Genomic DNA, 574,129 nt, shown 5'->3' on the forward strand with positions numbered 1-574,129 from the left:
TGACTTTGGGCAAAATGCAGACTGCACCCTCAAATGGTCACCAATTGCAGGGCACATACAGAGAGAGATAAACGTGGATGTCTCAGATTATGTGAAAAAGAAAATCCACTTTATTTTAAAGTGTATTTTGTAATTTTCACAGTTCTTTCATAGTCAAAGATCAGGCAGAGAGTGAGTTAAGTTTTGTATCAGGCAAAATCATACACAAGAAGTTAGAAATTATAGTGCACTGGAGACCATCCAACTAACGTCTCGTCAGATGATCTGCTCTTTTTCCACATTTTATCCCTTTTTATCTGTTTGTCTCCACCCACAAAGTGTGGGGATTTTCCATGAGAGCACTGACATTATGCGTTCTTGTAATCTTCCTGTCAGGAGGTGTGCCTTTGCTCAACAAAAATGCAAACTTTTCATAGTACAGAGTATGACAATAATTGCCCAAAAAGGTATAAAATATTGCTCAAGTGATGTCTGAAGTAGTAACAAAAATAATGTCTAACAATATTTATCAGGACAGACCAACTTCAGATGAACGCACTGTGATTGACCAACAACCAGTCCAGGGCGTAGTTTGCCTTTCACCCGATATCACTAACTTACATAGGCTCAGATCCCAACGGCCATGAACAGGACTACTGGTATAGAAATCTGATGCAAGAACAGATGAACCCATTACAAATTTATGGAAGAATAATTATGCTAAAATCAATGACCGCATTGGTCGCCGGTGTCCAAGAGTGATGTATGTAATTGTGTCCCTGAGCCAGTAGACCTGTGTCATGGGATTCTTCCATCAGACCTTGTCTGAGAACTTTTGACTCTTGGGACACTTGAAGCTCATGATCTACAAAGTGGAAGTGAACCAAAACAAATCAACAAGACATTGTCATAACAAGTCACATCAAATTTCTTTGTCATGCTATGTCATCTCATACCCAGAGGTGGGCATTTTACTCAATTTTACTGGTCCGTCATTCGTCATCCATCAGCGGCCAGGGTACCCGTCCATCATTAGTCAGTCCGTCATTTTTCGTGACGAACTGAATTGTAATCATCAGTCCGTCAGTCAGTCTGTCAGTTAGTCCGTCAGAAGTACGTTCGTCTGTCAGTCGGTCCCACCAAAAAACATCAGAAAAACGGACGGACGCGGTTCGGGACGATTACACTGACAAATGAAAACCCACTTCCATCACTCGTCAGTCCATCATTTTTAAAATATGTCCCATCATTCGCCAATCATCAACAAAACGGGTGCCCGTCAGTGACGGACTGATGGACCGGTCTGTCAGTCTGACAGAAAACCTACCTCTGCTCATTCCACTCTTATTATTCACATTCACACTTAGGACTCCATTTTCATAGTCAGTGCTCCTGCCCCCCCCCCCCCGGAAAAAAGGCAAATGATGGACGAAGGAAGGGTAGCCGTGCTGCAGACGGATGACGAATAATGGACGCTCAATTTATAGTAAAATGCCCAGTTCTGTTTGTATGTATACATTTTCAAGGTATTCGGATAACTACGCTCTCTTTCTGAATAGTTACCATATACCATTTGTATGGTGTGATGAGTCAGTTGAGGTTGTCAGGATTCCCATAGGATGTGGAAAGGCATATCATTTTAAAAAGATTTGTAGAGTTTAACAAAGTTGACTATTTTATATATGGAACATATATAGATTCACATTGATTCGTAAGTTGCACGTGTCAATGAAAAAACGGATTCATAATACAGTTAAAATTGCAATCAATTGCATTTAAATTTCAATCCATTTTTCAGAATTCCAATTTTACACAATGCAGACAAAGACAACGCTCATACATCTCTCCCTCACGGTGGGACGTGTTCAGTAGTTTAATGAAGTTGTGGGGTACGTCCGCCACACCCCCACTCTCTTATGCATCTATTCACTCTCGAGCTCAAGTGAACACAGGGGTCGTGGCAGGGTCAGGGGGGAGCCATTCAAGGTGTCAGTGTTACCACAACCATGAGTCTTGGGAACATTTATTTTGAAGCTGGAAAGAAGCTCCCCTTCGATTCATGCTGCTTGGGAAGGTGGAAGATGAGTGGAGTGTCAAAGTATTAGTGGGAATGCTGGATGCTTGAGAAGACTCGTGTGTCTCATAGCATTGCGGAAGACTCATTTGAAAGACCTCCTACTTATATTTCTCAACAGGTTCTGTTCTCCATGAGGAAGGTATTATCCCCAGGTTTATACTTTGGCGACACTTCTGATCGGTTGGCACGACATACTCTTTAGGAAACCACAAATATATTCCATCTCTGTTTTGATCCCATTCTCTCCAAATGTTGTGTAACAGTGCTATTAAAGAAGTTTTTGCTGTGGGCAAATGGGATCCCAGTGTTTAAAGTGGGAAATCTGGCCTAATTCCACTGCTATTTTTCTTAAATTTCAAGTAAACACAGATTGACTGATGTGATGAGACGCTACCACTTGACTTCGTGCCCACTTCTTTTCTTTTAACTATGGAACAAACGGAAGTGTTGTTTGATTTCCTGTTGTTTGGGTTATTACAAGAATCAAGTCCAATTAAAATAGAAAATAATAAAATTGCACGAAAAGCTACAAGAGTAAAGATTATTTGACAAGAAAACTGTCAGAATGCTCCAAGATGAACATTTTAATGTTATGAGAAAAACAAAGAAGTCATAATGTCTCAGGAATAGATTAATATTTCTCAGGGGGAAAAGTCCTAAAACAGTATTATTCAAATAAAGTTACAGTTTTAATCTCCAAAATATCTCTAGTGACCTGTCATATATTAATCTTATCTTTAAATAAGATTAATCTAATTAATTAAGATAATCTTTAAATATTGGTTTACACTTCTGGTTGATGAACATTTATACACACACACACACGCACCTACGCACGTGCCTCCTGATTGGACAGCGCTTCACAGCATAGATTGAAGAACAACGTTACATGGGAATGCAATCAGATGCCACAAGCAACTTAGGAGGACTTAATGAAATTGCACAAACAGCAGTCGTTCTACTGCTTTCACTAGATGGCTCCCATAATTCATCAGAGGAAGTTGTTGAAGGAAAGTACGAATTACAATTTCCTCTAGAAATGTCCGTGTGAATGCTGAGGGAGAGTAGCGCTGTATCAAAGCAGGCCCAGAAAAGCCAGACCATATGTCCTTTTATTTCCCTGGACACCCCCATTTTATAGGGACTGACAAAAAAAGCAGAACTCTGGCCTATTTCACCATTTATTTAATTTCCCTCTGGATCAATAAAGCACCAAGGTTTCTTTCCCTCTCAGTCTGGTTTGTACAATGACAAAGTCCGGTCTTAGCACGGTCTGACTATACTGTGATTGAACACCTTTTCAGTCATTGTTCGTGCTATCACTGTACAATCTGCATGTCGTACGATAGACCAGGAATCGATTCTATTGTCAGTGTGTGGATTGTCTTAACATTATGTGTCACAACCAGACCTGCATCTACCCAATTGGCTGCGTAAAAGGTACGGTAACACCACTTGGACAAACTACGTTTTACAAATGTTTACGTTTTATGGGATACAGTCATCAATATCAATATCATCAATATTTACAAATAAGATAGCAATCGGATTTGTCATATTTGTTAATTACTGGATAATTCATGATTTATTTGGCAAGGCCTTCGACAAGTGGTGTAGAAAATGGATTGGATGGATGGATGGATGGATGGATGGATGGATGGATGGATGGATTGATAGATGGGTGAATGGATCTTTAAGTGATGACATACTTGCCTTTTTGTCCACGAGCTGATTATTGAGAACATTGCATTCATTTTGTCATTTGACTTTTAATTTATTGAGCAATGTTGCTGTAATTAAGTGTCACAAGAAGGACAGACATTATCTTTAGGCTTCTTTGATTAGTAGTACATTTAGTATATTTTCATTTTACACACATAAACATAACATAATATAACATACAAACACAAACAGAAAAAATACTGTAATAATTTAATTTACAATTTTGTTTGTTTAAAAGAGACGTGTGTGTGTGGGGGCGAAAGCTTCCCTCTTTACACACAAATTCTAAAATGTTTTGGAAAATCTTTTTTTTCCTTTTTTTTCCTTTCCCAAATATATCAAAAATGGTTTTCAGGTAATGAAAACACAATGCATGAAAAAATACTGGACATGGCCTCGATGTGAATGGCAATAATGAGAAAACCATATTCAAAGTAAAAGGAGTCATTTTTGTTTTGGTTTGTTTGGCTCTTTTCATGTCCAGCTTGTATAGTTTAAGCATGATCCTTACTCTAGAAATCCCTGGGTAGATATTATACTGTCTTACCCTCCTAAAATCGTACAATGTAATTGACTTTGACAGGAACAACCATTCTCTGAATTCCCCTTTGTTGGAGAGTTGCGCTCAATTGTCTGATTGAATTCTTCTGTCTGAGACTCACAAAATCCTCCAGGGAAAGATAACACGCTTTCAATCATCTGCGGAAATCAAACACAAGACCCCTTCCCAGCAACTTGTCATTGTGTCACTTTGACCAATCAAAGTGAGGTGCTTGAGTGCAGAGTGGGAATGGCATACATTGAATCCCAGTGCGGGAGGAAGAGCAGAAAGAGTACAAAGAGAGCACTCTTCAGGCCCGAGGAGACCATTGGTGTGATTCTTTACTTTACTTCCTGAGACTACATAAATGTCTCATATTTCTTGGCATAATGGAGGTGACATTGATGCACAACAAAGTGTTTCTAATAGTACATGTAGTTGCAGAAGAAAATAAAACTAAAAGCATAGCTTTTGAGAAAGTCATTAGCGTTTAAATTGTGTTAACTAATTCTTCATGGCAGAGCCCAACAGACCATCAAATCCAGCATTGAAACTCAGTAGTGCTGTAGTCTGTGTAGCCTCAGCCAACAAGGTCATGGTAATCGAGGAAGAAATGAAAGGAACTGGACTTTCTCGTGTGGTTGACTTTTCACTTTTTACCAAGGATCCTTGCTCCACCCTAAATGTACGATAGAGAACTGACAAATATTGTAGGTCTGCTTGATTCACAAGTACCTTCCTGCCTATCCCAGATATCTTTGGGCAAAAGACCAAGTACACGCCAGACTGATCACCAGGACGATTGTGAACACTGGGAATTGATTCTAACCACCTGAACATGTCACACACAAGGAACCAATGGACCCCAGATTCAACGGACAGAAAATCGTGTCAAGTGCACGCTAGCTGTTTAGGTCCATTAGTTTCAGAATTGACCGTAATTCGCCACAGCACAGGTAAACACCGCTGTGGGTGCCATTAACAGACTGGTCACGTGTTTTCAGGTTGCGCTGTTCTCATCATAGAGAAACAGACTTGCAATAGACAAGAGCAGGCTAAAACACACATTTTGTGTAGGTCATGTTGGCACGAGTGACTGTCCCATCAAAGGTAATGCAAACCATTGATATTAGCTTAGCATTGCTGTATGTATTCCACAAATGCAATATTAACCAGAATGCCGTGTTTAGACTAGTGGGCCTGCATAGAACATATTCTGGAAACAAATACGTTTGTGTTGACTTCCACTTTAAATCTTAAAACTTTGCACACATTTTCAAGCTTTTTAAAAAATATATATTTATTTTGAAGAATATTGTACTGGGTGTATTGGGTGTTTTTAGGCCATGGCAAAAAAGTATTTTATTTTAACGGACAATCGGCTCTAACGGACGAGCACTTCCCCCCATCAGTCGATAAATTGAGGTATTTCACTGTACTTTACTTTCTGTCCCATTCAGTGGTGTTATATGAAAGAAATGTTTATTGCAGTCAACGGTTACAAACACTCAATTCAGCTACAATACGAATGCTATAAAATGCAACCGTACAGTACTTAACTCTGCGATTCCAAAAGGTCGTCGAACCTCATTAATGTTGCTACTGCAAATTGTAGTTCATTACCATACACGTCAGAATCCATTATGTTTTGACCAATGTCAGGAAAATCTTGCAAAGGGAAGACATTACGCGGCGCATACACTTCCTGTTGGACTGCGTACCGTGTATATAGTATATGGTGATGCTGAACTTGACAAACTATACATTTCTGTTCATATTATTATGTATAAAACAGCTGGATTTGCCCCACCTCATAATGGATGCTTTAACGATACACACAAGAGCAAGTTCTCTGACAATTATATCCTCCTTGGCAGAGATAATAATGCTATGTGATTTAAAAAGCTAAATGAAACGGAACTTACTGATGTGAGTCATGACTACTAAATATCTTTAAAGTTTTTATTTTACACTAGAGAAAGATTTATAGGGCTATTTAAGAGGTCAAAGTGTTATTATTTTACGAAACTCTTTGAGCTGCATTCATAGTATGTCCCATTATGAAGAACAAAGGTCTTTAAAATGACTTCCTCATGCAGTTTGCCTGCTTACTGAGTATTTTTGAAATGATACAGGTCCCCATGTGGTGCCCCCCAGAGTGTCAGCCGAGTCAACCTGGTCTGGTAGTGTTTAGCGTCTAGTGGTCAGTGGTGAGGTCGCAGTTTAATCAGGACAGGCGAGAGTCCCGCGTGTGGGAGTTCACCGCTAAGGTCAGCGTGTAATCACTCTTAATTGAGACTGGGGGCCCAGACACCCACAAGGGGCCCGCATGGAGCTTGTGTGGATGTGTTTGTGTGTGTTGGATCATATAATAAGGGAGTCTTTATGTTTCGCTCGCCTACATGAGGATATTATCTATTTATCTGCGGTGGACCCCCGCATAATGTCAACCCAGTGTTCAGATGGTCAGGTTACCTTCCATTTGCTCGGCCTATTTTATGTATGAACTTTCCTTTTAATGCCAGTTTCATGTGGGTAATGTATAATGATAAATAATTAAAAAAAAAAAACAATTCTGCTATATTTGCAATCAAATATAGCAGAATAAATGATCTAATGAGATCCAATACACGGGTTGTTTCTGAAAGGTTTTTTGTTTGCAGTTGTAATGAATTGGACCTCATCATATTGAAATCTGTTTGTAAAATTGTCTTGTTTTTATGTATAGCTGAAACAAGTACATATTAGAAAAACATCTCACTGTGATGCCTACAGTTGTAAAACAGGACAGCAATATTTAAGTATTAAATTAATACTTTGCTGATGTTGTAAATAGAAAATGACTAAAATTAACGTTTTGCATTTTACAAAATGGGCGACACTATATGGTATCCTCACTATAAGGCCATTTAGCCAATCAGAAACTTGAGGACCTAACAAAATACAAGCAAAAAAGGTGACCAAAAAAATCGGAAATGTGTCTATAAAGATAAAATGAGTTCATGTAAGAAGAGAACATTGCAGTTTTGTCCTCACTCGTCCCAAACGTTTTCCAAAAGGTAAGAACTCAAATGCAGTCTTATAGACCGACAGGCTAGTCAATGAAGAAATATGAAAAATTATGAACAGTTTATTGTTTGTTCTCAAAATAAAGCAACAAAAATGCATTATATTGGCTATATATATTTTGTGTGCACAACTGTGTGTGCATAAAAGTGTGTTTGTGCTTCTGGACATTTCCTGCCCGTTGTTCAAGTCTTTCCTGCCAGGCCTGTCCTGTTTACTGTCCGCTAAAGCAAGAGGAGACATTCAAACAATAATCATGAGATAGAAAGCAAACAAAAAGTGTGGTCGTGTGCGTCCACTCAAGGAGGACAACGTGATGATGGTTGTGTGGTTCCTACAACATGCCGAGGTCACCAGTCTGCCCTGCAGGTTGCCGATCCCTTGGACCCTTGATCAGTTTGTGTTAAAACTAATGTCCAAACACACACGCACACACACACACACATTGGCCATGGTCTCTCACCTCTTGACCTGTAGATCATGGTCCCAAATGTTTATTTTCTGATTAGCACCCTCCTTAAAGACATCCATCATCGCTGTCAAAGTGTAGAGTGAGGAGCTGAGTGACAAGAGAATTTCCTAATATTGAGCCCAAATTAAAAGTAGGAGGATCGGACACAATGTGTTGTATATAAAATGCAGCTTCTCTGTCTCTACTTCTCTCCCTGCTACCATATCTACTTCTCAGTCTATTTTTTGCACTCTCTCACTTTTTTTTTTTTCTTTTTACTCCATTTCTCTGTTCCGTTGACCTTCTCAGTGCTCTGTCCCACTTGACTTCCGACCATAAACCTTGTGACCTGGGTTTCTCAGGTGCATTAAGTGCAGTAAAGTTTGTGGCTGTGCGTGTAAGAGTGTGTGCACGCGTGTTCACATGAGAGTGAAAATCCAAGCGAAAACTTGGCTGGGGGATTTGAAAAAGGGGAATTGGACTGGACACAGATTGTAAATCACGTGTGGTTTTGGTTCTCATTATGTGCTTCATAGTCAGCTAGTGGGACACACATAAACACACTAGTGCTGTATATCTAATTGTAGTAATTGGCACCGGATGGCACGGAGGCATAAACCACGAGAAGAGAATTTAGGATTTATGTTCATAATTTATGTTACACACTTGACATTGTGAAATTTATTATTTCATACATTTTTCATAAGTTCTGAGCGAATAGAGCTTGAGAATTATGCTGCTACTGTCATGCTTCGCTCTCAATGTCATGTGAGCATAACTTATTTTGCGACATGCTGTTCAAAGACTTGACAGCTTACGCAAACTAAAGCTTGGCTTGGATATTTTTCTTTCTGAGAAAAGACTAGTGCAGACTAAGACACTGGAAGTGAGGCTTTAGTCATGGTGGAGGGATGTACGAACAGTTCCAAATAGCAGTCAATTTTGCCCAAAACCTCCTTGAAAGCTGAAAAGGAATGCCACCTTCAATAACATACTTTTATTAGTCCCACAATGGGCAAATTTGGATTCAGAATTAAAATAATCACACAGTCACCACAAACATACATCCAAATATACATATGAACCATCGCAAAATAAATATTGTATTGAAGGATACCGCAAATGCATGTCCATGAAAGCTTTGACTTTTTCACTGCTTTTTGTCTCTTTGTGAATCTGTGATCTTTCATGCAGAAACCATCAGTGATAAAAACCTGACTCCACTCAACAAGCACTGCAGCACTCCCAGACTGTGTGTCAACAAGGACCTGAACATGGCTTTGGGGGTTGGGATTGTAACATTTGACTGAGGGTCAGCCAAGCATTAAGACTTGTGCCTAGAATGGATAAAAGCATAAAGTACAAGAAGAGATTAGAGCATGAATCGTGGTGGACAACTTTATGTGCAGTACTGTACAAGAGTCTTTGGGCCACCATTAGCTTGATGCCAAGGAGAGTACATTCATGTAGCCTACTCTTAGTGTACTTTTACCCTGACCCTCACCAATAAATTATTGGGTTATTCCTTGGGTCATCTAGAAAGGTTCGAGGAATCCGTTTTTGTGTAATCTTGTTGATTGTATGAAATGGCTGTTTACTATTATCACTGACTGTCAAGGGAGGGCAGTTATTAAAACAAGAACGCTAATGGTGCCTCAATACATTTGCATGGAACTGTGTGTGTAGACTATGAAGGGGCACAGCATTAAGAGTGAAAGTGGAGTGAGTCTTAAATGATACTTATTTAACAAATCTAAGGCGAATTAGAGTGCACAGATGGAGCGCGTGCTTCCATCTGCAATGGACAGAAACATACAGAGTAGCAGAGGAATTTGTTTGAGATGCGGTGGACATTGAGGAAGGTGATGAGGAAGAGGCTGAGGAAGACCAAGAACAGTCATCATGGATTAAATTTGGGAAATGTATGGAAATGATGTCCTTGTTCATGTGATGAAGCCCGACCCAATTTGAACAGAACGGGACAATTACAGAAGAGAACAGCTAATTGTTTCTTTTTGTACAGCATTTGACATACAGAACACTGGACTCTAAGTTTTACTGGTTGTACTGTTTATGTTTGTAAGTGCATCTTTGAAAGATGACCAAATGAGGGTGGAAAGACTGCAGTCATTGCTGACACCTTCAAAATACACGACTGCCACCTGACTCCATGAAATCCAACAGAAAGTGATTGCAATATTGCAAAAAGTAAGATGCTCGAGACTGAATCGCAGTGACTCTGATTATCCAGTAATGTTTCTTCTTTCTTTTTAATCCATCTTTTTCTAAATGCATTTACAATAAACATACAGTATTCTGCTAACTGCATGGCCTGGATGCTGTGTCCTCTATTGTGGTGTAGTGTCTAATGCGGATCTATTTTTAGTTGCAATCTGTACAATCTGAAGACATTGTTTGCGCACATTGTTGAACACACCATAACTGGTTTTGAGGTGACTGTTTGCGTTGTAATAGAGAAGTCAGGGGGTTGTGAGTGGAGTTAGAAGTTTTGGATTTGTGTTTAGTGTTTTGAGAAAATAGGTGGAGGTTTCAAAAAAGGTGTCTTAGCAATTATGATAAACTGTTATCAATCAGGGTCGGCTAGCCTCCTAGGATAGCTCTTAATTTTGAGACATTTTGGACAGTTTTATATCTCCATTTTGGGGAAGAGCCTTTTCTGTTTCAGCCGGATACATAAAGGCATGCGTAACTGAGTTTGGTGTGGAAGAACAAGCCCATCAAACAGCTTTGGGATGATCAAGAACAGAGAATGAGACCAAGTCAGCAGACTGCTGACTCGGTCCAACACGTTCTCCTGGATGAGTGGAGAAAAATTCCCACAAACACATGCCAACATCTTAGAAAGTTGTCCCAGAAGAGTAGCCGTAAAGACGGGAAACAACCAGAAAAGACCTTCCCACTGCAAATGTTGACTTTAATCTTGACAAAGACTATCTTCTTTGAGCATCTTAAATTTTGAACCATTGTTGCAGACTAGAATTTATAAGGAGGCTTCTTTTGACACTTTCTATTTTGGTATGCTAGTCAGAAGGTGGGAAAGTGCATTACACAGCAGTGGGATGACTTCAATAAGGAAAGCTTTTCTGACACACCTCGTTATTTTAACATACAACGTCCCCAACTATTGATGTGCATAAAACACTGTTTTCATACATTTTTCAAGGTATGTGAAAATATGGATCATTTTTGACAATGTTGTCTGTATGCAAATATTTTCCCAAATTTGATTTACCGTTTTTACTTGATGTATGTCCAACCACCATGGGGCCAGTCAAAATATTAGGTGCATTATGTGTACAAAAACATGAGTTCCACATGTCTGAATAGACATTAAAGTGCTGCTCTGTCCCTCATCTGGAGTTGTTAGATGCAGTAGAAAAAATAACATTCTTACATTTATATATGTGCAAAACTGCTCATTAATTCACCCCGTTTATGTTTAGATGGGTGACTGTATCGTTAAATATAACGGTGGTGCTTGTTTTGTCAAAACAGTCATTAAATCACATTTTACTTTATGGGGCTTTAAAAAGACCAGTCATGTTTAAAATAGGCTTACCTTCAACGTGCTCCAACTTTTAATCCAAATTGCTCTGAAGTTCAGCTCTTAGCTTGCAAAATAACGTTTGATCATAAGCAGAGCTGAGCATTCCATCTATGTGACGGACCGGTCCGTCTTTCCGCCTATGATGGACACGCATTTTGTAGGCGATAAATGATAAACGTGAAACTTTAAAAAAAATAGTCGGACTAAGCATTGTCGGAAGTCCAGTTTTATCCGTCTATGTAATGTCTATTTTCGCAGTGGGGTGAGATTACTGTAAAAATAGTATTGTTAGATTGAGCTGTTGTTGTTTGGGGGACAGATTTGAGTGAGGGAACAGGCGAGGAAGTGACGTTTTTCCTATGTTGCGAGACTGAGAGCTGGACTAAATGCGTCTCCTGTATAAATGCGGCAAGGTACGAGGTCCTTAAAGGTACATGAAGCTCCAAAAAGGTCCTGGAAGGTCCATACCGCAGTGAGTCAGTCTTTAGTTTCAAATATTGCCAAGAGGGGGGGGTTGGCGCGAGTGGTAGTTTGTCGAAGTTGGTAGTCGGAAACGCTAACGGAAGCTCGTATAAAGTCATAGGCAGACCGGACAAAAAGGCGGATAGACGGATGGCGGAAGGGTACCCACCGACTGTAAGCAGAAGGTGATAAACGGACTGCAAATATTTTGGTAAAATGCTCAGCTCTGATCATAGGACTCATTTAATCATCTGGGCAATTCTATTCTGTAAAGTTGAGAGAGTTCGTCATAAACACATACACTCACATCAGAAGCATAATATAAAAGATAAGATGTTTTAGTACATTTTGTCAACAGTCTTTGATCACCAGTCCAATCGAAGTAGATAGGATGTGAAGTACAAACTATGGTAGCTGATTTAAAACAGAATTTCCTGTCAGAAAGCCGCTGCAGAAATGTAATTAGAACTAGCTCTGGATTTTCTTTGATGTTGAAAGATAAATAACATTGAAGTATTCAATACACGTTTGTTCTTTCTTTCTTTTGATCCCCAAACAGAGACCCGATCTCTGCTTTTTATCCTTTTGGATAAACTGAAAAAAAGGATGAGGGGAAAAAAAAAATATTTAATGTTTCTTTCACATACATTCCTGTCTACTAAAAGACCATCATAAAGAACTAAATATAATTGAAACTAAGGGCAACTATTCCTGCATTTAAGTGCAAGTGACCTCTAAGCCAATGTTTTTCAAACTGTGTGCCGTGAGATATTGTCAGGTGTGCCGTGGGAAATTATCTAATTTGTGTGCCTGTGCGGTCTGGCACCTGGCAGCGTAATCATGTCTTTACTACATTGTAATACTCTTCCATACCAGCAGGTAGCAGCAGAAGCAGGTAGCCAATTGTCTTTGTTTAGAGACAAGCGAATTATTGACGCACGTTTATCCAAACAGGCCAATGTTTCACACTGAGTAAGTATCAATATAAAACATTATAAAATACTTTTATACGTTTATTTAATTCCTATTCAAGACGTTATGATATAATGTCATTCTTCAATGTTAAAAAATGCTTATATAAACAATATAAGACTTATATTGTTAAAATAAGCTTTTTTTCACAATTTCAGCTGGTGGTGTGCGCTGAATTTCTTCATTTAAATAAATGTGCTGTGACTCAAAAAAGTTTGAAAAACACTTCTCTAAACCACTGTGTGCCAGGGTTATAATAGATTTGGATTTTTCATTATAGCTCTTATTTTAAAACTATTTTATTTCATGTTGAATTTTGTTTTTAAAATTCAGCTAGATTTAATTTGAAGTTTTTAGAGCGGCTTTGCTTGTTTTTGTTAAGAGATAGGATTAGATTTTGATATGGGAGGAAACCGAAGAACTCAGAGTAAAGCCTCGTAATAGCCAGGGGAGAGCATTCAAACGGCAAACAGAGATTAAAAAAAATAAATAAATAAAATGAAAACTCTTCTGCATGCTGCCATTTTGTTAACTAGTTTAAAAATGATTTGGACCAAAAATACTTCAAAAAGGCTGAGCAGACGGTTTGAGTAAATAAGAAAAATAACCAGAGACATAAGGCATTATGGCCCCACAAAATAAACATATGGTTCTCACTCACACACACACACATGCACACACCCCTACACTATTCCACACAAGTATTCATAGACACAAAACCCTTTCTTAGACCTCAGGCTAATTTCCTTCTTCACTCTGCTGTAAATGACTCCTCACACACAAACACACTTTACGCATACACAGACACACACAACCGCTGGCTCCCCACTAGCAGCCCTGAGGGAGCCCTAAAGTTCGAAAACCTCCGCACACACACACATTTGTGTTATGGCTTGGAAAGAGCCGATGAGATAGTATCGTGGATTTGATTGTCACTTTATAATCATGGAGTCTTGGCTTTCAAACATTAATGTCCAAAAGGATGTTATTGTAAATGCTTGTCAACTCACATTACCGTCACCGGTGAGGTTGTTTTTAATGATGCATGTTTCTTTGTCGGCAAAATGACACAAAAATGACTTCTTTCTGAAAATGCCCTATGACAACCTTGCATACAATTATGACTTTTTAGCATTGCGAGAGTCCTGCATTGTTCATGATTGTCATCAGATGACCGTGAAATGCTGCTAAAATGTGAATGGAGCGGAATACACTAGTCCCTCGTTTATAGTGGGGGTTACATTCCAAAAATTACCCGCAATAGACGAAATCCGCGAAGTAGAGATTGTCTGCAGGTTTTTTTGGGGGGGGGGTTGGGATTTGGCAGGGAGGACTCTCCCCACCAACCCCCCCCCCCCCCCCCCAAACCGGTTCACACACTTCTAAACACTTGTTGTAACTTTTAAAATGCTACATGAAGAATTGCCTCAACAGTGCTGCTGATTATAGGCTACGTTCAGAAATTAACCCACACAGAGGGAGCTGTCAAATGTTCATGGTCTCAGTTTTTGAAAAACAAATTTTTTCTCAATTAATGTTTTTTAGCGCATCCATTCCTACAGTGATGCATGCAAACTCACTAGGATGTGGGGGGTTTACATCCCAGTGTGAATGGATGTACTCGTCTCAATGGAGCAGAGAGGCAGACTGCTCTGCAAAGACATAGGTCAAACACACCCACAAACATGTACACGCACACAAAGACACACACTCTATTGTGTGACTTAATTCCACAAAGTCAGTCTACTGGTGGGTCCCTCAGACTCCCTGGGGACGCAGATTAGCTTTGGTCTCTAAGATCCTCAGAAAAACACAGGCAGACACATAGGCCGTCAAAGTTCTGTCCTGTGCTGACAACATGCGTCCTCATTCAGATGAGTCAATGAACAGTGGTGGGGATCCATGTTGGTGAGGTTTCATTCTCTCTCACCCGCTCACACACAAAGAAAGAAAGAAAAAAAAGAGAGGTGGAGGCAGTGATGGAGGTCAGGGGTTTGGTCTCGGGAGAAGTTTACTGAGATCATTCTGCTCCACCTCGGAGGACCTTTAGCTTCCTTCTACCATCCGAAATAAAACAAAAATAATTATAGACGAATTTGCACATACCCTAAAAGGGCAGTATACCGTTGGTGCTTAGCCACCCGTCATCCAGCTTTTCCCCTCAAGTCTGGTTCACATATTTTTGCAAGCAAGATGCGAAATGCCCCAGCACATTTTAATGCAATGCCATACACAGAGAGATATTCTATATAAAGGTGTAGGCTACTCCAAGAAGACACAACGTCATCACTGAGACAATATCATGATATTGAATGCAAGAGCTGTATCAAATAATCTGCCTTTACGATCACAATAATAATTGGATTGACAGTCAGAGATGCAATAATTTAACATAATATTCATGATTGTGGTTGCCGTTTGCAATAGTAGCACGATGCTGCATCATAATGCTATATTCTGTTATATTGTGAATGGTTGTTTTTTTTTAAATATAACTAAATGGGTTAACCAAAATATTATACACAGCTGCCATTATGATGCTCAAAGTTCTCAAGGATGGAACCCTAAGTGGTAAGAAAGATGGTTGGTGCTTCAGTATTCATTTATAGCAATTTAGCAGAAATGTTTTACACATTTGCACAATTTTGAATGGCTATATCAACTTCATAACAAAAAAAGTAAAACTCAATAGGAGCAAAAAATAAAGGTACATTTTGTGCTTGAAAATGTCTCCAAGCAGATTAAGAAGTTGTATATTCAGAAAAAAAATATTTGGTAATGTCAAGCAGCTTTTGGAAACCTGCTTTTTCTCTTTTTGTTTTACTTCACAGCAATTTAGAAGCAAATGTTATTCAATCAAATGTGACCTATATTCACATCACTGTTTCCTTTCACTTGGTTTGACCACAAATAATTAGTGGCCGGTTACAAGTTTACCACAAGGATCATGAGACGTTATTTCTGCGGTTAAGTTAACGGCGTGGTAACTAAGACGCGATGTCATGGGGTCAAAGGTTAAAACCACACTGGCTTCTGCTGGGAGATTGCTTTTCTTAAGGTCAGCGTGTATATGTGTGCGTGCGTGTCAATCTCACCTGCTGACCACGAACTTAATATCCTGTGTGGTTTGTACGTATGTTGTTTTTGTGGCATTCTTGCTCTGTTTAACTTGAATATTTTCTTCACATTTTTGTAAATCCAAGGGGTTTTCTTCTTCACAGTCATCTCTTATTACTTTCCGTTATTATTTTATTGTTTTAGTTCTACTTTTCCATTAGAATCTTTTCATTTGTGTTTTTACTTAGATGTTTCCCTATGCAACCGCAAAACATTTTTTTGTATCCATTTTGGTCTCACTGAAGACATACAAGTGCATACATGCTTTTTGGCAAATGTTGGTCTTCTTGACTTTTTTTTGTTTATTTATTAATTTGTGCTTTGCCTTTAACCACTCAATTGAGAAGCACTGGTTACTAGCCAAAAAGGCAGCCAAAGTTTTGAAAAACAGCATTATGTAGTTTTTTAATGAAGTCTGCAGAGCTGGGCCTATGTGACGGACCGGTCTGTCTATCCGCCTATGACGGACACCCATTTTGTAGGCGATAAACGATAGACGGGAAACTTCAAAAATAGTCAGACTAAGCATAGTCGGAAGCCCATTTTTTTCTGTCTATGTAATCATCTATTTGGTAGTTTTGAGTAGGTAGTCATAAATGCTAACAGAAGCCCGTTTAAAATGATAGTCGGACCGAATTACTATTTGATCCGGCTGGACAAAATGGCGGATAAACGTACGGTGGATGGGTACCCTGGCTGTAGGCGGACCGCAAATTGTTTGTAAAATGCCCAGCTCTGGAAGTCTGATATTCAGAATTGAATCCATATCACCCAACTCATCAATCCAAGCTATAGTAGAAGGCCTGTTTTCCTTTTCCTTACCATTTTTATCAGATTAACTGTCTTCAGGTTTCTTCAGGGATGCATTTGACGCCTTACAAACGTATTTGTCACAATGAAACAATTTTGAAACACGTTGAGTGTGGATAAATTGTGGGAAATTGGCTCACAAAAGGACACTGCGAATTGCCATGATTCTATATGTACCCTCTGTCCTTTTGACTTTTTCTTGACAAAAGGCTACACTTTGCTGCAAAGGCACCCACCTAATGTCTCCTATGGCCCTGTAGACCCTCAAATGCCTGTTTTGGTGAATATCCACTAGATTACATTAGCCTCCTAAACCAGGAAGATAAAAAGAGAATGCTTAAGTGCTGGTCCACTTTTAAAAGGATTACCGGTTTAAAGCCCTTCACAAAGAAAGGATGCCCTTATCACCTGAAAAGATTACTTTTCTACCTTGAAAAATTCACATTACCCAAAAGCTTGCCGTGTGTTTTGGGATTTGCTAGCAAGAATCTGTCTATTTTGCTTCAGGATTTTCATTAAACTGCCCCTCCTAGTCTGCCTGTTGGTGGTCTGCAGTGTAAAAGGAAACTTCTTCCTTGAAGATTAAAAAAAATCCTCGTGAGGGTGACAGAGTGATTTCTTAACTCATTTATTAGATAAGAACAAATAAGAAAAAAATCCACCTTTGTCCTGATTTTTTTTCTATATATTATACACCGCTACAAGACAAGTGACCCAGGATTTGAGTATGGGTAGAAATAGACACAGGACAAAAGATCATATAAGGACTGGGGGAAGCTTTTGGTATCCAAGGAGTTAAATCATGAGAATCTCATTATATTGGGCCTCCCAAAACAGTCTCTTGCTCATTCACTTATTCTTTTATTCTTCTTCATCTCCTTTCCCCCATTCTTAGCCGTGCCCCACTTAAGGTACTTTACACGACAACTACCCCATAAAAATAGGAATGCTTTTTCTTCACATACAGGCCGCAACATTTGCAAGCACAATCCTCATTGCAAAAACACAAAATGCTGTAATACACACGCAAGGACAGTCGTTTGAAGAGGAAAAACACTACGCATATGCGCACCAACTGCTTGTGCTGCAGAACAAAACTGCACACATTTCCCTACAAAAGTATTAGAACATTGAGGCCATGTCCTTTATTTTTGCGGGAGGCTGAAATGGGTTTGGGATTGACATCAAAAAGATGAATATAAGACAAAAGATCAACATTTCAGGTTTTATTTCCATGTACTTACATCTGGATCTGATAACTTAAAAGATAGCGTCTTTTGTATGACCCTATTCCACTTTACAGCAGCAAAAGTATTGGAACATGTGGCTGACAGGTGGGTATTGTTGTCCCGGTGTGTTTTATTACATTGATCATTCCGACAGCAAATGACACTAAATGTTTACACTTAGTTTCGAGATTTGGGTTTTTGCCCGCGAAGAATGCATTTTGACTAGTTATTGGCGTAACCAATGACAAAAGAAACAATTGCAAATCCAAGAGAAGATGGAAATTTAATCAGAGCCATTGCGCAAACATTGGCCATACCCACTACAATCATTTACAATGTCCTGAAGAAGTAACCACTGATGTTATGAGTAACAGAAATCTGGGGAGACCAAGGAAAACAAATAACAACAATTAATGATGGAAAGAGTTTTATAGCTAAAATAATAACAACAAATAAATAAATATCCAGCAACACTATGACTAACATCGACAAAACTGACTATTTCACATGCTCCCAGAAGAGCCAAAACCACTCACTAGCAAGAAGGCCAGACTGTTATTTGCCCAAATGTTGGATTGGTAGAAAACAATGTACGATGTAAAAAGTAATTATTGTGCATAGGATATTTCAGTTGGAAGGGAATATACTGGTGCATGAATATTTGCGCAATTTCAAATGGAATTTGTGTGACAGCATCAGTCAAAAGGGTGTAAAAATTAAATTAAATTAAATTAAATGTACTGCTCAACTTTATATTCTTTTGTGACCAACTCCCCCAGTCCCTGATCCCCTACATTTTCCTTTCTCCAAAACTCCTCTAGCATGCAGCTTAATCCCAACTACCTTCTTTCGGACTTTATCCTCACTGCTTTGCTGATGACAAGACCATGTGTGGTCCCCCGTTTGCCAATTGCCGTGTGCATTGCTTCTCCTCAAGCGCAAGAGTGCGTGCATGCGCGTGTGGCCACATGCTCGGATGACTTCATGGCGTGATGGTTTTAGCATGTTGATTTTAATATGAAACCACAAGTGGACGTCATAAACTGTGGTCACTTTTTGGATATGTGTGCAAATATTGTATTCCACTATTGCGGGGTCATTAACGGGTTACACACTGCTGCGGGGAACTGCTCTCATTTGGGGACACAAAGCCCCAGAAATGCTGATAAGAAAACATTTCTGTATGAATTAAGGATTGTACGTGTGGGTGTGTGCGTGTGTGCGTGTGTGTCACTATAGGCAACTTCACCCATGTGGAGCACCCGCACCAAATCTAGCAGTGTGACACCAGAGATTAAATCCCCATCACTCAACTCTACACTACTGTCACTACACATTATGATCTACATCCACACACAGGCACACACACACAAACACACACACTCACGCCTTGTCAAATCTTTAGGACTGCACCCCTCACCCATCCTTTCATCACTATACAGAGCCGAAACCTTTTTGGAACGTTGTTCAATGTGTGTGTGTTTTAAACACACTCCCCCCTGCCGAGCAGCAAATATCTGCCAAAAGAGCATACGTATCCGCGATGTGTTGAGAATCGATTAGTAGCCCCAGCTGACGCAAATCCCTCACAGGGAATTTTAACCATCTCTGCATGTCGTCGGCCAACATTTTCTCACAAGAATTTTGCAGTAAACTGTACTCAGAAAAGATTAGTATGATTTCAATTTTGAAGTGATGTTGGCAGGAGTGTACTCCCGAATATATGAATCATGAATACATGAAAAACTCCTCAAACATACTGTAGACACGTCATAATGAAATGTGTTTTAAAAGTGAAAAAAAAAAAATGTCCTGCAGTACAATTTCGGAATAGGAGTACAACGTTTAAACTGTTTTTGTTATTTATTTTAAAGTCAAAAAACAAAAAAGAAAAGAAAAATTAATGTTTGGTACATTTTTGTTTTTTCCCCCAAAACCTTACAACATTCTCGTGAGAACAAGCTCTGTCAGTACAGAGTTAGCCGCATACACAAACTATAGTTGGACCACGGATCTGATCGGAACAACTCAGCAGGGAGCCTGCTGCCTCCGTAAGAATTCCCATGAATGGACTATAAAGGGGAAATCTATTTAAACATTACTTTCACAAGCTTCAACAAAGTCTGGCATGAGCAAAGAAACTGTTTAGAAGACAACGCTTACAAGCACGTAACATTTGGGGAATGTAAATTATTTCTTTATTCAGACAAAATCAATCTAAGATAATGCAGAACTGTAATGTGGTCAGGCAGAATCGTCCACATCAATGGGAGGTTCATGCTTAATCAGGGAACCGTCTTCAACTTAAATGGGTGCTCAAAAAAATGACACAAAATGTGCACACCTGCATAATATCTGAAAAGACTTCATGATGTGGTTGAAATGCAGACTTTAGGCTTTAGCTGGAATTGTGCAATTTCTAGTGCGTATGTCAGATTGCTCTTTCATTTATTTTATTTTACAGTCAATTTACATCAACATTTCCTTCAATATCTGATTTCAGTGCATTTACATTTACTGAACACCTGAAAGATCCTGCATGTGCAGTCGTCCAAAATGCAAAAAACAGAAGTGTATGGACAACTTCCAATTTTCATATAACCTACCGTGACTGCTTTTGGAGAATGGGAGGAGGTCACAATTACAGAGGGAAAAAAACACAAACATATATCGGTAAGCAGAACATGCCAACTCCACACAGGCGGGCTTGAGTAAAACAATAGTCTAACAGATTGGTCTCATTTTTATACTGTACATATGAGATCAAAGTTAACTATCTAACTACAAATTAACTGAATTGCAGTCGGACATTAGAGATATTCTTTTCTACTGGCTTGTTGTCCACTACAGACCAGCCCTAAAGAAAAAACACGTTTCAAAGATGGTCCTTGGGTGTGATATAAACCAAAACTCGGCTGGCAGAAATGTTCCTGTGTTGTGTTCTGTTGTGTTGTGTTGGGTTGTGCAAGGCAAGACAGAAGACGAAATGCTCTGTTCCAAAATGCTATAAATCCATCTGATTATCCCATGAATAATGACAATGACTCAGTCCTGCAAATGTTCCAAACATCCTTATCCTGCTAGCTAACCCAAGTCATTGGCTCAGTCTGAACATGTTTGTCCACAATTAATGGCTTTTTTAGTGTGTGTGTGTGGTGGGGTACCTTGTTATGGAAAAGTACCTCTTCAATATTTTCTCTCTCACTGTAGACATAAGTGAAAATATATGTAGCTGACAAGTTTCTTCTGCACTGTACGCTCAAGACATCCAAGCGAACCATCGGCACCGAGCAGTGTTGCACTGGGCCTGCAGGTATGTCACAAAAGGATTAAAACGCCAAGCATTTTCAACATTAATCGCACCCTCAGAAACAATAATGCTTCCCAGGGTGTGTCGTTCAGTCCTCAGGGAGAATTACGAAAGGGCTTTGAAAAGGTTCAGTGGCATTTTACTTCCTGCATGCTAAATCAAAGATCACCATGTCTGATTTATGACCACGAAGAGTCAAAAAAGTCATGTTTAGACACATGAACATTTGCTTCCAAGTCAAGTCTGATTTAGATCTTTGTGTGACTGTGCCGTATAACTTTACAATGTAATTTACTGTATTGGAACTTAGCGCCAGAGTAAAAAGTAAATCAAAATGTTTTTTTTTTTTAACCAATACACACCTGTTCCCTCAGTCAGTTGCTTTTTGCTTCCACACTTGCGTACAATGGTAGAAGGTTTTGTTGGTGGGAACAGAAAGGAGCAGTGCTGAAGGAGATCGCAGAGGTGATGAATGTTGTTTTGACACGTGCGTGTCCACAGGCCTGAGGGTTACAGCTTAGCAGAAGACATGCGGGTCAGTTTCAAGTTGGGGCCGGGTCAAATATGAGTCCCTAAGTGTCAACGCTGGAATCCAAATTTATGGCCCAGTGAGGCTCAACATGTGGAGCGTTTTATAAGGTTAACGTACAGTTGAAGTATATTTTATTTGATCATGTGGATTTTCACTGCGTGGTAACCCTAACAGATGTGTGGTACGATGCAGACCGACATACAAAGAGAAAAAGTCGCAAATATGAAAAAAAATATTGAAAAAAAATATCGGCAAAATGCTAAATAATGGGTGCCCAACTGCGAATATGCAGGGGTCGACTGATGTTGACTTGTAATATCACCAATCACCACTAGATGCAGACATGTCTTAATTACATAAGACATAGTTACTGGTACTTAGTTGTCGTATACTGCTTGATACTAATGTGAGTAGGCTTAATATATAATTTTTTTTGTGGATTTGGAATGATATGCAGGACTCAGTAATATTGAAGTTTTGAATGAGTAGGTTTTGGTTTTAAAAAAAATATCAAATTAGTTCTCGCACTTAATGTTGGTATTTGTTCAGCAGTTTTGTGGCGTCCTTGGATGGTATTTTTTTATGCAAGAGAGCCCTTTGCACTGGGGGAAAAACATGCAATACGTGTTTTACGTTTATTTTGTTTTTTGCTTCAAACTCTTTTTTTGTTGGGTTAGGATAGTGAATCATTTATACATGCATTGAAAAATGTATTACCAAAAATGAAATATATTAAGATCACGTAATTTGCACATATTTATCCATATTTAAAATAGCATTTTAGCCATACAGCTGGTGAAAGTGTGTGGTCCTATGTACCCCCACCCCCCGACACCAGCCAAACACTGTAGCACTGATGAAAAATTGTCTCTGAGAGAGAAAGGTAGATAGATAGATAGATAGATAGATAGATAGATAGATAGATAGATAGATAGATAGATAGATAGATAGATAGATAGATGGATGGATGGATGGATGGATGGATGGATGGATGGATGGATGGATGGATGGATGGATGGATGGATGGATGGATGGATGGATGGATGGATGGATGGATGGATGGATGGATGGATAGATAGATAGATAGATAGATAGATAGATAGATAGATAGATAGATAGATAGATAGATAGATAGATAGATAGATAGATAGATAGATAGATAGATAGATAGATAGATAGATAGATAGAACTCAAACGCTACCAGTTGCTTTTACAGCCTCCATACTTACTGTGTTCAGCAAATGTTGTTTCACTTAGGACCAGATTTGTGTTAGAGGCTGGCAAACACACACGGCCACGCACCCACACACTCAATATGGAACCAATTACTCCTCTGACTTTACCTGCAGGCTGCAAGCGACCCTCACCGAGTTGGCTGTTTAGACGTAATCAACACCAACTCTGAGTGTGTGCATGTGCGTGTGTGTGTGTGTGCGTGTACATGCGTGTGTGTATCGAGTGGTGAATGAAGTGTTATGACAGTAGCGTGTGGTTCATTGATGGTGGGTATAAATTGTGCAGTCAGCACTCGACAGTAAAATATAATGTATACAACTGTGCAACTGCGTGAAGTCACAGCAAGTTTGTGTAAATAAAGTCATGTTGCGCCTTTCCCATGGGGGATGTTACCTGCAGTTCAGCATATTGACAGCGCATCTAAATTTTAAAGATTTGCTTTCCTTTAAAAGTACGGTGGAACCTTTTAGGTTGAACAAAACCCATCGTGGTTCGTGGTCAGCATCCACATTTCAAAACACATTTTTATCTCTTACAGGGTCAACCTCTGGAAAATAAAACTACAGAAAATGTAAATACGGTAAAAGTAATCACCCTTCAATAATGTATTCCATTGGTGTTCTGTTTATAGGCCCTGTAAAGTGAATTTAGAGATTTGTTTCTAAATACATTCAACATGTTTGAAGATAATTGCTGAAAACAAGTGCAAAGACTGAGAACTATGTTGTACTGAATTGTGAAAATATAGCAAATTATCTGTTTTTCACAATTGTTTTCCTGATTTTTTGGGGGTGTGGCTGAAAGAGGGCCCAGTGATACACATTAAAGCGGAAGTCAACTCAAACATATTTTTTACAGTTGACTAATATTAGTTGAAATACGGCATTCTGATTAATATTGTGTTTGTGGAATATGAGTTAAGCAGCAAAATCCACCCATTTTTAGCCATCTCTGAGGGCAGCCATTTTGTCACTTCTGTCGACTGAAAATGACATCACAGAGGTTCACAGCTCAGATAATGACCAATCATGGCTCAGCTTCAGAAAACAGGTGAGCTGTGAATGGTCGTTACCAGAGCCCTGAGCAACTGAGATCTAATTTTCAGTCGACAGAAGTGACAAAATGGCCGCCTGCGGAGGTGTCTAAAAATGAGTAGTTTAATAACTCTTGTTCCACAAACGAAATATTCATCAGAATGCCTTGTTTCAACTAATTGGCCTGCATAGAACATATTCTTGAAAAAAAATGTGCTTGGGTTGACTTCCCCTTTCAGTCCAAACCCAAATCTGTGTAATTCATTCCGGTAATTTTTCCATTATTAATGTGGAAATATGTGTGTACCGTTTTTATTGCTATACTGTATTTCATTCCAATAAGTTCCATATGAGGTTTTACAGTCATCGTCAAACGTTTGCTTTTTTGTAATCATTGGTCTGATAGATTCAAAACAGTTTTGCACTTTATATGGGGACAAGATGGTCTCATCACAATCTGGTTGATAAGATATCCAACTTTTTTTTTATTAGCCATCACTCCCAATGACACATTGCGTTCAAGGCTGCATGCTATTGAGCTGATGAAAGAAAATGGAAACGCTTGTATCATCACTTATCATGACGATGTGGTGCAATCTTTTCCATGGCAAGAAATTGCTAGGTCCCAATCTCAAGCATCAGTTTGCTATAATCAGCTCAAAGGACAACACAGATTGTCTTGGGGATTGCCTCATCAAATTAGAGGGAGTGCTGGAAGGTCCTGATTAAAAAATGACCACAGCTTTTAGACTCCAGCAACGTTGTCTCAGAGGCAGTCAACTGGCAGCTACATTAAGCACAAATAGTCTAAACATCAGCAGTGAGGAGAAGACTCAAAGATGCCTGCTTTCGAAGCAGAGTAGCAATGACTATGGCAATAAATGGAAACTTTAAAGATAGAGAACACAGACAGTACCAGATGTGACTTTTTGCTTGCTTCTCTACATAAAAAAATCTGACATACAAAGTTGTTTCTAAAAACCATGTAAGCATACAAATGTTTAAAATGTCTTGCTTATAATCAAGATTCAGGAAGAATGACAAATATAGTCCCTCCACCCCTCTTTTTTAGTACCATCATTACCCGTTCGATAAAACATTATCTTCTCTGTCATTTTTCTACACTTTTTACCCTGAAAATGCATGCTCCTGTCCTGCTTGTATTATTTTCCCGTGTCCCTTGTGTTTTTTTTCTCAAGAAAAAATATTTAGTGACCCTAAGAGATCTAGTTAAGTCTGTAATTGATTCATTTTACCTAGTGAGTATAAGCGGTTAGAAAATAGATGAATGGATAGCCTTTATGGAAGAAGAGGTGTTTGTCATCAAGTAGTTTCTTGTGCATTGCTGTTTTAACATTTTACCCATATTCGTTATAGTATGAAAAGACAGTAGGAATAACATCCCTGTCATCTTTCATCTATGGTGGTTTTTTTGTTTTATTTACAGTTCTTTTATTGGATCCCCTGATATGATCGCTATGATATTGTTGTGGTTAGTGTACAATATTGGTTGGTATGACACTGATGGGTGTCGATCTGGGGGGCAAAATGCAAAGCCTTTTTGGGGCTCCTTGCCTACAACCCTTTACAACCCTAAACCCGTTGACATATTGATTAGAACAAATTTTAATAAACAATAGATGTGGTGTGTGTGGTCAAGTGCACCAAAATTCAAGCCCTCCCAAGCACGCAATATTATGTCCATGTGTGTGACAGTGTGGATTTATGTGTGTATTTGTACTGACAGGAATCGTAATACATCCTACAACACCATGACCTGTCCACCACGTCCTGACTGTCTGCACTTTGTCCCTCAACAAGTGTGTGTGTGTGTGTGTGGGGGGGGGGGGGGGGGGGGGGGGTGGCGTGCGTGGGTGTGTGTGCGTGTGTGTGGGTGTGTATTCAAAGTGAGACAGACCATGCCATTGCTGGATCATAAATAAAATGTCACAATTCTATGTTCATAGAGTGTGTGTGATGTGAGAAGGGGAGTGCTACACAGAAACACATGTTCACTGTGCGATAAGCTCCCAGTTGTAAACAGCAGAGTCACGAATGTGAGAGAGTTAATTAAGGAAATGAGAATGGCACAGAACACAAATAGCACCTCTTGTGATGAGCAGAGCTGGGCACTTGAACCTTTTTTGCCCGTCCGGCCGCGACCCTCCACCCTTGACCTGGGTACCCTTCCGGCCGTGACCCCACGGCCATATTCATAAACATTGTCGGCCCTTGGACCGTTCCAAAACCCGATTCCGGTGTAATGGCGTGGGGTTAAGTGGAAACCTTAACCATAGTTTAAAACCCTATTTGGAAACCCAAACCCTAGTTTTAAACCCTAAGTGGAAACCTTAACCATAGTTTAAAACCCTATTTGGAAACCCAAACCCTAGTTTTAAACCCTAAGTGGAAACCTTAACCCAAGTTTAAAACCTTATTTGGAAACCCAAACCCTAGTTTTAAACCCTAAACAGTAACACAAGTTTAAAACCCTACTTTGAAACACTAACCCTAGTTTTAAACCCAAGTGGCTAACCCTAAACCTACCCTTGTTTAAAACCCTACTTTGAAACCCTAACCCTAGTTTGTAACCCTAATTGGAAAACCAAACCCTACTTTGAAATCCTAACCCTAGTTTTAAAACCTTAAACGGGCGGTCAGTCCATCACTGACGGACATTCCGTCAGTACTGATGTTATACTGAGTGGAGGGACCAAGATCGCCCTGAGCTCTTTTGACGTAGATTGATGTCATGAGCGACATGTCGTATAATGACGGTTGTGACTAACGGTGCAACTTTAGAGGTATTTTCACAAAGAAAATGTGTCCAAATGCCGATTTGCCGACTTTTTGGCGTCATTTTACTATTATGGAGGGAGGCGAAATATGGGACAGAACACTGCCATGGACGAACAATCCTAAATCGTATCAGCACCAAATTATGCTCCACTTTTCCACATAATGTTGTCGTAGTTGTATGTAATTTTGCAAACTAGAAAAACAAACAAAAATTCTCATCTGAGTCCAGACGTCGACTCAGGCTGAATACTTCTAATGTGAGTCAGCACCAAATTGTACACCTTCAGAGAAACCTGTTTGTTTCACAAATGTGTTTTTTTTTTTAGATTCTGGTTTCTGGTTCTGGCTTTAGATTAGGTTCTGGAACTAATCATAGACAAATTGGCAATCAAAGCATATCCTCTATTGAAGAACATATTTTCCCTCTTAACAGCTCTCATCAAATCACTGAAGTGCCAAAGAGGGTGGGGGCTGGGTGACCCTCACCCCATCCCACCAGCACTATGGTAACAGCCTGTAGCTATGCCCTCTCTTGGTCCTGGAGATCCTGGGAAGGTGGAGGAATGTGCAATTGGAATAGTCAGTCGGAGTCACAGAGGACCGGCGCAACCAGGATGGATGGATGGATTAAATGACAGCAGGACCTAATGTGCACCCACTTTCACGTGTGTGCTTTCAGCGATTCATTTCCTGTGGACTCACACTAACCTCAACTTGCACTACCAGCTAAAAGTATTGAGGAGCTTGTGATATATTTCACACTGATTGATTTCAACAATTTGTGTGTATTGGGTCATTGTCTTCCTACATGATGAAGGATTTCCCAATCAATTTAGTTGTAACTTTATTTTAGATTGGCAGACACAATGTTTGTTTTGACTTCTGGATTCATTTTGCAGCTGCCATTAGGTGTTGCATCAAGATTAATAAAGAAGCCATGCAAGCCGTGTTTCTCAGATGATCTTGTATGTTTGGGATCATGAGCACATCCTTTATTTCTTGAAGATTTTAGCCTCTGCGCTCTTTGGAAACGCTTCATCCCCGCCTACTGCCCGAAGACTGCTGGGATAGGCTCCAGCACACCCCGTGACCCTTGTGAGGATAAGCGGATTGGATAATGGATATTGGATTGATAACAATATACATCTTTGTTATAAAATTCTAACAAAAAGTTCAGGGTCGTCAAAAGTTAAATGAAAACCTAAACAGTAGCTCCATATAGTTTTCTGCAGTAAATGACGTCCTCCAAAATGTAGAAATGACAGAAATGTTAACCTTTCCATACCTGTCAACCCCGGGCTGTGCTGAATCTTACAAAAGTTGTAATTTCACATTTCTGTATATAATCTTACACAGTATCTATATATAATCTTACACAGTATTTATCGGTCAGTGGGAGAGGTGGGGGAAACGGAACGGACATTTCTATTTAGAATCTTACATAGTGTTTATCGCTCAACGGGGGCGGGGGGGAGCTTTGCTCGTGAAAGTCTGCCTAAATTTGCAGTCGGAATCGCAAACGGACGCTCCGGATTAGAGCCGAAATGGGCAAGACGAGATCGGTCTAACAAAAAACGAGTTTTTCTTTTTTTTTTCCCGTACAAAAATTGTTATACGGCGTACACAATTTGAAATGATCAAAAAACTTATAAAATACGAGGAAAACGTACAAGTTGACAGGTATCCCTTTCACATATCTTTGTTTTGATTTCAACACAGTTTTAAATTCATTTATATAACGCAAAACATTAGCGTTATAATAAAAGACTTCCATTTTCAGGTCATAGCTTTAAGTGTACGGCGGCGCTGGCAGAGAGTTTTACCCTCTAGAGCTGTCCCAGACAAGGACATACTTTGCATGCAGAGGGATAAGGCATGTACGTAATGTTAACTTTCTTAGTTAACAAATTAAGTCAAAATTGCTTTCCACCTGTTTTTCCTACGCCCCAAACATGCCTTATCCCAGATTACACATGCAAAACAGGCTCGGCGTGTTTCTGCCAATCGTAGAGGAATGGGCGTCTTGTGGCGTAATCTGTTGAATCACAAGAGGGCAGACTTTCCCTGTGAGTACAATAGAGAGTTGTGGCAGACAGTTAATAAAGGCGGCTCCGTGGTATTGCAGAAGAGAACAGTGGTCTTGCTTTTTAAAAGAACACAACACAACACGTCAGTCGGTACTTGATCCGGTTAAGAGACAATTACAGGGACGGACGAAAACCCATTTCAGTCCATGCTCCGTCCTTTTTAAAATACTTCTCCTGCTCTGTCCTCCAGGATGGATGGACCATTTTATCCCTGGGACGAAATGCCCATGTCCGACATTTATTTAGTGTTTGAATAATCAATATAAAAGGAATGTCTCTGATGGTGCAGCAGTTCACTTGCCTGGCTTTGGTGCAAGCACCCTGGGTTGAGTTCCCACTCAGTGGTAGTGTACATGTCTGTGTAAAAGGCTGTCTCTATATGTGCCCTGTGATTGATGGTGGTAAGTCCAGGGTGTAGTCCACTTTTTGCCTGAAGTCATTTGGGATTGGCTTCAGCCCACCTATGACCTGTAACAAGATAAGTACTATACAAAGAGGAATGGGATGTACTGTAATAGGACACAACTGGCCAACAAAACATACCCGTCCTTGTTATGTGACAATACGTTTGTTCACATGATAAATAGGTACAGTATCTTCTAAATGGCGATAAAAAATAAAAGCTGGAATGTTGATCCCTTGTCTCACATTCATCTTTTGTTGTCAAACCCAAATATTTTCAGCCCACAGCAAAAACAAAGGAAATGGCCTCAATGTTCCAATGCTTTAGGAGAGGAGTGGGGCCCTGGAGTGTACCAGCAAACTATTTCTGACAAGTTACCACCAATGTTCCCGGAATTGTTGTAAGACAGGACTACATGACAACAGACCTTGAGCCTCCCATAGCATGCTCTCCTAAGAAAAATGTGAAGTTGTGAACAAACACAAGACAACATCAAATAATGTAACACTAGGAACCCTGAGAACAACACCTTGCTTTACTTCTCACTTTCGTACCTACATTTGATACTTGTTGCCATCAGGTGTAATTGACTCTGTCTGTGCAGGCTGCAGGGTTGAGGTAAGGCGCGACTGAAACTAAGGGTGCTGAAAGCCCTTTATTCAGCTAGGCAAGCTAAGTCAGGGTGGAAATATTAGTGACATGAATTGCGTTTGCTTCACACGACTCTTAAAGCCTGCTGGTGAACTGTGTTGTGTCTGACAGTGTAAATCAGGCACAATACACACAGCTGCCAAAGTGGCTTAACTAAGGCAAAACATTCAAGTAAGAGGAGACGCACAAGGACAATGTGCAAGCACTGTTTTCACGACACCTTCAGGTTAAAGATCATGGACATATTTGGAAAAACACTCCAACACACTGCTGTTTTTCATTTCAACATTTTAACCTGTTTACACCAAGGTATTATTGGATCTTACAGGTGTTAACACACTTAAGGCCCACTGAGATCTGATCACACGGACCACACGTCATGGCGGTCTACCTCACTTGTGACTACAGAATTTTGAGGCCTTTTTAAAAGAACAGCATCACATTTATTAAATATCCTAAAATAAAATTTGAACACCACATTGTTGGATATGCTTGTCCAGACTTGACATGCTGTTTGAAACAGAGGTAAGGTAATTTGGGGAACAACTTTTAACAGTATTTTGCCTTGAGCGTAATAAACACTGGCAATTGGGCCAAATCTAAAAATGTTCCCTCCCTTGCGATAAAAATCAACAAAGGCTTGATTCTCAGATGTTTCTGAAAGATGATCCTGAGCGATTATCCTGTGTTGTGGGCTGTGTTAAGAGGGATTTTTCTTATGATAGGACAACGTTCACAGCTGTAAATGTTAAACATGTCAATATTTATCAGTGCAAATCCTTATGTATGTGGGCAACACCGAGTTTGGCTGAGCCACAGACTCGGTGATTGTGATGTGAAACACAACAATAGCCAATCACAAAGTGCTTCAAATCTTCAAGTGAACACTTCAAGTGAAATACAGAAAGACTTGTTTTTCAATTTTTATGAAAACAAGCAGCCTATTTATGTCATTGAAATATAGAAATACTTTTTGTCCATACATATAAAAATAAGTTTTTTAATGTAGAGTCAAAAAAGGCTGTCTTTACTTTATGTTGAATAAAAACTGTCCTCTTAAAGTGGAAGCCAAACATATTTTTTTCAAGAATATGTTCTATGCAGGCTCACTAGTTGAAATAAGGCAATATGATTAATATGAAACATGAGTTAAGCAGCAAAATCCACCCGTTTTTAGCCATCTTATTGGGCGGCCATTTTGTCACTTCTGTCGACTGACAATGACGCTCAGATAATGACCAATCACGGCTCACCTGTTTATACATATATATATATATATATATATATATATATATATATATATATATATATATATATATATATATACACATAACGCCGGTACATGTACTCCGTTACACACCAAATTGGCTCACAAGTAAGTTTTGGTACAACAACAGACTAGCCACAGACTAGAAGATCAACAGGGGCACACATGCCGTAAATCGTAAACTCACATATATATACACAGTTTTCTCAAATCCCAACAAGACCAGCTGAGTATGAGTGCTTGGAATGTGTTGTCAATTAGCAGCAGCTGATCAATGCATGCACTGAATAAATCAGAAACGTAATGAGCTGAACGCATCAAACAGACTTTTGTTTGCAGGAGGCCTCTAATGTGGACCCAGAACTAAATGTTTAATCATGGGAGTTTTTCCAGCCTCCTCCATGATTTGGTCAAGAATTACTTTGGGAGCCACAAAAAAGGAAGAGGCCCTCAGTGGCGGTTGTTTCATTGTCCCAAATGTTTACATTCACTTGTGTGCTCTCGCAGTTCCCTTTGCTCCCTCTCTTGCCCCATCTTTCTTTCAGGTCAATCCTTCACGGGTGTAATTCATTAGCGGCTCACACACATGCGCACACATGAAAGGATGCACATGAAATCACTTGTGAGAGAGCGACACAAACGTGCCTTTCAGTACAAGTTTTTCATAACTGCCTACGGATGAATGGGCTTTTTCGCACTTGAAACGATGTGATGCTGTTCATACCTGTTGTTTTTTAAGTACACACCTTCAAATTAATAGCCAGATGAGACAATTGCCAAGAAATAATGGATTCTATATCTATCTACTTATCCCAGGCAGTAGGCGGGAGACACCCTTAATTGGTTGCCAGCCAATCACAGGGCACACAGAGACAAACAAACATCCACCCTCACACCTAGGGGCAATTTAGAGTGTCCAATCAACTTACCATGCATGTTTTTGGAATGTGGGAGGAAAGCGGAGTTCCCGGAGAAATCCCACGCAGGCACGAGGAGAATATGCAAACTCCACACAGGGAGGCCGGAGCCGGGATCGAAGCCACGACCTCTGAACTGTGAGGCGGACGTGCTAACCAGTCGACCACCGTGCCACCCATATATATATACATGACAGACGTTAATGCAGATCATTAATGCATAGAATGCATCTTAAAATATGAATCTCTATAACTTGTATTCAATTTTTATGTTCTTGGTATTTGCACAGGGTGTGTACTGGATGTGTGTTGGTCGCTACAGCTGCATTCACTCACCTTTTTATGTCCCCCCCCATTTACAAGACTTCCTTTTGGTCTAAAAAAAATGGCCCCAGCACAAAGGGAATTAAATCATCTGTGGCATGTGAGCAGCTTGCGTTACATTACATTCTGACAGAGTCAAATGGACAGCGCAGAGGGGAATGAAATAACTCAGACTGCTTCACACCTTGTGCTCTTCCACAATATGTGTGCACACTATTTACTTACTTACTTACTTACTTACTTACTTACTTACTTACTATTCACCTTACTAAGCAGTTCCCACACAGAAGAGTTTATTTGGCGAGAGTTGCATTAGTTACACTTAGAGCGTGACATAGTGGTGTGTCAAAACAGCGTAAATTGTCAATGCAATTAGAAGAGAAAGGCTACACAAAAAACAAAGTACACAACACTGGAAGATATCCAGCATTTTTGGTGTTATCTCTCCTTGATTTGTGTGTCCATTACAAGAAGAACACAAGCTTTAATTTTTGGGCTACAAAGTACAAAATTGTACCCAATTTAGTTGAAAGTGTCTAGCTTCTGAGGTGATCATTGACTGACGGTAGTGATATTTATAGTGTTATTTTTTAAATTGACAAAATAAAATACACAAAGGTACGTACTGTATGGGCATACTGTATATATATATATTTTTTTTCTTGAATAGGCTCTTCATACAAAACATACAGAAACACTCTGTGTGTATGTATATGTGTGTGTGTGTTTGTTTCAGAATAAAAGCACGGGGCATGGAAGGAAAATAACTAAAAAGACTGCCTGTCGAAATGTAGGAATGTCAAACCTTTTCAATCTCCCTCTGCCACATATCACCGTTTGTCAGGTCCTCGTGCACACGCAAAACACAAACACACGCAATAAAAGACGCACACGACCCTTGCTGACCTATGCTGAGTTTCATCCAAAAACGCATGCATGGGGGAATGTCCATTCAGTGTGTGTGGTGTCTTCACTGCCTGTTACGATATACACATGGTCAGCACCTGTCCACTCTTTTATGAGCCGTGAAGCCCACTGGACCCACATTACGTTTTTTTGTGAATATGCCCTTATTTTGATAAAGTGCTAAAAAGTGCTTTGAATTCCATAAGGTGGGTAATAATTATAATAATAAATAATCAACAGAAGCTGAAATGTTGTTGCTGTCTGATCACAGCCATCAATCACGTTAACATTTTTTTCCCAAGCGCAAGGCAGCTGAAAGTATGATAAAAGCAGGCTATTGGACAGATATGATAAAAGAAATGTACGAGAGGTGCAACAATTAATCAATTAATCAGTTATCAAATTAATCAAATTAAATTCAAATTAATCAAATCAAATTGATAACTGTTTTTGATAAATGATGAATCGTTCAGATATCTTTTTAAATTTCAAATCATCTAAATGGTCGGAATTCCAGCTTCTCAACAGGAAATACCTGAGGTAACAACTCGTAAGTGGTAGTCTTTCATTCTCCTCCTAAAATAACATTGCGTCATTTTGCAATAATTGTTCTTATTGCGAAATGACGCAATACATGCTGAAAATGTATTGCGTTATAACACCAATGTTTTGCAATAAAACACAATAGTATTGCGTTATAACGCAATACTCTTGTCGGTTATTTAACATACTGTGGGTCATCACAAGCAATCAGTGGCGCCGTAACGATCATTGACATATAAGAGAGTATATAATAATTAATTTAACAGTCACACCGTGAAGACCAAGACAAAGCACAACAATCCATGCTGACTGAGCTTGTGAATGCAGGAAGATATACGTACAAAATTGAACGTGTCTAGGAAAAAACATGATTGATGCTTCGGTCCCACTGTGTTGAAAGGGATGGTAAAAAGTAGATACTTACTGTAAATAATAAAAGTTATAAAGTGGACATGGGATACTGTCATCGAACAATGAGGATATCCTAACTTTTTGCCTATGATCTAAGAGTCTCCACAAATCAAGAAATGTTCCTCAAGCCTTTCCAATAAAGGCAACAAGTCATTTGCAACAACGATGACAACCGACAACCACAAATGAGAACAGGCTGGTGAGGAGGGACAATGCACATCCAACTATTGATTTAGAGTTGTATAGAATTTCATTGTTGATGGAAAAACATATTTCATCTTTTGTCTGCTCCATTTACCAAAGTATACACCTCAATTCACACAATTAAAGCAATTCATCAGGCCTTGTCCTTTGAACGCAATGTTGTGCTGAAGGTCACCAGGCAGACACTGTATTCATCCAGAAGAAAAATCTGGATTAAATGATTCAGGAATTTTGGAGGATCTACAGTTGGGCAAGGCTGCATTTCCAAGATGTGAAGCAGCAAGCTCTGATGGCCAAGATGAGACTCAATCCTGGTGGGTCGGGACAAATTTCCAACTTATTGCAGCCATGTCAAAATCTGGCACCCCGTTGGCTGGTTTCTGGATATTGCTGGAAACAGCCTGGATGTACCGCTCTGTGGTCAGGAACAATACAGTCCATTTCCTTCAAACACTGGAAAATGTATTTCTCTGTCTGCTACTGCCAGCTGAAGTCACGGTGCTTCACATCAAGGCCAGCAGAGGAGTCTTTTTTGCCAGGTTCAAATCCATGCTCTGTTTTCACAAAAACTTGCCAACAATAATTCTTAGCATATGGATGCGGTTATAGTACCATAAAGGGGTTTACTTAGGTCAACTGAATGACTTGGGCGATGGAAGAATATTAATTATTTCCAACATTGGGCACGGAGGCAATAGACAAAAACGATGTTTTTGCATTTGTGCATTTCTTCTACAGACTAATTGATAGGAAAAATGATGTCATGGATATCGCTAATGAACTTTTATGATTAGGCAAAATTGAATGCTAATTGTGGATAGGCAAAATGAAGTTATGGATATCGCTAATGTTATTTGATGTGGCAAAATGTGCATATATCTCTTTGAATGAATGTTGGCAAGAAGAATGTTTTTTCTGTAAAGTGAAGTTACGGATATCGCTAATATTGTTTTTGACTAGGTAAAATTGGGACTACAGATATCTCCAATTAGAGAGATATCTTCAAATGGTCAAAATGGCAAAAAATAATGTCCTAGGCGAAATTACTTGTGGATAGGCAAATTGAAGTTTCGGTTATGGTAAGTTAATGTTCTTTTTGACTAAGCAAAATTGGGATCATATCTCCAATTAGAGATATCCCATTGCAGATAACCTAATTCACATTTGCTATCTTCAAATGTGGCTGGCAAAAAATGCACACTCACTTCATAGGCGGAAAATACTTTACAGACATCTAAAATGCAAAATGAAGTTATGGATATTGTAGCTATGGATGGAGTTAGATAGGTCTATAATCCCATTTCACAGTGCATGCAGAAGAAAGACAAAAAAAATTGTGGCAGCTACCCATTCAGTTTCAGCAATTTCCCTAGGGGTGTTTCAGACTGCTCGGTCACCGATACAATTCCAGATAGCCGTAATTCACCATGAAACCATGCAGGCGGTTCCTAAGTATCTCCTGACTAAACCAATTTACTTTACAGAACTTCTTGTGTATGTGAAACCCAAATTAGGCAACGTGTCATATTTCAAAAATAAAAATATAGAGCCTTTTAAGTGGTCTTGGGCGGTGTTTTATAAATGGGAAAAAATTACGGTTCATCACACACATGGTGTACACTAGTCTGATTGGTTGAGCTAAATACTCTTGCCATGTGTGCAATGGAAGACCGGGGAGGAGGAATTGTCGACATTATTCAAATGCATTTTCAAGGTGGATTTTTGTGTAGATAGGTTGGCCAACACCATTGCTCGCTGGCTTGTTTCAACACGGAAAATAATTGATTCTGCTCTTCCGGAGCGGCTTGAATAAGAATCTAGCTTACAAGCAGGTGCAAAGAAAGGAGGCTGTATTTTATGATCTACAAATAATCAGCATCTCCTTTGAGTATGAATTATTCTGTCAACAATTTATATCTTTTTGTTGTGTTATTAGATATTACATATTGATTGTGAACAGCTGCGAATGATATTGTAGTGTGGAGGCTTGGAATTGTTTGGGGTAAAATAAAAGGGTTAACTAAAGAAAGTAGTATCAGGAGTTGCGTGCTATCTATTTTGCACATGAGTAGTCCAACACTCTGTCATTCTCAGCATACTTGACTTTCTTTAAGATTCAAGTATATGAATGATTTAAAGTTTCCTATCCACTGAACTAGCAAACTGGACAACTTCACAGACAGGTGGCTGACAACACTAAGATTATCAGGAAGTCAAAGCTCAGGAATCGCCGTGAAATGTAGTGTACTTTGACATTTTACACCTCATACCTTGACACAAAGGTGAGCAGAGGATTTAACGGATTAAGAATGATGGACGAGCAGGGATGAAAAAGGGTGAGATTGCCCTTCAAGCGGAACTGTTTCGGTCATGTTTCACTCCTAGGCCTAAATCTATCAACAGGAAAAGCTGAACTGCGATGGGAGATGGGAAACAAGGTGATCTATGCTTGCAGGAAAAGAAGAAAACATTTCAAAATTACATCTATTTACACGTTTCTATGAACCTTTTAAAAGAAAATCCTCAGTTTACAACTCCGTTTTTGCGGGTACACAAGCACATTTTGTTCCATGTTACAAATTATTCTATAAAGCCGAGAAAATAAGGTCATGAAATTTGATCAAAATGTGAAGTTTGATTTTAAGATAGTTCATGTTTAATTTTAATTACTCCCTCTTAGGTATTTGGTGTGAAGTTATTATATTAAATTAGCAAAAACTACAGAATAATAGACTACTCTCACCATCAATCAATGTTATCCTCGATTTTCCATGCTTTATTTTGATTATTGTTTTCCCTACAAGCAACTTTCAGCATTGCGCATTCTGGGAAGGTGCTAGTTCATGATTTTTAAAATACCTTTGCAATATTTCTCCTTGTCTGCCATTTGTTCTTTCAATGATCTCATTTTCTCTTATGTCATTCTTCTTGTTTTTTCCACTCCTCATGCCCACAAATAACTCTTTACAACCCCCCAAAATCATCTCCGGCAGTGAAAGATGAGCCTGAGTCTGGCAGCCATCAGCATGATAGGACTGCGGTTATCCTCGACAAAGTGGAATGGTGTGTCTTTGCGTGCATGTGTCTTTGTGTGTGTGCATGCATGCGGAAGAATGATGGACAAGATAGGAATATTGAGAAACAAAGAACTCCACAAAGGCTCGTGGACTTGACATTCCGGCAAACACTCATGTGTGCAATCATGTCAGAAGAGGAACGCTGTCTTATAAAAAGCACAGCTGGTAAGACTTCTGCCTCCAGTGTCACCAAGATGAAATTACATTCCACTTCACAGGAATGCACTTGTACCCGCCACAGCAGATAATACAAGAGGGCCAGAGGCGACTACATAGATGGCATCAGGGAGCTTGGTCTCAGCTGCATGTTGTGGGTTCTCCAACAGGATAATGAATAAACACCTAACAACACTGATACAAAGAAAACAGTGAACTATTCTGAAGTGGCCTTCCATAGACATGATCTAAATCCATATCCTAATGAATATCGGTTGAAGGAGCTGAAGCATGCAGTCAGGAGAAGGCACCCTTCAAACTCGAGAGAAGTGAAGCAGTTTGTTTATGAGGATGGGGATAACTGCTGATAAGTGCACAAGTCTCATTCAGTTCCAAAAAATCATTTTTGATTACAGTGATTGCAGCAAAAGTTTGTGCAACAAAACGTTCATTTATGTGTCATTTTATGTGTATACGTCATTTTTGTCCAGGCCAGTTCCATTTGTTGTGCAAAGTAGTTTATTTGGTGATGCCGAAATAAAACAACAACTGCACGGGGAGAACACGCAAACTCCACACAGGAAGGCCGGTGCCGGATTCGAACCCACGACCTCTGAATTGTGAGGCGGACGTGCTGATCAGTCGAGCAGCGTGCTGCCCGACTTTATTATAGTAAGCCAAAAAAAAAAAAAAAACATGTTCCCTGGGGTCACACATGCCCCTCACACAATCCCCATCCACACCTGTGGCATTTTTGCTGTCTTTCATTTCCAGGTGTCCAAAAGTGGTTTGAATGACTAAAGGTTTCCGGTTAAAGAATATATGGTAACCTCTGAACTGCACATTTGTCCTCTCATCCAAATGGAGACACACTTGTGTGAACAAACACGCCAGTAATAAAGAAAGGCAGTTAGTTCCCTGACTTAGTTGCAGGTTGCCATGATGATGCACGAGCATCTCCCTCAAGGCGGGATTCTGAACTTTAACCTCTCCGGTGGAAGAACGCAAGTTTAGACCTCCCTCTGAGAGGTCACATCCGTACAGTTGGCTTCTTCCACTTCGCTTTTCCCATCTATCTTTCCTCACCTCCCACTCACCTTCTTTGACGCCTCAACTTTTTTATTTCAGTCAGCCACTGTTCTGCAACACTTAACATACAAGCTAGAAAATCTTATCGAGAGACTCACTGTTCAAATGTAATTTCCTCTCTTCCTCTGTCCGTTACACAAGTGTTGGCTGTGATTGATGAACTTAATAGTTCACTTTGATGAGTGAGAGTGTTCTGTATTTCAAAAAGGAAATGAAATATAATATTGCGGTGTCCTGATAAGAGACACAGAGATGCTGTTGCTTGTCTGAGGTGTATTGCAACATGCTCAACAGGTTACTGCCAGCCGTAACCTACAACAAGTAGAGCACATGTAGCTCTCTAATGGCAGGGAACTGCACTCACCACTTGGGCCGCGAGGGGGGCGTAGCCTGCTCTCCGACTCTCACACTCAGTCTTGACTAATGTGACATCAAAGACCCCCGGAAGACTAGTCAAAAATTAACCACATGTCATCAACTAGTTAGGTTAACATTCAATTTACACATAAGAGTCTGTTATAATCCATCCATTATCGATATTATTATTCCTTGGAAGGGGATCACCAATTGCCCTTCCACAATCGCCAACTTTACATCGAGTGGAGATCTTCATGCAGTTCCTTTTAAATGTATTTTGTGCATGCCGATTTCCTGCCAATGTAGATTGTTCGGCTCTGTTTGCACTGAATTTAAGTCTCGCAAGATTCGATGTCTCATCTAACTTTCTTTTATAAACTTTTTTGTACTTAAATACAAAAGGGTTGTCACCCAACATCTTGTTTTGTGTTTAACTAAAATAATATAATTGTGGAGAGCCCTTTAAAAGACCATATGGGTTAAAAAATTTTTTTAAAAAAGCTTCTAAAATATTTTTTGTGGTAGTTTGAAATGCTGTCCAATATAAAACACTTTAGAGATTTCAGTTTTTGTTACACAAGCTTGTGGAAGTAGGAAATTTAATATTGGTAGAGTGGAAGGGATTATGGGAGTGGGAAGTTATTGATTTAACTGCTGTTAAAGGACTTGCTCCCATGTTTTCCATCATGTGAAGTGATAATTCCGTTGAAAGCTCTTATTGGGACAGCGCAGTTCTGTTTTTGGAACAAGTGAGGGTGTGAAAAATAGACTAACACACTACTTAACGCTAATGGACTCATCCATTACACCCTCGTGAAAAGACTGTCTAAGTGGGAGAAACATTATCACTGTGTGTGCGTGTGTGTAGGTCGGGGTGTGTGCGTGTGTGTGTCAAAATGATGGATGGCTGTTTGCATGAGTGTAACTGCCTGCACTATGCCAAATGTGAGTATGTTTGCGTGACAAGTTGAGGTGTGCCGCAAATAAGCTAATACACAATCGCAACATCATACCATGAGGTGCAATGTCATTTCATTCCTCTTTTTTTTTTTTTTTGCTTGTTATTTCTGCAGTACGTAGCACATTATTTTTGTCAATTAATCGCACATTGACTTTGAATAAAATATTTTTTCATTGGCGATGCTTCATAATAATAATCCACCAGCTTCACGGAGCAATATGAATTAACATACTACATGACCTGTAGTGCAATTTCTCTCATTTTAAAGTGCACACAAATGCACAAAGTTGGCCAAACCTCTCTAAGCATCCAGCCGCAAATCTTTACATGTCGCAACTGATAAAGATAAATGGCTACAACAGACCAAACAAGTCAGACATTTGCATTTCAGCCCACCCTTGCTCTTCCAATCCTCACGTAACAACAATCAACAGTAATAACTGCCAGATTGGTTGGTGCATGACTAAAATATTGATGTGATTATTAACAGTGTCTCTACTACTGTCTGTTGTTTGCACACCAGTGTAGCAAGTTCAAAATTAGTTCATTCATACTAGTTTCTCATTTTTGACTTGACTCCCGTTGTTCTAGTGTAGTCCGGAAGTGTTCATGTTCGAGGAAATGACTTTCAATAAATGGCAGTTATTGACATTATAACAGCCGAACATAGTGCAAGATTTTTTTTTTTGATTGATTTTAGCCTTTGCCGGCATTTAAATTGTGATGCTACATTTTAAAGTATGCAAGTAAAAAAGGGATCTTCCTGTTAAGTAATCAATAGATAAACAATCAGCTGGCCACCCACTATTGCATTTGTATTGATGTGTCAGACATACCGTCAAATGTTAGTTGTTGTAAATTACCAGTTTGAGTTTACTGTATTTAGAAGAGATCAAAATGCAATAAGTCACATTTGTTGGGTGTTTTTTTTTTTTTTTTTAGCTCTGGTTCAACTGCTTGGCCACTCTTGCGGTGGTAAACAGGCCTGGAGCAAAGATGAGTCAAACATTTGGACAATTTATATACAATTATGCCAAAGCAATGGTAAATATGAAAACAAACCCAAGCAATAAAAAAGCTTGCACCATTATTCTCCAGAACCACCACAACAACCTCAAATTGTTACTCCTAACATGCACCCTGACAATGATTTGGGGTATTGAAGACAATTTAGTCAGTCCATGGTTTTGCAAAAACAGTGAAGACATTTTTGTGGCCTTAAAGGGGACATACTATTTTAAACATTTTAATTGCTTGCATACAAACAGTTGGGTCACTAGTTAGTGTGAAATTACACAGTCATGCACCATTTTTGTGAGTTCAAAATGCATGTGTGGTATTGGTGTCCCCGCATGCGCCACATGCATGGATCTACTACATCTACTAAGTTTCATTCAGTGGCTTGATGATGAAGTGCTTCCCCCAAGAGAAGCATGTCACAGAAATGTTGTTCACACATCTGGGAATTGTTTTAAATCGTGAAGAAAAAACACCTCTCCTATAATGACCATTATATGTTGCTAACACATTTTTGAAACATTGGTTGATAGAAGAAATATCAAATATCATTAAGAGAGAGTAACTAATACTATATGATAATAAGTGAATGCACAGTGTCAATGAATTGTAAATAAACTTATAGTTTTGCATTACTGCGAAAACACTGAACCCCATTCTCTGAACCAAATTCTTCATATAGACATTCTTACTTCACTGTCCAATACAGTAGTTTATTTTGCACCTTCCTTAGCCTCGAAATGTCGTATGTAGATACCACAAATCGAAGACCCCTGTATTGTCCTGATCTCTCGCTCTCTTCCTGGAACTGTTTTTATATCTTGTTGTGAATGAACTTTAACCCACATCTCCTGCCTGGAGCAGCACTGAGAAGTAGCCATGTTTTGTCTAAAACTTCTGATCTTTCACCTTTGGGTTGAGCGTCGTAGCCAGCAGGCCTGGCAGCATAGGACCATCAGTTCACTTACAAGATTGCATCAAAGATCCACAGCACTACCAGCTCAAGCTTTGTTTCTTTCTTTATTCATTCGTCCAAAGGGAGGTCTGGGAGACTAGAGGTCGAAAAGGTCTGTATCAAAATACAGACTTGTATATTATCACTACATGATGAAGACACGCCTGAAGAAACAGAGGGCTTTTCTCAAAAAAAAAAAAAAAAAAGACAACCAGACATTGAGTAAACATCCATGTCATGTCATCTTCCAAACCGCTTATCCTATATAGGGTCGCGGGGAGTTGCTGGAGCCTATCCCAGCCGTCAATGGGCGAAGGCAGACTACCTCCCGAACTGGTCGCCAGCCAGTCGCAGGGCACACGTAGACACTGTCACTGAGCGGGAATCGATCCCACGCTGCCCGCACACAACTCAGGCGTGTGTACCACTACACTATCAGCGGACAGTAAACATCCATCCGTTTTCTATAGCACTTGTCCTCATTAAGGTCCCAGTTGACTGGGCGAGAGACAGGGTAGAGCCTGGACGGATCCCCAGCCAGTCACAAGTTACACATAACAACATTTTACATGCATGTACATAACCTTCAATAAACCTAACACATGCATGTTTTGGGAATGTGGGAGGAAGCTGGAAAACTTGAAGAAAACCAACACGAGCACGGAGAACGCATGCAACGTCACACAGGAGCCCCCGAGCCGAGGTTCAAACCTGAGACTTCTCGACTGTAAGGTAATAGGCTTGAAAAAAATCATGCCGCCTTCTCTTAGTTGCAGTTATTCAAATATCTTTGCTGTCCTCTAGCGGTCTAGTGAGATAACGTACCAGGGGTTTGATACATAAAATATTTTTTATGGTCATCATACTGTATTATGATTATGCATCCATTATCCAAACCACTCATCCTATACTGTATTATTATTATTGTTATTATTATTATTATTATTATTATTATTATTATTATTATTATTATTATTATTATTATTATTATTATTATCATTATTATTATTATTGTTGTTATTATTATTATTATTATCGGTAATAGTTGTTGTAGTCTTGAAGTCTAAAGAAGCCTTCAGCAGTAGTGGCAACAGTAGTAGTCATAGCAGTAGTAGTATATTATAGTGGTACCAGCAACTAGGAGTAGTCGTAGTACATAGTAGTATAGTAAGTAGTGCGTGGTTGCCTTAGAAGTCGCAGTACTTAGTAGCAGCTGTAGTAGTAAAAAGAAGCAGTAATAGTAGTAGTAGCAGCAGCAGTTTGTTTGCTTGTTTGTTTGCTTGTTTGTTTGCTTGTTTGTTTGTTTGTTTGTTTGTTTGTTTGTTTGTTTGTTTGTTTGTTTTTGAAGGGGTGCCTCAACCTTGGAACAGAGATTGTCATATTTTTAAAGGGACACTGGGATGAGCTTAACATTGGCACTTATATAATAGGTTTGCATGTAAAAATTACATCAGTACGAAAGTGTCCCCCCAAAAGACTGTAGTGATTTAAGGTCTTTTTTCTGATGAGATTTACGACAAATTTCCACGCCCATGTTTTCGGTCCCAGCGTACATCACGCGAGGAAGGCATGCGTGGTAATATTGCTCGCTTTGACAGTTCTGTTGTCTAAAACGGCGACCGATCGCCACCAAAATGCAAATGCACATTACTACTCTTGTCCACCTTTGAGATGTTGAAGTGAGCATTAGTAGGGATGTCCACATGAATTTTGGTGCCAATTGACGTTATAAGCAATGAAAGCACAATGATTTCCAATGGAGAATTCGGACTCGGGGGCGGCACGGTGATCGACTGGTTAGCACGTCCGCCTCACAGTTCAGAGGTTGTGGGTTCGATCCCGGCTCCGGCCTCCCTGTGTGGAGTTTGCATGTTCTCCCCATGCCTGTGTGGGTTTTCTGCGGGTACTCCATTCCTCCCACATTCCAAAAGCATGCATGGTAAGTTGATTGGACTCTCTAAATTGCCCCTAGGTGTGATTGTGAGTGCGGATGTTTGTCTCTGTGTGCCCTGCGATTGGCTGGCATCCAATTCGGGGTGTCCCTCGCCCACTGTCCGAAGATAGGCTCCAGCACGCCCGGGACCCTTGTGAGGATAAGCGGTATAGATAATGGATGGATGGAGTTTGGAATCGGCTCCCCCCGTGACCGAACAAGGATAGAACAGTAGGAGGCGCGGCCATTGTTTTCATTATCAAAGGGCGTTATTCATCGAGACACTTATTTCCTAATTTCTCCCAAATTTATTGATAAAATAGAATATGACAACTCTTTTCATTTTCCTGATCAAAAAATATATAAAATGAACTTGTTAGTGAAACGTGGCCATCCCGGCCCCACCGTCCCTTTAAAAGGAAAATTGCTGGCGGAAGTAAAACAAAATTAGCGCAGAGCATGAGAGCATAGCAAAGTATAATAAGAATCTAGTACACGTAGTTTGCACGATATCTTTTATTTTGAAAAGCGGTATCCGGAAGTCGTACTGCCAAGAATTCGGTAGTGGCAGTCTGCGTTGCGTTATTCGCTCCCTGTTTATTTGTTTTGTTTACGTCTTTTTCCAGCTACGCCGCTGAAACAGACTCCTATCAACAAATTCTTGCTGTAGGTACAGCATGCCAGAGCCATAGGGACGGTTTAGTTTAGTTGGTCTATTTTTAAATGCGAGCCGAATTATCATTCTTTTACCTTTAGTTTTCGGATTGCGTTGCGGTTAGCTCTCCCGTTAGCCTTATAAAATTGCTTTAAAACATGACGCACCAAACACTAACTTTCGAATGTTGCCGGAAAATGTAATGTTTGGATATGTTTCTCTACGTTGAGTCATGGCCGATATGGATTTGAACCATCCATGTTAGCCTTTGTTTTCAACAAGCGTGTAACAGGCTTTGATTTACTGTCGTAAAGAGCAATTTAATCACCAAGGAGAGTGGAACCGCTGATGAATTAATATCTTGCCATTGATGTTAAGTTTTACACATTTGTTTTTTTCCGTATACATTTCAAATGACTAATATGGCTGTGTTTACACTGGCTAAACCACAATAAACATGCATGCACAGACGCCCAAATTGGATGTCAATACACAGATGTCTTCAACTGTTAAAACATAAATTATCAGAATATTTCGTGTTGCACAACGTTGAGATGGTCTCGTCTATAGCCCCCCCGCCCCCATTGAATTGAATGAGGACAATAACCTCTGCAAATATCTGCTTATTAAATCAATTTAATAAAAAATTTAATTAAATTTAATGCAGCATGTTTTTACTTTATTTGTCTAGGCTTTCACTGTACTGTACTTTCGATTCACAGAGAGTGTTTTTTTAAATATGTTTTTAGAGTCGTTTGAGCAGATGCATTTATGTCACCAGTAAATTTTGATGACGTCAAATTTGGATTGACAGGAATTATCCAATTTTTGCATTTCTGTTGGATGTATGTTGGAATAGGTCCAATATGTATGTGATTTTTACCCACATTTGGAAGAGGCCTAATAATTTGTCATCTTCCATGTAATTAGTACAGTGTTAGCATCTTCTCCTTGCTCTTTGTGAGTGTTTGTGAGTCATTTTGTATTTGTGTGTTTGACTGTTTTGTTCATTAAATGGCTGAAAGTGCATCTGCGATTGTTGCACACCTTTTTTTTCTCCTCAGTCCACTATAACATGATGCTCGCAACACAAAGCAAAAAACAAGACCAAGCGATGACTCGTAACTTTTAAAAACTTGTAAATTCGTAAATGAATGTACCACTGTGTTCGTCTCTTAGCATCCTGTGTTGAGGCTGAGCCTGTTTTAGGTATTAAAATTGCGTTACCATTGTATAAGTCTTTGCACCTTTCTGTGTCTTCCATCCAGACATCCACGATCAAACCTGAGCTCAGACAATCTCCACCCCATTGAAGAAAAATCCAACCATAGAGGAAACTCCACCCGATTTACCACTGGATCCAGACATGAGTGAGTTGACAGACTTTAAACGAGGTCAAATAGTTGGCTCTCAACTGGGAGGCATGTCGGTGCGTGACACAGCCAAACTGTGTGACGTGTCAAGTCGGACGGTCATCAAAGTGATGAGTGTATACAACAATTACGGACACACTCCACTGGTCCGAAAGAACCCAAAAGTCAAAAGCCAGACCAAGAAGAGCACAGCGGAGAAAGCTCCTGGTGAGGGAGAAGGCACTACTGGGAATTCACTATTGGACACTGAGGTCAACTTACTTAAATGTAATGAAGACAAGAAAATAACAGAGTCCGGTGCGGAACAAAAGGAGTAAAAGAACTGCATTTGGCCATTTCATCATAAACAGCCCCACATATTGTGGCACTGCCTATATTTATAATGCCTTCTTATTTCGGTACTATGTATGTTTGTTTTGTATTGAATAATTCTTATGTTGCCAGTAGTTACTGTGAAAGTGTATTTTGAGGCATTTTTTTAATTTGGTCAGCATAAGGTTGCTGCTATGAATAACACTGAACTCAATTCTGCTTGCTGAGTTTTGGCAAAAATGTTGTATCATGTGTTTGGAAATGAAATACAACTTCAGACGGGTTTATTGGAAATGAAATACAACTTCAGACGGGTTTATGTTCATATGTGGGAATAAATTCTAATAATTTTCATTCAAATCGTATTTTATAAGTTAATGGCAGTAATTACTGAGTTTAAGCCATCTTTTCATCTTATTTCAGTTTAATCATATCAGAGTGAAAAAAATAACCAAGGGTGTTCATTTTTAGCCTTAATTGATATTTTCATTTTATTTTACTGCTGGTATTGAATTATTACGCATGGTTTATCAAACTACATGATCCATGGTTGTCATTGCAACCAGAGACGTGCTTCACAACTGTGCACTTTTCACATTTTTCAAGCAATGTTGTTTTGAAGTCACACTTATTTGTGTTTAATGTGACATTAAATAAAAAGCTTCACTAGCAAAGACATGTATTGTGGGTTTATTCATGCTATACATTTTGGCATCATGAAACCAAAGTGACACCTTTGAATTGATCAACAGCTTTTTTGCTATTTCAAGTCTTCAAACACAGGATGTTCTTCGAGGGAAGTGGGCTCTGAATTTAAAGTGTCTGTTATCACAGGTTTGCAACAGACTGCAAGATTAAAGGCAGAGTAGATGTTTTCAAGTAAAAAAAAAAAAAAGAATTTGTGAAAATGGGCATTTAATAGTTAAGAGAAGGTCAAATTATGCTAGGACATTTTAGGTTTGTCCTGGAATTTCTCCCCAAAATATCATCTCAAGTCACGTGTTTCCACTTCCAACATTAATCAAACTTCACTTTTTCCATTTTATTTTCGGATATTTAATCCGTATTTCCCAAACATTAACTAATTTATGAATGTTCATCCTTTTACACTTGTTGCCATGTTAACGATGGCCTGCATTTTAAGACAGCTGTCAATTAAGTCATCATTCACAGCTGGTGTCAAATGAGCAAGAGCCAAGCGGGAGAGCTGCTGACTTTTTTGGCTTGTTTTTCTACCCATCTGACTGCTTTTATTTGACATGCCAGTGTTGAAGGGAGGCCCTGTTTTTCCCTCCAAGTCCACCAAGGTGACAGAACCATACTTGTCCAAGAAATATTTCCACCAAAGGAGCAGAGCTGCTTTCTCTAGCGAGGATGAAGCTGAACAACCTGTGGCAGTGAGTGTTTTATTTTGTGTCTTCATTGCACGGATAAATTGTTCATTGACTGGGTTGAGGAGTAGTGCAGCGTGTGTAACATTTGCTGATTGGAATTCTGAATTGCGATACTTGATACGCTTGTTGCTATCCTTCAGCTCAATGAACAGGTGAGCCGTTTTCAGATGGCTGCTTCACTATTTGCAGCCAGGTACTATTAGGTATTGTGCAGTCATCAAACTGTGAAAACTAACGACGGCCAAATGAATACTTATGAAGGCTTGACATTTTGTATGACAATTGGTTCACAAAAAGGATCTTTCCCTGCTGGCCCGATGGCCTTTTGCTGCCTTGCCATTGTGTCTGCATTGGAATTCATTGAAATGAAAACAAAACACCAGAATGAACATAACTATCTGCGGTTTTAACTCAATATTTGCAAAATTTGCTTTTATTCTTCCTTCTGGGTCGGACTAGTCATAAAACGGTGAACAGAATGATAAATATAAAAGTACATTACATTTACCTTGCCATGGATATACTTTAAAGATTTCGGACTTGTTCATCCTTTTTGAGTTACATTCCTCTGCTTTGCATCCAGACCAGAAGCACTTCCCAAAGTCTCAGGGAACCAATTTCTACTTGAAACAACTGTAGTCCAATCCTATGCAACATTGCCTCAAAATGACAACCCTAACAAATAACACAAAATGATCATAAACAATAAAAATGAGAGAAATGGAACCAACTAAACAAACCCTCTGGCTAAAGTAGTTGCACCTGTTATCCTTCAATCAAAGGAGCCAACTTTTGAATTGGTATCTCAGTTATGGGGGTTGTGAACGTATTTTTACGACTGACAAGGCCCACACTTTCCGTCATGGTCGTCGCTTTCCCCTGCTGCCACAGGTTGGCAGGGTTATGGGGGTGGAGTTTTAAATGACATGTACTTTTAGGTCATTGTTTCCATGTCACAAAGCTTTTAGCAGACATCTTTCAAGGCGATGTCATCAAATCACTGCAATGCAGGCATGCCGCAGCGCGGCATCATGGAGAACATGCGCGGCTTGGTTTAGTGCATGCTGTCTAAAATACTCTTGGTGGTCCGGCCACCATGGTAAGCGTCATTTAACTGTTTTACAATATAGGAGTAAAGAATTAAAGAGGCGGGTAGGCCAACTCTTAGATGATTTGGTAACTACATTGCGGTTGCAAAATGTTGTCATTTTAATTGTGGTGTATGACGTGGGGGACACTTTATACAAACACTCAACCAGGGTAATAATAGCTTGGAGTTTTTCATTATAGTTTTTTGTTTAGTTTTGACTTATGATTTTTTAATTCACTTAGATTTTGTTTTTACAGCAACTTATTTTAGTTTTTATTGTTGAAAATGCTTTTTAGTTTTAATGAGATTTATTATTTGTTTTAGTTTTTTTATGAAGTCTATATATGGAGTATTTGTCGAGTGTAATAAAGCAAAGTAAAATTCTCAAAACTGACCTTGGTTGTACTATAGCTACGGATGTACAGCAACACCAAAATAGATCAAATTAAAGTGAACTGGAAAGCTCATATATGATATTAACTGACAAAGATGAAAACGAAGGACATTTTTGCTATATTTTCATTTAATTTTACAACTATGAGATGTTGTTTTCGTTACTTGAAAAGCAATTTCGTTTTTATTTAATTAACCAATGTTATTTCATTTTTTTTTTTTTTTTAAGTTTTCATGAACTATAATAACCTTGTACACAACACAACCAGTTAGCCCTCTATTTGTGAGTGGGAAGTTGTGAACCATGCCTTTAGCAGAACCCTGTGTTGACCACTCACACACAAAAATTTAGTTTTATCCCAGGCCTTTTTCCGAACCAAACTCTTCTCTTTACACGCCACACACCAGTCACTTAGGATAATCTCTGTGGGGATATCCCATAAACTTTGCTAGTTTTAAATTAGTCAATCTGTGTACTGAGTTAGAAATGTTAAGTTTGTTTTGTTTTGTTTTCAAGCACCACCTAGATTACCACATTCACATATTGTTTCTGTGGATATTTTAGTTCTAAAAACTTGCACTGTAACACTGCTTGGCAGGAAGAGAAGCCAAAAGATGGACAGAAACGTAACCTGAATATGTTGACCGATGACGACCTGAAGGCTGCATTACTTGTGTACGGGATCAAAGCTGGGCCAATAGTGGGTAAGGTTGTCTTTTTTTTTAATTTTTTTATTTCGTCAACACCATTGAGCGCTCTCTTGAGGATGCGTTTCTCATGAATACCACATGAATCTTAATGCGAAAAAATAAATCAGACATTGTCCTTGGCTGAGGTCTGCAGTAAGAATGTTTGTGTATGGGAGGCTCCACCAGGGCCGTGTATGAGAGGAAACTGAGGAGGCTGCAGGCTAAACGGGACTCTTCGAAAGTAGCAGATAAAGTTGTGTTTTGTCCCAAGGAGTGGGACGACGACAGCAATGATGACAGCGATTCGGGTACTGAATCGCCACTTCATGTTTTTTTTATTGTATCAAATTGCTTGATAAGCATCCTTCGTAATGATTTTCCTATATGTTCCGAAGAATCAACCCAGGAAGATGAACAATTGGAAGAGCAAGAATCCAGTCGGGTGGGAGAAAGTTTGACATTCACGATGAACACAAAAGTATTGGAACACTTGGCCATGAGTCTTTTCCAAAAGAATCCAAAATCTTTTAAAATGTGTTTGTATACAGTTGTGGTAATGAGACTGAATAAATAGTGTTTCATGATGCCAAGTGCTTCCTTTATCCACAGGTGGATGTGCTCTCTGAGGATGAACACGTTTACCAGCAGTGCTTTTTACCTTCATCCAGACTGGTAAATAAATGCAGACAATATCCTTTTTCACGTATTTTGTCCTATTAAGTCCAGTGTGTGTGTGTGTGTATATATATATATATATATAATTTTTCAACTGATTTGAGTCTTGTCTTATAGCGCTTTGTAGCTTGTCCCTCAAGAAATGCTGACCTTTGTCGCAAGCCGACTTTGGAGAAAGTTTCTAAATCATTGCAGAGTGGGGGCGCTGTTCAGATTCCCAAAAAGACAAGTGGAGCATCAGCTTTAGATTGTGCTGATCAACAATCAGCATTAGATTCAAAGGTACACTCTGAAATCATTTTATAAGGATTCAAATGTTTTTGGTTAGTAGCATGGTGTGCCTTGGGAGCAAATCTTCGCTAACAGTGTTAACGTCTGATAACCAGCATGTACTAGAACAGGAATGGGCACCTAGCAACCCCACACTCTTGAGTGGCACCTTGCCATTAAGATTTATTTTTTTAAAAGGGCAGGGGAGCCAATCACCATTTTAAGTGGAAAATGCATATGGCAGGTTTATAAGTTTTTTTTGTTTTGTTTTTATTTTACAAAAAATACTAATTCAAATGCATTTCAATTGGTGTCAATTAAATGGGGATTTTCGCTATATACAGCCCGGCCTGGTCGTTAACCCCTGCGAGTATCACCATTCACCACTAGATGTATTAGTTGGTATCACCATTCACCACTAGATGTATTAGTTGCACGTGCACTGGGTCTTATACTGCTCTACAACGTGAGTAGGTCTAACTTTTTTTTTTTATGAAATGAGGAGAAACCGTTCCTCAATAGCATTGCAATTTTTAGCAAGTTGTCTTTTTTTTTTTTTTTTGTCCTTGGACCTTTTGGGGGTTTGCTGTTCAGCACTTTTGTGCCATTTTTGAATGTTTTTGTTTTTACGCACGTAAGCCCTTTGCACTGGGGGAAAAAAAAAAATCCCAGTTTGTACTTATTTTTTGTTCAAACTCTTTGTTGTTGATGGATTGTTTTTACCTGCATTGAGCCTGAAATATACAAAAACCCAACGAAAATATAAACGCAACACTTTTGCTCCCATTTTTGGGGGATTAACTCAAAGGTCTAAAACGTTTTCTACATACAATTTCACCATTTCTCTCAAATTTTGTTCACAAACCGGTCTAAATCTGTGCTAGTGAGCACTTTAGACATTTTAGGAAGTACATGGACCTGTGTGGCCTCCTGTATAGGGCTGATGGAAAAATTGTGGTTCCCTCCATCATTCAAGATGGCAATCCCTCTACTAGAGTATTTAGCGAAGTATACCTGCGTATGGGCAAGCATTGATCCACCCATTAACGAACAAGTATGTTTGGCGATGAAGCGCTGCCTCTTGAGTGTAAAATAAATACACTTTGACTCTGCATTTACGGGGGTTCGTTCTTTCTTCAGTTTTACTGCGCTAGGTTGTCATGGAAACGAAAGCCCACTCTGGGAGTGGGGTGAACAGTGGCTCTTTGCCTGAGATGGATGTTGCCCTCAAAACAGGCTTATTTCAGCGAGGTGAACATGGGGAGTAGAATGTGTACTATAATTCTTGATCCTTGAAGTAATACCCTTTATTGTGGCAGGTCTCCTCTACATCAATTCAAGATTCTAACTGTTCCTCAGAGAACTTCAGCATCACTGAAATGGTTGAAAAGGTAAGGTTTTTTTGCCTTTAGGTGGGGCTGTTTCAAGTAGTTTCCCCAGGAGTGCTCACGTAATGGTTTTCCACTATAATCAAACGAAACAACAGATGGAGAAACGGATGTCTCCTATTGCAGACAGCGAGCTGAATGAGGGCGACGTACACAAGGTCAGTAGTGATCATCCCACTTGGACTTGAAGTGGAGCATGCAGTCTTGTGAACATTTTTTTTTTTTTAGTTGGACTTGCTTGAAGCGGAAACGAGGCAGTCTGAGTGCTATACTTGTACTCCCAAAGAGTCCCCTTTTCACTGGGAAACAAAGGTGCACCCATCCTATTTGCAGGCTTCTATTTCATAATTTATCTTGATTACAAGAACACACTGTTGGTTAATGTTTGCTTCTCGTTTGTTTTTGTTTTTAATGATTGTCGCATGGTTTAATATGATATAAATCTTGTTTATCTTTTCTGTCTGTCTTTAAAAGTGTCTCCAGCGCAACGTTTTTTTTTAATTACCGATAGATCTTTTGCTTCCACAGGCCCCCATGAAAGATGACGTGCTTCCTGACATTATGCCTGCAAGCACAATGATCACGTAAGTTGATCATTGTGACACATAAGAACAGAATCAAAATTTAATGAAACATTGGACAGGTGGACATGCAATATAAAGTTTAGAGAAACAAATTAATTTTAAATGTTACACTGCATTTTAAATTTGTACTGAAGTTTTTGTTGAAGCCAAATGTCCCTGACTTTTTATTACCAGTAGATGTCTAATTTTCTTTTCACTTTCAAAAGCAAGGACATGGTAGTTTATTGTACAGTACAAGTATTTGTATACTGTATTCAGTCGTGACATTAAGCCTTAGAAACTTTAGTGGGGAGATCCCACAATGGGATTCAAACTTGTGATCTTCCCATCCAAGTCCAATTTTTTTTTTTTTTAATTGACTAAGCTACTATTGAACTTGTATTTTTCTGGGTGATCTTCCTCATACTTGCATTCCTTTTTGTTAGTGTCACCTGTCGGAAGCCCATCAAGGGTGCAGCCGGGAGGCCCATACAGTTGAACTCCCCAAATGTTCCAATCAGCCCCACCGCTCTGGAGAGAAGAGAAATGGAGCGCCGAATGGTCCCAATCCAGATCCAGTTGGTGGTTTTTGTTGTAATTGCCCTCATGCTCTTTGTTATTGTTGAAAGCGAGCCACTGAGTCCACTATTGGCTCTGACGTATAACTTCATGCAAGGTTTCATCAATGATGCTCCGGTGTTGCAGAGCACACAAACTTTCTTAGGACATGAGTGATTGTTTTATAATGTTTTTATGTTTACACTTAACACCAGATTGGCAAAATGGAAAGGCACTGGGATGGCTTATGGGAAAACGCTGTAAAATAATGACTGTTTCGATGGTAGGGGGCAAAAATTGTGAAAGTCTCCAGTTTCATTTCAGCTTTTGCATGTCTTTGTAGTATTTTTGTAATGTTTTAAAATGTAATAAAGGGCTATTTTGCTAGATGGTGCTCATTTGCTACATATCAGCATGGATGTTGGTTACAAAACTTAAATGTGTTAAGTTTGGGTAACAGTACCAGGTAATAAGGAATTATTATCAATGACTGATGATCCTGTTTCTAAATGCAATGATAAGGAAAAGTTTTAATGAATGTTTATTGGGGGGGACCCAAAAACATATATTCTGCACCAAACCATGACCATATCAAAGTATCCTTGAGCCCAAGACTCTGAACTCCTAGTTGCTCATCAGTGTCACTGAGCTGTTGCTTTCTATCTTGATGATACAGGCGCATTGCACTGCTTTTCACTTTGAATTTGGGGGGGAAATCAACCATTAACACCAAAGAAAATACTTGAGGACCAATTTCTATACTATATTGTTTTTGTTACCTGTAATATAGAATCAAAATTATCTGCCAGTGAGTGACACCCACCTTTTTAAGGCTCTGCTGATGAGAACTCATTTATTACCACTTTAAGTACGTGTATAAGTAAAACTCTCAAACACTTCTCCGTGTATTGCTCTTCTGTGGCCATTTGAGAACCACCCGCAAAAGTACAAAGTGACCACCAAGACATAGAAGAAGAAGCAGTAGTACCAGGTGCGAGCCAGCTGGTGGCTCTGGAGTTACAGGAGAAGGAGGAACCCGCAAATTGTACTTTCGAAATAAAACGCATCCAGTGTACTAAACGAGCATCCAGTGCAGTAGTGCACTACACGAGCTGACATCTTGGAGCGGATTCCTAGAGTTTTACGCTTTTTGAAAAATTTAAATCACTGTAGGTCTTGTCACAGTTTTACCCCAGGTAACCGTCGACACTTAAATTAAATCACATCGTAGTTGGCCTTCTAAGCGGCTTGTTCCTTTTGAAGCCATCAGACGTTCATCTTGGCGCTGAGATAAAACACGCGTCTGTTTTGAAACTGGAAAAGTGTTTAACCAGTTGAAATAGAAGTGGTTACCTTGCATGCCACCGTGAATGCTGAACACAGTAAACGACTCCAGTGAAACATTTACATTGAAAAGACATAGCAGGAAAATCCACCGCGACTAAAGGTCGTTTGTATATATTCCTTCCTGTATTAACTGCAGCGCTCGGAAAAAATACCAACGTCCAACTACTTTGGTAAGTACGAAGCTTTGAATCGTTTTACCTATGAGGGGTTTATTTTGTATTTTTTATGGTGTAGTTTAATCTTTGGCCTCAACGTGGATTTTGACTGAACCTTGTTATATTAAGCTCCAATACGTACAATACAACTTTATATAGCGCCTTTCACAGCAGCTACAGCTGTGACAAAGCACTTCACATATAACAACAAAATAGCAATAGTATAACAAGTGAAAGCAATAAATTAACACAAAATTCTACTGTATATACAATAGACACCGAAAAAAGGAAACTGTCAGTGTCACGTTGAATCAAAAGCCAAAGAATAGAAATGCGTCTTCAAACGGGTTTTAAAAATGGACAGAGAGGGGGCTTGCCGAACATTTAATGGAAAGTCATTCCAAAGGGAACGACCAGCAACAGGAAAGGCCCGATCCCCTCTGAGGCACCACCTCCTTAATCATCAGCACTTAGAAACAGTAATCCATGCCTTGGTAACACCATGTAACATCATTGTAATTAACTTTATTTTGGCGTGAGCCAGTCCTCTCTCAAGCGTCTCCAGTTGGACCAAAATGCTGCTGCTCGCCTCCTAACTAGAGCTCAGAAGACGGATCACATAACCCCAATTCTGGGCATAGCACTTGATGTTCAGTCCCCTCCAAAAGCATTCGAACAGTAAGGTCAGTTCGTTTGTTTTTATTGCTCTGTATACTGACATTTGGGTTCAAGATCAAAATATGAATACAAGACAAAAGTTCAGAATTCCAACTTTTATTTCATGGTATTTATTTACATCTAGATAGATGTGTTGATCAATTCAGAACAGCACACATTTTGTTAGAAGCTACCCACTTTTTAACCCATTAAGGCCTACAGCCCCTGGCTCAACAGCTCCCCAAAACTTAAGGTTGTCTTTGGAATTACCTTTGAAAACCTGAAGTTTCCCAAGAAATTCAACACCTAAAAAATGTTTTGGTTGACTTCCCCTTTAAGGGTAAAAAGACGCAACAGCGCTCCTGGCTCTATTGGTAGAAACGCGGTTATGAGCCCCCGTCTTTAATGGGTTAATTGAGCAAAAGTATTGGAACATGAGACTGATGTGACTGATTAGAACTTTACTGTTCTTTTGTGTACTCCATCCTAACATCCACAGTCAATCCTGACCTCACACAATCTGTACCTCAAAGAAGAAAATTCAACCACAGAGGACTTCTCAAGAGGGGAAAACACCCGATTCACCGCTGGATCCAGACATGAGTGAGTTGTCAGACTTTAAGCGAGGCCAAATAGTTGGAACTCAACTGGGAGGCATGTCAGTGCGTGACTCGGCCAAGATGTGCGACGTGTCAAGTCGGACAGTCATAAAGGTGATGAGTGTCTACAACAGTTATGGATACATCCCACCTGCTAGAAAGAAGCAAAAACTAAAAGGCCAGACCAAAAAGGGTGCAGTGGAGAAAGCTTCTGGTGAGGGAGAACGCGCTGCTGGGAATCCACTATTGGACACTGAGGTCAGCTTGCTCAAACGTGATGAAGACAAGAAAATAACTGAGTCCCAAACAGAACACAATGAGTAAAACAAATGGGTTTTTTTCCCTGTTTGTTTGTTTGTTTTTGGGGAGTGTTGTGAATATTGTACACTTTATTGTGGTAAAGTGTGAAGGCTTGTTGTCATTTTGGATCAATCTGTTTGCCAGTGATTGGGACAATTTGTTTTTCAAATTTGTACATCTCTACTTGTGGCATGTTACAAAAAAAAGTATTTTGTGGAATTTATGTTCATATATTGAAATACATTCCCGTTTACAAGAAGTACTTTTAAATGCTCTTTACGTGAGGTAATTCTTTTGACATTGTAATTTATATTTTATTTTCAGTTAAAGTGGGAATGCTGTTTTTTTTGTAAGCAAAGTATACAGTATATAAAACAAGCAAATTGTATTCATGTTTCTTTACTGGTCTGCCAATAGACAAGTACTGTATAGATACTGTAACAAATTCAGGAGGTCTACATGTCAAGGCTCAGCACAATTGAACTCTTACATTTCAAGCTGAATAATCATTCCCAATGCAATAATTCAGTGTGTCTAGCATTTCTTTTTGAAATAAATTGAGAACTTGAAATGTTATATTATTTCTATTTATTTATTAATTCTGTGAAACCATAATGCAGTCAGTATTCAAATCAAATCAAGTACAAATGGATTCCATCTGTCATTAGTGTCAAATGTTTGGCTGGGTTGTGTCTGAGTAATGTAGGAAAATATAAGGGCGAGCCTGCTAATCGATGACAGAATGCTATCCATTTCACTGTCAAAAGAGCACGTCTGTACCATTAATCATTGTCCATATCCTTGAGTTGGATGGGAAATAGACCAGAAACGGTGAATGCCATCTATTGTGTTGCTGGCAATTATCCAATTTTACGTAATTTGTCTGAATGTTTACAATGTAGCTCTGTTCATCTACTTATGCCTGCAATAGATAATGACAATAATTAAATGCACCTCCATTGAAGGACAAAAAGTACAGCATTAACCTGTGTATCCACTGTTTATGAGATTTTCTTGTGAAATATGTGATTTGGCTCAAATAAAGGCTTGGAAACACTGGGCTAACAGATTGTAAATCAAACGAACTAGGCATGATCAGCTCATACACAAATTATGCATGCTAACTCGTGGTGGGCGGATCAATCAAGTGTGTATCAATGTTGGATCGATACAGTAGTTTGTTCCACTTTTGTATGTATGCATTGCTGCAGTTACTTCAAACATCTCTGCTTCTGTCTCAGCGCTGAGCAGGCACACTTTTGCCCCCCCACCTCCACTGTTGTGTTTCGATGTTTTGCCATCATGTGACTTTGCAGAGCAAACTAGCAAGCAAGCTGCCGGCTGGGGTCGTCCTTCCACACACATACGAACCATGTATCACAAAGATAAGCAGCAGCTCAATGGACTCGGTTCTGGTAGCTTCTTGATGTACTAAACACACGTTAGGGATTGTTTGCTTTTTTTATTATTATTTTTTTTTTTACACCTAATATATTTTCACCATCAATTGAGATTTAGCAGGTGAATGATAGTTGCCTGACTTATTAAGTATCGGTGTTGATACTGGCTCTGTATTTACTTGGTAACGGATCGATACCAAAATATTACGTATCGCAGCTACCATGACAGGCAATTCATTCATTCTCCCTTATCCTTGAATTAATTAGCCACTCATTTAGTGATCCATAGTCCTACATTTTCACCACATCCATTTTTAGATAAATGGACACTGTTGAAATGTAAATTACTGCCGGAGTTCCTTACTTTCGACTGACTTGGCTCATCACTTTTTTCATCACAAATTCTAACTACGGTGATGGAATTGAAAACTAAATGCATCCTGTTTTTTTCAATTCCACAGTTTTGGTCAAATTACATGGAAGGGTTTGTAGTGGTGCCATCAGGGGAATAGCCCATTTTTTTCTTTTTAAATTAGCAATTCCCACCACAGAGCGTGTGACGTCACGTTATAAGGTACAATAAAAGGGCTCCGTACGGTACTGCAGTTCAACCTTTTTACGCAAGTCACTTTAGTCGTCACTAGAGAAGAATCTGATTTTCAGAGATTCCAATGAACAATTCCTATCGTCCCCACTCAATACATCCATTCCTGTTTTTAGTTTGCTTTCGAAACCTAAAAACCAGGACTGAAGATAAAACAACACAGAACAGTGCTGATGACACTTAATGTCTTGACAAGATTCTTAGTGTAATTATTTGTCTTGGCGTTTCGTCACCTATGAACCCGGAAGCGAACGTCATGCGTTAAGTAGTCAACGTAAGTGCGTATGTTGTTGTTTCCCTAAAGATGGTGTACGTGTCGAACGGTGAGTAGTTTTCTGGTACCTTCTGGTGAGATTGTCCCTTAAACGATGCCTTTTTCACCTAGTATGTCTTAAGAATTTATCAGAAAGTGTTTTACTGTTAGGTCACACGACGACTTAGATGTATGAGGCGAGTAGGAAGTTTGAGAGTCTGGTGTTTATAGCTGCTAACTAGCTTGTTTGCTAACTTGTGCCTGCTGCCCAACAAGAACAACAAACAAACAATTTCGTCGCTTTCTCGGTCACGCAACAACAACAACAACACCAAAACATTACGTGCCAGTGTATGTTCGCTTGGTCTTGTGTTATGTTGATCGTTATAGGCCATGTTTTGATCGCCTCATTCAAGCGTCGTTCGAATGGTGGCATTGTTTTTATTACAAGTCTGTACACTGGCAAAATGCATGCAACATTGTGATCAGCTGGAAAAGAATATTAACAAGTAACATCTTCAACACGAGTTCCAACATTTGTAATTAGAGTTTTCTGCTAGATTCACGAGACCTCAATGTAACTCCGTCGATTGCCTGTGTGTCCAGACTAGGGTATCCATACTTAATTAATATCATCTGGACCGTGTTTTTGTCAGGTCAAGTTCTGGACAGCAGGAGCCAGTCACCATGGCGACTGTCTTTACTGGTCGACCTGTTCTGGGGAGCTGTGGAGTTTTTTGGCCTGTTGTAAGTCAATTTATGAGTCTATACTATAGTGATGTATAAAGAGAACAGAGAGTGAAAGTTGCATTTGCAACTCGTATTCCAATACAATTTACACATTGTACATATGCTTCTGTTAAACTACAATATAAAACTGTTAACATTAATACTTTCCCCCCCCCCCCACCAGTTTTAAAACGATAATTCACCCTGACCTGACAAAAGATGGACATAGTGGATCATCACGGTTTTCTGATGGCAGAGGGTATGTAAGCTTGATAATAATAATAACAATTATTATTATTATTATTATTATTGTTTTGTTGTTATTACAGTGAATCCCTGCATATTTATACTTCGGCTTTCGCCTATTAGCAGATTTTGTTAAATGCTGAAAAAGTAACCTATGTGCTCAAGCCAAGCCAAAGCAGTACCAGTATTGCTTTGGTGCCATATGATGGCAACTTGGTACTGAAGGATTTAAGAGCCTTATTTAGCCAAAATTAGTCCCTTGCCACCATCTTGTGGCAATTCCAGTGCAGTATAAACCTTTTTATACAATACAATACAATGTTAAGTAAGGTGGTATCTGAGCATGCCTTCTTGTGCTGCGTGACAACGCAGTCCGCTGTGTATTCTCTCGCAAGCTATTTAGAACCTAAAAGACATGTCCATTAGGGGTGTAACGGTACGCTAAATCACATTTCGGTTCGGTTTCTTGGAAACTTCGGTTCGGTATATTTTCGGTACAAAAACAACAGATTTTTTTTTAAAAATATGTTTATTTTGAAAAGATGACAAGTAAATGGGACATTTTTTTTTAGAAAAAAAATAAAAGCGAACCATTCGGGTGACATTCTAAGAAATTACACCAGAATAAAAAATACACTAACAGTAAAGATCTCTTAATTTTGTAAATTTATTAAGACACTGAAATCTTTAAACACTCAACAGCAACAGCCTATGACACATCTAAGTATTCAATTCAATAACAGTTACAATTATTGCTAACTGTATTAAAACTCTTTTTATAATGAAATACAGTAACTTTAAAGTCTTTATGAAATTATTTACATTTTTTAGCCATTGAAATCTTTGAATGTTCAACAGCATATTGTAACGAATTGGGTTCTCTGTGTTGTGGTCTGAATTGTGTGTTGCTGAGTTGTGATGTTTCCGAGGTTCATGAATGCACCGTACGGCTAGCGAGAGAAGCAGCGGAGAACGAAGAACAGAGCTGTTGTACTTTGTTTTTTGGCTAGAAATACTGCTTGCATCCTCGTCTAAGAATCATTCGAAGTCGAATATTCGTGATTATGTTAGACGTGTTGCCTGTAACATAGCTGCCAATCTCATGTAGCAATGTCGGCACACAACTTTGGGATTTATACACGAACCTTTCCCCATGGGCGATTTTAACAGGAAAGCTAGAATGTTCCCAAACAGGAGACCACAGTGTACGGGGGGGCCCTTCGAGCTCTGGCTTGTTTGCGTATGCCATTATAATGCCATTTATCCATGCATTTATGATTTATCATGGCTTCTGGCGTCCTGGCTCCTCTTTAGTGCCGCCGTCCTCCTCTCCCACGTGCAACAGTCACTAGCGCCTGTGCGTAAGGTCGCGCAAATAAGTGGACCGAACCGAACGCAAGTGGACCGAACCGAACATGCCATACCGAAACGTATTAATACACCCACGTGTACAGTTACACCGCTAATGTCTATCATATGTATGCAAACCCAGAGTAGTTGTAAATCTAAATTAAAAATAATTTTCGGGTCAAACGTTGTCCACGTAAACATGATTTTAAACATGTTTTTCTTAACTATCATACAAGTGTAAAATTGAATCATAAAGTCAAGTCGAATTTTTCGTCACGCTTTGAAGACGCTCAACGAATGGGTAGTGGCATTTTGACAAGTGAAGGCTTAGGATTGACGAATGGTAGGTATCTAGCATTAAGACGTAATGCCTTCATGTGCTTTTTAATATTAAGTGTCATACAAGAGGGAGGAAAATCTGTATAATTACATGAAATTGAAACTTTTCTTTAACATAAATGACCAACTCAAAACGAATCAGAATGCCGTGTTTCAACTAGTGGGCCGGCTGGGAACATATTCTTGAAAAAAATGTTTGGGTTGACTTTCACTTTAAGTTGCCAATTTTAGGACTCGTTTGGCTAAAACCTATGAGAGACTCTTATATTACCATTTCAGATTATTGCTTTACCCACATTGTACTGAGCAGCCAGGACAGTGATATGGTGCGAAAATAAAAAGAGTTTTAAGCCTCATTTGGCATTGTTTTCTCTCATGCAGTCCTCCGGGTCCCCCTGGTGGCCGAAGGCGGCTTGGAAGAATAAACTTTGGCGGTGGGCCCACTCCTCCTCCAATGGGGGGAGGAGGATGAGGAAGGTGAGGTTTCTGGTCACAACATTAGGTACTGTAAGGAATTCCGAGACGAGGCCACCAAGAGAGAGGCCCTTTGGTCTCGTCAGGGGGAAAAAAGTATAGACAATGGAATTCCTACACCCCGGTTCTTGTAATGTTTACAGGTGATTTTGTGTTCAAATGAAAATCCGATACAATAAATTTGTCTTATAGTATTTAACTCATTCACTGCCAGACATTTTCAGCAGCATAGGAATATATCTATACTACTTGCATAGCCTAAGGAGATCCAACACAAGAGCGTCTTTACATATCTTATCATGTTCAGTCAGAGAGGTGTTAATATAACATTAAGAATAAGAATAAGAATGCCTTTATTGATCCCACACATTATTTATTATTGCAGTGGGATAGTGTATGTAATATTTATTTAGGGAGGGTGCAGTACAGTTTTACACCACAGCAAATAGACAACTCAAACATGAGTTTTCTAAAGATACAATTTGTGAAACAGCTCTTGTATTGGCAGGTGCATATTTTTTTTTATTCTTTAATTATATAACTATATAATGGTGCATTCATGTTGGGTTGACCCTGTTTTTTTTTTCTGCAGGTAAACGCCTACACTATGTGTGTAGGCGTAGGCCCAGCTACTGTATAGACTGGTGGTCACAGTGGCGAAGCCCTACTTCTTGAGTTGCAACTGCCTCAGCAGTTTTTTGACGCCTTTTTGGGAATTCCTACTTCCAGGAACCAGATTGGCCGATCTTGCAGCTCGTAGATTGCACCTTCCCTACCCCCAACATCTGCTTTAATTATCAGTTTTCTTTCTTTCTTAACATATTTTCATGACATAAATTACAATACGTTTTGCTTTTTTTGCCTCTATTGAAGTTTATGTGGGAGACAAGATGTTAGATATTTACTACGATACTCCACTTCATTAAATAATCTGTAAAAACAAGTTGAATGTGTGATTTATTCAAGTAACAGGTTATTGTAATATTGGCATATTTTCATTCTGATTTAGAGAATTGCACTATGCAGTTGAGTAAATTAACCCATTATGGCCTAAAGCGCCTGGCACAACAGCTCCCCAAAACCCAAGGTCATCTTTTGAATTACCCTTGAAAACCTGAAATTTTACCAGAAATTTAACACCTACAAAATAATATCTCAGCCCCTGAAGCAGATAGAAACATAATTCCAAAACAATTTGAGAGCTTACACATGTGGCTTTCCCACAGGCCCAAGTTTATTCATATTTACTGTTTCAATCGAAGACGTAAACAAAGTATCAGTGCAAGAGAAGCACTACTTAAAAAAAAAAACAAGGTGGTAATTACCATTCTTTATTCTGTTACAAAGACGTCAATGGTCATTGTCTACAAACATATCTTAACCATATATCACGTTTGACTCGTTCTACTGGTTCAAAGTCCACAAGCGTGTCGTCTATATCACTGCCGTTTACTCATTTCAAGCTCTCATGACCGATACATCCACCATTATGTTAAATTTATGTAGTTAGTTCAACAAAATATTCCTCAGTATTGTACAGTGTGTAATTTCAAAGCAAGATATTCATTTTCCAATTCTGTCGACTAATCAATGCACAGTTTTTGCCGCTTTTCCCGTTGTCGCCCCCCCCCATTATTTAACAGGGTGTAATTTCTAGCGCTATTGAATGAGAGCTTGTCCAAATGTTTGACTGGTAGTGTACAGCAGTGTTCTAGCTGTAATACTCAGATCTTTGTTGAAATGTTTTTTTGTGTCTTGTCCTTAGATTTTCACCAGAGTCTGTTTTTGTAACGTACGTAGTCACCAAACAAAAGCAGCTCGCTCACGTAACATTCGAACACCAAACCGCTGCCACTCTCTCTGGTGAATCCACATTTCTTGTGTTGTGTCCAGACAGGCCAGTACTGCTCCCCCCTTCCATGATATCAGTCGGGGGTCCATGTCCTACAGCATGTCAACAAACAGTGCTGTGAGAAGCTTTTCACCATTCACTCAGAATTTGCACATTAATTGCATTCTTTTAGTGAAACTAATAAACTTGTATTACTCATTATTACTGAGAGGCCACTTTTACCTTTGGCCTTGTGATTACTTCCACGTTGTCCACAAGCCTTCTGAAGGAGGGTGGCATCTTGTTGATGATGCGGTGAAGCAGGAACTCCTGAGCGCCATGAAACATGAGCCCTCCTCCCACTACCAGAATGGAGCTGTACATCTTTCGCTTGGTCTCGTCCGAGGCTTTCAAAAGACAACAAGACAGCGCTTGACTCCTACAAATCTTCAGTGCAGTATTTATACATCTTCCATTCTGTGTTTTTATTACCACAGCAGTCAATGCTATGCAGGATGGCTTTATCCAGGCCAAGCGCTTTGCCCTCAAACTGATTCATGATTGCAGTCTTCTTTGAGAGATGTGTGGAGAAGGGCTCCTCCGCCTCCCCCACTCCCATTAGGCACTCCCCCTGGGAGGCACCGATATCCGTCTCGCCCTGCATTGTTCCACTGCTACCGCTCCCCCTTGGCAGATCGGACAATTCCCCGATGCCCCCTTGACCACCCGCATCACCGTCCAAAGTGCCGCCTTGTCTTGAGAGCGCCTTGCGGTCTGAAGCGGACTTGGAGGACTGTTGGAAAAAGATGGTAGAACAGTAGAAATTACATCTAACTAGCAATATCCTGCACCGATGACAGTAGTAACAATCATAAGTACATATATATGTAGTAAGCAAATTCTGAAATAAAATTGAGCAAAATCTTAATTTTTGATCCAAATGTTCTAAATACTAACACTGAGCATTTTACCACAGATCTTGACTATCACTTTCATTGTCTTTGTTGTAGTTCAACCCAAAGGTGTTTAAAAAGGGAATCCGTTATCTAACATGTCTTGGCAAGATGAAGAATTGAGAGTCAGGGTCAACTAAGTGGTCTAGTTAAACCCCTGACTGATTGATAAACAAGTGTGTCCATTTAGAGTACACTATATGTACACTAGTTATCTTTTACCTGGTCTTGTTTGCTGTGTGTGGCCAGTAAATACAGTTCATCGTGAGGGTCCTCGGAGTCACCTTGGGAACGGTACTGCAGCGATGTCATCTTCTGACCGACGATACCAAACGTGCTGGGGTAGAACAGTCCCATGGGTGCCTATTTCATGCAAGGCAACAAATAAATCATCCAAGAGGAGTCAAGGCATGTGGGAACCAACACAAAATGGAGTTGTAATAACTTGAGTTACCTGTAATTTCTCATCCCCTAAGCGAACCTGGAAGAGAAAAGCTGGGGCATCTGGGAAACGGGTTTGGAATTCATGATCTTGTAGTCCGGATATGTCCTTATAGGAACCGGGGAAAATATTTTTAATTGATTTGCATGCAGGAAGATGGACAAAAATTGCGACGTAAACAACAATGGCAACCTACATTTTCTTAGTGCTGTATTTCTTTTGGTATTCAAAATCAAGTGCATCAAATGTGATTCTATATTGCATATTATCATAAAGCTGATAACATCTTGAACAGTGAAGGTATTCAATTTAAGAACATAAACATAAAGATCTGTAATCCTTGACCCACACACCTGGTCCAGATGGCAGAGTGTCTCCTTTATATGTTGTAGTAGCTGACAGTCCAATCTGTTGGACAACTGACAGTCTCTGTAAGGAAATCCTGCCCTCTGCAGGAGCCAGAATAAAATGCGGGTCACATCTGCACCACCATATGCCAAAGACAACCTGTGAAGCGTAAAATAGCAAGTATGAATGCTCTGGGGGAAAAAAAAAAAAAAAAAAAAAAAAAAAGACACAGTGACATTTTGAGAAATACAAAACAAAACGTGTTTCCCATCATTAAATATTTACTTTTATGTAAAATTACAGTTAACCGTTGTCAAATTCGAATGCACAGCCAACAAAAGGAAGTCACTTTGGGTTTTCTAATTCTTGTAAAGAAATACGAGCAAGCACGTTGAGAAAGCACGTTCATGACTCAGTCAGTCCAGCAGATAAAAACAAACTACCAAAGCTGATGTACTCCCTTAGTTTGCCAGCCTGAGAAACCTCACTACATTCCCTTTCTTTTGTTCTAGGTATGCTAGTATTACATTATTTGTTAAAATAAAAATAATAATCTTTTTAAAAAATAAAATTGTAGCTATAAATCAGAACAGATCCTCTTTCTGTTTGCCTTTATAGCAGTTGTGCTTCTCAACCTTTGAGACCCAAGGCACATATTCAACATTAGAAAAACCTCACAGAACACCGTCAGAAAAAAACGTCACAAAGAGTAGTATATACAGTATTGTAAATGATATTTATATTGTCTCAGTTTACTAACTCAGTATGAAATCTGGGCCTGTTGAGTTGACCAAAAAAGAGGAGGGTACACAGGTTAATTGTACATTCTGCCATCTAGTGAAACAGCATTTAATTTTCCGCCTGTTGCTATACTTTGCTAGCATTTTACATGTAATCAATAAATCATAATTTAATAATCAGACAAATTGCCAGTAAGTGAAATTGGATTTCCCACAGAACAGTGATTGGGAATCACTGGTTTAGACTATGCTGGTTTTCGCTGCTGGTTAACTGAAGCCCACTTGTGCCTCCATGATGACTTTTGAGACGTTGTGAAATGTTAAACTTGTCAATATGAACCTTGGTTCAGTCAAAGTCCACAAGTACACATTTTCTCAATAAATATCCTGACCTGGAGTTCCGATGGGAAACTCCGTCCTCTACACAGCAGAGACTGGTCTTCTGGTCTCCAACATCTACGACGCAAGCGCTGCTTAATCCACTGCCAAATGTGGCACACACAGACTCCTGGTGCACTATGACTGCTGTACACACAAATACGCATGGAAAAAATAAGACGATGGTACGGTTTTGTAAAGCGGAGGCTGACCTGAAAGCATGACAAGTGGAATACGGTACCTGAAAAGCCCATATTAAGCAGCAGCATAGAGACCAATTCCTTGGCATGCTGCCTGTTGTAGATGTCAGGAACCAAAAGGATGCATCTGTAATACTGTCAACAGTCACAAAACATGATGTGAAATAAAGACATTAACAAAGCTTTTTTTTGTCTCTCAATGAAAATGTGAGAAATGTTTAGGTTTCCCAAGGACCACTGGGGCTGATTTGATGTTGGTAAACCGTTGCCCTCATTAAATACAACATCAGGAGAAGGCAGCAGCAACAAGCACTAACCGACACACACAGCGTGGTGAAATAACAACAATGTAGGACAATATCATTGCGGTCTGTGGGACAGAGAGTTATACAACACAGCCAGCTTCCAATAATGAGCCGAACCAAAAAGAAGCAAGCTTGGTGAATGGGGAACGATGAATTTGAGTGTATTGACTTGTTTACAGCTGTAGAACTGTGACCCAGGATAACATTTAGCTGCCAAAGTCCACAACCATCGGTCACCATGATTGACTGGCGATGTTCAAACTTTTTTTTTCTGTTTTTTTCTCTTCTCCGCTCGAAGCAACCCCACGAACAAGCGCAAGCCAAACATGCAGGGCAATGCGATATTTCGTATTCGGTCTCAACCTACCAACACTGCATGCCAAGACTTTTGTCTACATTGTACATATCCATATAAAAATATAAAAAATAATTAATTCTGCTATGCTTCCCACCTTTAGGTCTTTGAGCGGGATCTCCAAATTCTTTTGAATAGCATGACTCCAGATGGTCTCGAGGTCAGCCAGGACAGAAGTCAGCGAGCCTCCGGGACCGGCGTGCACGTTGAGTTGACCTCGAACTATAGGCCAGTGGATGTTGTAACAGTCTGTTGGTTTCACATACAGGGCCTGTATTGTGATGGGTGGGAAGAGGCGGAGACCATGAGCTGATGCTGAACTTCTTTATTTTCATGCAGACTCTTGGACTTACCTCCTCCCCTATCAAATAAAGGGGATGGTGAGATGTGTTGGTCCACTTCACTCTGGAGCTGCTGTCTAGCACGGCTGGACGGATCTGACAGTTGTATGCCCTGGCCTAAATACAAAACCCGTGTCAAGGTTTTCCACTGGACCCCTACATAGAGTATATCAACATGACTGAATAAAAAATTCTAGTAATAACATTTATCAGTAGGCGGAAATGTCACTTCTTACATCCATCCGGCCTTTCAATGCCAGCCATTTTCAAAAAAGAGACCCCTTGAGAGCTGGCCAATTTAATATATTTTATGCACAACAGTGACTTTGATGCTAAGAATTTTTGCTTTAGTGACGCCTCAAACATCTAAACAGTTCTTTTCCCAAGAGTCCGCCATGTTTTAGGACTTTACACACTTTTTTGAGACATGGTGAGTCAATCACTGGGCTCACTTGTTACACGTGGCTTGAATTTCAACAGGAAAAAGTTTCACTTTCAGCCTCAATTTGCCATGCCTTTTTATTTTTCTTGCTTTCCGTTGCACTCTTTTTTTGTATTTGTTGTGCCGTTTTACATTAACATGTAAATGTAAGCTATACTGTACATCAATTAATTTTCTAGAATCCTTGTATTCAATACAGTAACAGGCGTCACATCTGACTTTTGAGAGTGAGGCAGGGTACATTCTTGACTGGTCACAAGCCAATTGCAGTGCGCATACTTATAGACAAACAACTATTCACTCTAAAGTTAAGTCAGAATTACAGTAAATATCCGTATGAAAAACACTTTTAGGCCATGAATATTAATCAATCTAATGAAAAACAGTTAGTACCATGTGTGTACCAGAGTTGAAAAGGTACACACATATTGTAATAATAGTTTTTGTTGGAGGTCTTAAAGTAGGGTTTCCTGGTCAAGATATATTTCTTAACACACACACCTGCTCAGCAGACACTGGAGTCCTCCTCACTCCATTGGACATCTTCTTGGACCAAATGGCCTGGTCAACCATTTTAAGCCCGTTCTGCCTCTGCTCGTTACTTTCAGGTTTCTGGCACAGAGCATGAGGAAGGATGCAATGAGGTCAGTGAGAACAACAAATAAAATATTTGCAGGCTACATAAACCTGACACACATTGAGACCGTCCCTGAGCAGCCAGGCGTCTTCATGTCTGGGCTGGCCACTTTGCTTGTGGCGACGTGCTATCACATGTGGGACCGTGAGCGGAAGGTTGTCTGTCGCTCGGCCAATGCGGAGCGTCCTTGAGCCAGGATGGATGACAATTACAAAGTTGCTCTGTATTTGCTGTAAAAGAGAAGTGAGAGGGACAATAATTAATCAACAACTAACCGATTATGAAATTACTCAACAACTATTTTGACAATCAATTCATCATTGAGAGATGTTTAACTTAAAATACTAAAAGTCCTCGGAATATCAGCCTCTCAACAGTAAATAATATTTTCAGATTCCCGCAGTCCTCCATTAGGGCCTACTTCACAACTCTACGGTATCAGAGGTTACTTTTCAGCCTGCTTATATCAGTTTGTCCTATTTTAGTTTATAACATACTGACAGATATATAAAAAGACTGTTATGACATCTAACCTTTCAACCAGAAATGCTTAATCTAGCCATGCATAAAATGAGCCATTGGCCCATACGGCAATCGAACCCACAACCATAGCGTTATTAGCAACACGCTTTAACCATGAGCTGAGTTAACAGGCCACCACAAGTCTCTCCTCATTTAAACCACAGGTGGACTACCACCAAAAACATGCCCATTAAAACCCATTCACTGCAATTGTTCACTTGTCAATTACGTTTTTCAACGAGGTTGGTTGGGGGAGCGTCTGATGGTACTTTACGCCGTAAATTTCAAACTTAGGAACAACTTTACTGATGCACAACCACCAGTAGATGACATTGATGCCATGTCATGTCATCTTCCAAACCGCTTATCCTGTACAGGGTCACGGGGAGGTGCTGGAGCCTATCCCAGCTGACAATGGGCGAAAGGCAGACAACACTCCGAAGTGGTCGCCAGCCAGTCGCAGGGCAGACATTGATGTCACATTTTAGATATCAGATCAGCAGTTTGTGCGGAGAAACGGCTGCATTTTGTGTAATGTACCTTTATTCCTACTGATGATTATCAAAGAACAGAAAAGGGCGAATTTCATTTGGTAGTTGGGTATGTACATAATCACTGACCGCAACATCCTGTTGGTCTTGAAACTGTAAAAATGCTCTAAAATGTCTGCCAGTGAATGAATGTAATTTTAACGAAAAACCCATATCAAAATTATAATAATATACCTGGCTGTAAATTATGTCTAAATGGCACAGCACTACCAAAAGGGGATTCGTAAATTCACCTCCTGGAGGGGCTCTGGGATGGTCGGTGGAGCAATGGGTCTTTTCACTCCTCGCTGTTCCCTCTCCTTCTCTTTGTCGCGCTCTTTCTCTTTTTCCTTTCCATTATCTTGCTCTTTCTCTGCTTGGGTCATGTTCACAGTCTAACTCTATCGATTAACTTGCTCAAAATGGTGAAAATGACAAACAAACAAAAAAAGCCTTAGACCAAAAGACTTCACACAAAGTGCAACCGTCCAACACGAGCCATTACTTCCGTGTTTGGTCACGTGGTATAAAACAAGTCCCTCCCCCGGAATAAAGGCCACCGTTTCAACAACATTTATTGTAACAATAACACAAACATGAGCACATATTTCTCATAAAATACTGTACAGTATTATGCATTTGCAAAATACAAGAGTGGTTTAACCAGTTTATGGAATGATGAAACATTTACTCTTCACATAGTTCCTAGTTCCTACTGTACAGTACTTTAAAACGTAAATTCTGGCGTGTGATATGTTTTTAAATGTATTATTTGTTTACTACTAATATTCGGAAACATATTGCAGGTGCATCCCCAGAATATAAAAATGCTATCATTCAGAAGAGATAGGTACAAATTTCAGAAAAAACATGAATGGAATATCTTCTGTACTTAAAAAAATATATATACATATTTTTGTCTTATAATTCTATAGGTTTAATTGTGTGGATTCTTAGTATTAGTCCATACATTTCATTGAAAATATTCAAATAGAGATGATCACACAATTGTCCGGCACTGCCTCTCTGGAAATCAATAAACAATGTCCACTTAGTTCCTCAACAGAGTCTCTTAACTTCACCATACTCTTGTCGATTACTCCAGGTCCAAAGACAAGAGTCGATCTCGGTTTACCATCTTGTCTTTGAGTATGCAGACTGCGACACAGTTTGTTCAGATCTTTCAGTAAACAAAAAAGCTTGCATGCCCTCAGTTCTGGAGCCAGGTTACCAGACCTCTTCTCTTGCTGATTGCCTAGCTGCAGCACCCAGAACTTAGCGAGCTCATGTGCACTCTTAGCATGGCTTGCCACCATGTTGAGGATCAGAGGGTAAAGGTCGTGAGCTGCAGCTGGTATGGAGGTTCCCCCCATGGAGGTGGAAATGGGGATGGGAGGAGGGTGACTTGACTGTAAGTAAAGTAAATTATGTCAGAACATTCAATTTTTGCAGGCGAGAGAATTAGACATTTGGTGGTCTCCACCATAGTTGACATCATGGCTCAATAATTGCAAAATGTCATGTCATGTCATCTTCCAAACCGCTTATCCTATATAGGGTCGCGGGGAGTTGCTGGAGCCTATCCCAGCCGTCAATGGGCGAAGGCAGACTACACCCCGAACTGGTCGCCAGCCAGTCTAATTGCAAAATGCATAATGTATTTGAATAAACACATTCAGACTAGAAAATGTACAGGCACTATCACTAGGTGACTTATTTATAAATGATAAGCGACCAAAGGCAGCACAGTGGGTCACTAGTTACAACGTCTGCCTTACAGTTCAGCGGTTGTGGGTTCAAAACCAGGTGTCGTATGCCATTATATTAAATATGCTGATGGAGCTTTTTCTGTCTGACTTTTAAATGTCCTATTTTGCTGGTAGTCCTTAAACACTCCTTGAGCGAGGCAAAACCAAAAGCAATATTAAAAAAAAAAAAGTTTTGCGTCTCTTCCAATGCCGATACGAACAGCTCATGTAATCAACCTTTGCCCCTAGAATTTGGCTGTAGTCCCTCACATTTATTTGTTTGTGTAAACTTCCACCTTAAGAGCTATTGTAAAGCATATATGCGAGTAAACAAATAGAGCAAATACAATTCATTATTGTTCCTCGCCGCGCTCGCCACAGCCATCGAAGCCCCGCCGCAAAAAATAGACTAATGGCAGACTACAAACGAATGACGGATTAAATAAAGAGGCTCCCGACTATGCTTAGTCCGCCTATTTCAACATTTTTCCCATCAATCGTCAGCAAAATGGGCGTCCGTCAGTGATGGACAGACGGACCGGTCCATCACATAGGCGGAATGCCCACCTTTCCCAAATATCTATGTAATGTCTGCACAATCAGCGGTGTAGTTTCGTAAAAAAAAAATGTAATACATATTACTCACTAATAGATATGAAGTGCCCTTCCATCTAATATATTTTCGTTATCTTTAAAAAGTAAGTTCTATTAAATGAGTACACTAAAGAAGATTAGTGTTTGAATAAGGACGGAATACGTAAAGGTAGAGAACACATTTTAGGATGTTGAATTATATCTATCTTAGTCAGAATCGCCAACGGACGCCCGTTTAGAATTAGAGGCGGACCGGTCTATAGTATCATTTATCACATACAAAATGGGCATCCGTCACCAGCTCTGTAAATAACGCTCCCTTGCCTAATGTAAAAAGCGCATCTTAGCTCAGTAAAAAAATGGAAAAAAGTGATGTAAAGTACAGAATGGCACAGTAGATGCGGACATTGGTCAGACAGAGGGGTTTACTTGCATCGTATAATACTGTATTTCCCCTGAACATACATTTTATGTCTTACCGGTGGGCAGACGATGAGGACGCGTTGTGCAGCTTTGACTTGTTCAGCCAGCCAGCGCATGGGACCAACTTGTGCAATTCTGCTCTGCTGCCATACGTCAATCGCAACGCTGCAGTCTGCGTGCTTCTGCAGGAATTCTGCCAAGGCCATCACAGCCTTCTGAAAGGCTCCATTCGCAGGGGGGTACACCAAAAGGACATGGATGGGATCTTGGGTTGATTTCGGTAAGCTTTTAAACCCCAATGATATGGCCAAGTTTGTCCCACATCTTTTGTCTGTATAAAAAATAAGTAAGTACACATTAAAAAAATAAGTAATATTGGATGTGGTGGTGTGTATATGTGTGTATGTATATTGTGTATAATATTAGAACATTCCTATTAAGTTTATGTTTTAAGATTTTAAACTTACAGATAATGTATCCAGAAGTTAGGATCATCAAAGCAGCCAATCCTAGATATAGGTTCACCAATATGCTGGGGTAGTTGTTTTTCGGACCTGCAGCAGTGAACCAATGCAAAACCACTTTAATTTAGTCATTCAGATGTAATGTGCAATCAAAAAAATATTTACAAACTGAAGCTGCTATACATATCCATGTGTATGCTGTTGTATATTCTGATATTGCATGCAATTTTTGCATCATACCTGTATGGGGGTTCCCTGTAGTGATATCAGTGATCTCAGCTGGAGAGAAATGTATTTCACATTAATTTTATTCATGGTCATCATGATTGTTATTATCACTATGTGCACATGGTTTTAAGATTCCTAACCTGTAGGAAAATTAGTCGGCTTTGGTGCGAGACCTGAAAAAAAAAAAAAAAGTAAATGATGAATTGCAAATGTTGAAACAAACATTTGTGCTAGGTTTATGGCAAAGGATAGGCAAAGATTTTTGAATGGAGAGATGGGCCAGGTCATTCATGCATCCATCCATCCATTATCCGAACCGCTTACCCTCACAAGACATGCAGGCATACTGGAGCCTACCACAGAGGTCTTCTGGCAGTAGGCGGGGTACACCCTGAACTGATTTCCAGACAATCGCAGGACACACACAGACGAACAACCATTCACACTCACAGGCACACCAAGGAACAATTTAGACTGAGACTGTTCAATTAACCTACCATGCATGTTTTTGGAATGTGGGAGGAAACCGGAGTATGCAGAGAAACCCCACGCAGGCACGGGGAGAACATGCAAACTCCACACAGGAAGGCCGGAGCTCTGGATTCTTCATTTGTATACGTGTATTAGTTAATATACAATTTTATAAATGAAATTATATATATCGCTGGTGTTGTGCCATAACCTCGTAAGTCACATTTTGGTGAATTTCATATTGTAAAAAAAAATCTATTGGTCAGTCCACACACCTATGTGTTACTTTTACACATTATTGACCAATCTAAAGTGTTGAAAATGGTTTGCTCTCTTTCACAATGCAATGCTAATGGGTGAACAAACTTGACATTTTTCATGTCTCCTGAAAAGTAAATATTTAACCGGTACAAGGTTTCGGGCTGACACCAGCGATATTAAGGGTGTAACGGTTCACAAAAGTTACGGTTCGGTACGTACTTCGGTATGGGGGTCACGGTTCGGTACGGGTTCGGTATAGCAATAAGTCTCAAATGCATAAGACAAGATTTTTTTTTTAATTTACTTTTAACAGAGAGCAAGCTACAATTCAATTTGCTATAAAGCAAAAACATCCCTGTTATAAAAGCACAAAATAGAATAAAACATGCGCATTAGGGTTGTTCATAAATAATAATAATAATAATAACAATTAAAAAGATTAAACGCAGGAAAACACCCTTTCTTGTATGGATAGAATGAGGTTGCAGATAAAGTCAGGTAGCACTTACCAACTAGTAACTTTAACTTCATTATAAGAGCAGCAGACGCATAGATGTTGCTATGTATATGCCGATTGCTTCAGTAATTACGAATATCTTTGGCTCAGTCTGCTTTCACTTCTCCACGCTGCTTAAAAGTAGCCGTTCATTTGCGCACAGCGGAGAGGGGAGGGGCTTCGCTTGATAGTAGACGACGACAGCATTTTTCACACACTATGCTAATGCTAACAATATTGCTGTGTAAAGTTAGGGGAAAAAAAGCCGCCGAGTGAACTGGACGCTGTTTGGCTGTGTGTGACGTAGTATGCCCGATCCTGATTGGCTGCCGTGAGACGAAATTTCGGTGCTTCGCTTCGCGTCCCACCACCCTGCACGAAACTGTGCCCGTCTGTGTGAACTACATTGACTCCAATACAAACACGCCACCAGAAACGCTCTCAACGGAATTGGTGTGAACGGAGCATTGGTGTGAATGCAGAATCAGGTGTTGACTTTTTCCCCCCCCACCATCAGACGTATTCGTCGTATGACTGCGTGCACCGAACCGTGAAGCCCGTACCGAGACAGTACGGGACGAATACAAAAAACCGTTACATCCCTAATATATATATATATATATACGTTTTTTTTAATTGTCTGCAAGAATGATTGATTTAATATCTTGAACGAGCGGAATCAATGAATGTCCCTGCCACCAGTAAACCTACTAACCTCAAACTGTTTATTGCACCATCAGGATGCAATGCATTCATACTTTGGCCTCAATTTAGAAGGCCAAATCATTATTTGCTGTTTGGTTGTTTGTCCTGGGGAGTACGCACGTTTTACATTACACTTTGTGGAGGGCTGTGAAAATATGCACATAAATGTGCAAAAATTTCAGTTTTTCCCCCACAATTTCCAGAAAAAGAAGAGCCCCTGCACTAGAATGCCAATGGCGCGATTCCCATCTAAATATCATTCTCCATGATCCAGAGGGTAGCCTCCTAGCTAGAATAAAGCTGGACAAACAAATGCAATGCCATTATTTGTTTCTATTTTTCTACGACATCTTTTACTTTACTGTCCATTTGAGTCACAATTGTAGTGTCACCCTGCTTCAGAACCAAACGTTATGGCCCTGTCAGCTTGCCTCATCCAGCATGTAATTACAGTGTACATATATTTTCAGCTGTTCATCTCTCCAATAAAAGATGATTCAATACATATCTATATACATGGGGTACGATGTGATTGGCGTCCGCTGATAGTGTAGTGGTACACACGCCTGAGTTGTGTGCGGGCAGCGTGGGATCGATTCCCGCTCAGTGACAGTGTCTATGTGTGCCCTGCGACTGGCTGGCGACCAGTTCGGGGTGTAGTCTGCCTTCGCCCATTGACGGCTGGGATAGGCTCCAGCAACTCCCCGCGACCCTATATAGGATAAGCGGTTTGGAAGATGACATGACATGACGATGTGATTGTAAAACAGTACATTTTCAAGTAGAATGATTCAATTCAACAGTAGGATGACGAATGCATTTGATATGATACCTTTGTAGCTTTTGTTAATATGTGGCACCATGTAAAAGCTTTTCAAGTAACAAATTATTCAAGTTAATCAAATTCTAAGAAACAGCAAATCATCAGCATCCCGATTTATGCTGATTTATACCAATTTATACCTAGTGTGCGTCTCTCGTAAAAGATGATTTGATACGTATTGTATTTCGATACAAGGTGTGTGATACAATTTAAGGACAAGAAATTTCAAAATGTAATGATTCAATTCAGTTCGGTTACATCAATTTTCCAATTCAAATCAGTTCTTGTTACACCCCTAACCTATATTTAGATTTTTGTTATGGAGTTGTAGTATGCTGACTCATGTTGGGTTTTGACGATAATGATGTTACTGACTGATAATGAGCGCTGCACCAGCACTGAACTACCTGTTAGCAGGAAAGATGCCATATCTCTGTCTTGTGTTTTTGTGTCTTTAAAATAAAGGACTGTGACTGAATAAATGGCCTGTTCCAAGGGCCTGCAGAAACGGGTAAACGGGTGCACTTAGAAAAAGCACCATCTGCACATCCCACAACACACACTCGACAATTTAATTTTCGGGAGCATCCATACCAGCCATTCGTCAGTGTGCTTCGCACGTCACTAGTCTGCTGTCTCAAAATGAAGTGTCACAGTATAGTAGTAGATTGAGGAATTTCAATCAAAGTGTACTTACTCTGTGTTTGTCGAGGAGTGACGATGTTTGCACTCTTATAAGAAGGGCCACTCCCCAATGGTGGCAAAGGAAGGTTGGTCACCTGGATCAAGGCGCCATATCTTTCATTCACTAAGTAATGAAACCATTTCTAAATGAGACAGACAGAAAAGACATTGACATTGTAAATGTTGATTTTGTAACGTCCACATCTCTTTTACAAACAATCAGTACCTAAATACATAGAACGCACAATTGACCAAACAGATTCAGGGCCCTATTTTAATGCTTAGTGCAAGTCTAGCGCAAAGTGCAGTCTAACTGAGCACCTGGGTGTAGTTTTCTTTCTTTTAGTATTTTCATAGACAAGTACAGTTGGAAGGGGGTTCTTGTGGGAGTGAACACAGCTGACCTGCTTCCCAGCCCCTCATTTCCTTTAAATTTAACGAAAGAGGGGCGCACACAGTCTTTGGCGTTGCAGGAGCAGAAATAAACTCGCTGGAGTCGACGCAGAAGAGTAAAGCATGCAAAGTTTGTTTATAAGGAACTGCAAGTAGACCGCCACAGGGGAATGATTTCAAGTTGGCCAGGACAATCACAGATCACCACTGTGAAGTGCGCACTTGGAGACCGCCTTCCACTCCAATCGTTATTGTTTTAAGAAATCTAATAAAGATGATGAGGATAACGATGCGTTCAAGGAATTGATTTCTACAATGATTCAGAGGGTTAAATGGATGCTGTTGTCATATTTATGAATGGTATTCGATGACATCCACCACAACGACCGCGGAGTGCAGAATCTGTCTGCCTGCACTTTGATCAAATCTACCAAAAGCGCATTTAATCACCTGCGCCAAAAACACCTGCAAAATTTTGTTGCGACAGTTTTTAAGCTGAGCTCACGTGCGCTGTCTACAAAAATAGAGCCCTAAATGCTGAGCAGAGTAAATACTGAGGAACAAGCAGTTACACTAATACCGTTCGACATCAAAAAACATTTGTTTTATACTTCTGCTTGTTTTAATTGACAAAAAAAGCAAACAAATATAGTTTAGTTTTTATTTAGTTATCTTTTATCTTTTTGTTTTTATTTAGTTATCTCTTTCTTTCTTTCTTTCTTTCTTTCTTTCTTTATTTATTTATTTATTTGTTTTGGTTATCTTACATATTGTGTTGTATTCATGTCTGAAATGTACAATGCATGTAACTTTTGATTTGAATGAAAATATTGGGCTTTATCTGAAAACCTATGGGGAATTCAAAGAGGAAATCATGAACAGAAAAGCAACGACATAACAGCAACGATATAATCACAGCATTTACATTCCACAATTTGAATTCATCTTTGCTGTACTACCTGTTGTATCCCAGTAAGGTTGGACTTGGCCAAAGGTGGAAAGTATTCACAGATGTGATCTTCCTTCCCGCTAATGCGTGTGCCAATCAGATATTTTATGCTAGCTGCACAGAGACAAGAAATGACAGAGCTGCATCAGAATTCAATCAAGAGATTGGATGAAGCAACTCAATTTCACATAGTTTGGATGAATTGTGAGTGATTGCAGGCTGAAGTTGAACTTTATTTAGAAAACTTCACGTTAAATGTGGTCACAATTCCCTAGTCTGCATACCATGCAACAAGTGACTTCCAAACTCATTTGAAAGGAATATTTTTAAATCCAAAAGCAACTCAATGAGCCTTACCATCAATGTTGATTGCCCAGCTTACGTTGACCATGTCAATTCCTGACACTTTAACCAGCTCAACCTTCAAGTCTGCCAGCAGAGAAGGACTGTTTTGACTTGAAGGGGGGAAATCTGGAGAAAGAGGCAATTCTTTTACATGCATTCAATAGTGTCTGTCACACGTTTTCAAAACTGCATTTTAAAATGTAAAATTATATACCGGTAGTTTAAAATGTTATTCAAAGGAATTTTTTTTTTCATTTGTTTTTTGTTTGGTTTTTTTTTGTCATTTTTTTAATTTGCCTCCTGAATTGAGTGCCCTATAAAGGATTGAAGGCATGCAACTGGGTAGATATTTTACATTTCAAACAGAGCAGTGATTAAAACAATCACGTCAAGTCAAGTCAAATTTATTTATATAGCCCTTAATCACAGGAAAGTCTCAAAGGGCTTCACATATGCACCGGATCATATACACGACATGCCCTGATCTTAACCCCCAGGAGGGCAAGGAAAAACTCAAAAAACCTCATCTGGGGAAAAGTGAGAAACCTTGAGAGGGGACCACAAAATGAAAGCACCCATTGCAACTCTGCACTCATGATTTAGTTTTTCAATTTTAAACACGACTACAGTCCTTGCTATGCCCTACATATTTTGGATTTGACTGAAGTATGACCATTATGAGTAATTGACCTATTGGCCAGTTATGACTAAGACCTAATAACTATGTCTAGCAACAAGTGGCCGTGCAAACAGATGTCATAAAATCAGAGCAACATGGTTGATATGCTGTGACTGTTACCTAGTTGACATTTTATTTCACTGTTGAGGTCATGTCACATAATTTGCATATATGTAATTTACAGTAACATTATCCCACCATTTGAAGCAAAAAGTGTGTGTGTGCGGGTCTGCGCACGTTTGTGTGATTATATTCTAATTAAGACATTGAAAGGTAATTATTATCAATGTTAAACCAAAAAATGTTTTTAAAGTGTTGATACTCGATAAATATTTTAGATATTGTAAAACAAACGCCCACGCCCACGTAAAAGACTGGTAGGGACATCATTTAGGATTTTCTCTAATGCACTTCTGAAGAGCTCTCACACTCATACTGAGATCCTCTCACATATAAACATATACTTAGATGTATGTTTTATATTATTCAAATACTCTTATTACTGAAATCCTCTTGTATGATATGCTGAAATGCTCACATATTATATACTGAAGTATATGTTTCAGTAGGCGAGTACGTTTCAGCATATTAAGTACCGGTATATTTATTGAGAAAGCATATGAGATCTTGGGCTTTTCTAAGGTGTAAAAAACAGGGACCGGCATGGAGGGAAGTGAAACGGTGCACTCATAACAATAACAAACAGATTTGGAGAAGCAAGATATTCATTCCATATGACCTTGTTTAAGAAGTTCATATAAGGCAGTAACTGACAGTAAAACATTCATCTTTTTTTTTTAAACACCTGTACTTGTACTTCTACTGAAGTACAGGGGTGGGTGCTTTTGCCACCACCGTCTTCTGTATAGGACTACGTAAAATGAAAATAAAACATACATACCATCATTTTCACGACACTTGACGTTCTATAAGGACACAATACAATATGGTTCATTATTTTGACAGATGAACCTGTCATGGAGCTATCCACAAAGCAGGGCAACTTACAATGTCGAGTGACGTCACCAGAGCCGCGAGGTAACAGCAGACAAAAAGTTGTAGCCTCCTCATGATTAAAACTGTGGACACACATAAGTGAGATGTTTGCTTGGAAAGAAAACGCAGTCTTCTGATTCCGTTCAAGACTCCGCCCACTCGCTCCGGCGCGTGTGCTCCGCTCGCCTTTCAAACGGTAAGCTGGCTGTTTGTTTCTGCAACTATTCGCATTTGATTACCGTCTGTTTGTCATGCATGACAATGACGTCATTTTACATGATGACCATAACCTTGTGGGAATAAGACGCTTCTGGTGGTCCACTGGAATACTGTTGATTTTTGCTGCGAGCATTTAGCTGTCAAAAAAAAAAAAAGTCAACAATTTATGCGAATTAACATATCGTTTCGAATGCTTGTTGTGTTTTATTTATTTAAAAATATATTTCTTAAGTGCTAAGTGGGTCAGACAATAAGAAACACAATAGTGGACCCTTACACTGATAAGAAAAATGTTGCGAAATTGGATTCTGTGTTAACTTTTTTTTTTAACTGTTGCAATACTGAACTGTATTTTTGTTAGTTTTGTTTTCAACTTTCGTGTTCATAAATAGACTTGACATTTGAGGCTGCTGGCTGAATTGAATTTGAAATTGTAAACTGGTTATATGATATATGGCCCACATGTGCCACTGTCTATATGCACTTGAGAATATCATTCATCCACCAGTAAACGATTTAGACAGGCTGTTGTAGCTTTTGCTTTAACAACTGGTACAGCAAAGAACATTATAAAGTCCAGTTTAGATCCAAAAGAGCGGACCTAGTTAAACATTTGTTACCTGAGAAATTAATGAGTGACCATCTAGGTCAGGATCTTAATCAGAATGTCACAACCAAAATGCAATAATGTCTTACTTTAACACAAATGACAGTGTCTAATTGTCAAATGGGGCAGCATGTTGTGAGATCGTGGCGAACATATCTATATGAGAGTTGAGCAGTTCTGGTTTTGAATCTCATGCTCAAAAAAATAAAAAAATACTTAGCTCTCTAAATACCACCATAATGACCATCAGCGAAATAACAGTAGCGAAGAAGGCCCACTGTTAATCAAAATATTTTGTATCTCATATACAGTATACCATATCATAATCAAAATATCATTACAGCCATTGTAGCATTGTGCACCGTTTGAACATTAACATTGCACGTAAATATAGGAAATAAAAAACATTTTGTTAAATAATGATTTATTTGAAATGTATTACAACTAAATACAACTGAACTGTACTGAAGTAGATTACAAAAAAAGTTGAAGTCACTGTGACAAGGGATGCCAGTAACACTTTAGAAAGCATCGTGTTAGTCTACACATGTGTCAAAGTCAAGGTCTGGGGGCCAGATCCGGCCCCACGACAGCATTTTATGTGGCCCATGAAATCAAATCATGTGTGTTGACTTGACATGTATGGTTTTTTTTTCAAATTATTTTCACTTGTATAAAACATAAATATTTGTTACCAATCTCCCCTTGATGTAGTGTATGTAGAACAAAACTAATACAAATGTAAACAAAATACAGGTGGAGACCACATTCCTAGATAAAGAAACACAGAAAACAACTGGACATTATACGACACATAAGTGGAACTGCAGTGTTTACAGCTTGAAGAGAAGAATTTGCATTTGTGTCTGGCAAAGTGATGTCACGCATGTGCCATGTCATGTTTTGACCACATGAAAAATAACAATGGAAGAAGGAGAGTGATTTGTGTTTTCAAACTGGAACGCCAGACACTATTTTGACTTTGTGTCAGCTAAAGAAAAATATTAAGTTACATTAGACACTGTATGCTCTTGACAAAGTGTTATTTAGCTTCAATAGCACAACCAGTAAGTCAAATTCAAACAAAACAAAAACAAGAAAACGCATGGATCGTAGAACATTCAAGCTTAAAGAGATAGACCCACGAGGCTGTGCGACTATATGAGGTCCCCAAATTTGATAATTCAATTAATAAATAATTACATACACTATAAATTGTGTGCAATGACAATAGTGGCAGTTAAATATGTCAGGCCAAAACAGATTGCCTTAAAAAAACATTTATGTTAAGTAATGTCTACGAAGACTATTTTTTTACAGAAACAGGTAGCCATTTAAACTCAAAGTGAAATCCATAAAGACTATTTTTTTGATAAAATCAATTACGTATATATATATATATATATATAAATATATATATATATATATATATAAATATATATATATAAATATATATATATATAAATATATATATATATATATATATATATAAATATATATATATATATATAAATATATATCTATATATAAATATATATATATATATATATATATATATATATATATATATATATATATATATATATTACTTATATAATAAAGGTTTTTAATTTTTAAAAAGCTTGACATTCAAACTACACTGTTAAAAATGTACTTTCAATTAAGTATTGGCAAAACCGGTTGTCAAGTTTATGTTAAGTGGGGTTGTCAGCGTTAGTCTAATTAAACTAACGTAACTTGAATCTAATTTAATTACTTTCAAAATCAAGTAATCAACTTGACTAAGTTACTTTAAAAGTCAAATAAACAGTAAGTGACTTTTCCAGGGTTACTCTGGCAACACTGACTGTAACTTTATGCAAAGTTTGAACATTTAATTGGTGATTCTTTCATATACCACTAGAGGGGAGCCTGCCTACCACTAGTGGTATCACACTTTGAGAATCACTATGCTAATGTTTGCTCTGGTTTCCACTGACAGCTGACCAGTACATGAAAAGAGCCCACCGAGAAGTAGCATGCTGTCTTTTGCCATGCCTGGCCTCGCTGCAGCCAGACAAATTATGAGCGGGAGATGTTCAGCATACAGCAGGAGCTTCTTTACCCGCTTGCCTGATCGTCAGTTTGTCCAAAGGACTTGCTGCCCTGGTGCTGTCTCCCACCATTACAGATGTGTCAGTACCACAGACCCTCGTCGGACTCCAGGGTCATCACCTTCAGCGGTGTCCACAGCCCATCAGAAATCGTACAGTTATATAATCGTCGGGGCAGGGTCGGCAGGCTGCGTTCTCGCCAACCGTCTGACGGAGGATCCCCAGGAGTCAGCCTTGTTGCTGGAAGCCGGGCCGAAAGACTTGTTGCTGGGCAGCGTACGGTTATCGTGGAAGGTCCACATGCCGGCTGCACTGACCTACAACCTTTGTGACGACAAGTACGGTAGTCAGTAATCACATCTTATCCAAGTTGTATGGTTTGGTTCAGTTAACCACAGTGCGGCAATGAATCTTGATCTGGCTGGTGGCGATAACATCAGTCACATAAACAGGCGTCATAACATCTCACTGTCTGCCACCTGAAAACCAATTCATTAAACATCTGTATCAATGTTTTTGGTATTTGCCCACACAAGGGTACCAAAAAGTAATATGGTATAGTCTAGTTTTTTTTGGTATCCTTGACTGCCTCTCTCCCATATGCATGAAGAAACTGTGGACCACAATAGTTGCAGAAACTGGACATGTGTCTTTTGCTAAGTTACAAATATCCGTTGTACAGTCATCGATACGTTATAGGAATTAGATAATGTGTACTGTAATACAAATATGACATAACAGCCAACTCAATACATTATAGGACGCTGTTTAACATTTGATACATTTGGGTTTGTAATTATTTTTCCCTATTAGAATTAATGTGAATACAGTGACTGTTTTTTTTAGATTTACCAATGAATATATTCTGATATTTCCCGTCATCTGAACTATGGTGGCACTTTTCCTTCTCCAACAGGTACAACTGGTACTACCACACTTTGCCTCAGGCACACGTGGACAACCGGGTCATGTACTGGCCGAGGGGTCGAGTGTGGGGCGGCTCATCTTCGCTCAACGCCATGGTGTACATCCGCGGGCACGCTGAAGACTACAACCGCTGGCAGAGGGAAGGAGCGGAGGGCTGGGATTATGACCACTGCCTGCCTTACTTCAGGAAGGCGCAATGCCACGAACTGAGCGGCAACAGGTAGGCAATAAAAACATTTGAGTAGTTTAAGAGCATAAATCCACATGGATGTAAAGTTGGATTTCGCCAACCCCATTTTGGATTATATTTATTCGGAAAATGTGCAAAAATCAGTTGCAAGTTTATATATTATGCAACAGTAGTTGACTAATGAACCTCCTACACAGTACTGTACCTTAGGCCATGTTGTTCTTCAGACCACTCATAAAGTGAGACAGAAACAGCTCTGACCAGCTGTAGTGTTTTTACCTCTTCTTAACACCACTGAGCTGACCAAACTTGCACCGTGCTTACTCCCGCTTTTTTCCACACTCTTCCGGGTACGCAACATCACATTCAATTACGCCATCACGTAACATAGGCGCACATTCAGGAATGCCATACATTTCATCCCTCCTTTCCTTAGACAATATCCTCCACCACATTAAATCTTAACAAACATTTTCAACCTTTGTTATTCCACATGACGCTCTTATTAAAGTGTCAAAAATGTGTTCTGTTTCTGCAGGGCGAAGTAAGACCTTGTCTCCTTTTTTCACAACGCTGTCTTTCGCACTCCTTACTCTGTCTGCGTGTACACGCCCCTTCTTCTGTTCAGCGTCAGTGATGCGGACGTCAGTGTCCTCTACCGAATGATGCGAATGTTGAAGCGCTGTCAGTTCAGGGAGCTTGGTCCTGATTTGTCGATTGAACAGCAACTCTGCTGGGCTACGTCCCGTTACACAACGAGGTGTGCTGCGATAGGCTAAAAGGAAGACTTCAAGTTCGTTTACCCCGTCTTTTCCTTCCACGAGAGCTGCCCTTATCGCCTTACACAGCGTCCTGTTTTGCCTTTCAACCTCACCATTTGCTTGAGGCCAATAAGGAGTGACCTTGCGGTGCGCAATCCCATTTATTTGGAGGTACATTTCAAATTCTCTCGATGAAAACGGAGTGCCATTGTCGGTCACTATCATCTCTGGAATGCCATGAATCGCGAACGAGTGCGTCAAACACTTTATTATGTTTACGGAAGTGGGGTTTCGGAGGATGTCGACACTCACCCATCTGGAGTAGTAGACAGTCAGCACCAGTAGATGGTCTCCTGTGGGGAATGGTCCACACATGTCAAGTGCTAATGTCTGCCATGGCCCAGGCGGGAGTTCCGTTCTTGTGATAGGAACATCCTGTGAATTACAACTATTCAGTTGACATGCATGACCTCATTAATTCTTCTGCCTCTCGATCAATACCGGGCCACTACACTTTTGTTCTCAGTCTCTGCTTTGTTTTGACGACCCCTTGATGACCTTTGTGAGCCAGCATCAGCGTTCTGCGTCTCGCTGCCTGAGGAAAAACAATCCGGGTTCCTCTTAACACAATTTTTCCTATAGTACAGAGTTCGTTTCTAACAGTCTTATAAGCAGTCTCACATTTACTCCAGTCACCCGATTTAATACATCTCCTCAGCATGGTTAGAGTGACATCTTCTGCTGACAGATCTTCTATTTGTCGTGCAGAGAACGCATGTGGAACTGCGTTTTTGGCTATGCAAGCATCGGCTGTCTTAGCCTTTCCGCTTGGTAAAATGTAATTGCAGTCAGAAATGGACTCAATTCAGATTTGTGAATCACTTCAATGTATTACCTGCAGATACCGCGGAGGTAGTGGCCCACTGCACGTGTCCCGCGGGAAGACTAACCATCCTCTTCACAAGGCTTTTATTGAGGCAGGACAACAGGCGGGATACCCCTTTACAGAAGACATGAATGGATACCAACAAGAAGGCTTTGGCTGGATGGACATGACCATTTTTAAAGGTAAGGGAGCTAAAGGACTACCACAAATATGAGTACATGTATTACATTTGATTCATATTGACTTATACTCATGGTTTACTGCCTCAAAAATTTGCAGGGAAGAGGTGGAGCACAGCCAGTGCCTACCTGAGACCGGTCTTGGATCGACCCAATCTAAAGACAGAGGTGCGCTGCCTAACCACCAAGATCCTGTTTGATGGCCACCGAGCTGTGGGCGTGGAATATGTACAGAAAGGAGAGACAAAACGGGTCAGAGGGCAATAAAGTTCAATTTATTTACTGCAGTGAATCAGGAAAGTATTCGCCGCATTTCACTTTGTCCACATTTTGTTATTGTACAGCCTTATTTACATTATATTGTTTCACAATGGGATAATTAACAACAAATCTACACATAACACCCTGTCATATGAAAAATGCCATAAGTTTGCATTTTTTTCAAGTGTAATAAAAATAAAAACTAAGAAATCATGAGTATGTAAGTCCGCCATGTTGGCGGTTGATGTTTAAAACAATCAGTAAGCCCGTGACAAACAACGGGTTGACCTCCGGTATGTGAAGCCACAGAAAAATTATTACTATTGTGAGCTACGTGTCAAAGGCTGTGAATATTTACACTGAAAATAAAAATCCTTTTGTTCGATTGGATTTACTTAATTCGGATCAGTTGCAATATCATTTGATTACTTTGGAGGAAAAGAGTAGAAAATTACAACAGATGACCACATTTTAATCATGTGCAACCAAATGTTAAGTACCCAAAAGTTATGTAAATGCCATTTCTTATTTTTATTATTTTTTTAGTTAAATTGCCAGAATATATTAGGATATTGGGATTTATATTACACGTATGATTTCATATCGTAAATATATGAGTATTACGTATGGAATCGTATGGGTGAAATTAATTTAATCAATTTTCAAATAAGATTTTAAAACACAATGTGAAAAAGTGAAGCGCTGTGAATACTTCCTAGTTGCACCATAGATGCAAAAAATGTCCATCAGTTCAAAATCTCACAAATCAGCTGTTTTCACTTTCCAGGTATTTGCAGATAAAGAGGTAATCCTGAGCGGTGGCGCTATCAACTCGCCGCAACTTCTCATGCTGTCTGGTGTGGGAAACGCTGATGACCTCAAGCAACACGGCATCCCTGTTGTCCAACACTTACCAGGTGCATTTCACAACAGAGACTACGTGAGCTTGGTCAAGAGGAGATCTTGATGTTGAGAATGTTTTCTCAGGTGTGGGCAGCAACCTACAGGACCATTTGGAGTTGTACGTCCAGCAGAAGTGCACTCAGCCCATCACGCTGTACAAAGCCCAGAAACCTTTCCACATGGTCAAAATAGGGCTGGAGTGGCTCTCTGTGTTCACTGGTAACACTCTCATGTGCAGAATTATATATTTAAGTTTGTCATACACTGGTCAAATTCTGAGCTAGTGATTATTCATTTGTTGAATGGGTTGTTTTTTGCTGGAAATGACACCACTGTGTCAAAAGTGTGATGGAGATAGCGGCAGGTGGACCCAAATGCAGGTAGCGAGGAAGGCAAAAAAGATTTGATTAAAAATTAACTCAAACTCAAATTCCAGAATTGAAGATAGTTGTGAAAATGTTGAGACAATCGGAGCATAAAGAGCTCAGTGGACAGGTGGCCACATAGATGTGGCAACCATATTGGACAACGCAAGTTCCCGTCAAAGGCAGGAAGAGTCAGGAGCACTCAGATCGACCGGAGCAAGACCAGAAATGACGCCGGCTTCGACGGTAACTCATTTAAAAAATTATTGGCTGTGCGTGGTGGAATTCAGCGACCAACGGTGCTGAATACGTTTGTATTGCATGAGGACCAAGTGTGCACGTCAAACGAGATTCTATCGCAGTGTTTCTCAACCTTTATTGAGTGAAGTCGCATTTTTCACATGGGAAATTTTGTTACCACACATCACTTAGCGAAACGATTCACAAAAAGTGGATATACAGGTAAATTATGTACCATTACCTCTAGTGGAAGAACGTTTAATTGTGTTGCTATACGTGCTTGGCGTACATAAATTAACTAATTACAAAAAAAAATTAGAAAATAATGAAGGCTGTCAAAGCTAAAGCATTAATTATGGAAATTGATTACATTTTTTTTTAAGGCGTTAAAAAAATCTACTCAGTTGTGGCAGCTGACCTCTACTCACTTTGCAGCCAAAGAGGAGAGTCACTGTCGCAAAGACAGACAAAGACAGACTTTTACGTACATTTACTTTAAAAATTTGCTCGCAGACTCAATGGAGAAATCCAGGATCACTGGAAGTATATCATCGTTTCACCACACAACGATCAGAATAAGGTAACAATCATGTCGTTCTGCGGTGGAACGATGAATTGCATTTCCGTTTGTTTGAATGGGAAACATTACCTCGGTTTGCGAACATTTTGGTTTGAGAACAGGTTCACAGAACCTGGTGCCCAGTATGAGTGTGCCTGTGTTCTCACAGGCAAATAACGGATTTCATCAGTCAAGCCTTGGAATGAATGGTTGTTTTTCTCCATGGCATCATTGTTTCTTAAACCTTGAGGTTCAAGGTGTGGCTAGAGAGGTCAAAATTGTTTTCACTGATCTTTTCACTCACGTACTGTACTATTGTCAGGTTATACTAAAGTTTTAACAAACATGATGAAGAGTGATTTTTTTTTAATTGCAAACTCCTATTTAGTCATAGTAAAATGTTCTCATTATCTTATATTATATTTTGATGAAGACCGCCATGTCCAAAACTATTCATATTCTGTCTAAATACAGCTGTTTTTAATGGTTTAAAGATATAGTTGATTAGAATGTTCTAGATTATCACACTTTACTGTAATTCCCTATCATTGAGAACACTGCGTTTACAAAAATTGTCTGAAAATATCATATTATGTTTCAAAATGAAAACAGTTATTAAAATGAGAATATATACTTAAAAAAAAATGTCTTAGACAACTTAGTGGTTTTGATTCCTTCTTGATATGGAACCCTTTTAACAAATGACAATTCAATTTGACTCAGAATTTGGCCACATTGTAATATAGACTTTCCTGCATGCATGCACACAAGCTTTAAAAGCAATGCAAAATATAATATAAACATATATACAGTCGTAAATCATAGAACTAAAACCACTTGTCACATTTCAGTTTGATTCTTTTCAAGCAACATGAGCAATGTTACACTTGCACTTCACACATTTATTGTGCTAAATCTTGCTTTGCATCGTTTTTGTGAGATTTGTGAGCAATATTTTCCTTGAAATTTTGATTGAATTCCAAGGTGTTTCATGGTCCATCTTTAACTTGCTACAGTCATTACGTTACTGTTATCGTACTATATTGGCCCCAGGAAATAGTTAGAAAGGAGATCCAAGTCTGGCAGTGACAGCCTTCATTGTTCTCCCTCTCTTATTGTCATTTGTCACAAAGGTTACGGAGCAACAGCACACCTGGAGAGCGGGGGCTTTATTCGCAGTCAGGCACAGGTCCCGCATCCTGACATCCAGTTTCACTTCTTACCCTCACAGGTTATTGACCATGGGCGGGTTGCTTCAAAGATAGAAGCTTATCAGGTTAGTGTGCAGTGGCTATATTTTGGTTTTGGAGGGGTGGAAGGTACGTTTATGTTCTTGGAATTTGAAGTGTGGGTGGATGATTGATCAGATAAGACTCACCCACATTGAAAGAGAGCAATGAAACTCACGTGTCATTCAGATGGAAAATAAAAAATAACAGCTGGTTTCTGAAAAAGAAAAACAACAGCAGTTTCCCAGAAATTTCCAGAGAAGCTGACTGATGAGATTATTATTGATGTGCATCCAACAGGAAATAATAAATTGTCCAAACCACTTTGAGGACACAACTGTATGCCACATCAGGAGTGCTACTAAAAGAATCAAACATATTAGTAAAACAGAAAAATATGTACAGTGTTTGTACATTTCCACTTTGTGTGCGTGTGCGTGTGCATGCGCGACTGTGTGTGGGGGTGTGTGCGTGTGTGCGTGGTGGGGGGGCGGGGGGGGGGGGTTGTTGTGTAAGTGCGTGCGTGAGTATTGTGTGTGGGTGTACAACAAATTGCCTCCTCAGTCATGATGATGTACAAGATGGGGCCAGAGAGTGTGATTTTCTTCACAGATTATTTTATTCATGTACAGCTGTCAAAGCAGATTGATAGTTTGAACAATATGACAAAAACATGTTTTAAATTATTATTATTATTATTACAATCTCTCCTTTTAATAGTGCATATCGTGGCTGTCCTGTGAAAAGCATTTTTTATTTTTTTAACATTTTTACGCAAATGGGGTTTCTGCGTTTCAGACATCCCATTAAAGTGAAAATTTGAAAAATACTACAAAGGTGACCATATACGTATTTTTCACAGGACAGCAACGATATGGTGGTTATGTTTAATTGGCATTGAGATGATGACACATTTCCTGTAGACCCGAACCCCTAATTGTGAGAACCATTACATTACTGATTACATACAGTAACATAATGTCGTAGGTTCATGTGGGACCAATGAGAAGCACGAGCATTGGCTGGATGAAGCTGAAGAGCGCCAGCCCTCGGGACCACCCAATTCTACAGCCCAACTACCTATCCACCGGTATGTTCTCATCACTCTAATCGGAAGTCAACCCAAACATATTATTTTCCAGACTATGTTCTAAGCAGGCCCACTGGTTGAAATACAGCATCCTGATTAATATTGCGTTTGTGGAATATAAGTTAAGCAGCAAAATGCACTCACTTTTCGCCATCTCAGAGGGCGGCCGTTTTGTCACTTTTGCCGACTGGAGATGACATCGAAGTTTCTCAGGGCTCAGATAACGACCAATCACAGTTGACCTGCTTTCTGAAGCTGATCCATGATTGGTCGTTAGCTGAGCCCTGAGCGATTGTGATGTCATTTTCGACAGAAGTGACAAAATGGCCGCCCCCTGACCTAGCTGAAAAGGGTGGATTTCTCATTTTCCACAAACGCATTATTAATCAGATGCCGTGTTTAGACTAGTGGGGCCTGCATATAACATGTTCTGTGAAAAAATATGTTTGGGTTGACTTCCACTTTAAGGCACCACAAGAAGAAGCCAACACCGATTCCATATCTAATATCCATCACCACCATTGTTTCCTCTTAGATGTCGATGTTTTGGAGTTCAGAGAATGCATCAAACTCTCCCGGGAGATTTTTGCCCAAAAGGCCTTCGACCCGTTCCGGGGGCCGGAAGTCCAGCCCGGTCCTCAGATCCAGTCCAATGCCGACATCGATGCTTTCGTACGCCGCAAGGCTGACAGTGCGTATCACCCATCGTGCACATGTAAAATGGGCACGCCCTCCGACCCAATGGCAGTTGTGGACTCCCAGACGCGCGTGCTTGGCGTTGAGGGCCTCCGTGTGGTCGACGCATCCATAATGCCAAGCATCGTTAGCGGCAACCTAAATGCTCCAACCATCATGATCGCGGAGAAGGTCGCTGACCTCATCAGAGGTCGCCCACCACTCGTTGACCGGCAAGTTCCAGTGTACCAGCCGCCGACGCTAGACACTCAGAGATAACGCCGGAACAAACCTCTTGTTTACTTTGCCATCATGTCACTATGGTTACTGATAGGGGTGTCATGTAAATTGATTTGAAAATCGGCATGTGTGCATCAAATTGAATCGAATCGTTCCGCTTTAAAATGTAAACACACACAAATACATCTATATGTATACATATATATATATATATATATATATATATATATATATATATATATATATATATATATATATTTATATATATATATATATATATATATATATATATACATATATTGTAAAATGACAAGAAACATCATTTTTTCATTTACATTTTTAATTACATCATACCCTCTTAGAATGAGTCGTACCATATTGATTCAAAACAATAATCCCACTGAATCGATCTTCATCAAATATCAAATGGTTCCACTTTAAAATGCAGCATCCTTGAATCATCTCATACAGTATAGAGACCGAAAACCATTCACATTCACAACGTCACTTCGTGGTAACCCATGCTGCATGCATCGAAGTCAGACATGTGAACCACAACATCATCAGTGACTCGGAACAAATTACTCGAATTTTCAGTGTGGTACCAAGTGACGACTTCTTTATTCACGCAACTTCTTTCGTTTAACCTTGCTGTTTATCCTTTTGGAATCTGTGTCAAAAGAACATCAGAGAAATCATAACACAAACGCAAAGAGAAGCCTTTTGATGTTAACTGAACTGCGAGGTCCACACCAACAATTTGTGTCGAAATCGAATTTGCCTGGCAGCACGGTAGCCAAGCGGTTAGCACATCTGTCCAGCAATTATGCTTCTTTTCCATTTTCCTGGTTCTACCCCGAACCAGCCTGGTTCTGCCCCTATGTGGTCGCTTTTCCATGACACCCTTGACAATGGCAATGGTACCGTTCCTCAGAACCTCTACCAACCTGGGCCTGGAATGCAGGCCGAGGAGGGCCGTGACGTCAATGTCATCTGATTGGCTGACAGATGTGGGCGTTTCTTTGAGCCATGAGGCGGAACTTCACTGCACATTTCTTGGTTTTAAGTGAGCAAGACACAGCGCCCTGCCAGGCACCGCCAAAAAGTCAAAAATATAGTATCAACAATATACGTATGTTTTACAACAACACTTAACCATATTTACAATTTCATATGTTCGTTTACTGGAGATGAAATAGCAAAGCTTGCAGTAAAAATGTATGCAAACGGTGCGAACCTCGCGGTTTGTGGTTCAAATCTTGGCTCAGGCCCTCAGGTATGTAATTTGCATGTACTTCTCTTCCTGTGAGGGTTTTTTCAGTATACTGCTCTCATCCATGTCAGGTTCATTTAATTTTCTAAATTGTCCAATGGTGTGAACGTGAGTATAAATGCTTGTTTGTCTATTTGGGCCCTACGATTGACCAAAAGTCAGCTGTGATTGACTCGATCTTACCCGTGACCCTTAGGAAGAAAAAGAAAAATGAATGGATGGATCGAAATGTATCCTTCCTTAGGCGTGTTTGACTTACTTTCCGCTAAATTGAGCTGTCCAATGAATAACAATCTATATTTGCTGATGATATACGCTAAACAGGTAACCTTTTATCACTTATTCAACCGACAATTTTGATTCCAAGATGTCTATTCTTTCTTTTAATCTATGCTTCATGAATTGAGGTCACATCAATGTACTTTATTTTATCTCAAGAGATCAGTGAACAGCCACCCTCCTTCCTGAGTACGTGATTGTGAGGAGTCACTTTCACCACCGCAGAACATTGGTCCAAGTTTGAATAATGACAAAAAACAAATGGCAGTTAAAAATCATGAATAGCCAGAAGAAGGCAAAAGCCTTTGTGCTGTTGTTGTTTCCATTCACATCTGTTTTAAATGTGAAAGTGGACTGTTCCAGCTTTTAATTATCTAACTGCAATCATTTCCTGTATGCATAATAACAACAACCACTTTCTGCATTGGCGTGGCAAGACGTAGTTTTTTTGTGTGTGTGTATGCGTGTGAAGCTGACGTGTCTCTTTGATAAACTGCAGCTGTTGCTGTTGTGCTGTCAATTTGCTCACTTTTGCTTTTGTTGCACTTGTTTACAGGGCAGACAAGTCTAGCAACTGTTTGCTTCATGCCAGTAATTGCACACTAAAAATATCATTGATGTCCATCTATATTCTCTCTGCACCGCTTACCCTGTCAGCAGGCATGGGAAAGCTGGAGCCTATCACGGCTGATTTTGGGCAAACACAGGCACATCTTGCATTCACACAGTCGATGATTAAGAGAGTGAACCACTACAGCGTCACTAACCCTACAGAAAATAATTTTTGGTGGAACCAACCATTTCTATAGACCAGGAAATATCACATGAATAAAAGTCCACCGCTAAAAGATGCAACCCAACTTGGAGACACAACATAGATCACCAGATTCTTTTTTTTCTGGTTTGCGTGGCCACTTCCTGCTCGGCAGACGTCATGTTGCGCATAAAGGCCAATTAAAAAGCCACAAGCCTAATGGCAAAAACAAGGGGCTGACTTTACTTACACACACACTCATTTTGCACTCATTGAATTAATGCTCTGTATTTAAAAAAATAAAATAAAATAAACTGGGATTTGCACTATCCCTCCTGCCCCAAGTGCAGAAGAGCCACTGTGCAAATCTTACAAACTTTAACATGTGCCTTATTTTGAATGTTTACAAGTAATTATTAGATGTTTATGTGATGTTTAACCCCTTTACTTTATAAGATCAGAGTCAATGTCAAGATTCTTGATATTAAAGGCGTGGCTGGCTGATAATGACAAAAATAGCTGTGATGGCCAGGACAACCCAGGGTCACTTACTTGTGGTGTTTCCTTTTTTTTTTTTTTTTTTTTAAGCACAAGAATTCACAAGCTTGCCATGTAACTACTGTCTACTTGTACCCCAGCGTCTTGGAAAAAGTTAAATAATAATTCTAAACTTGCGGTGGGGGAGTGGGGCAAGGAGCATAACTCAATTATTTGCAATTGTAATTAAGCACATCGGAGCAATTGCTCATTGAATGTCCTGTGATGATTAACACTAGTTCTGAGTAATCTGTCTGTAAAATATTTGCACTATTGTACGAAGAACCTTAGCCCAGCTGTACTGTTCACTGTAAAGGGAAGACAATTACAGGCCTTATAGCTTTTCACCCCCATTTCTTTTTTTTATTTACTGGTGCAAATAATTGTAACCCCACATTAGAACACATCAAGCCAATCGTGACTTTTATTTACACAACAAGCCAATCCTGACTTAGTTTTTCTGAAAAGAGAATTGCGGTGTACAAAAGGGTGACTTTGTTTGCCATTTGTTGAAAATGTAATATGAACGTGTGCTACCAAGCTGATGTTTTTATTTTGTACAACGGGTAGAAAGCAGAAACTTTACCTTACAATATTTACTGAACATCTCAAAAGCAGTGGAACATTACAAAACATATATTTAAAAAAATAAAGATTGCACACACTCAAGTGTTTTTGTTCCCCAAAATAATAATAATATAATAATAAAAACTACCGTCAATCCTTTAGTTTGTTATGTTTCCTTACTGGTTGCTGTTGTCAAGTGACCAATGTGGCTTTTCAAGGGCAACTGGGATTTTCTAACTTCGGGTGCAATTTGTCAATATGTGCAATAAATCTGCAGCTCTGTTTTTATCTGCGGCTCAAAAAATAAAGAAATTAGGCCTGAGTGCCACTATATCATTCAAAAAAGTTGTTTTGTAAAACGATTACTTTAGATTCCGTTATTTTTATCTTTTAAAAAAAATCTGCTGAATTTCCCTTCTAGGGATTGTTAAAGGATCATTTTTATTTTTTTCTTCGGAATAGATGAATCCATCGGATCACATATACAATAATTAGAGTTTAAAGTACAACTCACATTAAAAAGCTTTAGTTGTATTCTTTATTTTACATAAGGTGGGATGGGAACGGTGCAGTCGCGTTGCAGATAACCATTAACATTTTTGTAGAAATCCTGAGTTGGTCAAAATGAATGTTTGTAAAAAAAAGATCCCTTTCTATTTTTGGTTTCACATTTCAAAAGCCCTTTAATTGCACAACTGTCATGAAGAATAAATTTCCATTAATATATTGTGGTAGAAGACACAATCTTCCTTTAGGTGTTGTTTGACAACCTGCTGCCCTGCGGGTATACATATAGTTTTCTGACTCTGAACTTTAGATGTTGCTTGCTTGATGGAGGAAATCATATACTGTACTGTGGATTTGATTTGTAAGGATGTAACGGCAGTTATTAGACGCAAATGTTTTGACTTTTGCATGATAAATCAACTCTGTAATCCTGAGACTGGAGCCCATTAAAGTGTTGGTAAAGTAAATTTGATGCAGTTACTGATATTTAACTCACTCAATCGAATCAATTTGCCGCAGTTATTCATGTAATGCCCTGCATGTCTGAGTCAACAATTGCATATTGATAATTGATATTTTTAATGCCAAACTATTATTTGAAATAACTATTGTTAATCATTAATTGGCTGTTTTACAAAAATATAGCAAAGCACATTTTTTCAGTTATTTAATTGCATTCCTGGACTGCACTGTACTGTATATTGATATGTGTTTTTTTTTTTTTTTTCAAGTTTAGTCAATAACATGAAATCATATCCAAAATTAATTATTACCTGTATTAACTTTGCTTTGACTCCTGGACCCTGAAATTAAGCATTGAAAATACAGTGGAACCTCCAAAGTGAAAGAGCCGTGTCATTCGGAAACTGGGCAAAAATTTCTCATGGAAAATGCGACTTTGGTCATCAAGACATCAGTTGAGTGAGAAACTCATAATTAACTCTACATGTTTTTGTGATGCTACCACGGAAGGCTACCATATGGCAACGCATGAAAAATTATACATTTGTATGACCATTCTTTTCAACGGGGAAAAATGTATTTCGCTGCAGAGATTCCACTGTATCACAGATAAAAATATAGTCACCGTGCGAGAAAACATTTTAAATCCAGTTCAAAGATGACCCATAGCTAAACAACACAAATCTCTGATGCTTAATCCAACATACACACGCAGTTTCATCACCATCGGACTCGTGCTGTTTTCAAAGTGAATTCATAGGATTCAGAATGGCTTTGTAAAGCAAGATTTCGCTGGTCTTGAACAACCGTCACCATTCATGGAGACATGAATAAATCAAATACAACATCAAATCAGTGTTCTACTTTCAATATTTGTTTTCATCAGAGGTCTTCTTCTGTTCATGTTCCTGTAGAAAGAGAAAACAAGGCACTTCATTCTCATGTCGTCTACTGTAGGAGCACAACGTTCTTCTCAGTGTGGAAAAGCAGCAGAACGTCAATTGGAATCAATCAACAAATAAAAACAGAGGGCCGCTGCTATAGCGACGTGATGCAAATCATCTCGTCTGCGAGGTCCTCCTCTCGTTTGACGGCCACGTATGTCTCCTCGTCGCTGTAGTCCCGCATGTTGTGCACGGCGGGGTCCGAGCAAGCGGCCTCGGCGCCGCTGGGGTCAGCCTGGCTGCCGTTCAGCAGATTACTTGCGGCGCTCTCCATCTCGTCGATGGTCATCTCGCATGCGTCGGCGATCTCGTGCTTGGTGGCTGACACAAACTTGGGGTCCCTGGCGTATTTTCCCAGACCCTCCGAGATCAATGCCTGAGACAAAGTAAACATCGTAAAGTCATCTTTTTCAAGTTATAACATGAACGTATCACTTTATTTACAGGTATGTTTATATAATAACAGGATTTTTTGTACGGTTTTACATCATTTCAAAATGAGATAACCTGTGGGCGGACAGACAGCATTTTCTTTTACACGTCCCCGACGCACTTGACAATTTGGTGACTGAAAGTACTTTAGACCAGGTGGAAGCAGGTCTAAGTTGTGGCGCAGGTGATGTAACGCGATATTGGTTAATTGGATTGAGGTGCAAGGAGACAGATTCCGAGTTGTGGTTGATGTCATCATATTTCATTCATAAATATGACAACAGCATGTATCAAACCCTCTGAATCATTGTAAAAATTATTTCAGGAACGCATTATTATTATGATTATCATATTCTTAAAATAACCCTCCCTTGCCGCGCCACAGCTATTGGGGGGCTCACATCCGCACAACAACAATCGATCGGGTTGGAAGGAAATCTCCAAGTGCCCACTTCACAGTGGTGATCTGTGATCACCCTGGACAACTTTACATCAACCACCCATGGAGGTCTGCTTGCAATTCCTCATAAAGGTGTTTTATGCGCTTCGATCTTCTGCATGGACTTCCGCAATAGCAAAGACTATGCGCCTCTCGCCTGCTGATTTTAAAGGGAATGACAGGAGCTGCCTCAATTGGCCAGTTGACTATGTTCACACCCACAATGGCGCAAATACCCGTTTCTAAATGCACTCGTCTTGGGCAGGTACTGTTATGTGTGGGCCTTTTTAGTTTTGTTTTCTCAGTGTTTCTGCGTCTGTCTCGTCAATGATTTGTGTCCACCTGTCTGCATTCCACACCCTAGTGTTGGCCAATCAGCTCCCTCCTACCTTGTGTGTATCGTCCAGGTGTTTCCCGTTGTCTCGTCAGTATGCTTGTATTTAAGTTCCTTGTTTTCCTTCAGTCCTCGTCGGATCATTGTCTCTGTCATGTTGTTTTGTTTCTCCTGGAGTTGTGTTTTGGTTCTCTAGTGTTTCTTTGCTACTTTGATTTTGGACTTTTCAAGATTAGTTTGTGCTCGTTTTTGTTAATAAATATTTTCTTCAGTACCCCCTGCTTCTCCTGCATTTGGGTCCTCCATCCCGGAAACATGACAGCTATAATATTGTTATAACAATAAACTATTCACATATCTATGTGAAACAGAGTCTTTTTTTTAGTATGACGGCAATACAAAGCACTTTATAAGCAAGTGTTTCTCAATCTTCACTGAGCTGAAGCAGACATTTTACAAAAAAATCTCGTATAGCACACTACCAAACTGAAACCATGATAATCTGGTCTCAACTGACTCAAAAAACACTTTGTGTGAAATCTGGGTCTGTTTAGTGGAACACATGAATCTATTACTTTATTCTTAGTATTGCAACAGAACAATGTGTACACACAATTAGAATTTCTGCCATCTAGTGAAAGAATATTTAACTGTTCTGCCTGCCACTATATGGTATGTCACTGGCGCTCTTTTGAACAAAGTTACATTATTTGTAGTAAATATTTTTTGGACCAATTAAGTGAAATTGGATACCGGGTAGTTTCCCACACCACACCTGATGATGTCTCACGGCCCACGGTGGTTGGGAATCATTGTACTAAGCAACCAATTTGATTGCGCTGACATCATCTCAGTGCTAGTTAACTAAATGATGGATGAAGAAACTTACAGCCTCCACTAGACTGTTGGCGCTGCCTCTCTTCTGCAGGAAATGTGAGCCACTCTCAGCAGGAAGCTGGAGTTGTGAGGGAGATTGGCCACAGCTGGGAGCGCGGACGTGTCCGTCTGTGTACCACGAACTCCTCTTTACCGAGGCTGGGATGTTGCCCACACTGCCTGAGCTCCGCCAGTCCACCTAAGGACACACGCAGACAAGCACACCAATGTAGTAGTGTGCCATTTTAGTATTTCCATCCATCCATTTTCTATAGTGCTGGAACCATGTTTTGAGGATTTAGCTGAATGTGAAAAATATCTCCACTGTTCCTTGCGAAGGGAGCAAGTGTTTGTGCACACCTGTATGAGTGGCGTGTAGCAGGGCGAAGAATCATAAGCTAGAGGGGAGGCAGGGGGTGTGGCCCACGAGTGGACCGACCTCGTGGGAGAGAGGCGCTGAAGTTTACTAGCGTCCAGGCCAGCCACCGCCATGACCTGGTGATAAAAGGACCAAGAAACGTCAAAAAGACAAGTGATAACAAATTCAATCTAAAGCAAAAAATGTGTTCGGCGGAACTCGTACCTGTTGCTGGAGCAGGTGCAACGGAAGAACTGTGCAAGAAGGAGAGGGCGGAGCTTCTTCCTGGCTACTTTTTCTGCGAAGACACTCAAAACTGAAGGTCGGTCTGTTGAGGGCTGTGTGGACACATAAAGTGTTAAATACATTGAATATTTAGGCTGTAAAGGTATACCTGCACAATATAATGAGATCCATTACAAGCTTATCAAAAATTCTGAAGCTTAATCATACTAAAAAAGACTGACCAAACTAACGTTTTTTTTTTTTTAGCTTCATTTGCTGGATATGGTGGCTGACTGCTCCACTTGGACCCCATGTATAGTAGAGGGAAAATTCCTGGACCAGCACCAATACACATTGTTAAATTAAGACTCACTACTTGCCTCCTCTATAGTAGACACCGTACCAATTCAACACATCACCTCCCTGTGTAGAGTTTGCATGTTGTCCCCGGGCCTGCGTGGGTTTTCTCTGCATACTCCGGTTTCCTCCCACATTCCAAAAACATGCATGGTAGGTTGATTGGACACTCTAAATTGTCCCTAGGTGTGATTGTGAGTGCGGATGTTTGTTTCTGTGTGCCCTGCGATTGGCTGGCAACCAATTCAGGGTGTCCCCCGCCTATTGCCCGAAGACAGCTGGGATAGGCTCCAGCACGCCCCGCGACTCTTGTGAGGATAAGCGGTATCGATAATGGATGGATGGATCTGAATAAAGGCGTAAAATATTACATCATAGTGAGAGCTGTTCATCTCTTACACTCACTTGACCCTCTTTAGCTTTATTAGAAATAAATACCTCCCTGACTGTGAAATTAACAGTGTCAGTGTCTAACGTTTGAATTTTTGAAGGTTTAACTGGAACGGACAACTCAACTAGGTGAAGCCAGTGTGTCACCTTGCGGTGATGCTAAACGCCATCTCCGAGGTGACTGCCTGCTCTCTTGGCATATGGGCTGCTGGTCATCGTCATAGAAACAATCTGACTCTGCATCCAAATCGTCCTCCTTGTTACGAGAGTCTTTATTCGAAAGCCTGCACAACAACATAAAAATAAATCCGCATGATTTACGTCAGCGGCGTATACATATACATACCAAACATGTTTGGAGAGTCAATGATGGTGTAGTTCACTCGTGCGACATCTGTGCGGGTGGCATACTCAATGACTATGTGAATGGTTGTCTGTCTTTACATATATGGAGCCCTGTGACCAAGGCTGTAGAAACACTGGATGGTTTGCTGTGATGGATGGATGACGGATGGAGTGCGTGACTGACTGTACCGGTCCCTAGTGAGCATGATGTCATCTTCGTGGGACTCGTCCCCGCTGTAGTAGTACTCTCCTGAGCCTTGCTCCTCGTCACTTTCCACTTCCGCTGGCTCGGATCGCTGAACGGCGGTGTGGCAACCCCTGCAAACCTCTGACCTGGCAAGCCAACGTCAGGGACAAAACATGACAATCAGTTAGGTAATGATCAGCCCAATAACCAAAGTATACGCCGACAGCTGTCTTTTCGCAGGCATTACTGGACGGTGTATTTCTAGTTTACTCACATTTTTTAAAAAGGAGAGACAACTTAGGTCAGTGGTTCTCATATGCGTTATTGTTTACATCATGTTAATTGGCATTATAAACTGAAGTGTTCATCGAAAACAAGACAGATTTTATTCCCCAAATGTATATCTAATATTACTGTAAGCCACTGTAACATTCTGCAGTTTGAAGATTAAAGCAACACTGTGTCATGTCAGTTTTTGTTGATTATAGCAAAAGCTGTAGTGTTTTGACAAAAGTCAACCATTTCCCATGCGTGCCAGCCCGTAGTGTTGTGAAATCCTGAGCTCTCGCTGAACTGCAAGTTGGACTGTTGGAATTACATTTCTATTTCCAGTGGCTGTGTGAAAGATAAATTGTGATGAGGTAATTAGTCTAATTTTGTTTAAACAATACTTTTATTTTTTTGTTTGTTTTGGCACTTCTGCCATGGCGCCAGTAATAGCGCGTCGACGTTCAAATCGACTTCTGTCCTTATAGCGAAAGGAGGAGGTGACGTACGCCGTAGAGCAATTCAGGACATTTGTAGTTTTTTGTGTGCCAGGGTTACTCCCTCCCTCCTCAAAGTTGCTTCGGCTAAATATAAGGGAAAAAATACTGTACTTCCGGTAAATATTGACTCAATTAAAATGCACATTTAAAAAAAAAAACAAATTAAAAAAAGAATATGCAAATGTGGTGTACTAAAAAGTTAAATACAACTGAACTATACTTTGGCAGTGATTCTCTCGCATACTACGAAAGGGAGCCCACGTATCATTAGTGATACTGGTAACACATTTTGGGGTCCACACATATGTGTCATGTGTCATCTTCCACACCGCTTATCCTGTACAGGGTCGCGGGGAGGTGCTGGAGCCTATCCCAGCCGACAATGGGCAAAAGGCAGACAACACCCCGAACTGGTCGCCAGCCAGTCGCAGGGCACACATAGACACTGTCACTGAGTGGGAACCGATCCCACGCTGCCCGCACACAACTCAGGCGTGTGTACCACTACACCATCAGTGACTCAGCAACACATATGCAGAAGCGCAAATCTAGTGCAAAGCACAGTCTAACCGTGTGCACGGGTGGAGTTTTATTTTTAGGGGTATTGTCAAAGATGCGCACAGCGAGAAACGGGCATTTGCACCATTGTGGGAGTGAACATACTGCTTTCCGGAAAATGGAAGCATATCATGCAAAAATAGAGATACTGAACTAAGTCATTCTCAGATGAGAGGAAAAAAAGGTAAATGTAAAAATGATAAATTGTAATTAATTAAGTAATTATTAAAATTTTAAAAAACTAATGTGAAATGTATATGAAAAATGTTGCCCTTTTTATAAATCAATTGACAAATGATTTAATGAGAAAATTGATTAAAAAAATGAAATACATCCATTTTAATTAACGTATTTTCGAAAAACAAAAATCCAAACTAATGCAACAAATAACAGGGTTCATGCTTTGTGGGCCAGAATGAAAAAAAATAATAAATTAATTGAATAACAATAACAATAATAATAATAATAATAATAATACATTTTTCAAATTCTGAATTAATAGTTTAATGGCTAATTTTGACTTCATAATTCCATGCATAATACTGTACCTAATGTAGGCCTCATAGCAGTGGCTCCTGTTCCAAAATGAGAAGTGCATGAGGTCAGCCAAGCACAAAGGGTTAAAAGCAACAGGATGTCCACAGTAGACAAGGAAGGAAGAAGAAAAAGGCACAACATTGAACACATTGCATTCTCTGTAACGACAATTAGACAAAAGGGTGCTGTATCATTTTGACATTTTTGTGATGGTAGATTATAATTGTTTCGTCACACTTTGGCAAGAACTTATTAGAAAAAATGTCTCATTGTGCGAGAGCTCAGCGTATCTCGTATTCGGTAAACAATACATCAAAGGTGCATTTTACTACTTCTTTGTCTGTTTTTGCTGCGGTTATTTCAAAAGACGAAACAGTGGATTTTGCTGCTTAACTAATATTCCCCAAACACAATATTAATCAGAATACATGTTTAGACTAGGGAAGGTGCATGAAACATATTATTGCAAATAATTTTTCTGGGTTGACTTCATCTTTAAGAAATCTGTCACGCAAATCAATTGAACTTTTTTTTTACTTAAAATAAGATGTGTGTTATCTATCCATGCATCCATTTTCTATACTATTGTCTATCCCGTGTAGCCACTATTTGTTTTTGAATCTCAGATTTGGCCTTCCCGTGTGGATTTTGCATGTTGATCCCCAAATCCTAGTAAGACACTATAAAGCTATAAAAAATATACTAAAGAAAATATATGTATGGATGAATTCCACGCATATTTTTTCACATCTGCTCTATAAAAGCATATTTTCATTTTCATTTTGTTTTGTGGGGTTTTTTTTGGGCGGGGGCATTTTTCAGTGGGGAGTGGAGACTACTTCTGTGTATGAATCATTTTTTAACCATCATGACAAATGCAGACATACAATCAAAGTCACTTTCTTGAGTCAAACATAAATGAACCAAGACGTTTATGAACACGGCCAAAACTAACCGACCTCATGGAGAGCGACTTCCAAGGTTTGCTGCGGGTGGACATTGGTGAGCCCGTTTTGGTGGAGGATGGGCAATCTGTCGCTAACAAACGTTTCTGCTGCTTCCCACGGCTCACAGACAGAAGCATGGGCACGTTGGCATTGTTGAGATTGGCGTTGGAGGGTACAGGTGATTGTTGGTGATTGGAATTAAAGCAGGAGTAGTCAGCCTGATGAGAAGTTTGATGATGATGATAATGATGATGATTATATTGGACAGGTGACGAGTTCATTTCTGTCTCTTGGCTTCTATCATTGTCCCTCAGGCTTATTTGGGCGGGTTCTGTCGAGGCACTGCAGGAAAAGGGGAGGATCTGTAGTGGACGTTGAGTGACAGTGGTCGGTTGGGCGGAGCCTTGCAGAGTCGTACTGACGTGGTTGACATGGTTACCGAAAAGGCCGCCATTGCGCTTCAGGGAGACACCAGGAACAAAAAGTTGTTAATAAGTACACTACAGGACAGTTTCTGATCAGTTACAGTATAAATAATTATACATAATTAAAAAAATAATAATTAAACCTATCTTTCTGCCCAAATGTACGATATATAAAATGTGTGATACCCTGTAAATTCCCTCTTCTTCCTCTTCTGTCAAATCTACAAGCCCCTCGTCCTGCAAGTCACATGATATGGCTCGACGGATCTCGGGTCCGATGTCATGCAGCGTGCGCAGGCCAGCCTGTAAAGATGTCACATGGAATGTAATAGAATGCAATAGGAAATACTGTATCTCGGCCAAAAGAGTGGTTTCAAGTTAGGGTGACATTGGTTTTTGAATCAATTTATCCCGTACGAAATAACAGGAGTAGAAGTACTGAAATTGGTCCAGTAGTCAAACTTTTGCCACCATGATCAAACTAAATACAGTAAAGGGAATGTTTAAAGTATAATGTATACTTGGCAATGGCATTTTGCTGATTTTGAGATCACATGCTACAAAAAACAACGACGTAAGAAGCTACAGGAGGAGCACCACATGGTGGCAGACTGCAGTCATAGATTTATTTAGGTCCAAATCAATGTAGATGCCACAAAGACATGCAGAATTACTGAAAAGTTTCAGTGATTCTTTTGAGATATGCGAGAGGCAGTACGAATTCAAAAACATTTGGTCTGAAGTGTTTCTTTGTTCACAGAGGGAATGGGAGAGTGCTTATACCAGGTATCCATATCGGGCCAATGCAACCTTATTTTGAGGTATTGGTATTTGTGTAGGCTGCCAAAACCAGCCACTGATACTTAAAGCGGAAGTCAACCCAAACATATTTTTTTAAGAATATGTTCCAGGCAGGCCCACTAGATGAAACACAACATTCTGATTAATATTGTGTTTGTGGGATATAAGTTAAGAAACAAAATCCACCCGTTTTTAGCCATCTCCGGGAGTGGCCATTTTGTCATTTCTGTTGACTGAAAATGACATCATACACCCTCTGGGCTCAGATAGCGACCAATCAGGGCTCAGCTTCAGAAAACAGGCGAGCCAGGATTGACAGTTATCTTTGCCCTGAGAGTCATTTTCAGTCGACAGAAGTGACAAAATGGCCGCCCCCTGAGATGGCTAAAAATGGGTGGATATTGCTGCTTAACTCATATTTCATATCATATTGCCTTATTTCATCTAGTGGGCCTGCACTGAACACATTCTTGGGTTGACTTCCTCTTTAAGTGGAAAAAAAATCGAATATGTCCTCGTCGACAGTAGTTGGCGCTACACTGCAGTAGTTTGCCACATCTGCGAATCACCATCTGCGTCAGACAGAAAGTTGTCATTGTGTTGAATGAAATTTTATATAGCAAAAATACTAGAGGTATCTCTAGTCTGTATCGGTAAGTACTGAAAGAGTGAATACTTGTACTGGTATGGGTCTTTAAAAAAGTGGTATTGAACATTCCCAGTTAAAAGTGATTTCTTTGCATTTCACTTCATTTGTTATGTTTTATTTATTGGAATCTTGATCAGTTTGACAGTACTCACCTGCAGAACCATGGTGCTGTTAATCCTGTCGAATGAGCGCCTACCCACAAGGCCTTTCTCTTTGCGTCTCTTGAACTTCCTGAAGTAGTCCTGTATCAGGAAGGTGGCATAGAACTTCCCCACTGTTACCTCGTCATCTGAGTGAACAGACCAGACACACCGAGGTCTCCCCAATCAACACCAAAGGCGCAATAACACTCACATCCTCTGTGTGTGCCTGTTTGCGCACGTGTGTGTGTCCATCAAATGCACAACATACCAGTCCACAATGCCTCTGCAAATACTCGCACATAATCAGATGTAATTTCAATGAGACGAAAGGTCTACTAGAAATAATTTATGCATATCCATGCATGCATTTTACCAACTGATGATTTTATACAAAATGTGAGGCACAGTATGGCAGGTACTGTTTTGCTGAGCAGAGCCTTGTGAACTTTTAAGCCAAGTTAAGGTTTCAGCAGTCTCATGCCACCAAACAAAAACGGCACTGCCCAGGAAGCTCAGGATGGCAAATAGAGAAAAGAAGGCAACGTGTGTGGACTGAGCAAAGCAAGCTGTGGGAAAGAGAAGCTTGACACAAATGTCTTTTTTTTTTTTAAAAAAAGACATAAAAAGGGTTGCGCTAATATACAGTAAACATGCAGTTGAATGTGTGACTGATATCTAAAACATTGAAAACACAGCACTGAAGCATGTCAGCAAATTGGGACAGAAAACTACTGTACATGCAAACACACAGGAAGCGAATCTGCGCTAAGAAATGTGACAATTAAAGTGTCCATTTGGGGTATAATGTAAAATTATTATACAATTCTGAGTTGGTAAAGTGAAAAATGGCTATACTGTATATGACATGCAAAAAAAAAAGACATGAGAAGAGCAGGAGGACACCAAGTGGTATTGGTGTGGTGTGTAGTGACCACTCACCACCTGCAGGGGGCACTACTTGATCCAACAGTTTCATGCTGGTCCTTTTCCAGATCTTCTTGATCACAGCCCTCAGCTCCTCGTTAGCTTGTTCCAAGTTACCTTGGAGACAAGATTTAGAGTGGGAAATTCTCTCTCATATTTGGAGGCAACTTTTGGCACTTTGATAACGTTACAAATAAAAATAGAACAGGGATTGTAATGATAATTTCCACACAGGGAAAAGTTTGGACTCACCTTCTGTTTTAATTTTGAGAGCAGTGCGCACCAGTGCGAACAAGGTGGCATTAAACATAACTGTGCCATCGCTGTTCAGAGGCATGTTCATCGCAACCAGACGCTGCAGATGAATCAAACATCAGACCGGGGATATACAACATGCTCACTTACAATGTCAATTACATTACAAATCGACTTCATTATTGTCACAGTAATTATTACCTCTCCCATGGAAGTTATATTTTTTTTAGCACGGGATTATCATGTGACGTATTTGAGTACAAGTTCCTGTAAACATTTGATGATATACAGAGCTGGGCAGTCCGTCCCCGGGCCGGACCGGTCGGACCCTCCGGCCTGACCGGATGCCCATTTTTGGTGACAAATTTGAAAAAATAGCTGGACTAAGCATGGCCGAAAGTGGATTTTAGTACGGCCCACTAATCGGCCCTCATGCGTTTGACGTGGTCGCGAGGCGGCCAAATTTTCATCTCATCTACTCAGTGAAAGGCTTCTTTTTAGGCTTCTTTCTACTCCCGCGTCGGCACAAGCCACAACTGCCGCATTGATTCACTTGACCGACCGACGCATTGTGCTGTTGGCGACAGGTCTGCAACACATGCCACGCGTCTTCTACTTCCGGAAATACGCCGTAGCAAACCTGCTGTGTATAGTGGTTTTCTGGTCTGCTTTTATTTTGAAGGCCGTGAACAAAGGGAACTGTGGAAAATAAATAATTGTTGAATGCAACTGTTGGACCCAAATAATTATACAATACGACAAAACCAACCCCGGGGTTCGCAATGGAAGTAAGCACATGCAGTTGGGTAAGTAGTAAAGTACTAGTGGAGCATTTTGAACCATGTCCACAGTGGGTTCGAATAGTAAATTAGCCAGCTAATGATCCGTAAAAAGCTTCGCCTCTGCTGTTAGCATCTCTCCCGCGGCGGCGTCAATCACGGACACTTTTTTTGGGGTGGGGGGGCCGGAGGGGGGAACGGGACGGGGTCCGACAATGTTTATGAATAAGGGCGGGGGGTCGCGGCCGGAAGGGTACCCAGGTCAAGGGTGGAGGGTCGCGGCCGGACCGGCAAAAAAGGGTCAAGTGCCCAGCTCTGATGATATACCAACCTTGATATTAGGGCTGAACAATTTATCAAGTTCAAATCAACATCACAATGTGTAGAATGCAATTGTCTATTTAGTTGTTTGTTTGTGTGTTTGTTTGTTTGTTTGTTTGTTTGTTTGTTTGTTTCGTGTCTAGATAGGTTCAGTGCGTCAGAAGTGCAGTCCGCATGTTTAAATATCAGTCTAAATTTGAAGTGATAAAGCCGCACATTTGTTTGCACTATTGTTGTAATCTGACTGTTTGGTAGAATTTTGTGAAGTACTTGTTTTAATAAGTTAACAACCCTAATTGTTGTAGATAAACAAATTCATTTCATATTAATTCAGGGTTAATTTGACTTTAGTTTAGCGTAATGCTAATCGATAAGACCAAATCAAATCTTATGGGTCATAAATCGGTTATTGTTCTTTTTAATACAGATTGGTTGATTGCTTGTGTTTGTTTAAAAAATGGGAAGATGAGCTTGAAAAAATAATTGCATATTAAGTCGTAATCACAATACTGAGCGAAAAGAAATTGCAATTAGATTCGTTTCGAATATCGTTCAGCCCTAATTTACATTATAGATAGTGGAAAAAACATTCTTCTAAAAATGCTCCCATTCAGGTTGAGCGTAAATCAACACATTCAATTAATGAATATTACAAATGTGAACAAATCTGATCTCTATCAACTATCCAATTCTAAATACATTGCTATGTGTGTGGATGGTCAGAAGCAGGCGGTTCATCTGGATAATACCCTGAATGCACATTTTGGAGCAAGTTTAGTTTAATTAACAGACCAGATCCCATTTAACATGTTGAGACACATATTTCAACCAATTGAGTTTATGTTGGCCAATATTAAAGTGTTTTGGAAACCCTGGTTCTAATTTTAACATAAACTTGTATTAGCTATCACTTATTGATTTCAAAAGTGACAAATATTAAGCTCACTGAGGGAGGCTAATGTATAATATGAAATGTATACTGTCACATACAGCGCCATGTACACACCTTGCAGGCCACCCTGTGTGGGCAGAGCTTGCCAAAGCCAAGAGGAGGTTGGATCCTCCTCAGCAATGTCACCACATCCAAGTGTTTTATTCTGCCCCTGCCAGGAACACAAACCAATAAATGAGAAGACTGGAACAAGAAAAGATGATAAGGAACCACTAAAATTTATATAAAATATATTTTAAAAAACATATCAGAGCCGACTCAAAGCATAAGCAAACTAATCACCCCCGCTCCTCTTGGCTAAGAGCCATAAACAGTCAAAAGAGCCTGAAGAGCAAAGTAACATAAAAGTTAAATAATTGAATTAAAGTTGTTTATTTCGAATTTTAAATAAAGCCTTTGCATGCTTTATGATTTTATTGCTCTACAAAAGTTTGTTTTTGAGACAAATTTTCTAACCTTGTTTCAGGTCGTTATTTTGCATCATTCACATTTTATTGTATTCAATACTTTGTTTTTGTACATACAAGTTGTTTTGTTTGGATATCAAAGAATTGTTCTGTTCTTGCACTTAATTGTCATTCTCACAATACAAATTACTTTTGCATATTGCTGTTGTAGGTTTTTTTTAAAACCCAAAATATTGAACCAGATGTCAGTTTTACATTAAACGTATAGAATACTTGTACTTTCTAGTTACTTTTAGTCAACCCAGATGCTATTCAGTATTGCAGTGCCATGATTTATGACTTGTTCAAAAGCTATACAGGTGTAAAATCATGTCAGGTTGACTATAGGATAATGCTATGAGTTTATAGTAGGGGTATGACTGATCATTGATCAATAGTCCAGTACTGGCAGAATTCAAGGTTGACAAAAATTTAATTTTGCATAGGGCTGCATGGAGTCGTGGGCTGGCTCTGAAAGAAAACACAGCAGAAGCCAAAGTCCCGGTCCCAAGTACTCACTTTGCTTCTGGGTCATATTCGGACCAGATCCGTTTAAATTCATCAAGATGATGTGGTCCAAGAATGGACCAATCCCGGGTGAGATAGTCAAAGTTATCCATAATGACGGCAACAAACAGGTTAATAATCTGGAAACAACCAGGACACGGACATGGTGTTTAATTTCAGTATGTCTGCGTGTGTGCCTGCATTATGACTGCTGTGTAGTTTTATGGAATGTGTCAGAATCACCAGAAAAGCACAAAGCATGTAGAAAGTGATGAAGTAGATGATGGCGAAACCACTGCCACAAGTTCGCTCTTCGCCAGGGTTGTAGTCCGACTCGGTATCACACAACTTCCCAGGAAGACAGGCCAGCATGATCTCCTGCCAGGCCTCGCCCGTGGCACATCTAACATTCAACATGAGCGACAAGTTATGTTGTTCAACTTGTTAACATTCAATTGTTGCAGTAGCCAATGATTCAAAGTGACACCGACAGACCTGAAGAGCATGAGGACAGCCTGAGGGAACGTTTGGAAGTTATTGTTGCGGTTGATTTGTGTTCCATCCACCATGGCTATCTTCCCAAAAACCTGATGGCAGTAACGTATACAGCCAAGCATAAGTCAAATAGTAACATAAGATTCAAATCAGTGGAAAATTGCTATTAAGGGCAACTAGGGCAGTGCCCCACAACATCTATCAGATGCCGCTGTGATGAAGCTAAGGTTGTCCTAGGTGCTGTATATCTAACCATCCGTTATCTATAGCGCTTGTCCTCATTGGGGTAGCGGGTAAACTGAAGCCTGTCCTCCTCACCTGGTCACCAGCCAATCACAGAGGCACGATATAACCAGAGGTGTGCATTCCATCAGAGTCACAGATGGACGTCCATTTTGCTGACGATTTATGAATGACGGAGCACTTTTGAAAAATGATGGACTGATGAGTGACAAAAGTGGGTTTTCATACGTCAGTATAATTGTCATCAACCGCATCCGTCACACCGTCACTGACGGATGCCCGTTTTGCTGACATTTTTTTTTTTAGGGAGGGGGGCGGACTAATGGACTTCTGACGGACTAACTGACAGACTTAACTGATGGACCGACTGACTATCTGACGATTACAATTCGGTTTGTCACAAAAAAATGACGGACTGACAAATGATGGACGGTGGCTGCTGATGGATGACAAATGATGGACCAGCAAAATTGGGTAAAATTCCTACCTCTGATAGTAACAAGAATAACAATAATTACCGGTATTATTATTACAACAAAAATAATTATGAATATTATTATTATTACGGTAGAGGTAAGCTATTTATTTTATTTGAAAGAACTACCTGTATACTTAATTCAAATATAATGACAACAAGGTATAATAAATATTGTTTGAATGTTAGTGTATAATATGCAATATTGTATTACATAATACTATATTACCATACTGTAACGTTGTGATAGTTCAATAATAAGACTGTGCAATTGGTTTGAACGAGATGAATGAATGAATTAAAATTTCAAATGCCACCACTTAATTAGTTTGATTAAAAAAACATCTTCTGCATCACATGCGGTGATATCACATGTGGCATTTATCGTAATTGCTGCCATCTAGTGGCAATACTATGTTATGTGTTATGATTTTTTTTTTTTTTTTGAGTGGACAGGGTGGTGTCTGTTTGGGGCGTGGTGTTTGTTTATTTATTCAAGATGCATCAAACCCAGGATTAACTTTTACAATTTCACAATTCTTATAATACTGTTGTCGGAGTAATTTCCTAATTATCTCCTTTGTATGTGTTTGTCTGACTCTCAAAACAAATATGTAGCTAAACTTCAAGCTACAATATGTTTAAATTATAAATATTGTTCCATGCAAATTCTGTGCATCCAAGAGAATGCCTGACCTGCATTCCGATTACTGCATAGATGAAGAACAGCATGGCTATCAGAAGTGCAACATAGGGGAGAGCCTGGAAGTAGAGGACAGAGAAAGGAATTTAGAAATTCAGCCACCTACCACTATCACAAGGAATGCCATCTGATAAATCGCTCAACAAAAATATATGTTTTTATTATTGTCAAAACAATTGTGATCGTTAGACTCACCTGAAAGGATTTGATGAAGGTCCACAGCAGTGTTCGGATGCCGTCCCCCCTGCTCAACAATTTCACCAATCGCATCACTCGAAAGAGGCGGAAGAAAGTGATGGAGATGCGAGCACTGTCTTCAGTGTTCTGCACAACAACGATATACATTGAAGGATTAATAATCCTGGTCGGGGAAATTAAGAAGTACGAAAACATGCAATTCAAACCCATCTATTCAACTGCATTTAAACTTGATTTATTGAAACAAGCACATAAATGATACGTGGAAGATTTCTAACTTCTTGATCGTGACAATAACAACAATTAGGACGCATGCAGAGCAACAGCATGCCATGAATACACCTGACTGCCTCACCAAAACAACACATGGATTTATTTTTAAAAAATCGAAACATTTTTAGAGTCCACAGTCCACAAACAAACCAACAACAAACAAATAAATACAAGCAACCTCAAGTCTGATGCCTTCATCGCACACGGACGTCAACCTTATACAACTGTTTGTCATGTGAGTGCAAACACTTCAGACATCTTGTTGAAATGAATAATAATAATAACAATAAGAATGTCTCATGCCATGCACCAAGAAAATTACAACAAACAACATGTTGGCTGAGCATTAAACTTAAACCAAATAGCGAGAAATTCAAAATTTCCCCTCAAAATATATGAAGACTGTCTGTATTTTTTTTCAGGGACCAAATGTTTTGGGAGTTGAAAGAAGTAGGTGGGGATTTTTCTTACCCCTTGTTCCACTATCACCTTGACGACAGGGAGCGCTGCCGACTTAAAACCAAAAACCTGAAGTTAATTGGAGTTACATAATCTAGAAGCACAGCACCCAACACAAATTGAGACAAAAAGCTGCTGTATGCCTCTTCGCAATTTTTTTCTGCATTACAATTTATACAATGAATGAATAAAAAACATTGTTAAAAAACATCCAAGCTTCCTGATATTCACTGCAACATTGCAATTACAGAAATGAGACGATGACTCATGAAAACACAAATTAATGTAAATAACATACAAATGTATACATAGCATGAAAAGTATAGAACATATTCTGGGAAAAAATATTAGTTTGGGTTGACTTATTCTTTACAAGCTATGCTTGCTACATTCCTGACTTGTCAGTGAGCCACCTTGAATGTGAGTATAAAAATGTGAATTTAGTTTGAAATTACTCATTCCTGTTCAAAATGGCAGAATGTCTAAAGCATCTTACAAAAAGTGAAAGACTCGACATTAAAAGACATTAAAAGCCCTTGATTATGTTGGGTGCGCTATAAAACTGTCACGTTACCCGAAATAACTACCGGTAAGTAAGTTTACAAGATTTACCGGAATGTATTGTTCAAGTTAACTTGTTGTCGGTTGTCAGTGGGAATAATGAAAAGTAGGTAGCGAAAATACCCTTCATGGAGCTTCATGGATGCAGAAGAAGTAGCTTTTTCTTCACATTTGTACTGCGAGATTTTCCACTCACTGCATTGTCAAAGAGAAGCAATCCACTTTTTGGAGCGCAAAAAAGACGTCCTTGAATACGACAGATTTGAAAAGGACATTTTCACCCCCACATGCACTTGCCAGGCCCATCAACAACGACCTCCACCACACCCCTGACTCCCTCTTCCACCTTGAGGATTCATGAAGAGGACATGAGTCGGCTCTTCAAGCAATAAAAATCAAGAAGTGGTCAGCGTCCTTCCTGCCTGAATGTCTGAGATGATCAGCTTGTTCGAGTCTTCACACAGATTTACAACACATCCTTGGGGCTGTGTGAAGTCCCCAAGAAACATGCAGGTCTGTTGCTCTGTTGTCACAAAGTCCTTTGAACGCCTCATACTGGACCACAACATTACTTCACAGGTTGTTCACAGCATATGCCTCTGAGATACCCATCTGGATTTGTTAATAATCTCTTCAAATTCGATTGGTTGTAAATTTGAAGCTTTAACGTTCACTTCACTTTACTTGGAAAAAAAAAAAGGCTGGTAAGCAATTGCTCCATTTTATTTCACTCACTCGCTGCCAGACATTTTCAGACCCACTTTTACCCTTCTCAAATATGCACAGTATACTGATTGCTTATTGTTAATGGTAGGAATGAATGTTTGGACTTCAAATTCAATTTAGCAATCACTTTCATTCAAGACATTCTGTGACACTATTACTGTAAATGAATGAATATAATGAATGTAAATAAATGAATAAATAAATAAATGGTGCACCTCTAACAGACATGGATGCATGTGTGATTACTTACATTGATCTCAGTGATGGCAATGTCAACCACGCTACCCACAACAATTAAGGCATCAAAAGTGTTCCATGCATCAGCAAAATAGTTCTGCAAGCCACAAGCCACAAAGACAAACATACAAACACAAAGTGAGAGAGAGGGAGAGAGACAGGGCAAGAAAGAAAAGGAAGGATAGGTAAAATAAAAAGCATTGTGAAGATAGATATTTCGTGCAAAACAAAAAATGTTAAGACTGTGAGAAAACAAACCTTACTTTCTAGAAATAGTATTTGAAATCACCTCATTTATTTATTGAATGAACAGTAAATCAATGTATTGTCATGTATCTGTTATGAAAAGTAAGTAATCTCCATCAGATCAATTGGATGGAAATGTGAGGGTTAGGGTTAGTTAGGTTTGTTACAATATGCATTTTATATGGAATACAAATTCGTGATCAAGCATTGAAACAAAAGTATATAAAAACATTTGTCAGTGTATCATGTGTGTTTGATTTCTCCCTGACAATTGTATACTGTGTGACTCAACAGAGCCTGATTTCTGCCTAGCAACACGTGTCAAATGACCAGGAAAAAGAAAGGGAATTCTGCCGATGTATAATACTGTCTGCTAACCAGCCAACATTTTGATTCGGTTTCTGTGTTGTTTAGGACATTACCTTTAGAAGAGAAAATTAATGTTTATTTTTTTAAGCACATTATACCCAATGATAGCATACTATAATTTGAGAAGGCGCCTTTGACCTCCACTTTTCTTATAAAGTAAAAACCTTATGAAGGGGCGTAGCAAGAAGTTTTTCAGTGGGGGTGGCCTGAGTGACAATGTATGACTGAGGAGTGGCCTTAAGCATGCGCGCGTGCAAAGTCACATGTTTCTAACCCCGTCTGTAAGAGAGAAGTCATTGTTTATCATACCATCCACAGTCAGGGTTTCTTGAAATAAACTGCACACGTATACAGAACCTTGCCCAACACACTCACAATACAAGCAGGGGCAAGTTTAAGTAAAATGCAGCATTTTGTTGATCTTAATTTTGTAGACAATGTCATTTTCTTTGCAATTGCTGTACGTTTGTGTACTATATATGAACTAGATGTATAAAGAACAAATTTACAATTGATCTGAATGCAAACTCTAAAAGAATCTTGAGAAAATAATTTTTGACTCTTGGTACCAATGTCAAACAAAATCATTACTATTCACACCATAGCATAACATGGCTGGGAAGTCATTGTTTATCGTATACACAGTCATGGTTTCATGAAATAAAAAGCACACACATCCAGAACCTCAAAACATTCATAATACAAGCAGCTGGATTTTTTTCTTGAATATGTTCTATGCAGACCCACTAGTTGAAACAAGGCATTCTGGTAAATATTGCGTTTATGGAATAAGAGTTAATCCAGCCATTTTTAGCCATCTACGATGGCTGCCATTTTGTCACTTCTGTCGACTGAAAATGACATCACAGTTGCTCAGGGCTCAGATAACGACCAATCACAGCTCACCAGTTTTCTGAAGCTGAGCCATGATTTGTCGTTATCTGAGTCCTGAGCCACTGTGATGTCATTTTCAGTCGACAGAAGTGACAAAATGGCCGGCCTCTGAGATGGCTAAAAAGGGGTGGATTTTGCTGCTTAACTCATAATCCACAAATGCAATAATAATCAGAAGGCCTTGATTCAAGTAGTGGGCCTACATAGAACATATTCTTGAAAAAAATATGTTTGGGTTGACTTCCGCTTTAAAGGGCTACACGTGCGCTGTCTTGGATACTCGATTCCCTAGTAGGAGTCCAAAATAGTTGCTTCAAACCAAAATGGCTGACTTCCTGTTTAATTTCCAGCATGGGTCGTTAGACTTTTTCATGCGTCATGTCAACATAGCCGTTTCTATTTACCGCCTGGTGGTAAAAATGAAATAAAAAGAGAATGGAAGGAAAAGCGAGGAGGTGCTAAAAGAAGGAAGCGGCAAGTGGTGGAGGAAGCACAAGACAAAGCCGAACATACTGGCGTCTCTCTACCTGGCTGAGTATGATGTCGACTACACTGCCAATCACCACCAGGGCGTCAAAGACGTTCCAGGCGTCCCCGACATAGCCCTGAATAGGGCAACCATGCACAGCCAGCAGGAGGAGGAAACAAAGGCAGGGGGGAACAAAAGGGATGCAGGGCCGAGGTGGGGAGGTCAGAGGGACAGGAAGAGCGCATGAGGGCTGTGTTAAATGGAAAGGGGATCGTTATCAGATCAAAACTTCAGCGTGGATCACCGGTATCCAATATCGGGAAAGCTCTCGGTCAACATCTACGCGAGAAAGAACGAGAGAAATAGCTGTGCACACTATACTGTACTTACGGATGTCACCAAATTATCAATTTGCAATTGTTGACATTTTTGTGCTGTCATTTTGTCGGTCATGTGGAATTGATTTAACATTTACATTATTAAGGTCTTGCTCCACAGTTGCTACATCTTTTAGCAATGGGGGGTAAATACTTGGCAGCAGCAAAATAATTTAGGTCAATCTTTGCTACTTGCTGCCTTTATTTCTGTAGTTGTGTCCTACTGTTGCCTTTTTTTCTTACTTTAAGCTAATGTTAAACTAAAATGTCAAACACTTTATGTAGCCCAAAATGTCCAATAGTAGTTTTTTCTAGCAGCTTCTAATATCCCCCAAAGCACACAGACTCACCCTGGGCTTGAAGGCAATGAGCTTGAAGATCATCTCAACAGTGAAAACACCAGTAAAGACCATGTTGAGGATGTCCATGGCATAGTTGAACAGGTGAGACTGGCCATGGTGCTGGAAAGAGGCGACGCACACATTTGATCAAAAGTTTACTGCAGCAACAAAAGACGAATGTCCTCTGACATCTGTTAATTAGCGCCGGAAGAACCACGGGTGAAACAAGTATCAAGATTGAGTGTGAAGATTGATGGCGAAATTAAAAAGGCCACTTACCTGTATCGCCAGACACAGTGTGTTGAGGATGATGAGCACAAACATGACATACTCAAAGCCGGTGGAGTTGACCACATACCAGAACTTGTACTGGTATGGGTTTTTGGGTATGTAGCGACGCAGGGGGCGGGCTTTGAGAGCATACTCCACACACTGGCGCTGAAGCGGTTGGGAAGTAGAGAAAGAAATACTTTTGTCCATAGAGTGCATTTTGAAAAATATATGTGTGTGTTGGGGGGATTAAGACGATTTTTTTTTTTTTTTTAGACTGGTGCATACTAATATAAACATATATAGAGTACCTGGTTCTTGTCCAGCTCACAGTTCTTGTATTCCTTCTCACCCTGCTCCTGGAAGGTGACAATAACGAAGCCGACAAAGATGTTCATCATGAAGAAGGCAATGATGATGATGTAGATGATAAAGAAGATGGAGATCTCAATGCGGTAGTTGTAGATGGGACCCATGTTTTCACGGTTAGAGTCGATGGCCTTGTATAAGAGACTGTGGGGGGAAGCGAACAGAACAGCGTAAAACAACGCAGACCTCTGTCAAGACTTCAATCTAGGTTATTTATAGCTATACGTTGCACGCAAACCCATGCTGTATCAAACAAAACTCCTTACGTGGGCCATCCTTCGAATGTGGAGACGGTGAAGAGAGCCATCATGGCCACGAGGACGTTATCAAAATTGAAGTCACTGTTGGACCAGATTCGCTCCTTGACCATGGGCATTGCGGTGTCTCCATTGTTGTAGAGAATGTACGTTCCCCTGCGGTGTGAGGGTGACACTTTTTACCACACGTAAGGTTGCGCACACATGGAGATCCTTGTGAGACCAGAACAAACGGTGAAATAAATCCGAAACTCACTTGCACTCGTCTGGGCTGGACTTTGCATCATCTGTGCAGCGATAGAATTTTCCCTGTATATGACCAAAACAGGCGACTGGTTTATTCTTAGGCTAATAGACAAGCCAATGTTGGGACTGCACTACACTCTGTTGAGTCCTCCACACATCATATGACAACGTCATATCATACAATGTCACAACTATCGTCATACCACCTATAGACTTGCTGGACATATAAAACGAGGTTACGATAAGTTTCTGAGCTGAACAGAAGCTACTGCTGAGCGGCTACATCACTCAAGTGTTTCCCGCTTCACTGTACCTTGAAGATCTGCACTCCAATGCAAGCAAACATAAACTGGAGCAGCGTGGTGACGATCATGATGTTGCCGATGGTCCTGATGGCAACAAACACGCACTGGACAACATGCTGAAAAAAACGCAGACGTTATCAGGTAAGGTGCGTGCAACACATGGGCAAAGGTATTGGGGCGCCTTCGCGTTACACCTAGGGAAAGTGAAAATGCAGCAAACTTGGAGTCAGTAGCCTAAAATTGCCCAAAATATCTTGCTCGTAAGAGGAAGAATTTAAACTCAAGAGGAACTAATGGGTGTAGCCCAACCTCTGACCGATTAATTAAGTGATTGATAAGTGCAAATTGGAGACCCACAAATCTACACAAACCAGAACTCAGTCAACGTTGCCATGCTGACCTTAAGTCCTTTGGCTCTGTTGATGGCCCGAAGTGGTCGGAGGACTCTCAAAACACGAAGAATCTTCACCACTGAGATTGCAGAGGACCTACAGAGGAAAACAAAACATCATTAGACAGACCCTTTTATAAAATCTACTAAATTCATCCACCACGCTCAATATAAAAGCAGCGCACATTGACAGTCACGTCATGTGTACAAGCCAAATGTAATAAAATGTGACCCCCCAAAAAACTATCCATTCACCCATTTATTATGCGAATAAAAAACAATAAGGACGTAAAATTGCTTTAATGGGAAAGGGGTCAGTGTTATTGACACGCACACAGTCACCACAGGATGGCAGAGTAAAAACAATTAGATTGCTCAAGAAACATTGATTGTTAAATGATACATACTGAATACCAAAGGAGACCAGAGACACTCCAACGACTAACAGGTCCAGTAGGTTGAAGTAGTTCCGACAGAAAGCTCCTTTATGAAGGAACGCTCCAAATGCCGTCATCTGAACAGACAGATGTCAGTCAAGACCAGCAACACCATCGGAAAAAGTCATTCTGTGGGATTACTTATGAAAAAAAAAGTCAAATGTGTCAATCTTGTTTTAGCAGTCCATGCATCGTGTTGTGTAAGTGTTCGTGGACCGAGTGCACAACACATTCAAGTACCAGTCAAAAATCAACAACATGTTAACATGAAAATAACTGATGTAGTGACACAGACTTCACTCTCACAAGGAAAATTCTGAATAAACTTTTCAAATGTTGGTTAGGCAATGTGTCATCTAGTACAGTGGAACCACCAAAGTCGAATGCCATTGAAGTCACACAATTTGGAATGCAGAAAAAAAAAAATGGCAAGCGTGCATGGCATCATGCAAGCCATCCGCATACACTGTGATACCTCAGTTCAGTGAGCATGTTTTGCTTTTTCTTTGGCTTTTTGTTGCTTTTTGGGGTATATTGCCATTAACTTGCGAAGTAAATGAACTGGTACTCCTGTTACTTAGTGGTAATTTACAATAAAATACATTTTTCATGTCAATCTATCCACTGTATGGTGATGATAAAACTTTGATTCCCAGCTAATGTGAAACATTGGGAACACCATTTTTGTTGAGTTAGGTCTGACAGCTGTTTTAACTCATCAAAAATCACAGTTGCTCAGGATTCAGATAACGGCCAATCATGACTCGGCTTCAGAAAACAGGTCAGCCGTGATTGGTCGTTACTTGAGCCTTGAGCAACTTCAATGTCATTTTCAGTTGACAGAAGTGACAAAATGGCCGCCCCCTGAGATGACGAAAAATGTGTGGATTTTAATATATTGCATAAACGCAATATTAATCCGAATGTCCTGTTTCAACTAGTGGGTCTGCATAGAACCTATTCTTGAAAAAAAAATTTGCATTGACTTCTCCTTTAAGAGATATTAAGTAAATGTGTATGTATATAAGTTAAACGCTATCTTTGAAAACTTAAAAAAAAAACTTAAAATAAATCAGAACATACTTCACTATGCCCATTGTTGCAAGGTTAAGAGAAATGCTAGCACAAATCCTCTTAATTCCTACTATTCTATCTTTCTGTTTGCAGGCACAGGGAGTCCTCATTTTACGAACGGGTTCCGTTCATACACTGGCGATGTAACACGAATTTCCACGTATGTTGGATTTCTCCGTTAAAGTCGAAATTTATGTCAAAATACTTTGTATTAAAAACGAAAATACATTCAAATGAAAAGCATAAGATGCTGTGCTTAGCATTACTGCTGAGAAGTGGATGGAGAAGGAGGAGAGGTGAAAAAGGCAAAGATACTGCCAGCGCACAAACAGACACGATTGAGACACTCTGCGCGCTCATTGCTCAACCGCAAGAAATGCGGTCTTTGTAGTACAGGAATTGCTTGTGTGCGGAAGTGCGTTGTTTGGATCGAAACCCATCGCAAATACATAAGCCGAGGTAAACAAGCTCAGAGACGCAGCGCAAAAGCACACTTTTGGAGCGAGGAGGAAATTGGCTGCTTCATTCATGTGATGAGTGACATGAATATCAAGTGTTTTATTGACAGTTGAAAGTAACAAGCAGAAATGACGTCCGTTTGAGCCATGACGCGAATAATCCGAATATTGACTGCATGTAACCGTAGTCACTATGGTGCTGGCGACAAAATGGAAGAGGAGGCACAGGCGTCGTAAAGTCGAAATGTCATAGGTCGCATACGTCGTAATAGGAGAACTGCCTGTGTTGATAGTACTGACCTACTGGGAGCTACACACACCTCTCATCACACTGTCAATGGGGATTGCACAAATAAATTGCCTCTTTAGCTGTAGATGAGTCCAAACATAATTAGCTGTTATTAGGGCAGTCTTACTACAGCTAATCAGTGGAATTTTGCTTATCAGCAGGGTGAGCTCTGGAGAAATAAAACGACGTGAATCATCATGCTAACTTTAGTTTTAGCATAAAAATTTAACTCAGCAATTTTTTTTTTCAAATGATTCCCCAGTGTTATATTTTAGAGGAGATGTGAAGATTTGACTAATTTTATTTGTAAGGCATGGTAAAGGAGACAGAATATGAAACTAAGATGGGAAAAGTATAAGTAACAAACAAAAAAGATTTTATAAGTTTTATATTAATAGAAGAAGGCAAAAGAGCAGAACAATAGCTGACATAAGACGTTCTTTGAATTAATCAGACCATTTCTTCTATTACAGTGGTGGACCTCTTTTTATACTCAATTGAAAAATGTGAGATGCATGTGGCGCATTTGTGACATGCTGCATTAAGCCATTATGATTTGTCATTAAAGTTAAGAGTGAATTGACTGTTACTGTAACTTATAATTACACTTTTATGACCATTAAGAATATTGAAATTGTACTTAAAACACTGCCTGTACAGTTAATAAAGGTTCAGATTTCTAAGGCAGAAAATTATATTAAATCAAAACAAACCAGATGTCAACCGGTGTCCTTACAATTCAACCATTGTGATTCCACGGTATTTTATAAACACACATACACTACACAGACATTAGACATTTGAAAAAGACATCCAACACAGCATTCTAAAGCCACTACATTCATTTGTGGTGCAGATTAATCCTACATTCTATAAAAATGGCCTTGTAGTCTTCTCCTGAACAAAATCTTAAGGCCTATAGCTAGGGCTGCTCGATTGAGCGATTTTGAACCAAAACCGACATTTCTGGATAAAACAATGTGCAAAACGTTCAAATCGGCACGTTCGATTTTTTATTTTTGGTGTATATAAGCTACCGTAGTTTCCTCTGCATTTCCGCTTCCTTCCACGAGCGCGCAGTCCGGAAAAACTACAACAACACCGGTGCTACCGGCGATTCTGCTATTTTCTCAGGCAAGTGAGCAGTTAGTTAATAAATCGGGCAAAAATAGATCCGTAGTGTAGTGTGTGCCCCGCATGTACAATACAACCCGTGAATAAGTAACTCAACGTCTGAAAGGCGTCACTTTTTTTCTCTACAACGGACCTCTGGTCATGACTATGCATTTGTACTTAAGCTTGACAGTGCATTGTTTTATTGAGTGACAGTTTTAAACTAATCATTGATTTATGTTTAATTAAGATCAGGGAGAAAGGTGAAAGGCTAGTCACTAGCTGGTTGGCAAAATGACTTGCTGACAGACTGTTTGGTTTACAGAATTGACTGTCTACCTTCTCTCATGTTGATGATTTTGTTTCAGATGGTATATGCACTTTCTTCTTTCATTATTGGTTTAATTAAGAACAGATCTGAAATCTATTGTGTAAGTAAAATGTTGTTAATCCCAATGGATTGTTCTCTGTGTATTAAGTGAAATTGACTGGCATTTTGAGTTCACAGATTAAGTAAAAAGACATTCAAAATACTTCATTTTTCATTATTTTTTATTTTACAAAGAAATCGTAATCGTAAAATCGGTTTGGAGAGTAAATAATCGGGATTTTCTTGTTAGGCAAAATCGAACAGCCCTACCTATAGCAAACAAAACAAAAACAACAGGGGCTTTACCTAGTCTAAACATGCAAAGGGGTGATCCAAAGGACTCAACTGTAACCTTGAAAATTAAAATGTTATACAAATGCATTCTTGAGCGATAAGAATTTAGGCCAAAAAAGGAGGTAATCATAAATAATAACAATTACAACATGCTTTAAGCATTACATTTTTATTCTTAAAAATGGTTTGATTGTTTTTTAAGCTTTAAATCAAGCATGAAATTTTTTTTATTTCATTTTTTTCTCAGATTTATAAAAAGAATTCGCTATTCTGGAAAAATCTTCTAAAAAGTCAACCACTGGTCCATGAAGTGTTCAATAATGAATCAGACTCAGGCTTGGATGGAACTGACATTGGCAGACATGGAATTATCATTAAAGTACAAAAAGTATATACTGATGGACTGTAAAATGTAATCAGGTGAAGGTGGGCATATGCAGCATGCTTGGAAGTGGTGGAATTTTTTTATTTACTTATTTAATTTTATTTTGCAGAGGCATCTCAACGCTCTCTTGTTTACCTTAATAAGGATCTCAAATGTAAACATACTAGTGAAGACATAGTCTGCATAGCCTAGGATCTGAGGAGGCAATCAGAGTGACACAAGCACGCAGGAGGTTACTGAAGCTCTAGCCAGCACAGCACTACACAACACACACACACCATTTACCTTAAACAGGATCTCAACAGTAAAGATTGCCGTGAAAGCATAGTCAAAATAACCAAGTATCTGCAAAAGGCAATGCACAAGTTGCAGTCATCAAAACGTTCTGGGGACAACAGCACAGTGATTGTGTTTGACTTTTGATACACATGTGCACACAAGCTCATGTGTGCACTGCACCAATTTGGAATGATTGACGGTTACACTGGGTTCGGTTTGAGCCAAAACAGCTTCGGCACAAACTGGTGTTGATCCAGAAAGTTCAATTTATTTGATTGCCAAGTTTCTTAACTTATATTTGACTGGGAGTAAATAGACAGATAGAAGTACAGTGGGCCTCCGTTATTTGCGCATGATAGAGCAAAAATCCTCAAATAATTGACGCTCATTATAATTGCCACTAAATGTTTTCTTTTTTTAAAACCACGTTCAAAGCAGGCGATCGGGAGAAAATACCGCAAATATGCGGGGATCCACTGTACATCATTAAGACATAACAAACACAAACACACATGTAGAATACTGTATATGCAGCAGCTCACTAAACAGTTTTAACATTAAATTACTGGTAGTCTTCTGTGTACCATTTTTCTATCTCTGCATCGAATATGCAAAGTGCATCTTAATATATTAGAATATAATGGAAAAGTTCATTTATTTCTGTAGGTTAAAAGTGAAAGGGATAATTTGAAAATACTTTTCGGGAAGCATTTTCCTAACATTTAATTAGCTGTAAACTATACGGAAATCATCAAAATTATTATTATTATTTTAAATACTTGAATATTTCACTCTGTGTGGATCTATCTAGATCATAGTAACGAAAAACAACATTTCTAGGTTATATTTTTACTAAATTTGACAGGTACATGACACAATGGGCCTGATTTACTAAGTAAAGGTTTTCTGGATGCAAAAATGGGTGAAAACTTGATTGCACATGCAAACAGATGTGGAAGCGAATCTACTAACTAGGCGCACCGAGGAATATGTCTGCCAAACAGCCAAAATAGCCACACAATCCATTTTGTTTCTACACGAATGCGCAAAATACTGTGAATAGTTGTAAATCGATTAATTTAGCACGTGCAATGTGATTTTTATGCATCGTTTATAATGCATACCGCAATTGTAAGCAGTGCACAAACATTGAGTGTGCTAGCTGTGAGTGACTCAGAAGTGGTCATAACAAACGTAGCAGTGATATATCCACGGCTAGTATGCTTCTTCCACTAACGCTTCCAGTTCCATCACTTCAATCTTCAATTTGCGGTTGCAGTGCTGTCCCACATTTTCTATGAGAGCAACCTAAAAGCACAAAACCCTCATTCAAATGGGGCAGTCTCGACCACCACCGTACACCTCTAACCAATTGGGTCGCAATCTTGGTAGATAACGCACAACACGGCCTCCAACAGTGCCGGAGATTTGGGATCTTAGTAAATCCGGCCCAATGAGTAGTGAATTCTATGACTTGCAAGATGATTTCACGTTGAGACAGCTAAACTATCAACTTATCAATCAGGAAAGCTTCCACACAAGTCGTAGATGTTGTTTACGTACAATATTGCGTGCAGAGAAGTTGCGTATGGGGTCCTCGGCAGCCAAAGACACGGAGCTGAGCATGATGAATACCAGAATGAGGTTGGTGAAGATTTGATGGTTTATCAGCTTATGGCAGAACACACGGAACCTGCAACATGAGAGGTGACATGTTGTAAGGAAACAGTGAACAAAGTAATCCTAACCTTAACCCTAACCCCGAACCGTTGAGCCCTACGATGAAACGCTCTAAAACCCTATGAAACCCTAACCCTGGTTTGAAACCCTAGTGTGAAATCCTACTTGGAAACCCTAACCCTAGCTTGAAACCCTAAAATGATACCTTACCTTAAACCCTAACCCTAGTTTAAAACCCTACTATGAAACCCTAACCTTAGTTTGAAACCCTATTTCTAAATCCTAACCTTAGTTTGAACCCCGACTTGGAATCCCTAACCCTAGTTAAAACTGTACTATGAAACACCAACCCTAGTTTGAAACCCTACAATGAAACCCTAAACCCCTACCCACAGTATGTGGTTATCTTATGATAGTTCAAACCCTTAGTTGTTGAGGACTGGAACTATATTTAAGATAGTTTCATGCACATTGGTTAAAAAAAACAGACATATGCATGTATTATGTCCATTTTTAAAATGACATTTATGTCATACATTCATGTAGGAATTTCGTGGTTGTACTGTATATGGCCCCACAGTAGTGCTAATGAAAAATTGTGGCCCCCGCCATCACTTCAGTTGCCCATCCCTGATCTATATATTTCTACCAGGCAAGCTTTGGTGCGTTGATAAAATTTCCGGATCAGTCAGCCAGGACCAAATGCTTTGGTCCAGATCAGAGTCATGAACTGTGTGAATATAGTCTATGTCTGACGTAGGCTCCAGTCACCCATGACCCTGAACAGGTGAATAGAACGATGAGGGGATTTTACTTTCTAAACGGATTAATTAACTCATTTGAATTTACGGGTTGGTGCTGCTGAAGAGGAAAAAGGCGCTGCCCTCTGGGATGGGAGGAGTTTTTTCCTTGATGGTGAGCTCCGACAGCCTCTTAGGCCGTGGCCCGACTGGGACTTCTGGGAGGTCGTCATTGTTGTCATCCACACAACACACTAGAAACAGAATTATATAGTCATAAAAACAGCACATGTGTTTATTAGCTATCTCTCGTTGCATTTAGTTACATTTAGCTTCCCTTAGGTGAAGGTAAAATGTGTTCATTGACATGGAACTTGTATGCTCCCCGCAACCCTGGACAGGATAAGCAGTATAGAAAATGGATGGGTGGTTATACTGGTTGGGTGGATGGATGGATTTTTAGCATTTCTCGCATGACCAATTGCGGCAATCAATGAATTTAAGACGATCTTAAAGAGGTCCATTGAGTTGCCACTCTCATTTGTCCTTAATTCTCACTTTCCCCACATAGGCTTAAAAAATTTAAGAGATTCATATTTTTTTAGAAGGGTTGCATGATTGGATGATGCTTAGCATACAGGTGTGAAACGTGAGGCGCGGGAGTCAGATCCGGTCGCAACATTTTATGTGGCCTGCAAATGCAAATCATGTACTTTATGTTTCTAAAATACAAGATTGCAAATTCTTTTCACTTTTAATCACATTCAGATATTGCAATCTTTTGTTGTGATACTAATCACCCTTATAGACGTTTTATAGCCAGTTTTTACTGACTTCTCATTTCAGAACTAGTTATCCATCAATGTATTGTGTAAATGTGATAATCTAAGGCAATACTACATTTATTTCGGTTCACAGTCCCTCTGAGGGAAACCATAACTACAATGTGGCCCAATGACAAAAATGAGTTGTCAAAAGTCCATTAGCGTGGACTCCTTCAATTGGTTCAATTGACATGACAATAATAATAAAAAAAAAAGTTTGGTCTTACCTGGTGAGTCAATGGCAGAATAAAGTTCTTTGTCCTCCTCCAGCAGAAGCTCGACTGGCACCTGCACACGTGGACCAAGTGTTTAAAAAAAATCGTGAACACTGATGTAAAGTCATGAACATGCTTGTGTACCTTTGTCTCGCCATCGGTGTCTTGTCTTATTTCCACTCTCTGTTCTGTGCCCGCCTCTCTATTTTGGAGCGATAAAAATGAGCTGTTATCCAGGCGCACGTGTGATAACTTGAGAAGACGCAAAAAAAAAAAAACCCATATAATTTTGAAGGTGCTCATACTTTGCACTGTTCCTCCTCTTCTTGGCTTCTTCTTCTTCCTTCTGGGCCGTGTTGAGGCTCTCAGCATCAGCCAGGTTGTCGACAGCAATGGCCAAGAACACATTTAGCAGGATGTCTTGTCATGTGGCTTAAGGAAAAAAACACTGGTCATGAGCAAAAGAAAAAAGAATGGAAAAAAAAACATAGATGGCATTACTTCAGCACAATCAACTAATGTTTGTGGTCTGCAGGATACAGTTTCCACAGATGAAGAGGATGATGAAATAAATGCAGACCACCATTCCGGAGGAGGCTGGACCACCATACGCCATGATCCCATCGTACATCACCGTATTCCAGTCTTCTCCTGTCAGAATCTGGGTAACACGGGAGGAAAAACATGGTACACTCAAAAAAATAAATATACTAATACAAAGCAATTCATCGATCAACAAGTCCCCCTCTGACCTATAATTATTTAGGAAAATTGTGTGCTTCCAGTAAGGAGTATCGGGAAGGCCCTTCTCTGTTCTTGTGCGCATTGCAAGGTTGAGAAAAGTATAATTGGATGACTTTGGTTCTGAAGAAGACTTTTAGAATACGTAATCTAGAACAGAGATTGGAGTGGGCCCTCTCTCAGTTCCAAAATAGGAACCACTCACCTGGAACACGGTGAGCAGGGCCTGGGGAAAGTTGTCGAATGTGCTCCGTTTGGTCACCGTCTCGTCAAAGTTAAACTTGCCCCCGAAAAGCTGCATGCCCAGCAGGGAGAAGATGATGATGAAGAGGAAGAGAAGCAGTAACAGAGAGGCAATGGACTTCATGGAGTTGAGTAGAGAGGCCACCAGATTACTCAGTGATGCCCAGTGGCTGAGGAAAATGAAAGATTTACATGAGAATCCATCCATCATTTTGCTTCTTTTGGTTAGGGTCCAGACAAATTATTTTTGCAGAGCAGCAGTACACACGATGTGCTGCTTACCGTGTGACCTTAAAGATCCTGAGGAGGCGGACACAGCGGAAAACAGAGATGCCAAGCGGGGACATGATGGCCAGCTCCACCAGGATGGTCTCGATGATGCCTCCGCACACCACGAAACAATCAAAGCGATTGAACAGGGACACAAAGTAGGCCTGGAGACCCAGACTGTACATCTTCACCAGCATCTCCAAAGTAAACATGGCCAGGAGAACTTTGTTGGCGACGTCTGAAAAAGCAAGGAAAGAAATGAAGGTCATTTAGAAACGTTGCCACCAGGAGGGCCATTCAGTTCACTCAGTATATGATTTGGAAATCGATGGATGTGATTTGGCTTGTGAGATGTTTGTGAGCCAGTAACAGTTGCCGACCAACTGCGGGATGTCAGTGTTTTTACGGCATTAACAGTTACACTTCACATGTAACTGACCAACCTCTATTAAATTAGTTCAATCAACTCAAATTGATCAACATTTGACATTACATACACATGTACAAATGGACAAATTCAAAACAATGCACAACTCAAAACTGACTACAGGCTTAACAAATGGACCATGAGAACACATTCTTCCTATACCCTACAAACACCTGCGCGGACAGCAGACTAACCCCATCCAATTCTATTTGTAAAAAAGTAGGTGGTTTGACTAAAGTAGTCATGAAAATACCTTTTATTTATTGTTAAAAAATGCCTATAAATGCTATCACACATAATTTGTTCTTTATGTAAAGAGGAAGTCAACCTAACCATTTTTTTTCAAGACTATGTTCAAAGCAAGCCCACTAGTTGAAACAAGGCATTCTGATAAATATTGCATTTATGGAATAAGAGCTTTTAGCTGTCTCTGGGGTCGGCCATTTTGTCACTTCTGTCGACTGAAAATGACATCACAACTGCTCAGGACTCAGGGAACGACTAATCACGGCTGACCTGTTTTTTGAAGCTGAGCCGTGATTGATTGACAGAAATGACAAAATGGCTTCACCCGTGATGGCTAAAAAGGGGTGGATTTTGCAGCTTAACTCATTTTCCACAAACGCAATATTAATCAGAATGCCATGTTTCAACTAGTGGGCCTGATTGTTCATATTCTTGAAAAAAATGTGTTTGGGTTGATTTCCACTTTAAATCACAATATAGTTGTTTGTGGCTGGAACGGAGCTGAGGACTGGGATGGGTTTTGTTTTTTCTTTGGTAACGTCTAAAGCCAAATGTTAATGCTAGCTGGCATCCCACTACTCGAGTGAGGCATTATGGGCCATATTGTCACATAAGAGCAGCATGTCACAGTGCAAGCTGCAAGAATAGGAAGGAAAGAAACTAAACACAGCAAATCGTGTCTGCTTTCCGACTCGGAAGTGACTATTCACTGCCACTGCTTCTGCGGATAATGGCCCGGTGAAGAGTGCCAAAAAAGTGTCTTCATTTTTTTCAGTGAAAACACAAAAAAACGTATATTGAACTGTCCAGCTTGGTGGAAACTGACAGAAAGATACTAAGGAAGAAACTCAGCTTACCCTGAACTTCGGTGAGCCAGTCTGGTTGGTTGTAGTGCTCTGAGGCGATAGTGAGAGTATTGAGGAACACCAAAATGATGACCAGCCAGTAAAATGTCACAGATTTCACTGCAGCACGACACTTCCTGCGACAGAAACGATTCCAACGTCGCCCCTGACGACTTGCAAAAAAAAAAAAAAAACACGTCAGACTTTAGGAATGGCCCTCTTTTTTTATACTGCTTATCCTGTACAGGGATCATGACAATGGGTGAAGGGTAAACTCGTCACTCGCCAGTCAATCATAGTGCCCAAAGCAAAACAACCATTCACACTCACGCCGTCACTGTGTACAAGTAGACCCACACTGATTGCAAGGAAGTCAGGCAATTGTACCACTACACCATCAGTGACCCACATCAGGATTGAACGAAACATAATGAATGAAAAATGGACATGGTCAGTCATGATCAAGGATATAGGGCAAATGATGCATTCATTAAAGGTTGAACCTCAGTTAATTAGCAATGGACAACATTAGGGATTGGATCAATGTACATTTCAAATAATGTAAGTAAATCAAGGCATGCAGTATGACTTGAATCCACTCGGGCGATGCACATACCTACTTGGTGATGTCACACCACTGTACTAACCTGCACTTTGACTTAGTAATTTTGTTACTGAGGAGAACAGAAGTTGAAACTTTTTAACAAAGCTGTTTGACAACTGTAAATACTGTAGGTAACGTGTGAAAAAGTAGCCAAAGAATGATATGACACTCACCACAGAGGAGCACAGCAGAGCCATTTGTCATCCTCGCTGTGATTGTCAGTGTTAACAGACTCAGTCTCACTTGTGGGCATGCTTGCTGTTGAATCACACACAAAAAAAGACACATTAAAACAGATACATTGACATAGACTTCCTGTGTTCTGAAAGTAACACATTTCTTACTCAAGTAATAAGAGATTTTCTAGCTGACAACCATGCCTTTTATCTTATTTTTAGGATGCAGTATATTACATTAATACAAATATTAGTCTATGTATAATACAACTGGTGTTTGAAGATTTAATACATTTAATTTTATTTTTGAATTTCAAAATGTATTAAATCATCCAATAAAGTGACAGTGAAGTGAATGTATTTTGGTAAATGGTGATGATGGGATGAGATATGAGCACACACAGATCTATGAAAAACGTAGCCGTCGTAAAATCATGTCAAAACTACAAAAATTACAAAAAGTACATATCTCCACCTCCATGAGGTAAGAGGTGGGATAGAAGGGTGGTGGGGGCAAAAAAACAAACGATCAATAGTGGGGGCAGTCTCCAAGTGCCCACTTCATGGTGCAAATATTTTGGAACCCCATGGCCCCGCTTCACCGATGTCTACGGCCCACCATGTTGAGATTGTCAGTAAGCTGGGGCTGCCATTTTTGGTGGTGATTGGCCATTTTTAAGTTGGCTGTGGTCACTCCCACAGCAGTGCAGACCCCCCTCTCTCAGTTCCGGTGGCCTTTGTTCATTTGGGGAATTAGCAACGCAGAATCTAACCCACCTGTGGAGCAGAGTTAATACCACGCAGGATAGATGCCATTCACAAAAATAGACCCCTGAATCAGTTATCAGTTTGAGGTTTTATTTTTGCAAACCTGAGGAGGTGTGCCTGCGATGAGTGTGCCCACAAGTGCGTGGCAAATCGACTGACACCACACGCCTCTGTTTCTGATTGGTTGTTTTTCCTCAGGCGGGGAGGTGTCTTGTATATCCAACAATAGGCACAAAATGGGGCCAGGGATGGCTGATTTTTTTTACCCACAGATCATATTTATCATGTCTGTTTTAACAAATACAACAAAAAGTGCAGTTTTTAAATGCTCGTCTTTAACTAGAATTACACCACATCACATCTAATCATCAGTGGTAGGTGCGTCACTGAAGTTCCGTCATTCAAAGTCCTTCATTGTCAGTCGTTCTTATTTCAGGCTGGCCCAGTCTGTCACTCCGTCATCTTTATTTTCAACGCACTTCCTTCATTGCTAAATTACATTTCGTCACCGCTATTTTCGGGTCGTAAGGAAAAAAAACGTTTATGTGGGTAACAGAACACAATTATATTCATTCAAACAGTTTGGACCACCTTACACACGAAAATATATAAATTCTTATCCTATTACTGCGCCTTCTCCTACTTATCCCATCCCCAATACACCCCTCATCTTTTTTTTTTTTTTTTTTTTCAAGTTCATGGCAGTCAGGGGAATGGACGAAAATTGCCTCCGGTAGCACTTATTCTGGCAGTATTTCAAGGTTCCCATCACTCGGCAGTCATCGGTGTAAACTCTGCTAATCATCATCAAAAAAGAGACAACCGGTAGCCGGCCACTGGTTCGGTTGAGTTTTTAGAAGTCTCACAAGTCATTCGCCATAGTAAAAACGACAAGTAGAAGACTTTGCAATGGCAAAATAGTCACCAGATATGCTAACGGTTAGCCTAGCTTCTTATATTACTTCTTCTGCTGGGTTACTATTCTTTCTTCTTCTTTGCATTTTCTGGTTCATTATCAGCAATACAAATTTTAGAAAGTTATGTAAAAATTGAGTGAAAGGACGTGTGTAATGGGTGATGTGACGTGGGGGAATAAGTCCAGGCAAAACTCAAAGCGTCCAGCAAAGCAAAGCAGGAGAATTATGAGTTTTATGTTCCAGGACGAAGATGGTGTGCCCATAATGACAATGTGCATGAAAACACTATTTGGAACAAACACACATTTACCCTGTGTCTCTGTGGACTGGGTGAACCAGCCAAACCTTCCCTTCTTCTTCTCGGTGAGGTCCGCTAACGTGACCCCTTGGTGTTACCAACATGCAATTCACATAGCCAGACAGCAAAGGAAGCAGTGAGTCAGTAAACAGCAGGAGGGCAAACAGTTTTTTTTTTTTTCAAATTTTTTCAAACGTTAGGGTAAAAGAGGTTCTGAAAACGTCTGGCAGTGAATGAGTTCAAAAGGATGGACTAAGCAAGGCGGTGGGTTTTTGTTCGTCGCTCTATTCGTCCCTAAGTACCGACTGAACGTGTTGAGTTGGGTTCTTTTATAAAGCAAGACCACTCCATGTTCTCTTCTATGCCTGCTTTTCATGTGCTTCCCAGTAGTCATCACATTGCACATGTTCTGCCCTCTAGTGGTTCAACACATGTAATACCATGGCTAATGCCACAGTCAGGACGCCATTTAGAAACACGCCCAGCCTGTCTTGTGTGTGTAATCCGGGATAGCAATTTTGTTTTGTTAACTAACTGTTAGCATTTAGGACCTTATCGCTTTGCGTGCGAAGTATGTCCTTGTGTGGGACATCTTTAGACAGTAAAAATTTCTACCAGTGTATACGTTTAAGCGACCCAGAAGTCTTTGTTTCCTCTTCAAATAACCTTACATTATTTCGCAATCATTATTAACAGAATGCAAGGACGGAACCACTTTAAAACGACATGGACGGACGGGGTCGGAGGATGATCATTTTTATGAATAAGGACGGAGGGATGAAGGGTACCCAGGTTGCGGACAGAGGACGGACGACGGAACCGCAAAAAAAGGTAAAGTGCCCACCGGCAAAAACGGGTAAAGTGCCCAGCTCTGGTTATTTGTCTGTCTGAGTTCAGGAGTGGTGGCATCGGGAAAAGGTGAATTAAATCCAGGGAACTCACTGTTGCGCTTTCCCTCCTCATCTCCTTCCTCCTCGTTCTCAGGGTCAATGTCCTCGGCCTGAGTGATCCAATCCAAGTAGCCCTTCAGGTCTTCCTCTAGCTGCTGCTTCTCACGAAGCTTCTGAAAGTCACCTCGTGCCTTGGCCTTCTCTCGCTCTTTGGAGAACTCTCTAGACACAGCGAGGGCATCGAGGTCATCATTGTCACAAGTCACCAAACTGGCATAAAATCTAAGGAAAGAACCTTACCCACTGAGGACACCCAAAACCAAATTAAGAACAAAAAAAGAACCAAAGATGACCAGACTGACAAAGTAGACCCATGGCAGCTCAAAGCCCATTGCGTCGTTCATCTACAAAGACACACAAACAGAAAAAGACTAAACGGGTTAAACATCTTTTAAGACATTGTTGAAGAATCAGCATTTTATTGAGGGCACACTTATTACTTATTTACGTACAGTATAGCAAACCAGCCTCAACTGCTCCAAGACACAATCAACAGTCAAGTCCACACAATCCAAAGAGTAACAATAAATGAATTGATTCACCCATTAATGCCCATTTGAGACATCCAAAAGATACAAAGTCTCCATTTTTCTTTCAATTTGTCTCTGAAGCCTTCGCATAGGTTTGTCACGTGTTTTGCTTTAGCAACAGCCTTAGCATGTCGTTGGCATGGTAACGCATGCATGAATAGAAAGCATGAGGCTGAAGAGGACAATGACTAAGGAGGGAGGACAGGCCAACGATGAATGGTGTTCATCGATAAAATGATGTGTGTGCATTGTGACTCGCAAGGGCACACAAAAAAAAAAAAAAAAAGCATTCACACTCATATGCACGCCTATGGACAATTTTGACTCTTCAATGAACCTAACATGCATGTTTTTGGAATGTGAGAGGAAGTTGCATGAGAAGAACTGGCAAACTCCGCAGAGGAACGCCTGAGCTGAGGTTCAAACCCTCGAACCTGTGTGGCAGATGTGCGAGCCTCCCTAGGTAATTAGTTCTTTTTCTTTTTTTTTTTAACATTGTCCCATCACTATAAATAATATTATTACCCAGTAGAGTACGTCGGTCCAGCCTTCCATGGTAATGCACTGGAACACAGTGAGCATGGCAAACAAGAAATTGTCAAAGTTGGTGATGCCATTGTTGGGGCCTTGCCAGCCTTCTCTGCACACAGTCGTGTTTAATGTGCAGTGGCGACCGTTGCCGGACACCGCGCATGGCGTTGGCTCCTCTTCTGCCACAGCACCTGAAGAAAACAATAAGAACATTGGTCAACAGCAAGTTTTAATCAGAGATGGCTTTATGTGTCCCTAAAGGTATTTTTAACACTAAGAAATGTGTAATAATGTGTTGACCAGTGTCACTGATAATGAAATCCAAATAATTATAATAATAATAATAATGATACATAGTAGTTGTAGTAGTAGTAATAATAATAATAATAATAATTCTGATTAGGGTCTCAGCTAATTGGAGTCTATCCAAGGTGACTTTGGGTGGGAACCTGGACTGGTTTCCAGTCAATCACAGGGCACATATAGCCGAACAACTATTTACACTCACCATCACAGCTACAAACAGAGTTTTCCATGTAACCCATGTAATAATGAAGAGAACATGCAAACTCCACACAGAGATGTTCCAACATAGATTGGATCTCCTTATCGTGAGTAATCCGTAACATTTATACAGCATTAATGTGGAAGCAATGCTGGCGTAAGGTTTAGTGTGCTAAAACAATAGTCTGATATTAGTCATCTAATCGCTGGATGTAAGCCAACATCTGTCCTTTCAGCATAATGCACTTACAGTGTATGATATGCAATATGTCCATTCAAACGCTGGAATTAAATTCTGTATGTATTCGGGAACAAAACTTATAGACGGATCATCCCCACCGAAAATTACCCTTTTTAACACACAAAAAGGCAAAACTAATATGTCCTGATTGAATAGAAAATGGTTCAAGCCCTCACCTGTTTTTATCACATAGCAGGTAGCGTGCATTTTGCCAATGAATAGCTCGAGGCCGATGATGGCGTAGATGATAATGACGAAGAGGACCAGCAGAGCGATGTGAAGCAGGGGGACCATGGCTTTAATGATGGAGTTCAAAACCACCTGCAGACCTGCAATCACACACTCAAAGTGAATACATACACACTTATACACAGTCCGCCAAGGAAGGACCAAGGCAAACTAAGCTTGGCCCCGCAGAAAGCGTGAGATATTTTTTTTTTTAAACATAAACTGTTATTTTAATTTGATTCAAATTCATCAAGATTTTGCAATGGAGAGCTTGAAATTGCTGCACGTTTATAGAAACACATCATATAAGACTTATTTAACAACTTGAGCTTGTATTTAGGAGAGTATTGATTAGATCTTTATCTCTATTGATTAGATCTTTTTTTTTTTATAGTGACACACACACACTTGCTCAAACACGCATACAGTACGAGGCAATTATTTTTTTGTCATAGGTCAGAATGTCAGTGTATTTTCCCAGAAACGCAGCATTCAATGAAAATAAAGGTGAAATTCTTTCAGTTCAGCTTCATCTTTCCTCCTCACGATGTGTTGCTATGGAAATGTGAAGTCAAAGAAAGACCTCATGTAAGAAGGCACCAAAAGTAGGAATCCTGTAGAGGCTTGGTTATTTTCTCGATTCATAAGCATGATCCTTGAGCGAGTCGTGGATGGCTCAAAGTGGCACATCCTGGCTTAGTTATAAGTGGGTAGAAAGTGATTTGCACATCTGCCTCACGGTCGAGAGGTTCCGGGTTCATTTCGATTTCAGTTTCAGCTTTCCTTTGTAGGTTTTGCATGATCTCCCTATGCTGTGTGGGCTTTCTCCCACATACCAAAAACATGTAAATTAGATTAATTGAAGACTCTAACTCTGTCCATAGGTGTGAAATACCCAGTAAAAAAAAAAATCTGTAAACCAGACAAACAGTATATATTGGGATTGGGATTTCCCCCTACGCAGCTGTGTGTTAACTCACTCGGAACTCCAGAGACAAGGCGAAGGGGGCGAAGCACACGAAAGGCTCGGAGGGCCTTGACGTCAAACCCCCCAGGCTTGCCTCCTGACTGGCCGCCCGAGTCAGCGTCTTTGGTTATCATTTCCAGGACTACACTGAACAAGCTGCGGAGACAGGAAGAGGAGAGGTGAGGGGAGGGTGATGATGATTGAGGGGGAGGGAGGAAGAGGAGGGCGGTGATGAAGACGTCAAAACAGTGAGAAGATGAAAGCAAACAACAGAGAGAGAGAGAGGGAGGGGGGGGGTTAGCTATTAACTTTCTGGTGTGCACATGTGAGCAGCGTGATCCGTGTGTGTGTTTATGTCGTACATGTGTGCATATATTTACTTTTTTTTTTGCACAGTCGACCTGGCCTACTGATTAACCATCACATTTAATGAATGTGTGTGTGTGTGTGGAGGGGGGGGGGCATATGTGCGTGTAGGTGTGCGTGTGTGTGTGTGTGCGCGTATCTGTTTTATCTGCAAACAAGAGACCAACACAACACTGAACAGGTACAACACCAAGTATTTAGTTCAACTATAGTTTAGTATAACTTCTGTTGGCAGAACAAATAGAATAACGCTGTATTCCAAAGTATTATTTTTTTCATTATTTCTGCTGTTTCCTATGGTAAACACAAATTTTCAAAGTCCAAACAAAGTACTCTACAGTATTTCCGTGCCCAGCGCAAGTCTAGTGCAAAGAGCAGTCTAAGTGTGCCCAAGGTTGGAGTTTTCTTTCATTTGGTATTTTTCTTGACAGGCGCAGATAGAATAAGCTGTTTTGCGTCGCTTTGCCCTGTTGTGGGAGGGAACACAGTTGACTAGCTTCCCGGCCAATTGAAGCGGCTCCCCTCATTCCTTTTAAAATCAGTGCGTGAGAGGCGCACAGAATTTGGCATCGCAGAAGCTAAATGAGACTCGATGGAGTCCATGCAGGAGATTGAAGCACGCAAAGTACATTCATAAGGAACAGTAAGCAGACCTGCACAGCTGGATAATGTTAAATTGGCCAGGGTGATCACAGATCACATTTGTGAAGTGAGGGCTTGGACACCGCCATCCAAAATGATCATCTGTGTCATTCAAAAAAAAAAAAATATATATATATATATACATATATATATATATATATATATATATATATATATATATATATATATATATATATATATATATATATATATATACTATAATAAAAATTTCACAATTGAAATATTTACAGAAATTGTGATACATAATTGTTAAGATTACTTTTCCTGGTCACAACAGACGTTTGAGTGACCACTTTGGTAAAATTTGTAGCGTTTAATCATAATTACCCATTAATGAAATATGTCAAATATCAGTCACCAATTTTTGACAGACCAAAATAAAAAGGATTTAATGTGGGACATGTTTCTTTATACACATTCATTTCATAATTTCAATTGCGACTCTGCATTAAATATAAAATATATAATGTCAATTTGCCACTTCATGCTTGGTGCAAAAAATCGGGGAAAATGTCCAATAAGCATGTGTATGCAAAGGTTTCTCAGAATTGGTGCGCAAAATTGTATCATGGAGTGTTTTCTACACACAAACTCAAATTCAAATTAAAAAGAGAAATGAAAACTCACCCGACTATGACAATGACAAAGTCCAGCATGTTCCAGCCATTTCTGACGTAGGAGTTCTGGTGCATGACCAGGCCGTAGGCAATAATCTTCAGAAATGTCTCGATCGTGAAAATGATCAGGAAGGCATATTCGACTGTTTCCTGTGAGGAGGTTGAAAGCAGAAAAGAAATACAGATGCATTAGCGGTGATTCGGTTATTTTTTTTCTGATCCAAGACATGTTATTTTTAACATTAGGAGGCAGTCATGCACACAGGTGTAAGGCTGCTACAAGTACATCTAAATTCATATGCTATAACACTGCACTGTAGTATTTAATTATTGACTGTGTGGAGTTTGTTTGCTCTAGCTTCATTCTACATTCCAAAAACATACGCGTTAGGTTAATTCAAATGTCTAAACTATCCATAAGTGTGAACCTCAGTGTGAGTGTTTATCCATCCAAACGTGTCCTCGGGTGTCTCACAGAAAGTCTACAATAGGATCCAGCTAACCCTACTGAGGACAGCTGCTATATGGATGGATGAAAAATTACCAACAACAAAGATCTTTTCTTCAAAGCATATTTCAAAGATCAGGCTTGAACAATCTACACGTTTCCATGGCAACATGGTTGGGTAATAGAGACAGGTGTCTGAATTTGGACAATCCTGCACGCGGTGCTTTGTGCATGTGTGTTGTCGCTTCTCTCCCACAGAAAACACTTTTATTGCTGTATTTCGCCTCCATGTGCACTCATCTCTCTTCTTCTCCCACACACACATACGCGCGCGCGCACGCACGCACACACACTCAGTCTCTGTGACCTTGTCTGCGTTACGCCTTGCAGAAGGGTCAGCGAGTTGGCAGCTTTAGAGGCCCATTAAGCTAAGCACTTCTCCCGCTGATTTAGAGGACGTAAACACAACAAGTGCTCTTGATTGGGACACGATCAATTATGGTCAGTAAACAGACGGTTAACAGAAAACCGTTTAAGACATGTCATCTCTTGCATTTTTGTAATTGCATTAGATATTCATAACTCATACTGATATTTTTCAGGGTCACAGGTTGACCTGGAGCCTATCACCGTCGGTTTTGTCATGATTTTGCTCTGTTTCGGTCGGCGGCGGAATTGGAGGGCGTGTCCCCCGGTGGCACACCTGCTTTGCATTGGCAATCAAGGACTTTAAAAGGACTGCGACCGCGACAGCTCCTCATCGGGTTATTCGTCCTTTCTTGCAGTCGCTGCGCCAGCAGATTGTTTGTCTAGACTTAATAGTTCTTGTTCCTAGTTTTCTGTTCGCGTGTTTTAGCCGCGTGTATCATCTTTGGTTGAGTTATTCGCACGACTTTGGTTTCTATACTATTGTCTTTTTCTGTGTCATCTGTTTGACAAGTGTTTTTCAGTTATCTCGCTCCCCTTGTGTTTTTGCAAGCGTTTTGTGTTTGCTTGTTTTATCCTGGCAGTTTTTCGCCAGCGACCTTTGTTGTACAGTACTTTGACGATAGTTAATATTGCTGTAAATACATTTTTGTTAAACACTTTTTCTCTCTGTGTATGTTTGTGGGATCCACCTCTTTCCAGAGGCAGAGTACACCCTGGACTGATCCTCAAATTCATGCCTGTGGAAAATTTAGCCTTCAATTTGTTGCATTGTGGAAGGAAGACACAGTAATCACGCGGTCACTGTGAAAACATGCAAACTCCACACAGACAGGGCTGAGCCAAGATTCAAACCAACATCCTTTGGTTTGACTGTGAGGCATGATGCTCTAGTCTAGTAATTGACAGTCATACCTCCCAAAGCGATGACTATATTGTACATCCGCTCAATTATAAATTGCTACTAAGACTGTGGCAAATCATTTATACCATCACTCAGTCGTGTCCAAAGTCCGGCCAATGGGCCAATTTTAGACTAGTGTTTTCTAACTGTGTGCATGGGCGGACAGTTTTCTTTCTATTGGTATTTTCGTAGACGCTCACAGTAAGAAACGGGCGTTTGCGCCGTTACGGGTGTGAACACAGCCGACATGCAATCGAAGCGGCTTCCCTCACTCCCTTTAAATTCAGAGCAGGCGAGGCGCTGTTTACACGGTGGGCGCATAAACAGACTCGATGGAGTCCATGCAGGAGATAGACACACGCAAAGTACGATTATAAGAAACTGCGAGAAAATCTCCACTTGTGGATGGTGTAAAGTTGGCTGCTGTGAAGTGGGCACTTGGAGAACACCTTCCTCCCGGAGCAAAGTGTTGGTAGATTTGCAGTGCTCAATCAACTTGGATGTGCAGCCCCACGCGAGACTAAATACACACACAAAAAAATCAATCACCTGTTTACGACAGATGTTTCGTCAACCACAATTTTCAGAAAACTACGCTACTTAAGTAGCACAAAACGCACTCGGTCGAACCACAGTCGCGCATGGCATTGTGGGGTGTGAAAAACAATGGGTGTGAAGAGAAGAAAGTGAGTGACTCACATAGTCACGTTTGATTTGTACTCAGAAAGAGACAAAATATGACAAATATCTCTCTGTAAGTTGTACTACAGTAACTACAACCACAGTAATAAACATGCTGTTAAATTAATACTTCTCTGACAGAGCCAATCAACTAAGCGTTAGAAGCTTTCTATAGGCAGAATTTTGGCTACAGATCTTTTAGTGGGTATCATTGAGTTGTGAGTGACTAAATTTGACTTCTGGGGGCAGCTGTATTTTTTGTCTCAACCTTATTTTATCTTATGAGAATTCTCAAAAAGGAAAATAAGGTTGAGGCTTACTTCCAGCCTTTGCCTTACATTTTAGAGGAATGGGCATATGAACAGTGGCAAAAAAAAAAAAAAAAACCTTCACACATCATCACAGTTATCTCCTTGTGAGTCGGTCGTATAGTACGGCTGCAGTCATGATACGGTTGCCATGGAAATCAGGCTTTTTATTATACGTGTGGGCAGTGAATGAGACTTGAAGTTTGGATACTCAAGAAAGATCTGCAAGAACGCCTCACATAATAACAAAAATATTCTCATGATTGAATTTGAGTTGTGTTTGAGAAATCATCATTTCAAATAAAAAATGTATCCAAAAATGTTTTGTTTCATTGGAAAATCATCTGGGTAAGTGACAAGAAAATTGTGCGTCATTAATATCATTCAAACTGTAAGAAACTGTCCTCGCAAAGGAAAATAAGTCCTGAAAGTGTATGTCAAGAAACCATACTGTATTTGGCTACAAAATGGACGCCATCTGCCACATTAGTGACCAGAAAATCATCAAAGAAAGGTAATGATTATGAAAATGTCTATTCCAATATGATGACTGAAAATTAGTAGGTGATATTATACTGATACAACATTACTAAACAAACAACAATAATAACTATATATGTAATAATAATTCGAAAAACTAGTTACTTCTTGGGGAATGCAAATGATAGTATGTGGCCAATGTGGCAAAAATTACTCAACAAATTACCATGAAACTTTCATCAGATTGGCATTTATGAACGTATGTTCTCACAATGCAACTCGTGCATGACGGAAGAGTCCTCTTACACTTCAGCACCCCTTGAAACCGCCCTATGGTGTTCATCTTGTCTTATTTTTTTAAAATAGGACTGCCGGTTTTTTTTTTCAGACAAAGATTATTTTTCTAGTAAAAGTGACAATTCTCTTACCTTGCTGACAGTTTCAATTGTCACTCACGAAGGCTGAAGTGATAGGCAAAACTGTCAGCTAGGTAAGAGAATTCTCTCTCACTTATTTAATGATGACCACACCTCCAATGTAATATTCAAACCATATCTATATGTCTATGCTTTTGCTGTAGTTTAGAATTACACCTGGGGTTAGTAATTGAGTTCATTTGTGTTGTTTGGCCAGACCGGATTGCATATACTTCACCAATTGATGTATTTTGAATCAATGAGGTCATCAGGTCAAGCTCTTATTTGACAGGATATATCCGATCTGCGTGTTTGCGCTGCACTCGCATTAGCGGGTGTCCAAGATGTATCCAATTTTCATACACATTTAAAAGAGGCCTGAAGGTATCGAATTGCATGCATTCTTTTCAATTCACACTGCTATGACACATGTCCCAGTTGTGACGCTTGCAAGCAAAACAATTGATTATTGGGTCACTTGAACCATGCAGTGTCAGTCCAGCCTAAAGTACAGTGACGTTCCATATACGCCGACTTTATTTGCAGTGGGAACTAAAGTAATTTGTGTTTTTCCGTAATCTTTACCTTCCATGACTTTAAGATCTAAGTCTTCACTAATGACAACAAAACGCAGGCTTGGGCCCTGAATGCGGAGAGAAAGCAAAGCAGCTTAATTGATTTAAGGAGGAGCAGCACATCCTGTAAGCCTTCAAATCCTCTGTTTTGGGAATCGGACAAGAAATTCTGCTTAGTAGGGCCAAAGCCAGGACAAAGTACGGCAGAGGATAAATGAAATGTCCGAGATCATTTTTGCAGATAAATCCTGAATGATTTGTGAATCCCGCTTGTAGTGACAACAGCGAAAGGAAGGAAACATTTGTATTTTGCTAAAGATGTCATGTGTATTTACTGCACTTTTAGGTTAATAAGGTAATGAACTACTGTAAATATGCATACTGTTTGTACTTGTACAAGCACAAGTGTCCTAGCTGGTCCACCAATATTATACACCTCAAAAGTATACCTTCATATTTCTCATTAGAAAGCAGCTCAGTATCCAAATAATTTTAAAGGTAGTACTTTAACACAACTTTAACATTTTTTAAATTTGATTACAGCTATGCTACAGATGCAAGAAATGATGTCATGGGTGCTAATCACATCGTCATTACTATACTGTTTCTAGCCACTAGGGGGCATATTTAGATGGACAGATTGCTGATATGTTGTAACTATTAACTGTTGTTGTCAATTCATGTATCTTTTTAAGATCAGCATGTTTCACACACAAAATTTAAATCTAACATTGTTAAACATGACAATATGGTGCACCAAAGGTTAGCGGGTGCACCCCAAAGGTACTCCAACATCCTCCCGGATCCCCAAAAACTTGCACGTTAGGTCAAAGCAAGACTTTAAATTGTCTATTGCTGTCATTGAGAGATGTAATACGGTAGTTGTTGGTCTATATGTGCACTATGATTGGGTGGCGACCATCTCAGTGTACAGAGACTCCCGCCCAACAAGCTCACCGGTACCCCCAATGGGGTTAAGCAGTCAAGAAAATTCATAGATGGATGGACAAAATGAAATTACATCGCTACACCAATTTTAATCCCTAAATTATTTTTGTAAATTTGTTATGAAAAATAATTATAGTTCATTACAATAAGGACGAGTACCTACTGTAATTGCTGGTGTTTAAAAGCAGAACAGAAAGAAAACGAGGAGGACAAAAGAAATTTACTCACATTTAAAACAAAACTGGGAGCAACACTAATGAACTGGCTGTGCTTTGGAAGTGCAACATTATGTTGTGTGAAAGTTTGCAGTTTTACCAAGTAGCATTCATTCTCTCTTCACACAACACACAACCACCAAATAGATCAATTGCCTTGCTTTTTTTTGGGGGGGGGGAGTGACTTGACTAACCAAACACAGTTACACTCTCGAATGTGTTATAAGCAACAGAGCACTGCATGCAAATTAAGAATCACTAATATGATTAGCACTTCTATTGTTTGCTTTCCTTTGGTTATATTAGGGGCCTTCTTGATTTAATGTGTGGCCCACAAGCATAAGATTAAGAACGATGTGTGAACATGCAGTTGTACTAATCTGAGTGAAAGGCTGGCGTTGCCACACAAACACACAGGATCACTTGGTGCCACTAACCTCATTGACAATAATTGAAGCTGACACAACACTCAATGCTTTGTGACTCTCCCATAAATGCTTTGCTCCATATTACCCACAGCTGTGATGTTAGCCTCATGATGTAAACGGGTGGTCATTACAGCTTTGTGTATTCTGAAATATTATTTGAAGTAATAGGATTCTACAGTTAATCCCACAGCGAGTGAGTAAGTGAGTGAGGACACAATATGATGCAAAACTGTACACTATACACTTATAGGTGGCTTTAAAGGGAAAGTCAAATCAAAAATTGTCTTCGCAATAATACATTCTATGCGCCCCCACTAGTCTAAACACAACATTCTGATTATTATTGTGTTTTGGTAATATGACTTTAAATCCACCCATTTTTATCCAACTCAGGAGGCTGCCATTTTGCTTTGTACAGCCATTTGCTGTGGACTGAAAATGACATCACCGTGCCTAAGCACCCCCGGTACTTCCTGGGCTTTGGTCATGTGACGTTCGCAAGCTGAGCCCTTCGGCACTTGTGATGTCATTTTCAGTCGACAGCAAGTGGCAAAATGGCCGCACCTTGAGATGGATAAAAAGGGGTGAATTTTGCTGCTCTATTCCACAAACAAAATATTAATCAGAATCACGTGTTTAGACTCATGGAGGTGCACGGAACATATTATTATAAAGAACATTTTCGACTAAACTTCCACTTCAAGGTGCCTTTCTGTAATTGTCATCCATCATGTGATTACACAATGTCGTACTTTAAGCAGATGAGATTCTAATCATAGATAAACTACTGTGCAAACCTGAACCAACTAGTCAACGCAATGACTCTACCACAAAAGCTTGAAATCGATTAATCGGCAATCGCATGTTTTGGTATCAACAAGGATGCCTCACTGACATCAACTGGTGGTGGGTTTTCACAGTAAACTTAACTAGTAGTGGTGACTCAAGTGTGTAGATGTTATTCTACAAAAAAAAATAGGCCTTACTATCGACTATAAAAAAAATCTGTATTAGTTCAAACCATATGTAGGCTACACCAAAGACGTGTTTGGGACTTAAATGGTGTCATCTACTGTATTTGCACGTTATCTGGCGCTATGTCATCATGGTGATATTTGAGTCAAACCTGAATTGTTTTATTCAGGTGGATCAGATTGATTGTTTGGAATTGGATGGTTTGACCTTCTCCCAGGGTGAAAACCAGAAAGAGTTAGGTTAATCACAGGGTAGGATAGAAGTGTGCAAAGACACATCGAAAAATGACTCCTGGTTGTGCTAAAAAAAAATGAAAATTAAAAAAAAAAGACCAAACTTGGAGGCTTGTAAACTGGACACCTTGAAACAATGGGTGGCTCTGTCCTTGGTTCCTGCACCAAGTATTACAGTTCTGTATGCAAAGATTGTGTGTGTTTTCATTGGCAGCAGCTGGGAAATGTACCAAAATAATAATGTTTTGCACCCTTCCAAAGGTTTATGTACAGCAGTGGCCCAGGAGAAAAGGAAGAAAGGAAGGAATGAAATTAGAGACATTAAATAGAGACAAATAGGAAAAAAAAACAAAAATGTTTTTTCCTCATACAAATAAACAACATTTGGAGATATAAGCTTTTCAATGGACAGCGTCTCATCTTTCCTTTTCTGTGAACATTCGTTTGATGAACAGAAGGAGCGTCATCACAGCTTGACCACTCTAAACATGTCACATCTCTGCAACATGATACATCCACTAACCCTCCATAATTTGAAATCATTTGGAAATGTATGACAAACATAACTTTGAGTTAATCGTTAAAATGTCAAACAAGCATAGTGACAAAAAAAATCACTGAACAAGACCAAAAAGACTATACCTTTCCAAATGTTCCAAGAGTATATCGTCATCATCACCACCATCATCATCATCAATGATTATCGTTTGTATGGAAGTGTGCTGTTTGTGGCAAAACGTCCTGTAGGTGAAATCAACCAGGCAGCCAGAAGCAGGCTAATCAGCTCCTATTAGATTGTGTTCTCATTAGCCACAATAAGATGAAAGGCCAAGGAAGGCATCAGTACACGTGATTACCTCTGAACATGGCAACAAAATCATACCATAATGATGATGATGATGTCACAGGCAGCAAGTTGCTGTGTTTAATCGTATGCCTTTGTGTTCAATTGCTGCATGAACGACATTTACGAAGTGGTATGATTTATTCATCATCACTCTTACTTCCTGTAGCCTGCTTCATTACGTTATTCTCTTAATTCCTCCATTGCTTACCCTTCTTTCTCTTCATCCATGATTTTAATTACTTTTCTTGTCTTACTTTTCTCTTTTTCTTTTATCGTCCTCCTCAACCCTCACTAGTGTCTCCTCAGCCCTCTCTGGGCTCTTTTTTTTTTTTCTTGGACTTGCTGCCTTCTTTTCCTTCTTGGTCTACTTCACATCTCTTGTTGAGAGCCCTCACCCTGCACACTCCACTCCACAAGTCGCCATAGTGACAGTTGCCATGAAAGCCAGCTGTGCTTGTAAACAAGGTGAAAGAGCAGCACTCAATAGAGTGCAGATCTCCACTAAGGTCAAACGCTCAAAAATAATAATTGAAAGTTAAGACAGATTTGGGAACAGTCAAGCAGCAGGTTCCCGCTCAGCTTCATCCGTGTGCACGGCGAAACATTCTGCGGACCAATTCAACCAGGCAGCGATTAAATTTGTCATTTGCCCCATACGCCACAAACTTGCTCAACTGTAACATATAATCGTCTCGTCACCTGTTCATCCAATCTGCCACTTTCATTCTTAATTGTGGCCGTTTAACAGTGCCGTTTACAGCTCACGGGAACACTTGGCACAATGGAAACAATTCAAATGAAAGATGATAAGAAAAAGACACTTTTCTTTGGTGTCTGTCCAGCCAAAGTGCAGCTGTTTAATGGATGTTAAATCGGGAAAAATGCAATAATTTGAAATCACAGTCACCGTGCCAGTCTTGCTGCAGCCACAACAAACTGCAACTACTTGTTGCTCGTCTGCAGGCCGACTATTGTTGCGGTGCACTTGAGCAAGGCTACAGTCTCTCCTTAGAGGAGCGCTCACAATATGTGCTCCCCATGAATTTGTCCAACGTTCAAATGAACCTATCTTGGAATTCATATTCTAATAAGGCTCAACACCTCAATTTGAATTAAAATTAGAGCGTTCTTGTGTTTTACTAGTGCAAAAGGCATGATACTGTATCCATTTTAAAGATGAAGTCAACCCAAACATATTTTTTTTTAAGAATATGTATGTTCTATGCAGGTCCACTAGTTGAAACATGGCATTCTGAGTGATAATGCATTTGTGACGTATGAGTTAAGCAGCAAAATCCACCCGTTTTTAGCCATCTCAGGAGGCTGCCATTTTGTCACTACTGTCAACTGAAAATGACAAATCATCACAAAGGCTCAGGGCTCAGATAACGACCAATCATGGCTCAGCTTCAGAAAACGGGTGAGCTGTGATTGGTCCTTACCTGAGCCCTGAGCAACTGTGATGTCATTTTCAGTCGACAGAAGTGACAAAATGGCCGCCCCCGGAGATGGCTAAAAACGGGTGGATTAACTCTTATTCCACAAAGGTAATATTTATCAGAATGCCTTGTTTCAACTAGTGGACCTGCATAGAACATATTCTTGAAAAAAATATGTTTGGGTTGGCTTACTCTTTAAGCTCTAGAATGTTACACTGTGTGTGCATGTGCGTGTGTGTTTCTTTGCCCCACATTCCCGGCAGTGTCTGTGGTCCCTGGGCCTTTGGGTGCTAAGCAGTCGCCCAATAGTCCGAACAACATCTGTCACCTACTTACTAAATATCTGCAAAGCCCCCAGGCTCCATTTAAAACACACAAACTCTTGCATAACAGTTACACATACACACAGTGGAATGTGTCCCAACGGATACAAATGCATTCCCAATGCATCGGTGAGAAAAAAAAGAATATGCTTCACATGAATTAAAGTCTGTCTGTAAGGTTTCCAGTACACAAACATAACGAAAGAATCAAGGAACACCTGTGTTGTAATTGTATTAGTGTATAGCTCTCTACTACACATACAGTACATGAACCAGTGAAACGGCTTTAATCTAATTACTTTGAAGAATGTATCATGTATATTAACAACCATTTACAAATTAATTGTCGAGAAATAAAAGCAGGAGGAAGAAAGTTTAGCAGATAAAAAGAAAACATGGACGTGATATAGACAACAGACATATTGACACATTAACATACAACTTCCATCCATCCATTATCGATACCGCTTCTCCTCACAAGGGTCGCGGGCGTGCTGGAGCCTATCCCAGCTGTCTTCGGGCAGTAGGGGGGGGACACCCCGAATTGGTTGCCAGCCAATCGCAGGGCACACAGAGACAAACAAACTCACAATCACACCTAGGGGCAATTTCCTGAATGTATTCCCTCTGTAGCTTGTATAGGCACATAATTAGTTGGTCCAAAATAAAGTTGCCCCCTCCTGTTTGCTGCCATGTCAAGAACTCTAAACGACTCAAAAGGTTCGGGATATTCGGCTTTCTGGTGAAATTACAGGAAGAACTCAAAATGCACAATAATATTTACAGGTGATCTAAATTTGAATTTCTCTAATCACACTTTTTGTTCCCTGACATGGAGCTGAATGGTAACATTCCCAACAGGTGTTTCATCCACGAAACGAATGACCAATACACCTCCAGGGATATCTACAACTTCCTTTCTGTGACTCTTCCACTTTCTCTGCATCTCAGTTGCAACCTGCTGATGACACTAAGCTCAGTGGCCAACTTCCCGCTGAGAAGAATTCCTGTTTGAAGCCTGGAAATGGCAAAGCACAATTGTTCATTGTTGTCTTGGTCTCGTGATGTCAAAATGTTAACAGTATGATAAAGACAAATTTAAATTGCACCAGGAAATTCCCAGGAAATGTCTTGCTCCAGTCATGGAACAAACACCTGTTGTAAATTTTGCCATTCAGCTTCAAACGTTTACAGACGGTGAAATAAAGTTCACCTGTAAGTTCACATGGCTACAGTGCATTTTAAGTCCATGCCGGCATTTCACTCGAAAGTCCAATATCCCTAACTTTTTGTGAGCGCGTAGTGTATGTTGTTGATCAATAAAATCTCATGCTTTTTTTTCTGTCCATATCCAATCTAATGACCACAAGGTGTGATTCAGCCAGTTTAGCTGAGAATATTTCCGTGGGCTTGTTCTTCTTGAATCTATGTATAACATAATGATGATGAAGAGGAGTGACAGCTCCCTAGCGGAAGGAAATGACTCACAACAATGGTGGGACTGCGCTCTAATAAAGATATACGATCACAGATGTCTCGAGGAAGCCTGGTTAGGGAAGGCACGGTAAATGTAACAATACAAGGATTGTCAATACATGCAGTACTTAGAAAAAAGTGCGGTGAAAAAATCTGCAGTTCATCAAGTGTGTAATTTTGGCAAGTGTGTAAATTGTGGAAGGATTAACTTGGAAAAAAAAAAATCTGGAAGGACAATTGTAATCTAAAACTTTGAAAAAATGGCTAAATGGTTAAAGTGCAAAACTCAATTAATTCAAATAATTTGCAGAATTTATGTGGTGCACAACACCAAGTCATTATAGCTTCATTGGCCACAAAAATGGTGTGGTGGATTTTTTCAATGAAATCAACTGGAATGTCATTTGTAATTATTCAAGATTTTTATTTAATGACATTTTTAATTAAGGCAGGGGTCTCAAACTCAATTTATGTGGGGGCCGCTGAAGTATTCCACAAAAAAATGAGTTTCAAGTGTTAAAAAAAGGAACAACTAATCCAGTATTCTCATTCTTTATTAATAACAGCTCAGAACATTAAAGTGTTCTTCAGTGAACAAGATTGGTGACCCGGTCCTCCCTTTCATCTGTCTGCTACTTTGCATACTCCTCAACATGTCTAGTTGAGTCATGATGTCTGATTTCTTGAGCACCGCAACTTTCTTTGTGCATAGGGTGCCCCTGTGCTCAATAGAAAAACATTCTGTCTCCTTTTTTTCTTGAAATGTTCCCGTTCTCCTTGCAAGCCTTTCCCTTCATGGCAGAATTTGAAAAAGACATGACTGGGACTGGGTGACAAGATTTATTTCCTTCCACTTGTCACTTCAAGTTACGTTTAGCTGAAACTCTCATCAGTCTGAGCTACGTTAGCCCATAAGTAACAAAACAACTCACACATTGAAAATTGATGTGTTGGGATTTGAGGTAGCGGTGTTTAAACAATGCTCAATTGGATTTTTTTAAAGTTATACAGTATGTACATTGCTGCCAAATACAAAGTCTGCATCGAATTGGCATAAAATGACAGGGCCTTCATACACATAGTGAATTCCCTTGCTTTATTTTGCACCAGGATGGGGGTAGTCTCTCACTCCAGAGTTTCTGGGTTCAAATCTCGACTCAGGCCTTCCTGTGTGCACAACATTGCACACAGTCTTTGTGTAGGTTATTTTTCCAAGTAGTTCGAGTTCTTCCCTCATCACTAAACATGCACATGAATAGAACACTGTAAATTGTCCATTGATGGGATATGCTCCAGCTCAACCACAATCCAAGTAAGTGTTATGGAAACCTGATTGATCGATGATTTGTTTTGGGAGTTTTTTGCATTTACACCACTGTAAAATACAGCATGGGGAAAAACATGGGTTGATATTCGAAGAAAAGTGGTTAGAAAGTTCAGTTCATAAAACAAAAAAAACAAAAAAAAATGACAATCCAATATAACCTTCTTGGAGAAACAAAAAAAAGAAATAATAATAAATGAATATCACCAATGATGATTTCTTCGAAGACACAGACACACAAAGATCAGATGAGAACAGCACCGAAACTGCTAATCGTATGGATGTTAAATATTTGATCACATCCCGTAAAGAATGATGGAGTTTTCATGAGCTGTGTTTGGTTTTAAATTTCAGTTTAAATACGGGCACACACGCACAATTGCAAAAATGCAGAATGATGTTAGGATGCACATACACAAAAGGATTCTGTTACTGTGCCGAAGGCACACAACTTACTGGGTCAACCCGCCGATGCTTGGTCTACACACCAGTACAGTTAATTGATTTCCTTGTTTGCTCTCATTTGATGGTTCACATGACAGCTGACACCCTACAGTAGGGATGGAGAAAACCTTTGTGCTAAAGGGCCACGTTTCATTTTTAAAAGGCACACAGGGGCCTGGTCATGTTATATTCATGAATTATAATTAATGAACCAATTATTGAATGAAATAAAATTAGAGTACATGTAATATTATGTTGTTTATTTGATTAATAAAATATTTCATAAGATAAATTAATAAGCAATTTTAAGGAAACGACGGCTTTATTCATGCAACAAATATTAGAGGCTTCTTGATAATGTAACTGCTGAGTGGGCAGGATTAAAGAACAGAGAGGGCCGTATGTGGCCTGCAAGACAGACTTTTGCCCTCCCCTGCCTTAAAGTGTTTTCTGCTTCAGAGTGCTTATTTATGTTTACTTTAAGGTAGATTGGGCTGAAATATGCTTTATACTATTTAACTGATATTTGATCAAATAGCAGGGCAATGGAGATTCAAACCTGGTTTTCCCAACAGTGAGGCCGACAACCACCATATCGTTGTGCTACCAAAAGTCTGTCACTCAGTTGGAGCACAGATTTGAACACAAGTGAATAAAGTGGACTTTGTTTGCTCGGACATAAATTAGCATACCACATCATGGTTTGTGCAGTGTGACTTGTACAAGTGATTTTTACTTCGTTACTTCCCATCCAGCCATCCATTATCGATACCGCTTATCTTGACAAGGCATGCTGGAGTCTATCCCAGCTGTCTTCCCATCTCTGATTATTATCATCATGTGGCACAATGTGTTAATTTCATCTGCCTCATAGTTCTGAGATTGAGGGTTCAAGTATGCATGTTCTTGCTGCTGTTCGCATGAGTGTTCTGTGGGTATTCGGGGTTCTTCCGACATCCCAAAAACATGTCCAATAAAAACTAGCAAATGAATCGTCAATCAGAATTCATAACAATACAGCTCATCTTTGTAATGTCTTTGTAATCAATTCAAGTGTTTGTGTGTAGCTTGTAGAAAATAATTTTGTACATTTATGTTAGGCATTTTTATGTAGTGTTTATAAACAGGACTTTTTTTGCGAGTCTCTTTATAAATGTAAACTACCATCGCACTTGAATTACAAGTACGGTCAACATATTTGTACTAAATGTTTTAATCAGAGATGCAAGTAAGCTTTTCTTAGATTATTTTTTTGTGTGTGCTGATTCCGAATCTGCCCTCAGTTTTTCTCTCGCACATCGGGTTGTCATAATCATAAGAATAATAATAATCATCATCATCATAATCATAATCATATGTAATATAGTAACATATTTAGTAATATTTATGAATTAGGGTTAGGTTCGGAAACAGGTGGATTTTTTTTTCTGAAATGTCACAGCTATAAATTACAATTAAAATTTGCTGTTGACCAGTGTTGAAATTCTACAAGAAGAACAGTCTCAAGACTGGATGACTCTCTGCATGTCTTTTCATGGCTCAAACAACATTCATTCAACATCACGTGTCTATTTCACAGAAGTGTTCAATACTGTGTTTACATAACCAAACACACAAAGGAAAAGACACACATGTTGGTCAAAGCCATATGCTGCTTAGTGTGACTCTCATTTCCTCTCCCCTCTAAACCTTTAATCCCCAACTGGGAAAATGATGCAATCTGACTCTTGGTTCTGAGAATCACACACGCAAAATCCCATGCAAACAAACCAAAGACGTCATAGATAAAGTCACTGGTGAGAGGAGGGGTACAACTTTGGACATGTTGCGGGCCAATCGCAGGGCACAAATAGACAAACAAGCAATAACACTCACTCGATTTAGAGACTTCAATTAACCTAATATGCATGTTTTTTGGGGATATATAAGGAAGCCAGTAGAGAACCCACGCAGAAGAACATACAAACACAAAACACTGAAGATTGGGACCAAAAGTTGAATCCTGAACTTCATAACTGTGAGGCAGATGTAGTAACCACTACGACATCATGCTGCCCATCAGAGCTGGTCGTCCCGCCTATGTGACGGACCGATCGGTCTATCCGACACTGACGGACGCCCATTTTGCTGACAGTTTTCGAATGACGGGTAAAATTTGAAAATAGATAGACTAAGCATAGTCATCTGTCTGTAGTTCGTCATTAGCCTATTTTTCGCGACGGGGATTTGATGGCCGCGGCGAGGAACAATAGTGAGTTGTAGCTGGCTGGGGGACAGATTTGAATGATGGACCAGGTTTCCATGTCGCAATGAGTCACTCTTTCTGTTCAAGTATCGTCTATAATATAGAAGCCTCATCGCAAAAATAGAATATAGAGTCTATATTCTCTTTCAATGGCCGCGGTGCGGCTGTTTGTGTACAGAGAGAAACGAGACAGTAGTGTGCGTTCAAGCGTGCCTGTATTTCCTCATTCTGACTTCACGTACACCCCCCTTCCCTCCAGCTGATGGGGCATACCATTACAAGAGGGGGAGGGCAATACCACAATCCCTATAACAGAGGCTTTTGTCGGAATCACAGACGGAAGCCCGTTTAAAATTAGAGGCGGACCGGCCTATAAACGGGTACTATTCCAATCCCCCACCCCCTCAGAAAAAAAGGTGAATGGACGGACGACAAAAGGGTACCCACGCTGCTGACTTCTTTGAAACGTGTACTCAATCACCCAAGCACTTAATTCTGGTGTTAAACGATTAGATGTCACTCTTAGGTTAGCTTAGCAATTAGCATGCCTTCTCCATCTTTCCTCATCATCCCTTCCTGAGAATGATACTTGACAGAAGTGTAGCTTATTCGCTGCAAGAGAGATGATGATTACTGACTTAAGACTCAGACTCCTCAAGACAGCCAAAGATCGTAGCTAGCTAGCTTGTGTGGCGTAAGTAGCAATGAGCTTGCATCGACTTCCTACTTCCTGACCAAGGTGACGTAACGCGCATTGTGCCACGTGCACGCACGTCCATCCCAGTTTTTCTGTTGGAAAAAATTCGCTGATTCTCAGTTTTGCTATTCAATGTTTTTTAATTAATGAGGCACAAAGTGTGAATTTTGACTCGCAAATGCAATGGAAAACCAGTCATTTCAAGCCTTGTAGATGGATGGATGGATAGATAGATAGATAGATAGATAGATAGATAGATAGATAGATAGATAGATAGATAGATAGATAGATAGATAGATAGATAGATAGATAGATAGGTACATCCCTCCCTATGATCATCCATGAACGACTAATCCAATGTCCAGTTTAATCCCTCAACATGTACACACTCACACACGCTCAAGTCTCTCTTGCATTGACTCCTGAGCTCATGCACCAAAAAAAAGATACTACACACATGCATTATGTCACATTTAGAGTAGCAGGACACACTCAAAAGAAGCACGTAAATGAATAACACACTCATAGTCAATAAAATTTTGCTTTCTTGTTTGCACACAAAAACATGTCACGTCAAATGGAGGACAGTAAATCCAGTGTATTCTGACGGCATACAAATAAACAGTTCCAGCAACCATGTTTTACAATGTTTTGTGTTTAACATTACAGGCTGAAACTGCTGACAGGTCGTAACTCTGGATTTCAATCTCATTCAATACTTGCTGAAGCTGTGATTGCCTGACTGTCAAGTCTGTGTGTTCACAAAATGACTCATTTTTGCCCATACATCCATCCATCCATTATCGATACCGCTTCTCCTCACAAGGGTCGCGGAGCTTGCTGGAGCCTATCCCAGCTGTCTTCGGGCAGTAGGCGGGGGACACCCTCAATTGGTTGCCAGCCAATCGCAGGGCACACAGAGACAAACATCCGCACTCACAATCACACCTAGGGGCAATTTAGAGAGTCCAATCAACTTACCATGCATGTTTTTGGAATGTGTGAGGAAACCGGAGTACCCGGAGGAAACCCACACAGGCACGGGGAGAACATGCAAACTCCACACAGGGAGGCCTGAACTGTGAGGCGGACGTGCTAACCAGTCGACCACCGTGCCGCCCTCATTTTTGCCCATTGCCAGAAAATACTAACAGCATGGAAAGCATTTGAGAGCAAAATATAGAATTTCCGCTATATTTAGAATATAGAATAGAATGTGTGATGGACTGTTAAAGGATTCATTGGTGTCAGCGGAACGGTAACACATCACCACTTCGTATCAAGTTACATAACATGGACTCTCCAGTTACTTTTATGCTTAGAGGTGCAAAATATTTTTCACGTTAATTACAAATATCAGAAAATGAGATTAAGGATGTACATCCTTGATGGGAAATAACATGACTCACCTTCAATATTCTCAGTTGTTTTTTTGTTGCAATCAGCAGTAGTTAACGTCTTTTTATTCTTTAATATTGCTTTAACGATTAATAAAGTGTTAACATTGGTGATATTTTTTTCTGGTGAATACAGACTTAAAAATGTCATTCGATTCCTAATATTTCCTCTGAGATTTTTTTTTCAAATTTTAAACACATCGGACCTATGATGAAATATGTCAGCCTTAAAAATAAAAAGTTTCATGTCCCTCAGTGATGTGCTCAAATTGCACAGCTTTCACTTTCACTCTCATGTACACACGCACACCCCCCCCCCCCCCACACACACACACACACTCACGCACACTGTGCATTGTGCTACAGTGATGAGTGCACACACATAGCCTACACACACGCGCGCACACATAGTGAGTAATCCCCATCTGGTGAGAGAACATGCAACGTTTCTCTGTGCCCAACTATCAATTCCTCTCTCTCTCTACAGAAACACACACTTCCTGCAAGGCTCAGAAAAGAAAGCAAACACTGAATGAAAGGTTTTCTAAGGACTTGCAGAAACTGCCTATGAAAAAGCAAACGACCCATCCATTTCCTTCACCACTTATCCTGTTTAGGGCTCATGGGGAACTGAAAATATCTCAACTGACTAAACCTTGAACTGGTCGCCAGTCAGTCGTAGGGCACATATAGACCAAACAGTCATTCACTCTCTCATTCACGCCGAGAGAGTAATTCGGGTCATTTAAACTCTACAATTAAGACATTTTCTATGTTTGGAATGTACGAGGAAGAAACGACACAAGCATAGCATCCCAAGCTAAGACTTGAAAACGGTATACCTTTGAGTGTGAGGCAGACACGTTAACCCCCGAGCCCCACCGTGCCAACCTAACATGAATCAATCAATATTTGATTGATTGACAGCATGACATGACCCTCAAAGGCAAATCTGCTGTACAAAGACAGCATGTGTAAGGCAGTGAACAGTTGATCGATTACATCACGACCCACACTGTATACATTCAGTTTTACTTACCAGCTCTTGGTTGGTAGAATTGGAGTCATCTCCAGGGAAAGGGATGTAGATGGCTAAGGCCACGCAGTTGGCAAAAATAGACAGCAGTATAAATATATCGAATGGTCTGAAAGTCAAATTGTTAAGGGAGGTTTTACCACAATGTAATACATGAAAACGTAAGAATAAGATAAGAATGGAAGTCATTTAAGAACAGACCGACGACAATGCTGTACATATTAAATAAAAGATGCATTATTGACTGAGCACAAAAATGTATCCTTGAAATTTTTAGTATGCAGTGGGACCTGTAAGGTCAAACACAATCTGTTTCAGAACGCTGATTGACTTTAGGTTCCCTCAGAAATAAACAGTTCCCGGGTAAAATCAATCAAACTCGAACAGCAGTTTTCAGGAATGCTGTACACAACAGTACACAGGATGGGCAAATGCAATTCACATAGTTAGATCAAACAAAGCATGGATTTTATGCGGTTCGTGGTTTCCTTTTCCATAACGTGTGATACCGTCAGAGATACCTAAAGCGCAACATTTTAGTAAATACGGTGGTCTCCACCATCTTTTTAGACCTGCTCCAAAGAGTGCGCAAAATCAGGTCCAGTGAGTGAACACACAATCCAGCAATCTATTTAGGACCTTAGCAAATTAAGCCTTTACTGTGAGTGTGATGATGAATGACAAAGGTGTAAATCAAAGGCAAGTTACATCACAGATGCACCACACGTGTTTCATTTTTTGACATATACCGGAAAAAATGATGTGGTGAATTTACTCAATTTTATTTTGTCACAGGGTTGAGTGAAATGAAATCATCTGGGTCCGGATACGTTTTTTAAGCAGACTACATATCTACAACGGACATCGTACGGCTTTACTGCCAAAGAAACCTACACATGATTGTTTTGGTATTTTGTGGAAAGATTTGATTATCTCAGGTTAATAATACCAACACTGTGTTTGTGATGCTTCAAAGTTTATTCATTTCAAAGACACAGGAAAATGTATTTAATAGTTAGTCAAATCATATTCAGCCAAATGCCCTGGCAATATTTCCATACGATGTAGACTAGTATACATATGATTTTATTTTGTGCAACCACGTGACGAAATAAAATAGAGTGCATTCTAGAAAAAAAAAAAAATCTGTGTACCAGTACTTTTCACACACAAATAAAAAGACATGAACCGCAGTACAACACAAAAGCAATAAAAATCGAAACCTAACGTTGATAACAAATCAAAACACATATGTTGAGAGTCTTACTGCTGTGAATGCAATTCGGCCAACTTCATGTGACTTCCTGTGTACGATGTGTCAGAAATGTTCCAGGATTATTGATACAAAACATGTATTTCAAATCCAAACTACACTCTACAACTTTTCCCCTTCAAAATAAGTCCCCTGCAGTCTAACACACTTTCCAAGCCTTCGCTGCCACACCTTCATCTACCCCTGGAAGAATTCTTCCAGAATCCGCCGCAGCTCAGTCGTCATGGCCATTTTGATGTCATCCATGTCTTCAAAACGTTTCCCCTCAATGACCGTCTTGAGCTTGGGAAAGAACATGGACAATGCTCCAGCACGGCGATGTTGTCCTTGGCCAGGAATTGTCAGATGTATAGGCACTGTGAGCAGGTGCGTTGTCATGGTGAAGCAGCCACATGTTTTCCTACCACGTCACTTGTTTCTTCTCGCGCACTGAACGAAGCACTCGGTGCAGGATGCCTTTGTAAACGTGCTGATTTATCGTCCGGCCTACATTGAAGGGGAAAACTTGTAATTTAGGTTTGAAACACATCTTTTTTCTTTTTTGACACCAGCATTGGAACTTTTTGGACACACTTTGAACATATATTCGTCCTCTCTCATTTGATGAGGCAGCTCTTTCATTTTGAATAAATGTTGCAAAAAAATGTCAAAGCTAAAGAAAAAGCAAAACACCAGCGGCGTTAATGCCTTATGTGCGCAAAACTGCATGCAACTTTAGGGGGATTTTTTTTTCACAAAATGATCAAACAACCTCTGGTTTTGACCCTAGATTTTTAATGATTTTCTTGATGTATTTTTTATTTTGTGTAAGATGCCCAGCTTGTCTCTTTCCCCTTTCTTGGTTAGAACAACGCAGGAATACTCAGTTTGAACAATCACAACTAAACATCGAAAAGGATACTTCCACTCCACCAGGCTGATGCAGGCCCTGCGGATGGGGTTGTTGAGGGTGAGGCAGAACAACGCTCTGGGCGGCCTGCTGTTAGTGGACCCGCCCTGTTTTTTGCTCTTAGCATACTGCTGCCTCTTTCTCTGTGCCAACGAGCCAACGGGAGCTGCTCCGGTGGCGCATGCTGAGCGCTGCGGACTCATGTCGGGCTTCGCAACATCGCCCTGAGCTTGGCGAGCGGCACTGATGGCTGCGTGCCAAGCAAGGACCGGGCTGACACCGGAACTGGTGCCAGTGGGCACGTGGGTGCCACTCTTTGCTCCCAGGAGGCCATAGGACGAGCCAACGGGCTTGCCGCTGGTGGCGGGGGCGTGCAGGGGCTCAGGTGGACTGAGTTGGTGCAGATGAGTTTGGCTTTCTGACCAGAGGGCTGAGGCATCAGCAGAGGAAGTTGTCCTTTTGTTGCTGGTATACTGTGCCCCTTTAAAGACAGCAAGAGAGAGCAAATCTATTAGCAATAAATATGCAATATCCTCATTAGCAGGACTAACACATAAATCAACTTTTTTTTTTTTTATTTCAATTGAGAATTTAAATAAAAAAATATTCTGTTGCCCACTGTTTTGCCAAAAATGCAAACTTGAGTCAATATTGGTGGTGAATTAAAGGTGCCTGAAATATACATACATTCCTAAATGAATTAAAATTTCATCTAGCAGATGCGGCGATGTAGAACAACAATATTATTTGCAGTCTTTTTCCATGTTGCAGTATGTCACACACAATCGTGTAGTCATGTTGTTGGAGCCTAAATGGAGCCCAATTTCAAACTGCACATGCTACTCATGCTTGCTAAGGCCCGCTATACACCCAGTGATGCAACTGAATGCAAGCAAAGTACAATCACGAATAAATTACAGTTAGGCAACCCTTCGCCTTAACACCAAGTGATTCAGCACAGCACATCTACCAACATACTGCGACAGAAAAAATATGACCCCGTATTATGTTTCGAGGCTCACATAAAATATACTGTGCTGTCTGAACTACATAAACATGGTTCGAAGATGTGGATTGCCACAAAGAGAGGAAACAGGTGAGAATAAAGGAGAGAGAGTGAATATTATGAAAGGCTCTTGGTCAGGGGTGCCCATTACGTCGATCGCGAAAGGCATTGTGGTTAGATCGCCAGCCTATCATCCGTCCTCACTACTGTTTTTTTTTTATTTATTTATTCTTATTCACATAATACAATATAATACAAAACTCTTGGTGGGAGATTAAACAATTGTTCGTGCAATGACCATAGAAAGAGTCTAGTATAGAGAAAAAAGAAAAAACAAAAAAACTGAAAATCTTCACTACTGTATTACTACGGTCACATCAACTGCGTTTCGAGCGTTTCTGGCGGGGCTTTTTAATTGGAGTCAATATAGCTCGTGCGGTTGCGTGCGGGGCGGTGCGAATGATGCGTTTGGAGCGGTGGGACGCGGAGGAAAGCACCGGAAACCCGCCCATTTGCTTCATTCTGCGCGTGTAAACCAAGTCAACCTTTTTGCCATTTTGCCTCAGCCAATCAGCATCAGGCATACTACGTCTCTCTCACACACAGCCACACAGCGTCCTGTTGACTCGGCATTTTTTTTTTTGTACAGTTCTTGAACTTTACGAAGACAGCAATATTGATAGCATTAGCATAGTGTGCAAAAAAGTTGACTTGTTTTATACGCGCCGAATGCGTATAAAGTGAATGGGCGGATTGTTGTTGCTGAAAATCTGCTTGAGGCTGGCTATCAGCAGCTACTGTCAACTGGTTGGCTGATTCCGTTCAGTGCAAGTCAGAGTAAGGTAATTACAAAACTTTTTTTTGTGTTGTATTGTGCTATATAGGTTGATGCAGTCATGCAAGGTACACCAGCATATACGGTACATATAAAAATCATTCTCAATATATTTATAGATAATGTGTTTTGCATTTTTAGTAGGTGGTAGATCATTTTGACTCCGTCATGTCACAAGTGGCTCTCAGGCTGAAAAGGTGTGGGCACCCCTGCTCTTGGTAATGGTTAATCACCCCATTCACTGATTACATCTGTACATTTTGGCGACTAATACTCTCCACACTTTGCTTTCTAGCCATATTGTTATATACTATAAATATATTTTTTTTTTTTACAAAGGCTAATTTTTGATTGGTTGTTACATCAGCAACATTGTGACGCTGTTCACATTTGAAATCACACATGGACTGCCACTTATGAAAACCAGTTGACGAACCCCACACACAGTGCGACAGTCCACCGCATTGCTTGATGTGCGGTGGGCCTAGGTTGTTTCCTTGGCAACTTAGGGCAGGCTGTGAAGATGCTCCACACAGCAGAGAAAGGACACCCTAAAAACAGTTAAATAACACAATTTTGGGTAAAAAATTGGACCGATCTACTACTTGGGTCAATTTGACCCAACTTTCTGAAAAATTGTAGTTTTGTGCAAAACAACCCCCAAAAAAGTGGCTGTTTTTTAAAAAACAACTCAAGAAGGTGGGTCAATTTGACCCAATTAGTGGATTGGTCCATTTTTGACCCAAAATTGTGTTATTTTTAACCCAACTGTCCAACTGGAACAGTGGAGAGTGAAAGGACGCAGAAATACAAAGTCAGATAGACACACAATAAGTTTCCACTCTACCGAGTGTCATTTGATTAACTATGTGGTCAGTAGTAGTGTGCTTGCCACACTGCAAGCACAAATGCAAACAGACTGGGACAGGGCAGAGACAAAATAAATTCTTATACCTTTCATCGGACCGTGGCCAAAATGTTACATTTTCTTGCAAGGACACCCTCTACAAACTGTGGAAAGCGATTGTGTGTGTTTTATGTATTTTTATGTAATTCAAACTAACAATTAAACCAGTCAAAAACAGTCAAAACGTTAAAAAGTCGGTGCCCTCGACTCATCTCTTTGGCACACAGCAGCATACTGTGATACCATGTCATCTGAAAAAACGAGTCTAAATACAGTCTAATAAAATATGCTCTGGCTATTAAAGAGACAACTGATGCAGCTGGAGCAAAAAGAAGCTCTGACATTAACTAAATATCCACACATGCATTTGCTATACCACATATCTTTTCCAGGATCACAGGGAACTAGAACCTAGCTGACTACACCGTGGACTAGTCAGCAGTCATCACAGGGCAGAAATTGCGACAGACAACCATTGACACTCACATTCAGACTGTCACTGAATGGGAAACTGAATCCACGCTGCATGCCTGCACATTTCAGTAGCTCCCATTAGCCTACTGTCAGTGACTATTAATAAGACACTTTGCTTAACAAGGTAATTGTGTTGTACAGTACCTTCTGTTGATCAAATCAGTCATGCTTTTTTGAGAGCAATTGCAAAAAAATACAAGGGAGAGACACCGTGTATTTTTAAATTTGAAATCATTAGGTCATTACTTTATCTCATGTAATCGCCAGAGGGGTATAAACATGTACATTTGTTTTGTGTATAGTGGTGATAAACGTTGGATAACAACTGTTAATCACTTTTCTATGGTGGCTTTTGGGGGCTAGTGTCGTGTCTTTGCAAGGTGTTGCGGAATTAAGTCCGTTCCTTTCGGAGGTCGCACAAAGCATTTTAAATAATACTGTGCACGGTAACGGGTATAGTATATATACACAAAAGGACGACATGAAAAATGAATGTCAAAATCTGAAAAGTTCGCGATAGCCCTTTCATTTTCTCCAGTATGGTGAATAAACGCCGACCCGCGCGCGCTCACATACATGCGCACACAAGCACGCACACAAAAGAGCGCACCAACTCTCCTCCGTTTTTCCAGTTTGTTCAATACTATTACCTTCTGACAGTGCATCTTCTCCTTGCATCCTCGAATCCACGTGGAAATTCTCCACGTCAGATCCAACTCATCGTTGGAGAGTATATCCGAGGCTAACCTGAGTTATATTCCCAACATTTTCCGAGCGCGAAACCCTGCGAGGAGCGACAAACATGTTGACCACATCCGGGTGTCTGTGCGCTCACGAATCGGGAGGAGGGCAACGCAACCTCAGCCCACTTCTGCGAACACTGAACCGAACCTGAACCACCCTTAGTCAGTCATTTGTTGGCCATAAAGAAGCCGAGCTGGAGCAAATCACTATGGCGTGCTGCATATTTAGACGTACAAGAAAATAAAAACACGCCTACATTTTTAATGCACCTGTTGCTGTTTCAAAATAACGTGTAAAAATATTTAGAGCATTTTCACAGATCATAATAAAATCTCAATGTTCCGGTACAATAAAAATAACCCCTAACCCATTTGTTTTGCCTGCAAGAGGAAACAGTTTTAAGACGCCCACTCACTGGGATAAGACACGCAGACAGAAAGCTTCCCTTTTTCTATCGATTCTTTTCAATTAGGTATGAATTAAAAAGGCTTTTGTTCAATGTATTCAGTAATTCATGTTTTAACTGAGACTAAACTCTTTTAATAATTGCTTGATATATCTTTACCTAATAGTTGTTCGGAGTCAAAGGCCATCTGATCAAATAAACACATTCAGAGTTGTATCAAGTAAGAAATTATTCTCTCAGATCATCAAAATGAACCACTTACCCCTCAGGGGTCTTCCTCTTATAATGAAAGGCATTCTGTCACCTGCCTTTCCACTGAGACCTCATAGTGCCTCGTTGCCTTGACTGTGCTGCTATTCCAGAGAAAATGAGTTGTCCGAGCCGCGCTGGAAGGTTACCAGTGATTGGATTACCTGTGCCTGTATGAGGGATAACCGGTTGCGCGTAATCCTTCCATTATAATCCCTGCTCCAGTGTCCACTCAACAGAAACGGTGAAGCAGACACAGCTGTAATTTAACTGAGACAAGGCACACTGTGCATTGACCAAATGTTCTGATTATGGGTAAGAGTTTGAGTGCATTTCCCATCATTCCATTAGTACTAATTAACTGTGATTTCTCCCTGAAATGAAAACCCCCTTATCGCGTGAAAGCCTGCCACTACAACTAATGTCACAGAGTACAGTACACAAACACTATTCACTTTATGCAGGACGGTTCCCAGGTGACAGCTACTGTACATGTACCCCCCCCCCCACCCCCCCGAATAAAAAAAAGTATTGCAGTGCATTTCTGTGATGTTGTGATACATTTAAGAATTAAAATTTACTTGAGCAAAAAATTCAAATGCAGTAGTACCGGTGTATTTTTTTAGACTAGTGTGTACTGGATTTAGTTTGAAAAACGTCTACTTCCGGTTAAAGCGGATGTTAAACGTGCTTTTTTGAAATGTGTCCGTGCGGGAGCAACAATCGCATCGAAGATGGACACCGCAAATGCTGGACATATGATGAGCTTAGCGGCTCTCCAAAGACAAGACCCTTACATCAACACGTTGCTGGATGTTACCGGCCAGGTGGCCCTCTACAACTTCAACTCCAAAGCCAACGAATGGGTGAGTTTGTAAAACAAAAACTAAAGCGAGAGCGAGTAAAGAAACCCGGACTTCGGAAAACTAACATGGCATGTCGAAGCTAACTCTGGGTAAAAACAACACTGTGAGCTGTGTTAAGTTGCCTAATAACTGCACAGTATATATTTGAGGGATATTGTTACAAATACAATAAATAACACATACAATAGATAACACAATATCACCGCGATGTTACTTTATATGCGCTACTTTGGCTACTGTTATGCACCATTGTTTTGAGGTTTTGTAGAGAGAACACGAATGCTGGGTTCCAGACTGCTTGGAATCCCTTTTGGAGCCTCCGAGGTCCGTCTAAGCGTTCCAGTGGAAAGTAAACTAAAAAAAATGCATCAAATGCGTTTCCAGGTTGTGAGAAAAAATCGTGACATACAGTATATCATGCACTTCAATATAATGCTGCACTGTTGGTTTAAAACTGTAATTGTCAGATAGTATAACGTTTTACATTGAAGGGGACATATAGTATGACTTGAATACAAATAGTTGTATCTGATCTGCAGTTCCTACCCACCTATTATGTGTGAAATCCAACAAGTAAGTATTTTTTAAGTTAAATGCACATATCTGAAAATGTGTCTGGATGTCTGCAAGCGTGCTGTTCTGCACTTCTACCCCGCTAAATAATCCGCCCCTAAAAAGAGCTGATTTCATCATGCCATGTGCTGTAAAACACGTCTGAAATTCTTGATCCTTTGGGGTAGTTTGTCAAAGCATGTCACAGATGTGTTATATGCCTAAATTATTTTTTTCTTTAAACGTAACTATTTTTAATTGACTCAATTAATTCAATTAATTGACTGATTACAGGAGAAGACCGAAATTGAGGGCACCTTGTTTGTTTATACGAGGTAAGAGTATAATAATTTGAATACATCTCTATGACATTTTCATCTGAATATAATTGTATACTGTATCCTGCCTTTAAAACATCTGTGCTGGCTACTTTGTGTGCAAACAAATAATCTAAACCAATGGAAAATGATTCCAATGTTTATAAATTTTGTCCTACCAAGGTCCGCTTCCCCTTACCATGGCTTCACCATCATGAACCGATTGAGCACAGAGAACCTGGTCGAGCCAATCAACAAAGACTTGGAGTTCCAGCTGCAGGAACCTTTCCTTCTCTACAAGAATGGCAACAGTGAGTACGACTGTACACAGTCCGATACTTCTCTGTAAGTTGAGAAAATTTATCCCACCATCGTGTTACATTGAATTTACAACTGGTTGTGTACTGCAGAGATACTATATTTGTGTAAAAAATGTATGACACAATTTGATTTGGAATCAAATACATTAATATTTTGTGTCAGCGTGCCTTTTGTAATGAGTGTAATATTTTTGAGAAAGTGACACAGGCAAATTTCTAAGGTCAAACATAAGGAGGCTCTTGGTGGATTTAAAATAAAAACAGTTTTTTTTCTGGCTCAAATTTAAGGCAGAGGTGGTACCATCCTAAACATGCACCGTGACGTGCATGTATTCTGTAAATTCAACTGAATCACTTTCTTTTACAGGGAACATACGTTAAGTTGAGAGTTCCAATAAGAATGACTATTAATATGTTAAAGTATTTTTTTTCCCTCCCATTTTGAAAGTGAACTTTGCAACATTACTCAATGTTTTTCCCTCCATCTCATTTGCGTCAAAGTGCATGCGTGAGATGCACGTATCTGGTACCTCGCTTGCCCAATGTAATCTGTTTAATCGCTGCGTTCGGACAAGCCCTTTATCATGCAAGTGCCCATATTTGGCACCGCTGACTTAGTAGCCGACCAGAAAGTAAAAAGTTAGGGTTTCTCCACTGGTTTACAAAATGTATCTTTTATTGTTACAAAAGAATGCGCAGTCTTTGCTAATTTTAAAAAGGCAAATCAAAAGAAGACAAGATGTATCTTTGAGAGTTAATACAGTAAATGCACTTCATTTATCAAGGTTTCCTCCATTGTTTGTCGTTACTTGTAAATAAGTCCGCCGAAATAGCAGTAAAATAGCTTTCCAGCCCCTCTCCTCTTGGAAAAGCTTTCTGACGTCACGACAGCCCCACCGTCAAGTAGAATATGTATCAATCCAAGGGGATTTGCCGATGTGGCAGATGTCCGAGTACGCGCAGCGCCGCCCAGCAAAGCTCCATTCTGTGGTGCCGCCCCTCTCCACATACACAATGAATAGGGGTTGAAAACGGCGAGCTGCAAGTTTAGAGCGAAAAGGGTTTTAAGAGCCGCATGAAACTGGGCAAAGAGCCGCATGCGGCTTGCGAGTCACAGGTTAGCCAGGCCGTCGTCTATATATCACTGCCGTTACTTATTTCAGAGCTCCCGGCGATCGACGGCGGCCGCCATTAGTCTACGGCTTGAAAAAATTCTGCGTCACGTGTATATTCTGATGCATTAAATTGGCTAAGAGATCAAGAATTTGATTAAAAAAGACACAAACGTATCCGCTCTCTTGGCTTTAAAGGTAGAAAGACGCAACAGCGCTCCCGGCTCTAGTGGTAGAAACGCGGTTATGCGCTCTCGTCCTTAATGGGTTAAGAGGTATACGCCAGACTCCCATCTGTATTGAATGCCAAACCACCTCCCTGTGTGATCTGGGATGCAACCTACTCAAATTGGATTCTATGGAATGTGCGCTGTTCAGACTTCGCAATATCAAAACGGATACAACAGAAATGACAGAAATGTAATTTGGGGCAGACAAACTGAACAAGGTCTTAGAGCAAAAGGGTCCTCAACAGTAAACAGTGCATTAAAGCGGAAGTCAACCCAAACATATTTTTTTCAAGAATATGTTCCCAGCAGGCCCACTAGTTGAAACCCAGCATTCTGATTAATTTTGTATTTGTGGAATATATCTCTGGGTCCATTTTGTCTTCTGTCGACTGAAAATTACATCACAACTGCTCACAATGAAGTCACATCACAACTGCTCACGGCTGACCTGTTTTCTGCATCCGAGCCGTGATTGGTCGTTGTGAGCAGTTGTGATTTGTGGGTTTTCAGTCGACAGAATACAAAATGGCCGCCCCCAGAGATGGCTAAAAACGAGTGGATTAACACTTATTACACAAACGCGATATTAATCAGAATGCCCTGTTTCAACGAGTGGGCTTGCATAAAACATATTCTTGAAAAAAAAAATCTCTGTGTTGACTTCCTCTTCAAGAAAAAAAAATCTTGGGAACAGTTATTATTATTGATCAATTATATGTAAAATAACCTACCAGTGGAGGATTTCTGTTGGAATATGTTGTCTTCTTAAAACCTGCAGTTCCTGTGATATTTGTTGTCATGGATCTATTTATCTCCCTATTAATTCAATATTTGCCCAAGAAGAAATGAAAATGCTTTAAAATTTTCATCACGTTTTCAAGTGCTAATGAAAATGTCACTGGTCCTCTGTGGGAATATCAAGCAGCGTTGCTAAGCTACCAAAGGTCTCTCAACTCCAGATTTTTATAAAGCATGCCAGCGGTTGTATAGGCAATGGTAACTTGTACATGCTGTATACCGTAATAATCTCCTGCACAATTAAAAAAGAATGCCAGTACCTCTGAAAAGGCCAAATAAACACTTCCCCAGTGTTCTTAGATACATTTCTTCTTTTTGCTTGAAGTCTCTCGGCTGGCTTGAGTTGTATTTGGCAGGTGAACTTCTGAGGAGACGTCACTGCTCAAAACATCACGCGGGTCCAAATGATGGTTGAGGTTTGGCATGGTTTGGCCCCAATTGTTCATGTTCCTTATTGAAGCTCCAATTCCATACAAGGTAGTCCTCCGGTTGAGTGTGACAGCTTTTTCCAGTTCATATATATTTTTCTTTAGATTTCATGCCAGTCATATTATTAAACTGTCAAAACTTCAGAAAGTAGCTGACTGTGCTCCCACCAAGGGAGTCTATTGCAAGTCTGAAGATCAGTTTCAGCAAGGCGACGAATAAAGAATTAGAGCGGTTCCCCATCTGTTTGCTTATCAGGAAAAAAAGCATAGCCAAGGTCAAAGTCAATGGCGAGTGCTCCCCCTTTGGGCTTTGTTTGCACTTCAACCTGCCTGGTATGGAAGACATGATGTCACTTCTGATTAAGTTTCAGACTCCGCCAGCTTCTCTTCCAGCGTCACTGCAGTGGCAGAGTTTTGGGCTCCATTTGAATCCCAATAGTCTGTTAAAAACTCAATCGAAAGACTGTATTCCTCTGGTTGTTTCTCAGCAGCCTGGTTGTTTTGGGTTTTTTTTCTGAATCGTAAAATGACTGAAACGGACAGAATCTTGAGATTCTCTTCAAGTCTCAGTAGACGCTTGACGATTGAAGAACAAAAAGTCCAAGTTTAGTCACAGTTAGCATCCTCGCCATATTGTTTTTTTTTTTTTTTTCTGACACCCTGCCCAAGGCTGATGTGTACTCAGAGCTACAGGAAGGTGTTTAATGAGAGTTTAAATGCACATACTCCTGTTTACTTGTCCCTATAGTCCCCTCGGATACAATAGTGATGCTGTCAGGACGCCAACACCTTGGTTGCTAGGTAACATTAGGTTCTTGAGGGACTTACCAGCATCACCATGCATAGCCTGGAGCAGACACACATGAGTGAAATATGCTTGAAGATCGAGTTCTTAGCATCTAATGAAAATATAGAGGTGCCACTGAACTGTGCTAATTTCATACACAATCTAACCTTCAGTCAAATTATGCTTTTAGAAATAATTCCAAGGTCAAACTGTCACCATCATTAAACATGACAGGCAATGTTCAACGCAACAATTTAATCTTGTTAAGTCGAACAAGACTTTATCTCCGGTATAACCTGAACACGGAATTTGAGAACTCGAAAATAAGTTGTGTGACTTGGGCATGTTGCTGAGAGAGACTTGCTGAAGGCGAGTCACCTAGCATTTCATCAACACTGTAACATGTTTTGAGCATGTGCAAAAGCAAGTTAAAAGCAGCCATATGTGGTCTTTTCTTTTTCTTGCAGTGGGTATCTACAGTATTTGGTTCTATGACAAGAGGGATTGCCAGCGCATTTCAGAGCTCATGGTGAAGTAAGTGTGAATTAAGCCCATAGTTTTTTTTTTTTGGAATATGGGTACTCTCTTTGCAAGTATCACTTTTACAAGTGTACCAGTAATAAAAAAAAAAAAAAAAAATGCATCGTGAAGAAGGAAAAAAAAAAAAAAATAAATACAAGTCACTCCGTGTTATAGGGTTTGGGCATTCTTACATAATGCAGTAATTAGGGTTGTGTGTCAGTGTCCACACTTTTGTACTCCATGTCACATACTCTCCCCAGAATTGTAAAACTAGAAGCTGAGCATGCCCAAAGACAATCACCAGAGAAGGCGGAGCTCCGGCGGCCCAATGGTGTGGCCGAAGCACGGCCCAGGGACATCCTGGAGTTGCTTAGCAAAGCCAAGGAGGAATACCAGAAGGTGAGTTGGCTCAATAATATCGATGCCTGGGTTTGTATGTGTGGGAACGGCGCATTATCTTTGTAGCCATGTCACACAGACCTAATGTCACATTTAACACAAAACAACACATAATTAACATGGACAAGAATCAACTTTCTAAATTCTCCAAATTTTAAGGCTATGCACTAACTCTTTATACCTGATGTACTCTAAAGTTTGTTTGAAAATTGTTGTTATCCTTTTGGCTTTTCCCCTCAGCGGATCAAGTGCACGCTCGATTCGCAGCATTGATTTGGCAAAGCATTTTACGCCGGATGCCCTTCCTGACGCAACCCTATTAGCAGGGCACACACACAAACTTTATTTGAAAATTGTAGTTGAGCTTATATTTGTGCCTGTAAACGCAGGCTCAGTCTGGCGATGCGGTGGCATCTACAGAACTGAACGCAACGTCAGCTTTAGACCACGTCCACAGTTCTCAGCCACCTGATAAGGTATGCAGTGCATGATACATACATAAATAATAAATAGGACGGCAATGACATTTAATCCATAAAATCTACAAATTATAAATTGTTCTGATGAGATATTACAGTTACTAGATATAGTTGTTTGAAAATGTTCAATGAGAATGTTCAAGTTGCAAACTCTGGGTCAGAACAGGATTACGTTAAGCAGCTTCTGACCCGCATTGTTCAAATTCAATTTGATCTAACTATTAAAGATGAGATTTACATTTACACTCTAGTCACCCGTTATGCTCTTATGATAAAAAGCACATTTGAAAAAAAATGTCACACGCCAATTCTTCACCAAAACGTTGTGATTTTAATTATATATTTTTCGAACTTTGTTTTTATTGAACGCTTTAAAAAATAAAAAAATAAATAAATAAAAACACACATAGCTGTAACAAAGTGCTGCACATAAGATCAAACATAAACACAATAAATATAACAATCATAGCTGGGCATTTTACAAAAAATTCGCGGTCCGTTTATCACCATCCGCCTACAGCCGAGGTACCCTTCCATCGTTCGTTCATCCGCCATTTTGTCGGGCCGGACCAAATGGTAATCGCCAATCGGTCGGTCCGTCTATCATTTTAAATGCGCTTCCGTCAGCGCTCCCGTCGACCACGCATCTATACTTGTCTACAGTCTATGTTGTGACCCGCTCGATGTGATGTCACGCGGCACACTATTAAGACCCATTAAGCTGACCAAAAACATGCCTGAGGTAAATCTTAAAAACGTACCTGCTTCAAACGAAACAATAATCATCAATGTCAGGTTATAGACAAGTACATAGACGGGTGAAAATCCACTTCCGCTATTGCTTAATCGTTTTTTTTTTTTTTTTGTTTGTTTTGTTTTTTTCACAGTTATCGTTTATCGCCTGCAAAATGGCCGCCCGTCATAGGCGGATAGATACAATACAATACAATTTTATTTATAAAGCGCATTACAACCGGTCAATGCCCATCTCTGATAACCATAATAACATGCAGTGTACGTTTTTTTTTTTTTTTTTTTTTTTTTTAAACATTAAAATATACAAGAAGTGTTCCCTTCACATTGACCTCAGGCATAGAGGCAGTCCAAAGCTTTATTGCCTTTTGTTGCACACTCTCTTATCCTTGTGACACTGTGGACCTGTAGAAAGTGAATGGTTTTATTATACTTTGAAAGAATGTACAGCCCATAATGAACTATAGAGGTAAAGTGTCACACATGCTTAAGGTCCGCACACACCTGACTGTTCACGTGTTGTCTTCTTTGCCCCTCAGAAGACTCATACAATGGTGAAGCAGATCACAGTCGAGGAGCTTTTCAGCTCATCCATCCCTAAGGACCCATCTCTGCCTGCCATGCCGACCCCAAATCCCGCCACTGCTTCCAGCGAGCCGTCGGTAACCTACCCCCAGAACCAGACCTATCCCCCTCCAGTCCACCAAAACCCTCTCTGTCCTCCCCACCTCGCTAGCCAGGATCCCGGGTCAAACCAGGTCCACCAAGGCCGCAGCCTGCTCCCAGCATCTTATGCCCTACACCCAAGCACTGTTTTCCAGCCGGTGGGCCCGGGCGCCGAGCCCCGATCTCTTGGCCCCGTCTTACCTCTCATGGTGACATCAGCAGGTTCCCAAACTCAAACTGTTCCCGCTGGGTCCGCGGTGGCATCAGCGGCTTCCCGTGCCTATTTGGAGCAGGAGCTACTAGGCTCCCTCAAACCATCGGTCCAGTCGCTGAATGCGGAAATCCACAAACCCATCCTAGCGCCCAATTTCCTGCCGAGCACCCTGGTGCCACCTCACAACTTCCAAGAACGTGTGAGCCAACCAGTCCTCCAGCTCACACAAGATATGGATGTTCTCACTAAAGCCTCAAACCTGATCAAACCTCTATCAGTGAGTTGTCAACCTCTCTTTACAGATGTGTTAGTTCATTGTGTGTTATTCAGAATGCACTTTTTTGTCCCTCCTGCTTGCAGGCCGTCCCTATGAGTCCCGGTCTTGCCATTTCTGGGTCGGATTCCTCTGTGCTTCTCTCCCCCAGTGCCTTCCAGCAGTCCCTCAGTAAGGCAGCTGCAGCGGTAGTCCCTCCGCCCCCCTCAGAACTCCCAACCACCTCTGCGGGGTCTATGGAGGCCCCACAACCCTCCTGCAACAAAGCTCAGCTCCAGAAGACTCTCATACACCTGATTAAGGTACAGCATTCTAAGTGACGAGTTTTGAATCATCTCTAGTCTGGCCAGAGCCCGGTTGACTTGAAATAGAGAACTACACGACTACAGTTTATGCTAGCGGGCCTTCTCCAATTTTTTTATCATATTCAGAAATACCAAGTGTTCCGGTTTGGCCATATTTTGTAATGGGCAGTTGCCATCTTTTCCACTGTTCCGCAGAGGTAAAAAATATTGCGGAAATGACAAAACGACATGCGGTACATTCACTTGGAGTTTGCAAATAAATCCACGTAATTCGGATTTTGAAAGCCTGACTTAAAAGTTGGACTCGATAAGCCATCCTATCACAATAATGTTTGTCGATGTCACCGCATCACCCCCCCGTGTACAAAAGTAGCTTCGCAGCTCCGCAAATCCACGGCTGTTTGGCTAACGTGGTAGCTAAACAGCTGTCGTCCCTCTAAAAATCCCTAATCATGGCATCCATGGCAGCAAATAAGCAAATTTTAGGACAAGTATCAAGTATAAGTTAACATGAAAGTAGGATGAATAGTATTTAACAGAGGACAAAATGCTATGGCTAAGCCATGCTAAACCAGCGCTAAGATATTGTGAACAGTCACGAAGCGCTGTGATGTGAAAATAAAATGCTGCACTACAGTAAATTAATAAGTGTCTAGAGAGAAAATAGAAGACACAGCCACACAGAATGATAACCATAAATGAATGTATAAATTATCGCATATGTCAGACAAGAAGAGGAGGGGCCTCTTAGGTTAAAAGTACATTAATATATAGTAAATATTTATATCGGCAATGTTATTTGTTTGCATATTACAGTGGCCAGTTTTGATTTGGCTTTTGAGATCTGCACAATAACTGTTGTCAAAATTATATTATATTTTGTTTTACTATTTTTTTTTTTCAATTAAATTTTGCTAAACAACCATACAAGCTGATATTTCTTATGTCATTCTGTAAAATATCACTGCATTATTAAATGTTTAGAAATTAAGTACCGAGACATCACTGAATAAATCATAACTGAAATCAAAACTAAATAAGCTGTCAATATTTGTCGCTCGAAACTATTCGAAAAAAAATAAATAAATAATGAAAATATTGTTCAAAGTCTTACTAGCGCCGCGTTTGTTGTTTTGGCTCGGACGCAAATGTTTGTGACAAAATCGTAGTAAACCAGAAGACTGTTCCTGAGAGGTGATGATAAGGATTGGCATCTCTGCATCTCAGTTCGTAACATGACTCATGTTTTCACCATCCAGAACGACCCAGCCTTCCTTGGAGCCATTCATGATGCGTACCTGCGGAGTCTGTCCAAGGACTTCAGCAACATGAAGCTATAATTATCCAAATCTCGCCATCCCTTTCAAACTCCAAGCAGCTGCTCATGAGAGATGGGAGTGTGCACTGAGGCACCGTCTGACACAATGTCAACACTGATGACTGACTCCTTACATAAGGCCACTCTTCATGAATTTTGTCGCTAGAGCATGGAGCTTTTTTTTTTTCAGCCCAACACCTTCCCAAGGTGTCTTTCACTGACTGATTCATGAGACCCTGAACTTTTGTCTCAGGACTTTGACTTAGTTTTTCAAGGAATTGCCCTATTGGGAGATACTAAATATTTTTTTCCTCATGTCGCCTGTGGACACCACAGAGACACATTTTTGTCTATGTAAGTCTCTTTAAATCAGTAGGGTTCTTATGGGTGTATTTCCCTCTTTCCTCCGTCTCTCCAGCAATAATATTTAGTCCTTTTGTGATTGTGTGGAAAAGCACTGGCCAAGTAGGGGGGAAAAAAGTAGTTTTTAAAGCTACTTTTCAGAAAGCACATCGAACAGGGTTTTTTTTTTCCCCTCACTCCACTTTATTTCGCTTTGTTTAATCCAGCCTTTACATTTACCAATCATTTTAAGGAAGTGGCTCAGTTGAGGGAACAGTCAGTAAAGCAGGCAGAAAATGATCCAAATGTTTTATTAACTTGGAGTCAAACAAGGTGGATTTTCAGTGAATGTTCAGTGTTTTCTATGACTTTTGAACCAGCTATTAAAGTTTTATGCCAGTACAATACTCCGAAGTAATTTTGATAATACTATATATATATATTATATATTATATTATATATATTATATATTAAATTATATATTATATTATATGTGTATATATATGCATATATGTGTGTATATATATATATATATATACATATATGTGTGTATATATATGTATACATATATATGTGTGTGTATATATATATATGTGTGTATATATATATATATATATATATGTGTGTGTATATATATATATATGTGTGTACATATATATGTATATACGTATATGTATATACGTATATGTATAGATATATGTGTATATATATATATGTATGTATTATATATATATGTGTATATATATATATGTATATATATTTATATGTATGTATTATATATATATATGTATGTATGTATACTGTATTTATGTATATATGTGTGTGGGTGTGTATATATACTGTACATACTCTATGGACATACAATCTTACTGATCTTGCATATTAATGTGACAAAAATATTAACTTCAGAATACATAGTGACTGATGGGGCTATTTTGAGTATTTGTATATGTATGAGCAAGTGTACTGTGTGTGGTGGTGGACTCGGCAACCAGCTGTTTAATGTTGACTCAAAAGTTGGTTTCAGTGCACACGTGAGTTAAGTGTAAATTGTTGTGGTTTCGTTTTTCCAGCCTCTGCCCAAACTCATAGTTGCTCGCATTAGAAAATAAGGATAAAGTTGAATTAGTTTTTATCTTTGTGTGTAATATTTTTAAGGTTATTTTAATAGTCAGATGTGTTTCTGAAGTGTCACAAGTGTAATTGGGTTTATTCTGAATTTCTGGGTATTTTGGTTCTTAAAGAATTAAGACAATAAACATGTTTTGTTTTGTTTCTTTAATTAACTTTTACAATTTCTCAAAAGACTAGGAGAGGGCTGTCTGTTCTTGTATGAAGGAAACATCCACAGTTGTGGGCTCGTTAAACCTTGTTTTTGCACCGGGTGCAGTTGTATTTTTGCAGAGCTGGGCATTTTACTACAAATTGAGCGTCCGTCAGCAGCGTGGGTACCCTTCCTTCGTCCATCATTCCCCTTTCTTCCGGGGGGGGGAATAGTACCTGTCTATAGTCCGGTCCGCCTCTACTTTTAAACGAGCTTCCGTCAGCGAGTCCGACCGATCTTTCACAGCCTCGCTGCGGCCATTGAAGCCTCATCGCAAAAATTGACTATGGATGATATTTGAAAAGAAAGAGTGACTCACTGCTCCATGGAAGCCTGGTTCATCATTCAAATCTGTCCCCCAGGCAACTACAACTCACTATTGCTCCTCGCCACAGCCCAGCCGCGAAAATAGACTAATGACGGACTACAAACAAATGACAGATTAAATAAAGGGGCTTCTGACTATGCTTAGTCCTTCTATTTTAAAATGTTACCCGTCATTCGTCAACCGTCACCGAAACAGGTGTCCGTCAGTGACTGATAGACGTACAGGTCCGTCACATAGACGGTATACGGAATGCCCAGCTCTGCATTTTTGTATAGAAAGCTAATATGAACAAGGTACAGTGTTTTATTAAACTACCACCCACTACTGAACTGGAATGAGAAATTCAAACTGGTGAATAGTTTAGCTGGATTTCACAGTATACCCTGATATCTTTCAAATCCTTCAGCAAGTTGTGAATTTGTGTGCTTTCACATTAAGTGACCACTGGGGGAGTTACAGTGGGTACGGAAAGTATTCAGACTCCTTGAAATGTTTCACTTTCTGAGTCAATGCAGCCATTTGCCAAAATAAAAAAAAGCTCATTTTATTTCTCAATGTACACTCAGCACCCCGTCTTGACAGAAAAAAAACAAATGTAGAATTCATTCATTCATTCATTATCCATACCGCTTATCCTCACAAGGGTCGCGGGCGTGCTGGAGCCCATCCCAGCTGTCTTCGGGCAGTAGGCGGGGGACACCCTGAATTTGGTTGCCAGCCAATCGCAGGGCACACAGAGACAAACATCCGCACTCACAATCACACCTAGGGGCAATTTAGAGAGTCCAATCAACTTACCATGCATGTTTTTGGAATGTGGGAGGAAACCGGAGTACCCGGAGGAAACCCACGCAGGCACGGGGAGAACATGCAAACTCCACACAGGGAGGCCGGAGCCCACGACCTCTGAACTGTGAGGCGGACGTGCTAACCAGTCGCCACCATGCCGCCCTAAATATAGAATTATTTGCAAATTTATGAAAAAAGAAAAACTGAAATATTATATGGTCATAAGTATTCTGACCCTTTGCAGCGATCCTTCATATTTAACTCACATGCTGGCCGTTTCTTCTGATCCTCCTTGAAACGGTTCTGCTCCTTTATTGGAGTCCAACTTTGTTTAATTAAACTGATTGGACTTGATTAGGAAATGTCTATATAAGACCTTACAGCTCACAGTGCATGTCAGAGAAAATGAGAATCTTGATGTCGGGGGAACTGTCCAAGGGGATCAGAGACGGAATTGTGGCAAGGCACAGATCTGGCCAAGGTTACAAAATAATTTCTGCAGCACTCAAGGTTGCTCTCAATGTTCCTAAGAGCACAGTGGCCTCCATAATCCTCAAATGGAAGAAGTTAGGGATGGGAGAAAGTTCCACAAAGTTCCACTGCAGCCCTCCACCAGTGGGGGCTTTATGGTAGAGTGGCCAGAGAGAAGCCTCTCCTCAGTACAAGACACATGAAAGCCCGCCTGCATAGTTTGCCAAAATACATGAAGGACACCCAGACTATGAGAAATAAGATTCTCTGGTCTGATGAGACCAAGATAACTTTTTGGTGTTAATTCTAAGTGGTATGTGTGGAGAAACCCAGGCACTGCTTATCACCTGCCCAATACAATCCCTACAGTGAAACATGGTGGTGGGAGCATCATGGTGTGGGAGTGTTTTTCATTACAAAAAATGGCTGTCCACCAACATTCACCATCCAACCTGGCAGAGGATCCCTAAATCCAGGCGTGAAAAACTTTGCATCATTCCCAAAAAGACTCATGGCTGTACTAGCTCAAAAGGGTGCTTCTACTCAATATTGCGCACAGGGTCTGAATACTTATGACCATATATTTCAGTTTGTATTTTTTCATAAATTTGCAAACATTTCTACATTTCAGTTCTTTTCTGCCAAGATGGACTGCTGAGTGTACATTACTGAGAAATAAAATGAACTTTTTTGATTTTGGCAAATGGCTTCAATGACACCGAAAGTGAAAAATGTCAAGAGGTCTGAATACTTTCCGTACCCACTGTAAATTACTCAGGAGTTTAACTACCTTTAGTGGTGCTGTTTCAATGTTAAACCACCTGATGTCGCCACAGCACATGGGGTAATCTTATGGCTGCGCGTGTAAACTGCACACCCATGGGTGCGTGCCCAAGCAACGTTTTTTTCTTTTTCGTTTTCATTCTTTCTTTTTTATTACTGGTGGGAATGTACTTCCATATAACAAAGCCTTTACTTTGTATTAAAATGATTTCAACTACATACACAGGTAACCAGTTATATGGTAAACGTTGGGCTTTGTTAATTAAGCTTCCTTCCGCATAACCGACAGGGAACGTTCTCTAAACAAATTCTGGTTTTGGTTCTAGCGAAACTTTAGAATAATCACAGGCTACCAATAGTGTTACCAGGCAATCTTTGTTGAGTAGACTTCACTCTCTTTTTTCTTGGTTCTTAAATTTATTCAGTATTAAGTTATGTGCTCTCATTATATTCTTTATTTTAATGAGTGCTGTGTTCAATAATATGCTCAAACATCAATATGTTTATATTTGTTTTGTGTTTGATGTCATATGTTCCGTTTACTGCAGTTATATGTATTTTGCCACTGTCGTAAAATTTCTCATTTACGCGCGGACACTGTAGGTTGGTTGTATCCCCTTTACGGTTGTGTGTGTGTCCAGAAGAGCAGGAGGACTGATGATGGAATAAATAGATAGTAGCATACCGCAACTACTGAAGTGTTGTGTTGTTGTGCTGTTGCGTTGACTAAACAAATAAAGATGGATATCGAAGCTACAAACGCAACAACTATTTTAAATTTTAAATATTCTTTTAAAACATCTTTTCGGATCATTTTTATAATCATTGCACATGCTCACACCTCAGAGACAGTTATTTGCTTTATGCTAGTTCTTGTTTTATGTTGTTGTTGGTGTCTTATGTTGTCAATGTTTGGTGAGAACACCAGTTCCCCTCACTGCTAAATAGATACAGTGGACCCCCGGCACCTGTCGATTCGCAATTTTTTATATTTTTACGTGAATGGCGTTTTGCCTTACAGACATCGCATTATATATATATAATGTGTATATATGTGTATATATATTTATAAATATATACATTGTATATATATATATATATATATACATTGTATATATATATATATACATTGTATATATATATATATATATATATATATATATATATATATATATATATATATATATATGTATATATATATATATATATGTCTGTAAGGCGGAAACGCCATTCACGTAAAAATATTTTTTAAAAACTGCGAATCGACAGGTATATATGCGTGTGTGTGTTTTTTGTAGAATTTTTCGAGAGTAGAAAAAAAAAAAGATTGACCTCCCCAGTGAATTTCAATACGCGTCAAATATACGCGGATTTGCGAATAACGCACTGTAATCCCTATACTACTCTACACCATAAACACAACGCAGTGGATTGTGGCTGTGGGCGTGACCTTGGCCTCAAACTAAAAACCTCCTACTATTGGCTGTGCTAGTGCGTGACTCTTCGGAGTTTGAGTGCATAGTGCAGGTTGCTTTTAGCGCTAGATTAGCCATATTCATAGGATTTGCCTGCTAACACGCCCCCTCCCGCCCCAAGTCTCTACCCTCCCTCACGCGTTTCACTTCTGTCACTCTGCTGCAGATCCACGTCCGCCTTTTTAACCCTTGCAGTCGACCATTGCGCACGCGGGACTATTTTGGGGGTGTTAACTCGTCTTAATCTGGGTACACGGGTACAACATGGAAGACTACCACAAACCAGACCAGCAGACGGTGCAGGCGCTCAGGAACCTCGCCAACCGGCTCCGGATCAACTCCATCAAGGCGACCACTGCGGCGGGCAGCGGGTAAGAGCTGAACGGATCCCACCTTGGCTGGCGTGTCACGGTCCAAAACAAAAGCACAGTTGGACATCAAACTAGGATCAATGATCGAAAATCCAAAATAAAGATGCAGACGTGGTTACTAAATACAATTTGTATAAACATGAGTGAAAACGTGTAATGAAAAAAAACACACCGATACTGCAGGATTGTCTCGAGACAGGTGCAGAAAATAGTCGATGCAGATATATTTTACGCAATTTAGATATTCCACTCGTAATGTTGTCGAAATAATTCATTTAATGTTTTATGCAAGCATGAGCCATGCTATATTGCGGTTTTAAGAATCAGGTGTGTTCTTTTATTAAACCTTTCATCCGCAGAATACATTATTTCTGTATTAGAAGAAGAAATGCTCAAAGTTTAAGTGCACAAAATGGTTGCTCATATACAGTACTGTATCTGACCGAATGGAACGTAAACGCATTATACTGTATCGCATAGTAATCATGGCGATCCCAATTAGCTCCGAAAGATTATGGTTAAGTAATACTAATGCGATCATTACTCTTTTCGACCTGCGTAGATGAATCTATTCATGAGTAGAAGAATAAATGTCATGAAATTGAATAAAACGTGGACTATTATATTTATTAACTGTAATGTTGCACGGGAATTGAATGTATTCTTATAGTTCACTGCGTCATATATGTTCTAAATCCCGCGTCAAAGTACGCGTCAGAATTTCCGCTCTCCGTTCACTGATGAAACAGACAATCTTTAAAATGAAGAGGAAAGTGATTTGGTCCAGCCAAGAGTGGTCCGAATTGCTTCCGTGTTGGGTTATATAAGGAGGAGGAGGGGTGTATAAAAAAAAGGGAGGAGCTAAGTCCGGTTCGGTGCAGTCCGCGGTCCAATGCACTCAGCGGAACTTATTGCACAGTCAAGGCCGAATGGAGCTCTCACGCGCGACCCACTAGCACGCTACAGTCGCTACAGCGTTAAGTGCTCTCAATTCAATTGAACAACTACATCCAGTTATACTTTCAAAATAAAATCTTTTTTTTTTTTTTTTTTCCTAAGATCGACTTTTTCAGTCTGTTGTATTTCTCTTAATAAATCACCGGCTACTCTATCGTGACAGGTTTAATAAATGTTTTTGTTTCCTAACAGAAGTGAGGTCTATTAGTTTTCCTGGATAGATTGAACGTTCTACTTTATTATTTTTAGCTTGATTTTTTTTAAATTAAGGAGTAGGTATTGTTCCGAGGACTCACTCATTTCAATATAATATATACATTTCATCCATAAACTCACTGAATGTTTTTTAGGTTGTGGTTCCCCTCATTTAATCACATTTTCCCTTTCAGGACAGATTAAGCCTTGATGGAGGAAGGCTGCAGTGAGGTATTTCTGGCATGTAGAGTGGAAATGGATAGAGCAATAACCTGCAAGATGTAATATCCAAAGAGTGTGCATGCACAAATACGACAATATCTCGTGTGTGCGAGAGAGGGAGGCCTCTCTTATCTCTGACTACATGCTCTGGCATGAATTAACCCAGTAAATGCACAGAAACTGTCAATATGCATCACCGATGGGCAATTCTTTTTTGTTGTTTTACTTCCTCACCTTGACATGCTTTGGCTGTGGTCTATTTAAACATTAGACCAAATTATAACATACCTTATGTCTTGTTCATCTGTTTCAGTCATCCCACATCATGTTGCAGTGTTGCAGAGATCATGTCCGTGGTCTTCTTTCATACCATGAAGTACCGACCTGAAGACCCACGCAACCCCAACAACGACCGCTTCATCCTTTCCAAGGTAGAACTGCCTGTCCATATTGTCCATATTAGCTGTGTCCGGCGATTAAACTACATATACAGGTACTCCACAGTACATTTGACTCATCACTGAAATGTATTTATTTCATAATCCCCTAGATTCCCTATATTTTATTTGCAACATGATTATATTTTCTGTTTGTAACAGTGCTTGCGGTCTCACCTGATGTCTCCCTCAATTCTGATTTATGTATGGGACTTTTGTCAAACAGGTTAAACAAAATGATTAACAGTATGAAGGACCAACAAAAGGTGTCTGTGTTGCTTACAGTATTTCCTTCACTTAATGCAGAGAAAATAGTTCAAACAAATATCCACTTCTATTTTACCACATTTTCTGTACGACATCCAATGAAATGCCGTGGAAATGCTACATTTCCACATTACATTCCAATTCCACTTTTGTGATGTTCAAAATTCCTCATTAACTTAAACATTCCTCCACCCATTATCCAAACGGCTTCCTTATTCATAAATTAGCATTTTGATCTTTGCCACATGTTTCCAGGGTCATGCTGCCCCTGTGCTGTATGCTGTGTGGGCGGAGACGGGCTACCTGAAGGAGAATGAGCTGCTCAACCTGCGCAAGGTCGACTCCATCCTTGAGGGTCACCCTGTCCCGGTGAGGAACCTCCAGAAATGGATGACCCGGCTGTTGACTCTCATCTTTTTACATTATGTGTGTGTGAAAACTCAAAACAACCGTGCCCGATTTTTGACCCAATCATCTGTTGTGCCAACAGAGGCAGCAGTTTGTGGATGTGGCCACAGGTTCTCTGGGCCAAGGTCTGGGAGCTGCCTGTGGAATGGCCTACACCGGGAAGTACTTTGACGAGGCCAGGTAACAAACACCAAAACCACACTCATACGATTACCCATTTGGTCGAGAGGTAGACACACACCTAGGGTTGCAGAATACTGAGAAATCTGGCAATTTTGTTTTGGCTTTGCCAGTTTATTGTCTTGCAACATTAGATTGGTTAAAAGAATGTGTTTGGATGCAAATTGTGTTGACTTCCTGCCAGAGTTATAAGAGTTTGGGATTTGTTAGTTTTTATTAGATTTTTTTTTTTTTTTTAATGCTTCCTTTTAGTTTTAATATTAGTTTTAGTTTTTTTTTTTTTAATATATCGCACATTTGTCGAGTGCAAGATAAAACGAAAAGACCACAAGTATTGTGTAATGACGTAAAGTAAACTACAATTCGCAAATGCCTGTTTGCCCTTCCTTCTTCTGTATGGATGTACACAGATACCAAAATGAATACTTTTAAAATGAACCCCAAAAGTTCATGCGTGATATTAATTGACAGACTCAAGACTCAAATAAAGGACATTTTTATGCTGTCAATATAGTTAGTTTTAGTTAGTTTTATTCAGTAAATGTAATCTTTCATTTAAAATTTCATTTCGTTGTCATTTCTTTAAAAGCATTTTCATTTTTATTTTATTCCGTTAACGAAAATGTATTGTGACTTTAGTTTTAGTCATTTTGTATGTTTCCATGAATGAATTCATTCAAATTCAGCACCAACTAACCTCACCCATTATTGGATAATGAATTCGTTGATTGACTTTTCCCCGGACTTGTATCCATATAGTGTAAGAGATTTTGAATGACAGCAGCCCATTGTGTCGACGTGACATTTTAGCCTGTAGCGTCGGAACAAACCGCACCCTGACAGGTGTGTTCTGGGTTGACACTTGTAAAGCCAACCATGCGCATTAACGCTGTCACTTTTATATTTAACATCCAATATTACCTCTTTAATGTAATTCGCCCTAGTTACAGTATATCCTCCACGGATAAGCATGGGTAGGTGAAGAAAAAGTGAAAGTGAAAAAAAAAAACTATTTTTAATCAAATAAAATGAAGGACATTACGTATGTGTATATATGCTGAATTTTCTATTTTGAGGGCAGTGTTGGCACATTTGCTTGATAAGGGAATGAAAACAGCTCATCTTAAAGGCAATATAGTGTGCTGTTTTATTTTTTCTGTTTTTTTTTTGGTGGTGTAACATCGGTGTGGGGAATGCCATAGTAGTACTCTTCTCTTTCTCTCCAAGCTGCGAGCACTCGCTTGTTTCTGCTCTAATAAGCACGCATGCGAGTGCACTCCCTCCACGCCCCATCTCCCCATCTGCTTCACTCTCCCCCAACACCTCCCCAAAATGGAAACGTGCACCGCCTCCCTTTTGGTGTGTCTTCTGCCTTATTGTTTGCTCCACTGTGTGCGCAGCATGCGTACAGTACATTCGTGCAGAAGGCTGCATAGGCTTTCCCCGCTGTGATGCTCAGAGCTGCTCATCACTCTAATTCAATGCTACACAAAGGCTCCAAAGCCCCAAATCGGCTTCGAGCACTGATTTGATGGAAATTCAATTCTATTGCCTGAAAGTGACCGTTTCAAATCATTTGGATACTACACTGGCTTGTAATGAAGAGACGAGAGACATTTTTTTTCTTTTGTATGAATTCAAGGGTTTCATCATGCCCTATAACCATGTGGGCATGACTGCATGTCGTCGCCATGGAGACCCCGCATCACCTACTTCAGTGGTCTGTAGCTTTTTATAGGTCAAGCAATTGCATTTGGTAACCTCCAATTTGATGCTGCATGCTTCCATGTTAGACAGTAAAAACGTGATTTCTCTCCAGCAATCAGCAACACTGGCATTATTCATATTGTTTTGGTGTTTGTTTGTTTAAAAAAAAAATAGAATAATAATTATGATTTAAAAAAAATATATAATCTGGAGTTAAGTTCTTATCTGTATTGCAAATCTCTCTAGTCTTGTACTGATAAATTGAAATACTTTGGAATGTTCACTAAAGGAGCAGGAAGTGAGTCTTAAAATCAAGCAAAATGAGGGTGTGGTTGTTCAAAAGTACAAAAAATGTATGCATGAACGAATGTGTCAAATGCAGCACAGTTGAGGGTGATGATGCTGCAATAATCCGCCGTAATGAATGTAGAAATATGAGATTATTGAGTGAAACACAGACAGGCAATGGACGTGTACTGACTGGAAATGTGTTCTTTGATGATTTGCATAGTTGTCCATTGTAAGGAGGGTGCGGGGGTCTTTGTGTGCTAAATAGCGCATTGACATTATGTGACATTGAGAAAACGTGAAAATCGAATTGTTACCTAAAGCATTTTTTTTCGTGTATTTGACTTAATATAAAGTCTCTATCATGACAAGAATTTACCTAAAGCATTGACATTCTTCGTTTTGAAAAATCATGGTAGGTGAGAATTATTTCTTAATTCAAAGACTCTATTCTTTCCATGCATTGAATTAAAAAACGAACCCACCACAGCTGTAGGGAAAGCCCCGGAGCTGTTCTTCCCTATTGTTGCTTTAACCGTACTCAGCTAACATCACTCCATCTCGTTGCATCCACCTTTGTGGAATTCCTATCAGCTTATCTCTTTCTTCCTTTCGCCTCCGTGCGCTTTGTTGTTTCTTTGCGTGTGAGGTTGGAATGCAAAGTGTCTCTGCCTATCTTTCCGCTTTAATAAGAACGTGTCTATTTGACCGGAAAGCTGTCAGCAGTCGTTACTCTGCGGGAGTGAGGATGTAGTGGGCGGGGCGCTGGTGAAGTGCGCCTTTGTGTGTCTAAGCATCACATCAGGCCTGATCCGAAATTGTGCTCAGGAGAGAAAGCTGCTGGTAAAGACGCCCCGGCTGCTCTCAATTTCTGCTATTCGAGTGCTGTCTAGAAAAGAGACTTTAATCATTCTCTCTGCATTGATGATGTAAAATCTAGAATACAATTTAAAATCCTTTCATAGCTTTTAAAATTTTAAATTGAAATGGTTATAAACCGTTCTATTCCCCATAGTGCCTTCTCATCTACTGTTCAAACGATTTAATCTACACACCTTCATCCTACTCAAACACTCAAAACTAAACCCATTAATTGACATGCTATTATGTTTAATCGTGCAATCAAACACGTGAGAATTTTTTTTTTTTAATATGTTAAGTAACACTGGTCAATTTTTTACATTTTTTTTAAATCAATGATACAAGTAAACGTTTTCTCCAGCACATCGAGTTTTCACAATAATAACAATTAAATAGTAACAATAAAGTAATATGGTAATATATTTAGTAAAATTTATGAATCAACTCATTCACTGCCATTGACGAATTTACTTGTCTTTTCACAGTGCAGCCATTCAATGTATTTATATTTTTTTCTATTTTTTTCAAACGTTAGGTGAAAGAGGGTCTCAAAATGTCTGGCAGTGAATGAGTTAAGGGTTGAATTCAGCAACAGGTGGAATTTTTTTCAGAATAGCTATACATTACAACGCATGGTAAAATCCATATTGCATAAGCTTTTATAGGTCAAACTCAAAAACCTGATGTGCTATGAAAACAAATTAAAGACTTTTTTTTTTTTTTAAATCAGTGTCATTTAGGCGCACATTAAGACACCTCTCATTAAAATTTGCTGCTGATTGAAATTAAATCATGATCCATGATATGCCCAAGTGCCTGTTCATGTGGTTTGGTTTCTGTGTGCCTGGTTGTATGCGCACAGCTACCGGGTGTTCTGCCTGCTGGGTGATGGCGAGCTGTCCGAAGGCTCGGTGTGGGAGGCCATGGCCTTCGCCTCCTACTACCAGCTAGACAATCTAGTGGCCATCTTGGACATCAACCGGCTGGGCCAGAGTGACCCGGCGCCTCTCCAGCACCACGTCGAAAAGTACCAACGACGCTGCGAGGCCTTCGGGTGAGTTTGTTACACCGTCAAATGATGTAGCGGTTGAATATTTAATCCAGTTCTTTACATGCTACGTAGAATCTCTGTTTATCAGTACGTTAGCATGATTAGACTCACTTCGTGCAGAGTGAAATATAACCAAAATCCCAAATTCATCATTTCGAGAAATTTGAATGTGACATGAAAAACAATCCAAAATTATTTTTCATATAGAATACTTGGTAGGAATTGGCTTTCTGTGTGTGTTTATCTTGTGTTAATCTGTATAATACCGTACAAGACTTTCACTTTTTGGGCTGAACTACTGAAATCAACTTTTTGGCAATATTCAAATTGATTGAGATGCACCTGCAAATGTGTGAATTCCTTTTCATTTAAAGAGATGCCCAATTGGAATAGAATAAATCCAAAGCAGGTTTGATAGTTGAGTGTATTTGTGCAGGTGGCATGCCGTCATTGTGGACGGACACAGCGTGGAAGAGTTGTGCAAGGTCCTCAGTCAGCCTCGCCACCAGCCACTTGCCGTCATTGCCAAGACCATTAAGGGCAAAGGCATACAAGGTAATATTTGACAACTATTTTTAATTGATGAATAACCTCTTCATTCAATGTGATGTATAATTTAATATGAGACCCTAACCCCATCGTAATCCCATCCCCTCTTTTTAATCCCCAAGAATGTGTAGAATACACACCCCAATGGCCTATTGTACAAACGTTTTGTTATTATTAAGGAGGGGACTGTGCATTATTGTGTGGTCGTTGGGGCTCCAGAACATGGGCAGAAGCAGTTGTCATAACATTCTAAGGCTGTGGTCCACGTGATTATAACCTTTGACCTTTAACGCAGTCTGTTTTGTTATCTTGACTTTATGCATGAGTCAGCATATATATGGGCAAAACCGGTCATAACGTTAAAAAAACTCTGCATTTATAAAATCAATAAAGCCCAATTTGATTGATTTGGCATTTAGTTTGCTGAGCGGTGCTCTTAACATTGTGATGACTTTATTAAATTACACACAATGGTCAAAGTACTAGAAACAAGCGTATGGCGCAGTGGAGATATACACCACTACAACCACAACGGTGACGTGTGTGTACCTTCCAGCGGCCGAGGATAAGATGGGCTGGCACGGGAAGCCTCTCCCCAAAGACATGGCCGAGAGCGTCATCAAGGAGCTTCAGAGCCGCATGGTCAGCTGCAACAAGCGCCTGTATCCTTCGCCGCCCAGCGAGGACGCCGTACCCGTCAGCCTGCGCAACATCCGCATGTCCAATGCGCCCAATTACAAACCTGGGGAAAAGGTAAGCGAAATGAGGCGTACAATTATTGTTACCATCCACAAATACATTCGATTTTTTTTTTTACTTGCAACGCGTGGTCAAAAAGGTATTTTTTTCAATGAGTGTAAAAGTGAATAAAAACACAAATTGGTTGCAGTTGCTATGCCTGACTGGGATTTGACCTTTAAAAGCGCTTCATCAAGTGTCGTCTGTCTGTGCGTCTGTGAGCAGATCGCCACCCGGAAGGCGTACGGCATGGCTCTGGCCAAGCTGGGCCGCTACAATGACCGCGTTGTGGCACTTGACGGAGATACCAAGAACTCGACCTTCTCCGAGCTCTTTAAGAACGAGCACCCCAACCGTTACGTGGAGTGCTACATCGCTGAGCAAAACATGGTATGATGGGCGGGGTTTTTTTTCAGGCATGTATGCTTCAAGTTTAATGAGCGCTACAGCCATAAATACTGTAGCATATCAAACTTGACAAATGAAACTTTACAGCAAAAGAATTTTCTTTTAAAACACAGTGGACCGTCAGAACCAAAATGATTTTTCTTTGGCTTCTTTTGTTGGTTGCGTTAGTTGGTAGTGTTCCCGCTATTTGCAACAGTTACTTGTTTTCGCTTTATTTTGCCGTTTAGGTTGCTGCTTACGCTAAAATTTACACATTTCGACAAAATTGTTGGTACTCTTATGTTAATGAAAGAAAATATAATATTAGTAAAAGAAAGAAGAAAATAATTGTGAGAATAATTACAAATTTAATGAAAACTAACTAATTAAAATCATCGCTTTTGAATTGTGGTTCAACAGATTTACTTAAGAATAATAACTCATGAAACAGGCCTGGGCAAAAATAATTGTACTCATAGAACATTTTGAAAATAATTTGAGCATAAGGACATGTGCAACCAAGGTGTGTTCTCTCAATAACATCATAGCTGTCTTCAAATTTGTAATCAGTCAGTTGCCACATTGAAAGGGTGACAAGTAGTCACTGTGAGGATTGGTGACATGATGTGTACCACACTAAACATTGGCCAGAGAAAGCAAAGAGACTTGTTTTAGGCTGATTAGAAAGCAAATTTGAGACAAACCTGTTAAAGGTAAAGGCTACAATACCATCTGCAAGCATCTTGATATTCCTGTGACCACAGTTGTGCGTATTATTCCGAAATTGAAGACCCACGGGACGGGACTGTTTTTAACCTCCTTGGACGTGGCCGCGGGAGGAACATTTCTGACAAATGCAGTGTCCACTGTACAATTCTATTCCGTTTTCACTATTAAAGGTAGCAATTACCAACCCAGAGAGGCAAGAAACTAACGAAGAAACTTTTAAACTGCTGGCCACTTTTATTTTAAAGCGTAGCTATTTATAGCATTGTTGCTCATACCAAAAATAATACATTGCACAATGGTATTCTGAGATGAAGATACTTCATATGCGTTTTGGAAGTTGTGTGGTTACAACGGCGCCTTGGATGGAAATGGTTTAACATCAGAAGGTGTGGCGGTTCAAAAGATTACTCTCACTTCCCTTCTCCCAGGTGAGCGTGGCGATCGGTTGCGCCGTGCGGGACCGCAACGTGGTGTTTGCCAGCACCTTCGCCACCTTCTTCTCCCGCGCCTACGACCAGTTGCGCATGGCCGCCATCTCCGAAAGCAACATCAACCTCTGCGGGTCCCACTGCGGCGTCTCCATCGGTTAGCCAATCACAAACTAGATGGTCTTTTGAGGGGGCTCATGGCCAGTTTTTTCAACGTTAAAGAGCTCACTAGTAAACGCTTCCCCAGAATCCTCAACTTGATCCTCCCATCTTGTCACCTTCTCCTCCTCCTCCTCTTCCTATTTCTGGAATCAGCAACCTCCCTCCCCGTGTCCCCCTCACGAGTCATGGAGGAGATCTGATTCTTTCCCCACCTCCTTCCCTTTCACCTTCTCCTCCACCTCCTCAGGTATACTGCATGGTCACTACCTGAATGCATGCTTGTCTGCTAGCATGCTGCACATATGTGAGCTTCGCTCTTCACGTCGGTTCATATATACATGTGTGTGTGTGTGTGCGTGTAGGAGAGGACGGTCCCTCTCAAATGGGTCTGGAGGATCTGGCCATGTTCAGAGCCATTCCCGGGGCCACCGTCTTCTACCCTAGTGATGGTGTCTCCACGGAGAAAGCAGTGGAGCTCGCTGCTAACACAAAGGTACCAATAATGCAGTTACTAGTGGATTTATTGCAGCGTGGACTGTATCCAGTACTCAAAACAACTCATCTTTATTTATAGAGCACTTTAAAAACAACCACAGCTGCGTAGAAAGTGCTGTATATGCTGTACTGTTGTTGAAAATTGGCAAAACCGAATGACCAATACTCGTGATGACAGGATCCAGGAAGCGCCCCGATGGAATAAATCCATACGTTGGGGTACAAAAGGAGAACAAAGAATGTTTTAGCTTCCGTTTTACCTTCATTAAATGTACCAAATGATCATTGCCCGATTTGTTTCTAGGGTGGGCAGCACAGTACTTTTGTGGTTAGCACGTCTGCCTCACAGTCAAAAGGTTCAGAGTGTGGACCTTCAGACTGTGGACCTTTTTCCTTTTACGGCTGTGCACGTGTAGGTTTTCTCAGACGACTCCATCTTCATCCCACATTCCAAAAACATGCGTGTTAGGTTTATTGACGACCCAAAATTGTCCACAGGTGTGATTGTGAATGGTTTGGCTACCTGTGCTCTGTGATTGGCTGCTGACTTGTCCAGGGCGTACCTTGCCTCTCACCCAGTGTGCCGGGTATATGCTCCAGCTCACCTGCAACCCTAGTGGGGGACACGTCCTGCAGAAAATGGATGGATGGATCATTTACTTCTCTGTCCTGAAGACACAGTATAAATGTGAGTTGTGATTTGTTTTTTGTCCCAGGGACTGTGTTTCATCCGAACAAGCCGCCCAGAGAACAACATCATCTACAACTGCAACGATAACTTCCATGTTGGACAGGCTAAGGTTTGTAGTGTTCGCTTGTTATGATCTTAAAAAGCAGCAAAAACATGTCTGTTAGGTTTGTGTAATTGTCGTCAATGTTCAAGTTTACATTTTGACACAACTTACCACCGAATAATTGCGTGAACACATTGCTTCAACACATTTGTTGTCCAACTGGCCCGATGGGAAGTAAAAATGGTTTGGTACTGTCCTGTACTTGATTGAGATCTTGGGGTCTTATAAGGCGGAAAAAGCAGACACAGCAGCAACATAGAGAAAATGCATAAGGAAGCATTAACAATGACGACACAACTGATTTCAATATTCCGCATCCATGACCTCACTTAAGAATATGGTTAAATGTTGTAAGATCCAGAAACTATTTGTGGTGCGTGTGTGGTGTAGCCTACAAATTACCTGCCCCTAACGTTCAAAAATCTAATACAAAAAAACACATAACAGCTGTAATTTTTCATTTGTTATCATTCACTTTTTTTGTTAGTCAGTTCACAATATTATTATGGGAATAAAGACAAAAAAGTCGAGGCAAATTAGCTCTTAGTCACGTTTTTTTTTGTTTGTTTTTTTTCTCAGTGCGAGAACTACGCAAGTTCATAAAGAGAATGCTGTCTTTTGATCCGTCATTAATCTTCTCAGGTTGTGTACAAAACCAATGACGACCATGTGACCGTCATTGGCGCGGGGGTGACCCTCCATGAGGCGCTGGCGGCCGTCGAACACCTGAAAAAAGGTACAGAGAACCTTGTTCTGTATTTTGGATGTGTGCGAAAACCCATTCAAAAATCCTCTTCCTTCTCCTCCACAGAGAGAATTAACATTCGCGTGATTGACCCGTTCACCATTAAACCTTTGGACTCCAAGACCATCATTGACAACGCCAGGGCCACCAGGGGGCGCATCATCACTGTGGAAGACCACTACTATGAAGGTGAGGTGTAGATTTTATTTGATAATTCGTTAGGCTTATGACATCATTAATAACGACGCCCATCTTTTGGACTAAGTGTTGTCATGAAAAGCACGCAGAAAGGCAGAGAAAAATAAATCACGTCCGGAATGATATGCCCTGATGACTCGCTGAGCTAAGGTCTTGGATTTGACGAAGTCTTGCGATGACAGTGTTCTGCCATGTCGGAGACATCGCTTTGACACAAATATCATCCAAATTCAGTGATTCCTGTGTGTGGATTTTGCTATACTGTATTCCATAAATGCAATATTAATCAGAATGCCCTGTTTTCAAGTAGTGGGCCTGCAAAGAACATATTCATGAAAAAAATATGTTTGAGTCGACTTTCCTTTTTAAGCAGAAAGCCGGGAGATGATTGCACGTCAACTCGTAAATAAAATGGCTTGAATCAGAATAAATACATCAAAAAAGTAAGGATCGAAAGACAAACAAAGACGAGGCTGTAGACAGAGTGACAAAATGTGGAGGAAATTGTGTGATACTTATGGAAGGAGATGAGAGGGGGGCCATGATACAGTATGTTGGTGGGGGGATGGGAGCCGGCACAGCCTGTCAGAGCTTCTTAATTTCCGCTTTAGCCTGTGGGCCCTCGCTGACCTACATACAGTACCAGCGCCATGCATTTAGATGTCCAAAATGTCTACTTGTCTGTTGTGCCTGTGCATACTTTAGCTTTAGCCTTCTGTATAAGGTGGACCAGCCAGGACGCCGTTCTTATTGTGTTTCTTGTGTGTGTGTTGTTGTGGTAACATTATTGTTCGGTTGTGTGCAGTGTTTGTACAAAGGTATTATACATGATCAAACTATGCTTAATGTATTCTAAGAGTTCGTGTTATAACACAAGTATGTGAAGGTGCAGCATTATCATATTATCTATTTTCTGGCCTATCGTACTCTTATGTTTCCTCAAATAGTGGCCTTTACTTAACACAGGGTTGGGCAGTCTTTTATGCTCAAATGATTTTTTAAATGATGGACAGATGGGCCTAGATGAGGTTAAAAAAAAAGTGAAAATGTGCATATAAAATATGTCAAATAATGTATTTTCATAATTAAATACAAATGCATTCTCGTTCTATTGTGTTATGTGTAATTGATGTAAATCAATTACTGTATCTAAATATTTAATAGAATAAATTCATGTTAAATGTATGTAAAATTGCTTGTTACTATTTGATTTTACAATGAATCAGTTATCGAATTATATAATGAGAATAAACTAATAGAATAGAATAACAAATTTGAAAATCATCTTTTCAACTGGCTATTGTGATAATAAATTAAGTAAATAAATAAAAATATAAACAGTAAATAAAAAAATACAAACACATTAAAAATAAATATACAGTAAAAATATAATAATAAATCAATTTAGAACAGATAAAAATGTGTGATTAATTTGTGATTAATCAAGTTAACTATTGAAAACATGCGATTAATTACGATAAAAAACATTAATCCACTGGCAGCACTAAATATAAAGGCACGTATGTATGTGTACGTGTGCGATTGCGCGTATAAGCAGTAGCGCATGGGAATTAAAATTGTTTGAAGTTGCATTAAAAACGTCATTAAAAAGCATTCCATTAGATTTGCTGATACCTGCAGAAAGCTTGTAAGTGTCCATCTTTGTTGTGTCCCTCATCAGGTGGTCTCGGAGAGGCCGTGTGCTCGGCGGTGGTGAATGAAAGCGGCTTCAGTGTGCACCGCCTGGCCGTGTCGCAGGTTCCACGCAGCGGCAAGCCACACGAGCTGCTCCAGATCTTCGGCATCGACCGCGACGCCATCATTCAGGCCGTCCGCAAGGTGCTCAGTGGCACCGCCAATGCCAAGTGAGGACAGACGGGTGGAGGGGCGCCCCGGTGAAGGTGAACTCTGTCCTATCGCCATGGTGATATCACACCTATAAGGGGAGTGGAGGGCCCACTCCTCATGAAAAGCCCCTTTACATTTAAAAATAAAAAAAATTGTCATTGATGTTGTTTGACACTCTAACCTAGTTCTGTTGGCGCACACACACACACACACACACACACGCATTTATAACCACTCCCTGTCCCCTGAGAAAGTTCTGATACTGCTGTAGTGTGGACGTAGAGAAGTCAAGTGATGTGTTTTGTTTTTCAATCGTTTTTGTGGAACCCCTCTCTTCTAGGGTGCGGCGCCACACCCACTCTCAATTGTAAGCCCCACCCACTAATGGCAACATGGTTTGTTTCGGAGCACTGACTGTTTTTAAACCCTTTTTGGCCCTCACTTGCGACAGGACGGCTTCACACCAATAAAAGGGTGCTTTCTTCACAATACTTGTCGATCTTTTGTTTTGTACAACACACAAACCTTGAATAAAAGTGCCATTGTGTCGTGTACTGATAATACCACACTGTTTCACGATAACGTAATAGGATATTGCACAAAGAAACGAAATACAATGAACTCCCACGTTCACAAATTTGCCTATTTGCAGATTTTAGTCGCCGTATCTGCTTGTTTTGTGCCAAGGCCAAAGCCATGTCTAATGTAAAAATATTACTCGAGTGCATTCTGGTGGCATCTTTGTTGAACTGAGGGGAGGAGCTTCATTTAGTTAGGTAAATAGAATCCTCATTTGCACCTTTAGTCTATTCCACAATGAAATTCTACATCTTAAGGGGATGTCAAGTCAAACATTTTCTTTACAATATGTCCTATGTGCACCCCCTCCCCCTCAATTAGTCTAAACATGACTTTCTGATTAATATTGCGTTTGTGGAAAATGAATCACTTAGCAAAATCAATCCATTTTTATCCCATCTCAGGGGGAAGCCATTTTGTCCTGCACTTCCAGTTGCTGTCCACTGAAAATGACATCACAGTGCTTAAGGAATCAGCTTGCGAACATCACCTGAGTCCTGACCAACTGTGATGTGATTTTTGTAGTCGACGGCAAAATGGCCGCTCCCTGCGATGGATAAAAATGGGCAGATTTGACTAAAAATTGAGCATCTGTTATTCGTCATCAGTTTGCAGTGTGGGTACCGTTCCGTCCTTCGTCATTCACCTTTTTTTTCGGGGGGGCGGATTACAATCTGGAAATGTTGTGTGCCTTCGATGAGCTGCATGTCTGACTGAGAGCATTTCACCCGGACGCGCTGCTTATATAGAGCTCTCACCTGTACTGCCGTCGACGTTGAATCGGCCATCCGATCAGTGCACGCTGTGTGTGGGAGGCCTCCCATCAGCGCACTGATTGGATGGCCGATGTAACCTTAACCTTCTCAGGCTCAAATTAAGTTTCCTAATAGTTTAGTTGTACTTCTGAGTAAAAAAAAAAAGGCTCATAGGATATGAATGTGTATTAATTAGAGGATTAACAATTAGTTGCTGCGAATCCGCAACACCTGCCTGGAGATTGTTAACGTACCAGACGCCACAAATATGGGGGACATAAATTCTACTATATTTCTGCACAAAACACTGTCCAGTGGTTGCAATTTTAACTGTTGCAGAAGCCTTTTGCCTAAAGGGAACATAGCAAGGGCTCCGGAAGTGAGCTCTGTGGTACACCTGTGTTGAGGCTCTAGTTTTCAGACAGAAATCTGGGTTGGATATAGTGGAGGTAAAATCAGAAATTTGCTGCTGAGAATGACATTTAAGTAACGATGTTACTTATTTCAGTATAAGAAAAAAATGTTTGCATGCATCTTTCTGCTGCATAAGCTGAAATAAAAAAAGAGCCCGGATCGCTGGTCCTTGGGACCATCATAAAAGCCCACATCCACCTTGTGTTGTGCATATTTTATATGTGTTAATAATTGAAAAGCCTTTTGAAATATTCACACAGACTGCAGCATGTGTGTTTACTATAACTTCATGACTGCTTTCATTTAGTCACACTGGATTTTGCAATCCCGTCTATCTATACAGTAAACATTACAAAACGTTCAGCTCAATTTCATTTCGTTTACATATGCGGTACACACTATCAATTCATAATTTGCGATACATGACTGCTGTCCACCTGTTTGTAGGAACATTGTTGTTTTGGTAAGTGTTTCTCAACCAATATTTTAAAAACTTCAGATACATAACATGTTTTATTTCTTGAGTACTAGCTAAATAGTTTATTCTAGTTATTTTTACTACATACTTGTTTTTTTTTTATCTTTGTTCTTTTGTGTCCTACATCAGTTTTATTTTTTCCATCATATTTAAAGAGGAAGTTGACTGAAAAATTGTCTTTACAATAAAAAGTTCTATGCAGCCCTCTAGTCTAAACATGAAATTCTGATGAATATTCATCCATCCATCCATCCATCCATCCATCCATCCATTATCTGATCTGCTTATCCTCATGAGGCTCACAAGCCTACTTGAGCCTGTCCCGGCTGAATTAAGCAGCAAACTCCACCTGTTTATTTCAACTCGGGCTGACCATTTTGCCACTTGCTGTTGACTGAAAAGCTCACAGCTGCTCAGGGCTCAGGTAACGACCAATCACGCTTCAGTTTGCGAACGTCACGTGACCAAACTCAGAAAAACAGGTGTGCCCTGAGTAACTGTGATGTGATTTTCAGTCGAGAACAAGTAGCAAAATGGCTGCCCCCTGAGATGGATGAAAACGGGTGGATTTTGCGTCTTAAATCATATTTCACGTATGCAATATTAATCTGAATGGCAAGTGTAGACTAGTGAGGCCACATGGAACATATCATTTTTAAAAAACACTTTTTGAGGGGACTTCCTCTTTAACCAAGCCGTATGATAAACATCAGTTGTATTTTTAAGCAGCTTTTTAAATGATATTTTTTAATATATTTTAAGTAATTATATGCAGCACATATGCATAATATATTTTTTAAACATTTAATCATTATATTTGTGTGTTTTAAATTGGATGATTTCATTACATCAGTATCATGTTAGTCTTATTATTAAATCATTATTATATACTGTATGCGTTATTTCATTAAAATATTATTATGCATCATGTCAGTTTTATTATTGGATTAAATTGTTATTAATATCAGTATTTTGTTAGTTTCATCATGTAAAAATAGTTAAATATGATAATTTTGTTGTATTTAATAATTGTGCTACATCATTAGTATGTATCAGTTTTATTTTTGATTGGATTTATGAATCCTTATATACACCAATTTTAGCATTCACGGTTGTATTTGGTCATTATTATACTGTACATCAGTTCAGTTGTCTCTTTTAATTGTATTCAATAACTATTGAATATAATTGTATTCTTTAATAATTTTATTTACTATTTAACAATATATCAGCTCTTATTTAGCGTATATTATTATTCTAGGTTTATCATTAACCATAGCATTTCATTACTTTTAGTTTGTTGCAACTAATCCCGCATTCAGTCATTATCAAATAGCTGTTATATGTAGACAAAAAGAGAATATCCATTCTATTTAATCATTGTTCATTTTTGATGTACATAAAAAAGCATCATTATTATTCCACTCCATTTTTATATAGCTTCATTTAATTATTATTACATAAAAGACTTTTGTGGGGGGATTTTTTTCGTCAGTTTTGTTATTTAATTTTCAGGTATGTTTAATATTTAACTGTCCATCAAAACGTCACTACGCTTGGTATTGTTTTGTCCATTAGTGTAATAATGAAGAGCAGATTAAAATCATTTGTCTTCTTGTGCAATTTACTGTCCTTTCTGCGTTGACTTCAGCATGACGGCATTAGATGTGACGTTTTCAATGACCACTGACCCCGCGCCTATAGCCCATTGGGACTCTGTCTGGTCTTGGAGGTGTTGTCAGCTGCGAGGGCGTTCGCGCGCGCACGCGCGCGCGTGAATGCATAGTGTATTTCACACACTGTCTCAGCCATACGTGCAGCTGTCAATCCGCTGTATGGATGCACCCATAAACAGAAACACACACACGCACACACATACATACACATTTCAGTTCCTCCTTTCAGTCACTTTACATCATTTTAACCTCCCAATCACCCCCACCCTTGCAAAATGTGTGCCATCTAAGTAACCATGCTGTCAGACACAAAGGAAAATCATACAGATGATATGTGATGCTCAGACGGACAAGGGAACATCATGACAAATAGGTCAAACGTTTCGTATGAAATATCACTTCATGTGAAATATGAATATCTGACTGCACAAAAAAAAAAAAAAAAAAGCTAAATAGGCAAGCTTTCTGTTCAAAATACAATATATATTCATAAATATTCCAACAACATACTGTAGGCGATATTCAAACATATTTTTGAGACTCTTGTTCCTCACTCTAGATCAGGGGTGTCCAAACCCGGTCCTCAAGGGCCGCTGTCCTGCATGTTTTGTTTGTCTCCCCACACCAAAAACATCTGATTGAAATGATCAGGATTGTTATCAGGCGTTTTCAGAGCTTGCTGGTGAGCTGGTCATTTGAATCTGTTGTGTTGGAGTAGGTCAGCAGGAAGAGATGGAAATAGAGGGAGGACAGCAGCCCTTGAGGACCGGAGCTGGATATGCCTGCTTTAGATGACTATAAATGCTCGCAATGATTTTCTCTTTAAGCAGAAAGAACATCATCATGCCAATTGCTCCAAGGCCTCGACCTAAGGAAAGTACTCTCCTCTATACTTTCTTTTCAACAGTCATGGAGTAAGCCACTCAAACCAACTCAACACTATTATCCATACTACATAAAAACACATTACCAAAGTTTTCTTTTATTTAGCTAAGTTTGTGCTTTCCCAGTTTGCATTTCCGCCAAGACAGCTAACGTGTACTCTTGCGTAAAACATTAGCATTGATTTTCAACTCTGTTACTGTAATTAGAGTGATGAAAAAAATAAACATTTAGTTTATTTAGTTTTCAGGTGCCTGAGTACCCGTAAAAGGGATGCGTCAAACACAGCGAAATATATACAAAATATCAGGTTTACACTACTATTGATGGTACACTAGTTTTTTTCTTGAAAACATAAATATGAATCATTTTTCCCAAATTTTGGCACCTAAATTTTCCTCCAACTCTGGAATGACCCAAATCACATCAGCACCACTTTATACATCATGTAATTAATTGATTTATGCATTTAAAATAGTGACCGGTGTAGCAGCAAGCATGTGTTCAAATACTATGTACTTGAGGATACCAGTTTTCACCAACATTTATTGGAAGACCTTCATTTTAAGTGGCACTCTGGGCAATAAGAGCATGTAGAGACCACACCTTTGTTTAAAAATAGTCACTTTTCTCGACAGCGTTTCGCGAAAAAACCTCCGTTGGATTGGAGGATTGAGGATGGAGGGGGGCCGAGTAGGGCGAGGCAAAGTGGGAGGGATGAGAGGATGAGGCAGAATGTGGATGCCTGATCTTATGAAAGAGGCAGAGAGCTCAGCAGGAAGGACAAAGAAAGGCAATGGAAATATACACAACACACACTCAAGCTCCATCTTAAGTGTGGTTATAGCACCCCCTTCAGTTTACGTTGCAATCTGCGCTACATATCCAGCTACAGTATGTTCCGAATAAAAGGGGTCCTCAGTTTTTTAATTTTCATGATCTATCACTAACCTAATATATTCAAGGAGTAAAGTCATAATTAGATATTCTTGCCAAACCCTAACTACTATGTTAATGTTCAGCAGCTAATGAGGATAAGCTCTATAGACAATGGATGAATGACTGGTACGGATGTGGCACGTTAAAAGAATGAGGAATAATTGGTTCATTTGTAAGCAACATTCCCCGGAGGACCATGATAAAAGGCACTGAAAGTTTTTGTAACATGTAGAATTTTTAATAAAATGGAATCGCCTTACATCATTCATTCCTGTTGTGTATAACATGCCAATTCAGTCTTTCAATTCCGTTATTACACCTGCGCTTTTCTTCTTCTTTCTTCTCTTTCTCTTTCTGGTTTTCTTCTCACCCGGCGCGCTGTCTTCAGCAGGCGTGGCTTTGTCATCGCACTCTGAAGCTTCAGACTCGTTCGGAGTGGCTTCAGGGGTCTTCTCGCAGGCAGGTGGGCAGGTCATCTTGGGATGCCTATAATGTGCAAACGCATCGATCAAGAGTGGATGCTTTAGTATTCGTGCAGTGTTTAGTTCAACATCAATCAAAGTTAAAGTTCTCTAAATAAGAAGCAAAGTGTTCTTGCTTCAAGCCATTTATTTGTCTCCCAAAATGTTCAAAGTACTTTCAACATTTCCATTTTCATTAGCGTGATATACGTCCAATAGCTTTTTGCTAACATACAATATGAAATTCCATAGATGGGCTAATAGGAATTAGCATCATTATTGCAGTCACTTTAACCCACCAAACAACTTCTGCAGTAACACACAACAAGAACATATTTTCCATTTAATTCTTATTTCTATCTGCTTTGGGAACCACTTGCATTTTGGTACGTGGCAATCATTTTGGACAAGTTTTCGTTTTGACACATGGAACCAATCAGTGATGTTTATGCGGCACAAGCAAAACTGAGATGTTTAGCCAGTTAGCCATTTAGTGGGTACCGTTTATACAACGTTGCACTCAATAGACAGAACTTTGCAATACTACCCTCTGCTAGCAGGGTCTTTTGTTGGCGCCAATAAATTAGTCCTGATTTAAATTCAAACAATAGTTCTGAGGGAAAGTTCAGATGGATATGTCTTATTTTACAGTTTTCTCAAATGCAACATGACAGTATCTACCTTATCTGCACCGTTAGTTGTGGCATCAGTTTCTGGGCTTTATTGCATCGCTCTAGTAGGGCCACAAAGAATCCATGCGTGCGCGTCCCGTTGACGCTTGCCCGGAGACACTGAGTGAGGGGTGGCAAGCCACGTTCGGGCCACTCAGCCAGCAAAGGAACCAGCCTGTGGAAACACATGACACAAGAGATGGATGGTCACTCTACAGTCCAAATAGGAAATCCTACATGAAGGGCAAAATCACCTTAGCACACATGAAATGTTAGCATTTGTTTAAGACACAAAGGGAGGCCGGGTCTAGTCCTGTTATACGGGGCCAAGCCCTGCCACAAGTAATTTGATTTAAAAGACAAACATGCAGATATTGCCTTTGCAGGAAAAATAGCAATTGTCAAGCAATAATGATACTGTCATTTGCTAGCTTGCGCTTTTTAATAGCCATTCTGCATACACAGGCTTCCACAGGAAAAAAAAAAACTTGAAGAGTGAACTACAAATAAAGGATGGAAATGGAATTACATTGTACTCTATTTAAAGCACGCATTATCTTTTCACTGTTAATTAGCACCCTCTATTGGTGGAAAGTTGACACTGCAGTCAGTGAGGTTTTCCCTTAAAGCAACGGTGGGGCCGGATGACCATGTTTTCACTAACAAGTTCATCTGATATATTTCTTGATCAGGAAAATGAAAAGAGTTGCCATTTTCATCTTATCCATTCATTTTGTAGAAATTAGGAAATAAGCAACTGTATGAATAACACTACCGTTCTATCCTTGTTCAGCCGGAGTCACGGGAGGAACAGATTCCAAACTCTCCATTGGAAATCATTGTACTTTCATTGCTTAAAATGTCCAAAAACGGCGATCAATTGGCACCGAAATCTATGTGGACACCCCTACTAATGCCCACTTTAACATATCAAAAGGATTAACCGCTCCGTGGCTGATTTATATGAGAATGAGGAAATGTGGTAGTGAGCAGAGCTACATAGATTTATACTGGGACGAGCGCACACTGCTTCTTTGCTTAAAAAAAAAAAAAACACTGCTTCTTTGCTGATCACGGTTAGGATGGGCGAGGCATTTAACACCAGTCAGGATATTTACAGAGACTGAAGTGGAAATGATAGACGTGCGCATTTATTTGGATGAGGAATGGTCCCAGTTTTTCGACTTACAACGCGCCCTCCAATTTGGAACGTAACAGCCGAAATGGCCCGTTCCAATGCGGCCACACTCGGCTGTGCAGTCAGCCTCGCTGGAACTTTTTGTTTTTGTTCGCTGAACTCTGGCGCTTGTTTGATGAGGGCTTACCTTCGCTTCACTCAGGCAGAAGGTGGCGGCTGCGAGCAGTGTCGGACACCGCACGCGACTGCTTGGGAGGCAACCCCGCGACATGATGACGCAGGCTCATGTTCACTTCCACACGCTGGACGGACAGTAAGGAGCTAATGTTGTTGGGCTAACGCCTTTTGTTTTAACGGCCTGAAGCTAGTTGTTGCTATTAGCCGCCCCATTATCCTACCTTTAGACGGGGAGGGAAGAGGGGGGCGTAAAGGTTTAAGGCCGTCGGAAAGTCGGTATACAAGCAGCCTTTTTGGTGTGTCCCGCAACGTCGTAAGGTCGGTGTTCCAATAAAAATACATAATTTATCCCATATTTACTCTTATAAGTATTGTAAAGCATTTATCCAGCAGTATAACCTTGTTTGCATCATGTAAGTTGAAGTTGTTTGTGAAGAGAGTAGAGCAGGGGTGTCCAAACATTTTGCAAAGATGGCCAGATTTGGTGAGGTGAAAATCTAACCTAGACATAGAATCTTCTTATATCAAGCCAAAAAGTCTTTTTGAACTTGTTTTGAGAATAATATACTATGCAAGAGCAATATTTGTAAGATTGTTAACATTGTTTTAAGATTATTTGTCTTTTATTTTTTACTTAGTTTGTCGATCCTAAAATTGGTTATTTACTTATTTACTTACTTATTCATAAATAAGATAAATTACTGTCAAAGTCTCAGTTTGATGCTATAGTTGATGTTTTCAGAGAACTTTTAGCTGCACAAACTTATTTCAAGAACCTCCAAGTAACTACTAACTGGTGTACCAACACACTTCATTCACACTTTTTGGTGCACTTCAGGGCATTGAGTGGTTAGCACGTCCGCCTCACAGCGCAGAGGTTGTGGGTTTGAATCTGGCCTCGGCATTCCTAAGTGGAGTTTGCATGATCTCGCTGTACCTGCATAGGTTTTCTCCGGGTACTCTGCCCCCCCCCCCTTCCAAAAACATGCATGATAGGTTAGTTTCAACTTTATTTTACCTAATATAGTGCTTGAAATTAGTGTGTAACCATTCTTTTTAATATATTTCTCTCTTTTAAAAGCCAAGATAATTTTTCTTATTTCAAGAAATCTTACCTAGCGTAATTATTTTCCTGCACTGGCAGATCATTTCACTTGTTTTTAGTCTGAATCCTCTCAAAACAAGTATTTATTTCTCAAATTTAATACATTTTTGCAGTGTAACGTGTTTTTAATCTACAGTACTATCGCTAGTTAGAACATAGCTACGCTATCGTTGCTAGATGGAGAGTAATGTAGACTAGATATCTTAAAATGTGTAAAAGTTGGAAACGGTAACTCATTTGTGTTTAAATACACGAAAGCTGAACTTAGCTGAGCATAGTTTGAGACATCTGTTGTCAGCCCATTGCTAAGCAGGGGCCCACTTTGACTGTAAGTGACGTGATTATTCCATTATCCGATTACTCAATTAATAGATTGTATAATGATTCGATAGTGACAGTCCTAGAATGGAATTGCTGGGGTGTGGTGAAGTTACAGGATAGAAAGTGTGTACCTGAAGCCGGGGTTCTGCTGGAGACAGGCCGTTACTACCTCCTCGTTCTCCTGGATGTGGACAGAGCAGGTGGAGTAGATCAGGCGCTTCAGGCGAGGGAACCGGAGGCCGTGGTTCAGGCAACGCAGCTGGAAGGAGGCCAGCGAAGCCAGACGTGACGCTTCCTTCTGAGGGTCGGCAGAAGGGCGGTCCTGGAGACACACCATGCCTGAAACATACACAAAAAATAAATAAATAAATAAAATGTCATCATCTTTGTCTTATATTGTAATGTGCCAAATGTGTACTAAAAGTAAAAGAAATAATCTGCCATTTTTTAAAGCCCTAATAATATCAGACGATTAAATCAGCCAGCTGGTTAATTAACTACCGGTAATTAATTAAAGTAAAATATGCATCTTGGTTAAATAGAGGTGGGAAAACACTGTTGGACCTGATCCACTGCACGAGGGATCGAGCAGGATGTATTGCACGTCGCCGTACAACTTGCTGTCCGGGTCCACCTTCAGGAAGTCCTGATTGGCCAGCTGATGACAGGTGACGCCGGCTCGCAGCAGGAGGGTGGACATGGTGGCCAGACGCTTAGCATCCAAATCGAAGGCGAACAGCTTGCCTCTGTTCTTCATGATGGCAGCCAGGTGGCTGGTTTTATTCCCCGGGGCGGCGCAGGCGTCCACGACGTGGCTCCCAGGCGGGGCCTTAAGGAGAAAGGCGGGCAGGCAGCTGGCTTTATCCTGGAGAATAATGTGGCCCGCCTTGTACAGGAAGTGGTCGTGGAAGTCCGTTTTAGGCGGGAAGACCAGCACCTCTGGCAGGTGGAGGTCCTTCGCAAACTCTCTGGCCCTTAGAGTCAAGTCGTCCAACTTGGAGGCCTCGCCCTTGTAAGTGAAGCCATCCCTCTTGAGGTAGTCCACAGTGTCCTCCACGGTGGTCTTCAGGACGTTGACGCGCACGTACCTGGGGAGCTGCTCTCCGACAGGTTTCTGGATGTTACTGGCGAGCAGGTCTTCATTCCTGCTTACCTTCCGTTTGACTTTCATGAGGGCAAGCTCCGCCTGCAGCCTGGAGCGATGCTTCATCAGCAGCGTCTTCCAGGAGCCGCCGCACTTGAGGCCTTGACCCATGAGCAGGTCGAAGACTAGAACCTGTTGTGGAAAAAAGCACCGGTACTCATTTAGAGATACAGAATAGCTGACTGAGGACAAAATAACTTGCAGTTTATTTTCTTGGAGATCAGTCAGAATGCGAATTGTTAAAAGAAGTGTTAATTTACTATTGATGGCCCTGGCTGGAATCAAGGCTACAACTTTAAAAAAAAAAAAAAAAAAAAACATTTTTGTTAATGAAATAAAATAAAAATGCTTTAAAAACAAAAAGCACCTCATATACACACTTTTCTTTCTCTACTGTTCATAGCACTAGTTTGTAGTACTGTTTTTTTGTTGTCTTTCCAATTTGCTTATTGAATAATGACTATAAAGGTTTTGCATCAGTGTTTGCTCAAAGAATTTATCATGCCTTGGAGAAATTTTGGTTTTGGTTTTCACATACCGTGATGTTTAGTTGTTAACTAACACAAAAATACAAAAAATGAAAAAAAAAAAAAAACAACTAAAAAGTAATAAAAACTAAACTAAAATGAAGCATTTTCAGAAAACACTAAAACGAATTAAAACTATGAACCCTCTCTGAAAACTACTTTAAAAAACAATTTAAACTGAAATACATAATAATAATGAAAATTCCAAAGCTATTATAACCCTGTCTGGAACACACTGGTATAGGTTTTACGACAGCAAATATAAAAATGTTCCTTTACACACCTTGGCCAAGTGCATCTTCAGCTTAGTGTGCTTCAGCAGCTTGGTGGACACGATGATCTCCTCCAAGATGGACGAGAACTTCTGAGCCTCGCAGACCAGAGCGAAGAGCTGCTTTATATTAGCAAATTTGCTTTCATACACCAGCGTTTTGAGCGCACCCTGCTGCTTCTCCACCTTGTCCAGGATCTCGGCGGCTTTCGTGTACAGAGCCATGGCGAAGAGGACCGTTCCACGAGCTCGACGAGTTTGCGATGAAAAGACGTTCGATGGGTCCTCGCGTAACGTTCCTGGTCTTGTTCGGACTAACTCTACGGAAATACAATGTCCACAAAAATGAACAAGACGAGAGGTATTAGTTTCACAAGTTCAACAAACATGTTTTTACACACGCGTGGAGGAACTCGTAGCCAAACCTCGGAAGTGAACCGAACTCTGACGTCATCAGCACGCGCAGACAAGTCAAAAAAACAAAAAAGACTTGCAAAGTGGACTTGCTCCAAAATAAAACATTTAATTTACATTTTCTCAAATTTTGCCATGAAAACATCCCACAAAAACATTCTGATCAACTATTGTCACACGAATTTCAAAGAAAATGTCGAGCATGAAAAAAATAAAATTTACATTATTCATTTTTACAGTTATTGCAAAATAAATGAACGTATTATTACTGTTTTGATAAAACAGTCATGTTAATTTTCAGCTGAAAAAAACCTCCATCGTGTTAGTGCTTCCATGAGCTTCTTTTAGACGACTGATTCCCACATTATATAGTGTGCTGTGAGATCATCGGGTGTGCCGTGGGAATTTTTTTTCCACTGAATTGGTCCAAAAAGCATTATTTATCTACTACAAATGTATCTTCGGGGCGGCACGTCCGCCTCGCAGTTCAGAGGTCGTCGGTTCGATCCCGGCTCCGGCCTCCCTGAGTGGAGTTCGCATGTTCTCCCCGTGCCTGCGTGGGTTTCACATTCCAAAAACATGCATGGTAAGTTGATTGGACACTCTAAATTGCCCCCTGGTGTGAGGGTGGACGTTTGTTTGGCTCTGTGTGCCCTGGCTGGCAACCAATTCAGGGTGTTCCCCGCCTATTGCCCGAAGACAGCTGGGATAGGCTCCAGCAAGCCCGCGACCCTTGTGAGGATAAGCGGTATGGATAATGGATGGATGGACAATGTATCTTCGTATCTATCCCAATGACGTCTAGTGACTGGCAGGCAGAACAATAAAATGCTCATCCACCAGATGGCAGAAGGTACAATGACTTTAGTCTAAAGTACAAATTTTAGTCTAAAGTCATAGTGCCATCTGGTGGATGACTCAGGTTTAACCTGAGTATATCCACCTATTGCCAATACAATACAGCGTCAGGCCCCCCATTTCACATTAAATAAATTCGTAGGCAAATTCGGACGTGATCATTATTTCAGTATACAGTACACTTTTGGTGACGTTTTTTGTTTGGCAGCCTGCTGTGAGATTTTTCTGATGTGAAGAATGGGCCATTGTCCGCTGATAGTGTAGTGGTACACACGCCTGAGTTGTGTGCGGGCAGCGTGGGATCGATTCCCGCTCAGTGACAGTGTCTATGTGTGCCCTGCGACTGGCTGGCGACCAGTTCGGGGTGTAGTCTGCCTTCGCCCATTGACGGCTGGGATAGGCTCCAGCAACTCCCCGCGACCCTATATAGGATAAGCGGTTTGGAAGATGACATGACATGACAGAATGGGCCATTTGGCTCAACAAAGTTCGGGAAACACGGAGACGGACGTCAAGCCTGTTATAATGAATATTAATTAGTTTTGGTGCTATCTTAGAAGGAATCACTCACTGACTAACAAACAAGTTCACTCTGAAGTGGATGCAATGTATATGACAAATTTCACATGCTGTCAAGGTAGAACATTTAAGTCTTCTAGATTTGTACGACTAGGTTTTCATGATGTCTCAAGTTTTAGAGGCAGAGGGACCCTAAAAATTCCAAACAATGGAATGGGTAGTTTAACTTAACAATTATTACAAAAAGATTCATACTTAGATGGACTTTTATTATGGGCAGCGGACACCGTGATTCAAAACTCCTATTGACAAAATGTTCTATAGCGCTTGTCCTCATTAGGGTTGCTTGTGAGCTGGAGCTGACCTTGGGCCAGGTGGGGTGTGTGACTGGTCTGGCTCATAGCCAATTGCAGGGAACATATAGACACACAGTAAATAACACTCGCATTCAATTCTTTGAACAATTTAGTGTCTTCTTCAATTAACCTAACACATGCTTTTTTGGAATGTGGCATGGAGTAAACCCTCCAAACATGAAGGCCGGAGCCAAGAATCAAAACTCAAAAACTCTGACTTGTGAGGCAGATGGGCTGAACATCATTTTCTGCCCGTCACTAATTATTGTGACAACTATTTACTGTTAAAAAAACAAAAACAGTCAAATGGCTGTCTCACTTAACTGCAATTTTTTGAAACGCACTTAAAGAATAAAGATAATTTGCATATTGGATGAAATCACTTTACAGATCCGACAGAAACACCCAATCACTTGCTCAGTCTGTGTTTAGTGGCCCCACCGGACTTTCTGCCAGTCTTTGTCTTCAAAGAGTTCTTATAAAGAAGGAGTCTCTCTGTGGTGTGAGGTGGCATGCGGTTCCGTTTAGCCCGTACGATACAGGCTGCCATCGGGCAGAGCCTGTCGAAGCCCCCTGAGGTGGCGGGTACTGCCAGCAGTCTCTTGGCCATCCGCTGCAGTTTTGGGAAGCGAGCGGCGGCTTTCCAGTAGAGCAAACTGGAGCCGTTTGCCCACAGCGGCTCGGACAGGTACACGTCAAGTTCTGACGTCACGGTCTTTGACGGAGGCTGAGGGACGTTGTCATCTGCTTTGCGTTTGATGCCGATGGGATTCATGGCGTCACAGTTGTCGTCTGAGCTGGCCCCGGACGCCTCCGTCGGGATGGGGGCTGCCGTTTCCTCTCTGCCGTCCGGCGGCTGGGCTCTCTCCTCATTTGTCCGGTGTTCCGCTGCCTTCGCTGCGGGATTAGTCGGGCCTGCTTGGCTCACCAGTGCTGCTTCCACAATGGTGCGAGCCTCGTATTTTGTTGGAGGTGTTAGGAAACCTGTCTGGCCTACAAGTTGGCCATCAGTGAACGTCTGCTCGAGACAAGTGAGAATTTGAATTTAGCGTGCAAATCAGAACAGAGTGCCGTTTCCACCAAGCACAAATGTTTGATTCACGTGTGCATTCCTCTACGGTTCCACCATCAACGGTTCCTGCTAGGAGTTTTAACGTTAACGTTTTCATTCACGAGAAGTCGTCAAAAAAATTGTCCTAAGTACAAATTGCTCAGGCTTAGTGCATCAGGAGAGAGTCTGTCAACAACACAGAACAGCAACTTGAGCATCAGGGATTATGGCATCAGGGAATATAATACGTAAGTACTGGAATAGTACATGGACTATACTAATATAGTAAAGGGCTCGAGGCCCTTAACCTGAAACTTTAGGGGTGCAAGTAAAAAATGTAGGGGCACAGATGACTAAAATTTTGCTATGGCATAGGCTCTTTTTCTGTTGAGTTAATTGGCAAAAAAGTGCTCCAAACACCTTCTTTTTGATTAATTTTTGCTAGCTTGTGAGCAACTTTACCGTACAACGAGACCGAGACAAACGTTTTTATAGAGGCACAGTGGATGCACCTGATTTTCAAAATAAAACTTTTCAGACTGTGGTGTATCAGCAAAACATATTTAACATATTTAACACATTTTTGTTCAGTATCTCTGTGCAGCCTTGTACCAAATGGCCCAAAGACAGCCCAGTGGCTGGGTACGCCGATTTAGAGTACATACCTCCAGCTTGTTCCTGGGGTCAAGCACGGCAGCTGCAATCAGGTCTGTCTGGTGAATCAGGGACTGGAAGTGAGTATGGAGGCCCGTGCGTAGGGCCTTTTTGAAGTGGGTGTAGTTGGTGCTACAGCTCGCCAACGTCTTATCGAGGCCAACCAGAGAGGTCAGGACATACGAGATGGCCGATGCATTTCCTAACAAGACCTGCAAGTGACAGCAGGCGCCCACCGCCAAAAAATAAATAAATAAATAAATACAGATACTCACAGGGTCCCTTCTAGCACATAGTTGACGGCATTAAGACAATTCCGTACCTGCAAGGCTTCCTGGAAGGGCTCCAGGAGAGCGAGGATGTCGAGCACTTGCTCTCGCTTGACCATGATGAGAGGCGGGGCGCTGGCCGTGTCGCTGGCCTCGCAGCGAGCCTGCGCCAGCACGGTGATGATGCCGTTCCAAGCGGACTCCTGCACCATTCGGCGCAAAGACACCATCATGGAGTTCCAGCGACAGTGGTTGGAGGGCGGGCACAAAGACACGCCGCACTCCTTCAACAAAACCTTCACGAGGACACAGAGAGTACACGAGATGATTTAGTTTGGATCCGCCAACCATGTGTAACAAGTTGAGTTTAACCCATTAAGGACGGGAGGAGCGCATAACCGCGTTTCTACCACTAGAGCCGGGAGCGCTGTTGCGTCTATCTACCTTTAACGCCGGGAGAGCGGATACGTCTGTCTTTTTTTTTAATCCAATTCTCGGTCTTTTAGCCAATCTAATGCATGAGAATATAGACGTGACGGTGTGGCGATACCGCGGGGGATGTCCCGGAATTTTTTCGAGCCGCAGGCTAATGGCGGACACCGTCGATCACGGGAGGTCTGAAATTAGTAGCGGCAGTGACATTAGAACCATTAGAACCAGTTGAACGTGATATATGGTTAAGATATATGTTTGTAGACAATGACTATATTGACATTTTTAAATAAAAAAATGTGCTTCTCTCGCACTGACACATTATTTTTACATCTTTGATTGAAACAGTAAATAATAATAAACTTGTGCCTGTGTGAAAGCCACATATATAAGCTCTCAAATTCTTTTGGAATTACTGTAGGTTTCTATCTGCTACAGGGGCTGAGGTATCTATTATTTTGCAGGTGTTGAATTTCTGAAGAACCTCAGGTTCAAGAGGGTCACTCTATAGTTGCCCTTAGGTTTTGGGGAGCTGTTGATCCAGGCGCTTTAGGCCTTAATGGGTTAATGAGACTAGGGAACGAGTGCCCGTTTCAATGGAAATGAAGGCTAGATTCGATGGCCGCGTGAATTTGCACACCGGTGTATGGTCGAGGCGCACCAGAAGTTACTTCATGTGGACTTTAAATTTGGCCTTTAGAGGACGCAGCCTATGAATTTGGACACAGCATTTCAAATACCATGGCTCTAAAATGAAAAGCGTTGTCAGTCCGTTTAACGTGCATGAGGAGTTGTGCCCCTGCGCCTCCAAAAATGTGGATTTATTCAACACCATAATGGCGTTGCGAACGCATGACTTAAGCAGCTGTTGCAATGGCTGGCGGTTCACATAATGGATGGATAAATGCACAAATCCAGTTCTTGCGCTTAATGTTCATTTGATGTTTAGCAGTTTTGTGCCATCTTTGAATGGTAGTTTTTAATGCACAGTAGCCCTTTGCACTAGAAAAAAAAATCTCAGTATGTGCCTATTTTGTTGTTTTAAACACTTTGTTGTTAAATGGTGGCTAGTTTATAGAGTACGTGCCTTTGAGCATGAAATATATTGATACTTGATGTACATTGGTTCAATAAAAAAAAAAAAAAAAAAGGAAAGAAAGTGGCAGCCCAAAATTTGCTGACAACCTAAAAGTACAATTGAGTCTATTTTGGGGGGAATTTTTTTTTTTGCAGACATCGTTTTTAAGTTGGACTATCAAGGAAACTGAAATTCCCCCATTACAAGTAAGACACGGTTAATGTATGTTAGCATGCGTTTGTCCTACCTCACTCCAGTACGTACTGCCCCTGAAGAAAGCCACCACATTGTGGACATGTGACAGGAGGTTTTCGACCACCCTGGAGTTCTTCAACGCCTCGCTGATGACCAGCTGTAGCGTTTTTGCCACGCAAGCGATTCTGGTCCCGATTTTGAGCTCTGAAAACGGGGACTCCGAATCGGGTATCCGGTCTGACAGAAAGGCCACTATCTCATCGCCGTCGGGCTCCCCCCTGTTCGATGGGCACATGATCTTGTAGTCGCAGAACACACCGTTAGCAGCCAGCACTTCTTTGGCGTGGTTGACGAGGACATAGCCGATGCTCTGCGGAAAGACGCCGTAGCTGAGCAGCACGCCCTCCAGCTCCTTGGCCACGGCCGCGCTCAAGTCTTTGTGGCTCACGTGACGGAAGGCCACAGTGGGCCGGCGAATCTGCCACGAGTTACTGATAAAGTGGAGCTGCACAATGACGATGGGCTCGGTCATCGGACTGTGCTTCACGCCGGCCCAGAGGTCACAGGTCACATGAATGGCACCCTGTCCATGTTGGGTTTTGCAAAGGCAGGCCTTTAAGTCGCGGATGAGCTGAGGTTTGATGGTTCTCTCCACGTCGTCATAAAGCTGCAAGCCGACCGCACGCTGGGACAGCTTGGGGTATTCGGGTCCGATGGTGCCCATGAAGGACCGGAAACCGGCTCCTTCCACAAAACTGTGCGAGGAGGAGGAAAACGCCATGACATTTTACTTATTTAACCCACATGCTTGGAACGTTATTACAACAACTGGCAAGCTCAGAGCTTGGAAAAAAAAAAACTGGAAAAATGAAATACAAGGTGTCCCAAAAGTCAATATACTGTGAACTTTCTAATAACAGCTTAGGCTTTGCAGTTTTTGTAAGCATGCCATTCCCTTGCCCATGGCTCGTCAATTGACATTGCAAAACTGCCGCCTGGCAAGAAATTCTTCTGTCTCTGACTGCAGTTCAGCGCCAGTTTAAGAAGCTTTAAGGCTGTCACACTGATCCAACGCAGAGTACAATTTACTATCCATCTATCGATGACAAGTTTCTTGAAACAGAATCTGTTCTTGGCAAAAGCCAAAACTGCTAATAACTTCATGTCTGTCCAAATGATGCCGAAAACAAACCTCTAAAGCCGATTTTGGATTTTGAGCCTCTCTTGTTGGGTCTCTGGAGTCCCTGCCCACCCATCAAATACAAAACAATGCAACCAAGTCCTTTTTTTGCTCGCTGAATATTTGCAGTGAAGCAAATTTTGGTCCGACTGTGACGTTAAGCTCCCCCTGAGTGAGTTTCTTGGTGGCCAGACTATACAAAAACACTACCATGTATTGTAAAAGAAAGAATTTTGGTTTAGGCTGATTCATGTTGAGAAATACTGAGCCAAACATCAAGCCTCCTTGCGTCAATTACACACAGCGACCGAAGCACCAATCTTTAACCAACCAGTGAAACAATGAGGCCTCTCGAGTGAGCACCATTCTAAACCTACCTGAGCGGGAGCATGTCCTCAGCCATCATCCTCAATGCTGCGTCAATAAACTTTTTCTGATCCACCGCCTCTGCTGCTGGTGGTGGGGTAGAGACGCCACTGGAGCTGGGAAGGGTGGGCAAGGGGGCGCTGTTTGGAGGCGAGGTCCCTTTTGATGTCAAAGCGAGCTGCGCGGGTGGGGCAGACTTCTTCTGGGGGATTTTGCATTGCTCTTCCTTGTCTTTGACCTACAGAAATGCAAAGAACAAAAAGTCCAGCAAGGAGGAAAAAGAAGGATTCTCTCAAGTCATGCATTTCAAAGCACATTTTCAAGATCTACTATTGCAGAACCAACAAGGAGCTTACCACTTCAGAAGTTACTGATGAGGTGTCCAATAAAATGTCACACTTGAAGTTGACCTGCAAAATACGATACAATGCGAGTCTGTTGTCATCTCCTTATGTAAGAATAGGCCCTGTTTGGTTGACAAAGAATTCTGACCAACAAGATGGACATACTAGCGTTTGAAAAAAAAAATCTATTTTAAGATGTGTTCATACCCTTCCTTCCACAAACTGCTGAATATCAACAGAGATGGTGTCTGAGTCATTTTTGAGCTGGCTCAATTTGGCTTCCGATTTGAGCGTGGAGTTCCAGTGGCTCCTCACTGCATGTTCTGTCCTACAAACAGGAAACACACACAAACACCATACACATCGCTGTATGTTCCAATGCCTATCTCCATATGGTGTGCATTTATTGAATGAATGACTTCCTAAAGTGACCGAATACTCAATAAAGCATCCTACCTTCCAGGAAGCAGCTTGGCAATCTCAGCCCAGCGGTTCCCAAAGACGGCATGGGCTTTGTAAATGATGAGATCCTCCTCGTGTGTCCAGTTGGACCTCTTCAACAGGGACTCCAAGTGAGTGAACCAACGCTCTCGACACTGATTCTCCGCTCGCCCACTCAGGTGCTTGCAGATCAAACTCCAGCGACTGGTGCCAAATCTGCCCACCAACCCTTTCAACTGCTCAAGGAAACAACCAAACAAAAAAAGCTTCTTATGGAAAGATTGTTTGAAATCCAAACAAATAGCAGTCTACCAGAATCCTTAAAGTGGAAATCAACCCAAACATATTTTTTTCAAGAATATGTTCTATGGAAGCCCACTAGTTGAAAAAAGGCATTCTGATAAATATTGCGTTTGTGGAATAAGCGTTAATCCACCTGTGTTTAGCCATCTCTGTTTTGTCACAACTGTCGACTGAAAATGACGTCACAACTACCCAGGGCTCAGGTAACAACCAATCGCGGCTCAGCTTTAGAAAACAGGCAAGCTGTGATTGGTCGTTCCCTGAGCCCTGTGCAGTTGTGAGGCCATTTTCAGCCGACAGAAAGGACAAAATGGCCGCCCCCAGAGATGGCTGAAAACGGGTGGATTTTGCTGCTTTTAACTCATATTGCACAAACACACTATGAACCAGAATGCCATGTTTCAACTAGTGGGCCTGCTGGGAACATTTTGTTGAAAAAATATGTTTGGGTTGATTTCTCCTCTTTAAAAGTTCTACTTTATTAGGGTGCACGTTCTTCACCTTTTCATCTTCCTCTTTGGACCAGCAGTCTGTGACCACATTCTCATTCAGTTTTTTCCAGCGTTGCATACACTGTAATTCTGTCTTCCCCTGTTACGGAACAGGACAAAATAGACCATTTTTCAACTTATTTCTCAGTGAACGTGTATTTCGCTTGTTTGATTTTAAAACATGTTCATAGATTCTTTTAGAACTGTAAATGAGGGATGGGCATTTCGAAGATTAAATCCTATATATTATGACATTACAATATTCTGAACTCCTGTTTTGACATCACTGCCATGTTGTCAAACTAATGCTGCTCAAGTGGAAGTCTGTGCCTGGCCACCGTGAGCCAAGTTGCGGTGGCCCTGTTAGAACTGGTACCGGCCTCATATACAACTATTCATGATATAATATAACGATTAGTTAATACTTAGCGAATTTATATTGTATTATACAAGCCTTTAAAAAAATACTTCTGTATCGTTTGTTCCTTACATTTTTTTCGCAGCATATAAACTACAGTGGCCGGTCGTGACTTTCAGACATAGACCCTGAGCGGCACCAGCAAGCAAGCGCACAGACATATCTTGCTGCAGAGCAAGTTAGCTTAGCGCCGAGCATTCCCCCTTTGCGAGCACAGACTTATATTTGAATGAACTATCAGGCCCCTCGCGGCTAAAGCCAGAGGGCGGCCATCTTATTTCCATATTATTTCGCTGAAAACACTGTTATCAGTACGTGTTTTACGATCAGAGATATGCCTGATAAGAGAACATTTAAAATCGCATTCTAACCAATGAAATTTGCATGCAGCGCTTCTCCCAGACTTACTGATTCGACTGTATGACATACATGGTGGCATTTTCGCTGTAGAGACAGAAAATAACGGTAAAACGCCACAGAGAAATCAATGTACAGTATTCATATTAGGTGGGCTTAGCCAGTGGAAACGTAATACGGCCATCGATGGCTTCACTTTTCCTAAAGCGTCCATGCTTGCCAGCCACCCGCAAAACAAGGAGGACGGGCAACTGTGCGACGTCACATTGACAATTTGTTTTTTTCTTTTATAAAACCAGCTTGGAGCTGATTGCGTGATGTCACGAATAGCATTCCGCTTCTGATTGGATATCTTGGCGGGAGAGGAAGGAGAGAGTATATGTGTGTGAAATAATTGACAACAGATTACGGGACAGTTAGAAGCACTGCGAAAAACGCAGCTTTCATATGATTACATTGTCTCGCATTGAGATTTCGATCCAAAACCGATAAATCATTCAGCACTACATGGTGTTACTCATTCTAACAAATTCTTACTGGTAACAGAGTGGCCACAGTATTCCAGTTGCGTTCCCCAAAATTCTGGACAAGGATTTTCAGGTTTTCATCCTGCACAGAAGAGAAAATCAACATCAGGTGTCAGGTGCAAGGTATTATTTTTAATGTAAGTGCTTGCCAAAAGTGATGAAAATAGCTCATAATATTGAGCCGTGATCACATCAATTGAGCAGTAATCGCATAATCATCAGCCTTATTTAGGATGGATGTAACACTGCACTGCAAGTAACACAATTCAATTTTTTTGTCTCTAATAAATATCACTATGCCACAGTTTGGAAATGTATTATGGAGGTGTGTGCAATGCGAGAACAGAGTAAAGATAATTCTATGTTTTGCTTTGAATGTTTTAAAGCACTTTGAGTTGCATTTTTATGTATGAAAAGTGCTATATAAATAAAATGTGATTGATTGATTGATTGATAAAGGCACCAATGGGAGAGCTTGATATCATTAAAACACAGATTGGTGATGCCCGCGCCTACCAAAACAACACAAATAAAACACATTCAAAAACAATGTAATCTTTATTCTGCCGGTGTAAACACAGCCATATCAGATGTGCTGGAATGTACATGGAAATAGACAGTCAAACAAAACAGATCTAGACATGAAATCCGAATGGAGCACTTGGACATACAGTGAAAATCCAGCCTTATCTTGCCAATTTACAGTGCTAAATGCAGAGTACAATGTGTAATTCAGTAAATAAATAAAGCCTTCTGTTCACTAACCTCTTCCAGAGTCCATCTTACTTTGGGACTATCCTTGTCCACAGAGCTTGAGTCTGTACACAGAGCAGCATCCGCCTGTTCGGCCATACTGCAAACACACATTGACAGTGAGCAGACACACTGGGAAGAAACATACTACACATATCAGCTTGCACGACGTAAACATTAAATATGTGAACTGCTAAGAAGGAAATGGGAAAAGGTGGCTTTTAGCTTGTCTTCATTCCACCATGTGTAATGGAACAAAATAAAATAAATCTGCATTTTCTTTTTCACAAAAATAAGATTTTTCCGATTTTTTTTTGCAGTTTTTTCCCTTCGTGGTTTGATTAATTTTCCCCCAAGCATCAACTTTTTCAGATAAGAGATTTTTTTTGCTTTATAGATAATGTGAAAATAAGTTTTTCCACCTCCAATTTGTCAAAACATCTAAAAGTATGCAAACACACCCCTTAGTAAATTAACGTTTAAATGTTCAACAATTAAACAATAATAACGAGCCATCAAATTGCATGGCTTGGCTGGACTTTTATTTGCTGCAACACTGAGACTGACTGTTGTGATGATGTTACTACAAGCAGTGCAGTGAGGACACACTTTGACTACGGAAGCTGCAAAAAAAAAATGGTGGTCGATTAACCATCCTGTCCAAGAGCAAACAAGAACCAGTTCACTTCCGCCAAAACTCATCCTTATTGCATCATGTAATGCGCAAAGTAGACCTCACAGGAGCACATGAAATGTTGTGTATCTCTATCACATTTGTGACATGAATGTGAGACATAAGCTACAATTCAATACAATACAATGCAACACAATTAGTCATGCGAAGTTTGTGTTCAATTAAACAGACGCACTTTTGTGAATAATTTGGAACGAGACATTCATTGTTTCAGCAAACTTTTAGTTACATTTTCGTTTGGTGGTGTGCCGTGAGCCTTTTCCAAATGGGTACCTTGGCTCATTAAATGTTGGGAAACACTGTTCCAGATTTGTACCAGGTAATGCATTTGTAGCTCTATGACCAAGGACCATTTTGATATGTTGTTTACACATTTACAGAAAGGCGATACAACCCCTCATGCTGTCCACCAATTGGGATACAAACAAAATTGCAATTTCTCTATGATTTAAAAGAATCCACATAGTATTAAACACGGGTGGAGATTTTTGAACGTGCAATGCACGTTCGTGCCACTCCAAGATTGTGAACTAACGTTAACTCACTAGGAAGGAGCTGAGATCGTAGGTAATAGCAGACATAAACCAAACGAATTGCCGCGAATCAAACGAAGAACATACAGCTAATGTAGACCATTCATGTTATGGAAACATATGCTCACGTTATTTGTCCGAATCGGTTAATAAAAGTTCCAGCCTGGCGCTAACTAGCAAGCTAGCATATTCCCACGAACACATGAGTGTCTCTGCTGCTAAATGCTAATTATGATGCTGACACTAAAGTGTAGCGCCACCTGTGGCCAACACCGTAAATGCAACTCACGCAACCACAGAAAACGTGATTATGTTTTGTTTCCCACTTCACTCCGAGTCATGCAAACCGAAAACATACACACATTTATTGGAGCAAATAAAGACACAACCCGCCGCGAGGCAATATGTATGTAAGCGAAAAAGAGGTCAAATTAACACCTAACTATTCCACCTAACAAAACGTCATGTAGAAGTTCTTGAAGCCTCTCCAACTTGTACAACGTCGCAATCTGACGAACTCTGTCGCAATTTGCAGAAACGCATTCGTTTCTTCCGTACCCATTTTCCTTCTTTCGCGGTTGGAGAGAGAGAGAGAGAGAGAGCGAGCGAGAGAGAGAGAGAGAGGGAGAGGGAGAGAGAGAGAGAGAGAGAGAGAGAGAGAGAATAGTGAGACAGAGAGAGGGAGGGGGAGGGGGAGAGAGAGAGAGAGAGAGATTATAAATCTTCACATGTGGCTGCTTAATTTTGTGTTCGGAAAAAATAAAAACTCCAAACAAAGTTACATTTCAATTTATTTAAGGCAGTAGCACGCAGTGTTCAGGAATCGTAGGAGTCGTACTTGCATAACAACAACCCAAAAAAGGAAGTAATTAGAGTACCGTAATAATAATAATAGAAAATGTATTTCTTCCTCCCTGCTTATAAAGTACTGCTATAATCATGACAAGTGACATGATTATTTGATGACAGCGTAATTGGCACTACACTACTCCAAAGCAATACATTATTGTGCACATCACCAAACTGTATCAATAATGCGGTTTGAACCACATTCATAAAAATTTACAATGCTTTAACATAACATTCACAAGGCACAATACAGAAACCATTAGTGAGACAACATTACAAACAGTACGCAGTATACACTCACCAATTAAAGCATTTTCTAATAACAGATTCATTAAGATCATTGTTCATTCCATCTTAAATGGTATTTACCACTAATGATTTATTGGTTTGCTTGCAAACCCACCTGCGTGTTCTCTTGCGCTCTAAAGCACAATTGATAGAAAAGGCTTTAAGAAGAGAATCTTTTTTTTCTCCATTTCATTGTTTTCAAGCCACCATAGAAAATCTCCAAAAATGTTCTTCCACTTGTGGCTTGAGAAATTGTTTTAATACATTTCGTAGTTCTGCTCTTACTTGCGCTTAAAAGTCAACGCCTCAAGCCAGTTGGCAAAAGAACATCCCTGGACAATGCATCAAAAGCCAGTGTAACAAATGTGATCTTACAGACAGACGCTACCCCCAAAAAAGGTACTCACAAAGCTTGTCGTTCTTGAATGTTACTTCCTCATATTAGCAAGACACCTGAATGCTTCCGACTGTTTGGGGAGTGCTCTTTTTCTGTTCTCCGTGGTCAAACAATGTACAGAAAGGCATGCTTGGATGAGTTTGGTGCAGAAGAACAAGTCCACTGTTCAACTTGAGAACTGTCCTCACCATTGCACTTGAGGTTTTTGAATAGCTTCACACAAACAATAATGCAATGATCACACATTTACATTGACTTAAGAAGATAAAACTGGACTGGATTAACTATGTATCTCTCAAGTCCACTCACTGTGTTACAAAACGGCCCCATTGTGAACCCTTCCGTTGAGCAGTAGTCCGCTACATTGTCATATAACACTGGAGGCCACAGTTGGACCTCCAGCCGTTGAGTTCGCTCACAGAAAGCTGTCCTCGCTGGCCACGTAGGAGAAGCCGTTGAAGGCGTTGCTGGAGCTTGTGCTGGCGTTGAATTCCGGCGTCCGACTCACAGAATTAGGAACCAATTCTCTGGTGAACTCTGGGTCGATATGCTGAGTGTCAGCGGGGCCCCTCTAAACGTGGGAAAGGACATTGTGATAAATGAATTGGATGCTTGTTCTTCCCAGAAATCATTAGTAATAACATAATCAAATACATTGTAAAGAATTTAATAACTGATGCATCGTGATTTAATTCATTGCAATTCCTTCTGATATGTGTGACTTGACCACAGAGTGGCAGTATAACACATAGTTTCATTCAACGACTGTAAGTGACTTGCGGTAATTTTAGTTGGGTTTTTTTCCCCTAAGGATTAATAATATATGCCTGTGAGTATTGTTATGTAAGTCTACATTCATGGGCACACTGTTTGTGTTCAAATATCAATATTGCTTAATGGGTTATAACCAGAGCTGAGCATTTTACAAAAAAATTGAGCGTCCGTTAATTGTTGGACATCTGCAGCGTGGGTACCCTTCCGTCGTCCGTCGCTCGCCTTTTTTCCCAGAGGGGAAAAAAATTGTACCTGTTTATAGGCCGGTCCACCTCTAATTTTAAACGGCCAGTCCGACTAAACCTTCACATAAAAACAATATGGCCCCATATCATTGCATCCGTGGGATCGAAAGGTATACAATTTTTATTATTTGTCCGCGCGTCAGGTGTGCGGCGCCTACTTGTGACGTAGTACCAGTTAAGACCGTTCTCGACGCCGTTTGGCTAACTCAGACTTACTGGGACCACGTGGGTCGGCTAAATATGCAGACGGGAACTTTGTGACGGTTAGGCGGTGCCCAGCTCTGGTTGTTACTGTAGAGCAGACATAAAGTAGCACAAGTTCCTTTCAAAATACATTCGAGACCTGACACTCACCACATTGGGGTTGTAAGGAGGAGTGATTCTCTTGTGGTAAATGTCATCCCAGTTGATTGATGAGAAAAAGGTGTGGTTCTTTATTTCTAACTGTAGAACACAACACATAAAATAAATACATGATACATGACTATCACTCCAACTGCATTTGGAACTGCAAGATCTGAAGTGTTGGGATATCTACTTTTTCCCCCTCCTAATTTTAAGACACGTACAAAGTCGGCGATGGCCCCAAAACGTCTGTGCTGGTCCTTCTGCAGGAGACCCTCCAGTAGGGAGCACACGGCCTCAGACTTCCCTGGTGGGAGCAGCAGAGGCTTATGGAGAATCCCGTCATACATTTCTCCAACGTCACGGCTGTAGAAAGGAGGCTACCATGAAGGGAATGGGCAGATGTTATTACCTACACACACACGCACACACACTTATACTCACATATACCGCACACACAACAACAAATACACGCACACAACGCACACACACTTACCAGACTGTAAATCATCTCATAAAGCACAGCTCCAAGACACCACCAGTCAACCGTCCTGTCATAAGGTTCCTTGCGAAGAACCTCTGGTGCTAAGTACTTTTGGTGGCAAAAAACAAAAAAAAAGAAGCAATTATACAATACTTTGCAAAATCATCAATCACATGCAACTCTCCATGGACAATTAAAAAACATAAAAAATCAAAAAATCAAAACTGTCAAATCTTGTAGTTAATGATGTAGTTTGTTGCTGAGGTTGTTACGTGTAGGCAAACCAAGTTTAAACTGGATCTGATCCAGATTGCACATTTGGCACTAATTTGAATGTGAATTACCAATGTAACACGCTCAAAAACTGATACCTCTATAAAAAAATGTTTTATCAGACTCTAGCTGTAATTCTATTTCTCATTCTGCATCTGGCTAACTCCTATGATCCCTGTGTCTTCGGATTTTTAGATTCTCTGACATACAGTATATCCTTTCAACTCACTTCGGGCGTTCCGCAGAAAGTTGAGGTGGTTCCTTCTGGCTCCACACCTTCTTTGCACAAACCAAAATCTGTCAGCACCACATGGCCCTGCACAACGCAAACACAAGCAGGGGGTTGTATACATATGTAACACGCCGAAAACAACTGTCAGGCAGAGACAGGAGGAGAACATTTGTGATTGTTATTCACCTGGGAATCTAAGAGGATATTCTCGGGCTTCAGATCCCTGCGATGAACACACACACAGATGATCACATTTTACATGGATGTATGGGTGTATAGACGGATATATAGATAGATGGATAGATGGATAGATAGATAAATAGAGAGAGAGGGGGGGGAGAGAGAGAGAGAGGGATGGATGAGTGGATGGATGGACGGATGATAGATAGATAGATAGATAGATAGATAGATAGATAGATAGATAGATAGATAGATAGATAGATAGATAGATAGATAGATAGACTTTACCCCAGAAAGTTCCTCACTATGTGTCTGTGTAGCATTCTATTCTGTTGATCTACATCGCGCTAGCTCGATCCATTTTGTTTACATTTTATATCAATAAAATTACTTTATTGATGTCCCACCATTTAAGAAATCCAATTGTAGCCTGACCTGTAGACAATATTGAGGGAGTGAAGGTAGCCGATAGCGCTCGCCACCTCTGCCGTGTAGAACCTCGCTCTGGGCTCGGAGAAACATCTCTCACGCTGCAGGTGAAAGAAGAGCTGCACAAAGAGAGCGCAAGCACGTAAGAAGGCGCCGCCTAGCATGTGAATCGATGCTCATTTGCTTGCTTGGATTGCTTGTGCATACTTCTCCACCGTTCACGTAGTCGAGGACGAAGTAGAGCTTCTCGGCGGTCTGGAAGGAGTAATGGAGTCGAACCAGAAACGGGTGTTTCAGGCTTTTGAGGAGCACGTTTCGCTCGGCCATGATGTTTTTTTGCTGAAAAAGGAAGCAAGTGGAGATCAAAACTGGAAAAACAGTGCAAGAATAAACTCTTTCAGCTATACTGACCAATGAGCACAACAAATTACGATGGCGTTTCTATCGCCATTTGTTTTTTATAGAAGAGAAGAGATATAAGAGACTTATCATTGTACTGGTACCGTATGTGTGCAATTATTTGGCCTTTCATAATCAATAGTTTCACGATTCTGCTTCATTGTAATGATGACTAAGTGACTGTGAAAGTGACTTCTGGATCAGATCACATTTGGCAGTGATACAAGTGTCTGAATATGTTTCAGGATTGGGATCAGATCCAACTTGAATGTGACCTTTATTTTCCAAAACCGAATTGCTAAAGCAGTAAAACGCGTGTGTGGGCATGAGATCAACTCTTACTTTTCTGCGAGTCATAAAAAGCGTCCTTTGCACCGAGCATTCGGCAGATTAGATAAGATCGATTTTGTGCCGCTGCTTCCAAACAACGTTGATGCCAACATGAGAGGTTGCTGTGCTTCATTAGAGTTGAGCTACATGCATTATTTTATTCTCATCTATTCTGTTTGTTATGTGAGATTCAGGAGCCCATCAGAAACACAAGATCATCAGAAACACAAGATGTCAATATGTTCTTGTTTTAAAATGTGGATTTTATATTTAATGCAGAACATGCAGTTTTTCACTTTATAAAACGTACGTCTTATGACATAATCCAAGCAATCGAATTTACTTTGCAGCTGTTTTAATCGTCTGTCTTGGAATTTCACAAAGGTGAGGTTATTATTTTCGGGGGGAAAAACCCAAGTAATGCTTCAAAAACCTCTCATTGTACCACACACACCTCTGGTAGACGCTCACCTCCTTTTTCTTCAAGATGACTTTTTTTTGCAGCACTTTGACAGCGTAGAACTGGTTGGTGGCTTTGAGTTTGGCGAGCAGGACCTGCATTGCAAGGTTTGTGTGTTAGTTTTTTTGTTTAGTAAACACTTCCCAGCGCCATGTGGACGCTCTGCAGCCAGGACGTGGCCACAGAAGCCCTCGGACGTCTGTGTGAACTGTGGAAACACCTGACACGGACAAAATTTGAATCAGGTTTAGCAAGAAGGACAAGAAGGCATCGCAAGCATGACTCTTGCTGACAACTCTAAATTTAGTCCCGTTTATATGCCACAGAGTTTGGAGTTGTTACTACTGGGGCTAATTTTTGTACAGTATATGCATCCATCAAACTATTTTGAATAGCACTTCTTATTCGGGTTGGGGAGGAGCTGGAAGCTATCCTCAGGTGATTGTGGGTGGCAGTACACCCAGAATGGCCAACTGCAGGGCACATACGTATAGACAAACAAACATTCAAACTCACATTTTCACCTAAAAGTCTTCGATAAAGGTAACATACTTTTTTTGGATGAGGGAGGGAATGGGAGAAACTGAAGGAAATGCCACACAGGATTCAAACACCAAATCTCAGAACGGACGAGCTAATCATTAGTCCACCATGCTGCACTTAACATATGCGTGTAAACATTGTAATAAAAAATAAAAAAAGAAAACACTAAGGACAGGTAATTAAAATGTGAAAATGAGTGACTGCATTTTAGAGGGATGCAGTTTGCTGTTGGGGAAGGCACCAAGCGCTTGGCTTCGGTTTCCCATAAAGGAAAAAATAATCAAATAAAAACAGACCGAGCGGGAACTCAAGGAATCATTTAAGGATACTTCGTATTGAAGCAACTCTCTGGTAACATTTCATGCTACTTTGCCATCGGGGATAGACGACCTTAAGTGACGGCACAGTTAATGATTCATGAAAACATTGTGTGCACAACGCCTACCGCGACTTTCTTTCTCTCTTACATCACGTTTAGGTACTGTACAACAATATGAACTCTGAAAACTGCATCAGCGCGTACATCTACAGTCTTCCACTGTATGAATCATTGCAAGATTTACAGTCATTATTTACAGAGACATGATACTAAAAGCAACTAACAGTATTTTATGGAAATAAAACAATATAATGGAAAAAAATAGTGTGATGGTTTCACATTATTAAAAATGATATGCTAAAAAGTGTGAAGATTAACTGAATTTTGGCAAAAGAATTAATATAAAGGGTCAAGAAATAATGTTGACTGTCTAAGTAGCTCGTTGAATCGCCTCCCAAGGGCAAAATGGGTTCATTTCGACATGAGGTGAATAAGTAATTGTATCACCTTTCCAAAGGTCCCTTTGCCAATGACAGCCAAGAAGTCAAAGTCAGTGGGCTTGGCACTGCAACAAGACAGAGAGTTATCTATTAAAGGCTTTGTAATGTTCAGTGCACAGCATTGGGCTTCCAAGCAGCAAATATTTTGCAGAGGTTTACGTGATACAATTAAGTTAGAGCTTTTAATTGGCCCAAAGCGAAGGTAAACTGGAGTAATTGGTTTTGTATTTTTGTTAACTAAATAAGCAGGTGTGCACATTTTAAAAAATAATATGACATAATATATTGTAAGATAGCTTGCAGACCACCAATTTGCGTGTTGCAGACCTCATTTTGAGAACCATTGCTCTTGACAACATGCTGACAACTTAAAGGAGAAGGCTCACGTGGTCTGTAGGATTGGATCTACTTACTGAGGGTCTGCTGAAGGACCCAGGTTGACGTCATCATGGGGGGAAGAGGATGGCGACCGTAGCTGCAAGACAATAGGTGCAAAAAAGAAAAAAGAAAGCCTTATAAGGCACACAAGCTGCTGCTTGAAAACAAAAGCTGTCAGTGCTCAACTGTCTTGCTTCTCTTGACAATATTACTCGAGTACTACATATTTTACATTTCTGTATAAGTATAATTTTATTAAGTGACATTTTAGTCGGACTCGCCGACGGATGGCCATTTAAAATTAGAGGCGGACCGGCCTATAGACGGGTTTCGTATAGACGATTTTTTTCCTCCCTGGAAAAAAAGGCAAATGATGGACGACGGAAGGGTACCCATGCTGCAGACGGATGAATTTAATTTCATTCAAACAAAATTTTCAAAACCAAAATTCACTTGAGTGTTATTATTGTTGTGTTATTTTTTTAATGAATCAATCACTTTCGTGAACTTACTATCGCTGTCCTGAGAGAACAAACTAGTGTCTCCAGGTCAGTGTTCTTTCTATCCATTGACAAAGGAAGTGTAGTCATCTGCATTTTGTGTCCTAAGTAGGATTCTGGTAATTGCCATAGCCAGTGTCCTAGGCAGTGCGTTACCCAGAGGATTCTAGTCAACATCCTAGCCAAAGTCCTACTGATGTTCTAGCAAGCATCCTAATCGGTGTACTAGCTAAAGCCAGTAGTCAATGTATTAGTCAATGTGCTCATAGCCCCTGCTATAGCAAGTGTGCTAAATGCGGTACTACTTGTCATTATTTTAACCAATGTATTAGCTAATGTCTAGCAAGCAACCTAGTCGATGTGCTTGTCAGTGTTCTATCTAGTGTCCTTGCCAGTGTCCTTCATAGGCATGTTAGCAGTGTCCTACCTTAGCCAGCTGTCATAAAGTCACCCTAGTAAAGGTATTAGCCAATGTCCTAGCAAATGCCAAAGCGTTTGTGCCTGTTATCTTACCAGAGTCTCCTACTCCGTTTTCTCGACAATGTTCTAAAGAGGCTCCTTGACGTCATCTTAGCCAGTCCTAGTCAGTTTCCAAGCCCATGTCCTAGCTAGAGTTCTAAGCAGAGTCTCCAGTCAATAGAATAGAATAGAATCATAGCCAAATCACAGTCAGTTTCCGATGTGGTTTTAGGTGGCACACAAGATACCATCAGTCGTAACCTTGACCTTGCCTGTACGGTTTCTCATCCAGTTGTCCAAGTGTTGATGCATCGACATAACCTCTGACCTCAATCACAAGCCCAGCCGGGCATGGCATCCTGCTAAACCTGCATGACTGCTTATCCTTGGGCCTCTATTTGTAGATAATTAATTGAGGAGATAACTACTGGTTTGTTTATTTGATTCAAGTGGCCCCTTGGAACTTGAGCGGCACAGCAGATGAACAACTCATATTTCAAAGAGTTCAACAAGAAGCTGCATTACAGCAAATAAAACATACCGGTATTCATATTTTAATGGTAGGCCTATACTTTTTCTCTGCTACATGGACACACTTATTTGCTTCCAGTGTTAACTATGGCACAGTCAGGTAAAATCAAGTCTAACTTTTTAGACAAGCAAAAGCAGTAAAACTAAAGCTCACATTACAGTGTGCCATGGCTCTTATCCATTCCACTCCCAGTGGGAACCCAGCATCCGTTTGGTAGACCTGACAAAAGAGATGAGAGATGTTGACTTCAAATTAACTGTATAGCTGTAATCCAGTGATTCCCAACCACTGTTTCCGTGGCTGTGAACAAATAATGTACTGTATATGTGTTATGTCTTTGCCAGTGACTTATAGTGACACCATTTAATTCCTTTCCACCAGATAGCGAAACCAGGTACACTTAACCCGTGTATCCACGTGGTGCCAATCATACCACAGTAAAAATAATAATAATAATAATAATAATTAGAGTAAACTTAGATGAGACCTTCATTGTTTCGGTACACATACTTTTTGTTACATTTTTGTTTAGCGGTATGCTGTGAGACTGAAACACTGCTCTAATCTTCTGCTGTGTGTGTTGTTTGTAAGGCCAATGAAATGCTGAGTGCAGTCTGTGCAGAGCGAGTCCGTCTGGTTTGTACGGTAGAAGATGCTGGACCAGCAGAGACAAACTAAAGGGCATATAGTAGTGACACAGAGTGTGTGTTTACATGCTAAATATTGGGTCATTGTTTAGCTGTCAAAATATACAAGAACACATACACATTTGCATACACAAAATTGTAAGTCATAATCATCTTCCTATCATAAAACTGCCCTTAAGAAAAAGGAGAAAACATAGAAGTCTTCTTGTACCTATGGCATAAGAATAAATAACAACACAATACCAACATGCGCTTTACTCTCATATTACCATTAAAATAAAATGATGTATAGTCAAACGCAAAACATTTTAAAAACAAAAATGATGGACTAAAAGAAAGGAAAACAAAAAAACTAAAAATATCTAGTTTTAACAAATCAGTAGCAGGAATTTAGTATTTGTGATTTATCCCAGCAACCAGCAAATAAAGCGATGTCATAATGCGTATGATTTGAGATCATGATGACTTGAAGTTAAATATAAAGAAATGCAATTATATTACAATGATATGTTATGATTAAAACTCATTCAAGCCCAAAAACATAGTTGTATGTCTTTTACAGCCCAGCCATTAAATCCCAGGAATTGATTTATATTTTTGTCAATTTCTTTCAAACGTTAGGGAAAAGAGGGTCTGAAAATGCCTGGTACTGAATGAGTTACAATACAATGAGAATATTTTTTTTTTCCAAATAAATATAAAACATTAAATAAAGTAGAACAAAGGGTGATGTACCAAAATAGCTGTCTTACTACCACGATCAATATCAATAACTATGGCGCGGAGGAATGCTGTATGAATGTTCCAAATGAGAAACACTTTTAGCCTGAAGGGAAGGTTATAAACTATTGCAATACAAAAGATACTCTGGAAAAACGTTTGTTCTTTCTTGTAATCTCTGAATTATCGAGAATATAAATATCAGTCTGGAATATCTGAAAAGTTGAACTTTAGCCAGCTATATTTGACTAACACTTGTATTTTTAAAAATATTCTGGAAAAAAAAAAAACCAATTATTATTAGGGCTTCATTTCTAAACCTAACAGTAACAGATAATCAATTCATTGTCAATTTGTCAATTAGCAGTAAAATTATGTGTGAAAGCATATATGTCGCATATGTCTATAGCGATTTTGTATTTTATGTATGTGTAAGGTGTGCAGAGTGCTCACCTGTGAGTGCAGGAAGACGACCACGGTGTGAAGGCGTTCACCAAAATATGTGCAGCAGCAGCGGCTTGCCTACGACTGACTGATCTCAAGTCAGTTGTACACCTCAAGAGGGTGAATGATTGATGGAAAGTTGTTCAACTTCAGGGAGAGGTGACGTGTGTGTCCCATATCATGGAGGCGTTCCAGTCTTTTCGTTGTACTGTACTTATTTTTCAAAGCACAGAATAGTGTTGCATGGAATTTTGTCTGGGTACTGCGGCTACCTCCCATATTCCAAAAACATGCATGTTGGATTCATTAACATGTTAAACGGGTTCAATATTTACACAAGTAGAGGAGCAACTGGTTGTGTCTCCCAAGTCATTCAAAACAATAAAAGTGACAAAATGACAGAATGAAGTTTTCCACTGCAATATTGTTACCAAACAGGGTTATAGTAATGGATTTTTCATTATAGGTTTTTATTCCATTTAGACATTTGCTTTCTTAAATTCAGTTAGTTTAATTAGTTTTTAGAACAGTTTTGTTTGTTTTTATTTGTGTATACTGTATAGCTTTTTATTGAAACGCTTAGTTTTACAAGTTTTCATAGTTTTAATATCAGTTTTAGTTTTTGTAAAATATATATTTTCATGGCGTTATTTGTGGAGTGCAAGATCTAAAAAAAAAAAAAAAAGGTCAGACAATTCTCAAACGACTGTTTGACCTTCTTTCTTCTCTATGGCTGTACAGAAATACTGAAATAAATACATTTAAAAGAAACCCCTAATTGTCATGTATGAAATTAATGACAAAGCTAAAAATGAAGAACTGCTGGAAAAGCTAACTTCATAGGAATTGGGTTTAAATTAGATGTATACAAATTTGCTCGCTTTTCCACGTTTGTTCCTCTGCTATAACAGACACAGCCTCGTTAGTCAAAAATAATAAAGCAATAATCTACCATGTCGTGTGTTTTGCAACTTGTGCTTCATATTGTTACAGAGCTAGCGGGATCCACACAGTGAGCACTTTTCGTTTTTTTTGTTTTGTTTTAGTTGTAGTTCTTTTGTTAGTTTTTCTTTAACTATAATAACCGTGTTACCAGGTAAAATAGCTTTTTCTTCTACAACGCTGGCTTGGATTAGGACACTTATAATTATTACCATTGTTTGTGGTGTGTGCAATAATTTCCTTTCCAGTGTTGGATCTCTCACATTTAAATATATATATATAAAAGTGATAAAAAAAATTGGTGTGTGAGTCACTCACACTCATAAGAATTGTGAATGTATTTTTCCCCCTCTCATACTAACAAACTGCATTAGGTGTGACAAATACATCAGACGTGTGGTTCACTTCACCAAAAGAAGCGCAAAGTATAGAATTATAGCATTATGGACTGCTATTTTTGTTTTAAAAAATAAAACCCTCAAATCCATTCATATTGTCTAATAATATTAACATTCATACAATCAGTGGTCACCCAGAATCTCACAACAGACAATGTTCAACCCAAGAGGTTCTACTGTATACTGCATGCATACATATGGCAGCTAAAGCTAATGTAGCGAGACGAGAAGCATCCATGTGTTGATGACAATACGGTCAATAGGGGGATATGCTACAAGCAAAGTACGTTTATAGTCAATAGTGCAACACACAGCATACATTTCACTCCATTATGTGGGCATGTATACTTGTGAGCCCTCCAAAAAAGAAAAAAAAAGGTCAACTTGGAACATTTATTTGAATGAGAAATGTGATTCAACATCATCTTAGCACACACACATCAGTGAAACACAAAGCCAAGAGCCCTTAAGACATTCCAGTGAAATAACGCACAAATCCAATAATAACAATGACACAAGTGTAAACCTGTCAAAGAACACACTATTAATGTAAACTTGTTCGTAGTGATTTAAACACTCAAATCCCATTTGGGCTTCACAGTTGTGCTCCAATGCCAATGCATCCGTAAATAAAATTTGTTGCATAAAAATAATGCGATAAAAGTTCTGCCATTTAGATTCTGCATCATAACTGAAAAACATACGTTTTTTTTTTGTTTGTTTGTTTTTTCGAAAACACTAACTCAAAGTGGGACACATTTGAGGCACAAAACACAAAAAAAGAAGGCAAATACTACAGAAATCCTGAAAAATACATCAGTCACAAACTTTGAATTAAAGCTCAGAGACTGATTCTTCTTTTTTTTTTCAATTATAATACTTTTATTTATATTTTTTTTTGCTAAGTTATCATTATTGCACAGAAAAGAAGCTTCGGAGAGCTTCAATGGCCGGCCTAGTTTACTGCATTATGTCTTTTACTCAACTGACCATACTCTTCATTTTTACACTGCATTTAAATGTTTACATGTTGCTTTTACCAGAATTTCATAATCAATTTTAACAGATGGTATTTACTTACCCTGCCATGTCATTGCTGTTTGGAATGTGGGTTGCATCAGTATTATCTTTCCCACTAACTCCTTTGTACTGTTAATCAGCAGAGAGTCAGTGGTTCAAAAACTGGGGTACGGAGACCGCTGGGGGAATTGAACTCACTAGTCGCTTTCTTGAAAAATAGTTGCTACACCAATCAAAACATTTTTTTTGACTATGTCAACTAAATTGCTAAGATGGCAACACTGATTGTGCTTTTGTAAATGAGGGAACCCCTGACTTAATGGTTGTGCATTTTAGAAATTCAAGTTCTCTGGAGATTTCTGCCGCTGATCAGTAAATGTCACGTTGCAACTGAAAAATATGATAAAAAAGATTTTCAGTTCAATAAAATCTAAATCTGGCCAAATTTTCAAGCGAAGAGATTTTTTTTTGTTGGAAATTGGAATCTTCCAGCTGGAAAATACAGAAGGATGATAAGAGTGCAAATTGAATTTCCACTTGAAAGAGGAATTTAGTCAATGAAATGAATAAATGTTATTTTTTTAACATTGATAAAAAGGCATATGTGATGTTGTAAAGGTATAGTTGACTAAAATAAGGGCTTAAAGATTTTGGAAATAATTGTGATTTTTCTTCCGCAATATTGCCAGAGTGATTTAATATGCGATTATTTTTTTCAAGGTCATCTTCTCAATGTATTTGAAATGATAATCAAATGCATTATTTTGGGAAATTTATAGAGTTTTTATTGCAGAACTTTACCCCCGAGTTTTGTTTTATTTTGCTATCCTGTATTTTTTTTCTCATGAGATTTTCATGACAATGTTTGTTTGCTTGGTTCACTCAATGATATGCAATTGTCCTTGACTTTACTATTATTATTATTTACAATACACTGCACATAAATGTTGCTATTTACTTAGATTTGTTCCTGCTTGCCTTATGTAATGGGCAAGGTTGGTATGTGTGCATTTTATTTCATGAATCCATGAGTGTGGATGATATGTTAAACAGTGACTCATCGGCCGCGTTCAATGTATGTGAAGGTAAATGGCAACCTTTGTTGGTGTGTGCTAAGCACTGTTGCTATTCCAGAATGGGTCATGGGCGTTTTCAAACACCTTATTAAAATATTTGTGATCCCGCTGCCTGTGTATATTTTTCATTTTCATTTACTATTTGTTACATTATTTTGTCACTTCCAGCCATAAGATCACCAATACGACATTACCGATCGAAACAACAACAAAATTTTGGGGCAAGCTGAGTAGAATGATCCAACTCATCCTTCAACTAAAATGTTCTGATGTTCCCCCACTTACCCTGGTATCCATTTTGTGTCTGTCACATTCTTCCTAAATTGTCCTTTACTTCTACGTGTACACCACCCCACACCATCTGATGGGCACAGGACACGAAACACAAAAAGGGCTCAGGCAAGGGGTCTTTGCCTTGCACAATGAATTTGGCACGTGATGACTGACTGGACCTCCGACCCAACCCTAAACCTGAGGGTGGAGACTGAGTCATTTGAGAGCCTCGTCTGTGCTCTTGAACATGAGGATGGCATTGGAAATCTTGAGGGCGGGGCCAAGTTTGATGCTCATGATCTTCACGATGTCGGCCTGAGTCAGTAGTAGGAAGGCCTCGCCGTCAATCATCTGCCGTAGGACGGGGTCGAGGTGGGGATGGCGCACACAAACAGGTAGTTAAAATAACTGAGAGATTTTTAAATCATGCCTCAAAACTCATCTTTTTAGACAGGCCTATTCAGTACAACTTTTAGTTATTGTTTATTTGACTATTAATCGGTTTTCATCCCACGGTACCAGTGTTATTTTCATCAATGATGACGATGATGAAATGACTTCATTGAAGTCTCTTTTTTCATAACGACAACATGATGTGACAAGCAGAACGTGGCTCTTTGACGGCTAAATCATTACGGGACTTGTGGGAGGTTTGGTTGACAAGATCAGACAAGACTACAATGGCAATCTGTCAGACCACAGACACACGGATGCATTACATCACCCGAAGGCGAGATCTTGCAGTTTACCTGCCAATGTCGTACACGGACCCCAGCCAGTCTATTTCTATTTATGCAATGTCAAGCACAGTGTACTTGGGGTTACTGCACTCCAACCGCCCTGATTTTAATGCAAATAAGGGATGCAGCTTGGATTGGCCAGGAAAAGGCTACTTCCTTGCCACAACAGCGCACAAAGGCACAAACGCCCCATCACGCTCAATTCGACCTGTGCAAAGCCTAGCAAAATGCCAAGAGAAAGAAAACACAACCCATGTGCAAGCTTTGCACTAGACCTGTGCTGAGAACGAAAATACGGTCCATGGTCAGAAGCTATAAACTGTGGTATGACCTCGGGGACATTCTGATTTAGAGGATCCACTGTACTGTTATTCAGGCAGACATATGTGGGAATCATACCTCATCTTTAAAGAGACGGGCCTGATCTTCGCAGCCGATGAGATTATGCACAAAGTTAAAGACCTGGAGTAGAGGACACACAAAAGATCACATTAGTTTGTCGAAATAGTCAAAGTAGTAGTCGAGGCAAGAAATTAAAATTCATTATCTGACCTCCTCCACAGTCCAAGCCGCCACCTGACTAGCGGGAATGCCCAGGACGCCAGGAAGCAGTTTACAGTGTTGCTCCCAGCACAGAGACAGAGTGCGATCTGACTGACCGCTCAGAGCCGACACAAACAACGACGGGTAGACACACTCGGATGCAATGTCTGATGACCAAAACACAAATCACATTACTGTATGTACTTTCAGTAGATGCTCCATATATATTTACTTCATATACTGTACCCAATTCTCAACATTCCACAAATGCACACTACCTATTAAACACCTGTGAAATATTGTAATATTGCACTCCAAAAATTATCCTACTGTAATATATTTAATTTATGACCTGTTCCATGTTAGTTCATATTCCATGTATGTTAGTATAATTGTGTTTGAAATTAAGAAATGATTTCCCATTTTATGTCAATTCTATGATTCTTACTAATGCTACCACCACTACTACAACAACTACTAATATTACTAATAATAATAACAATAATCATTTTTAAAAATTATTATCATTATAATTATTATTATTAGCATTATCATTACAGTAATAATAACAATATATTTTATTTTAGCCACCTTTCATTTCACTGAAGGTCACAGGTTACTCGAATCAAAAAAGTAAAACTAAGGACTACAAACACTAAAAATAAAATATACCGCATAGTAGAAATGCAGGAACTACAATAATACCCCCAGCTTCCTGCCCCGCCTCCAAAAAAGTACAAGAAAATTATCCAGACGTAACAATTTAGTTAATACAAACTAGTTATAAACTTACTCTGATAATCTCTCTGCTGGTTCTTCCTGTATTTGGGTGGACGTCCAATCCTAGGAAAAAAATGTCAAGAAAAATAAAATGTAAATAAAAGTAAAGGTTCACACAAACTCACACACACGCACCTTTACCTGCCACGATAATGTGTCTTCTTGGTTCTCTGGCCAAAAAAGAGACTCCTCTTACTCTCAGAGTCCGACAGCTCCACCTTGAGCCTGCCTTGGTTGCGCTCAGCTAATGGGCAACCCGAAACACAGTGATGCGCAGTGAAGCGACCGGTCACGTGACCTGAACCGTCACAACCCGGGGTTGGACACTTCCTGTTTCAAAGGATGGCGGCCGTTTATTGAAATGTGTTGCTTTTGACATAAGAACCTTTCTTTACCTTTACCACGTTATGAATACTTGCATCTTTAGAATGAATCCAGAGAGTGAGCATACCTGTTGTGGAAATTGTACTTGTTGGTTCTGGTGTGGCTGATGGGCTTACAGGGAACAGAAGGAGGGTAAGTGGACTGGACCAGAGTGGGAGGCTCCCTCGGACCTAAGTGATTAGATATGATATACAGATATACACAAAAAGACCTTGACTGACTTTTTTTTCCCAGTCTATTTTTAACATTTTTTGTTCTTTTCTTTGAAATCATGACACAATTGCATACTGCTACTTTAAAAAAAATCTTTCAAACAGAAAAACTAAGGTCAGATTCCTCAAATGTCGTAACTCAGAACCACTCGGGGGCATATTTGCATGATGTCTGTAGATGGTGTGTAGTCCCTCAATTCACTTCTTCCAACATTCACAGTTACCGTGTGCCTGCTGTGGTTTGGCGTCCTGTGGTGGGGGTTTGAGTGGGTGACCAGTGGCCTCACACCAGCCTGCTGGGTGGATGTCAGGGTGATCTGAGTCCATCCACTCATCATAGATGTGACTCCATCCATCATAATGGATCTGAGGGACGAACAAATACGGGGGAGTACTAGAACAAAGCTGTCGCACACACACGCACAAACACAAATACAAACAAAATACCTTGATACGGTGGGTCTCGACTTCCTCCACCGTTGCCACTCTGATGAGACCAGGACTCCTCTTGTCCACAGCCTCCAGTTTCATCTGAGGCTGGAAGCTATGGGCTGGGCGCTGCATGTTCACAGGAAGATAGCACTGTTGACCATCTGCTTCACCCTTACAGTAGTTTGACTACATCAGGACATGAAAAAACTCTAAAGAATCTGACATTTCTGCCAACTCATTAGATTAGATCAGAGATGTCCAAACTTTTTGCAACGAGGGCCAGAATTGGTGAGGTGAAAATGTGACGGGCCAAACATTTAGCCCGACATTCTTTTTTACATTTAACACCAATAAATCCAAGCACATTTTAGCAAAGTAGTCTGCCTTTCGGTTTTGATTTTTTTAATGTATTTATTTCAAGATTCGTAAACATGTCTTTTGGTCCATTTGAAACATGGCATATCACTGGCAAATAAATGTTCACAGAACCTTTAGATTTAAAACAGGGAAATAAGTGCAAAATTACATTTCAAACATCAGTAACAACTGGCAATTAAATGTTCTCAACATTTTAATTCTATGACAGTGAAATATGTAAAATATAGATATATATCATATTCACCAGTACAGGCCAGGGTCAATTTCAAACATGGCATATTGTTGAAAATAAATGTTCACTGAACTTTTAGATTTAAATACAGGGAAAAAGGGTACTCTCCTTGCAAATGAGGCAGACACAGTTGTTGCGTATTTCAGTGAAAAATAGTCCAATTTCCACCTTTGCTTAAATTGTCGGCCCTCGCTGTCAACTTTCCCTTTTTTATTCATTGTTGCCATTTTAGAAAACTGTCCAGAAAGGGTCACACAGGGTTATGGAGTTGGACAGAATGCTGCTGCCCTCTTGTGTGTAAAAACTAAATTGCATTTAGATTGTATTACCGATATATGACTACGGGGCTACGGGCCAGACGTTCCGAGGTCATTCACTGCCACAGTATAAAAACAGATTGTGCGGAATGGCTGAGTGCCTACTTGATTATCATGACGACAACCTGCTAACTGTGCTTAAATGTGTTACATATAATAATAATGCATCCATCCATTCATTTTCAGGATGTCTTGTTCTTTTTAAGGTTACAGGTGATTTTGTGTGAGAGGCAGGGTATACACCAGTTATTTGTAGGACAGTATTAATACAACAAAACAAACAAAAGAGGGTCGGGGGAAAGAAATTTGCTGTACGCAATCTTGAAGGTGAGTTTTGAGGGAGTCACATATTCTCACCATCTTAAATGAATCAGCTGCAACTGAGTCACATATTCTCACCATTTTAAACGAGTCAGCTGCAACGGCTTTAGAACCAGTCTCATGGAGGTAGTGGGACCAGGAAAACGCTCCCTGGTCGGGATAATCTGGAAAAAAACAGATAAACATTCCCATTCCCATTGACATCACATTTAAAACAAACTCTCTTCAATGCTGTGTGTATGTGTCTGAGTCTACTTTAAGTCCGCAGCTCAGTAGACAAGTGTACTGTAGTGTTAATGTGCTTGTGCAAGAGTAAAAAGTATGTTGATGCCTGCATATAGTATGGACAGTACATTGCATGCCATGTTGATAACTGTTTTCAGAAAAAAAACAACAGAGAACAGATACACTGGAATATGAGGGAAGGTATGACCTACGTAACGAGAATATAATATTTACAGGTAAAAAATGTAAGAAGTGAAACAATTATGTTCTCACCTTGCGGTGGTGTTAAGGGCAGTTTTCTCTCCTGGCACCAACCAATAGGATGGATATATGGACTGGTGGCATCACACCTGCATATATAACAACATATTTAAGAAGCCATTGGGACAAAACTCTCATTGAAAGGCAAATCTAAGGGAGGCACACAGAATTATGTTAATTGTCAATTTAATATGAAAATTCTGTTAACAGTTCTAGTTAGAGTACTTTTACAGTTTACTTGCTTTGAAATGATAATATGCAAGCTGGTTTATGGCTACACTGAGACACTGAAATTTTTAGAATAAAATGAACAAACAATGGTAATATGTGAGCCGGTTTAAGGCCACACTGAGACATTGAAACTCTTAAAATAAAATTTAAACAAAACACTTTATTTTGGATTTTTTACCCCAAATATTGCACCATTCAGACATTGTTTTGGTAATATTAAAATTGGATTTGCAAAAGATGCATAATATTTTTTTCAATGTGGTCCTAATATTCCTTCTGAATAATCAATAATAATAATTCTGAACATCAAAATTGATTTTCTATTTTTTTTGTACCTTCTGCTTGTTGTTTAGTAATTGATTTCACAGATGACAATTGTGTGTGCATTGGATGAGTTTTGGACTCTCTGCGTGCTCTTGTTAACCTCTTGCTTCATCAAGTGATGCCCTGCTATAGTTGCCCTTCTTGACTCTTTTGAGTTGAATTGGAAATAGTGAGTGGAAAAAGTGGATTGGGCACAGTATCTGGATTTTTGAGGCTCACCAGTAGTCGTACGTGTCGTCCCAATTGTCAAAGTGCACCAGGAAGCGGTCGTCCACCACGTCGGTGATGGTTGCTACGCAGACGAGGGAGGGGTTCATGCGATCAACGGCCTCAAGTTTCATCCCTATCTCAAAGTCACACTTGCTGTCAATCTATTAAATGGGAGGCATGAAAGAATATAACCAGTCAGCAGAAGAAACGAAACAACTTCTAAATGTAACATCCAATTATCAAGACGCTGGAGACAAATTGCTACATAAAGTTGAGGCAGAAAAAAAGTCTTTCATTTTGGAAGACCTGATATCTCCAGTATGCAACAGGGGCATTCAAGCACTCGTAAATAGATAGTTTTTAATTTTAAGGTACTTTTGTTTTGAATTACACAAAATACGTTCAAAGTTCAAATAATAATAACCTGATGGTTCTTATTGCAGCCTCCATTGACAGTAAGTGGAACATTCATTTTAGTATGTTCCCTTACTTTTGGAGGTTGATGAATAATTACGCTTCAGGGAATGATTCTAGCCTAATCCATAAATGACAGATTAATATAGTGATTAAAAGGTGTGTCCTGACAGTTTTGTTAGTATAACGTGAATCAATAACCTCATCCATATTCTCATGTTATCCTATTGTGAATTAGTAGGAATTACCCTTCCTGGACTGGCAAACAGCTCTTTGGGGGCTACTTGTGCTTTAGTCATTCTTAGGTAGTTGGTCCATGTAAACTCTTCTTCTTTACAACCTGGGGAAGTGGTGATGACACGGACATCAACAGAATAATTATTGAGTGTTTCCTACATAAAATCCCAATAAGCAAGCTGTTACTCGAATCGACATTCTATTTGTATCTTTGGTTGTGGCTAGTTCGTCGACACCGCTGACCTTTAGGCGTGTGCAGTTTGTGTCCTGTGCTCTCGCACCAGCCTGCAGGGTACACATCAGGTGAGTTGGCATTCACCCAGAAGTCGTGGCAGTCAGAGTAGCCGTCAAAATGGAGGCGCAGACGGTAGCCACACACCTGCATGATGACATGAGTCAAAAAGCCCCATTGCCACCAAGTGCTACAGTGCAGTTCGCAAGGGTTTCAAAATATACTCAACTGAGCCTGACATGACAATGTTGGCCATGAAGATAGGGGTTGTGAAAATTCAGAGTGCATGTTACCTCGGCGACAGTAAGAACAAAGTACATGGACGGGTGCTGTGGGTCGATGCCCTCCAGCTTCATGCCCTGTTTGAAGCCATTCTTTACTGCAGGTGCTCTCTGAGTCTGGACAAAGAGAAAATGTTTTTCAGAGATTAAAATACAAAGGTATTTCATGAGTCACGTATGCATTTAACCCATGTCTGAAAAGCAGTGGGCTGCAACCGTGAAGCGCCCAATCCAGGTCTCCTGTCACTACAATGAGTCAAAAGCTGACTGGAAATTAACCACAGGAAACTGGAAAACCCACACGGGCATAGGGAGAACATGCAATTCCACCCCCAATAAAGACCCAAAAGTCAGTCATTAAGAGCCGAACTTATTGCTGAAAGGCAGCAGTGATAACTAACTACTAGGGGTGGCCGATATATATCGTCATCGTGTTCCTTTTACGATGTGTAATTTTAAATGAGAGAGTATTAATACAGTCTCAAAAGAAAACACGAACATGTCTAATGACTGGCTGAAAAAAAGGAGGAAGCGATCAAAGTTCTCATTCAGCGAATCAGCGTGCATAGACAGAAAAGGAGGAGGAAGTGATAAGTCGTCATTCTGCGAATCAGCGGGCAGGATTCGGTCACGTGACTTGATGGCCCAGTCAAGCACAAGACGGCATTGTTTCAAACAGAGTAAATGGAGAGTCTCCCGTCAGTTTGATAGGGGATTGGTAACAAAAAAATGCTTGCAGTATCTCATATCTCAGTGTTGTTGAAAGCAGAGGTGGGTAATCCAGGTCCAGAAAGTAAAAACCCTGCCACAGTTTGGCTTTAGCCACAGGTGCTTCTAATCAACGTCTACCTGCCGTCGCCAAACTGTGGCAGGGTTTTTACTTTCTGGACCTGGATTACCCACCTCTGGTTAAAAGTGAAGAAACATGAAGTTAAAGTACGGTACATGATTTGCCTTCTCGGGCCACGTAAAATGATGGCACGGGTTGGTTCTGGTCCCGGGCCTTGAGTTTGACACCTGTGGCTTAGGCTAATATACAGTAAAATTTCAATGACATGCTACCATAACATAAAGCAGGATCAATTAAGATGAAATCCCTGAATGTGTTTAACGACTGCAATGACGATGACAGATGTCATGAAGTCTGTAGCATTCAAATGAATTCCGTTTTTTTTTTAATTGAAAGTAAAAACACCATATCTAGGACAGATGTGAATATAAACAATGTGAAGAGATACCTCTTGGAAAAGCTTGTCAGGTGCAGCGATAGTTTTGGTTTCTTCTAGATACTGAGTCCAAGTCCAGTGCTCCGTCTTCAAGTCTCCCCCTTCAAATTAAAGTGGCCAAATTATGGAATGTTCAATGCAGGACACCATGAGAACTCACACTAAACTGAATTACGTAGCTAAAGGACTGATTAAGTGCAAATTTTTGTTATGTAAGGTCTACATAACATCAGATGTTTGGGCTAATTGTGGCATGCTTGCCAAATGAATTCACTGTAAAGTATGTAGCAATAAGCCTTGTGACTTCACTGGGAGCTTTGAAGCAGTCTTTTTCTACTTTTAGCACAAGATGATGTCAAATCTACGCAGGTGTCTAAATATGGTGATCTTCTCTTTGCTCAGCAGTCCGGGTACAGGCAGCCTCAGAAGTTGATGACCCCCACTCACTTCACTGATCCGACCTCAAGTTCCACACTATTAAAAAGTATTACTAAAACTAATTCTATTTTGCACATTTTATTCTAATTAGGTAACATTTGTCAGTTGTAAAATTAGTCAATCCACACAGAAGGGCCTAGCTGAGATTCAAACCCAGAACATTTCGACTGTGAGACAGACAAGTTAAGCACTACATCACCATGCAGCCCAATTGGTGAACAGTTGAGCAAAACAATAATAAACATAACCTCTCTGGTGGGGGTAATAAGGGCTATGAACTTGTAGACAAAAAGCATAAAATGGTAAGTGATCCCACCTCCTCTGATGTATCTGCCATCTGCTTTCAGATCTTCCAATTTGTCCTCCTAATAAACGATTAAATACATTTGTGAAGCTGTTCCAACACTATTTTAAGCAAATGTGTACACACCTCAAGTTGCCAAACATCAAGTTAAGGTTAAGTATGCAGACAAAATTCAGCAATGGGTCCTTTTTTCCTCATGTAAACTCTCTTTCAGTTTTCCCAAAAATTATTGTTTATGCTATATATTCTATGTGCCTCCATTAGTCTAAACACGGCATAATATTGCATTTGTGGAATATGAGTTAAGTTGGTCCCAGGAAGCGCTGACAGAAGCGCGTTTAAAATGATAGACGGAGCGACCGATAGGCGATTCCTATTTGGTCCAGCCGGACAAAATGGCGGATAAACGGATGGCGGAAGACTAGAAGAACGGGCCGCGAATTTTTTTGTAAAATGTCTAGCTCTGAAAATGACATCACAGTTGCCGAGGGCTCAGGTAACAACTAGTCACGGCTCACCTGTTTTCTGAAGCTGAGCCATATATGTTCCAATGTACGTTCTTTTAACAATTTTAAGAAGCTACTTTTGTTCTCCTTGCTTTACGAATGTATCCAGTTGTTCTGTTGTAAATGCTTTTAGGTGCTGTTCTTTTGGTCGTGTGAAGCACATTGAGTTGCCTTGTGAATGAAATGTGCTATACAAATCAAGTTGCCTTGCCTTGAAAGGCGTCAAAATAAAGTGTTAATATTATGATGTTATGATGAAAGCTAATTTCAGCAAGGCTAGAGAAAGAGGATAACATGCTGTATAATTCTTGGTCCTTGGGGTATTTTGACAACAGCATTTCACAGGCAATCTGTTCCATATTCACACAGCCCTAATCCAACAATATGAAATATCCAATATATATTGTGTATCCAATATGTTACATATGAGTTATGGTAAAAAAATAAATAAATAGATAAAATAAAATAAAAAACTCCCACCATGCCCTCCATGTCAGAATCTTCATCAGAGTGGCCCAGATATTCCTTTCTCTTCCTCTTCCTCATGGGTTTCAGTTGATCAAGGTTTAAAGCGGAGACCCTTGCACCAGCTGGGACCTTCTCCACTCCAATACTCCTCCTGAGGGACCACGGAAGGCGTCTAACTGCATGTTTCTCCCAAAAGTGACTTAAGTGAGTGAGTGAGTGAGTGAGTGAGTGAGTAGGAGGTGCATCAACGTACTTATCTACCATGGGCTCTCTGCGTAGTTCCTCTGTGTAAATCCGCTGAGCTCTGGGATCATGGTTCTGCTGGCCCAGTTCCATCTGGACCTCCGGTTTGACCTGATGTAACCTCTCTGGTTCCACTGCACCGCTCACTGAGACCACAGGAGCCAACACATCTGAATAATAACACAAATGAACAAGACCTGTGATATAATTTGACAGAGCTGGGCAGCGCCAAACGACCACCGCGTTCTGTCCTGCATATTTAATGGACCACGTGGTCCCGGTCCATCCCTCGTCGGCGACAGCCAATCGACGTTGAAAACGTAATCTTCACGTCACAAGCAGGCGCCGCACGAGCAGACATGTCGGCAAACAGAAAAAATATCAAACAAAAACAACAGACGCACACACATGCACGGCGTGGTGATTGGCGAAATAAAAACAATATGGGGCATATGTCATTGCGTCTGTGGGACCGCAAGGTACACAACACTGCTTTATTTTTTATTTTTTCCTTACTTGGCCGTGTGTCAGGAGTGCGGCACCTGCGTGTGACGTGGTACAGGTTAAGTCCGTTCTCGACGTCATTTGGCTGACTCGGACCGACCGGGACCACGTGGGTCAATTAACTATGCAGACGGGAATGACTATAGTTTGGACTATTGGGATGATATTTAGCAGGGTTTTCTATTTATACTGTACACTAAAAGTGACGTTAAATTAAGCCCCCCCTAGTTAAAACACAGTATTCTGATTAATCTTGTATTTGTGGAATATACATTGAGCCAAAAAATCCACTCGTTTTTTATCTTTCGCAGGGGGCCGCCATTATGCCTTGTACTGCCACTTGCTGTCGACTGAAATTGACATCACAGGCCAGTTTACAAAGATCATATCACCAAACCCAGAAAACACGTGAGCCATGATGGTCGTTACCTGTGCCCTAAGACACTGTGATGTAATTTTTTATGTCATTTTACGCTTCATTCATATTCCACAAAAACAATATTAATCTGAATACCATGTTTACACTAGTGGCGGGAGCATAAAACGCATTATTGTGAAGAAAATGTTTGACTTACTTCCCCCTGTAAGGTTCAAGATTTTTCAAGTACTGTGAAGCCTCCACATTTGAATGAAAAATGTACGTCTTCCTGTTTCCCAAAAACCTCCGTGAAACGGCACATAGTGTGTTTTGCTTTTTATTAGGTTTTAAAATGATTTTGAACACCAGGAGGGTATAAATGATGGCAAAGAGGAAACACATGATGATAACCATAGAAGTGAACTTCTTTTCCAACATAGGAAAGTGCTACACACGTCTGTCCTGGCTGCTCAGTAAAATAAGCCGAGAGGACATCAAAGCAACATTATTAATAAAACTAGGACGGAATGTGCTGTACAAGGAAGAATATATATATTTTTTTTATGTTTAAAGCCTCACCTCCAAACACATAATCCACACTCTCAAGTTGATAGTGTGAAAACAATTCACGTTTTTAAATTTTACTACATAGTTATGGTAAATTAAAATGCAGGAAGTTGACAGCCTCCAACAATCTTTTCCGCTTCCTTATATGCCATACATCTATCATTTGTAAATAGGGTGAGTAGTTTTATAAATTGATTATTATTTAAGAGATTTATATTTAAGTTATTTTTCCACTTGTATGAGAGCAAAGAATGATCAAAATATTATTTAACATTACCTGTATACTAAATCCAAGTTTTACAATTGCAACAGTTTGACCCTGAAACAAATTATTGAGATATTCATTATTTCCTATGGCAATTTCTTTTCTCCTAAATTTCAACAAATCGACGGTTGACCAGCATCTCAAAGCAGATTTTTAGAGAGACCTTAGAGGTTATTCTATAGTATCAAGATCCATTTTTCAATGCCTTTTTCATGTGGACTATACTGTTGGTACAGCCTGTGAAAGAAATACAAACCCACACTGGCCACTGCAATAACTTGAAACATAGTCAATACAAAATCCCAGAAAAACAGGAGGGTTCCCACAATGTTGCCCACATGTGCAATGTCTAGGCATTTATAAGATTTTGGACACAGGTGTACCTAATGAAATGACTGGTGAGCGTTGTAGATAGCACACTGTCAGCATCACGTGGGCGATATAAGCTCTGTCAAAGTCAATATGTGCAGATATAATGGCAGCTTGCCAAATGTAGATCAGAGCATGAAACACAGAGACAACACAAACTGTTGTGTCATTTGGGTGAACTACAAATGAAAAGAAACTATACATTCATTCTGTACACTGTAAATGTACTGACCGTTCCATTGCAATTCATGCAGAAAATCACGTAATGCAGTCGAACGTGTTGGAGGTATACATTCTTTTACCATTATGTAAATAATCAAACAAGATGATTACTTAAGATGGTGTGTCGGCAAGATATAATTCCAATATATTTCTGATCTGACTGTATGTTTTTGTGCCATTGGGCATCAGCATCATGAAGATGAATGTAAACGCAGCCTGAGTGATTATAAATTAAGTCTACACTACTCATCTTTGGGGTAAGACATCCATTACTGTAAATAATTACAGATAGAGATCACTCCCTGTATGCAGTTGTTTGTGAATATAATTTATACCCTTCAGAGCACTGATTCAGTAACAAAATTTCTATCCGAGCAATTCTATCGCTCTGCCTTACTACTAACGTCTGGTCGATAGTTAAAAACGTATTGAAACTGTCAAATTTCATAATGAACAAATGAATGATGTATGTTGATTTGTAGTAATCCCAGAAGCGCAAAGAGCAACATTGTGCGGTCTGTAACTGTAATGGTTTACCTGGCTTGTCCAGTGGGGAGCTTTCTGCATTGATCAATCTACCAGAAGTCCCTGCTGCAGGTTCATTTGTGGTGCTGGGAGTCCCTGGCGTGATCAATGTGCTTAAGGCTCCTACATCACTGACACAGAACTGAACCACAGACACAGACATACACACACACGCCCACACACACACACTATTATTATTATCATCCAGTTTGTTTGGCTTTTTCTATTATCTAGTTAAACATTTATTTCATGTGTAGTTAATATCCATGCTGTTTACTAATCCGATGCCAGCCTCCGGGCTTCTTTAATACACCCAATCAGTTATTTATTGAAAACGATTGTTGTTTGCTAGCATTTTAATAATGTTCAATTTACTTAACCTAAATTACAGTCAAACCAAATGAGGCAGCTAGTAAATATACAACAACTCAAATAAAATTAGTTGTCACAAATGAAGAATATGAGTTCTCTCAGTACACCTTGAGGTTACTGGCGGGCAGGATGGCCATCCCCTCCTTCCACTCCAGGACGTGGACGATGCTACAAGCACCCGCTACCTGCGCTGTCAAAGTGGGCTTAACTGTCTCAGTGGCCCTGCCTCCTTTACTTGGCTCTGTTACCGCCATTGTTGGTGCCAGTTCCACTTTTTGATGGCCCGGACCTGGAGCTGTAAAAGAGTACAAAGAGTGACCGTTTTGCATGAGGGGCAAGTATGCCCAACAGGTGCAGAAGATAGTGAGATAGTACTGTGGTCGATGATAACAAAAATAATACTCTTGATTGAATTGTGAATTTACTTCTGAATTATATATTTGTCTTGAAATCCTTATGGAACGATTTTTGGAGTCATATTCTTGTGTCTGTGTCTGTCTCGCTCATGCTGGCTCTCCTTGTCCATTTCTTTGCAGTGTGGTATACAGGAGCCCTCAGGCCCATGTTGCTAAAGAAAGAGTAATGTGAGCAACTGGACTATAACAATTGCATATTGGCACAAATTCTGCTTTGTAACAAGTGGCCACTTGAGGAGATGGTTTGATTGGCTTCAAGTCCTCCAAGTGTTATAAATCTGTGAACACTTTTCCACAGAAGTACTCAGCTCTGTCTGTTATATAAAAATATCACTGACACGTTTGTAGGTTTGGTTTCTCCAACTCCACTAAAAAATCAAGTAATGTATGCACTGGTTATCAGATAACTCTGATAGGACTTTCAGCAACACTGCATTCAACAACACTGTAACTCTGTTTCACGTTTGGCTTTGTGTTTTTAATGTAGTCCGGTCTATCGCTCACAAGGAGAGAAAAATGGCAAATCTTTGCCCTGTCGAAATGCCAAGTCATGATTGGAGAAAGTCCGTGTGCGGCCAGTAACAGACAGTATATCTACTTTAAAAGTGTCAGCTCACAAAGTGGTTGTGTGAATTCACAGATGAAGGGTGGGCAGGCGCTCGTGAGGCCGAACTATTTGTATACATGTGACGTACAAGTCAAATTTCTATAATACAGGATGCATCTTTTGAGCCTGTTTAAAAGCTGAATTGCGAGTCGGCCGACCCACTTTTGAATCAGGGATGATTTGAAGTCTGGCCGGATGTTCTTAGTCGTGCAGTGTACAGGGGAAATGATTGGTTGCTCTCGACTGGATGTGTTGATCAGATTGATTTCTAGCAGGTCAGTGAAGTTCCAACTAAATTTCCCAGCATCCAATAGTTCCCCTCCCATTGCGCATGCAACAGGTGGAGGTTTGTTTTGCAAGTGCATATATTTTGAAACATGCACTATCGACACCTTAAGCAGTGTAACACCTCAGATCAGAATATACAGTGTGAGCAAGCAGTAAAGTCATGTGTTACAGTCAGTCAGTAAATCATGCATACTTCAGTAATTAGCTTTGACTTTCTGGCTGTGTGAGTTGGAATTGTACATTGTATATCCATCTTAGGTTGTACAATTATAGTATCACAATGTCATCACCTGGTAGGAGGAGAGCTGTGGTGGTGTGCGTCTGAGGACGAAGCTTTTTGGCCACACCATCCATTCCGCAGAGGAGGATGGCTTCCCCTGGCGATGGGGTGGGCTGGGTTGGTTGGGCCACGGGGGCACAGTCGGGCTCTTTGGGAGGACACTCCATGTTGACTTTGGCACTCATAGCGGTGGCCCTGTGCTTTACTTCGGAGTGCTGCAAGACAATGAGAATTTGAACTTTCATTGTTATCATTATCTTCCTTCCTGATTAAGCGGGAGACGGTTTCACTAGCATATAGCATGTGATGTCCACTTTGTTTTAAGTTACCAAACATGCTTCCTTTCCTTATAAAGGACTATTATACTTGTCTGCAATGTTCACATGGCACCTTACAGAACTGATACAAGTGTTTGAGCAAAAATGCTGCCTTTAACAAATTTAATAATGCTCACTTTTGATGGAGAGCAGCTTTGACCGTCACCCTTCGAGTCAAACTCAGTGGAACATCCAAAAGTCCATCCAAAGTCAAACAACTCTGAATTCTAATAAGCCGAACCTTCATCAAAGCATACCTCAAAGAATACCATCATTATCAAAAAGCGGCTGCTAAACAAAAGCAAATCTGAGGTTGACCAGCATCCAGGAACACATTGTATTTTGCCTTTGAGCTTCCACTGTACTGAAAATGAGCAAATATTAACAAGATTGATATTATAGTTGGAGGAGATCTCTTACATTTAAGGTGAAATTCAAGATCTATAAACGCCCCAAAATAAGACAAAATTTTAGGTTGTTTTGGAAAACCTTTAGATTAATGAGGTGACTAATGCTCAGTTTGGATTGACAGCCCAGACACCCTACGGAGGAAACTCATTTCGGCCGCTTGTATCCGGGATCTTGTTCATTCGGTCATGACCCACAGCTTATGACCATAGGTGATGGTAGGAACGTAGATCGACCGGTAAATCGAGAGCTTCTCCCTCAGCTCTTTCTTCACCACGACAGACCGATACAGTCTGCATCACAGACAGGCTGCACCAATCCGCCCGTCGATCTCACGCTCCATTCTACCGTCACTCGTGAACATGACCCTAAGATACTTGAACTTCTCCAACTGGCGCATGATCTCATCCCCGACTTGGAGAGGGCACTCCACCCTTTTCCGATTGAGGACCATGATCTCAGATTTGGAGGTGGTGATTTTCATCCCAACCACTTCACACTCGGCTGCAAACCGCTCCAGTGAGAGTTGGAGATCCCGGCTTGTGTAACAGTACCAGATCATCTGCGAAAAAAAGAGATGCAATACTGAGGCCACCAAACCGGACGCCCTCAACGCCTTGGCTGGGCCTGGCTGGACCTGGCTGGACCCTCTCCTGAGATGCCGGATGGTGGACCAGAGTTTCCTCAAAGCCGCCCGGAAGTCGTTTTCCATGGCTTCACCAAATTCCTCCCACGCCCGCGTTTTTGCCTCAGCGACCGCCGAAGCTGCATTCCACTTGGCCAGCCGGTATCTGTCAGCTGCCTCTGGAGTCCCACAGGCCAAAATGGTCCAATAGGACTCTTTCTTCAGCTTGTCAACATCCCTTACCACTGATGTCCATCGAATCGGACAAGGTCCCTGCCTTTTGCCGCCCCCCAGCTCACAAGGCATCCAACCCCTTTGGTCCCTCCCACAGTTGGTGAGCCCAAGGGAAGGGGGACCCACCTTGCCATTTCAGGCTGAGTCCGGCCGGGCCTCATGGGTGCCACCAGGCGCCCGCCAATGAGCCCCACGTCCAGGCCTGGCTCCTGAAGGGGGCCCCGGTGACCCGTGTCCGGGCAAGGGAAAACGTAGTCCATAAATTGTACTCATCATAAGGGGTCTTTGGAGCCACGCTTTGTCTGGATCCTCACCTAGGACCTGTTTGCCATAGGTGACCCTGCCAGGGGCATCAAGCCCCAGACAGCTGAGCTCTTAGGATCGTTGGGACACGCAAACCCCTCTACCACGGTAAGGTGACGGCTCATGGAGGGTCAATTGTAATTCCTGCTCCACAATTAAGTATTGTAATTGTATGAGTACAAAGAAAATAACCTAAATTGAGGAGACACGTTCGCCCCCTGCTCCCGTCAACCCAAAGTCACAACATTTACGAGTGTTATTTTGTACATTGAGGACACACTGTCTGGCTTTAAAACAACCATATAACGCCAACAGAATAGACTAACAATAATACAGTGACACGTCAATACATTAATTTACCAAGATGATAAATATACACATTTAATTTAAAATGGCGGACGTTGTGGCAAGCTTAAGGCTAAAAAAGCAGTACCGAAAATCTTAAAACGACTTTTTAAAAATGAACGGTGAGACGTATTCCGGTTACATTTATTTAAAACATATAAATTGTATACCTCGTAGTAACGTCAAGCGTTTGTGTGTACAACAGAAACAAAGCGCTTTATACTATTCTCAACTAATTAACTAAATTACGACAATTAAACCGGTGCCATTTTCTTAAATTTATGCTAAAAGCTTGGTGGGTGATGGTGCCCTTAATAAAGCTAAAACGTCTCACCGCTTGAGAAAAACACATACGGGAAAAACGTTTGTATTAGATCAATTGTTACTGCGACCCTACCTCACATACACGCAGAACATCACTAAATGTTGAGCTAATTCGCGGCTGTGGGTCAATTTTAGAAGTGAAAATTTGGGCTTACCAAGCTCTGCTCTCCTGCGGCCCCCGGCCTCTTTCTGCGCATGCGCGAACGCATGAAGCAGTGACACTCCGACGGAACCACAATGCTTTGTGACGGTCCAAACTGGATTAATTATTGCTTATGAAGTTAACTTAACACCACAGCTGCCTTTTAATCTCTTACCTAGCCTGTTAGTGAAGGCGTGCTTATTATATTAAATAATTAGCAGGATGTGTGGGCCATATCAATAACACTAAAAGCTTCACAGACCAACGAGTGAGTTTAAGACCTTTAATAAACATACAATCATAGAAAAAAAACACCATTAGTTGCCAGTATAAAGAGGAAAAATGCACAAGAATATTTCATAAATCAGGAGTTTAAGTCCACAAGTAGACCTTCTAGAGTCTAGATGCTGCTGTATTTAAGTTCGCAGGTAACAACATTGTTACACTTCCTTTTAACAAAGACCAATGCAGAAAGTAAGTGAAAAGGAAATAATGTAATGCACACAAGTTTCTGAAATGTCATACTTTTAAGTACTGTAATTCTGACAAGAGAGCACTATGCACCGCACTAGTGGTGTTCCGAACAGGGTTTTATGCTGCCGATTCTGATGCCAATCATGCATGACCGAGATTGGCCGATATAGATTCCGATCACATGCACTAGCTGCACATTAAAAGGGGGAAGGGATGCTACACTACACAGGCTGCAAAGTACGAGCTGCGGGTGATTGGGTTTGGTGATCGGCAATGAAAGGCATTGATCGACATATGCCGATCACATACAGAAATCAGTTTATCGCGATCGGTAGCCGAGCGATCGGAACACCACTATGTACAAAGGCTTAGTCAACAGTCCATTGAAGTTCTAATGAACCTGACCATTCTCCATGAAAAGAGTACATGTTCTGGGGAGAAGACCAATGCATACAAGAAGCACAACTCAGAAAATTCAAAATAAAGTTACTTTGTTTGCCCATCAACTTGGAAGCCAGTTTGATGTGTAGGACCCAGCAAATAATGCAATGAATCTTTCTTACTGGAGCTAACAACAAAAACAATGACTTAAAGCCTATGTGGACAGTCTGGAAGACAGAAACCAGAATGTCAACACTGCTTGCTCTATGTACAGCAAAGGACTCGCACTCAATGTGAATTCTGTACTAATCCTGAGAAGCTGATCTAGACCGCGAACGGGATCTTGAGCGGGAGGCCGAGCGCCTCTCTCTGGATGGGGAACGACGGTCGTCCTCACGCGGGGAAGGAGAGCGGGATGCCGATTTGGCCTCACGCTCATCGTTCCCATTCTCAATAGGGGAGGCCGAGCGGCTGCGGGACTTCTCATCGGCTTTCTCCTTGGATGGGGAACGGGAATCCCGCTCAGACTTCACCTTGGAGCGACTCTTGGAGCGGGACTTTGATCTGTGCTCGGGAGATCGGGACGGTGATTTGGACTTGGATTGCGAATGAGATTTGCGGTTGCGAGAGCACGACTTGCTCTCGCCAGACTTGGAGCGAGACTTCCTTGCAGATCTCTTGTTGCTGCACGAACCGGACCTGCATGGAGCAAAAAATGCAAAAAGCGGCTTGAGTTGACAGATAGACTTTCTGATGTTCACAAGTGCACATATTTTCTTCAGTACATAAATGTTTGAAAACTTAAAGCCACAAAAGTTGCATAAATCTGAAATTTGCTGGATTTGTGCGGAAACATTTCTGCATGTTAAAGTTGCACATACCATCATGTCACACGCTTGTTTGTCAGTAGTGCACAGAACCTCGGCCTATGCAGTTAGAAAAGATTTACACTATGTTTTTTCTTTGGCTTTTTGTTAAGGATCAGACTTGACCAGGCTGGTGTGCCAAGAGAAGAAAAACAAGAATATTAAATGAGAAGTCAAATACAAAATTCTTTACAATAATATGTCCTATGAGGCTGCACTAGTCTAAACATGATAGTCTGATTAATATTGTGGAATATTAATTATGCAACAAAATCCACCCGTATGTGTCCATCTCAGGGGAAGGCCATTTTGCCACTGTCAACCAGGGGTGGAGCTAGAATGTGGCTAATAGGTGGGCCTGGAAAAATCAGGGTCGGCCTGAATAGTTCCCTCACTGAACACAATCCTCCTGTCCCGACACATTGTATATTTAAATCAAATGACAAAATGAAAAATATGAAGTTCAAATCTTCCTTGGACAAACACAACCATGCCGTTCTTAATATTCAATACAATAAAAAAACACAACAAAGCCCAAAGTATAAAATAATTTCATAATTTACAAAAAATGTAAAAGTATATATTTTTTTCACGAATCTCTGGGCAGTCTGTCAATCTGGGTGGGCCTGCTCATACCCAGGCCCACCAGTGGGCTCTGGGCTCAGGTAACGAACAAACACGGCTTATCTTCCAAATAACACGTCCAAACCAGCAAACAGGTGAGCTGTGATTGGTGGTTACCCAAGCAACCCTGATGTCATTTTCAGTCAACAGCAAGTTGCAAAATGGCCACCCTCTGAAATAAGTAAAAACATGCACTTTTTCTGCTTACAAACGCTGTTTAGATTAGTGAGGGCGCTTAGAACATAGTGAAAAGAAAATTCTCATTTTATTTCCCCTTTACAAGAAAGTTCGTGCAAGTACTTGACTTGCAGTCTGAGTGTTTTTACATTTGATTGTTTGCAGTTAACATTATCATTAAATTCTCACAGTTAAAGATTATATTTACCAATTTTTCCATTATTTCATTCTATTATTTATTCCATTATTTGCTATGGCTTTCTTGGAAATTCCAACTTGACAAGAGCCATAGGACAGACAAATATATTGACTTTTCTCACCTAGATTTGGATCTGGAGCAACTTCTGGAGCTTCTGCTCCTACGGCTCCTGCTGCGGGAGCGACGGCGGCTTCGGGATCTGCCAAAGGCAGTATATACATTTTCATGTATTAATCCATTTTGGGGATACAGCAAAAGCAAAAAAGAGGAGAAAAGCAGTCCCACCTGGAACGGCTGCCAGAGTAGGACCTTCGCCTGCGAGGCCGGTCCGGCACCAGACGAATCTTTCTGCCATTGATGTCCGTCCCGTCCAACTTCTCAATAGCGCGCTTCATATCTGACTGGCTGCGGAACTCAATCACTCCCTCATTGGCACGCTCCTTGTGGGCGTCTGCATAAGTGACCTCACCTGCCTGACGCATAAAATCCTGGAAGGGACCGGAAAGTGAGGCCAACAGTGCAGACAAAAAGAGCTGAAAAGCAACGCTTGAAGTTGTACCTTTAGGTCCTGCCAACTGCAGCGACTGGACAGGTTTTCCACAATCAGACGATATTCGGTACGAACCGGGGGTCCGTACTTGTCCCTGCCTGTGCGGCTCCGGCTGCCGTAACTGCTACCTTTAAAAACAACAGCATGTGGACATAGTCAGAAAGACCACCGTGGCTTCAAATATTAATTGTTCAAGGTAGTGATAGAGCCTTGCCCGATATGAGGATAATTTAAGTGTGCATTTAATGAAACGGGGTCACTTTGGCGCCATAATTTAATCACAAGGCTTCAGCGCCACTGCGTGAGCTTTACAAAGTTTGGATCTTTGTGTATTTGGTGGTTGAGCTCTGCTGCAAAGACCACCACTGCAGCTTTCCCCGACAATACAAAGCCCTTTTCTTACTCTGGTTTACTGCATTTTGGTTTAACGGCATAAAACAAAAAGGACAGTGATGTTCTTTCAATATCTCCAAACCCTGTAACACAGACACACAGGAGGCATCTATAGGGGAGGTTCTTGTCGTTATTAAATTTAAAAGGGTAACAATGAGGCTAGGAAACAAAGGTTTGGTTTTCGACTTTACTCACAAAATTTGAACGATTGCAAGTTGATTACTAGAGCCGCTCCGCATGTGTTTGCTGTCAACATAGAAACCAATGGCAATCCTCACCATCACCCCTGGTCTATTGGCAAAAGGCTGATGTCATCATGGCTTCCGGTTAGGTCAGCCAAGGATCAAGGGGGGCAAAGGTCACACACACATTGTAAAGGTGAAAGCCAAGGCCAAACGGGACAGGCAGTCATCTTAGCCAGTCATCTTTAGCCTCAATGGACTCTCAGCCTCAGCCCGCAACTGGACTCTTTCAAATTGAAACATCAAGGACTTTGTTAATGTTGAATATAAAAATATGTTTAAGAAAAAAACACATCACATGAGAATATTAGTCTACTACAGATGATTCAATTAAAAATTACCCTGGTGTGGCTTCAGTGACTGATTGTGAGGTACACAAATTTGGAAAGCAAATCCACACATTCAAAACTGGAATTGTCAACTAGTGTAATTAAGTTTTTTTTTTTTCCATTTTAAAAGCTCCTCTCTTGGTCCACAAAAGCTGCTATGATCTAATCAAAAGTCAATGCTCTCTGGTTCTAAGGTGTGTCTCGCAAATTGTTGTCCCTCCCAAACAAATGATGACTCAAAACAGGTGTAACAAAGTGTGACAAAGAGTGGCGTGAACTTGACAGGGAGGTGCAACAACTCACAAGTTCTTTCATATAAGATCCAAAGCAAAAAAAAAGAAAAAGAAATACTCAACTGTTCATATGGCTAAGCACCACATGAGACAACAAATGAGATGAACACGTAAAACTTAAACAATAGTTCTGTATGGGCATGCAAATACAGTGGAACCTCAAAAAAATCCCAAATCTCCGATGTGATTTCTCAGTGATGGTGGGTGGGGTCAATTTGTGTTTGGCAATGTTCTCACGTGTCACAGACACATTAAAATGCTTTTAGCTCGCATTCCTTACCCAGCTTCCAAAATAGCAGCAAGAAGCCAGCCGCAGTGGACACTGGCAGTTGAGTGAGGAGGAAGAGGAGACGGCCAAGTACCAAAAGGAACGCATTCGTGGATGCAAACTACTGGCTGTCGATTTAAACAAAACTGGACTCTCCATCGGTCCATCAAAATTTGGAGCAGGATGAAGGCCGGTGTACTCAACTCAACCATGCCAAAAAATAGGCCATAAAAATATGTCTAATTCTTTATTCATGGACTGTTTTGACAAAAGCATCGCATAGACATGTTATTAACTCATTAACTACCAGACATTTTCAGACCCCCTTATACCCTAACATTTGAAAAATATATAAATTGCTATATTACAGATGATACGATTGTTATATTAGTTTGAAAACCTGATGTGCCCAAGAAAAAAACGAGAGCAGATTCCTAACTCATCAAGCAAATTCAACTTACATCTCTGATTTAAAAAAAGTAGTAATAATTTGTTGACCAGTGTAATGAACAACTCTTTACCTATAAATGACAGATCTTATTTGACCCTATCCTTGAGGCAGGGGCTCCAGGATTTTTTTCTCCCCCGGGGCTAAAGATAGGCTTGACCGGTACATAGGTAGGGGGCTAAGAATATAAGATAAAAATATATTTTATAATATCAAATCAAAGCTGAACTAGGGCTACAAAGATTTCTGGCAGGCAAATAGCACACCCCTTGCCCCGTTGTAGTGCCATCCCCGCTTTGCGGTTCCACTGTACCAATCAAACAAAAATTAGGAATCGTTGGACGTACCGTGAAACTACTACGCAATCCCAACGGTAACTGAAATATATCATTCTCATTTGATTACCTTAGCAAGATTGCACATATGCTCCAAATGAGTAATCGCTTAGAGCAAAACATTCTAAACGAGGCCTTCTGTGACGTCTGAGTTAGCAAGCAACAGAAAATAACCGAGAAATACTGTGTACATTGTTCATCCACACCTCCCTCCGACGTGAAAGGTTCAAGAGGCTATTGTTGTAACAGACTTCACTTACTGCGCCCATCACCCCATTGACCCCCACCGTAGCTGTCCCGGTCCCGCCGAGGCCCACGGGCATGCTCGACGATCACCCTCTCGCCGCACAGATCCTTGCCGTTCAGCTCGTACACGGCATCGTCGGCATCTCGGTTGTCCTCGAACTCCACGAAACCGTATCTGTTGAGAAGCGACGGAAATACGTAACGACATCGAATCACAAGTTCACAACTATAACAAAACAGAAAAAAATCCAAACGTGTTCGCTGGGAGGTTCCTTGCTGTTCGTGCGCTAAGCTAGCGTTAGCATGGTCGCGAACACCATGCGCCATGTTGGCCATGCGGCGTTGAACTAAAACGTCCGATAAAGTTAGCAAAACTCACTTACCGTGTAACAATATACAATGCATAACAAGAACAATATGTAAATTGTGCAAATGTTGCCTGCAAAACGAGTGCTTGAGTCGAAAGCGCTCAGTGGCTGACAAAATCAGGACGCTTCGAACATTTTGGTTGACGTTGAACCAAGCTAGGCCACAGCAAGAATCTCACCCGTTCTTCAAATCCACTTCCAAGAGCTTGCCAAAGCTGCCGAAAAACCGCTGGATGTCCTTTTCGCGGACATGGTAGCCAAGTCGTCCTATGTAAACGCGAGGCATGTTGAATCGGTCGAATCCCTTTCCGCGAAAGCTTTTTACTGCTTCTTGTTAGCTCGACTGAGGAAAAAACAAACAACAACGGCCGATTTAAAAAAAAGTGGTCGATGACGCCTGATTCTTTTCCTCAGGCCGCTGACAGCCCAAAAACAATCCAATCAGAGAGCAGCAAACGACAGATCACTTCCGGCATCAAAACTTCACATTAAAAGGCAATTTCGATTGAACGCAAACTATCCGGAATTAACGTTGTATATATCAACAACGTCCTTCTGAGTAGTCGTAATCGAATTTAGAATAGTTGCCATTTTCATTCAAGATACTTGAACAGGGCCGTCAGTCGAACCCGACGTGTAGTTATGTATCGGTGCAAGTTGTTGTTTTTCTTTCGGCTCTTCGCCTCAGGGGTCGGTATGTCGCCGATAATGCAAATGTTGAAGGACCCTTATGCTGGGATAGAGGGGGCATATACTTCAAACTTTGCACCAAATCCTTTCTGGCTCATCTCTGTTCCTCATTGCAAAATCCAATCTGGCCATCACATTTTTTTTTTCTGAGGAGTGGTTTGCATCTTGTGTATGGCTTCTATCTATATTTCTTCTCTCAGTGGATTGTGATACCTACAACCCTGCCCTGTGGAGGTTTGCAGTGATGTCACTGACTGTTGTCTTTGGGTGTCTCTAAACAGCTCTTACAATGATTCTGTCATCAACTGCTGCTGATACACTTGGCCGATCTGTTTGATGTGTGTTGCTCTGTGTAAAAGTTGTTTTTTTATTTTTTCAGAACATTCAAAAATGTTGTTTTGATTATGTCACATTTTTGTGCAATAGCTCTGATTTCCCTCTTCTCTCAGCTTCAAAATGTGTTTCCCCCAGAGAAAGCTCTCTGGTCTCCATGTTGGATTGACAGCAAATGTAATTTTTACAGGTGAAACCCAAAGCCAAAAAACAAGCACTATCTAATGTTTAAGCAGTCAATGTACAAGGCAACACCTGAGCCACTACCGATCAACACATCAGTCACATGTTCCAATACTTTTGCTCACTTGAAAAGTGGTCAGCTTCAAACAAAAGTTGCTCTGTCCTGAGTTGTTTAAAACAATTACATATAAATACCATGAAATAAAAGATGGAATTCTGAATATGTGTCTCATTCATCTTTTGAACTGAAAAAGTCTTCAGTATACAACAAAAACAAAGGAATTGACCTTGTCGTTCCAATACTCTTAGAAGGGACTGCCTATGCTTAACACATAAGAAGTAAAAAAATAAAATAAAATAAAAACTAGCAATATAAATAATGAACATTAAAAAAAAGAAAATTGTATTTTATTATTGTGATAAGCTGTTTTACATTAAATTTAGTTTGACCACCTCATTTATGTAAGACCTGGCTCATCTCTCCTTTTTAAAAATCAAATGCAGCCCCTGAGCAAATATTCATCCACTCTTCTATACTGTCTCTCATGGAAGCCCAAAATGTTTGATTTGGACTAGTTTCAGCTCCTACGAAGCTAAAATTTGGCCATCATGTGCTAAGAAATAATCTGTTTAACACTAGTGTGTGAAATAAAGATCAGACATTCTGATTCAGTGTGAACATGCACTGCGCCCAAGTCTCACAGTGACACAAGTAAAACAGCAGCCTTGTCTTGTCAATCACTACTATGGACCACTCAAGTCGGTGATCCTTGGGTTCTTAAGCAACATTAAAGTTAAATAATTATTAGTGCAACAATCAAATAATGTTTTAAAGTAACAAGCAAAACTTACTATGGCTTAGCTTACCATCACAAATGGGGTGGTTATGCATTCACCTTTGCACTTTTGAATACACACACGTCACTACATGTGCCTTACAACCGAGACCATGGATTTGGATCTTGACTGCTGCGTGAAACTGTCAGAGGACAGAACAGGGAACATTCAACTTTTGATAAATCAGATTTTATTGCAGGAATCAACAATGAGAGCAAAATGTAGAGGGTCAAAATAATCCAAATGCATTAGGCAATGTAGATGTTAGACATCCAGCCTCCCGCCCACTCGGGGCAACACACCATTATCAAGCCCAATCCCGCTGCACTTAAATGCATGAAGTCCTTTTTCATAATGGTGGAAGCTTCCTGCCGCAGCCTTGACCCTTCTGACGAGGAGTGAGGGGAAGCCAGGAGAAGAGAGGAGGAGGCAAACCCATTCTCAGTGGCCCTTCAGTTGGCTTTGGCGCGGAGTTGCGCCCTCTTGCCCGTCACGGCCTGGAAACCGGTCTTGATGCTAGCGACGGAGCAGCGCGAGTGGCACGTCTCACACTGCAGGAAATAGAGGCGGGTGTCTTTCTGCAGGATGGTCTCGGGGGAGCGACATGTGTGGCACGTCACATACTCCTCTATGGGGTGGGGGAAACGCAAATGGAGTTGAGCAAAGCATACTTCGACAGACGTCCTTAACATTGTGTACTTGTTCAATCACAAACAGGCTCCCGTACTTATTTATTAACCAACAACCAACATTCCAAGCAGATGCAAATTGTTAAAAAAGAAAAGAGCAAAACCGCAGAGTTCAAATATATAGCATCTGCTACGACATTACATTATTATTATTAGTGGCTCACAGTAATCCCTCGCCTATTCACAAATTCATCTTCTGTGTGCCCAGCTATAATCTCGATTGTTCATGCACCTGTTACAATGCTGTATTATTAATGAATTTTTACTAGGGCCCCACCGATATGGATGTTTTGAGGAAAAAAAAAAATACAGATTACCGATTAATTTTAAAAATATGCAATACAGAATACTACTGCACACATGGCAAATCTTGGATTCGGTGGAATTATTGTGAACAAAATATTAGCTAACACTTCTGCCTGTTTTTGTCTGTTCGTATGTCCCAATGTGCATAGGCAGGGTAGAGTATGTTTTAATTAGGGCGGTTTAGGTCCATTCTTGAACATGTCACAACTTCTAGGATTTGCTTGTGCAATCCCATACACGAGAGTATGAAAGCACAAGCGCTCTATCTCCTTTTGAAACTGCTTAATTAGTTTCTTCTACCCCTTAACAGGAATAGGCAAGACATTTCTTCAAAGTAAAGAAGCCAATTTCATTTTTGATCCATGTCGAGACCCTAAGTACAGATAAAAGTTGCAAACTTGCTTAAAAAAAAAAAAAAAAAAAAAAAAAAAAAAAAAAATAGACCCATGTTCTGTACACAACAGCCCATGCATTATCACAATGGGATGGTGATAACTTTACTTACTGATATATCTCCTCAAGACGTTTTCTATCTGTTTCTGTTGAAATCTTCCTTTGATCACAAGCTGGTTATTACCGTCAATGGAACCGCTGAAAGGACACAAAACAAATCAAGCCTTTGTAAAACACCAAAGAGAATAAAAAAAAGTGGCGCCCAACAATATCCTTTACCTTACATTTACTATTTGAACTGACAATACATGTAAAACAAAACACTGCAAATGTGGACACTGACCTCGTTCCAAGCTCAGCCAATAGGAAGGCGAGGAGATGTTTGGGCTGACGATGCAACCTGTGGTTAAATGGACATGAACGTACACTTGAGATATTTGTACAAGATGACGGATGGGCAGGTAGCCGTAAGATTTAAGCTTGATGGAGGCTCACAGTTTGCAGATATCTGTGAAGTTGACAAAGGAGGTCTTTTTGGTGCCCACTCGCACCACCTGAGGGGGCTTCATCACAAACTTCCTCTTCTCTCCCGCCACCATGTCAGGATTCTTTTCCCTCATGATGTTGAAAACTCTGTTCAGGAGCTGAGAGACAATTGACACACAATCAATTCTTTTTTTTTTTTTTTTTACATTTGTGTGACAATCTAAGAGTGTTAATTCACATTATACAACATCATACGACCAAGCAGCTAGTGTATGATGTTTATGTTGTTACTATTTATTCAATAAGGCGAGCTGTGCTGTCTATTCTTGACCACTAGTAGGGGCATTACAGTACCTTTAACTAGCGTTGTAGGCTGGCTAACAACGATACATAGTGCTAGGGATTATGGATGCACTGTTATTGTACATCGGTTAGTTAGGCTTTGCGGCAGACATTTTGTTTTCATCCTATGTCTTCCATGCACTCTTTCCTTCTTGCTTGATGTCGTTGCGACAACTTTTACACAGACTGGTGCGTAAGACGCAGTAACATTTATCCATATGAAAAAATGATCACTGCAAATTTCAAAGCAAACATTTTGCTTAGACTTTTTTTGTAATCAATTTATTTTGATATACTCAAGTAATTCTTGCAGCTCTAGATTAAATGACATATTAAGTATACAAAAACTCAGGCAACATGTTAACAAGGCTAATGAGTGCACAGTCATTGCATCAATTGGCTTCATTTTGCATTTCCAGACAACTTTTATTACTTCTTGCTCATCGTAGGGATGGAAATAGCGCAATAGCGTGACACTACTTGAAGTGAAGGGGACTATTCGAACAACTGTCTCTGTAAAAGTGAAACAGTAAAAAAACGAAAAAGCTTTACTTCTTTTCCTTGTCAGCATTTAGGCTGATGCTTTGGCTACAGCTGCTAGCTAGCATGTCGTGTTATTAGCTAACGCAGCTAAGGTTTGCAGAGGTATTTGTGTTGGCGATGCCAAATAATCGATCAAGTACTAAACAAACAAAAATATTTTGTTGTAGCTTGTCACACTTAACTAACAAACGGTGCTTGCAGAACTGTTGTAAAAAAGAAGTATCACACTTGAGGTCATAATGTTGTACTATATATCATTACCATGAAAATGCAGCATCACTCTCTCTACTGTTAATGACACATTTGCCACTGGGCATTAAGACTTGAGTGATGTAACCTTTTTTCCCACTTGTAAGACAGCTAAGAATGTTGAAATGGTACTTGAAAAACGGTCTTTACTGTTCAAGGATTTATGATGGCAAACCGTTTCACTCTCGAGCACATTTCCATTGTTTCTTAAAAGCGAAGACAACGCAAAAATTTTTTTTTCTTCAAGAATATGTTCTACGCAAGCCCACTAGTTGAAACGGGGCATTCTGATAAATATTGCGTTTGTGGAATAAATGTTAATCCACTCGTTTTTAGCCATCTCTGGGGCGGCCATTTTGTCTTCTGAAAATGACATCACAACTGCTAACAACGACCAATCACGGCTCAGATTCAGAAAACATGTCAGTCGTGATTGGTCGTTCTGAGCAGTTATGATGTCATTTTCAGTCGACACAAGACAAAATGGCTGCCCCCAGGAGATGGCTAAAAACGAGTGCATTTTGCTGCTTAACTTATATTCCACAAACGCAAAATTACCCAGAATGCAGTGTTTCAACTAGTGGGCCTGCTGGGAACATATTCTTGAAAAAAATATGTTTGGGTTGACTTCCACTTTAAGGAAAATTTTTTTTTGAAATGGGAACAAATCTGAGGTTGATTGGTGTCTAGGAATAAAATGTGTTCAACCTTAGCGGTTCCACTGTAAACATATTCATAACAACTGTCTAAATATAAATTATTGTCTGTACCAGAATACTGTCCTGTAATGGTGACAGTGGACAAGGTTGCTGTTAAGATTAAAAAAAAGTGTTTGGAAGGCTTTCTTTTGTGTGTGTGCATGTGTGAGTTGTTACCTCATCATACGTGTAGTCTCTTTCGGAGCCAGCCCAGGCTGGCCCTGTGGTGGAGCTAAATGAAATGCCATCGTTGTTTTTCCCCTCATCATCTTCCAGTGCTGGATAACATCATGCAAAAACAATTGCCTCATTACATACTAATAGAGTATACAGCGCACACAGAAAATACTGTAATTACAAGCACACATTTCACATACACATTTCAAAGTGCACCATTTAGGGTACTCGAGGATGCTAGTTTACACGTCGTCAAATTGACAATGGAGGGAATCGATAAGTCAAGAAATAAATAAAATCATATTCACACAATAGTAAAAGTGACAATCTATAAACAAAAATATGTTGAATTGATTCACATACAATAATGTAGAATGTAAGTTCAGTTTTTTTATGGTAAATACAGTATTTTTTTTGCTCTGTGTGTAAATAATTTACTTCTATCAACCATGTATCCATGTAATTTTTAGTTATAATTACTAACTAGCTATATTATGACAATAATGACGACAGTAATAAACAAAAAGAAAAGTTGTACATACTGCTCTTGGATTGTATGCCGTTATTTTGTGTGAGTGGTCATAATTTATTGGCCGGTTGGTCTGAACTTTACAGACATATATTTTTCGGTATTGATTTATATGTCAGATGTGCCTAAAATGGGCTTACTTGCACACATGTAATATATTTTTGTTACGTGCCCGCTTATGCGTGCATATTGGTAATAAATTCAAGTCTGTGAGTTTGATGGATCTGTGGCCTTAATGATATGTATGATTACTATTAAGTGCATTGTCTCGAACTGATAAACAAATTACCGTCATCTTTTTCGAGAGGCTCTCCTTCATCAAAATCGACTTTTTTGGCCTTCTTCTTTTTAGCAGGAAGCATCAGGTCCAGGTTGTCCTCCTCGAGAACATCACTCTGTTCTCCCTCAATTTTAAGCTCCTGGATTTAATAAATATTTTTAAAAAAAAAACTGGTTTAAATTTGAAAAAAAAAAAAAAAAGGAAACTGAAAGTGAAACAATCGTGGAAAAAGATAGGAAAAAGAGAGACATTGCTTACTTTCATCCCCTCCTCAATGTCATTATCAAACACCTTTTTGGGTTTCTTTTTCTTTTTCTTCTGGTTGAAGAAGTTCAGGTCATTCAAATCGTCAGATGTTTCTGAGAAATAGGAATGAAACTGTGACTATTCCGTATTCAACTCATAATTAATCTTCAGGGGTAAGTGCAGTAGTACATTTCATAGTTAAAACACACACAAGACATTCTAACCTTTCTTTCTGCCGTCATCTTCATCTATGTCCAGGTCCTTGTCCTCACCAGCCTCCGGTTCTGCTTCCTTTACTTCCAGCTCTTTCACCTCTTCTCCTCCCACCCCGTCTCCTTCCTCATCAAGCATGAAGGGCTTCTTCTTCTTCTTCTTTTTCTTGGTCATGTTGGGATCGAAAATCATCTGAAGGAGACAAGTGGGAATCTGAGTTAAAGGCAATCTTTGCTTGCTTGTAACATTGGTTACAATTGTATTCTTGTGTAATGACATGATTAGGGCCCGGGCCTATAAATGGCCTATTTTAGCACTTTTAAAATCAGACATTTTTTGTTGATTTTTGTTTGTTTTTTAAACACACTACAACATAAGAGAAAGAAATTGATATTCAAACACACCAACAAAATCGTCCAAAGAAATAATCTAAGAAATAGAAAAAGAAATAATTCCTGTAAAATCCAAACTCCATAAACATTAACATTATAACAACTTGTTTCTCGTCGAGCAATGATCACAAATTAACTCATATTTAAAATGAATAAAATGAAATTTTATTTGATGTAGCAGTATGGTATAAATCAAGTACAAATTAGTTTTATTTCTACTAATATGACAACAATAGTCTAATACTTTATTCTGACGGTCTTCATGCGATTTCAACTTTGTTATCGTAATTACAACTATATTCTATATTCTAATGTCACTGTAATTTATTTTTATCTGTTCTGATCAGATATCGACGATTCTGTTACTTTCAAATAGTCACATTTATTTATTTGATAGCAGCAAACTCATCACTTCATACGATAGAAAAATAACAGTATTCTGTTGTTCAAGATGTGGAATATTAAGGCTAATGCTAATGCTAGCTAACCTAGCTCACTGCACATTTCCATTCGGTTTAAGTTCTCCAGCAGCGGTGACAAGCCATATTGGCAAACCATTGTGAAAGGTGGCTTTTAGCACAATGATGTAATGTGTGATATAACAATAAAGTCAAGATTGCCACGTTGGTTTTGCGTTCTCGCGCCGTTGTTAGCTCGGCACCAGCCATGTGAGACCCACAGCGAACGGGGAGGGGTGCCGAGGCCCAAAGTCATCCTCATCTCTTATCTGATACCTCAACTCACATAGTTGATCCTAGAACGTATATTAATTGAAGTGTGTGGAAGACGAGGAAGTGGAATAACATACCTCGTCTCCGGACATGTTTGCGCGTGGACCGGTGACTAAAACCTGGCTACTTTTTGTTTCTCGGTTGGTTCTACACGGCAGGTATCTTGCGTCAGCGATCCAGACGAAATGCGCATGCGTCATCGTCACGTGACGTCATTTTGATGCGACGTTGCTTTTCAGAGGCGAAAAGTACAAAAATACGAAGTTTACTATTTATTTCTATACCTATTGACCACGAAACAAACATTTTAGTATTTATTTTACTCTTCTATGTTGGAATAGGCATATCAGCAATTGCCAGTCACTTCACTTCATTGACGAAGTCACAACTCCAGCCTAAAATGATTATATCCTCGATACGTTTTTTGCTTTAAAAGTAAATCATTCACACCATCGCGGGCCAACCTGTTCAATTTTCTGAGTACTAAAACAAAACGGTTGTGAATTGGCCACAGCACGTGGCCACAACCAAGCTAGGGTAAAGTACAAAAAAGAGGTCACACAAATACAAGAATTGTCTTTTAATGAATTTGCAAATAATATTTTTATCTGGATAAATAAAAGACTGAAATGCATACATGCTTTCCCATCTGTAATTTTGTTGTGGTTTTCCCGACAATGTAAAAAAAAAAATCTACACCATGAATTTGGAACTGTAAAACACATTTGAACGCTGAAACAAAACGTAACCAGTGTTAAAGATATAATATAGTGACAACCTTTCCATCCCCTTGTGGGTACAGTTGAAATGTGACCATAGTTGCTATCAGTATTATTCTAACATCATTACATTTGAAACATAGACCTTAATAGTGAGAAACCCAGAATCAGGGTGAAAGTGTTGAAATGTTCTCAACTTGTTCCTCTTCTTGTCATTCCTTGTGTTTGCTGACATCTCAATTTTTGTTACATGCTCCCCTTAACTGAAAGAGAGGGTCTCAGCGACGGCAGAAAGTTTCATAGTACAAAAAGAGACATGTCGGACATTTACAGCAAATAACTAACCACTCACTGGTGAGTGGGTGGGTTTTATTTTTAAGGATGGGGGGCAGGGGTGGTTTTAGGACAAAACACACAGATTGGGATGAAACACTGGGGTTTGAATTCAACAGAGAATTCACGCTGCAGCATCTCTTTTAGTATACACAAGCCATGAAAATGAAAAGGGAAAGTGTTCAGACAATTTATGAGAGTCATTTCACAATGTCACACTGACATTAACTCTCAGTGCCAGATTTTCATAAAATATTAGTGACTTTGCTGTATGACAGAGCCACCATTGGCAAGCCTCAAAGTGAGCAAACGGAGGAAATTCTAAGACTCGGATAAAGAAAGACTACAAGATTTCAGCTTTTTTTGTGGGGGCGGAGGGAGGGGAGGAGTGTTAAATTGAGTTCAGGTGATTTCTTCCAACACAAACAAACACAACATCTTTATCAGTCCATTCGTGCCTTCCTTCCTCTTTTTAGCTCCGTCTGTGATACGGGTAAGCAAGATGCGTAGCGTGATGTTTATATGGCTTCCATCCCCCAGCGCTTCAGGTCACCCATATCGTCCTCGTCATCCTCTTTCTTTGCCGCTTGGGTAAGAGAGAAATAGAAGATTATAGGATGAACAACACAAATACATAAAACAGAGCATTTTGTTTTGGGGGGTCATACTGATGTCAGTAACGAGTTAGCGCTGACTCAGTCGCTACGGCGTTTAGTCAGAGCTGGGCATTCCATCCCAGGGGCGGGAAAGGTTTGTCTGTCCGGGACCCATTTTGTGGACAGACGGACGGAGACAGAGAACTCTTTTAAAAATGACGGACTAAGCAAGGACGGAGGTATGTTTTCATCTGTCCCTCTATTCGTCCCTAACCGGGTCAAGTCCTGGCTGACGTGTGGTGTTGGGTTCTTTTAAAAAGCGAGACTGCCTTGAAACACTGGAGTGCTCTTTTTCATGTGCGTTCCCTCCTTGCATTATTGTTATATTAATTAATTATTATATCACTTTATTATTGGACATAAGTGTTCTTCACAGGACAGCGACGATATGTTACTTTATTGTGGATGTCTGTGTGTTGAATGTGATTTACCAATACAGTCTGAGACCTTGCTAGCAGAGGGAGTCCGTCATATTTCTGCATTTGTGCTATTTTTAAAATGTTGAAGCTGGTAGCTAGTTTTGAAAAAGATTGCTCATCTCAAAGAGCATCTTTCTCCGAGTTCAATAAAAAGTAGCTCATTTGAATCGGTCTCACCAGGTCTGGAAGGTAATGAAGTAGAAGGCACATTGGGAAGGGAGACGTCCTCTGCTCCGACGTCCAGCAGATTATTATCCAGCTCTTCTTGTTCCAGCTCTTCCAGCTCAGCAAGAAGTTCATCCTGACGAAGACAACGAGCGACACTAAAAATTGGCACCAGCAATCAGTATGTTTTATGCTGGATGTACACTGCAGGGCTTGAGTAACACAATTCAGATTTTTTTTTCTCAATGGGCACAATTGGGATGTGCATCAGAGTACTTTAAATACAAATCATATGCATGGACTGGGATATCTTTCATTCATTTATACCAATGGGGAAGAGACATTTTAAGTTCACTATCAGAATTGGATGCTTGGACCTGCAGTGTAAAACAATCCATGTTGTGCAAGTACATCTAAAATACATTTTGTGGGTCTGGACACAGTTGATAGCTTAATAAATCATCTGACTGTGACTTGTAGAAAGAATGCATTCACTGTTTCCCTGAATGCATCCCATTCAAAGTGTAATTTAATCACAAATGCCAGGCCCTCCAAGAGAGGGCGCTTCCCACCTCATCCAGATCTTCTCCGAAGCCAACAGGTTTCGAGATGGCATCAGAAATTTCTTGGGCCAACTCCTGCTGCTCGGTTATGTCCTGCATCAGGTCGTCCACCTTGTCAATGTCCCTGAAACAATAACGAGTGCAAACGTATGTCAACTCGCAACAGACATGTTAATTTTTTTTTTTTAAATAACTATTTGACAATCAGGTTGGGGCATACAGTTTCATCTTAGTACATAGCAGATTTTGCAATGTTATGAAATGGATAAGTCTCATTTGCTTTCTTGACTTAAAGCCGAAGTCAACCCAAACATATTTTTTTCAATAATATGTTCCCAGTAGGCCCTCTAGTTGAAACACGGCATTTTGATTAATTTTGCATTTGTGGAATACAAATTAAGCTGCAAAATGCACTCGTTTTTAGTCATCTCTGGGGGCGGCCATTTTGTCTTCTGTCGACTGAAAATGACATCACAACTGCTCACAACGACCAATCACGGCTGACCTGTTTTCTGAATTAAGTTTTTATGATGTCAGTTTCTTTTCTAATTCATTCATTGATTTTGGCACTCCAATGCCATGGTTGAGCGGCATATGCTAACAGGTCAGTTCCTGGTTCGCAGAGGCCGACTGGGCGGGTCGTAGCTCAGCATGTGACACCCCTCCACAAGGTTTTGGCCGGCATTAATCGAATAAATTATAATTCAATTATGAGGCCAATGAAATGTCTTTAAATTACCATGGCTAATTCAAACTACATTTTTCAACCGACACATACATTAGCTGCACTTGACAGAGTTGGGCATTCCGTCCCAGGGACAGAATGGTCCGGACAGACTCCAATTTTGTGGACGGACAGACAGAGGACGAGAAGTCTTTTGAAAAAGACGGACAAAGTAAAGACTGAAGTGGGTTTTCGTCCATCCCTCTATTTGTCCCTAACCAGGTCAAGTACCGACTGAACGTGTTTTGGGTTCTTTTAAAAAGCAAGACCACTGCATGTTCTCTTCTCCGGAGGCGCCTTCATTAATTGCAGGCAAAACGCTTTTCATGTGCTTCCCACTAATCACATTGCACGTGTGTATTCTGCCCTCTAGTGGTTCAACACATGTAATACCATGGATATTGCCACAGGAGTCAGGACGCCATTTGGAAACACGCCCAGTCTGTCTTGTGTGTGTAATGCGGGATAGCAATTTTGTATTTGGTAACTGTTAACATTTAGCACCTTATCCCTTGGCATGTGAAGTATGTTCTTGTGTGGGACATATTTGGACAGTAAAATCTCGACCAGCATATACATTCAAAGGACATGGAAGTGGAAGTCTTTGTTCCCTCTTCAAATAACCTTGCGTTATTTTGCAATAATTATTTTATAAAAACTGAAAACGTCAATTTTCGGTATGCAAGGACAAAAGCCACTTTAAGAAGACGAGGACGGACGGGGTCTGAGGACGATCATTTTTATGAATAAGGACAAAGGGACGAGGATGGAAGGGTACCCAGGTCGTGGACTGAGGACAGAACGGTAAAAAGGGTAAAGTGCCCAGCTCTGGTGACCGATGATGTCATTTTGGTACATTAATTGTCAGTTACTTCCTGATTATGAAGTCCTGTTCCGTACTTGCGCGGCGCAGAACAACGGAGAACTGCATCATAGTGGAGGTCTTGATGGATGCAAGAACTTTATCACATTGATACTCTTTAGACAGCACACTCCCATTTTAACGCAAATGCTTCAAAACGTGAAAATGGTATATTCTCTTGAGCGCACAATTATAGAAGGCACACCCAATGAATAAACAGAAACGTTTTTTCATACATAAGACGCACTGTGCTGCCCCGTGAAATACGCGCACGCCTAAGCCTGAGGGTGTCAGTAAGTAGTGTGACAGGGGGTAGAGTTGAGTGATGATGTCAAGAGGCACGCTTCTGTTTCCACAGAGAGAGAATAGCGTCGGTCGTTCTACTAAATTTATATGTGATATTGCCATGTTTACTGCTCTTGCTTACATGTTTTCGTGGGCAGACTTCATGGCCTTGGCAGCAAAGCCCATGTTCTTTAGCACTTCTGTGTTGGTATTGGCGTTCTCCAGAGCTTCTCTCTGGAACTCAATGGTGGACAACGTGCCATCGATCTGGCCCAGCTGCTTCTCGTAGCGCTTCTTTCTTTTCAAAGCCTGCAGAGCCGCTGCAGAAAGAGTGCAATGTGTGAAAGCACAGCAACTTTTCAGACAGCCTCTCCCTGTCACCAAAGGTACAACAGCTGTGTATATAATCGTGAGCGCACGGCGCTCCCGGCCGGCCGGCACGGGCGACTTAGACATCGCCAAATAAAGTGTAAAGTGTTTGTTAGTTTTGTCTTAGGTTGTCTTAAAACAGCTTACCTTAACTACAATCCCGCGTTGCATTTTATCCAAAGGACTTTATTGATGTCATTGTGCAAAGATACAGTTAACGCATGAGCCCCTCCGGCGGCCATGCTTCTTTGATTTTAAATGAAGTAGGAGGCAACAAAGGGAATGAAGAAGAAAAGCAGGGAAAGAAGAAGAAGCAGCAGCGACCGGTTTTACTTTCACTTTTCACGACGACAAGCGTTTTAAAATGCAGGATTGGATAAATTACACTATGGCATTCTAGTCTAAAATAAAACTGTACAATAAATATCATATAAAATAATAATAATAAGTCCAACGCTACTTTGCGTTTTTTCACCTATCGCGCTGGGTTCTGGTCCCCATTAACTGCAATAAATGAGGGATCACTGTACTTATTTTATCAATGAGAATTCTGTTGAACCACAAAATCAAAATGTTTGCTTTTCATTGATACTTTTCCGTAATTTTTTATTCAGTAGTACTTTTTCCAGTTTCAAGTTCTTTTAGTGATTAGGGGTTTTTCTTTTATTCACTAAAGGGGACCCAACAATTTCGTTCACATGACAAATTACAGAACTAAGTTCACATTCCCTCTTCATTATGGAGTCAGGCATCTTCAAATGGTGAATAGTTTTATTTTTTTTACTATGTGGTTAACAGATTTTGGTGATTAAGGTGTACTTAAACACCACCTGTAGAGAAAATAAATGGTGTTCCCCGACTGATAGTAATACACTGTTGGAATCACATTTCATTATGTTGTTCAGCTGCTTTGTTGTTTTCTGATAAATATAGCAACAAACACACATTTCTTTTATATGGGGCTTGTCCTAATTTGGGTTGCGGGTGAGCCGGTGCCTATCAAAGGTGACTGTGAGGGTGAGGTACTGTACACCCTGGACTGCTTACCAGCCAATTCCAGGGAACAAAGACGACCCGTTACACTCACATTCACACCCCGAGACAATTTAGAATCTTCAATGAACCTGACATGCAAGTTTTTATAATTTGGAAGGAGGTCGGTGTGTCAGGAGAAAACTAACATAAAAAAGGAGAACAGGCAAACTCTACACAGGAAGGTCTAAGCGAAGATTCGAAAGCAGAACTTAAGAAATCTGAGGCAAACATGCTAACCAGCAGACCAGTGTGTCACTTCGTAACAAAAAGTGCCTCTACCTAGAAAAGTGAGAAATCAAAATAATTAATATCTCAGCCCCTGTAGCAGACAGAAACATAATTCCAAAAGAATTTGAGAGTTTCGACGTGGCTTTCACACAGGCACGAGTTTATTAATGTTTACTGTTTCAATCGAAGATGCAAGTGAAGCACTATTTTTAATTTAAAAAATCGAGTGGTAATAAATAACCTTGCTGTATTCTTTTACAAAAACGTTGAAATCGTCATTGTCTACGAACATATCTCTTAACCATACATCACGTTTGGATGGTTTCACGGCTTTCGAAAAAATGATATGCTCCGACTCACATGTATATTCTGATGCATTTCATTGGCTAAGAGACCGAGAATTGGATTAAAATAAGAAAATGACGTATACGCACTCCAGCTTTAAAGGGGGAAACACGCAACAGCGCTCCCGGCTTCAGTGGTAAAAATGCAGTTAATATTATTAACATTTTTCATTATAGAATACATGAATTACACTGGACTACACTGAAACATGTTCCATTAATAAAAATGTAAGTCCATGGGGACTTTCCAGACACACCTCAGTACAGTACATTGTACATACGGTGCATCATAGTAGTTTTTGAAATATTACCCGGTAATTTTAGACAAATGGATGAGTTTTATTAATCTTGAATTGCTGACTTTAGCAATTTTTGAATAGTCATTTATAATTACATATTGAGGTCTGCATTTAATCAGAATGTATTGTATGTGAGGTCTGCATTTAATCAGAATGTATTGTTTTCCGCATGCTAGGTTCCTTGAAGACTCAAATTATCCACATGTAAGAAGATGAGTGTGAATGTTTGTTTATCTTTATATGCCATTTGATTGGTTGGCAGCAAGTCCTGTGTGTACCTTGCCTGTCACTCAAAATCAGCTGGGATAGGCTCCAGCTCAACTGAGACACTAATCAGGGTTCCAACATCTTAACGCAAGATGAATTCAAGGCTAATTTGGAGTTAAATGAAAGAACTTATTATTTATTTGTCAGATTTGATAACTATTTACTAGTTATGTTCTATACCACTTTTTTTCAGACCGATACCAGTACGAGTATTCACTCTTTGAGTATTCACCGATATTGAGTATTGATACCTGTAGTACTTTTGCTGTACAGTATCACATTTCATTTATTACGATGCCAAAAATTGTGGCCTTTCTGACGCTGATGATTAGCCATTGTGTCGAACTGCCACAGTATAGCACCAACTACTGCTGTGGAGGACTTGCCCAATGTCAGATTCAGTGGTTGGTATCAGCAGCCTACATGAGTATCCGATTTGGTATCAGTACTCGCCCATCACAACTATTTACAATCATAAAGCCTACTTATCACGTGTTAACATTTTTAAAGATTTTTTTAAAGACGGACTTAAAACATTTTAATGCCATTTAAGGCCATTTTGATATTTATGAATTCCATGTCTTTTGAGACTTTTTAAGGATGCGCAGGAAATATACTCAGGAAAAATAATTATCGGATATGAGAGGTCAAATTGAGGTCTTTCATATCACCTCATGCTTGCCACTGCTCAGTCTAATATACGACAACGAGCAGGTAGACAGTTTGACTGTGAACCACTTATTTGAGTAGGCTAATCAGAGTTGAACTTTGATTACTTTATGAGTCATAGAATTTACTTTGGATACGGTTACCTAACCCCCGTTAACCCTTTTTCTTTAGCGTCTCTTTATGCTGTGTGTGTATTTTTATGTTATTGCTGTCTGTAATATCTCACTCGACTAGTTTGAACTTTAAAGACTACTACCACACGTCTGTATGCTCGTTCAATAGAGACACATGGCCAGTGATCGTGTAAACCTTCGCTAAATATACTTCTGACTAAACTAAAACTAAGGGAATCGATTGTGATCGGCCTGAATATTTATTCCTCCAGGGCCAAGACTATGTCGTCAGGTGAGGCTGCCAACAACTACGACGGCCGCTATGTAATGTTAGCCAACTCGGCTAACATGCTAACTTCGAGCAACGATTAAAGGCAGGCTAATTGAAACACTGGGGAGATGATCGTGAAAAAAAGCGAACGGATAGCTTACCTCTCTTGTTTTTCGTTCCGTTTTTCTTGGCAGTTTGCAGCTCTTGTTCAATCTTTTTTTCTAAAAATACCTGCTTCTTGGTTAGCATCTCCTCGGTTTCACGGAGTTTCTGGATCGCCTCCTGTGGGCTCGGTCCCTTACTCCCTTTGCCTCCCCCACCAAATATCTTACCGAACATCGACATGGCTGTCGTGCTACACGCTAAAACAATATTAAACAAATATATATGTGTGTCTGCAACTATTCCGTTGATTGGGTTTTGCTACTTCGCTGCTTGCCTACTCTTGACACTTTGCCCAGCCTAGAGGATTGTTGATGTTTCTCTATTTCCGGGACAAGGCCGGGTGACGTCATCAGCCACAATGACGACAACCAATAATTGCTGCGACCTGTCTCCATCTGCCGGACATGTAATACTGTATGGAAAAATCTACGATTCAAACCATTCAAATTTCCATTCCTAAATTCCAAGTTTTACCAGAATTCCAGATTTTCACCCATCTTTTCCCAAAATACAAACAAATTTCAGAACCGTTTCCTACTCCTTGCAGTAAAATCCAACAACAGAATTAGCAGAATTAGAAGTAGATAAGTGAAGCTGAGAGAAGAGAAGCTGAGAGAACGCAAAGAAAAAAACAAGAGAAGAGAAGACAAATTAGAGAAGAAAAGAAAAGAAAACTAAAGGAAAGGAAAGTAAAGATATGGAAAGATACAGTTGTGTTAATAAATAGGAACAACCAACAAAGTTATAAAAATGTTTTAAAAAGCATTTAGGATGACCCGTGAGGTTGTCCAGTTCACTTTTAACCTGAGCCTCAGTCTGGACAAGTTTGCAACCCGATGGAAGAACAGGAACATAACTGTGTGGTTAAGAAGGTTAGCTCTATCCTGGGCTGCGATTTATACTTTTTCCACCCTGCATGCTGCGAGTGTTTACAGGGTGTAGCCAATAAATTCTGAAAACATATTTGTTTATGGGGTATTAGTTTAAGGTGACTTCGATTTATTTAGTTGTGACCAATACATGCAGAAATCTATGCAATTCCAAAGGGTTCACATGCTCTTTCTTTCAATTGTGCTCAAATATTCATATACATAACAAGCAAATTTCAATTTGCAATTGAATTAGAACACTCTATACTATATAAACCAGTGAGATTGAACTATTGTTGCATACAAGTGTTTATTGAAAATGTCCACATTGGTTTTGCATGAAGTTTACGGCTCTTGATGAGTTAGCGGCTACACTCTTTCCGTACACAAGTGGAGGGCCATTTGTTGGCAAAGTGCAGTCTGGGAAAACCGAATACATCTTTGAATCACATGACAAGAGGAGATTCCCTTTATGGTTCTGATAGCTGAGACAGGACAAAAAAACCCAATAACTTATCACAGGAAATCCGACATGTGCTCTTTAATGCAAGCATCCGCCCTCTCACCCTCAACACAAACACACATTTACATACATAAAATTGAAGTCCAGAATGTAAATGTTCACTTCACTAGTGTTCAATCTCTGTGTATAGCCTATCATCAGTAATGAGAGGATGTGTTTGTTTGAAGTGCCATCAGTCGGGAATCAATGGAAGCCTTGAGCCACATCACTAAGTGCTACCTGTGCAAGCTCTTAAGGATCGAGAGCGATGGACGGTGCCACTGGATTGGAGGTGGTGATTATTTCACACACACAAACAAAAGAGAGAAAAGTCAAGGTTTAACTTCTTTGTTTTCTTAGAACACATTCAAATGTTTCTTTTTAGCCCTGCCATGACAAGCCAGAACAATATTGCCTTGAAGGTTAAAAATAAGAACAAGAGAGAAAATGTAAAGCCGAGATCTCCTCATGTTGCCGTCAATGACACGTGTCCTTCCAGGCCACCAGCCATCCGCCTGTCCGTCCGGCACGGTGTTGTCCGTCTGTGCGTCTACAGGGCCAGCTTGCCGACGATGACCCCGATGACGAAGAAGAGGACGCACAGCGCCAGCACGCGGGTGCTCAGGCCTTCGTCCCTCGTGGCCAAGGACGCAACGACAGAGGAGGAGTGGGAGGAATCGGCCATAGCCGCCGCCAATTTTCTCTTCCGCAGCCCGTCGCTCTCCTACCATAGAAGGGAGTGCATGAGCATGAAAAGCCCGCAAAAAGAGCGGTCATGGAACAGTTCGGGCACCAGAAAGCACTAATGAGAAAATATAATACAGTAATTCCTGGAAGTAGGGACTAGTACTAGCGCACTACCACGTAATAATTGACGACCCCCAAAATGTTTTGTTATGCCTAAAATGTTTAAACCATGTAAAACAAGCCTTCTAACTTGCATACCAGAGGGTGCAGTGAAACCTCAACACTCAAAATGCCTTGCCGCTCATACGACTTTGAGTTTCGACAAAAATGGTGGACTAATCATCCGTCATAATGCGTGACGTTAGCAAGTCACCAGTGCGCCACATGAGACCGTTTCAGAAAGCAAAGGATTAACTTTGTTCATTTTTCCTTTGCCTTTGGAGAATGATGCCTGTTGTTCTCCAAAACATCCATTTTGGGACACGCTTTCAGGCTCCAAACAGCACCAAGTAAACGTCACAAAATGGAGTGAAGGCGATAGCCTTCTGAGATAAGACCTTTGACGTAATGGAGGCGCATGACAGGGCATTGTATGCTACCTGTATTGAAGTGTATTTCGCCATTTAAAAAAAACAACAAAAAAAAAACAAGCATTGAATAATCCAAAAGCGATATGCAGCTTTACTGTGTGAAAACACAGTTCAGGAAATACCCCATTTTGCTTTGCTGGGTCTGTGCCATAGGCTATGGTGGTTTCAAAGAAGGGTCTTCTGTCAATGAAACGCTAGTTTTGTGGGAGCTCTGCGTTTAAAAAAAAAAAAAAAGTCTCACCCTGATCTGTTTGTTCTCTTCCCGTAGTCTCTGCACGTCTGCCTGCAGCCGCTTGTACTCCTCCATGATCTTCTTCACCTCTCCGTCATCCAGCGAGGCGCTGGATGACACTGGCAGTGCGGCGTACTCTGTCTTACCAGCGCTGGATGACGCTGGCAGCGCGCCGTACTCCGTCTTAACAGAAGAGGTAGAGGAATGCACAGTGTGGTAGCTTTCGGGCTCATGCTGCAGAGAGAGAGGAATGGAAGGTGGGAGGGATGTGCAGACAGGGGGATGGAAAGGGCAAACAAAAATAAATAAAGGTGGTAAGGGGTGATGCAGTGCTGAGTTGCTAATGGCGACGACGTATGGAAAAAAATGCTTATGGTAAATCAATATGTTGATGAGCAGGTGAAAATGTGAGGCCAGATGGCACATACCGCTTTGTCATTTTCAAGAGGCATCTCGAAGGCACATCTCAACTTTGAATCCATCAATTCCTCGGGCTTGGCCTCCTTCCACTGTGAATGTCATAGTCACAAAAAGAGACAGGGACGACCCATGGCAGATTAGTTAATTTACAACTGGACATTATTTCACAGAATTATTATTATTATAAAAAAACTCACTGCGTGCCTTTGTTACATACAAGCAATTAAACGGGAAGTCAACTTAAAAATACGTTAAAAATATTCCTTACAATAATATGTTCTATGCGACCCCACTACTCTAAACACAGAATTCTGATCAAATTTGCGGAAGATAAATTCAGCAGCAAAATTCACACGTTTTATCCATCTCAGGGGACAGCCATTTTGCCGCTTGCTGCCGACTGACAATGACATCACAGTACGTAAAGGCTCATCTTGCGAAAGTTGGAAAATGACCATACCCAGAAAACAGGTGAACCGCGATTGGTCATTACCTCAGCCCTTTGGCACTGTTATGTAATTTTCAGTCAACAGCAAGTGTTGCAAGAAAAATGGCCACCCCCTGAGAAGATAATCCGGGAGGATTTTGTTTCTTAATTCATATTCCACAAACACTATATTAATCAGAATACCGTGTGTAGACTTAGTGATGCTGAATTGAACATATTGCTGTAAAGAACATTTTTGACTTTACGTCCACTTTAAAATTGTTCCTATTGTATTTAAGAGTTAACATTACCGTGGTTAACTTATTTTTACACTTGCACGGAAATTAATAATGTTAAAAAGAAACAAGAGTCACAGCCGCGACATTTCTATACACTCTCATGACTCAACATTAATACTAAGTTTTGTTTTCTGGTTTAATATTAACAGTGGTTGACTTTTTTTAATGTAAACATGTTACTTTCAAATACTATTTTCCAAAACCAGGAATCGATCAGCGTTCCAGAACTGATTGGATTGCGCTCGACCTCAGAGGTTCCAACTGTATGAGTTATTTCGCTTTCTGAGAGATCCATTGAGACCGTTCATCCAGTTCAGTGGAATCCATCTGAATTATTTAACTGTCCCATGCAGATACTCACAACGCCCTCCATGTCAGTCATGTCGTAGGGAGCAAGCATGGACAGCACCATGAATTTGTGTTTACTCTTCTCATTGGGGTCGTAGTCAAAAGGCTGCAGCATAACTGTATAGAACATGGGACGTGAATCGTATTTAGTCATACAATTAAATACTCATACTTGAAATAACATACAAGGGGTCTTCATCTTACGATGGGGGTGCCAAATTTTTAAAAAAATGGCTGGACTAAGCATAGCCGGAAGTTGATTTTAGTCCGGCCCACTAATCGGCCCTCATGCGTGTGACGTGCTCGCGAGGCGGCCAAATTTCATCTCAGCCGACTCAGTGAAAGGCTTCTTTTTAGGCTTCTTTCTACTCCCGCGTCGGCGCAAGCGACAACTGCCGCAACGATTCACGTGACCGACCGACGCATTGTGCTGTTGGCGACAGGTCTGCAACACATGCCACGCACCCATCAGGAATTGTTGCTGCTCTGATCATTTTTATGAATAAGGGCGGGCGGTCGCGACCAGACCGGCAAAAAAGGGTCAAGTGCCCAGCTCTGCTAACCTCAAAGCGTCAAATGTTAATACAGTGGTAAATTAAGGACCCCCTGTATGTCAATGATTACTATTATAAACACTGTATAGTCAGCACAGTGCCATAGTAGTGGTTAACACAGCTGCCACACGATTCAGGTCTTGGGTTCAAGTCTCAGCTCAGGCCCTCATGTGTGGCGCTAATATTCTTCACTTGCTTGTGTGGATTTTCTCTGAGTAGTCAGGCTTACTCATTATTCTTCTATCTATTCCTTTATTAATTGAGATATACGGCCCGATTACGTGGAGAAAACCCAGAGGAAGAATATGCAAACGCCTCATAGTAAGACCAGAGCCCAGATTTGAACCATGAACCCAAGAACAGTGACGCAGACATGCTAACCAGGTTTACCCTTTACTGCCTGATGTTGGCCGTGGACCATAATTATTCAGTTATAGCAGTATACAGTGGTAACCACACTGAACATCAAATGGCTTAAAGTTCATGAAATTTGTAGCCTGAATTTCAAGAAATTATGATTACATTTGGTCAGAAACTATCCTGATATATGATCCAAATAAGCTATACATTGAAAACTATTTACCTGTTTAGTCTATGTAATATGAGTTGCATTTTTTGAATGTAACTATCAAATAAACCTTTTATGATATTCTAATATATCGCGATGCACCTGTACTTTTCTACAGCGCAACCAAGAATCTCAGGACCATGCCAGTTGGACATGAGGACAACTCGGAAAAAAAAAGTTGGGACTGTTAAGCAATGTTTAGCACTTTTGTTTTAGTTCCACAGTTTTCTTCCTGTTTTTTTTTCCCCCTTTCTGTTGACTTGAAAGGACACTTGGCCAATTAATAAAGGCTTTCATGATGCTGACAGTTATGTTGAATTTCTTTCAGTTACTGTTAACTGAAATAAATCCCTCACACTGTTTGTGTTTTCTACTTGGGAAGTCACACATCAGAGTTAACAAGAGGAATTCATCAAACTATTGCCATCAGAGATCGGTGTCAGTATATCCGGCACGACTGTGAGTGCTGACCAGAAACATTGATGGAGGTTCCAGCGTCGATGATGCCGCTGTTTGGACGAACACAGTAACGGCGAGGTGCGGTTGTCTTGACTTTGAAACACACATTTCTATCTGTGGGGTTGGTGAGCTTCAGAGTAGCAGTGACAACATCTGTGAACGGTCCTGGAGATGAAAACAAACACACACACACAAAGACATACACATACACATAGACATGCACACAGACACAAACACACTCAGACACACACACACACACACACCCATAACCACACAAATATACAGAGACATACAAAGAGAGACACGCACTACGTGAGAAAAAGCAACTGTCAGGTCTCTTAAAAACCTAAGGAGAAAATGTGCTATTCCTCAATGTAATTAGATAAATCTGTATTTTTTTAGGACATTATATGTACGTTAATATTTAACAACCGAGAAAATCCTCCCTTTAACATTCAACAGCCTCCAACCACCATCAGTGTGCTTATTTAAGGGAATATATTAAGAATAATATGAACAAATCTCACATTAGGTAATGTACAATAATATGGGTGTAAGTAAAAGATTAAAAGCTGAGCACTGTAGAAAGCACTGGAAAGACTCATGCCTGACAGCTAAGTGTAGCATAGCAGCAGAAAAACGGACGTCAAAAAGAGTGAAATCATAGCGTTTAAAGAATTATAAAGCCTTAGCGAAGCGAGTAAACGAATGCTATGGACGGCGGGCCTGCTCTGACGCTGCAATGACAGCTAGCTAGCAGTCAAGCTAGCCAAGAGGGATGGTAAAATGCTAGCCTGTAAACGTAATCGCACCTTTGCCATTTCAACCTAAACGTACACCGTGCATGCAATTAATGTGCAACTTGCTTGACAAATAACGACAATTCACACGACTGGCAGACACGAAAAGGCAACGCTGGGGCGGTGTTGTACGACTCGAATGTGTAGCCACCGAGCCTTCACCGGCCCTGTCCTGGTGGCGTTACCTCGGAATTTCAGCTCGTGTTGCGGCTCCAGCACCAGGACTTGTTCTGGTCTGGCCATGTCCCAGAGTTTCTTCCTTGTCGGGGCGGCGACGGCAACAATTTGGATCACAGGTTGCTGGGAGAGGCGAGGCTGCAGCCGGTTGGCTCCGGAAGAAACAAAACTGACGTCCGCGGCTTCCTGCGAGGAGAGAAGAGGGCGGACTGCGACTACGACTACGGATATAATGTGAAAGGAGCACCCGGTAAAACCGCCTGCCTGACTCACTGACTGCCACCGACAGCTGCTGGAAGCTAATTTGCTAACTATGCTAGCAGCGAAGGTGGACTTAAAGAAGGGGCGGGACCTTGAAAATAATTACTGTGCATCCATTACATTAATTTATAACATGTACAATACATCACATATCTCTGGTCGTGTGTGTCGCTATCACTTCCTTTTGCACATCAAAATGATTTTAGCTGTTTTAATGCAAATGTTGTGAAAATTCCTCAGGGTGGAGAGTTTTGTGTGGTTTGGTAATTTCGATCTTCCGCTCTTTAATCATACGTTCACATCAAACTGTACCCGTTCGTGGCCGCTTTTGGCCAATTGAAAGACATGAAAATGGCACAGTCTAAAACGCTTAAAAAGCGTAACGTCGTTTAATGTCAGAAAACTACGACCAATCGTTACAAAAATTCACATGCTCATATACTCATGCATACTTAGAGCCACCAACCTTCTTGAAACTGAGCGCTACTCTTCGGTACTGATAAATGTGAAGTGCTACCAGTTTGATACACACTTCTGAAATAACAAATTTGCTCTAATTATCGTTAATCAAGTCATTCATATTTTTGTCAAGACACCGATCGTGTTCATGATTTCTCACAATAATTAGGAAACAAATAAAAATCTATATGGAACACTATTCCTGTCTACAACATAGAAAATCACAATGACCAATCACTGGTGAGCTTCTTTTTTTTTTTTTTTTTTAAACAGGCCCACGAGCTACTCATGTGGTCCTTAGGGGCTACTTGGTTGCCCACGTTAGTGACCCCCGTAAATTAAAAATTGCATCATTCCTTTGCTCCATTGGTAACCCACATTAATTTGGCAGAGATTTATGGAAATAGTGTTGGATACTGATTTTGATTTGTTTCCTAATTATTGTGAGAAATCATTAACCTTCCCAGTGTCTTCACATAAAGTGGTAACATAATTAACACATAACACAATTAAAAGTAAGTTGAGCAAATTAGTTATTTCAGAAGTGTGTATCAAACTGGTAGACCTTCACATTTATCAGTATCCAGTACCAAAGAAGTAGTTCTCATCTTCAAAAAGGTTGGTGACTCCTTTTTAATAAGTGGAAGCTGAAAGAATGTCATATTAACAAAATAATAATGTATTGTATTGAGAATATATGAAAATTAAAGTGTTTTTGTTTTACAACCTGTGCATTGCTCAAACAAGCTAGTTTTAAGAGTTTAAAAAAAAAAAAAGAACGATTATTTTACATGTAGATCGACCAGACGTCGGTTCAGGTAGCGTGGGTTTAGTTCCTACTCAGTGACTGTGTGAATATGCGGATAAATGGTGATTCTTCTGCGATGACCCTGAACACGTGTGGGTGTTGTACTTACTTTTTTGCCCGATTTAAAATGGTTTGCTCTCTCTTGCAATATTAATTCAAATCAACTCAAATGTATTTTTATAGCCCTTAATCACAAGAAAGTCTCAAAGGGCTTCACCTGCCCATAGTTGACAACATATTAACAACTTCCCCTGATCTTAAAGCCCAGGAGGGCAAGGAAAAACTCCAAAAACCCCATCCGGAGAAAAATGAGAAACCTTGAAAAGGGACCACCGATGGGGGAATCCCCCTTCCAGGATGACCAGGCTGCAATGGATGCCAAGTGGGCAAAATTGAAAAAAATTATGATACTATACAATGTTGGTTATAATATGAAAGTCAATCAAATGAAGTGCTGCAGGAAGACATCTTCGGTGAAGTGGGTCCATGCCCAGTTGGTCAATGTAATGTTGGTCATTGTTCGTGTCCGAACAATGATGCCAATTTTGGGTTCTCATAAGTCATGAATTTGGAGGTATGAGGATTCCACCCGGCGCCAGCCATTGTGTTTGAAACATACATTTCTATCTGTGTGGTTGGTGAGTGTCACTGATGTGTAAGCGTTCCTTAAACTTTAACAGGGTTAATTCAGGTCCTGACGGAAGGCCTTTTTAATATAAAACGCAGGCCTTGGCTCAAATGTTGGAAAACATTTTTATAGTGCTTGTCCTCATTCTGAACGCAAATGACTCATGTCAACTATTGTTCTAAAACTTAATTGACCTTTGAGGTTCCACTGTGTCATTATAAAAGCTAATTTAAATGCCCAGGACTGGCAAAGGCAACAAAACATGCTTGTTGGACAACTTTAATGTTCAGTGTCCACATTATGAGCTTCAGATCAATGGTGCACCTGTTAGAAAGTCATTTGACAACCTTCATGCTGAACCCTTTGAATAACTAATGCATATCAGATGTGGAAATACAAAATAACAGGAAATTAATTCCACATACTTATGCAATTTAAGGGAGTAGCAACATGCAGCTTGTGTGTAAAGTGTTGTTGTTGTTGTTGTATGTGCAAGGACGGGCCTGGCGCTGTCTTCACCCCCCCAAAAAATCTTTATTTCTCAAGAGCTCTGATTCAGCAGACTCATAAATGACGCATACATAAAATAAGAGATGACTGATGTGCAGGCTAGGAAGAAGGACCCACTGCCCCCACTTCTCCACAAAAAAAGTGAACAATATTTTTGGTTGTTTTCTGGGAGATATTTTGGTAGCAAAAGAATATGACTTGTGTATAAACAAGGCAATGTTTTGCATCGGTTCATTTTCCCTTTTAAAACCTTCCAAAATGTATGCGAGAAAACAAAAGAACAACTTCCGTTTAAAGGATTTAACTTATAAGCAAGACGCACACCATTGAGTGTACAAGTTGCGATTTGACTCCTAACAAAATACTTTTGTTTTTCATATACATTTCATATATTCATCCTTTCGGGGGATATGGATCCAAAAATAGAAATTGAAATCATAACGAAAGGGGGAATATGAGGAAGAGAAATGAACCTACAAAAAGCTACAAATATATGTCCCTCAGGTCTGAGAGAGAGTGCGACAGAGAGAAAGAGAGAGAAAGAGAGAGAGAGAGAGAGAGAGAGAGAGAAAGAGAGAGAAAGAGAGAGGGAGAGGGGCAGCCTGGGGGATGAAGATAAAGAAAAGGAAGGATGTGGTAAAGCGAAAGGGGGGGGGGGGTATTAATTGGCCAAGCTATACAGCGCAGTATGACACCCACTTTAGCTCATTACACACGTACAGTCGTGATCAAGGCACAGGGATCTTCTAAAAGTTATTTTTTTCCTCAATAAAGTTGTACAAAATAATACATTTTACAGTCTGTACAAGAATAATAGTTCAGCAGTAAAGTAAAATAAACAGACAGAGAGAGGGGGAGGGTTGGAGGAGGAAGGCTGCAGGGAGATAAAGTGTCCTGTTTGTTTTCTGCCATTTTCTTCCTCCCTTTAAATATTCTTTTTTTTTTTTTTTTTCCTCTTCAGTGCAGATGCAAGTCCGAGGAGGAAAGGGGAGGTTTGGGGAAGAAGAAGGAGAGATCAAGAGAGGGAAAGAGAGCACGCAGGGCACAATGGCACACAAGTCCACACAGACCCCCAAAAGTAAGAAAAAAAAAAAACAAACAGACAAAAGTGTTGGCAAAAGACATTTCTCTTTAACTTAGATACTGTACTGGATGCTTTTCGCCCTGTTTGCTAAGTCCCGCAGAAGTCTTCATCTCAAATGTACGATGTATGATCTCTGTAGTCAACTGGAGGAGGGATCATTCCTCCGTTCCTTTGTCTCTTGTGTTGATTTCAAATTCCGGCGGGGGGCGGGAGGCTCACCTATCCCATTTGCGGACAAGAAAGAGAACACACATCCTTCTTTGCTCGTTAAACTTTTGTCGCCCTTGTAAATGGGCTCCAATGGGTTCAATCTCAATGCAAAAAAATAAAATAAAATAAAAAATAAAAGTGGCTCTTTGACGGACAAGCCCCACTCCGCAGAACAGTTTCTGGATTTCTTTTGTGACTCAGTAAATGCAGATCTGATCCATCCAAGAGTGTGTGAGCAAATGTCACTTTTGAATATCGCGATATGCATATGTGACATGAAGGACTGCAGTGTGTGTGTGTGTGTGTGTCTGTCTGGGGGTGTGCGCGTGTGTGTGTGTGTGAGTGTCTGTGTCCTCACGCTCACGTGTACAGTTTGATCCAAATCCTGAGCGGGACACGTGTATTTCTGTCTACAAGATAGGAGTTCTGTTTCCACCTGTGCGCAACAGTTCTCTCGTTTCCACCAAAGTAGCAGCACTCCAAGCGGCTGCAAATGTAGAGTGAATTCTAGTCCAGGCTGTGTGACAGGAGGAAAGTGGCCAAAGTGAGGGTAGGTTTTAGGCCACACCCCCTCAGACTCGTCCATCAGAATGGAGTTAGCAGCGAGGGGAAGTTGGCATCATGTACTGTGTCAAATGTCTTTTTGGCATGTCTGTGGAAGAGTTCAAAGACTCAGGGTGTTCCCAAGTTTCTTCTTTTTGTTTTGCTTTTTCCTCGTTTGCCGTCCCATCACAAGAGCTCGTACTGCCGCAGGTGCATCCTCTGGATGATGTCTCGGCAGTCGTTGAAGACACGGCGGATGTTTTCTGTGTCAACGGCGCAGGTGAAGTGGGGGTAGCAGTAGTGCCTCCCGTCCCCGCTCGCAGTGCTGATCCTCTACAGAAGGAACAGAGTGACATCTCAGTATTTTAAAGGGACGGTGGGGCCAGGATGGCCATGTTTTCACTAACAAGTTCATTTTATATATTTTTTGATCAGGATAATGAAAAGAGTTGCCATTTTTATTCTATCCATTCATTTTGGAGAAATTAGGAAATGAGTAACTCCATGAATAACGCCTCTCGTTAATTAGGCCAATGGCCAACCCTATTTCTTGATGTATCCCTTATCCCTACCGTTCTAAATTTTGTTCGGCCGGAGTCACGGGAGGAACAGATTCCAAACTCTCCATTGGAAATCATTGTACTTTCATTGCTTATAACTTCCAAAAATGGCAATCAATTGACACCAAAATGTATGTGGACATCCCTACTAATGCCCACTTCAACATATCAAAAGGATTAACCTCTCCGTGGCTGATTTATATGAGGATGAGGAAATGTGGAAGTGAGCAGAGCTACATAGATTTATGCTGGGACGAGCGCACACTACTTCTTTGCTTAAAAAAACCAACCTCTGCTTCTTTGCTGATCACGGTTAGGACGAGCGAGGCATTTAACACCAGTCAGGATATTTACAGAGACTGAAGTGGGAATGAGGAGACGTGCACATTTATTTGGATGAGGAATGGCCCCAGTTTTTCGACCTACAACACGCCGTCCAATTTGGAACGTAACAGCCAAAAAGGTACATTCCAACGAGGCCACAATCGGCTGTGCAGTCAGCCTCGTTGGAACTTTTTGTTTGCTGAACATTGCCGCTTGTTCGATGCAGCAGTGTCGGACACCACTTTTCAAGGAAATGAGGAACTTACTTCAGTGCACAACCCCACCAACTATCAGCAGGGTGGGCTTCATATTTTGCATGCAGTATGCATTTATATCAGGCAAAAGAATGTTGTTTGGTTCAAAAAGCTTCATTTTCTGGTGCCTTTGTCCAATTGTACTTAGCAGAGCAGGAGGATAAACTAGGGCTGGGCGATAAACTGATTTTAGCTAATGTAAGGATAAGCGGTTCAGATAATGGATGGATGGCTGGATGAATTTGAGTTAACTTTCAGGTTCATTTAAAAAAATATTTTTTTGCAGCTTCCATAGTTCAAATACTGTCTTAGCTAAGCCACCTTTTGACACAGCAGAGCAGTTTTTGTGTTTGCTTTGTTTTTTTGTTCTTGATGGGCACTTGACAACTTTTCTATGATCATCATGGGAATAATCAAGTCTGGATGATGCTACAGCTCACTAGCAGAGACTAAATCAACAGCGCCCTCTTTTGGTTGCTGCCAAGCAGTATTTTGCCTTTGTTATTGGTAATCCTACAAAAAATAAAAAATAAATTCCACAATCGATATTTCTTGAAAAAAAAAGTCAATTTAAAAAAAAATCTATATGGAGTGGAATATGTACAGTGGAAGTATGAATGCCTCTGTGACCATATGGATCAGAAAGTGGTGAGGCGAAAAAAAAACAAGGTTTTGAGGAATCAGTGGCTCATTAAAAATGAAACATCCAAGAAACATTTTCACTCACCAAGAATTCATCTCTTATGAAGTATTTTGCCCTTGTGACACGGGGATCTTCTGCAGGCTCTGGTGTTGCTACAAGAGTATAAAAGAACACAGAAGTGGATAAAAAAGACAACACACACGTGGGCAAAACTGCTGGCACTGTTAATGGGGGAAAACCCCACACGGGGCTTGTAGACTCTTAGCAATAATTTTCCATGACTTTCCCAAACCCTTCACTTCATTTCATTTCATTTCCAAGACCAAAACATGAACACTTTTTCCTGGCATTTTTTGGGTCAAATATAAAATTTCAGAATCCACGCTGAGCAAAGAGTAGGTGTAAGCTTTGCTTGAATTTGAACTATTCCTGTTCAGATTCCTCGTGTCGATTACGGTTGCAAACAATTGTTGATTCAGATTTTTCTAGGGTTAAAAAAAAGGTTGAAATCCGGGGTGCCCAGATTGTAGCGGCCACAGCATAGACACTAAACACGTGAGATTGAACACTTGACACGGCCCGTGTGGTTTTCCCGGAATGTACGACAGTACTCACTTTCTACACTTGGTGGCAAGGCAGGAGAAAAGAAGACGTTTGTTCTCATCTCTCACTTGTTTTCAAACAACCACTCATCATTCACTATGATGCGTTGCCAAGGTAAATTAAGTACAGAATCCTCCTGTTATTGGTTCTCAATGCGGAGATGTGATTCTGCTGCTGCTCAGTGCAGTGGCGGATCTTTTCAAGTGGGCTATAGGACCACTGGCCACCTCACAATCTTGAAAAACCATTGACTTTTTGCTTTATTACCTTTTTTTTTGTCATTTAAATATACAGCATATCATTGCTGTCCTGTGAAAAACACCTATGTCCAATTGTGGATTTTTTTTTTTTGTACATTTTCACGTTAATGAGATGTCTGTAACGCGAATACACCATTCACATTAAAAAAAAAAAAAAAGTCACAGGACAGCGGCGATATATAAAAGCATTTATATTATAAGTTCGCATAGCTTTATCTGCACTGATGATTGGTTTAGTGTGTTAAATAAATGAATGAAAAAGAAATAAATGAAAGTCAAAGTGGATTTGACCTCCTTTAAGTTTTTATGTATGTGGTCCCTTGGAAGAAAAAGTGAGGACAACCCCGGTTTAAATGAAGGAGCTAACCAGTGCAGGAAATGGTCTGAACTTGCCTATATATTTCAATTCAGTATACATTTTACTTTGAATATTGTTTACTATGAATTTTTCACAGGGCTAATTTTAATTTCAATGCAACTTTTCACATGGGCAAGGTCACACTTTTACACCCTTTTGGAGGTGTTGCATAGAGCCGACTTGTAATTTATTTGAACAAAATTAAGCCACACTTTCCAACGCCACCAAACAGCAGCGGTATACACATTGTTGTTCTTCGTTGGTTGTCAGTGGTCCAGCCTTCGAAAAAAATGAATGCCTATAAAAATGACGCTAGACTTGCACATCAATTTCAATTTTAATCACGTTACACTTTTTTATTTGTTTTATACATCCAAATTATTATTGGCACAAAATGTCCATGACATTTTCATAACTTTAGAGTACAATTTATTTTTCAATAGCTTTCCAAGGATATGGAAAATGCATTTTCAATTTCCATAAATTCTCCAGGTTTTCCATGACCATACAAGTCTCGCCTACAGTGCTCAGAGAAATAACTTGAATTTGACGTAAGTAAAAATGAAAATGAAAAATGAAAACTAACAAATTAAAATCAGACATTGCTATGAATTGGTTTTATGAAGAAGAATTAAGAAAAAAGAAAAACTCATGAAACAGGTCTGGACCAAAATGATGGTACCCATAGAATGGACTCAAAATACATTGACCACCAGGTCAACAAATTGTGTGCCCTCTAGTTAGCGTTACATGTGTTGTCAAATTTCATCAGTCAACCTATTTTAAAGGAAAGGTAAGTCACCGTGTAGTTTTGTGACATGGTGTGTCGCACACTAAACAAGGACCAGAGGAAACAAATAAGAGAGTTGTCTCAGAAGATTAGAAAGAAATATTAGAAAGAAACATTACAAAGGGAATTAAAGCGAAGCATGTTAAAAGTAAAGGCTAAAAGACCATCCCCAAGCAGCTTGATGCTCCTGTGACTACAGCTGCACATATTCAGAATGTAAGATCTACGGGGCTGTGGCCAACTTCCCTGGATGTGGCTGCAGGAAGCAAAATTGATGAAAAATTGAAGAGAAGGACAATACAAATGGTAACAAAAGAGCCCAGAACTAGCTCCAAAGAACGTAAAGGTTAACTTCAAGGTTAGTGTCAGATCGCACTATCCGTCGTCATCTGAGCCCAAGTGGACGTCATGGGAAATGACAAAACTGTTAAAAATAAATCAGAAAAAAAAAAAAAAAGGCTAAACTGACAAGCCACAAAGTTTCTCGGAAAATGTCCTATGGACAGAAGATAAAACTGGGACTTTCTGGACTGGTACATCATCTTGATTGTCACAGACACAAAAATGAAGCATACCAAGAAACGAACACTGTCCCTACTGTGACACATGGAGGAGGCGGTGTTATGTTCTGGGGCTGCTTTGATTCATGTGGCACAGGGTGGCTTGAATCTGTGCAGGGTACAATAAAATCTCAAGACTAAGAGGTATTCTAGAGAGAAATTTGCTCCCCAGTGTCAGAAAGCTTGATGTCAGTCGCAGGTCATGGGTTTTGCAACAGGATAATGAGCCAAAACACACAGCTAAAACCTGAGAAAACTGGAGCAGTTTGCGCATGAACAGTGAGCCAAAATGCCTGCTGGGAAGTGGACAAGTCTCATTCAAAGATAAGTTACAAAATAGTTTGATTGCAATGATTGCCTCAAAATGTTGTGTAACAAAATACTGCATTAAGCGTGCTGTCATTTTTGACCAAGCCTGTTTCATGAGTTTGTTTTTTAACATAATTCCGTTGAACTGTCATTCGAAAGCAATGTGTGATTTTCATTGGTTCATTTCCTTAATTTTTTTCAGACAAACACTGGCTGCTATGCTATTTATCCTGAATGTTAACATTTATATGATTGCGTCTAGTGAGTTGGAGAAGATCTGTACAAGGCCTACTCACCATCGTCAGGTGTAGTGTAGCGAGCAAATTCCGGAAAGTAATCCTCGATTTTGGACTTCCCTGCCAGCACTTTCTCGGCAAGGAGGTCCTGTTTATTTAGGAACAAGATGACAGAAATGGTTCGGAGCCACCTGAAGAGAACACAACACTCTGGATTACACCCTCAGCCATCAAACCTGGCTCAAGAACTTCCTGAGGAAAATGTTGGATTATTTCCACGATAACAGAAAACTGCCAAAAGTCAAAGAGTGCCCAACTATTGTGTAACTTTAATGGCCGCCGGATGTTGTAAATAAATTACGTGATGGACATTTGACGCTGTTGTGCAGCATTTGTTGCTAGGGAACCCTCACATATGATTATGTCATCTGTGAAGAGAAAAAGCAGGACACTTCACAAACCAGATGGGAAAGTGATTTTTGCAAGTAGCTAAAGTGCATTCAAAAAGTGTCCATACTCCCTTTTATATACAACTAAGGACAAAATGATTTGCCCCTTTATGAAATGTAATAAAACCATTAATTTCTCTCATGAAATTTACTACAAACACCATCTGCGTGAGGCCAAATGAACATTTTTACTGATTTGGTAAGAAAAAAATGCTAAGGCCAAAATGATTACACCACTGACAGTTAATAGTTAATTAAGCCTTTGTGATCCAACAGTGACAACAACCTCTCACTATAGGTTTGATTGTGTCTTCCGAGGGATGTAAGGCCATAGAAAATTGTTCAACATCAACCACATTATTTGGCCTTTGATCATGGACCCAAACCTTGAGCTCCATCCACAGATTCTTGATAGGATTCAGGTCTGGGATCCAACTACCTTAATTGGTTTGTATATGGCAGGGGGTATCAAACTCATTTTTGTCGTGGGCCACATTGTGGTTATAGATTCCCTCGGAGGGCAATTATGTGTGTGAAACCATATAAATGTGTAATCAATACATTGATCATGTTTTATGCCAAATAGTATGACTTTTCAGCAGAGGGCGTGGCCATTACACCGCCGCAATTCTGATGTTTAGCTGTGATAATAAAAGCTGTTGTACTTGCCCCAGATGATCCTGTCTTGTCAAAATGTTCTACATTTGGTGTTTGTTATGGGTGTAACGAGCTAGTGTTCAATGATTTCTGAAAATACAGACAATCCGTAACATAATTGGTAGCTCTGCTGAGGGTGGTCATTATTCAGCATTTTGTGACATCACAAAACCTCATTTTAAAAAATGTTGTTAAATATCTACGCTATTTTTCAGAATATAAGCTGCTTCTTTTTTCCCCACACTTTGAACCATGTGGGTTTTAACGTGATGCAGTTTTTGAATTTAACGAATTTACAGATTTACCGAAACCCTCGTCACATCCGACCAATGAAATTACCGAAAATGTCACAGTGGACCAATGAAACTGTTTCGACTCCGCCCTTGGACTGAATATTCAATCATTTGCTGTTGGAGTGCACACGTGTGAGGGAGGAGCCGGTTACAGATTTGAGTGTGAAACTGTGTAAAAGCGAATATAGAGAATTTACAGTATACAGTAGAGCAAAAATAAGCATCTTGAGTTGAGTTAAATGAGCATAGGGAACAAGTGCCATAAATACAGCCATCTCTGAGGTGCGACCCAGGTCTCTCTGTTGTTTAAATGAGCATAGGGAACAAGTGCCATAAATACAACAATCTCTGCAGTGCGACCCGGGTCTCTCTGTTGTTTGGCGACCGACTACCACCGTCACTGGCAACTGATGACCGGCACTAACGGCTAGCCACGGAAGACAACATTTCTGGTCGTGAAGCGACATCCCCTCTGTCTTCCCAAACACGTAAAAAACGTCTTCTGCCTTGAAAATCTGTTTTGGATTTTGGATTTTGTAACTTTTGACAATTTCACCCAGTAGTTCCCTTCACCTGTTGTTCCAGATGTTCTTGAAGAGGTTGAGAGCCTCCTGTAAACGGTTGGTCTCATTGTCCTCTCTGATCACCATGTTGTAACTGCTACTCGCCACCACGAAGATAATGGCCGTTACGTCTGCCAGGAGGAAGGCATAGAAAAACAGGTAAGTCACAAACTCGGCGATAACTCTGTGGAAAGCGAATCAAGAGGCAATAGACGACGTCACACGCTACCATTAAAGCACTGGATCCATTTTCGGCGCTCATCTCGTTGACCACCAACGTCAAACATGCTGTCAATCAGAGATACAGTAGGGTTCACAGGTGAAATGCTGATACCATGTGGCTCTCTGGGCTGGTCATACAGTGTTGAAATTGACTGACTTTGGTACGCTGTACTAAAATTGTATTGAAAATAAATAACCCTAAAGCTAACATTGAAATTCCTTATCCCTGTTCAAAATCATAAAACTTCTGGATCTCCCTGAAATGAAATTTAAATGCTGGATGGTCTCAGGGAAAAATTGATGTTATTTTGTACTGTACACAGTACTGTATATTGTGTCATAGAACAAAAGATCATTGGCAATGGACAGCTTTAAAAAGCCAAATTATCTGATTAAATAATGAAGGGGTGGGATCAGAGGTGGTGGAACCGGGTTGGGATGGGTGTCACACAGCCCCCCATTTTTTAGCTTGGGGTCAATGAGCGATCAGACAGTTTGAAAAAAAAACAATACTCAATCACAGATTCGATTAGATGATGGAGCAATATGACTACTTAACTAGTATATTTACAGTCATAGCAGTATAGCGAAAATGCATTGGAAAAAAATAATTTAAACACCCTGAAAAATGTTTTTAAAAACCCACTGATGAAAATTAAATACATATACAATACAATTTTATTTATATAGCGCATTTCATAACAGCTAGAGTAAAATGTAATGTTTACATGTTTACAACATCTCTTTCTCTGACATTGATGGACAAATGCATGAACACTGACAGTCATTCAAGGTGGCTGGGGCTTTTGCTAAAACGATTGCTATCTTGGTTGAACAGCTGTAAACAAGTCCATACACTTGCAAACCACTACACCAAGAAGCATACGCATGCTTCTTTTTGGCTGGTATTGGAAGCTGACAGTGTTGAACAAGTCAGCTTCCAATAGACCGCAATATTTATTTTGTCCTTGGTTGTTTGTCCACTTTTGACCTGCCGTGTATGTGCCAGAGTAAGCACATTTTCGAAGCCGTCTGTGTCCAGTGTAGCTGTACAGATTTGGCCCTTATCTACACAAACTGTATTGACTTGATATGTGATCACGTCACGAGAAAAGCTCCACTCACGTTTGGTATGACCACAGTATATCTTCGTTTAGCAGACATTTTGTGCATCTGTCCACAACGGAGCTATTTCCGCGTTTGTTCAAACAACACGTCTGCCGGTTGCATTTGCAATTGGCTGCCTGTGCATGGCCGGAAGTTCACTTAACTTACGCTGCATGATGAAAGCTATTTTGAATTAGAGATTTTAAAATAAGATAAATAACAATGTAACTAGTCCTTTGTTGGATGTGAATAAAACGCTTTTCTGACCTTTTAAAAGTCAGCAAGAAAAAGTATACAACCGCTATTACTTTGTGATTGAATTGTGTCCATGGCGCGGAGGCGGAACTTCCACCTCCCAGCGCAAAGTCTTTCCGCTCCCACGACACGAAAAAAGGCTAAAAATAGATTAGCTTTCAGGCTCACATATACACTATGGCGGCACAGAATGACCTCAGAGTGAACAAGGTTGTTTGCTGTAATTTATTCATTCGTATTTGGCGGATGCGATCAATGACTTCAAGGATAGATCACGCAGATTATGACATTACAGTTGATCACCGATCTTGCATAAAATGCAAAATACTGACCGTTTCCGCTAACCTCGAGCAGACCAGTGTAAAGTCTATTTAAAATAGATTATTAATGGTTGGTTTTATTTTTATAATTGATTTGTAACTGTTACAAATGTAGCAGTTAAAGCTCCACCAGGATGAGATCCAAATTGAGCATTTCACAAACATTCAATTGCAAACGCCTGTTTAATGGCTAAGTCGCTTATAACGCTGTCAAACGTGAACAGATCAAGCTGTGATTTCTTGCAACTTTGCAGGATTTGAAAGAACTATTGGACGCAACTCTCTAGGTAATCGTTGTTTCCGATCTTGTTTCACAAGTGACAAACTGTTAAGATTTTTGACTTACTGGAAATTAACTTTATCCACTTGGAACCTTGTCTCAAAGATCCCCGACGTCAGCACTCTGCACCGCAGCAAATCCTGAGTACAAAAAAAAAACAAGTGAATACTTGTTTACAGCAATGATGAACTTCCTTTAAAATAAGATTTTGTGAAATAGTTAAAATATCAGAGGAAGTGGGACATCTATGGCAACATGTCAGTGGTGAGCCCACCTGATCTGTTGGAGTGTAGTCGCTCTGCTTCACGATGTCAATCTTGTCGAGGAAGCTGAGCAGAGAGACAACACAAGGACGGCTATTAGATACCTATAATTATTTATAGGTATGCACAGAAAATTCAGTCAACAAAAATTTTCAGACAAAAATGGACCAAACATGCAAAAAATACATTTAAATTATGCATCGACCACTGGGAGTGTTATTCCTTTAAAGGGATAGTCAACCCAAACATTTTTTTTTCAAGAATATGTTCTATGCAGGCCCACCTGTTGAAACAAGGCATTCGGATGAATATTGCCTTTGTGGAATATGAGAAATTAACAGTTTTTATCTAGCTCCGGGGGTGGCCATTTTGTAAATTCTGTCGACTGAAAATGACATCACAGTTGCTCAGGGCTCAGATGACGACCAATCATGGCTCAGCTTCAGAAAACAGGTGAGCTATAATTTGTCATTAACTGAGCCCTTGAGCAACTGTGATGTCATTTTCAGTCAACAAAAGTGACAAAATGACCGCCCCCAGGGATGGCTAAAAACAGGTGGATTAATTAACTCTTATTCCACAAATGCAATATTTATCAGAATGCCTTGTTTCAACTAGTGGGCCTGAATAAAATATGCCGTTTTTGAGCATCTAAACCTAGGCGAAAATTCATGAAAATTTGTACTCACAACAGGCCTGCCAAAAACATTTATAATTTAGATGAATGAACATCCTAGGTGCCAGGACCCCAATATGCAAGTACCCCAACATGTCCATGGTTCTCAGGGCCCTTTATAGCGGCTCGCAGCTCTCGTATTGGTGTTATTTCTCATATCAGCAAATAATTCCATTTTACACTCTTTTGACAGTCAATGTTAATATGTTACTTAAAACATCGTAAACAATTTCAATTACTTTCCCCCCCACATAATCTGAAAGCTCCAAATATTAAAATGAAGTTTAAAATTCAAACATTTTAAATATAGGTTTGGCAACGGGAACAAAATATTTGACTGGCAGTGAACTCGAATGTATTGCTTAACGGAATCGAGTCTGAAGGACCTTATTTGAGGTTTGTGTCTGTGGAAGCTATGGCAGTGGAAGAGGTTGCTAAAAGACAATTTGGGGTGATGACATGGTGTGAGTGAGAGGGAGCGTGAGTGAGAGAGTGAGAGTTTGAGAGAGAGTGGAAAAGCGAGTGAGTGAGAGAGAGAGAGAGCGAGAGAGCGAGAGAGCGAGAGAGCGAGAGAGCGAGAGAGTGAGAGAGCGAGAGAGAGAGAGAGAGAGAGAGAGAGGCATTGTGGCGTCTGTCTGACATTACTGAGCACATTTCAAAAATAGCTCCCCGGTGCCGCAGCCTCCGGCACCGTTACCATGGAGACCCAACCACAGGTGCTATTTATAGTCTATCAGCTCCCAATCTGGTGAGGCTGGAGTGGCTCCAGGAAAGACAGACAGACAGAGGAGGTAGAGGAGGATAAGCTCTGGCTTTTGTGCTGGACCTGACAGCGAAGAGGGAGGGAGGGAGGGAGGGAGGGAACAAGACACTGGACTGTACCATCATGAGCCCCACAGGGAGGAACAGTGGAGTAGGCTTCTCCTTGTGTACACTTAAACAAAACCGAGTGTTGAAGCTCCAATTCCTATGCAGCTAACATTTTTTTTTAACCTTGTGGCTAACTGGTGAAAAGCATTCAAGACTGCAGTTTCAAGCCTTCAAATATCAGCCCTTCTTCTCCTCCTCCACCTACTCCTCTTTGCAGCATCCTCTGGCCTACAGATGACTCAGCCTCGGCCATATTGGCTCCCGGACTCTGCTGTTACATAAAGCTTGGTTGCTCCAGAATATTCCAATCTTTGTACAGTCTTAAAAAAGAAAACAGAAGTTATGGTGTTCGGTCCCAGTGGCTCGTCTCCATCCCACCCTGTTGACCTAGGCCCCCTGTCTTCATATCTAAAGCCAACAGTCTTAAACTTGGGTTTTAAAATGGACAGGGATCTTAAATTGGACCAGCAAATCAGTGCTGTTTTAAAGTCGAGCTTCTTTCACCTTAGACAGCTGGCTAAGGTAAAGCCGCTCCTTTCCCATCAGCACTTAGAAACAATCATCCATGCCTTTGCTACATTTCGGCTAGATTACTGCAATGCATTTTATTTTGGAGTCAGCCAGTCCTCCCTCAAACATCTCCAGTTGGTCCATAATGCTGCTGCCCGCCTACTAACTGGAGCTCGGAAGATTGAGCACATAACACTAATTCTGGCCTCCTTCACTGGCTCCCAGTGCATTTCAGGGTTCAATTTAAGATTCTCCTATTTGTCTTTAAATGATTAAATGGCCTGGCCTGGAGGGGGTCGAGCCTTTTCTGTTGCAGGTCCTTCCCTCTGGAGTAACCTCCCATCGGTTCTTAGGCAAGCCCCCTCTGTGTCCATTTTTAAAACCCGGTTGAAGACACATTTCTTTTCTCTGGCTTTTGATCGGACCAGAAATTTTCGGCTCTTTTCCCGTGTCAATTGTATATAGTGTTTTATTTATTTATATTTTTATTCATACAGTATTTGATACATTATTTATTTGTATCTATATTTATTCATACGTGTATCACAGCCTTTTCTTTATTTTTTTTATTCATTGTATTGTTTGTAAAGTGCTTTGTTACAGCTCTAGCTGTTATGAAATGCGCTATGTAAATACAATTGTATCGCATTATATTATTTATTATTATTGTAGTGTATGTTCTGAAGAAAACATGATCATAATGTTGAGAAAAGTGAACACTCTGGAAGAATCCATTTGATGAACATGAATAAATACATTTTGTCAATCTTCAGGTTCTTATTTTCAGACATTATTAGGGTGCAATTGGACAGTGATTGTGAGATGCACATGCTGACTCATAATGCCAACTAGGGGGAGAGCACAAATCTTCAGTCTGTCACTAGGGGTAAGCAAAGAGTCAAATCCTGCAAGAACCTTTTATGATAATGAGCAACACACAAAAGGGGAAAAAAAGATGTTGAGGGTCCATTTAGCTGTTACATTTTAATGTCATTTATTAGATTAGATTATTGGATTATTTTAGATTCCAATCACATCACGTTTATCACTGTGTCCAGTGAACCCCTGCTATTTGCAGAGTATATGGACCAAGCCCTGCAGGGCATCTGTCCCTTAAAAATGTGTACAATTCAAGTTTAAATTGCAAATATACCAAAAATTATGATCCCAAAACACTTTAATATAATTCAAGATCATCTTACATTACCCTTAAAAATGAATGTCTTACAGATAATGTGATTTAAAAAAAACACACTTGAAGTGTGAAGGCATGTTGCATTTAAAGATTCCATTGAGCTACTTTCTGAGCATTATTTTGTTGCCATGTCATCATTCTTTTTTAGGTCATTATAAAGGTCTGCGTAGTAAGTGCATGCAGTCATTTAAATGTTGCGTTACTCACTATTGTGCACAATCGATGAGTTGGTACTCGTTGGATCTCTCAAAGCACACCTTGACGCCCTCGTCCTGCCACAGTGTTTTTGCATGCTCGTAAAACTCCTGCAGTAAAACAAAGCATACATTAATTGTACAGGAGGAACTTTCATTGTTTGCACAAAGGAAAAAACGTATGACATGAGCAATCAATGGATTACTCAATAGGATAATCGATTCTAAAAAGATTTGTTTGTAAACGCCCTAACATCATCAAAACAATCATCTCTCACCGTCTGGCGTGCTTTTTCCTCAATGTATTAAACGACAAAAAACAAAAATATTGCATTACAAAACAAAGCAATCTATATGACCATAATTTCTCGCATTCATTTTCCATTAATATGACAGTGGGGAAAAAAGAAACTTAAATGTAGGGCTGCACGATATATCATTGCGATAATGACCTGTGCAATACGCGCATCGCAAGCACGTGCGATAAATTTCACATGGAATTAAATGCTTTTATCTGACTGACCAATCAGACCTTAAATGCACATCACCATCCACTAGGAAAAGTAAACATAAATAAATATGAACAATAAAAAAAGTGATATCTTCATTTTATTTTCAGCGCAATCTTTTTCAGTACCTATACTTACTTTCGGTGTTAATTCATCTTTTTCTACAGTGTCAAATTTTATTTTCAACGTTGTTGGCTACATAGAACAAACGTTGAACCTTAGAGGACAAACTGTGTAAGTGCAAATAAGGAATACAATCAAATTGTAATGGAATTTTATGAATCTCTTCTAATCACACAGCAAATTTTGTGAGGTTGACTTGATTCCAGTTGGCCCATTTGCTACTCAACGACGGAGGCAACCGCTGTCAAATATGTTTGCTCAAACTAATGCGAAAGATGGAGCGCTTGACTAGTTTGTTGACACCACTAGCGTGTATACGTTGCTCCTGGTTGATGCCTGTGTACACGCCTGTCAAACGTAAATAGAGGCAGAGGTGCACGGTACAGACAGTATATTCAATATAAGTTATGAATTTGCCCAAAGGTAGAGATTTGGACCCTACTGCCCAATAGCAGTAATTCATGTTGATTACGTCTTTGTATCAGAAATAGCCAAATTGTACAGTTGCACCACCTCACAGTTTTACGCTGTTGAATGCTAGTTGCACACTATTCTGCGAAGCCTCCGGTACTTATGAAAACAGCTTCAGAAACATGTGAGCCGTGATTGGTCGTTACCTGAGCCCTGAGCAACTGTGATGTCATTTTCAGTCGACAGAAGTGACGAAATGGTCGCCCCGAGATGGATAAAAACAGGCGGATTTTGCTGATTAACTCACACTCCACACACACGCAATATTAATTTGAATGCCGTGTTTAAGCTAGTGAGGGCGCATAGAACAAATGATTGACATTTTAAATATTCTCAAAAATGTCATCTTTAATTCAAATCCCTTCCTATTCATTTCCACAATTGCTAGCAGGCGGCCATGTTTTTTGTTTTTGTCATACTGGAACTACCACTACTCCCTGATTCCATGTCTAAGATTCATGGGAAATATAGTCAAACTAGCCTAATGCTGCGGTCAGACCAAACGCGAGCTAAGAGTTTCTGGTGGCACATTTCCTGAGTTACAATGTGGGATACTATCATTGCGGTTTAGGGGGCCGAGGCAAACATTTTGTTCAATTCCTCCCTTTTTTCCTTTATATGCATCCAGCAGGTGTCCATGTTTTCGTCATACCAAAACTATAACTACTTTGCGCTTCCGTGTCTAAAAATTGGTTGGTTCAGTTATTCTTTCTTTGCAACGATGAGCGATTGTCACAGACATAGGCCACAATTTTTCTCTCTCTCTCTTTTTTTTTTTTAAGAGCAGCTCTTCATGACGGCAGTATCATCATGTGTTTAACAACACCGAATTCTTTCATAATGTCATGTGCTTACAGCAACAACAACAAAAATGCTCCCTCTATTCCCCTGTCTATTCTATCCAAGTGTGGCATCCTCTTTCCTTTTTATTCAATTATAACTACTGCATTAAGCCTGACCAGCTCACACGAATCATAGGATACAGTGGTAGTTGTTCAGGTCCACACATTCATATAATAATCGGCAGGAAATTTGATTTTTTTTTTTCTTTCTTTTTTTTTTACACCACGAGGACGTTATTGATAAGCGTGTTTTCCCAACGTCAAGAGATGAAGCACTGTCACATTTGACAGTGTTATGACACTGCCGCTGTCGTAAAATCGTACACACAAATGGGAATTTTATAATAGGGGAAGTGGAGCAGTGCCCCACCAGATGACGCTAAAGTGAAAAAGGGCAAGCTAACATTCGTTCCAACTGGCCCCACACATTCTGCTGAGCAACAAGTGGAAATGCACATGATTTTAGTAGGCAAAAGAACAAGAAATTGTTCTACTATATAACTGTGCCAACTATACAGTAAAAAATATCAGCTGCAAGGTTTATTATCAAATCACTTTTTGGAATGTGGGGTTGAGTGAGAATTTGAATAAGTTACATTACAATTACTAAGTGCGAGATATCAATTGAAATTTGCTCAAACATAAAAACTACAGTGTTATATATTATATTAAAAAACCTGAAATGTAAGGATTTTCCAGTAAAAAAAAACAAAAGAGGAACAATTAACAGGGGCGAGGAGGTCCCCTAAGCGGCACAGTCTCTTGGCTTGGACAATTAGCTAATGAGAAAATCCGACTGAGGAAATGAGGCCCACACAGGTATTATCCAATTAGTTCACCTTAGTGTTTGCTACTGTTAGTCAAGGGTTTAGCACCTGGGATTTGGTGACAATTACCTGGGGAAAGCTGCTAACAGCCATGCACACACATACAAGGTTGTTTCCGCTTGACACTGATCAATTACAATGATGACAAAGAGCGAGTTTGAATCAAATTTTACAATAGTAACGTTGTAATTTCACAAAAAATACAAGAGCCCACTGGGGATAGCACCAATGTCGTCGTCATGATTTTTGTTCCATTTTGACATCTCAAATACGGTTATAAACGCAAAACCTGAATGTGATCCTAATAAAAGTCACGTGCCACACTGCAAAAACCTAACCGAGACTTAGAATCTTATATAAAGCCGAAAGGTCTTTTTGATCTTGTTTTGAGAATAATATACTCTGCAAGAGCAGAATTTGTAAGATTATTAATATTTTTTTGGGAGACTTGTCTTTTAGTTTTTACTTATTTCGGAAATCCTAAAATTGGTTCAGTTACATGCAAAATAAGTTAAATTACTGTCAAAGTCTCAGTTTGATGCTATAGTTTATATTTTATGAAAATTTTAGCTGTAAAAACATGTTCCAAAAACCTCCTAATAACTAGTGACATTATTATTGCAAACACTGATGTTGTACCAATATCTCCACACTTCATTCGCACTGATGATTAGAGCCTTTAAATAAGCCGCACCTATCTATGTTGAAAAATTAGGAGGTGCTAGTGGTAGTTAGTCAAATTTGGTAGTCGGAAACGCTAATGGAAGCCCGTTTAGAAAGATAGTTGGACCGGCCTATAGCCGATTACTGTTTGGTCCAGCCGGACAAAATGGCGGATAAACGGACGGCGGAAGGGTACCCTGGATGTAGGCGGAAGGCGATCACGGACTTCAATTTTTTTGTAAAATGCCCTGCTCTGTTCATATGCATACATATATCAATGTACGTCATAAGTCAAGTTGCACGCTTTCGGTGAGACACCTTTGAAACACCTTTGAAACACCTTTTCAAACATGTACGGCGTACATCACAAATCTGTATGGCCAATGTCAATTTTATTATATTTTATTATAATAGTGTTACCCGTTCCTATTTCTGTCACCTAACTGTAATCGGGAGACGCAAGGGAGACCTTTCTCCAAACAGTGCGGTTGTCATACGTCGTCGAAATGGGGGGGCCCAGTAGCCCAACAACATACGTCAAAGGGAGACAAGGGTCTTCCGCGCTCTTCCTCACGCAAACGCACAACACACGTAGGGTTGGGCATCGTTTCAATTTGGACGATTCCAGTTACGATTCTTTGATTCGATTCCGGTTTCTAACGATTCTCAATACCGATTTTTAACAAAAGAAAAAAAAAGGAGTTATTTTTGGAATAATCACATTAACTTCTCTGTTCTTCAATTTCATGAACTTTTTACTATTTGTGAACTTTACAATGGATTACTCAAGGGCTGTTATTAACCAGTATATTTATTTTAATACATTTTTTGTATCATTGAGTATTATTCTATTTAGTATTAAAAGAGCTTTATTTTTGAGAAGTTCAAGACAATACAATAATGCAGCTGTTACTGAAAGCATGCTACTGAACACTTGATTCCCTAACCTTGTCTTGCTTTAGAAAGAAAATATATATGACAAACACAACACTACATTTTAAGGGCAAGCAAGGAAAGTCTATCTAATCAAAGCAGTCGATTTAACCATATGATATATCCGTATGTACAGTATTTATGTATATGCTGCAGCTGCGTATGCTATAAGCTAAATATTAGCTGGATATGTGCATTTGTGTGGTCAACTTGTTGGCTCAATGTTGCCATTAGACTAAAATCTGAACGGTTCCGGGAGAACCGGAATGATGGACCCCGGTTCCACTCGATGCTCGGTTCTCGGTGCCCAACCCTACCCACACGTCACGCACAAACTGTCACAAATATCCGCAAAAGCATGTTTCCTTTTTTTTTTTTTTAAAGCTGGTTTTCAATCACGTGACAGCAGCCATTCTTAAATAATGTGAAATGTGTAAGATTATACACAGATATGTACGGGCAAATTACAACTTTTGTTAAATTCAGTACACCCCGGGATTGATGTGTGTATATATTACCTATTTGTTTAAAATGGCATACATACATTTCAGAATAAAAAAACACTTGCCTGGGGCAGCACTGTGCATAATAAAGTTTTGCAAATCTTAAGGCTGTGTATCGAGCCAGATTTCCAAATTCGATTTGATTCCATTCACAAGGGCCCAATTCGAATCGATTCATGATTCATTTTGATAGATTTTCCATTCAGTTAAGGATTTCATGCAGTACCAATTTTACTTTCATACGGAAGACATTCTAAGAATAAGCAATGCTGCAAATAGTAGAAACTTCTTGCTATAAACTTGGTACACTAGTAAAAACATGAATATTTACATTAAGAATTGAACCTAATTCATCATAATCATGTACATTTTATTGAACATGCCCTGAAATCATTTAAACCAATTCCAACCACAGGGCAGGCTGTGTAAATGAAGTGGCAAAAACACACTGCAAACCCATGACCAGAAATGGGTACTTTACCCTAATTTGTCGGTCCGTCCTCCATCCGCGACCTGGGCACCTTTCCATTATTACAAACTTTTGCGTTATAACGCAGTAAGTTTTCAGTTTTTATTGCGAGTGTGATTGTGAGTAGGCTGTAGCGTAATACTCACAACTGGAAACTCAAAATCCTTCTGGTTGACGAGGTTGAGGATGTATTCAATGCGGTACTGGTTGTCTGGACTGGCCAACTGCACTGGAGGCATCAGAGTGCTCATTGCCGTCACTATTGTCTGTAATAAACACACAAGAAGCCATTTCAATGTGTAAAGCAGAAGCCCGGCCCGGCCTCCGTTGCTTTTTTATTAGAACAGGCGCCCGCCGAGGCTCCGGGCTGCGACTTCGGACACTGGAGGGCGGTGACGACGAGCCGCCAGTGGCAGAAACTGGGAAAGGCTTGCTAAATATTTACCGCAAGCTTCACTATGTCATCCATTGGTACTAGGGGTGTGAATCTATGGGTAGCTTACGATTCGATCCGATTCAGATTCGATTCCGATGCATCACTACAATGGCTTACATTTTATAGTTAATGTAAAACACTGGTAGCTTTTTTAAAACAATTGCATAACTCAAGGAAGAGCAAAGATTTATTTCACACTTTGACTTTTATTAAAGTGGCAAGGCAACCTTGTTCATGTGTCAACACAAATTTGAAAATGTGCCAATGGCAGCATTTGTTGTAACAAACGTCTGTAACTTCTCATATAACAAAAAAAATTATAAAAACATTTTTAAACTTAATCTGATTTAGCCTTAACCTGTATGTTAATACTTTAAGTGCAATATGCATCACCTGATTGACATTACTGTGTAATTTTGCAATGAACGTTGCTTTTATTTAACCTAATGTAGAACCCGATGTAGTATATTTTCTTTTAAATTATATTGCAATTTTCCCTGCAATTGGCTGGCAACCATTTCAGGGTGTACCCCGCCTACTGCCAGAAGACAGCACCCCAGCGACCCTCATGAGGATAAAGCGGTATAGATGATGGATGGTCGGCTAATATTTCATTTGGTGACCTTTATTTCACAAGTACTGTGGTTTATGTTGGACGTGATCTTGTCACGTAGGCCTCGGCACAGACGTACAAATGTACGTAATTGCGTGCACGTCTTTTTAGTTTTTTTTTTTTTTTTTAAACATTATTAATACCTCTGAATCGATGCAGAATCGTTTTAATAAAATGAACGATGCATCGAAAAAACGATTATCGTTCCCACCCCTAATTGGTACATATGAAATTGTAAATACCAGTGATGGACAAGTACTGATACCAGGTTTCCGGACGATACCTGGCCTAATTTAAATGCATCGGTACTCCTGACGTGGCCGCCATCTTGTGGCTGTTTTATGACCAGGAACTTGAGGCACACGTGATTAGAAAGAATGAATGAATCACACATGCGATTAGAATTTCTGTATTTAAATTACTTTTGTGTGTTCTGTACAAAATGGGTATTTTATGAACAAATGGGAAAGAGCTAATATAAAATTGCCATTTATTTCATGCAATTTTAAGGAAAATGCTATATTGGGATGTATAAGGTACAATGATCTGTCATTGGTTTTTACTCGTGATATCGGTACTTTGTATCTGTGTCGGTTACTACTCAAGAGTTGAATACTTGCACTGGTATTGATCTTAAAAAATAAGTGGTATTGAACATCCCTAGTAAATATGGTTAAGTATTATTGTAAAACACAATATGTGTAGTGCACATCGTCGCTGTCCTGTGAAAAACACTTATCTTCAATTTTGGAAACTTTTAATTTTCACTTTAATGCGATTTCTGTAACGCGGAAACAGTCAGGTAAAAATAAGAAAATGAAAAAAAATGGAGAAGTGCACTCACCTCAATGGCCTCTTTGATATTATTCTTGATATCCTGAATTTTTTGCTTCTTCTCTCTGGAACAGACACAAATGTGAAAGTTAACGTCTGACTGTGTGTAACATTGGCAATGACAAGGAGAACACATCCAATACCCAATGTTTCCATCATTCATTCTTATTAACACTCATCGATTAAGCCTCCACACCAAGCTGTAATTCAAGAGGATTAAATGAAAAAGGAAAATGTGCACAAAACACTACAGTAAAATGAAAATAATACAATTTCAACGCACACGGCAATTCAAATTTGACACTTCACTAGTGTTGCACAGGATACTGTGATTTTTCTGCATCAAAAAGGGCTCAATCCATTTTTTTAACACCGGTATTTAAAAAAAAAAAAAAAAGCACACGAAGCACACCAACTCTGTCTTAACAGCAAGTATACATACGCTAAATGCGCCTGTGTGAATGTGAAAAACGCCTTTAAGCGGCACGCCTCCTCTCTGTGTGAGGAAAATGGTCTCAAGCATTGGCTGCCCCTCTGCTCCTCGTCGAAAAGCATGTCGCGCAAAGTGTCTTTTAAGGAACTTTTTTGATGACATGGCCGACAGCCATGGCAAGCCGACCCACATGACAAAGCCCGTCTGTAAGCCTCGTTTTAAAACGAGCGTGGCTCGAGGTGGAACACGTCCAGTCTGGCCAAGCACATCGCTGATCCAGACCACCAGTTTTAAGAGCTACAGGTTGTGATGCACTCCTAACACTTGTCTCAAAAGTAAGTAGAGTGTGAATTATTTTGTACACAATTTTTTATAAATTGTGACGAGACATTCCAACTAGCTGGGAGCGGACTAGAGAAGAGTAGACACACATGCGCGCACGTGCGCACACGCACACACAAAGCAGCATCATGTTGAGTCATTACCAATTAAATGAACATATTTGCTTGACGTGCAAATGTATTGTCAAAATCAACAATGGATGACATGAAATGCAGTCAAATAGGTCTAGAATATGGCATGTAATGTAAAAGCTTATAGTGAATACACACACATATATATACACATATACATATATATACATATATATACATATATATACACACATATACATACACATATATACATATACACATATATATATATATATATATATATATACACATATACACACATATATATATATATATATATATAGTGTTTTGTTTGTTTTATATGTATGTGTCTACATACATTGACAAGTATACCTTACGTCGTTTTTAAAATCAGAATTGGCTAATTCTGTGTCCAAAAAGCACAGAGGCTATACAGCTGCATATCTGGCCATGAAAATGATCATAACCTGCTCAATACTGCATTACAGTAGATGTCACACTAATGGCTTTATAAACCTCTGTGCACATTTTCTACTAGTGACGTTTAAATAAATGAATGAATACAAACTAGTTTTCTTAAAGTTGAATTTGCATGTAGTCTATAAAATATAAATCAAGTATAAAAAGAAACAATGTAATATGTATACTGTAGCTCACTCTCCCTCATGTGCAAATGTTCATAAATGTTTCACAATGTTTAAAATGTTATTTTCTTATCAAGCATATCCTAATATTTTGAATTAATAGCACATTTTTTAAATTTTGAAGTTCATTTGTCAGTTATAATTTTGCTGCTTTCGCTGATTTTAGATTTTTGTCAAGGTACCGTTTCGGTACTGGTATTGGGGTATTTTATGCAGGTATAGTATCCAAGTCAAAATTTTGGTATCGTGACAACACAACACTTGACTCTGCCTGAAAACTGACTGTTTAAATTGGTTATATATTTGGGCATCTGGAGTGCCAGCCCACCCATCAACTACAAAATTACACATTAAACTTTTTTGCGAGTTGCATATGGAAGGGTGCGGGGTTTAGCAATTTGTCCGCTGCATGCGCCACATACATAGAACCTCGAATTGAGAAATGTCGAGTGAGCGTCTCACCCACTTTTTCTTTTTTCTTTTGTGTTTTGGTACAAGACACTTGGACCCTTTCTCTCACTGTGAGAAATATTTCTCATAAAATCTTTCACCTTGCGTCTCATAGGACAACACAGCATGTGTTTACTGTGTCACTGGCCCAAAGCTTTCGGCTTCTTTGCACAGAGTGAAAGTTGCACACTAATGTTCAGCTCTTTGGGTATCAAAACAAAGACTGCGCAATTTTGGCAACCACTTCCTCCTTACATGTCAAAAGCTGCTAAGTCGTAGCTCCTCTCGCTATCCTGCCTTAAGGTGAGTGATACCTCAACGCCATTTCGATTCCATTCATTAAGTATCGATACTAAGGATGCACTTTAGGCGCTATACTCCGACCGTTCGGAAACTGACAGCGTTGTTGAATTATTCAGAGTGCCACATTCTGGGGGTGCCCAGAGCGCGCTGTGGCCGCTCTGACTGGCGACACGGAGCTTCGGGCAGGACAAGATGGACGTTCCACAAGCAAGATGGCGAAGGCTGTGGGCTGAGAGGGGATTTGAATGGATTCGGCAACAAAACATGGACAAATTTAAAGAAAGGGAGCCCGCTCTGTCTTTCGGAACAAACGCCCTGTCAGAGTATAGTTCGGGTGTCAGATTGCATTTGTAAATGAACCTTCATTTAGAAATGAAAAAAGTGCAGGTGTTACTTCCACAATCATTGGGATAACATTACATTCCGGGCTGTATGATGAATATGAATACGCTGCTAGACCTGAACACCAATCTTGCATTAAAACGTATGTTAATTAACTTATTTAACAGTTAAATATATAATGACATTAATTGTCTATCATTGAATAATTATTACCTTTTATCTCATGAGAGTTGTGTGGTTAATCTCACAAAGCCATTTTAATTCATTCATATTCAATTTAATTGAGAGAGAGAGAGAAGTTGAGAGAAGTAGAGAATACGAGACAGAGAGAGAAAAGAGCGCCAAGATTAAACATGCTGCAGTAGCAAATGCATAAATATAAAGTATATAACAGAGAGAGAGAGAGGTAGGGGGAGAGAGAGAAAGCGAGAGAGCCAAAGCGCCAAGATTAAACATGCTGCAGTAGCAAATGAGTAAATGCAAAGTACATAACGGAGAGAGGTAGAGAGAGAGCTAGGAGGAGAGAGAGAGAGAGTGCAAGAGAGAAAGAGACAGAAAGCGAGAGAGAGCTCTAAGATTAAACATGCTGCAGTAGCAGACGAGCAAATTTTATAGTATATAAGAGAGAGCGAAGTAGAGAGATGGCGACAGAGATGCAAGTAGAGAGAGAAAGCGAGAGCGAGACAGAGAAAGACAGAGCGAGAGAGAGCAAGAGCCAAGATTAAACATGCTGCAGAAGCAAACAAGGGTAAATGTAAAGTATATAACTTGCGTCTGCGACAACGTACCCAGTTAAGCCATTACTCATACCCTATTTTTGTGTGATCACGTCACGCCAGGTCTGTTTGAGCTCCTTCTCAGAAAAAAAAAATGAGCTCTGGCCGGTTAAAAATAGATTTTCCGCCGCTATATTTAGATATGACGTAGGTGGGATCCCCTCTATCACCTCATTTTAGATTTGATCATTTGCATTGGTACTTTGATGTTTCTTGCAGGCACTGCGGGATAAGACATCCCAAAAAGACGACATGTAAACATAAAAATCGACATAGCTCATGTAGTTTTGAGGCATTTGAGGTCATGCAAATGACAATGCCGAAGGGGATGATGCGGCGCCAAAATTTTGGATCGTTTTGAAATTTTTCAAGGCGGGCGTGTTCGTTACACACATTTCAGTTGTTACCCTTCACTGCTCTGGTCGCCTGACCGTGCCTTTTTCTAAAAACTGATAAAAGGCCATTCTACTGTTTTGAAACAAGGGGGCATTTTGGCCTGCTCTCTGAAGTCTTTAAAATGTCAGAACTTCCTGAATTGTTAACATACTGACAAAGTTTAAACACCATTTTCTGGTGGTCCAATCGTCTAAGCGACATTGGTCTTGCTGATTTGAGAAAAAAATAAAAATAAATAAAAAATAAAAAAATTAGAATTTTCTTTTGCCACGTACCCATGTAACTGCAAAGAAACTCTGGTGTGGCTGTAAATGGTAACTTAGAAAAACTACAGCAATTAAAAACTTAAAACCAAATGAGTACGAGTAGCTGGGGTAAAGATACATTTAATGCTCGTTGAACTCATTCACGTGACAATACATTTGGCATTTCACACTCAACTTCAATTGAAAAAAAAAAAAAGTACAAAAAAATATTAATGGTATTATTGTGGACGTTATGATTAGGGCCAGGCCAATGTCGATTTTCGGCAGAAAAAAATAGATTACTCGACTGATTAATAATAATAAAACCAAGATTTTTTAAAAAGTCTTTTTAAACAAACTGCGGCTTTAGGTTGTGTGTGAAATAGTGACATCCAGGCCAATTCCTTGCAGAACTTGCATTGCACTGATGTGCCACTGCCAACTACTAGAGCAATCATAAGGAGAAAAAAATGTATTTGATGATATGTGACGCGTGACGAAGTGTCACCCAGCGAGAGAAAAAAACGTTGTCGCCATGACAACACCCATTCTCATACATTGGCCAACATATTCAGAATAAAGTTGAATAACAAAACTGCAATTTACAGAAAAGTGCATTTTCCCACTCATTCATCGCTGTGACGTGTAGACTTGTGACTTTATTCATGTTTGGGTGTATCTTGGCGTCATACTCATAAGCCGTCGTAGTTTGCGCAACATGCCTCCGGAATACAGGCTAGTTATGAATGATGCGGACTAAAAGCGTGTAAACTGAATGTGAACCAATCATCCAGGATGTCACGTTTGACTTGCTCGTTAAAGTACTCAGTGTGTGTGTGTGTGCGTGAGTGCATGTGTGCGTTTGTATTTGTTGGTTCAACTCGGCGACTGTTTTCTGAGTGTGCGTAATTAAGCTTTTGTTTAGCGTGCTCGCGCGGTCGCCAAGTTTTCCTCGTAATCCGTATGGCTGGTGGTGCAACAGAATTGCTCTTCACGGTGACCGTTTTGGCACATCTAACAATGTTATTCCCACCGATGTCAGTCTTGTCAACCCCAAACCATTTCCAGACTACGGACGACACGGACTCGCGCCTCGCTATGAATATCCGCTCGACACTCCTCCAGGAAATGTGGAGGAAACAGCTCGGCTGCAGTGCGGACAGTGTCACGTGACCGGGTCCTGCCCGCTGATTCTGCGAATGATTATCACTTCCTCCTCCTCCGCCGTCAACGCACGCTGATTTTTCAGCATTTCCTCATACTTTGCGGCCGTCGGCTGACTCGCTTCGAGGCAGTATTAATACTCGATAATGTAAAATTACACATCGTGAAAGCAAAATTGACGATGATATCGATAACGATATATATCGCCCACCTCTAGCCATTACATATATTTAAGAATACAAGGTTATGGTATAGATTTTATATGTAATAAATAATGATGCCAGTGTTACTTGCGTACAATTTCTATAAATGGTTAGAGTACATAAAGGTAAAAACAATTGATAAATATCGGCCTTATTGTACACCATATGTCGTGTCTGGCACTGCACTTCTTCAACTTCTACTTAGATTTTTTTTGTTCAGTCAGGATTATTGCATTTAATAAATGACTGTTGAAATTTACCCAATATATTTGTAATCATCTAAGAATCGACCCCACCCGTAGTTGTTAGCAACCCACTAGTCTGCTTCACATAGGGCTACTACTGTAACACCAACATAATAATCACCACATCTCCCAAATGTCACAGTAGGTAAGAGAATTTAAAATCTAAAATCAATTTTTTTTTTTTTCGACTACAAATCGTCGGCAAATCTTCGGGCTACCCGTACAATAACCCGTTGGTAACCCTCATCAATGATCAGATTCAAGCACTTCAAAGATCAGTTTTAAAGAACAAAAATCAATTGACCCAAATACCTATTTGTTGTGAGAAACTATTAGCACCCCATCCAGAACGGAAAACGACATTAACGTTTTCATAAACTACAGAAAATTGTAACTGAGGATCATCTGTGTGAACCATGAAACCTAGCAGCTAATCTGAGCAACATCACATATCTGCCCGGAAGTGATGATTCCCCATGCGTTTGTGAGTCTGGTTAATAGAGGCAGTCACACAGTCTCATGTATTCATGGCCAGTGTGCGCACACAGATCACAGTGTTGAAGAGTCATGCGCTGGGTCATACGCTCATCTGCCTCAGGTGCAGATTTGAAACTACAAACTTGCAAAAGATGACTTTGCCCTCCTTGAAGCCGCCACAGTTAATTCAGAAGCTCCTTTTGGGCAAATTACTCAACGCTGCTCTAAAAAGGACACCAAAGGCAGCACTTTTCATTTCGCTGCAAGTTATCAACACCACCTATTGTCTATTCAGCGATGCAATTTTGGCACTTCTGAATGATCTTGGAGCCAGTCACAAGTGCTTCCCCAAGTTTTAAAAGCAATGTTATGCAGAATCGGTACATGCATCCACATGCCACGTTAAGTCAAATGAATGCTTTACTGCGATTGCTGACATACCCAAAATAATTAGAGCGGTAGATTTCTTTTCTCTAACTAAGTAATGTTTGTTTTGTCTTCCACTAACACAATTCCATCATTTCAAGCTAGGGCTTCAACTAACGATTACTATTTGAATAAATGATTAACCAACTGATTGGATTAAAAATATTTTCATTTACTTTATTCCAAAACAGGACCTTATTTCAAATTAACAGTGCATAGAATGCACATAAACTGATCATGATTCAGTTTAGGGATGAAACAAATCCTCGAGTAATTCGGGTACCGCGATTCCCAAAAATGCTTGAGGCATTTTTTCTGCTTCAGGTACCACTTATTTATGTGTGCACTGCCAAGAACAAGTCAAGCTAACCACAGCAACAATTGTTTATGGTATACATGACAGTAACGCACCGCCGACGACAACAAGAAGGCTAACTTTTACCAAATAATATATGGACATCAATGCTTAGGTGCCCTTTTATTCCGAAGTTGTTCCCGGCAGCATGTGGCGACATAAGGCTGACTTGACTTGTCTTCTAAACTTGTTGTTCAATCGTCAATTAAGAGTGCTAAAAAATGACTTAATTAGGCTGACACTGTATTGTACGGTGCCCGTTGCCAAAGTTTAGCAACGGCTCCACAAGTACAAGCACAGGGCTGGCGAGAGCCGTCGGATTACTTTTCAAAGGCAGTAGACGTAAATGACGCCGCACACTTTGATGCTGACAGTGTGACACAGTTGCTGTTCCAACTGACCACTTTTAAACAAAAAAAAAAAAAATCACAGGTTTACTCAAATGTATTGTTTTAGCCAGCTAACTGTGCTTCTGATGGACCAAAAACTCGAGGGGAGAGAGTTGTCTAAAATCTCACTAATGTTTCTAGAAAGGAAAATAGTGTGCTGCTATGCAGTTTAAATGTAAGTATAAAAACGCTGAATAACTAAAAATGATAACCAGTTGGACGTTATTATTAAGTGGATATGTGTTTTTTTGTCTTCAGTACTTATAACCAAGAAAAGATTTTTAAAAATATATTTTTTTATCCAAATACCTGATTATTCGACAGACTTTTAAATTGGATATCCGAATAAAACCATTCAATAGCTGAAGCCCTAAATATCTCAACTACTTTACACCTGTTACCTTTTCAATATTGTCTGACCAAAAAATCTATGCAATACCTGAATGTAAATAATCACATATCATAAAATGATTCTCCCAAATATGAACTGTATGATCAGCAAACAAGTGGGGTTTTTTTTGTTTGTTTTTTTTTTATAATGGAATGCTTATATTTTTTTTCCTCAACGCTCTGCAAATTCTAAAATGCCGAATTTTCATTGATCATGTGACAGTGACGACACTTCTATCCTATTCTATGGTACCAGCAGCGCACGCAATCTGTCGAAGTGAGTGAACACGCAATTTAGCACCCGCTCTTTGGGTTCTTAGTAAAAGCACGCAGTTTAAGTAGATCATGCGCAACACGCCCACCAAAGCTTGCACCATCTGTAAGTGTGAACACACAATTTACTGTCCACTACTTTGGAATCTTAGTAAATCAGGCCTCTGTGAGATAACTTTCAAAATAAAACACCCGGTGCTAACATCAAAACACTGCGCCCACTTGTCCGCCATCAACTTGGGGTGGCGTGTGATGCCTTTTTGTTCGAAGCAATCTTTAAGCCAATAGGTAATGTTATTCTTCTATTAGTTTTTAATGTCATCCTGCAGTTTGTGTTTGAGGACAAACCAGGAGTACGTTTTTTTGGATAGCATTAAAAATAAAAGTGATAAGCCATGGCAAGCATGACTGAAGTTATGACAGTGGGACACAATGAACAGAAACCCCACGATTATTAACAAATAAGATGCTCGGCAGCTTCTGCCCGTGTACACGTGTATTATACTCACTCTGCATTGAAGCCGTTGACATGGAGGATCCTCATCTGTTTCACAATTGTGCTCTTTCCTGACTCACCGGCTCCTAAAAGACAGAGAATTCAATGTTGACAGACTAACTTGACATTACATCTACTGTGGAAAGACTGCACACCACAAATAATGCAATTGACCAAGTTGTAATTACACTGGTCAACAGCAAATTTTAATCATAGATGTCTTTATGTGTCCCTTTGGGTATAATATGGGCGCAGATTTGAAAAATGTCTTTACTTTTTTCCCAGCACATCAGGTTTTGGAAATATTTTCCTTTTTTTGTTTTTGAGTTTCACCAATAAAAGGTTGCACAATACAGATTTTACCAAGCGTTGTAAAGCTATGATGTTTCAGAAAAAAAATTGTTGTTAAACATAACCCTTAATTCCTAAATATTAATAAATATATTACCATATTGAATAGTATATTATTGTTATATTATAATTATAATTATTATTATTATTATTATTATTTTGAAAAGCATGATGTGCTAGAGAAAAAAAAACAGGGGCAGATCGGGAATCGGTGCAAAAAATTCATCTAGAAAAGTTCACTTGCATCTCTGATTTAAAAAAATAACGCTACAGATACTTTAGCTGGGACATCAACAGACTAGGGCAGAGCTGCAAGGTCACAGCTGATATAATAAATAGGAATTTTCTGATAGATGCAGTGACCCCCGCCCCCCAAAAAAAGAAGATTATATACATTTTAAAAAATTGCTGTGGTTCTCAAATGAGCACCAGAGGTTGTTGTTTGGTGCATTTTTCCCCCCGGCCCACCGAATGAATGAATGATCAGAAAGGCCTAACCTTAAATCATACAACAATTATTGTCTGTATACCGATTATCATTGTGGCTGAACGATACACACATTTTGTAAAGGGGTGGTGAGTGGGTCAAGGAAGGACCCATAACATTTTGATGCACAATGAGGATTGCACTCAATCACTTTTTGCAGTTAGGGTCCGCTTGCATTGGGGGCAGGTGCACAAATGGGAAATGTGGTGATAAAAACGATTCTCCGTGTGGCAGTTGGCATGGACCTCTGCTGCCACACATAGGACTGGAGTGGAACAGTATACCAGTCAGTATTTTTTTTTAGGCTTGTAAGTTCTTGGCAATTGCCTTGAGTTTTCACCTTCAGGGTTTCTAACACAGTGACAAGGTGAACTCAGCTATTCCATTGATTTAAACATCCAGCTAAACTAACTGACATCTACTAGTTATCAAACGTTGCTGGCCCATGCAGTCATCTGTTCTGGCAGGCGGGCTGGCAGTCTTCCCCAGATGCTACTTCTTTATCCCGTACAATAGCACACCAGGAAACATTTTAGAGTTTGCAAATTGGATTTTTCCAAGGTGTTTTTGTATTATTTCAGTAACCTCAAATTAAAGGTTCACATCTTTCCTATCTGCATGACCCATCCTTCGTATTTGAATAATACCTTTAAGAGCAATAATCTAGGGGGGGAAAAAAATAAAATCACAATACTTAGCAGCAGCAGCAGCAGTTTTGCAATCTGCTTTTTCCACTCATGAGATGAATTTGTGGTGGCCAAGCACATGATGAGACCATGGAACGGTTTGTCGCTTGGGCATTTTAGCGGCTCAGCAAGCTGCCGCTCATTCCAACTCAACTCATAACATCATGCTCTGAAATATGACTGATGACCTCATGTCACAATGTCAGCCCTCCTGTATCTGTCCCATCTTAATGTGCTGCACAAAAGAGGAAGAAACCAGGAGGCCCATTGTCAACTGTGCTACGTCCAACAGGAAATATGTCTGCAGTTCATCTGCCTTACTACTACTTAAGCAAATATAATGCCAGTGTATAACATAATTCTGCCTGTAGAAGTCATAGTGGAGGTCTGTATGGATGTAGCTCAGCTTCCCATTGGCGCAACCAACCAAACTAGTTAAAAGACAAATCAACAGAGCCTCTGCTGGTTGCAGCCAAGTACTGCACTCCATCTTTCCAACAGCTTCAAAACACACTTCTTCAACACTAAGTCCGCCCATTGATTTTTAACCATTAATGAATGTATGCTGGGTCAGTAGTTGGTTCTGTTATGATGTTCTATTAGGGTTAGGGTTTCACCAAAGAAAAGGGCGGGTGGGTTTTGTGCGCAGGAGGAGGAAGATGAAGATGGCGATCAATGATTTTCCTTGGATGCTACCAGGTAACTAGTTGTGTTGGGTATTGTTTGGAAAAAAACGTTTACTGGTGTTTAAGGTAATTAAAACTTTGTTTTTTTTAAACAATCTGCATGACCTCTTTCTTTGAAAATATCCGATGTTAGAACACGGAGACCTGCAGCTAAGAAAGCACACAGACAATATAAATTCTGTATTCATATTTATGGCTAAATTCAGATGTTGCGGCTTTTAATCCTGTGTGCTTTATAGTGTGGAAATTAAGGTAATAGTCAACTTCAAATAATGCTTAATTACTGTGTGGGGTTTGACTGCAATAGTATAGGGGAGTCCCATTTGACTGTTTACCAGCATCAATTTGCAATCAGGGCCAAAAGATAAAACATTAGCCAAGAAAAAAAAAAAAAACGATTGTGGCTTTCACGAAGATTGTTACTCTTCAATATGCATTGAAACATTTCCCTTTTCACCTAAACCATCCCACTTGGATGGAGACATCCATTTTAGCTCTGCACCAAATCTTAAACTGGACAGTGTTTCTTCATTGTTGCTGGTTTAAGATACTTGTTATAACATGACTGTCCTCCTTGCACAAGTTATTTGCCAGCCAACTTCCTCTCACATTTACTTAATTCTCATGGTACACTCATTGGGGAATTGTTACAAAATTACAATTACCACGCCGTCTGTGGCAACTAAATGACAAATCAATGTGAGATTCTGTGAATTAGGGTGCTCACTAGGGGTGTAACGGTACGCTAAATCACGTTTCGGTTCGGTTTGTTTTTTGGGAAACTTCGGTTCTGTATATTTTCGGTACTAAAAAATAGATTTCTAAAAAATATATGTTTATTTTGAAAAAATGACAAGTAAACTGTACTTTTTAAAAATAAATAAATAAAAGCGAACTATTCTGGCGATATTGTAAGAAATTACACCAGAATAAAAAATACACTAACAATAAAGATCTCTTCATTTTGTAAATTATTAAGACACTGACATCTTTAAATACTCAGCAACAACAGCCTATGACACATCCAAGTATTCAAGTTAAAGCCAAGTTGCCATGACAGTACATATATACACTTTTTGTGATGAAAAAAATACATACAAAAACAGTTACAATTATTGCTAACTATAAAACTATTAAAACTATTTTTATAATTTAAAAAATACAGTAACTTTAAAAAGTCTATGAAATTGTATACACTTTTTAGGCATTGAAATCTTTGAATGTTCAACAGCATATTGTAACGAATTGGGTTATCGGTGTTGTGGTCGGATTTGCGTGTTGCTGAGTTGTGATGTTTCCGAGGTTCATGAATGCATCGTACGGCAAACGAGTGGAGCGGCGGAGAAAGAAGAGCGCGAGCAGTTGTACTTGGATTAATACAAACGTGATAATTAAACTGTGTCTGACGGCGTGTTCCTGGAAGACGCTACAATATGACAAATCTCACTATTCAAGTTGGACGTTTTTGCCTCCTCGTCTAAGAAACATTCACTGTTGGATGATGCCGTGCATGTTAGATATGCCCATCTCATGTAGCAATGTCGGCACACAACTTTCGGACTTAACCATGTACCTTTCCCCATCGGCGATTTTAACAGGACAGCCAGAATGTTCCCAAACAGGAGTCCGCAGTGTACAGGGGGACCTTCGAGCTCTGGCTCTTTTCTGGCTCTCACTGTTGTGCCGCCACTCTCCTCTCCCACATGCAGCATTCAATAGCGCCCGTGCCAAAGGTCGCGTTAATGAGTGGACCGAACCGAACATGCCATATCGAAACGTATCAACACGTGGGTGACGTGTACCGCTACACCCCTAGTGCTCACTGTTGCTTAGCTTAGGTAACATTAGCATTAGCACGCTAGTGAAACAATCTTCAGCCCGACAAAGCAACGTGATACATCATTGTATGGTTGCGTCCTCAGACAAAGGAGTTAGCGGGTTCTATAGCGACATCACATCCAGTTAAGCTATTCCAGCATTTTATTTGATGTTCTAAAATATATTAAACAAATTATTTTTTTCAGCCAGTCAAGTCAAGGCCTTCTTTAGCCCTACGAGAGAAAACAATCTTGGAGCCCTGACTGTTAACATATTTAAATAAATTACAGACATGATTTAAATAGAAGGTTGATCTTTATAATCAGTTGCCCATTTCTCCTCGTCAGGACCATTTCAGTGCGTAGGGATCATTGCTGTTTATGACGACTACTTTGTCATCTTATTGTGTCTTTCCCACTGCTACCAAACGTTCTCGTTTCTGCCAGCTTCTTAGCACATCTACCAAGATTGTAAAATTTAATAGCTGATATTAACTACTTACAGTTAAACAGAGAAAACAAACATGAATAGGTCTCCTCATCGTTCAGCTTCAAGCCTTGCCTATCTTATCGTCCAGATCCAGATCTCAACCTCCAAAATGGTGGCCAAGCAAAATATCGATCATGTGATCAAAGGTCTAGAAAATGAGATCAAAACTATCTGATTGTACACTAGTAAATCCTTTGCGGCGATGTCATGATATCACTGTCACATCATTGCCTTTCTGTCTATAATCTGGCCTTTCATCATGCAGTGAATGTCCAGCACTTTTTGATCAACTCACCAGTTCACGACAAGACGCTAATTTGCTCTTTGTATGAGTTTGAATCTCCTTATCAAAATGACTCTCCTAGTATGTGCAATCAAAAAAAATGCAAGGAAAAAAATAGGGCCAGTCTAGTCGACGTCACCGATGACGTAAAAGCGTCGGCCCGCGCAACATACTGTCGATGACGTAAATACGTCTGCACGCACATATCGGCGAGTGTCTATGATGTAAAGACGTCAACACGTGCATACCGTCAGTTGTAAACAAGTGCAAAAAAAAGTTGTAAACTTTTGTAAAACTTGTAAAAAGAAAGGAAAACAGCAGGAATGTCAGCGGCGCCGGTTTGTGTGTTCAGGGCGGGGAAGAGGGAGCGGCAACACAAAGCAGCTAAAAAGCGGACAAGAAAGTCCAAAGTATGGACATATTTCAACGAAAAGTAAGACGAGTTTGTCGTCTGTATCCTTGTGTAAAGCCGAGTTGGTGTAAAGACGAGTGATAAACGAACACCCGTAGCGACGTCACCCAGTTGCTGCTGGAAGACGACAGAAAGCAAAAAGCTAGAGGATCGTAAGTTCATCAAACTAACTGCTACCTAATACGACCCGGTTTCACTAAAGTTACTGTTATGTGCGACGTATTATTAACGTGCATCGCTAAGCTTCATTTCTCGAAACAGCAGATTGCAGTCAAAATTACAGTGTTGTGTTTCAGCTTAGTGCATTATGGGGCAAACGTTAGCTATTGCACTCCAGTCAAATTGTGTTGGTGCTTGCAGGTAACATAACTGGTTCAGTTTCTTTACGTACCCACAAACAGTAACACGCGACATCTGTTTATACATCCAAACCGCTACTGCCCCGGTCTCACCGTCTCAGTGCAGATCCCGGGCGCAGCACAGCGTGCACATCGTATTTAGGATGATGTCCTGCACCCACTGCTTTTAAAAAAAAAAAAAAAAAAACATCTAGAGGAAACACTGGCCTGCTTACCATAGCCCGTGACTGCACTAATATATAACGTCTGCCTTTTCAAAATCATTGTGCTAATCATTGTCTATTTCAGTATGCGCTCTGCTTTATCTGTCTATTTTTAAGGTTGAAGCAAACTGATGTTACACAGTCCTCCCTCCCCCAAAAAAGGGGAGTGCACACCAGGAAGAGCATCTCAACTCACACAAAGTATCCTTAAAATGATTGTCCAGGACATGAGGCTCATTGCATTTGTGGAGAGTGCTCCTCATTGGACTTTATTTAAGAGTTATTTATTTTTTAGTTATACTTGGGCTGCTTAATATGAGCTCACACATTGTTTCACTGTAATGCATGGACAGAGAAAAGTCTCATTCATGTTCACACTTCATGATGCTTGCCTAAAAGAGATGTGTTCATTCAATCTCAAAAGTTGTTTTTTTTTAACTTTAATAAAGAAAGAATTTTACAAAGTGTTAAGAAGTGTTTTTGTAAATTAATCGTCTATACCATAATTGCTGGATTAGTAAAAAAAAAAAAATTGTTAGACTAATCGGAAAAAATAGTCGATAAATTGGGAGAAAAATAATCGTTTGGGACAGCCCTAGAAAAAAATGTCAATTACGCTAGACAGTCAAGCGCATTTTTGTTTTCATGAGGATCCTGCCCTTCTGCTTTGTTCAAGTCGCCACAACTTCCTCCGCAACATGAATATGGGTGTGTCTTTCATGCCGTATGCACCCTCCATGGTTTGTCTGTCATTAACTATTAAGACTTTTTAACAAACATAGACCAAGACTTTAATGTGACAGGCCTACAAATTAACATGGGGAGAAGAGTTAATAGAAGGGTGACCGTCAAGAAACTCTTATGTAACGTAAAGACCCAGCCCACCTCTCAACACACACAACCACATGTTGAGTCCGTTCACTTCTACAATGAGTTGTGTTGGTGACAGTCAAATTACATAAGTGGCTACTGTATGATCAAAATAGTAACATCTCACAGAGCAAGCGCTAGTTCTACATTTGCTTTCATTATGAAAAATAATTGTAATTGGTTGGCATATTGTTGCCAATCACCATCTGGATATTAGTTTGGTAGCCTCATTTTTGTAATGCCACTTTTGCAAGTAACCGTTTGCTCTGCTTCCAAAAAATGAAACCACTTACCTAAAAGCAATAGTCTGTGTGTTGCTCGGTAGATTTGCTTGTCCTTTTGGAGCTGCTTCTCTATCTTTTTGTTTGCTTCTCTCTGGGCCTTCTCCTCATTTCTCTGGTCTTCAGTCTTACTGTTGCCCAAACAACCCATCTTCCCGCAGGGAAAGGCAAAAAAAAAAAAAAAAAGGGGGAGTCCAAGGGAAGGAAGGAAGAGAAAAGATGAAGTATACACGAGTGTGGGTTAACGAAGGAATATCTATAACGTGGCCCAGTCTAGAGCCCACGTTTGACCCGAGGGTTAGGCAGGAGAGCCACAAACACGGAGAAATGTCCTCCAACGGCCTGATTTAAAAAAAAAAAAAAACACACACAACAACAACAAAAAATCGGTGGTGGGTAGTAACCTCTACGTCCAGGTCCAGAATATGTGTAATTTATGTCCGTTGAGGGAGTTTTGCTGTCCGAAAAATGGGAGAAATTGGTGTTGCTAACGCAGCCGACTAGGCCGGATTCCCTTTCCCTTCATTCGTAGCTTTTCTTGCCTCCAATTGCACGTTGCTTCGGTCTTGTCAACTGACAGCGATGACTCGAAATAAAATGACAGCAACTGCGGAAGAGGCAGTTAATCTCGTAGAAGAAGAGGAGTCCGGTGTGCACGAGCCAAAGCCAGGGTCTTGCGTCTCACTGTTGCCCGCGAAAGGGAGCGCAAATCGGCGTGAGTGTGGCCCTCACCCGCATAGTGGCGCGGCTCGGTCCCAAGCCTCCTTTCAAAACACGCATTTTTTTTAAACGTCCAATTGGTTCTGTTCGGCGGTGTTGTTGTTGTTAATTGAGCCCACTAGTCAGCAGTCACGAAGGACACCCAACTACAGCTACGTTTGTGATATTTTCATTGCTTCCGGACCACTTCTCTGGAGCTGGCGGAGCCAGACATCAACAGCCTTCTGAGTCGGTTCCGAACACAGATTCCCAATTTCTCCTCCTTCTTCAGGTTTATGTGCTTTCTCCTCCAAAAGATGGGGACCCTCCTCCGGGGGTCTCAAAGCGTCTGTCCCTGGTTGGTGTTATCAGCCCCTCATATCACAAACGATCCCGCGCCGTGACAGTTTTATTCTGGCTGGTTCGGATCCAAATCCAACACGTGAATAATCCCGAGTCACAAGTAAAGCAGAAAATGGAGGCGTGAAGTGTGTATGTATGTGGAGGTGGAGGGGGGGGGCAGCCTCAAAATGTCTCCAGGTTTGTTGTCAGGGTGAAAAGCAGCTGGCTGTCAGACTGGGTTTAGGGGAGCCTACATGAGGCCTGTACGTGCAAACACACGCACGCTCGTATACATACATACATATTCCTCCACCATAGTTCCGAGCTCGATCGAAAAAAAGCTACAGCTAGCACGCTAGCATGTGCGGTAACATTCAACAGAAAGCAAAAAAAAAAAAAAAAATAGCACACAGGCTAGCTAGTTGTAGCAGCACATTCGCGCCGCCTAGGCCGCCCTCCTCCTCCTCCTCTTCCGCCGCCGTCGTCGCTCCGCTGCTGGCCGAGGCTTGTGGAAGTCGAAAAGCTAGAGAAGCAGTGATTCTTCTTGGAGCTTATTATTTTTTCCTTCTATTCCTCCCCCCTTTTCTCTCGCTCTCTCTTTCACGAGAACAGGAGCCTACATTGAGGCAGGGCTAGGCAAGATACTGGGAGAGACGGGGTGTGGCCACAACGCGCTCATTGAACCCTGGGAAGGAGAGAGAGAGATAGCGAGCGAGAGAGCGAGAGAGAGAAGCGGGAGGGAGAGAGGGAGAGGGAGAGAGAGAGAGAGAGAGAGAGAGAGAGAGAGCTACGGGAGGGAGCTGGGGGGGGGGGGGGGGGGGTGACGCTATATAGTGGTGGGTCCAGAGGCCGCTGCTTTCATGGTCATGTGACCAGGCGTCAGCAGCCTCGCCATTACGTCACAGTTACTTCCGGGTAACAAAAAATCTTGTAAACTAAAAACAAAGGTCAGAAAACAGGGTCGATGGCTTGAGTACTGAATTTTGCTTTCTTCTCTATCACATCAGTTTGACTATATGCTGTCAGTTGAAAACATGTTAAGTGAGATGAACTGCTTCGAAGCGAGACGGAATGGCGGCGGCTGTAGTTTACATATCAACAGCTTGGTTGATTCAAATTTAGACATAAGATGAGTCCAAATTCGTAAGCTGTGTCCTCTGAAGGGCCATTTGCAGGCTTCTCCTCCCTCATATTGCCTCCGTGGACCGCATAAACCATGACGAATTTGGACAGAACTAATGTGTCTTATGTTATAAGTGATGTAGATAAAATATAAACAACTTATACTTGCATTTAAAAGTAAAGTCAGACGAGTCAGAAGGCAGGGTGCCTTTGGGTGCTTCCATGTTTTAAGCGTGAAGACTAGAGCAATGTAAGCTACCAAAGCGTGTTCGAAGCAGCCTTCTCTCAGGGCCCATCTTCATTGAAATGAAGGACAGATTTAAAGTCTGGATTCAAAGGCCGTGTGAATTTGGACACTGGCAGGCGGTCGCGTTGCGCGGAAGTTGAGTCATGTGGCCGACAAATTCGGCTTTGTAGGACGCAGCCTATGAATTTAGACACCGCTACAGTTGATCATTGATGGACTAAAGTAATTCATTTTTCTGTTGCTCTGATTAATGGCACAGACATGCTCTTTTAACATTGAAATGGATAGTCGTCTACCATCAGGTTAGCCATTATGTTTCATTAAATTACAGAGGTGGGTATTCCGTCAGTCCGTCAATGATGGGCGTTTGTTTGGCTGACGATTGAAAGAAATGGGTTTTTATCTGTGAGTGTAATCGTCATCAGTCACTGACGGACCGTTAGTCCATCACTGGTGGACGCTCGTTTTTCTTACGTTTTTGGGGAGACCGACTGATGGACCAAAGGACGTCTTGATGGACTAACTGACAGATTCAACTGACTGATGGACTGCCGGAGAGACGATTACAATTCAGTTCATCACGAAAAATGACGGACTGACGTATGACGGATGGGTACCCTGGCCGCTGACGGATGACGGACAAGCAAAATTGAGTAAAATGCCCACCTCTGCTAAAGTACTCAAAGAACAAATACAATTTTATACATACCTGTGAGAAAATGCCTCAGACAAACCCAATAATCACAGTTTGGTTAACAGTCTGTCCCTACATCTAAATACTAAATACTACGTCTTGCAGATCTTCTCTGTATAACTACTTGGGGAATAGCTGGTGATGCAACCCTAAACACAAGTTTTTGTCATCGACTTTTGTTCAGGTCAGCAGTAGTCAATCCCTGCCTGCCAACCTGAAGTACCCTGGCGCCTATTGTTTGAAAACATGAAAAGGCCTATAAAAGTCTATACAGTACCCTGTTCAAATATAGTTCAACTTTCAAGGTCGAACCCAACCCGACCAGGAATTGGATTGAATAGAATAATTTATTTACTGTGCTTCCTAGTTGTCTTTCTTTCCGTTTCACATCACAATCACAGCTCTTATGGCTTGGTCAAACTTGGTGTTGACTACTTACAACAGGATTTGCGATCGTAAATATTGATCAGGTTTACCATTTACGATTGTCTGCCTCCACCAAGCAGATCAAAGTGAAAAATCACTCTGAACACATTCCATACCGCAGGACAATTTCTCCAGAAAATCCTTTAGATGCATCCAAGAATCTGGTCTTTGCTGATTCTCATTGCGTGGGAAACTGCTCATATTTGGCCTCATGTCAGTAGGTGTTGTACCCTGCTGAAGACTCAGTATTGGCTGAACAAGGCAACCGTGACTGCGCTACTCAAGGTGAGGAGTAGTGGAATCGTTGGCTCTGGAGTGTTTGTTATTCCAGATAGACCGTGGTCCAAGTCTGTATTGTTGCTCCTGGTCTCACTTTCATGGACGTGAGACCTGGACATCACTGAGCAACCTTAAGCAGGGTAGTTTACACACATACCAATAACTGGGCCTGATTTGAGCATTTTTCTCCCTTCCGTTCAAGGTCAGCAAAAGCCTGATTATCTGGTGTCTCTAAAAAATCATCCTAAATGCTGGCTCAATTAGATACTGTTTTCCTTTAATGTGAGACTAAACATGTATAGGATAGCAAAAATAAGTTATGGGCAGCAAATGGCCTTGGACACCCCTGCTTTTGTCAATGACTGATATGGTACCTGAGGAAAATCGTGTACTGAGGGGATGACATTTGGGCTAATGTTACTTGTATAATTTGTGGACACCAATTGATTCAAGTAATAAAAAAAAATCTACTATTAATAATAAAACTTGGGGAAAAAAAGATTAAAAACTAATTTTAATAAAGACTGACAGATGTGGTGAAGAACCTGGGGGATTGATGTGTTCCCCAAAGGGGAAAAAAGGCTCCATACTGGATGGGTGAACCCAGGAAGTGTTACAGGTCCTTGAGTTAGGAGGGGGAAATAGTTGAATCGGCCCTCTGGGTGTAATGAGACTTTGGAGATGAGTCTCTTTTTAATTAAAGAGGAAGTCAATCCAATACTTTTCTTTGCAAGAAAATCTTCTATGCAGCCTTCTAGTCTAAATGGCAAAATGACCACCACCTGAGATGGCTAAAAACGGGTGAATTTTGTTGTTTTATTCATATTCCACAAACGCAGTATTATATTGATGGCGCATAGAAGATTAATATTAATGTAATTTTTGGGGATTGACTTCTTGTCTTGTTCTGGCGTACTGGTACATATTTTACATTCTTTTATCATTGGCGTTATGATTGACGTTAACCATATGGAGGCCAGTGACTCTTCCGCTCTTCTAGGACACAATAAGTTTCCGGTTTCCATTTAAGTGGTCGACTTTGCTCTTTACTCTCACTGGTGCCTCTGTGCTGGCATCACAAATAAATGCTAAAACAAAAAACAATGAAAGAAAAAGCAAAACACATGATGAGTTTATCCTTTTGCTCACTACCAATAAGTTTCACATGATATGCTGAAAATATTAACGATAATGAACTGTAATTCTCTAAATGTACGAATCCACTAAGCAGCAGGATTCTCTGTTCAGTTTGGTATGCATTTTTTTTCAAGTGATTCCATTGTCCTAAATCCAACCAGTACTGTCCCACTAGAAGTGTCATAATGGGTTTCTTTATACAATAAAACATGTTTCTCCACCAGTTCCATCTTAAAAGTGCCCTGATAAAATGAAACGTTTGCCGCTAAATCTGTGGTGACACTGCATGAAAGGCAAGGCAGGGCGGTGCTCCCGCTCCAGCTGATGGTGCTGTTTATCTCTTTTTACCCCCTAAAATAAGTATTTTATATTTGATACTGAGCTGTGGTACATTTGATATATTGCTGATTTTCTGAAGTTACTTATATATCTGTAAAATAAACATATTAATTTTTCACACTTGGCAGAGGTAATAATGTCCAGTTTTGATTGACGCAGTGAGTTTGTTCACTTTAACAATACCTCCAAGTTGATTATTGTGGTTAGTGTTTACAACTGTATTGCATCTTAGCCTTTTCCCATTGTTATGTGGCTGAACAAGGCAACTGAAATAATAGAAACAAAGATGTAGAACAGTTGTACATTTCTGCAAAACATCCATTTTCTATATAGTGCTTGTCCTCATTAGGATTGAGGGTCTTGGGCTAGAGGCGGGGTCCTACAGTCGGGGTACCCTTCCGCCATCCGCTTTTGTCCGGCTGGAAAAAAATAGTACCTGCCTATGGGCTGGACCGCCTATGATTTTAAACGGGCTTTTGTTAGTGTTTCCGACTACAAACTGCGACCAACTACAGCTAAATTTTGATCCGTCTATCCATCTAGCTGTCTAACCAAAAAAAATTAAAAAACAGTCATATTCCAACAGATAGTGCACTGTTATGAGGTTATTTTGTGTAGGCCTATCTAGTATTCATTCTGCCCAAAGAGTTTTACAAAGCCTCATATGCATATGCCAAAAAAAACAAAAAACAAAACCAAAAAGCAAGGAATCGACAGATTGTCATCTGTAACACCATATGGCCCCCCAACGAAATGTTATTGTTTACTACATATGACGGTAAAAGGCTTCACCTTTATGGTGTCAAACTTGGAAGTTGACCCATCATTCACATTTATCCCTCAGAGTTTTTGGCTTCGGGAATCGAATAAAGGATACATCCTTCATATGTGGACGGTCTTAGTGTCTGGAGTTGTTTCTGCAAGTTCCATAGCAGCAGTGTTTAGTTTTCTCTACATGTTTCTTTCTGAGACAACGGGCAGATTACAAGCAGCACTAACAGGAATTGTCTGCGAGCGAGCACCGATTATTGTCAAGAATCTATGGTGTGACCCTGACGTCACGCTATTAGGACTAAAAACATGCCTGATGTAAAATACACAAATCAAGCAGCAAACTTACCTGCATCAAACGAAACAATAATAATCAACGTCAGGTTATAGACGATTACACAGACGGGCGAAAATGCACTTCTGTTTATGATTAATCTGTCTTTTTTTTTGCTTTATTTAAATTTCCTGTATAACATTTATCGCCGGCAAAATGGCCGTCCGTCATAGGCGGATAGACAGACTGGTCCATCAGCTAGGCGGAATGCCCAGCTCTGACAATATGTACAACAGTATTGACAGTTTGAGACACATATCTGTTAATTAATGACTCATATCGTTTTGCTATCTCCAGAGACTTTTTGGACCATTCAGAATATTCCTTTCGTAACCGACCAAGCCAAATTGTTTGTCATTTAGTTTCAGAACAGCAAACAAACTGAAAAGTGAGATGTGAAATTCAATTGCTGTGAGGTCCTTTAAACAGAAGGTGGCAGCAGTCTTCCAACTCTGTGCAGAACACCTCCTTCGACTGTCAACTGAACAGGAGCCCTCAGGATTACAGTGTGTTTACTGGTGTAGAGTGGGCTGGACAGACCAATTGTCAACTGTGAAATCAAATCAATACAATACAATACAATTGTATTTGTATAGCGCATTTCACAACAGCTAGAGCTGTAACAAAGCACTATACATACAAAGAACAAAATAGCCATAATACAACAAGTGGAATCAATAAATTAACATGAAACACTATATACAATAGACACGCCAAAATTTCAGGTCTCATGTCGGATCAAAAGCCAGAGAACAAAAATGTGTCTTCAACCGGCTTTTAAAAGTGGACAGAGAGGGGGCTTGCCTAACATCCAATGGGAGGTCATTCCAAAGGGAAGGACCAGCAGTTGAAAAGGCGCGATCCCCTCTGAGGCTCCGCTTGGTCCTCGGCACCTCGAGCAGCGCCTGAGCCACCGGGTCCTGAGGCACCGGGAAGTTGCGTAGGAGTGGAGGAGCTCAGAGAGGTACGCCGGGGCGAGGCCATTCAATGATTTATAGACAAATAGGAGAATCTTAAATTGAACCCTAAAATGCACTGGGAACCGGTGAAGGGAGGCCAGACTCGGTGTAATGTGCTCCATCTTCCGAGATCCAGTGACTACTACAGACTACTCTCATAGGTAAAATAAAGGAAGTTTCATCCAGATTAGAGTAGCCTACCTTTTTCAGAACGGAAGGGAGCATGTCAATGTTGGCCAAGGTCAAATGATTTGTGCTTCGCAATTCCTCAGGATTATTTGAGCCCAATAACCATTTCGGATTTGAACCCTTCTCGACACAAATAGCAGAGGTGGTTGAGGTCGTTTAAGTACGTATTTTTGTCTACAGTTTATTCAAGAGTTGATATTTGTAATGGTAATAAATACATCATGTGACTTCCTTTAAAGTGATTTGAACTTGTTTCCTATTCATCCTGAAGAGGCAGGGCAAGTCAACGCAAATGTATTTATATAGCACATTTCATACACAATGTTACTAAATGTGTTTCGTACAACAAAAGCACAAAAAGTAACAAAAAGACCAGCCGATGACGTTCAAAGGCAGAGCAAAGAGAACAAAAGAAGCTTGTTAAAATTACAAAAACGTGCATTGACAACATTGAAACACTTTTACAAACAAATACATTTAAAAGCAAAGGAAAGAAATAAAAAGTAGCTTTGTGAAATTACACAAAGACATAATTGTTTAATTGATTTTCTGTTATGTTTAAAAGATATTAATCAAAGGATGTGAAAACAACATAGTTTTTAACCTGTATTTAAAGGCATTTATACTTGGGGCTGACTTCACTGCTGTTGGTATGGAGAGGCTCATGTGGCTCTGATTCTATCTCTGTTCTTTCCCTCCAAACTCGCCCAAAATTGTCTTTTCTTTTTGCACTGGGAACTGGGTCTTCCCCAAACTGTTTACAGAACAGTGAAAGAGGTCTCGGCCAACTGGTGATAGATTTGTCCATCAAGAAGTGTGTCTCAATACTTTTGTGTCTAGAACGTGTATGTGCTTCAAATGACAGCCACACTTAACTGGCACACACATAAAGCGGAAGTCAACCCAAACATTTTTTTTCCAGAATAAGTTCTATGCAGGCCCAATCGTTGAAAGAAAGCATTCTGATTAATATTGCGTTTGTGGAATAAGAGTAAATCCACACGTTTTTAGCCATCTCGGGAGGCGGCCATTTTGTCATTTCTGCCTACTGAAAATGACATCACAGTTGCTCAGGGCTCAGGTAACGACCAATCACAGCTCACATGTTTTCTGAAGCTGAGCCATGGTGGATTTTGCTGCTTAACTCATATTACACAAACGCAATGTTACTCAGATTGCCTTGTTTCAATTAATGGGCCTCCATAGAACATATTCTTGAAAAAAAATGTTTGGGTTGACTTCCACTTTAACAACAGCAACACAGCATTGTATTCATTCATTGGTTCAGTTTACTGTCTTAATTGTAAATGCTTTAATGGGCTGCTCCCCCTAAATTATGGGCTAGTCGCTTGGAGTAAAAGAAAGGAAAATAATAATGAAATAGCACTTCCCCAGCCCCAAAACACACGGTCCCACCGGGCACCTGCCTTGTAGCAGATGGCCACTACAGCCCTGTGTCCACCTAATTTACGTTCGTTGTTCAAAAGGGTGACATTTATTTTCAAACATTCATTTAAAAAAAAAAAAAAAAAATCTATTTTGCTCGTCCAAGCACTGATCATTCCTCTGTCGTCACACCGGTGCTTAATGGCCTGGCAGCCATGAATATTAGATACACTTCCCCTCACCCTGCAGCTCAAATTTGATGAGCCAGCCTTATGCCAGTCTAAGCAAACAAAAGTGCAGCATGATTATGAGCCTCGTGTCAGAAATGCAGAAAGCTAATTAACTCATAAAATTCAAACATAGACAAAAGTGAACGCTCAAAGGAATGAGACAAATGGCGCAGGTCGACGATCATAATAACAATTCACCAAGTCACTCTATTTTACGAGCATTATATTTATGATTGTTGGTGCTATAATGACAGCAGACCTTCCCTGGAGGGAGATTAGCCTCAATTTCAGCATAGTAACAGGGATGTTTGGTCACAAGCCATTAGTATGTTTGAGAGAGAAAGAGAGATAGAGAGAGGTGAGGGAGGGGAAAAGAGGGACTGAAGAAGAGCAGAGGCGCTCTTCATCCTCACACACGAGAGGAGACCTCTTCTCGTTCCCATTGGACTCTGAGGAACCCAAACTTTATTTTGGCTCAGTCTCTCCTTCTTGGATCATGTGTGAGACCATGAACATTTTCATCACATTCACCTGCTAGTGAGGACGATTACATCATTGAAAAAAGTGAGGAAGAAAAGCCTCGTTAAAGGAGGAAGGAGTCATGGCTGCGGATATGGTGGTCGGGATGCTGTACAACTTATTACTGCCACTCACTCTGCTAGCTGGTGAGTCTTATGGCATGCTTGACCTGCTAAACGAATCACTTATAAGAGAGAGGAAATGGCTAAACTAGCGTCTTTCAGATAACGCAGGGACGCCCAACAGTATTTCATGGCTTAATCAGCATAAACCCAGTACTTCACAAACTTATTAGCCCATCCGTCATAAAATTAAGAGATCATCCAGCTTCATGTAGTACATTAATGCTGACTGTAGTGAACTCTCACTGTGTTATGCTTTTGACAGAAATGAGGAATTTCAAATGAACTCACCTCTAACACAGAAATTGGAGCTTTCATGAGAAGTCAGAAATTAGCATAATTGTCACCCCCCACAAAAAAATTTTGTTTGCAAAGGTAAATAAATAAATATAATTTGAATTCAACATTTTATTTACCTCATGAGGCATTAAGATCCCTTGTGTGAAGAAAATTTGACCTATTATTATTATTATTATTATTATTATTATTATTATTATTATTATTATTATTATTATTATTATTATTATTATCGTATTATACGTATTCGTATTCGGATAAGCGGGAGATAATGGATGGATGGATATTTTGGTAACAAACGCCAAAGGAGAAACACACTCGCACAGAATTAATCCTCATAAATTATGCATGATTCACAGCAAAATAGAGAATAAAACGACTAAAATGGCAGTAAAACAAATAGGTTTCTTTGAGCAACGCATGCTCACACACATGCGCGCACACACACGGGCATATACGCATGTACACAAAGTAAATTGTAAGACCGTATAATTTGTATATTTAGATTTTTACTTTTATTTGAGGGAGCGGAGTAAGTTAATGTGTCCTGGAGTAAAAGCACAACACTGAGTTAAATGTGCTTATCTAAGTTCAGTCACGTCTTTTGACAGAGGGATTCTACACATTAAAATCCACCCATCCATCCATTTTTGGGGTTCGCCCTCATGAGTCAATCGTTGACATTAAAATCATATTCAATTTTACATCCATTTCCTTTTATAAGAGGAGTTGTGTGCTGCCTGTTTATGAGTAAATGAGTATTATGAGTACGTTTAGACTGAGCAATAATACGTACCTATTGAACATTTCTATTTACCACTGATTTTAAGAATAATATTCATATTAACTGTGATTTGTTGTTTTATTCAGTAAATAAATATACTATATCTATTTCCTCTGGTATTAATTAACTTTGATGGCCAGTATCAATGCGGGCCCCTTTTCAGTTCTATTTTTATGGTATACCTTTTTAATAACTTAACCTAATCAAAGTTTGCAAAAGAAATAACAATTGAAACTATTTAGTCTAATTAAAACTAAAGTGTTGCATGAATAAACAACTTGTGGCACGATGTTAAACTGGGTGGAGGACCGTAGGTTAATTTTAGGAATTTCAAGGTTGGATGATGTTGTTGATAATGAGAACAGTGTCGCCAGTCCAATTCTGATCATCCAATTTTTTTCCCCCAGAAGGCTGAACTTGACTAAGTAAATATGGAACTGTTTTCTCAACACAGCTTCTGCTTTCCGATACAATGGACTGTCCGTTGTCTACTTCCTGTTTCTGCTCACCTTGCCGCTGATGCCGAACCCAAGTTTACTCACAATGAAAGGTGAGAGTCTTCCTCGTTATTAAGTTATTTTCATTTGGAAACCCGATTTACATCTGGAATTTAGAATGATCTATCAATCTTATGCATCAATTTTCTATAGTGTTTGTACCAGTCAAGGTCACAGAGCCTCTCCCAGACGATTTTGGATCAGGGGCGTTGTAAACCTTGGATTGTTTGCCAGCCAATTGCAGCGCACAGAGACAAACAACTTAAGCATTCACACTCACACTGAAACCCATGAACAATTTTAAGTCTTCAATTAACTCAACTTGCAAGCTCAATGGAAATGAGAAAACATCTTCCACTGTCAAACAGTTGCAATCACAAAACCATTATTAACTGTTTTAACAGACATAACATTGTAAAGATAACACTGCGTAATGCCAGTGCATCACAGATGCGACGCATTCATTTTAATTATTCAACATTTTTAACTGTCATACAATTGTAAAAAGAGGTTAACCACTGCTAAAAGCAAAACAAAACAGACTACCCAAGCATTGACACCAAGTAATCATGCAAAGTGTCTCAAAACACACAATATGCTGAGACCACAGCCCTGTGATTGGCCGGCGACCAATCCAAGGTTTACCCCGCCTCTCGCCCGAAGTCATCTGGGATGGGCTCCAGTGCACCCACCACCCTGAAAGAGGCTAAGCGGTACAAATAGAAAATGGATGGATGGATACTGAGGTCTCATGTGACATCATGCTTGACCATGGTAGCAATTCCAAAGTCTTTAGATGGGGTATTTCCCAAAGTATTTTGATCACCTTCAGAATTGTACAACCTCAGTTTGATTTGAATAGGTATACATTAGTATTTATTTTAGTGCTCACACAGAAGAGAGTAGCATCCCAAAATAATATGTTGTCATTTGGCTAAAACATTTACATAAAAATTGTATATTCAAGCCAATTTATCAAGGAATAATCCAGCCAATCCAAACCTTTTTCTCAGGGGGTGGCCACTTTGTCACTTTCTGTCGGCTGAAAATGACATCACAGATGCTCAGAGCTTAGGTAACGGACAATCGCGGCTCACCTGTTTTCTGAAGCGCAGCCAGGATTGATCGTTACATGCGTCATGAGCAACTGTAATGTCATTTTTAGTTGACAGTAAGTGGCAAAATGGCCACGCCCTGACATGGACAAAAATGGCTGGATTTTACTACTTAACTCATATTCCACAAATGCAATATTAATCAGAATGTTTTGACTAGTGAAAATGCATACACCATATTACTGTAAAGAACATTTTGGGCTTGATAACCCCTTTAAATAATATAAAATTGCAACATAACAGAATATTAATGTGACTTTAACTACCGGGTATTACCTCAACATTCATACAGCTTTATCACTTTGCTCAGTGTTACAGCTTGAAAAAGTGAACTATGATAAAAAGAACTGAGCTAAAACTTTTAGAGTGTGAATTTATGTGTGTTTTCCTTACTATGTTCCAATAAATTAAAGCCCCCCCCCCCCCCCCCCACACACACACACACACATACAAACACACGCACTTTGTAAAGGGGATGTGGTTGGAGTAGTGAAATCAATTATACATAGCTTGGTAATTACAGTGAGGAATTAAAAGATGTGATGTCAGCATTCTACCATTCTTTTACTGTCCATCTAAAAACTGTTTGCCTTTCAATCTTTGAGTCTCTTAAAGCTCCATCCAGCCCACAATGATGTTCATCCTCCTAATATGAGCTAGCTCTCCTCAGCCTAAGTGCCCAAGTGTGTGTGTGCAGCATCCTGCATGTGTGTACATGTGTAGGTGTGCTTGTCAGGTTTTTGTGAGACCACCGCTTACTCAGACCATACGTGAGATTACGTATGATGTACATGGTTTATAGGAGGGAGGTTGAAGTGATATAGAGCTTTTAGGAAAAAAATGAACGTCAATAACAAACTTGCTGGCTCAGCTAGAATCATCAATGCATTCAACCTTCTCATTACACACACGCAACTAAGCTACAGTGGGACCTCTCAAGGCTTAGTGGAATCCATTCCAAGACATTGGTGGAATATTTCAATGTCAAAATATTCTGTTGAGGGGTCAAACTAATGCCATCATTAAGTAAACTAACTGTCGTTATGAAAAAAAACTAAAACACTCTTAACTTTAATTATGATCTACAATTCCGATTGATGTTACACAAACGTAAAAAAAAAAAGATGGTAGTAAAATCCGAACATATTAGAACACTAAATAACACCGATAACAACATATACAGTACTATATCCTAATGCTTTGCACATAGGTTTGCTACTTTGCTTACATCATGTAAGCAAAGTCTTACATGAAAGTTTTGCATAGTCTTCGTTCTATTCTTCTTAGAATCTTCTTCTTTTAACACCCCTTATATTGAAGCTGCGACTTTTTTTCGAGTAAATGTCAAATACATTTTCCTTTGCTGTAAAAAAAACAGTTCCCTGATTCTTAATTACATGCCAGTGGCACGCAGGCATCAAAATATCACAAGGATCAAATTATAGTACACTTTTTGCCCTCCATTTTGATGCCCACTGAAATTAGCCTATCTTGAGGGGGCCGTCCTGTCTTATAGACACACTGTAAAAAAAAAAAAATGAGGTCGTTCAACATAAAAGTTTTGTCTTGTTGAGAATTCGCCATGTTGTTCTTTACACATACCAGTCTATGTTTAATCAAATGAAGCAACAATGTTATATGTTGTAAATTACTTATAAATACAAATTGTTCCAGCATAACGGTATGGCTTCTTGCCACTGAACAGTGTTGTGCAAACTGGTGTTACTTCTTCATATTAATGCCAGTGTGTAGGGCTGGGCCGATAATTCAATACGATACGAATCGTGATAGCCAGAAGATCAATATCAATAGAAAATGGCATCGATAAATTATTGGTCTAATAGAATAAACCAACGGAGCAGACTTTTGACTTTGAGCAGATTTAGCCTTTCGACCTATCAGGGCCCAACTAAGAAAACCCCACCCTTTAAGGAGATCCAACCTGAGGCTCACACATACACCACTGAGCAAGTGACTCAAAACAAAAAACGGTGCACAGAATAGAAAAAAATGAGCGTGCCAGCGCGGGAAAAAATCATTGATAAGAGAGGGAAGGTCACCTCGCAAGTTTGGCAGTATTTTGGGTATTTTAAGTCCGACTTGAGTCAGAAGGCTGACCCCGCCTGTAAACTATGCAAGATTGTCGTGCCGACAAGGGGTGGCAACACGACCAATTTACCATCTGAGCCGATCTCATGCACTAGAGCACAGCAACATCAAGCAACAAGCATCAACTTCTGCCGGTGAAAGTGGAGCAACAAATAAGATGAAACCGCCTAAAATAGAAAGGTATTCGGCAGCAGTGCCTTACGACAAAGAATCTAAACGTTATAAGGACATAACTGAAGCAGTTGCGTATCATTTAGCCAAAGACATGCTACCGCTCATCACAGTTGACGAAACCGGTAGCCAAAATGTACCACAGAGAAACGTGGTCGCACTGGAGTGATGATTTATTTTGCCATTCTTTTTCCACTCGACTAATATTCGCGTAGTTGTTGTCATCTTCTACCAGTGTTTTGTACTTACTTTTCTGTTAAACAGCCCGCGTCTACACCGCCATAGTACGCCAGTCACAAAGCTCTATATTCGGTGTTCTTCCGCCAAGTCGCCACCTTTGTTCAAGATTAAAGGTTCCTCACTAGTGTTTCTTGCATTGTAGGATGACAAAAGTTTTATAGAAGTATTTAATTACTCCCTAAAGGCCACATAATATATAACAAATGTAACTTTCAAGCGCTATATGTGCGGCGCATTAATATGGTTGTGTGTTAAGATCCGGCTGCTACTGTTAAACTTAGTACTGTACATTAGGTTAAGTTGACGTTTTCTAATTTTACCCTTTGTTTGGGCAACTCACTTAAAAGAGTTTTTTACCTTTGAACATATGAATATATGTTAACAATTGAAAACATTTATTGATGTGTTGAAACACATTACACACTTAAGTTACTATAACATAATTGATGATTTTTTTTTTTACAGTGCATATGCCACTGCTCATACCAGCCCCTCTCTACAGCGAGGTGGCTTTGGTTACCATGTCCACTAGTTGTGGCGCTAAGGAGTACTTTTATAGTCTTGAGTGTGAACTTCAAAGCGCACACTAGGCCCCATAAAAACAATACAAATCTTGGGCCTATTTTTGTGACCAGTGCATGTTTAGCGCAAAGCGCAGTCCAATCGTGTGCATGGTTGGAGTTTTATTTCTCTCTCTCTATTTCTTCTCTCTCTTCTCTGATATTTTCGTGGACTGCTGCAGTATAGAAAGGTCAGTTTCCTCTGTAGTGGGAGTGGACACAGACATCTTGCTAACCGGCCAATGGAAGCGGGGCCTCTTATCCCCTTTGTTTGTTTATTTGTTTGTTTATTTATTTATTGGAATGCAGTGTGGGTTCAGCTCCCACTCAGTGTTGGTGTGAATATGAGTGTGGTTGTTTGTCTTGATGTATGTCCTGTGACTGATTGGCAACCAGCTCAGGGTGGAGTCCACCTTTCGCTTGAAGCCGGCTGGGGTCGGCTCCAGCACCCCACAACCCTGAAGAGGATACGTGTTGTTGAAAATGGATGGATGTTTGTTGTACCTTACTTTACGCCACGCTTCTTTTTCTTCGTTGTTCTCTTTAGGTAACACGGGACAGTTCCTGCGGAGGATCATCTACACTAGTTTGACATTCCTCACCCTGCAATGCTTCATGCAGATCCCTTTTGCCTACATCACCCCACAGGGTAGAGTAACACATGAGTGACTGTTTCAGTATTCCGAAATCACTGCCTGCCAGCATGAAATGTCCTGACCAGCTTTTATGCTTCACATGATGATCTTTTCAACAGTTAGTGGCTACTGGGAGGATTTCCTCTACCATGTGGGCATTGTGAGGTACGAGATCACATTCAAGGCATTCCCCAAGAATATGCCGCATTACCATACCCCTACTAACATATCCTGGTCTAAAGGACGCTGGTTGACCTTTGATTTGAAACAGTCCCATAAATAAGCAATATTCTGTTCTAGACTCAAAATGTCATAAAACCACCATAAACGTAAAGGGCAATGTCAATAACATTTTAACATTTACAGAAGCTTAAAAATAAGTTCAGCACTGTGAATATTACACATAAACAATAAATCAATCATTTAACTTTAGCTGTGTCTAGCATATCTAATTTGTTGGATTCCCCCCACCCATAAGATGATAAGTGTAGTTAAGAATAAAACACCTAACTTTAACTTTGATAACAAGTGCAGCGGTGAATGATGCTTTTTTCTGGTAACTTCTGTTGTATAGTCGTCTCATGTTGTCCGTCTCTTAGCAAACCTTGTAGAGCAGGGATGGCCAACCCCTAAAAGGCAAAGAGCCGCAATTTTGACTGTGTTACTGCACAGAGCCACAGGATACACATAAGCATACATAAACTGCTCCATCGTGTCTTCTTACTCCCTAGCTCTCTTGCATGTTTTGTCGAACTCCCATTCATTGTATATCTTTGTAGTCCGTGAAATGTTCTAAGCAAGTTGATGAGTGCTTTGTAAATGTTGGGAACAACTATACTTTTCTGCCTGACCTTTAAGTGAATTACCTCTGTTTGAGAAGTTCATTCCTGGTTGATGTTTGAATGGAGAAAACTCAAGTGCCGCTGAAGCGAATTTGGTAGGCCAACAATACTCTCCCCACTGTATTCCTCACTTTGTTTAAACCGGGATCAGCACCTTAGTTTGGCGGCGGGCCAATTTTTTTCCAAGCAATCCTATCGCGGGCCAAAATAACATTTTCATCAGCTCACGGTTGGGTTTTGTCACTGCATTGATGTCACGGTATGATATTTATTGCAATGTTATGTGGAAGCTCACAGCACTGCAGTAAGCATCATTGCTGGAAAGTTCACGGTACACGGTCTGCTCACTATTTTGACATGATCATATTTCTTATTTATAGCATTTGAAATATGATATTGCCTACTGACAGTGATTCATTTGCTTAATTATAACGTCGGAAACACAGGAACACTGAATAAAGGCCACGGACATAGAAAAAGCCAAGTAACAATAAATAAAATAATCCCCGTGTTAAGTTTCTTTTTCTGTGAAGTCCCGAGTTTTGATTGTTGCCCCCTCCCCATAATGTTTTGGTTGAATTCCAGCTGATACAATGTGAAATATGGTCCAGTTTAGAAGTTCTACTCCTACAAAAAAAACATTCATGTATAAAATTGTGTATTCTGGTTATTTCAGGTATTGATGAAAATTAACAAAAAAACAAATTGCTTCCAGATTCAGTTCTGTCGATCCAGGGAACATTGTGCGCCTCCTGGCACCGGATGTGGGCCTTCTAGTCTCCACTCTTTTCATTCTAAGACTCTGCAGAAAGTTACTACGAGCTGCACCTCAGGTCAACCTCCATGAAAATGGGATCCCTACCTCTGACTCTGAGGTAAGAAGTCAGGAAGGCAAGGTGAGTCAGGAATCAAAAGGGACATGACTTTGTTTGTTTTGGGTCTGGCAGGACCAAGAGACCTCCGACACAGAGTCCGAAGGAGCGAGCGAAACCTATGACAGCTCGGATGAGAGCACGGTGCCGGTTGAGTCTGTTCCACCTCAGTTTGTTCAGAAGCTGCTGATGTTTGCGGCCGGCTTTAGGCTGCTGTTATCGGCGATCATGAACACAGCAGGGAAAGTGGTTGTCACTTTGCTACTGGGACTGGCAGGTAAAGTGCAGCAGGTACACTAAAAGGTCTGCAAAATTGGGACCATGGCCATTTAAACTTTCAGGCAGTGGAAATCTGTAATTGGTCCTCTTTTACAGCCATAACAGCTTCCACCCTTCTGATAATACTTTCTGCAAGATGTTTGAATTTTGGAGTCAGAGTTCTTGCTGCCTCTTTTCTACCGTATGGAACTAAATTCTTAACTATTCTAGCTTTGTTGTTTTAATGACCATTTTTGATAGAGTAAAAAGGAAAAAATTATCTCAATCCTTAATTGAGATAACTGTTGTTGTGGTTTGGGCTAAACAAATAAAAGTTGATTTTATTTTATTCGACATCCATAACTGAACAGTATGGACATGCAGGTGACAATGTTTGTTTTTTTTAAAGTGAAAGAGGATGTAACAACACAATCAAAGGTTAAAACTCAGAACACAACCATAACTACAGAACTACATCCAGTTTTCTTTCAGTGGGCAGAGCGTGTCCGTGGGTGGGCACTGCCCACGCCTGCCCCCGCTGGTAACGCCCCTGTTTTTAGCTAATTTCCATATGCACTTTCTGTGGTAGGTAAAAAAATGAAATTAAGAAAAGAGTATAGAAAATTATAGTTAAATGACAATAGATGAACCAAAAACTGTGTGCCAAAAATACACACACACACACACATAAATCATATTCAAGGGACCTAAGCCCTCAACAATGGATTAATTAATTGATTAGAGGACGCGCCCTTATACATTTGTTCATAACGTTTGGGTTGTGTGAATGCTTGAATGTTTCAGGTATTATTTTGTTTTCATACTGTGTGTGTGTATATGCCCAGGTATCACTCTTCCGTCCCTTACTTCTGGCGTATACTTTGGGACATTCCTCGGACTGGTGTGGTGGTGGGTGATTGGCCGATCAATCAGTCTGCTTCTCTTCAGCTCCATATGTGTGATGATGACCATCTTCAGTGGGGGGCACCTTCTAGCACTCTACGTTTACCAGCTGCCCTTGTCCCAGCAGCTGGTGCCGCCTGATGATATCTACGCAAGGTACCCCACTCTCCAAAAAGTCGGGTCATTGGGTACACACAAGAGTATTGACATTTAATTGCAGATTTCAGTGTTGTGTTTTATTTTTCCTTTTGGATATCTGTCCATGTCTCAGGTTGTTTGGCATGACAGGAGTGATTCAAACCAACAGTTCTGACCCGCACATGCTCGGTCTGCAGCCCGACGTTAGCTGGCCTGACTTCATCAACCCTTTTGTTCTGCTGCTGCTGTATTACACTCTGGTTACGTTGCTGCACAAATGGGTCCATATCACAGAGGAGGTTGGTCGACATTGTGTTTATCTTTCTGCTGCTCTGCTAATTGAAATAAACACTTTTTCAACATTTCTAACAGATCACCTTGAGAACTTCACGGAAAAATATTAGGAGCATCACATATTGTCCAAATCCATACTTTAGAGGCCCTTAGTCTACGGTTGTTTTTTTCACCCTTCTTTATATTTTTTTCTTTTCATCTGCGAAAACGGGGCACTGTAAAAGGACACCTGGCCGTCTCCCGTTCTGTATCCCCCTGTTGGTCATTGTTTTTCTGTCTCTTGGATGGGTTGTGTCTGTTCCATTTAGTTGCACCCTGTGGTACAGTGACAAGCCTATGGTAAAAAAGAAAAAAGGGCATGCTACGCTAATTTCACTTTACTCAATTTAACACACGCTAAGAAAATAAAAGTGCTTTAAATAGTACAATAATGATTATCAGACAAGAGTAGCCAAAAGGAAAAGAAGAAGACAAGAGTGTTGATGCTGTAAACGATACTTCTCTATAAAATGTTCTCTTTTTTCTTTTTAACAGCAGCATCATCTGCTTGATAGAGTGGGACATTGCAGTTCTGTATAGTCTGTATGTTTGTTCAGGGTCATGAGTGAGCTGGAGCATATCCATGCTGACTTTGGGCAGGAGTCGGGGAACAGCCTGGGCAAGTCAGCAGGCGAATGCGGGGCTTAACATGCATGTTCTTGGAACGTGGGAGGAAGTCAGACTACCTGAAAGCGCAGAACCTTTTGAATAATAGATGCTCCAACTACACGAGACACCGACCGTCTCACTGTATTGAAACGTGACAAACTTTTTTTTAACAACAGCTCCTCCTGTTGAGCATGTTCTAGCATGGCATTTAATGTCATCACTTGTTGTGTTGACTTTTTTTAGGATAATGTTGGCGGCGATGAGAGTCCACTCTACATTCCAGATGTTCCACCAAGCTTCTCCAGAGTTGTGTACATCTCAGGAGATAAGCACGATGTAAACAACACTGTCTGTGTACTGTGTGTTCATCCTGATTTACTTACTTCCAATCATGTTCTATGGTTTTGATATTACTTGTTTACATGCACGCTCATACCGCTGAGCTGTCCAATTCTGTTCACTATTGTTCAGTTTGTGTTTACAGCAGTATTCAATGTTGATTCTCACAAGGTTTTTGTCTTGGTGTATTATACATACATTTGAATTGCAATTATTAATCATTTCAGACACAATTTATACATTAGTAATCCCTTTTTGCCAGATATAATGAATTTGCCAGATATAATGAATGTTTGCATTCATTATTGCATGTTAACGAAGTTGTATTTTTTTTCCGCTTATAGAAATACACCACATATACTACTTAACATAAACTAAGTAGGAAAGTATGTTACTTTATCACAGTTGTTTTATTCTTCCATTCAATTATTATATTTATAAAGACAAGGCTATCTTTCATAGAAGTTTACCAAAAGTGATTTGCTATGGATTAATTATGTTGGCAGTTTTTCCACACAAACATTTAGTGGAATGTCGAAACAGTTCAAAGAAATGACCCAGAAAGTGTTTTTCCCTAATTTCAGCTTTTGAGCAGCACAGAGGAGGAAACATATCTACCTAACGAGGTTGAAAGCATTTGAATTTTTATGTTTTTGTTAGCACAAAGCATACTTGTTTGCTCCTAATTTTCACCATTACATATTCTCTTTCCAAAGCCAATGATCTTAATCAGGGGCAATTCGTGGCAAGGTGTCTATGGAGAGGATCAAGGAAGCCTGCTGGGGGGTGCCGGGTATACCAACTGCTATCCTGTCCCGCAGTATGAAGGCATAAATTCACCAACGCACGGTACACACAATCAAATTTTATTGCTGCTCTGACTGTTAAAAACGCCTGTTAATATTATTCCCTGCTTTGTCCATCCCTTCGACTTGGGACAGAGAGCCAAGGTGAAATGGAGAGGACTGACCGGTCTTTGGCAAGTCTGACAGAAACGTCTCCTCCTGACTCAGGCCCAAGTGGACTGGTCATCTTTGGTAGACTAGTCCAAAAACACAGCTATGTCAGCGGCCTCATCATCATGATGGTAGGAAGGCATTGATCAACCATGAATTATAAATAGATTTGTAATTGAGTGGATGAAGCTAGAACAACCCCTAAGTGCTCCCAAATGTCCAAAGGAGTAAATCCAACACAGATTTTAGTGTTCTAATTATGTCATTAGTGCTCTATACGGTAAGCCTGACCAGGAAATTTAATGGACCCATTGCTAAGGAATGCACAGAAATTAGAGTGTAACCTTAAACAATCTCGAGCTATACTTTCTACTCCTTTTTTCCCTGAAACAGAGAAAATAACCTGCATCAAATAATCTTGAGCAGTTAGTTAACCCTCCAGCCAAAAGTCTACTTTACCATGCCCGTGGAACAATAATGCTTCTGTTTAATTTGGCTAGCTATCGAGACATGATGTGTACATAAACAAAAGGCAAAAGCAATCCAATTATTTTAGTTTAGGCAGCTAACTGTTATGGTAGCTTGTCACACGTTTGCTGAAACAAATTATGATAAACTCTTGCCATTAAAAAACTCTCAAAAAGTACACGAGTTCATGTTTTAATTTGCGTAATTAATTCTCAAGTAAGTGCCAAAAGTCCTCGGTTTATGACACTTGCAATGATTCAAGCTTTGGAACAACGTGTGATGAGTTTGTGCTGTGGAAATGGTAAGGTGATAAATGAATCCCCGCTTTTGTTAATATTTTTCTCAAAAAAATCTAATTTCTGATTTTAATACATTTTTTTAACTATATGCTTTGAGAAAAAGCAAATGACATTCAAATGTCAAATTATTCATGTTTTTTTTTTTTTTCTCTCTTCTGGAATTTTCTTTTTCTCCAAACAAGCATTGAGCAACTTCCAGAGAAATAATACAAATCAATATTGTCTTGCTGTGTGAAACAATGTAAAAACGATTCTGGTCATCTTATTTGTTTCTTAGCGTATTTGTTTCTAAATGTTCAACTGTTGGCAATGAACTGTACGCAGCCATGGTTTTTGTGTAAGCAGTGCACATTAACGGGCACACACTTTGAACTACAATAGCTGTAAAAAACATCTATTGAAAAAAATCATCTTGACAAGTTAACTCAAACAATACTTTTGTACTATTAATCCTGTCTCCTCTGAAGGTGTGGAGTATCACCTACAACAACTGGCTGACCTTTGCCCTGCTGGTCTGGTCCTGTATCATCTGGATGATGCGAGACCGGCGGCGATATGCCATGATGTCAGCCCCCTTCCTGGCTGTGTACGGCACCGTCCTCGTGGTTTTGGGCTTTGTCAGCGGGTTGCGCCTAAGCCGGGCTGAGCTGTACCCGGGTCTGCCCCCGGCTGTCATAGTGGACTTTGACCTGAACAGTTATCACCCTGCCCCCTGCATCCACTTGGGACCTAAGGTAACATAAATGCACATATATGTCAGAATTTTGTTTCAAAATTCACTTTGTAATTAAGAAAACTGTGGAGATATGAGTACTGTGTTGACAAAGTATTAATATCCACACGTTTGGATGTCACTGGGAATGAAGCTGTCACAGCAGCAATATTCACACTATACATGTACAAGCAACAACAAAGTACTGCACAAACAAACGTGAAAAGGCACATGGAAGAGGGATTAGAATAAATCTAAAAAATAAAATAATATCTTGTATGTTGGTATATGGTAAGTAATATAATGGAAAATGTATACAATCATATATTGGTTTCTGTACATTTTCACATAACACTTGCTGACTTGTTTTATATTGACTTACGTCTGTTGAGACTATTGAGCAGGTTTGCGGTTGGTGGATATTTCCTGTTTGATTAAATCAGATGATGACAAAGTCAGACGGCACCGGCACCATAGAAATGTGTCTAGTCAATTCATTCTGCATGTTCTGTGTTGCTATGTATGCAGGTTTTCTACAGCTTCAGCTTCTGGTTGATGTTTCGTCAGCAGCTGAAGGAAAGACAAGAGGAGCAAATGATGAAGACGAGATCGCTTGATGAAGTCAAAGTTATTCAATGTAATTTAATTCTCTTTGTTTGTCACTGAGATTTCATAGCACTTAAAGAGTGCAAACAAATTGATTCCCTTGTCTTTCTTTCCTTTGTTTTTTCCTTTTTTAGCAGCGGAAAACCAGCCGTCACCAATTGTGGCCATGCTGATCTCAGGGGTCAAAGGGGTCCTGGTCAAATACTGGATCCTCTTCTGCTGTTCCATGTTCTTTGTGGTCAGCTTCTCTGGAACGGTACACATGCACGGATAAACTGTCAGAAGAACTCACATTCAAAAAACTATTCCGTAGCACAGAACTTGAGCGATAATGAGACATTTAACACAATTGACACTGTTTGCTAGGTCTGGTAGGGTAATGCCGTACTGGTGTTAATAAACTGAAAGAGTGAGCACCTGTCGCCTGATGCTTGGTCAGCTTGAACAAATAATCACCTTACCTCAAATATTTTCTCCGTCAGGAAAAAGATGGTGGCCACTGGACACTATTAATTATTTTACTGTAATTATGGATAGAAGCTGGAAGGATTGGAAGGGGCTAATGGTGGTACAGTGGGCTAACAAAGATAATAGTGGCATAGAATATATGATAGCGCAGACCAGCTGTGTGGAATTGTCCAGCACATGTTCAACCTGAGCCTGAAGCTGGGCAGGGTCCCCCAGCTATGGAAAACATCCTGCCTGGTCCCGGTGCCAAAGACCCCCCACCCGAAGGAGCTCAACAGCTTCAGACCGGTGGCGCTGACGTCTCACCTGATGAAGACCCTGGAGAGACTGGTCCTTGTCCACCTGCGCCCCCTGGTGAGCTCCTCAATGGACCCACTCCAGTTCGCATACCAGCCTGGCATCAGTGTGGATGATGCCATCATCTACCTCCTCCACACTTCACTCTCCCACCTGGAGAAGGCGGGGAGCACTGTGAGGATCATGTTCTTTGATTTCTCCAGTGCTTTCAACACCATCCAGCCCACCCTACTGGGAGACAAGCTGGAGCGGGCGGGGGTGGCGCACCACCTCACCACATGGATCCAGGACTACCTCACAAACCGGCCACAGTATGTGAGAACACAGGACTGTGTGTCTGACGTGCTCCTCTGCAGCACGGGGGCCCCACAGGGAACTGTCTTGGCTCCCTTCCTGTTCACCCTCTACACCTCGGACTTCAACTACAACACCCCTACCTGTCACCTGCAGAAGTTCTCTGACGACTCTGCGATTGTCGGCCTCATCACAGGCGGAGATGATCGGGAGTACAGAGAACTTACTCAGGGTTTTGTGGATTGGTGCCAGCAGAACCGCCTCCTGATCAATGCGGGGAAATCCAAAGAAATGGTGGTGGATTTCGGTAGGCGCCAGCACTCTTCACCTGCACCAGTGAATATCCGGGGAACAGATGTTGAGAGAGTCTCAACTTACAAGTACCTGGGTGTTCATCTGAACAATAAACTGGACTGGTGCGACAACACAGACGCCCTCTATAGGAAGAGTCAGAGCAGACTCTTCCTACTCAGGAGACTGAGGTCTTTTGGGGTTCAGGGGACACTCCTCAGGAACTTTTATGACTCGGTGGTTGCATCGGTCATCTTCCAGGGAGTGGTCACCTGGGCAGGCGGCGTCTCGGCCCGGGACAAGAAGCGGCTGGACAAACTGGTCAAGAGGGCCGGCTCTGTCCTGGGCTGCTCCCTGGACTCTGTGGACTCGGTGGGGGACAGGAGGATGTTGGCCAAGCTGTCATCAATGCTGGGCAACCCGGACCACCCCCTCCAGGGCACCCTAACAGCACTCCATAGCACCTTCAGTGACAGACTGTTACACCCTCGCTGTGCAAAGGAGAGATTCCGCCGTTCCTTCTTGCCTGCTGCTGTCAGACTCTTTAACAAGAACATTGTGTAGTCTCTACAAACTGGCGGTCATTAGTGCAATTGTGCAGTCCTGCACCTGAGCTCGTATCGTGCAATACCCAATATTCCCCACTACTGTAATACCGTGCAATACTCAACATTCCCCACTACTGTTAGTCTAGTTTTATTTTTATCCAATGCTGTTCCTTACATTTCACTACAGCACTGCAGCACTGTCACTTAGAGTATTTTTTCCTCTGTACTATGTACAGGCCGAAATGAGTGTTCCTCATATTTTTTATGTAGATGTAGGTTGGTGTGTATACACATGTGTATATACACATGTTACTGCGTATATCTACATAGGTTTGATTCTAAATGTTTGCCGTCAATGTTATACATTAATGGCCACATTATGCCGCCGCCCCTGTGTGACCTATATCTTTGCTACTGTAACAACGAAAATTTCCCCACTGTGGGATCAATAAAGGCATTCTTATCTTATCTTATCTTATCTTATAGTGATGGAAATGTACTGTATCTAATCTTGACTTTGTATTACTTACTCAGGTGGTTGTCTACAAGATTCTTTACATTGTTCTCTTCCTCTCCTTCGTCGTCCTGTACCAGGTCTGTGATCCAACCCCCAACGTCTCATTATAGTTGCACTGGTTACCTAAATAAGTGTCAGAATATTATAGAGTTGTACAACACTGAAAAGCTACAACCATGATTATCTGTCAACCAAAACAGCATGACTTTTTTCTGTAAAGGCCGAAATATTGATGCAGCTTTATTTTTTTTCTCATGAGACTGATATCTCAGTGATTTTTATAAGGTCTCAGCTTTTCAGGAGGTCTTCTATGGTATCTAAACCCAGGCAAGGCACACATTTACTCAAAGTGGCCCTCTCTATTGATTTCAAGTCATAAATGCACACACATCCATTTTTGCTCTCATTTTCCTGGTTTTCCTCGCCCTTCTTCTTTTTCTGCTGACCTTTTAGATACATGCTGCACACTTAGCACACAAAGACTTAATGGCTGCAAAGGTGGTGGGTACAAAACACCATTAATTCTCTATTTGGATATCGTCAGCAACCCTGTGGTCTATGCGCATTCAATAGTAGGGACGGGACTTCCTTGGTAGATGAGCGTGAACGTGAATGAGCCATTATTGGTTCATTGACAGTTTTTCAAAATGAGTTTACTTCATTTCTTCCTAATCAAATTCACAAACCTGCTATGAAAAAGTAAATAGTGAGAATTGTCTACTGGTTCTTGCTGAAAAAGCTGTCAACATGGAAATAAAAAGAAGCTTTGAGGGAATGCAAATAAGCAGATTGTGTTAACTTCAACAAACTAGGCCAGGGAACTTCACGCCAATAATTGTACTGTACTTTCTATGACTTAGGTTCGTTTTGACTTGTGGCGTCGATACCTGAAGATGTTCTGGGCGGTGGTGGTCGGCTACTCCATGCTGGTGTTGATTGCCATCTACATGTACCAGTTCCGGAGTGTGTCTGCACTCTTCCGACAGATCATGGGCATGTCCGAGGATGGGTGAGTAGCAGATTATGAGACGCAAATTTGGAGTGTGAGTTTCACCTTGCATCCTCAATTAGGCTACGAGATCTGGGTTTGGAACGCTATGACACCGTGGAGCTTTTTGCCCGTATCATACTTCCTGCGGCCTTCCTATTGGCTTGTATTCTTCAGCTGCATTATTTCAACTCCGACTTCCTGATCCTCAGTGACATCGACAATGTTCCTGTTAGGCAAGTCCCCAGGTGAGAGTGAAGGCAAATAATGAATTATACACAGAATTTGAGCCAAAGATATTGAACACCAAAACTGCACGGATGAACAAAGGTTTGTGAGGGTAATTTTTTCCCGCAACCTTTTTTTTTTTTCGACAACACTTTAGGGGCACCATAGTAAAATGATTTTTTTCTTTTTTTTTAAAGCATCAATTAAATGACCTCTGTTTTTTCTTCATCCATTCCCCACTTAGAGAAGAAGAACTCAGAAGTTCAGTCTACATGATTTCTGACATGTAAGTCTTCAACGCTCCTTGCATGTTTTCAGCTCATATGACATGGTATTGATTTTGCACTATCGACATTACTACGGAAAAGCTGCAGAGAGCAGAAACGTTAAAACAAAACAGTACTTGAAAGTTAAATTTTACAGAGAAACAACAACAAAATAACTAATAAATAAAATTAAGTATTGTCTCGACACTAATGCAAGTGTTAAAATGTGTGAATTATTTATTTTTTTTAATGACGAATGAGCCCAAAATACAATTTTTATGTTATTTCTGTTACATGGCCAAGTACTGAAAACAATCAATACTGGTTTGATTATTTAATTTCTATTGTGAAGATGTGACAGTCAGATAAGTGATAGATAATGGATGGATGCAAGATGTGACAGAGACATCAGTCACTATAATCTTTCTCTCTCTGTCTTTCTCTCTCTCTCTCTCTGTCTTTCTCTCTCTCTCTCTCTCTCTCTCTATCTATCTATCTATCTCTCTCTATCTCTCTCTCGCTCTCTTTCCAGTATTAAAGAAAAGATTGAAAAGCTCCGTAAAAGGTAAGCACTTGAAAACTGAAACTGAGAAATGCCAAAAAGAAAAAGAAAGAATAAAATACTTGGTCCTCAGTTTGTTCAGTGAACCGAAGTCTTGCTGAAGCTTTTGTGCAACTTTGAAGGCATAGCGGTATATTTGTTCAAAATTGTTGGTGCTTTCCAAATTTTACAGCCCAATTTTACAACAACAACACAAGGGTGTTCGATTTTGGAAAGTTTTTTTCCTTGCAGACTCCTGAAGGAGAACATAAGCAGTGGCAGAAGTCAGGAGACTTTGGATATCATCGAACTGCAGATGAGCTCAGAAGGATGTGGCGAGGAGGAGCATGAGGAGACAAAGGGAGAAGGTAACACCATTTTCTGGGCTCTGTGTGCTTCTTTTTCAAAACCAATATAAAGTCGGACAAATAATTGATGACGTTATTATAAATCTTTTGGTTATTTATATGTGTAAGAATATTGATTCAAGGGAGTGGCACATGGTGCATGAGCTTTCCATGTCTGCCTAACAGAATTCCAATCTGGGCTCAGGCCTTCCTGTTTGGAGTTTGCATGTTTTCCCTGTGCCGACACCCTCCCACTTTCCAAAGCATGCATGCTAGGTTCAATGAACGATCGAATCGAAATTGGTCATAGGTATGAATATGAGTACATATGGCTACTTGTCCATGTACTGTATGGCCTGTGATTGGTTGGTTGTCGGTGCAGGGTTTGTAGATCTCCTTTCCCTCACAGTCAGGTGGGATAGATCCTGCTCATTTGTGACCTTGAAAAAGAAATGTGCTTTTATCACAAATCGGATTGACAACTTTAATGTCCTGCTTTCTGGTCTTCCCCAAAAATCTTACAATTGTTGCAGTACTGCAGTACGTGTCCTGATGAAGCCCAGAAGGCGAGAGCAAATTGCATTGATTTTAAAATCACTGCATTGGCTTCAAATATGTTTCGGGATCGATTGTAAGGTTATTTTATTGGTTTTTAAATGTCTAAATGGATAAGAAGGCCCAAGCCTTTTATCTCCCTGAACTCCTTTTACCTTATGAATCTTCACGGGCTCGGAGGTCCTCTGGCTCCGGCCTTTTAGTTTTTTCAAATGGTTCTGCCTCTTGGGTCCCCAGTTGCTTTGCATGCAGTCACCTGCTGCCCAGATGTACTGGGGGCTCAATGCTGGCGGTCTGCGGCTATGACCTGCGATCTGGTCTTGGTGCAGAGGGCTCCATGTGATGGTGTGTCCTCGCGGGATGCTCTGATTTTCATTTACTGCTCTCCTGAATTTTCACTTCCAGGTGTATCTGTGGGGTGGGGGTGATTATAGTAATGTGAAGCACTTGAGTTATATTTTCATCATTTCATGTATGAAAAACGCTCTATAGATAAAGGTGAATGATTGATTGATTGATTGATTGATTGATTGATGGAAATTTGACATCATAAAAATAAATGCTTTGCTTTGCTTGTCCTATACCACTGTTTTTTGTCCGTTCTATTTATGGCTGGTGTTCTTTCAATAATTTGTTCCTCTTCCTCCCAGACACTATGGCCAGCACTTGTCCTATGGCCAGCACTTGTGAGGACAAGTGGGTTGTGATTGTGAACCGGGCAAGCCTACTGCTCATTCAGGCTCTCTTAGGCATCCAGAAACTTCAGGAGCTGAGTTGGAGACTAATGGAGCTCCATGGCTTCAAAGTAGTGTCTTCTGGCATCATCTGGGTGTCCTTGAAAGAGGTGGAGTACAGATTAAAGGACCGTCATAAACAACTGTTAATGTTTTATGGTTGTGATCTGTTTCCATTGTTCATCTTGACAGGTTTCTCTCATGAATTTGCTCTTCCTGGTTCTGTGGGTCTTCGCGATCCCGTTTCAACGGTTACGGCCCACAGCATCCAGTGTGTCCGCCGTGTGGGCCTGCGTCATGGTGGTGTGCAAGATGTTTTACCAGCTGAAGGTCATCAAACCTCTTGACTACTCCTCCAACTGCACAGCAGTGAGTGCCTCTGCTGCTTGTGGGTGATGTCATAGTATTTCACACACTAGGTTGCTGCTTTGAATGCTCGATACACAAACCTGATTAAATCAAATCAAGCTTTATTTAATCTATTTATACTGTAGAAGGTGTACATGAAGTCAATTCAACACAGAGCCAAAAAACATGACTGAAATGATCAAGTAAAAATAAATAAATGAGCTAAAAGCATTTTCTGGCTTTACTGTAAAATAAGAAAAACAAATACAAATAAAATAGCATTAGGTAAAAAAAAAAAAAAAAAATTAAATCCAAAATAGCTAAAGACATTAAAGTAAATTACAATAAGTAAATACATTTCAAATTTGCCAAACTCTTTCTTGGCAAAAAGCTGTAAGTAAAAATAAAAACATTTAACAAAAATGCATTTCTTTGAAATAAATTCATACGTTGCTAAAATATTTACCAAAAAGATGGAGCAGAACATTAACAAATGAGTAAAATAAGGCAATGTTTTTCTTGTTAAACACTTTCCGAAAAGAAAGGAAATAAATTCAATAAATTCAAAAATAAAAGTAAGTGCATACATAAATACATTCGCTTAAAGCTTTACTGAAAAGATCAACACCTTTAGACTGGATGTATCATCATTACTTGTCTACCATATTTTAAAGAAAACAAATAACCAAACTTTTCCAATTTACCAATGTAATTGTCCCAGAATACGTTCTCATCCAACACCTCGAGCCTGGATGTTGGAATGGAAACGAGGGGGAACATGATGGAGCTGCTGAAGAGGTCCGTGCTCTACATAGAGCCCGTGGATCCCGTCTACTGGTGCGGTGCCCTGCTCAAGTGCGAAGGAAGAATCCTTCCCTGCCTCAGGGTATGATTACATGTGCGACAATAACATAAACATAAACTCCCTTTGTTTCTCAGTGTCAACCTTTGTGTCCCAATACTTTTGTCCATACGGGTTAGCCACATATAACCATTCACCCATGACATCATTGTATCGTCATCTCGTGCGTGCGGTAGAATCATCTGATGGTGCTGGGTCTGCTGGCGTTTGAAGCGACCGTCCATCGGCATCAGCTCTATTTCCGTCTTCATAACAATCTGAAGCCGCCACCCTTCAGCATCCTCTTCCACGGGATCACCAGGCAACACCTGGATCATGGCATCCGACTTTGCATTAAGTACTTTATCAACTTCTTCTTCTACAAATTTGGCCTAGAGGTGAGGTTTCGAAAAGTAAAAGTATCTGTCCTTTTCTAGTGTCTCCTTCACATCTTCATACTGTATTCTTTTAGATGAGTTTGATCGTGGCGGTTAATGTGATTGGTCAGAGGATGGATTTCTACGCTTTTCTACACTCCGGCGCTTTGATGGCGGTTGTGTCGCGGCGCCGCAGGAAGGCGATCGGGGAGGTGTGGCCTAAATACTGCTGCTTCACAGCGGGACTCATAGTGCTGCAGTACTTACTTTGCATCGGCATCCCTCCTGCTCTGTGTGTTGGTATGGCTTCATTTACAAAGAAAAGTTCATGTACTAAACCGCACAGATAACAAAATATCTACAGAATTCAGGCGCACCAATGTAATTGGTGATGGGATTTTTCCTTTTCACATCACATAATACGGATATTAATTGCTTGGCAAATTTCATAGACCATGGAATGATTATAAACATTGGTATCATTGCACTCACTTCCGTTTCCTTGGTAGCTTGGGTCCAAGGGCTCTAGGACAGGGATAGGTGTTGCACTGAAATCCAAAATCAACACTGAAATGTTTTTGAGACAACATTAATTATACTGAATTATGATTTATGAATCACGATTACTAATACTGAATGTACAATGATATTAATTTTTAAAAGTAGCATGCTTTTTTTTGGATATGTTGGGGCACTTAATCATCCAGCCATTCCTTTTTCTATAGTGCTTGTCCTCATTTGGGTCATGAATGAGATAGTAGTTTAACCCAGCTGACTTTGAGCAAAAGGCAAACTACGTCCTGGACAGGTCAGCAGTAAATCACAGGGGACATATCAATCCACATCCACACTGTCACTGAGTGGGTATTTAACCCCCAGTGCCTGCACTGAAGTCAGGCTAATGTACCATTACAACATCGATGACTCCCTCTTCTTATCGTCTTATACTGTATTTTACGTTAAATTTTATTTGATTTCTGATGACATTTAGCATCTCTGTCTCAGATACGGGTTCAAATCTCTCTGTGGAGTTCTCCTTCCAACCCCAAAACACACGTTTCGTTGATTGAAGAGTAATTGTTTGCAGAAGTGAAAAGGAATGTGAATTTTACTTTGTCTACATGGGTCTCTTATCAGAAGTCAGATGGGATGGGCACTAGCTCACACATGGCGCTAATGTGGACAAACTTAATAGAAAAACGGATGAATGATAATTTATGTGGTTTTTGCTTCTATTCCCTTTTAGATTACCCATGGAGGACTGCAGTTCAACCTTTGACCTCGAACATCATTAAATGGTTTTATTTGCCTGATTTTGCCATGAGTCCCAATCCCTTATTCATATTCTGTGAGTATATTTATCCCTCCACAAAGTTTTCAGTGAAAAGAAAATCAGTTTGTGTGCATGAAGGCATACTGTGCAGTCTTCTCTTTTTGTTCTTAACTCTAAAAAAATCACAGCAAAACTTAACATTTAAAAATAGAAACAGTGGAAGTAGTTTCGTTTGAGATGAATTTTTCTCTTACTCTCTCCCTCTCTCTGGTTCCTTTATGCAGACGACCATCTCTTGCTGCTGTGCTCCTCCTTGCAGTGGCAGGTGTTTGAGGAGGAGAACCGGGCAGCGGTGCGACTGCTGGCAGGAGACAATGTGGAGATTAGCCGCAGTCTTGACCCCAGTTCCTGCAATCAGTTCATACCTGTGGACAACTTCCTTCACTGCAGGTCTGGAATAAGTTAACTACAATTGAGTTGCAGCATGCAGTATTAGATTTACTAATATTAAAGTTGAACCCCTGCAAATTTGCACGTTTCACAAATTCATCTATTCACATTTTTTGCCCTCTGTCTGCCATAAGATGATGCCAATGCCATGGCTAAGTAGTACCTGGTGTCAAGGAATTATGTTGAAGTGTGATACATCTTGACTGAGACACATCTTTGTATGTCAGAGCTAAGTTTGGACTGGGTTGTTAGTGGAAGTTACGGAGAATCTTTGTCACATGCACTACTGGAACATTTTTTCAAAATCCAATCAACTGTAAACTATTTATTATAAAGAGTAATGAGTTTGAAATTATATTTAAGTCTTTTTGAGATTGCAAGTTGACTTGATTTTTTTCTTTTAATCATATGTGGCGTGATCTCATCACACTATTAACATCAACTGTCTTGTTTTTGTCTGAGTGCACACTGCTGATTGCACAAGCTGGTCAGACAAGAAACACAAAACAAAATTGCTCTCCGTCCCCAGGTCTTACCTTGACATGGTGAAGGTGTTCGTGTTCAGCTACTTCTTTTGGCTGGTCCTGTGCCTCATCTTCATCACGGGCACAACTCGTATCAACATCTTCTGTATGGGCTACCTGGTGGCCTGTTTCTACTTCATGTTGTTTGGAAGCAGTGTGCTGATGCAGCCCGTCAAATACATCCTGCGCTTGTGGGACTGGCTCATTGGCTACACCTGCTTTGTGATCGCCATGAAGAACCTCCTCTCTGTGAGTCCACCGTCCATGTCAGACACTACTGGCATGTTACACAACAAATAGCACTGCACTGACCATAACTGGTCGGCTATGCCAGCAAAATAAGGAGGGATACACAATGGCAATGGATCACGGAAGAACTCATCACTCCACCAAGACCAAGCAATCCTAATTTGGATCAGCACCAAATTGTACATCATCGTAGATACACACCTGCTATTAATGTTGTAAGATGATTCGTGTATTATTCTTTGAAAAGAGACGAAAAGTGTCCAATATGTTAAATTAACTAAAGTGGAAAAAGGTGGATCTTCATTCACACAAATATAACGTCAATGGCACAAGGATGATTTTAGAGGCATAAGAGTGAATGGTTAAAGTTATTGGGGCTCCTGGTCATTCCACCTAATACTGGAAGTGAAAAGTGAACTGGACCTTGCTTTGTGCACTGGAAAGAGAAAAAGGCCTTCCTTAAACTGTCCCACAGAGTTGGAAGCATACAATTGTTCAAAATGTCTTCATAAAACGAATAATGAATGGATGCATAAGGTGTTTTAGTACTTTGTACAACCCTTATTGAATATGAGGGATGTCTGAGTAGTTGTATTCATGTCCGTTGTATTTCTGGATCTAATGTGTCATGGTTTCTTTCATTTCTCTCTTCAGCTCGGCTCCTGTGCCTGCTTAGGCAGCCTGATGAAGAATGGCTGCTGGTTAATTCAGGCCTTCAGCATGTTCTGCACCATAAAAGGCTACGATGTCCGTGAGTGTCTGTGTTGCCACTAAATGACCTTGATGTCGGTGAATATTAAGTCTAAAATAGTGTGTTAACCCATGTGAACAATACAATCAACCAAACAGCCTTAAAGTGGAAGTCAACCCAAACATATTTTTTCATGAATATGTTCTATTCAGGCCCACTAGTTGACAAGGCATTCTGATAAGTATTACATTTTTGGAATAAGAGTTAAGCCGTCCGTTTTTAGCCATCTCTGGGGGCGGCCATTTTGTCACTTCTGTCGACTGAAAATGACATCACAGTTGCTCAGGTAACGACCAATCACAGCTCACCTGTTTTCTGAAGCGGGGCCATGATTGGTTGTTATCTCAGCCCTGAGCATCTGTTATGTCATTTTCAGTCGACAGAAGTGACAAAATGGCCGCCCCCTGAAATGGCTAAAAATGGGTAGAATTTGCTGCTTAACTCATATTACACAAACTCAATGTTAATCAGAATGCCTTGTTTAAACTAGGGGGCCTGCATAGAACATATTCTTGAAAAAAATACGTTTGGATTGACTTCCACTTTTAACTTTGATAAAAAAAAGTGATTTTAGGTCTAATGTACAACTTCGCTTTCGAGGTTCCGTGATACAGTACATACAGTATTTATACAAGGTTTGTGATCGTACGGAAATGTCACTATTTCTGTTAAGCTACGGTTGACTGTGGTTAAGGTTTTAAAAAAAAGGTTACATTGTATATTAACTGAGGGCAGCACTCTGGAATAATGGTTAGCTCATCTGCTTCAGATTCTCGGCTAAGGCCCGCTTGTGTGGCGTTTGCGTGTTTTCTCCCTGATTTCATTACTTTTGTCTGCAAAAATGCATGGTAGATTAACTGAAAACTATCAATTGTGTTGAATAGAAAGGTCATCTATATTTGCCCTGCTTTTGGCCTGCAACTTATGTGCCCAGCCTCATGCAAGTTGGGATAAGCTCCGTATAGAAAATGAATGGATGGATGTCAAATAACTGTACAATATAATCACAAGACTATTATTTTTGTGTTTTCAGCTGAGCCGGATGACGAGTGTGAGCTACCTGAGGGCGAGGCCGGCATTGTGTGGGATGCAATCTGTTTCACCGTCCTTTTAGCACAGAGGAGGGTCTTCCTTAGCTACTACTTTCTCTATGTGGTGGCCGACCTCAAGTCAGCCAAGATATTGGCCTCCAGGTCCGTCAAACCAGAATCAGATTTGAATTGGTATGCTCTTCCTGATAGCAACATTAGGGAACTTTCCAGCAAATGGTTGTCACTGATGGTGTAGTGGTTCTTTAGCCTGAGTATGGGGTGATTTTCGCCTTTTGTCAGACTCTACATTGCCCCACGACCATGATATAGACCGCGGTATAAAAATTGGAAGGATGGTTATGAATATTAAATGTTAAAATGTCAAATTTTGATGGCAATTACTTGCTTTCCCCACTATGCTTTGTGGTTTATTTGATGATAAAATGATTTCTGTGTTTTTGACATATCAGGATAGATTTTTTTTATTTATTTTTTACAACAACTAACATTAGCATTTATCCCCTTTTTCCAAAATGTCTTTCTTGACCTCTTAGGGGTGCTGAGCTGTTTGAGGCCAAGGTCAAAAAGCAAGTTGCAGCCCGGCTGGAGTTGGAGAAGAAATCTGTGGAGACACTGAAGAAACAGTAAGACACACAGTACAATGCAAATAGCCAAATATACCAGTGAAGCTGTTCCCTCACACTCCCTTTTGTCCTTTCACAGTATATTGACAAAATTAATTGGGACACGCCTCTAGTCAGTTAATTAATTGATGCAGGAATGGACTAAAACCCTACGTTACTAAATCTTTATTCTTCCTCTACTAAGATGTTTTAGACCGTTGTGTGAGTTTTTGAAAACTCACAAATCTTTCCTGTAGCTGGAACAGCCAGGTGTCCCAATACTTTTGTTTATGTAATAAATGTTACAAACCGCTCGTAAACATTCCATATCTTCCTGTAGGATGGAGAAGATTAAATCCAAACAAAGGAGCCGGCCGACGCCAGCAGACAAAGCAGAGCTTCCAGTTGATCAGAAGCCAGAGAGACTTGGTACCACACAATAATGAATGCAATTGTTTTCTGACACATTTTTGGGTCATATGCTCCCTGTCAAATGCTTGTCATTCAGTGTTCTCACAACACCTTTTAGAAATTACATTCTGGCATCTGCAGATATGAATAGAAATGCACAGACTAATCAATGTTTTCCAGACGAAGAAGAAAAGGCAAAGATGGATGCAGGAAAATGGTGGAAGCCTTGGGTCTCACGGCCTGGAGGTACATCATGAAGCGACACCATATAAACAAACAACAGAATAATGCAGAGTACATTACACACCTCTTTTAATGTTTTAAAAGTTCGTGACGAACTGAATTGTAGTCGTCAGTTTGCATCAGCAGAAGTCCGTTGGTCCGTCAGTTGGTCCTCCAAAAAAAACCTCAGAAAAACAGGCGTCCGCTTGTGACGGACTAACTGTAAAATATAATATATAGCATAGTTTTTCCATTTGTTTCTGTAAAAATGTGAGTGAAAATGGTAGCTCTAAAAGTAGATCTACATGTAAGGTAATGGAGGGATGCTGCTCTGGATATTGTCCGTGTGACGCTGCTCCATATCACACAGTGGAAAACAACTGTGGCTACCACCTGTTTGAGAGTGACAGTGAGGAGGAGGAAGAGGAGAATCCAGAGAAGAAAGATGAGGAACCGCCAAAGAAGAAATCTGCTTTTCAGGTTTGTTGAAGCCAGAAGACAACAGAAAATGACAAAACAAAAAGTGAACTTAATGTCAAAAGTTCTTCAACAGTTTGTATTGTATGCACGTCTTATTCTTAGCTGGCATATAACGCCTGGGTTACCAGTTCCAAAACAGCTTTGAAGGACCTGAGCAGAGAGAAGAGGCGAATGAAGAAAGAGGAGAAGAAGAGAGCAAAGAAAGAGCTTCAAGCACAACAGAGTGAGGGTTTTGGGCACAAAAAATGGAAGACCTAACTTGTTGGTACTAAACGGGGTATTTTAAAGTAATGTTAAGTAATTTGCATCCCTCAAAAGTAAGGTTAAGTCATTTGTATCCCTCAAAAGTCCTAACTTGTAAAAAGTGGTAAGTGAAATATTTTTTCCGTTCCATGGGAATTTAAAAGAATGTTGAACATAAAAGTACATTTGGGGCTGGAAGTTGTTGGAACAGTTGGAAACATTTCCCTAGTACTCAAGTTGGTAATACAAAAATTACCTCGCAGTGCCTGAGAGCGCAGCTTGCCAACATCACATGACCAAACCAGGTGAGGCAACAGGTGAGCTTTGACGGTAGTTACCTGAGCCCATAGGCGTCGTGATGTCATTTTTAGTTGACAGCGATTGGCAGTACAAGACAAAATGGCCGCCCTCTGGGAGGGATAAAAACGGGTTGATTTTTCTGCCTAATTTTTATTCAGCAAGTGCAGAATGTGTATGGATTTTTAAAGAAAAAATTGGACTTGACTTCCCTTTAACTACAGAAAAAAATCTTCCAGCATAACCTTCCTTGGAATAAATGTTTATTTTAATGTTGTTCAGGGATGTTCATTAATCAAGTACTAATAAGTTTCAAATTAACTTCCCGTGAACAGATTGTTTTTCTAGAAATTTGCAACTGCAGTTACAGTATAGGAAAACAAACATTAATTGTTAGATCCCCCCCCCCCCCCAAAAAAAGGAGGAGGGTCTTTACTTTGGAGCGGTAGTCATGCTTGATAATAATCCAATTTAAATATGGTATAATGCGGAAACCCCTTTCTTCTAGGTGTTGATCGAGTCGACTCAAGTGAGGATGAACTTGACGAAAGCACAGTGAGGGAGGAAGGTGAAGAAGATAAAGGTAATAAGACATGCAGCAGCTGACTCTTTTCTTACTATTTAACTATATTTCAACACCAAACAAAGTGTCTAAGAAACCACTTTTCTATTACAGAAAACATTTTTCAGCGCCTCATCAGCACTTTGAAATTCGGCTTAGCATTCTTGCAGTCGCTTCTGGATGATCTGACTCAGGGTCTGAACTCGTTCTGCAAAGATAACCTGGATATTTCCAAAGTGCTGCTCTTTGAGAGAGCGTTACTTAGCCAGCAGCAGAAGAAGGTGAGAGGACACAAGCCGACACGTGTACAACACATAACGACGCGCTGTTTCTGTTTTTCTTGCTCGTTCTGCAGGGCAAAGAGGTGAGCCAGCAGAGCGTGAAGCAGTATTATGAGAGCTGGTTGTCCCGTCAGAACACATTATCCTCACATGGCGAGCCAGAAGACACTCTGCCTCCTTCCTCACCACCAGCTGCTCTGCCTACCTCCCGCCATGCCTATGTCAAACTCAAGAGCCAGGCCTCCAAGATGTCCTGGGCTAGCAGCGTCTCAAGGTACAGTACTAAGACCGAAGACTCTAAACCTGCAATTCTCAAAGTGTCGTGCCTGTACCGCTAGTGATATGCGAAAGAGTCACTGAATAAATCACAAAACAAAATAAAATACAAAATACTATCAAACATATTAGAATGACTGAAAATATCTTAAATGATGGAATAAAATGAAGGGAGGTACAAATTATTAAGTTAAGACTTTTAAACAATTTGCTAGTTTCTTTGAGACTATTAAAAATGCAATAAATCGTACTCCCTAGAGATGCTGATTATAAAGTATTAATGTGTGCAGATTGCTAGAGACGTGTTTTGCTAGTTGCACTCCAGCCAGTGGATGGAAAAATGCTGACATCATTGAGAGGCGACTTTAAAATCTGATTGGTTAAAGGGGTAGTCTACCCAAACATATTTTTTTTAAGAATATGTTCTATGCAAGCCCACTAGTATATTAGCAATGGGACTGTTTCTTTGAAGGGGAAATCAACCCAAACTTATTTTTTTCAAGAATAAATAGAAAGTTCCAAGCAGGCCTACTAGTTGGAACAAGGCATTCTGATAAATATTGCGTTCGTGGAATAAGAGTTAATCCACCCGTTTTTAGCCATTTTGTCACTTCTGTCGACTGAAAATGACATCACAGTTACTCTGGGCTCAGGTAACGACCCATCATGGCTCACCTGTTTTCTGAAGCTGAGCCGTGATTGGTCGTTATCTGAGCCCTGAGCAGTTGTGATGTCATTTTCAGTCGACAGAAGTGACAAAATGGCCGCCCCTTGAGATGGCTAGGAAGGGGTGGGCTTTGCTGCTTAACTCATATTCCACAAATGCAATATTAATCAGAATGCCGTGTTCCAACTAGTGGGCCTGCTTGGAACTTTCTATTTATTCTTGAAAAAAATAAGTTTGGGTTGATTTCCACTTTAAAGAAACAGTCCCATTGCTAATATAGTTTAAGTAAATTGGGCGGCACTCCAAATTCGGAAGGCTCAGGGCAGATAAGATAGATTAATGCAGCTCATAGAGCCTAAAATCTGATAGGACAAAAAATTGCAGCCAAAAGCGATGCCACAAAATGAAGAGAATAGACTGAGGAGAATAAATTCCTACAGTTGCATGCAACAAATATTAGAATTTAGCTAGTAAATATAGGCCAGTGCTTCTGATAGCAATTTGATCAGCAGAGGAAGTCTTGGCCATCTACAGCAAATGCGTACCCTATTAAATATGATGTCAATATGGCATACTGTACAGTGCATCTATTGTACTGTATATAGGGGTGTCGGTAAATAAGCAAAATAATTGCCGGCAGTGGAGTAGTGCCAAGGTTACTCTGCCGGGATAAATGGGGGGAAGAATCAGCCTGGGGATATCAATCGCTATTCAATATTGTATATTTGTGTAATTAATTTATTTTGCTTTACTCATGCTCTAAACTGTCATTGTCTGCAAATACATCTTAAAGAGGGTTCGCTGATGACACAAAATTGTCTTCAAAACATTAACAAAAGTTAAGTTCATTAAATACACGAAAATGACTTTATTGACTGAAAACCTTTTAAACTAAAGACTACCTTTTGTTATCTTCAAATATACCGGTATACCTTTCCTTGAAGATGCTCTGCTGTCATTATCAAAAAAGGGTGTTTAGTTCGTTAAAAGACTAAAAATCAAATCAAAATCATTTGTTCTGCTCCTTGGCCACTCTCGTTGCATGATGCTGTTGTGTTACTTAAATTGCCCTGTCCCATTGTGGCCCGTCAGTTGCACGACAGAGGAAACCATGCTGGGCTCTCGGCAGCCAACCCAGGAGGAGCTAGATGAACCTCCAGTCACGGCAGCTGCCAACCATCTCAGAAAGAGACTCCTGAAATCTGCCAATGTTGACTGGACCTCTTACGAAGCTGATGAACTCTCACCGAGGTGAAGAGGGAAGGCCTGCATGTGTGTGGTCTGCTTCTCTGTGTGGTGTAAAATAAAAAAAATGTACACAAAAGTGTACATTGCATTTACTGTTGAGGAGCTAAAATTTGTAAAATTGGTACAATTAATGTGATTTCTTAAATTAAATTAATAGAACGTTTATTGTTGCCCCTTTTAGACTGCTGGTGCAAGACTACATTTATCACTTATCACTTTTGTTATTATTATGTATTTTATTATAATGTCTTCCAAGGAGGTCCCATTTAACTTGTTTACAAGACTCCACAACTGGATGACATTGGATGAAAAAAGTCTTTGCAAGCATGATTAGTGTGTAGTTGCCCTACCTCGTGGTGAAGTTGCATCAACCCTTTAGCCCATTAAAAAAATGACGTGAATTGCAAAAAAGTAGATACCACCTCCATCCCGAAATGTCATCACAAGTGTGCTGTTTTATCTCAGCAGCCATGAGGCAAACCCCACTGAAAAAGAATCGGACGTAGAGGAAGATGAAGACGATAAGTGGTGTGAACAAGAGGAGTCTGATGAAATGGAGCAACAGCATGATGAGGCAGTGGAGGGGGCACAACTAAATGATGAATCCCAGCAAAGTGAGGAAAATGATTACCCTGAGTACCCAGAAAGCACTTCCCTTGGCTACAGGGAGGAAATCACAGAAATAAGTACGGATGGCTCTGTTTCTCCAAGACCATTAAGTCAGGAAAAAAGGAATCTCACTGCCAGCGAGCTGCTGCTCAACAAGTCAGTCTACACAAGAATAGCCAATCACAAGCAAATGCTGCTGTTTAAAGTTGCTCATGTTTTCACCTCCCTTCCACCCATCCCACAGAATATTTGATAATGATGAGATCTCAGAGTCCGACAAGTTTTTCCTGACACTTCCGAGTCCGCTGAAGCTGATCTTTGCCCTCTACAACACCATGGTGTCTAAGTCGGAGTTGTTGTGCTACTTTGTCATCATCCTCAACCACATCGTGTCGGCGTCGCTCCTCTCCCTCATCCTGCCCATCCTCATCTTCATGTGGGCTATGTTGTCTGTGCCCCGGCCAACGAAACGCTTTTGGATGACTGCAATCATCTACACTGAGGTACTGTATTAACAAAAGCACTCGTGGCAATTAACCCTCGCACACATGCCAACTATTTAAAGAGAAATAGTGACTCACAGTGCTTTGGAAGCCTGTGCACAGCCTGGTCCCTCACTCAAACCTGTCCCCCAAGCAACAGCAACTCACTATTATCCTTCCGGCGCTCACCGCGACCATCGAAGCCTTGCCATGAAAAATAGACTAATGACGGACCACTGACGAATGGCGGACTATATAAAGGATCTTCCGTCTATGCTTAGTCCGTCTATTTTAAAAATGTTCCCGTCATTCGTCAGCAAAACGGACGTCTGTCAGTGACGGATAGACGGACCGGTCTGTCACGTAGGCGGAGCGCCCAGCAATAGCATAACCAATAAAACAGTGATGCGATTTTACAGTAGTTGGGGGGCTGAGCAGATGCATGTCACTTATGTACTGTAGCAACATTGGAAATTGGGAACATTGCGATGCCGACGTGCCGTTGGCAGTGGCGTAGCACACCCACGTCCACCCAGGTTGACAGTCTGCCCACCCAGTGAGATTCATGAAAAAATATATACTTTTATATCTTTAGTCAATTTTTGGTAAATTATTTTTTTATTTGAGTTTGTTGCGTTTTTTATTTGATTGAATATTAAGAATGGCAGGGCACGGCGGTCGACTGGTTAGCACGTCCGCCTCACAGTTCAGAGGTCGTGGGTTCGATCTCGGCTCCGGCCTCCCTGTGTGGAGTTTGCATGTTCTCCCCGTGCCTGCGTGGGTTTTCTCCGGGTACTCCGGTTCATCCCACATTCCAAAAATATGCTTGGTAGGTCGATTGGACACTCTAAATTGCCCATAGGTGTGATTGTGAGTGCGAGTGGTTGTTTTTCTCTGTGTGCCCTGCGATTGGCTGGCAACCAATTCGGGGCTGCCCGGAGACAGCTGGGATAGGCTCCTGCACTCCCCGCTACCCTTGTGAGGATAAGCGGTATAGACAATGGATGGATTAAGAATGGCATAATTGCGGTTGTCTAAGGAAGATCTGAACTTCATATTATTTAGGCTAGTCATTTTATTTGAATATACGATGTGTCGGGTCAGGGCCACCCATTAGCCTCGTTCTTGCTCCGCCCCTGGCCGTTGGTCTGAAATTTTATTTCAAGTGGTATTCAAAAGTCTTAAATTTGGGGTCTGGCTTTGAAACGTAAATTTTGTTGTGAATGCTCGTGATACAACATTGTTCATGGTTGTTTGTCAATCTGTGCTCTGTGATTGACTGAATAATCCAGGATGTACTCCGCTTCTCGCCCGAATTCAGATGGCATAGGCTCCAGCTTGTCCGCAATCCTAATGAGTTTATGATGTTATCTAATACTTACAATTTGTAATCTTTAAAATATCCCACTTAAGTTACCTATCAGTGACTTTATTTTGTCTGATGGATTCCCCCAATAGTTTGTATCCTCCCACGTTTCTTTCAGCTTAACGTGGTAGTGAAGTACTTCTTCCAGTTTGGTTTCTTCCCCTGGACCACCTCTGCCTACCGAGGCATCAATGCTGAGCGTCCCTTTGCCCTGCCCAACATCATCGGGGTGGAGAAGAAGGATGGCTACGTCCTCTTTGACCTCATTCAACTGCTTGCTCTGTTCTTTCATCGCTCCATTCTCAAGGTTAACAGAAATAATACTTCTGTGTGTACAATATGTGCTTTTTCAACTGTCTCTGCCTGGAGCTGTGTAATGTGCAACTACTTAAAAGCAGGACCACCATACGGGTGACACTTTTATTTTCATATTATTATTATTATTTGTGATGGGCAGCACAATTACTGTTCTGTGCTTCCTTGGTTTGGACATGAAAGCATGAATGTGACAGTGAATGCTCGTTTGTTGACAGTATATGAGCACTGCGATTGGCTGTCAACCAATCCATGGTGTACTTTAACTGTTGCCCACTGCCAACTGGCCTGGGATAGACTCTATTGAAAATGGATGGATATTATTCTTGATAAAAATATATGTTGAATTAATTGACTAAGCGATACGTCCCAAGACTGTTGCACACACTGTAGTTTATGGTGTGTGTGACAACCAGTTGTTTTTGTTCGTGTTTTCAAGCTGAAAATACAAGTCCATAAGTTCAATTTGTAAAAGCTAAGGATGAAAATATCAAGGTTGGTTGTTCACCTTGTACTGTCCACAAAGTATTATCTAGCTTTAAAGGGAAGTCAGCGCAAACTTTTTTTTTTTCAAGAATATGTTCTGTCCATGTCCACTAGTTGAAACAAGGCAATATGCTTATTGAGAATTATGAGTTAAGCAGCAAAATCCACCCGTTTTAGCCATCTCAAGGGACGGCCATTTTGTCACTTCTGTCGACTAAAAATGACATCACAGATCCTCAGGGCTCAGATAACGACCAATCAGAGCTCACCGTGATTGGTGACCCTTTTGTCACTTCTGTGGACTAAAAATGACATCACAGATCCTCAGATAACGACTAATCAGAGCTCACCGTGAGCCCTGATTGGTCGTTACCTGAGCTCTGAGCATTTGTGATGTCATTTTCAGTCGACAGGAGTGACAAAATGGCCGCCCCTGAGATGGCTAAAAACGGGTGGATTTTGCTGCTTAACTCATATTCCACAAACACAATATTAATCAGAATGCTGTGTTTCAACTAGTGGGCCTGCATAGAACATATTCTTAAAAAATATATTTGGGTTGACTTCTGCTTGAATCAGAACATTTGGGGGTTGACTTCTTCTTTAAACATTACTGTTAAAAATGCACTTCCAATAAAATATTCGCAAAAGCAGTTACCACTTTTATGTTAAGCAGGTTTTTCTGCATCTGCTGAAAGTAACTAATAAAGTAACTTGTGATCAAACTTAGTTACTTTAAAAATCAACTAACCAGTAAAGTAACTAAGTTACTTATAAAATCAAGTGCTCAGAAAAAAAATACACTGTACTTGTGTCTATGACTGCACAGTGCCATGGACTGTGGGACAACAAGGAAGTGGAGATGCCAGATTTCTTCAAGAAGCTCAAGAAGAAGGTGGACAAGAAGAAAATTGCAGGAGGAGAAAAGGAGAAACAAGCACGCCGACTCAAGTTCCTCCCTCTCCAGTCATCCACCACCTCCATCCTACAGAAGCTGAAGAGAGGAAACACTGAAGAATTTGATGGTGAACTGCTGTAAAACTGTTGGCCTTTTGATAGTAATTTGCACCTGCGGTGGAATGAGAGAAACAACTCATTTTTTCACGCTCTTAATGTCACGGAAGTATAAATAGGAATGACCCTCTATTAATAGGCAAATCATGTACTTTTTTGTTTCACTTCAGTTCACAATATAGTTTTTTTTAGTTAACCAAACTTTTTAACTAATGCATGAATTTCAATTTACTATACTGTATGTTGAAGGTGAGTTCTTCTAAAAGGTTGTTGATGCAAATTGGGGTTGTTTGGACTCTGTGTGGGTTTGCTCTGCTACTGAATGACTTCTTATTTTTCTCCCATGATGCTTTCTTTATTTTTCTTCTCAAACAGGCAAGCCCAAGAGGGAGAACAACAAGAGACGTCGTCGGCAAAAAGCACCTCTGACCAGGAGACAGAGGATCAGGCAGCTGATCAGAGAGAGGATGCTCCAGGTTAAAACTACCGTCATTGAAGTGTGAGTTTAAAAATAATGCTTTTCGCTTTTGTTAGTTGAATGTTCAATTCTTTTCTTCCAGTTCAATTATTTTCTTCCAGGACTTGATACTCATACTAGAAATGCAAGGCCCTCTTTCCAATTTGTCACACTCAAAATCGCCTGGGTTTTACTTACAAAACTCTTAAGATCATTTAAATGTAAATAACTGAATGAAAAATTGTGAAAATTTTGCAAGCACATTTACATTTTTACATTTCATTTTATTCAACTCTTTGATAAATAATCATAATTTACTTTACTTCTAAATAATATTTAAAATGAGAATTGTTATTTTGTCATCAAAATAGTATTTCACATAGTACATAATCATTTTAACCTTTTATTTTAGGTTATCTCATTTAAAATAACCTGGCCCATTGGTCCATTTTAAAATTCAAATGTGGCCCTTGAGCACAGAAGTTTGCCCTGCTTTATCAAGTGTTAAAAAGACATTTTGGCACGTTTAAACACACAAAATGTAAATCATGTTCTTAAACAAAAATAGGTATCACTTAAAAAAATCTCATTTGCTGATGAAACAGATTTAAAAAATGTTGTGTGTCTCAGGGGCTACAATAACTTGAAATACATTTGTAATTATTTTCTCTCCCCAGATTAATGAAAATCAAACACTATGAAACTTGGCTTGATTTTACTTGCAATTAGATACAGTATTTCCTCATATAGTGACCTCCACAAAAAATAAATGCCTCTCCACAAATTAACCTTTTCCTCAAAAGCACACCTGTGACACTCAGTAGAGAGACAAGACATATGGATTGATGGATCAATGACTGATTCTATATTTTATTTCTTTTTATTTGTTTCAGAGCCCTTCACATCTACTTACCCATCAGGCAGTTTTTCTATGACATCATCCACCCAGACTACAGTCCTGTGTGTGACGTCTACGCCCTCATGTTTCTCATCGATGTTGTCAACTTCATTGTGACCATATATGGATACTGGGCCTTTGGTGTAAGTAACTAACTGCCCATAGATGGGCACTTTACCCTTTTATGCCGGTCCGTCTTCCGTCCGCGACCTGGGTACCCTTCCGTCCTTATTCAGAAAAATGATCCTCCTCTGACCCCATCCGTCCTTGTCCTTTTAAAGCACTTCCGTCCTTACATTCCGTCTAATTATTGCAAAATAAGGCAATGTTATTTTAGGAAGAGAACGATGGTCTTCCACTTCCAGGTCATAGTTTTCAGTGTAGGCGGAGCTGGCATGTCATCTTGGAACATGCCTCTTTATTAGTTACACTGGTCAATACTGATTGTATTAAACATTTGGCCTTTACAAAGATTACACCGAGTAGACATTACGTACTCAATATACTGTATGTTTATGTTTTGTCTGTTTATTATTGTGGTTGTAGTTTGCAGTGGTGTAGAACTGCATGCAATTATTGGGTGTCACTGATGCAAGTGTGCATGTGTAGAAATACTCTGCAGCGGCCGACATCACAGAGTCCCTGTCTGAGGACCAGGTCCCCGAAGCCTTCCTGGTCATGTTGCTCATCCAGTTCGGTACAATGATAGTGGATCGGGCCCTCTATCTGAAGAAGTCTCTGCTGGGAAAGTGTGTTTTCCAAGTGGTGTTGGTGTTCGGCATACACTTCTGGATGTTCTTTATCCTACCCGGGGTCACTGAGAGGTAAAGGGTTCATTCATTCATTTGGAAAAATGAACAACCGCTGATATCACCCCGAATGTCTTGTGCTCTGCAAACAGGAGGTTCAACCGTAACCCTGTGGCCCAGCTGTGGTACTTTGTAAAATGTATTTACTTTGGCCTATCTGCGTACCAGATCAAGTGTGGCTACCCGAATCGCATCTTGGGTAACTTCCTCACCAAGAACTTCAACTACCTCAATCTCTTCCTCTTCCAAGGGTACTACACATGTGGTGTCTTTCTTTAACTACAACTTTTAAGTCGTCAAATAAATACACGAATATGATATTATATTGTATTTTTTCTTCCTCTCGCCTCCTATAGGTTTCGCTTGGTCCCCTTCCTGACGGAGTTAAGGGCCGTGATGGACTGGGTCTGGACCGATACCACTCTGTCCTTGTCCAGCTGGATCTGTGTGGAAGACATCTATGCCAATATATTCATCCTCAAATGCTGGAGGGAATCTGAAAAAGTAACTTGAAAGAATTTGCAGTACTTTGCTTTTGTTTATTAAAGCTATCATGAAGTGAAAAATAACTTCAAGTCCCCGTAAAAGGAAAAGAAATGTCTTGTAAATTTGGCACACCACAGACAAGAGTGTTGTCGGCAACCTGCCAAATTTGAATGATATTTTTACAAAAAGGCCAAGTTTATAAAATGAGGCTTTAAAATCAAGCCGTTGTATCTGCTCTTAAGAGCATCTTTGCATGTTTTCAGCAATTATCTTCAAACTTGCATAATGTATTTAGAAACAAATCTCAGAATCAATTCTACAGGGTCTTGGATGGAAAAATAACATCCAAATCAAGAAAAAAAATCACTTATTTTACATGTGAAAAAAAGTCCAGACCCAGGATTTTTTTTCTTTTGTCAGTCTGGCATTGACAGTACTTGGGACCACAGGACACCATTAAATCCAAATCATTAATAGTCTACAGTAAAAAATCTAAATGTTTCCCCATTCCAAACTCCTCAACAAAGCTGTGCGTTAGTATTTTATTTGCTAATTAATTGATTGATCATTGTTTCAGAAATTCCCCCACCCGCCAGGACAGAAGAAGAAGAAGGTGGTGAAATATGGCATGGGTGGACTCCTCATCTTTGCCCTCATCAGCATCATCTGGTTCCCGCTGCTCTTCATGTCTCTCATCCAATCAGCAGCCGGTGTTACAAATCAGCCTGTTGATGTCTCCATACAGCTCAGCATTGCTGGATACGAGGTCAGGAGGAATTAACTTCATGGCTGTTTGGCTTTCAGTTGGTCGTATTTCCTCTAGTGGCCGGGGAGAGAGCACTGAGCATCAACAAACATTCATCTACTTAATTCATATTCCCTAAGTACTGTATAATCAATGAGTTCTCTTTAAACTTCAGATTTACAGATGCTGCATGGTGTGCATTTTGGTAAACCCTAACACATGATTGTATGTTATTATAGTAAAGGTAAATAATAGTCACTATGTCTTTTTATTCCTGAAGGGTAAAATGAGATGTTTGTTTGAGGTGCGACACGCGTTTATACAAACGGATGGCGCTTTAATTACAGAAAAAGGCCATTCTTGAGGAAATGCTTTTTTTTTCTGGAGTATGTTGTTTAACAGTACTATAGTCACAGCTGCTGTGAAATGACAAGCATAATTGGATTGGTGGAGTACAGAACGTCACAAGTGTGTTTTCATGGGTCGCTTCCTGTTTTTGTGTGTTTGTAGCCTCTGTTCACCATGAGCGCCCAAGAGCAGAACTTGGTTTCATACTCAGAAGCAGCTTTCAACCGACTCACCAAAATCTATGCAACCTACCCAGTAAGATGATCTTCTCTTCTTCCACAAAGCAAATGTCTAATTAAACAAGTCATCTTGTGATTCGCAGTAATTTATATTCAGTAACCTGTGAGATAAGATACATTTTTATTAGCGGCATGGGGCATCAACCACAAAGGTACCCGGAAAATTACTATACACTTGGTTGCTGTATGAAGTGACCAAAAAAAAAAAATGTGAATCCGATCCACCTGACGTCCATGTAACGTTTGAAAAAAAAAAAAAACATTATGCTCTTTTGCATACAGCAACAAAATCTGCTTCAAATAATATGAATTGAACAGACTGAGTGGTAAGGAATTAAATTGATGGATGGGAATCTATATTTACACCCACTTTTCACATTTGTAACAATAAAATCAGATGTGATTTATCAATAAATACATACTTTTACTGTACAAAGATAACAATGCCCAGTTTTAGCTGACACTGTCCATTTAAATATGCATTTAACAGTGCTCATTATTGTGGTTGTTGATTGCATTAGTGTAAAACTGCAGTGCATCACACTTATCACAATTTTTAAAAAATCTGAGTGGTTTTATTTATTCTCTCCTCAAGTCTGCTATGCAGTTCATAATGAACTATGAGGCTGAAGACATTATTGTTGCAAAGATCAAGAGTGATGCCAGCCTGCTTTGGAGCATCAGTCCGGCCAGCCGAGAGGCCATGATTGATGAACTCAGCAACTCCCCTCATTTATACATGACGCTACGCTGGACATTGCTCAGGTCAGGCTGACTGCTTGAATTTGTGTATGTGAATCACAACCACTGCACCGTGGCACATTAGTGTGTCGCAAAAGATAAGGATCCATGCTTGCCCGCTGCCAGTCGCCGGCTGCCTCCTGAGAGTTGACACGAGTTTAGCATCGCTAAATGTCCGTAATATAACCAGTCGGGGTTCGTGTGCGCAATCATGCTCTTGTCCGCTTCAGCCTGTGTAAGTGGAGAAGCGATTGCCACGGAATTTTTGATTTTGTGGAGGTGATCTTGATGACATCACGTTTTGTCAATAAATCCAAACTATTGCGCAGAACACTTTTATACTTTCACAGGTTGAAGTGGACAAGAGTAGTAATGTGCATTTGCATTTTGGTGGCGATCGGTCGCCGTTTTAGACAACATGTCAACAGCGCTCCAGTGTAAATTAAACATCCGAGAAAATATTGAGTTTATTGAAATCATCACGGCAAATTCAGTCAGGCAATTAGCATTTGCTTCCAATTTCTAAATTGGCAAGGCGTCTTCTTTTCAGTTTCCAAATAGTTGATCTTGTCGAGCCAACTGCTTGTTCATGACACAAACCAATCAGTTTACAGTACTCCGACAACTTCCTGGAGAAAAATTCAAGGCTCCTGCCAGGTGTGCGCACATGTTTGCAATTCACTGCTAATCACCGTGAAAAATTATTTTCTCATCATTCCATGATTCACATAGGTTGCCTATTTTGGTTTCACAATGGCGAATTTCGTCTAAAGTTGACTGATTTTCATGCCTCTTCTATACGAATTACAATCCCACAAGGGGAAATTCAACTAAGATTCTGCTGTGATTTATTTGGCTATATCGGGCATCTTACATACTATATCCTCCTACTGTTTTAGAAATGCCTCCATATCGATGAATGCCAGGACAGTGGGGGAACACACGGTGAAGTTTGAGGACAAGGCCTTGAAGGAAGGAATCGTCCACATGCTCAAAGGCAACAGCAGCAGACATTTGTGAGTCACATTCAATGCAACGCAAGTGTTTTGGTTTACAAGCTGGAGAGTCACATGCACCCTCAAGTGGATATTTTCTCCCATCTAAATGAAATGTATTATAACTGCTCGAGTTGCTTCTCTGTCCTTCTAGGATCATTAACGATTTGCTGCCAAAGTTCCTCAGGGGTCCCAAAGGACCAGAGTCCAAAATGGCGACCAGGATGAACGTAGGTTAGTTGATGTCTCAGTCTTAACACGCTTTTGTTTTGGGGTCAATCAGTTGTTCCTATGCACATGTACTGTAAATTTCTAAAATTATTTAAGCTGTCATTCATCATAAAACAATTTGAGATAACCGAATTGTTTCTGAGCATGTGCAATATTGAAGACATAGTACTGAGCTAACAGCATAGAAGTGGAACAATTAACAAGTTAATTCAAATAAATTAGGCACAAGGCCAGGATTTTTTTCTCTCCTGGGGCTACAGGGGGGCTTGACCGTTATGTGTGTAGGCTAAAAAAACAATCGATTTTCATCACTTCACTTATGGTTCTCGTTTTTTTCCAGTTAAAGCATACAGCACAATAATGTTCGATATAAAAGAAGCTTTTATAAGGGTGACACAACCACTCACTAAGTAAGAACTTAACAACCACAACAATAAACATATTGCTATGTGAATACTTCTCAAACTGTTTGGCAACAGCAAACACATTTCCCCTGTTCCCCCGTAGGCTATACTGATCGTCCAGAACTCCTGGCTTTCTTCAGACCCCTGTCAATCAAACTCCGAAAGGTCAACAGCACTTCACAGCGGGAGGCGGACCAATGGTGGATGATAGAGGAGTGCACTCCGACACTTGTCTCGTCTGACCACAAGTGTGACAGCATTGAAATAGTGGTTTTCAGTGACAAAGTCAGCCCATCCAGTCTGGGCTTTTTGGCTGGACATGGGTAGGTAACCTCTATGGAAAGGCCCCAGCGTTTCAACCTGGGTGCAAAATTCTAGTAACACGTCAAGTCAGTCGAATATGCACACGTAAATACATTGCAACGCTTGCTTTACCTTTCGCACCATAGCATTGTGGGCCTCTACATGTCTGTGGTGTTGGTGATCGGCAAGTTCGTGAGGGAGTTCTTCAACGGCATCTCGCGTTCCATCATGTTCGAGGAGCTGCCATGCGTGGACCGCGTCCTCAAGCTGTGCACGGACATCTTTGTGGTGCGCGAGACTGGAGAGATGGAGCTGGAGGAGACGCTCTTCGAGAAGCTTATCTTCCTCTACAGATCCCCTGAAACCATGATCAAGATGACCAGGAAGAAGGACAGCTAGACTGGGAACTTTCTGCTCTTCAGCGGGTGCAGTTGAATACCTGCTGCGGAAAACTGACTGAAGCTGTTCTGCCACTAAAGGCTGCTTCTTAAACCACACAAGAGGAAAATAACAGATGTCTATGCGTGTGTCAACTATGGTTAATGTGGGACTTTGACAAAGCAAGATGTTTACCTGATACAGTATAACAGTGTTGCAGATCATGTTTGGAGTCGTGACACATAGCACTTCAGGTACATTAACCCAGAATACGAATAACCGGATGGTCTACGGGATGCCCACTTGATTGCATGCATTTCTCATAGGAATTTAAGCTAATAATCAATTACACGATTAAGTGATTTGATTCTGCAGATTGTGTGGAATTGATTGCGCCTTGAAGCAACTGAGGTAAAATGCAGTGTATTTGTATTTTCCTCCATTTAAAATATGCACACAAAACTGAATGTTAATTTTCTCCATGCTCTGTTAAAGAAAAAGTCAACCCACACATTTTTTAAGAATATGTTTTATGACGGCCCACTAGTTGAAACAAGGCATTCTGAAAAATATTCAGTTTGTGGAATAAGAGTTAATCCAGCCGTTTTTAGCCATCTCTGGGGGCGGCCATGTTGTTACTTCTGTCGATTGAAAATGGCATCACAGTTGCTCAGGGCTCGGGTAACGACCAATCACGGCTCACCTATTTGCTGAAGCTGAGCCATGACTGGTCGTTACCTGAGCCCTGAGCAACTGTAAAGTCATTTTCATTCGACAGCAAGTGACAAAATGGCCGCCCCCTGAAATGGCTAAAAAGGGGTGCATTTTGCTGCTTAACTCATATTCCACAAAAGCATTATTAACTAGTGGGCCAGCATAGAACGTATTCTTGAAAAAAAAAATTGTTTGGGTTGATTTCCACTTTAAGGAAATGTAGTCAAATGTCCAACCTCAATTCCACTAGGAATTGCTGTGTTCCTTTTTTAAAAAAAAAACTAAAAAGCTGTTTGGAAGACCATGACTCCTGTTTTTGGATTTCCTTTGTATAGACCTTTGAACTGCAGGTTTTACACAGTTAAATACATTTTTACAAAGTTTAAAATTGTACCTAGCTAACACTTTGGTCCAAGTTTTTATCAGTTGTAAATACATTTCAACCAAAATGAAAGAAAATAATCCACCTTCGCATGAATCTTCTTTAATATAACTTTAATTACAAATAACAGGGAGGGAATTGCCATTCTGTTGTTATCAAGTCTCTTCAGGACATCACATAATCCTCCATCTTTTGTGGTCTACATCACAGGAACACATCCTGCAGAGGCAGAAATAGAAATGAAATTAATGCTGAGAACAGTGCAAGCTCTTTCCAGAATATGAAATATAAATCTACAATTGTGACTCCAGGTTGAGGCTACCATGACTAGGTGCACTTTGTATTTAATGGGGGAAAAAAACAAGACCTCACTACGTATACTTGCAAAATCAAATAATTTGGTCAACACAGATTTATTTTAAAATATTGTCAAACCTGAAAAATTAGGTTAAGATGCCTGAATATGTATCCAACACAATGCAATTTACAAGTCACTACATTAGGAAGACATGCAAAAGTTAGAACCAGATCTGTTTAAAAACAAAAAAACATCTTACAAAGGACAGCACTTAATTTTCATTATCAACATGATGTAAATAAAGATATCCACAGTCCTCATATAAACCAATTGCTTAATTGACCCCTCGAGAGAGGTTTCTAACATGAAAGTTAGCCTCTTTTAGGGTTTGTCAGGATTTATTGAGCCACGATACATATTTTACATGAGTAAAATCTCACATCACACCAAACAAAAGTCACAAACGTATATAGAGCATACTAAAACGATGTGTGGTGGTAGTGGATGAGCGTTTTATTTTTTTCTGCCAGTCACTACATTGTTTCCCTTTCTATCCACTACTCACAAATTCACCTATTGACTGATTTTTAGGGGGGTGTCCATGCTCTGTTATTCACCTTTGCAGCTGAGAGACATTTAAATGGTTAGGTCTGAAATAATACAACATTAAAACACGAGCCAGAGGACAATTGTAATATTTAATTAGTCATGTTTGCGTGACCCAGCAGTTTATTAACAAGCCTCAGTAAAGATACGTTAGCTTGTTAGTCACTATTCAAAAGTTAACTTACATGCAGTTTTGGGCTTGACTACTTTGACGCTGGCTTCGGCCGCCTTCATCGCTTCGCTTTTCACCTGCGGCTTGAGCGCGGCCCGCACCGCGTTAGCGCAGATTGCAGAGAAGCGGATGTAGCTGCACAGAGGACAAACACACACACACAGTCGGTCAGCGGCACGCTAAAGGGCAAGCTATGATAAATACAACGTCCATGTCAATACGTGGTTGTATGTCTAACTCCTGAACACAGCATGGTTTAAGTAGCCGACGGAAGAAACAGAAAGTCAAAACGTGAAATGTGTTGACACGCTGACGCAAGTAGCATTAGCATGGCGACTAACCAGCAAAGCGAAGTCAAAACCTTAAAGACTGAAGACTTACAAACACATTACGCTACAGCTATCCAAACATCCGAATCATCAATGCCTATTTTTGGGTTGTTTTCTTTTTACCTGAGTCCCGCTTGTCTCCAGTATGCGACCATCTTTGCGATTTCTGTGCAGCTTCAACGACAAGGACAAGTCGGACGCGTGCGTGATGACGTCACAAAACCGGGTAAATAGATTGACAGCTTCCCGCCCCGCCCATTCCGCCCTCTTGACGCTGCGAGTGGGACAGCCTCGCGCAATGGCAATTGGGTGAAATATATTTATATATTTTTCATTTAAATTGCATTGTAAAAATACATGAGTCATATGTATTATGGTCATATATGACCACAATTTTTTGTGTATAAATAAAATATATGTAATATATTGCACGGTGATCGACTGGTTAGCACGTCCGCCTCACGTTGAACAGGTGGTTCGAATCCGGCCCCGGCTTTCCTATGTGGAGTTTGCATGTTTTCCCTGTGCCTGCGTGGGTTTTCTCTGAGTACTCCGCCTAGGTGTGATTGTGAATGCGAATGTTTGTTTGTCTTTGTGCTCAGGGTGTATCCCGCCTACTTCCCGAAGACAGGTGGGATAGTCTCCAGCACGCCCGCGACCCATGTGAGGATATTGGATGGATCATGTAATATATTGTGTGTGCCTAAAAGATTACTATCACATTGAAATTCTCACTCTTAATATGTAAATGCTGAAGAACAACAACTGCAACTCTAAATACAGTTTTCCACATTGTCCAAAACAAAATTCCCGAAATCACATCTACGGAACTGTTTTTTTCCATGACACCAATATTACTTGTTTTCAGAATTCCAAATTCTCACAATAAAATTCCAAAATTAAGAGACATTCTCCATATTTACCTCCATTTTCCACATTACTCAACAATTTTAAACCAGCCCAACTTCAAATTGTTCAAATAATTCATGAAATTTGCTTTCCATTAACATGATTACTGTTTTGCTACATAGCGTACGTCCTGTTAGCATGTTAACATTTGAGGAATTCCCATGAGAAATTGCACATAAATACGGGACATGTAAAAAGTAGTATTTCCATGAATATTGCAAGCCATATTGACATTATTTGTACTTTGTATTGGCGAGTATTTATTATGTTAGTACTCGTATTTGGTCTGGAGGTAAAAAGGGGCAACGACAGAGCCAAACGTTAATTGATGTAAAAAGTATATTATTCATATATTTAATTATCTGAATTTGGAAATGATATGATTAGACAAAATCCACACTGTTGGTAAGTTTCATTTCATTTGCATTACCACATATAAAATGGTACAAAAAGTTAGGATAGCATAGAACCCAAAGGGTTAATAAAATAGGTCCTTAGAAGTATTGTTACTTTCCTTTCCACTGTACTGTAAATGCAACTAAAGTTATTCCAGTATCCACCTCAAGAGGGAGTGTGTGAGTCAAGGCGGTCTGAGAGGTTTGTCCCTTCCAACCTTCCGTCCTTTGTCCTTTCTCCTTGCTCGCTGCGGTCAAGTAGTCAACTTATGCGGCCCGGGCTCCCGTGATCTGACGGACAAACCTGCCGACAAAAATGAAGATCTGGGCGTCAGAACACATTTTCAAGTGAGTGCTTTTATTTCTCCGCGTCTCGTCACATTTGCCGCTTAGTCAGTTACACATTTACACTTCCTCGAAAACCGTTTATTTTGGCGCTTCCTCATAGTTGGAAGGCTAGCCACTTTAGCTAAGTTAGGCAACTGGAGTTAAGAAAATGCTAAAAGTGTCAAATGTGGTCATTGGCGTTGTTACCACAGACGCCGTAGCTCTGATCGGCGTCACAAGAAGCCGTTTTGTGGTTTACAATACAAAGGTTCGAGCAGGGAAGCCTCCGAAGCGAACCGCTAAGTGGCGTCAACTCATTGTTAGCTTTGCGCTGCAAGCACAAAACTTTTAGTTATCAAGATGTACGATTTTTACAAATGTTATTATTAGTATTATTATCAGATATTGGTGGGGAAAAGGTAGTCTTTAAGTGTAATTCATTTAATGACCATTATTGGTATCTAAGTGATCAAGCTGAATCTGACATAACCACTATTACATAACAGTCTGCCTGGCGAGACGTAACGGCAGGAGGCGTTTCCCATGTGAACAACTGACAGATAATTTAAAGGTCTGGGGTACTCTTTAGCTAGACTCAAGCCTTTAACAACCAATACAAAAACGTTAGGATTTCCTATTTCCCAAGAATGCCAAGAATAGTTTTAAAAACATGAGATGTTGAGATGCCACTTGATGGTCAAATAAAACCAAATGATAGCAAAAACAGAAAAATGTTCCCTTTTTAAATAAATACTCAGCTCAAAGGTTTGCGGACATCGGTTTACTTTTGTTTTTAGTTCATTGCTTAGTTTTCAAAGCATAAAAATATTGTTGAACGTATGAAATATTAACTGTAGCGGCTATTTCTGTCTTCTGTGTAGGCTGCAGCAGCAGAGCTTTGACTTGTACAGTAACAAAAAGGGACATTTAACATTACATTATTCCTTCATAGTCCACTAATCATTTGAAATGGCTCATTTTAGGGCCAAATTTATCTTCATCCCACTCCAAATCCTGCTTGGCCACTCCAAATACTTCTTGGCCAATGGCAAGACACATATGCTTAAAAACAATGCAAGCATTCTACATAAGGATACAACAACTCAACCTGTGTATGTGGTGCATGGATGAGGCACCAAACAAAAAGTCAGTTTTCCATTTCAAAGTATGCATACTGTCCCACATGTTTTACCAGCCACCCATGGGAGACGGTGACCAAGGCAGCAATGCAGAAGTACCCCAACCCCATGAACCCTAGTGTGTTTGGTGTGGATGTGCTGGACAGACATGTGGACATGGAGGGGCGGTTACACAGTAAAAGACTGCTCAGCACAGAGTGGGGTCTTCCTGCCATCGCCAAAACCGTAAGTGCAAATTGTCATTGCCTTAAAAAAAAAAAAAAGTTTTTGTTTAATAACATGAGCATTTTCTGAAAAGATGTGTCTTTTTCCTGCAGATCATTGGCTTAACAAGAACGTGCACTTATGTCCAAGAACATTCAGTAGTGGACCCCAAACAGAAGATTTTCGAACTTAAATCTACAAATGTGAGTAGCCACTTACATACTTATGCATCTTAATACATTTGAATATCGTCAAAAAATGCATTTATTTCAGTAGTTCTATTCAAAAGGGACACTTGTATAGATTCATTAAACAGAGGCAAATACTATTCACAAGATTTGTTCTTGCTTAACTTCTATATTAGAAATCATCTTGATTGTATCTTATGTAATATTCAAATTTCTTGAGATTTTGAATATGGATTTGTGTAGTGAACCTGTAAAATAGGAGTTGAATGGAATTAATTCAATATTTTCCATGAAATTCAAATTTATTGAGATGCACCTCTAGTTTGACATTAAAAATGCTTTGACTGAACGAACACATTGTTGTCTTGGTGAAGCAACATTTTTTAAACATATCATATCAGTGCTCCACAAGCCACTGATGATTTTGGCTTGATACAGATACTGTGTTGTACTACGGTTCACCATTACAAACAAAATGTAAACACATAAACAGTCTGTCTCCGGGCACTCCGGTTTCCTCCCACATTCCAAAAACATGCATGGTAAGTTGATTGGATACTCTAAATTTCCCCTAGGTGTGATTGTGAGTGCGGATGTTTGTCTCTGTGTGCCCTGCGATTGGCTGGCAACCAGTTCAGGGTGTCCCCCGCCTACTGCCCAAAGACAGCTGGGATAGGCTCCAGCACGCCCCGCGACCCTTGCGAGGAGAAGCGGTACAGATAATGGATGGATAAACAGTCTGCCAGATGTATGAAAGTGTGGAGTTTTACATCAGATGAATGTATGTTGCCATAGCAGCTGTTGTAAAAAAACATTTTAATTACTACGTAGTATTAATGATGGTCGTGCGCAATCTAAAGACAGCGTTATGTGTTACGTATTTAATGGTGAAAATCCTATTTATAATTATTCTTAAAAAGTGTACAAATAACGGCCTCTGCCCTGTAGATGGAAAAATAATGAATAAATTACAACCAGATTTTTTTTCCTTTTTTAAATTTATTTTTTTATTTTTTCAACCCCAGTGAGGGAAAGGCATCCGTTTGAAGTTTGTGTTGACTTCAAGGAAGGCCTAACTTCAACCCTTTTTTGGTGTTTTCAGATCTCCTTCACTAACCTGGTGTCTGTAGACGAGAAGTTGACGTATAAGCCTCATCCGCAGGATCCTGACAAGTACATTTTATTCTTCTGTCTCGACTGTGAATACTTGACAATGCATGTTGTGTGACTCATTTTTTTGTTCCTAACAATATGAATGATGGCTCAATTGTATGCAAATGCATATCATAATCCCCTTGAATATGATGATGACCATTGATCCTTGGGTTATCATATAGTTTCCAAAAAGAATTGATGCTGAAGCAAAAAATGATCGTGAAGTGTACAGTAGTCATGCCATGAAGCTGCAAATACGGATTATTATATGATTACGTTGACAGGCAGCAACCAGCAGACAAATGGAGTGAGGTCCCCTAATGTTGACATGCTCGTACTTCTCGACAAGGATCACAAGCTCAAACTCGGTTTTGTAGGTTGGAGGGCTAGACTCTATGGTCTTGAAAGAATATCTATAGGATTTTTCCCCCCCATTAAGAATCAGATTTCCAATTCTAATCGATTTTCACCCTTCACTCTAAAGAAAAAGCAAATGACAGCGACATTATTCAAAACAAATTGAGGTTTTTTTTTGTCTACTGGAATCTGCTTTTTGAACCTTATGTCCACTTCCACAGCAGTAATAGAAATACATGTTTTTCTTTACAGATAATGAGAAAAAAAGTGTTTCCTGTCGGAAAAATGCCCCTTTGGTCAGAAAACGTCAAATATATAATCATTACTAAATGACCAATTTGACTGTTCATAATTTAACATAAAAGCGATCAAACTCTTCTGGCTCAGCAAATCCATTGGTCTGTTGTCACATTCCTATCCGCTCTTTCATGGCTTTCTTTCCCCAAGTAGAGTCGGACAGAACGGGAGAGGCCAGGCGACTTTTGCAAATAAATTTACAGCTAGGAGGCACATACACCTCCCTCCACAATTATTGGCACCCTGGATGAGATGTGTTGTTTAGATTCTAATAAAGAATTTTTCCTCAATAATATCGGACCAAAATTAAAAATTAAAAAATGTATTCAGTGGGGAAAAAAATACCACATTCATTTCTTTTACACCAATTCATGTATAGAAAGTACTGTTAATGTTAATACTTTGCACAATCCCCTTTTGCCAACAAAACGACACCTTATCTAAAGAGGGATTCTCGACCATTCCTCTTTGCACTCTCTCTCTCTAAACTATCCAGCCACCTGGATCCTCTCCTCTGCAACCTCCTCTTTAGCTCACTCCACAGGTTTTCAATGGGGTTGAGGTCTGGGGACTGAGATAGCCATGGGAGGAGCTTGATTCTCTGTCTGGTGAAGCATGTCTACAATTTTCAGAATGAGAATATGTTTTGTGCGATAAAAAACGGAATTCATTTGAAGGCTTTTAACACCTCTTAAGCAGGGGTGCCAATAATTCTGGGCACACTGTATATTGGGTCATAAGACTCTTAACGTCAAGTGCTTGTGAGATGGTGGTTTGAACACTTGAGAAATTGTCTGCGGTTCCACTCTAATTAATGTTCCTCAATAATGAAAGGCTGTTTAATTTGCATTGAATGTATTGTCTCCCTTGTTGAACAGGACGGTGCTGACCCAGGAGGCTCTGATCAGCGTGAAAGGTGTCAGTTTGAGCAGCTACCTCGAGGGCCTCATGGCCAAAACCATGACTGTCAACGCCGGCAAAGTGAGGATGACCCGTAACGCTCCCTCTCTCTCTCACCTCGTCTGATTTTCCTAACCCTTTGCTCTGTTTGACGGTCTCAGGGCCGCGAGGCTATGGAGTGGGTCATCCGGCGGTTAAACACGGAAATCGAGGAGCTGGCGGCGACGGCTCGTGGCACCATACGTGTGCCCATGGCGGCGGCTGTTGCTGACAAATGATCATGGGCCTCCACCCATCGTGGACTGACACGTCTCTCTGATTGGTGGTGCACTTCATCAGCCAGTACAGCCTAATTGCCCCCAGCCTCTCCGAGCCACTTTTGTGCATGTGTGATTGAATCTGAGAAACGAGTGTGTGTCCTGTTTCTGTATGTGAGCGTTTGTTAAATTCTTAAGCGCTGTGTGCGCATGTGTGTGTGAATGAAAGCCAACAAGGCCGACATGACGCGCAAGTGAATGTCGTTCTTGTGATTTATTTGATTCACACTGTGCCACGAGCTCAATCCTTGAGTAACTTTCATCCCATGTTAACAAACGTCAGGAAAGCACTGTCAACAGCTGTTATTGTCTTTAAATGTCTCTGTATGGTCAGAGTGGCTGTTCCAGAACATTTGGGACTTCAGTAGAAGTATTCCGTTAGCATAACTGGATTCCTCGTCTGTTTTATTCCGCGGTGCCATTCACTCGAGTGTTAGAGCTGATCTTTCAGTTTGAGTTCAAGTGGCAAGAAGGATTGAAATATGGTTGAGTATATTCACATGTTGCCATTCAGGCTCTGTTTTTGTTTCTTGCTTCACACAGACCTTCAGTAACAATGGTTAGCTACAACATGAGGTGCATTTGGTTGTGCAGGTATTCCTGTTGTTGTAGCCAATTAGTGGAACTAGCACGCTTTATTACGTCGCAAGCATTTCAGCGTTAGCCCTCATTTTGGTGTCATGGTCTCGACTCTCGACTAACAGCAGCTTTTTTTTTTTTCTTCAAAGGAGCCTCAAGTTTTATTTCCATAAGAAGATCTGGGTAATGCTCAGCTATCCATCCATGCAGTATAGTTCCTTTAATGAACTGTGATGCTTTTCTTACGGGGAACATTTTAAGAACAGCGGCTGTAAATAGATTTATATTTATATTATGGTGTTACATTCCAAGAATGTGAATGTCTAACTAAAAGAATGGAAGATGCACACTGACATTGTTTCAAAATAAAGTGATGCCATTGTTTCACAATGATGGTGGAGAAATTGGATGTCTTGAACTTTCTATTCCGTTCAACCTGATGATGACAACTTTAACAGCCCCTGTTAAGTAGATCCATCCATCCATTATCTATACCGCTTCTCCTCACAAGGGTCACGGGCGTGCTGGAGCTTATCCCAGCTGTCTTCGGGCAGTAGGCGGGGGACACCCTGAATTGATTGCCAGCCAATCGCAGTTTTTTAATTGACTTTATTGTATTTGTGATGGCATCTGGTATAATGTTTCTTGAGAGAAGTGCAAGCAATTTTCAGCTTCCTCAACATACGTGTTATGGATATATGAAACAGAAAGACATATTAAAGAACTACAAACGTGGGAATATGATCTGCCTGAATGCTTAATTGTGATTTTTCATCAAAATTATAAGGCACAAAGCGCGTTGAGTGCATTAGGGTTCAGCATGAGTCAGAAATCAAAACAGGCCAGGATTGAGCTCAGTTGAAAACTGTGTCATTGTCCAGCAGCTCGGCATCTGAATAGAAAGCTACAAATCCCTGTTTGAAGGAGCAAAAAGTCAAAACATCAGTCCAAACAAAGACAATTGTCTACATTTACTTTTGGTACCTACCTCTCCTACTGTCAGAACTGGGTTGACCAGCTGTGCATGTTTTGTCTGAGGTAAAGCAAAGCCTGTGGCAAGTTTCTCTGCAACACAAATGCAAAAATGGTTCAATGAACAAAAGCGCACAGTCCACTCTGGCCTTTAATCTTGCTCACGGAGCATGTCAAGAGTCTAAATGTAGCCGTTTTTTCCTAAAATTGGTTCAAAGTATTTAGTCATTCATCCATCCATCTATTTTCTGTAGCTTGAGCGTATCCATTGCCTGTGCCTAGCCTGTGAAATCGAACATACTGGGCAGCCAAAGGAATGGCCATGAAATGAGGACAATAGACTCTTGAAAATAGTAGTAGTAGCCCCCCAAATGATGAAGTAAGTGCATCGCATTTGTTACACAGGCTGTGGTCTTTGATCCAGCAAATTTGTGATCCGACAATTGTCTCCTTCGGAGAAACAGGACGAAAGACCTGATGACTCACCATTTAGTTGTGGCAAGACGGCTTCCTCTATTAGCATCTGTGTCATGTTTTGCAAAGCATCAGTCTGCGAAGGGAAGCACGAGTCATGAGTTATATTACGCTGGATGACATGCCTGGTGGAGCAGTACCTTAAAGGGTCCAATCTCAGTTGCTGCCAGACTCAGAGTCAAACTGTTAGGAAAAGAGGCCGCTTCATTACTTAACTGTGCATTACTTTGACTTTTGAAATCCAAATGGCACTGCTGCACTCACTTGTTCATTGTCACGGAGCCCTTCAGCCGTCCATCAGCCACCCACACTTTACCACTGAAGTCTGAGTCCTTAAAGAAAGATGGTTCAGTGTCTCACGAGATTTTTTTTTCTCTAACATCTGCTCATTGTATTTTACACGCACCGCAGTCAAATAGAAGCTTCACAGTGTGATTTTATTAGAACGTATTTAATAGGACTACTTTTGTACTGTTAAATGGAACAAACAATCGAGCGCTCACCACATGCAGTTTGAACAACGGGGTCAACGTGGCGTTGGCCTGGATGGCGAAGGCCTTGACCGCACCCGACGAGTTCAGCATGACAGCACCAGAGCGGAAGGAGAACACCGGAATGGATGTGGCGTAAATCTGGAGCGCCATCAGCAAGTCTGGAAACCTCTCGGGGAGCTGCAGAAAAATAACTAACTTAAAATGTATACCATTACAGCAAGGGCGTGCAGAGATCTTTGTGGGGAGCAGGTGCTCAAAGTAAAAAATATATTATTATTAATATTATTTTATAACTTGTGCTCAAATTGTCTATAGGCCGGTCCGCCTGTAATTTTAAACGGGCTAATGACGGACTACAGACGAATGACGGATTAAATAAAGTGGCCTCTGACTATACTTTGCTTTTTTTTTTTTTTTTTTTACCTGTGGAATAAAGCGACCCAGTGAGGTTGTATTAAGGCGCAAGGGGAAACCTGGGGGTATCTGAGGAGAGAAAGCAACATTTTTACATGAAACATTCTTAGGACAAAAAAACCCACTGCTGTGCATTGGTGGGTGATTGTTTTAAAGCAAACTAGAATCATGGGTTTGTCTTTCAGGTGAGCTCACCATGCTGTCATTGATGAAGGCCTGCAGTAAATCAGAAGAGAAGTAGCTGAAGGAGGCTGAGTTGACAGTGAAGTCAGACAAGCCTACTGACAGCATGTAAGATGGCTGTGGAGGTATGATGAAAGGTAGGGCCACAAATGGGGGCTCCTTTGGACTTTTGATACTGTAAAATTCTCCCTTTAAACACATGTTAAAACGCATAAAAAAAACACAATTTGATTATTGGTATTATAGACAATCATGGTTATACTAGTAGTTAGCCGTGACTGAGGCACAGTCATTGACTTTTTAAATCATTTGTAGTTTTCAAAATGTCTTTTAACGCAATGACCAACCATAATACAAAATATGAAACAACTTTAATGCATGTTTCCTGACCTTGAGCCCAAGTTGAAGACTTGAAGCATTGACAACAGGCAGGCCAATGAGATGCAGGTCCAAAGTGAGGTCTTGATTCACCTGAAAGTTTACTTAAACGGGAGTTTTAATCATTTGAATAGTTTGTTGTTACCTACAATAGCTGTTTACTTTTCAGTTTTTTGGGGGGAAAAGAAGCAAACCTCTTTTGCCTTTCAGTAACCATCACCTAAAATTGTGAAATACCTTTCATGTCCTGTAGGTAGCTCTCCAGGTCTGCGATGAGTTCATCCACAGCAGAGCAAATCTGAGAAAAGATTTGACGAGTGATTCCGAGAGGCAGGTAATTATTCAATTTCACTTAATTGGTCCGAAAAATATATACTACAAAAAATAATAATCTTTGTTATCTATGCTATCTATGACAGCTACATGTAATGATAGGCACAACAATTAAATGGTCTTCCACTAAAAGGCAAATAACTTGTGTAGCCACTTTTTTTGTGGCATTTTTGTCTGGTTGTCTTCCATGAGATTTTTTTGTCATGAAAAATATATGGTTTATCTCAAAAAATGTTGGTGAAGCCGATTATTTTGACATGAATATTGCCTGTCGACAACAGAGCTGGGCATTTTACTAAACATTCCCGGCCCGTTTATCGTATTCCGTCTACAGCGTACCCTGCCGCCGTCTGTCCACCTTTTTGTCAAGCCGGGCGCCAAATAGTATCGCCTACAGGTCGGTCCTAATATCATTTTTAAACAGGCTTCCGTTATCGTTTCCGACCACTCCCCCCCACGATGAGCAAAAATTGAAACTAAACACTTATGGCCTACAAAATGGACCTCAGTCATAGGCAGAACGCCCAGCTCTGGTCGACAACAAAAATATGTGATACAAACATCAACTAAAGCAGAGAAACACTCACCGTGGCCTCTATTTGATATCTGATCTGTTTCTTGAACTGGCCTTCAAATATCCGGAGTAGCCAGCTGTAGACATGAAATTGTAGCTTCTTTGCATTTCACTACAAACATGAAATCTGATTCATGTGATCTGAGCGTGGTACCTTCTGGTGCCATAGAAATGTATGTCTACGTCGCCCAATCGAGCGTTGCAATTCACACTGGTTAAAGACAGATGCCCACCAGCATCCCTCCCGAGCTGCGCTATGGAGACCAGGTCCGCTCCAAACAAGGCCATGTCAAAAGCCCCACCTCCATGTCTGAAAGTGCACAAGGAATACTAATATTGGCCAACTATGAATGAAGGAGGACATGTCACCCTGGAGCAAAATGAGCTGCCTGGCGTCAGAAAGCCTCTTCTCAGCCACTCTGGCGGAGCTAGAGGGGGGGGCTGCAGGGGCACTGCCCCCCCCCCCCGAAATATGCTTGGAACCCCCCCCCCCCAGATGCCAGACCAGATCATTGACCGTTGGGTATTTTACATGTTTTTCCGGGATTTTTTTTATCAGCATTTTCTGAAGAATTTGGGGGATTAAAAAAAAAAATTTTGTTGTGCGGACCCACTGCTATATCCTTGGGCCCCCAAGGTAAAAATCCTAGCTCCGCCAGTGCTCAGTGGCAAAAATATCATGACTCAAAGCGCACACATACACAGGTACTTTTTATGTATTTAAATATAGAAAAAACACTGCCCAATTCTGAAGGGCCCTGAACGAAATTGTACTGAATATCTGTGTAAGGAGCTGTTGTTCACATTCAGGATGACCAAAAAAAACAACAACAAAAATCAATATGACTGTGCGGCCCAGTGACACCGAACCACGGACCGGTGGTTAGGGACCACTTGCTGCAATGGAATAAATGATTCATCCCACTCACATCAACCCAGTGTGGGCCTCCCAGCTTCCTCTGAGGGCAACATTGAGGCCTACAATGGACGTCTTCAAGCCAGAGAAGCCTTGGTAGAACTCCATGGATGGTTCCGGAAAGTCACACTTTCTTATGGTGATGCTAAGCAGCAGGGAGACACAAGGCTAGTATCCATCCACAAATGCATGCATTAAATTTCATACAGTGGAATGCACATTTTATAGTCCAAAAATTGGATTGTAACCAAGTCAGGACAAAGGTTCTAATTGTTTGGAATTATTCATTGTAGTCAGGGTATTTAACCTACAGTTAGACACATTTGAGTATAGCCTACCTGCCCTATACTTACAGTGTTCTACTTGACTTAAATAGCTCTGAAATAAATATACAAAGGCCCAAAAGTAAAGGGCGTTATTGTAGTTTAAAAAATAATTTCCCTATGTTTTAGTCCTGCTGTCTGCTGTCCCGTGTTTGTCATCATTTCCATGTAGCTAAGGTTAAGTGATTACTAGGATGTTTTTCATAAATCAGGAATATGTTCTGCACCTAGAGCAGCACAATGGTTGTCCAAATTCCTCTTAATATGTCATCTTACGCTTTAAGCGTGTAGTGTGTGAGGGGCAGGAAGCCGAGACGTATTTCACCACTAATGTCGGGCAGCGTGACATGTTGCAACTTCTCCTGAATCCATCCTGCAGCCACATGCCTTCCTGGGAGAGAAAGCACATCCACAACAGTTTCGTGAAGCCTTGAAGGTTTTTTTAATCCTTTTTTTTTTTGTAATTTAAAACTGTTGCCTGTTGTTGTAATAACATGCCTGTGTAATGCTTTCTTATACCTTAAGGATCAAGAATTATAGTTGACTTACACATTGTGTTGTCTTCCTGAAGTTAGCATGTTTTAACTTGAGCATTGCAGCGTTGATGATTTAGCATGATTTTAATTGAGTTCACTGCCCCTATACAGCGCTTGTATCTCATGTCTGCGCTTGCAAGTCAAACCAAAAGATCAGCAGATTGACAGCTCATATGTAAAAAAACTTGAAAAGGCGTCTCAATTGTATCTCAAGGCACCACTGTATTTCAAACAGTGCAGGCAAGTGGCCAGACTCTAGCCATCATTTGAAAGTGGCTCTGTCAGTTTGCCATAATGTGTCACCTTTAAAACTTGAGATTGAATTGTATTACCAATATGATTCACCTTACCATATTGAAGTCCTTTGTTGGTCAGGATGCCTTGTACTGCAGGATTTTTTCCACAGGCGCAATCGATGAGCGTGAGCACTATTAGCACGCTTGCAAGCATTTTGCGTCAGGCATGTGACGGTTACAACAGACGACTTGATTTGGATCCACTCGTTTCTAAGGCGTGGCCTGCCTGGGCGGTAATGGTTGTTCATTTGAAGATCAGCTCCCGACACAAGACGTACTGTAGCTTCCTGTATAAGTTAGAACGGAGAAATGAAACTGAAAGTCATAATAACATATGACTGCCTGTTTGTGCGGGTGGCCATGACAAAACACCCATTAAATGGAAGTGAAACTTTGGGTCCTACTGCTAATTTTCTAATTCTTCATCAAATGAACTGTTTCTTGTATTATATAAGCCTACAGTATGTACAGTATTTGAACTTCAACAAAAACATCCAAATAGACTTGTACCAAGACTCTGGATCATTTTGGGTCCCAAAGTCATATTTTGTGAGGAAAAATGAGACGAATCTTAGTGAGGATGATAGCTATTAAAATGTACTCCACAAAACCAAATAACAACTCATTTCTGTAATCTAGAATCTTTGCGGACCAGCCAGAACACCTCTACTTTTTCTGCCAGATGATGGCCCTGCAAGTCCACTTAATGACGAGTTTGACTGTTTAATACTGTCTGTATTCATCGCCATATTCCAAAAATGACAGCATCACTAATCAATTTTCGGAAAACTGAAGACAAACAACACAGCCGAGTTTTGCTATGCGTTGTATTATTAGGTTTTATTCAATTAAAATGTTACAAATGAAATGAACATTTACTGTATTAAAGCAACATATCACGTTAGTAACGTTAGATATCATTAGCTGTTTGCCTATTAATCATATCTATATTGAATATCACTGAAATAAACATTCAAAAATACCTTCCTTGATGGTGCTAAATCTGTCTCATAAGAGTCAATACCGTTTTTATTAGACTTTACACAGATCTGATTGGTTTGGACGGGATCGGTAGATATTTCGCAATTTTTGCAAAATTGGTTGTGATGTCATAATTTGCGGATGGAGCAATGACGTCATTGATCGAGCTGCAAAATAAGACATTACACAGCAAACGCAAACTCGTTTACCTCTGGGTCATTTTTTTGCATTTCAATGCATTTCAATAGGCATCAATTACATGCAAATTTTGGCTCTTTGTGGGCTGGGCCGTTTTTTTTTTAACTTTCTGATCAGTGATTGGCTCCAAAATCCTGATTATGTAAAGCTTAGTTGATATCTTCCTTGAAAAACCACAGTACTAACTGTCTATTTGTATTCACCACAGTAGGTTGAATGTCATTTACAGCTGCTGGAGGAGAACTGGAGCAAAATGTATATATTCCTCAGTTTATCTTTAACATTTTAAGTCATAACTTATTTTATTTTTCCATTTAGTTTTCTTATACAGCATTTTTGGGTTGTTGTATTTAATGTTGGGCTATTTTAGGGGCCTCTTTGAATTGCCTACAAGGTTGGAATGATACGGAGGCGCAGCACATCAAACATTTGATGCATCTTCTCTTGTACTACTCAAAGCAAACAGAATCACCAGCCATAAAATATTCCATTTATTTATCTCTTGATTCAACAAATACTCTTTGTCTCACACACCATGATTAGTTGCATTAAATCACAATTGACAGGTTCAACGGGGAGAGAATATCATCCGACAAACACTTTGCATACGACACGAGAAGGACCCACTTGCTTGCACGTTAAAATTCACTCCATCCAGAATGACATTGGAAACACCGAGAAAACAAACAAACAAACCGACGAGCTCTACCGAGGTGGAAAAATAAAAGCACAAAACAAACTGACAAAAGAGAAGTATTATTCAAACAACTACACAGAAGCTATTCATGATTTTTTTTTTTTTTTATATCTGCACCACCTTGACTGAAGGGCGCTTGCCCATTTCTACCACACAGTTCAGTTCAGTTCACTATTTTGAGTTGCCAAAAGTTGTGAAAGGGTACCAAGATATATGGTACAATACCACTTCTACCACAAGTTGGAGCTAAACACTTTGTAATGTGTGATCGATTAAGTTGGAAGATGACATTCAGGATGTGGCCTGCTTCTTGGCCACCTTGCCAGGATGTCCCACTGTTTAGGAAGCTGACACTGCTATCGTCAGCACCACCGTTACGCTTCCAAAGTGGAAAAAAAATCCAGATCAGGATTCATCGTTCCAAACGGTATGAGGTGAACCCAACTGGACTAGACTTTTAGTGGAAGGGTGGTTTAAGATTTGGGCAATGTCCACACAAATACAGGTGTTAAAACACACACGCGCACACACACCCACACACAAAAGGCTTTTTTTCGTGCGCTCATGCAAAATCTGGCCAGGGTGGAGATGTTCCAGAATACAGTTTTTATCACTTGCATAGAGATAAATAATACCTCATGATTGCGCGATGTAATTTTATTGAAAAACAGCAAAATTAACGTTATGTCCTCACTTGAAGAGGAAGTCAAGTCAAATTTTTTCTGAATAGTTCTATGTTACTCCACTACTCAAACCCCGGCATCCTATTACGGTATGATTTAAGCAGCAAAATCCGCTTGTTTTTATCCATCTAAGGGGGCGGCCATTTTGCCACTTGCTGCCGACTGAAAATGACATCACATTTGCCGAGGGCTCGGATAACAACCAATCACGGCTCAGCTTGCAAAACGTCACAATACCAAACCCAGAAAAAAGGTGTGCCGTGATTGGTCGTTACTTGAACCAACTGTGATGTCATTTTCAGTTGACAGCAAGTGGAAAAATGGCCGCCCCGTGAGACGGATGAAAACGGGTGGATTAATCCACATTATTCCACAAACGCAGTATTGATCAGAATACCGTACTGTGTTTGGTTTAGTTGGGGCACATAGACCATATTATTGAAAATAACATTTTTGAGTTGACTTCCACTTTAAGTTAACTTCGTTTGGTGCAGTGGAAGGCTTGAAACATACTTTGAGGTTGGTTAGCATATTGTCACTGTACTGTACAATGAAAAGTACATATCCAAATGTGGCATGCTTTTGTTTTGCCAGAAAACTGATTGCAGAAAAAAAAAATTGTCTGTGTGATGGAACACCTCAAATGAATGGGATTATTTGTAGTCACTGTTATCAAATTGCGTTATTATTTTATTTGTAGTCATATTTGTTGTAGTAGTAGTAGTAATAGTAATAGTTATAGTAGTGTCCCACCCACTCTCATTTTCTAAAGCCACACCTTTCATATTAGCCCTCCCCAAACAAACACACACAATTGGGTTGTGGTAAATGTCATTTTTCTATGCCACAAGCCCCAACAAAATGGTTGCCAGGCCACATACGGCCCCCGGGCTGTAGTTTGGAGTTCTCTCTTTTATACTTATAGCCTAAAGTTTTTTCATAAAATATTTATTCTAATTAGGACTCTACTATTGCAATAGCGTGGGTTAGCAATAGACTATGCCACATTCCGCCTTACATACAAATTCGGGTTATGCCGTCGTAAACTAAGGATCCCCTGTATTAGTAAATAAACTCAACTGTTTTTGCACTTTTTTCAAAACCCAGCCCAAATATGAGCACGCACACACTTGGAATTTGGGCCATGTTTCACATGCTTGACAGCTTTGGACACCCCCTTCAGGAGGTTGTGTCCTTCCGTCCACTTTAGCATAGGAGACTATTTTATACCATGATTGTACAGTTTGTTATTGCACGTTTTCACAAAGGCAAAATTAAAAAGATTTCACACACACGATCCTCCTCGCGGGCTTCTTTGTCGTCATGACCCACTGAGTGGGGAGCAGAGCGGGCAAGAGGGGGGTTAAAGGTCGTCACCGCAAAGCCCTCAGTCTTGGATATTGTACGTGAATGCCTCTATGAGCCCTTCGATGGAGTGGATGAAGCCCGATATGGCGCAAATGCCCCCGATGACGAAAATGGCGACGTCGAAGAAGACGTGGTGCCACAGGAGGTTCCTCCACTGGAGCTTCAGGTGGAAGAGGCTGGGCAGCAGGAAGCAGAGGCCGGCGCCCGTCAGGCTGCCGGTCAGACCCATGAGGAGGGCGAAATGGGGGACGAAGACGGCCATGAGCAAGGTGAAGACCACCAGGAGCACCCTGAGGCCCAGACCCCAGGATTTTAACTGGCCGCCCGGTCCGTAGCAGTCCGGGAACAAGGCCCGCCCGCCATCTTGGAACAGCGACTTCTCCAGGACCTCGACGGCAGCGAAGAAAGGCAGCGGGTAGGAGAGCAGCGCCTTGGCCACCAGGAAGAGGTTGACCACTGCGCGGATGGCGCTGGGCAGGTTATCCGTGATGACTTCCTTGGTGGCGTCGGCCCACGTCAGGTAGGCCACCAGGGCGAAGAGGCCCTTGAGGACGCAGGCGGCGATGTGGGTCCAGTCCATCATGCAGTGGAACTCGCTGGGCTTCTGCATGTTGCCCTCCAGGGAGGGGAGGAAGATCTGCGAGGTGTAGCTGAACACGATGATGCCGATGGAGATGGGGAACTTCTTGACGTCGATGTAGAACTTGACCTTCTCCCACGCCCACTCCCGAGCCCGCGAAAGGCAGTAGGCGATCACCAGGACGTTGATGACGAAGTGGGCCAGCGTGCACAGCAGACTGAACTTGGACACGGCCTTGAGGTTCTTGAGGAAGGCGCAGGGCAGCAAGGCGGCGGTGGCCACCACTGACCACGCCTTCTGCGAGACGGGAAGCCCCGGGAAGCTGTTGTACATCAGGTTGCCGCTGACCACCACGTACAGGATGCAGGTCATCACCAGCTCGATGATTTGGGCCACGTTGACCACGTGGCCGCCCAGCGCGGGGAAACGGGGCGCGCAGCACGCGTTGGCCACGTCCACGTAGGAGTCGCGCACGCGCACCTTGATGCCGTCCTCGTTCTCCTCGTAGAGACACGCGATGAGGATCTTGCCCGTGTAGCAGCACACCACCGCGGCGAAGATGATAAGGAAGAGGCCCAGGTAGCCGCCGTGCAGGATGGCGTAGGGCAGGCCGAGGACGAACATGCCCTGCGGACGAAACAAGCGCGGCCGGGCGGTCACGGACCATGCGTGCAGTCAGATCCACGCACACACTTTACGTAATCTCAACGCTATACAGCACGGCAATGACGAGAGGAAGAACTACGATGTTCATTATTTTTTTTACGACGAACCTGAACGATAGACTACATTTTGTTTGTTTGATTTTATATTGATTCATTTTCTTTGTGCGCTTTATATGTTGGCTGTGTCACATAATTGGCCCTTTGGGATGTTAAACTGTAACTTGAATTCTCTGATAAAAGGATTTACATAATTAGCCCACACTTAATCCCCTTGCCAAGATTGGTTAATTCCAACTCATGCATTTAAGACGGTGTTCCGCAATAATAATAATAATAATAATAATAATAACAATAATAATAATAATAAAGGCTTTGGTGTCTTTGTCCCACAATTTTAAAAAGTGTTTTTATATAAATTAGATGCGATTAGCAGGTATCTTCGTTGTTATTATTATGAGTGTATCACTCTTGATTTTATATTGTATATTGAGCGACATTACGTAATGTTTTTCATTCTTTTATCATTCGTTCATGCTGATTGGCTGAGAGAAATCACGCTGCTTTTGAGTGGCTGAACGCCCACTCATGTTACCAAATATGGTAATCGCATGGAAAAAATGTAATAGGATTAATTTAGGGGTGCATCCGAAGCAAGCAATTAAATGGCGCGCTCAGAATGGCGTATTTGACCGTAAGTGTGAAACGTGTTCAAGGTGACTCCTGAAGGCCTGATAACGCAGCGTGCGAGGCCCCCCTCGTTCTCAAGCACAAGATGTACCTGAATGGCGTTGGTGACGTTCCATCCAGCCTCCCAAGACGTGATCTTGGGCTTGTCCTCATCCAGGGATCCCCCAGTTTTGAGGGCCTGGGGCCTGGGACCGGTACCGTCCCTCTGGTAGTGGGTGTCCCCGTCCTCCAGGCCGCACTCTCCGCCCTCGTCGTCTCCCTGGAGGACGTCCATTTGCATGCCTTGCCTGTAGTCATAGTCCAGGTCGTCGCATTCTGCAAATCCCACGCCTTCCTCGTCCGTGGCGGCCTGGAAGCCGAGGCGAGCGAATACGCCGCTGACCTTGGCTTGGGACTTGTTGGAGACTGTGTGGGCCGCGTTGGTCAATTTATTGGTCAGCTTGTGGCGGATCAGGTGAGCCATCTTCTCTGCTCGAAAGATTTAATCCAGAAAATAAAGCGGGCCTTGGTGGAAAGGAAAGAGCAAGATGCTGGATTATTAGCCTCTTTTGTGGGGGGGGTTCAATGCTGCGGATGCTGCAAAGTCATGCCTGTTGTCCTCAAGTCCCAAAACCGACACGCACTCAAAAATCCTCAGCCGCTTCTCTTGGCTCGCTCTTCCATTGTCCAACCCCCCTTAAAAATCTATTATATCAACAACAAAAAAATCCAAATGAAATATGTCCTCATTTGTCCGAAAAAAAACTATAATACAATAGAATAATCAAATATATATTTAATAGCTTGTTGGTGCAGCGCTGGGATGTGTGACTGCGTCGCGAATAGACAAGGGGAGAGAGAGAGAGAGAGAGAGAGAGAGAGAGAGAGAGAGAGAGAGAGAGAGAGAGAAAGAGAGAGAGGGAGAGAGAGAGAGATGGTCAGGTCAGTCACGACAAATCACGTGGAGGGTAAAAGTCAGTGTGTGTATATATATATACATATATATATGCATACGCATTGAGATGGGTGTATGCACGGTTGTTACTCATTTATTTATTTTTTACATTTCAATTATTTTAATATTTTAATACTTTTGTAGGCCTACCTGTGTAATACATTTATTTCATTGTGCGGTTATCCTCATAAATCTACATTACCCTGCAGAATTTGTGAAACAATGACATTTTGATTTAAATACGATTTATGACTGAACGGGTGTATTCTCTTTCTTTTGTTTTATTTCCTTTTGTTTAATAAAACAATACATGTAAAAGAGAAAAATGTGTTTTGCGAGATCGTCTATTCTTGAAAGAATGGCACACAACTTCTAATTTATGAACACATTTGTCAACTTTGCCGTTCTTTTGTTGAACCTGGGAGATGTCTGGAATGCACCTGGACTCCAATTACCGTTGGTTCCGTCTTGCCCGGTTTTTAAAGTCCTAGCTGTACCAACAGTAAGATTATTTTGTAGCAACCTACAAGCATAAAATACGGTTTATCGCATTTTCCTTTTGGGAGGCGATAGTTCTTTTCGCTGGGCAGCAAAATCTTTTCGCCAACTCGCTCCCATTTCCGCCTAATGCTTAATAAACCAAAAAGAAAGGCTTCCCCAAACGAAAGGTTTGCTCAAGCGTACACGTTGCAGATTCGTAATTTAAACATCTTGATTCCAGATGAGCAGCATGTAGCAGCAGCAGGCTGCGAGGATGCAACTCGTTGCTGATTTGATGAACATCCCGCATATGGCCCGCAGCAAGCAGGCAACTAGCAAGCACCGCGGACAGCTCCCACCCGCGCTTATGCACGCACACGGGCAATATCCTGCAACGTATTCTACATTTTACCAAGGCCTTTTTTTAAACTATATTTTGTTTTGTGCATTTACGCTTCAATGTGTAAAGATAATTGAAATTCTTTTTATCCTACAACATGCTCTTGTGGATCTGAGTGTGCGGGTAACACGCACCTCAGCTCGATAATCTGCTGCGACAAGGCTTCATTTTTATCATCATCAAATTTTTTCCAGCTTACTTGCACAAAAAAAATTTTTTTGGGGGGGGGGAAATGGGGGAAGGGAGAATACAAAGGCATCAATTTTGTGCATGTGCGTAAGGAGGATCTTGCTGTGGGTTAGCCAGAGAAATAACAGAAATGTAAAAAACAGCATTATTAAAAATAAAGAAAAAAACGAAATAAAAAAATAATAACAGTGACTAAATGTAGTAAGCAGCCAGAGGATGAGAGAAACTTGTGCATATTTTCATGCTTGGCTTGCATGCATTGGCTTCTGTACGTGGCCCAGCTGCTATTTGTGGTCATGCTCACACAGAGTTGGTTTGTGTTAGTGTGTCACCCACGTCTGGGGCTATGTGCACGCGTGAGCGTGTGCGTATACACGTGTGTGTGAGAGAGAGCGTGTTTGCGTGCGTGCGCGCGCGTGTGTGTGCCGAGGAGATATCGGGAGAGTCCTCCAGGCATCTCTCCCCTCCCCCTTCCCTTCACCATCACATCATGCACAAACTGGATCGGTTGAAAATGTCACATGTACACGCGCAATGTCAAAATAAATAAATATGAGCACAGACTATTTGGAGAATTTATAAGCAATAACATTAAATAATTGCACGATTAAACATTCATCTTAAATATAGGCCTACCATTTCAAAAATGGTTTTATTTACTATTTATTCTTTATCATTTAGAAATCCAACAATGCATTTTTTTACTTCTTCAACATGAATATGTTTTGTTTTTTTATCTGCTTCGGTCATGATTATTTTTGCCTTTTTCTTTAAAAAGGTCTTTTAAATTGGTTACCATGCAGGGTGAGCGATTTACCTTCTACAAAAAGGATTAATTCTCCTCCATATGAGCGTGCTCACACGCGCGCGTGTGTGAGGGCCTGATACGGAGGAGCTTAGTTGCATCTCAACACTGCTGACTGGGAGCACTAAGCTCTGATAGTTGCCATGGTCACAGTAATTGGACAGCGTGCGTGTGTGCGCGTGTGTACGTGTTGATATTTCATTGAAACGTAATTCTCTCATCACTGTCTCTTAAAACTTGAGCAGTTGTCTTTTTTTTTACATGTAAAGTGAAATTAACGAAAATGAATATGAGAAAAATATATACACTAAATTTAGTCTTAATTTTCTCACATACAAATAAATTTAAGTATGGCAGCTATTTTTTTTATTACAGAAGATAATAGAGATGTATTGCAGTGTAATGTCCCATAAAGACGGAATATATACGTATGAGTATTACATGTTATGAGATATAAATGCATGGTGAGTGACAGGTGCACAAACACTTGAATCACCCTTTGGCCCAAAAAAAAGGAAGTATAGTGCTCGAAGGGCCACAGAGTGAAGAAAGCTGTAGTGACAGACTCTCTTGTGGAGGGGGTGCGAGAATGAGTGTGTGATTGTCATGGAGAGATAGAGGTTAATGTGTGTGTGTGTGGGGGGGGGGGGGTTGCGGTGTGTGTCAGGGTGCGTGATGCGTGGGGAATGTGTGTGTGCGCTCACAGTCATGACAGGTTGTGGAGGAAAGTCACGGAGGTTGAAAGGGAGGTGGTGTGTGGATCTGCAGTGTGGCTCTGAAACATCAAAAGTGCGCTTAGTCAAACCTTCAAGTCTGTCAACAAAATTGTACCAAATGTGACATTTTGCGACTCCCTGAAAAATTCTTTGCTGTTCTGACAGTTATGAAATTAATATCCACTGATTGAACCATCCATTTTCTATATCACTTGTCCTCATTCAGGAAGGCTGGAGCTGAGATTCAAATCCCGAACCACAGAGTGTGTGATGGATGTGCTAACCACTAACCCACTGTCCTACCCGGATTATTTTGATATTAAACTAAAATATTACAAAAATATTTCATACTATTTTGTATGATATAGACAAGTCCACCATGTGCTACTGGGGGCCACTTATAAGACAACACACTTCGTAACAACTATACAAAAATGCTTGTTTAAACATGGACAAAATACATGTATACGTGCAAAATATGTGATCTTAATTTACTTCATTTTTCATTTTACATTTCTCAAAGCATATATAAAATTAACAACGAAGGGTTTGAAGCAAAAAAACAAAACAAAAATACACAATGTCATTTTCCCCCAGGGCTCTCTTGTGCAAAAATGACCATTCAAGGGCAGCACAAAACTACTGAACAAGAAACCAAGATTAAGTGAACTTTGTTTTGTTTTTTTAAATTGTTTATCCCCCACAAAAATCACCTCACTGAAAATGTTAATATTATTGGGGTACTATGTTTGTCCTGTATATCATTCCAAATCTGTAAAAAAAAATTATTAGGCGTACTCATGTAGTATTGGGCATCATTAGACACGATGAAAGCCCAACTAAGCCATTTCTGCTATAGTGGTGACTGGCGACGTTAAAAGTACACTCAAACATATAAACATACAAAAATCATACATTGAATATTCATCAGCTTTTTAAAATAATTCACATAATTGAATTTTCACATCAACGTAATTTTAGCCCGTTAAAGGATTTTCGCTGATGGCGAGAATAAAGCACGCATGGATCAAAGGAATGCTTTTACTGGACATTCTTTGTAAAATAGTAGTTTCATGCTGGAGATTTATGTCAGCAATACTTAGCGTTGCAACATGACGTTAGTTAAGTAAAGTGGGGTCCACCTCATTTTAAACATTGTTGTCCTTTACTACAATTAAAAGGAGGCAGTTTTTCATCTGTCCTTGATCTGATGACGTTTTTCAGAAAGGTTAGGCGAAGATAGTATAATTAATAAAGGTAAGGAGATTTGACTTCCCACCATGTTAGTGGTTTGTGTGTGACACATCTGACATGTTTGTTGATTATATGACAGCACACCCAGGCTTTTTTTTATGAATTGGGAGCAAAATATTCACATTTGTGCAGTTCTCCCTCATCCCTCCACTCACCCGCATGCCCCGTTGGAGACTAACTGTCCTTTTGTACCTCGACAAAATGGCGGCATCGCAATAGCGCCAAGAGGCATCAGCATGGACACAGACCTTCGAGGGGTGTACCCCGTGCGTGTGCGTGTGCGTGCGTGTGTGAGACTGAGAGACACGTGAGGGCATGTATAGTACAAATATGCATTGAGAGGAGAGAAAATAAGCATGTTTAGTGTACGTATGCATCTATTGCTCATGTAAGCGAGTGTGTCACTATGTTTGTGTGTGTGGTAGTTTGAGAGGGTGAGTTGACCCAGATCTGCTTATTAGCATCAGGAAGGAGGGATGGGGGGTGCAGGGGGGGGGGAGTTTGGGTCGCAGCAGTCACTTAGAGCTTTGTGCCTGAGCAGTGAACTGTGCTCATGTTTTGGTGACACACCATCGTCCCTTCTCCACACACACACACACAAACACGCACACACTTTTCCTGCCTTCATCATCTTTCATCTCCTACCTCAAATGACAGTGGTATGCAGGAAAATAAATGTGAACAACAACACTGTTTTCTGTTCTGGTGATTTCTTGTCATTCATACTAAAGAGCCTGAAGGTGAGCTGATATTACGAACACACACGTTGCATCTCTGTGGAGTGTAAATGAATTGAAATATAGACAGCTTTTTAAAATATTTTTATTTTATTTTATTAATCATAATTAAAAGGGCAGCAAAGAGGACAATTGGTTAGTACGTCTGCCCTTCAGTTCTGAGGCTCTGGTTGAGAATATCAGCCCCAAGCCTTCCCTTGTGGCATAAAATGTGAATCCCAATTACTGATTTAAATAAATAAATTCCCCTTAGTTTATAGGAAAGGTGAATAACAGTGACATTATGCAAAACAAGTTTGGGACTTTGTTTTATTCCCCTGTTGTATTTTTTTGCCACTCCTGGAACTTAAGTCGACAGAAAAAAACAGAACAACACATTTGTTTTGTACAGGTAATACCCTAGCAGTTGAATTGACCTTTCTCAATTTACGTGTCGTCATCCGTAGAGGTTGACAATATTTGGCTAAAGTAAGGAGTCGAAAGGACATACAGTATCTGTTCCATATGTAGGCAGTAAGCGTAACAAGTACTCAGGAAAACAAAAACTCAAGTAAGTACTCGAAAAATCGGCTTGAGAACAGAAAATAAATATTTGTGTTCAATTTTCCCCACCTATGTATTTGTATTGTAACAGGGAACATTCGCTTAAAGCGTGTAAATTAACATGTATTTGTGTTCAATTTTCCCCACCTCTGTATTCGTATTTTAACAGAGAACATTCAAGTAAATTAACATGTATTTGTGTTCAATTTTCCCCACCTCTGTATTCGTATTTTAACAGAGAACATTCAATTAAAGCGTGTAAATTAACACGCGCTGGAATCTTCAACTTGTTCATGTAGTTCCACTCGGATCTATTTTCCTGTGACACACTTCCAAAATGGCCACCCAGCAACCGCCAGTATGCCAAATCTTCTCATTTCGGGACTGTAAAAGTTCTCCCGATCCGATTTTAGATCCGTTGGCAGCCTCGCGTGGGGCAGCGACCCCAATCGTGATTGACAACGGCTCTTTCCAGACCCGGGCCGACTGGGCGACGGTGGACTTGGACTCTCCGCGGCTGCTCTTTCGGTCGGTGGCGGCGCGCAGCAGAGGAGCCGCCCGGAGTGAGACCCAGATCGGGAACGACATCCCAAACCTGGAGCCTCTGCGGTGGCTGCTCAAGAGTCAGTTCGACCGCAATGTAGTGGTCAACTTCGAGATCCAGGAGCTGATTTTTGACCATGTGTTTACTCACCTGGGCATCACCTCTGAGGTTAGTGCCATGACCACTTTGGTAGTCGTTCTTGTGGGTTCACTTATTGATATTTGGAGAAATCTTTAGTTGAAATATGTGATCACATTCCACACATTAAGCTCCATATGTATGCAATCCACGAACAAATAACTGTAAATAAACTACTGTCTTTACAAAAAGTTAGAAGAGTTGTTTCATTCTTATGTAAATCAAAAGTACGTTCGTTGGAGGAAAAAGTGATATTAACACAACATCTCAGCAGTTGTCCGATGCCATAACATGCTACCGACGAAGCCTTGGGGGAAAGATTTTATGATTACCTATTTTTGTGGTCGAGTTATCCGACATGGTTGATCCCTCTCCCCGAGCCTTATTTTATTGTTTCATTACCCATAAGTGTTTTTTTAGACAAATATTTACTGTCAATGAAAGGCTCCAGCATGCCGTGACCCTCGTAAGGATAAGCAGTTCAGAAAATGGATGGATGGATGGATGGATAGTTTTGTCAACTAACACTTTACTACTGTGTTAGTTTACATTAGTGACTGACTACTGACCTGATTACAAATTTGAGTTACGTCGCTGCTGAGGAGCTTGTTTATAAAAGAAATGACAGCATTTTGTTTCTTTATTCCAAGTTTACTCATGATCTGAGCAGTCCTGTCCTTCCGACTGTCTTGCGTATTCTAGGGCCGCGTGGAGCATCCCATCGTGTTGACTGAGGCGCCCTGCAACCCTCTGCACTGCCGCCAGATGATGTCGGAGTTGCTGTTTGAGTGCTACGGCATCCCTCACGTCTCCTATGGAGTGGACGCCTTGTACAGTTTCCATCACACCAACAATCAGAGGAACCTGCCGCCACCACAGACCGGGATTGTTTTGTCCTCGGGTTACCACTGCTCACACATCCTGCCTTTTCTCAACGGCAGGTGAGGCTGCACTAACAGTATCCTCTTCTTTTTCGATTATGCATAAAATGCAAAGCATCTGCCGATCTGACCCAGCCGATCAGATCTGTGTAAAGTCTACATGTCGTCATGATTTTATTGTTGTTTTCAGAGCTGGGCATCGCCTAACTGTCACAAAGTTCCCGTCTGCATATTTAGCCAACCCACGTGGTTCAATTGATCTGAGTCAGCCAAACGGCGTTGAGAACGGACTTAACCGGAACCACGTCACACGCAGGTGCTGCACACCTGACACGCAGCCAAATAAAGTAAAAATAAAAATTAAAGTGTCTTTCATTCCCACAGACACAATGACATGTGCCCTATATTGTTTTTATTCCCCCGATCACCACTCTGTGTGTGTGGTTTTTTTATGTGATATTTTTTTCCTTTATTTGGCGGCGTCAGCTTGTGCGGCGCCTGCATGTGATATGTTCATTAAGTTCTCGACGCCGGTTGACTGTCGTCAACGAGGGACGGACTGGGACCATGTGGGTCGGCTAAATAGACGGGAACTTCGTGATGGTTAGGCGATGCCCAAAAAACAACAGACACACACACACTCATAGCGTGGTGGTCTGTGAAATAAAAACAATATCTGTGAAATAAGACAAGCGGCACCTGTGTGTGATCTGGTACCGATTAAATCCGTTCTCGATGCTGTTTGGCTGACTCGGACTGACTGGGACCACTTGGGTCGACTAAATATGCAGGCGGGAATCTTGCGACGGTTAGGCGATGCTCAGCTCCGACTATAACCACAATCATGAATAAAAAATGTTAGTCACGTTAGTCTGTGATAGTGTCACTCAAAACATGAGTAACGGCTGATTTGTTGTATATTTCCTTACAGCTTTTTATTAGAAGATCATCAGATTTGCAAATATGTCCAGTGTTGTTGTAATGACGCTCCTATTTTCACACGGCCTCCCCTCTAGATTGGATGCGGTGAATTGTAAGCGTGTGAATGTGGCAGGAGGCCAGGCAGCAGCCTACCTGCAGAGGCTCCTCCAGCTCAAATATCCGGGTCACTTGGCCGCCATCACACTCAGCCGCATGGAGGAGCTGCTGCATGAACACAGCTACACTGCTGTGGATTATCAAGAAGGTGCGGTGGGAGGCAGCGTATTCATGAATAGAGAGTGAAGTGCAGTAGCAGCTTAACTTTTCTGTTATGCCGTCAAAAGCTAAATGATGCATTTTCTTGCACTTGTCTGCAGAGTTGGAAAAGTGGCGCAGCCCCGAGTTTTACGAGCGCGAGGTTCACCGAATGCAACTTCCCTTCTCGGGCAAATTGCCCGGCGGCTGTGTGAGCGTGGAGGAGAGGCAAGAGAGGAGAGCGCAGCAGCTCAGGCGGCTTCAGGAGATCAATGCTCGACGTCGCGGTGAGAAACTACATCAGGACCAGGAGAGGCTGGACAGACTGATGGCCGTACAGGTAAGAGACGTGATGTCGGTCTACTCGTTCAATCAGTTGTTTATTTCGGTAGCACTCGTTCTCGTCAGGGTCGCACGTGAGTGGAGCCTATTCCAGTTGACTTTGGGCAAGAGGCTTGGTACACGCTGGACTGGTGCCAGTCAAGTGAAGGGCTCATCTAAATTTTCACACTCACATTTACACATATATTTCCATATGTGTATATATATATATTTTTTTACATACCCCCAAAAATTATTCCAAAAAACATTAATGCATTCAATGGAAATCGGGGGGGTCCAGGAAAAAACGTGTAAATTCAAAATCTGAAAAAATATTGGGAACAAAAAATGCTAATCCACAGGTGCTGAACTGTGAATATACAGTTATCGACTGGCGTTTAAAGTTGTAATGTCACCAGTAACCCATAGGTGGCAGACATGTCTTTGTTTCACCTTCACTGGATCTTACATCAACGCGAGTAGGCCTAATAATTTTAGGGACCTGGCGAGGCTTGAGGGAGGACTGGCTGACTCCAAAATAAAGTGCATTACAGTAATCTAGCCGGGATGTAATAAAGGCACGGATGACTGTTTCTAAGTGCTGTTGAGAAAGCAAGGGCTTCACCTTAGCCAGCTGCCTAAGATGAAAGAAGCTGGATTTAACAACAGAACTGATTTGCCGTTTCAATTTCAAATCACTGTTCAAAATAAAACCCAAGTTCGAGAGTTTTGGCTTTAGATAAGACGCCGGTGGGCCCAGGTCAACAGGGTGGAATGTACAAGGGCCACTGGGACCGAACACCATAACTTCTGTTTTCTTTTTCATTTAAATAGATGTCTAGAAATGACAAAAATAAATACAAGCTAACGTTAGCTTACCCTGTTGCTTTGCCTTTGCTGTGCACACTTCATTATTATACTTCAGTGTCCACGTTTGCTACCCTCTGTCTCTGCTCGAGTACATTTTGTCTCCTTTTTTGTGAACAACAAATGCCCAGAAAGGAATAGAAGACATCTTGTATTCATTTTTAAAATACTCTACAACAGGGACTTTTTAATACAATGGAATCTTTATTTCAGCAATTAATCATATTCCAACAATTGTCTCAGTAATTCAACTTAATTTCAGGCCAAAGTGTCTCATCTGACATTGAAATATGCAAGTCAACCGTTACAAAACATATAGTGAGGCTAACGTTTCTGATAAGGCCATTTTAAGGTTTTATGGAAGAGCACGGTAGTTGACTAGTTAGCATGTCCGCCTCACAGTTCAGAGGTCGTGGGTTCGATCCCGGCACCGGCCTCCCTGTGTGGAGTTTGCATGTTCTCCCCATGCCTGCGTGGGTTTTCTCTGGGTCCTCCGGTTTCCTCCCACATACCAGAAACATGCATGGTAGGTGTTAATTGGACGCTCTAAATTGCCCCTAGGTGTGATTGTGAGTGCGGATGTTTGTTTGTCTCTGTGTGCCCTGCGATTGGCTGGCAACCAATTCAGGGTGTACCCCGCCTACTGCCCCGAATACAGCTGGGATAGGCTCCATCACTCACCGCGACCCTTGTGAGGATAAGCGCTATGGATAATGGATGTATGGATGGAAGAGCACCCTCTTTTGGTTGAACTAATAAGTACAAGAACCAAGTTTCGAAACGCTGGCAGCAAGTCCTTCACTTCATGAAGCCGCGTATGTGTGTATGTGTGTGTAGGAGCTGCTGGAGGATGGCTTATTGGATCAGTTCCACAAGAGTTTGGTTGAGCTTAACATGGACTCGGCCGAGGAGCTGCAGTCGTACATCAGCAAACTGCAGCTGGCCGTGGAGCAGGGCCGCCAGAAACTGCTGCACAGTGACGGCACCGAGGGAAAGACAGAGGTGAGACGGACGAAGATATTCCTGAAGTTTCAGAACGACGGGCGTTAACGCACTGAGGAGCTCGCGCCGACTTGACTCCTTTCGTGGTCTGCCCACCAGGTGTCCGATTTGGAGCAGCACTTGGAGGAGGGCGACGGCATGGCGATGATGTATCCTGACTTCTCTGAAGACACACTGACGGAAAAACCTAACTTGAATGTGGTCCAGGTAGGGTGAAACTTTCTTGATTAAAGAGAAATCAACCCAAACAAGATGATGTTCTATGCGGGCCCACTAGTTGAAACAGGGCATTCTGATTATTATTGCATTTTTGAAATATAGCAAAATTTTCAGTTAACAGAAATGACAAAATTGCCGCCCCCGCGATGGCTAAAAATGGGTGCATTTTGCTGCTTGACTTATGTTCCACAAATGCAATATTCATCAGAATGCCGTATTTCAACTACTGGGCCTGCATAGAACATCTTCTGAAAAAAATATGTTTGGGTTGACCTCTCATTTAAGAAAAAAAAAACCTTATTATTAATGTAGTCTACTATTCCAAGTGATGACTGTAGGGGGATTCTTTGGAGATAACAGGAAGTGGGGGACAATTTATACAAATGATATATGCACAGCATCTATATACATATTTGGTTTTGTCAAAAGCTCACATGCATGCAAACTAATGTACATTTAAAAAATGATGAATGAATATGTATATTTAACAGCATAGAGTGTGACGGTATTTCCAGCTTGTAAAGGTGAATCTTTCTACTTCCTCCATTATTTTTGAAGTGGTCAAAACGTGGCATGGTGCATGGGGGACGTCACTCTCCCTGACAGGAATGCAAATTGTGAAGTCCCGAAATGCTTCATTTTAAACTATGAACGCTGTAGTTCCTGTCGTTTTCTGTGTCTTTGTGTAGAAATTGTGTCTCCTGTATTTATCATTTGTTAATTATTCGTTTTGTTTCACGTGCATTTGTGACGGAAGACCATGATTGAAAAATATGTGATTCCTATTCAAGTGTTGTCAAATGTTACTCACTGTTGCCTCCAATAGGCAGTTAGTGGCACTACCACTTGATAGTGAATGCTAAGTTATAGCTAACATCCTGTTAGCTGCTTTCATTATTGTTAATTGCTGTACAGTAACAGATAGTGACCCCGCAAAGTAACTGGAGTCAGATTACTTCATTAGAAAAGCAACGCATCTTTAATACAAAAAATCGATTGAAGTAACACGTTACTTTCTAGTGCGTTATTGGCATCACTGCTCATGTATGGAAACATGTCAAGACGACTCTCGATGAACACGCTAAGGTGACTAAAGAATGACCTTTCTCCAGCCGGCCTTCAACATGGCAGAATACCACCAACTGTTTGTGGGCACGGAGCGTCTGCGCTGTCCAGAGATCCTCTTCCAGCCCTCGCTGACTGGAGAAGACCAGATGGGGATGATGGAAACGCTTCAGTATGTGTTGGCCAGGTAATGATGCAATAAATCCTTCACAGGAGGAAAAGTCTAAAATGTCATCTATTCACGGTATCTATCCATCCAAATCCTGATGCTGTTTGTGGTTTGTAGCTGAGTAAAGTAAACGGCGTGACATAAGGTTCCTTCTTTGTGGCATGTCCTCCCATTCCATACGCTGCCCACTAATCAACAGACCGTATTGTGTCTAGCTCCACCCAAACTGAATGCGCTCAAAAATGTCACAGTTTTAGTTGGTCGCAATGAAAATAATAAAAAAAATACAAATAACGTTGCACACTATTAGCTAGTTTGGTGGTTGAATGTTGATGAAAACATTGTTTGCTGCTTTTCCTGTCGATGTTCAGATACACTCCTGAGCAACAGGAGGCGCTGGTGAGCAATGTGTTTCTGGCTGGAGGAAACATGCAATATCCTGGCATGAAGGAAAGGATGGAGAGGGAGCTGCTGGCCATAAGGCCCTTCCAGTCTCACTTCAAGGTACTTCATTGTTACCCTAAAACTGATGATGCTTGCTTTGTTTGCGTGTATGCTGTCCGGGTTATACAGGATTTCGCAAAGTGAGTATACCTCCTTTTTTCAAAATTCACAACGATTCGCTTTCAGACACATTTTATACGCAAAGGTAAAGTGTTTATTTGGTTGTTTTATTTCACAACGGTGGGCCGGACACGGAAACAACTATTTATGTATAAACAATTAAAAAAAAAGAAATTCCCTATTATGCTCTCTTTAAATCTGTACTGTGTGTTAGATGAATAGAACGATGCATGTGAAGAAAATAGTGACAGTCTTTTTGGCTTCTTGTTTTTGGTTTCTTTGTTTTGTTCTTCTTTATGATTGAATCTAATGTACAGCTGATACAGCGACCTACTCGCTAATTCCCATTTAAAACAGGTGTTTGCCATATCAAGTAAGATAAATACTGTAAATGCAGATAGCTTAATTTACAATGCCAGACCTTAGGCGTTTTTCAAGTGACGAGCTGTTGCAGAGATTCAAAACATTTTGTGACTAGATGGCCATTAGATGGCGGCAGCAAACTTCCCAACATCCGTCTTCCATCAGTTTACGTGATTACCTTCAGTGAGTTCAGGGGCGGAGATTGACAGACTGCCCAACCAGTGAGATTCATGAAAAAAATACAGAATTGTTGTTAATTGATTTTTTTAAATTTGCGTTTTGTTGTGTTTATTTTATTGAATATTAACAATGGTATAATTGTGGTTGTCTAAGGAAGATATGAACTTCATATTATTCAGTTTGTCATTTTATTTGAATATACGAAGTGTCGGGACAGGAGAATTGTGCTCAGTGAGAGAAATTCAGGCCCACCCTGATTTTTCCAGCCCCACCCATTAGCCACATTCTGGCTCCCCCACTGAGTCAGTTTGTTGTTTTGTGCTTGCATTTTCTGTTTCTTTTTTTTCCCTCACTGTTGGCCCTCAAAAAGTGAGTGAGAAGGAGTCAAAAAGGGCTGTAACATCAGCCAAGGCAAATGAGAATCTGCTATCAGTGAAGAGCGTGTGGCGAAAAAGGCAACAAAACAAAACAACCTTAAATTCAATGAAAGAAGAGAATCGTAAGCATTTAAAGATAATTTCTTTCTTTACATTCTATGTTATTAAATTATAGCTGTATGTCTCCATATAATACCATACTGTGTGCCACCATTGCTGTTTGGTGTCAGTCCAAACTTACTCAGAGTAGTATTCAATTGCAAGTTTCCTCATGGTTAGTCAAAAATGTCTGACTTCCTATTTTTGACATTACAACGGGCTTTGATGGGCTCTTTCCCCCCAGGTGACCATGGCCACGCAACCGACCTTGGGCGGGTGGCTAGGGGCAAGAGACTGGGCCCTGGAGCACCCTCCCGGTTGTGGAGGAGAAGAAGGCGTGGCGGGATGGATCAGCCGGCAGGATTACGAGGAGAAGGGAGGCGAGTACCTCAGCGAGCACTGCGCCTCCAACGTCTTCGTCCCCATCAAGATCAACAAGACGCTTCCCCCTCGGCAGGCCGAGCCCTCTGTTACCTTGCCGGCGGGAGCTTCCGGACCGGTCGGCATGGTTACGTCCGCTCTGATTTCCTCCTCTTCTACTTCTGATGTTCCCGTTGTTTCATCCTAAAGTGACACTGGTAACTGAGACTCTTTATGTATTTGTGTGCAGGTTCACACAGAAGTCGCGTAGTTCTTTACAGGGCAAGAAAGTTAAAATGGCTGCCACATGCCTCACTTTATGGGTGCCAATTAGCAAAGAAAGTCAAACCGTGGCAGTGACTATTTGAAGGGAGGCTTTTATTTGGATTAGAATATCGGTAAATAACGTTAGCCCTGCTATTCACAGGAGACAGGGACCAAGCCCGGCTGCGCAGAAAAAATCTGTGAATAATTGACGCCACCCAACAAAGTCTGTAATTGCACAAAATGCTTGCAAAGCTTTTTTGTGTGTGTATACTGTATGTGGCGGTTTACAATTTATGGTAAGTGAGGGTGGAGTTAAAAACTAAATACGTTTGGAGTAGTGCAGGAACCGAGACAAACAGGTGAGAACAAATATGTCGTGTAGCTCCCCTGAATTTAAATGTGGATGCACACAACTTTATGTCAGAGTACTGTCATGCTAATTGTGGACAATCACATCATTGAAGTGAGATCAATACTGTTCAGATGAATTTACAATGCAGTGAAAAGTGTACTATATTGGTATGCTATTGTAAATCTAAAGGTTCTGTGTAAAGGGTTAAGTGATTTCCACTTTGGATGGGCTTTCATTGCTTTGTCAACCACTGTGATGCACATTGCCACCACCCACAGGACTGAATTGGAACAACCTCGAATGTGTCCCTCAGAAGTGACTGAACTGTCTTATACTGTACATGATAATGATGCTTATCTTGCCGGATGTATATTCTGTACATTTTTAAATAAACCCCTTTTGCAAGTAGACTTTGTTGATAAACAATACTTCATCAGCAAACGAGATTTTTCCATCGTGACCTGTACTCCTCACCCTGTTCATCAAGCCACTCATTTCTTTCCTAAAAATTTTACTTGGAATATGATATCGAAGTTTTTTCGACACTTTGATTTGAGCTTACCAAACAATTTGTAACTGATGACTGTTTTGTAGAAAAGTGTATTCTCAACAATACGTTTATCATAAACAAGCTGGGAACTTGCTTTTATTTTACAGAAATTCAGAACTCTCAAATATAGACAAGCTTTTGCAAAGAATGAATATTCACAATTAGGTTATCTTTCACCTACGCTCACAACACAGTACTAAAGTCAGTTGATATTTGTATGAAAAACAGTCAAAGCATTGTAATGAAAAAGTACAGTGATAACTAGGCGCCCCCTCTCGTGCTACGTGTAGTCTTGCTTCCATGCACAAACTAATTTATAACGCCCGGTTCGAGTAAGTTGATGCCCTGCTCCTGTACGAAGCTTCCACTAGATGTCATAAGTGTACACGCAATTTCATAAGGCTCTCCCTCAGCCCCAAATTATCCAAGCATTTCAACAAATTGTAAGTTTAAAAGACACTTGGATGAGATTAACATTGGCACTTATATAATAGGTTTGCATGTAAAAATGACATCAGTATTTAAACGCCGAACCATCCCAAAGACTGTGTAGTGATTTAAGGGCTTTTTTTGTGTTTAAATTTACGACAAATTGGCCCTTTCGGTCTTAGAGAACTACGGCACGGGAGGGATGTTTTTTTTAAAAACATTTAACACATTTACTATGTAAATGTTTTTTATAATCACTGTATCTTTTTTGTTATTTTCTTACCTCTTAAGGTAACTTGCTACAAAACTAATTTTTTAAAATGTAAAAAATGAATGATAGAAGGATTTAAAGGGAAATCAACCCAAGCACATTTTTTTTTCAAGAATATGTTCCCAGCAGGCCCACTAGTTGAAACACGGCATTCTGATTAATATTGCGTTTGTGGAATATGAGTTAAGCTGTAAAATCCACCCCTTTTTATCCATCGCAGGGGGCAGCCATTTTGTCACTTCTGTCGACTGAAAATGACATCACAACTGCTCAGGGATCAGGTAACGACCAATCACGACTCAGCTTCAATATGTGTGTGCGTGTATTATGTAGGCTATATATTGCAGGTGTATTTGCTCAACACAGACCATGCATGCTGTCAACCTGGCAGACATCTGCAGTCTAATACTGTTAAGTAGTGTGAAACTGCCACCGTTCAAGCTTCAAACCCTCTGCCAGCCTGTTTCTCCTCAAACCACACACACGCGCGCACACACACTCAGCAGGGGCATAGGGAGGCTAATCATAGCCAAACCAGTCTTGTGAGTTGTGACTGCAGGATGTTTGGCTCAAATTTAACAAGGTCGATTAAAAAAAGGAAAACAAGGCAATATTTACGTGTAGTTTTTATTTCTGTGGCTGCAACCCTTCTTTACGTAATGATGGATAAAAGAAAACTGCTGGTGCAACTTGATGACATTTCAAAATGGTTCATTTCAGGTTCAATTGATACTTTTTTTTCCCCACTAAGATGAAGGGTTCGTTTGCGCTTCCTTTATAATTCCCCTTTGCCCCCTCCCCCTTTGTTTAAGGTCCCAAGTCTGATGAACTGGTACAACTAATGCATGTCAGCATTACACGGACTTCAGTGCAAAGCTTTCTGCTACATCATGCAGGTTGTGTTTATTTTTAAACAGGGATCTCTTGATGTCAATTAGGAGGATTAATGGTGAGCTCCAGTCTTCCAGACCAGTGGCTCTTTAGGACAACAGACCAAGAGTTTAGGAACAGAAATGCGGGCAAATATTTACAAAGACTGGTTGAATTAGAAATAGGGTATCTGGTTGGGGATGAAAGCACAAAAAGACGGCAGCGTCTGTTCAGTACACAAAACAATTTCTGCACAGACATTTACTCTATGAATGTAACCGGATAGCTGTAGACTCTCCAATATTATTTTGTATTTAATGCAGCTTAATTGACCCACCAGGTCTCTATAAGCGTCATGGTCATGGACAGTTATGGCATGGTTCCTGACCTTAGTCATTGTCCTCCAAAAGCAGTACGTGTACATGAATGGGCAGATCTTTACACTATGTACAACATCTACCAAAATTGAGAACACCCCTCACATTTTTGTTAAAATGTTATAATTTTGTGTCACAACAATGACAAAATGACACTTACATCCAATTCAGAGCACAGCTTGTATGACGGTGTAAATGTACTGTTTACTTCATAAGAGTTAATCCACCCGCTAAGTAGGTGCATTTTATTGCTTAATTTATACTGTATTCCACAAACGCAATATTAATCAAAATGCCGTATTTCAATTAGTGGGCCTGCATAGAACATATTCTGGAAAAAAATATGTTTGGGTTGACTTTCACTTTAAAATTGAATATGAAGAGTGTGCTCGCTTTTTGTGTTTGTGAATGGATAGGCTTATGTTTACATTAAGCATGAAAAGGATAGATGGATGTCTCTGTTTGTTCTGCAGCAGCTCCTATTGACGGTGTTCCAAAAACAACACAACACAGCAATGTGATTGATTGCTTTCTGATGAATCCTCATAAGATGCATAAGATGTTGGGTGCAGTCCATAATTATGTATTTGGTTACCTTAGTTATGAAGACCACTTCATATAATACTTCAAATAATTTGACCTTGATTGGAGTATATTGGTACAATCACATGAGTGTTTATTACTTGATTATTACTTTAGTGGAGAGAATAAATGCCATATCTGCATACCTTCAATGCAATTGTGCCTTTTAGTACCTAGTAAAGCTCTTTTCCAGTTTTGTTTATATTCTTTTGGGTGATTTTCTATTTCGCTGTTTTAAGCTGCTGGAGCTTCATTCCTGCCTCCCTTTTTATTTGTTTTTTCAGCTCTCCGTTGAGATGCAGTTCTCGTGAGACTTCACATCTTCCTGTGCCGTTTCTGTAACTGATACTGTATGTTGTGAGTGAGGAGCTCTATATCGACACCATCGTTTGTGCACTTTCCCATTTCCTCTAGTTTACTCCCAAAGGGCCGCGAAGGCAAGGGAGCAAAGATCTTTGGCTCTCTACAGGAACCTCGGCAATGACACAGCATCCTCATTAGATAAGAATTGTTGTCAAATAATTTTCATGAACAAGTGTCACAAAAACTTTGAAAAGAAAAAGCAGTGGAATTAATGGCACCGGCAAGAGATCTGAGGCAACTGTAATCAGATATAAAAGGACCTGTTTCTCCTCCCACTACCCCTCCTCCCTCCTGCTGCCTCCTCGTTCAATGCAGCAGGTCTAGATGTGAACTAACTAACGAACTAACTGGGACCGAGCAAACGCAAGGAGCTGATTTAAGTCCCCTTTTGTTTAAAAGTAGTGCGGTGCAATGATATTTCGGACAGCGGTGGAGCATGCCAAGAAGCATCCTGGTGTGAGTAATTTTATTCATTTCGCCAAACGTTTTTCACGCATTTGATCAGAAGCTACGAGTCGCACGGATAATACATCTAATGCGTTGATGTGATGAAGTTAATTCTCAGAACACATGCCTGCATAAATGTTGATGAGAAAGAAAACCCACAATGTTCTATGAAATAACTTGAGACTGAAAAAAAGATGAATGAAAATTAGGCTTTACTTTATTTTTGTTGTCCAACAGAATTATTTACCCAAAAAATAACAGATGTGCAATTGAATTGAGATCACGGCTCTTCAGAATAGTCTGCTTTGTTCTTTGCCATTTTAGCTGTGTGTTTTGGATCTTGATTTTATTGGTCCGGAATGCTTTGATAGTCTTAAAATTTCCACGCTATGGATGTGCCAACCATAGCAAAGCAGCCTCAGCACAAAACCAGTCCTTCGCCATGTTTCACAGTAGGTACACTGTTCTCTTCTTTGTGTACACCTTAGCAGCAATATTAACACCACAATTGTCACTGGAATAACTTGAAACTGATATAGAGTGGAATTTGCCAAAACGAATACTGACAAATTGCACATCTCCTGGGAAAATGTGCTTTGGACAGATGAGACATGTGTTGTCACATGTGTTGAATCTTTATAGATAGAAGCATATAAAGAAAAACTGTTCCTACTGTGAAACATGGAGGAGGCTCAGTTAAATTCTGGGGCTGCTTTGCTAAATCCAGCACTGGGTGACTTGAGTCCATGCAGGGTACCATAAAATCTCAAGGCTGACTAGTGAATATCAGAAAGCTGAGTTTCCGCTGAAGGTCATGAGTCATTCATCAGGTTCACAACCTAAAACAAATAGCATAAAATACCCAAGATTGGCAAAGAACAACACATTGGACTATTCTGAAGAGTACTAAACAAAATCCTATTAAATATCTGTGGCAGGATCTGAGAAGTATTTAAGAAGGCATCTTTCAAACCTGAGCTAGCTGGAGCGGTTTGCTCACAAGGAGTGGACCAAAATACCTGTTGACAGGCACACAACTGACACTGAAGTCTCATTAAGAGTTAACAAAATCGGACAAGATGCAAAGTTAAGGGGGCCATAGCTTTTTGTTAAAGACAGTTTCATTAGTTGATGATTACTGACTTAGGAGCGACTCCACAACGTGTTTAGCCGCATTAGCGGCCAGACGAAACTTGTTCCTAGCTATCTGGTCTGGCATAAGGCGCAGCGAGCTTGCCTCGATACCAGCTACCCATGTGTGGTGGTGGTTCAATTAGCGGAAACAATTTGAAAAAAAATCTCAGTTTTGCTCTTTGTTGTGTTTGGTTGAGGCGCTAATTTTGATTCACAAACTGTGATGTGAAACTGCTTATTTTGAGCCTATTTTGTCATTTCTGTCGACTGAAAATGACATCAAAGTTGCTCAGGGCTCAGGTAACGACCAATTACGGCTAACCTGTTTTCTGAAGCTGACCCACACTTGGCTGTTAACAGAGCCATGAGCAACTGTGATGTCATTTTCAGTTGACAGAAGTAACAAAATGGCCGCCTCCTTGAAACGGCTAAAAACGGGTGGATTTTGCTGCTGAATTTGTAATCCACAAATGACAATATTAATCAGAATGCTGTATTTCAACTAGTGGGCCTGCATAGAACATATTCTGGAAAAAAAATATGGTTGGGTTGACTTCCACTTTAAGCACTTGTTCTTTGCCAAATGAACTTGGTATGTCGCATCTTTGAGGTGGACGGATTATTTGGGCAAAGGAGAATTGCTCACAAAACAGATTTTGATAGGTTTGTTAACAGTGTTTGAGAGAAATGCGCCTTCTGTCGACATAGAAAAAGTCTTGGCTCTTTTGAGTTCAGCTCATGAAAAATGCGAGTAAAAGCAAAAGTGTTGCCTTTATATTTATGCTTGGTATATTTTGTTCATTTCTCCATCGATTGACTCTAACACTGTTGTTTTCTATCCATTAGTGATTAGTCGTAGCAGCATGCACATGTGTTTGGAAGTCTAATCGTGTCTCATCTCATTTGATGCGATTGCTTAAGTTAATTGGCACCGAGCACTTTGGAAAAGGAGCCAAAGTGTGAGAGGCGTGCGAGACTCAAAGGGGTGCAAACAGCCAAACTGACAAAATCATTTTGGGGAGGGATCCAAGTCAGCACCTGCAGGGGAGAGGATTTTATACATATATTTATTCATCCATACATTTGTTTTCAAGCTGCTCTTTTGCCAGAGAGCTCTTACTTGTGACTTCTTGTTAATGGTTTGGGGGTGGGGAGTGTAGACTCTCCAAGCCCCCACCATCACATCATATGAGATGGAAGGACCAAAAATATAAGAAGACTGAGAGTTGGTCAGAAAATGGTGCTCAAAAATCACATGAAATTAATAGTATTGTTATTATTCACAATGATTACAATTCATAGACATATTCCAACATTAGTGTGGCTGCTGTTGTTATGTATTATGATTATTGTTATTGACACATATTACATAGACAGACCAGCTACATTATCACTTGCACAATACATAGAGCTGTTTTGAATATTTTGCCTATACACATGCTTGCACAATTTTGACTCTCTCGTGTAACAAATTGGGGTAATCTAAATATTTGACGCAGCTCTAATAGATTTGGGCTCGAATACTTTTGTTTGCGCTTACATGTGACATCTTCGTTTTTTTCATTCTGATGATGATTAGGCTGACGACGAGGATGATTATGTTTATTGATAATAATCATAATCCTACTAAAAACAATATTGGCAATTTAGCATTAGATTGTGCACTTTACGGACGGAAGATTCATAACGTTTTTGTCGTCTGTCTCCCGCAGCTAATCCCTCAATTTTTCTTCATCTGCTTGGGAATGGGCGGCGCAAGTCTATACCTGGTCCGATTGGCCAAAGGACCTCATGTCACGTAAGTGCCTTGACCTGGTGACACCGCGTAGCATCAGTGAATTTTGTGAAGAGAATGTGTTGCTAAGATGGAGAAATGAAAAATAAGGGGGAGGCTACTCCAAACCCTTATTGATGAATTCATTGGTATGTAACACAATTCTTTTCAAAACTGTCCCAATTAATGGAGATCAGAGTGTAACATTCGGCAGTCTCTATGTGTGTTTTAGCTGGGATAAAACCAATAACCCTGAGCCCTGGAATAAACTTGACCCCACATATCAGTACAAGGTAATATAGCAACCACACAAACACACACGCGCACATTGCATCAAGACAACATAAACGGGCCTCTGAATCTTCCTGTTTTCTGCTTTAGTTTGTGGCCATCACCACTGACTATAAAAATCTGAAGAAGGACGGACCTGAATTCTGAAGTGTTTCCTCCACGCCCGGGCAGTCCAAACAGTCACATGCAAATACTGTAACCACATAACATTGAATTCCTTTTAAAATGTTTCAGAACTGTGATTTTGCTGTTTAGTAATAAATAAAAATTAGAAAAAAATAGTCATCATTAACAGTTTTATTTGACTCCCTTTTTCTTAAATTCTTCTTTCTTAATTAAATATAAAGGGAACATATTATAGAAAAGAAACATATTTTAATTGCTTGTACAGTATACAAAAACTTGCCCAGCCATTAAGTGTGAAACTACACAACCGAGTAAATCTTAGCAACCCATTTTGCAATTCTGCCCCTGGTTGTCATGGTTACGAAGGGCATACTCTGCATCTGTGTGAGATGGAAACATACAACAACATGCTAGGTGCTTCCATGTTAGGACAGTATTACAAAGCTCACACACTCATTTCAGACATTTCAATTCCTCACAGGGTTAAATCATTCTGACGTTTGATTACCAAATTAATAAAAAGCCTGTCTCGTTATGAGTTGAATATTGAAATATGTGTCAGGACTGAGCACTAAAACGCAAATCATCTCGGGATATGGGAGGCTCTCATGGATAGAAGCAATGTGCAGCCATGCATTTTCCATCGCAGTTGTGTGAGCTGGACTCTGTCTCAGCTGACTTTGACTGGACTTGATGATTGGTGTCAGATAGGAATCTTTTTCCATGCATCTGTTAACTCTGCGTGCGTGTGCGTGTGTGTGCGCGTGCATGTGTGTGTGTGGCAGTTACCAGAAAGAGTGGTGTGTGTACAACACAGCCTGCTTGTCATTCAAACGTCTTTTGATCAGAAAGAGATGCAGCAGTGCGCGATACACTGGAAGTCATCACAGAACAACCTGGCACACACACACACACACACAACTAATAGTCCTAAATAATTGAAATTATACCGTAGGCGTCCTATCCCACATCCTACAAACTGGCATCAAACCCCAGGAAATGTACAGGTATGGAAAAGCAACCATTCACACTCATATTAGCTCGAGAAAACTCACACAATATGGGGTTTATGTTTCCAGCTGTATTTTAATGCACCCAAATTGTTTGTTAAAACAAGATGCATTCAATGTCACATAAAATAACTGGAAAAGCAAAAATCTGATTTGGGTTCTTGCCATTCCATGATGACCAATGAAAAATGACTGTAAACAACAATGCGGCCCTATAAAGGGCTTTCAGGTTCATTTTTATCATAGTCGTGCTCCCAAAGAGCAACAGCATGAGAGATTAGAATAAAAAATAATTCCTCTTAGTCCAAGTGGGGTTGAAGTGAGGTAACAAAATGCTTACACACGAAGAATATCTGCGGGTTTAGGAGTCTTCCCTGAGGGACGCCCGCACGCCGTGTCAAAGCAGCAGTCAGGTCATGAGAAGCGGGTGCAGATGCGACGCGGATGAGACACTATTTGTCTTGTAATGTTGCTTGTGCGTCTCTGAGGATGTGCATCCTCCGTCTGTTTGTATGTGTTTGCTAAGGACCGGCCCGAAAGATCCCCTGGCCTTTGAGCCGTGCTTCAGCTGGTCAGCCTCTGTGGACGTGACACATTCCACTGGGGGCAAAAACTGCAAAGGCTGAGCTTGATTGCAAAACACTGAGACATGGAACAAAGGCCCATTCATTTTGGGGCAAAATAATTATTAAATGCTCCAGTAGGCAGCAGCAGCACACAGTAGACTTCTGGTTTTGCTTTTTTTTTTTTGTAATTGAGATATTTTTAAAACTCAAGGAAATATTACTTGTAAAAAAAATTTCAAAATGTGACTAAAAGTGTTGTGGAAACATTTTTAGCAATAACTACTTGAAAAAAAAAAAGAAAAGGAAAATAAAGGAATTGCAATCCTACTACCAGGGTTATAATGGTTTTGGATTATAGTTAGGCTTCATTTCATTTGGAGTTTTTTAGTCTTTAGAGTGGCTTTAGCTTTGATTTGTTTTATTTTATTCTTGAAAAAAATATGTTTGGGTTGACTTGCCCATGAGTAAGCAACTATGGTACAATGAAACTTTCATTTTAATTTATTTTCTTCCTAGTGTGATGTTGTAATTCCAGTTATCTTATATCTCTTTTTTTCTTTGCACTGTTCCCAAATGTTATTTCATTGAAAGGAAATGACCAGAGGAAATTCCAGCAGTGCAACACGCTGGTTCTGTGTTGATCATCTACAAAGATCCCTCCGTCCTTCTTTTCCACATTGTCAAGGCAAGTAACATTTCGCTAGGAATCCCCAAACAGAGAACATATGTACATTGACGTTGTCATGCTAAACAAAAAAATGGTTTATTTCAATACTGTGATATAAACGGTGGGGTTTAGTTCCCAGAATCTGCAACAAAGCCAAGCACCCTTAAGAATTTGAAGAGGGGCTTTGTGACCAAAAGCCAAATACCTAAAAGTATTTTCACTTGTGTTCCTTTTTGGAAAGCAAACAATGCAACCCACTTTAACAGAGTGGGCAGCAGTGGGTGAATACTACTTGAAAATGTATATAACTGAGGGATTTAATTAGGTAGTATCATGCTCTCAACAATAAATACAATAGTTTATTCAGATACAAGTTGAATTTGTTCCATGACCACACTTGTAACTCAAACACTCATCTCAAATCATTTTCCCAAGGGAAATGAATGGAAATGCAATTAATCCCAAAATGTAAGTACTACTGTGATTTAAAAAGAAAAGTAGCATTTCATAATATTGAACGTTTTAAATACATACAATCATGACATAATGAAATATAATGTGAAGAATTAAAGAGTTTTTGCCTCATTTCTTGCTTCTATTCAATGGACATTGTGATGCTCCTTCTGGTGTAAGTGCCTTGGCCACCTGGTGGCAGTATTGTACAGATATAGAGACATACACGAAGAAGAGTTTCACAGCTGACTCAGTAAGCTTCAGTGATATTACCGGTAGTCATTTATCACAAAGGAAAGAATCGAATGTCCATCGATAGCCATCGAACATATGTCTGTAAGTATTGTTATATTGTCTGTCTTCGTGTGTTGCTCAAACTCTTGTATTAAAAAATCCATTGTTTAAAGAGTTATAACATTGTGACACAGATGCTATTTGTTAGCCCGTCTATGGAGTTTTGCATCGTTTGTTAGCATGAAGCTAACATTTATAAAGCAAAAACATCTGGTTGTTTTAAATACACATGTGATTACTTTAGCTTACCTCAGTGGTGGGCAACTCTGGTCTTCGAGGGCTTCTTTCCTGCATGTTTTAGATGTCTCCCTCCTCCAACACACCTGCACTGAAGCAGTTAATTGAATCAAAACATGCAATATGATGTTTCACCTTCAAGAGGCGCAAGACCTTAGTACAGTCTCCTGAGCGCGGAAGAGAAAAGATATTTTAGTGTCTGGGAGAATACGTGCACCACTAGATTCGACAGGGAACGCCCACATTTCAAAGTTGCTCCAATTAGAGTGCGTACATTTCATGAAGGTGCCTCGGTGACGCACTTAACCTGATGGGAGAATTTTCACAGCCATAATAGTAAGCAGTAGCATTCTTTTTCTGACTTGAGAGAATATGTCCTATTGACAGGAAGCTGAGGCGGCCTGTAGCCAAATGGTCAGTGAGTCTAACCCCTCCCCCACATAGAAGGTCTTGGCGGGCAGCTCCACCTACTGGTGGCAATCTGCACTGCGCAGTCTTAAAGGGGCATTGTAGATTGTAGCACTACTTTGAGATGTCCAATGTGCTCTCATAATCAGTCACATGAAAAGAGACTTAAAATAAGTTTGTAGATTGGAACTACAGTTGGATCTTGAATTCTATAAGGACAATCCATTGCAGGATGCTGATGGCTTTGTTTGAATTTGGAATACATTTCTCCTATAGGAAGTGCTGCTTACACTTATCGCTGAAGGAGAGCTAACATCATGCGTCCCTTTTCCATATTGTTGACCGTCATACAAGAGTAAAAATAAATTAAACAATAAATGATGTGCTTTCATTCAGGTTTGGTACTACAAGGGGCATCTTGTTTGTGGGAGGACACTCGTAATCTCAAAAACTTTAAGAGCAGTAAGAATACACAAGATGATCCCACCCCGCTATCATGTGTGTGTTTTCTCAAGTTTCAAAAATCGTTTTCTATGTTAAAAATTGATATGTGTGTAACCCACTCGTTTGAGTGAACCTCAAATTGTATTCATAGTACTCCATGGACACAAGATAAAGCTTCCTATTTTTGTCCGGTTGCCTTCACAGCCAGGCCTCGACAGCATGCAATGACAGTCTTCATAACTAAAAGCCTGCCTCCTTCAGCTGTCAGGAAGTTGGAGCTTGAGTCCATCTGAAGGCAGTCACGGCCTGGTTGCGTGATGGTGTGACTGACCAAGGTAGGTGGAGACACTGACAGTGAGCCACAAAGACACAAAAAGGCTCCCACAGCTTTGAAAGAAAAAAAAATCCCAAAGTGTTGGCTATAGTTGAAAGATTCTGCAGAAGCAACCAGCAGCCCTTTTGAAGTTTAGAGTCTGAATCCTCCTGGAGAGTTAGGATGTTTCCAGCTATTCATGTTGGATGGGAAAGGGCAAGTCCAGTCCTTCCCGCAGTAATACTGTGAAGGATACAACTTTTGAGCCAAGGCATTTTTACATTGGGAAAAAAAAACTCACAGCACACCGCCCAAAATAGTCACAAATAGTGGAATACACAGATTAATGGCCATCCAGTGGAAGAGCATTTCATTGGTCTGCCTGCCACTATACATGGCATAGATAGACATAAAAAGTTACATTATCTGTGTAGTAAATACTGCAAATACTAATTAAACACTACCAAAAGGGTGTGAATGAATGTTAATCAGTTTTCCGTTTAAACAAATCCTGGAAAATGGAATCCAATTAATTGATGTAAAAAATGCATTCCGTGAGGGGCTGTAGTGAGGACTCGCACTCGGAGTGAAACCTTGTGTCAAATCTCACTCGCGAGACAGATGGTGAGATGGAACTGTGGAAAAGGAAGTTAAAAAAATTCTTACCATCTCAGTTCATTTTCGTCACTTGTGTTCCTCCTTTCGGTCACTGCTCTTCCTCTGCTGCCTCCAACCTTCCGGAGCTGTCTCATTCCTCAATATTTGCACGAGTGACATGAAACTCTTGACAACTGTGAGGCAGTAAAAAAAAAAAAAAAGGACAATTAGCATCTCCTCATAGCTCATAGCATGTTGAAGCGTATTCAGACCTCCACTCAGGTGAAAAATTTGACTAAAAGCACTGATATGCAGAAACATCAAGACTTGCAGTTACACAGTTTGAGGCTGCTTTTTTTTTTTTTTTTAATAACAAATTGGTTTTCACACTGAACACATTCAACACCTCTGTCCAGAGTGCAAGAATGCAGAATAATTAGCAGCATCTTCTCATGTGTAACATTGACTGTGTGAAGAACTGCGATCCTGCATAAGACATCACATTTTCCACAAAGTCGGATCCGCCTCTTAAAGGCGCACAAAATGTTGGTGCCAGGGTGCCAGGGTCACTCAGCTCAGTTCAAGGCAGACGGCCACCCCATTGTGAAAGTAAATGAAATAATTAAAAAGAAATCATTTTTAAATTGAAATGATTTTGATTCAAATCATTTTGAGTACTACTTTATGTGTTAAAATGTACGAGAGAAGACAAGGACTGCCGCATGGTGAAGCTGGTTGATGGATTTTTTGATAGATGGCGGTCGTGCTCCCGTTTGATTGTGACAGCAAGCAGGCAAACACCTTTGCCTTTAATGACATTTGTTACCAAACGTCTGCATGGGTGATGTAAACCTGACCAATTCAGTCCTGTGGCCTATTTTCATATTGTCGATCTCAGCCTAAAACTGAATCGAGGAAAATCAATCATCAATAATCAATAACTTTTTCATTCTTTGCTTACCAAATAAAAATTGAAAGAATGAACGATAATGTTCTGTCTCAACTAAAAACGTTTGGGCTCTTTTTGTTGTTGTTTATGCGTGATTGCTCAGCTTGTGTCTTTGGTAAACATGGCGAGCGAGCCTGTGCAAAAACACTTTCATCACACCACATAATATACTTTGCACCGGGGGGGTTGGGAACAAGGGAGTGGAACTAATGGGCCTTTTGAAGTTCTAAACAATCCACAGAATAAAAGGCAGCTAAGGCCCAAATGTGTTTTTTTCATTGGCATGCTTATGGAAGATTATGAAAAGTGTAATAGTAATATGTTAGGGCTTGTTTGTTAGTCAGCTTCTGTTTGTGTGCTGCTTTGTCCAAACACACTAAATTATTGTTGCAGCATAATTGAAGTGTGTCTCCTTTCATCTTTTGGCGTCATGATGTTTCCTAAGCTTTTGGTGTATTAAGTCTTACGTAAAGCGCAGCAGGCTGTACAGTCAACCGTCTTTCAAAACAAAATAGTCCGCAGCCCAGCTTTCCTTTTTGCCGACCGGAGATAATCACAGCTATCAGCGCACAACGGCATGGTCGGACATGACATTTCTATCATGCTCTCCGTGACCTTGGTTTAAAAAGCCTTCAAGATTGCAGCGATGAATGATTGGACATGACTGCTAGGATCTTTGGGCATTGTGGACATTTGAAGGTGTCAATGGACACGTTTTCAAGATGGAATAACGCTCAGTTGAGCACTTCTGAGACTCCCGCCAAGGTTCAAATGTTGGCAGAGTTTTGAAAAAAAAAAAAAAAAAGGTTGTGCAATCGGCAAGGTGTGTGCTTACAAGAATGAAACAATAGATGTGAATGGCCTTTATTGTGAAGGCACACGCAAACACCAAAGACTGTTCTTTGTCCTGCTAATGTCACTTATGCACTTGTCAGATTGTGTCAATAAAACAACACACGTCAACACACACACACACACACACACACACACAAAAACAAACTCATTATACATCATAGCATGTGGTGGGGATGTAAAATGACGGGACCAATCCAAATTTCTATCACTATGTAATGGGTTCTTCCTTGGTAAATGTGCCACACCGTTACAAAGTTGCACTGAAGTCACTCGTCCAGCTTTTATGTAACTAATGTACGGCATATAACTAGCAAATCATCTGCCATCAAAACAGTACTCTACCTCCACTCTCTGCAGAAAAAAAAGTAGCATTCTTTTATGGGAACACAGCAAAAGTACTTCAGGTGTTTCGGTTGAAAGCGAAAACCATCGGTGGAGGAAAGGAGCCAAGAACATGTGCACTTTTTGGCTACGGATGTTTGTCTCACTGAGGTAATGCTAGCTAAACCATAGATACTCAAAATTAATTGAATTGTTTTTCTTTTGAACACCATTTTGCCCTCATATCCTGGACATTACATTTACAGTCCAATGATGCCTGTCAGATTGAGCGCACTGCAAAGTGATCCTGCGGCATGAACATTTTTGGGGTTTGGTGTCTTCTACACTGCTCAACTGGGGAACTGGTGTCACCCCAGCAACCAGCCGCACTTCTCAAATGCAACGGGACTCGACCCTTTAACAATTCACTTCTTACAGGCTCAAGCTTGATAAAATTGTCTACTGCAGGTCAGTTTGTAGTCATCTCCTTCTTTTAGTCAGTTCTCCACAATTTCCCACCATCGACTGGATTCTGTTCATTTCTAGTACTGTCTTTCCGAGTAACAAAATACAAGGTCAACTATTCTCTGGAATGTTTTGCGTTTGAGTTCCGAGGTACCATTACACTGTATATTATATTAATGATCAACAAATGCTTCTTAAGAAAAAGTGCATTAGGGCTATTCCACCGAATGGGAGGCATTTGCTTGTTGTAACTCTGTCAAATTTGAATTTCTGCCTTCTAAAATCTAAGTCTTAATACACATTAAGCACACAAAATATATGTTGGTCCATCTTAAGCTACTTTATTTTTATGTAATTGTTTTATTGTACTGAAACTCCTACTGTTGATAGAAGGACTGAAAGTAACAGGGGTGACTTTCTAGCATACAATTAGCATATATCTATATTACATTTATGCTAATAGACGCACACACACACAGACACTGTCGTTATCATTATCATAACAAAAATAAACGAGTGAACTTACTTTTAGCCTCGCCATGGCCTGCAGGGGATCTGAACGATGCGATTCCCAGCGGCATGTGACTTGTGGACTATTCCACATTTTTCAGAGTGCTAAACAGGGTAACAGCAAGACTGCGTGAAACCCAGGGAAATTATAATATTTCAGTCTGATTTTAGGAGGCAGGGTACCAAAAACAAAGTCTGAAAGGGAGTTTAAATGAATCTTCTGTATTGTATTCATATGAAATCAGATCAATGTGATGGACACTTTGCTTGATAAAGAACATGTTTACGGTTCATTTTATTGCGTGTTTATACATTTGACTTCATGGGGACACAAATTACAACAATTCATTGGAATGGCGCATTACACACTTGGTCCATCTAACCACTTTTAGAAACTGAAGTACAGTTAGTGTTTCATATTTCAGTTAGAGCCAGTCATCCAAAGTGCTGATGGTTCTGGTCTGCCTGAAAGTTGCGGTCCGGGCAAACTTTCTGAACCAGTCTGTAGTCAGTACCAGTGAAGGCGATGAAGATGCATATCACTTTAAACGGTTTGGCACAGATCCACGCTGCCTGTGACTGAGTGTTTTCCGAGTAGCACGTCTGACCCGGGTCGTACATGCAGGGCTTGGTCTTCTTGGACCGGTTTGTTCTCTGGTACTCGATGCGGCAGTTGAGTTCAGTCATCACCATTAAGTCCTGCTGCTGCTTGTGTTGGTCTAGAGAGGTGGAACTAGTGGATTGAAAGTGGGAAGCCGGGTCTGGTAACAGTACCGAGTTCCTGGTCTGAATACTTGGAACTCCTGGATCCAGAACCTCCAAGCCAACAGTTTTAGAAGGTGGAACAATGCTGACCGATATGTTTCCTAAATGAGAAGAATTGTGGCGAAAGTAGACGCTAAACGTGCCGTTGATGTGGTCCACGATTTTCCCGGTCACTAGAAGACTGAACTTTAATGTCTGCACATTAAAGTAAAAGTCACCCCAGCCCAAAATCTTCTTGGACTTCGGGGAGACTTTTGAATGAGCTTTGGACAGGGGATTGTACAGATGTTGATCGAGAGCCTGAGAAAAGTTCTGTGGCCAGCCGTACGGGCCAAGGGATCCATACGCAGGGGTTTTGTATTTGGTGGAGATGATCTGTAAATCCTTGGAGATGTGCTTCACCTTCAACGCTGCTCCAACAGTAGCTCCTCTTTCTCCTTCAACTGCTCTCCATTGTTGGCTCGGGAAGTCAGAGGCTTCGGTTGTTTCTTGGCCCTTTAAGGAACAACACGTGAATTAAAGGTCACTTCCCATAGAAGAAGGTAATATGTTATCTGAGTTTATGTTCACATGAATACACATTGGATGAGAAATGACAATGTGAGAACATTTGATCCGGCTGGTCATGCAATTTGAAATACAAATAAAACCCAGATGAATTGTAACAGAAAAATCCCAAACATTGAACTTCAACCTACAATAATTCACCATGCAGAATAAACATGTCAAATGACCCCCCGCCGGGAAAAGTGAAGAGTTGATCAAGAAATTACTTAGCTTTTGACATTGAATTTGGTTTCAAATTCCGCTCTATATTAAAGGAATATGAACCGTAAAAAAAACGTTTAAAGCGGAAGTCTATTCATTAAAATTTCTTTACAATAATATGTTCTACGCAGTCCCACTTTTCTAAACATGGCATTCTGATAAATATTGTGTTTGTGGAATATGAGTTAAGCAGTAACATTTACCTTTTTTTGTCCATCTCAGGTGGTGGCCATTTTGCCACTTTCTGTCAACTGAAAATGACATCACAGTTGCTCATGGCTCAGGAACCGACCAATCACGGCTCACCTATTTTCTGAAGCTGAGCCATGATTGGTCGTTATCTCAGCCCTGAGCAACTGTGATGTCATTTTCAGTTGACAGAAAGTGGCAAAATGGCTGCTCCCTGAGATGGCTAAAACGGAGAGATTTTGCTGCTTAACTCATATTCCACAAACACAATATTAATCGGAATGCTGTGCTTGGACTAGTGGAGGTAGGGTTGGGGAGCGTTTGAATTTGGACGATTCCGGTTCCTAACGATTTTTGATTCACTCGCTTGATGCGCTTGCATCGCAGCTTCAGCGGCAGGAAGGGCTGCTGGCCGTGCGCACACATTTTTCTTTGCGTCCGACTTCCCCTTTAAATGAAGCATCACTCCAGAAGGAAGAGAGAGCCATCTATTTTGTATCCGTTGTAATAAAAGCCTAAATAAAGCTGAACATTAAGTGCTCTTTAACCTCGTTTACTAATATTGTGAGCCGGTAGAAAAAGCGTACATTACTTTGCCTGAAATAGCAATGCTGACAAAAATTAGTTATAAGTACGAAATGAATTGTGCAAATCCAGTTGTCATTCTCGAGTTCCTCTCATTAAAAATCACTTGTAAGTAAAAGTTTGGCTACAGTGTGAGAGACAGGTTCAACTTTTTAATGCATGGAGACAACGAAGGCAAACTTGTGTGAAAACTTGCCGACAGCTGACGAAGGTTTGCATTCTCCTCAATATTTTGGGGGATAAACATCTCCCATGCGGGATGTCATTAAGTGGGATCACCTCCAGCCACCTTGGCCATGTTATGAATTCACATCCGCCGTTCCATGCTGTGTTACAGGCAGGCTCTGCCGCTATATGCGCTGCTCTCACCGAGCCCAATTATAGTCTACAATGTGACAACTATGTCAGTGGATCTGTGACGCCATGCCAGCACAACCTTTGGAGTGAGAGCCATGTAGGATGCCAGCCCAACACGAGGAGGCAACGAATGAATAAACACCTAAAAAAAAAGCCTGAGATGTATCATTACTTTGGAAATGATTTTGTCAATGGCTAGAAAAAGTTTCTCAAGCGACTATGTTTGCACAGCCACTGGGTGCCAGGCAGCTTCTATGGGAGCTCAATTGTCAAATTAGGCATATGACAGTCATGTCCATATGTCTGTTTAAAAGATAAGGGGGAGGGGGGTGGAACAAAATTACTCCAAACCAGTGGTCACCAACATTTTTAAAAGTGAGAGCTCCTTCTTGGGTACGGATTTATGCAAAGGGCAACCAGCTTCATACACACTTCTAAAATAACACATTTGCTCAAATTACCTTTTATAACACCGGTCAACAGCAGATTCTAATCGTAAATGACTTTATGTGTCCCTTAACGATTTTTTTTCACGCTGATTTAAAACAATGTCTTTACTTTTTCTCCAGCACATCAGGTTTGTGGGATATTTTTATTTTTTGTTTTTAAGTTTGACTCATAAAAGCTTACGTAATATCGATTTTACCAAGCGTCGTAATTTATAGCTAAGACGTTTCAGAAAAAAAAATCCACCTATTTTTGAACCTGAGCACTTAATTCCAAACATTACTAAATATATTACGTTGTACAGTACTATTGTTATTATATTATTCTTAACACCTGATGTGCTAGAGAAAAAAACGAGGGCAGATTCGAAATAAGCAAAAACTATTCATCTAGAAAGGTTTACTTGCTATGATTTAGACAAAAATTGTAAACATTTGCTGACCAGTGTAATGTTGTTATTAATATATGTAATTGTTAATAATGATATTCATTTATGTGAAGACACTGATCATGTTAATGATCTCTCACAATAATTAGGAAAGAGATGCATCTAAATATGCAGCTCTTTATTTCTATACATCTGTGCCAGTGTTTACATTTTAAATAATTACTTCTCCAACATTTCAAGACAATCATAATGTCCCATCACTGCTGAGCTATTTTTTAGAATGGGCACGCAGGCTGCTAAAGTGTTACTTGGGAGCAGGCACCACATTGGTGACAACTACTCCAAAACAATACTATGAGGATTGTGAGACAAAATGTTTTCCACCTCAATCACACAATTGGATGACAGATCTGTATGGGAAGTCAAATGCATATTATAAATGGACAGACAGATCAAAATTTAGCAGTAATTGGTCGCAGTTTGTAGTCGGAAACGCTAACGGAAGCCCGTTTAAAATCATAGGTGGACCGACCGACAAATAATTATTGGAGTAACGGCTCATATCTTTAAAAGGTCACAAGTCAGAGCACTCGTAAGTCAAGGTAACACTGTATTAAACATCAGTTGCCGTTTCCAAATTATTACTCCACTGGTCACCATTGGAAATTATTTTGCTCATTCAATGATGGTCACACCTCCAATGTATCATATTTAGATAATGTTTGTCTATATGCTTTTGCTGCAGTTCCGATTTAAAGCAGAATCCTTTTTACTATGTTTATTTGTGTTGTTTGGATGGACACAGAGTGTACAACATATACTTTACAAATTGGCCTATTCTGATGAGGTCAAGCTTGCATTGACAGGTATATACCATCTCCATGTTTACGCTACACTCGATTTGGCAGATACACAATGTATCACGTTCTTATACGCATTTATTAGAGGTCTGAAGATGTCCGATTCCATGCTTTTTTTCCTAAAAGTATCTCTACTGCCATGAAACATATCGCCAATCATGCCACTTGACAGCAAACAATATTAAATGAGTCACTTGTAAATCCAGCCTCAGAGCCACATCATCTTCCAGAAGGCAACACCAGGCTCTAACATAAACGATTAAAAAACAACAACAATCCAGCCACTTTTGATTACCGGTATATCAATCAGTTGAACTAAGTAAACCATCAGCATCAGATAGATATTTTTTTTCACTTGCGAAGTTGCAGAACAATAGTGATAGTGATAGTGATAGTGTCGTTTTTCAGGTGTGAAGGCTACTTAAGGTTTGTCCCCCAATGTAACCTGTGAGGAATTCCATCACAAGACTTAAATCAGAACCTAAATCCCTGTTATAATTTTTTTAAATGAAATGTCCATCACAGGTTGCAAACACTACTGTATAAAATATTGTCTTTAACTCTGAAGAATAATAGTCAAGGTTGTTAACTCACCGCAGAAGGGAGAAGCCACAGGCAGGTGAGAGTCAACTTCAAGCCTATGGACACCATCTTGTACAACCAAAGATCCATTCAGAAAGCAAGAGAGCAAGCTTGACTCAAGAAGATGGCTTTCACCGAGTTGAAGCCTCCAGACTAAGTGAGGACATTCTGCAGTGTGCGGCTGAACCCCCCCCCACCCCCTTTCAAAGTGAGGTATTTCTCCCCTGAACACACACACGCATCTCTGGTGGGCTCCGCTCTGACAGCCACCCACTGTCCTTGCACATTGAAACCACCGGAAGCCTGATAAAGTGGATTCATCCATATAAGAGGATTTGTAAAAATTATACTGACAAGTCAGCTAATGTTATGACAAATCCGTCTGTGTAAAATGGGGAAAAGCCACTGCATCAACAAACTAGACAAGTCTTGCTTAATATTGGAGTAACTTGTACAAATTGATCGACTATCCACACCAAGGACCAGCTTGCAATAAATATAAAAGTCAAACATTTAATTAAAACTAATTGGGAAAAAAAAACTATATCTGATCAGTTGTAAGCGCTCTCTGTCTGTATGTCTGTCGGTCAGTCAGTCAATATGTGTCAGTTCATCAGTCGGTGTGCCTCAATCTGTATCGATTGGTCAGTGTGTTTGTGTGTGTATTTGTATAAATAAAATACTGGATATGGTCTGCATTTGACATAGTCTAGCCATTATTTGAGGCCCTTGTTTTCAAAATGAAACACCATGAGTGAAAATAATAGAGTAGGGAATGGGCTCATTCAGTTTCCATTATTTAGCGCGGTTAGATGATCCAACCGCACAACTTCTAGGCATGATTTTCTGCAAGCTTTATATGCTGTCACTGGCAAAAGCAATGCAATGCAGTGGGTTATTTTCACTGAAATTTACCAGAAATGCCTGGATATTCGGAATTGTCCATTTTGAAATGGAGCCCTTTATTTAGTAAATGAGATAACATTATACTGTAATGGCACTTGTAAGTTCAGTTCTGTGTTTGCCTGCCTTACACTTCTGAGGTTGCAGGTTCGAATCTTGACTTCCTGGCTCTGATTACTCCAGCTAAAAAATTAAAAAATAAAAACTCCAGCTTCCTAACAGTACCACATTCTAAAAAAAAATTACGTTCACTGAAGTCACTAAATCATCCATAGATGTGATTGTGAATTATGGATATATGTGCCCTGTATATGGTGAGCAGTTCAGTTTGGACCCTCTCGCTCTGAGTTAGCTACTCCTACAGTAACCCGGATGAGGGAAAAGTGCTACAGTACCGTATACAGTGGTACCTCTACTTACGAACGTCTCTAAATACGAAATTTTCAAGTCACGAAACGCCTCAACAAGAAAATATTGCCTCTTCTTACGAAAGAAATTTCAAGTTACGAAAGGTAAAAATACAGGATGGGCAGCCATTCGCAGTTCTGGAGTTTCCTGAACGCAACATACTCATAGCTGCTCTGCCATTGGCTAGTCTAGCATCTTCCTGGCATCCCATTGGCTAAGAGGGACCTCTATCGTATGTATCTATGTGTGCAGATAGACAGGTAGAAGATAGATATGTGATGGATATGTCTATGCAAAGTCCTCGTCATTCGCCCCTCGGGCCATGAGATGTTCCAATAGTTTGACGTGAATTAGAAACGAGGAAAAGAAAAAAAAGGAGAAAATAGTTTTTTTGTCCATACAAACGAAGCAAGAGATAATAGAAAAGTATGAAAAGGGCATGCGTTTGGTCGATCTCGCCAAAGAATATGACCGTAATGTATCGACAGTTGCCCCCACTAGGGCAAAAAGCGTTGAGGACATCAATTAAAAGGTAAACGACCATCATTTTTATCCTTTACTCTATTCTTTGTTTTTCTTTACATTATGCACAACCCTCATTTATTGTGCAATAATCTAATTGTAACGTGCATTTGTTACATGTTTTGATGCATTTTTATGCTTTATAAAACATTTATGTCTGAATATTGGGGGCTTGGAACGTATCAGGGCATTTACATGGAAAACACGTCTCTCCTTATAAAATTTTCTACTTAAGAAATTTCTTCCAGAACCAATTAATTTCGTAAGTAGAGGTACCACTGTAATGTACTCGCCGTTTGGCACCCACGGAGCCTCTTACATATTTTGAAACATTTGAAATATTTTGTTTTTTTCTACTGTTAAAGGTTTTTGCATTGTATTATATATATATGTATATATATATATATATATATATATATATATATATATATATATATATATATATATATATATATATATATGTCATGTCATGTCATCTTCCAAACCGCTTATCCTATACAGGGTCGCGGGGAGTTGCTGGAGCCTATCCCAGCCGTCAATGGGCGAAGGCAGACTACACCCCGAACTGGTCGCCAGCCAGTCGCAGGGCACACATAGACACTGTCACTGAGCGGGAATCAATCCCACGCTGCCCGCACACAACTCAGGCGTGTGTACCACTACACTATCAGGGACCTATATATATATATATATATATATATATATATATATATATATATATATATATATATATATATATATATATATATATATATATATATGTGTGTGTGTGTGTACATAAAAACATAATATACCAACCCACGGGAATCATAACATTTCCAAGCAAAAAGTATTGGTATCGGCCGATACCTGTATTTACTTGGTATCGGATCGATACCAAAATTCCCAGTATCGCCCACCCCTATTGCGCAATCGATGTGTGTGTGTGTGTGTGTGTGTGTGTGTGTGTGTGTGTGTGTGTGTGTGTGTGTGTGTGTGTGTGTGCTTGGTGGAGGCACGAAGGTAGCGCAGGTGACTCACCCAGCTACTCTTCCCATGCATTTGGACAGGAAATATGCACACTCAGCTATTTAATGATGAAATAATTGATACTTATTGCATTGAAAAGAAAATCAATGTAAAGCCCGGACCATCTAGAATTAAAATGGAACATCATGCAATCATTGTACAGTATTTATTTTACTCTTCACATGCAGAGATAACGAGAGATAAGAGATAATGGCCAACAGGGGGCGAAACTGCCGCACTTACCTACCCTCACTACAAGTCCCTGGTAGGGCGAGTGTAGAAAATGGATGGATGCTTAGTGTGTTTAATTGTGTCTGTTAATATGCTGCCCTTGTTAATTAGAATATTACATTAGCCGTACTAGAAGATCAAAACCACCAACCACATCCAAAATAAGCCAAATCAATGGCATCTCACGATTTGATTATATTTAAAACATACAGTATACTGTGGCCATATATGCTGGAATAAAAATATTGACTCTCTGACTTTGGTATTTGCATACAAGTGTTTCGACAGATCTTTTATTTTTCTTCTTATACCACAGTGATCTCCTGCAGTAGATTAAAGGGGAAGTAGCCCAGCTTGCGTCCAGTGCTGACCTTCAAGTAGCCACCTTTCTCGTCTCCTTTCTTCACTACGATCTGAAAAGTTAGAGCAACAACGCCACATCCTGGTGATAAGGAGCACTTACGACACACTCTCTTATGGCGCACATTTAGCAACATAGGTAGACATTGATATTGTGACAGGTGAAGAACGCTGTAGCATGCTAAATTAAGGTTTTCCTACCTGGTCTTTCTTCAGTGTGATTTGTCCCATCTCCCTGTTCCCGACGAAAGAGCGTGTGACCTTGTAAACCCTCTCTGAAGCACGCACTTTTATGAGGTAGTTGGTGGGGAAATAGCCGCTCTTCTCACCCATCTTTCCCTGGAAATTGGAAAATTGGAGAGCATTCCATTTCATTATGTCACTCCTTTACATTTTCTACAGAGTTTGCTAATCAGGGTTATCTGAGTATATATATATATATATATATATATATATATATATATATATATATATATATATATATATATATATATATATATATATATATATATATATATATATATATATGTATATGTTGACCTCACCCTCCACCACTCTTCATTGGAGTCGTCCAGGACTGTAATGCGGTCACCAGGGCTAAAATAAAACAGACAAGATATCCTTGGTTTGTTTACATACTGATATTTTATCCCAGAATCAATATGTTTTGTCTTATTTACTGAAAGTCCAGATCATCCTTTTCTATGGCCTTGAAGCGGTAGAGAGCCAAGTAGTAGTGAGACTGGGAAAAGGTTCCTTTTTGCTGTTGTCAAAAGAGCACAGATGCAGCAGTTTTCATTTTAAAATAATACCAACTACTGAATGATGTGCTTTAAAAATGTACATTTTGGCGAAAATACCACTAATAAATGGATAAATATAACACAAAACTCATTGTGCATGGTGAGAAATTGGTGTCTAGAAATGATTTAAAAAGTGACAGAGATCCAACCCAGATCCTCTTGACTGTAGCATACTAACTAACCACTTCCTTTCCATGCTGCTCGTGAGTCGTAACCCTACTAACACATACTGTATTCATCTAGCAGTTGCATCAATACAAATAAAAGTGTTGTAAACTTGCCATGCCACAACAATGCAAACTCCCAGCTGAACTCCCAAAGCATTTCAAATAAATAATACAATTTGCTTGTGCAAATCTTTTAGCTTACCTTGTCATCTGCTTTTTCTCCTCCTTTCTCCTTCTTCTCTTCAGGCTTCCCTGTATAACCACCAGACACCAGACTCATTCCATGAAGCTTTTGTCCATATGATCAATTCCATGCTGTGTTCTGTTTAAAAGTGCATCTGATATGACCTCATCCGGGAACCTCTTTTTTTGTTTTGTACCTTCTCCTCCATCCTCATTTTCTTTGGGTTGTTGATTCTCATCTTCCTCTTCCTCCATCATCATCAGCATCTTGTGGAAAAAGAAAGAGTTGTTTTCTTTGTATTAGTACTTGTAAATTATATTCTAGAAAGCGTTGACGTTGTTGAAGAAATGAGACATTTCATAATCATAAAACAGGTCACTTACATTTTTCTTGTCATTTTCATTCTTTTTGCGCTCTTTATTAGCCATGATGACACCCACCCTTAGAGTGTCAAAGACCGGGTCGTTACGATTGGGATTGTCTGATTGATGATAGTTATGAGTTGATGACGGTTATCCAGATTGTGCATCACGGAGCAATATAGGAAACAAAAATGCAACTCTCAAAATTACCACTTCACAAGCATTCACAGATGTTTTATGGTTTAGTGTCAGAAAAAAAACTCACTTGGATCTGGTTGATCGCTGCTATACAGAGGGGAGCTGTAGGCCCGTCTGAAGCCAGGAGGCTACAGAGACAAAATGTACAATTTCATAGTTCTATGTGAGTAACAAACACCAGGAGTACAAACAGTAGACTAAAGATATTGACGTTCCCTCTGAGTGGTACTTACAGTGGAACCTCTAAAGTTGAATGCCCATTAATATAAAGTTTGAACTGTGTTTAGTGCTTGTAGTATGTGACGAGACTTGCCTCATAGGCACTCTCTCTATGCATGTTCATCTTTTGAGGTGTGGTGCTTGCATGGTTTTTTTTTTTCAAGTACACTAGCATGGCAGTTAATAATGTGAGAGTGTTACTTGATACCCGTCAACCCCGGGGTGTACTGAATCTTACACAATAACCATCCCCACAAGTTTTTTTGTATTCATGTTTGCCGATGTACCCACTGTGCCACATACACTGTCGTGGAAATTGTCATGTGTAATCTAACGTGTTGTTGATGATATGCTGTGATTTGCAATCGCTTTTTTTAGCTTCGTAGATCAAATGGATTCTTGATTCAAACAAATCAGAGGCTAACAAGTGTTCTGGGAAGGGCTGTGTTCAACCTCAGTGGTTACACTGTGTATTGTAATGTTTCCTGTTCAATTCTATTCCAAGTGCCTTACATATCAAGAAGACACAGACAAGAGTGACTCACTATTTTGCCAAAGCACTTCTGGAACTCAACATAGGACTGACATGAATGATGGATGTTGGTCTTGCAGTTTTTACACCTCAGAGCAAATTTGTTGTTCACTGTAAGATCAGAAAAGCATGTTAGAGATGCACCAGAGCTTTAAGGTTCGAAAAGAGATTCTGATATTGTCATTATTTGCCATTGCATACAGACTATCATGCGAGCACAGACGTCACAGAACTTGGGCTTCTTGCAGTAGTGATCCTTGAACTTGTGGGGCTTGTCATTGACACGGATGACAGGTTCTGGAGGTTCTGGTTCCTTCTCCTCCACCTCCACTTCCTCTTCATATATAAAGTACACCTGGAGACCACACAACATACAGTAACCCACTTGGATCATGTGGCTCATAAATAGGGATGTTTGAGAACACTTGGTTCCAGACCGATACCAGTACAAGTATTCACTCTTTACATACTCACCGATACCGAGAACGATACCTTTAGAACTTTTGATATATAAAATTTCACTTTATATAATGACAAAAAAAATGCGAACAAAGACCTTTCTTTCTGATGCAGATGATTTGCTGATGCATCATACTGACACAGTATAGCACCAACTACCGCCGAAGTCAATTTACTCAATGTTAGATTTTTTTTTGGCCTTAAGTATTGCTGACTGGTATCCGCAACTTCCACAAATTCCAGATACCTTAAATTTTAAGGTTTAAAATAAGGCCAGTATCGGCTTGATACCAATACCTGGTATGGTCATAATGTTTATAGAGAAATTGTTTATTTTCAGAATGTCTTCTTGGAAAAGCCTCTCAAAAGTGGCACTACAATACTACCAATACTTTTTCTAGTTGACACCCCCCTGCGTTCCTGGCTATTTTTGAGCGGGCGCCCCTGTTTGACCGTGTTGGCTTGGCACAACCCTGTCACCCACCGTGTCTCCATCCTCTTTCACAACATTGTCAGGAGCTGGAGGATTGTCATGAATATCCACCGAGTTTTTGTCATCTTCCCTGGTAGATGAGACAAAACACAGTCTTAGTACCAGTATTCACTTTTTAAATATTCAACACAAAATTGTATATTCTGTTTTAAAGATTTGTGTATGTGAACTCCTGATACTAAAAAATACACAACAGGCACTTCTATGTTTGTTTTAATTTATTCACACAATGATTACCTGCTTCACACAAAGGAGCGCTATACCTTCTCATATGAACAGAAAGCTGCATTAGCAGCACATTTCAACAAAATAGTAATCAATAGTAGTCAAAAATTGTATTCTTGTGAAGAGAAAGACAGCCACATGGAAACTAGGCAAACAAGAACACTTCCTGTGGCATTTGTCATCGAAACAGATTCCTAGAAGTATACTCACTGGTCCATTGTGTTCTGTCACCACTGCTACACCTACAATGATAGACAGTAGATATATTTAGTCTTATATACCACTTGATATTATCATTTGTGTTATCTTTAAGTAGTAGTTGGTGGCGATAATAGCATTATTTTACTACTTACATATTTTATTTGTTTTATTATTACCGATTGCAAATTATCAGGGTTAAAATGTTGGCCTTGCATTATAGGAAGTCTAAATGTTTTCAATTTGTTTATGTCAAATATAACAGAAAAATAATTAGATATTGCACAATTAATTGAAAGATATTACAAAACTACCACTTCTACTAATACTGCTACCACTACTACTACTACTACTATTACTACTACTACCACTACTACTACTGCTACTACTACTACTACTAATAATAATGTTTGAATATGTTCATACATTTTATTTTTAAGAACATTTTAAAGCACTAAAGGCCATGTTAAAAAGCAGCAACAAATGACATGACAGGGAACAAAAATGTTGAATGTGTTTCTTTTAAGTTGGACATGCAAATTATCCATGAGACATATATTCACACTGCACTTGTGCGCTTGGCCTAAACTTAACTATTCTAGGCTACTGAAATTGAATCTCACCACAGCTAAAGTGGGTGCTAGGTTGTCAAAGCAAAACTAAGCGGCAAAAAAATCATCTTTGTTGCTGTTTCACTGTTTTTAGATGTCAGAGTCAAGAAAACATCTCAAATAGAACTGCAAATACATTGGATCACTTTGTACAGTATTGTGCTGACAATGCTGTGTTTTTCATAAAGATAAATATTGTAATGTCAAACAAGCTGGGACATACATACCTTTTTGTGGAAGGTCACAGCAGAAGAAGGATTGCGCTAGTTCTGTTCACGAGTAAGTCCTTCAGCTGTTGCCACTAACTAGAGTGTTTTTTAGGGGGTGGGGGGATCAGTGGATCAGAATCCGATAACCCACCTGACCAAGCAATGCCTTCGCTTGGCTCATGCTAACGCTGTCTTCGCATGTCTTTATTTCGCTTTAGGTGATTTCCAACATGATTCCCAGAGTCCTCATGTGAGTTGATGGCTGACTATGACGTTGAATGTGTTTGAATGAGAGTTTATGTGAATGCCAAGCTGAGCGCTCATGTGTCAAGCTGACTGTTTTGGACAGCTGTGGACCTCAGACTGTGGTGCGAGGATGAGGAGAAATTAGATACCTTTTCTACCCCTCCATCTTCGTCACACGTCCCCTTTCACCTTTTCCGCATTTTCCCCCCAACCAAGCCTACAAACATATGCATCTTTACTACTCACTGGCAAAACAAATCACAAATATCAGTTATTGTCATCCAGTCAGGTCCTCAGTTTTGGGAAAGTCTTCCATTGTACAGTTCAAGAAAGAAAGAAAGAAAGAAAGAAAGAAAGAAAGAAAGAAAGAAAGAAAAAAAGAAAGAACCTCTCATGGGCCCAAGTCCCACAATATGTCAGCATCCCGCAGAGGAATTCAGTTCAGTGAGCACCTGGATTAAGTCTATTTGTGTGTGCATACGTGTGTGTGTATGTCCGAATGAGCAAACAGTCTCAAGGGGCGTTAAGAGGAGAAGAAGAGAAAATTCAAGACTTGGACTTACCTTCAAACAAGAGGCAAAGAAGACTCCTCATTTGTTATAGGTAGACATCTTATTATTTAGGTGGTATGGTCACACAGTTCTGAGTTTGGTCTGAAGTTGGGGGTTCAAATCCAGGCTACAACCTTCCTGCGTGTGTGCATGTTCTCCCTAATGCTTGCGTCGGTTTTCTCCATATACTCTGGCTTTCTCCCACATTTCAGAAACTTGGTTCGTAGGTTTAAATGAGGACTCATAGTCCTTAGTTTTGAATGTGAGTATTTGAATGTGTCTCTATGTGTGTACTGCAATTGGCTGGCAACCATTCCAGGGAGCACCCCACCTTACGCCAAAAGTCAAAATAGGATTTTAGGCGATAGAACAACCAATTTTCATTATTTGAGTTGCTTTATAAGGAGGTTCTTGTTTTTACAATAAAAGCAGTGATACAGAGCATGTATTGTTATTATTATTATTATTATTATTATTATTATGAGCATGTTTGATACTGAATTTTCCGAAAGAATATTCAACAAACTATAAGCCTAATACAAGTGACCACAAGGCAATAACAAAATGTTTTATGTGCAAAGGTAACAGATAGCTACAGCACGGAACAGTGCCCATGTGCCTGCCAATAACAGACAACACATCTAAAATGGGTCCGCTGATAGTGTAGTGGTACACACGCCTGAGTTGTGTGCAGGCAGCGTGGGATCGATTCCAGCTCAGTGACAGTGTCTATGTGTGCCCTGCGACTGGCTGGCGACCAGTTCGGGGTGTAGTCTGCCTTCGCCCATTGACGGCTGGGATAGGCTCCAGCAACTCCCCGCGACCCTATATAGGATAAGCGGTTTGGAAGATGACATGACATGACATCTAAAATGGGACAACAAGTTAATTTAGGCCATTATGCATAATTAATCAAAACAAACAACTGTGCATTGGCAATATTTGGGGGGTATTTATTTAAAAAATACACAATTTAGAAACAACTATTACAATAAGAACACTTATGGGGAAAAAGACAATTCACACAAACGTACAAACAAAACAAAACACTGAATAAAAGCAACATCCTTATCCTAACAGTCATCCTTATTTACCAGTTTAAATATACAGTATGTTTGAAAAGAAGAAGTATAAACTTTTCAGTTCCTATCCCTTCAATCTCTATTTCATCACCAATAAATCAAGTTTTTTTTAAATCACTTGCAGAGTTACCATAATATTCATATACTGTTACCAAAATAAACAACATAATATTATATAAAATGTACAAGTTATTACAGGCAGTACAATTCCATATCCACCAATCCTATTTATAAATATGTTGCTAAGCATAGTACACTATTAGACTGTGCAGTATACTATTAGTCTTATGTATAATATATACTACACTCATGAACAATAAATAATTGGATCACAACATATAATTTAAGAAATTAGTGAAATTAGATTACATCGGACCAGTGCAGCACAAACATGGAAGAGGGAGTTGGATACGAAAAGAGAAATTGTGAACTTTATAACATTTTTTTTACTTAAAAAAAACAAACATACTTGATACAAAAATAAAATGCTGGAGGCCACAAATTTCTGACAGGGCTTGGGGCACCCCCTCGCTCTGGTGTAGCGCCTTCTCTCTTTGTTAAAAGACACAAATTGTAGAATTTCAACTGGTGAAAAATCATCATAAAAAATAAAAACATGACGACAAAATTACATAACTAAGGGTGTGTATAACACACTATTTTTTTAAAAAACAAACGTTTTGCATCTTAAAATTCAGAAGTATACTAACTCATTCCAACTATGATAATTTTTGCCTGTCAATTGTGTGATCACGATGACTTAGTCGTGAAGCGCTGTTATTATTTTTAACAGCATGGCCCATGTCCACTTGGAAGGTGACAAAGCTCCCGGTGCATGTTGGGTACAATACTACTCGCGAGCTCGGAGTGCGCATGCGCGATAGAAAACTCCATTATTTTTTTGCTGGGAATGTAAAATAAAAAAAACACACACACACAAAAAAACAAGGCGACTGTGAATTTTGGATTACATGGCTCGCGATGGTTATGGGAATATATCTTCATGCAAGACGGCCTACAAGTAGTGAGACGAAAACAACGTCTTGGATAAGTCTGAACCGGCAGCGGGGCAGCCTCCACTCTTGTCGGGACACTCCAAATCAAGTAAATTCAGTCAGCTAGCTCTGCTTCGCTAGTCTCCGTGCTAGCCTTAGCCCCCGCTATCCAAGGCGCAGTCAAATTGCGGCGTTATTGCCCTTTGTCTGTAAATTGAACTTGCACACGTTGTTCACACGTCGGCCGCTCGTCGCACGAATAAGCGAGCGACGCTGGAAGTGTTTCTTGATGTTTATGTCAACGTTCTGTCCGTCAAAAGGCATTCATTAGCTAGCCAGCTAACTTGATTCTCCCGCGAGCCAGCAAAGGGAAGACTTCAAAACTTCGCCAACACAGAAAGCCCGACGCCGAGAAAGGTGGATATATCACCGCGCCGATCCCCGCAACCTTTATGTCCTTTATTGAGCAATCTATTTGACGTATTTCTAAGTGTGTGTCTGTCGCTCATTTGTGCGTGAGGTTTGTTGCATATTGTCGTGGCTAATGTGCAAGAGTTTAGTGCGCCTGACAGCTGTCACGACAACACTACAAAGTGGACGCGGTTGCTAGCCTAGCTGTTAGCCTAGCACTTTAGCCTGCCGTGTCAACCGTGGTGTTTAGATTCTACTTTTGCCATGACTCCACACTTCAGACATGGATTAATGCACCATTACATCATATCATTTTTTAGGAACTTCTACCCGTGCTTGCTTTCTTAAAGCGTGTGCAGTAGTTGTTGTGTATTCGACTTATTTCTGCAGCTGGACACTCACTAAAACATAGGCCTATATTTTAACACACCCTCCCACCTAAAAGTAGCGGCAACATGAACTTCCCGTGTTGTTCTAATTGTGAGGACAGTGCATTTCATGTAAATATCTCTGATCTAAGTAATTGTATATCTAGAAATCTTCTAAGTGGTCTGCTACTGTGGGACTTCCCATATTACATAATCCACCTCCACATTTATGTTGCAGGCTCATCATCCCCATATCAGCCCCTCCTTGGATCTGAAGTGAATAAACATCTGCAGTGTTCATCTTTCTGAGCAGAGGAGCGGCCTAGTTGTTGGGGACATTCTGGATATTGGGTCAGGTTAACTGGCAGTCTGTGTGCTTCTAACCCACCAGCATGTTCATCCGACAGTCAATACCATAGCCAAACCCGAGCCTGGCTTCACAAAGATGACAAGGTATTCTTATTTATATCTTTATCTTCTAATTAAGATAATGTGTGATCACGATGGAACCTCCAAAGTTGACACAAGCCATTCTGTCAGAATTGTAATGTGAATTGAATTGTTCTGGGCTCATACTGCCACAATAATAATAATAATAATAATAATAATAATAATAATAATAATAATCTACTCTGCAGACAAGGATTTATGTCACATGTGCACCTGCCAGTTTTCTTCTCAGTACCATGCACATGTTAGTGAATGAGAATTTATTCTCAATGTGGCGAGCTGCAATCTATATGAACCGCGCCCCTATTTCCCTATAAAGGGCCATCTGTTTGATGCATCTAATCATACTGCATGTCAATTAGAATTTTTGTTTTGTTTTTGCCGATTTCAATTTTTTTTTAATGTCACTATGAATAGTAAAATTCAGATTTTTTTTCAAATCCAACCCAGGCCTTTTTCGCAGAGCTGGGCATTCCATCAATGTGACGGACCGGTCCGTTTAACCGTCAATGACGGACGCCCGCTTTGCTGACAGTTGACGAATGATGGGAAAAAATTTAAAATAGAGGTATTAAGCATAGATGGAAACCCATTTATTTAGTCCGCCATTCGTCTGCAGTCCGTCATTAATATATTTTTCTCATCCGACCTATAAATCATCAAAAAGCAACAAACATCATAAGTGATTGACGAAGCAGACTGGGCGAAGAGTAATGCAATGCATTTTACTTCACGGACGTGTTCTGTTGACATTAAAAGTTGCATTTGTTTTTGTGATGTGAACGATTCCATAAAAAGCTCGGATTGCATAACAAATCAGAATTAGACGTCAGTGGCCTGCAGTGTGAGCATAGCCTAAGCAGATGCAATGAGGTTAAAAGGTGCTAGAGAAGGCCTCAAAACTTTGATAACTTTCTTAATCATTCTCCTATATTCAAAATATTGGTATCATCGAAAACCTTGCTAATCACAAAAATTGTCAGCATATTAAAATGTTAATTATTTTTAATTATTTCAAAAGTTTGTTTGGCGAATGTGTCACTCAAAATATGCATGGAACAAACAAATTCAAATTAAGAGCCGAGAATGAACAAACATTGCGTAAACTGTTAATATACATAATAAGTAAGTAAATATAGCGCAGCAAAGAGGCATTTGTAAATGATAAAATTCATTAAATTAGTGTTGGAAGCAGCAGAAAATATGAGCCATGCTGGTCAAAGTTACTTCACAAGCAACAGTGGCAACGGCGGCTAAAAAAAAGGTGTGTGCAAAACAATCCATTTACATCACACAATGCAGAATCACAGCAAAATATATAATTCAGATTATCATAGTGATTTGAAAGAATAACTTACTCACTTTAAGGCTGTTTTGACGTCAGTTTGTCAGTTGTGAATTTCAGGAAATACTGTTTGAGATTTTTTTTTTGCTTTGAAGCCTTGGATAAACTAGGAAATGCGAGAGGGTCGATCACTGTTGTGTCGAGGTTGCGTGATCAAGCTTGTACTTGCGCACTCTGCTTTTTGAGTGACCGCTGCCAACAGCCAGCCAGCTGCATTTACACCGCAGGTCCAAGTACTAGATTCCAATTTAATGTCTATCAGAGATTTTTTTTCGATGTCTTGGTCCATGTATATTTTTGAGTGATGCATATCCGATATGTGTTTATATTCACGAAACCTGTGAATGAACCTGATGTGCAGAATACCCTAATTGCATTGAAATGACACCATTGCGTCGACACTGGGCAGTGACGACACTGACGTAAACAATAATAAATAATTCCAATGTGATTCGTTTTTTCCTCTATACACTTCCATGATTCATGTCTCAATCGCAATTTTGAGGACAAAAAAAATTGGAACTGTGTGTCACTTGAGTCACACAGTGTAAATTCAGCCTACCACTGTACTGCTAGATCACCAGTGACAAGTATGTGAAAGCTAGCGAGATGACTGCCCACGAGCTAGTGGTTAGCACAAGAAGCTAAAGCAAACATAGCAGTCAACATCTTCACACTCTGTTCCTTCTAAAACAGTACATAGAAATAGCATCAAATATACTTGGACATACTGTAGGTTATTTATGGTTTAAATTAGTCCACTTACTTCATGGTAACGTGGTGTATTTTCTTCTCATGTTTTAAAGAGATAATCATTTTATGCTTGCGAAAATAGTGTCCTGTGTGGTAGCTCACAATATATTTGCCTCATGATAACAGTTCATTGTTCAACATCTGTGCCACATTTAAGGCACATCCCCCCACAAACTTGGTTCAAACAAAAATACCGGCAAGTTAAAAGTTGTTGGCCTTTGCAGCTACAACTGTCAAAGATCGGGAATGATTTCAGTGAGGATTTCTTGTTTTGTGCACCAAGCCGCTGGCAGGCTGCAGCTACAGAATGATGGGAGGAAGTGACACTGGCAGTGGGGACAAGGATGGGTTGGTCACCGCTGCCATACACATCCCAATCGGCTGGCAGAGGAGAGTGCATGGCGGCCAAGTGGTGTATGTCAGGTATGTAGATTATGCTGATTAAAATATGAAGCTAGATATGTGTTCAGCATTCAGGCAATATCAAAACTATGTAATTGTCTAAGTGCTTCTGAACCTGATTGTAAATTAATACAATCCTTCTCCCCGCCAGTTATTACACTGTCACCTTGCACGGTAGTTCTATTTCATCCCTACTGACCGCCAGGGGCGGTGCTTAAAGCACTGAATGTTCCCTGCGCATGCGCCCCTGGCGGTCAGTAGGGATTCATAGAATCGTAGTTACAGACGTAACTACTTTTGAAATACTGTAAGCTGAATAAATGGAATTCAGGAAAGTTTTTAATGCAATTATTAGAGTATTCCGACACATGTAAACCTGCTGAAGAGCAGATGAGTGGTGCGCAGTGTGCATGCACCACATTTTATTTAATGGATATTTTTCTGAAATATCAGAATGTCAAAATGTGAATCAAATTTGTTATAAACCTTTTCTTTTTTAAAACGCATCTTGACACTTCATCTTTGCACCTTGGTGGACATCTGCACTGACTTGTTTACATTTTACATGGCTGTATAATTCATCAGATGCTTATCTTTTTGTAGTCCCAGTGGTACTTCTCTGTCCTCCCTGGATGAGGTGAAGACCTATCTGTTGACTGATGGCACCTGTAAATGTGGTCTGGAGTGTCCGCTTGTCATCAACAAGGTAAAACTGTTTGCTTGTGCTGTCGTGTATTTGGCGAGAATGAGAAAAATGAAGGAAAAGTTGACTGTACAAAGCTGAATCTGTCAAAATCGGATATAAGAGACACTGGTCTTAACATCTGGAATTTGATTTAGGTTGTTGTTGCAACTTTCAGCTTGCCCCACCAGGTGTCAGACTCAACACAAGAAGTCACTCGTGTGATGTTTGGCTTTTATTTATTTATTTTTTTTAAATCTGTGCTTGGGACCGGCCGTTGCTGGCTATTGGGGTACTACTGACTGGAAATCAAACCTATGCCGTCTACATGAAGTCAACCCCCAAGTTTTCCCTCCAATAATATGTTCTGTGCGCCTCCCACTAGTCTAAACACGGCATTCTGATTAATATTGTATTGTGTCTCTTATTTTTTAAATTGTATTTCTTTTTTTACATTCAACAGGTTTTTAACTTCACGTTGGGGGTAAAAGTAGAGCAGCACAAGCAGCCTTTAGGCAAAGCAGAGCAGGACATGACCAAACTGTGCAACCATCGACGGAAAGTGGTGGCGATGGCCGCTCTGTGTCGCAGTATGCAAGCATCACAGCTGCCCTTTGCTCACCTTCATCACACAGGTAAGACCTGCCAAGCATCAGATTAATGTTCTATCAGCCATGCAGACAGTCATCGCAATGGCCAAATCGAGTTAGCAAATGTATCAGTATTGGTAGCAACGCAATAATGACCTCTAAGCAAGAATCTAAATCTTATCAGCATGTTTATGTTTATGTTTATAGACGTTGTGTCTTAATGGGCATATGAGAGGATGGAGAAGGATGGTATTCACAGAGAATACTGTTATGTCAGCCATGCATGACCTTTACTATGCCCAATGAATAACGTTTACTGTTACATGAGAAAGTAAGATTACATCGGCGTTTAATCAGAAAAATTCCGGCCGATTGTTATTTTGAAAAGGCTTAACGGCCAATGTAACTGGCCACTAAATACCCCTACTTAGAAGGTTGTCATTGGAAAGCAATGTTTCATCATGTTCAAACATCAAATATATATATTTTTGTTTTTCCAGAGGTGAGCAAGGGAGTGGGCAGTTGCAACCCAAAGAGGGCTCTTGTTGAGCGAGAAGAGGACCCAGGACCCATTTACCATCCCAAATTTCATCCAACTCCTGCACAACCACAAAATAATACCCACCCTAACCCCTGTGCCAGCCCCAATTCCTCTCACAAGTTTATTTATCCTTACAATGGTTCCTCCCCAGGCCCTCACACAGGCGCAAACTCTCACAACCCTCTTGATGCTTTACGAAGGCTTCATCATCCTTCTCTTCCTCAAACGGTGCCCTTTCCCACTTCCAGCAGCCCTCCGTTCCCTGCTTACCATGTTACCCAAAGGTCACCCCGCACTCCCACCCCTCAAAATGTCAGTCAAGGTCAAAAAATACCCCAAACTCCTGAAACTCCTGCCTCCCCTCTCCTAAGGCCCCTATCTTCCCCTCCTTGCTCCTCTCCTAAAAGCTTCATCATGGGAGGAAGAGTTTCACAGGCCCAAGCGCAGCATCCACATGGCGTCATAGGTGGAGGCTCTCCCCTCTCGCCCTCTCCCATCCTCTCTCCCTCTGTCCATACCATGAATTGCGTGTCTCCTCAGCAGCGGTCCCACTACCCTTCGGCCTCCCCCTCTCATGTCTCTGATCTGGGCGGAGGCTCGACCGCAGCGGCCGAAGGGCTGACGGCGAGTAATTTGTCACGGAGGAGGAATTCCTGCTCTTCCTCTCCGCGCTCCCCTCTGCCTTGTGGTTCGCCAAACCCCAGCCCCCACATCTTCAAGTTTAAGCTGGAAGACATCTTGGAGCAGTTTAAGAACTCTGGCAACAGTAGCACTAATAACCACCACCTCCCAAACCCTACAAACCCCAACACATTGACTAACCAAAGCAGTCACAGTCCTCATGCTCCTCCACTGAAACCCTCAAAGTGTACAGTGAGTGCCAGCGCAGTACCAGCAGGTTTTGGCTTGAACCCTGCAGGAATGTCCAGTGCTACCGCGGGACCGTTTTTGAACCACCACAGTCACCAGGGCCAGCCGCCGCCCTCAACTTCTTTTCCTGCAAGTAGTCTGCTCTCCGCAGCTGCTAAAGCTCAGCTGGCTAGCCAGGTAACCCAAGGCCAGGGCTCGAATGTGGCCTGCAGCCAAACGAGTGTGTCCTCCTCCTTGGAAATCTTGACAGAGGCACAGCAAAAACAGTCGACAAAGGTAACAAACAGCACTTTAAAAAACAGCCACCTTTCCTCCCCTATTGCTGCCTCTCGGCCTCACTATCCCTCTCTAGCAGCAGCCTCTTCTGTCCTCTTTCCTTCACCCCACTCCCTGGCCCAGTCCCTGGCTTCTTCCTTGCCCCAATTGCCTCCCAAAACAGAGCAAAACGCCTCGCACAGGAAGAGGCGACGGCGATCTCCCACTGTTCTCAGCATGATCAAAGACACCCAGCAGCTGGCCAATGGGCAGCAGAAGAGCCAGCCGGGAGACTCTGTCGCTGCTATTGCTATGAACCTATCATCTTCGGCTTTCCCTCGCTCTGCCTCTACCTCAGATGTGCAGAACCTGAATAGTGTCACGCCCGAGCACCACCACCATCTGCCACCAGGGGAGACATCCAAGTTCTTCACTTCCAAACAGACAGCACATCTGTCTGGAACTTCTCGACAGGCAGAAGCCATGGATATCACTACAGGCTTGGCACCAACCCCCCTTAGCTTGGATCCTCCAACCCAGCCCCTGTCTGCTCTTTTGCACTTACTCAGTGTACAGAATGCTCAGGCCGCAGCCTCGGCTTCTAACCCTGATCCAGCTCATTCGGGATCTTTGTCTGTTGAAGGCGGCGGACACACTAAGACGCAGAGCGCCACACTTTCGCCCTCTCCTTCAACCCCTCATTCCGGTGGCAACCACCCGCAGCCTCCGTCACCGTGCCGAACCAGTAACACTAATACGATACCTTTGGTTCCAGAGATGCTTACTCCGCCTCGCGCCTCCACTCATTTCAGATCAGTGCAGTCACAATCTCAGTCTGTGAGAGTAAGTCCTCTACAGAGACATTCTTCTACATCCTCAATGCTGTCTCGCTCAAATTTAGCTTTACACAACATCATCAGCCCATCTGTGTCACCTGTGGCGCCAACTCCACTTGACAGGCATCACCCAACTGAGAATCACATTCCCGCAACTGACACTGTTTCCCGGGTATGTTCACCAGAAGCATCGCCACAGAGCATGATCAGTAATGACATGTCAACAGGAGACCCGAGTCACCCACAAGGCAATGTTTCTGTGGCGTTATCCACCTCGCCAAAGCCTCTTGACCTTAGCAATCATGTTCTAGCCCTTCTTGCAGCATCCTCCACTGTACGACATGAGGAACGCAGCTCAGCTGACCATACAACAGATGTAGTGATGTCTTCCCAAGAAAATCACCCTGCGGGTGAGTAATACTCATAGGATTTATGTATATACCAAGAGCGTCCATCCATCCATTTTTCTGAAGCGCTTATCCTCACGAGGCTCGCAGGTGTGCTGGAATCCATCCCAGCTGCCTTCGGGCAGTAGGTGGAGTACACCCTGAACTGGTTGCCAGCCAATCTCAAGGCACACATAGATGAACAACCGTTCACATGATGGGGGAAATGTGCATCGTGGGGGAAAAATAGCGAAAGAATCAAGTTGTAGTCTTGTAAATAGTGACCTTGCAAAATTCACAGTCTTTGTAAAATCTCCATCTGACTAGTCTGACTAAACATTCTATAACTTGTCTTCAAATGTGAGCAAGTGTGAGGTGATCGTTTTCCAAGGGTGTTTTCCAAACCTTATCAGTCTTCTGATGTACAAAGACACCAAATATAGTATGAATGATATTTGCATTACTAACTGAAATGTTATCACGGTTTATTGGTTTTGTCCCCAGCTACATAGTTTTCATTATTATTCTGTTTTTCGACAAACATCATAGAATTGAGTCATGTCATTAACACAGTGGTGAATATGTTTTTGCCCGTTCTTCTCCAGGTTCCGGTGACTCTGGACGTGGGGACTTGAAGAACTCCACATGGACAAAACCTCTGACACCCACCGGTTCGGAGGTCGTCGGCTCCTCTCAGCTTGGGGAGGACAATCCTCAGCCACCTTCAGCTATGAGTGACTCAACCGCTCCTTTACCTCTGGCAGAGGCCTTCCCTTTCATGAACCAAGATCAGCTCCTTCAGCTGCTGTCTTCCACAGGAGGCTTGCCATCCATCCTGGACCCTACGGTCCTGTCCTCATTACACCTCGGAGGGCTGTGGTTGGGTGGGCAAAATGCACAGGTACCTCCTTCCACTGCTGCAACACAACATCTTGCAGAGCAGCAGCCACTAATGATACAACCAGAGACACAGCAGCAAAGCCAGGATCAGCAACAGAAGCAGCAACACATAAACAGTAATCCTCTCTTTCCGTTGTTGCCCCTGTTGAGCGGTGTGCAAGGAGACTTACCTCTTAATCTATTGGGCCTTCTAAACCCAATCCCACCTCCAGCCTCAGCTTCTGCCACAGGACAGGAGTCTGATTTGGGGCTAACAGAGAAACCAAGTCTTCAAGCTCTGCTTATGGCATCCTTTCTGCTTGGGCAACACCAGGCACCTTTGTTACCCCTGAATCAGTTGGGTCAGGTCAGCTTGGAGGTTCCTCTTCAGCAGCCGCCACAGATCCCTGCCACTTTGGAGGGACTCACGTTGGACAAGGCTGCGGCTCTTCTGGATCCATCAACTCTTCAGGGGCCGGGGCTTCTGGAAGTCACCCAGGGCCTTCCCCTCCCGCCTGGAGCGGAGGGATCTGTTCAAGCTCTGCAGTCTCTTCTCCTTCCTGCTGCCCTTCCTCCTCACCCAGCTACATTCCTGCCTTTTAGCCCCGCCCTCCTTACAGCTGCTCTAAACGCAGCTGACCTACCCCATACCCAGTTAACTCCTGTTCAGCATACCCAACCTCAGGTAGGCTCCCCGTCTCCTTAGGTTGTTTCTTTGTACCTTGTCGTAATTTCCTTTGATACACCCCGAGTTTCTGTCCTTATTAGTTTCAACATCTCTATTAGACGTGTATTTTCCATAATTACCTTTTTGTTGGCGATGGTTACGTGTGAATACAGAAAAATATATTTTTCTCTCTATCTTAATGTACTCTAATGCAGACCACCACCAACTGCCATCTCTAACGGAAGATCCGTTTTTTTTTCTTTTGTTTTAAAATGCAACTTTTAGACATATACTGTTGTAGTTGTTGTAGTGTTATGTAAGTAAGATTTGCATGGTCAGGATTTTTGGAGGCGATCTGCCAGTTTAAAAAAAAAAAAGATCACGATCACAAAATAGCGCAATATGTCTCTGTAAAAACACATATACACAGAGAATTAAAACGAAGCATTTTCCGAAAATAAATCCCCTGCTAAACTAGCTGAATTTAAAAACAAAGTCCAATGAAATAAACACTATAAAGAAAAATCCAAAACTCTTACTGATACATACATATAAATGTGATGGTGGCCTAAAACTTATTTCAGAATTTAATTTGGATCAATGCGTTGCGATCCAACAGGAACTGTCTGATGCTGGTGTGGACACCCTCATCCCCCTTTCTCTCCAAGGCAAGGAAAACCCCATTCTCCAGCAATTGCTTCCCACTTTGCTTAACCCTGCTGTTTTAGGTGAGTGTGATAAGTAACATACATCTGAGGACACATGGCACTTAGAAACTAATGGCTACTAATATTATCCCATTAAATTATTCATGGAACACTGCTTTGTAGGCGACATTTCTGGAATTGCTGGCCTCCATAACATGGTGGGTATTGGAGCCGGTTCCATCCTCCTACCCTCAGTCCAGACCTCATCTTTGGGCATGCCTCTTCTGCAAGGTCCTGATGGGACCATCAACTTGCTCAACAACATCCAGGTAAGTAACTGACATGTTATTAAAAACGTCAGTCTAATCTGTTGTCAAAATATGCTCACGGATCACAACATTAGGCATACCAGCGCAGTATTATGGGTCTCTTTCTCTGAGTTTTCAGTGCCGATGACATTGTCTTAAAAGAGGCACATTGCCTCGTTTTTAACCTTAGCTTTGCTACGCACCAGGCAATGGAAATGCCCTCTTGCTTGATCTGTTTTGACGGCGGATGACAGTTTGAAAAGTGGGCTACCAACATTGACAAGAGTGCACATTCAGTAAATGTCGTTAAGCAGTGACTAAACTACAGTGGAGGAAGTGATCACACGTCTCTGAGTACATATGGTTGTGACCGCTTAACACATAGAATTTAACTTTGTCACTGACACTCTACACAATGTGAGTTGGAATTCAAGACGATCACTGGTAAAACCTGATTACTTTGGCCAGCCTTACCCTCTGTGTTCACGCAGAAATCTTAATCTACTCTTTTTGCTTTTCTCCCATAAGCTGAATCTCGCACCATCCTCTGAGGGCGAAAAGTCTGACTCCTTGCAGGAAACACAGAGCCCTGCCCCTCAAGGTGACATTGCGACATCTCAGATCTCTCCTGAAGAGGTTGCCAGTCCGGCTCCAACGCCTGCCCAAGAACCTAGCCGACCGCCTCAGCGAGGGTCTGATGGCAGGCCAGTTATCGACCCCTACACCTCTTTCATGGATACAATTTACACCTCCTTCCTTCAAATTAACGCTAAAGAGCAGGAAGACGGGGTCCACTCCGGGCCGTCTGACCCTACATCACCTTTCTGTGCCTTACCGCCCGTCACTTTCCCAATGGAGCACCACACTCTCTCTACACCTGCCCCAACTCAGCACCAGGCTATTGCCCCGGTCTCCCTCAGCCCACGGCGGGCTTGCTCCCTGCGAAACCCAGACTTGTCACGCCTCAGCTTGGAAGCGGCAGCCCATTCTCCAGCCCAGGGTACGCCCAAACCCACCGAGGATGTGGCCACATCGCCTTTACAAAGAAAAACAGTCATGGTGGAGGGGCACACGCATCCAGAGCCCCCTTTGCCTTCCATATACTTGGAGGAGGCGAAGACAGACTGTACTGGTGTAGAGAGACAGGCAGGTTATCTGAGTCCCAGGGATGGTTGCAGTGGGAGGCCTCGTGAGGATGCACCAGCGGCATTGTTGCACAGTGAGCAGGGAAGGGTGAGTGTCTGCTGTTTCTCATTTAAGTCAGACAGGTCATGTAAATGAGGGGTTGCATCCGCAACTTCCAAAGCCACACTGTATATTACAAAGCATTTTTACTGCTTTTTACAATGCAACCCTAACTACCGAGACACCATTGAACAATACAGTGAACCCCTTTTCACGGTTCACTATTCACAAATTCACCTCTTTGCATTTTTTTTTTTTCCTGTGGAACTTATTCTCAGCTATTTGCTGAAAAAGTCACCCAGTTGCATTTGTGGTTTTTTTCTTTAACAGAGTCAAGTCAAACATTTTCTTTACAGTAATATGTTCGATGCAGTCCCACTAGTCTAAAAATGACATTCTGATTAATACTGCATTTGTGAAATATGAGTTAAGCAGCAAAATCCACCCTTTTTTATCCATCTCAAGGGGGCTGGCATTTTGTCACTTGCTGTTAACTGAAAATGATATCAGTTGCTCAGGTGATCACCAGTCAAGGTTCAGCTTGCAAATATTACATGACCAAAATCAGAAAACATGTGAGCTGTTTATCATGGATTGTTACCATAACACTAAATGATATTGCGTTGCACTTTTATTTTTTTAAATGTACAATGTGCAAAGTCAGAACACAGGTGAGTTTTTTTCATGTAACATTCACAAGCTGAGCTGTGATTGGTTGTTAACCTGAGCCTTGAGCAACTGCGATGTCATTTTCAGTCAACATCAAGTGGCAAAATGGCCGCCCCAAGATGGATAAAAACGGGTGGATTTTACATTTTAGTTTATATTCCACTAATACAATTTTAATCAAACTACTGTTTTTAAACCAGTGGGGAAGCATTGAACATACTGTACTATTGTAAAGGAAAATGTTGACTTGCCTTCCCCTTTCATATGCCACGAGATGAAATCAAAGCACTAGCTAATAGAAATGTACCAATGAGTGTCAAGTAAAGTAAGTACAATAGTTTTCATAAAATTGCATCCTCTGGCTGTTAGGTTTGTAGCATGACTTATAAGGGATTGTTGCTATAACACTAAATGTTTTTGAATGATTTGAACTTAGATTTTTTGCAATGTACAATCAACTGTTTGATTGTAATGGTGCATTTTTAAGCGTATGACCAAATGTGTCATTGATGCATTTTTCACCAAGGAACAATCAGGAACTGTGGCTGTAGCCCGTCGCGGGAGAAAAAGAAAACAAACGTAAGTTGCGTTGTCAGTGATTCTTAAGATGAACTTTTATTTGTTTTCAGGTTTTTTTTCAACATGTCAATGTCTCACCGATTAATATTTTGTGCGTCAGGCTGCAGAATGTGTTGGAGGACTTCAGAGACGTGGATGCTACAACAGCACTCGAAGAAACTAAGGCTACTACGGTATGACTCATATTTATTGCTGGAACTGGATACAGGATTCATTAAAGCGGCACATGATTAAAAGATCATATATTTGGCCTTACAGAAGGGTTACTGTTCGGCTAACCTTAAGCTTTTAGAAACATAAATGATTTTGTTAATTACTATTAATTTAGGACACTTGTGACTTAAAAAATGCCTTGAGTGTGGTTGAATTAAATACTATGAGGTGTGTCGGAAAAATTCCGAGACTCGTGTCACAAAAGATGTATTTCAAATTCAAACTACAAGTTTTCCAGTAATCACCCTGGAGTCTAAGGCACTTTCCCAGCATTCTCTGCCTCATCTTCCTGCACTTCTGGAAGGATTCTTCAGGGATCCTCCACAGCTCCGCTGTCACAGCCATCTTGTTGTCGTCCGCTTCTTCAAAACGGGTCCCCTTGATGACCAACTTGAGCTTTGGAAAGAGGAAAAAAATCCCACGGAGCCAGGACAGGTGAGTAGAGAGCTGGCATTATGAGAAGGCGCATTGTCATAGTGACGCAGCCACACGTCCTGCCACAACTCTCGGCTCTTCTTGCGCACTGAATGAAGAAAACGCCTCGGGATCTAATTGTAGACGAGCTGGGTGGTGATCTCGCTCGATTTGAAAGGGAAACCTTTTAATATTTTTTGAAATATATCTTTTGTGACACCAGACATGGAACTTTTTTTTTTTTAAACACCTCGTATGTATTTTATACAGAACCTTTCAAGGGACAAAGGGGATGGTATTATTTTGTTATGAGAGTAGACTACTCCGCAAGTGTCTGTGGAGATAAAAAAAATGGTTAATTGTTTAAAAAATGTACATGTAATGTGCTGTTGAATTGTGAATAACCCTTTTTTTTTTTTTTTCCCCCTCCATCCTGTTGCAGACGGCCCCGTTGAAGCCCGACACATCAGTCCGAGGCAGGAGGAGACGAGGGGCGAGGTCTCAAAGGCAGTGATTGGTAGAGGGAGCTGTCAGTCACAGCTGTTCACCAATCAGACTTCGCTTCCCGTTTCCATTGATGCAACTTCATCTGTTTTTTTGTTTTTTTTATCTTCATTCTCAGTCAACTGCACTAATTATGCTGTTCATGTTAACCAACGCCATGGAAACCAGTGGAAAATAAAGCATAGGACGAGCTCCAGTCCGGGGGAAAATAATTTAAACAGTTAAAAAAAAATAAAATAAAAAAAAAAGTGGATATTTTCTCACACTTAGGTCTAGTTCACACAATAATGGTTGTGTTGGTGTGATTACAGCTCTCTTCATGATGTTGCGTCATATCATTTTTTTACACAGAAGTACTGCTCTCATCTATGTGTTATGTTACTGTGAGTCACAATGAAGCCCGTCTACTTGAACCATGTTCTCTGTGGAAAGTGTGTATGTAATTGTATGTATGTGCGTGTGCGTGTGTCTTTTCTAATATGTTGATTGTTTAGGACAAACAGTGCTATTGCTGAGCCCCTCACTCGCCGGCCGTGGTTTAGTTGGTTTTCTGGTCATGTCATGAATGAAACCCTCTGTTTAAATACAGAGAGGACTTTTTAAGGCACACTCCTAATGTTTTCTGATGGTGGTGGAAACTTAGATGTATGATTTTAGTTTTCTTTCCCGTTATAAAGCCACCGTAATCAGATTTTACTTCCTCCCTTCAGTATACAGCCATCCATCATGTAGCTTCTCCATCATGAACAAAATGGGGATTCTTAAAAAGCCAGAGCTGTGATATCTTCTGTGGATTTGATGATTCTTTATCTAACTGTAGATTATGGAATGATATCCTCACACTGCCCTCCCCTCAAAATACTGGCATCTCTAGCTGTATTTAACGACAACAAAAAAAGCAAATTATGCAATTTCTATACACTTGGAGATCTGTATATATGTACAGTTAATGTGTTTTATTATGATTTTATATGGTTTAGAGAAAAGAGATGAGTGCAAACAATTGTGAATTTTTCTGGGAGTATTTTTCTCATTCTACACCCTGGCTTTCAATACTTATGTTTAAAAAAAGGAGATTAAATTGTGGACTGTAGCTTTCTTTTTTATATGGGAGTCTTTTTTTATTTAATATTAAAACTATTTACAGAAACTCTATTCTGTGTGTATTTCATTTTTACACGTATGTAAAGCGGGTTACTCACACTAGTAATGTCTAAACCTTGATCTGAATCACTTCATGTAAAGGTGTTTCCAAAGTTTTGATTGGTACTATATACAAACAGAACAGGTATAACATTTAAATTTTTTGGAAACAACAATCTTACAAGAAAATCAGGAAGGAAAAATACCTTCTGATACACCATAGGCATAGGATAAAATGAGGTATCTGGCCTTTGTGGACTTCGATCACAATTGGGTTTGACTCAATAACAATTCGATTCGATATGGTATGGATCAGTTCGAGAGGGTATGAAAAATGAGTTTCTGTTGTTTTACATTTGAATTAACTTGTCAGCTCTGTAAATGTACTATTTCCTTCTAAGAGCTCCAATCAAAGGATTTGATACGTATCTTGATATATTTCAAACTGGAACAATTCTGATTCGATGCACTCACAACCTTTAAATAAAAAAATAAATATAAAAAACATAACCTACCTCGTATAACACTCATAACTTTTTTTTTTTAACTGAAATATTCATGACCTGTTTAAAAGAAACGAGCCTAAACATATTCAATGAAGTTCTGATTGATGTGATATTTTACAATCATACCGATAGTTTACTTTTGCTTGCTGAGTGATAGTATTGTTCAATGTCGCGTGTGTGTGTGTGTGTTTTTGTTTTCGATAAACATTCTTGTGATGTTTCATTTGGCATAGCTCACGGCTTCAGTTTGAATGCTGATGACGAGACTCTGCATCATCCCGGCTGCTGGTCGTGGTATCAAAATTCTCTGGAGGATGAAGAAGAGCTGCAGCCGCTGCGCAAAAGAAGGATGCTGAGCCATGGTGGCGAGGTGGGTACCACCATAGACATATATACATGTATATATATAGATACTGCCTTGGGCGGGACGGTCAGTTGCTGCGATATGCAAGTGAATCCGCCATATTGAATGTGGCAGATCTGCTCATAAACAACTACAGTAATGCAAATCAAAGTGCACAAACGTAAATGTTTATCACTCATACCCCCCGCCCCCCCAAATACACACGCACACACAAACACATTGTTGTGGTTTTGATTCATCTTTTTTTTTTTTTTTTTTTTTTTTTTTATAAGATTTCATGGTTTCTTTCAATTCAACATCTAATAATGGTGATCACTGGGGATGGACTTCCAACACAAAAGCCTTCCCCTTCTGCTTTCTTAGCCCTTAATATTTGGGAAACCTACATGGTATGAGAAATGTTAGCTAAGCAATATACAAGCAATACAATCTATATAATTTACATGAGATGTTATCATTATTATTATTATGAAAACCTGGTGTGCTAGAGAAAAACTGAGGGCAGACTCGGAATCAGCACAATTTTGTTTTTAGAAAAGTTTACTTGCATCTCAGGGTCAACAATTTAGTATTAGTACAAATAATTTACCTGTGTAATTAAGGAAACTGATAATAACTATCAATATACATCCATATGCAACATTTTATTTCTATAAAGCGCTGTGAGTGTTTACATTTTCAAATGATCGCTTTGACAACATTCCTAGGAAATCAGAATTTTCCATCACTGGAAACTTGACTCGTAGCTTGGTCTATGAGGGATCGTCGGTGATTTTCAACTTTTCCACATCCAATATGGTACCGCTTTAATAGGATGCAGGCCACGCCCTTCGTGGACCCCGCCGACAGGGGGCGTTGTAGTAGCCTGGTACCTCACTGCCCTTCCAACAGCATCGCTCACCTTCAGCCGGCCTGACGCATCCCAAAAGAGAGAAAAGGCAGCCACACCACACCTTATATCTCTTCCACAGAGGCAGAGGGCACATTTTCATCCGTACTTTTAATGATGTAAGGCCGGTCGTTTGGTGTTTTGACGATTAATTAGCGCCGTCCCTGCTCACTGCGACACGGAAACGCCGCTAGCTTCTTTTGCCTTTTCGACGCTTAAATAGTCGAGAAAAAAAAAAGAAAAAAAGAAAGAACAGCCCTAGCGTCTTTGCAGACTCCTTGGAAGAATAAGGAGTGACCTCCGTGGATCTCTCGTCGTGTTTTTGTTTTGTTTTTTCCCCGACGCATCGGCTCCAGGCCGCCACCAGCATCTTCGTCAGCTTCCCTCTCCTCATCCTCTTCATCCTCCTCCTCCAATCTGCGCCATGGCCGACGTCCCAGCCGAGTGCAACATAAAAGTGCTGTGTCGCTTTCGTCCTCTCAACCAGTCCGAGATCATTCGGGGGGACCTCTTCCTGCCCAAATTCCAAGGAGATGACACCGTCGTCGTCGCGGTAAGCACAAATAAATAAATAAATCAACACACATAGAAAAAGGGAGTTTCCTTGTTGTGCACGCAGGGCCCCTCATCAATTAATCATGCCTAGGGCCTTAATAACGTGTGTCGGTGTGTTCTTGTCTTTCCATCCATGTGCGGTACGATTGACATCCCATGTTTATCTTTGTGTGGACATTTTGTCTGGGCAACACAATTAAAGTTCAAGAATGAAACTGTGTGCGTGTGCGTATATAAATCTGACTTGGGTGCCCGGGTTCAGTTCCTGCACTCAGTGCTGGAGCAACTAAAGAAGGCAAAATGAATTTTTATTGTTACAATGATTTGAATGTTTCATTGTTATAACAATTGTTGTTAAAAGGAGTCTTTGAATGATGCCTGATTGGAAAACATGGTTTAATATAAAATCAATGTAATCATGATATTTCAATCCAAGTTGATTAATTGTCCGTAATTTATGATTCCATTTTTTTAAACACTTTTGAGAGTGTCGCTGATGGTGTAGTGGTACACACGCCTGAGTCATGCGCGGGCAACGTGGGATCGGTTCCCGCTCAGTGACAGTGTCTGTGTGTGCCCTGCTACTGGCTGGCGACCAGTTCAGGGTGTAGTCTGCCTTTCACCCCTTGTCAGATGGGATAGGCTCCAGCTCCTCCTTGCGACCATGTACAGGATAAGTGGTGTAAGGATAAGTGATGACACACATGACACTTTTGAGAGGGCTCTCTCATTGTTTTCCCAATCATAAGTCGTAATTGTCATAATTTGCTGATACATCAGTCATTTGATTGAACAGATCTGCAGGATAAGACATTTCAGCAAACACAATCCAGCTCGCTCCTGGGGTGTTCTGTGCTGCTGACATTGTTAACAATCCAATAATTCTCATCATATATAGTCACATTTTTGTTATTTTTACCCCAATATTTTAAAATATTTTTTTTCTTGTGTTTTTTATAACTCCCCGTTTTCAGTGGATTGAATGTTTATCAGCGTTTTGGGAAGAATTTTTGCCCAATGCTTTACAGTGGGATTCAATTATATACACATTTTGGCAATTATTGGGCCGAGTCGGTCCCAATCCCACATAAATAAGGGGGTCGACTGTACAGTAAATAAAGTAGTTGTTTAAATAGATTGGTCCATCTTCTGATCATCGTGATATTTTTAAACTCCAAAATTGGCTCCAAAATCCTGCTTGTGTAAAGCCTATTTTGAATTCTGGATTTTGAATGAATGTAAATAAAATGGCCCCATTCAATAACAGTTGTCAACCAAACTAGAAAATGTGTATTTCTTTACTACTTCGACTTATGTTGTTTGTATTGCTTTATGAGCATCACACACATCATTCTTCTCAGAGAGAGAGAAGACACTGTTCTGTAGTAAGCATTCATGAAGTCCGAAAGTGACTTCTCAAATTAGGATCAATAATATGCCAGCCTGCTCATTAGTGACTGACCTGCTTTCTCATCCCTTGTCGCAGCTCCTCCCAAGTGCCTGATTCCCAATAATTCTTTATTTTTGTCATGCAATTGAGTCAGTCTGCTAAGAACACCTTTCCTCATTGAGTTGATTTGTGTGTCACATTGGGGAATGACGCTATATGATTTAGTCGTTCGCCTTTGTCTATGATTCATTCATCTCTGTGTCACACAGTTATTGTTTTCAATGGGGGTAGTTTCAACAGAAAGCATTTGTACACATCACTGTGGAGCTACTTATTTTACATTGGGCAGCACGGTGTCCTAATGGTTAGCACATTGTTCTGAGGTTCAGGGTCTAAATCTCGGCTCCAGCCTTCCTGTGTGGAGTGTTGCATGTTCTATATTCTGGCTTCCTCCCAGATCCCCCCAAAAAAAGAACATGGATGAATGGATGGATATTTATCATGTCCATGACTCATCAAATACTGGTCACTATTTGAATCAATGCCATACCCCTAATCAGTTGGAAGAATAATCCCAAACCCTGCTTTAAAGTTAAAAAAAAAAAAAAAATCCTCGCACAACACAGCCGCGTGAGTTTAAGGTAACTCATGGATAAATTGAAAACTAGAAACTTTCAAAACTTTTACTGCGGTGTTGCCACTCATCCTTATAGTTAACAGTCATAGTCCTCAATTTATAATCACAGATTGTTTGGTACAGGTTAAAATGAAGTCAAACTAAAGTGTGATGAAACTGTTATTTACCATCTTCCACCTGTAGGTCATTTTTAATTTTGCTCTCAACCATTGTGAAGCCGTAAAGTTCATTCTTGAAGCCGTGACCTTTCCCACCAACTTTAAACAACAACGCGCCTAATTTACACGTTTGTCCAGATCCAAGGAGCTCCATGTCCATGTAACTGTTCATGAATTTTATTTTTAAATCGTTTTTTTTCTTCAAATCTGCACACATTAAAGCATTTATATCTGCTCTGTACAAGCACACTGCCGCATCATGCCGAAAATGCAACGTAATGCCGACGATGCAGCCTTCAAGTTGAAGACGATCGACCTGGCCATTGAAAAAGGCAATGAAGCCACCGAATCCATTTTGTTGTGCACGCTGTGTTGAAGGGCTGCTATTTAGGATTCTTTTAATAATCAATGCTTGCGTAAGTTACCAAACACTGCATCTTTCAAATTGTTATTACATCGTATAATGCTATCATATAGCGCTGCGCACCAACAGCAACACAACACCGACCCCAAATAAGATGATTTGATATGCAAAAAAAAAAAAAAACACATTAATTTACTACACAGTCATTGATTAAAATGATATAGACATAGCACGGGCGCCGGCCAGCCGCGTCAGAGTCAGCGCTTGCAACGGCCGTCAGCAACCAGACAAAAAGGCTTTAAAACTGCTGAAAACCAAACGCCTGTCCTTACATAATCTTCCTAAACTCCATTTCAAAAGTAAGAGCCATGAGTGATGCAATACAAAAGTAATGAGCAGAATAGGTGGTCTCATAGGTGGAAATGGATCTGCACCCAAATCGAATTGATTCGGGAAAAAATATGAAATCGACAACGACGATACACAATATTTGTTTGCAACAGCTGAAGAATAAACTTTTCATGGTTTCCCCAATATGCTGCATGTTTGCTATTTGCAGGGCAAGTCCTATGTTTTTGATCGAGTGTTTCCAACCAACACCACCCAGGAGCAAGTGTACAACACGTGTGCTAAGCAGATTGTAAAAGGTACGCGCATCCACACCAGATCACCAAAGTAGTTAATTAGTCAAATGTGCTTCCTCATAACGCCCTGTTATGTCATGTGCCTCCCCTTATAGATGTGCTGGGTGGCTACAATGGCACCATCTTCGCGTATGGGCAAACCTCTTCTGGCAAGACTCACACCATGGAGGTACACTTATCACACTTACTGCTTCTTTGCTCATCAGCTTATACAAGTTGACCATTTTTCCTACAAGTTATACAGTACAATACAATGGCATGCAACAGCAGTTTGCGCCCTACTCGAGTGGTGCCAAATCTCACGCATCCTGCGGTCAAATAATTTGAAAAGGACAGCGCTGTGCAAAGTTGTCAGCGGTTATATATTAAGAGGATACATTTGGCTGCATATGGCCAGGAGTTGCGTCGTTTGATTTCATGAATAAATCCCAAGACAGACGAAAACATTTTACTCCTCATTTAATTGATGAGACGTTGCCAACGCCGCTTGTAATGCCTGCTGGTGCTGCCGTTTATGAAATCGGAAGATGTTACGTCATAAGAAGGTATCATTTTACTTTTCCCGCTTGTTAGCATGTGGGATGTTACTGGATATTGGCAAGATTGAATTTTTATACCTTCTATTTATTTAACGGTTGGGCAATGAATTAATTTAATTGGAGTAAAAAACATTCAGAAGTTTGGTCAGATGTCAAAGTGCTAACCAAAATAATTACACTTAAAATGAATTAATTGAAATATTATTAATTTTTCAGCATTTCAGTTCAGTGTCAACTCTTCAGTGTTCATAAGCAATTTCTGCAGAAGTTAAAGTTGAAGTCATTCCAGTGTGCCCATTTTATGATGTGACTTGCTGTTCCAGGGCAAGCTGCACGACCCTCACCAGATGGGCATCATCCCCCGCATTGCCGAGGACATCTTCAACCACATCTTTGCCATGGACGAAAATTTGGAATTCCACATTAAGGTTTTAATGTTGCCATCCTGTTGGATTGATTTTATGTTTAAATTTTCTGCTCATCGCGCATAATTTTTTCTCTTACTCTAAAGGTTTCATATTTTGAAATCTACATGGACAAAATCCGCGACTTGCTGGATGGTGAGTGCCGAAAATAAATATTCAGTGAATAGCAGCGTTTATTTAGTATTTCATCATTTGCATTTTTTTAGTGACAAAGACCAACCTGTCTGTCCACGAGGATAAGAACCGTGTGCCGTATGTGAAGGTGTGTTACAGTTAGGCTTTGCACCGGAACACTGTATATGACTCATGCCGCTATCATCCATTAAACGTTAAACCTGGTTTCCAATCCTCAGGGGTGCACTGAGCGCTTTGTCTCCAGCCCGGACGAGGTGATGGACGTGATTGACGAGGGCAAATCAAACCGCCACGTTGCTGTTACCAGTAAGCCTCTTGTTCAGCTCGTCACCAACAAAAACAGATGCCTTACTCGTCCGCTTTGGAGCAAATTACTTATCTACCTAGAGACTAAATTATGATGTATTTGTCTACATCGACAGTATGTAGATACAAAAATGTACAAAAATAGCAAAACAAAACAACCTCTCACATTAGCTACACCATTGTTGTCAGATTCTTTGATTTTCGTGATACAATCCATTCATCCCTTGTCATTTAGTCTTAACTTGATGAAGTCTGTTTATGTCGTGTTTGAGGAACTGTGATGACTCCATAAACCACTAGACTGATGTACACTCTCTGATCAGGGCCAAGGGATTGTGTGTGTACTTTTTGGATTACATGGTTTTGTGTGTTAGAAAATGGTAAGAATGTTGAGTGGATGGCAAGAACACGTTGCCATGGCAACACACTCCCTGCATGGCACAGCCGATAGAGCAGACACATTACAAAGCTTGTTAACACTAGAAAGACTGAGGTTTTCTTACCCCCCCTAAAGTCTAGAGCACAGCCAAAAGGCTGTGAGATTTTGAACTAACAATTCAACAGCCTACAATTGGCCACCTTTCTTTTGTAAATGCAACCATTACCTGCCAGATTAGCGGTACTCAGACGTCCCCAGCTAGCTCCCTAGCACTTTACAACTGAATAGAGTATTCATGAGGGATTTTCCACTGTAAGATACGTTGCCCAGTAGAAGCCTCCTTACAGTTCAAGTCTGCACACCAAACATAGCGTGATGTTATAAACAGCATAAGTAAGTTGATAATTATTTTTCCAAAAATAATGGCTGAACAGGCCTCACCTGTCTGCAGGTTAGGCCGAACAGAAAATGTGAAGGGATACCCACACAGTTTTATAACACAGAATGCCTATTCTCAATTGTAAAATTCTGTGATACGATGACAAATACTATTTCTTTTGTAGTCAATATTCAAGTGACCTTGTGCCAATCATTCTCAAGAGACTCAATGATTTTTTAGTTTAGTTTTTAGTTAAAAAAAAAAAAAAAAAAATCTGAAAATATTTAAAATTTTCATTATGGTTTTATTATTTATTTATTTTAAAGCGTTTTATAGTAGTTTGACCTGTTTTGCTGGCAGAAAATATTGGTTAACAAAATAGAATATAAAAATACTTCTTATCCAAGTATGCCCTTCGTAAAATGACTGGCCATTATAAAAGTACAGGGCTGAGCATGCACAATTTGGCATATGGTTATACCAATAAGTCTAGGAAAAGCGCGACATGTGCATTTAATCGATAAGAATGGAATTCTTAAATTTCACTTATAAGGTATATCTCTAAATTGTGTTCAAAGATTTGTGTGCATCATGCGGCTGTTAAAAAACCCCGGCTACGTGTCGACAAGGCCTTAGACTAAAGTGTAACAATACAAGTCAATTATATCGGTGATGCCGCCACTGCAGTCTTCTCATGCTGACTCACTGTGCTGCAAGGGCAGCGTTCTGAGTTCTGAAACCTGAACGTTGTTTTTGGGAAGAGATAGTCAGATAGCGCTGCTGGTCCTCTGCATGATGAGGTCACCTTGCCGCACTTACAGCTGGGATTTGATGAGTCTACTCGTTGTAAAAAGAGTTCCTTCTGACTCTACTGAATCACTCACTTTAAGGATTTGCTTGTTTTTTCACAGTTCATCAGCATTCATGGTAATTCTGAAATTTTAAGGAAATACCAGAATTACATTATGAAGCCACATCATCTATTCATTTTCCATACACTTATCCTGTTCAGCGTCACAGGGAAGCTTTTTGCGTATCCCAGATGGTGTATGAAGCCAACATTTGGGCAAAGTTAGAGCATTTTCCTTTGGTCAGTAAAGGCCCGGTTCTTGAATGTCTCTTAAAAAGATTGTTCTGTCATTTTCTGTGATGTGGGGTGTATGTATGTAAGATTTTTGTGATTTTCCCCTCCCTGATCTGCTTGGAAAGCGGTCGGTGCACACAACCGACAATGTTAAACCTATTCAATAGTTAGAATTGCAAATCCTTATGTGTGACCGAGTTCGGCTGAGCTGACTCAGTATAATTGTGACATAGCCAATTTGGAAGAAATCTGAAGCTTGCGAAGCTTTTCAGTAAGGTACACATACCGGTTCTCAACATGTTAACCGATTTTCATGTGTGAAATGTGAGACACTTCACTCATGACTTTGCCTGGGAATGTCTTGGGATCCCCCCGGAAGGGCTGGACGCTAATTTTCCATCTTTCCATTTCACGTCGGAATCTCAGAGTCCATGACTCGACCAAATGGACCACACATACAGGGACTGCACACACATACTATACAGTAAGCGTTTTTGGAGCAGGTTGGGTAAGAAAAATCACTTGTGAGTTACAACGCACCCCACACCAAAGAAAAATCGCTCAGGGTAATCTTTCAATGACATCAGAGAATCTGGCCTTTGATGGCTTTAAACGGAAGACTGGAAGAATGCCTAAATTCGGTCTGATCTTTGATATGTGTGGACCTCACTTTAGAGTCATCATATGTCACCCACAAGGCTATAATACACTATTCTAATTTGTTATCATGTATATATTCGAAGTGTACTTTCTTCTCTTTTGATGACTTTTCTCTTTCACAAAGTCATTTCAAAGACAGTTACCAGTCCTGTTTGAGCTCACATTATGTTTGTAGCCGGTTTTGTTTTGAACAAGATGTAGGGTACATGTACAGTGGCATTTTTTTTTTTAATGCATTCTAGTGTGATTCGTTTTTGTTATCTTGGGCCTTTCATTTTTGGTGGTACTATCTGACAGATTCTCTTTACGCTCTTGAGATCCCATCCATGTCATAGTGAGGGAGCTGTGCAAGTGTCTTAGAAGTCAGGAGTCTGGTGCATTGCTCATGAGCACCTTAGCAGTGCTCCAAAGCCAATTGGCCTCTCTCCAACAGTCAGTATCAAGTCCAATAATTTTACACGGCTATTTAACTGCTAGCCAGGCTTATGATAATAAAAAAGTCCCCAAAGTAAAGATGTGTCTACCGAAGCAAAATTCCTTGAGGTAACTGTCATTTTTCGTTTGTTTTTGTTGTTGGTTGTTTAGTTTTATATACACGATCATTATTCCATAAATATCATCAAATACATAAATAAATAAAAGACGCATTAAACGGACGATATTAATGCTTAGTATTATTCTTTATTGTCATAATGGAATGGAATTGAAGAATTATCAGCTCCAAGTGTGAGACCATTGCCTCGGCCTCGGTTGAATACGTGTACAGAAAGTGTGGAGTGCCCTCTCAAGATGAGATCTCGCTCCTAGTGGAGCGTTTCAAGTATCTTCCACGTCTGGTTAACTCGAGAGGGCGTGTTGCACTCTCTGCAGAGTGATATATTCATTAAAAATTGTGCTGTTTGTGTATTTGCGCAGACATGAATGAGCACAGCTCTCGCAGCCACAGCATCTTCCTGATCAACATCAAGCAGGAGCACGTGGAGACCGAGCAGAAGCTTTGTGGCAAACTCTATCTGGTGGACCTGGCAGGAAGCGAGAAGGTGGGCTAAAAATCAACCTCACCCTTAGCTCAGCAGTGAAGTGTAATACATATATGTATGTAAGATTCATAGTAGGAATTAGAAACAGCCAGGTAAGTGCATGTTTATACTGCACTGTACTTACTAGATCATATTCTTGATAAAAATCAAACATCCAAGTAAGTTTGAGTGAATTTGACATACATTTCCGTCCATACTGAACCACTTCAGTGCGAATTGTGCACGCGCACACAAACATTACATCCCAGTAGGAGATGTCAGGTGTTCTACGTGTATTTGACTTGCGACCATCCACTCTGTGCACCAGGTCAGTAAGACGGGGGCTGCAGGAGCCGTACTGGATGAGGCCAAAAACATCAACAAGTCTCTGTCAGCCCTGGGAAACGTCATCTCGGCCTTGGCCGAGGGCACAGTGAGTTTTCACTCGCATGATTCTTCCTTTTTCACTTCCCGCCTTGGCTCTGTCTCTTATCCAGAGGCGGCGTGCCTATCTTCTTCCCTCCCAGAAAAGCCACGTGCCATACCGTGACAGCAAAATGACCCGCATCCTGCAGGACTCTCTTGGTGGGAATTGTCGCACGACCATGTTCATTTGCTGCTCACCCTCCAGCTATAACGATGCCGAGACTAAGTCCACACTGATGTTTGGACAACGGTACGACTAAATGGATTGTTTCTGTGTACTTTTCACTGGGAAATTATTCCTCAAAGAAATGGCACACACTCCAATCATTTTGGTAGTTAATCATTGGTTGACTAGACATTTTGGACATTTATTCATTCATTCGGTTCACTCATTAAAATACCATTTAATTGCTCCTCTTTGTGTTCACATATGATACATAACAGTGCTAAGACTATTCGAAACACGGCCTCCATCAACTTGGAACTGACAGCTGAGCAGTGGAAGAGGAAGTACGAGAAGGAGAAGGAGAAGAACAAGACTTTGAAGGACAGCATCCAAAAGCTGGAGGCTGAGCTCAACCGCTGGAGGAATGGTTAGGGAAACTGAAGCCAACAACCCAACGAACATTCTTTGAAAAGCTGACACTCTGTGCGTCCGTGCCATTGTCACCAGGTGAGGATGTTCCCGAGACGGAGAGGACCCAACCGGAGATTGTGACCCGTTACGAGTCGGTGGACGAGCGACCCATCCTGGATAATGACACCTCCTCCATTGTGGTCCGCATTTCCGAGGAGGAGCGCCAGAAATACGAAGAGGAGATCCGCAAACTGTACAAGCAGCTGGATGACAAGGTAGGCTTTAGCATTCTTAGCATTTAGCATTCATGCTCGACTGGGAATGATGATAATTCCCTGTCTATCACTTCGATAGGAGTTGATTATCACAATCAAAGACAGTATTATTGCAACAACAACAACAACAAAATGACACAGCCATAGATCCCAAAACTGCACCTAAACTATGTAGGATGACCTGATGGGGGGCTATACAACTTTATTCAAGTAACACTATTGAGTCGTTATTCTATTATTATTATTATTATTATTATTATTATTATTATTATTATAATACCAGTACCGTACAGTAAATATTGTAGGTATTTATTTCTGGCCATCATATTCCTTTGTACAAAATATACAGTTACACAACTATGCAGTTGAAAATCCAATTTGTGATGAAGTCCTAGTTTTATTACGTGTTTTAACTCTATAATTTTTTGGTGGGGGAGGGGTAGGCAAATTTCCATCTAGCCATCCATTATGCATGCAGTAATTTTCTTTTTTTTTTACCATTATGCATGCAGTCATTTTCTTCTTTTTTTGTTTTACTTTCTGTGTGCCCTGTGATTGACTGGTGACGAGTCTAGAGTGTATTCTGCCTGGGTGGTGTAGACTGTCAACCGGGATAGATTCCAGCTTCCCATGACCCTGAACAGGATAAAATGTTAGAGAAATAGGGTGAATGGACATATTAGTGCGTGTTGTCATGGAGATGTGATGATGTGTATTACAGGATGATGAGATCAACCTGCAGTGTCAGCTGGTGGAGAAACTGAAGCAGCAAATGTTGGATCAGGACGAGGTACACAGTAATTCACACACGCGGACTTGCACGCAAAGACTCACAAAGTTTTCTTTCTCACGTGGGTCATCTTTACCGGCAGCTCTTGGCGTCTTCGCGTGGGGATGGCGACAAGGTTCAGGCGGAGCTCGGCAGGCTGCAAGTGGAAAGCGACTGCGCTAAGGCAGAGGTGAAGGAGGTGCTGCAGGCTCTGGAGGAACTGGCCATCAACTATGACCAAAAGAGCCAGGAGGTGGAGGAGAAAGGTCTGCAAAACCAACTGCTGGCTGACCAGCTGGCTCAGAAAATGGTACGTTCAAAAAGAAGAGTGTGACGGAAATAGGCTCCATTTACCAGTTAATGTGTACGTTTCCTTGCAAATGTATTTAGGTAGTAAAGGAGACACACTACACTGGTTGGGTAGTGGTACATGCTGCTGCCTTTGTGCAGACTGTCCAAATGTGGTTCCTGGTCATTGTGTGTCATCTATTTCATTTAAAAAATAGATGAAAATTGATGTACCGGTAGTTCATTTTCATGAGCTGTTGTAGTTTTATATTTGATATAGATTACCTTTACGGATGGGTCATAACAACAACAGTTGCAGTTACATTCTGCCCCCTAATCTGGGTTTTCTGACCAGGCGAGTCTGATGGAGCTGGAGGCGGAGCTATCTCGCATGCAGGAAGTGAGCGGTCAGCAGAGGAAGCGTATCGCAGACGTCCTCAATGGGCTGATGAGGGACCTGAGCGAGTTCAGCTCCATTGTGGGCAATGGTGAAATCAAGCTGGTGAGTTGGAGTATCGATAGATGCACAAAATTATCCAGTCCCCCCCACCCTCCCCGGAATGTTTTGAATTGTAAATTGTCTGACCTTCAGGGCATTTCAACATTCTGAATTCAAATATGAGACATTATTAATAAAATAAATCTGGACAAATTCTGTAATATGCTATACATGTATAGCATGTATCGCCCCTGGTGTAGAAAATGGCTGGATGGAGGACACTTGAAAGCTATGTTTTCTCCTCTGCTCAGCCGGTGGAGATCAGCGGCGCCATCGAGGAGGAGTTCACGGTGGCTCGCCTCTACATCAGCAAGATCAAGTCGGAGGTGAAGAGCATGGTGAAACGTTGCCGGCAATTGGAGAACATGCAGCTGGAGTGCCACCGCAAGATGGAGGAGACTGGGAGGGAGCTCTCCTCTTGCCACCTCCTCATCTCTCAGGTGAGGCCCACAGGAGGGTACAAGAAAGAAATTGGTGGAATAAATCAAAGAGGGTTCTGGTGCTTATCATTCTAACTAGTGACGCTAACGCTAACATTGCATTGCAGCATGAAGCTAAAATCCGCTCCCTGACTGAGTACATGCAGAGTGTGGAGCACAAGAAGAGGCTGCTGGAGGAAAGTCACGACTCTCTGAGCGAAGAGTTAGCCAAGCTGCAAGACCAAGGTAATAAAAATGAACTCCTTGGCAGCATTATTATTTTTGCGTGGGTGTTTGTGTTCATTGTCCAATCCTTTCCCCATTTCTCCTCCCCTACAAGATAATTCTCTTCTGGAGGAGAAAGATGGAGAGAAGGGAGAGACTGAAGATGGAAATGTGAAGGTAAATAACATACCATCCTCGTGGTGTCTTTCATATCTAACTTTATAGTGGTGCACTTAGAATGATTATTACATGATTATGACTTGTTTAATCATACAGTATGTTCCTTATTTTTTATCAAGTATCAATTTAAGCACTTTTGGAAAATGAAGTTAGAAGTCTAAATTTATTTCCTAAAAATGTAAATGCAGTGACCATTATGTTATGTGAATTGGTGCTCTTCATTATAAAATAGTCATTTAATGAACTCGTCATGAATCTGATATACACTTTCACTATGAACAAACAGGCTTTTTTTAAACAAACAAATGGGTGAATGGTGTGCTGTTTCCTTCATATTCAATATGATACTCTGCAGAAGATCAACCGCCAGCAGGGTGAATCTCACCGCGGTCTCCATCACAAGCAGCTGGCACGTCTGCGTGATGAGATCAATGAGAAGCAGAGGCTCATCGACGAACTCACAGAGTCTGTATACTCTTAATTGTTTGCGCCATTAGTGCGCATTGATCTTGTCTTGAATAATAGAACGTGGCATTTAATAGAAGATGTTTCATGTCCAGTCGCAATTCCAAGATGGAGCTGGAGCTGGCTCAGGTTCGCTCCGACTTTGAACGTCTGAAGAGTCAGGACAGCACTAAGAGCGAGCGCCTAGAGGAGCTCTCGTAAGTCACCTTCCAATTAGCACTCAGCTGAATGTGTGTGAGCCATCAATGACTGTTAACACAATCAAAACATTAATATGAACAAAGTGGCAGTTTAGATCTTGAATGGCTTGGAGGGCAAATGTATGGTAAACAAGAATCCAGAACATCAATGAAAACAGGACATTTTTGTTTTCTTTGGTTTTATTATTTTTATTCTTATGAATGATTTGTCAAAATGTCACTCATTGCTCAAGTTTTACTATTAACAATAATTACTTGTGTTGAGATTTTTCCCACCTATCACTTTAAAATTTTAACCCCAAAAAATGATTGGAGTCCAACACATTAGTCAATTAAAACTTTTTCCTTTTACTCTAACTTTTTCAAAAGGTATAGCATACTTTTTTAGAAAAAAACATAAGGTGCGTTGGCATCTATTTTTGACACAGATTAATTTCTTAGTTCTTATTTTTCAAGATTAATCCCATGAGAGAAATGACGGAAATATGGTTCCCTGCACTATGCAGGCTAAATTGCAAAAATATTATTTAATACAAACAAACTCCTCTATTTCTGAATATGTATCAATTTTCTGTGAACTATCAAACTTAAACCAAAATATTTGAAAGATCTATGATGGTAAAGGTTTGACATCGGGAATGGATTCTTTCTATTTCCAGTACTCTTTGGGCAAAAGTCATAATTCTGGTTGGGTTCTAGTTCTCCGAGGTTCCTCTTGTATGCTGCTGATGAGTTTATCATTTTTTTTGATATACAGTAATCTACATTTGACGATAAATAAGACATGTTTCAATATTAGTGTTGATATCAACTAGCAAGATATCCGGGTGTTTTAAACTTTAATATCTTGTTTGTTTGTATATTTTGAATACTGTATATAATGATATTTTTCCTCTTTCTGTCAGATTCCTGCACGAGCGCCATGAGCAGACTAAACAGGACCTGAAGGGTCTGGAGGAGACTGTCGTGAGTAAACCTCAAACCACCAACTTTGTCTTCGGGAACTTTGTTCCTGCACAACCCTGATGCCATTCCTTTCTATCTTTCTGGAATATCAGATTTTTCACATTTAGCCCTCTAACCTCCTCTTCACCCGTCTTTGCCTTAGGCCCGCGAACTCCAGACCCTCCACAACCTCCGCAAGCTGTTTGTTCAAGACCTCACGTCGCGGGTTAAAAAAGTAAGTCAACATACTTTCTTAAGGATTCAACAATACAAACCAGAACTAATTAGGTACAACTGCACAATCTGATGGGATCCCAAAATCCTGCCTTTACAAAAATACCTGTATCTAGGGTTAGCTGCTGTGTTTTTGCCCTTTTAATTTCTTGTTAAAAAAGTGGAAGAATGTGCTTGTAGGTTATAAATGATGGAACTCTTGATTTTCATTATGTTGGGAAGTTTATTTAAGGTAGACTATATTTTGCTTTCTTCCATCAACACTCCAATTTACAGAGTTCCGAAATGGAACCTGATGATAGCGGGGGGTCTTGCACCCAGAAGCAGAAGATTTCCTTTCTTGAGAATAACCTGGACCAACTTACAAAGGTTCACAAACAGGTGAGAGTACGTGTGGCGCATTGTATTTCTACATCTATCAAGTGACATGTGTCGCATTCGAGTTTGTCCTCTTCCTCACACCCCTCTAGCTGGTTCGTGACAATGCAGATCTGCGTTGTGAGCTTCCAAAGCTGGAGAAACGTCTTCGGTCTACTGCTGAGAGAGTTAAGGCCCTGGAGACTGCACTGAGGGACGCCAAGGAGGGCGCCATGATGGACCGCCGTCGCTACCAGCAGGAAGTTGACCGCATAAAAGACGCCATGAGGGCGAAAAATGCCCTGCGACGTCCTCATGCTGCGCAGATTGGTAATGAAATAATGAGAACGGAGTTGCATCTCTATAATATGTCTTAAACATTTACAAAAACATGTATATGGGAACCTTGGGTTACAAATGACCCTTTTTACACACTTTTCAAGTTACAAACAACATTTTTATAGAAAATCTGCATCTAGTTACGTACATGTTTCGATATGTGAACCGTCTCAGCTTGGATGAGCAAACAGCAGGGGTCACTAACTTTTTTTAAACCAAGAGCTACTTTTTAAATTTAATTAATAAAGGTGTACACAGATAAATAGCAGTAGAACTCTGAATTTCTATATATCTTTGCCAGTGTTTACATTTTCAAATGATTACTACAACATTCCAAGGAAATCCCAATGTCCCATCACTGCTGAGCAGGCACGCAGGCTACTCATGAGGTCCTTGGGGGGGCTACCTTTGGGCACCACATTGGTGACCCCTGGCATACCGATTCTCACTGTGCTTCTCACGCTATTGAACCATCATAGGCTTGCAAAAATGCATATGTTAATTGAAGACTCAAAATTGTGTGTTTGTTGTATGATTCTGATACATGGCCAGTGGCTCATGTGACTTTCTTGGCCCTCAGATTCAACTTGTTTAGCATTTTGCTTCAAAATGAACAGAATAACCTGTGTAGGAAATGAATGGTTAACAAATGTGTAGAGCAAGTGATGCAGATGCACTTTGACGACCATCATACTCATTTCATCCCCAGCCAAGCCCGTGAGACCGAAGCAAATGCCCGTCTGCTCTCCCAGCAACCCATTCTACTCGTACATCCGGGCCACTGAGCAGGCCAACACCTTCAGCAACGCCGTCTTTCAGAGCAACATGACGCCGAACAACTCCGCAAGCATCAACTGCAACCCCAACTCTGTTCAGACCAACACGTGTGTTCAAAAATATTTGTTCTTGTTCCTTGCCAAACGCCACCTTTTCACCAAGTGGTCCAGTTTTGTTCACTACAGTAGAGTTTGGAACGGATTTATCCTGATGCTCCCGTTGTTGTTTTACAGAGTTTCCACAGCACTGGGTTACAGAGCAGGCAGATACAACGGAGACATACTGGAATCCTTCCCACTTAACATTGACAATGGTGAGCAGGCCACTGCAATGCATGTACAACATTTCCAAGCATTTTATGATAGCCCATCAAATTTTAAGGTGTGATTAATAACTGTTCAATTAAATGTTGAGGTGTTGAATTTCCATCATGTGGATTCTCCCCACCCATTGAATTCACTCATTAAAAACCTACGCCTAGGTTTTTAATCAATGAAATCAATCTATTAGTAAAGCAGGAATTGTGAGTTGAAGAACTTTTCTGCTGCCAACAGGAAACAACATCAGTGACACAAGAGACATCAATGACAACAGGTGAGAATATTGAGCTTTTTCACTGTCTAAATCTGTCACAAGGATTCTCAACTTTCTGTACAGCTGTACAGTCTAACAATGACATCCCATGCAAGAGCTATATCCCCAAAAAATCTGCTTACAGAAAGACAACGATGCTCCGTTTTAATTGACACCTCCTCAGGGAGGTATTCATTTAACAAGATGTTCTTGTGGTTTGCAGTGATGTGCAACTGTTGGCCATCATACTGATAGTTGTTTCTAATCTTTTGATCCTCTCATGCAACAAAATGCCATTCATCCATTTTCCGTAGTGCTTAACCTCATTCGGGTCACAGGTGAGCTGGAGTCTATCCACGCTGACTTTGGGCAAGAGGCGGTGTACACCCTAGACTGGCTGCCAGTCCATCACAGGGCACATATAGACAAACAAACATTCCGTCGCTGTCCTGTGAAAAACACTCATGTACTTTTTTTTTTTTTTCATTTTTCTTATTTTTCCGTGAATGGTGCTTCCGCGTTATGTGAAGAAAAAAAAAAAAAAAAAAATCCAAATCCAAAATTGAACATATGCGTTTTTCACAGGACAGCGACGATTCACATTCCCATCAATGGACAATTTAAGATAAAGCTTATGAACTTTATTGGTTCCATAATGGGGGAATTTGTAAGAATATTGGGGGTATCTAGAACTTAATCACAGACCTCTTGATCTTTAGTCAAATGCTCATCCACTGAGCTGCACCCCCACAATTTAGTGTCCAGTTAACCAAAAATGCAGTTTTGGAATGTGGAAGGCGGGAGCCAGAGTACCCCTATGCTGCCTGTAGTGAAGTTAAGTTACTAAAATATCAGCCAAAATTGAGCATTATTTACTTAGTGCGAAATGTTTATGAAGCAAGTGATCCAGTGGAAGAGGTATTGTTTTGTTGAGTTTTTGTGTGTTTACAAACAGGAGTGATGTGCACTGTGGCAGCGAGGTGGACGATTCAAGTAGACACTTCAGCGTTCACCAGGAGACGGCTGCAAGTTAATACCAAGGTAACAGAATGCAGACGTTTGACATGATCGACATTTACTTTAAATTCTAAGGGGTTCACCAAAGCCAGTAATAGTAGAACTATAGCAGTATTGCGAAAACCCCGTTCCTCATGGAGTATATTTAGGGCTCAGGTAACAACCAATCACGCCTCAGCGTCAAAAAACAGGTCAGCCGTGATTGATCGTTCCCTGAGCAGTTGCGATGTCGTTTTCAGTTGACAGAAGTGACAAAATGGCCGCCCCCAGAGATGGCTAAAAATGGGTGGATTAACTTATAACGCAATATTTATCAAAATGCCTTGTTTCAACTCGTGGGCTTGCATAGAACATATTCTTGAAAAAAATATGTTTGGGTTGACTTCCTATTTAATGTCACCTTCAGACATTCATTGTCATTGTGCGGAGCAGCTAGGAAAGAGACTAGTGCAGGTGTGGCCAAGTCCGGTCCTCAAGAGCCACAATCCAGCCTGTTTCAGGTTTATCCCTACGGCAACACACCTGATTCAAATCATCAGGCTCATTATCAGGATTTTACAAATCTTGCTGATGAGCTGATCATCACAATAGGTCCCATTTTCCTGATCTATCCATCCATCCATCCATTATCTGTACCGCTTCTCCTCACAAGGGTCGCGGGGCGTGCTGGAGCCTATCCCAGCTGTCTTTGGGCAGTAGGCGGGGGACACCCTGAACTGGTTGCCAGCCAATCGCAGGGCACACAGAGACAAACATCCGCACTCACAATCACACCTAGGGGCAATTTAGAGTATCCAATCAACTTACCATGCATGTTTTTGGAATGTGGGAGGAAACCGCAGTGCCCGGAGAAAACCCACGCAGGCACGGGGAGAACATGCAAACTCCACACAGGGAGGCCGGAGCCGGGATCGAACCCACGACCTCTGAACTGTGAGGCGGACGTGCTAACCAGTCGACCACCGTGCCGCCCTTTCCTGATCTATATTACATTATTTTCCTTCTTCACCATTAGCGTATCTCAAAACAAAATAGCCAAAGAAAAACTAAAACACACTTGCAGAGCTAATCATTTACAAGTCTTAGGAGCCATATGTTGAAGTTCTAAAGTTTTCTGCAAAATTTTATTGCAGTTGTGCTGTATTGTCATCTGAGGTGTGCTTAAAATGTGCATTCATGCAACGGTCAATTTGGCCCAAGAATCATTTGATTTTATTCATTGTCATTTTTGGTTGTTCTCTCCCAGGCGATGACCAAACACTGTACATGTCCGAGGACCCGCACCCTCTACCACATCAATCTGCATGCAGCCTTCCTCTCCGTTCCTCCACCGCATCGCCAATGAAGATGGTGACGATGGTGATCTATAGCTTTGTAGTCTTTTAAGCTCCTCTTCCTTCTTCTAGCACCACCCATTTACTTCTTTAGGCGGGCGGCCACCAATTAAGTCAGTGCAGGAAATATTTTTTTTGTAAATAAAAACGCTGCAGTCCCTCAGCTAATCAAGTTACCCCTGGAATATTTTGAACTCCAACTCTTGCAAAAAAGTAGTGGTTTGTACTCTCGTTGAGATTTTTGACCAGCATCTGTTTTTCTGTATGTACAACTTCCCCCTGCACATGTCGTCTTCTTGAAGGCCCTCATGTGCCACAGTGTCCATAATGCCTGCACCTAACAGAAGTCCCCCCACATGCCAACACAGACATACACAGCATGCATGTCACTTAGTGGGTTAGCTTCCAAATATTTGCATGTGTTGTGATTCCAGTCAGGAGTGAACCGCCCGATTGACCTGAACAGATACCAGAAAGGGAAACGTTGATTTTGCACTATATGGCATCATTGACCAAATTCAGATTTTTTCTCTCCCATGTGGACTGGTTTGGATAAACATTTCAGTGACAAAAGAGCAGAAAAAACACATGGAATTGGATATCTTCATGTCTGCATCAGCCCTCATTCGTACATTGATTTAAAAAAAAAAAAACGATATGGATGGGTGACTGCAGTGTAAATGAACCGATCAGATGTTCCTTGTCACTACAAGTCAGATATCCTCAAAATATGTCAACTGATGACTTACACAGACACATCCATCCAAACAACAGTACAGTCAAAGTTTAGAAACAAATGTATTGTTTTCGTTTCCTTGTTTATGTTTGCGTTATTCCCAGTGTTTTATTAAATGTAAGCACGTTACCACATATGGAAAGTAGAAAGCAGATATACAATAAGCACAAAATTGGAATTGGGTGTTAAGACTTGAAATGCAAATCCCCCCCAAGGATTGCTTCTCATCATCCCTATTCTGGTACCGGTGCTTTGTTTAAAGTAGAGTAGTAGTCTGGGTTCTTGTCTTCACACGGTATGTTAATTAATCACACACAAACACCTCACTCTAAAACGGCAAGAGAAGAACTGACCGGTAAACCATTTATGTGCTTTAATATTGTGATGCTTCAGTTTGTTGTCCTTGTAGGGTGCATTTACTGCTGCTGATATGCACACTATTCAATGTTTACTGTTTTGTAGAATTTCAGAAACAAACTTTCATCATCATGGTAAATTCATTGCAAAATAGCTGGCAATTGAATCAGAAGCGCACCCCAGAACGTTATTCTTTTTTTGGTGTTTGAGTCTTTAATTTAGAACCAGGAAAAGTCCATTGCTGAGAGAACTTTTGTTAGGAAGTCCCCAGCTGATCAGGCACCAGTCTGGTCTGGACCAACGGGAGCGTGTGTATTGTATTACAAGTCTTGCTGTGATTCTTCTGTCGTAAATCCTGACCAGCCAATCAGGAGAGAAGAACGCTGCATGTTGTATATGAAGGGACGCATGTGGATTTAGCTCGGTGTCTGAATCAAAGAACACACCAAATTATACTCATTCATACATTCGGCTCTTATGCGTGTCTGAATTTTGTCATTAAGATTTTGTCACAGAGAAATTTGGGGAAATGTGGAAAAATAACCTCATCTTTCAATGTTAATTAACAAAGGGACCTGCACCTGTATATGGACATGCACCAAGAGCTGATTTACACCCTATCGCTTTGTCCCACGTCAATATATGAGGAAACGCGGTCGTGCTTCAGCCTGGTCAGAGCCTGCAGTTTGTCCAAGCAGACCCTCTATTTGACATCATGTTTCAAATATAATCTACTGTAGGTGAAGACGATATGTTGTAGGGAAATGGGCGTGTACATTATTGTCATCTGCTACTTCCACTGTCTGGTTTAGACATATCTTATATATATATATAGACAGTATATATGTGCTATTTATTGTTCATCTTGTAATTAAGACATAGTGACCTGCAAGAGAACATTACACTGGAAATCAAAAATATTTGTTATATTTATTTCCGTAGGCCTGTACTGTAGCGTCGGCATCCTATGATATAATAACCACTGTGCAAGACTCCTGTATGTAAATATACATATGTACCGCATTGTATGTGAGCCATTGTGTTGTCGTTAAAAAGTTCAATAAACTTGGGGAAAGGTAATGAGGTTCTTCCGCATCTTCCAACAACCACAGAAGCAAGGTGCAACGCCACATATACCACATCACTTTATTGATATAACACATTTAAAAGGCAACAAAAGTTGACACCAAAGTGCTGTACAGCTCACAAAAACCAACAAATTAAAACCCTATCATTAAGAAAACATTTTTAAAAAATTAACATTAAAAGACATATTAAAACATGAATCCTATGCGGTGTCAAACGGCAATAGGGCAGTTATTCCTGAGTTTGAAAGGCCAATGAGTAATAATGTGCACTTTGCCACATTCACGACCATCTAACTGAACTAGTACTAGTTACATTTATAAAGGACATTTTGAGACGGCTTCCTCGACCGCCCCCATTCACTGACACGTGGTACGCTATATGCACACATTCTATTTCATCCACAGGTACATGTGGAATTGTATTGGAAATATGTTACGTACGGTACTGTTGTAACTGTTGGGTCTTGAACTATCAAGCGGTCGCTATCTTAAAATCCAGAACCGTATTTATTGTGTGTGTGTGAAAGCAGATGGATCACTCATGTGCTATGAAACAGGTAAACCCCTATCCTACTGAGGGGCGAACATTTCTGACTGTTGGCGAAGGTAGAAAAATGTGCGTTCACGTCAGGGTTCATTCAAGGTCGCAAACGTTCGCCAAACGGTCATCAGACAGTCGGCGGTTTCGCTCCAAAGTTTCAAATCATATTGACAGTAAACATTTATTTTTATCTTTGCACTCAGTCTGCACATTTTTAAATATACTTTTACTTGAGTAAAGGAGTTGACTCAATACTTCTGATTTGACTAGTCATTTTTACGCAAGTGTTTGTACGTACATAGTTACAGGATGTGAGTACTTTGCCACCTGTGTGGGAAACATAAAACACATTTGCAAAAACTATATGATGTATTCTGAAGCGTCTTAAATTGCTGTTCAAGTGACAGCCCTGGCGGACAGAGGAAATTCCTTAATAATAAGCAACTCTTTGTGGTTCCCATGAGACAGGAAGTGGTTATGTACACAGAATTTGGAGAAGCATCGTCATGAATGCACAGTGCGTTTTTGAACCACAAATATATATATTCAAATTTTAACATCCTGAGACCAATACCTGGCACTTGATCAACAGTAATTCGGCATTGAGATGCTTCAAGTAGGATGTTCTCAGAGGGTTTGGCTTTTCAGGGTATATTTACCAAGTTGGAGAAAACAAGTTGTGCGAATGTATGGACCGCATTCAAATGTTTAGAAAAGGTCAAGTTAAGGTTGCGTTTTAGGTTTATCCTGAAATTTTACCCAAAAACCCAATACATCTCCACAGCGGTTTTTGAATAGTTTCATAATATCCTTGGCGACTTGATGCATTTTTCTTCCAGTACAGTTTTGTACTCGAGTCACCTGGTCGGCCCGTGGTCGTGCATTTTACTGCGATCTCGTCACTCTGTGGGTTCACAGTGCGTACACGCCGGGAAGAGCAGCAAGACCTCCCTTTCCCTGTCACCCCACGACCTTCTTTACTTCTCTCGTCTCCTGGAAAACTTCGAGAAAGACCGTCGAATCTGTTTTGTGCTCCCTCACTGCACCTGTTTGTCAAGCTCCAATAACTCCTAGAGGCGCCAGGTACGACTCTACTTCAATTCATTAGCTTCTAATAACTTAAGTCATTTTATTTGCAAACGACTGACCAAAAAAAAGTGTTAAGAACGAGTCAAAGCTCGTGATGAGGAGGCATTTTTCATCAAATGGTTTGAAATTTTAGCTGTTTCGTCAGGCACACGAGCTCTTTCACGTGGTCCGACATTTTAATTGTAGCTAACCCTAACCTTAGCTGCAAAGGTTTACTGTTTGTGGACACTGGACAAGTATTGGCCAACCCTTGCCAAACAACTTGAGCGCTGTGCTGTACTGCGCGTGCGCAGGCTAAACTCTGCATTTAAGCAGTTTATCCCGAGATGGCGCTGTTTCCCTTTCTGTCTCATATACCTGTACAACTTTACAGTTATTACACAGCATTGACATACAGTACTGCTGGGAGACTTAATGCAATGCAATTGTATTAATACATAATGTATTTAGGAGATAGATAGATAGATAGATAAATAGATAGGGGGCCGGGGGTTGACCACAAACAAATATAAATTAGAAATATTGAAAAAAAATCTTGAAAAGAAATCCCTGGACATTCGAATCCGCGGGTGCCAAACCATGCGGGGGTTGACTGTACGGTCGTTTATGTAGCATACAGTAGGTTTAAGATTGTACGCATCTCGCATGTGTGCAATCTTGAACCCATGGTGTTGATGCATTTGCTGATTATTCCTGATCTGTGTGCATTGTTACAGACCACAGAATATAAATCCATTGAAACGGAATACCAGTTTATGTTCTTAAACTCTGTACCAAAGCACTCTGAACATTTCAACACCTGGAGACAGCATACAATTCCCTTTTTTTTTTCTAAATAATACTCTCTGCTTTAAGTGGTATCTTGTGGCATAAATAGGCAATCATAATCCCTTGTAAAGGGTGTCAATTACTCAAAGATTTTCACTATTAGGGGCAGGGCTCTGTCCCAATCCCCCACAAATAGTGGGATTCACTGAAATGTGCATGAACCAAGTGTTATTCCATTGCTTATTATCATATAAGCACAATATAATTAAAGGCTTCAAGTGTTCAGTGCTCCTCCTGTGGGACCCGCACACTTCACTGGTAGAAGCAAGCAGCTGCTACTGTCTGTCTGCGTCTGTTCGGCTGTGAGGGTGAGGTTATAAATAAGAGGCTGAGGTTTTTTGTTTTTTTTTGCATGTGTGTGTTGTTTGGCCAGCTGTTGAGAGTGTTTGTTTGTCTTCTCTTAGTGCAGGTGTACTCGCTCGCTGGCCTCTTGATGCTCCTCTCAGGCCTGTTGAAAGCTTATTTCTTGGCTTTGAGCAAGCTGTGCTATTTGTGCTCCAATGGCATCACCTGTCTCTGTGGTGTTTCCCATATAGAGCTTGGCGATATGACAATATTCAGTATATCGTGAAGATTATAAGATAAAAGTGACACGATAAAAGCTTTTCATGACAGAGAAAGATTTTGTGACGGTCTAATGCAGTGGTTCTCAAACTACAGCCCGCGGGCCAGATAGCTTCACAAATGGCCCGGACGCCTGAACAATTCCAGCGAAGCTTTTTTTTTTTTAGTGTGGCAACACGATCGAGACTAATACACACATAAAACATGACATTCTATTTCAATTGAAGCTTGAGAGCCGCAGCCGAGGCTGCCTGGGCGATCGCCCGGCCCGTTGTTTGTGGCCCCGCCCGTTGTTTGTGGCCCCGCCTCGGGGAAGCAGGTTCAGGCAGCCACAGGAGCGCTTGGACGCTGGAAGGTGATGACGAACGAGCCGTGTATTTTCCTGTAATATTACCTTCACTGCTGGATACTATAAACGTGCGGATTTAATCTATGATGGATTACAGTACAAACGGACGAGTTCGAGTGACTTTTAACCGCACGTGCGGATTTAATCTATGATGGATTACAGTACAAACGGACGAGTTCGAGTGACTTTTAACCGCATTTAGATAGCGGGATCTGCGTGGATTATATTGTCAGGCCTGTCAGGCGCCGTAGGTGGCGGAGGCAACGTAAACAAAAGCGGGGCTGCCATAATAGTAATTAATCAGTCCTCCAGGATTTCGCTGGCATTTTTTATGATTGTTGCAGTCAAAAATGCCTGACTTCGTGGGCAATTTTCCAAAAAGTTGCTATAAAAGTTGCTTTTTTATGCTCAAAACTTAATTTGTTTACAATTAAGCACATTTCTACAAATTGTAACTGTATTTTTACAACAGATGTTTGAAAAAGCCACATATACTTACAAATCTGTATATTCTTTGTTGAAAAAGGATATTTAGCACACATCTCCTCTCAGAGCATCTGGAGTTTAATCAAATATGATGGCAACAGTCGTTTCTCAATGTGGCTCCTCAGTGCTTTTTCTTCTTTCCGGTAGACTGCAGCTAAATATATATTTTTCAAGAAGATGATAACCCAGAATGGGTCCTCCATTGATACACGAAAGCGAAAACTTTTAGCACTCTTAGACTTTTTTCCCTAACTGCGTGCCTTGATAAAATCTAAACATCACATCATCAGCCTGTACTGTGGTGGATAGACGGACCAGTCCGTCACATAGGCAGAATGCCCAGCTCTGCTTATATCGCGATACATTATATCTTTTCAGTCATATTGTCCAGTCCTAAAATTTGTATTTTCCTGATGATGACAATACAAACCATATCTACACACATACCAATTTCAAACAAGCCAATATGCTTTTTCTAATTGTATTGAAAGTCATGAAAAGGGCCTTCTGCAAGAGTTCCAGTTTCTCACGTGGCCCCTTTGCAATATTAATTGCAGACCCGTGGTCTAGACATACTGTAGACATACCCAGCGCAAATCTAGCGTTAAGCGCAGTCTAGTTGTGCACATAAGTGGAGTTTTCTTTCTTTTGGTATTTTCCTAGACTTGTCACAGTTAGAAAAGGGGGCGTTTACGCCGTTGTGGAATGGAACGTAACCGACTCGTGGCCAATCTTAGCGGGTCCCCTCATTTGCATTAATATCAGGGCGGTCGTAGCGCACGCAGGGCTTGACATTGCGAAATCAGAAATAGACTCCAAGGATCCATGCATGACATTAGCGTGTGCAAAGTGCGTATACACAGGTAAACTGCAAGATCTCCCCTTGCGGACGATGTAGTCGGCCGCGCATGCGATGTGGCCAATTGGAGACCACCTTGCACCCACAACTGTGCTCAGTGCCCCTTGTTGAGGCTGCTTTGAGTCTTTTGGGGAGAAGGAGCCACTAAGAGAAAAATATGCAAGTTCATCATTTGAGCTTGCTGAATTGCACTCTCATGAGCTAGGCTACCCATGGCATCTCACGTGGACTCATTTGACAGCAGTTTCGATTTTGGAGGTTTTGATGACGGTTTCACATGCTTTATTCTGGTCCATTTGAACTCTGGTTCTGTTCTGTCTAAACTATTGTTTCTCAGGGACACACACACGTGCACATATCCCACACAAATCCCTCTTTTCAAAAGACCTCATCAGCTTCTTGGTTGATCCTGACAGAGCCAAACATCTCGTGATGATTTATGACCAGCAGGGTCACAAGGTTTCACAGCGTCAGTTGGGTGGCCAAAATAGATGGACGAGCTCAATCTGTCAAATCTTCTAACCCTGAGCTGTCGTTACAGGGCAAGTGTGTCACTCATCTTACATCTCTTAAAGCTTGGTAGACACATATCATTATCGGGCCAAATTTGAGGATTTCCCTGTCTTACCATTAAAGTCAACAAAGACCCGATTCCCCCCCGGGGTCGCGGGTTAGCTGATGCCTATCCCAAATGACTTTGGGCAGGAAGCGTGGTTCATCCTGGACTGGTTGCCAGTCTGTTACTGGGCACTTACTATATACCGTCGGCAAACAACCCTTCAAACTCGCACCCTCAGAAAAAACACGCAACAATGGCGAAAACATGCAAACTCCCTTATTGTGGGGTGTCCAGTATCCATTTTACCAAATCTGGTTACTTAGGTATGGTTACTGTCATGATTTTTTTTTTTTTACAGTATTTATAGTATAGCAATGTATTTTATCAGCAAAGTAATGAACAACTAGTTGTAAAGTAACAGCAAAGTTAGAATGAAGATCATTTAAAAATTATTCTACATTCAAGTGGTTTATGGTCATATTCTCAGTGAAAAACACAGATGTTACCCCATCCTGTCAAATGCTTACTTTTCTAATATTTGCTTTTTCTTTGGCTTTTTGTGTGTTATCCGTGCAAGTGATGATTTATTGGTTTTTTTTTTACACATTACTGACTTTATCTTCTTACATTTGTATGCCACTGAAGGCAAAAATAATATTGTGAGGCGTCTTTGCCTCATGCCTTTGTAATTAAAGTTAAAGAGGAAATCAACGCAAACATTTTTTTTTTTCAAGAATATGTTCTATGCGAGCACACTAGTTGAAACATTTATATTGTGTTTGTGAATAAGAGTTAATCAGCCGTGATTGGTCGTTATGAGCAGTTGTGATGTCATTTTCAGTCGACAGAAGACAAAATGGCCGCCCCCAGAGATGGCTAAAAACAAGTGCATTTTGCTGCTTAACTTGTATTCCACAAATGCAAAATGAATCAGAATGCCATGGGCCTGCTGGGAACATATTCTTGAAAAAAATATGTTTGGGTTGACTTCCTCTTTAAGAGTGAGATTGTTTCCGCATTTTGATATTTACAGTGGTTAACTTAGTTTTACGCTTGAATGACAGTTAAGATTGTGAAAATGTTAATGAAAACACTGCCTGTATAGTTTCATGCCAGTTTGACCCTGGAACAGATCATTTCTATTTACATTAGTTTCAATGGGGGGGAGGGAAAAAGCTGAACAAGCCTGAGGTCGACATGTGTGCTGGTCTGGAACGCATTGCGTTCAACTTTAGAAGTTGCACTGTTGCACTTAATTAAGGGGTGTGCCCCAAGTAAGTCCATGTACGCTATATGTATGTGCCTCATGCTGGCTGCATGAACAGATGTGTCCCACACAGCAGAGGGTCAAGAAGCGCACCGCACAGCCCACCCCAAAGCATGGCCCACCTGGAGTCTTGAAGCCTTTAGTTTAAAATAACACACACAGTAGACTGCAACTGGCTGGCAAGATCTCAGCCTTCGTTGCTTTAGCTTAGAGATTCTGTGTTTTACTCGTACAGGACATACAGTAGGACGGGTTTGGAGAGGTGCCGCATTGTCCTGCCCGTGGTTGGATTGCAGCCTCTGTTTTGGTGGGAGAAAACACAAACAAGGACACACACATGAACTTCACCAGGAAAGTCTTTTTTTATTGTCTGCTGACCACTTGATTATATATCTACTCACACACGAGGAGACAGCGCTGAAAAAAATGTAAGTATTTTAAGTTCAAGCTGAATGCTGTTAAATCGTGTCTTTTTCCCACCATTCTATCCTTAATCCCATGTGGTTACGTTTTTTTTTTTTTGTGGTGCTTAGTTATGCAGTTTGCATGGTAAACTAGACGTTTTAAGATTGTTTGATGGTCTCCACAATGATATAGGATTTGGTTCGGTGATACTTCACACGTTTCTTGTTAGCGCTCATCTCGTTGGACCAATGTTCTTCTCACTGCAGATTCTTGCTGTGTTGAAGTAATAACACTACTAAATGAAAAATTGTTCAAGACCCCTATACATTTTGAGTACCTACCACAAGGCAGTAAACTGAGAAATGGCACAAATACTGTGTAAAGCAAAACATACTCTTAATCTCATCTAGCATCTAAAAAAGATTGAATGACAGAGATTGGGGGTATGATTTAATAGGAACATTGAATTTTAAACAGTCTACAATACACATCACATTTATGAATAAGCACATACTAAAAACTAAATTAGGAATACAATTAAGTTAATTTCAATAAAACAAAACAAAAAAATCTCAATTCACCTGAACAGGTCTCAGTTTTTCAACCTGTTTATTTTGTCTGATTTTATCCAACACAAGTAGCACAGTGTAGAACAGGTTAGCAATCAACTAATATTCTGACTTCAACAACTATTTCTAATACCAAAACAAGATGAAAGGTTAAAGAAGGTACGTACATGAGATGTTGCCCAAAACAAAACTGAGGTATGATTGAGTGAGGTGGATTGCAACTTGGCTCATTTCTTCATGAGCAATGTGAAAAGCAGCACAAAGCCATTTAGTCCTCGAACTGTCAACTCCAAGCACTTTCTGCGTAGCCCTTTATTGACCCTAAGGCTTGCTCTCTGTAGATTTATCTGCAGTTATGCTAAGTGTCGTACAGAATGCTAATGAGGTGTGAGCTGCTAAGTCAGAGCTCGAAGATGCAAGCTTGAAGTTCTGAGGATGTTTGGATTTAAAAATAGACTGCCCCGGCCTGAGGTTCATTAGTTCCATCATTGGCTGGGATTAGCAGTTTCGAAGCACTCTACTCCCTTCAGGTTACATGTACACACACACACACATACACCATATTCTGACACAGTAGGCTACAATATTATCGCACATAGTGTCATGTGCAGAGTGGCAGGTTTGTTTTAATGTCCGCTTGTATTCATCACACAGTCTGAGTAAAGATGAAGAAGACACAAAGATGACAGGCCATGGGTGATAATATGATCACACGTTGCCGCTGCTGCCGCTGTTGCTCGTATTTTCTGAACCACGAAAGCTATTAGGCTTAACTGGTCGGGCCAAGAAGATATCACTCCAACCTTCTGATATCAGAAAATTTATTCAATATTAGTTGAGAAGCTTCAGGAAATCTTGCCATGTGTTTGATGACTGAAGTTAACTTCAATGTGGACGTGTATGCTGATGTAGGGTTCACTCGTTTTTGACTTAATGTTTTAAGTTGCATTATCGTTTGACGTTCTTCTCTTGTTCTCTTGTTGGAGCTGCACCTTCACTTGGAATAATTATTGCCGAAAAGCCATGTTCATTTTTTTTTTTTTCCCAGTTTTCATTAAGTCCTGAAATGATGGAGCCAGGGAGGAAAGTCCAGTCCAATGTACTGCTTACGTACTTGACATGTCGATGTAAGATGGGAATGTAGTGAAATGGGACAAGGTCAATAAGGCCTTCTCTGCGTCCGCTTGATTCAACAGCTTGTCTCCTCTGGCTTGCATGAACCCCCACACACACACACACACACACACACACACGCACGCACGCAACAAACATCACTCTCCATTGTGACCATTGCATATTTGCCATGTCACCCAGAAGAGTCAGTGCATTAGCAAAGGCCGGAGGAGAACCAGAGCAACCAGAGCACTAAGAGAACAACAATGAAAGCTATAGCAACAAAAACAACAAAACATGCAAGAGTTCAGGCTGTATTTCCTTTCCATCACTTTGGATATTGTTTTTTTTCTCCGTGTATCAAAAGCTCCACAGCTATTAGGGTACCAGATTACCAGTTCCATCCACTGTATGTCTTTATAGAGCTGATAAATCCAAACATCCAATTAACTGAACAAACTTCAGCTTGCATTTAACTTGGAGAAGGAAACATTTCGGGAAAACATTATTGCAATACTTTATGTCTCCGTTTCTTTTTACACAGTGCCGAAGAGAAAAAGCTTTAAGAACATGTTCTAAGAGCAGCTCAAATAATGACCTTTTCCATATTCTGTTGCTATAGGCATTTGGATTTTGGAAGAAACAAAGACTACACAACATAATTTCGTTGATGCAAAAATTTTATTCATAGATCGTTGCGAATTCGCCCGTGCCTCTTAGGAGCATATTTTATGGTACCTTAAGACTAGCACCTCATCACTTTTAACTGAACCGCACTGTAATTTGCAAACACGGTAATCGAAGGAAAGACCAAGTTAGTCGGGCTGAAATTGTTTCCACACTAACTCCGTAGCGGCTTCGGTGTGGTGAGAAAGGACTCTGAAAGAGTTGAGATGAAAGAAAGCTAACTCAAATAGGTGCTAAAGCAATTGATATTCAAACGTTTAGATTGCATTCTCACAGCCATGTTCCACACTTGTAACCAGGTTGAATTCTTCGGATGGACTTTACTTTAGTGCCAGTCAGCGTCTTTTTTGTCTGACTTGTCTCCGTCTGGCCAGGTCAGACCAACAAAGACGAGACGTTCTCACCGGTTCACAACAGCTGCACTTGGTGTGATGTTTCACTCTGTTTAAAACGTTTTTTTCCTCTCTGACTTCATTCTTCACATAGAGTCATGCTCACCTTCGTCTTAGTGGCGACTTCATATTTGATCCTTCTGTGCATTTTACCCTATTTCACCATTAAATGGTTAAAAATCATTAGGGTAGCTATAAGAAATTTGTTGTCATTGTTTTTGCTTCAGTGTTCGTCCGAAGTTTTAAAACTATAAATTACGGTGGGCTGCACAGATCATTAATTAATTAATTCATTCATTCATTCATTCATTCATTCATTCATCTGAAACACTTATCCTCACAAGGGTTGCGGGCTTCTGCACACTTCTGGCCCTAGTAGGAGCGCCTGGTGTGAAAAATCAATAACGATTTAGAAAAGCACCAGACAAAAGATTATTGTTATTATTTCTGCCTAGCAACAAATGGCTGTGCAAATATGAAAGAATTTAAATTGTAATTAAATTGTGACATGACATAATTAAACCTGAATGATTTACGTTTTATTCGCTGATTTTTGGTTAGCATACCTGCATGGTCAAACGTACATTAACAAGCCTCAGTGTGGGTATGAGTGAAAAAAAAAAAAAAAAAAAAAAAAGAGTACCAGTGAGAAAGGAAAAAAATGTACTTGGATTGGCTACAAGCTCTCTCCCGCCTCCTCTTTCCCTCCCTCCCTTCCCTCGCTCTCACTCTCGGCTCTCCTCATGTTTGGTCACACTGTCACTTTCTGACCCGCTTAGCAGCCACCATTCGACACGCAGCCGCAGAAAGAGAAGTGCTCAGAGAGGCAGAATTTCAGAGGATAGAGAGCCAGAGGGTAGAATCGAGAAATGAGCGACTACATAAAGCTGAAGCTGAGGACTTGGCCAAGGCATACAGCTTGTTGAAAGTTGTCACATGGGTCTCGGTCCCAGTTCTCAAGCTCGGACAGCTCGGGGCGCCTCGATGCTATGAAGAGCGGGAATGGCAACGGGACGACAAAAAGATGGTAAGTGACAGTTCCACGTGAGTCGTGATCTTGTGAACTACTGACTTTCGAATGACCTTCATTCTTCATTTTCATGTTCTGATGACCTTCATTCTTCATTTTCATGATCTGAAAGTGTCATCCGATTCTTCGCTGGGGCTGATCCTTTACTTTGACTTTTGGCAGCACTTGTGTCATATTAATGTTTTTTCATTTAAATTCAGAATAATTTATTAGTGGCAGAAGGGCAATTGAGTTTTACACTCCAACCCATCCATACAACAGTAGCCTACTATTTTAAAATTGACTATTTTTTGTAAAACCAGAAATAAAACATATCATCGCTGTCCTGTGAAAAACACGCATGTCCAATTTTGGATTTTTTTTTTAATGTTCACATTAATGGGATGTCTGTAACCCAGAAGTCCCATTCATGTAAAAATAAAACAATTGAAAACAATGGACACGACAGGGACAGCCGGTGTAAAATGAATACTTTACATTCACATTTATATTTTATGAATGTTTTAAAACAACAACAAAAAATATTTAAATCCTTTCTTCAATGACAAATAGTAGGAGTTAACATTGCACTGCTGATGTATCTCATCGATTTTGTCTATTTAACACTGTGTTCATCATCAAGTGTAAAAGAAAATCAAGCATTCACTGATGTAACGTAAAATTGTAAAACATAATACACACAAAAAAACACTAATTTTTGCTAACAATTGACAAGCATATGGCAGCTAGCCAGTCAGTGGCTAGGTAGCTAGCAGCTAGCGCAAGAAGCAAGCAAAGCAGTTTACCTTTCCACCTGGTGCAGCGAGAACATGAACATGAACCTCTTTTTCATTTTTAGCTATTGTTTCCTTCTTTTTCTCAACAGTAGTACGATTAATTGTCATGATAGCACTTTTTGTTGTTGTTGCAGTTTTCTGGTTCTTTTGAGCCACAATGAGGGCTACAGAAAATAACAAAGATACCTGAAATTGGATGCTGTGACTATTAGCTGCTGCGCATCCAACAATACTGTAGGCAAGGCAGTTTTATTTATATAGCACATTTCATACACATTGGAACTCATGGTGCTTCACACAAGCAAAGACATAACACATACAAGCATTTACAAACACAACAGTTAACAACATTCAAGAGCAAAGCAGAGAAAACAAAAGTAGCTAACAAAATTACTAGAATGTACATTGACAACATTTAAACACATTAGCAGAACACTTTGAAAAAAAAATAAAAGAAATAAAAGTGGTTTTTAAAATATATAAAAGAAAAAACATATTTAAAATTGTTTCGAGGATCTTAATCAAAGGTATAATTAAGATACAGCTTTTGACTTTCACATTATAGTAGTTGAGTGAAATCGAGGAATCTTTGCTCAGTCAAATGCTAAGTCAAGGATGAAAAAACGCAATGTGAAGGGAGCATTATATAAAATTGCACGACTGTGAAAAATTGGATTCTCTGATGATGAATGATAAATGTGCTTGTTTAATTTCGAATTTGGTGTTATGGTCAGTCACACCAGAGACCCAACTATTTGTATACAAGCAATTAAAAAGTAATTTTCCCATAATCTGTTCACTTAAAGACGCCAGCATATTTTACGAAGGCAGTATGTTTATTGCATCACTCAACTCTCTGTCTATGCCCAGGCACATATTGTAAACAGCAGCCTGCACAATCAAATGCAGCTCATGTAAACATCTATCACGCACACACACACACAAATTAAACAGCTGTCTGTCCATTCACACATGCACACATATTGTAAATGTGGTTTTAGGGGAGCGGGAGAGGCATAGCTAATGTTGTGAAAATGCCCCTCATTTCGTGCAACAGCATTGTCTTCATCTGTGTAGTCCAGCCAAGTCTTTTATTTATAACGTCTTGACAAGCAGCCATTTGTGTTGCAACATGCATGAAGTGTGACTGGGTGCCGCACAGTGTTACTGCTAGACTGTTTTGACTCAAGGTGAAGGTTTCACGTTGCTGAGCATTAGGCTGGATTTCACAAGCCTTCGCCATCTATCTGCTGAACTTCCTGGTATGTGAGTCACGCAGGAGCTACACCACACTGACAAAATAATCACTCCTCTAACTGTTGGTCCAATGTCTGTCCCAAAACAGTGGTATGAGTTGAATTGCTTAACTAGCTTGTAACTCAATTAACTCATACAGTAGAGTCAGTCGAATCACGCTTTTTGCGAGGTATGGGCACCAGGCTAGTCCGCGAAGAGCAACTATCTGTGGATAATTGACCTTTAGAAGATCATTTTTACCCAAAACATTCTTCAAAACAACACAGATAAACTTCCAACAAACCGGTACGTTTTCCACCCAAAAAATGGGGGTTAAGTCCCTACCAAAAAAACAGTAATATTAAAAAAGAAAAAATGCGCAAATAGCCGAATCCTCGAGCGCCTAACCGCAAGTATGCTGTATATCAAATCATTATTCTCTATTGTCATGAATTAGAATAATTAGGGGTGGAACGAAAATTTGAATCGGGAAATTGGTTTTCATTAAAAAAATACGAGTGCGCTTTACACAAACTAATAAATCAGTCTTGAAACGGCCGATGGCCTGATCCATTAGTTATAAATGGGTATAAATCGTTTTGATAGTGCTGATGCTTTGTTATCTCTTTAAATTGAATTAACTTAAATGGTTTGGGCTTTGAAGAGCTTTTACATGGCGTTAGATGTTAATAAACATGACAAACGCTACAAATACACTTTTTCTCTAGTCTGAATCTCTTTGAAGGAAATGCCACCTTTACGCTGCTGACAAGTTTATTGGTATTGTAAAATGATAACAACTAAGTCTTTGCATCATACCCTCTCAAACTGAGCCGTACCATATCGAATTGTAATCCTTATCCCAGTCGAATCGTTCCACTTTAATATGAACCGTCCTTGAACCGTATTGCAGCCCAAGATGCAAGATATCAAGATACATATTGAACCATCTTTTATTGGAGAGATGCACACACCTATTATTAATTCATTCCATTCCGCCCATTTTGAATTGGTAAAACCAATTGAGAATGTAAGGGTGCTCCCTGCTTGTGTGTTTTTCCTCCGTGTTGTTCCACCTTTTGGCTGCAGCGAGGGTGTGCCCGGCTCACACATAAGGCTGATTTGTTTGCTGCTGGCTCACTGGAATGATGTTATGCTGGGAAGTGAATTTTAAAATACCCGCCCAGCCCTTCTGTAGGTTTGACTTGGCGGGACCTTGTGTGTGAGTGTGTACATTTATCCACCCGCCATGCCCTTGCCACCATCATCCACTATTCGGACTTTTCCTGCTTGAGGAGCGACCTCAGTGTTTGGGAATCAATTCCTGTGCGGTCCAGGTCACACAAAGCATCTTTTTTTTCCTCTCTTCGGAAATACATTCTTTGTGATTTATGCAGCAGTCTGACTCTGTATGCTGACATGCATTGTTTATTTATGCATGGGCTATAGCTAGATTAGGGTCCATACTAATGTGTTGTTATAGTATACGACTATTGAGTCTGGGTTTTGTTTCTTGCATAGACATACACATGAGGTTTCCATTGCTTGTTCATGTGGGCTTCTGTTGGGTCTCATGATGATGTTAAGGCTTTGTCATTCACCCCGGTGTTTGACTGACAGGCATCATGATTTGTCTTTGCCCGCTCTTAGCTCCCAATTTGCTTGAAGAGACACAACATAGCATTTTGTCGACGCAAGGCCTTGCTGCACCACATGTCGGCGTTCCTCAACCGCAGAGAGTGCAGAATATTTTGCTCACAACGATGTAATGACGCTTAGTTAAAACGTACACTATATGCTCTTTTCTTTTCGGTTAACATCGGATTGTCGTTTTGTTATTTCCAGTCACTAATTCTTTTTTGGTTGATGTTTAAATGCGTGAGACCTTTTCTATAAACTCCATTGTCACCGTTAGCTTTACAGATGCCCGTGGTGTGTGTTGTGCTAAACATTAACAACGTATGCCATGTTTAGGGTATTTCCAACTGCCTAGAGCAGTGTTTTCCGACCTTTATTGAGCCAATCACACAATTTAACTTAGAAAAATCTCAGAAAAAAAAGTGTATATACTGCGAAGGACTGGCAGACACGGTTAATGACGATTACTCTGACGGAAGAAAATTCACTTCCGTTAGTGCTCAGTCCGTCATTTTTATTAAATGTCCCGTCAAACGTCAGCAAAACGGGCATCCGTCCGTGACGGACTCACGGACTGGTCCGTCAGTCAGACAGAATGCTTACCTCTGGTAAGTAGCATGCAGTGTTGAATTATTAACACAACAACTGTTTTTTATTTTCAATTTCCAAAAACAAATCAAGAAGCAAACAGGATCACACCCAGAATATTTAAGATGCTAACTATAAAAAGACATGCTCACAAAAATGTCGAAAACTGAATAAGATTTGGAGCAGAGATTCATTATGTTTTTCTACCTTGTAATAATGTTCTTGTGGTTTGAAAACTTCCTTGTCACTTCTAATCTGTTTACTAGCCAATTGAATTTTCTTCTGAAATTGTTGTGCTCCTCTGTCACTCGTGGTATTTTTTTCCGAGCAAGGACAAGTGTTGTGAGTGCTCTTATTCAAAAGTGATAGCTCGAGTGTACCGTTTCAGATAAATGAGACATTTTTGAAAGCGGTCAAGTAACATCATGGTTTAGTCCTATTGTGAGTGAAGACCTGATAGCATAGCATTACCAATCCACCCTTCTCAGAGTGGATTGGAGGGGGAAAAAAATGCAATCGAGGAAGGAATGTCTGTATATTGATTTGTTTTGTTTTCCAAAGCTAAAAAAAGATATACATAAACAGAGGAAACGTTTAGGCTTATTTGCAGGCATCTGAGACAGCTCTGAACTTTTAGCCAAATGCTTAGTGTGATTACTACTTCCCAGGGATTGTGTCACTTGAACTAAAGATTGTAGAGGATATTTGATCACAATATATATATATATATATATATATATGCCTTTGAGACCGTGAGCAGCATAGAGAGTCCATCATAGTCCTCTGATTTAAGACGTACAGTACAGTAGCTACACGGCGTTTGGTCAGCATGAGATGGAATAAATTCATTTGTTAAAACTCAAATTTCTACACACAAAACCCCAGACAGGAGAGTAAATCAAAAGCCAACTTTTTTGGCAGCATTGAAACTTACTTCTCAAATATATTTAACCAAATAACAACAATTTCAGAGCAGAACAGTTTGTTTTGAATGAGGATATCTAAATCAATCAAAACCCAATAGTTACAGGTTGTCTGGACATATGTAGTACTGCAAAGTCGATTTACATGTAGAATTTTCTAAATTGAGCTTGAAAATTCAATACCCACTTTTCACACTTGCTAGCATTATAGAATGCAGCATCAGACGTGTTCTGTCCCATTGCAGTGTTGAAAAACTCCCTTCTTTACACTATTCTAAAAGTGGTATTGGTCAAATGATCTGATTCAGATTGGCGGTTATTCCAGTCATCTGTAGGAAGTTGTCAACGGATAATTGCTTTGCAGTTGTCAACAGGAACCACCACACAATCCCAAATGCGCAAAGACTATTTTTGTTTCTTAATGATAGCAGACACAGATATTGAAACCCGTCCTCGTTTCCCACAGTGGGTCACCTTATCCTCAGTAATGCCAGTATGGTCATTTATTTCCGGGGCTGAGCGAGTGCTTGCTGTAAGCAAGCTACTCTATATACTTGTTGAGCCACGTGAATTTGCAGAAATCGGAATGCCGTAACCTCCTTTTGGGCAGACGCAAAAACACTTCAACAGAAATTGAAGGGAGTGGTTGTCAGGGAGCTCGAGACTAATATTTCGTACCAGTTGCATTGGTGTGCCCAACTTTTTTTCTTGGGTGCACCACTACAAATGTTAGGTGATCCAAAATTTTCGACTGCGTCACATTTAACACCGCAGTTTTACAGGATAACTCTTAAAAAAAAAAATAGCTGCTTGTCTTTTTAGGCAATATTGACTGGTAAATAATTAACTATGTGGTCTATATAAGTTCTTTATTTGAAGCACAATTCCACAAGACAAGTTCTCCGTGTCAGAGCATTGGTTATGACGTTCATACAAATCTGGCCATAACTTAACTTAAAAGAGGTTGTCAATCATTCTTTTCAACTTATCATCCACTCTAAATATGATGGGTGTTTTCCTAGAGACTATCAGTATCTTTGCTCAAGATATTAGCGCATAATAATTCACTCTTAAATAAACTTTTTTTAAGAGTGAATTTTAATTCTCAAGAATATTGGACATTGGCATTGAAATGTAGAACAACAAATTAAATATCTAAATAAATACATAAAAGAGATTCAAGCTCTGTTCACAAACATTTGGCACAGGGGTATAAAGAATGACTAATACCTTAACAGGAAATATTACGAGGACTCCCGCATACCTTTTGCATGTGCATTCCGTGCCTCGGTAAAACCAAACTCTACTGCATGGTAACTGCGCTGTTGTCGTCATCCTCATTTCTGCTCCATGTGCAACAATCCTCCTTCTCCCTGTCATCATGATGACCAGTGTTTTTTCCCAGAGGGGTGTGGCAGGACTGAGTCAGACGACTCTGTAGACAGGCTGAGACTGTTTGTGGACAGTATTCCCCGATGATAATGCAAGGTAATGAGACAGAGAGGGAGGAAATAAACATGCAATGGCAGATACAGAATGAACACAAAGTTACACTGACTCTACTGTATGGCTCATTGCATGATGCGGTGATGATGCGACTGCCTTGGAGGAGATGTCCTACAAAAAAACAATTGACGAAGCAGAGTAAGCCAAGATTTCATGCCAAGACGGATTTTCGGATGGACTTGCGCGTGTCAGGAAACTAGGGGCCTTAAATCTCAAAACACGCAAAGGGTAACACACAATTACTTTATTGAGTTTTGTGAATAGGGCTCCACAATATTGGAAAAACGTTGTATGCGATATGGATGTTGACTAAAGTGGTACCGATATTATTGCGATATTTAACGTGTACCTAAAGATATAACATTTTTGATCTAATGCAATGTGCCGCGAGATATTGTCAGGTGTGCCGTGGGAAATGATCTCATTTGTGTGCCTGTGCGGTCTAGCGCCTGGCAGCGTAATCATGTCTTTACTCCATTGTAGTACTCCTCCATACCAGCAGATGGCAGCAGCATCAGCAGGTAGCTGATTGTCTTTGTTTAGAGACAAGCGAATTAGTGACGCATGTTTACCCAAACAGGACCATGTTTCACACTGAGTAAGTATCAATATGAAACATTATAACATCTTCTTTGTGTTTATTTAATTCCTATTCAAGACGTTATAATATAACGTCATTCTTCAATGTTAAAAAATGCTTATGTAAACAATATAACACTTATCTTTTTTTTTTTTCACAATTTCAGCTGGTGGTGTGCCGTGGGATAACTATAACTATTGGGTGGCGATGTGCATTTGAGTTTGCATTGACTGGTCAAATTTAGATAAAAGCTTACAATTCCATAAGACAATAATTGCATGTCTTTGCGATATGCAAGTTGCACAGGTCATTAGCAGTATTGATATTTTTTTCGATATATTGTGCAGCCCTACTTGTGAAGTAACATTAAAGTCATATCTAAGAAGAACAAATGGTTCGGAAATTCACGCCATGTCAACACTTGCACATCACCCATCCTGATGTCGTACACCTCCTCATCAAGCCTTGACATACATGAACATACATTCACCCTGAGTTCACAAGCAAGCTAAATAAAGTCGGGCCTAAATGTGTAAAGAGGTCAAACGGGTCGAAGAAAATGTGAAACACTAAACCAGGACCCGTGGCAGCCTGGAGAGCAGAAACCACAGTGACCGTGTTTACTGGGATTGTTTAGCTTCATTTTTGACAGTGAGCACCAAATGTTTGTGCTTACCGAGCTGTTTCCTCAACAGGTGACAGACCTGCGCTATTCAACAACACCATGAGGAATGTAACTGGCCCCAGGCATCCTTATATTTGCTGCACTTTGTAACTGGTGATACATTTTTAGGTTTTTTTTCATACAAAAATTGAGAAGGCCTGAGATGATCAATCTCATTTGACTAACTGATTCTGTTAGCCAATTACCACTGCCACCGGCCACGCAGTAGTGCTTGACACAAATTTAATTTCTTGTCGATCAGTTTCCATCGAGGAAGACTGTACATATCTGCCCCCAAATTTGATCCTAATTAGGAAGTATGGTGGGGGGAACAACATGGTATGGGTGTCTTTGGCAATTTTTACATCATCAATGGAAAAATGAATTACTAAGTATCTCAAGACATTTTACAGAAGAACTTGAGGTCATCTGTCCAACATTTGAAGCTCAAAAGAGAGTTGGTTTTGCAATAGGCCAATGATCCAAAACGCAGAAGCAAATCAACAAGAGAATGGTTTCAGAAGAAGAAAATACGAGTGTCATACCGGACCTCCCAGGGATCGTGCAGAACTTCGCCATTTGTGTTCAGAGGAATGGTTCAAAATTCATCCTGATCATTGTGAACATCCATCCATCCATCCATTATCTGTACCGCTTCTCCTCACAAGGGTCGCGGGGCGTGCTGGAGCCTATCCCAGCTGTCTTTGGGCAGTAGGCGGGGGACACCCTGAACTGGTTGCCAGCCAATCGCAGGGCACACAGAGACAAACATCCGCACTCACAATCACACCTAGGGCCAATTTGGAGTGTCCAATCAACTTACCATGCATGTTTTTGGAATGTGGGAGGAAACCGGAGTGCCCGGAGAAAACCCACGCAGGCACGGGGAGAACATGCAAACTCCACACAGGGAGGCCAGAGCCGGGATTGAACCCACGACCTCTGAACTGTGAGGCGGACGTGCTAACCAGTCGACCACCGTGCCGCCCATTGTGAACATCTGATATGCAAATACGGGAAACGTTTGGTTGAGGTTCTGGCTGCCAAAAGACATTCAACCAATTAGATCCAGTGGTTCACCTATGTAGCACTGTCGCCTACTGGGTATTTTCGGCTGTTTACACATATTTTTGGGCTGACCAATTACTCCTATTTTCTCTCTCTCTATCTCTCTCTCCCCATCTTCTCATTCATCTAGAACCTGTTGTTGGTGCTGTAATCATCCATCTTGACCTTGGATCACGTAACCTTAAAGTCACACCCCCCTGTGAATCATTCATCTGGCTTTGTGGTCTACAGCCTCCTGGAAGAGGAGAGTCTTTGAAAAGAAGCAGTCAAGGAGACCCCAATCGTCAAACAATTGCATTTGCGTTATGCTGCAGGGAAGGATGAGATCTGGTTACCATGTGAACCAGAAGCTGTGTTTGACTTAGTGGGTTGGCCACAAAATTCCTAGCGGTAGCATGGCCTGTCCTCCTCATTCATACGCTTCACCGCCCCCTCCCACGCCTCACGCTCATTTACCCGATAAGTCGTCATCAAGCAGTTCCTTTGGCCCATCTCTTTCAAAGGAAACTGCTACCAAACAGTATCGTGTAACTCAACAGACCTCATTCTTACCATCTTTTTCACATCCTCCTGCCTTCTCGCTTGCGACCAGAATATGTCCGGCCAAGCACGGCATTGCGGTGTCTCTCTGCCTTGTGGATACTAGCACCGCTTCCGCATCCAAGCTCGCGAGAGACAGAGATACCGAGATAGAGCCAAAGCCTATCGGCTGGGTATCGCCTAACACATGGGACAGCCGCTTTAATGGGACAGAACGAAATAGAACAATGGATGTTCGCGACTCTACAGCGTTGTGCAAAGTTGAAAATATGGATGAGGTTGAAAACGCAAAGCTAGTAAGTCAGTTTTCAGACCAGATAGCCCCTGAAGAAGACTATATTGATATTCTGCAGGCAACTATGCTTTTTGGACGCACTCCATTAGCAAGAAAGGAACACAAATCAGAGGGGCAAATGCAACCAAGGGCACAAATGGAGTCTTTGATGCAAATCCAAAGCCAACCAATGCCAGGTAAAGAACAATTACTCATGCGTTTACCAGAGAAAACACAAGCACACAGTTATGGTAAAAAAGAGGCCGCGGCATTACAACAGTTAAACGTGGCAGCTGAACCTTCCTCTGCTCTCGACCATTCCCAATCCCATCAACCCTCCCCTGTTACAACGGAACCTTTTCAGTGTGTGCGTACTGTCCAGTTCTCAGAGAAACCCTGTACTCCATGCATGGCCAGGAGACAAGGGGACATGTCCTCCCAAACCCAAGAGTTGAAATGTCGTCATCGGGAATCCTACAGGACCGCCCTACGAAATCCTGTCACTGTTCAGCATGAGAAGGCCAGAGCCAGGACGTTGGCTGCTGTGCAGGAGGACGGGGAAATCTCGCATTGCGATGACAGAAGTAGACCAACAGAGACTGTGAGAGGTGCACCTCAATTTCATGACCAAAAAAATTGCTATGAATCTGGGATGCAAAACCAACACCCTTCCATTGCTAGCGGTACCATCTGTGAGGAGTCAGGAGAGAAAAACTCTGCTCTATTTTGGAGACCACGTGAGACAAACCCCGTTCTCTGTATGCCAGACAACCCCGGACATGACAGAAAGCCAGAATTCCAAACTCGTAGGACCACTATGCCTTTTCGGCAACATTGCAACAAATCTTTCATCGGTTTACAAAATGGGAGTGGAACAAATGATGAAGGAGCGCTGGAGGGCACCAGTGACCCTCCAAGGGCATGTGTGATCTCCACCAAACACAACAGCTCATCGTATAGTTGTTCCGAACATCACAAACCTTGTGAAGGACGACTAAGCACACCCTCTCCCACTGGGCTCAGTCCAACTATGCCTACGAATGTTTCACCACAGAAGAACAAACGGGAATCCAATGGAAGATGTTCCTCCCTCTCCACCGCAGTAGTAGACACCTCAGAGAAGTGCCAGTTGGTACTTGTTGATGGTGTAAATGTCAGGAGGGGCCGAAACGATGACAACTATGCGGATGTGCCTCAGCTTCACGTGGTCAAGTGTAAAAAAAGCACAGCCTTTCGATTGGTTTCACCTAAGATCAACAAAATGAAGATGGCCATTCCAGGTAAACCACTCACCAACTTGGTCATATATACATATATTCGGCGCTGTCCTGTGAAAAACACTTACTCCAATTTTGGAAACTTTTAATTTTCACTCTAATGCGATGTCGATAACGCGGAAACATGATTCATGTAAAAATAAGAACATGAAAAAAATTGAGTGTTATTCATATGACAGCGATGATATATATACAGTATATATATATATATATATATATATATACATACTAGGGATGTAACCATTCACTCAAGCCCCGATTCGATTCGATTTTCAGTTCCCGATTTTCGATTCGATTTTTACAAAATTGCTACAAAATTGCTAATCGGGGCGAATTTGATTTGCTTTTCGATGAATACTTTTTATGCCGATACCAAGTATCGATACGTTGATGAAGTATCGATACTTTTGATACCTTATGTTATGTTTTGCACGTTCTATGGCATACTTTTGGAACATTCGAGGTCCTTAAAGTTGACCTTTGTGAATGGAGTTATATTTATTGCACTCCTGTGTATCAGGAACAGTCACTAGAACAGTTTATGCACTTTTCAATCGTGACACTTGAATGTCCAATGGCACTTACGTTAAAACTTTGGAAACACATGCCCAGTTTATGCCTCCGTCCTTGGACAGATGATGCAAGTAAATCCACCACAGGTAGAGAGACAGAGAGCTCCTCACCCAATGATTCATTTCCAGCTAAAGAAATTAAGAGGAACCATCAGCCATCCTCTGCTCGTCCCAGTCACAGACCGGACCACCTTCCTTTGGGGTCTCCAGACCCCAGAGCTCACCCTCTCTACCAAGGAGTAGCCGCGCTCACAGGCAGGTCCTTCATTCATCTGTCCTGAATTACTTCTTACACTGAACATACTGTACAATTGGCAATGTAGTCAGACTAAGTAAAGTAAGGTGGGCCATACATTTTTATCTTAAGATGCTGGAAAATGGATATCATATGCCCTCCTCCTTAACGTCTAAAGTTGTGGTTATATTTTAGATGCACTTCTAACCTTTAGTTTCATTGACACCTGCAAGGAGGCAGAGACAGGGCCGGTCGAGCGATCGCTGAGCTTTATGGAGACCACCATGGATGGAGCTCTAACGTCACCAGCCAAGAGCTCTTGGAGATGTTGCTCTACTTCCACTCTATAATCAGGTGAGGCCAAACAGAGCATGTGCTGAAAAACACTCAATTAGAAATATATTGGTATTCGTGCACGGTATATGACTGAATTAACAATAGTCACATGCCTGATAATTGGGTTCAAGCAGCCCTGTCCTTGCACCTCTACGGCTAAATCATAGCGTAAGTTTAGAATAATATGTAAAGGACTGGAAATGTACATTGTGATATGTTTTTTTTTTTTTTTTTTGTATCTTAAGGAGAGAAATCAGAGAAGCTGGGATGACACTAATCTTTGATGCCAGGAAATCAAATCCTCTTCCGCAGCTGTACAAGGCCTTGATGATGCTGCAGGTAAGAAACTGAACTGAATCTGAAGTGCAAATTTGACCACTGTCTCTCTCTCACTCACTCACTGTCTCTCGTATGTGCACGCACCCCCCCCCCCCCACACACACACACATAACTGTTGTTTTGCGAGTACCATAAAACATAGTAACTGGTCAAGCAAGCAGCATGTGAATGTGGTTAGTTGTACTTCTCAGCATAGCCACGTCCCAATTATCAGAGGTGTGCACACTTGTTCAACCCACTTTTTTTTGCTTGTTTTATCTTTACCTCTTCTCTGAAAAATATATATTTTTTAATCCAGTTGATTTGTCCATGTAGGTCACATTGATGGTGGAAAATGTTTTGAAATGACTTATCTTTGGTTTCATTTTTTTTAAACATTTGAACAGGGATGTAGAGTTTTTATATCCACTGTACCCTTGTCGAGGTGAGCTTTTTGTGGTGTTTAACAAGTGGGGGGAAAAATAGACCATTGCTGGCTGAATTTGCCTTAGTTTATGTTATTTTGTAAATATTTAATTTATCGTTTGTTATTTCATAGTTCTATTTATTGTTTTGCATTACCGGTAGTTTTTCACTGAGTATTTTTTTTACGTTTACTCAAGTAATCATTTTGAGGACTACTTCTTATTTGCAAATTTGAAATGTAGTCAGTTAGTAGCAATGTTTTTTTTTTTTTTACATATTTTAATAGGCAATTAAATAGTTTAATTTTTAACAATTGTTTTCAGGAACAATCTCCCCAGGCAGTGAACAGTTTGGTGATTCTTGTGGATAAAGAAAACTGCGCCCGACCTGAGAGTTGCCCCACCACGCAGGTTGGTCAAGCCATGAAGATATTAAGGTTTCATCACTGTTGGTTAAGAATGAATTGCGGAAACTACGTAGCACTTTATTGGGGCAAGACACCAGCAAGACCATTAACTATTTGTCTGGATCTCGATAACATTACAAATCCAGTTTTTCAGTTTGCTCTTCATTTTGTCAAAATTATAAAGTCCTCTTGCTAATTTCTAATGTGAATAGCTCTTGATGTTAGTATTTTTCTACCACACAGACTGAAGTGGTGACATCGATGAAGGCCCTGATGAAGATGGTGGAGGAGAGTCAACGAACTTTCCGTCTGAATGGAACGCTGTCCTACGGCCATTGTGACTGGATGGACCTTCATCGGGTGAGTATTCAGGAACGCCACGGGCCACGCCCCGCTCACCAAGTTGCTCGTGCCCCCCCCTGCCAGAAATATTGAGTAAGCTAGTGTTTCTTTCAAAGAACCTGTTGAACGTTCCACCAGGGTAGTAATTGGAATACCAAATGCATTTCATGTGCCCCGCTAAAGACTAAGGTCGAGGGAGGGGTCATTAGGCAGGTATCGGAAACACCTTGCGTCTTGAATCATGTGACAAAATGAGCACATGTTTGTCTTCCCTAGAAACTCTTTCCATTTGCATTGGATCTTCATGATGCATCCAGTCTGCTTCTGAGGGCAATCAGTAATGTAAAAGCTCCCCGGAGGACGAATTCTGTACAGGTACTGTTTTGCCCATGTTTTACTGCAGTCAAGTCAACATCTTCAACAACCAAACAGGATTTACACTTTACCAGTCTTTCACAAATTCAAAGTCACGAACCCACTTCAAATACATCATGTTGATTAATTTGAACATGATTGAGAGGAGTCAAAAATGTCATTTTACAGAGGAAATGCTCATATTTAACCATTTTATTTAGTGAAGAAAAGCATCACACTTGGTTGGGGGGGGGGGAATCATCTGTTATACCAGACCGCATCTCCAGGGCGCACGTACCACAACTCACCTGTGCACCCGAATCTTCATTCTTGATCCAGCTAAGATATTTTTGTTGATTTGTATAGTTCCAGCTGCATGTAAACAAAATCAGAATCACCTTTATTGGCCAACAACAACAAGGAATTTGTCCCTGGTAGTTTCAGCCACTCTCGTATCACAGCAACAAACAGCTATTGTATAACAAAATGAACATTTAGGATGTAACACATACGTCAGTACAGAGAGTTGTTAAGCAACGTAAGAATACCAGTACAGTCCAGTACAGTTGTACCGAATAGTGACAATCATGCATAACGTTGTCAAGCAATTTCAAGTGAAAAGTAGTGCAGTCATTATGATACAACAACAACTGTACAAATGATGCAAAGTCATGGAACAATTTCAAGTGTCCAATAGTGTGGAATAGTGATCGACAACAGTTATGCAAATCATGCAGTGTGCCAAAGCTGCAATAATGAACACGGTACTGTCTCAATTAGGATGTGCAAATTTGGCCCAAATTTGCAAAACGCCATTATGGAATTACTGTATGAGACATCTGTCGAGGGAGTTAATGGCCAGAGGGAAGATGCTGCTTTTGCTATTGGAATGTCTGCTGGGCACTTTGCTATGCTGATGCGAAAAACTCGGTCCATAAAGGCGTGCTTGGGTGAGTTTGAAATTGAAGAACCTAACCTTCAAGCCCATCCAAAAACCTTTCAGGTGATGTAGAACAGAGATTGAGCAGAGACAACCCCTGTCTTCGGTCCCTCATCAGTGATCTAACAAACGATCTGGATGAGTGGAAAAAATTTCCCCACACTCTAAAATCTTGTAGTATGTCATTTAAGAACATTGGAAGCTCTTATAACTACTTTCTGTTGGTGGAATGGCTGGATTTCCCAATACTTGGTTGTCCAGACCGTGCAGCAGTGTATGCAAGACCAGAGGACTCTGATGTGTGATGTACTGGAGGACAGGCGATTGGTCAGCCTACAGAGGGAGGGCGGGGCCATCCTGGTTAGGCTGAGGAAGGAAAGTGACCTCAGATATCCTCACTGTGAGGGTCTCAGGTAGGCACAAAATGTATTTTGTGTATTTTACATTTTGCTTATTTTCATTGCAGTATCGGTTTTTGACTAAACCAGACTGGCTTTGTCCTACATGCAGTGATGCTGTGGAATCACTGACCAGCCTGTACAACCATGTGGAGGAGCAGGTCCATATCCTTGTACAGAGCTCTAACAGGTCTCTGGAACATTTGGAATATCTGCTGCAAGTCAGAGAGATGGAGGGACACTTCACACAAGTATGTCCTGCCACTTTTAAGATGCAGGAGTTGACTGGAATGAACACTTCCGCGCCATTCGTTTGGCCGATCTTTCTCTTTGCACAGCTGCAACAGTGGTTTTATGTAGAGGGTGAGCGCCATCTGCAGGAGGCTGAATCGGTGGAGGACTGCGGAGAGCAACTGGAGCAGATCCTCAACAGCTTCACTGCTTTTCTTATAGAAGCTAATGTGAGTCTTGTAATTGCCTGCTTGTGACCATTATGACCACTACAATAGTCTGACCTTTAGGGGGCTTAGGTAATACAAAAGGTCATGATCTCTAAACCTCCCCGTCTCCTCCCAGGATCGTAGACACCACGCCATGTCATTAGCGCAAGAGGCTGAGCACCTCCAGCGAGCTGGGATGTCATACCCCGAGACGCAGGCGTTCAGCAGCCAGGTCGGCGCATTCAAATCGGACCTGGATGACTTCCTGGGTCGAGCGGAGGCATGTGGCCGGGAACTGCAGATCATGGTCAATGTGTGTGATTTTTGCGAGCAGGTTAGTGCGCAATCTGTTGTGCAATCGGTATGTTCAAATTAGGGAAAAGGGGCAAAGCATTAGAACAAAATCCCTTTTTTACATTGCTACATTAAACTGAGAAGGCTGGATGACTCCTTGTTAGTAAATGATATACATCCATGTCCTGAGATCTGCAGACTTGGGTCAGTTAGTGGAACTCAGGGTTCAAGGTAAACATGGTGAAGCTGCATTTAGCTGTTATGCTGCACACAAATGGAATAAGCTGCCAACAGAAGTGAAGTCAGCACCCAGTGTAAATAATTTCAAATCCAGGTTAAAAACTTTCCTTTTTTTATCATACCTTTGATGAAGGTCCTCTAAACAAATTGAAATCATTTTTTTCTTTGATATATTTTAGAAACCCACATTTATTGCTTTACTTAACTTTTAAATGTTTTTAGTTTTCTGTTCATGTGTTTTCTGTTAATGCGTTTAAATGTTGTCAACGTACAATCTAGTAATTTTTGTAAATTACTTCCATTTTCTCTGCTTTGCTTTTGAATGTCGTTAACTGTTGTGTTTGTAAATGCTTGCAGGGGTTGTGTCTTTGCTTGTGTGAAGCACATTGGGGTGCCTTGTGTATGAAATGTGCTATATCAATAAAACTGCCTTGCCTTGCCTTGCCTATTAGACAGTCTTTTTTAGTCTGTCTATATACTATAACATTGATTTATTCAGCATAGCAACCAGCACCAGTTGATAAAAAAAGACAACATTCAAAAAACATTCACAGCTTCTGATAATAGTTAATAGGTATGTGAATGCAACAAGTAAAAAATGTACTCGTAAATCTAATCTTTATTTCCTCTTTTTCTACAGGCTACATCTCTGGCAGTTGAATGTATTGACTATCTCAACCAGAATCAATCCAGAATCCTCAAAACTCAAGACTGTAGTCAAAGGACAGCACCTGTCAATCAAACGAATCACAACAAAGATCCCGGACCACATGGCAGCCAGTGTGATGTCCGCACAGCGCTCATGTCTGTTCCGACCACCAGCACCAGTGTATTACCGTCAGAAAACGACAGCGCTGTCCTCCAACTCTTCCAGGACAAGTTCCTTCAGTTCAACCAAGAAAAATTTCAGGCGGTGAGGGCCCAGGCCAGTGCCCTGAGGAGCTCCAGAGGAATGCGGGTCTGGAACGCGGCATGGCTACGGTGCAAGGAGGCCCAGAATTTGCTTCAGGAAAGGATGCAAGATATCAATGACAAGGTCTTCATTAGTCAGCCGCATGGTGATCGGTGTTGCGGGCATCATTATGTGGATGTGGCCAGCGCTCAGACAGCACCACCCGGTAGTCTGGTGGTACAGTCAACACTCGCGGTACAACACCCAGAGTGGGAGAACATTGTGTCGGGGGCACTGGATTTGGAGAAAAGAAAACCAATTCCGGGCAAGAGCAACACTACTCAAGCTGAATGTAAAATTGAAATCAAACCTGAAGATAAAAGTGCCAATGGTGGCAGCCAGGGGTCAAAGGTCACACCAAAGTCATCTCACAGGTACGCATTCACTGGATTAGATGAAATAGCTGTACTATTGTTTAATACTGTAACAATTATGAGAGAAGAAGCATACTTTAACAGCACGGGATTAGTTACAAATTGTTTTCAAATGTAGGATCATAGTTTGGTTGTATATTTAGATTTTAAGCTATTAATATAGGCATTTCTAAACATTTTGGCGGCGCTCCAGGTCAGCAAGGAAAGCGGAACGCGAGACGAAGAGGAACAGGGCAAGAAGTGACCGTGATGCCGCCGCTCTCTCGCAGTCTCACACCGTCGGCTGCCAGTGGTTTCCGTGGGGACGAGGCCTGCGAGACAAGTCCCAAGATTCATCCCCTACAGCGGTAGAGGCATGCGAGTCTTCCATGCCTCTACAAGAGCAGGTTAGACCGTCGTCCTCCTGCTCCCACCGCGGTCAGCCATCTTGTCGGATCCTCCAAGAGGCTCAGAGGTTTCAGCTCTCCCGCCACGGAAGCTTCTGCTCCGAGGGCTCCTGCAATCGGGGTGCGGAGGAGGACAACCGGGCTTATCTCTGCAAACACTCCAGCCTGCCTCCTGGGAGGGGTGAAGGAACGTTTTGTTTGGAAAGGCCACAAGAGGGCACCAACAATGCTCTGTAAGTGGATGAAGTTTTTGTTGGAGTGGTGTTTGTGAGGGATGAATGCGCAATTCAGTTTGACTAACATGCTTTTTTGTTTTCTAATCTTCTTTGTCTCTAAGCTTACATTGATATTGTGCAGGTATTGTTTCTTTGCTTTTTTTCTTCTTCATCAATCATCATCTTTCCTTCGAAATGAGATTCACAAAGGACGAATCATTTCAGAGAGATCCTAACACTTAGCTAACAGTAGGATGGGGCACAGTTGAAAATCGACAGAACGCTTTAGAGCCTGAAATTGCTTACCAATTGGTAGTGAGATTCATAGTGGAAGCTTTTGAAAATGTTCCCATGTAAACTGGGCTGTGAAACAAGATATGAATATGTTTCAAAGATCAGATAGATGCACATTTTTAATGCCTTGCATTTAGACAAGGAGTAAGTGTGATTTGTGTTTCTAAGTGGCAGCTGCATGCATAGTACAATGTTTACAATCATTATTATTATTATTTTTTTTTGCAAATCCACCACATGAAAGATTGAGCAAATCTCATGATCTGTAAATGAATTCTTGAAGATGATATTTTTTATTATTTTTAGTATCTTACTTTTTTTTTTAACTTGGAGATGAGTTTAAGAGTAAATCAAAACAAACCACAGAGCAACATAAATCTATTAATGTTGGAGAACTACACTCTTAATATGCTATATTTTTAAAGCACCTATGTGTGATTTGCCATGATGTTACTTTTGCACTTCGTGTTTGTTTGTAATATTTAAATTGGAAAATACATTGGTTACCATCTTGTCTCTTTAAATGGGGAGTTGGAAATATTAAAAAAGCTAGCAAGATTTGAATTTAGCATGTTTTCCTACCAGCCCCCAAGTGTCAATAACAAAAAGATGTAAACAGGTATAGCAGGGATGTATTTCATTCCGCCATAGTGTTTGAGATCCTAAACAAAACAAACTCACCCTTTACTTTAAGTGCCTGAGTCCAATTTCCTTTTATCAATATTGAGAACTTGAACATTTATGCTCTAATACCTGTTTCTATTTACATGCTGTAAATGCCATCTTATATCGATATACAGCAGCCAACACTGTCTGAGATGACTTGATTTTTTTTTTTTTTTTCCCTCCATGTTCTCAGACGGTTGCAGCGTGTCCTGGAGGAGCTGCTGTTCACAGAGCGGGAGTACGTCCGTTCGCTGAGCTATATCCTGACTCACTACTTGCCCCTGCTGGACAGATTGGACATCCCCCAGGACCTCAGAGGCAAGCGTGCCATTATCTTCGGGAACCTGCAGAAGCTTCATGATTTCCACAGCCACTACTTCCTGCCCGAGCTGGAGGCCTGCCATCGGGATCCTGCTATGGTGGCCCGTTGTTTTCTCACAAACGTATGGCAGTTAGACACTCTACGTTATTGTTGGATATACTGTAGTGTAAAATCTTCTTTTGCCCACTTTTCCACAAAAATGCCTGTACCGGTAGGTTAGTTAAAGGACATATAAAATCAGGATCTTGAATACATTTGTTTCTCTCCACAGAGTAACAGTTTTGGCCTTTACGCACTCTACAGCAAGAACAAACCTCAGTCAGACTCCCTGATACTGCATCATCGCCATGACATCTTCAAGGTCATTTGATGTCTCATCAAAACATATGAGTTAAAGCTGTTTTGTTTCATCAATGGTTGGGTTGCTTTCTTTTTGTGGTTAGAGCACATGAAGGGAAAGCCACAAAAACACATACAAACATGATAAACCAAATCATGTGATTAGTCAACCGTGGGCGCGTAGCTCATGTGACCACAACCATTCATACCCCGTGACAATTTTCAAGAACTTTTTAAGGAATCTTAAAAAAAAAACCAACATTTTTTGAGTCCATGTATTGCTTGACACAAGTGCCTCCACACAAGGTTTGTGATTTGTTATGACAAAGTTACAACTCAATTTTTTTTTTTTTTGTGACTTATAGGGGAAATCAACCCAAACATATTTTTTTTCAAGAATATGTTCCATGCAGGCCCACTAGTTGAAACGCAGAATTCTAATTAGTATTGCTTTTGTGGAGTATGAGTTAAGCAGCAAAATCCCCCCGTTTTTAGCCATCTCAGGGGGCGGCCATTTTGTCACTTCTGTCGACTGAAAATGACATCACAACTGCTCAGGGCTCGGGTAACGACCAATCACGCCTCAGCTTCAAAATACAGGTCAGCCGTGATTAGTCGTTACCTGAACATTTTCAGTTGACAGAAGTGACTAAATGGCCGCCGACCTCTTTGTAAATTCTCATGAGTATTTGAGACTTTCTCTACCACCTCGCAAAAAAAGCAAATCATTCTTTCAAAGACATGTAAGTGTTATTGAAGCAGATCAGGTTGTCTGCCAGTTCTGCCACAGTCCTCCACATTTAAGACCTCATTTGTCTTCCCAGAGGAAGCAGCAGGAGCTGGGGGACATGATGGATCTGTCCTCCTATTTGCTGAGGCCCATCCAGAGGATCAGCAAGTACAGCCTCCTGCTGCAGGACATGCTGGCTCTGACTGCCTCCTACTGGCCACAAGACCTCACTGATGACGCTGCGGGTGTCCACCATCCTGAGCTGAGCAGCGGAGCGAGGGAGCGGGCTGACATCAGGGCTGCCGCTGACCTGGTTCGCTTTCAGATGCGTCACGGCAACGATCTGCTCACCATGGATGCTATCCAGGACTGTGATGTAAGCCTGTCATGATATGTTCCAGAATCACCCGCACCCCTAAAGTAAAATTGGCGCTATAGGTAGTCTGTATAAAAAAAAAAAAAAAAAAACATTTTTTAAACATAGTTTTAACTTTCCCACATATTTGTTTAAAACACATTTCAACTTATTCAAATCCTCTTTTTAAACACACCCTAAACATATTTATACACACAAAACATTTGCAAAAGCATAAAAAAAAAAAACGATAGCAGAGGAACAATTCCAAGTAGTAGTTGGATTAGGCAGTCTTCTCTTTGCTGACAGGTGAACTTAAAGGAGCAAGGTCAGCTCATTCGGCAGGATGAGTTTACTCTTTTCTTTCGGAAGAAGAAATGCCTACGCCGCATCTTCCTCTTCGAGCATCTCATTCTCTTCAGCAAGACCAAGAAGACAGACGTTGGAAATGAAGTTTATGTCTACAAACGGTCCTTTAAGGTTCGGACCACCGAGTGCCGACTTGCTCTCACAACTTGACTGTGAAGCTTTTGTGTCATTGGACTGGACAAATGCCCTCAGCAAAGATCATGCCTAAATGTGTCCCTTTGTATGCTTTCTTTGGCCCAGACCAGCGACATCGGGATGACCCATGACGCTGGCGTGAGCGGCCTGTGCTTTGAAATCTGGTTTCGCAGGAGGAAGAGCGAGGACACCTACACTTTGAAGGCCAGCAGCATGGAGCTGAAGAAAGCCTGGACCGCTGACCTGGAGAAGATTCTCTGGGATCAGGCGACTCACAGTAGAGGTATCAACGGAATTGTATGGGCTGTTTGGGAATAAAATTGCAATTGCCTTATATGTTTTTTTTTTTGTTTGTTTTTTTTACAGAATTAAGGCTGCAGGAGAGAGTGTTCATGGGACTGGGCCACAAAACATTCTTGGACATTCAACCCAGCGAGGCTGCCATCTGCGACCGGGATGTCGGTGGCATCCTGCCCGGCAGAGGTAAGAGCCGGGAACATTCTGCACACAGGACATTTATTGTGGTCACAATAAATGGCAGCGGAGGCCATTCTCTTAGCTGCCCACGACCTTGGTCCTAACGCAAATACTGCATCTGAAAATATCCGTGCAAGGAATGCTTGAGGTAATTGGGAACAGAATGAAAGTCACACCAAGTACCGATTGTACCCTTAAAATAATGTCTCCCTCCTCCTACACACCTGATTGAAAGGAACTCAACTCATCAGCAAACTCTTCAGAATCCTGATAAGATCCCGATCATTTGAATTAGGTGTGTTGGAGGAGGAAGACATCTAAAACATGCAGGATAGGGGCCCCCGGGGACCGGAGTTGGTGACCCCTGATTTACATTATGTCCAAGTCCAAAGTGCAATACAGTGAGTGCCGTAATTCATGCGTGTAGTGACTGAGCTCCTTCTCGTGTGATTGATGGCAACTACTGCATGCTTGTGTGTTGTCAGCCCCTGTGGCGTGTTCTTCACACAGGACTCTAGAACACGCTCGCCCGCACTCCATCGGCTCCGCCTCCACCACACTCAGCCAATCGTCTTCGTCGTCGGGCCGTGGCTCGCTCTCGCCCGCTGGCTATCTTGGACACCCGGCTGCTGGCCCCGCCCCCGACGGCGCACTGGACAATGAGGTCAACGCTCGGCACTATCTACTTCATCGGGACTGTGAACGTTGGAAAACAAACCATCGTCCGCTGAGTATGTTTGGCATACGCTAACCTCAGAACAGAACTATTTAGGAAAATAAGATTGGTCAACAGATGTTTACTACATTTCTGAATCAGAGATGCAAGTCAACGCTTGTTTGATGATTTTTTGGCACTGATTCCAAATCTGCCCTTGTTTTTTTCTACAATATTTTATTGACAAATCTTTTTTACAATAATAATATCATACTTATGTATTTTGTAATATTAATGACTTTCGAGTTAGAGGTGTCCCTAAACATATTTTGGGCACTGACTATTTTTCAAGCACAGCAGCTTTTTGAGATATTTTATTTTATTTATTTTAAGTTGGACTGTAAAAGGTTGCGCAATACAGATTTTACCTCGCATTGTCATTTATAGCTATGACGATTCCGAAAAACATCCACCTGTTGCTGAACCTAACCCTCAATTCATAAATATTACAAAATATATGATTGATTATTATTATTATTATTATTATTATTATTATTACTGTTATGAAAACCTGAGAAAAAGATGAGGGCAGATTCATAATAAAAAATAAAAAAAATTTGAAGTGTTTACTTCTCTAAAATGTAGTAAAAATGTATTGACCAGTGTTACTTTTACAAAGTCGAACTTTTTTTAAATTTTCTAGACTTAGCAGACACAGCAGATTCATCTGAGGAGAGCGCCAACGCGTTCTTCAGCGACTCGGAGCACAGTTGTCTGTCGGCCCTCGGTGGGGAGGTTGTGGACTCCTCATCGTCACTGAGCTCTCACAGTCCCCGGGCCTGCGCATCGCTGCATCAGATGAATAGCTCGCCGGCGGTCGACAGGAAGAATGCGTCCGTTGACGCCAAGACCCCACAAGTGGATAATGCTCAGGTACATCGAAAAGGTGTACAGTGACCCGACATGTAAATATGTCATGGAAGTATTTGCATGAAATAGAAATTGCATCTTAACGGGCATATGAGAGGATTGATATGGATACAGTTAACTTCGAAAAACGTTCTGTCAGCCATGCATGCCATTTATTTACCACATCCTGATAGCAAAACGGCCACAAGAGGGCGCCTCGTTATCGGTGACTGGGATCATCGCCGTCTTGAGTATCTGATATACACTATTGAAATAAGGCTTATACTAAAAATGTAGTAAAAAGTATCAATATTCGTCTGTCCCTACTAAATGGCGATGCGTTTTTGCCGACGCTATCCAGTGTGGGCGAAGCAGGTTGTCAAAGTTTGATTATCATTTTGAGGATTTGCCATGCAAAAGTAGGTGCAAGGGCCTTTTCATTGTTCCTTTCATTTCATTCTCCTTTTACAAGTATGTGTTTTTGCATTGCATTACAGGGAGATATCGCAATAGGAAAATCAACAGAGGTTTGATACTGATTCCAAGGACGAGGTAAGCCTGTTGTCTTGATTTGTGGCTTGAAATTGTGATGTTAATAATATAATTGGTATTTGTTTTTTCTGCAGTTTAATTATACATTTTTTTAAAACATCCGTATTGTTGTGTGCAAAAGACAGGTCCCATTTTTTGCTGTGTTAATGCCCACTGACTAGATTTTGAAAGAAACCCGTAAAGTACAGGATGCCTATTCAGTCTATTATGAGAACGATGTCATTTTCCATAAAACAACGTCATGAGAAAAAAAGTCACGATATTTCAGGAAAAAAATGACACGTATTCATATCAAATTAATGAGAACAGCGACCCACTTGGTCCAAAGCTTATTTGCGTATTGAATGTGAATGAATATTTGACCACCTGTAACATTTTCTATCTTTAAAAACAAAAAGCAGCCTAGTAATGATGATGATGTGTTGGCGTTGCGTCGAAGGTAAAAACGCTCGCGATGAACTCTCACGCGAAGTAAACCATCACGTTCTTGACACGGTATTGTGAAATACTTACATTGTCCCTCGCTCTTGTACTTGTAAGGAGATTAAGAAAGTGGAGGCGTGGCCACTGTTTATCCGCATTTGTCACATCCCGTTGGTGCTCCGCGCGCTGATTTGCTAGCTAACAGCCAACCAGAGTGACCAAATGTCACGACTGGCGACGCCGATTCAACATACGTAAACGCCCCCGAGACGCTTACAGACGGCTTACGACACCACGACGGTGGCCATGACACCAAACAGACGGCACCACAACGCTTCACGACCTCCGACGCCGGTTTGGTCTATCATGTGTGTGTTAAGAGAAAAATTTGAATCACATTCTGACCGAGAAAATGTAACACTTCTTCACAGACTTATTGGTACAACCGTATGCCATACACAGCAATATTTCATGTAGAGGCAGAAAATAACGTGAAAACGCAGTGGAGAAATCTTGTATTCAAGTTAGGCGAGCTTTGCGAGTGGCAACGTAAGATGGCCGCCGGTGGCTTGACTTGTCCATGCAGCGATTAAGCGGCATTGTTAGTCCAGTCATATAAAAGTCTGTGGGTTTTACCAAAACACTACTTTAGACCAAAGAGCAGTATGCAGCTCGCCAGCCACGTGTTGTCTTCGTCTCGTTACGAGCGAATGCCCCATGTGATAGATACAATTGTGGTTGTCTTGGCATATAGTGTGACCTAATATTTGATGTGTTTCTTCTTCTTTTTAGTGGCCTCACGTGTGTTGTCATTCTTCTTGCAGATGTCTGGTACTCACCGTCCGTCTGGTGTCTTCTGGTCCACCTCCTCATTGTTTTAGGATTTTTATCCATCACTTCGCTTCCTCTTCCATGTAACCTTTGGACTTTATATGGCTACGCATGGACACATACAGACGCGCACACAAGTCAGGATTTAAGATAAGATAAGATAAGAATGCCTTTGTTGATCCCACAGTGAGGAAATTTTCATTGTTACAGCAGCAAAGAAATAGGTCACACAGGGACGGCGGCACAATGTAGCCATTAATTGACGGCAAACATTCGGGATCAAACCTATGTAGATATAAGCAGTAACATGTGTATATACACATGTATATACACACCAACATACATCTACATAAAAAGTATGAGGAACACTCATTTTGGCCTGTAGATAGTACAGAGGAAAAATACTCTAAGTAAGTGACAGTGCTGCAGTGCTGTAGTGAAATGTAAGGGACAGCCTTGGATAAAAATAAAACTAGACTAACAGTAGTGGGGAATGTTGAGTATTGCACGGTATTACGGTAGTGGGGAATATTGGGTATTGCACAATACGAGCTCAGGTGCAGGACTGCACAATTGCACTAATGTCCGCCAGTTTGTAGAGACTACACAATGTTCTTGTTAAAGAGTCTGACAGCAGCAGGCAAGAAGGAACGGCGGAATCTCTCCTTTACACAGCGAGGGTGTAATAGTCTGTCACTGAAGCTGCTGTGGAGTGCTGTTAGGGTCTGTGTTGTCGCACCAGTCCAGTTTATTGTTCAGGTGAACACCCAGGTACTTGTAAGTTGAGACTCTCTCAACATCTGTTCCCCGGATATTCACTGGTGAAGGTGAAGAGTGCTGGCGCCTACCGAAATCCACCACCACCATTTCTTTGGATTTCCCCGCATTGATCAGGAGGCGGTTCTGCTGGCACCAGTCCACAAAACCCTGAGTGAGTTCTCTGTACTCCCGATCGTCTCCGCCTGCGATGAGGCCGACAATCGCAGAGTCGTCAGAGAACTTCTGCAGGTGACGGGTAGGGGTGTTGTAGTTGAAGTCCGAGGTGTAGAGGGTGAACAGGAAGGGAGCCAAGACAGTTCCCTGCGGGGCCCCCGTGCTGCAGAGGAGCACGTCAGACACACAGTCCTGTGTCCTCACATACTGTGGCTGGTTTGTGAGGTAGTCCTGGATCCATGTGGTGAGGTGGTGCGCCACCCCCGCCCGCTCCAGCTCGTCTCCCAGTAGGGTGGGCTGGATGGTGTTGAAAGCACTGGAGAAATCAAAGAACATGATCCTCACAGTGCTCCCCGCCTTCTCCAGGTGGGAGAGTGAAGTGTGGAGGAGGTAGATGATGGCATCATCCACACTGATGCCAGGCTGATATGCGAACTGGAGTGGGTCTATTGAGGAGCTCACCAGGGGGCGCAGGTGGACAAGGACCAGTCTCTTCAGTCCCCCCCAGTCCGGGCATTTAGTGGCATGGTTGTTTAGTTCAAGGTTTTATAGAATACAAAACAATGAGTAAAGCAGAAAATGGACACGCCGAAATATTTGAAGTAATTGTTAACATTTCAAATTTGTTTTTTATAGCTTTATATTTATCCATATTTATATATATTTATCTATATCTAACATTTAAGCACAAATCAACTGACAAGTCACATTTGACAAAAAATGACAATTGCTGACCTTATTGGACAATTTGGATTGATCGATGTGTTGATTTAGCTTTTTCTTTCCTTATATGCCACCGACGTCCTCCAAATTTTGATTTCATTTTTCTTTGTGCGTGCGTGTGTATTATTTACAAAAGGGAGAACACTCACTGATGCTAACATACAAATCTTGATTTAAACGACGTGGATTTGAGGAGCCGTGTCACTTAGTTCATCAATGCAGGGATAAAAGACAATGAACACTTCCGTGAATTGAGAAATGACAACAACAAAAAATGTCACTATGATATTTTTTTTTTTTTTTTATTGTCTGGTGTAAAACACATTGTTCACGTTGACATTGCCTGTGACACAGCTTTTTTTTATTATCATATTTTCTTTCTTAAGGTGTTTGCACAAGTGGAGTCTGTTTTTTTTAATATATATTATGTGCAGTCAGGTCTCTTGTTAATGTTGTTTTGGTACCAATAAAGCTGTCAGTGTGCTGTTAGCAGAACATGTTGATTTCTTAGATGTCATTTGTCTGTCCTGAACGATAAACAGAGGTGGGCATTCGTCAATGCTTTAGCCCGTCTATGAGTTCTCGTCTATATTCCAGGCGCGCCCAGTCGGTCCGAGTCAGCTAAACGGCGTCGAGAACGGACTTACCGGTACCACGTCACACGCAAGTGCCGCACTCTTGACATGCAGCCGGATAAAGAAAAAATAAAACTGTCTTGTATAACTTTTGGTCCCACAGACGCAATGACATGTTCCCCATATTGTTTTTATTTCACCGATCGCCACACTGTGCGTGTGTGTCTGTTGTTTTTATTTGATAGTTTCCCTTTATTTCGCGGCGTGTCTGCTTGTGTGGCACCTGTGTGTGACGTGAAAATTATGTTCTCGACGCCGATTGTCGCTGACGAGGCATGGACTGGGACCACGTGGGTTGGCCGGAAATACCGCCCAGAACTTATAGACGGATAGACGATGCCCAGCTCTGACGATAAATAAATGTCATGCCACAACATTGTTTACATAGTGAGATACATAAATGTGTGACAAAATGAGATCTGGCATTTGAAACAATGCCTCACAAACCTATCTATGGAGATTTTTAAAAAATATGTAAAACAACAGGAATGCCACATATCTTTTTTTTTATATATATATACACAGTATACAGTGGTGCCTGAAGATAAAAGTCTTACAGACGTACACATTTTTCAAGATGTTTGGCTGATTTTTTGCTTTGACTTGCAAGCAAAAAGATAAGCAAACGGAACAGATTAATGGCATGTGTCATCTTCCAAACCGCTTATCCTGTACAGGGTCGCGGGGAGATGCTGGAGCCTATCCCAGCTGACAATGGGCGAAAGGCAGACTACACCCCGAACTGGTCGCCAGCCACACACAGACACCGTCACTGAGCGGGAACCGATCCCTCACTGCCCGCACACAATTCAGGCGTGTGTACCACTACACCATCAGTGACCCTATTAATGGCATTACCATTCATTTAGATGGGGAAATCTGATTTGAAATCTGAGTGACAGAACGAATTAAGCTTAAAGCGGACATCAACCCAAACATATTTTTTGTGTTCTATGCAAGCCCACTAGTTGAAACAAGGCATTCTGATAATTGATTCTGATTGCGCTCGTGGAATAAGAGTTAATCCACACGTTTTTAGCCATCTCTCGGGGTGGCCATTTTGTCATTTCTGTTGACTAAAAATGACATCACAACTACTCAGGGCTCAGGTAGCGACCAATCACGGCTGACCTGTTTTCTGAAGCTGAGCCATGATTGGTCATTACCTGAACCCTGAGTAGTTGTGATGTCATTTTCAGTCGACAAATGACAAAATGGCCGCCCCCTGAGATGGCTATAAACAAGAGGGTGGATTTTGCTGCTTAACTCATATTGCACAAATTCAAAATCAATCAGAATGCCATGTTTCAACTAGTAGGCCTGCTAGGAACATATTTTTGAAAAACATATGTTTGGGTTGATTTCCGCTTTAAGTCACCATTGTTTAATATTTCAGTAAAAATGCATCGACTCAATGACACGCGTCAAATGGACTTTGGTAGAAAGCAAAGTCTCTCCAAAAGAGAAAGAGGAAGTGATCCAAGCCTATGTGGCCTTCCAACTAAAAACAGAATTATGAGCAGATGAGGTCAGATGTGAACAGCCCACTCTGGTTTCACATGGCTTCAAATACCCACCACAGCCAGGAGCTGTCACATTGCTTAAGGCACAACACCCACCCACGGACACACCTCGAGTGTCACTGCAATCATGAGTCAAGGTAAGATGAAAAAAGCATGCTTTACTCTACATGTTTCAAATAACTATTCATTTTACTGTAGGTACGTGTCGCTCTACAGGATATCTTTCTGCAGTTTATTTTGGGAACCAGCCGTAAATTAAAATTTGTGGGAATGCCGAGAGACGCGCGTTCACACTCAAGATATTCATGTTGCAAGGGTTTATAAATGTTAAAAAAAGGTATTATTGAAATGCTGAGATGTGACTGGACGAATTTCATGCAATTTGTATGAATGCTGAGAAACAAAATCACACTTTGTGCCTATTGACAATTATTTTGATAACTGATTAATTGTTTAGAGACCTTATATGATGTAAAATTACCCAACTCCACAGAATTTCCGCCTCTCAGCAGTCAATATTCTCAGATTTCTTTCGTCCTCCATGAAAGCAGACTGACTGTATTGAATCAAAATAAAACATCTGCTAACATCTGCTTTTAGTTTGGAAAACAATGATCGGATCCGACCAGAAACTAAATCTTAATTTAGTTCGTTTTTGTGTATTCAATTTGAAATACTTTTTTTAAAAAGAGGGTGGAAATGAAAGGGTTTTTTAAATCCAATTTATCAATTAATCAACAGCTTAATCAGTTATAACAATAATCGCTGCTTGCAGCTCTACAATATTGCCAGATCTAAAAAGAGAAACATGCCGTTATGTTATGAGAAAGAAGTAGCAATTCAAATAAATTAAAGGGGGTTGGGGTATTATGAGAGAAAAGAAACATTACAAAATAAAACATGTGTAACTGGTGATATAATAACAGCTACCATAATGCAATGCTACAGGACAGCAACAGTTAGAATAAAAGTGTTTAAAAAGTGCTTTGTTTTTTTTAAAAGGGTTCTTGCAAAAGAAAAGTCACAATGATACATGAGAAAAAAGGCCAATGTCATGAGAGACACGTCATAATCTCATTAAGAAAAAACAAACAAAATGAAAATACAATTACATTTTATTATGAAGTCATAATATTATAGGACAAAAATGTTTTTTACATATACAATAGAGAGAGAGAGAGAGAGAGAGAGAGAGAGAGAGAGAGAGAGAGAGAGAGAGAGAGAGAGAGAGAGAGAGAGAGAGAGAGAGAGAGCATTGTTACAGAAAAATGCTGCAAGAATAAAGTATGATTTTTTTTTTTGCATCATAATTGGCAAGACAAATCCCAATGTTGAAATGCGAGTGAGAAGTTTGCTGTTCCGTGACCGGAATAAAGTCGTAATAAAAAAAGTGGTAATATTATGACCCATGTTTGCTGTTCCGTTACCGGAATAAAGTCGTAATAAAAAAAGTGGTAATATTATGACCCATAATGCCTCCTAATTTATGAGAGAAAACCATTAGAAAATAAAAAAAAGAAGTTCAAGTGTAAATATGTACATATAAACATAATAATATGAGACAAAACGTATAAAATGTGTTTTTTAATCAAGTGGTATTAATATGAAAGAAGTCAAACCAAGACAGACTAATGAGTCAAACATTTCCATTGTTTTGTATTTGGGACCATCATTCGCGCATTTTGCTTCAGAAAAAAAGGATTTTCCCCCCCCCAAAAAATAAATAAATAAATATATCTGGGAGCACTCAACAACACTTTGCCATCCGTCAAAATACATTTACCTTAATATTGTGGGCACAATATAACTTTTGTCCTCTCAGAAGACACTTAAAAAGATCATGCTCTTCATAAGCGCCCGAAGTCTGTGGTCTGAAGTTGACTGAAGTGTGACACATATAACGTTGATTGAAGATGTCAAGAGGGTTAAACTGAACTGCAGCAGTTTTGTTTGTACCTGATGTGTTTATGTTAAAGTAAAGGTATTTGATGCTTTCAAACGACCGCTATAACGATGCTAATTTCCGTTAGCCGATTCCCATTGTATATTAACATTTAGCTAACGCACCTATGTTAGGCGAATGATAATGGCAGTGATAGCTATCTGAATGAAGATTCCTGGTGACAAGTAGCTTGAAACAAGAACACTTTGCTTCTCATTTGAAGGAGTGTTAGCTATCGGCCCAACCGAGAGAAAACAAAAACTGCTACAGGTGGAAACAACACAAAGTAGAAAAAGTACGTGAAAATATGGGCAGTGCCTCAACGAAAATATAATATTGATAGTATGAGAAGTGGGTTTTTTTTCTGAGCAGAGCAGACTTGAGTGCTTCAATGTGTGTAGATTACTTTTAAAAAGTCAATCGAAAAATAACATTCATTTAACTTTAACTATGTACATGACACTCCTGGGATCGTGAAAATCTGCACATAAGCTTATAGCCCGACCTAACTTTATAGTGCTACTATTTTGTGTTCTCACTAAGTCGTGTGTTTGCGGCAGTTTTGGCTATCGAGCGCTGTGACCTGAACATCGGAGGCAACAAAAGCAGCCATCACACGGAGCTGTTTGCAGACCAGCGCCTGATCGTCCGACGGGGACAAGCCTTCACCATCTTTGTCCACTTGAAAACTGGCAGCAAGATTCTCAAAGCACATGACGCCAACCTCAAGTTCATTGTCCACACCGGTCAGGAAGCAATCGACCCGCCACCGAAGGTCATGTTGTGCGTGTGCGTGTCTTGATTTAGATTTTATATGTTCACACTGCAGGTCCTCTGCCCATAAGAGAATCAGATACCAAGGTTTCCTTCCCGCTCAGCGAGTCCACAGTGGACACGGAGTGGAGCGCATCGGCCAGTCACGATCGGGCTGGCAACAAAGTGTCCGTCACCATAGTGTCCTCCCCCGACGCCCCCATTGGGCTCTACACTCTGAGCGTGGACCACCGCGGGCAGACGACCACCATAGGGCAATTCACTTTGCTCTTTAACGCTTGGTGTCCAAGTCAGTCCCTTTTTTGTCTTCGCTTTGGAAACCATGTCAGTGTTGAACCAAGTAACATCTTCTCCAGAACTAATTGGGGAAAACCAGTACCATGATGTGGCAACGACCGTCACGGTTCAAATGTTTCCCGAGTTTGGTCATGTGATATTCACAAGCTGAGCCCTAAGCAGTTGTGATGTCATTTTCAGTCGACAGCAAGTGGCAACATGGCCGCCCCCTGCGATGGCTAAAAACGGGTGGTTTTTACTGCTTAATTCATATTATACAAATGAATAAGAATGCCATGTTCAGACTATTAGAACATATTATTATCAGGATTTTTAAAAATCATTAATATATAGTATCGTGGCTGTCCTGTGAAAAACACATCAATTTTTTCAATTTTTCTTTTTTTTACGTAAATGATGTTTCCTAGACCATGAAAATTAAAAAAAAAATCCCAAATTGGACATAAGTGGGGTTTTTTTTCACAGAATGACAGGCGCTACAATGAAATGCTTTTTTCCATGATACGTCATAAAGTACAGTACAATAACTCATTTGCCATTTATACAAGAGAATAATTCCTGCAAGTACGTCAGCTTTGCGTTCCATTAAACATGAGCACATTTCACATTAAGTCAATTTTTGAGAAACTGCGGCAAAAATTGTAAATTTGGTGTGGCACACGTACTTCATTTTTCAAATGTACAATGGGTGCCTCCGTTGAGTAAAGGTTGGGAAACACTGTTCTAAACAGTCATTTAAGGAAGCTAACACTTAGAAAGTGTTAGACTAAGTAGTTGTTTTTTTAAAAAGTCAAATACAATGTGTAATTTATGAGCCTAGAGTTAAAATCGTTTTAATGAGTGAATGTCAATCACGACTCAAACCCATCGCAAAACTAACATTCTTGGCAGAGGCCACGAGGCCAATGTTGTGTTCATCGTTCCCAGTAACGCTTTCCACGCTGTGCGGTCCCGCAGATGATGCTGTGTACATGCGCGGCGAGGCCAAGAGGCACGAGTATGTTTTGGCGCAGCACGGGCAGATCTACAGAGGCACGCACAAACGCATCAAGGGGACACCGTGGAACTTTGGACAGGTGTGTGCACTCAAGAGAAAAGATGATATATTGGACGATTGCATGTGTACACCGTGAGCCAAATGATTATGCCAATGATGTTTTTGCTGATTTTTATAGTCTACAAATGGCACGTGGATGCAAGACTTGCGAATCTGCTATATAAGAAGCTGAATAAGAGGTGCGATGTTAAACTGTAACTTAACCTGTGAAGATGCTTTTAATTGAAATGTTTTGATTTCAGCAAATACAACCTCCTAATGCTGCAAATTGAACAAATCACTATTTTCTGTGCTGGACAACTTAGAAAATGTGTTGAATCGCTGCTGTGCATCATAATTTGGATCAGTGCATTTTAACAAAAAAACACTTTTATTTTTGGACTTAAGAAATACTGTTCTCGTTGGGACATTTGTTCAAATTCAAATGATTCTCTAACAATTGATGACTTGAAAATTATGATGAGTGCCATTTGCATAGACTATTTATAAAAATCGGAGGAAACATCATTTGCGTAATCATTTGGAACTCTTGGTAAAACAAAACTTTGTTCCATTTGCTGTGTGTGCAGTTTGAAGCAGGAATTCTGGACATCTGTCTGAAGATCCTGGACAAGAACCCGAAATTTGCGTCGGACCCCGATCAGGACTGTTCGGCCAGGAGAAATCCTATCTACGTGACACGGGTCCTGAGCGCCATGGTAGGTAGCTAAGGCCAAGGAACAAGTCTTTACATGTTGTGAAATGAAAGTACGGCTACAGCAATTTATTTTTACGGCTTCATTCATTATGGCATCAATGCCATATACATCAACGCTAATACGGTATGCACCCCATTGTGGACAAGCACTACAGAAAATGGAAGGACCAAGACTATTTTTTTTTCATTAGCCTTATCCTCATTAGGTGGCGGTAGAGGCGGTAGAGGCGGGGCGCACCCTGGAATGGTTGCCGGTCAATCGCAGGCCACGTGCAGGCCAACAAGAATTCACAGCCACATTCAGCATTTGTGCGTTTGTTGCCTCAGATCAACAGTAATGACGACAACGGGGTGCTGGTGGGGGAGTGGTATGACTTTGCCGGAGGCGTTCATCCCGGCCGGTGGGTCGGGACCGGGGACATCCTGAGCCAGTGGGCGGAGAGCGGCCCAGTCCGCTACGGCCAGTGTTGGGTGTTCGCCGCTGTTGGCTGCACAGGTAGGATCAGGAAAAATCATTTTCCTCACTAATTAATTAGTCAATGACGGTGAGCTTGACGTGGTGGATAGAAGGCATATCTCTACACTTAGCTCATTTTGAATGTGAACCCTTAACTGAAGGAAATTGAAAGAAATGAAAAAGAGAAACACAAATCTGATTTCACTGGTCAGCCTATTTTTAATATATTTTTTTAAATCCGCGATGCAAGTAAACCTTTTGAGATTTTTCTTTTGCGCCGATCCTAAATCTGCCCTGCACATTAAGGTTTTTTCCTTATAACACTAAAATAATATATAAAACAGTAATATATTTAGTCAGATTTTTTAAGTTAAGGGCTAGGTTCAGCAAGAGGTGGATAATTATGATAAATTACAACGCATGGTAAAATCCATATTGTGCAAGCTTTTATAGGTCAAATTTATAAACAAAAAAAAAAAGAAAATATAATCCCAAGACCTGATGTGCTAGTAAAAAAAGTAAAGGCATTTTTGAAAAATTACATTTAGGGATGCCACCCCTCATTAAAATTTGCTGTTGACCAGTGTTTCCCCCCCAAAACATTTGAATAATGTTCTACTGTTGGGTCATTCAGACAGTTTTAACATGTACATACGACAAACAGTGTTTGTTTTTTTTGAATCACTGCAAACCTTCACGATCGCAGATAAGCAAGAACCCATCCCAGCTGACTTTGAGCGACACACGGGGTACATCATGCAAAAAAAAAGAATCGATAATCAGTTAAAATCAAGGTAAAAAAAAATAATGAGTAAAATGAATAAATCAATAAAAATACTAAATACAATTCAATACAAGTGTGTACATAGGAGGTTCGTCTTGCGCAAAGTCAGCTGGGATTTTTTAATCTTATTTTTCAGTGGTGATTGTGTGATTGTAACAAATATACTATGTGCAATCACATTATTCCTTTTATACAGCACTGTCTTATTTTACATTGTACACTCTGTCCCTGCAAAGGAAAAGCTTGCCTTCAGACTTTTACAACATTTGAACGCGTAGCGCGCGCGCGCGCACACACACACGCATGGTAATGCCAGTATCCAATGTTTACCTGCTTCCCCAGTGTCCCGCGCGCTGGGTATCCCTTGTCGGGTGGTCACCAACTTTGGTTCGGCCCACGACAGTAACGCCAACTTGATCATAGAAAACCTTTACAATGAGGATGGGGAAAGTATTTCAGATGGGGATTCGATCTGGTGAGTAACAGTACCGGTCCAGCCATGGTGATGATGATGATGATGATGATGATGATGATGGTCGTTATCAACCTTCAACTCCTCTTTGCAGGAACTTCCATGTTTGGGTGGACAGCTGGATGACCCGTCCAGACTTGGGCAAGGAGTTTGATGGTTGGCAAACCAGCGACCCAACACCACAGGAGAAGAGTGACGGTAAACTTGTATTTTCCTATACACCTGTCGGCCACAGCATTAGGTACACTTACACAATCTAATGACATCCAAACACAAGAGATGTATCAAAAATTCAGCCTTTACAAATATGATATTGCTCTGCTTTTAATGACACGAGCAATGTATTCATTGGAAAACATTTTGGTTGTAGGGTGTGCAGTGTTGTGCAAATGTTTGAACTGAGAAGAGTTCCTAATATTTGACATTATCAGCACCCCCTCTCAGGATGATGCAACGCGGTTCTCCAACACTCCATACCATTTGGTTGCATTAAAAGGGAGAATTTTTATTTATCTTTGTAAAGGCAGAATTAGTAATACAGGTGGGTTTTTTTTCCCAGTTGTTTTTATTTTACAAAAAGAAGAAAAAAAATCAATATCTGCATAAATGTAAACAAATACGCACACGAACACAAATCAATCAACGAAACATCGCGTTAAATGTCGGTGAGTGTACTTTGTCAACTTGCAATTACATGCGTTATCTTTGCATGGTGAATATTAATTGGAAGACAAGTACCACACCGTTGTCATCATATGAATTTCTGAATCGACATGTGAATCTTTCTGAGATCAACTTCTATATGTTGTCAGGCGTTTACTGCTGTGGACCGGCTGCACTGAGGGCCATTAAGGAAGGAGAGCTCACCAAAAAGTATGACGCCCCTTTTATTTTTGCTGAGGTGAGTTGATGGTTGATAATAGTGATGGCAAAATTCATTAGAAGGATGAAAAATACATGATTAAGCATAGACCACAACCAAGGCCAAACGGGTTTATAGAGCTTGCATTAACCTCTCTTTGGAAATAAGGGCAGCAGTTTGGCTTTGGAGAGCGAGCGAGCGAGCGAGCGAGAGAGAGAGAGAGAGAGAGAGAGAGACCGATGACATATGTTGCATTAGGTCAATGCCGACGTGGTGGACTTGGTGCGACTGTCGGACGGAAAGTTTGTCAAGTTAGGCGGATCGACCAAATCCGTGGGACGCTTCATCAGCACCAAAGCTGTTGGCTCAGATGAGAGACAGGACATCACAGATGAGTACAAGTACCCTGAAGGTAAACACACATTTTGTGTGTCTTTTTAAATTGAAATGAAATTCAAATTCTGTCACTTGATGCTTTAGGTTCCAAGGAGGAGCGGGCGGTGTACGTGAAGGCCCAGCACCACAACAAGCTACAACAGCGAGGGGAGGAACCGGGCCTCCATCTCAAGGTTGACCAAACTTGAATTCACTTTCAATTGTAATCGGCTCATTTGGTCTCATGGTGGACAAGTGGTTCGCACGTCAGCCTCAGAATTCTGAGTTTTACGTTTGAATCTCCGCAAGGGTTCTCTGTATGTGCCCTGTGATAGGCTTGTGACCGCTCCAGGGTATAGCCCGCCTCTCGCTCAAAGTGAGTTGGCATCGGCTTTCCAGGTAGCACAACTGAATGTGTTTTTTTTTTTGGTTTTTGTTTTGACTTTTTTTTTTTTTTGGGTAGAATATTCTACAGGGGACACTTGCAAAACTAGGTGAGTCAAGTCATCAATTAGCCTGGCATGCATGCTGTCTATGGAATATGAGGGGCCGCTGGAGGAAACCCATAGGAACCCAGAAAGATCAAACTTCACACAGTAACGCCCAAGCTAAGATTCAAACGCAGAAACTCTCTGAGACAGGTGTGCTAACCACTAAAGTAGAAAAAAATCCAGGAGCCAAGGCTTTGTCCGATATCATTACTACAACTACAACAACACTTTTTTTAATCCAGTATCTAGTAAATCCACAATTAACTGTTTTGTGTGCTTAACAAAATGCAATTGCACTGAATTGGCTGCTATAAATACCAGTAAGTCGAACATTGATTTGGTGTAATAAGAACCAACAAAAAACAAAGAACTTGGTGGGGTTATGTAAATAAGAACAATGCATTATCCCTGTTCTATCTATGCCCCAAACTAAATCGTTGTTGTCCTTTTTATTGAAGATCAAGCTGGCAGAAAACATGATCGTGGGTTCGGACTTTGAGGTGTACGCACTTGTCACCAATAACAGCATGGTGACAAAGACGTGTACGCTCCTCTTCTTTGCCAAAGCTGTGGGTTACAACGGCAGGCGAGGAGAGAGCTGTGGGTTCACCTCGGACAGAGTGGAGGTGCCCACCGGAGAAGGTGAGAACCTCCTCAATCACCACAATGTACACGCACGGTGGAAAATAGCTAATTGCTGCCCCAGTCATTCAAATAAGATTTTACTGGCATTGAAAAAGGATTTTGGGACATTCGGAGAGATTCTACAATTCCATTCAAACGGTTTAGAAATTAATATCAAATAAAATGTAGTCATGTGTAATAGAATTTACAGTGGCATGAAAAACCATTAGCCATCTTCTCAAATTTGCACTTTTTTGCATATAATTTCCCCCGCTAATGTTTAATATCATCAAACAAATGTAAATATCAGACAAAGATAACCCGAGTAAACATAAAATGCAGTTTTTAAATAGCGTTTTATGTGTGGGAAAAAATATTCATAGCTACCTGGCCCTGTGTGGAAAAAAAGTACCCCCCCCTTCCCCCCGTTAAATCATGGCCTAACTGTGGGTAATCACAATTTTTGATTTTGATTGACCACACCCAAGCCTGATTATCTCCTGACCTGTTCAGTAATGTAATCACTTAAATAGAATCTGTCTGATAAAATGAAGTCAAAATGACATCCATGGCAGAGTTCCAAGGGGCTTCTTAGTCACAATTCATAATGAGGCTTTATAAAGGCTCATCTGAATTCCCCCCCAAACATTAAAGCCAACCCAAACATATATTTTTTTAAGAATATGTTCCCAGCAGGCCCAGTAGTTGAAACACGGCATTCTGATTAATTTTACGTTTGTGGAATATAAATTAAGCGGCAAAATGCACTCGTTTTTAGCCATCTCTGGGGGCAGCCATTTTGTCTTCTGTCGACTGAAAATAACATCACAACTGCTCACAACGACCAATCACAGCTGTGAGCAGTTGTGATGTCATTTTCAGTTTTCTGAGTTTGCTAAAAACTAGTGGATTAACACTTATTGCACAAACGCAATATTTATCAGAATGCCCTATTTCACCTAGTGGGCTTGCATAGAACATATTCTTGAAAAAATTATGTTTGTGTCGCCCTTTAAAATGGGAAAATTATGCAAAAACGTATGAATTTGAGAAGAGGGAAATACTTTTTCACAGCACTGTAGATTCATGAATTGAATTCATGAGTTGAGTTGACTAATTGTGTTTCTCAGAGCGGCGACTGTACCTTAAGCTGGAATATGACACTTATGGATCGGTGATCACATCCGATCGACTCATTCAGTTGTCCGCCATCACCATTGACAAGCAAACCATCGACTACCACAAGGCAGAAAAGACGATAGTGCTGGACGAGCCACCTGTAGAAATCAAGGTACAGTGTGATATATTGAAATATTCAGAGCTGGGCATCGCCTAACCGTCACAAAGTTCCCGTCTGCATATTTGGCCGACCCACGTGGTCCCAGTCAGTAAACAATAAACACGCACACACGCACGGCGTGGTGATCGGTCAAATAAAAGCAAAATGGGGCAAAATGTCATTGCGTCTGTAGGACCGAAAGGTATACAACACTATTTTATTTTTTTCCTTTTCCTTTATTTGGCTGCGTGTCAGGTGTGCAGCACCTGCGTGTGACGTGGTACCGGTTAAGTCCCGTTCTTAAGTCTTAAGTCCGTGGGTTCTCTTGCATGCAAATCCTGAGAAGATATTGGCTACTCAGTGTTGCCAACTTAGCAACTTTGACTGAAGTAATGACACATCCATTTTCTGTAGCACTAGCTAGCCTTTCATTAAATGTGCCTGTGCAGCTGCTAGGAGAAGCCAAGGTGAAGCGGCCATTGTCGGTGGGGCTGACCATGCGAAACCCGTTGCCGGAGGCGCTCCAGGACTGCAGCTTCACCGTTGGGGGGGCTGGCCTCATTGATGGCAAGCCCATAACACTCAAGTATGTGCTCCTTGCTCCCACATCCCAAAAACGTGGATTGTAGTGAGAATTGTTGTTTGTTTTGATGTGCCTTGTGATTGATTGTCAACCAGTCCAGGGTGTAACCCACTTTATGCCCAAAGTCAGATTTCTAGTTCTATCGATTAAAAACAATATATATATGGATGAATTAACTTAATCGCCATTTGTATTCTCGCAGGATTGGACGTGTGGGCCCCAAACAGGAAGCCAGGGCCACCGCCGTGTTCACTCCTACCTCAGCTGGCTCCAATGTGCTGCTGGTCAGCTTTGACAGTGACAAACTTAAGAACATCAAAAACTCCATCAGTGTTGTGGTAAAGGGACGTGACACTCCACACATATAAGCCCAACCTCCAATTTTCAAACACTTTGGATGTCATACCGGAAGGCATTGTCAGACACGGGGGCTTTCCTATTGCTTAATTTTATTTGACCTACCATCATGGCTCATATACTGCAATACACAACACGGGTTGACTAGATACTATCCATTTCATTGATTTGATACTATCATGTTTAGTTATTTTGTAGTCTGTATCAATAATAGTTACTAGTTAAGTTGAACATTTGATTATTTTGAATTGTACTTGTTTGGCAAAATAAATGACAACTAAATCATCCATTGGGCGGCACAGTGATTAGCATGTCCGCCTCACAGTTCAGAGGTCGTGGGTTCGATCCCGGCTCCGGCCTCCCTGTGTGGAGTTTGCATGTTCTTCCCGTGCCTGCGTGGGTTTTCTCCGGGTACTCTGGTTTCCTCCCACATTCCAAAAACTTGCTTGGTAGGTTAATTGGACACTCTAAATTGCCCCTAGGTGTGAGGGTGGATGTTTGTTTGTCTCTGTGTGCCCCCCGATTGGCTGGCAACCAATTCAGGGTGTCCCCGCCTACTGCCCGAAGACAGCTGGGATAGGCTCCGGCGCTCCCCGCGACCCTTGTGAGGATACGCGGGATAGATAATGGATGGATGGATAAATACTTCCATGCTTGTCCTCATTATGACCTTGGGTAAACTGGAGTCCATCCCAGTTGACATTAGCTGAGGGTACACCCTGGAATGGTCCGCAGCAGGACAAACAACCATTCACACATGCACACTTATGACCAATTTGGAGACCATACTAATTCAACCCCCAAACCTCAGGTCTGCCGAAATGATAACTTTCAATCAAAAAAACAAAAATTGACAATAATCACACTCCACAACATCAAAAAAATCACGGCGTCAGGCCCAAACCTCATAAGTACCTCATAAATCCGAATTTGGTCAATTTCATCTTTTTTCCAAAAGGCTAGTGGGTAAAAGTCAAAGGTGAAATTTCATTAATTTCATTATATCATCACAATAAAGGAGATTCCTCTTCTTAATACGTCAGGATTCGTGAATCTCCCTAATGGCTTGTAAAAAAAAAGCAACAAAATGAAGTGATCTTATGAATGAATGAACGAAAGTTTGTCATTGTCACATATCTTGATGTAAATTCAATAAATTGTTATATTGTTGCCACTATTTTTGCTTGCTCTTATTTGTTGCCAGACCTACCTGGGTCTGGTATAGGACAATTCTATGACTATGATTTTATAGAGAGCGGCACAATATGGGATGGGGGGGAGAAAACCCTCTTGCAACAGCCTCATGAGTAGACAGAACACGACTCAGTCCAGTGGTCCCTCACTATATCGCGGTTCACCTTTCGCGACTCCATACATCAGATTTTTTTTAGTGCTATTTTGTATGCTGTTTTTTTTACAGCGTACAAACACCCGTATTGTGTGACCAATTTGAATACACCTTCTTTTCCGTGCTATGCCTGCATTTGGTGTTTCCCGACCCGATCAGCTGTTTTTTTTAGTACCGGTATATACTTTTTTTAAACAACCTTTATTTTTTTTAGTACTCACACGGAAGTGTGACAGCCCTGACAAAAGCTGAAGTGACAGCTGAAACTGTCAGCGAGGAAAGAGTTTTGTCACTTTACTGGGAAAAAAAGTCTGAAAAATAGGAACTCCAAACCAATTTTAAAGAAGAAAAGATGAATGTTATAACGTTATTAAAAGGAAGCTACGGACATGACAGTGTTGTTGCCTTCGGACGCCGGGAAAGATTACAAATTAATCTTGCATGCCAAACAAATCAAATGAGACTCAACCTCAGATGCAAAGAAGCAATAATTCAGGCAAGCCTCAACATCAAGAACCCTATCCCGACCAGAACCGCAGAAAAAAAACCCACAAAGACAAAAAGCAGAAGAATTCAGCTATAACTGACCACTGCAAAATAATCACATTATGGACTGGGAGAAGGGGAAAGTCATCACATCAGGAACCAATGAATTCAAACGATGGATCAAGGAGGCAATTGAAAGGTGGCGTGAAGACAGGACCATCAACAGGGACGAGGGGCATGCATGCTCCCACGCACCTGGGACAACGGTGGCGGGGAGGTGGAATGTGGTTTTCATCGGGTTTGGGACCATTATTTTGAAGGTTTCCCTACAGTGAAACATGGTGGCACTGGTGGGGGTATCATGTTATGGGGGTGTTTTTCAGTTGCAGGGACGGGACGACTGGTTGCAATTGAAGGGAAGATGAATCCAGCCAAGTACAGAGATCCTCCTGGAGAAAACCTCTTCCAGAGTGCTCAGGACCTCAGACTGGGCCAAAGGTTCTCCTTTCAACAGGACAATGATGCGAAGCACACAGCTAAAATAACAAAGGAGTGGCTTCAGAACAACTCTGTGACCCCTCTCGACTGGCCCAGCCAGAGCCCTGATCTTAAACCCGATTTCTGGAAAGACCTGAAAATGGCTGTCCACCACCGTTCACCATCCAACCTGACAGAACTGGAGAGGATCTGCAAGAATGGCAGAGGATCCCCAAATCCAGGTGTGAAAAGCTTGTTGCATCATTCCCAAGACTCATAGCTGTACTAGCTCAAAAGGGTGCTTCTACTCAATACCGAGCACAGGGTCTAAATACTTATGACCGTATATTTCAGTTTTTCTTTTTTAATAAAGTTGCCAAAAATGCCTACGTTTGTTTTTTTCTGTCAAAATGGGGTGCTCAGTGTACATAAGAAATTAAATGAATTTTTTTGATTTTGGCAAATGGCTGCAATGACATGACGTGAACATTTTCAAGGAGTCTGAATACTTTCCGTACCCACTGTATATTCAGTGGGATTATGATTCAAGCTTTTGTCATATTTATGTAACATGTAAAAACTCCCCAAAGCCCAAACTATTTCAAGTTAATAAAATTCAAAGAAACAACAAATCATCAGGAGCGTCAAACCTGTTTATACCTGGTGTGCATCTCTCCTAAGACAATTTGATACGCATCTTGATACGTGCAGTGTGAAATGATTCAAGGACAGTTTTAAAATGTAACAATTCAATTTTATTAAATTCAAACCGATTTAATGATTCAAATTAACTTTTGTTTCAGCCCTATTATTTACAGAATTTACACCACTATGCACAAATGTTTAGAAAACTATTTTTTTAAGTTTTTCAATTGAATTCAAGTAGTTTGTGTACAATGAATAGCTTGAAATTGGACAAACTCTGATAACTGATTCCAGTGTAGAAAGAATGCCGTTAAGCTATTTGACTGAAGGTGGATTTTTAAATGAGTCAAAAATTTACAGTATTTCTTTTGTAACTTGAGTTATTGTGTGCTTTCATTGCAGAGTACAATGAGACACTGCATGTTTGTTTTTTTGTTTTTTTTCCAAATCCAGAAAAATTGGGATGGAAAATTTTGACCGGTACGTATGTGAAATTCGTCTTTAGTATTATTTGTTATACTAATTTTATGTGTCAATCATTTAATGAAAGATAGATTTCATCAATCTTCCTGGTTTTTGCTTTTTTTTTCTGGGGCGGGGAGCTAGACGGTTCTTCTTGCCTGGAGCCTCCAGGGGATGTAGAAACGCCACTGGTTGCGCGCAGTTTCTAACCTCGAAACCTCTGCGATACCGTCGTAAATCAGGGACCACCGTACGTACAGCACAATCGACAGTGGGGTTCACCACGCCACGGGGAAAGCCGTCACGGTGACGTGACTGTGGGCAGAGAGGCGGACCCGGCTGTGCAGCAGCCGCCGAGCAGCGTGTCTCTCCAACAACATGAAACATGGATGAGGAGGTCGTGGAAAGTTGGGAGGAAGCGGCTGAAAACGGGGTAAACGACACACGCCGACCCTGACATTGATTTGTACGCCACCGCCGTGTCAGCGACTTTATTTCGGCGTCGTTGTGAGACATTCTTGAAACGCTTGTTGTGTGTCCCGACTCCCGCGGGCCAACAATGTGGCTCGTGTTAGCGCGTTAGCATCGGCAAAGTTAGCGAGCTAACGCCAAGCGGCTGACGAGTTAGCTCGGCGGTACCCACGCAAGCTCGACAAGCGAATGTATTATTTTTGTAAGGACTAGTTAGTATATTATCTCGAAATGGTCCATGTATCTTTTCATCATATTTCGGTGACAAAGTTTCTGGTTTTTTTGCTTTAGCTAATGCTGCTATGGCTGGCATGAAACCGGCTCGTGTCGGTGTTACGTTTCAGCTTGTTTCCCTTCTTACCTTTTGGATGCTTTTCTCACAGCTAGCGCTTCAGATTCTACATGTGTATTTGTTGTACACGTACAAAACGAAGGGTTCATAATTGTAATTGAGCACGACACAGACCCCCCCCCCCCGACCCCGAACGCGCAGTCGGCCGTTTAGCTCCGATTGATTCAGCGCGGTTCTAACTTTTCACGATAGCCAATTCATTATGTTGGCATTCGCTGCTTGTCTTGTTTAAGTTCCTGTTCAAATAGCTTAATTTCACAGTTGAGTTTGTCGGCGAAGACAGTGCTCCGCTGGCAAGCTGTTTGGGAAGTAGCCAAGTTAGCCATTTTACGACAGTCCCTAGCGATCAAGTTTGCAGCCAAAGTTAGCTTAGCGCCAACCGATGACGTCACCACCGCGGCCCGACGAGAAGGCGCTGCTAGCCGGAAGTAGCTAGCCAGCGGCGCCGTGCTTCACGTTATCATTCCTCACAGATTCCTATTGTCATAAAAAAATAAGACAACTTCCTGTCTAATGACAGCATATTGTGGTTAATGTTAGAGAGCTGAGCTCTTTCATACCGTGACTTGACAGCTGCCCCAGTGTAACCAATGTATAAATAACTTGTAACTCAACCCTGCTTTCCTTCCACCCCAAGACTTGCTCAATACCCTTCACACACTTACTTTATTTTTCTCCTTGCCTTAAAAATCCCCTTTGGATTCATTTGTTTACATGAATTCATGTTTGCATTTCCCTTCCACAGGAAATGGAAAAGCGGCTGGAGGAGAAACTAAGAATCAGCCAGAGAGAAAAGTAAGACGATTAAACTGCATTTGTTTGTTGAAGTTGGGCTAAAGTGATGTAAATGTCATGTCACACCATTTCTTAAAGTGTATCAAGTGCCGGGAGATGTGCCCTTTAAAATAAAATCTCCAGTTTTGTTTTTCACAAAAATCTGTTTCATGATTTTAATCGACTTGTTGCCCGCTTGCTGCCATTTTTTTCCCAATAATGTTTTATGTGCCCCCACCAGTCCAAACACAGTAGTCTGATTAATATTACATTTATGAAATAAGTATTAAGATTAATCCACTCGTTTTCAGCCATCCAAGGAGGCTGACATTTTTTTGCAGCATCGCCCCCCTGACGTTCGCAAGGCGACTGTGGGCAACTTGGATGCAATACTTCGGGTTAAAAGTTTCCAAGATGCCGTTAAATCAATGCTTTTGTGATGTATACATGGACACAATGTGTTTGCAAATGTTTAGCGGGGTTGACGCTAGGGGTGTGATGAAAAAACGATTCGACCGGATACCCGTTTGTAAACGCTCGCGATACGATTGTGTCGGTAGCACACTCCAGTATCTATACAAAATCCGCCAGGATCATGTAGATACATCGATCGTAGAGCCGTTGACCGGCTATTGCAAGGCTACGAATCGGTTGCCTTTAGGCTTTACCCTGTTTTCATGTTTGAAATAATGCGAGAGGTCACGTAACGGCCCTCGCGCATTCAACAAGTCTGTGGCGGTCCCGGCGTTGACGAAGACGACGCTTGTGCATGCTCAGTAACGTAGCTCCGCTAAATGGTTGCAAGTTAGCAACGTGTTTGAAAACGACGGCGGTTACACTAAAAATGGATGTTAATATTGGCGCTCGCGCTGAATCAACTACTGATTCACAGAGAACGATTGGGGAAAGACTTTGAAGTAAGGACAGCTGAGATCGAGAATTGACAAGGCCAGTGATGAAGTGCAGCGGTACAGAGATCGTGTGAGTTTTTGCCCCTGAAAAATAACCCACTACTATTAGACGGATCAAAATTTTGCTGTAGTTGGTAGCAGTTTGTCGTCAGAAAGGCTAATGGAAGCCCGTTTAAAATCATAGGCGGACCGGCCCATAGGCGGGTACTATTTTTTTCCGCCGGAACAAAATGGCGGGTAAACGGATGGCGGAAGGGTACCCTGGCTGTAGGCGGAATTTGATAAACGGACCGCAAATTTTTAGTAAAATGCCCCACTCTGCCGAAATGTCCGTCCGCTTTTACCAAACTGAATTTAGGTTGGGTTTTTTTTTAGCACAGGTCCATTTCTTGTAGCACTGAAAAACTCAAATCATTTTCAGCACATACAGTTTCTAATTTTTGTTTCTGCATACACCAAATACAGTGGTACCGCTACATACAAAATTAATTGGTTGTGGAAGAAATTTCTTAAGTAGAAAATTTTGTAAGTAGAGATGCATTTTCCATGTAAATGCCCTAATCAGTTCCAAGCCCCCCAATATTCAGACATAAATGTTTTATAAAGCATGAAAATGCATGAAAACATGTAACAAATGCATGTTCCAATTAGATTATTGCACGATAAATGAGAGTTGTGCATAATGTAAAAAAAAAAAACTAAGAATAGAGTAAGGAATAAAAATGATGGTGGTTTACCTTTTAATTGCTGTCCTCATCGCTTTTTGCCCTCTTTGGTTCATGTTCTCTCTCAGAAGTGGTTTTTGCCTTGACGTTTTGTAAACAACTGATTTAATCACAGGGCGACTGTCGATACATTGCGGTCATATTCTTTGGCGAGATCAAACAAACGCATCCCCCTTTCATACTTTTCTATTATCTCTGCTTTGTTTGTATGGACAAAAAAACAATTTTCTCCTTTTTTTCTTTTTTTTCTTTTCCTCGTTTCTAATTCACGTAAAACCTCATGGCTCGAGGAGTGAATGACGAGGACGCTGCATCTATCTATCTATCCACACACATAGACACATACGGTAGAGGTCCCTCTTAGCCAATGAGATGCCTGGAAGATGCTAGGTAATAGCCAATGGCAGAGCAGCTATGAGTATGTTGCGTTCAGGAAACTCTGGAGCTGCGAGTAGCAGCCCAAACTGTATTTTTACCTCTCGTATCCTGAAATTTCTTTCGTAACAAGAGGCACTATTTTCCTGATGAGGCGTTTCGTAACTTGAACATTTCGTATGAAGAGACGTTCGTAAGTAGAGGTACCACTGTATTCCCTTATTCATGTGAAGGTCATGCCTGTTTCACATGCCACTTGAATTTTTTAAAAAGGCGTTCGTTGTATACAACAGTTAATAAATATTTATTTATTAAATAATTTACTATGTGCTGCTGTTACACCTGAATTTACCATCTCGAGATCATGAAAGGATTATCTTTTCTTAACGCGCCTTATCAAGATCATGTGTGTCATCGGTTTTAATTTTCCGACTGCCGTTTCCAGAGAGTCAAGTAACCACCATTGTTCTTCGCACTCGCCACTGAAGACGGCCATGGTAATCCAGGACGACTCTCTACCGGCAGCGCCGCCGCCTCAGATTCGCATCTTGAAGCGGCCCGCAAACAACGGGTCGCTGGGGTCCCCCCTGAACCAGAATAGGCCCACGCCGCAGGTCAAGTCCCTGGCACAGCGCGAGGCGGAATACGCCGAGGCCCGGAAGAGAATTTTGGGGAGCGCATGTCCGGAGGAGACGGCCCAGGATAAGAACGGCGCAGACAGGTAAATGTCCATTGGACCCCAATCTCTTGATGGCAAAGAAATATTAGTCGGAGTTATTATCTAACTGCAATCTTCTGTCCCTGGGAGAAAAAGAATTCCTAAATTGGGTTTTGGGGTGAAAAAGGTTGGCAACCACTCCCTGGTCTAGTAGCGCCAGTTACGATCTTTGCCCCCACAACGTGCTGAACCGTACATGGAAAGATTTACCTCCTTCTGTGTGTTTTTTCCTCCAGGGCCGGTCGCATCAACTCTACGTTGCCTTCAGAGGACACCAGATCCAACAGTCACGCGGTCCGACAGCCAACCAGCCCCGATGGCACCCAAGGGTTCCGACAGCACAGATAAATTGGACCTAGGGCCCATCGGAAGGAGAGTGAGATTGTTTTTTTGGGGGGGTGTAGGGGAGCAGACGAGCAACATGACATCGCTCCAAACTTTCTTCCCACTGAGGTGGGATGCCTCCTCCTCTACGGGAAGAGCCTCCTCCCCAAGCCCTCTCTCCTTCCATCTTGACACTGTGACTATGAACACCTGGACTCACTGTGACGATCCCTTTATAAGGAACACCTCACTCCTCCTCTCCGAGCAAAGACTAGCAAAGAGGAGGTGCAGTGAGGTGAGGGCCATCCCCCAGCAATAATAGTCAAGACGTCACTTTATAGTTGTGCTTTTAAAATCTTTCACGTTGGCTCACCAACTTTTTACCTTTTTCTTTTTTTCCTCAGTTTTTGGATTATCGCAAAGGCTGCTTGGTGGTTTTTACATAAATCCGTTGTTTCGAGGGCTTGCCAGCACGGCCCTCGAGGATACATAAACCATGTGAAATATAGCCATTGTTTTGGGGATGCAAAATTGATCATCTCGCGGTGTTGCAACGTAGCTTTACCGGCACGCCCCATACGAGCATGTTGCCATTTGTTTTGAACCATTTTTGTTCCTGCTTTTTGTTTTCCTCGGGCTATTACGTCTTTCGGTTTAAAAGTAAGCGTCTCGAGTAAAGTAAGTGGACACTTTTAAGTAGCTTTTCTGCCTTTTAAATATACGAGACAGCAGCAACGTCAGCGGTATTATAACCCAAGAACAAAGATGGAAATCAGGTCACCCAACTCGCTTTGTACATAAAAGCACACATTTTCTTTGATTTTAGCAAGCTTGGCCACGCCTTCTCCAGTGCAACACGGAGGAAGTCAATTCTTTCAAATGGTTCCAGAGTGAATCCATTAAAAAGGATTGTATTTCCTTCTTTTTTTTTTTAGCATGAACTTATACCAACATGGTGGCTGTTGTCTGTTTGAAATGTTTACTTGACTCCTTGTGCAAAAGGTCACTGCTGGAATTCTGACACTGCTATGAATGAGGAGGATGTATTATTCAAACATGATCCAGAGAACAGAAAGCAAGTCACCTTGCTGGCGTTAAACGTTCGCTGAGGAATGATGTTTCATGTTCTTCACCCCCACCCACGTTTCAGTTTTTGTTGACGTAGACTTTGAGAAAGCCATATTTTGTGGTACAAGCCATCGACGGAAAGGTCCAATTCCACCTGTATCGCTTCTTTACTTCCTGGGGGTGCAAGCAAGTGGAGAACGTGAGCGAAAAAGGCCTACGGAACGCCTAGCGAAAGTGCAGCAGGCAACTCTGCCAATGCAAACAGCCTGTAAATAAACAGATTTAATAAAATGATTTGCAAAAAAAAAATAAAAAGGCAACGTGCTTCATTAACAACAAAAAAGTAATTGCAGGGCTCGGTGATGTCATAAAACCAAGCACTTTATTATTTTTGTATTCCTATGCTGAATGTTCGCCAGTGTTTGTATGTTGGGGGAGTGAGACACTAATTTACGCCGCTGGCTGCGTAGTCAGAGGAGTACAGTGTTTGGTTCAGGGGTGGCCACGATGGGACACGGGAGTCGCAAAGGAGTGAGTTGAGGCGTTTGAACTTTTTCTTGGATGAACGCTGCGGGCAGAAGCAGCGAAGACAGTTCAGGACACCAACATCAATCAGCATCTGCAAAACAAAACCCACCAATGATCATACTTTGCCAACCACATCCAAGTATGATGATAAAATCAGCAATAAAAGGAGACAAAGAGACAATTGTGAGTTAATAAACAGCCACTATGGTACAGTAAACCCCTGCATATTTTGTTAGTTTGCTGTTCACAAATTAAGCTTTTTTTTTTTCTCCTGTGGAACACATCCGTAACAAATTGCAGGAAATCTCAGTAATTTCCTTTTTTTCTGCTCTTTCAATATTGCTCTAAAATGCCACAAGATGGCACCATCCCCTGGCTAATAGGAAAATAGTCACTGGTGTCAAGGAAGTATGTTAAAGTGATACATTTCAACTAGGAGACGAACATCTTTGTCAGAGAGGCGTTAAGTGTCGCTGGGGTTGTTAGTGGAGACTCTTAATTGCATGTGTATGATTTTGCTCTGCTGAGTGGCTGTTAAAAATCTCAAGTGAACAAACGACAGATGCCGCCAAACTAAATGACACTGGCTATTTTTACGGGTTGCAGAGTCGACATGCTTGCATATTTCTCAAAATCAAATCGGAAGGCCTAAGTGGTTTATTTTTCAACAGTAATGTGAGATGAGTTACAACTGATACCAACATATTTTGGAATCATTGTTTTGTTGACATTTTTTTACCTTTGTCCTGATCCAATCACGGAATTTTCAACTGATCGGTATCAGGTGAAACATTTTTTTTTTCTTATTCAAGTTCACAAAATAAAGTTGGGCAATATAACGACATATAGGGTGTCCCAAAAAAACGGACATTTCACAGGCCAATAATTTTGTCAAAAATCTATATTCAGAATAAACTTAAGATGTTCACCACAAACTGTTTGATAGACTTAGTACTTTTAAGATACTCTCTTTTAAAATGTCAATATTTTGGTATGCGCTTTATATCGCAGTGCAACATAAAAACATCTACCATGTGTGGGGCATCAGGTTAGGTCTGTCGTCACACTATAGCATAGAGAGAGAGATATAAACATTGATGCGTTTCCACTGACACCCTCAGACAAAAGCTGATTCATCCCAAGGACAAAATCCCAAGAAGCAAACTCAGCAAGTTTGCTTATGCAGTGCAGTGTTGCGAGGAGAGCAAAGACCTTTTCCTTGGAAAGACCAAGTAACCCTCACGCATGACACAACAAAGGAGAGAAGTTTCCTTCTGCGCTTTCAAACTTTGCAGAGGAACATGACCTGGATGACTGAGAATCTACATCAGGGGTGTCAAACTCAATTCACATTGTGGGCCACATACGGCCTCGCTAGATGTCAAGTGGGCCGAACCATTAAAATTATACCATACTCTGCTATAAATAACCAAAATATCATGTATTTCCTCTGTTTTGTTGTAAAGAAGCACAAGAACATTAGGAAAATGTTGAAATTTAATGAACGTTCCTTTTACAAAACATTTCATGAAACACCTTAGATTTCCTTAGACAAATGTGCAATTTACTTTTATCATTAACATATATGCATTGCAACTGATCCCACTGACTGTACAAAGGCACAAAACTTTAACAAGTAATTAGTATTGAAAAATATAGTAATGCACTTTAAGATTAAACGAGATTTATAAAGAAAGGGATTTTTAAACAATGTTGTCTTTTACTCTGATCAAAACAGTGTGCCCCCTAGCGGGTAATTCATGAATTGCATCATATGAATTCCGTGTCTTTTATGCATTTTTTTCCACATTTAAATGATCCTGCGGGCCTGATCGAACCTCCTTGGGGACCGGTTCCGGCCCACGGGCCGCATGTTTGACACCCCTGATCTACCCTTTAGTTTTTAACACTGCAGATGAAATGTTTACTTACACTCTAATTTATGTGAAAAGAAAATGTTGAAGATGCTTCCACATTCCTGGCGACACTCACCTCCACCACAAAACAAGTGAGGAAATTGAGAGCAGCCAGAGCGACAAGCAGCATCTTGAAATTCAAGTCAGTGAAGTCATACAGCTGCATTATCTTGATGAAAAAAGGTCCCGGATACAACACCAGACAAGTCATCACGGCAAACAGGACGAGGACTAAACACAGGAAAATCACTGCAGGGAAAACAAGGACAACATATTTCAAAAACTCTTACTAAGCAAGAAGCAATAACGGACAAAGTGTCAAAATCTCTTACCGTTGTGGTAGAGAACTTTCTTGTGAGGGTGACCCTTAGTGACCACCACAGCCATGAAGATGTATTGGAAACCAGATAAGGAAAACACACAGGCGTTCTCCATGTTGGGTAAGTTGGCAGTCCCAAACACCGTGGAATTGAGGGGAACATACCTGACGGGGGATGCAATCATTATCAGGAACGGGCAAATGATAAGACTGTTGATCAATCTAAACATCACTCAAATTTTGGCACGCAACACACACTTAAGTTGTTGACTTTGCACTGACCATTCCTGTGAGGTGGTAATGAAGAGCGCAGCCAGCTGACCCAAGATTATCATGGATATGTGGATGAAGAGGCTGCCTAAAACAGGCAGGGCCAGCAGATTGGCCGGTGGCCGGTAGGGGCTCAGTTTCTCATTGGGGCCGCCTTTCCCCATCACGATAGCCAGCAGGGTCACCAGCGCGACGTCAATGAACAGGAACTGCAGGTCGGCCAGATTGGTGCTCACCTGGGCAAGTTTTCAGCGCGTCAAAATTAGACAGCACTATCCTCTGTGTTGTTTGTGCTAGCTGGTGGACTCACTGTGTATAGGATGAGCACAGAGCAGAACTGAATCATGCTGTACACGGCCATGTATCTGAAGAGGCTGAACGCGGTGACCAGAGAACATCGACCTTCTCTGCGGGGACAAGAACAAGTCAGACGTCATGCAGTATTAGGCTATTGAAAAAAAAAAAAAAAAAAAGAAGGATTTTAGGTGTCCATCTACAACTCAGTAGCGCCTCCTGGAAACTTTTAAAACATTTGCCCCCTAATACAAGTTTCACTAACTGACATGAAAATGGGTGGATGCGTCTACCACAACAGAAACCACGAAGGAGTCTCAAGAATTCATGCCCAAAGCTGAACAACAAGTCGGGCCATTTTGGTTTAAAGCAGCCATTTTGGGAAAATTCCAGGTCAAATCCATTTATCCATCCATCCATCTTCATTAGGGTCACAGGTGAGCTGGAGTCTATCTGAGCTGACTTTAGGCAAGAGGCGGGACACACCCTGGACTGGCCGGCAGTCAACACATTGGCACCTATGGAAAATTTCGAGCCGAAAATGCAATGTTGTTGAAAAGTAGGTGTAAGGCGGAGAAACTGGAGAAAAACCCACGCAATCGCACACAGAGATTGGTACCCCGAACTCTTGTTGTGCGAAACGCTACCCCACTGTGCTGCCACACCTGGTTGAAGTGCAACATGATGACTGCTCACCTCATGAGCAGTGGCACACAGCTGATGTTTTCAGTCTTGGAGGTGAAAGGTGAAGCGATGGAGGCCTCGGCCTCCGACAAAGAGACCCCGACGTCAGCGGCTCTCAAGGCACCGCAGTCGTTGGCGCCATCTCCACACATGCCCACCCGGTAGCTGTTCGCGAAGAAATGGCACAGTAGAAAATGTGAGTTTTTAAAAAAAAAATTTATTCCAGTTAACTGCATTACTGAATATTTTTCTTTTTCCTAACTAGTCGTAGTAATGGACACAAATGACACAGCATAATTTTCAAGTCAACCATTAGAGTACAATTCAAATGTTTTTGGGTGGGAAAAAAAACCTCCCCATGATAACAGTATTTTATTTTTTTTTTTAATAAAAAAAAAATTAAAATGTACTATTCTAAATTATTACACACAAGAAGGTTACAAGACATTTTACAGATTGCAAAGAACTGAAAATAGTACTTTGTTGAATTTGCTGCTGTCAAGAAAGAGTGTTATAATGAAACTAGACCTGTCAAAATGGTTTTTTTTTGGTTTGAATTGGCTTTGATTTGATTAAACACAATCTCCTAATGCTGCAAATTATTTGCATCGACTATTTAGGAAAATCATTTGGAACGCTGTGTATGAGCATGTCAGACGAAAGCAGTCAGCAAAAAGAAAATGAGATGCCAAAATAGAAGTGACGCAGGGGCGAAACAAGCATCGAGCTAGTAAAAAGACCACAAACGCAACACTTCCTACCTACTGCACACAGTGATCGTGCCAATCGAAAATGCTTTAGTCCCTTCCCGTGTGTGCACTCACTTCAGTTTCTGAAACTCTTTCACCAGTTGCGTTTTCTGGTCAGGAGCCATACGTGCGAAGACTGTTGCTCGCATCAGAACCTGTGCAATGACATCATAACAACATGAAAAGGAAAGAGCTTACTTTTCATAGTTTTTTAGCTGGAAAAAAGTAGAAATATGTTTTCATTACCTTTGGCAGGTGCTCAGGGAAGTGGTCGCAGAGGGCAGCAAATGAACTGCCATTAACGGCCAAGTGATAACCACAATCTGCCTGGTAGAGACCCTACAATTTAGTATGGATTAAGTATTAATGCTAAGTAAGCTAAATGATCGGAGGGTCACATAGTGCAAGTCAGAGGTGGGCAATGATCCGAATTGACACAAAGTGATGTTTGAGTGGGATTTACCTGGGCTGTGAGCAACGTGCCCTCTCTATCTTCTAAGGTGAACCTGAGGGTGGGTCTGGTTTGAGCCGTGCGGGCGGTGGCTTCAGCAAAGATGAGCTCCTCGTCAGCCCTCACCATTCCGCAGCTTTGGGCAACATTGACCGCCGTTCGAATGTTGTCACCTACCAGGGAGCGGAACGATTGACCATTTGGCAATTTTTTTTACGACTACCGTATTGTGAACAAGCATCTCGCACCCGTGACCATGACCGTTCGGAGCTTGGCCAGCCTCAATGTGCGGATGACCTCGGCACTCTCCGGCTTCACCAGGTTCTTCATCATCAGCAGGCCCAAGAACTGCATGTCTTTCTCTACCTCACCTCTGTGGATAAAGATGCACACAGACCGTTTGCGCTGTCATATCCGTTTCAGTGTTTACATGGAACGGAATTAATTTAAGCGACTGAGCGAGACAGGGATCTCACCGTTCTATGGCGCGTAGATCAGTGCTCGCCGTCAGTGGTTTATAACTAAGAGCAAGAACTCGGAGACCTTCACTGGAAAAGCTGCATAGTTTCTTTGAGAATTGTGGCGGCACTGTAAGCAGAATGCATCTTATTCAGTACTGATATATCATCTAGTATGGAAAACATTCCAAATGCTGACAAAAACGATAGGCAACAGCACTTTCAAATGCACCCTATGAACTCAAGTATACCACAACACCTCTCCATTGGACAATACTTTGCATTCCCCCCCCCCCATTTTCCCTCCAACGAGCTTAATGGGCAAGTTTCAAAGACTTTTACATTGACTGTAAATTTAACTGTCATTTTCTGCCTCTTTTTTGGTGTCACTGTTTACTGGTCGCAGGTCCTGATGCAAAATGGAGGGGATGATAGATGGGGAGGTAATATTGAGTTGAATTCCTTTGTTTACTAATAAACATACTAGTCTTTTGTCTTATTTACAGTGTGGATGACCTGTGGCACCAGGCGGGTTCCCACAGGTCTCGGTGCAATGACAGACATCTGGTTTGGTGTAAAACACTAGCGATTGCCAGTGAATATATCGTTACGTTTCGTCGTGTTAGTCATTTCAAGTACACCATACACTAGGGAGCATTGTTTGTTGAAAATAATCGTTTTTGGACACTGGCTGGGAATCACTTCATGGCATATCAAAAAAAAAATAAAAAAAAAAAATCAAGCAGATCACCAATGTCTGACCCGTTTCTTGTTGGCAGAGGCTCGCCACCATCTCTGGAGATCCTTTCATGAAAGCTCGAGCAGAACGCCCACCCCAGGCTACCGTCACCACACTCATCCTCTGCAGGGCCGAGGAGAAGGGAAACCGCTGAACGATTGCCACATGCTCACTTGTGGACTGAAAGAGAAACATCAAGGCGCAGGTTGAAGTTCTCACTGAGTGGAAACATTATGTGTCATTGCTTCTTCTAATCGAGTGAACCTTTTTTGCGAAAACATGGATGAGATATGATCATTGAGCATTTTGGTTGCACAACAGCACACGCTTGGCTGCCTAAAAAGATTGATTGATTACACATAGTGAGTGCTGACAGGAACACTTACAGTTGCATGAAAAGGTAGCAGACTTGGAGGATGTCTCATGACCGCTAAAACTCGTTGCCCTCCAAACTCAGCATCCAGCACACCACTGTCTTCTCCTGGTTCCTGGAGCGTCTGGAACGGAACACGCAATTGTGGTTCGAATGTAAATAAAGTTCAAGGGGAAGGCAACCCAAACATATTTTTCTCCAGAATATGTTCTATGCAGGCCCACTAGTTGAAATACGGCATTCAGATTAATATTGCGTTTATGGAATATAAGTTAGGCAGCGAAATGCACCCGCTTTTAGCCATCTCAGGGGGCGGCCATTTTGTCACTTCTGTCGACTGAAGATGACATCGAAATTGCTCAGGGCGAACAATCACGGCTCACCTGTTTTCTGAAGCTGAGCCGTGATTGGCCGTTATCTGAGCCCTGAGCAACTTTGATTTCATTTTTAGTCGACAGAAGTGACAAAATGGCCGCCCCCCTGAGCTAGCTAAAAACGGGTGGATTTCTCATATCCCACAAACGCAATACTAACCAGAATGTCTTGTTTCAACTTGCAGGCCTGCATAGAACATATCCTGTAAAAAAAATGTTTGGGTTGACTTCCCGTTTAAGCAGACAAAATTCCTCTTTGGAGATTTAACATTGTCAGTTGTCCCATTGAAATCGTATGTCAAAATCATGTGAATGAAATAAGACTTTGTGGCTCATACCCAACCGGTGGATTTAAACATTTTTAGCTCCAACGGGTCTCCAATGGGCTGCCCGTGCAGTAGGGCCAGAGTGTGACAGCAGGCCAGGCACGAGAGCATTGGCCCCGGCGGCAGACATCTAGGGTCAGAGACCACATCTGAAAAACCAGCAGATCCCCCCTTCACTACTCCCCACACATCCAGTCCCTCCTCCGTCAGAGTTCCTGTCTGGAGAATACAAAGTGAGAGTGAGAGCCCATTTGGGGTGCTCCCTTCATTCAAGTGGATAATACACCGCGATGAATTGGGGTACAGCCACTATCTGAGGAAGGATGGTGTGCGTACAGACACTGGCCGGCGCCACACGGCTGGTCCTCACCTTGTCAAAACAAAAGAGCGACACCTTGCCACAGACATTGATGCGTGGCGGACTAATGCAGAAGATGCCTTGCTTCTTCAGTCTGTGCTGGGCATAGATGGTGCCGACGGTAATGGCAGCAGGTAGGGCCGGAGGCACCACGATCGTAACAATATCCAAAACCCGAATCACCACCTCAAACCAGCTAATCTAGACACATACAGAGAAAGGGAATTGGTTGGAATGTCAAGAGGTTCCCAGATTTGCTTTCCTGGCTGTTGGTGTGCACACTTACATCATAATGTGACAGGACAACAAAGGTGTAAATGGTCCCAATAAAAGCTGCACAAGAAGGAAAACAAGGGTTTAAAATACACACGAATTACGTTTCTGAAATGATACACGATATGGGCACAACTTATGGGACACAATATCAATCAGGTAATCAACCAGTGGTTGGTAAAGCAATAACCGCATGCAGAATCTTATCTATGTTGTAATGTAGAATTGTCAATGACAGAAATGGGGGAGGGGGGTGGGGGGACTGGAAAAAAATTCCGATAGGCAGCCCAATGGCGCAGTCAAAAACTCTTACCAAAAACCCCCAAGATGACCAGGAACTTTGCAGCATCTCGGTAGAAGCGGAAGTTGGTGGGCCGAGGGTACAAAATGGAGCTGACCAAGTTACCTTTGGCAGTAAAAAACCCTGTGGATGACACACAACAATTGCATGAACTGGTTTCGCACACACCACGGAAACAAGGGATGGCCATTTGGCAAAATCAGGGTTCCCACTCTTTTCTTGAAATTATTTTCCAGGTCCTATTCAACTGCTGTAGCAGGTCTACTCACTATTTTTCCCCAAAAAAGGGTCTAGCAAAAATGACAACAGTGGTCCTAACATTCTTATTTTCTGCACAGTGTAGGGAAGACAGCCAAGACACGAAGCTACAATTTCATAGACCGTATGTATTGGGTGTATGATAAATCACTGTCTCATTATACATCATTGTCAATAATATTATACTTCCCACTTATAGATTTGAGAGAATTGACTAGGAACGGCTAATATGAATTTGCAGTTGTTGAAAATTAAAGTCATAATTTTTCAAGTGTAAAGATGACATTATAATGACCACTTACAATTTTGCTTAAAATGTGTATTTTCACCAGCCGAATCCTTCCACTTTAAAGAGTACCATCTTTGAATCGTCTCTCACTCCACATATTGTGATGTGCAAATTGTCTTTTATTCAAGAAACGCACACTCCTAACTCCGAACTGAATCGTTCCACTCGAAAATGTATCGTCCTTGAAACGTATCTAATCGTCTTTTTTTTTGGAGAGATGCACACCCTTAGTTGCTATACAGGCAAAATACTGTACACTAATAGATTTAAATGGGCTAAGTTGAGGCACCGGCTCTTGCCTTTATTGTAAGCATTATCCACCACAGCAAATATGCTGCATTTTCATGCTGTCTTCCGCACCCAATTTTGCAGCTCATAGATATCCTAACTTATGTGTAAAACAAATATCAACCACGTACTTTGGTATTTGCACAATCGGCATGAACCTTATGAGTAAATATACACAAAAACAGCTAACTACTCCATGTGGCTGCACAAAGTCCACAAAACAAGAGTCTTCTCCCTTAACATTCAGTCATCCTCAATTTTTAAAAAAATGTTTTCTTAGGAACAAGGGCGGGCTCAATGTACGATTTGCTCAATTTACCTCTGTTTACCCCTTGGGCATCTCGAATTGCAATGTTACGACATTAACTTTTAAGGTTGGGGTTACTCAATTTTTACTTACCGGTGCCTGTGACTACGGCAACAGCTCCAAGATCACCGCCCCCCCCTCCTTTGGCCCGGATGAGTTGTGTTCCACAGAACAGTGTGTGTTTGCGCTCAGCGTCACAGATATATTGTCTCTCTGAATCCAGCAGGGGAGTTTTTAGCACAGGGACACTCTCACCTGGAGACAGGTAATTAATCATGTCTTTCAGTTTCATACACACACACACACACACCACATCAATAGGCAGACGTGCACAATTTAGTGAAATCGAAAAATATAGATAAAACAGTATATGCATGATTGAGGTCTGTTCTCCCTTATTGCACTTTTAATTCAAGTATCCAAAATTACCGGTACACATTTGCTGATTGTTTTCCAAAATCTTAATTGAAAGGAAATTACAATCAAAATTAATTTGAAAATTAGGTGAGTCCCATAATTGCTGAAAATTATTATTAATTAATAAATGTTTGCATAAATGTAAGAAACTGTCATCCCAATATAGTGTGAGAATCACTAAATATTGTTGGAATATTATAGAATTGTATCTTATTAAAGGGGAAGTCAACGCAAACATATTTTTTTGGAGAATATATTCTATGCAAGCCCACAACAGTGGTACCTCTACTTACGAAATTAATTGGTTCTGGAAGAAATTTCTTAAGTAGAAAATTTTGTAAGTAGAGACGTGTTTTCCATGTAAATGTCCTAATCCGTTTCAAGCCCCCCAATATTTAGACATAAATGTTTTATAAAGCATAAAAATGCATGAAAACATGTAACAAATACACGTTACAATCAGATTATTGCACAATGAATGAGAGTTGTGCATAATGTAAAAAAACAAAGAATAGAGTAAAGAATAAAAATGATGGTCGTTTACCTTTTAATTGCTGTTCTCATCGCTTTTTGCCCTCTTTGGTTCATGTTCTCTCTCAGAAGTGGTTTTTGCCTGGCGTTTTCTAAACAACTGATTTAATAACGTGGCGACTGTCCCCCATTACGGTCATATTCTTTGGCGAGATCAACCAAACGCATCCCTTTTCATACTTTTCTATTATCTCTTGCTTTGTTTGTATGGACAAAAAAAAAAAAGATTTTCTCCTTTTTTTTCTTTTCCTCGTTTCTAATTCACGTAAAACTATCGGAACGTCTCATGGCTCGAGGGGCGAATGACGAGGACGCTGCATCTATCTATCTATCCACACACTGAGTATGTTGCGTTCACGAAACTCTGGAGCTGCGAGTATCAGCCCATACTTTTACCTTTCGTATCCTGAAATTTCTTTCGTAACAAGAGGCAATATTTTCCTGTTGAGGCGTTTGGTAACTTGAACATTTCGTATGAAGAGACGTTCGTAACTAGAGGTACCACTGCAGTTGAAACAGGGCATTCTGACAAATGTTGTGATCACGGCTCGGATTCAGAAAACAGGTCAGCCGCGATTGGTCGTTGTGAGCAGTTGTGATGTCATTTTCACCCGACAGAAGACAAAATAGCCGCCCCCAGAGATGGCTGAAAACGAGTGGATTAATACTTATTCCACAAACGCAATATTTATCAGAATGCCCTATTTCAACTAGTGGGCCTGCTGGGAGCATATTCTTGCAAAAAATATGTTTGGGTTGATTTCCTCTTTACACAGTAAATTGGGAAAGGCAAAATATTATAATGGACGCGATATATTATTACGTTCTGGACGTCAGCTTTAAGACATCTGGACTGAACTACACCCCTTTAACTTTTAATTGAGAACCCTGTACTATAGACACTACCAATTTCCACCAGGTGGTGGAGGATGTCTGTGCCCCTAATGCACCTCTTGGGTTGAATGTCATCATCATATATTGTGCAAGTGTACCTAAAGTAAAACATCTTAATGGGCTTGTGGTATTGTAATGTCATCTACACCAGGAAGCATATATGATTTGATTGCTTAAATTCGAAGATGGCTGGCTGTGCTGACCTGTCAACATGCCCTCATTGATCAGACACTCCCCTGCCAGCAGAGCAGCATCACAAGGCATCAGCAGGCCATCCTTAGGTAAACATATGCAGTCACCGGGCACCAGCTCCATCGAACTAACAATTTCCTGCTCTGAAACAAGAGGTTTGACTGATTAAAAAAAAAAAAAAAGAAAGAAAGAAAGAAAGAAACATCTATGGTACTTGTTGTGGTTTCTGGAAAAAAAAAATGAAGGTACGGTACGTCTCAGCGCTCGGTCCCTTTAAATTTTCCGGAGGGTCGTGAATGTCACGCCACGTATATTTTCAACGGCAAATGCCGCGAATGCCAAACGCAAAGTCGCAAGCGTTGACTCGGTGTACAGCCAACAGGTAAAGCGTGTCTATTATCCCTTTGTATCGTGAGTTTTACGCTTTTGATTTAACTGCCATGTTTGCGATGTCTGATGTTCGTTTACCAGTAACGCTACTGATTGCGAGTCCGTCATCCAAAAGTCGTAGCGATTGTTTGCCACGTCATGGAAGCGTCAAATCCGCATGCTAGTTGAAGCTGTGCTAGTTTGACACTGTGTTAGTTGGTTTGCGGGTGCGCCGGGTGCTTTGATCGTTTGTTTGGTTAAGTTACAAAGGCGGGTTTAAATCAGATGGCGGGTGACGTTTGGTACCACGAGCATTATGGGATTTGTCGTTGACATGGCGTAGTTTGTATGAGAGAGTGTTCATTTATAGATTTAGATTTCATGATCGACTCAGTGCCAATATATAATTAAATAAAATGTCTAGTTTCAAATATTATCTAAATAAAATGTATATATACTGTAGTTTGATGTTATTTAGATACAATTTACGTTTAGTTTGACATATTTATATGTATGTCATTCCGCCTGTTAATTTTGAACATCAAGAGGAAAATAAAGAGCAAACTAAAGGGGAACAGTGTGAGCTGATTAATTTCCAAATACACCGTGGTCAAGCGCTTTCCGTGGCGAAAAACGGAACAGTACTTGCACATAGAACTCACACACGACTACATGACCAGAAATGTTACATTAAATCAAATTGGGAGAATATAAAAACAAATACCTCCAGAATTTCTCATCACTGTGACATTCGTGACCAAGCGGGCCATGTTGTGAAGAATGACGCTTTGCTGTGGAGATAAAGAGATCGAGTGCTATTGTTTCTATACATTACCATCATAACCCGAGGCCAAAGTGTCACCTTGCGGATCTCATAAAGTGAGATACCGATGGAGATAAGCGAGATGAAAAATATACTCGTGGAGTAGTAGTAATATTCATCAACCGTCCACAGGACCATGCTAAATAACTGGAACATGTAGAAGGGGTTGAGGACCTAAGGGAGAAGACAACATTTGGATTGGCACCTTGTAAGCACATGATCCAAGAAATACATACCAGGGGTATCAAATATCCATCCATCCATTATCTGTACCGCTTCTCCTCACAAGGGTCGCGGGGCGTGCTGGAGCCTATCCCAGCTGTCTTTGGGCAGTAGGCGGGGGACACCCTGAACTGGTTGCCAGCCAATCGCAGGGCACACAGAGACAAACATCCGCACTCACAATCACACCTAGGGGCAATTTAGAGTATCCAATCAACTTACCATGCATGTTTTTGGACTGTGGGAGGAAACCGGAGTGCCCGGAGAAAACCCACGCAGGCACGGGGAGAACATGCAAACTCCACACAGGGAGGCCGGAGCCGGGATCGAACCCGCGACCTCTGAACTGTGAGGCGGACGTGCTAACCAGTCGACCACCGTGCCGGGGTATCAAATATATATAAAGTAAAACATCAAATAAGTTCAATATCCATCTCACCTCCTCAATTAATAGTTTGAAGTACGACTTGACAGGCACATCAATCACATTGGGCCCATACACTCGTCTCCTAAAAGATGAGAAAAACAAAAACGTGAAGCCAACAAAACAAAGGTTGCGAATGCCGAGAGAGTGACTAATGCCTGCAAATGTTATTCAGCTACAACAACTAATTGCCATATTCTTGCGTTTGTGTGTAAGACTTTTTTTTTTTTTTTTTTTTTTTAAACGCACTCGGCTTGCGACCGTTCCATTCGCCCAGCTTCTTCTGGCCCACCCCACAGCACATAATCGGGTCACGTGCGCGCAACCACCCAAGAGATGCGGCCCACTGAAGTCTGAGGCTGGCTGCAAATCATGGCGCACTGAGCTTTCCAGAGACTTGTGAATGCCGTAGAAATGCGTTTGGGAAATACGTACAGCACATACAATATATATATACTACAATATATGCCAGGGGCGGCCAACCAATCAAAGGCAAAGAGCCACGATTTTGACTGTTACCGCAAACATACACTTGGTACAATGATTGTCGAATGTAATCCGTTCCATCACCATGCTCCAACGAGCCCTCCACACACACACACACACACACACACACACACACACACACACACACACACACACACACCGTATTACTCACTTTGTGTAAAGCAGAAATTTCAAAATCTCGGGCCGAAATTACATTACATGATTACATTACACATTACAGACAAACCTGCTCATGGTTTGGTTTTAATCACGGTATTGATGTCACAGTAGGATATTTATTGCAATATTGGGTGAAAGCTCACACAATAAAGTCTCGCTGTATTGCTGGAAAATTCACAGCACACGGTCTGGTCACTAATTTGACAGTATCCCGTTTCTTATTTTTAGCATTTGAAATGTGATACTGTCTACTGGCAGTGATTTTTTTGCTTATCAAGTCAGAAACACTGTGAATGAATAAAGACAACAGGTATAGAAAAGGTCCAGTAACAATTATTAAATAATCACATTGCTTCTTTTTCTGCGCTAACTGAGATGCTTAAATTTGGAGGGCAAATTATCTCTGACGTGTTGCCCGAAGCAAGGGGTGGAAGTCGGGCAAAGTGGAAGTCTCAATCACGGACACTGCTCCCCACCAGATGACTGCGCGTCGCGATGATCTATGTTTTTTTTATTTTTTTTTAATCGGAAGATAATATACTCTAGCTCTGAGCGTACGCGGTTGGCTTTTGTTTACATAGCTTCGCGAGTCAGCCAATCATCAGTGCATTTCTTCAGACGTGTCAAACTATCACGCGTGTTACGCAGCCAATCGGGTGCCTGTATTGCGAATACAGGCACCCGACTGGCTGCGTCACACGAACCCGGAAGTGAGGTGCTGAAATGCCGCACCGACGAGTAAAATTACATTTTAAGAAGAATGGCTCATTATTTTGCAGCGAAACAAGACCAGGACGATAGCAAGGAACTTTTTAGCGCACCCCGCCCCTCACCACATACACGACAATGGGGTTGACTGCGCGCTGCGCCCAGCTAAACGACTTTTCGAAAAGGGCTTCAGGAGTCGCATGAAACCGGTCAAACCGGCAGCTCACGAGCCGCGGGTTGCCCGGACCTGATATACTATAGAGCACACACAAATAACATCTGTAACGGAAATGCTTTTGTCAGTGACACTTGTGTACCACTTTGGCTAACACGCTAGCTAGACTTTGCATGAGAGCATGTTATGTTATTCTGTATGAAATAAATCCAATAAAAGTCATTTAGTCAGCATTATGCTTATGACTGGAAGGCGTGTTTGGAGGTCAACAATAGAAAAGCTGGTGGGCCTGCCGTCCTACATCAGCGGTGCCCTGCAACCAGCTTGAGTCACAACAAAATACCTGATGACCAACATGTATCAAAAAAGGTTTTAATAGACCACTAAATGAAGCAGTAAAACAAACAGGTCAAACACTCGATAATGTTGCCATGCTCACCTCGAGTTCTGCTCAATGTGACTCAAACCATTTTTGAAGCCATGAAGGTCCTTGCAGGTCCAGTCCTCATTGAGGACACTACAGTCAAAACAAAAACATGAGTGTGATGGTACTGACAGATTACAACTCACTATGTAATCCAAACATTTGTGTGATGTAATACTGCCCAGAAGCTGCTTTGAACCAAAAATACGGCTGCTCAGTCTTCAGCAAAATGCCTTTAACATTACCTCACAAGACAGAACGCTGCCTTCCTGTCCAACCATATGTAGCGAAGGCCTTCAAACAGGTAGTAGCGCAGAAGAGTTTTCTGTAAAAGAACATTTACAAGGTTAGAGATCATGTCAATGATTGCAAATTAATTAAATTGATTACAAATTATTATTGAAAAAAAAAAAACATGTAAAAACAGAACTTGTTTTTAACCTTTTCCTGGTTGAGCTGAATTGTGTCAATCCACTCTGTAGCCTCTATATCTTGCAATAATTCCAAACTGTTACAGAGAGAAAAACAGCACAAGAACGATAAAGCTTCTTTTCAGACATGCACCAAGTGCTGTGTGGCCATACGGCAAAGCTCTGAAAGCTCACCTGCCCTCCTCCATCTCCTCTGTGAGCACCTCCACCACATGGTACTGACCACTAATATCCTGAAGGCAAAAAAGGCAACATAAATATTTGAGTACAGTCTTGTACTTTTACATAAATTGATGAAAACTGTATTTTATCCGGGATATTATATTGAGTTAGATGTACCCGGCGTTACTAATTTTAACCTTAGTGTTCTAGGGTTAAGCATGTGTATTTATTTGCATATAAACATTTATGGTTGTGGTTTTCTGTTAAATCTTGGTGAAATCGTTTATATTCAGGACTGTCTCCTTTGATCGCGGGGCGCTGACTATATATGGAAACACTCTGCACCTGTATAGTAGGTGGCAATATGCATCAAAGAGCTGTAATCCGGCTATGAACCACGAAGAAGAAAGAAGAACGAGAAGAAGGATAAGAAGAAAGAGAAGGAGGAGGAGAATAATAAGAAGAAGCAGAAGAATGATAGTAAGAAGAGGAAGAAGAAGGATAAGAAGAAGCGCAGTATTTATAAACAGTAGTTGGAGTACGCTTTGGACCGGATTTTATTTACCCTTGGCCACAACACTGAGCTGGATTCTGGTTAAGGTAAGCCATTTTAAACTTTAAATTAAATATTTTTTACAGGAGTTAAAACAGCTGCAGGCAGCCGCAGTTCAATAGCAGAGCTGGGTATTTTATGAAAAATTTGTGGTCAGCCTTCCCCCTATAGCCAGGGTACCCTTCTGCCATCCGTTTATCTGCCCTTTTGTCCGGCCGAACCAAATAGTAATCACTAGGGATGTAACGATTCACTCAATTCTTCATCGCATTCGATTCAATTTTCAGTTCCTGATTTTCAATTCGATTCGATTTTTTAAAAATTGCTACCATGCTTGTCTCTGTGCACTAGTGTGTTTCTGCAACCATCCACAAACGCAATATGCAATGATGTTTGGCGCAAAAGCATAATTTGATCTACACATTCAAAATGTGGAATCTGGAATGAAAAAACATTTCAAGATATAATTTTCCAGATGAAGTTAATCAACTTGATTTTCGATTAATCGGGGCAACTTGATTTTAAAATCGATTTTCGATTAATCGTTACATCCCTGGTAATCGCCTATAGGCCGGTCCGAAAATCATTTTAAACAGGCTTCCGTTAGCGTTAGCGGATAGGCAGACGCATAGATGGAATGCCCAGCTCTGTTCAATAGACTGGCAAATAAGCGTATGTGAAACAAACCGACTGACAGACTAACCGACTTGTGACGGACTATAATAATAATAATAACAACCATAATAATAATAATAATAATACCTGACCAATCGATGATTGCAGGTTGCTTCGGCTTGAAAAAATTATGGACTGACAAATGACCGATAGGTACCCAGGTCGGATTTGGATGACAGATTGCTGATTATTTGACCAGTAAGAATTGTGTTGGCCATACAGTATCTATGTACTATGTACTTTAAGATTCTTGGAAACCATTTAGTAAAAACAGGAAAAATATTCTTTTTTTTGGTTGTGACAAAAAAATAATAATAAAAAAAAAAAGAAGCAGCAGCACAAGCTACACACGCTGTGGGTCATCATAGAAAATCAAAAGTAGAGAGATGAAATCATTGTTCTCACTCGTAGTAGCACAAAATCTGCGAGCCATAGAGGACAGGAACGACAGCGTGCCAGAAGAGCAAGCCGAGGGCGCCAGTGAAACACAATCAGGAGAGCACCCAGGGACAGCACGGTCACCATGTGACACAGCCACACCCGCCATCGGACCCATTTGTAACCCTGGGCATCCTGGTGAGTGGGGGGGGGAAAGAATGCAAGGTTAGCTGTAAAATACAGGGCAGCATTTTATTAGGATCATGTAGCATATCAATACTGATACAAAAATATGCATTTGTTATATTAAAAGGGCTGATAAAAACATCTATCCATCTCCCGACCTGCATATTTTAGTTAACAAAATTCTCGACTTGACAAGATTAAACAGTACTTGCGCTTTTATTCATTTACAAATTGGAAAAGCATTGGAAAGTCCAGATGATTTCCAATAGTGGTCATCAACTATCATGCATTTCTACACATTAATATCACACAACTGTTAATAAGTTAAGTCCAATTTAAAGGAGGACACACCACTGAACACTGCAATACTTACTGTACAGGTAATGTTTTAACATATTTAATGCAAGTTAAACTATCTTTGGTGAGTAATGCCTTCTTTTCTTTTTTGTTTCAGATTGAGGTGTGAAGCCTTTCACCGCCCCCACGCTGCTGTTCTCTCCTGAGGCCACTTTTTTCCTGTTTGGAGGCAATCAAACCCCGGATGGCATCATGCCACGAAATCTCTTGAACATCAATGAAAAGAAAACAAACGTCAGTGGCCCTTGTACATGTCACCATGTTGACCTGGGCCCCCTGGCGTCTTATCTAAAGCCAACGGTATTTGGGTTCTAAATTGGACCGGCAAATTGGCGCTGTTGTTAAATCCCGCTTTTTTCCCCCCCTTTGACAGCTGGCTAACGTAAAGCTTCTCCTTTCACAACGGTACTTAGAAACAGTAATGCATGCCTTTGTTACATCCCGACTGGATTACTTTATTTGGAGTCAGTCAGTGCCCCCTCAAGCATTTCCAGTTGGCCCAAAATGCTGCCGCTCGCCTCCTAACTGGAACTCGTAGGAGGGAGCACAAAACTCCAATTCTGCCCTCCCTTCACTGGCTCACTGTACATTTTAGAGTTCATTTTAAGATTCTTTTATTTGCCTTGTCTCGCCCACCTGACCTCTGTGAATTCCTCCACCTCTACATACGTGCCCAGCGCCTCAGGTCAGCGAACCAGACGATACTGGAGGTACCCGGGACTAAGCCAAGCCTCAGAAGGGATCAAGCTTTTTCCATTGCCGGTCCCCCGCTTTGGAATGAACCTCCCGTTAAACGTGAAGTGAGCCCTCTTTCTTTCCGTCTTTAAAACTTGTCTTAAAGCGGAAGTCATCCCAAAGATATTTTTTTTCAAGAATATGTTCCCAGCAGGCCCTCTAGTTGAAACACGGCATTCTGATTCATTTGGCGTTTGTGGAATATAAATTAAGCAGCAAAATGCACTCGTTTTAAGCTATCGCTCAGGGCGGCCATTTTGTGTTCTGTCAACTGAAAATGATATCACAACTGCTCACGACGACCAATCACAGCTGACCTGTTTTCTGGAGCTGAGCCGTGATTGGTTGTTGTGAGCAGTTGTGTTGTCATTTTCAGTCGACAGAAGACAAAATGGCCGCCCCCAGAGATGGCTAAAAACGAGTGGATTAACACTTTTTCCATAAACCCAATAATTATCAGAGTGCTCTGTTTCAAGTAGTGGGCTTGCATAGAACATATTCTTGAAAAAAACATGTTTGCGTTGACTTCCGCTTTAAAACACTTTTTCATTCTTTGTTTGGCTTCCAACACAGCATGAGACTTGGTTACTGTTTTTATGTTATTATTTTATTGTTTTAACTGTCTTTATATTTAGATGTCTGATTTTTACTAAAACACTTTGCATGCAGCTGTGGTTGTAAAGTGCTCTATAAATAAAGTTGATGAAACACCAAAAATATTTGACAGAGAGAGTCACTTCTCCATCGTCATATTTTATCCTTGCGTTTTTGTCTCCCATAATTCCCTTTGAAATATAATGTAAACTTAGTCTGATGATTTGAAATCTGAAGCACACTTGCACTGTACACAATGTTTCCAATTCGTTTTGCTGTTGGCAGCAAACTGCAAACTTAAGTCATTTGCCTCTCCTGACATTGCGAGTGGTTCTTACCATGTGTTTGTCAGGCACAAGCGGATGGAGTCATGCGGGCCAGTGGTGGGAAATCCACCCAGCAGCTTACTTCCTAAGAAGCAGGTCACACATCAATGTAAAAACCCCCCCCCCAAAAAAACGTTTTCTCTCGCTCAGTCAGTCACAACATTACCGTGAACCGAGTCACTCAACACGCACCCTTAAAGTCAAGATCAACAAGACGCTGCATTACTGCAATGACAATTAAACAAGTAGGCTACCGATTACAAAATAAACATGGTAGCGATACGGGAAATGAAAACTACGGGGTTGATGCAGCAATTCAGCAGGTGACAACTCAGGAGAGGAATGTGAGCCATCCATCCGAATGCAAACACACACAGCTACTTTGTTGACCACATCAGAGACTGAAATTATAATCGGTTGAGAATGTCCATCATGGATTTCATTACGCCTTGTTGCTCAAACAAGCACTTTTAAAAATATGCAATGCTCCTGCATTAACTTCAACGAGCAGTTACTCAAGGATATCACATAAACAAATACGGAGTTGAAAATGTGAACACCCCTAACGTGATACTAAAGAGTCTACGTCATCCACCCACCCATTTTCCTTAGCGCTTGCTCTCATTAGGCTCACAGGTGAAGTGGAGCCTCTCCCGCCTGACTGTGAACGAAAGGCGGGGTACGCACGACACATGTCTCAAAAATAATTTTTTAAGTCCATTTGGAGAGTGAAACAAACTACTCCTGAAGAAACTCACTCACCAATTTACCACAAATGCTGATTAAACGTTCATTTCGACTTTCCAAATTCCTCTAATAACTCTTAAACTTTTTTTTTTTTTTTTTAAAGCGACGAGGCAAAAAAATTCTAGCTTCTCTCTGTGATGTTTTCAGAGACTTTGAGACTCCCCCCAGAGAATATGTTCTCACCTCCGCATCCAGACCGCAGATTCATTTTCAGAAAAAGCAAATAACAAAACATATACCGGTTGTTTAATTTCACACTCGATGGCTGGGCAGGCACTCCAGAGACAACTACATGTTTGTATACTAGCAAATAAAAAGGCAGTTTTCCATAATGCGTCCCCTTTAAGTGGTATACAGTAGTTAGTTTCAGTCAGTGTGCTGCTTTTTGTCAACCGTTTCAAAATAACAGTTCTGAGGCACTTCCTGTTTGTGCCTTCCAAAGCTCTGATCCTCATATACCTCGGTGGAGTACTGAGACGCTGCATATCAGTATGTGAGAGGTCTTAAATCAGTGTACGGACAAAAAATACAAGCAAACATCCTGCTCTTATCATAGTAACAAAATGTTTGTTACAGCAATCAATCGTAACACATGACTGGTCTGAAATCATGTGAAAGCCAGTCAAGCTTGATGCAATGTGATCACATGCTTGCTTTGTCCTGAATAGCATTGGTCTAGAACGCCAAAATTTCCTGAAAACGTATTCACATTCACTTGGTTTTACTTTTAAGTTATAAGTTAGTGGGCATGACACCAATTTTTGCATTGGTCAGTGCATCTGAATTGGTTTCTGTTCATTTAATGTAGGTATAACTGTTCAAATGAAAACAAAGACTGTCCTTTAGCAATATTGATGTAAAGTATTAGGCATGCAATGAAGAATACCTCATTATATCCAATGCTATGATTTGGTTACTCAAAATATATATATGAATAAACACACTAATTTAAATTAAAAAATTGTTACTTTATTCTCTCTCGTCTAGGCTTTGAGAAATTTCTTTTAAGGAAATTTCACATTTAAGTTATTCTGTACGCTTTGCAATTGATTAAAGTTTATTCATATTGTAAAATGACTGCCTACTAATAAGAAAGTCATTGTTTTATACCCTCGCGGACTGAGCCATAATTTATTGAATCGAAAGCCATTAGATGTAACCGAATGGAAGTATGGGCAATTAAGAGGAAGCTCAAGACCTACCTTTTTAGTTTGGCTTTTAAATAATTTTCAATAATTTAAGTAATTTATTAATTTATCTTATTAATCTATCTTTTTCTTTTTATTGGGGACTATCTTTTTATTTATTTATTATCATATTTTATCATACTGATTTTAGTTCTTAGATTATATTGTTTTGTCTTTTAGTTTTGTTGCTTTCTGTTGTTGTTAGCTTTTAGCTCCAGTGTTTCCTCATGGGGGGCCTGCGCGTTGCGGGGGGGGGGTTGGCTGCCCTTCCCGCGGGGGGCTTCATCGTAGGGGCTTCTTAGGTCCAGGTGGCCGGGGGCCTCTACACTAGGTGTGGGGTCTCCCTGGCTAATCTGGGCCGGGGGTCTCTGTGATGGCAGCACTCCCTGTGGCCCGTCATTCCCCTCAGCGTGAACGACACCCCCTTGGGTACCCTTTCCTCATATGGTTCCTCTGTGCCTTGTCATGTCTTTTTTAACAAAGTTTATGTGCTTGTGTGCCTTGTGTGTATGTGTGTGTGAGTGTGCGTGCGTGCGGGGGTGCGTGCGTGTGTGTGTGTGTAGGTGCGAGTGCTGATTTACTGGCGGATATATATCTTTGGGTTTGTTGGGAGGGAGGGCGTTAAGCGGGTCTTCCTTTTTATGTTGTGTTTTGGACATTTTTACTGGACAGCACTTTGAGTTGCATTCTTGATGTATGAAAAGTGCTATATAAATAAATTTGATTTGATTATTCCAATTTAAAACGTGCCGTCCTTGAATCGTATCGCATCCAGTGTATCAAGAGACTATCGAATCGTGTTTTATTGGAGAGGTGGACACCCCTACTACGTTAGCTTTAACTAGCTGTAACATTTTCTTATTTAAGGGCCATTTTAGTTTTTTTAAATTACAACAGGAGCAACTCTTTGCGGAATTTGAAGCAAAGATTGGGCACATGTTTATTATGATAAATTATTAGGATTTGTTTTGTTTGTTTTTCATGACAGTTCCTCTGTTTGTTTTTTGTTTGTTTTCTTTATAATTTTACATGTCGGGCGCATTAAGGACCACGGGCCACAGATTACCCAATTATGCTCTAAATTACTTTTGTTTTTGTTATGAATGCAAACACCCATGCTGTCGGGAAATAGACCCTCACTTTATCAATACAGTCCTGTAGATTTATAAACACAGTAGAATGCGCAAATCCTATGAGTATCGTTTCAATAGTCCACATATGTACACTACATTCGACACAGTTCAGGTAGCGCTTCATGTTTAACTAAGGTTTAACTTGCTACTAAGGTGCTAGCTGTAGCCTTAGCGTCTTTTGGGCTGTGCTGATGTTGCCGTATGAACTGATGTCTAAACCGTTTGGAATCGGCTGGATAGGTAAATAAAATTTACTTACGTCGGCTCCTGACGAGTCCCCCGTTCTGTAATGACTTGTTTCACTTTTATTTAAGCCATGTTGCCCGCCCAAAACAAAACAGATAACACGTCATCTGCAAACATGCGTCTACGGTAAGCGACGAGGACTAAGTCTATTTTCACGCGGTTGTCAAACTGTAGTTAGAAAATTTTGCGTTGCTTTGACTCGAGGAGATATTTAGAATGTGCTTGTATTGGATCAGATGTTGATTTAACAGGCTTACAAAGTCGGGAAACCAGCAGATACGTGTTAGGTTATCAAAAACCGGTTGGGCAGGTTTCTAACTACAGTGCGGCACTGCACCATTTGTACAAGCTAAATAAATAAACCTTGTACATTCTTTTATGGGTTGAACACATTTTAATGAGTACAAGTTTCATTATTTACAATTTGAATACATTTTCATTGATTTGGTTTTATATGTTTTTACTGCCCTAAAACTCTCCCAAATTCTTCCATCCACAATCATACATAAATACAAATGCACAAATACTTTCTACAGCTGGAAATTACATTTTCAGTCCAAGCAAAGAAAATTATCACTGACATTACAAAATAAAAAGTTGTGAAAATGAAACTATTGAAAATGACATCACAGTAGCTCAGGGCTCAGGTAACGACTAATCACCTGTTTTCTGAAGCTAAACCATGGTGGTTATTGAGCCCTGAGCAACTGTGATGTCATGTTAGTTGACAGCAAGTGGCGTAATGGCCGCCGGCCCCTGATATGGAAAAAAAAACGGGTGGATTTTAATGCTTAAAGTGGAAATCAACCCAAACACATTTTTTGCAAGAATATGTTCCCAGCAGTACCACTAGTTGAAACACGGCATTCAGATTAATAGTGCGTTTGTGCAATATGAGTTAAGCAGCAAAATCCACCCGTTTTACCCATCTCAGGGGGCGGCCATGCTGTCATTTGTCGACTAAAAATGACATCACAACTACCCAGGGCTCAGGGAACGACCAATCACAGCTCGCCTGTTTTCTAAAGTAGTTGTGATGTCATTTTCAGTCAACAGAAGTGACAAAATGGCCACCCCCTGAGATGGCTAAAAACGAGTGGATTAACTCTTATTTCACAAATACAGTATTAATCAGAATGCCATGTTTCAACTAGTGGGCCTGCTGGGAACATATTCCTAAAGAAAATATGTTTGGGTTGATTTCCTCTTTAAGCATTTCAATCCACCCGTTTTTTTCCCATATCAGGGGCCGGCCATTACGCCACTTGCTGTCAACTAAAAAATAAACCGTTTTTAATTGCAACAGGTGTGAAAATGAACATGATGACCATTTTGCAGCATGGTCTAAAGTGCCCACACACGCAAAAATTCCAACCGGATCTTCTCTACCACTCCACTCAAGGAAGTACTATTGATGGGTGTTGAGCTGTCTTAACTTGTGTCTCTGTTCATAATGCAGCAGCTTTCTTTTCTTGGTAAGAGGCCATCATTTTCTTGATCTCAGCAATGGCCTTTGCGGGGTTGAGTCCCTGTGGAGAGCAGAGCCCGTGAGATCGCAGAACTATTTTAAAGTCTGGACAAAGAGAATGTTTATAGTTCTCAAAGTACCTTAGGGCAGCTCTTGGTGCAGTTCATGATAGTGTGGCAGCGGTAGAGAGAGAAGGGGTCTTGAAGTTTAGACAGTCGCTCCTCAGTGAAGTCATCGCGAGAGTCTATCATCCACCGGTATGCCTGTGTGACAACACAAAGTTCGCCTATTGTTGTACAATGTATTCAGAATAAAACTTCACAACACTAGTAGTTGGTCTGTCCTCCCTGCCCTATTATAGTTTAATTTCCCATTAACTCCATACACTACTAATGAAGTAATACTACGAATAATAATAACTAACAAAACTTGTATAATATGGGGCAGTCCCTCGGGCTGATATCAGTGACACAAGTTTGTTGTAAATCTTGATCTGGCGTCTATTTTGACAAAAGACTGTTACGGTCATGATACTAAAACACCTTGAAACTTATATACAAAAAAAAATGACAATGCATACCGTGTCTCCTATTACATGAACTCAGAAGAGTAAAAATACCCTGAGAGTACATATCCTGAATTGTTTTACAATACCTGCATGAGGACAGCAGGTCCTAAATATTTGTCCCCATTCCACCAGTAGCTAGGACAACTGGTGCTGCAGCATGCACACAGGATGCACTCGTACAAGCCGTCCTGTTGGGTTGAACACATCATATAAATGTACATTTTGGTGGTACGCATAATTTTATTCTAATATGATGCAGAAGAACATCAGTCAAATGGTGTTGCGTAGGTTGACAGCAGCTGGGGTGAGACAAGTACTGCACTTGCACGTCCCCTGGGTTCACCTGTCCAGTACTGAGACTCTTTGACCACCATATTTTTCACACAAAATAAGTTACATTGTTTATGGCAATGCATATCACTCTGCTCATTCACAAACTGAGATGGAAAGAAGCAAAGCAGAAGAGGAAGGGGTACATCATGTGAAAAACACTTATCTCCATTTTTTTCATTTTCTTATTTTTACATGAATCATGTTTCTGCGTTACAGACATCGCATTAAAGTGAAAATGTAAAAAGTTTCCAAAATTGGAGAAGTGTTTTTCACAGGACAGCGACGATTAAACATTATATATAATTATATATTATCATTTGTCACATGTGCAATAACATGCATACAACTATATTTGTTCTCAGTGTTTAAGTATTTAAAGCAGAAGTCAACCCAAACATTTTTTTTCAAGAATATGTTCTATGCAAACCCACTAGTTGAAACAAGGCATTCCGATAAATATTCCGTTTGTGGAATAACAGTTAATCCACCCCTTTTAGCCATCTCTGGGGGCGGCCATTTTGTCACTTCTGTCGACTGAAAATGACATCACAACTGCTCAGGGCTCAGGTAACAACTAATCATGGCTGACCTGTTCTCTGAAGCTGAGCCGTGATTGTTCGTTCGTTGAATAAATTTTGTGGTTTACAGCGTTGTGGTGCTAATGATGTACCAATTTCAGCCGATGCAGCTACATATCTGTCACCTACAAACCATGTACCAGATTCAGAGTTCTAAACCACGCGGTGAGCTGAAATGAACTGTACCACTTGGTGGAATGTGCTTTAATGATCATGACAAAAGTTGATACAGATTATATTTACCAGTTTTTGCCTGTCCTCCACTGACTGGTAATATTGGTCCTTCCCTTCCTGGGATTCATCCTTCTTTTTAAGGTAGGGCTCAATGGATTTGTACTGTGCGTAGAAGTTGCTCATGTCCTGGAGAAAGTTAAAAAAAAAAAAAAGGAGTTCACATAGTACATGGTATATTATTTCTAAAATCCCTGCAGACATTTTCTGGATTTTCTGATGCTAATTACAAGTAGGGAAAATGTGTTTAATCAACACTACCGAAATGTACTAACATAGGAAATGTCATTTTTTGCTGAAATTAAATCTCAAGTAATAGTATACATAAATTCAGTGGTTGTTCTGCTCAAAACAAAACAAAAAAAACCCTCACAACTCAACAAACTTGTAGTACTTACAGGCACGAGATCTTTGACCACATACATGTGAGGGAGCGGGTAAATTTTGGTGGCTTTGTTTGTGTTGTCGTCAATTCTGTTGAGGCATGCAAGTGTATTGCCCCCATTAATGTTCATGGCACATGAGCCACAAATACCTGGAATGAACATTACAGTAATTAGAGCAAAATTCCCAATTTTGTACCGTTCATTTAAAAGCAGTTGAGTTGTCATGACAAAAACAGCTATAGTTAGTCCCTCACCCTCTCGACAGGATCGTCTGAATGTAAGCGTGGGGTCCATCTCATTCTTGATCTTGATGAGAGCATCCAGAACCATCGGACCACAGCTGTATATAAAGAGAAACTATTCAAAACACTGTCATATCCACTCATCCGTTTTAAACTTTCCTGTGCATGTACAATCAGGGGTAGCCAGTAGCCACTTATATAAAGTACCAGTGTCCAGCTAAAATTGATCTGACCATACAAAACATCCATTGGAAAATGTTGCCTAAATTCCTTAAACACTTGCTTTGCACTTCTGTTACACTGAAACAGTATCTTGAAACTGAGAACACCGCTCTCCAATGTTCAGCTGAACTCATTTAGTGTGTTGGGGCATTTAATCAATTGCAGAGAGTACAATGTTTATTTGAAAGGCAGCATTTAATAAATGCTTGCCTATAGGTGGCAGATATGTTCAAAACCGCAGCCGGTGTATGGTGATTGGTCCCGGACTGGTCACCAGCCAATCGCAGAGCCTATATTACATTGATAACATTCATGTGAAGATTTTTTTTTGCTTATAAAACCATAGTTTGGTGTACTAATTTAAATGTAGTATACAGTACCGCATGGAGGCGAGGTGGCTAAAAGGCGATTACTGCTATTGTGTGGCACCTCGTGTTATTTTTGTTTTTCCCTGAAGCACCATGTTTCACATGTCTTACGTGTTAAGGTCAACTTCATATGTCTGCATACGGGGCTTGTCTCCAGCAGTGTCCGGATCCCAGCGGTAAATCTGGAACTTCTTTATCCTGGCTTCAGGTGCAGGCGAAGCCAAAGTCTGGGCATAGCGCACCGTCTGCATCATAGACAATAACAACAACAACAAACAACAACTATAAAATTTAACTGTCAGTAAATGAGAAGTTGACATGTAATTTAATTTACATGTTTTTCTGGCCACTAAAATACAGCGCCCTCCATAATTATTGGCACCCATGGTTAAGATGTGTTAAAAGAAGGAGAAACCTCAACCCCATTGAAAACCTGTGGAGGGGGGCTAAAGAGGAGAAGGCAGAGGAGAGGACCCTGGTCGCTGGATAATTTAGAGCGATTGTGCAAAGAGAAATGGTCGAAGGTCCCTCTTTCTGTATTCTCCCATCTTGTGAAACATTATAGAAGATTAGGTGCTGTTGTGTTGACAAAAGGGAGTTATAGAAAATATCAACATCAGGGGTCATTGTAGCACACATGATTTGACATAAAAGATTTTTAATGTGGGATTTCTTTCCCCTTTTGAATATATGCACTTGAATAAAAGGATGGATTTTCCTCTTTTTAAAATTTTGGTCCGACATTATGTAGAAATAAACACTTAAAATTATCAGAAGCCAAAGAACACATCTTAATGAGAGGTGGCAATAAGTATGGAGGGCAGTGTAGACAACAATCATTCACACTCACAGAGAAGGCAGATAGCCCAACTCATTCATAGTCAAGGTAAAGCGCACACACAGCCGCACACGTGCACATACACTTTCACATACACATACATACGCACACAGGAAAATACATAAAATCCATTAAAAAAAATAATAGAAACTAATAATTCAAAAGGTTAATATTATTTATATTAATTTGATTATAATTAACAAAATACCTTTGAAAATGTAACAGTTGGTGAATTTGCTAATATTATATTGTAATTGTAATTATGAAACACACATGGCCCTTTCTCGGAGGACCGGATTAAGGACTTTACTTTGTTCGGATCTGCCGTAAGATTAATAGACACAACACTAGGCACACCTACACATTTAATTAGTTCCAATACATGTTTGTTTTATTTTTGTGCTTGCAGTTTGCAATAATCCAGACCATCGCTGTACCAATTTTTCTAATGTTTTATTGACTATATTTAGGTATGCGATAGGGTCAAAATATTATGATAGTATGATAAAATGCAATAAAAAAAAGTATTGCCGTACAGTATTAACATGTTCTGAAAATTATTTTGTTTTCTTTGAAAAGGAAGATGCAGGTGTACCTAATGATGTGGCCGTTGAGCGACTCTTTTTGTGTCACACAGTCTCCCCTTAGTGGTCGCTAACGTAAATTGCGTGCTCATGTTACATCACGTTGCTGTCTTTGTTACCCAACTGTCTTTGTGACAATGACGTCTGAATGTAAAAAGAGCTGAAACTTCTTTTTGCTTCTAAATTTACTATCTAAAAATATATTACCCGATTACGTCTTAAAACTGTTTCAGATGCTACCATGCACTAGCTACCACATAAGGGCCAAGTACAGAGACTTGTACGGTATTCTGTTATTTAATTTTATGTCTTGTTCAGTTACATTTAAACAGAAAATTGATTATGATGATAACATTGCATTGCTTGGCATTACAATGTGAGACACACATGAGTTTCCATTATATAACATGTGTCCAGGAAAGACACGTCAATGCAGGGTCTTGAAGGCGACTTACTTACCACCAAAATGCCAGAGTTCCTGATGGCCAAAGCGTTCCGGGTCAAGGCGACACACCGTACGGACATTTTTGCTCAAAGGGAGTGAAATAAAGCAGCAGCTAGCCTGTTGTCGGATGCAACAACTGAACAGGCGCGCGTCTCTTTTGCAACCTTTAAACCCCGCCCCCATTACGGTGCATTTAAATAATGGCACGTCAAACGAGTCAGTGTTGTGGGCGATCACTTTGAGATAACTGATCACCAGATATTTCCGACAATGACTTTTATGATACGGTAATTAGGATTAGACAAACGTCGTTATAAATGTATTATTCTATGATTTTCGTTTTGTTTCAAGTCGGTTAACTAAAACGTCAAATGGTAGGAATAGCTATATGTCCGATAGCAAGTGAATGCAGCACATGCCACTCCTTCTCTTACAACACATTGCCGTGGACGAGGGTCAGTAACGTGTACAGTGACCAAACTTACAGTTACAATACATAATACCTGTATCGCCAATGTATATTATATGATCATTTTATATATATACTTATTCATTCATATAATTAAATTGATATATGTGAATTGATGTTGTAGTCATCACATATTGGATGCTTATTTTCCTTGATTATTTAAGTATCAATTTTATACACTGCTTGTCCTCATTAGAGATGCGAGTGAGCAGGAGCCTACCCCAGATGATTTAGGGCGAGAGGCGGGGTACACCTTACATTCGTGGCAGGGAAAACACAAAAACACAACCATTCACACTCACGTTTACGCTTAACAATTTAGAGCGGTGGTTCTGAAAATAGGGTCTGCTAGCTGTAACCTTGGTGTCCACAAAATAATTGGCAAATATGTTGTATTATTAAATAAAATGTATACCTACATCCAGCGTGGCAACAACTAAACTAACTAATTACTCGTCCCTACCTTAGCTTTGGGTCAATTAAAATTGATATGATTGTGACGAAATCCCTATACGCACTCAGCACTTTTAGCTCTCTCACACTCTTTTCTCAAATACTGGTGGGTGCCAGAAAATGTGAATATCGTGCTTATTAGAGCAACCAAATCACTAAGTTGGCAACACCAACTGTGTTTTTGTAAACTAGCGCCCCGGTGCACATCAGCTAGTCATGATGGCTAAATACAAAAAAAAATTATTGAAATTGTTAAAAAAAAATTTAAAAAAATCCCATGGCATTTAGTGGTGCACATGGTCGTTTTGTTTATTTAGAAATTTGGATATGAGGAAAATCTCCTCCCATGTAATGTGTCCCTAAACCCAAAAACTTTGAAAGCCCCTGATTTAGAGTTGTCAATGAACCTATTGTGCATGTTTTTAGAACATGGGAGGAACCCAGAGAACTCACAGAAAACCCATGCAAGCACCGGTAGAACATACAAACTCCACGCAGGAAGGCCAGCGCCAGCATTTAAACCCAAGCCTCAAAAGTGACTTTCTCTGTACATTTAAGACACGTTTCAGTGTCCCTGTGTTCAACAAAAAACATTCTGTCCCCTGTTTTTCTTAGAATTGGATGTTGTTGTCGCCAACCTTTCTCTTGACTGCAGGTTTTGAAAAAGACATGGGTGGAACTGGATGACAGGATATCTATTCCTTCCACTTGGTGTCACTTCAGAATGATGTTTCGCAGAAAGCTGTCATGAGCCTGAGTGATAGCCCATAAGTGACTAAAACAAACACACACCCCAAAAAATCCAAATGCCTAAGGCAAAGGACAAGGCAAAAAAGGCGGGGGCCGCACTAACATTAAGCTTTGATGTCAAGTAGGGGCCCGCAAAATGTCACCTTGGGCAAATGGTCTCATATTTGAGACCCCTGTGCTAACCACTGGGTCACCATGCTGCCCACGTGTTATTATTTCAGCAACTCTTTTGGACTCCTGTATATTTCCCTGATTCAAATCCTATTTTCACACCGATGACAACTTGATGGTGTCAAGGTTCCGCTGGAATGTGCATGTCAGAAGTCTGACGTTTTACAACCATTCAGGCTAAGCATAAAGCGAAGCACGACAACCACAAAGGCAACGTGAACTTTCAGTATAACTTGAACTGGATTGAAGAGGTGACAGTAGCTGTCGCAGCGTTTGGCAGGTTGTCTCATTGTCATCTTTTATGCTCGGAAAGATAGCGGAATGAGTGTTTTGGGGAGTAGAAGTTCAGTGCCTTCCTTTCTAAGTGGGACAAATTTGCAAGATGGGTAAATCTATGTCAAACCTGTCAAGCTGTGTTACACTTTCTCCACAAGAGGAGTGCAGAGGACTACGGGAAGCAGGGCTCCTTATCTTTGATAGACGATGTGTTGGAAGTCACTCTGTGTGTACTTCTAACCACCACTGTCGCAGTTTGGAACGCTGGGTGAGCCATGTTGGCGGACGGAGGAGTGTGTCACTAATACACCGTGATATTCATCTTAGTGTACTGACGTGTGTATTGTTGTCAATAAGAAATAAGTAAGTAGCAAATTTAAAGGGGAAGTCAACCAAAACAATTTTTTTTTTAAGAATATGTTCTATGCAAGCCCACTAGTTGAAACAGGGCATTCTGATAAATATTGCATTTGTGGAATAAAAGTTAATCCACCCGTGTTTAGCCATTTCTGGGAGCGGCCATTTTGTCACTTCTGTCGACTGAAAATGACATCGCAACTCAGCTAACGACCAATCACGGCTGACCTGTTTTCTGAAGCTGAGCCATGATTGGTCGTTACCTGAGCCCTGAGCAGTTGATATGTCATTTTCAGTCGACAGAAGTGACAAAATGGCCGCTCCCTGAGATGGCTAAAAAGGGGTGGATTTTGCTTCTTAACTCATATTCCACAAACGCAGTATGTATCAGAATGCTGTTTTTCAACTAGTGGGCCTGCTAGGAACATATTCTTGAAAAAATATATATGCTTGGGTTGATTCCCACTTTAAGTACTTCAAATGGCTTGCTTTCATGATGTGTCCAAAACTTTCCAGGAAAAATACTCCACAATCAATAATTGTTGTCCTACATGACTTGAAATATTGAGATAGGAGATATAGGACACTTATTCCAAAAGAAGAAGCAGCCTCAACATGTGGTGTTAAGAGAGGAAAGTGTGGAGAAGAATGCAAGAAGGTGGGTCAAATTGACCCAATTTGTGGATCGGTCCATTTTTTTACCCAATGGGGGAAAAAACTGCATTGTGGAAAAAAATGTCTCAAGAATCTAGTTGCAGTTTTGTAAAGTGACCCTGCAAAATTCAGTCTTTGTAAAACCTCAGTCTGAGACCAGGCTGTGACTAAAAACTCCATAACGTGTCTTTAAATGTGAGCATGTGTGAGATGATAGTTTTCCAAGAGTCTTTTCCACATCATCTCGAAGACTGTTGATGTGCAGGTAAGGCAAATGCATTAAATACTCCACCCTCATGTCTTGACAGCGAAACAGTAAATTTGTGAAGGAAGCAGAGGAACAAGCTGCTCCAAAACATTCTCGACATGACCATTTTTCATGATTTCAGAAGGTCTACTTATGACTAATCAATACAGTATACATCAATTGTTTTTTTTTTTTACGTTGTTGCGAAATGGAAGTGACAAATGACCACAAAGACTAGACTGTAGATTTAACATCTTAAGGCAGAGGAAATGATTTTTTGGTTCTTGTCCAATTGGCAGTCAGTGCTTTCTACGTACACAATTCAGTCCATTTACTTATGTAGAGTAAAGTGTTGATCCCTGGAGGTCTCTTGTCTAGCTCGGGTTGTATAATGGTGTGTACTGTATACTACACTGTAATGTGATCTAGCCAAAAAAGTGGTGTCTGAGTCTTATTTACAGCCCTCAAAACTCTCATGGAGGGTTAAACCAACTAAGTACGTTATATCAAGTCAATGACGGGAAAAGGTTGAAGAATCCAAACTCAAGTTTCAAATCTCTAAAACCAAGAATTCTGTAATATTGTCTCCCTTTCACGCATCTTTAGAAACACATCCAAAACGTTCTAATCTATAAAACCCACATTTTCACCATATGGTCCAAGCGCGGTACGATTTGCCAGTGTTATACTGTAATACTTTTCCGGAACAATCCTCTGTTAACGGATATCAGAGTGTCTGGATCCACGTTGATACCACCGATTGCGCACTGATTGTGGTGATGTCCATTTCTATTTCATTCTTAGCAGTGCCTACCCTACGCATAATTATGAGTGTGGTTGCACTGAGACAATCAAACATCACAGGGCACTGCTGTGCTTCAATGGCACTTTTAATAAAACAGACATTTCATCCTCACAACAGCAATGTCTGGACAGGAAGAGGGTGGGCGAGCGGGGATCTGGTGAGGGTTCCCTGCACTTAATGGCTAATGGTGAGAAGTGAGCGGGGATTACATACAATAAATGTGTGTGTGTGTGTCTGTGTGTGTGCTAAGTACCTCCGAGTCACTGTTGAAATGTTTACCGCATTTTTTCCTTAATCTGCATCATAAATGTCAGCTTTACAGATGCCACACAGGACACTACCTACTCTAAAGGTGTTGTGTGTTGTAGTAATGAAGTCTACAGTGACGCAGAAGTCATATGACCCGAACCATAACCTTTTTACTGTGGCATAGGGGTGTCACTATCAAATACTTATTCTATCGAATATTCCATCGATTAATCGGATACAATTTGAATTTGCATTAAAGTGTATTGAACTGTTTATTAACCAATCTACCAATTGTAACCAGTTGTTGTTCATTTGGTGTTATTTAGTGATTTGAAAAAAAAAAAAAAAAACGATGAAGCAATACCACATGAAAGGGACTGGTGTTGTACTCTCTAACCGTTTTGAAACTGATTCAGTTACTGGTTCGGTCATGTTTCCAAAGTAAATGCAGAAAAGATGTTTTCATGAAGGACTATAAAAATCTGAGAATAATTACAGTTGAGAGGCTGAAATCAGAGAATTAGGACAATTTTAAGTTAAACAATGGCTCTAAACGGTTACTCTATTATTAAAATAGATATTGATTCATTTGATTATGGCGGCACAGTGGTCGACTGGTTAGCAAGTGCGCCTCACAGTTCAGAGGTCGTGGGTTCGATCCCGGCCCCGGCCTCCCTGTGTGGAGTTTGCATGTTCTCCCCGTGCCTGCGTGGGTTTCCTCCGGGTACTCCGTTTTCCTCCCACATTCCAAAAACATGCTTGGTAGGTTAATTGGACACACCAAATTGCCCCTAGGTGTGATTGTGAGTGCGGATGTTTGTCTTTAACCTCATAGTGCTGTGTTTGGAGCAATTTGTGTTAGCGTTTTCATTGGGTAGTTACGGTTGAGCTCTGTCAGGCCAACACCATGTAAACACAAAAGTGAGAAACTGAAAAGGGATCTACATACATGAAAACAAAAAGCACTTATGTTCTCCTCCAGTGTATTCTCACAAATGATGACATGTAGCAAAGAGAACCCAAACCACAACCCTTTTCGTTCCCTCCCCCTCACATATGTACAGGAAAAAAAATATTACATTCAGTTAATTCACTATAAAGCTAATTCATCTGTGTCTCTTTTTTTTTCGGCAGAATTTCACATGGTTTCAATTCCAGTGTTAAAACAGACTCATCTTCCTGTTCTGTTGCTGTAATCTGGACCCACAAAGCTAATCATTAGTGATAAACAAGTCATCAAAGCCCATTCCTCGACTTTTTTTTTTTTTTTACCCCTCCCCGGTCCATATTTATACCTATGTACACAAGCAGCAATCTAACATCACAAAAACCCACCCACCCAGGAGTTGCATTCACCCCCCCTTCCCTTCCCCAAAGCAAAAACTCTCCCACCCAAAATAAAAACGCAAACACTGCCCACATCGTACCCTGTTCTAAAAGAGCATGCCAAGTTAAACAATGAACACAGAAAATGTCTCTATACAGAAAAAACACCCTTAAAAATGTTTTTTTGTTGTTGTTTTTTTTGTTCCTGCTCCCTAAATGTTGGACCCGACTTGCTTCATTTGGCTCTTTCCTTTCTCTGGTGCTGATGGGAGCTTGCTTCTGACCGAGGAAAGTTCTCTTGGGGTAACGTTATGCAGGGTGCGTGGGGATTCCTGTGAAGGCCACCTGCCGTGAAATTTGGGGGGGCGGGAGGATTCCGCACCGACAGACTCAGGTTGGTCGGTCGTGATTCTGTTGTTGAGTCAGAGATGACGGGGGCTTGGGTGGCCATTGTGGTAGAGCTTCTGTTTGATGTGCACCATGTTGCCACTGGAGTCGTCCAACTGTCGGAGCTGGGCCCTGCGACGCAACTCTCGAAGGTTGCAGAACTGCGGCAGCCACGACCAGGATGGCGTATCTGGAGAAGGGAGATGAAAGAGGAGATGATGCTCCGATTACGCTGGTCAGCAAATTTGATGACATTTTTTTTTATTTATCAGAGAAGAAGAGGATGATGATGAAGGAGAAGTGTACTATTGTTTTGAAGCTATTATTTTAAATGCACCACCTTTCCCAGACACATTTTTGCACAGTATTTGCAGAAAGTATCGGTATCACGATATCGGTATCGGTATCAGTACCATCATGAATTTCACTGAGTAACTACTGTACGTTTCGTGACTGTCCAACCATCGGCCACTAGTTATGCTGCGATTCAAAATTTAAAGAAACACTGTGTCATATGTCAGTTTTTGTTGATTATGGCGGCGCCATGAGGACAAAAGCGGTAGTGTTTTGACAAAAATCAACCACATTTCCCATGCGTGCCAGCGCGTAGTGTTGTGAAATCCTGAGCCGTCCTTATAGCGAAAGGAGCAAGTGAGTATGCTACAAAGATATTCAGGACATTTGTATTTTTTTGGTGTGCCAGGATTGATCCCATCCTCCTCAAAGTTGCTTTGTGCCAGTAAAAACGATACAGACGCCCTCAGGGCATGAAGTCCCACTCAACTACTGTACTTGTAAGTCAATGTTTCATCAAAAGAGTTGTGACATTTTTTTTATTAAGGTCGATTTCTCGCCCAGTGCTGCTTTAAATGGCAGGTTATTGCAACATCCAGACCAATCAAAAATGCCATTTCGTATCACGTGAGCGTTTGCAACAAAAGTGTTGTTTCTGGCTTCAGCACGAGATTGTTCATTCACTATCATTTAAAAATGAAGTCACTCCTACGCACATCTTCCTTGCAGCGTTTGCTGCGCTGGGAGGGGCTACTTGGACAAAATGACCCAGAATCACTCGCATTAAAGTTCCACTCATTTGCGCAGCATAAAAATGACTTATTGCACTCGCACAGACTTTGGACCGGAGTCGCTGAGGTCGTTTAGCCCCCAGCTTCATCATCACTCTAATAACATTTAATTCTGGGAAGTACAAGGGAGCTTTCTCACACTGGCAGGGTGCACTGTCCTGGATTTATTTATTATGATATCCTATCATAGATATGAAGGTTGAAATTATATTTCAGCCCGGCAGTCAAGAGAACATTTTTGTCATCTTATGAAGGATATGAGCCTTGAATGTGCAATTGCTGACCAAAAAGGAAGCATTGTGCAATACAAGGCAACTTTTTGATGCTTGTTGAGAGCTACTTCATTTTTATTTATTTTTTGCTATTTTTTACAGAAAGCTGAAATTCTCAATACGTGTATATGCAATGTTCTCTTGGATTTTAAAACAGAGGTCATTTATAGGTGAGGTTAAAAAAAAAAAATGAAAATACATATGTTAAAACACGGATGTAAACTGTGTACAATAATATAATCTTAAAAACACAGAATTGTATTATGTAGAATACATGTATTTTAATTAATTATAAAAGTGTTTAGTTTCATGAAAACTTTTTTTCCATTTGTTCTTTTATTTTATTATTATGGAATGAGATAAATGAGTCCTGAGGTGCGCTCTCTTCTTGTTTTGTCCCTAATTCTAATCTCTACTTTCTTTTTAGCGACTTTTGTTCTGAAATACTCTGCACCACATGCAGCACCATTTTCTATTCAAGCCTGAACATTCAGCTTTACAGTTGCCATCTCGTCGCAAACACATACTGTATTAGGGGTGAGCATCTTTCCAATAAAATACTATATGATACGTATCTCAATACATGGGGTGCAATGCGATTCAAGGACAGTACACTTTAAGGTGGAACAGCTCGATTTGATTTGATCCGATGCACTCACATCTTTTAAATAAAAATCGATTTTCCAATTCAAATCGGTTTTCGTTACACCCCTAGTAATTACGGCCAGCTGTTCATTTGAGGTGATGCATTTATTTCTTCAGTTGGATGACACTGTGCAATTATCCACGGCCAGTCTATTACGGCAGAGGACACTACATTGAAGAAAAAAAAGAAAAAAAACAGGGACATGATCCCCCCCCCACAAAGGAGCCAGAGTGCCAAGGGAAAACCCGGAATCTCATAATTCAAAATAAACAAAACATATGACTACAATGCAGTGCAACATCGATAACTTCATTTGATGGCATAAAAGCCACGTAGACGTGGACCGGGGGCCAGCACCGATGAATTCTAGGGGGGTGAGGTGAGGAGTGTGGCAGACATTTTCGCTTTTCAGGTTATAAAGTGAAGGAGGTGAGGCGACGCCCGGGGAGACAGGAGGAGGGAAGGGCCTAGACCGCAAATGGCCCAGCTAAAGGATGAGTGGGAGGAGGAGGAGCGGCGGCCATGGCGGTGAAGTTGAGCGAGGATGGGGGGGGGGGGGGGTGAAGGAGGGAGAGGGGGGGGGAGTTATTTATAGATGTGAATGGGCCATGCTGTCCACAAGGACTGCTCTGAAGGGTATCCAAAGGAAAAGGCGGGCAAACAAACACAGGTCTATCATTTGAATAAAAGCATGGACATGACAATGCATGGCTTGGGAAATGGAATTTCTTTTTTTTTTATTTTTTTTTTTAACATTTCAAGTTGATGGGAGCTACTTTAAATTTATTGTCTTGTTTTTTTTTTCTTTTTGCTCTTACGAGATATTTACAGAACATAAAGGGTCGTATAAGAAATGGGGCGCAGAGGCACTCAGCATCCCAGTGTGTGTGTGTGCGCTGCGCACACGTGCGCGTGTCTTCCTCACTTGCCATTCCAGCTGTTCACTCGCTTTTATTCTATTTTTAGAACAGGTGGAGGAGAAAGAGCGGTGTGTAAGTGGGGGTGGGGATGTGACAGCACCTTCATCCTGAGCATCCCTTCACCTCCACCAACTACATGCGCACGCTCACACACACACACACACACATACATACACACACACTGAAATCCTTCCTCTTGTTGTCAGCCTCACCTCCACTCT

General features: G+C 40.7%; 34 protein-coding genes and 4 long non-coding RNA genes across 96 annotated transcripts in view; 17 read left to right on the forward strand and 21 right to left on the reverse strand.

Moving 5' to 3' along the window:
• Positions 1-47,657: 47,657 nt before the first annotated feature.
• LOC147153274 (lamina-associated polypeptide 2, isoforms beta/delta/epsilon/gamma-like) lies at positions 47,658-53,911 on the forward strand. Of its 4 annotated transcripts, none has more exons than XM_086043934.1 (11): positions 47,658-47,900; positions 49,980-50,085; positions 50,247-50,378; positions 50,466-50,548; positions 50,680-50,742; positions 50,941-51,027; positions 52,335-52,406; positions 52,502-52,561; positions 52,632-52,715; positions 52,932-52,987; positions 53,413-53,911. In XM_086043934.1, the coding sequence occupies exons 1-11, from the start codon at positions 47,763-47,765 to the stop codon at positions 53,699-53,701; spliced, it is 1,170 nt and encodes a 389-aa protein (XP_085900060.1). In that variant the 5' UTR covers positions 47,658-47,762; the 3' UTR covers positions 53,702-53,911. The 4 variants fall into 4 exon arrangements, with proteins under 4 accessions (XP_085900060.1, XP_085900052.1, XP_085900067.1 ...); XM_086043926.1 differs by having other exon boundaries at positions 50,466-50,512; positions 50,863-51,027; XM_086043941.1 differs by having other exon boundaries at positions 50,466-50,512.
• Positions 53,912-54,568: 657 nt separating this feature from the next.
• On the forward strand, positions 54,569-56,201 carry LOC147153275 (uncharacterized). The gene is made up of 3 exons (XR_015088492.1): positions 54,569-55,041; positions 55,571-55,709; positions 56,183-56,201. It is a non-coding gene; the product is annotated as an uncharacterized LOC147153275 (long non-coding RNA).
• A 2,411-nt stretch (positions 56,202-58,612) lies between these two features.
• selenok (selenoprotein K) lies at positions 58,613-62,920 on the forward strand. 2 transcript variants are annotated; one of them, XM_086043962.1, is made up of 5 exons: positions 58,613-58,909; positions 59,496-59,586; positions 59,753-59,827; positions 61,885-61,980; positions 62,570-62,920. In XM_086043962.1, exons 1-5 carry the CDS (start codon positions 58,891-58,893, stop codon positions 62,571-62,573), a joined length of 285 nt encoding a protein of 94 aa, XP_085900088.1. In that variant the 5' UTR covers positions 58,613-58,890; the 3' UTR covers positions 62,574-62,920. The 2 variants fall into 2 exon arrangements, with proteins under 2 accessions (XP_085900088.1, XP_085900095.1); XM_086043969.1 differs by lacking the exon at positions 62,570-62,920 and having other exon boundaries at positions 61,885-61,984.
• Positions 62,921-63,189: 269 nt separating this feature from the next.
• On the reverse strand, positions 63,190-70,532 carry actr8 (actin related protein 8). Of its 2 annotated transcripts, none has more exons than XM_086026876.1 (13): positions 70,256-70,532; positions 69,009-69,179; positions 68,814-68,924; positions 67,883-67,987; positions 67,627-67,800; positions 66,911-67,004; positions 66,684-66,813; positions 65,557-65,710; positions 65,216-65,311; positions 64,984-65,124; positions 64,301-64,601; positions 64,052-64,215; positions 63,190-63,921 (listed from the first exon to the last, which is right to left on the reverse strand). In XM_086026876.1, the coding sequence occupies exons 1-13, from the start codon at positions 70,385-70,387 to the stop codon at positions 63,778-63,780; spliced, it is 1,917 nt and encodes a 638-aa protein (XP_085883002.1). In that variant the 5' UTR covers positions 70,388-70,532; the 3' UTR covers positions 63,190-63,777. The 2 variants fall into 2 exon arrangements, with proteins under 2 accessions (XP_085883002.1, XP_085882992.1); XM_086026866.1 differs by having other exon boundaries at positions 66,684-66,816.
• Positions 70,533-70,558: 26 nt separating this feature from the next.
• il17rb (interleukin 17 receptor B) lies at positions 70,559-80,503 on the reverse strand. Its single transcript, XM_086026902.1, has 10 exons — positions 80,273-80,503; positions 80,166-80,190; positions 78,598-78,711; positions 78,251-78,354; positions 76,912-77,041; positions 73,599-73,631; positions 73,471-73,509; positions 73,234-73,320; positions 72,823-73,097; positions 70,559-71,410 (listed from the first exon to the last, which is right to left on the reverse strand). The coding sequence occupies exons 1-10, from the start codon at positions 80,333-80,335 to the stop codon at positions 70,988-70,990; spliced, it is 1,293 nt and encodes a 430-aa protein (XP_085883028.1). The 5' UTR covers positions 80,336-80,503; the 3' UTR covers positions 70,559-70,987.
• chdh (choline dehydrogenase) lies at positions 80,328-91,860 on the forward strand. The gene is made up of 10 exons (XM_086026889.1): positions 80,328-80,456; positions 83,068-83,517; positions 84,096-84,326; positions 85,959-86,125; positions 86,223-86,374; positions 87,171-87,300; positions 87,371-87,505; positions 89,584-89,726; positions 90,667-90,769; positions 91,305-91,860. Exons 2-10 carry the CDS (start codon positions 83,105-83,107, stop codon positions 91,721-91,723), a joined length of 1,893 nt encoding a protein of 630 aa, XP_085883015.1. The 5' UTR covers positions 80,328-80,456; positions 83,068-83,104; the 3' UTR covers positions 91,724-91,860.
• Positions 91,861-94,903: 3,043 nt separating this feature from the next.
• Positions 94,904-163,387, reverse strand: cacna1db (calcium channel, voltage-dependent, L type, alpha 1D subunit, b). 14 transcript variants are annotated; one of them, XM_086026993.1, is made up of 52 exons: positions 163,217-163,379; positions 158,595-159,063; positions 156,424-156,529; positions 138,166-138,305; positions 136,523-136,665; positions 135,491-135,643; positions 134,564-134,760; positions 133,749-133,852; positions 133,501-133,670; positions 132,571-132,645; positions 130,573-130,657; positions 130,443-130,469; positions 129,808-129,968; positions 128,290-128,515; positions 127,970-128,177; positions 127,564-127,684; positions 127,329-127,443; positions 127,168-127,225; positions 127,036-127,096; positions 126,094-126,238; positions 125,128-125,257; positions 123,571-123,630; positions 123,421-123,480; positions 119,273-119,379; positions 118,875-118,962; positions 118,483-118,590; positions 118,180-118,232; positions 117,933-118,079; positions 117,609-117,810; positions 117,307-117,465; positions 117,037-117,147; positions 116,368-116,445; positions 114,345-114,428; positions 112,820-112,861; positions 112,073-112,201; positions 111,871-111,936; positions 110,457-110,548; positions 110,205-110,364; positions 109,974-110,101; positions 109,063-109,159; positions 106,954-107,056; positions 106,717-106,818; positions 105,787-105,923; positions 104,371-104,487; positions 103,772-104,217; positions 102,824-102,850; positions 100,953-101,096; positions 100,566-100,702; positions 99,672-99,784; positions 99,449-99,583; positions 99,102-99,287; positions 94,904-97,383 (listed from the first exon to the last, which is right to left on the reverse strand). In XM_086026993.1, exons 1-52 carry the CDS (start codon positions 163,248-163,250, stop codon positions 97,102-97,104), a joined length of 6,828 nt encoding a protein of 2,275 aa, XP_085883119.1. In that variant the 5' UTR covers positions 163,251-163,379; the 3' UTR covers positions 94,904-97,101. The 14 variants fall into 14 exon arrangements, with proteins under 14 accessions (XP_085883119.1, XP_085883058.1, XP_085883047.1 ...); XM_086026932.1 differs by lacking the exon at positions 114,345-114,428 and having other exon boundaries at positions 163,217-163,385; XM_086026921.1 differs by lacking the exon at positions 112,820-112,861 and having other exon boundaries at positions 163,217-163,385.
• Positions 122,193-133,339, forward strand: LOC147153281 (uncharacterized). The gene is made up of 3 exons (XR_015086337.1): positions 122,193-122,257; positions 127,559-127,710; positions 133,255-133,339. It is a non-coding gene; the product is annotated as an uncharacterized LOC147153281 (long non-coding RNA).
• On the forward strand, positions 160,309-174,392 carry dcp1a (decapping mRNA 1A). 2 transcript variants are annotated; one of them, XM_086027048.1, is made up of 10 exons: positions 160,309-160,429; positions 163,917-164,069; positions 164,916-164,956; positions 165,122-165,249; positions 169,081-169,147; positions 169,396-169,534; positions 169,924-170,010; positions 171,309-171,923; positions 172,007-172,222; positions 173,485-174,392. In XM_086027048.1, exons 2-10 carry the CDS (start codon positions 163,938-163,940, stop codon positions 173,563-173,565), a joined length of 1,506 nt encoding a protein of 501 aa, XP_085883174.1. In that variant the 5' UTR covers positions 160,309-160,429; positions 163,917-163,937; the 3' UTR covers positions 173,566-174,392. The 2 variants fall into 2 exon arrangements, with proteins under 2 accessions (XP_085883174.1, XP_085883165.1); XM_086027039.1 differs by having other exon boundaries at positions 160,312-160,429; positions 171,306-171,923; positions 173,485-174,391.
• Positions 174,393-179,081: 4,689 nt separating this feature from the next.
• On the forward strand, positions 179,082-193,561 carry LOC147153283 (transketolase-like). Its single transcript, XM_086027065.1, has 14 exons — positions 179,082-179,426; positions 181,114-181,231; positions 181,760-181,873; positions 181,995-182,092; positions 185,811-186,002; positions 186,436-186,554; positions 187,105-187,301; positions 187,512-187,676; positions 188,831-188,987; positions 189,355-189,485; positions 190,204-190,287; positions 190,924-191,017; positions 191,093-191,215; positions 192,906-193,561. Exons 1-14 carry the CDS (start codon positions 179,320-179,322, stop codon positions 193,091-193,093), a joined length of 1,887 nt encoding a protein of 628 aa, XP_085883191.1. The 5' UTR covers positions 179,082-179,319; the 3' UTR covers positions 193,094-193,561.
• Positions 193,562-199,017: 5,456 nt separating this feature from the next.
• Positions 199,018-205,097, reverse strand: nsun5 (NOP2/Sun RNA methyltransferase 5). Of its 2 annotated transcripts, none has more exons than XM_086027073.1 (6): positions 205,036-205,097; positions 204,623-204,930; positions 203,233-203,944; positions 202,800-203,007; positions 199,938-200,102; positions 199,018-199,281 (listed from the first exon to the last, which is right to left on the reverse strand). In XM_086027073.1, the coding sequence occupies exons 2-6, from the start codon at positions 204,833-204,835 to the stop codon at positions 199,089-199,091; spliced, it is 1,491 nt and encodes a 496-aa protein (XP_085883199.1). In that variant the 5' UTR covers positions 204,836-204,930; positions 205,036-205,097; the 3' UTR covers positions 199,018-199,088. The 2 variants fall into 2 exon arrangements, with proteins under 2 accessions (XP_085883199.1, XP_085883205.1); XM_086027079.1 differs by having other exon boundaries at positions 204,623-204,730; positions 204,797-205,070.
• A 72-nt stretch (positions 205,098-205,169) lies between these two features.
• Positions 205,170-217,442, reverse strand: mybl2a (MYB proto-oncogene like 2a). 4 transcript variants are annotated; one of them, XM_086027071.1, is made up of 12 exons: positions 217,402-217,442; positions 215,629-215,716; positions 214,874-214,945; positions 213,572-213,661; positions 212,783-213,003; positions 212,534-212,654; positions 212,339-212,392; positions 211,994-212,220; positions 210,489-211,191; positions 208,785-209,027; positions 208,474-208,674; positions 205,170-207,775 (listed from the first exon to the last, which is right to left on the reverse strand). In XM_086027071.1, the coding sequence occupies exons 2-12, from the start codon at positions 215,713-215,715 to the stop codon at positions 207,167-207,169; spliced, it is 2,628 nt and encodes an 875-aa protein (XP_085883197.1). In that variant the 5' UTR covers position 215,716; positions 217,402-217,442; the 3' UTR covers positions 205,170-207,166. The 4 variants fall into 4 exon arrangements, with proteins under 4 accessions (XP_085883197.1, XP_085883195.1, XP_085883194.1 ...); XM_086027069.1 differs by having other exon boundaries at positions 217,287-217,419; XM_086027068.1 differs by lacking the exon at positions 217,402-217,442 and adding an exon at positions 216,972-217,182.
• Positions 217,443-217,616: 174 nt separating this feature from the next.
• sgk2a (serum/glucocorticoid regulated kinase 2a) lies at positions 217,617-228,241 on the reverse strand. Its single transcript, XM_086027093.1, has 13 exons — positions 227,580-228,241; positions 225,913-225,978; positions 224,304-224,365; positions 223,898-223,955; positions 222,540-222,623; positions 221,547-221,678; positions 221,346-221,458; positions 220,917-220,953; positions 220,728-220,814; positions 220,238-220,333; positions 219,966-220,121; positions 219,751-219,840; positions 217,617-218,948 (listed from the first exon to the last, which is right to left on the reverse strand). Exons 2-13 carry the CDS (start codon positions 225,925-225,927, stop codon positions 218,793-218,795), a joined length of 1,086 nt encoding a protein of 361 aa, XP_085883219.1. The 5' UTR covers positions 225,928-225,978; positions 227,580-228,241; the 3' UTR covers positions 217,617-218,792.
• A 1,048-nt stretch (positions 228,242-229,289) lies between these two features.
• On the reverse strand, positions 229,290-248,774 carry l3mbtl1 (L3MBTL histone methyl-lysine binding protein 1). Of its 7 annotated transcripts, XR_015086361.1 has the most exons (24): positions 248,703-248,774; positions 246,002-246,206; positions 244,508-244,695; positions 244,041-244,170; positions 241,229-241,388; positions 240,988-241,126; positions 240,014-240,062; positions 239,272-239,360; positions 238,046-238,150; positions 237,764-237,899; positions 237,532-237,623; positions 236,879-237,030; positions 236,117-236,193; positions 235,697-235,782; positions 234,386-234,496; positions 234,163-234,304; positions 233,794-233,896; positions 233,484-233,672; positions 233,356-233,405; positions 232,572-232,729; positions 232,419-232,481; positions 231,478-231,630; positions 231,292-231,367; positions 229,290-230,320 (listed from the first exon to the last, which is right to left on the reverse strand). XR_015086361.1 is itself a non-coding variant. In XM_086027120.1 (23 exons), the coding sequence occupies exons 1-22, from the start codon at positions 248,754-248,756 to the stop codon at positions 231,496-231,498; spliced, it is 2,613 nt and encodes an 870-aa protein (XP_085883246.1). In that variant the 5' UTR covers positions 248,757-248,774; the 3' UTR covers positions 229,290-231,367; positions 231,478-231,495. The 7 variants fall into 7 exon arrangements, 4 of the variants coding, with proteins under 4 accessions (XP_085883246.1, XP_085883231.1, XP_085883256.1 ...); XR_015086357.1 differs by having other exon boundaries at positions 231,292-231,630; XM_086027120.1 differs by having other exon boundaries at positions 229,290-231,367.
• Positions 248,775-248,958: 184 nt separating this feature from the next.
• LOC147153288 (serine/arginine-rich splicing factor 6-like) lies at positions 248,959-255,312 on the reverse strand. Of its 2 annotated transcripts, none has more exons than XM_086027163.1 (6): positions 255,062-255,312; positions 254,556-254,689; positions 251,970-252,088; positions 251,696-251,898; positions 251,532-251,609; positions 248,959-250,243 (listed from the first exon to the last, which is right to left on the reverse strand). In XM_086027163.1, the coding sequence occupies exons 1-6, from the start codon at positions 255,166-255,168 to the stop codon at positions 249,850-249,852; spliced, it is 1,035 nt and encodes a 344-aa protein (XP_085883289.1). In that variant the 5' UTR covers positions 255,169-255,312; the 3' UTR covers positions 248,959-249,849. The 2 variants fall into 2 exon arrangements, with proteins under 2 accessions (XP_085883289.1, XP_085883280.1); XM_086027154.1 differs by having other exon boundaries at positions 254,529-254,689; positions 255,062-255,311.
• A 1,780-nt stretch (positions 255,313-257,092) lies between these two features.
• eif2s2 (eukaryotic translation initiation factor 2, subunit 2 beta) lies at positions 257,093-263,405 on the reverse strand. Its single transcript, XM_086027177.1, has 9 exons — positions 263,277-263,405; positions 262,088-262,268; positions 261,876-261,976; positions 261,627-261,756; positions 260,809-260,909; positions 258,809-258,957; positions 258,657-258,713; positions 258,426-258,511; positions 257,093-257,553 (listed from the first exon to the last, which is right to left on the reverse strand). The coding sequence occupies exons 1-9, from the start codon at positions 263,397-263,399 to the stop codon at positions 257,378-257,380; spliced, it is 1,104 nt and encodes a 367-aa protein (XP_085883303.1). The 5' UTR covers positions 263,400-263,405; the 3' UTR covers positions 257,093-257,377.
• Positions 263,406-263,764: 359 nt separating this feature from the next.
• Positions 263,765-272,035, reverse strand: LOC147153290 (charged multivesicular body protein 4c-like). The gene is made up of 5 exons (XM_086027189.1): positions 271,682-272,035; positions 268,068-268,245; positions 266,064-266,178; positions 265,504-265,627; positions 263,765-264,837 (listed from the first exon to the last, which is right to left on the reverse strand). Exons 1-5 carry the CDS (start codon positions 271,863-271,865, stop codon positions 264,770-264,772), a joined length of 669 nt encoding a protein of 222 aa, XP_085883315.1. The 5' UTR covers positions 271,866-272,035; the 3' UTR covers positions 263,765-264,769.
• Positions 272,036-272,845: 810 nt separating this feature from the next.
• On the reverse strand, positions 272,846-278,943 carry LOC147153291 (vesicle-associated membrane protein-associated protein B-like). Of its 2 annotated transcripts, none has more exons than XM_086027224.1 (6): positions 278,626-278,943; positions 277,653-277,805; positions 276,073-276,176; positions 274,994-275,074; positions 274,575-274,799; positions 272,846-273,780 (listed from the first exon to the last, which is right to left on the reverse strand). In XM_086027224.1, the coding sequence occupies exons 1-6, from the start codon at positions 278,681-278,683 to the stop codon at positions 273,607-273,609; spliced, it is 795 nt and encodes a 264-aa protein (XP_085883350.1). In that variant the 5' UTR covers positions 278,684-278,943; the 3' UTR covers positions 272,846-273,606. The 2 variants fall into 2 exon arrangements, with proteins under 2 accessions (XP_085883350.1, XP_085883341.1); XM_086027215.1 differs by having other exon boundaries at positions 274,575-274,748; positions 278,626-278,924.
• A 2,344-nt stretch (positions 278,944-281,287) lies between these two features.
• On the reverse strand, positions 281,288-320,192 carry gnas (GNAS complex locus). Of its 2 annotated transcripts, none has more exons than XM_086027196.1 (12): positions 318,473-320,192; positions 311,549-311,621; positions 303,105-303,159; positions 301,358-301,477; positions 295,885-295,982; positions 292,438-292,492; positions 292,230-292,303; positions 290,209-290,267; positions 289,990-290,110; positions 288,078-288,208; positions 284,986-285,053; positions 281,288-283,453 (listed from the first exon to the last, which is right to left on the reverse strand). In XM_086027196.1, the coding sequence occupies exons 1-12, from the start codon at positions 318,609-318,611 to the stop codon at positions 283,307-283,309; spliced, it is 1,140 nt and encodes a 379-aa protein (XP_085883322.1). In that variant the 5' UTR covers positions 318,612-320,192; the 3' UTR covers positions 281,288-283,306. The 2 variants fall into 2 exon arrangements, with proteins under 2 accessions (XP_085883322.1, XP_085883329.1); XM_086027203.1 differs by lacking the exon at positions 318,473-320,192 and adding an exon at positions 316,066-316,169.
• A 5,535-nt stretch (positions 320,193-325,727) lies between these two features.
• LOC147153293 (piezo-type mechanosensitive ion channel component 2) lies at positions 325,728-371,163 on the forward strand. Of its 7 annotated transcripts, none has more exons than XM_086027256.1 (56): positions 325,728-325,814; positions 329,791-329,886; positions 334,576-334,677; positions 334,783-334,828; positions 336,221-336,380; positions 336,453-336,654; positions 337,481-337,694; positions 337,810-337,975; positions 338,862-338,954; positions 339,542-339,583; positions 339,674-339,806; positions 339,899-340,044; positions 341,148-341,414; positions 341,921-342,029; positions 342,133-342,254; positions 344,431-344,490; positions 345,274-345,422; positions 345,485-345,649; positions 345,874-345,915; positions 346,428-346,460; positions 346,689-346,804; positions 347,989-348,182; positions 348,265-348,441; positions 349,142-349,306; positions 349,459-349,659; positions 349,734-349,938; positions 350,885-350,986; positions 351,196-351,361; positions 351,891-352,134; positions 352,789-352,885; positions 353,919-354,078; positions 354,471-354,560; positions 354,880-354,968; positions 355,131-355,196; positions 355,543-355,652; positions 355,755-355,875; positions 356,701-356,775; positions 356,869-357,035; positions 357,110-357,309; positions 359,071-359,229; positions 359,692-359,991; positions 360,080-360,338; positions 361,802-361,990; positions 363,314-363,509; positions 363,874-363,997; positions 364,849-364,996; positions 365,463-365,677; positions 365,755-365,913; positions 366,019-366,166; positions 366,726-366,914; positions 367,404-367,496; positions 368,076-368,245; positions 369,121-369,237; positions 369,371-369,450; positions 369,955-370,174; positions 370,301-371,163. In XM_086027256.1, the coding sequence occupies exons 2-56, from the start codon at positions 329,856-329,858 to the stop codon at positions 370,551-370,553; spliced, it is 8,046 nt and encodes a 2,681-aa protein (XP_085883382.1). In that variant the 5' UTR covers positions 325,728-325,814; positions 329,791-329,855; the 3' UTR covers positions 370,554-371,163. The 7 variants fall into 7 exon arrangements, 6 of the variants coding, with proteins under 6 accessions (XP_085883382.1, XP_085883377.1, XP_085883365.1 ...); XR_015086375.1 differs by lacking the exon at positions 325,728-325,814 and adding an exon at positions 328,222-328,279 and having other exon boundaries at positions 369,371-369,446; positions 370,301-370,449; XM_086027239.1 differs by lacking the exon at positions 325,728-325,814 and adding an exon at positions 328,222-328,279.
• A 551-nt stretch (positions 371,164-371,714) lies between these two features.
• On the reverse strand, positions 371,715-373,320 carry atp5f1e (ATP synthase F1 subunit epsilon). The gene is made up of 3 exons (XM_086043984.1): positions 373,157-373,320; positions 372,718-372,839; positions 371,715-371,847 (listed from the first exon to the last, which is right to left on the reverse strand). Coding segments are annotated over exons 1-3 (156 nt in total). The 5' UTR covers positions 373,189-373,320; the 3' UTR covers positions 371,715-371,845.
• A 1,202-nt stretch (positions 373,321-374,522) lies between these two features.
• Positions 374,523-380,209, forward strand: LOC147153295 (PRELI domain containing protein 3B-like). The gene is made up of 6 exons (XM_086027311.1): positions 374,523-374,685; positions 375,860-376,028; positions 376,121-376,210; positions 377,298-377,368; positions 378,883-378,985; positions 379,066-380,209. The coding sequence occupies exons 1-6, from the start codon at positions 374,654-374,656 to the stop codon at positions 379,180-379,182; spliced, it is 582 nt and encodes a 193-aa protein (XP_085883437.1). The 5' UTR covers positions 374,523-374,653; the 3' UTR covers positions 379,183-380,209.
• Positions 380,210-380,392: 183 nt separating this feature from the next.
• On the reverse strand, positions 380,393-386,013 carry bpifcl (BPI fold containing family C, like). 3 transcript variants are annotated; one of them, XM_086027282.1, is made up of 15 exons: positions 385,748-386,013; positions 385,138-385,248; positions 384,552-384,683; positions 383,777-383,932; positions 383,636-383,699; positions 382,953-383,013; positions 382,728-382,819; positions 382,350-382,526; positions 382,164-382,223; positions 381,750-381,917; positions 381,511-381,578; positions 381,387-381,429; positions 381,259-381,322; positions 380,789-380,865; positions 380,393-380,714 (listed from the first exon to the last, which is right to left on the reverse strand). In XM_086027282.1, exons 1-15 carry the CDS (start codon positions 385,939-385,941, stop codon positions 380,655-380,657), a joined length of 1,527 nt encoding a protein of 508 aa, XP_085883408.1. In that variant the 5' UTR covers positions 385,942-386,013; the 3' UTR covers positions 380,393-380,654. The 3 variants fall into 3 exon arrangements, with proteins under 3 accessions (XP_085883408.1, XP_085883416.1, XP_085883423.1); XM_086027290.1 differs by having other exon boundaries at positions 385,138-385,252; positions 385,748-385,985; XM_086027297.1 differs by lacking the exon at positions 385,748-386,013 and having other exon boundaries at positions 385,089-385,225.
• A 1,327-nt stretch (positions 386,014-387,340) lies between these two features.
• LOC147153297 (vesicular inhibitory amino acid transporter-like) lies at positions 387,341-392,376 on the reverse strand. Its single transcript, XM_086027320.1, has 2 exons — positions 391,644-392,376; positions 387,341-390,827 (listed from the first exon to the last, which is right to left on the reverse strand). Exons 1-2 carry the CDS (start codon positions 392,013-392,015, stop codon positions 389,640-389,642), a joined length of 1,560 nt encoding a protein of 519 aa, XP_085883446.1. The 5' UTR covers positions 392,016-392,376; the 3' UTR covers positions 387,341-389,639.
• A 5,529-nt stretch (positions 392,377-397,905) lies between these two features.
• On the forward strand, positions 397,906-406,953 carry actr5 (actin related protein 5). The gene is made up of 9 exons (XM_086027333.1): positions 397,906-398,322; positions 398,995-399,233; positions 400,190-400,359; positions 400,472-400,689; positions 402,375-402,539; positions 402,639-402,746; positions 403,871-404,010; positions 404,364-404,496; positions 405,820-406,953. Exons 1-9 carry the CDS (start codon positions 397,948-397,950, stop codon positions 406,141-406,143), a joined length of 1,872 nt encoding a protein of 623 aa, XP_085883459.1. The 5' UTR covers positions 397,906-397,947; the 3' UTR covers positions 406,144-406,953.
• A 3,330-nt stretch (positions 406,954-410,283) lies between these two features.
• Positions 410,284-413,927, forward strand: ndufa4l2a (NDUFA4 mitochondrial complex associated like 2a). Its single transcript, XM_086044003.1, has 4 exons — positions 410,284-410,452; positions 413,290-413,375; positions 413,584-413,644; positions 413,733-413,927. Exons 1-4 carry the CDS (start codon positions 410,408-410,410, stop codon positions 413,787-413,789), a joined length of 249 nt encoding a protein of 82 aa, XP_085900129.1. The 5' UTR covers positions 410,284-410,407; the 3' UTR covers positions 413,790-413,927.
• Positions 413,928-416,707: 2,780 nt separating this feature from the next.
• On the forward strand, positions 416,708-424,612 carry LOC147153300 (uncharacterized). Its single transcript, XR_015088501.1, has 3 exons — positions 416,708-416,800; positions 418,052-418,182; positions 424,502-424,612. It is a non-coding gene; the product is annotated as an uncharacterized LOC147153300 (long non-coding RNA).
• On the reverse strand, positions 422,165-426,943 carry LOC147153301 (neurexophilin-2-like). The gene is made up of 2 exons (XM_086044016.1): positions 426,811-426,943; positions 422,165-423,117 (listed from the first exon to the last, which is right to left on the reverse strand). The coding sequence occupies exons 1-2, from the start codon at positions 426,886-426,888 to the stop codon at positions 422,293-422,295; spliced, it is 903 nt and encodes a 300-aa protein (XP_085900142.1). The 5' UTR covers positions 426,889-426,943; the 3' UTR covers positions 422,165-422,292.
• A 2,741-nt stretch (positions 426,944-429,684) lies between these two features.
• On the reverse strand, positions 429,685-435,326 carry stac3 (SH3 and cysteine rich domain 3). 4 transcript variants are annotated; one of them, XM_086044061.1, is made up of 13 exons: positions 435,286-435,326; positions 434,083-434,114; positions 433,639-433,717; positions 432,929-433,050; positions 432,709-432,806; positions 432,012-432,072; positions 431,768-431,865; positions 431,581-431,650; positions 431,403-431,452; positions 430,911-430,993; positions 430,776-430,827; positions 430,432-430,569; positions 429,685-430,283 (listed from the first exon to the last, which is right to left on the reverse strand). In XM_086044061.1, the coding sequence occupies exons 3-13, from the start codon at positions 433,647-433,649 to the stop codon at positions 430,176-430,178; spliced, it is 891 nt and encodes a 296-aa protein (XP_085900187.1). In that variant the 5' UTR covers positions 433,650-433,717; positions 434,083-434,114; positions 435,286-435,326; the 3' UTR covers positions 429,685-430,175. The 4 variants fall into 4 exon arrangements, with proteins under 4 accessions (XP_085900187.1, XP_085900168.1, XP_085900178.1 ...); XM_086044042.1 differs by having other exon boundaries at positions 432,897-433,050; XM_086044052.1 differs by lacking the exon at positions 435,286-435,326 and adding an exon at positions 434,909-435,142.
• Positions 435,327-437,638: 2,312 nt separating this feature from the next.
• Positions 437,639-452,871, forward strand: mbd6 (methyl-CpG binding domain protein 6). Of its 7 annotated transcripts, none has more exons than XM_086027381.1 (15): positions 437,639-438,181; positions 438,782-438,996; positions 441,375-441,514; positions 442,097-442,199; positions 442,639-442,810; positions 443,266-445,677; positions 446,259-446,669; positions 446,766-447,217; positions 447,819-447,927; positions 448,030-448,175; positions 448,683-449,387; positions 450,535-450,587; positions 450,688-450,760; positions 451,105-451,235; positions 451,657-452,871. In XM_086027381.1, the coding sequence occupies exons 3-15, from the start codon at positions 441,399-441,401 to the stop codon at positions 451,667-451,669; spliced, it is 4,896 nt and encodes a 1,631-aa protein (XP_085883507.1). In that variant the 5' UTR covers positions 437,639-438,181; positions 438,782-438,996; positions 441,375-441,398; the 3' UTR covers positions 451,670-452,871. The 7 variants fall into 7 exon arrangements, 6 of the variants coding, with proteins under 6 accessions (XP_085883507.1, XP_085883486.1, XP_085883473.1 ...); XM_086027360.1 differs by having other exon boundaries at positions 437,639-437,873; positions 438,085-438,181; positions 446,259-447,217; XR_015086392.1 differs by having other exon boundaries at positions 446,259-447,217; positions 451,031-451,235; positions 451,657-451,680.
• A 1,726-nt stretch (positions 452,872-454,597) lies between these two features.
• Positions 454,598-475,366, forward strand: LOC147153304 (kinesin heavy chain-like). Its single transcript, XM_086027396.1, has 29 exons — positions 454,598-455,173; positions 458,284-458,371; positions 458,464-458,537; positions 459,231-459,335; positions 459,419-459,467; positions 459,539-459,594; positions 459,686-459,773; positions 463,191-463,315; positions 463,623-463,727; positions 463,822-463,970; positions 464,165-464,313; positions 464,394-464,572; positions 465,294-465,362; positions 465,445-465,651; positions 465,985-466,131; positions 466,380-466,568; positions 466,676-466,793; positions 466,888-466,949; positions 467,308-467,417; positions 467,513-467,614; positions 468,523-468,583; positions 468,726-468,797; positions 469,073-469,177; positions 469,267-469,483; positions 470,202-470,376; positions 470,503-470,582; positions 470,824-470,863; positions 471,798-471,883; positions 473,106-475,366. Exons 1-28 carry the CDS (start codon positions 455,045-455,047, stop codon positions 471,874-471,876), a joined length of 3,129 nt encoding a protein of 1,042 aa, XP_085883522.1. The 5' UTR covers positions 454,598-455,044; the 3' UTR covers positions 471,877-471,883; positions 473,106-475,366.
• Positions 475,367-485,869: 10,503 nt separating this feature from the next.
• LOC147153305 (puratrophin-1-like) lies at positions 485,870-513,618 on the forward strand. Of its 6 annotated transcripts, none has more exons than XM_086027407.1 (24): positions 485,870-486,109; positions 495,222-497,185; positions 497,818-498,009; positions 498,223-498,343; positions 498,571-498,664; positions 499,393-499,479; positions 499,719-499,835; positions 500,094-500,192; positions 501,373-501,524; positions 501,622-501,760; positions 501,848-501,970; positions 502,086-502,283; positions 503,124-503,809; positions 504,003-504,428; positions 505,564-505,813; positions 505,964-506,053; positions 506,856-507,137; positions 507,426-507,596; positions 507,726-507,903; positions 507,987-508,103; positions 508,583-508,828; positions 509,456-509,685; positions 510,159-510,213; positions 511,461-513,618. In XM_086027407.1, exons 2-23 carry the CDS (start codon positions 495,487-495,489, stop codon positions 510,192-510,194), a joined length of 5,733 nt encoding a protein of 1,910 aa, XP_085883533.1. In that variant the 5' UTR covers positions 485,870-486,109; positions 495,222-495,486; the 3' UTR covers positions 510,195-510,213; positions 511,461-513,618. The 6 variants fall into 6 exon arrangements, 5 of the variants coding, with proteins under 5 accessions (XP_085883533.1, XP_085883550.1, XP_085883556.1 ...); XM_086027424.1 differs by having other exon boundaries at positions 497,842-498,009; XM_086027430.1 differs by having other exon boundaries at positions 497,884-498,009.
• A 1,751-nt stretch (positions 513,619-515,369) lies between these two features.
• On the forward strand, positions 515,370-526,619 carry LOC147153306 (protein-glutamine gamma-glutamyltransferase 2-like). 2 transcript variants are annotated; one of them, XR_015086407.1, is made up of 15 exons: positions 515,370-515,418; positions 517,784-517,969; positions 518,053-518,286; positions 519,252-519,370; positions 519,921-520,049; positions 520,376-520,544; positions 521,632-521,764; positions 521,856-521,959; positions 522,574-522,662; positions 522,882-523,035; positions 523,104-523,192; positions 523,948-523,971; positions 524,057-524,131; positions 525,244-525,404; positions 525,842-525,974. XR_015086407.1 is itself a non-coding variant. In XM_086027486.1 (15 exons), the coding sequence occupies exons 1-15, from the start codon at positions 515,409-515,411 to the stop codon at positions 526,341-526,343; spliced, it is 2,064 nt and encodes a 687-aa protein (XP_085883612.1). In that variant the 5' UTR covers positions 515,370-515,408; the 3' UTR covers positions 526,344-526,619. The 2 variants fall into 2 exon arrangements, 1 of the variants encoding a protein (XP_085883612.1); XM_086027486.1 differs by adding an exon at positions 526,178-526,619 and having other exon boundaries at positions 523,948-524,131; positions 525,842-525,978.
• LOC147153307 (uncharacterized) lies at positions 519,955-530,664 on the reverse strand. Its single transcript, XR_015086409.1, has 5 exons — positions 530,583-530,664; positions 525,258-525,390; positions 521,837-521,983; positions 521,620-521,717; positions 519,955-520,536 (listed from the first exon to the last, which is right to left on the reverse strand). It is a non-coding gene; the product is annotated as an uncharacterized LOC147153307 (long non-coding RNA).
• On the forward strand, positions 529,907-535,783 carry LOC147153308 (SUZ RNA-binding domain-containing-like). Its single transcript, XM_086027502.1, has 4 exons — positions 529,907-530,183; positions 531,319-531,368; positions 533,804-534,079; positions 534,313-535,783. The coding sequence occupies exons 1-4, from the start codon at positions 530,136-530,138 to the stop codon at positions 534,422-534,424; spliced, it is 486 nt and encodes a 161-aa protein (XP_085883628.1). The 5' UTR covers positions 529,907-530,135; the 3' UTR covers positions 534,425-535,783.
• Positions 535,784-535,831: 48 nt separating this feature from the next.
• atp13a2 (ATPase cation transporting 13A2) lies at positions 535,832-558,813 on the reverse strand. Of its 3 annotated transcripts, XM_086027454.1 has the most exons (29): positions 558,592-558,813; positions 555,278-555,350; positions 553,095-553,262; positions 551,474-551,532; positions 551,310-551,376; positions 551,114-551,193; positions 550,884-550,961; positions 548,911-548,980; positions 548,289-548,423; positions 548,151-548,217; positions 547,069-547,200; positions 545,117-545,278; positions 543,894-544,004; positions 543,594-543,640; positions 543,320-543,508; positions 542,962-543,168; positions 542,263-542,373; positions 541,900-542,056; positions 541,156-541,267; positions 540,928-541,052; positions 540,692-540,852; positions 540,475-540,567; positions 540,304-540,383; positions 539,492-539,644; positions 538,812-538,908; positions 538,514-538,737; positions 538,245-538,396; positions 537,989-538,161; positions 535,832-536,087 (listed from the first exon to the last, which is right to left on the reverse strand). In XM_086027454.1, exons 2-29 carry the CDS (start codon positions 555,278-555,280, stop codon positions 535,914-535,916), a joined length of 3,387 nt encoding a protein of 1,128 aa, XP_085883580.1. In that variant the 5' UTR covers positions 555,281-555,350; positions 558,592-558,813; the 3' UTR covers positions 535,832-535,913. The 3 variants fall into 3 exon arrangements, with proteins under 3 accessions (XP_085883580.1, XP_085883598.1, XP_085883587.1); XM_086027472.1 differs by lacking the exon at positions 555,278-555,350; XM_086027461.1 differs by lacking the exon at positions 558,592-558,813 and having other exon boundaries at positions 555,278-558,584.
• A 991-nt stretch (positions 558,814-559,804) lies between these two features.
• Positions 559,805-565,024, reverse strand: LOC147153310 (succinate dehydrogenase [ubiquinone] iron-sulfur subunit, mitochondrial-like). The gene is made up of 8 exons (XM_086027524.1): positions 564,856-565,024; positions 563,086-563,219; positions 562,397-562,482; positions 562,155-562,291; positions 561,769-561,885; positions 560,701-560,802; positions 560,187-560,309; positions 559,805-560,107 (listed from the first exon to the last, which is right to left on the reverse strand). Exons 1-8 carry the CDS (start codon positions 564,919-564,921, stop codon positions 560,027-560,029), a joined length of 846 nt encoding a protein of 281 aa, XP_085883650.1. The 5' UTR covers positions 564,922-565,024; the 3' UTR covers positions 559,805-560,026.
• Positions 565,025-570,647: 5,623 nt separating this feature from the next.
• Positions 570,648-574,129, reverse strand: part of tmem240a (transmembrane protein 240a) — a 21,989-nt gene continuing 18,507 nt past the window's right edge. For both annotated transcript variants that reach the window (XM_086027569.1, XM_086027559.1), the window contains one exon: positions 570,648-571,175. In XM_086027569.1, coding sequence (XP_085883695.1) covers positions 571,021-571,175 — 155 coding nt within the window. In that variant the 3' untranslated portion in view covers positions 570,648-571,020. The remainder of the gene's footprint in view (positions 571,176-574,129) is intronic.

The sequence above is a fragment of the Filicampus tigris genome, chromosome 1 (genome assembly GCF_054856515.1).
Source record: "Filicampus tigris isolate MCC_2025a chromosome 1, RoL_Ftig_1.0, whole genome shotgun sequence".
In the NCBI taxonomy this organism is placed as follows: Eukaryota; Metazoa; Chordata; class Actinopteri; order Syngnathiformes; family Syngnathidae; genus Filicampus; species Filicampus tigris.

Bases quoted from the DNA above. Each gene is read 5' to 3' on its own strand.
- LOC147153274 (XM_086043916.1), top strand. From the start codon at position 47,763: ATGCCAGTGTTGAAGGGAGGCCCTGTTTTTCCCTCCAAGTCCACCAAG. The intron at 47,901-49,979 runs GTGAGTGTTTTA...ACTGCTTGGCAG, and splicing joins AAGCTGAACAACCTGTGGCA to GAAGAGAAGCCAAAAGATGG. The intron at 50,549-50,679 runs GTATTGGAACAC...CTTTATCCACAG, and splicing joins CATTCACGATGAACACAAAA to GTGGATGTGCTCTCTGAGGA.
- actr8 (XM_086026866.1), bottom strand. From the start codon at position 70,387: ATGACCCAAGCAGAGAAAGAGCAAGATAATGGAAAGGAAAAAGAGAAA. The intron at 69,180-70,255 runs GTGAATTTACGA...TCTCTTTTACAG, and splicing joins TCCCAGAGCCCCTCCAGGAG to CAAATACAGAGCAACTTTGT. The intron at 65,312-65,556 runs GTGTGTGGGTCA...GGTTCCTATAAG, and splicing joins CACTCTGCCATCTGGACCAG to GACATATCCGGACTACAAGA.
- il17rb (XM_086026902.1), bottom strand. From the start codon at position 80,335: ATGAGGAGGCTACAACTTTTTGTCTGCTGTTACCTCGCGGCTCTGGTG. The intron at 80,191-80,272 runs GTAAGTTGCCCT...GTGTCCTTATAG, and splicing joins TGGTGACGTCACTCGACATT to AACGTCAAGTGTCGTGAAAA. The intron at 77,042-78,250 runs GTAGTACAGCAA...TGTCTCATTTAG, and splicing joins ACCTTACTGGGATACAACAG to AAATGGTTTCATTACTTAGT.
- chdh (XM_086026889.1), top strand. From the start codon at position 83,105: ATGCTGTCTTTTGCCATGCCTGGCCTCGCTGCAGCCAGACAAATTATG. The intron at 86,375-87,170 runs GTCAGAGGGCAA...TTCACTTTCCAG, and splicing joins AGAAAGGAGAGACAAAACGG to GTATTTGCAGATAAAGAGGT. The intron at 87,301-87,370 runs GTGCATTTCACA...ATGTTTTCTCAG, and splicing joins TGTTGTCCAACACTTACCAG to GTGTGGGCAGCAACCTACAG.
- cacna1db (XM_086026914.1), bottom strand. From the start codon at position 162,482: ATGCAAGGAGAAGATGCACTGTCAGAAG. The intron at 156,530-158,594 runs GTATCCTTTTCG...TTTGACTTTCAG, and splicing joins ATCAGCCTGGTGGAGTGGAA to ACCATTCGATATATTTATAC. The intron at 99,288-99,448 runs GTGTGCACAAAC...GTGTGTCCTTAG, and splicing joins GCTACACGCCACTCATACAG to GTGGACTGGCGGAGCTCAGG.
- dcp1a (XM_086027039.1), top strand. From the start codon at position 163,938: ATGGACACCGCAAATGCTGGACATATGATGAGCTTAGCGGCTCTCCAA. The intron at 169,535-169,923 runs GTGAGTTGGCTC...CTGTAAACGCAG, and splicing joins CCAAGGAGGAATACCAGAAG to GCTCAGTCTGGCGATGCGGT. The intron at 170,011-171,305 runs GTATGCAGTGCA...TTTGCCCCTCAG, and splicing joins GTTCTCAGCCACCTGATAAG to AAGACTCATACAATGGTGAA.
- LOC147153283 (XM_086027065.1), top strand. From the start codon at position 179,320: ATGGAAGACTACCACAAACCAGACCAGCAGACGGTGCAGGCGCTCAGG. The intron at 187,302-187,511 runs GTAAGCGAAATG...GTCTGTGAGCAG, and splicing joins ATTACAAACCTGGGGAAAAG to ATCGCCACCCGGAAGGCGTA. The intron at 189,486-190,203 runs GTACCAATAATG...TTTTTGTCCCAG, and splicing joins AGCTCGCTGCTAACACAAAG to GGACTGTGTTTCATCCGAAC.
- nsun5 (XM_086027073.1), bottom strand. From the start codon at position 204,835: ATGGCTCTGTACACGAAAGCCGCCGAGATCCTGGACAAGGTGGAGAAG. The intron at 203,945-204,622 runs GTGTGTAAAGGA...TTTCCACAACAG, and splicing joins TGAAGATGCACTTGGCCAAG to GTTCTAGTCTTCGACCTGCT. The intron at 203,008-203,232 runs GTCCAACAGTGT...TGTATGTTTCAG, and splicing joins TCCCTCGTGCAGTGGATCAG to GCATGGTGTGTCTCCAGGAC.
- mybl2a (XM_086027071.1), bottom strand. From the start codon at position 215,715: ATGGCCGAACAGGCGGATGCTGCTCTGTGTACAGACTCAAGCTCTGTG. The intron at 214,946-215,628 runs GTTAGTGAACAG...TCTTCTGTGCAG, and splicing joins TAAGATGGACTCTGGAAGAG to GATGAAAACCTGAAAATCCT. The intron at 212,393-212,533 runs GTATGAACACAT...CGTATTTTGCAG, and splicing joins AGCAGTTTGTGGAAGGAAGG to GTCAACTTCAAGTGTGACAT.
- sgk2a (XM_086027093.1), bottom strand. The intron at 220,334-220,727 runs GTGAGTTGAAAG...TGCCACCAAAAG, and splicing joins CTTTCTGCGGAACGCCCGAA to TACTTAGCACCAGAGGTTCT. The intron at 218,949-219,750 runs GTGAGTGTCAGG...TCCCACGTTTAG, and splicing joins CTCCTTACAACCCCAATGTG to AGGGGCCCCGCTGACACTCA.
- l3mbtl1 (XM_086027120.1), bottom strand. From the start codon at position 248,756: ATGCGTTCGCGCATGCGCAGAAAGAGGCCGGGGGCCGCAGGAGAGCAG. The intron at 237,900-238,045 runs GTAACATGCACT...GTCATCATGCAG, and splicing joins TTGTTCTTACTGTCGCCGAG to GTGTGTGGCTACCGTCTGCG. The intron at 233,406-233,483 runs GTAAAGGTGCGT...TTTTTTTCCTAG, and splicing joins AAGACACATTATCGTGGCAG to GATTGGACGTCCACCCAAAT.
- LOC147153288 (XM_086027154.1), bottom strand. From the start codon at position 255,168: ATGCCTCGCGTTTACATAGGACGACTTGGCTACCATGTCCGCGAAAAG. The intron at 251,899-251,969 runs GTACAACTTCAA...GGTCCCTTCCAG, and splicing joins GCAGTTGGCAGGACCTAAAG to GATTTTATGCGTCAGGCAGG. The intron at 251,610-251,695 runs GTGGGACTGCTT...TGCCTTTGGCAG, and splicing joins TACTCTGGCAGCCGTTCCAG to ATCCCGAAGCCGCCGTCGCT.
- eif2s2 (XM_086027177.1), bottom strand. From the start codon at position 263,399: ATGACGCATGCGCATTTCGTCTGGATCGCTGACGCAAGATACCTGCCG. The intron at 262,269-263,276 runs GTATGTTATTCC...TGTCTCCTTCAG, and splicing joins CAAACATGTCCGGAGACGAG to ATGATTTTCGATCCCAACAT. The intron at 257,554-258,425 runs GTAAGTAAAGTT...CCCACCCCATAG, and splicing joins CGTCTTGAGGAGATATATCA to AGGAGTATGTGACGTGCCAC.
- LOC147153290 (XM_086027189.1), bottom strand. From the start codon at position 271,865: ATGTCGATGTTCGGTAAGATATTTGGTGGGGGAGGCAAAGGGAGTAAG. The intron at 265,628-266,063 runs GTGGGAAGCGCC...TGTCTTCGTCAG, and splicing joins TCGGAGAAGATCTGGATGAG to GATGAACTTCTTGCTGAGCT. The intron at 264,838-265,503 runs GTGAGACCGATT...CTCTTACCCAAG, and splicing joins TTCATTACCTTCCAGACCTG to CGGCAAAGAAAGAGGATGAC.
- LOC147153291 (XM_086027224.1), bottom strand. From the start codon at position 278,683: ATGGCCAGACCAGAACAAGTCCTGGTGCTGGAGCCGCAACACGAGCTG. The intron at 277,806-278,625 runs GTAACGCCACCA...TTTCATCTCCAG, and splicing joins ACACGAGCTGAAATTCCGAG to GACCGTTCACAGATGTTGTC. The intron at 274,800-274,993 runs GTATGTGCCATC...CTCTCTCTGCAG, and splicing joins CTCTTGAAAATGACAAAGCG to CATGAGCCCGAAAGCTACCA.
- gnas (XM_086027196.1), bottom strand. From the start codon at position 318,611: ATGGGTTGTTTGGGCAACAGTAAGACTGAAGACCAGAGAAATGAGGAG. The intron at 295,983-301,357 runs GTGAGTATTACG...GTTTTACTGCAG, and splicing joins AGGATTTTGAGTTTCCAGTT to GAGTTTTACGAGCATGCAAA. The intron at 283,454-284,985 runs GTGAGTGAAAAT...TTCCTTCTGTAG, and splicing joins TCATAAGAGATGAATTCTTG to AGGATCAGCACTGCGAGCGG.
- LOC147153293 (XM_086027239.1), top strand. From the start codon at position 328,228: ATGGTGGTCGGGATGCTGTACAACTTATTACTGCCACTCACTCTGCTA. The intron at 341,415-341,920 runs GTAACATAAATG...CTATGTATGCAG, and splicing joins GCATCCACTTGGGACCTAAG to GTTTTCTACAGCTTCAGCTT. The intron at 350,987-351,195 runs GTGAGTATATTT...TCCTTTATGCAG, and splicing joins CAATCCCTTATTCATATTCT to ACGACCATCTCTTGCTGCTG.
- atp5f1e (XM_086043984.1), bottom strand. From the start codon at position 373,188: ATGGTCGCATACTGGAGACAAGCGGGACTCAG. The intron at 372,840-373,156 runs GTAAAAAGAAAA...TCCTCTGTGCAG, and splicing joins TGGAGACAAGCGGGACTCAG to CTACATCCGCTTCTCTGCAA.
- LOC147153295 (XM_086027311.1), top strand. From the start codon at position 374,654: ATGAAGATCTGGGCGTCAGAACACATTTTCAA. The intron at 374,686-375,859 runs GTGAGTGCTTTT...ATGTTTTACCAG, and splicing joins GCGTCAGAACACATTTTCAA to CCACCCATGGGAGACGGTGA. The intron at 378,986-379,065 runs GTGAGGATGACC...TGACGGTCTCAG, and splicing joins TGACTGTCAACGCCGGCAAA to GGCCGCGAGGCTATGGAGTG.
- bpifcl (XM_086027282.1), bottom strand. From the start codon at position 385,941: ATGAACAACCATTACCGCCCAGGCAGGCCACGCCTTAGAAACGAGTGG. The intron at 384,684-385,137 runs GTAAGATGACAT...CCTGCTGCTTAG, and splicing joins ACACACTACACGCTTAAAGC to CATCACCATAAGAAAGTGTG. The intron at 383,700-383,776 runs GTACCACGCTCA...TCATGTCTACAG, and splicing joins CATTTCTATGGCACCAGAAG to CTGGCTACTCCGGATATTTG.
- LOC147153297 (XM_086027320.1), bottom strand. From the start codon at position 392,015: ATGGCTCACCTGATCCGCCACAAGCTGACCAATAAATTGACCAACGCG. The intron at 390,828-391,643 runs GTACATCTTGTG...TTTCGTCCGCAG, and splicing joins ACGTCACCAACGCCATTCAG to GGCATGTTCGTCCTCGGCCT.
- actr5 (XM_086027333.1), top strand. From the start codon at position 397,948: ATGGCCACCCAGCAACCGCCAGTATGCCAAATCTTCTCATTTCGGGAC. The intron at 399,234-400,189 runs GTGAGGCTGCAC...CCTCCCCTCTAG, and splicing joins CTGCCTTTTCTCAACGGCAG to ATTGGATGCGGTGAATTGTA. The intron at 400,360-400,471 runs GTGCGGTGGGAG...ACTTGTCTGCAG, and splicing joins TGCTGTGGATTATCAAGAAG to AGTTGGAAAAGTGGCGCAGC.
- ndufa4l2a (XM_086044003.1), top strand. From the start codon at position 410,408: ATGATATTTCGGACAGCGGTGGAGCATGCCAAGAAGCATCCTGGT. The intron at 410,453-413,289 runs GTGAGTAATTTT...TGTCTCCCGCAG, and splicing joins ATGCCAAGAAGCATCCTGGT to CTAATCCCTCAATTTTTCTT. The intron at 413,376-413,583 runs GTAAGTGCCTTG...TGTGTGTTTTAG, and splicing joins GCCAAAGGACCTCATGTCAC to CTGGGATAAAACCAATAACC.
- LOC147153301 (XM_086044016.1), bottom strand. From the start codon at position 426,888: ATGGATCTTTGGTTGTACAAGATGGTGTCCATAGGCTTGAAGTTGACT. The intron at 423,118-426,810 runs GTGAGTTAACAA...TGTTCCTTAAAG, and splicing joins TGTGGCTTCTCCCTTCTGCG to GGCCAAGAAACAACCGAAGC.
- stac3 (XM_086044042.1), bottom strand. The intron at 432,807-432,896 runs GTATGCAATGGC...CTGATCTTACAG, and splicing joins CTGTGCTCGCATGATAGTCT to TGAACAACAAATTTGCTCTG. The intron at 430,994-431,402 runs GTAAGCTAAAAG...TTTTGACAACAG, and splicing joins GAGAAAAAGCAGATGACAAG to CAAAAAGGAACCTTTTCCCA.
- mbd6 (XM_086027347.1), top strand. From the start codon at position 441,399: ATGATGGGAGGAAGTGACACTGGCAGTGGGGACAAGGATGGGTTGGTC. The intron at 442,811-443,265 runs GTAAGACCTGCC...TTGTTTTTCCAG, and splicing joins TGCTCACCTTCATCACACAG to AGGTGAGCAAGGGAGTGGGC. The intron at 450,761-451,104 runs GTATGACTCATA...CACTTCTGGAAG, and splicing joins AAGAAACTAAGGCTACTACG to GATTCTTCAGGGATCCTCCA.
- LOC147153304 (XM_086027396.1), top strand. From the start codon at position 455,045: ATGGCCGACGTCCCAGCCGAGTGCAACATAAAAGTGCTGTGTCGCTTT. The intron at 469,178-469,266 runs GTGAGAGTACGT...ACACCCCTCTAG, and splicing joins TTACAAAGGTTCACAAACAG to CTGGTTCGTGACAATGCAGA. The intron at 469,484-470,201 runs GTAATGAAATAA...TTTCATCCCCAG, and splicing joins TCCTCATGCTGCGCAGATTG to CCAAGCCCGTGAGACCGAAG.
- LOC147153305 (XM_086027407.1), top strand. From the start codon at position 495,487: ATGGCCTGTCCTCCTCATTCATACGCTTCACCGCCCCCTCCCACGCCT. The intron at 501,971-502,085 runs GTGAGTCTTGTA...GTCTCCTCCCAG, and splicing joins CTTTTCTTATAGAAGCTAAT to GATCGTAGACACCACGCCAT. The intron at 506,054-506,855 runs GTCATTTGATGT...TTGTCTTCCCAG, and splicing joins ATCGCCATGACATCTTCAAG to AGGAAGCAGCAGGAGCTGGG.
- LOC147153306 (XM_086027486.1), top strand. The intron at 521,960-522,573 runs GTAAACTTGTAT...ATATGTTGTCAG, and splicing joins ACCACAGGAGAAGAGTGACG to GCGTTTACTGCTGTGGACCG. The intron at 525,979-526,177 runs GTATGTGCTCCT...GTATTCTCGCAG, and splicing joins GGCAAGCCCATAACACTCAA to GATTGGACGTGTGGGCCCCA.
- LOC147153308 (XM_086027502.1), top strand. From the start codon at position 530,136: ATGGATGAGGAGGTCGTGGAAAGTTGGGAGGAAGCGGCTGAAAACGGG. The intron at 531,369-533,803 runs GTAAGACGATTA...TGCCGTTTCCAG, and splicing joins AGAATCAGCCAGAGAGAAAA to AGAGTCAAGTAACCACCATT. The intron at 534,080-534,312 runs GTAAATGTCCAT...TTTTTCCTCCAG, and splicing joins GATAAGAACGGCGCAGACAG to GGCCGGTCGCATCAACTCTA.
- atp13a2 (XM_086027454.1), bottom strand. The intron at 550,962-551,113 runs GTAATGTTAAAG...TTTTGACTGTAG, and splicing joins GCAGCGTTCTGTCTTGTGAG to TGTCCTCAATGAGGACTGGA. The intron at 548,424-548,910 runs GTGAGATGGATA...CTTCTCCCTTAG, and splicing joins TCAAACTATTAATTGAGGAG to GTCCTCAACCCCTTCTACAT.
- LOC147153310 (XM_086027524.1), bottom strand. From the start codon at position 564,921: ATGTCCGTACGGTGTGTCGCCTTGACCCGGAACGCTTTGGCCATCAGG. The intron at 561,886-562,154 runs GTAAGTACTACA...AACTTTCTCCAG, and splicing joins TGGTCAAAGATCTCGTGCCT to GACATGAGCAACTTCTACGC. The intron at 560,310-560,700 runs GTATTGTAAAAC...GTTGTCACACAG, and splicing joins GACCTGCTGTCCTCATGCAG to GCATACCGGTGGATGATAGA.